We start from the raw sequence: 576716 nt of genomic DNA on the forward strand, positions 1-576716 counted from the left end.
GAGAATGGAAATGGAAATGAGTAAGTGGTATGGATTTCTTTTTGCGTATACTGCTTGGAATTTATTGGGTAACCTGAACCTCAAGGTTGTTGTCTTTCTTCAGTTCTTGAAAATTTTAGTTATTATCTCTTCCAATAGTGCCACTACTTTTCTCTCTCTCCTCTCCTTCTGAAACTCCAATTAGATATATAACAGTGATAGTAACCCTTCGAGGATACTTTTAGCTAACAGTTTCATGGCACTTACTATGTGCCAAGTAATACTCTAAATCTTTTTCTAAAGATTTTCTTATTTATTCCAGAAAAAGGGAGGGGGAGGGGTAGCAGGAAAGGGAGAGAGAATCTCAAGCAGACTCTACACTGAGCATGGAGCTCAACACAGGGCTCACTCTTACAACCCCAAAACCATGACCTGGGCCAAACCTAAGAGTCAGATACCTAACCAACTGTGCCTCCCCCACCCCAACTACTGTCAATGTTTTACATTAAATCATTTAATCCTCATTACGAACTCATGAAGTAGGTATTCTTTCCCCATCTTACAAACAAGGAATATGAGGCATATAAAAATTAATCACTTGCCAAAGATCACGGAAATACTAATTGGCAAAATCAGGATGTGGATTTTGGTAATCTGACTCCAGGGCTCCAACCTCAATGCTCTGAAACTGCATTGTGTTTTGCTACTCCTGAGAGTTCAGTATTCCCCCTTTGATGTTTAAGTTTTGTGGTGGTGGTGGTGTTTTGTTTTGTTTTGTTTGGGTTTTGGCTCTATTCAAGTTAGTGGGTCACTTCACACAGCTCTGGTTGTTTACTGAATGTGACACCTTGCATTCAACTTGCAGTGGCCACAACAGAACTTAAAAGAGTAGTTTTGATGTTGCTGTGCAAGGGCTGCTGTATTCTCAGTCACTGGGTTGTCATATAATCTTAGTAAATTGTAGACATCCATTCCTCCAATCCAGACTTTGGGCAGTTGAGGTCAGGAGATTTTCAGACTGTGATTCTTGTCTCTGGAATCTTGTTTCAGGAATTTATGTCCTCTTTTGGTTCTTTAAATAATGGTTTTGTTGACCTTCAAATGCTATGTTTCATTTGCTAATTTGACTTGCATGTTTTAACTATTGTTTAAGAGGGCTAGTTTACTCAGATTAAGAAACTTTAACTGTGATAGTCACTGGGATTACCTCAAACTCCAGTAGGAAACCCATGGCTTGTTTTTTGGTTATCTTTATAACTTTTTTCATCTTAAAATTAATGCATACTTATTAGAGAAAATAAAAAGGAAAAATTGCCCTATTATATTACCTATAGAGGTAAATACCATTAACATCTTCATGTAAATTTTTACAATCCTTTTGAAAGGATTTTGTATATAAAATTATATTATCTCATACACACTGTTTTATAACATTAATATTTTCAATGTCACCATATATTTTTCTATGTTTATAATGCTGCCTTTTATTTCATTTAGTGAAGATGTTATAGTTATTAAAGAAAATTCCCTATCTTTGGACATTGGATTTCCTTCCAAATGTTCATAATTATAAACAGTACCATGATAAACAAACTTTCAGCTTTGTACATATTCATGAATGTTTCTCTAGGATAAGATTTTCAAAGAGAAATAACTGAGGTCAAAGAGGGTACAAATCTCTATAGTGTTTATTTATTTTTTTTAAAGATTTTATTTATTTATTTGACAGAGATCAGAAGTAGGCAGAGAGAGAGGAAGCAGGCTCCCCGCTGAGCAGAGAGCCTGATGCGGGGCTCAATCCCAGGACCCTGGGACCATGACCCGAGCCAAAGGCAGAGGCTTTAACCCACGGAGCCACCCAGGCGCCCCTCCATAGTGTTTAAATACATATTGCTAACTTGTCCTGTTATAGAGGTAACAAGAAGTTGTACCTCTATTGGCTGAGTGTAAGAGTACTTCTTTCCCTACTCCATTTCCATTATTAACGCTAGCTATAGTAATTTTTTCAAACATGCTAATGTGATGAGTGATACATATTTTGTTGTTTCAATTTTCATTTCATTGATTCCAATTACCTTATGATACTTTAAAGTACTTGAAAAGTGGACAGAATCTAAATAGTGGGTAGGAGAGACATCTGAATGGGAATGAAAGGAAGTGTTTTCAATTTTTAGTTAATGCTAGTGAGAGAAGAATTTAATACAAAAAACTGTAATGTAAAGGTAAATAAATCCCTGACCGCAGGCAACTGTCATTAAATTTATAGCCAAGGAAGCAGATGTTGTGTACACTTAAAGGACTGGATGGTAAATCTGGAAAAACGGAATTGAAAGCTCTCAGAATGTATTTAAGTACATTGTAGGGTCATTACATAAGGACCAGTATGCCATACCATTGCTAATTCATTTTTCACTTGTTGGTTTTCTGTTTTGGTAGATGGCATCCTCATTCACTTCATCATCAAAGCCAGAAACTTCAGTGCCATTACTGACTCTTGTCTGTCACTTACTGGAGTCCCATCCAGTCTTGCTTGTTCTTCCTCTCACACAGAGGGGAAAGTACTTCTCTCCATCTTTGATACCACCACTCGTATTCAAGTGACTATTATTTCTCACGTGAACAACTGCAATCACTTTTTAACTGGTTTTGCATTGGAGCGGCTAAAGCAACCTTTAAAAACACAAACACCATGTCACCATGTTTAATGTAGAATCATTCCATGGCTTCCCACTGTATTTCGAGTAAAATCCAAATTCCTTACTAACTCTTGCTTACCTCCCCAGACTCCTTCCATGTCACTCTCCTGCTTGCAATCTGTTATTCTGGCTTTTTTTATTTTTTTCATTTTTTAGAATTAGCCAAGATCTTTCTTATCTCTAAGGCTCTGTCCTTGCTTCCTTCTGCTTGGAAGGTTCTTTCCTGGCACTTTTAGGGCTGGTTAAATTCACCCTTAAGACCCCAGCTTGGGGCGCCTGTGTGGCTCAGTGGGTTGACGCCTCTGCCTTCCGCTCGGGTCGTGATTCCAGGGTCCTGGATCCAGAGAGCCCACATTGGGCTCTCTGCTCAGCGGGGATCCTGCTTCCCCCTTCTCTCTGTCTGCCTCTCTGCCTACTTGTGATCTCTGTCTGTCAAATAAGTAAATAAAATCTTTAAAAAAAAAAAAAAGACCACAGCTTAAATGTAAACTTTCTAGATTCCTTGGCTACCACATCAATCTCTATTATAGTATCCTGATTATTTCTTTCCCAGTACTTATCACAAATATGTCATTGTTCTATTTATCTACTAACTTATTTATTTTTTCAACATGTTCCATTAGCCAGCATATAGTACATCATTAGTTTTTGATGTACTTTCCAACGACTCATCAGTTGTGTATAACACCCAGTACTCATCACCACATGTGCCCTCCTTAATAACCATCACCTGGTTACCCCACTCTCCAACCCCCTTCCCCTCTATAACCCTATTTGTTTCCTGGAGTCCAGAGTCTCTCATGATTTATCTCCCTCTGATTTCTTCCCATTCAGTTTTCCCATTCCATTCCCATTCCCATTCCTTTCCTCTGTGGTCCTCTGCGCCATTCCTTATGTTCCACATGAGTGAAACCATATGATAATTATCTTTCTCTGCTTGACTTATTTCACTCAGCATAATTCCCTCCAGTTCCATCCATATCAAGGCAAATGGTGGGTATTCATCCTTTCTGATGGCTGAGTAATATTACATTGTATATATGCACCACATCTTTAGCCATTCATCTGTTGAAGGGCATCTCTGCTCTTTCCACAGTTTGGCTATTGTAGACATTGCTGCTATGAACATTGGAGTGAATATGGTCCTTCTTTTCACTACATCTGTATCTCTGGGGTGAACACCTAATAGTGCAATTGTTGGTTTGTAGGGTAGCACTTATTTATTTTTTACATAAAAAATAAATGAGTAAGTGAAAGAACAAATGAATGCAAACAAAATGAGATACCACTTTACACACAATAAAGATGGCTGTAGTAGGAAAGACAGATAATAACAAGTGTTGATAAGGATGTGGCGATGGGATGCCTGGATGGTTCAGTCAGTTAACTGTCTGCCTTCAGCTGAGGTCGTGATCCCAGGGTCCTGGGATGGAGCCCTGCATCAGGGGTCCCTACTCAGTGGGGAGCCTGCTTCTCCTTCTGGCTTTCCCCTGCACCAGCTTCTGCACTCTCTGTCTCTCTCAAATAAATTTTAAAAATCCCTTTTTTAAATGATGTGGAGAAGTTGGGACCATCACACACTATCCTCATTAATGTAAAGTAGTGCCACTGCTTAGGAAAACAGTATGTCATTTACTCAAATGATCTATATGATCTATCAATTTTACTCCTATGTGCATGCCAAGGGGAAATGAAGTATATGTCCACACAAAAGCTTGTACTAATGGTTGTGGTAGCATCATTCATAATAGCCAAAAATGAAGAAGTTCTAATCCACAAGAACAAGTAAAATTTGGTATATCCATATACTGAAATATTATTTGGCAATAAAAAGTAATGAAGGGCAGATACATGCTACAGCAGGGATAAATCTTGAAAATCTTATGCTAAGTAAAGAAGCCATTTATAGACAACCATGTATTATAATTCCATTTATATGAAATATTCAGAATAGGCAAGTCTGTAGAGACAGTAGATTAGTGGTTGCGTAGGGGTGGGGAGCATTGGGGTTAGGGGTAATAGTTAAGAAGTACAGATTCTCTTTTGGGGATAATGAAAATGTTCTAAAATTGTAATGTTGGATATAAAATTCTGAGAATATACTAAAAGTTATTGAATTATACACCTTAAATTAGTGAATTGTAAGGTATGTGAATTATGTCTCAATAAAGTTGTTTAAAAAGATAAGTGGATGGGGATCCTGGGTGGCTCAGTCAGTGAAGCATATGCTTTCTGCTCAGGTCATGATCCCAGAGTCCCGGGTTGGAGTCTCGCATTAGGCGCTCAGCTCAGCAGGAAGGCTGCTTCTCCCTCTCCCATTCCCCTTGCTTGTGCTCTTGCTCTCTTTCTGTGTCAAATAAATAAAATTTAAAAATAAGAATAAAGAGATAAGTGGATGACCTTGTGCAGAAAATGAAGAACACTTAAATTTATTTCGGTAGTTACTAAAACATTGGCTTTTAGTTTTAATGTATTTCTGTTCAAATTTTACTTCTGCTGTACCATATGGCCCATCAATTCTAATCCTAAATATTAGTTATATTACTCTGTGGAGGTTATTTCATTTTTCTAAGCCTCAGTTCCTCCTCTGTAAATTGAGGATGATAATCCTGTCATAGGTAAGAGTTAAATGACATAGTAAGTGTAAAACACTTCACAGTGTGGGAAGCAAACAATAAATAGTATGTGTCTTGATAAAATACACTCAGAAAATGGGTGAAGGGCTGAGGAAGATACAGTCTTCCAGTTATGGAATAAAGAAATCACTGGAATGAAAGGCACAGCATAGAGAATATAGTCAATGTATTGTAATAGAGTTATAGTGCAATAGATGGTAGCTACACTGGTGAGCATGGCATGACATAGAGATCTTGAATCACTATGTTGTACGTCTGAAAATAATGTAACATTGTGTGTCAACTGTAGTCAAATAAGAAAATTTGTCATAAAATAAATAAAAATTAAAATAAAATAAAAAACAAATTAAAAAAAAACAAGATAAAAACACTCAACAAAGTAGGAGCAGAAGAGCAGTTCTTCATTCTGATAATGGACATATATGGTAGGCAGAATGATGACTCCCCAAAGATATCCGCTCCTAATACCCAGAACCTCTGACTATATTATATTACAGGGCAAAGGAGGGTTAAAATTGCAGATGGAATCTTTGATATCTTGGATTAACAAAGGTCTTAACATGATACAAAAAGCATAACTCATAAAAGAAATAAATGCTGAATTGTGCTTCACAACATTTTGAAACTTGAAGAAATTAAGTCAATGAAAAGATAAACTACAGACTGAAAGAAAATCTTCACAATCCATATATCTGACAAATGATGTGTCCCTAGAGTACTTAGAAAATTTTTATAACTCATTGTCATTAAAACATGGACAAAGAATTCAAAGATATATTTCCTGAAAGAAGATATTCATTTAGCCAATAAGCACATTAAGGTGCCCAACATCATTAGTCAGAATGGAAATATAAATTTATAACCACACTGCAAAATCATTAGAATAACTACATTTAAGAGGACTGATAATACTAAATATTGGAGAGGACGTAGACCAACTGGAATTCTAACACATAAAGACAGCTATTTGGCAGTTTTTTTGGAAAGTTAAATATATATTTACCATGTGACCTATCAATCCAATCCTAAATATTTATCTAATGAAAACCTATGTCTACACAAAGACTTGTACAGAAATATGCATAGTAGTTTCATTAATAATAACCATTAAAAATAAAATCTTAAGAGGCACCTATATGGCTCAGTTGGTTAAGGGTCAGACTCTTGATTTTGGCTCAGGTCATGATACTAGGGTCCTGCGGTCAAGCCCCATGTGGAGCTCTGTGCTCATTGGGGAGTCTGCTTCTCCCTTTTCCTCTTCTTCTGTCTCACCCCTGCACCTGTGCTCTCTCTCTCAAATAAAATCTTAAAATATAAATAAAATAAAATCTTCAAAAAAATTTAAAAATGGGCACTTGTTTGGCTCTCTGACAAAATCTTTAAAAAAAATTTTTAAATGTATTTTTAAAAAAGATTTTATTTATTTATTTGACAGACAGAGTTCACAAGTAGGCAGGGAGGCAGGCAGAGAGAGAGGAAGAAGTAGGCTCCCCGCTGAGCAGAGAGCCTGATGCGGGGCTCGATCCCAGGACCCTGGGATCATGACCTGAGCTGAAGGCAGAGGATTAACCCACTGAGCCACCCAGGTGCCCCTAAATTTTTTTTTTATTAAATAGTTCATTCATTTATCTTTTAAGTAGTTTCCACCCTAGCATGGAGCCCAGTGCAGGGCTTGAACTCATGACCCCAAAATCAAGACCTGAGATCAAGAGTTGGCGGCTTACCAACTGAACCACTGAGGTGCCCCTTAACATTTTTATTTTTAAGTAACCTCTGCACCCAACACGGGGCCACAAACTCACAACTCTGACATCAAGAGTTGCACGCTCTACCAGCTGAGCTGGCCAGGCACTCCTTTCCTTTAAGCTTGGCTTGTAAATCACGTATGGTGGAAAATTAATTGCATGTTGTTTGTAGGACACCAGTCAAATTTACTCACCCAGCTTCCCATATTCCAACCCTTTCCCACTCTTATTCATAGAATCATAAATCCGAGAGAGACATCAGAGTGAATTTAACTTTCCACATAAAGCAAACATTAACTTCCTAGAGAACCCATGCCAATTAGGGGCTAAGGTACAAGAGAACATATTCCAGAGCATTTATGCAGAAAAGAAATTTATCCAGGATATCAGACATCTCAGAATCTTCAGGAAGCTCCAGTGAGTCACAAAAGGAGGCCATGCAGGCAAGCACAGTAATGTTAGTGCTGAATTGCTCACTTGGAAACTCTACTATTGCTACCATTGGGCACAGGCTCCCCAGAACACTGAAACAGGAGCAAATGTGCTGCTGCTGCCCAAAGCTGACTGCCTCTTTGGAGTTTCTCCAGGAAGGCTTTCTCCTTGGCACTGTCTTGGCTCCAAACTGCAGTCTCGTGTTAGCCTTCAATCTACAGGATCCAAGGGAAACATAACACGCCGACTTCAAGGGAAGCTGTGAGAAAGGGTTTCCGGCTTCTATTCTAGGGATGTGGGTTTCACAATTTAGGAGTCCCCCTCACTGCCCCCACCGCCCCATGTTGGAAGGTGTTCAAGAATTCAAGGAGAGCCAAAAGCATGACTAATTACTTTAGGAAGTGCATTTTATCATTTGTCTTCTTTAGCATTTGAATGAACTGCTGGCTCCTTGTAAATAACATTTTTCATAAACATCTCAGACATGCTCCTTCTTCCCTATGCCATGTCTCTGCACTACCTGAACACAGCTATCAAATATTCTTGAAGTTTTTTCTTCTTGCCAAATATCTCCAGTTCTTCCAAATGTTAATTTTAGGATAGGATTTCAGCTCCCTTGAAAATCAAAAAGCTGTCCCCCAGCATTTACTTTCTTCTACTGAAGCCTCTATAGTGTATCTGAATTGACAGTCCAATTATAAGGGCTGAGGATGGGGAATTTTATGTGTGTGTGTGTGTGTGTGTGTGTATACATGTATATGTATTATGTACAATGTAACACAAATTCCCAAGTCAAGAAGGTTTGAACTTCCTTTAGAGAGGCATATTAGGAAGTTGCCAAACATGACTTGGCCCAGTATCTTCCCATCTCTGACCAAACTGACAGAAGATTAGCACAATTCTAGACCGATTATTAGAGTTATAAATTACAGGCCACCAAGGAGAAAAGTACTGTGACTTTTTCCCTCTTCCCCATTAAACTGGGAGTGAAAAGCATGAGTATCTATAAATGCTTAAAGTCACAGAATAGTTGCCCTGGTGTGGTGCTTTCTGACACAGTAGCTCAGCCGATGTTTATGAACAATCCCAGAGCAAACTGGGTCACTACCATTTTATTGCTAAGAGGCTTGTGACTTGTTTTAGTCACACGTTGGAACCCACACTTGAACTCACATCTTTTGTCTTCAGAGTCCTGGGCATTTCCACCATTTTACACTCCCAGGACAGTAAGGGGTGGGAGAGAACTGAGAGAAAGAGCAAAAGGGCAAGGGACATAGTTGTTGGAACTTAGTGTGCTGACATGTCTAGTGAATTACCTATTTTAAAAGCACTGAAAACACTTGACTGTAAATCCATTTGCAAAGGGAACTTGTGAGGGCCACTTGGAGGATTTGCTTGAACCAAAGTGGATAGAATTATGTTTATTTTACCATGTATAGTAGGGCATGTGTTTCTTATGCTGTAACAAAATGCCACAAACTGGATAGCTTAAAACGAGAGAAATTTATTTTCTCACATTCTAGAGACCAGAAACCCAAAGTGAGTATCACTGGGCTGAAATCGTGTTGGCAGGACTACACTCCCTCTTGAGGCTCTAGGGGAGAATCTATTTTTTGCCTCTCTTAGCTTCAGGTGGCTGCTGGACTTGCCTGACTCGTGGTCACGTGACCCCAGTCTCTGCCTCCAAGGTCACATTGTCTCCTCCTCTTTGATCTCCTGCCTCCCTTTCATTAGGACACTTGTCATCCCATTTAAAGCTCACCCAGCTAATTCAGGATTATCTCCCCAACTCAAGATCCTTAATTTAACCACATCTACAAAACTAAAACATTTATAAGCTCCATGGGTGAAGAACTGATATATTTGTGTGGCCACAAATACACCACATTACCACATCTCCCCTTTTTATCCTGCATTATAGAATTTGTTCTTATAAAATCGATGGGTGGGGGCACATGGGTGGCTCAGTCAGTTCAAAGGAATGTGTATTTGATACAGAAAATTAGACCATACAGATAAAGAAGAAAAATTAAAATTACCATAATCCAGCACCTGGTTGCCTCAATGAGTTAAAGCCTCTGCCATCAGCTCAGGTCATGATCTCAGGGTCCTGGGATCGAGTTCCAAATAGGACTTTCTAAGCAGGGCGGGGCCTGCTTCCCCCTCTCTCTCTGCCTGCCTCTTTGCCTGCTTGTGATCTCTCTCTCTGTGTCAAATAAATAAAATCTTTTTTTTTTAAAGATTTTATTTATTTATTTGTCAGAGAGAGAGAGAGAGCGAGAGCAAGCACAGGCAGACAGAGTGGAAGGCAGAGGCAGAGGGAGAAGCAGGCTCCCCGCGGAGCAAGGAGCCCGATGTGGGACTCGATCCCAGGACGCTGGGATCATGACCTGAGCCGAAGGCAGCTGCTTAACCAACTGAGCCACCCAGGCGTCCCTCAAATAAATAAAATCTTTAAAAAATAAAATAAAATAATCATAGTTCTATCCCCACCTTGGACTTAAGCACTGCTAATATTTTGGTATCTATCTTTACAGTTCTTTCTCTGTGAACATATATTTACATGTAGGTTTCATTACAAGTTTAAAAACCCAGCTGATAGCGCAGCCCTGATTTCACTTCAGAGGAGCCCACCTCACAAGTTAGAAAAGACTACTGGGGGACGCCTGGGTGGCTCAGTTGGTTAAGCAGCTGCCTTCGGCTCAGGTCATGATCCCAGCGTCCTGGGATCGAGTCCCGCATCGGGCTCCTTGCTCCACAGGGAGCCTGCTTCTCCCTCTGACTCTGCCTTCCACTCTGTCTGCCTGTGCTTGCCCTTCCACTCTGTCTGCCTGTGCTTGCTCTCGCTCGCTCTCTCTCTGACAAATAAATAAATAAAATCTTTAAAAAAAAAAGAAAAAGAAAAAGAAAAGACTACTGGTACTTTCCTAGAAAACCTGGAATGCAGAAATTTATTTCGGGGACAACTTAGATATCCCCCTATGTCAGACAGGTTAGTGTCAGGGCAATGTTTTTAAAATAGGTAGTTAAATAACATAAAAAGTTCAAGGCAGCTTGTGCAATGTCAGAAGAAAGAATAGGTAAGAATGTCCTTCTCAAGAGAACAGCTAGGAGATGATCCGTTTCCAGAACTGAATGTCAACTGGCTTCTTGGAGTCTGGGACCACAAGCTTCGAATGTGGGGTGTCTGTGGAGCCTGACACCAAAATTAGCCCTTGTTCACACGCACATGCTCCCCATTCTTGTTCCCAGGCTGTTTCTCCATGGCTCCTTGCTATGCTGTTCCTCTGCCTAGAAACAGCCTTTTTCCTTTATTGCCTCGTGAACTTCAGTTTCCTTCAAGAACAACTCAAAAGTCACCTCTTCCAGGCAGATTTAAATATCCCTCTGCAGGGGTTGTCCAAGAACACAGACCTTCAAGACCTCAACTCACATTAAGAAATACATCTTTATCACTACCCAGGATCAGGATACATAAACTATTGAAATAAAACTTTCATGAAAAAAGACAGTGCATTTTGGGGTGCCTGAGTGGCTCAGTCAGTTAAGCAGCTGCCTTTGGCTCAGGTCATGATCCCAGGGTTCTGGGATCAAGTCCCGCATCAGGCTCCTTGCTCATCAGGAAGACTGCTTCTCTCTCTGCCTCTGCCTGCCTCTCTGCCTGCTTGTGTTCTCTCTCCCTGACAAATGAGTAAATAAAATCTAAAAAAAAAAGTACATTTTGAAAGTTTTAATTCTATTTCATTAAAAATATATATACTGGGGCACGTGGCTGGCTCTGCCGGAGAAACATGCAACTCTTAATCTCTGTGTCATGAGTTTGAGCCCCAAGTTGAATGTAGAGATTACTTCAAATAAATAAATAAACTTCAAATATACATATTTATATGTAAATATATATTTATTTTATATATTCATATACATATAAATATATTTATATTTATATATTTATACATTTAATATATATTTTTATAAACTATATATTTATATAAAAATTTATGTGTTTATAATTTATATATGAATTTATTTTTATATATAAATAAATATATTAACTTCAAACATATATATTTGAAGTTTATTTTATTTTATTAAATAAATACATATATAAATTTATATATATTAATAACTCACTTAAGTTGCTATCATGACCTGCTAATGAGTTGGCCCATTTGAAAAATTGCCCTAGAAGATACTCTTTCTAGCTTTGACAGCTTTTCTTGCTTCTCTCATCTCTGAAAGCCTCAGATCCTTTGGCCCCTCATACAAATGTGCTGGGGCCCAGTTCTTTTCTGATACTGGTTTCTGCTTGTGTTGCTGCAACTTGTAGGTTTCTGCTCCAGTAAGTGTGATTCTAGCAGCCTGACTGTCTCCAGTTTGGGGCACCTGTTTGCTCCAATTCTCTGACAGATCTAAAAAGAGCTGTTGATATTCAGTTTACTTTTTACTTGATGTTAGGATGGAGTAACAATTTCTTTACATGACAGACCAGAAACTAGAAGTCAAAAAGTCTTCTTTTAAAAATATAAATCAATCAACTGATTTTAAAATTTATATGGAAATACAAATAATTCATTTTTTTTTAAAAGAATTTATTTATTTGAGAAGGAGACAGTGCACGAGAGCATGAGAGGAGAGAAGGTCAGAGGGAGAAGCAGACTCCCTATGGAGCTGGGAACCCGATGAGGGATCCTGGGACTCCAGGATCATGACCTGAACTGAAGGCAGTTGTTTAACCAACTGAGCCACCCAGGTGGTGCCCCAATGCAAATAATTCTTTAAAAACAAACAAAATGGAAGGAGTTATACTCCCTGATTTCAAGACTTATTATAAGGATACAATAATCAAGACAGTGTGATACTGGCATAAGAACAGACATATAAATCAATGGAATGGAAGAGAATCTAGATCAATCCCAAATTCAATGGGTAACATATACTTTTCAATCAATCATGCTGGCAAAATTAGATATCTATATAGGGAAAAAAAATGAACTTCAACTCCTCATCTTACTTCATGAACAAAAACCTTCTCCAAAAGGATCAATGACCTAAATGTAAAAGCTAAAATGATACAACCTCTAGAAGCAAACTTAGGTGAAAATTGTTGTGGCTTGGGATAACAAGGACTTTGTAGACAGGACACAAATAGCACGAATCGAAGAAGAAAGATTAACAAGGTGGAATTCATAAAAAGGAAAATGTTTTGTTTTTCAAAAGATGTTAAGAGAATAAAAGGCAACTGTTGTATTAATCATGTTTTCAATTTTTTATATTTTATGGTGCTTTGCTGTCTTGGGAGTTTTGTTAGCTGGAAGAGGCTACCCTTACCAGGGCTAGCTAATTTCTAGGAATAGCAAAAAACTTGTCTGTGAGCCTGCCTTTCTTATGCAAACCAACCAATGCAAAGACAATATCCCCAACCACTGGTTTTATGAACTCATACACCAAGCCAGTATTTCCCTTGCCTTAAATCACTCCAGAGTCACCATTATGGCCCAGTGTCTGCCAAAATTATTCAAACTATCCAATCCTAAACTTGCTCAAACTTGCCTACCCTGCCTCACTCATTTCCTCTTGTGGAAAGAAAACTACAGTCCAGGCTCTGGATTAAGGTTTCTCCTTTTCTCTTCTGCCTCCTGATCAAGCCCTGTATGATGTGGCATACACTCCTTCTACTGCGGATTTTAAGTAATAAAATTTAATTTATTGGCATTGACCTCTCCATGTTGTCACTCAGTTATCTTTATACATTAACTTCTGGATACAATCAAAACAACCACAGGTTAGGAGAATATACTCATAGTACATATTTCTGGCAAACGACTTAGATCCTGAATCTATGAAGAACTTTTTTTTTTTTTTAAAGATTTTATTTATTCACTTGACAGAGAGAGAGAGAGAGAACTCTAGCAAAGAGAGTGGCAGGCAGTGGAAAATGGGCAAAAATCTATACAGCTAGTTCACAAAAGATTTATGAATGAACAATACAGTACATGAAAAGATGCTCAACATCATTAAATGAAAATTAAAACTACATAACGAGAGGGATGCCTGGGTGACTCAGTTGGCTAAGTGTCTGTCTCTTGGTTTTGGCTCAGGTCATGATCTTGAGGTCATGGGATGGAGCCCAGCATTGGGCTCTTCACTGAACACAGAGTCTGCTTCAGATTCTCTCTCCCTCTGCCCCTCCCCTGCATGCTCTCTCTAATAAATAAATAAAATCCTTTAAAAAACAAGACAAAACAAAAACCCTACATAATGAGATACCACTACCCATTCATTGGAACCCTTGGGACTGTTGGTTTTACATGTTAGTAGGCATGTAAAGTGGTACAACCACTTTGAAAAATGGTTTGGCACCTTCTATAAAATTAACATACACTTACCATGTATATGACCCAGAAATACCACTTCTAGGTATTAATCCAAGAGAAATGAAAACATGTCCACAAAGATACATGTACATGAATGTTCATAGCAGCTTCCTTCATTATAGCCAGAAACTGGAAACAAACCAAATGTCAGTCAGTAGAATTGATAAGTCAACTGATTTGCTCATACAATGGAATACTGCTCAGTCAAAAAAGGACTTAACTTCCAATACATGCAAACAATAAGGCAAATCTCAAGTCAAAGGAGCCAGAATCAAGAGTACTTACTACAGGAATGCCTGGGTGGTTCAGTCAGTTGGGTGTCTGCCTTCGGCCAGGTCATGATCCCAGAGTCCTGGGATCAAGTCCCACAACAGGCTCCTTGCTCAGCAGGGAGACTGCTTCTCCCTCTGCCTGCTTCTCCATCTTCTCCCTCTGCTCCCTCTGCCTGCTTGGTGCACTCACTTGTTCTCTCTCTGTCTCTGACAAATAAGTAAAAAAAAAAAAAAAGAGTACATACTATGTTTTTCAATCATATGACTCTCTAAAATAGGCAAAACTAATTCTACTTAAAGAAATATGATCAGTTGTTGTTTTGGTGGGCAGTAGGAGAGATGGATTATATAAGGAAACTCTGCAATGATGGAAATATTCTAAATTTTGACTGGGGTGTTAGTGACTTGGGTGCATATATTGGTCAAAGCTCCTTGCATTTTATTGTATGCAGTTTATGTATTGTATGCAATTATACCTTAATATAATATAATATTATATTATATAACAATGTAATAATATAATGTAATAATACATATAAAATGTATCATATATAACAATATAATAACAAATATCTAACACATATACAAATTCATAATATAATAATATATAAATACAAATATACCATATATATGTATGTATTATGTAGTTATACCATAATGAGATTGGTTTTTAAAAAGATTTTACTTATTTATTTGACAGAGAGGCACAGCGAGAGAGGGAACAGAAGCAAGGGAAGTGAGAGAAGGAGAAACAGGCTTTCCGCAGAGCAGGGAGCCCAATGTGGGGCTCAATCCCAGGACCCCGCAACCATGACCTGAGACAAAGGCAGACTGAGCCACCCAGGCGCCCTGAGGTTGATTTTTAAAAAATGAAACAGTTTAAGGGGTGTCTGTCTGGCTCCATTAGAAGGGAATATAAGCCTTGAGCTCAGGGTTGTGAGTTAGAGCCTCACATTGGGTGTAGAGATTACTAAAGTAAATCAGTAAACAAAAATAAATTTTTTAAAAAGATTTTATTTATTTATTTGCCAGAGAGAGAGAGAGAGAGAGAGAGCACAGGCAGGCAGAGTGGCAGCAGAGGCAGAGGGAGAAGCAGGCTCCCCGCCAAGCAAGGAGTCCGATGTGGGACTTGATCCCAGGACGATGGGATCATGACCTGAGCCGAAGGCAGCCATTTAACCAACTGAGCCACCCAGGCGTCCCAACAAAAATAAATTTAAAAAAATAAAACAGTTGAGTTTAGATTGTGCCTTTTTTTTTCTTTTTTAGTATTTTATTTATTTATTTGACCAACAGAGATGACAAGTAGGCAGAGAGGCAGGCAGGGAGAGGAGGAAGCAGGTTCCCTGCAGAGCAGGGAGCCCAATTCGGGGCTCGATCCCAGGACCCTGGGATCATGACCTGAGCCGGAGGCAGAGGCTTTAACCCACTGAGCCACCCAGGTGCCCCCAGATGGTGCCTTTCAAACCAGAGAAATCTTGGGGCCTTCAGGAGGAGCACATCCATTTGCATTAGTCAAGCTTAAGATTTGAAAACCAAGAGCAGCCTAGTCCAGGAAGAAAACTAGTATAGATGAGTGTCTACGAGTGAAAAATAGAGGAGACATTTCTCCAAGCTATGAAGGGCTGCTGGGGTGCAGTGTGGTCTGCATTTGAGAGTTAGATCGTGGGGAGCCAGAAACAGAAGTGACTCTGCTTCTCCAGGGACTTGGAGTGGTGCCAGAGCTTACCCCTGGTACAGACTACAGTTTTGCTGTGATACTCTAGAGAAGACCAAATTCTATGGGAGGTGAAATGTGCTACTCCTTTGGGTGGTGACAGAAGAATAATGGCTAAAAATAGTAGCTAACATGTATTGAACTGTTCCTTTTATGAGACATGATATAGGAATTCTCCTAAATTCTTAAGTTAAATACAGTTCTTAACCCCATGGTACAGATGAGCAACAAGTGGGGTACTGGCACTGGTTCTTACTGTTTAGTCAGAACTGACTGTCGAATTATCATGATTTTTGTTAGCCAGTTGACATATGTTGCTAGCTTAAGATCAGCCCTTGTGAAAATATTTCTAATGTGGAGATTGGTAAATGCTACCAACCAGAGCCTTTTCCCCAGAGAACAAGTGTGTTCAATACTTAGCAGCAGAAAAAAAAAAAAAATACTTAGCAGCAGAGCACTGAAACAGGCGTGGAGAGGTTTAGTAGCTTGCCAAGGATACACAGCTTATAGCAACTGGCAGATCCCAAGCCAGTTTCATTACTCTAAAGACCACACTCTTACCACTAGATACCCTTTTATATTGAGGCATAAGACTGCTTCCCTGACTTCATTTCCAAAGAGAAACCATATTGCTCAGGAAAGACTCTCAGATTAAGGATGTGGACTTTGCAGAACTTTTCTTGAGGGCCTAGAATTCAAGCATTTGGCATTTCCATAACTCAACATGGGTTGGAGGTGGGTGTGGGGAGGGCATGACCCTACTGCTCTGGCAACAGGCTGCTGAGATGCACATTTTATTTATTTCTTCATTTATTTAAAGATTTTATTTATTTATTTGACAGAGAGAGAGAGACAGTGAGACAGGGGAACACAAGCAGGGGGAGGGGGAGAGGGAGAATCAGGCTCTCCGCTGATGATGCGATGTGGGACTCAATCCCAGGACTCTGGGACCATGACCTGAATCAAAAACAGACACTTAATGACTGAGCCACCCAGGGGCCTGAGCACATTTTATATAAATAAATAAATGTGTATATTTCCCCCCATTTCCTCAATGAATTTCATAAAGGAGAATAGTCGAGTCCTCATTCAAAGGATGGGAATGACTCTTATAAAGCAAATTGTGTATGAGCTATTTGTGTGGAATGTTCTGAATCATGAAGAAATAAAAATCATTTGCTGCGAGAAGGTCAAGCAGAAGGCTGTGAGAGGGATCATTCCCCTGATTTTGAAGAAGGGCTCCGAATCCTATAACCTCTTTCTCAGATCCCTTGAAAAGTAGAACTATCCTCTGTTTCAGGATTTGATTGGACAAAGCAAGTATCAACTTTCTTTTCTTTAAATTTTATTTTGTTTTATCTCTTTTCCGTGTTCCAGAATTCATTGTTTATGCACCACACCCAGTACTTCATGCTATATGTGCCCTCCATAATACCTACCACAAGGCTCACCCAACTCTCCACTCCCCTCCCCTCCAAAACCCTGTTTTTTCAAGAATCCACAATCTCTCATTGTTTGTCTCCCCCTTCAATTCCCCCCAACTCACTTCTCCTCTCCATCTCCCAATGTCCTCCGTGTTATTCCTTATGCTCCACAAGTATATGAAACCATATGATAATTGACTCTCTCTGCTTGACTTATTCCACTCAGCATAATGTCTTCCAGTCCCATCCATGTTGATACAAGAGTTGGGTATTCATCCTTTCTGATGGAGGCATAATACTCCATTGTATATATGGGCCATATCTACTTTATCCATTCATCCATTGAAGGGCATCTTGGTTCTTTCCACAGTTTGGCGACCATGGCCATTGCTGCTATAAACATTGGGGTACAGATGGCCCTTCTTTTCAGCAAGTATCAGCTTTCTTATATCTGTTCTACAAATAGAATAAACTATGAAGAAAGCCCATACTCCCAATGAGAGAATGTTTGCTCCCCTCTCTCTTTATGTCATTAGGTAGTTTTTGGTTCTGCAGAGGAAAAACTCAGATACTCTCAACAAAAACTACTAGATTACTTATCATTGAAGTCAAATAAGTCACTCCATGGTCAGGGATTAAGATTTAGTACAGTCTCATTTCAAAATCAAACTGGATAATGAAGGCATTCAAGAAGTTAACATGGTCATGGTTCTTGACATTCCTTAGTCCAGTGAGGAATTACTATTTTTAGTAATATTATCAATAAGTAATAGCTTTTATTTTGTTTCATGATAGATTTTAATCAAGGTTAAGGGTTGATCTGGGGAAAGTTACCCTTAACCATCCCTCTCAGCCAAATCCCTACTATTCTCACACACTTTCCTTAGCCCTAACACAGGCTCCTCCCATTCCTGTTTGCCTGAGACAAAGATCCTGTGGTGGGAAGGAGGAAACAGAAGGCAAAAAGGGAAGAGTAAATATTTGGAATCCATTGTGCTGGCTCATACTGGGGAAGGAAAGTCAGGTCACCAATGGAAGATCCTCCGCATAACTCCCTCTTCATCCTCGTGAACTCTAAGTTCTGGGGAGACACAGAATTGGGTCCTCTAACCTCACCTCTTCTCTTACTGGGCTTTTTCAGCAGATATCAGAAGAAGACTTAGATGATTTGACTTACAACCTAAAGGATTTATACCATATCCCATCTTTTTTGAACTTCTGTCCCCTGAGTAAAGATATTGACATTATTTTTAATTCGAAAAGCACCTTTACAGAAGGTGTTCTATGGAAGAAGGACCATCACCATTACCGAGTGGAGCAGCAGACCCCAAATGATCTGCTAGACACTCTTCAGAGCCCCTGCATCATCAAAGGGGAGTCGGGCAAATGGAAGTCCACTCTGCTACAGCAAATTGACACACTCTGGGCCTCTGGAAAGTGTGGGGCTCTGACCAAGTTCAAATTAATCTTCTTCTTCCAGCTGAGCAGGGCACAAGGTGGGCTCTTTGCAACTATGTGGGATCAACTCGTGCATATACCTGACGTAATCAGGAAGCCAACTTTCCTGGCCATGCTGCTGAAACTACAGCAGAGTTCTTTTTCTCCTTGGCGGCTACAATGAATTCAGGGCCCAGAACTGCCCAGAGACTGAAATCCTCATAAAGGAAAACCACAGCCTCCAGAATATGGGTGTTGTCGCCCCCCCACCACTGAGTGCCTGAGGCACATCAGGCAGTTTGGTGCCCTGACTGCTAAGAGGGTTATGACGGAGGACAGTGCCCAGACTCTCATCTGGAAAGTGCTGACAAAGGAGCATGCTGAAGGTTTGTTGTTCCAAATTCAGAAATCCAGGTGCTTGAGGAGTCTGATGAAGACCCCTCACTTTGTGGTCATCACTTGTGTCATCCAGATGGGGGAAAATAAGTTCCACTCTAACAACACTGATCCTTACCTTCTATGATCTGCTGATATAAAAAAACCAGCACAAACTTAGAGAGGGGGCTGCAGGTGACTTCACTCAGAGTCTGGAGTACTATGGAGACCTCACTTTGGGGGGGGCCATGTTTTCCCACCGATTTGATTTCCAACCGGAAGACATGTCCAGTGTGAATGAGGACACCCTACCAACAACTGGACTCCTCTGTAAATACACAGCTCAATGGTTCAAGCCCAAGTATAAATTCTTTCACGACTCATCCCAGGAGACCTAGCAGGATGCAGGGTCGGCAATTCACTGAAGTCTCAAGAACCAGAGGAGGTGACCAAGGGAAATGTCACTTGCAGAAAATGGTTTTCGTTTCAGACTTTACATCCAAGTATAGCAACCTGCTCCCGTACACCTGGATCAGCTACCGAAGCCACGGGGACTGTTTTGAAAGACTGCAGGAGTGTATCAAGATGGCAACCTCCTTGGGCCTCAGGCTCTCTAACACTAAGAAGCCTCTCTGGAGGCAAGAATCTATGCAAATGTGAAAAACACCACCATGCAAGAAACTCTAAAAGCCATAAACATCAATTCCTTTACAGAGTGTGGCATTAATTGATTCTATGAGCATATATACGAATCAGACCTGACTAAAGAATTTGAAGCTTCCTTTTGTGGTAAAAGCTTATATATCAACTCAGAGAACATCCCTGATTATTTATTTGACTTCTTTGAACACTTACTTAATTGGGTCAGTCCTCTGGACTTCATTAAACTTAACTTCTATGGAGAAGCTCTGGTCTCATGGGACAAGATCACAGGAGACACAAGCAGGCGTGGAGAAGAGTCCTCAGAAACCTACATTCCCAGCATGGCCATGTCTTTGTTCTGCAACTGGAAGCAGGAATTTAAGACTCTGGAGGTCACACTCCGGGATTTCAGCAAGTTGAATAAGCAAAAAATCAGATACCTGGGAAAGATATTCAGCTCTGCTACAAGCCTCAGATTGTGCATGAAGAGGTATGCTGGTGTGGCTCGAAGCTTTAGTTCTCTCCTCGGCACCCGTGAGAATAATTTTTGTCACTGGGGAAGCCAGTGCCCTCATCATAGAAGAGGAGCAGCACATCACACCCGTGACAAACCTGAAAACCTGGAGTATTCAGGACCTCCAGACTGTATGGCTGCCAGGTATTGTAAACATCAGCAGTTTAAGCTATAATCAAGCCCATTGGGGTGCCATGGAAATATTAGGTATCATATAGTTTTGCTTTAAATGTCCTAAAATGTCTATACTGCCTAGAGCAATCTATACTTTTAATGCCATTCCGATCAAAATTCCACCGGAATTTTTCAAAGAGCTGGAGCAAATAATCCTAAAATTTGTATGGAATCAGAAAAGACCCCGAATCACTAAGGAAATGTTGAAAAACAAAAATAAAATGGTGGGCATCACAGTTTTACCTGATTTCAAGTTACCTGATTTCAAGCTTTACTACAAAGCTGTGATCACCAAGACAGCATGGTACTGGCATAAAAACAGACACTTAGACCAGTGGAACAGAGTAGAGAGCCCAGATATGGGCCCTCAACTCTATGGGCAAATAATCTTCAACAAAACAGGAAAAAATATACAGTGGAAAAAAGACAGTCTCTTCAATAAATGGTGCTGGGAAAACTGGACAGCTATATGTAGAAGAATGAAACTTGACCATTCTCTTACACCATACACAAAGATAAACTCAAAATGGATAAGACCTCAATATGAGATAGGAATCCATCATAATCCTAGAAGAGAACATAGGCAGTAACCTCTTTGATATCAGCCACAGCAACTTCTTTCAAGATATGTCTCCAAAGGCAAAGGAAACAAAAGCGAAGATGAACTTTTGGGACTTTATCAAGATCAAAAGCTTCTGCACAGCAAAGGAAACAGTCAACAAAATGAAGAGGCAACCCACGGAATGGGAGAGGATATTTGCAAATGACAGTACAGACAAAAGGTTGATATCCAGGATCTATAAAGAACCCCTCAAACTCAACACACACAAAACAGACAATCATATCAAAAAATGGGCAGAAGATATGAACAGACACTTCTCCAATGAAGACATACAAATGGCTATCAGACATATGAAAAATGTTCATCATCACTAGTCATCAGGGAGATTCAAATTAAAACTACATTGAGATACCACCTTATAACAGTTAGAATGGCCAAAATTAGCAAGACAGGAAACAACATGTGCTGGAGAGGATGTGGAGAAAGGGAAACTCTCTCACACTGTTGGTGGGAATGCAAGTTGGTGCAGCCACTTTGGAAAACAGTGTGGAGATTCCTTAAGAAATTAAAAATAGAGCTTCCCTATGACCCTGCAATTGCACTACTGGGTATTTACCCCAAAGATACAGATGTAGTGAAAAGAAGGGCCATCTGTACCCCAGTGTTTATAGCAGCAACGGCCACGGTTGCCAAACTGTGGAAAGAGCCAAAATGCCCTTCAACAGATGAATGTATAAGGAAGATGTGGTCCATATACACTATGGAATATTATGCCTCTATCAGAAAGGACGAATACCCAACTTTTGTAGCAACATGGACAGGACTGGAAGAGATTATGCTGAGTGAAATAAGTCAAGCAGAAAGAGTCAATTATCATATGGTTTCATTCATTTGTGGAGCATAACAAATAACATGGAGGACAAGGGGAGATGGAAAGGAGAAGGGAGTTGAGGGAAATTGGAAGAGGAGGTGAACCATGAGAGACTATGGACTCCGAAAAACAATCTGAGGGTTTTGAAGGAGTTGAAGGAGCGGGGGTGTGGGAGGTCGGGGTACCAGATGGTGGGTATTAGAGAGGGCACGGATTGCATGGAGCACTGGGTGTGGTGCAAAAACAATGAATACTGTTACGCTGAAAAGAAATAAAAAATTAAAAAAAAACAAAAAACAAAAAACATGTCCTAATAGTTTCAACCACATGTCAGGACTTGGAAGGGAGGTGGGAGGACTGAGAGAGCCGTCCATAAGGGGGGTAAGGCTGTCATACTGGGAAGCACCAGGGACGATTCCAAGAGCTGAAGTTATAGTTTGACAGAATGGCAATATAATTTGTATGGTTGTGTGTGTGTGTGTGTGTGCGCTGTGGTAGGTTCAGCTTGTCTTCACTGACCTCTCCCCTGTTCTCAGCATCTCCATTTCTACCCAGCACCCACTGCCTCCTTGCCAAATGATACCCTTGCCTGCTTCAAGACTGGGAGGAAATCCAGCCTGTAAACTAATCACCTGTGGAAGCTGGTAGCTAATTGTGTTACTGGCTTCTTGTCCAGGAAACTGCATAACATACCCAGCCCCACCCAACCCCACGTATTATTCATTTTGAATTAAGATTTTGGAGGGGTGCCTGGGCGGCTCAATGGGTTAAGCCTCTGCCTTTGGCTCAGGTCATGATTTCAGGGTCCTGGGATGGAGTCCCACGTCGGGCTCTCTGCTCAGCGGGGAGCCTGCTTCCCCCTCTCTCTCTGCCTGCCTCTCTGCCTACTTGTGATCTTTCTTTCTCTCTCTGTATCAAATAAATAAATGAAATCTTTAAAAAAAAAAAAAGAAAGAAGATTTTGAGAACAGATTTTGTCTAACATGAAGAACTTTTGGGCATCAGACACATACATGTGGGGCCAGTCTTCCTGGGTAAAGGGAAGTTTTCCCAAAATTCAAAATAGTATTACAGGTGAATGTCTATCTGCCTTACCTGGGTAGATCAGCTTGACCTAGGTAGATCAGCCCTGCTGCCTAGAGCAGGGGATACTGGTGGTGTGAAACTCTTGGCTGGATGGAGCCTTGCTCTTCTTGACTGTAATCCAAGATAACTTTTCATTCACTAGATTTCCCATCAGGCTCTGCCTCACTTGTCACCCTGTAGAGAAAATTTCATATCATTTAAAAAAAATCTAGACTCTGTTGTACAGATAATTTTTGCAACCTTCTCAATGCAGGAATCCCTTCCATAAGATTCTGCATGGTCACCGGGACTTCATTAGACTAACTTCTGTGTCAGGAAGTTCGCCTCCTCCTCTTGATGGCTATTCCTTTGTGCTGATCCTGCACACTGGTTGTCTACGTGCTGCATTTGGCCTACACGTTGTACAGAATTGTCTTTTGAATGTTTGCCAATATTTTGTTCTTAATTTTTACAATTTATTTTTTGTGTAATATGTTCACGTGACCCAAATTATAAAACTGTCTACAACGAAGTCGCCTTCCCTTTCCCATCCCCTGGTCACGATTCTTCTCCCTGGAGTTGGCAGCATTTTGCAACTTAGAGATTACAGTGTGAAACTACAGGTTACTCATTTCTCTTGATAATTATAGGTCTGGCAACTGCATGCCCACATTTTCACTTGGTAACAATCAGCTAGAGCTTCCTGAGATGTTCCTATGCTCTGCGGACAAGATACATCATCTCTGTGTGGGCATGGCACCCACCTGTTCTACTTCTTGGAATGACACTATCTCCCTGGCCCTCGTTGACATTTGGGTTTGTAACCAGTGCTCATTCCTTCTTATAGCTAAAATCCAGTGCCCTGCCTTCGGCTTGGGTCACAATCCCAGTGTCCTGGGCTCAAGCCCCACGTCTGGCTCCCTGCTCATTGAGGAGCCTGCTTCTCCCACTCCCTCTCCCTTTCTCTGCTATTCTGCCTGCTTGTGCTCTCTCTCTCTCTCACTGTGTCAAATAAATCTAAAAAGTTTTAAAATCCAGTGCCCTGTCACTTCTACCCAAGGCTGGTTTCTATTTTTGCCCTCCGCATTTCTTCAGAATATTCCTCATTCATCCATTTCTTTGCTGAATAGTGTTGCACTGCATGGAGGTGCCGCAGTTTATCTCATCATTGCTGAAAGACATGTAGGTTATTTCCAGATTGGATAATTATAAATCAAGCTCCTATAAATGTTTGTATGCAGGTTTGGGTGTGAAAATAAGTTTTCCCTATTTTAGAGAGAGAGAGTGTGCATGCCCCAGGTGGTGGCGGGGGCGGGGAGGGGATGGAGAGGCAAAGAGCAAGGGAGAGGGAGACAGAGGATCTTAGGCAGGCCTCACACCCAGCACGGAGCCTCACCCTGAGATCATGACCTAAGATCATAACCTGAGCCAAAATCAGGAGTCAAACGCTTAACCCACGGAGCCATCGAGGCACCCCTGAAAATAAGCTTCCAGTTCACTTAGGTAAATACCTAGGGGTAGGATTGCTAAGCTATGGGACAAGCGCTTATTTAACTTTTTAAGAAACTTCCAAGCTATTTTCCAGTTTGTACCCCTTTACGTTTCCAATAGCAATATACGAGAGGTTTTGCTGCTCTGAATTCTCACGAGCACTTAATAATGTTTGTGTTTTTATTTTTGTCATTTTACAATTGCCCTGCTAGAAGAAAAAAAAAAAAAGCAGAAAACACCAAGTGCTGATGAGGGTATGGAGCAATTGGAATTCTGGTGTTCTGTTATCTCATCATACTTAGCTCATAAAAGTTGAAAACTTATCACGGGCTTGTTTGCCAATTATATACCTCTCTGACAAAGTGTCTGTTTAAGTTTTTACCTGCCTTTTTTTTTTTTTTAAAGATTTATTTATTTATTTATTTGACACAGAGAGAGAGAGGGAGAGATCACAAGTAGGCAGAGAAGCAGGCAGAGAGAGAGAGGAAGGGAAGCAGGCTCCCCGCTGAGCAGAGAGCCCGATGCGGGACTCGATCCCAGGACCCTGAGATCATGACCTGAGCCGAAGGCAGCGGCTTAACCCACTGAGCCACCCAGGCGCCCCTCATCTGCTTTTTTTTTTTTTTAAGAGTTTTTTTTTTAATTTATTCATTTGACAGAGATCACAAGTAGGCAGAGAGGCAGGCAGAGAGAGAGGAGGAAGCAGGCTCCCCGCTGAGCAGAGAGCCCGATGCGGGGCTCGATCCCAGGACCCTGAGATCATGACCTGAGCCGAAGGCAGAGGCTTTAAGCCACTGAGCCACCCAGGTGCCCCCCTCATCTGCTTTTTAATTGGGTAATTTATCTTCTTAGTGTTGAGTTTTGAGTGTTCTTTATATATTTTGGATACAGGCCCTCTGTCAGACAAGTGATTTGAAAATATTTCCTCCTAATCTGTAGCTAGTCTTTTCATTCTCTTAATGGTATCTTTCATAGAACAAACATTCTAGATTTAGCTGCAGTCCGTTGTTGCTTGTATGAATCACGCTTTTGGTGTGATTTCTCAGAACTTTTTGCCTAATCCCAGGTCATGAAGATTTTCTCCTATCTTTTCTTCTTAAATTTTTATGTTTTATAATTATATTTATGATCCATTAGAGTTAACATTTATGGAAAATATGATGTTTAGATCAAGGTTCATTTTTCTTGCATATGAATACCTAGTTTATTGAAATGACTATTCTTTCATGTTTGAATTGCCTTTGTACTTTCATCCAAAATCATATGGCTGTAATTATGTGGGTGTATTTCTGGACTCTATACTCTTATTGATTGATCATTTGCCAATACCCTTCTCTCCTTTGCTAATAACACATAGTGTTAGTAACTGGTAGTTTTAGAGTAAGTCGTAAAACTGAGTAGTGTTGTTTCTCCAACTTTGTTTTTTTCCAAATTTGTTCTGTGCATTTTAGTTCCTCTGCCTTTCACATTATTTATAGTATCAAACTCTTTGGGATCTTAGCTGGAATTACACTAAATCTATGGACCAATTTAGGGAGAACTAACATCTTTATTTTGTTGAATCTTTCAATCTATGAGTATGATTTGTCTTTCATCTAGATTTTCGTTCATTTATCATCATTTTGTAGTTTTCTTTTTTTTTTAAGATTTTATTTATTTATTTGACAGACAGACATCACAAGTGGGCATAGAGGCAGGCAGAGAGAGAGGAAGGGAAGCAGGCTCCCCGCTGAGCAGAGAGACCGATGCGGGGCTTAATCCCAGGACCCTGGGATCATGACCTGAGCTGAAGGCAGAGGCTTTAACTCACCGAGCCACCCAGGTGCCCCATTTTGTAGTTTTCATCATGTTGATCCTGTATATATTTTATCAGTTTTATATCTAACTTTTTCATTCTTTTGGAGCTATTGTAAATAGAATTTTATAAAATTGGTTGCCAATCATTTATTGCTACTACATAGAAATGCAATTGATTTTTGTCTGTTGATCTTATACTCTACACATTTGCTATACTCACTTCATGTCACCCCCCAAAATAGCAGGTTTATTCCTTCCTTTCCGATTTGTATTTATTTTATCTTCTTGCCTTATTGCACTGATTATGACTTGCAAGACAGTGTTGAATAGGAGGGTTGAGAGTGAATATCCTCCTTTGTTCCTGATATTAAGAACAAAGCATTCAGGGGCGCCTGGGTGGCTCAGTGGGTTAAAGCCTCTGCCTTCAGCTCAGGTCATGATCCCAGGGTCTTGGGCTAGAGCCCTGCATCAGGCTCTCTGCTCCGCGGAGGGCCTGCTTCCCCCTCTCTCTCTGCCTGCCTCCCTGCCTACTTGTGATCTCTCTCTCTCTGTCAACTGAATAAATAAAATCTTAAAAAAAAAAAAAAAGAACAAAGCATTCAGACTTTCACCTTTAAGTATAATGTCAACTGCATTATTTTTTTTAAAGATTATTTATTTATTTATTCATTAGACACAGAGAGATCACAAGTAGGCAGAGAGGCAAGCAGAGAGAGAGAGGAGGAAGCAGGCTCCTCGCCGAGCAGAGAGCCCGATGTGGGACTCGATCCCAGGACCCTGAGATCATGACCCGAGCCGAAGGCAGCGGCTTTAACCCACTGAGCCACCCAGGCGCCCCATCAACTTTAGTATTTTTGTAGATGACTTTTATCAGGTTGAGGAAGTTCCCTTCTCTTCCTAGGTTGCTGAGAATTCTTATTATGGATGGATGTCAGATGATGTAAAATGTTTTTTCTTCCTCAATATATCCGATCATGCAATTTTTCTTCTTTAGACTGTTAATACAGTGAATTATATGGATTGATCAGCAGATACTGAAATAGCTCTGCATTCCCTGTAAGAAGCCCACTTGGTGGTAGTATAACATTCTTTTTATATATGGCTGGAAACCTTAGTAATATCTTGTTGAGGATTTTTGCTTCTATGTTCATGAGTGATATATTGTTCTGAAGTTTTCTTTTTTATTTGTTATTATTTTTGAACTATTCTTTTAATTTATCCTCTGGGCCTGGGTTTTGTGTCATTTAATGACATCATAAAAGGGAAACTTTCCTTCCACTTGTATTTTCTGGAAGTGATTTTGTAGAATTGGTGTTTTTTCTCCTTTGAATGTTTGATAGGATTTGCAAGTTAAATTATCTGTTTCAACAGATTTCTTTTTTGGAAAATTTTAAGCCATAAATTCAGTTTCCTTTAAGCATTGTGTTAACTACAGATTTTGATATATTTTATTTTTATTTCTATAATTTTCAAAATATTGTCTAGTTTTCCTTAATCCATGCTTATTTAGAAGTCTACTGTTAAATTTATCAGTGTTTGGAGATTGTTATTTTTCTGTTATTATTTTCTAGTCCAATTCCACTGTATTTGGAGAACATGCTTTTAGATAAAGAAGACACCCATCTCTGACCTTACTATGGTTTTTCTCATGCTGCTGAGAGAATGACCTTCACATAGGTGACCTTTGTATGATCCAGGAGATGGGAGAGTGAGTTGAAAGAAGAACAACTCTCTTGCTTTTTATAACTCAAGGTCTCTACAGAAAGAACATGCAAGATCTCTGTGCAATGGTTCTTTGCTTTCTTTTCAGTCCATTAATCAATGCGTAAATCAAATTAACCTGATGCCCTAATGTATTTCCTTTCCAACTTTTTGCTGACAAACCTGAAGAAGATGAGTTTACTTCATCCAATGCATTTGTCTGACATTGGGAAAGGAATGGATTACATAGTAAAGTTTCTGTCAACTGAATCCTGTGACCTTGAAGAAATCCAATTAGTTTCCTGCTGCCTGTCACCAAATGCTGTGAAAACCCTAGGTACCGTTGCCTGCATTAACTGAATGAGAACAGTGTTGTGAGGACACAACAGATGTTGGTGAGGATGCAGAGAAAAGGAAACCCTCCTACACTGTCGGTGGGAATGAAAGCTGGTGCAGCCACTCTGGAAGAGTATAGAAGTTCCTCAAAAGTTGAAAATAGGAGCTATCCTATGACTCAGCAATTGCACTACTGGGTATTTACCCCAAAGATATAAATGTAGTGATCCAAAGGGGCACCTGCTATCCCAATGTTTATAGCAGTAATGTTCACAATGTCCACTGACATATGAATGGACAAAGAAGATATGGTATGTGTGTATATGTGTGTGTGTGTGTGTGTGTGTGTATAATGGAGCCACCAAAAAAAAAAGAAATCATCATATGTGTGTGTGTATATATATATATATATATATATATATATATATATATATATATATATGGAGCCACCAAAAAAAATGAAATCTTCCCATTTGCAATGACATGGATGGAACTAGAGGTAGCTCAGTCTTTAAGCATCTGCTTTCAGCTTGGGTCATGATCTGAGGGTCCTGGAATCGAGCTCCACATTGGGTTCCCTGCAGGGAGCCTTCTTCTCCCTCTCCCTCTGCCTACCTGCCTGCTGCTCCCCGTCTTGTGCTGTCAATAAATAAACAAAATCTTTTTTAAAAAATGATCTCATCAATACGTAGAATTTCAGAAACAAGGCAGAGAATCATAGGGGAAGAGAGGAAAAAATGAAACAAGATTAAGCTAGAGAGACAAAGAGTAAGATCGTAGGAAACAAACTGAGGGGGGGTGGAAGGGGGTGGTGGAGGGATAACTGGGTGATGGACATTGGGGAGGGTATGTGTTGTACTGAGCACTGGGTATTGTATAAGACTGATGAATCACAGACCCATACACCTGAAACCAATAATATATTATATGTTAATTAATTAAATTTAAATAAATAAATGAAAGAAAAGAAAATACTGTCCTGCCTTCAGGTTTTTAAGCATTGCATCTATCATATTAAAGGAAAAACATTCCCATTACCTGACAAGGTATATTATGTTAGGAATTGCTCTTGCTAGCCTTAACTATCTGAAATTCAACAATGCCTTTCCAATTTTGGGAAATATTTTTAAGGAATGCCTGTTGGGTATTCAAAACATGTAAAGATAAGTGCAACTGTATCTAAATGGGATCACGAATATCTTTTTTTTTAAAGATTTTATTTATTTATTTGACAGATAGAGATCACAATAGGCAGAGAGGCAGGCAGAGAGAGAGAGAGGAAGGGAAGCAGGCTCCCCGCTGAACAGAGAGCCTGATGCGGGGCTCGATCCCAGGACCCTGAGATCATGACCTGAGCTGAAGGCAGAGGCTTAATCCACTGAGCCACCCAGGCACCCCATGGGATCACGAATATCTTTAAGCAACTGTGAAATTATCCTGGAACAAACAGATCTGTAAATGACAGAAGATTCTACCCGACTCAGGCAGCTGATGGGGGGGGGGTGTCTTCATGCTATCTGTATTAGTCATCGATTTCTATAGGACAGATTAATCACCCCCCAAATAGTGGCTTACAACAAATATCAATATTATCTCACAATTTCTGTGGGTGAGGAATGTGGGAGCTAAGGGGTTCTGGCTTAGGCTCTGTCATGAGTTTGCAGTCCAGATGGTAAATGGGACTGCTGGAGGATCTGCTTTCAAGGCAGCTCCTCAATGGGTTGATGGTTTAATGCTGGCTGTCGGTTGAAGGCCTCAGGTTCTCATCCCTGGACCTCCCCGTAGGCTGTTTGAGTGTCCTCACAATATGGCAGCTTGCTTCCCTCAGAGCAAGAGATCTAAGAGAGAACCAGTTGGAGGCTACAATGTCTTTTAGAACCTTGGAGGTTTTAGACAGCCTTGGAGGGTCATTTCTGCTTCATCTATTGGTTACCCAAGTCAGCTCTATCCACTGTGGGGAGTGGTACAATACAGGGAAGTATATAGTAGAAGGCAAGCATCATTGGCGCCATCTTGAAGGGTGACAAACATACTCTCTAACAGCCTTGACTTCATTTCCCTCACAGATTGTCTAGAATATATTTGTAGTATACATACCATGAAACTTAAAATTTTAGCTGATTTTAAGAGCACAGTTCTGTGGTATTAAGTACATTCACCTTCTTGAGCAACCACCATCACCATCCATCTCCAGAACGTTTTCATCTTCCTTGACTGAAACTCTGTACCTGTTAAAAACTAACTCCCCACCAACTTCTCTTTTTAAAACCTTTTCTCTTAGGGATGCACATGTCTCTAAGTGCTTACGCTGCTGAGCCTAATAGTGCTTCTCTAACAGTGCTTTCAGTTCTGGATCTTTTCTTCCTTTATTTCCTAATTCTACCTCCATCTCCTTTACCTACTCCCTTAACCCATCAAATCATATAATCCTAGGTGTCATTCTTACAGGTCCCTTCTCTGTTCTTGGTGATATTGGAAGCAAGTGGCTTCTGTGACAGACTAATTAGTTAGCTAATAAATAATCCCTGTCAGGTAACTTCATACCTTAAGCGAATTGAAAAGGGTGTGTCTTTTCAAGAGGGCCACTGGAGAGTGCGTAGAATTAGAATCAGGGGCACCTGGGTGGCTCAGTCTTTAAGCGGCTGCCTTCCGCTCAGGTCATGATCCCAGGGTCCTGAGTTCGAGCTCCGTGTCAGTCTCCCAGCTCCGTGTCAGTCTCCCAGCTCAGTGGGGAGCCTCTTCTCCCTCTCCTTCTGCCTGCTGTTTTCCCTATTTGTGCTCTCTCTCTGTCAGATAAATAAAATCTTAAAAACAAAAAGAATTAGAACAGATGTTGGGGAGATATTTTTTAGGCAGAAGCCTTTTAGCATCTTTCAAATCTTTAAGTAGGTATCAGCCTGATTTGCCCACTTCTCAGGCTGGCCAGTGAGAGCAGAGAGGAGATGGGATATCTAAGGAAGTAAGAACTGAGCTAGCCAGTAAGTTGCCCTTTGACTTGAGTTGCCTAGTGCCTGATAGCCTGTACATGGAAATGAGAAGAATAAGTGTAACAGAAGGCAGCTGACTCTTGGAAATTTAGCTGCAACAATGTACCTTCAAATGCAAGTAAAAGCGATATCACAAAATGAACAATCCAATAGGAGTAACTACTTTATTCTCAAAGTGTTTTTATTTTTTAAATTTTTATTTATTTTAAAAGATTTTATTTATTTATTTGATAGACGGAGATCACAAGTAGGCAGAGAGGCAGGCAGAGGGAGAGAGAGAGAGGAGGAAGCAGGCTCCCCACTGAGCAGAGAGCCCCGTGGGGCTCCATCCCAGGATCAAGACCTGAGCCAAAGGCAGAGGCTTAACCCACTGAGCCACCCAGGCGCCCCCTCAAAGTGTTTTTAAGAAGAGTTTATGGAATAATCATGACATCCTTAATAAAAGATAACATTATTCCTCTTTTATAAAGCAGCAGGCCCAGAAAGTTGTTGTACTAAAGCAGGGAAAGTGTTGGAGATAGAAGAGGAGGAGTTGTTGAAGTGGGGAGAGGGAGTAGATGCTGGCACTGCTCCCCTCCAGCTGTTTCCTCCACTTCGCACAGGTATAAAAAGCAGTCTGCTTGTGCTTGAGGCATAAGCTGAAGAGGGAAAGCCAAACATTCTCCGTCTTTGGTCTCTATCAGCTGATGAGACGGCTGTTTAGAGGCTCCATCTTTATAAAGTGGTCCAGTGCACTGGTTTTGGGGTCAGACCTGCCCACCCTTTCCACTTGATAGGTGGACGACCTGAGCAACTTAAAAGGTCTCTAAGCCTCAGTCTGCCCGTCTGTCAAAGGAGAGTCACTATAATATGAACCATATAAGTAGTTACTGTGCTAATCGGTAATTAAACTAATGCATAGAAAGAAGTTCAACATTGACCTACTGTAAATGCTCAATGAATAGTACTGTTATTTTCTTCTGTGGGTTTCAAAGGGAACCAAATACTAGGTTTATCTTCCTTTTGAAGAGAACCTTTCTCATCTTGCAAAATAAGTAAAATTTATAAAAGTAAAACCTCTCACTTTGTGTTTAAGACTCTTCACAACAAAACCTCAGCTTACCTTCCTCTCCACCTTTATCTTTTTTTAAAAAAGATTTTATTTATTTATTTGACAGACAGAGATCACAAGTAGGCAGAGAGGCAGGCAGAGAGAGGAGGAAGCGGGCTCTCCGCTGAGCAGAGAGCCCGATGCAGGGCTCGATCCCAGGACCCTGAGATCATGACCTGAGCCGAAGGCAGAGGTTTTAACCCACTGAGCCACCCAGGTGCCCCTCCACCTTCATCTCTGCCATGCCTCGCTCCCTAAATGAGGTTCCACCATCATGAACTTCTTGCTGTTCCCTTTGTACGTGCACTTCCTCTAGAATGTTCTTTAACTTCTCTTACGATCCCTTTGAGACCTAACTTAAATATCTCCTCCTATGCCCTCTCCTCCATATGCCCTCTCCTCCATACCCCCATATGTAACTTAGCCTCTTTTCTAGAGCGTTTTAAGCTTTTTTCTTACTATGACCTTCCATTAAAAATACATTTTATCTCATGATCTAATATTAGCACATACATCCACATTAAAAAATTTCACAGAAAGTAATTATCTTATGCTCTGTAGGACACAATCTGTTATTTTCTATTCGTTCTGTCCTATTTCACTTAAAACAGATGCTGATTGCAACCCAATAAATTTATTTCATGTTCCTCTAAAGGAGGGTACACCCTGCAGCTTAGAAAAAACAGTACTCTAATCCACCTGCCACCAGGATGTCAGCCTAGATCCAAGACTTGTTTCCATGGTCACTTCTGGCTCTGACTCTCTGCTCCCGGGTGTCTCTGGATTTGGGTCTCCTTGCCTTCTGCAGCGGTTCCTTTCCCCTTCTCCAAGTGATTTGGATGGGGAGAAGAGTCACTTGTCACTATACAAGAAGGCTCCCGTATAATTGTGGATATAGCAAGTCTACTGAGTACTTATGGGTAATTGTGAAGGATAATTGTGATAGTTCTGAGCAGCAGATAACAGGTAACATCAGGTAACATTGGCACTTCCAAGCTCTCAAAGAGAGCTGAAATGTTTCTGCCTGTTTAGGCTGCAGCAGCTGGTCAGTCGCCATCCATCTCCATCTCTTATAGCCCCCTGTGACACTCTCACAGCCCCCAGTACCACAAGCCAATTTAGGCATTAACATTTTTGGGGGGGGAGTGGTTTGTGATTTTATTTTTATATTTTTAATTTTTTTATTAACATATAATGTATTATTAGCCCCAGGGATACAGGTCTGTGAATCACCAGGTTTACACACTGCACATAGGCATTAACATTTAATGATGGACATATGTGATAGACACCACACGGGAATGAAGAAAGTGTAATGAGAGACAGATTCTCTAATTGAAGAAAGACGACCTGATGAGATGCAGGGAGAAAATGAGATGTGGCTGCAAGGTGTGAAATTAGATACAATGGTTGGGATGTACTTTCCCGGCAAAATTCTAAGCCTAGGTTGTCCTTAAACTTCCACTTTTTCTGTGCCTATACTCAGGATACCGGGGAACATCACCTAATTTGGCAGATAGGTATGCTACAAATTCACAGTGACAAATTTCAACAAAAATATTTAGAACTGGATGGTAATGCTATGTACCAAAACTTGTGGCATGTAGCAAAAGTAGGGCTTGAATAAAATTCTCATAACCTTCAGAAGACTGAAGATTAATGTTTCTAATTTAGGAAGCCAGAAGAACATCAGAGTAAACCCCAGGGTAGTAAACATAAGAAAATAAGTCAATGACACAGAAAATAAAAATACACTAAAAAAGAGTAATAAAGCTTGAAGTTGATTTTTTAGAAAGAGTAACAGAATAAATAAGAGGCAAGCAAGACTGAAACACTTGGTTGGCTCAGTCTGTAGAACATGTGACTCTCGACCCTGGTGTAGTGAGTTGAAGTCCCATGCAGAGTTTCCTTTAAAAAAAAAAAAAAGTCAAGCAAGATTGCTCAAGAAAAGATAGAGTGACATAAATAATTTCATTAGTCAAAATGGAGACAGGCACATGAATGTTTGTAATAGCTTTATTCATTATCACTAAAACCTGGAAGCATTGGAGATGTCCTTCAATAGGTGAATGGATAAACAAACTGTGGTATAGCCATAAATTGTATATTATTCAGTGGTAAGAAGATACAAGCTATGAAGCCACGAAAAGCCATAGAAGAAACTAAAATACATATTGCTAAGTGAAAGAAGCAAGTCTGAAAAGGCCACAAAAGGTATGAATCCAATTACATGACATTTCCGAAAAGGCAAAACTGTTGAGACAGTAAAAAGTTCAGTGACTGTGGGCATTTACCCAAAGAAAAGAAAAACACTAATTTGGACAGATATATGCACCTCTAGGTCTATTGAAGGATTTTTTTTTTTTTTTTTTTTTTACAATAGCCAAGATATGGAAGCAACCCAAGTGTCTACTGCTGGATGAATGAATAAAGATGGTATATATACACGGTGGACTATTACTCAGCTATAAAAAAGCAAAATATTGCCATTTGCAATATGGACAGACCTAGAAGGTATTATGCTGACTGAAATAAGTCTGAGAAACAAAAATACTGTGTGATCTAAAATCTGAAAAATAAAACAAACGAACAAACAAACAACAAAATTAGAAACACAGTCATAAATACAGAGAACTAGTGGTTATTATGAGAGGGGAGTAAGGTGGAAAGATAGGTGAAATAGGTGAAGGGGATTTAGGGAATTAGAGGAACAAACTTCCAGTTATAAAATAAATAAGTCACGGGGGTGAAAAGTACAGCGCGGGGAATACAGTCAGTTATAGGTGACAAAGAATAACTACTCTCGTCATGAGGAACATTGTGCAATGTATATAGTTGTCAAATCATTATGTTGTACACCTGAAACTAATATAATATAATATAATATAATATAATATAATATAATATGTCAGTTATACATCAATTTAAAAAAAGTTCCATGGTTTTCTGGAGCTCAGGAGGAGGGGAGAAAGGGTTGAACAGGTACAGCACTGAGCATTCTCTTAGGACAGTTCAAATATCCTGCATGATACTGTAAATGTGCATACATGACACTATTCATTTGTTGAACCCCACAGAACTCTGTAGTGCAAAGAGTGAGTCTTAATGTATGCAAAGTAAGCGATCATTTAGCGGGTGCCTGGGTGGTTCAGTCAGAAGAGCATGCGACTCTTGATCCCAGGGTCATGAGTTTGTGGCCCACATTGGGTGTAGAGATTACTAAAACAAAACAAAACAAAAAAGCAACTTAAAAAATCATTAGGGGTATCTGGGTGGCTCAGCTGGTTAAGCATCTGCCTTTGGTTCACATCATGATCCTACAGTCCCGGGACCAGGAGCTCTGGGGGAGCCTTCTTCTCCCTCTCCCTCTGCCTGCAGCTCCCCCTGATTGTGCTCTCTCTGTCAAATAAATAAATAAAATCTTAAAAAAAAAATCATTCAGGAGGTCTGGGAAACCCGAAGATGGAATGAAGAATGCAGAACACTCTAACTATACTAAAAATTATGAAACTAGCTCACTAGGGGATAAGGGGGGAAAATGCTGCCCTAAATAACTTTGGCAATGAATGATCTGTCAAACTAAAGGCAAAATAAACTTTACATAAGTGCTCTACTCTAACTGATAAAGTTATATTCAGTTGGGGTACAAGTTAACAATTTTGATACTGCTATATACATTTACACTGGAATAATTAAGTAAAAGGATGGCAGATGGTGGAAGCTGGGTTTTTCATTGCTGGAGTAGCAATTTATAGCAAGAGGAGGAGGTTGGAAAATCCATGTGGTATAAATTAGATTTGGAGACATCAGTATGGACTCATTTCATGTTTACTTGATATCTATGGTCACATATACATATACACCGTGAGATAATAGAAAAAAAATATTGGTTTCTTACCCCAGTTCCTGACACAATGCCTGAAACCTCTGTAAGTTCCTAGGTGATAAGAGCACTAGGAGCATCTTTTGTTCCAATGTGGTGACTCTGGGTGGGCTCCTCATGGCTCCTGGATGGAGGCTGGTCACAGAGAGACCAAGCCATAATTAGAAGCTGGGAATTTTCATTCTCACCCCTCATCCTCCAAAGAACAGAGAGGGGCTAGAAACTGAGTTAACAGTTGATCATGCCTACATGAGGAAACCTTCGAAAACCCCAACAGCACAGGGTTAAGGGAACTTCCAGGTTGGCAGACAAATCCATGCCGGGAGGGTGGCGCACCCCACACTCCATGGGGACAGAAGCTCCTATGCGTGGGATCCTCCCAGACCTTGCCTTAGGTTAGCTCTGCATCTTGTTGTTCATCTGTATTCTTCAATAAACTGGCAAATGTGATTTCTGGAGTTCTGTAGCCGCTCTAGCAAATTAGTCAAACCTGAGGAGGGAACATGGGAACCTCCAATTTGTAGCTTAATTAGACAGAAGTTGTGGATAACCCGGGGACTACCACTTGTGATGGACATCTGAAGTGAGGTGGGGGGGGAATCAGTCTAATGGGACTGAGCCCTTGGCCTGTGAAACTGGACATGATTTCCAGGCTGATAGTGCAAGAACTGAGTTAACTTGTAGGACATACACCTAGTGTCACGGAATTGCATGATGTGGGGAAAAGCTTTCACATGCTTGATGACCAGAAGTGTCTGAGTGTTCTGTATGCATAGTTAAAGGAGACACAGGGGAGGAATGGGAGCTAGCATGAATGGAGTTTTTCTTACATGTGTACATACACATATTCTTTGCTCTGTCAGCTGAGAGGACTTAGAAGCAATGGCACCTCAGAAGCAAGAAGCACTCACTGTACCCAGATTTTGGATTCTAATACCATTCTCTAATAAAGGGAACCAGGGGGGACAGCTGGGTGGCTCAGTCAGTTAAACATCTGGCTTCGGCTCAGGTCATGATCCCCAGGTCCTGGGATCGAGTCCCACATTGGGCTCCTTGCTCAGTGGGGAGCCTGCTTCTCCCTCTGCCCCTCCCCCTGCTTGTACTCTCTCTCTGACAAATAAATAAAATCTTAAAAATAAAAGGGAACCAGGGCCCTTGACAAAATGGCTAATTCTAGGACTAGGGCAGGAAATGTATAAGCTTAGAGCATCATACAATGCCACAAAAGTAACGAAGGGCTCAAAACAAAGAATCAAACAAAAGACACCCACAGTAATAGGAGAAAGTCAAAGTGATACAGAAACCAACTGAAAGAGCTCACAGTAAAGCTGCGCAACTGGAACAATAAAATAAAGTAGCATTGGATTATATCCCAAAGCATAAAATAAATATCCATGAATTCATACTGATATAAATTATTGAATAAATGAACAAATAGTGGGGGAGATAAATCTCCTATACAAAACTGCAAATAATTATGTATATAACTTTGCCCACAAGAAAGTGGAGCCTAACTCCAACTACCTAAGTGGAGACTGCCCATAGTGACTTCCTCAGTACTGGTATAGACATTTCACAGAGGATAAATGGAACACCACCTTAGCCAGGTGATCAAGGTCAACATTAGCATTGACAGACTGTGTTAATAGTTTGTATCCTGGACATATAAGGAAAATGATCCTTTACACTTCCGTGATCTTCCTCTCCCAATTCCAAAACCCCAATCTAATCAGAAAAACATCAGACAAGTCCTACAAAATACCTGACCAATACTCCTCAAAACTGTCCAGGTAATCGAAAACAAGAAGAATCTGAGAAATTGTCACAAGACAAGAGGTTCTATGAGGAATGTAAGGATACATGATGATTAAATGTAATGTGGTATCTTGGATGGAATCCTGGAACAGAAAAAGGACAGTGGTAAAAAGAAATCTCAATACACTACAGACTTAATCAGGTACTGATACCTGTAAGTATCAGTACTGGTTTATTAATTGCAGTGAATATGCCATGCAAATATAAGATGTTAATAATAGCAGAAGCTAGGGGTGGAGTGTACGGCAACTCTGTGTACTATGTTTGCAATTTCCCCATAAATCTAAAACTGTTCTAAAAAAAAGAGAGTTTGTTTAAAACATCAAAGGCAAGGGTGCCTGAGTCGTGCAACTGGGTTAAGCATGTGACTCCTGGTTTTGGTTCAGATAACAATCTTAAAGTCCTTAGAGATCTTAGGGATGGAACCTTGCATCAGGCTCTAAGCTCAGCATGGAGTCTGAGACTCTCTCTTCCCTGCCCCCTCCCACCCACTCTCTCCCTAAAGTTACCAAATACATCTTTTTACAAAGGTCAAAGGCAAAAAAGGAGTCATATTCTAGATTAATCAGAAGTTTAAAAGATATGAAAATCCATCAACTGTGATACCAAAAAAATTGAAACAAAGAAAACATGTTTTCAGAAAAATATAATTTCCCAAACTGATTTAAGAATTAGGAGAAAATCGGGATGCCTGGGTGGCTCGGTTGGTTAAGCAGCTGCCTTTGGCTCAGGTCATGTACGAGCGTCCTGGGATCGAGTCCCACATTGGGCTCCTTGCTTGGCAGGGAGCCTGCTTCTCCCTCTGCCTCTGCCTGCCATTCTGACTGCCCGTGCTCTCTCTCTCTCTCTCTCTCTCTGATAAATAAATAAAATCTTAAAAAAAAAAAAAAAGAATTAGGAGAAAATCGGGGAACCCAAGTGGCTCAGTCAGTCATGTGTCTGGCTTTGGCTCAGGTCATGATCTCAGGGTCCTGGGATTGCTCCCTACTCAGTGGGGAGTCTGCTTCTTTCCCCCTCTCTCTGTCTCCCCTTCTTTGTGCTATCTCTCTCTAAAAAAAAAAAATTCAAATAAATGTATCAAAGATATAAATGTAGGAGCTGAAACGAAAAATTCTGAAGAAAATCTAGGAGTAAATCTTCATGACTTCAGGTTAGGCAAAATCTTAGATATGACAAGCAAACACAAATAAGAAATAAGTTGGACTTTATCAAGATTATAAACTGTTGTGCTTTAAAGGGCATCGTCAAGAAAGTGAAAAAAGAGCCCAGAGAATGGCAGAAGAGTTTTACATGATGGCAAGTTATGTATCTGACAAAAGACTACTGTCTAGATAAAGAAGTCTTACAATTCACTGATATAAAGATAAATAATTCAATTTTTTAAGTAGGCAAAGGTTCTGAACAGACATTTCTCCAAAGAATATATATAAACCATAAAAGATTCTTTTTTTTTTTTTTTAAAGATTTTATTTATTTATTTGACAGAGAGAGATCACAAATAGGCAAAGAGGCAGGCAGAGAGAGAGAGGAGGAAGCAGGCTCCCTGCTGAGCAGAGAGCCCGATGTGGGACTCGATCCCAGGACCCTGAGATCATGACCTGAGCCGAAGGCAGCGGCTTAACCCACTGAGCCACCCAGGCGCCCCTATAAACCATAAAAGATTCTTAATCATAGGAAACAAAGTGAGGGTTGCTGGCAGGGGAAATGTGGTAACTGGGGGATGGACATTAAGGGAGGGCATGCAGTATAATGAGCACTGGGTGTTATATAAGACTGATGAATCACTGAACTCTACCTCTGAAATGAATAATATATGTTAATTGAATTTAAATTCAAAAAAAATCCCCTGCAAGTGTGTGTGTGTGTGTGTGTGTGTGTGTGTATACCGTCAATAAGCCAGAAAGGATGCTCAAAATCATCAGGCATCAGGAAAATGCAAATCAAAGTCATGATGAAACCCCTCTTCCAAACCACTAGGAATGTTTATAATAAAAAGGACAGATAATAACAATTGTTAACAAGGGCTTGGACAAAATAGAACCCTTATATCCTGGTGGTTGGAGTGTAAAATAATACAGCACTTAAAAAAACATTCCAGCTTTAAGTTCTTTGTTAAATTCCTTTGAGGTGGCAAAACCTGCTGCTAACAGAGGAGAAAAGCTGCCCTTTAGGGAAGGAGCCTTACATAGAGACAAGAGATGTGGCTGAGTGCATTCCATGCTAGGAAGCACATGGAAAAGAGGCAGAGGCTGAAAGGCTATAAAGGTGAGTCCAAGAGAGCAGGGCGAAAAATGCTTCCAACCAATAAAGATGGGCTTCTTATGGGAAGGAGGAAGAGAGGAAAGAAGCCTCAGGTATGATTAGGTTAGGCACAAGCTCAAGCTGGTATAACAGTAGACCCTCCCACACCATGACTTACAGAAGACAGGACTTTATTTCCCTCTTCAGTCCAGTTATTTCTCTCTAACAGTCCAGAAGTGAGCCGTCCAAGCAGGTGGGTGATGTTCTGTGCAAGCTTTCACACCGAGAAACCTACTTTTTGGACCTCTCCATTCCTTAGGCTATTGTCTTGGACTTCATGCCTAGGATATCCATCTTCCCTTTGCAGGAGTGCCCTATTCTGAAATGAATGGAGGAGGTTCCATTAGGGAGCATTAAAAAAAGACAACCCCAAAAACCCAGGTCTGAAAGAGGCTCACTTACTCAAGTTTACAGTTAGGAATATGCCATACCCAAGAAACAATAGTTAGTATTTGGTTCTCAAGAAGAAGAAATGATCTAAGGTTGATGAAGTCTCAGTCCAGTTTTGAAAAACTGTGACAAATATTTAACAGCATCTCTTACACCTCAATTTTAAAGTCATCTTCCATTTCCTGGAAAAATCAGGAAAAGTGAAAAAATATGTAATTGGTTTATATTGGTCTGCTATACTGGTACCAATTACTATCAGGTTTTCTTACACTTTAGGAAAAATATAACTTGTAAATATAATGGAGCAGACTCACAATCATTGCCCTACCTAGAGAGCATTCTAGGATTTCTTTAAGCAAAACACAGTCCAAACATAGCCATTTCTCTTAAAAAAAAATTTGTTTCACTTCCAACTAACATACTTACTTCTACTTTTTCATCCAGGTGCATTTTTGAAAAGAAACATTAGAAAAACTTTCAGCAGTTGAATTTGGCAAGAAATTATATGAGCAGTGATAGATCGCTTGCCTTCAAGAATGTATTTCAGAATCTTAAGCAATTAGTTTAGGTTTTTTTTTTAAACCTCAGTACTACAGGATTTTTGCATTAATCAGGAAACTTAGCCATGTGTTATCAAAGTTAACTTTTGTGCAAAAAGCTAAGCATGTTGTGTGGCAGTTTGATGGTGACGATATTAGTGTTACTAAAGGTGTTTTTAAACTAGTAACTTAGGGGAACCTGGGTGGCCCATTCGTTAAGCATCGGCTTTTGGCTCAGGTCATGATCCCAGGGTCCTGAGATCAAGCCCCACATCACTCTTCCTGCTCAGCGGGAAGCCTGCTCCTCCCTCTCCCACTTCCCTTGCTTGTATTCCCTCTCTCTCGCTGTGTCTCTGTCTGCCAAATAAGTAAATAAAGGCCGTCATGAGCCCATGAATGCTCTGGGTAACCCATTACTTTTAGCCTGGTGACTTAATAATCTTTGCTCATCCAGTGCAAAAGTCTGAAAGTCTGGTGCAATCCATTATATAACCTAAAAATGATCCTTTCTCAACAGTGTCTGCCTAACTTGCCCTTTCCAAACTTTTTCTTCCTTTCCTGATAACAGGATGATGTGTGACATCATGACCTCTAGCTGGCCTTTTCCATGGAAATTTACTTCCTTAGTTTCATCATTCAGTTGGCTCAGTGGGTTAAGCCGCTGCCTTCGGCTCGGGTCATGATCTCAGGGTCCTGGGATCGAGCCCCGCATCGGGCTCTCTGCTCAGCAGGGAGCCTGCTTCCTCCTCTCTCTCTCTGCCTGCCTCTCTGCCTACTTGTGATCTCTCTCTCTGTCCAGTAAATAAATAAAATATTTAAAAAAAAAAAAAAAAAAAAAAAAAAGGAGGAGGATGGAGGATGCCAGGAAAACAAGACCTAAGAAGAGGAGGAAGTGGGAGGGAGTTCCATCTGACAAGATGTGTAATAGCTCTGTGTCTTATCACAAGTATGATTACTAGGTACTTGAAAGGATCATTTGTTTATCCTTATGTTCCCTTTGGTCTCAAGACTAGGTCACAAAAATGGATATACTGTGTGAACATTTACTTAGCACAGTGCCTGGCATGTACTGGATGCTCATGAAGTATTTGCTGAATAAAACGAAATGACCAATAAATAGTTACTGAATAAAGAAACAAGGCAAAATTATTTAACATCAGGGAGAAAACCCCTGTATGTCTTTATTCAAACAGTGTGGTTCAAACAATTTGGAATGTAAAAAGAATTTCCTTTCCACTAAGAAGTGGATTAGGCTCCCAAAAAGATCAGCGTACCTTAGTCAAGCAAAAAATTGGCAGTTTACGAGCACCTAAATCAGAGGCTTGAAACTCAGGACCTCTCCATTTGCTGATACATGTATGTAATTCCAACTGTATCTTCGGAGACTTAAGGAAGAAAGAAAAATGTAGCCCATTCTTTTGTGCCCATCCTAAACTTTTCTCCAACACCCTCCAAAATAATCCTTCCCCACAAAGAAAGATGTCTAAGAAAAACCTGTTTGATCTTAACAGATTTAACTCAAGGCAAGTCTGAAATAAACAAAAACCTAACTGGTATTAGCCTGCGGTTCCCCTTCTCGATTCTCATGGCACCTCAAATTAATGGCTTGGGTGTTGGTGTAGGTAATACTTGGCCTGTATGCTGAGGTAGTCACTAGAAGGGTGTTCTGGGGACAGTACTGTTTAGCAAAAATGGGCATAGTTTGTAGATTTAGTCATAAAATTGTAGGGCTGATTGTTTACAGATCAACTAATTCACTCCCCACCCTAACTTTATAGATGATAAAGCTTAGAGAAGTTAAATGACTTGCCCATGGTAACCAAACTACTTACATAGCGGCAGCATTGGGCTCAGAATCCAAATCTCCTGACTTCCAACCCAGTGTTTTTTTCTGTTACAGTGTATTACACTACGGTATTTTCTCAGACAGGGTTAATTACACTCCATGGAACTTGCTCTTAATCACAAGCCATGAGCCAAGTAGTCAATTTAAACGTCTTTGTTTAGTTTCACGTGACTCTGGTAAGATTTACCAGTAAGACCTGTGTTGGCCAAGTTTCTTGTTTTCAGATCCAGATGCTAGGCAGAGCTTGGCAAGTAAGACTTTGTTATATAATAACACATGGACCAATGTCACCTGCAGCAGTTGGCATTGGTGAATTTCAGAAAGTAGAGCCAATTCCTTTAGAATCCACAGGGAATTTCTTAGTGTAGGTGGGTATCTAAGCACCTTTGGTGGGACAACTACACAGGTGTTGCCTCTGAATAGGTGTTGAGGAAAACAGGCATTTAACATCATGCAAAATTGTGTTCAGTACCTGCACACTTTAAAAATCCCATGAGAACGGAAAAAACATGCAAAGGGTGGCAGCGCAGACCTCTTAATCTCCACTCAGTACATGACAGTTCCTCAGATTTCATGTGTGACCCACTTGGATGAGGTCAATGGAGGAAAAATCACCCTGTAATAGTAGACCAATAATAGGTATACTAATAGCTGGAGGACGTAAGACAAAGGAGAAGGAACTGGTTGCCATAGTACATTTTACGACATTTCATTTTCCCCAGCAGTCAAAGTCATGTGTGCTCTAGTTCTTCAGCAGGTCAAATGCCTGAACAGGATTGCAGATATTAAAGTCAATGACCAAGTCTTCACCATGCAAAAGCTGGGACACGGTCACTTATTATAGGATGACAGTAATTCTGCTTGACAGAGGTGGCTTCTTGAATGTTTGTGAATCCACCATGAAATCCGATTTGGAAATGTTGTTCATTTTTAAAAAGGATGAGTTGACTGAAGAAACTGGCAAATTCTTCAAAAAACAAAAATCTCCACATAGCTGGCTGATGGCTGGAAAAGCCATAAGTCTCCAGGACTACTAGATTCCAGAGAAGTTGAATCCACTCTCAAAATACCTTTTTAAAACTCTAGTTATAAAATTTGTGATAAAAACAAAATACAAAAAACACCTCAGGTAATTTTTGTCATTTGCTGCTTGTGATATTTTTTATAAGTAATACTTGCTATGTTGGCAAGTCCTTAACATTTGCATTTGGAAAATAATCAAAAAATAAAATAATCCATATGATTCTTACACTTCAGCACAGTTAACAATTTATGATTTTGACAAAGCAAATCAAAATAAGTTAGAAATTGCCTGTTACACATCTATCAATACTGTATTCTATAACCTATCTAGGGTCTATTATGTTTTGGTAAAATTATATAATATAAACTCATATTGTTTATGCAACTGTGAAAAGATATCAAATCCCGTATTATGCATGGAATTCCACAAATTTTATAATATATTTGATGTATCTTGTTAATGAGAGATTAAAAAGTCAACCAATGAAAGGGTGACAAGATAAATTGCATCATTATGTCAGTATTTGGGTGTTTGGTGTTTTCTGTTTGTTTGTTTTATTATGTCAGTATTTGATTAAATGTAAGTCAGAAAACTGCGATTCCTTCATTTCACATTACTAAAGGATCTGGTATTCATTTAAGCAAAATAAAACACTTTGAGAACCACGGACTATTTATAAATGTACTGAAATATTTTAATGAGAAAAACTATAAAAAACATAAATTTCAAATTATGCTAGATAGTAGAATATGGTCTAAAATTTCTGATAAAAAATTCTGTTTTTCTTTTGCAAGACATAAATCAAGAGGACCTCAAAGAAAAATGTAGCAATTAAGTTTGGAAAAGCTATAAAAGAGACTTTTACTTTTGGAATGGACATTTTTTCCCTTTCCTAAAATGTATATCATTATTCAAGCATGTTTATAAATTTCACTGAGGAAAACATTATACTGTGACAGATCTGATCCATTACGTGGTCCTCTTATTGTAAAGATGATGTCTATCACACTGCAGTCAACTATAAAACCAAAAATAGCAAAATTCAAATTTAAGAGAAACAAACTTTCTATAGGAAGCCTATTTAAACCCTATGACATTTAGAAGATTCTCACAGTCCCAAATACATTTTAAAAAAATAAAGTTTCATCAGTTTCATGTAATGGGAACAAACCCACTATTCTCTAGCATTTAGAGTAAATGATTGAACAGTCAATGCACAGTTGGATTAGTAAATAAATTGGAAGTCAAGGAGTCAATATTCCTCATAAAAATAAATTAAATTACAGTACATCATGGTCTTGGTTGTCCAATTCTATTGTTAGTTCCATATCTACTTGGCACATTTGTAAAACCAGTCCTGAATCCTTGGGTTGCTCCAATTCCTGGAACTCCAAGTCCTTGATTAAGCATGCTACTGTAAGGTGTGTGTCCATGATTAAGACCCAAACCATAAGGTCTTGTTTGGGTATTTAGGAGAATAACTGGGTTTATGTTTTTTCCAGGGGTGTTAAATGAAAATTCTGGAGGTGGACTACTAGGTTTAGCTGGAGTCGATGTGACAGGGTTTGAATCATCAGCACCCTTTGAAGGAGGCATTGGAATTATATGATGATCTGAAAAGTTTAGGACGTTGGCAGCAACAGGCCCAGAGAGTAAGGCAGGTCTAATCCAATCATCCTTGAAAATCTGAACAGTCAAGGTAGACACTAGAGTGTATAGCCTGTTGGTCACATGAGCAAGAACCATTTGTTCATTGGCATCTCGTCGAATTCTTACATGAACTGATCCAGCCTAAAAGGGGCAAAATCATAGAAAAGAGATCCTTAAAACTATATCACTGAAAATTCCATTAGAAATAAACATTTATGATTTAGTTGTAACTGTACTTGGTCTTTTCTTTATTTAAAAAAGCCTTTTTAAAGATTTTACTTATTTACTTGAGAGTGAGGGGGAGAGAGCAAGCACAAGCAGGGTGAGGGGCAGAGGGAGAAGCAGACTCCCTCTGAGCAGGGAGCCTGAAGAGAGGCTTGATCCAGGGACCCTGGGAACATGACTTCAGGTAAAGGTAGCTGCCTAACTGACTGAGCAACCCAGGCACCCCTCGATATTTTCTTAAAAACAAGAGAAAATATAGTATCTCAGTATTTCTTAAGGACTACTCAGTAATGATTATCAATGTGAAGAGTAAATGAAGTTCTTTATGTCTCTTTAAATAAAATGTGACTTTTAAAAATACATTAAAAAGAGAAATACATATAGGAGGAGGGCAGGCATACTATAACTTAAGGCAGAATATAAAGTATATAGAAAATGCAGTGGAAGGATAGAAAAGGTAGCTACTAATTCAAATTGAGGAAGACTTCAAAAAAAGATGGCATTTGATCTACGGTTGATGGTTAAATGTAATTTCAAAAGGTGGAGACAGGCATTTTAAGCTGAGAGAATAGCAGTTAAAATGCATGGCATATTTGGACAAGAATAAGCAGTATTACTACTAATAAAAATTACAAATATTTTAGGGGGCAGAAAAAGAATGAAAGAGAAAAACAAGAAAGAAGGAAAGAAGAAATAAAGAAGAAAGAATATAGAAGGAAAGAAAGATAAGCAGGTAGTAAGGTTAAAAGAAATGCTAGCAGAGGACTCTAAAAATCAGAAATTTGAACAGTAGCAATCAATCAGAAGTAAAATAATCAAAGTTCAGAAAAGCTATAGGTATGAATGATTGGAAATCAGGTAGGAACTGAGTGCAAGTCTAGGTTAGAAATGAAGAGGGCTGAGACAGGACAAATACAGTGGGATCAGAGAGGGACAGATGGATTGATGATATCCCATGGGTTAGATGTGTGGGAACCTGATACCCAAATGGATGTAATGGTGAGGGATATGGACCAACTAATCAAAGACGATCTCAAGGTTTCTAGCCTGGGTTACTATGACGACAGAGTACCCCAGGCATTATAATAATGGCTAGAAGTCTATTTACTAAAAAGACATTTATCATACATTATGTTTTTCTTAATTTTTACATACATATTTAAGAGTTTATTATTTATTTGAGGGAGAGAGAAAGCATGAACAGGAGGGAAGGGTAGAGGGAGAAGCAGACTTCCTGCCAAGCATGGAGCCCGAGGCAGGACTTATCCAGGACCCCTGGATCATGATCTGAGCTAAAGGCAGACGCTTAACCAACTAAGCCACCCAGGCGCCCCATACATTACATTTTTAAAGTAGGTAATAAAACAGTAGGTACAACAATGATCCTATTTTGTTTAAAACACACAGAGACAGAAAAATAGCCAAGAGTAACAGAACTTATCTCTAGAGGGTGGAATTATTAAAGGTTTTTATACTCTTCTCTTTGACTTAGTTGTACGTTTTAATTTTTCTAAGAATCAGGTACTCTTTGCATAATAAAACTTAAGTGAAAAATATACAGTAACTAAAATTAAATAAAATGTCCACCAGAAAGGCACCTGGATGTTTCAGTCAGTTAAGTGTCCAACTCTTGGTTTTGGCTAAGTTCATGATCTCAGGGCCATTAGATCAAGCCCCAGATCAGGCTCCATAATGAGTGTGGAACCTCATTATGGAGGATTAGGATTCTCTCCTTCTCCCTCTGCGCCTCCCCTCCCCGTTTTCTCTCTTGCTCTAAAAAAAAAAGAAGTCCAGCAGACATTCAATGTTGATTTTTAGATAAACTCAGATCTCAGATTTTCAAAAAGGAAAAATATATATAACCAAGAATAAAGTACATATAAATTAGCCAAGTAGTTGATTTCGTTAAAATGTGTCTGAATCTGTGACTTTAGCAGTAGTGAGAGAGTTACTGTCAATCATAAGGTGAAGAAAATATAATCCTCAATTTGACTTCTAGTTTATTATTTTTCTGTAAGACAAACCATGTCTGGGGCACCTGGGTGGCTCAGTGGGTTAAGCCTCTGCCTTCGACTTGGGTCATGATCTCAGGGTCCTGGGATCGAGCCCCGCATCGGGCTCTCTGCTCAGCAGGGAGCCTACTTCCCCCTCTCTCTCTGCCTGCCTCTCTGCCTACTTGTGATCTCTCTGTCAAATAAATAAATAAAACCTTTGGGGAAAAAAAAAAAAAAAGACAAACCATGTCTAAAAATTAAGTCATCTTTGATTTCTCCCTTTTCTTGGCCCCTACCATCACTAGACAAAACTATAAAAGACACTGTAATCTCTTTCAGTCGGCTATGGAAATTAAAGTAATTAAAATAAGTGAAAACCATTTCCGTGCAGGAGCTTGAACAAAGTCTGCTATGATGGTTGTGTTTGCATTAATTTATGGCTTTTGTGACAACTACTCTTGGCAGCTTACAAGCTTGTTTTATTTTGTCCTCGGTCTTAATTAGGCACTACATGGGTGCAGGGTTAGGCAGACATGTTCTGAACAGCTGGGTGACTATATTCTTTGTGTTTATAAGCCACCTAGCTAAATAAAGACTTATCTACTATTTTATTAAGATTGGTAAAATTAAAAGAATGATCGAAAATGAACTACATTTGGGGGTGCCTAGGTGGTGCAATCAATTGAGCATCTGACTCTAGGTTGTGATCAGGTTGTGATCTCAGTAACACTGAGCCCCTTGTTGGGCTCTGTGCTCAGCGCAGACTCTGCTGGGGACTCTCCCTCCCTCTACCCACCCTCCCACTATCTCTCTCTCTCTCAAATAAATAAATTAATTTAAAAAAAAAAGAACTACATTTCTGAAGGAATGTAAACTGGTATAGCCATTTTTGGAAAGTGATTTTGGCTATATCAAAAGTATAAAAATGTGAATATCCCTTTTTTAAAAAAAGATTTTATTTTTAAGTAATCTCTGCACCCAACCTGGGGCTCAAACCCACAACCCCAAGATCAAGAGTCGCATGCTCTACATGCCAGCCAGGTGCCCCAATATGAATATCATTTGACTCAAAAAAACAACTTCTAAAAAGTTAATCTTAAGGAATAATCACAAGTTTGTGCAAAGACTATTCCACAAAAATGTTCATCCCAGCTCTTTCTATATGGGAAAAATGGAATAATACTTTGTCCATTGGGGACCGATTAAATAAATGATGGCATATTCATATACTGTAAAAACTGAAGCCATTAGGGGCGCCTGGGTGGCTCAGCGGGTAAAGCCTCTGCCTTTGGCTCGGGTCATGATCTCAGGGTGCTGGGATTGAGCCCCACTTCGGGCTCTCTGCTCAGCAGGGAGCCTGCTTCCCTTCCTTTCTCTCTGCCTGCCTCTCTGCCTACTTGTGATCTCTGTCTGTCAAATAAATAAATAAAATCTTAAAAACAAAACAAAACTGAAGCCATTAAAAATTATGTTGGGATTCCTTAAAAACAGCAGTAGTAGTGGCATTTTTTTGAAATCCCCCAAATATCCCCCAAAAAACAGAGAAACTAAGATATTAAATCCAAAATCCTATGGATGATATCTATTAAAAAAAACCAACATAACATGGTTCCCCTAAGGAACCCAAATCACAAGGCTTAAGACCTGCAAGGTATCAGTGTCTGCGGAGGAGGAAGTGACAGGAAATCTGACTGACCTAAAAACCTCAAAGCAGCTAACCTGTACTTAATGGAAATCTAGGACAGCAAATTTGAAAAAGGCAGCTGGGAAACTGGGCAGGGTTCTACACATTTCAATAGTAGGTGAGTACACAGAGTCTGTGGTAAGAAGAGCTGGAGCAGCCTAAGCCCTGCGAGCTCTCCAAAGTAGCCAAAGCAAAACTCCCATTATAAAGCCCCAGGTTAAGAACAAACAAATTGTTTCTGAACCTACAAATCCAAATTGAGCAACACAGCAGAAACAAAAGATAAAGACTCCAAATTGGGCAACACAGTAGAAACAAATTCAGATACAAATAGGGTGAAAAGAACCAGGGTAAAATAAATTTTCACTTCACAGACTCATCAGAAGAGGGAGCTTTAGAACCATAAATTCAAACACACTACTCTAAACCACTCTTCGTTTTAAAGTTCGGCATCAGAAAGGAAGAATCCCCACCATTTACATTGATGAGGATGGGACTGGAGGGTACTATGCTAAGTGAAATAAGTCAATCGGAGGAAGACAATTATCATATGGCTTCACTCATAGGTGGAACATAAGAAATAGCACAGAGGATCATAGGGGAAGGGAGGGAAAATTGGGAAGAGAGAAAACCCATGAGAGACTCTTGACTCTGGGAAACAAAATGAGGGTTGTGGAAAGGGGAAGTGGATGGGGGGATGGGGTAACTGGATGATGGATTAAGGAGGACACATGTGGCGATGAGCACTGGGGGTGATATGTAACTGATGAATCACTGAACACTACATCTGAAACTAATGATGTACTCTATGTTGGCTAATTGAATTTAGATTTAAAAAAAGTTCAGAAATACAATTTTTTATAAAAAGGAGCAAGAGAAAAGGACTGAACCAAATCATGCACAAAGTTATTATAAGAAAAAAGAGAACGAGTAAGAACTACAGCAATTTTTTCAAAACAAGCTGAAAGACATAAAACAAGAACATAAATCAGCATTAGAAAACCTCAGAAATGAGTGGTGCCTGGGTGGTTCGGTGGGTTAAGCAAATGACTCTTGATTTCAGCTCAGGTCTTGATCTCAGGGTTATGAGTTCAAGCCCTGCATTGGGCTCCACTTTGACCGTGGAGCCTACTTAAAAAAAAGAAAAGAGGGACGCCTGGGTGGCTCAGTTGGTTAAGCAGCTGCCTTCGGCTCAGGTCATGATCCCAGCGTCCTGGGATCGAGTCCCACATCGGGCTCCTTGCTCAACAGGGAGCCTGCTTCTCTCTCTGCCTCTGCCTGCCATTTTGTCTGCCTGTGCTCACTCTCTCCCCCTCTCTCTCTCTGATAAATAAATAAAATCTTTAAAAAAAAAAAAAAGAAAAGAAAACCTCAGAAATGAAACAGTAAGAAATACAAGAAAAAAACCACCACTTCAGAAATGGGAGTTCCCAAAGAAGACAAAAACCAAACCAAACCAAAACAAAACAAAAACACCAACAACCAAGAGAACAAATATTATAAAAGAAAACTTCCCTGAAAGTTAAAAAAATTTTTTTGAAATAAAATTATTGAAAGGATATATTGCATACTTAGAGTAACTAACCCAGAAAGACCAACACCAAAACATAGTCTAGTGAAATTACGGGATTCAAAAAAAAAAAAACACCCAAAAACCTTTGGGCATTTAGGCAAAGATCAAGTCACATTTAAGAGAAAAAAAAAATCTGACCACAACAGTAATATTTAGTGACACAGAAAAACTGTTCATGATATATTATGTGAAAAGAACAAATTATAAACAGCATAGTCTCATTTTTTTTTCTTTCCTTTTTTTTTTAAAGATTTTATTTATTTATTTGACAGAGAGAGATTAAGTAGGCAGAGAGAGAGGGAGAAGCAGGCTCCCTGCTGAGCAGAGAGCCCAGATGTGGGGCTCAATCCCAGGACCCTGGGATCATGACCTGAGCTGAAGGCAGAGGCTTTAACCCACTGAGCCACCCAGGCGCCCCATGGTCTCATTTTCTAAGGAGTACATATATGGGTATAAATAAGTGTTGGGCCCCAAGAGGCTAAGATGGCGCCGGGTGGCCTTCTCTTCCAGATCGGGAACCCACATGGCCGACCACAAAGGCGCCAAAGTGGCGGTTTCGGTTTCCCATCAGTTTTGTTTCCCGCGAGTCTCCACCCCCTGCAGGGCGTGTCTCTCCCAACTCCCGCCGACACGGCACATCCCCATTGGCCCCCACTTTGCTGACCTCACTTCCCTTCCCTCACCCCATATAAGCCGCTGCCCTGCTCAATAAAGCGAGATCCTGCTTCGACAGACCTCCCGAGCCCGGTGTCTTCTGTGGGTGCGTTCCGGGTTCGCGACACTCGCCATCCCGCTCAGACCCAAGGAGAGGCCTCCGGCTGGCCCGGGCGCCTCCTCCCCTCGGCGGGGAGCCCAACAAATAAGAAAATGTCATAGCAGGTTTCTCTACATGAAAGTATTACAGTGATTAAAAGAAGTCTTTTTCTGAGTACTTTTCAGTATTTTCCTCATTATTTCTGACAGGAATGAAACCATGCCATAATAGTCTCTCTGGTAATGGGTCCAAAGTGGATTTGTGAAAATTAATTAAAAGAAACCTTACTAAAATGGGAGTTGGGAAGCCAGAAGGGAGGGGCTTCGAGGCACTACCGGCCCTAGTCAACTGCAGACTCAACAGGAAGAGAGGTCAAGTCCATACTATTGTAGCTACGACTTTATTGTATCAGCAGGAGAAAGGAGGCTTTCCCTCGTCCCCCACAACATCCCAGCCAATGAGAGACTGTCGCAACTCAGCAATGAAAGCCACAACACTTGAACTCCCAGTTTCCTCCACTGGATTTTTCAGTTATAACTCCCCTCTTCCCTCTATAAAAGAGCATTCTTTCTTTTGTTCTTCAGACTTGCCTATGGTTTTGCTCTAGCTTGCTTGTGCCAAACTGCAATTCTCTATTCCCAAATAAATCCACTTTTTGCTAGTAAAATAACTGATTTTCTTTTTAAAGTTAATATAAAAAATATGGAATTTTATGCTGAAGCAAGTTGTGTTATTGTAACTCTTTAACATATTCGCAAAATCTCCAAAAGCAGAACCATAATTTTAAAAAATTGTACCTTTTACTTTTCAGATATTTTCATATCCAGAAATGTGTGACTAGAGAGTTGTCTTATCTGGACAACCCAGTATGAAGATCATTAACAGTAGTGTGAAAGGAAAAAAAAAAGAAAAATATCCTTCAATTAATGTCAATTAGGTTACTAAATCCATCTACATTTCAGACTCTATTGAACAGAAATGGTAATCAAAGACTAAAAAAATTTAAAGAAATGCTTTTTTAGTTTTAAAAATTATAAACTACACTGTAAATTATCTAAATTAATATGGAAAACATACCAATGAGCCAAAACCTAGGGTCCAAAAATGCTCATTTCGAACTTCTAAAACTCCATCCAGGGTAGATACCTAATCAAAAACAAAGAAATAAGGTTTGTATTTGACATATCCAACACAGTTAGTCACATTATGGACTTGATCAAAGCCTAGAAATCACATGGTCAAACTCTGCATGAGAACACTCATTAGCCAAGAGAAGTCTCAGACCACTCACGATCATTTCTACTTGTTTGGTAGTGAGCCAAAACCTTGGATTCTGTTTCTTGTCTGGCCCAATTCCTTCAGAATCAGGTGTTCACCACCTACCCCCAGCACCACCTTGTTCAGCAATGTATGGTTCATTTTGCCAATATGTCATATACTTATATCCAGCACTTGCAGTATTAGATTTTTCCTCCCTTTGGGAGGGGGGTTTCTCTATCATTTCTTTCTCTGTATTCCCTTTTAACAAGTTTCTGCACAACAGCGGCTGTTATTTGAACGTGGGCCAAAAAGAAATTCTAAGACCAGACATCTAGTGTATGGCTCACTGGTATAAAGACACAGGCTTCACTAGCTAAGACAAGTAGCCAGCTATCTTGGTAAAAGTGGCCTTTGTGATACCAACAACCAATAGTTTGAAATATTTCAAATATTTCAAAATCCAAATAATTTAATTATCTATTCCTTCATTAGTAAAGAGGTAGATATTTATAAAATAAAAAAAATTTAAACTCACAGATCAATGTGTTACATGGTGAAATAATCAATCAATATATAATAGTGGCCTTTGACTTAATCAAAGTCCTGGATTTGAACACAGACTCATAAAAACTATAGCATTTAGAAAGCTAGTAGTATGGTCTCTAGACCAGTACCTCCAGGCTGAGCAATCCCTTAAATTTTTTACTTTTGTCACTGTATTATATCTCCTACTATGTTATTATAAATAATACAAACTCCCCTAAAATAAAATGTAGGTAGGACTGAATAAAATATTATTTGTATCCACTCTTTCCATCCTCTAATTATAAATTAAAATGATTTTATTTACTATTTCATCTTACCTCTCTGATAAGTTTGTCCAGCTGGCCAATAACATGGGGTGGTGTTGTCTAGAGAGAAAATAAAATAAAACACATAAAAAAAAGTTTTGCAGGTGCCCAGGTGGCTCAGTCGTTAAGTGTCTGCCTTTGGCTTGGCCCCGCATCGGGCTCCCTGCTCAGTGGAAAGACTGCTTCTCCCTCTCCCACTCCCCCTGCTTGTGTTCCCTCTCTTGCTGTCTCTCTGTCAAATAAATGAATAAAATCTTAAAAAAAAATTTCTCTTGAATTGTGGTCCTAAAACTAACAGATTGGCTTATACCAGACTTTACATTGTATGACAAGAGCCCTATCATGATTTAGTGAAGAGAGGTTTCAGTAGGCTCCACTAGTAGGGCAATATCAAGAATCAGCCCATACTTACTTTTCATCTCACAGAGAAGCATTATCTCTAGACCCAAACAACCCTTTTGAAGAATCAAGCAACCAACTAAAAATCTTTTGTATATGGCAAAGTACCATACAACCATTATCTTATTGTTATTACTACTTCAGGAGCTGGAGCTAGTACCCCTAAGTTTTAGAGAAGGCATGAGGTAAGACAGAAGGAAAAGCAGTGCTTACAAATATGTCACCCCTGGGAAACTTGTGTTCAGGTGCCTGTCTATAGGTGTTTCTATTGTTTAAATATATAGTAATCTGTCATCTTGAATTTTAAGTTTGAAATCAAAAAGTCTCATTAATTCAAAAACAGGAAATAAGAAAACAATTGCAACCAGATTACAAAATAGATAAAGCACATTTACTGGGGGAAAATCAATATGTAAAAACAATTTCTTTTTTTTTTTTTTTTTTAAAGATTTTATTTGTTTATTTGACAGACAGAGATTACAAGTAGACAGAGAGGCAGGCAGAGAGAGAGAGAGGGAAGCAGGCTCCCTGCTGAGCAGAGAGCCCGATGCGGGCGGGACTCGATCCCAGGACCCTGGGATCATGACCTGAGCCAAAGGCAGCGGCTTAACCCACTGAGCCACCCAGGCGCCCTGTAAAAACAATTTCTAATTAACACTGTTTTCACTTGAAACATTAGAGGCAAAATATTTTTAGCTTGTGATTTTGTATTATAAATATGGAAAGAGTTGTGTCTATTTTATGGGCCAACAGAATTATCTGGTTCTTACTATACAGACTTCAGAGATTATTGTTTGACTTTATTTCTGATGGGGACTTCCAGTAGCTAAAAATTTCACAGTGTGATAGAAGAGCACATATAATTTTGTAATCTGGTAGAAAACTGTGACTAATATTAAGCGTGTAATTGAAAGAAGACCCTTACCTGCAGTAACACTTTGCCACTGTACACGCTCATGGGATACATAGTGCCAAACGTCATCAGAGCAATGGCTATGGCAGAAGCAGTGTCTACAGCAAAATAATTGCTAAAAGGAAAAAACAATTCTGAATTTTAAATGTATGCTTCAGTGGGCTATTTACAATTCAATCTTCCAAAACATCAATTATCTAAAGCAACAGGACTGTTCTAGCAATACTGGCCACTACTGGCAATGGGAGCGTCTCCAAAAAAAAAACCAACCAAACAAAAAACAACAACAAAATGTTTTCAGAATCCTTCCTGCCAAAGTTTAATGGAAAATAATAATTACGTTAAGCAGTGTGAAGAGACGGTGAAAGAAAAAAATGTAAATATTTCCCAACTACATATTCTCAATCTACTTGCTAGGTAGAAAGATTTTACATATATTCCCTTGTTTCCACAAATAAAAACCTTCACCTAGTAATTTCTTATACAGAGAAGACTAATGTATTTAATCAGTGATTCTGGCAATTTCCTGTAAGCACCATCTTTCCAATTATTAGTACTAAGAATTTTTTTGAAAATCCCCAGGAATTACACAAAGTGGGATTCCACAGGAGTCTGTCAGAGGAACACTGGCCACTAGAGTACAACACTCATCAGCAGTTCAGGCTGTTCTATTAAGAAGACAGACCAAGGGCACCTGGGTGGCTCAGTTGGTCGAGTGGCTGCCTTCGGCTCGGGTCGTGATCCCAGACTTTCAGGATCGAGTCCTGCATCAGGCTCCCGGCTCCTTGGGGAGTCTGCTTCTCTCTCTGACCTTCTCCTCTCTCATGCTCTCTCTCACTCATTCTCTCTCAAATAAATAAATAAAATCTTAAAAAAAAAAAAAAAAGGCAGACCAAAATGTTTACAGACTGATCATGCACTCTGAACTCTTTTTTTACTTTTCCCCCACATGCTGGGAACAGAAACAGGCGGTAAGACAAAGTCCCTACCTCTGAAACAGCAGGAGATACCCATGTAAAGAAAATAAAGCAATTTGGGAACAAAGTAGTCCTACTGGGTATCATGGATGCACAGAGTGAGTGACAAGACTCCTGAGAAAGGGATAATCCAGAAGGGCTCAATATAAAAAGAGGGGACATCTGAGCTGACTCCTCCAAGATGAGCGAGCAGATGGGAGAAAGATGCCGCAGACAGGGAAAGCAGCATGCGCAGAGGCACAAAGTCCTGATACAACACTGAAACAAGAGCAGGTAAGTACACGCGGCTGGATGGCCAGTAAGGGTGGCAAGGACTTTATCATTCTAACAACTTTTATATTCTTAAGTATGTAAAGAAGAGGATTTTGAAACAGGAAAATGTTAAGGTCAAATTGCAATTTTGAATGATGACATTAGCAGCAAAATGGGAGGTAACTAGAGAGGTGTGAGAATGATAGAAGACCAGAAGACTATTCTAATGAGATCAAGGAAATGGTAAGGCCTCAATATGGGCAGCAGCAAGGAGAATGGGAAGGAGCCGACAAATTAAAAAGAAAGATCTAATCACACTAGCTGACAAGACTGTTATTTACAACAGCCAAGACATGGAAACAACCTAAGTATCCACTGACAGATGAAGGGATAAAAAATGTGAGTTATACACACCCAAAGACATAACACACAAAACTGGAAGGAAACCATGCCATTTACAATAACACCACAGAGAAAGATAAATACTATTACGATCTCCCTTATATGTGCAATCTAAAAATCGTAAGAAACAGAAGAGTTTGGTGGCTGTCAGATGCAGGGGGGAAAGAGGGGGAAGAAATGGGTGAAGGTGGTCAGAAGATACAAACTTGCAGTTATGAGACATGTAAGTTCTGAGGATGTAATATACAGCATAGTGACTATAAAAACTTAAAAAAATACAAACACAAGGGGTCCCTGGGTGGCTCAGTGGGTTAAACCCTCTGCCTTCTTCTCGGGTCATGATCTCAGGGTCCTGGGATCGGGCCCCACATCAGGCTCTCTGCTTGGCAGGGAGCCTGCTTCCTCCTCTCTCTCTGCCTGCTTCTCTGTCTACTTGTGATCTCCATCTGTCAAATAAATAAATAAAATATTAAAAAAAAAAAAAAAAACCAAACACAAGACTGGGTGGCCAATTAGAACTGGCTTTGGGAAGGGTGAGGGGGAGGAGGGAGAAGTAGGTTATTTAAGAATGCATTGGAGTTCCTAAAAAAATTGAAGACTGAATTATGATATAATCCAGCAATTCTACTTTTGGGTAATTGCCCACAAGAATTGAAAGCAGGGACTCAAACAGATATTGTAGATCCACATTCACAGCAGTACTAGTCACAATAGCGAAAATGTGGCAACAACCCAAATCTCTAGCAATGGATATGTCCGCAAAATGTGTTTTTATGTACAATGGAATATTATTCAACCTTAAGAAGGAAGAAAATTCTGACATGTATTAAACATGCATGAATCTTGAAAACATTATGCTTAGTGAAATAAGCCAAACAGAAAAGATCAAATATTGCCTGATTTCACTTATAGGAAGTACTTCATCAAATTCATAGAGACAGAAAGTAGAAGAGTGGTTCTTCTCTTCTACAGGGGTTGGGGCAAGGAAGAGGGGGAGTTACTGTTTAATGGTACTTAGTTTCAGGTAGGGAAGATTAAAAAAAAGTTCTGGGGGCGCCTGGGTGGCTCAGTGGGTTAAAGCCTCTGCCTTCAGCTCGGGTCATGATCTCAGGGTCCTGGGATTGAGCCCTGCTTCGGGCTCTCTGCTCAGCAGGGGAGCCTGCTTCCTCCTCTCTCTCTCTGCCTGCCTCTCTGCCCACTTGTGATCTCTGTCTGTCAAATAAGTAAATAAAATTTAAAAAAAAAGTTCTGGAGACAGATGGTGGTGATACTTATACAATGATGTGAAGGTACTTAATGTCACTGAACTGTGTGCTTAAAATTGGTTAAAATTTTAGTTTTATGTTATATATGTTTTAACACAATTAAAAAAAAAAAACCAATGCAATGGAATAGATGGCAGTAGGATTCCCTGAGATGGGAAATACAAGAACAAATAGCTTTGGGGATGGGGAAAATAGGTTCAACTGCTGTAGACAAGAATAGAAGTCAGTAGGATACGCCTTTTGGAATTCAATAGACATCCAGACTAGAAATAAAGGTTTGGGAAACTCAGAGGTTATAAATAAAAACAAGTAAGAGAATGTAATCTCCCAGGAGAGTATGTAGAAGAAGAAAAAGAATAATTAAGGAAAGATCCTAGTAAACGCTAATATTTAAAGGGTAGGTAGTGATAAAATCATATGTCATAAAACACTAAGCTTAAAGGAGCTATAAAGTATATTTCCACCAAAAGGCTTACCATTTAAAAATGGTTTCACACCTACTTCCTCTTCCTTCTCTAAGCAACAATAGCCATGGCTTATTCCTCTCTTACTGACATCTCTGTTTCACTCACTAGGTCAGCAGTAGGGAATTTAAACAGTTTTCTAGTGTGAATTATAGACTACGGTGAAAAATAAGTATTGAATCCAACCCTTTTAATTTTTCAGATGAAGACACTTAAGGATAAGACTTAACCAAAATTACACAGGCCATAAGCAAACATGTTCTAAGCTCAATTCTTATCCATCCCACAGATGCCTTTAAAAGTCAGGCCCCCAAAATGGAAACCACTTGACAGTGGTAAAAAATACTTACTTAATTTCAATTAGCATATATGTAATACAAAGAGCAAATGCTCCAGCGAGATCAATCAAAACAAACGGATTCATCCGGGGAAGGAAGATACTGCTAAGTCCTGGAATAATTCCACACAAGCTATGAAGAAATAAAGAATATTCATTAGCAGAATTCAATGTAACGATTGATGAAGATCTTGTATTTTAGTAACATATGTCTTTTACAGAAAGCAAAGAAGATTTGTGAACAAAGCTCTCTCACTCATAAAGGTCTCCTACATCACGAGTTGAAAAGTAATTGGAATGTCTAAGTGGCTCACTCGGTGGGGCGTCTGCCTTCAGCTCAGGTCATGATCCCAGGGTCCTGGGACCCAGCCCCACACTGAACCCATGTTGAGCTCCCTGCTAGGCAGGGAGCCTGCTTCTCCCTCTCTTTTTACCCCTCACCCACCCCGTGCACTCTCTCTTGCTCTAAAATAAATAAAAATCTTAAAAAAAAAAGTCAGAACAAGTAGGAGAGTAAGAGTCTGATCTGTAAGATTCATGTAGTAACTTCAGCAACAAACAATATAAGTTCCCATGACAGATGAATTTTTTGTGCATCCCTCTGAAATTACGTGTATCATGAAACCCCATACATAACATCTTACCTTCGACTAAGATCTGCAACATGCTCTTGAAGCCAACTCGTACTAGCAGCTTTAAGAAGAAAACATTTAAATTACCTCTATTGAAAAATAAAGCACTATCAGAAATATTTTATTTCCTTAATTAAAAAATAAGTTTGGCAATGACTGTATCACACTTTACGAAAGGACATGCTATTCAAATCTAGACCTTTTTCCTCTTTTAAGCCTTCAAGATAATAAAATAAAAGCAGTTTCAACTATTTGTACTGACCTGAAGGAATTAGTAAGCTTACATATGCCACTGTTACTATTAATTTTAAGTTTTAAAGGCTCCTTAAATGTAAAGCAGAACCTCCTAACCAGTGTGCTGAGAATGGCTTATAGGTAAACCAATTAATTCTCTCAGCTCTCAGAAAGGGCATGTAGGGATCCAGCTACATGCAGATATCAGCCAGATACTGTCCCTGAATAAGTATCCTCCAGGTTCAAGCACCCTCTTACACTGATCTCAGGGTTATAGAAACATTCACTTTAAAAAATAAAATATTTTATTTATTTATTTGACAGACAGAGATCACAAGTAGGCAGAGAGGCAGGCAGAGAAAGAGGAGGAAGCAGGCTCCCTGCTGAGCAGAGAGCCCAATGCAGGGCTTGATCCCAGGACCCTGGGATCATGACCTGAGCCGAAAGCAGAGGCTTTAACCCACTGAGCCACCCAGGCGCCCCAGAAATATTCACTTTTTAATGTGTAACATGATGTAAAAAAGATCGGCAAACTTTATACAAAAGCCATATAGTGGAGCTGTTAAGAAAAGACTCTGACGCTAGACTACCTGGCTTAAAAACCAGCTCTGCGGGCGCCTGGGTGGCTCAGTGGGTTAAGCTGCTGCCTTCAGCTCAGGTCATGATCTCAGGGTCCTGGGATCAAGTTAAGCATCGAGCCCTCTGCTCAGCAGGGAGACTGCTTCTCTCTCTCTCTCTCTCTCTCTCTGCCTGCCTCTCATCTACTTGTGATCTCTGTCAAATAAATAAATAAAATCTTAAAAAAAAAAAAAAAAAAACCCAGCTCTGCCTTAGCTAAATGTGTCACCTGGGGCAAGTGATTTAATCTCTCAGTGTCTCTGTATAAAATAGGAATAATAAAATTGTTTACTTCATATGGTTTAGGGAGAATTAAATGGGTTAATCTACATAAAGAATTTAGCACAGTGCCTGGTAGATAGAAAGTGTTCAGTATTATTTTCCACTCAAATTTCAACTAACGTCACAAATAATGCTTCTGGGAACTTGAATATCCAGCTAATGAAAATAGAAATTAGATAACCCTTCTGAAATAAGTCTGGCACAATATATATCAATGACTTAAAATATATTATATTTCCAACCCACTTACAATTTCTTCTGTGGGAATTTATCCTACAGAAGACTCAGAGATGCGTAAAAGATACTTGGTATAAAAAGCAGATTATAGAATTATTTATAAAAGGAAAACCTCTTTCTGATCTTTAGGGAGAGGTATCATTTCTAAAACACTGTACCTTCTTAACATTTCTAGAATGAATGTTATACTATTTTCATAATTTGTAGTTTTTTTCAAAATAATTCTGGACATTACAAATATCGCTATTTAAATTTTTAGTTCATGCAGTAATTCTTAAACTCTATTTCATATAAATACAATTCATGCTTCATAATATTCATAAAGTTGTTTAAATTTGAATGGGCAACTCAGAGAGCTTTCTTCTCTTGGCTGTCCTAGTGTTCAAGTCAGTGAGACCTAAAAAGACCCTCTTCTATCTTTGCTTCAAAGTGTGGGTCTGTGCACACAGTCCACTTCTGTTTTTACCTCACTTCTCCAACAATTAGTGATTAACACTTTGTGGTTAATGGAATTCCAGAACATGGAAATGACTGAAAAATGATAATAATTTTGACCACTGAAGTGAAGTATCAGTCTGAATTTTCAAAGACTTGAAATAAATGAGTATTTCAAAACATATATGCTACTTTACAATATATGCCCATCCACCACTGACAAAAAAAGTTCCTGGGAATTTAACAGAATACAATTATTCGCAAAGAGTACATCAACTATTTCAAGTATACTGATGCTTCCAAAATGCTTGCAACAGGCTTTTTGTAGGTAGGTTATACATCTAAAATCCCATTCGTGTTTTTTGGCAAATGTAATTTTTCATCATATAAATTTAATACATAAGTCAGTTCTGCCTGTTTTTAAGTAATACATTATTTTAAAGTTTGAAATAATTAGATTTTGTTTTATAATTCTCTACTTAGAGAAGACCTGAGAACCTCTAGGGTAGTTCTCTCTTCTCTTCATGATAAACTTTCTCGTTGATTTATGAGTTAATAAAATAAGCACAGACTTGCTTTTGTAAGAGGTTAATTGGATTTTTAAATTAATGGTAAATAAAAATCATACCTTCAGAGACATAAGCAAAAGGTTTATTCCGAATAGAAAGCATTGTGAACAAGTTGAAGGAAAGAGCCACAAAAGTACCAACTAATAATCTTCCCCTAGAAAGAATAATAACATTCACCATTATTTTTACCTTGTTAATACCAATATGCAACTTCAGCATGCAGAAAAGAGATGGGAAGGCAGAGTGGTCTGCTTCAGTGGTTTGGGATTTGCAGAGCCACATTCTGAACTTGCTTTCGAGCTCCATAATCCACGTCCTATTGCTCCATCTTACATAGAAGCAAAACTGACTCACTGACTCTTAGCATTAACAGTATCTTTTCACAGGTATCTGCTGTTATAAATCCATATAAATGCAATGTCAGGTCAGGATATCCGGAATTAAACTGATCAAATAGGTAAGTCCATATATTTGGCAATTATGTGTAGTAGATAATAACAATTCTATCTTTTCTAAAGATGCTACTAAAAGATTTTTGGCATCAAATTTTAAATTATAGGAGCTCAATGGGGCTAGTTTAGTGTGTTGACCTAGGCCTGTAAATAATGAGGGACCTAAAGCCAGAGTACAAAGCTTTTCTTGTGTAATATAAAATGAAAGCGCTTGGGAATAGTTAAGAGTGAGAAGTTGTCTTGGGATTTGGGAATTTTGTTTGTGAAGTATCCGTGAAATGTATATTGCCACACTCTGAACTCTGACATTGGCCAAAGTAACCATTATTCCTAATATGCCACTTAATAACTGGGAATCAAACATAACAGTTATATATTATGTCAAAAGCAAAATCTCACGTGTGTATCTCAGGCTGCTCCAAAAAGCGCTCTGCACTAAAAGAAAGAAATAATGTATTAGGTTAATTCTACAAATTATGAAATTAAAAAGCCTTATTAAATAAAAAATTAATCCAATAAGTGAACAAAATCTTTTTCAAATTAATTAATTAATTTCTACATCCAACATAGGGCTCAAACTCAAGACCCTAAGATCAAGAGTTGCACGCTCTTACAACAGAGTAAGCCAGGTGTCCTGGACAAAATCTTTTAATGATATCCAACTGTTGATTATTAGCAGAGATCAGGCAAAGAAACTTACAAATTATTCTTAATATGTAATATCAATTTTCTCTAAAAAACTTTTTTTTTCTTGGGCGCCTGGGTGGCTCAGTGGGTTAAAGCCTCTGCCTTCGGCTCAGGTCGTGATCCCAGGGTCCTGAGATCGAGCCCCACATCGGGCTCTCTGCTCAGCAGGGAGCCTGCTTCCTCCTCTCTCTCTGCCTGCTTCTCTGCCTGCTTGTGATCTCCGTCTGTCAAATAAATAAATAAAATCTTTAAAAAAAAAAAAACTTTTTTTTTCTTAAGATTTTATTTATTTATTTGACAGAGAGAGAGAGATAGCGAGAGAGGGAACACAAGCAGGGGGAGTGGGAGAGGGAGAAGCAGGCTTCCTGCTGACCAGGGAGCCCAATATGGGGCTTGATCCCAGGACCCTGGGATCGTGACCTGAGCCAAAGGCAGATGCTTAACGACTGAGCTGCCCAGACACCCCACAAAACCTGTTTCAGTGGGTTTGTAACTCAGCATTAAAACATGTCTGACTGAAGCCCTTTCTTTCACACCTTTCACACCAAAATTAAGTAATAAAAGAAGAATGAAAAGAAGGGATAAAAGTCTGAAACACTAGCAAGCCATACTGTCAAAACTCCAGTACTGTTTATCTTAATTTCATCTTCAAATCAATCCAATGTCTCATGAATTCATGTTCTCAAAGGTGGCATAGGTAGAATTTACAATGACAGTAACATTGTATACAAATGTACCTTTCTTTTAATATAAAGAGAGCTCCCAACTGTGCCAAGACTGTGGAGGCAAATACAGCTAAGACTTCTAATCTTTCAAATCTGAAATCAGAAAATTAATTAGATCAGCACAATTCATAAACCAGTATCTTCAGAACACATTTTCATTCACTTATTCCCTACTCAATTTTCCAATGTGCCTACTATAAGCCAAACACTGTTCGGACAGACTACAGATTTTCTAGAATGAAGATAAAAAGAAGATCACAGATTAAGAAATAAGAACATCACAGGTTAAGATGTACAACATCTATTCCAGGACCCAATTATGGCTCTTATTTTCCTAGAAATATTTATTATCATAATTAACAGCTAATACTGGATTGGCCCATCTTGTGTTAAACATAAATGCTTAACACTATCTCTCTCTCTTTTTTATTTATTTGAGAGAGAGAGAGAGAGCACATGATCAGAGGGAGGGGGAGAGGGAGAAGGTGTCAAGCCTGAGGCAGGGCTCAATCCCAGGACCCTGAGATCGTGACCTGAGCCTAAGTCAAATACTTAACTGACTTAGCCACCCAGGCACCCCATATTATCTCTTCTAAACTTTCCAACACCTTAGGAAGGTTACTTTATCCACTTTTTTAAAAAAGAAGAGATAAGGAACTTGACACACAAAAAAGAAAAGTAACTGTTTAGAGTCATATAGCTAGCAAGTGGAGGAGTCAGGTTTCCAAACTTAGGCACTCTAGCTCCAGAGTTCATGATTTTAACCACTTATTATACTGTCTATCACTGCTACACATAATTGCAGTTAATTACATATATGTCTTATAATCCCTAAACTGTCAGCTGCAGGCCAGGGGCTGTAGTTCTTCTCATCTTAGCTTTTTCCACAACACATAATTTAATGGCATTCAATATTTGTAGTATGTATAAATGTTTGAACTTTCTTGAGGAATTACATATCTTCAGAAAAGATAATAAAATGATTAAGGATGTGCATCATACTGATATTTGTAAAGGAAAAAATGTTGAAATCAACAAAAGAACATATATATTATTAAAAATACAACAGAAATTGGGGTGCCTGAGTGGCACAGTCAGTTAAGCCCCCAACTTTTGGTTTGGGCTGAGGTCATGATCTCCTGGGTTGTGAGACTGAGCTCCGCATTGGGCTCTGTGCTCAGTGCAGAGTCAGCTTGGAGATTCTCTCCCTCTGCCCCTTCCTCTACTTGAGTATATGTTTTTTCTCTTTCTCTTTCAAATGAGTAAATAAATCTTTAAAAAATATATAACAGAAATGTACTTATTGACATGGAAAGATGTAAGTGAAAAGAATGAGTTATAAAAGTATAAAAACAGTATGTACATGAAACAAACTTATTTGTGGAAATTGATAAACTGGTAGTAAAGTGCATATGGAAATGCAAAAAGTGAAGGAAAGCAAAGATAATCTGAAGAAGAACAAAGGTGGAAGCTTTACACTGCCAAATGTCAAGATTTATTTCAAAACTATCATAGATAACACAGCATAGTACTGATGCAATAGACAAATGTACAAGGTTAAACAGAGCAGAAAATCCAGACATAGAATTACACATTCATAATCACCTAATTTATGAAAAGGGTAGAGACAGAAAAAGCAGTAGAAAAAGGATTAAGTTTTTTCCAATATATGTTTTATCAGTTGAAAAACTAGATAGAAACAATTGTGCCTTGAACCTCTACCTCAACTCATATACAAAAATGAATTCCAGTTTGACTACAGGTCTTAAATGTAAAAAGCCAAACAACAAGACCTCTGGCTAATACCAGAGTATCTTTATGACCTACGAGTGGCCAAGATTTCTTGACAAGTACACAAAAAGGACTAACCATAAAAGACTGATAAATTGAATTTATCATTGAAATTAAAAACTTTTCATTTACGGGAAAGATAATTATATATAAAGAACTCTTACAGATCAATAACAAAAGAAAAAAGGTAATCCAATTTAAAAATGGGTAAAACACTTTAATGAGCATTTCATAAAGTAGGTAATCTGAATGATTTAAGAAGCATATGAAAAAAATCAATAAAAAATATGAAAAAGTATTCAACTAGTCATCAGGAAAATAATTTAAAACCACAAGACACATCTACACACCCCAGAATGGCTTTAAAAAAAAAAAAAAAGGCAATTATCAACTATAAGTACAAGCAGGAAACAACCAGAACTTGCACACATTGATAGTAGGAGAGTAAACTGGTAAAACTCAAGAGAACTGGTATTTTCTTATCTTTTAACAATGAACATCTGCAAATCCTATGACTGAGTAACTTCACTCAAAGATATGTACCCAACATAAAGGGATAAACATGTACACCAAAAGACATGTACGAGAATATTCGTAAGTAGTTTTATTTATAACAACTAAAAGCTGAAGATCATCTAAATGCCCTTCAACAGCTGAACATAAAAAGAAATTATGGTATATTCATAAAATGGAATATGAGAGCAACGAACCAGAGTGAACTACTGCTATGGAGAGTATACACTGTAATCCCATTTATGTGCCTTCAAAAACAGACAACAATAATCTGCAAGGAATAGTGGTCAGAACACTGATTACTTTTATTGGGTTTGGACTAAGACTCAAAACAAAGGGAGACTTTTTGGGGGGACTTGTAGTGTTTTATAACATGATCTAGACAGTAGTTAAACAGGTATATTCATTTATTAAAATTCACCAAACACTGGGGCACCTGTGTGGCTCAGTGGGTTAAGCCTCTGCCTTCATCCCAGGATCCTGGGATCGAGCCCCATGGCAGGCTCTCCGCTCAGCAGGGAACCTGTTTCCCCCTCCCCCTCTGCCTGCATCTCTGCCTACTTGTGATCTCTCTCTCTCCGTCAAATAAATAAATAAAACTTTTAAAAAATAAAATAAAATAAAATTCACCAAACTGTAGAAGGATGTAAGACAGAACGAGATATAGCCCTGCTACTATGAAATTTGTATTTTAAAAGGGGAGAAAGAATAACAGTTTATAAGTTCTAGTAAATTGTATATAGAGAATTATAGTAGTCTGACGTAAAAAGAGGCTAACTAGGATTCATTTTAGAATCTCTTTTAGATTGGGCCCAGTCACTTAATGACACCAGCATTTAGTGATATTACGATTGGAAAAACAAGATGGAGCTCATCTTGTAAAGATGATGTGAAGAGCATTTTAAAGAAAGACAACAGCTTGTACAAAGAACCTAATGCAGGAATAAATTAGTTGTATACAAACTACAGGAAAAAAGTGTGGTATGGAGGGCATGAAAATGGTAACTTGAAGAGAAGTCGGCACAGAACAGTTTATGTAAGAATTCTGTAAATTAGAGAAAGGACTCAGGATTTTATTCTAAGTATGACAGCAAACAACTGGGTGGTTTGAAGGAGGAGACTTAAAGTATGACTCAGATTTAAAAAGAGCATTCTGACTGCCAAGGGGATAAGAGCAGAGGCAGTTAGAAGGATGGAATAAGGCAAGAGATGAAGGTAGCCTGATTAGGAAGTTAGCAGTTTAGATAGCTAGGGACAGATTCTGGATGTGTTTGTAGGTTAGTAGTTTAGTAGTTAGGGACAGATTCTGGATGTATTTGTAGGTTACCCTGATGTAACCTGCTGATGGATAGATGTGGGGAATGAGAAAATAACAAAAGATTTTGCTTGAACAACTGAGTGGTGGTGTATTTACTGAGATGGGAAAAACTGAAGAGGAATAGGTTTCAGGGGGAAGAAAACAAGAATTCCAGACAATATTTAAGATACCAATTAGATATATCCATGTGACGCTATAAAGGCGGCAGTCTGAAACAAGACAAATCTCAGGGCTAAAGAACTAGAGTTTGCAATTACTAAATACAAATGATATTTCAAGCTATGTGACTGACTGAAATTATAGCCAGAAGTTAATTTTATTGTTTAATTGCTCCCTCCTTTCTTGTTCACTCTAAGTAGGCCAAAATGGGAGCATCATGTCCTTGCTTAATCTTGTCTCCTGGCCATAATATCTAATCTAAAGACTAATACCTGTTCAAGCTGGACCAATCAATGGTTCTTTCTCATGACTTTTTCTTTATTTAATTAATTTAATTTATTTATATGGGAGAGAGAGCAAGGACACAAGCAGGGGAAGTGGCAGAGGGAGAAGCAGACTCCGTGCTCAATGTGGGGCTCGATCCCAGAACCATGGGATCACGACCTAAGCTGAAGGCAGATGTTAAACTCACTGAGCCACCCAGGCGCCCAACTTTCTCAAGATTTTCCTAACTAGAGTTGAGGAAAATGCTTTCCTTCTCTAAGATGAAGGCAATGAGGTTCCAGCTAAGGTCTTGCTAGGAGTTATTCCAGGATGGTAGGGAAAAGTGATCTGAGAAACTAAACCTGACATGCAGAGAAAAGCAGCCTGAGAGGGAAGAGAAAGACAATGTCCTGAGTATACTAGTCCCTAGTCACTTCAGGGACTAGGGACTAGTCACTTCAGTCTTCCCACATTTTGATTACATAAATTATAAGAGTTCCCATTTTCCCCCCATACTAGCTTGAATTGGATTTTTGTCACTTAAAAGCAAAAGCTTTAACTCAGATTCAAAAGACTTCTATATACAGGTATCTATATGTACCTTGTAACCAATTATCATAGTAACAGTCCAAGTCTACCAAATCTCAGTGACACTTTTGAGTATCTTCTCTTTGCATTAAAATTTCCTGTTTTCTTTGCCCCCTTTTTTAAGTAAATAAAACCTGATTTTGTTCAAAAGACTAATTTTGGTTCAAAAGTTTATTTGCCAAAGTTAAATTCTTCTTCCAATGGGAGAAGATATTTGCAAATGATATATCTGATAAGGGGTTAGTATCCAAAATATATAAAGAACTTATACAACTCAATACCAAAAAAAAAAAAAAAAAAAAAAACGAATTAAAAATGAACAGAAGACACGAACACACATTTCTCCAAAGAAGACATACAGATGGCAATAGACACATGAAAAGATGCTCCACACCATTTATCATCAAGGCAATGCAAATCAAAACCACAATAAGATATTACCTAACACCTGTCAGAATGGGTAACATAAAAAATATAAGAAACAACCGGTATTGGTGAGGTTGTAGAGAAAAAGGAACCCTTGTACACTGTTGATGGGAATGCAAAGTGGTGCAGCCACTATGGAAAACAATATGAAGATTCCCTAAAAAATTAAAAATAGTATGACCGTATGATCTGGTAATCCCACTACTGGGTATTTACTCAAAGAACACAGAAATACTAATTTGAAAAGGTATGTGCACCCCTATGATTAATGCAGCGTTGTTTACAATAGTCAAAATATGGAAGTAGTCCAAATGCCCATCAACAGACAAATGGATAAAAACTATATATATATGGAATATTAATCAACCATAGAAAGAATGAAATCTTGCCATCTGCAACAACATAGATGGATCTAGAGGGTATGATGCTAAATGAAGTAAGTCAGAGAAAGACAAGTACCACGTAATTTCACTCATATGTGGAATTTAAGAAAAAAAATAAAATAAAAAAAGAGAGACAAACCAAAAACCAGACTCTTAACTAGAGAGAACAGGTAGTTATCAAAGGGGAGGGTGGGTGGGGGGATGGCTGAAATGGGTGAAGGGGATTAAGAGGAGTACACTTACTGTGATGAGCACTTAGTATTGTATAGAATTATGAATCACTACATTGCACACCTGAAACTAATATAACACTGTATGTTAACTCTATGGGGATTTTTAAAAATTAAAAAAAAAAAAAAAAGAAAAAGAAAAATGACAAGTGTTGGTAAGCATGCTGGCAGGAATGGAAAATGGTGCTGCCGCTGGGTATAGCAGTTCCTCAAAACGTTAAAGATGGAATCACAGGGGCGCCTGGGTGGCTCAGTGGGTTAAGCCGCTGCCTTCGGCTCAGGTCATGATCTCGGGGTCCTGGGATCGAGTCCCGCATCGGGCTCTCTGCTCGGCAGGGAGCCTGCTTCCCTCTCTCTCTCTCTCTCTGCCTGCCTCTCCATCTACTTGTGATTTCTCTGTCAAATAAATAAATAAAATCTTTAAAAAAAAAAAAAAAAAGATGGAATCACAGAGTATGATCCTGGAATCAGTATACACCCAAAAGAGCTGAAAGCAGGGATTCAAAGAGATCCGTGTACACCAATGTTTATAAAAGCATTACTCACAATAGCCCAAAGGTGAAAACAAACCAAATGCCCATCAAAAAAAGAATAAACAAAACATCATATATACATACAATGGAAAATAATTCCGCTTTAGAAAGTAATGAAATTCTGACATATGCTATAAACACAGATGAAATTTGTAAACATTAAGTAAAATAGGCCATATTCAAAAGACAAATATTGTGTGATTCCATTTATATGAATAACCAGAACAGGCAAATTCATAAACACAGAAAGCAGAATGGCACTTGCCAAGGTCTGAGAGATAGGGGAATAGGGAGTTATTGTTTAATGGGTACAAAGTTTCTGTTTCGGAAGGGGAAATATTTCTGGAATTAGTGGCAGTGCTCACAGACCAATGTGAAGGTACTTAATGCCACTGAATTGTACACTTGGAAATGGTTAAAATGTTAACTTTTATGTTACATATATTTTATCACAGTAAAACCCTCCACAAATTTAAAAAGAAATTCTTCTGTCAAGTTTTTTCCTGGAATCCAAAAGGAGCTCACTTTTTCTAATACAGCAATAAAAACCTCTAACACAAACGATTATCTTCCAACTTCCAACTTCTAGTAATTCCTAAAACTACAGAAACAGAACCTCAAATTGTTAGTCTATTGCTATCACAAATCCAGTCTTAAGATAAAAATACATCTCTACCACTACATTAATGTTAAAATATATCACATTTACTCTAACATTTACAGGACACACCTAGAGGAAAATCCTTTGTACCTTCTCTAAAACTTAAGAGATTACCAAAATATTAAAGAACTTAATGCGAACATTTTATGTTAATATTTGTTTTATAAAACAGAAAAAAACTTAATGTGATCATTTTATTTTAATATGATTTAAATTTACATGTTCATGTTCCTTATCGAGAATCCTGTGGAAGATATCTTTTTAAATCTACTTTCACTATTTGACCCCCATCCCACTATGCAGACAGCATTTCTTCTCTACAAACACTCTAGCTAGCTCTTTACTGCCCGATAATAACTACCACTTTAATAGCAGTAAGTTAGCAAAAAATAAAACGACTTGAACTTACCCAAATGAATAGACAGGGCTAGGTTTCCTCATCATTACCCAGTAACTTATCAAACACGTCATTAAACTAAGTAAAAAGGAAAATAAATTTAGCTTTAGAACTACAACAAGAGAACACACACAAAAAAATTGAGATTTTGGAATTCCTAAGTTCGCTGAAATTTATCAGTGTCTGCACACTAAATTAATAAATTATTCTAATAAACTGTAATCTAATCACCACAAGCATCCTATTATATGAGTTTTACATACAGAGAAACTGAAAAAAGTCATGATCCATCAAGTCAGTAAACAGAACCTAAACCCATACTTTCTCTACTCAGTAAGTTATCCACCCTAAATGGTTTCTGTAACTGAGAAAGCAAAAGTGACACAGTAATAATAAAGGTAATATATTTTATTTAAGCCACAGACAATAAACTTTAACTCTGATAATCTCTAATCTTTGTTAAAAGTTAAACTAAATATTAATAGCAACAATATTCTGGATAGGATAAAATTATGTTCATATTCCAAGTACAGTGAAGATTCACTCTAAAACAACTTACTACAGTGTGAAATACAGGTGGTAACTGTATGCTTTAGATGAGTCAAGTAGATTTAGTTACAGAAGTGATGAAAAGACATACTTATACTCCTATGGCATGGACCCTGAAGACATCAAGTATCTTGTAACCTAACATAGTGATATGAAAAGTCCCACAAAGCAGGGAGCCAAAAGGGTGTCTCCCAATTCATAATTGTTCACTTCTTAGTTATTAATGCCCACCTACATGGTATGTTCTTACTTGACCCTGCTCCTGGCTACAGGTGACTCACCTACAGGTAGGCATCCAAGGCATATGATCTAATGCCTAGGTATTACTTTCTCTGTTCCTCTATAAATGGGGTATTTTCTTCCAGTATATCTCCTAATAGTATTGTTTGTATATATGTTCTATGTTGATAATCTTACTCATTTCACAGATTACTTTTCTTTAGGCACAGAGAACAAAATTCAGTGCAACAAATTCCTTAGTTTCAAGATAGTAAAGAGACTTTTAAAAACTTACCTAAAAAGATCAAAAATGGTCAAGTACGTATAGGCAGTTAAAGCTGCAAAACAACAGAACAACTGATTAAAATGTTGCTGAATCCACAATGGTTCATACCCGGAGTATCCTTTATCAAGAAAACCTGAGTCACTAATTAACCTTATATGTTGGCAATTACCTAGATTAATATTCGTAGCCAAACGTAGTAAATACAGAGACTTCTGACTAGCATGGTTGATAGAGTAGGGGACTCTTGATCTCAAGGTTGTGAGTTCAAGCCCAGCATTAGAGCCTAGTAATTAAAAAAAAAAAAAAAAAGTTTGGCAAGTATGAAAGCTTGCTCTAGAACCTGATTTTGCCATCAGGACAAAGGAAGCAGCACATACCCAAAAGTGCTATGATTGATTGGGGTTTTTTTTTTCCTTCTTGTCATCTAAGTACTATTTTAAATATATTCTTGGGGCACCTGGGTGGCTCAGTGGGTTAAGCGTCTGCCTTCGGCTCAGGTCATGATCTCAGAGTCCTAGGATCGAGTCCCATATTGAGCTCTCTGCTCAGCAGGGAGCCTGCTTCCCCCCTTCTCTCTCTCTGCCTGCCTCTCTGCCTACTTGTGATCTCTGTCAAATAAATAAATAAAATCTTAAAAAAATATATTCTTTAAATAGCAGGATGAAAATATCAGTACATAAAACGTAAGCGGTCAAGAAATGAGGCACCTCAGTGGCTCAGTTGGTTAGGCGTCTGGCTCTTGATTTCCACTCAGGTCATGATGTCAGGGTCGTGGGATGGAACCCCACATCAGGGTCCGCACTGAGTGTGGAGCCTGCTTGGAATTTTCTCTCTCCCTCTTTTTCTGCCCCTCCCCTCACTCACACCCTCTCTCTTCAAAAATAAAAATAAATAAATAACATAAAAAATATAAAAAGCATAGGTCAAGAAACAAGAAAAATATTATAGATTTCCCTTTTCAAGGAAAATCCAAGAAATATAAACCCCAAAATCTTATTTAGACACGGCATAAACTGAAGGGCTAATCTATCACATTATAAAGGAATCACGGTCTTTCAAGTAAATTTAAAGCTATTTTAAAAAAATGATTAGCTCATTTAAAATGATAATGCTTAACAACTGAACCAAACTTTACAAGGCATTTTTATATAGAGTATCTCATTTAAATCTTGCGTTATATTTCAGAATAAGATATTCCACAGAAAGAAAGATATATCTTTTTTTTTTTTTTTAAAGATTTTATTTATTTATTTGACAGAGAGAAATTACAAGTACACTGAGAGGCAGGCAGAGAGAGAGAGAGAGAAGGAAGCAGGCTCCCTGCTGAGCAGAGAGCCCGATGCGGGACTCGATCCCAGGACCCTGAGATCATGACCCGAGCCGAAGGCAGCGGCTTAACCCACTGAGCCACCCAGGCGCCCAAGAAAGATATATCTTTATTTAAAATCAGAACAATAGGAGTGCCTGGGTAGCTCAGTGGGTTAAAGCTCTGCCTTCGGCTCAGGTCATGATCCCAGGGTCGTGGGACCGAGCCCTGCATCAGGCTCTCTGGTCAGCGGGGAGCCTGCTTCCCCCTCTCTCTCTGCCTGCCTCTCTGCTTACTTGTGATCTCTGTCAAGTAAATAAATAAATAAATAATCTTTTAAAAAAAATCAGGACAATAAATATGAAACTAATGATTAACTCCAACAAAGTAAGAAAGGTGACATACCTATACTGTTAGTGGAACTGCACCACATAAGCAGGAAGCCAGTACATGTTAAGTTTATTGCACCAAAGAGCAGTATCTTCCAGGACTGTGAAAAACAAAATCATTCTTATTTGCATAGTGCTGATAAACTTCACTGGGTCTGTTCAAGTTGCTGCAATTCCCACTCAACAAAGGAAATTTGTTTTGTCTCAAAGAAAGGTGAGAAGGGTAAGCACAAATTCCTTCAAAAGGTCATAGTTCTTATATCTACAAAAATTGCCATCAACCATTTTATTAATTTAAAAAAAGGTAGTTCTAGAGGACAATCTCAAGAGAAGAAAATTCTGCCATATAAACTCTCAAACAGTTGAGAAAAATAGGCATATAGTTTAATATCATTTTCTCTCTATATGTAGAGACAACAATAGCAGATGGGGCAAAATATAAAGCAACTGGTGAATCTGAGTAAAGGGCTTAAAGGAGTTCCTTACACTAATCTTGTGACTTTTCCATAAGCTTGAAATTATATCAAAATAAGTTATTCTTCCTCTCTCAACAAAAAGGGCTACACTTATTTACCAAATAAGTCATATGAAATAAGACTGCAAAAGAGGGAAAGACTACCATGGGTTAGAAGTTGGTAGACCTGAGATACAACATGCTAGCGAGGATTCTGTCAGAGGAAGCAGAAAGGGCATTCTAAGAATAAAGATCAAGTGAAGTGTTTTAAAATATTTATTCCACTGTACTTCCTACAAAGGGAGACCTATAACTATGTGAAAGTAGAAGTGAAAGAAATTAGTGAAAAGGAGTTTTCACTGAAGGTTTTAAAATTAAACGGATATAATTCCAAAGGTCAAGTGTGGAATAGGATGGCTTTAGAACGCAGATGCAGAGTATAGGTTTAGGATGAAGAACACCTTCTCTGAGAAAGGTGAGAAGGGTAAAAAGGTTGACTGAAGGGACAGAGAAACTGTGACTAGAAAGAAATGACAGCAAAGTAGCACAGAGCTACTAGCCTCTACATCTCTAGAAAAGAAGAAACAAGGCCACTTTCTAAAATTAAGGGATGTGGTAGAATAAATAGGACTGGAAACTTAAATCCAGAGGAGAATGTGCAGAAGAGCAGTTCTAGTGAGCATCTTCTGAATCACCAGAGGAGAAGAAGAATGGCCACCATGAATTTAGGGTAGACAGCATTCTGCACCTTCCTCTACCCCCAGGAGCAAAACCAGAGGACCAGGTGAGATAGCGATGTCAGAGACAGAGTTGATATGATAGGTTAATGGGACAAGGGACTCTAATAGTGAGGACATTAATGAAGTGACTGGACAGGGGCTCTAGTCAGGACAGGGATTCAAGAACAGTCAGAAAAGGAGGATAAGGCATATGATTTGAAAATGACATTCTCTGCAGCTCTACTGAGGAATCACATTATTTATCAACAAATACTTGAGTACCTATTTCGCAAAAGATGCTTTTCCAAGCACAGGAGATACAAGGGTGACAGACAATTAGCAAATATGCAAGGTCAGGTGGTGTAAGTGCTACAAAGGAAAAATAATGTATGGTAAGAACACCATAATGGGAGACATGGAAAGGGTGCTCTGCCACAAGGTGGTCAAAAAGACCCCCTTGGTAAGGTAACATGTAACCAGAAATTTTACAGAGGCAAAGGTGCTAAGGATGCAGATATTGGGGAAAGAAAATGGGAGCTACAGTGTGAATGCCCTGAGATAGAAGAGAACCTGGCTGAGGACGGACAGACGAGAGGCGAGAGGAAGTCCAGGACTCCATCAGGGACTTCTTGCGTTTCAGATAAAAGAAATGGGATTTATTCCAAATGAGATGGAAAGCAGCTTAGCTTTCATTTCTAAAAGATCATTTTGGCTTCTCTTTGTAGAATAAACTGAATAGGGGCAATGAGAGAAGTAGGAAAACCATTTAGAATGTGACTGCAGAAATCCATGTGAGAAATGGTGATTTTGAAGTTGGTAAGAAAGTGTTAAAGAAGTCATATTCTGTGTGTTACATTGATGACAGACCAGCAAGATTTACTTACAGAATGGATGAAGAATGAGAGAAAAAGAGGGAGAATGACTCCCAGGTTTCTGGCCTGTGCACTGAAAGAACAGAGTGGCCATTTAGTGAGGAAGGAACAGAAAAATCAAAGTTCAAGTTTGACCATATTAAATTTGAGATGCCTATTAGATATTCAAGTGGAAATGTTGAGACAGCCATGATATGTACAGGGATCTAGAAGGAGGGGGAAAGTTATGGACTGAGATGTAAATAGGACGTCATGAGCATGTGGCAGACAAAGCATCACTTAGGTGTAATGAACAGAAACAACAGAAGCTGGAGCTCTAAGTGCTGGAGCTTAGCAGTTAGCTCTAAGTAATGAAGAGTATCTGCACAATGCAGGTGTTCTCTAAAACTCAGAGATCAGGAAGATGAGAGGGAAGTGATGAACAACGGCCATCTAAGTAGGAGGAAAACCAAAAGTGATATTTCAGAGTCGAAATGAAAAAGTGCTTTAAGGAAGAAGTAACAAATTTTTGTTAAATGCTATTGAAGGTTAAGTAAAATGGGAAATGAGGATGACCATTGATTTTGGCAACACAGTGTTTACCAGTTACTTTGTTAAAGCTGTTCCAGTGGATTGGTGGGGGGCTACAACCAGACTGGTATATGTTTAGTGGAGACAAGGAGAAGAGAAAGTGAACAGGTAGGAAAGACAATTAGTTTAAGTAGTTTTGCTATAAAAGGAAGCAGAGAAATGAGGCAGTAGTTGAAAGTGGAAGATGTGGCATGTGCTCACGATGCAGGAAGGAACAACTGTGGGAAACTTGTCTTTGAGTAGGCAACAAGTGGAAGCGCAGAGAGCCCATTTGTAGAAACAGGAGCAAAGGCAGAATGCTGGGAGAGGACAGGATGTGGAGGTGTTTCTGATTACTTTTCCTTTAGTGAAACAGGAAGAAAGATCAACAGGTCAGAGTGAGCATGAATAAGATTTTGGAAGTTTGAGGGCAGAAGTGAAAGACTATGGCCATCTACAAAATGGAAAACTGAATGAACTGAATGATATACTATGGGCAGCCTAATGGTGCACTTAGGCATGGATTTAAAGTGAGACCAGTAACCATGGTTTTGTATTTCTCTCAGGCTACATTCAGTTGCTTGGGTGCAGGTACAGAACAGCAGGAATGTTGACTTAATGATGTTAAGGATTTGCCATGGAAGTATGAGAGGAAGAGTTACAGATGGATGGGAGGGCACAAAGGAGTTGAAGACATATGCAAGAAATCAGTAATAATGGACCAAAGACTCTAAATTGGATAATTAAGCAAATGAGGATAAAAGAGGTGAAAAACAGGGAAAATACGGCATAGTCAGTGGATTGGAGATCCTAGTAAGATTGAAGAATTACTGGAATTGGGATAATACCAGGAGTGAACTGGAATAACAAGAAACGGTGACTACGAGTGAAATAATTGAAACTGAGACATTGGGAAGACATAATTATGAATGATAATGGCAGTGGTATGGTCATAGGAGTGGACAGTTGGAAGGGATGCAGGACAATTATTTGTGGTAAGGAAGTAAAGAACTGAGAAGTAGGGATTTTCCTCATGGTGTAAGGAATTACCATGAACCAAAACAGGAGTCGTAGTAAAGAGAGGTGAGCTAGGCACATCTTATAAGATTTAAATTATGATGGACAGTATCTGCACAATGCAGGTGTTCTTATACCAGTTTTGCTCCTACTATCTATTCTGTGGTATATTGTGCTTCAATAAAGCTTATAGTTCAAGAATTTCCTGTTTACTTCTGTAATGTAGTTGCTTTCGACCAAGATTATAAAGTTCTATCTATCTGTTCTCAAGAGATCATCCTAAGTGGACTAGACACACAAGCAGCAGATGAATTTCCTACTCTTGGCTCTTTAACATATAGGACATGATACTATTTTCAAATACTAGAATTACTGAGTTCTGACTATATTCCAAGGTTTTAGCAACAGGAAATACAGTGATAAGAAACAAAGAATAAAAGCCTCTAATCTAGTATTATACATAATACATGACCAATATCATAGGTACACTTACGTTCCACTAAAGCTAGGTTTATTTAAAATTCATCACGTATTTATTGGGTACTTATTTTGTACTTTTATTAAAAAGTGAACAAAACAGACACAGTCACTGTCTTCAGGGAGCTTATAGTATAATTTAGACAATAATGAAAACAATGAATATAGAACAGTAACTAGAAGGTCCATACTGGTGACCAAAAAGGATACCACTTATCTTTTTTTTTTTTTTAAATGTGAGCTCTTTGCCCAACATGGGTGGGGCATGAACTCATCACTTCAAAGCATAAGCTGTTTTTCCTTCCTTACACCAAAAATGAGAAAACGTGGCTTTAAACTATATCCATTACCTCTGTAAAAAAAAGTAACAAAAGGCAATCATAAAATAATTTTTCTTTATAACTCATTAGAATTAGAATAAAAATCTTAACCAAAGCCTAGCTTCCTCCCAAGCAAAATAACTAGGTATCAAAGTAACTGATTTTTACATTACAATTTAAATTAAATTTACAATGTAATTTAATTTCCCATTAAAATTTTGCTTAGCCAGCGGCGCCTGGCTCACTGTCAGTAGAGCATGCGACTTGATGTTGGTGTAGTGAGTTCAAGCCCCATGCTGGGCACAGAGATTACTTAAAAAAAAAAAAACTGCTTACCCAACAACAACAACAAATGAAAACAGTGTGGCATGGAGCACCTGGCTGGCTCAGCTGGTGGAGTATGCAACTCTTAACCTTGGGGTTGTGAGTTCAAGCCCCATGTTGGGCGAGCGTTTACTTAAAAACAAAAGGTGTATGGTGGGATCACAAGTAATTTCTATAATGCCTTAAAAATTATCTTTTTCAATGTCATAATGTTTTTGGTATAGTGATTAGGGTTAATAAAGATAACTTACCCTTCGGTCTGCTGCTACAAGTCTAAATTCCTGTAATAACTTGCCAAAAAAAGATCTTTGTGGTTTTCTAAAGAGATGAATTGTCCCCTTTAAAAATAAACAAAAAATAAACAAATCAACATTGAAGCATCTAGTCTTTTTCATATCCTGTGATGTGATACAATAGTAATAACTAACATTTATTGAATGCTCAATATGTGGCAAGCAATTATTTCTAGATATTTATGCATATTTATCTGTTCTTCACAATTATCTGAGATGGAAACAATCTTTTTTTTTTTTTTAAGATTTTTATTTATTTGACAGAGAGAGAGAGAGAGACCACAAGAAGGCAGAGGGCCAGGCAGAGAGAGAGGGGGAAGCAGGCTCCTCGCCGAGCAGAGAGTCCGATGGAGGGCCCGATCCCAGGACCCTGAGATCATGACCTGAGCTGAAGGCAAAGGCTTAACCCACTAAGCCACCCAGGAGCCCCTGGAAACAATCTTTAATTGTCCAAGGGCACAATGCTAACAAATGGCTGAGCAGAAATTCAAACCCAGCCATTTTATTTTTTTAAGGATTTCATTTATTTATTTGAAAGAGAGTGAGAGAGGACAAGCAGGGGTAACAGCAGAGGAAGAGGGAGAAGCAGACTCTCAGCTGAGCAGGGAGCCTGATGCAGGGCTTGATCCGAGAACCCTAGGATCATGACCCCAGCTGAAGGCAGACACTTAACCGACTAAGCCACCCAGGTGCCCCAAACCCAGGCATTTTAGCTCCTGGCTACACAATTCTATTTTTAAATGGATTTTAGGTTATTTTGAACCATAAAATCAAACCATTTGCCAGATAGCCCTACTAGAAATCAAATACTACAATTAACTTAAAAGAAGTTTTATATGTGAAAAGTTTGGAAACTATTATTACAGTAAAATCTCTGAGGTTCTCTCTTAAGCATTCAAAGTCAAGAGACATCCTCACTAGTCTCTGCAGTCCTTGCTAGAACACTGTATGGGACCATCAGAGAAAGGGCATGATAGCGGGGTTACTGACAAGAGAAGAAATATAAGTGGCGACTAAACAGGAATCTGCCACTCAAGCTTATGAAATCTCAGAATAAAAGATAATTTAAGTATATATGGGAAATTAGCTTATGAGTAAGTCAGTATCCAACACCAGCAGGAGAAAATTTGAGTTACCCAATAAATGGTTTTTGGAAAAGGTAACGTTGGATCTTTACTATATTTCTTACTCTAATTTTTTATTATGTTAAAACTAAAATACAAAACTACAGAATACTTGAAGAAATTTATGGATGTACAATTTTATAATCTTGGAATTGGAAAAGACTTTTCATAATAGGATATAAAACCAAGAAGCTGTAAAGGGAAAAACTGATCAATTTTACTATTTTGGGATATAATAACAACAGACAAAAATAAAGAAAATCCTAGAGAGAGAAAATAAACTGGGAAAAAAAGAATTTTAATTGTTATTTCAAAAGCTAAGCATTGTTTCTAGGGAAAAAAAAATCTTTCACAATTATCAGTGGGTCATATATAATAACTTGATTGCTAAGTGCCATGCACTTAAATATTTATTTGATTTTAATTTTAGCAAAATGCTTTCCTAGATAGTAAGGCCACAATCACCATAACAACTGCTTCTACTTCACTATTGTTAGCCAATTTGAGTTAAACACTTAAATTCCACAGAAAGCAGTGGAACTGGGTGTCAACAGATAAAAAATGAGGAAAACTTTCAGATCCAACTCCAGCACAGGTCTGATTTTCCTAAGTAATAGTAGGAACATCTCAGTAGCTATAAAAAAGGTATATCCCATTTCTTCAAAGCTCAGACATGTCATCAGTTTCATTAGATGAAACTCAGAAAAGGCAGAAGATAAAGTTGAACACTAGAAATCTGGCATTTAAAACCAGAATGTTCATCATTGTTGAGGTCAAGTGATGGCTACATGGGCGCTTATTATATTATATTCTACTTTCCTGTTTTTGCAAATTTCCATAATAAAAAAAATTTTAAGTAAAACATAATTTAAAATATAAAAATAGGGGCACCTGGGTGGCTCAGTCATTAAGCATCTGCCTTGTGCTCAGGTCATAATCCCATGGTCCTGGGATTTGTGAGTCAGGTTCCCTGCTTAGCAAGAAGCCTGCTTCTCCCTCTCCCACTCCCCCTGCTTGTGCTCCCTCTCTTGCTGTCTCTATCAAATAAATAAATAAAATCTTTAAAAGTAAGTAAATATAAAAATAAAGCATTAGAAAAAAGTGTTACTAATTTTTGCTATTCAAACAAAGACCAGTGTGTGCGTGTGTGTGTGTGTGTGTGTGTGTGTGTGTGTGTAACTCTAAGGCTTTGCTAAGCTAATTCAGTTGAGAAGGAACAATATGCTATTTTCATCTGAGATGCTAATGAATGGTCAATTAATAAATATACTCCATTCTTAATGAATTATGTGTGGGATATTTGGTCCCAAAGATAAATTCTGCTTAATACTGTTATCCCTGTATATCTTCTAACTTCATCCTACTTTAAATGATTTAAGTTACTTTAAGTTTCAGGTTGAGAAAATAAGGTTTCTAAAAGGTAGAATGCCGTTTCTGATGCCATTCTGATATTGGTTAAAAGAAGTAAAAACCCACAAAAATCCTAATGTTCATGTCACTTTTCAAAATTATATTGGCCCTCCATTGCTATCATGATAAACTCCTAATTTTACAACCTGAAATTCAATGCTTTCAATCACGTAGCCTGTTTCTTTCCAGTTTAATCTCTTACTCCAGACAGGGAATCAACTCCAACTAAACTAGTGTACCCCTGGTCTAATGATCATATCACTCTAGAGTGAAAAGGCCAGACTTGTCTAACCAAGCTCTAACAGCCCTGTAATACTTAACAAATTACTTGACCTCTGTTTTCTCAACCGAATGAGAGTAAAGAATAGTAAGATTAAGAGTAATAGAGTAGGGAGAAAATACTGTTTCATGGCTGACCTTCTATGTGAAGCCTTCCTAGATTACTCCAAACTATACTGTTCTTTATGCCACTTGCTTTATAATTAACTAGAGGCCAGCCTTCCTCACCCTATCATCATGCATTTTAAGTCAATTTTTTTAGTAACTTCACTAACGACAAGGGCTGTATTTCCTTTACATTTTCTAAGATAGCATTGTGCATTGCATATAACACCTTAATAAACAAGAGGGACTCGTAAACCCTTTCTTCTCCTCCAAAACTTTTACAATCAACTTTAAATGTTACTATTTTTCCGTATAATTAACGTTTCAAGCACAAAAATTTAGTGCCATAACTATGTATTTGGTGTTTTATAAAACAGGTATTTATTGAAAACCTCCTCTCTGAGCCAGGGACAAGGCTCTGGGAATACCAGAGTGAATACAGAGGTCTTGCTCTCAAAGAGCTTACAGTCTAGGAAGTGAGAAGGACAAGTAAATACACAATTGTAACACAGTCTAACATATGTTAAACTACATAGTTTAACATATGTAGTAAGGGCTAACATATATAGTAAGGGCTACATATGTTATTGATAAATAACACCAAGATATCACAAGCACAGAGGAGGCACCTAACAGGATCTTGAGACATGGGCGGGCAGGAAGGCTCATGAGAGACTAAAGGGCGCTTAAGGGTTATACTGATAAGAATGAGGGGCAGGAGATGATTGGTTTTTGGCAGACAGAACAGCATATACAAATTAGGTGCAAAGGCCTAATCCCGAGAGCATCATGTGCAAGGTGTTCACTCTGACTGAATATGAATGTAGGTATGTGAAAAAAGAGGCTACAAAGAAGCTTGGCCCTCTCTCCCCCAAAAAGCAGCAGCAGCAAGCAGCTTGACAACAGCTTTGTAAGCCACGCCAAATAAAACTTTATCTTGAGGACTGTGTGTGTGTGTGGTTGGGGGGACGGGGGGAGGTTATGCAAGGGAGCAAGAGAGTGCCATGGTCCCCAATTTTAGAAATTTAATTCTGGCTACACAGTGATGAATATTTTGAAGAAAGTAGCTGGAAGGCTATTTGGTCAGCCGCCCCCGTCCCCCAAATAAGCTTTTACCCACTTTCTGTGTGAAAAAAAACGGATTAAAGAAAATTTACAGAAGAAAAAGAAAGCATAAATAGGACATTTTTCTTGACTATATCCACTCAAGGAAAAAACTTAACTAGAGTGACAATGGCTTCGGAACTGAAACGTGATCCTGTTCTCACAGGTAGGCCGTCAATAAGAGATCCATTAACTTCTGTGATAAAATGGTACCTCTTTTGAGGCTAAAATTGCCATCAACTTATCTTTTGATAGGATTCGGAGAGCTATACATTTGATCTGTAAAAGCATAAAAAGAATAATTTCTCTAAAAAATTTTAGGCTCAACATATCCCCGAAACCGTCAGGTATACTGGGCTCTACAAAAGTAGGAAGAAACAGGCAACGAAGATGCTCTACCAACACCTGGACTTTCTCCAGTCACTGGCCTTCTGAACGTCGCTGCCGTGTCAGGCTCTCTGGCACTCCACAAAGCCAAGTCGCAGTGGGGGCGTTCACCTCAACATCCCGCTCATAACCCTCTTTATTAACGCCAACGGTACCGTCCCCGGTGTAAGCATCACTAATTACGGTCGTGTAGCTGTGGACTTGTTTTCAGAGCCTTCGTGGGTGTAGACACTGACGCCGGCCAAGACTTTTAGCTCCGTATGAAGTAAATCTCCGCAAGGGAGAAGTCATAAGCTCGCTAAAAACTGAAAGCTCGGCTCGAAGCAGGGCCGGGATCCCCAGCGTCTAACCAACCGGGTGAAGGGGCTGAGGGAATCAGCTCTGGGGAAGAATGCTTCCGCCGTCACCGCTTCTCCTGTGGGGTGTGGGGAGCCAAGCACGACTCCCAGGTCCCCACCTCTGGGCAGCTGAGGCCTATCAAGGCCGCACGGGGATGAAAGAAGATAAGAGGAATCACCTAGGACAGAACCCCTCACACCCGCAGCCAACTCACCATGATAAGGAGAGGCACAGCTCCCGCCGGAAGACGCTCTGGGAGCAGGTTTTCCCTAGAGCGGAAGGGGTGGGGCATCAGACGCCGATTGGCGGAGAGAGACGCGGGGGCGGAAATGCGTGCACTGTCTCTTGTTCCCGCCCTCTCTCCGGCTGTCCCGGCGTTCTACGGAGGTGAAGACGGAGGCTAGGGTGGCCCCACCTAGGCATTTGGGGGGTAGGTGGAGAGCTGGAGACCTTGTTAAGGAGCCCTTAGGTTTGTTTTTTTTTAATTGTATGATGTCTTTTTATTTAAATGCAACTAATTCACATATAATGTATTACTAGTTTCAGAGGTAGAGGTCATTCATTAGTTGTATATAACACCTAGTGCTCATTACATCACCTGCCCTCTATAATGTCCATCACCCAGTTATCCCTTCACCTGCCCTGCTCCCCCGTCCCAACAACCCTTAGTTTGTTTCCTATGATTAAAAGTCTCTTGTGTTTTGTCTCCCTCTCTGATGTCATCTTGGTTTTCCCCTCTTCCCTTCCCCTAGGATCCCATTTTATTTCTTAAAATACAGATATGAGATCATGATAATTATCTTTCTGTTTTTTCGCTTCACATAATACCCTCTAGTTCCATCCACCTCTTTGCAAATGGCAAGATTTCTTTTTTTCTTTTTTCTTTTTTTTTTTTTACCTTGGGTGGCTGAGTAGTATTCCATTGTATATATACATACCACATCCCCTTTATCCATTCTTCTGTTGATGGACGTCTAGGTTCTTGCCATAGTTTGGCCATTGTGGACATTGCTGCTATAAACATTGGGGTGCAGGTGCCTCTTCAGATCACTACATTTGTAGCTTGGGGTAAATACCCAGTAGTGCAATTACTGGTTAGTAGGGTAGCTGTATTTTCAACTTTTCGAGGACCCTCCATACTGTTTTCCAGAGCGGCTACACCAGCTTGCATTCCCACAAGTAGTGTAGGAGGGTCTCCCTTTCTCCACATCCTCAGCAACATCTGTGTATTCTGAATTGTTCATTTTAGCCATTCGGTTTGTGAGGTGGTATCGTACTGTGGTTTTGATTTGTATTTGCTTAGGGTTTATTTGTAATGTTAGGAAAATTTCATTTAGTGCTTAAACGCTTTTACCTATGTTGTGTGATTTAATTTTTTGCCATACTTTGTGAAATAAATAGTATTCCCTTTTGAGGAAGCAGGAAGAATAAGAAATTTGCCCAGAGGCATACAGCTGGTTCTCCACAGTAGCTGAATTTGAACTGAGACCAAATATAGAATACCATGTACTATCCTAAAACACTACCTAAAAACCCATGAAATTAATTTTATAATGGAAGTAATATTAATTACTTAGAGACAGAAAGCTTTAATTACTTAAAAGAGACAGAAAACAAGTAGGGAGGAAAAAATGTCTAATATATTGATAGTGTCATGTAGAAAATGTTATGCTACAGAGAGTGACGGTTGCTAATTCATAGTAGTCCAAGAAGCTTCTCTAAGGAAAGTAGTCCAAGAACTTTCTCTAAGGAAAGTAAATTTAACTTCTGAATGACAAAGTCTTTCTGTGAAAATTATTCCAGGCAGGATAAACAATCTAAATACGTAAGTCAAAAACAAGCAGAAGTGTTTCAAGGTCTCAAAGAAGGCAGTGTGTTTGGAGATCTAATGAAGAGATCTAAATGGCAAATGGATCAGATCAAACAGGAATTTCTAATGTAGGGGTAAGGAGACCGATTCTGTTTTTTGTTTTGTTTTGTTTTCTAAGAGAAAGGAAGCCTGTGGAGGGTTTTAACAAAGGAGTGACCTTTACATGGTGGTATGGAGAATGGATTGTAGGTGGATAGTAATAATGAACATTTACTAAGCACTTACATGGTAGATACTGTTTTATGAGTTTAACATGGACTAGCTTATTTAATCCTCCTAACCGGCATTTGGTATAGGTACTATTATTAGCCCCTGCTTGGAAAATTGTATGCCAACAGCACATAATTACTTAATGGCAGAACTGGAATTCTGTGTTACAGAACCTAATTCTAAAACCTTACCTGCTACTCTGTGCTTACTACTCCTGGACAAGATTGGAAGGAATAGGTTAGGACATTATTGCCTTATTTACCCGGAGGAAATCATTCCTGATTTTTGAAGTTTCTTTACAGTCTTTTTAAAATTGGAATCAAATAGTATATACTGTAGTCTGCCTACTTCATGTAAGGGTGTATTCTAACTTTTCCCTATATCTTAATTTTCCCAGAATGTTGTTTTAATGACCTTAAAGAATTCAATCGTAGGCATGTGCCTTTACATAATTCCTTACTGATGAGTTTAACAGGGTGTAGACATATCAAAAAGAAATCTCTCAAGCTACTTTAAGAAAAAAAATATACTACAGGCAATTGGGTATAAAATGATAGGAAACCATTGCAGAGGAGATCAACAAAAGGAAGACTTGAACAATACTATATACCTATTACACCTAACATATCTAGAATATACCACCCAACAACAGAATATACATTCTTCTCAGGTGCAAATGAAGCATTTTCCAGGAGAGTACATGTTAGGCCATAAAAAAATCATCAATAAATTTGAAGGGATTAAAATAATAGATAGTATGTTCTTCAAATATACTGGAATAAAATTAGAAATCCATAATTAAAGGAAATTTGGGATTTTCAAATTTTATGGAAATTAAAAAACATAGTCTTAAAAAAAAACATAGTCTTTAGTAGTCAGTGGGTCAAAGAAGAAATTCCAACAGAACTTTGAAAATACATTAAGATGAATGAAAATGAAAACTCAATATACTAGGGACGCCTGGGTGGCTCAGTTGGTTAAGCAGCTGCCTTCGGCTCAGGTCATGATCCCAGGGTCCTGGGATCGAGTCCCACATCGGGCTCCTTGCTCGGCAGGGAGCCTGCTTCTCCCTCTGCCTCTGCCTGCCTCTCTGTCTGCCTGTGCTCGCTCGCGCTCTCTCCCTCTGTCTCTGAAAAATAAATAAAATCTTTAAAAAAAAAAAAAAGAAAGAAAACTCAATATACTAAAACTTATTGGATACAGCAAAAGCTGCAGGCAGAAATTTAAGCTATAAATGCCTACATTTTAAAAGGAAGAAAGATCTCAAGTCAATAATCTATTTTTTTAAAAAGACTTTATTTATTTATATGACAGACAGAGATCACAAGTAGGCAGAGAGGCAGGCAGAGAAAGAGTGGGAAGCACGCTTCCCACTGAGCAGAGAGCCCGATGCAGGGCTTGATCCCAGGACCCTGGGATCATGGCCTGAGCCGAAGGTAGAGGCTTTAACCCATATGAGCCACCCAGGCACCCCTAACCTTTCATCATAATAGAAAAAGAGCAAACTAGAGCAAGCAAAGGAAGTAATAAATCTTGGAGAGGAAATAAATGAAGTGGGGAATAGGAAAACAATAGAGAAAAATTCACAAAACCAAATATTGGCTCTTTGAAAAGCTCAACAAAATTGACAAAGCTTTACTGATGACATAAGAAAGAATACTGAAATTACTAAAATCAGGAAAGAAAGAAGAGGACAAGTTACTGCTGGTTTTACAGATATAAGGGGGATAGGGAATATTATAAACAATTGCATACCAACAAATTAAATAACAGATGAAACAGACTAATTTCTATAAAGACACAAACTACTGAAACTGACTCAAGTATAAATAGAATATCTGACTAAATGTTTAACAAAAGATTGAATTTATAATTTAAAAACTTGGGCGCCTAGGTGGCTCAGTGGGTTAAAGCCCCTGCCTTCGGCTTAGGTCATGATTCCAGGTTCCTGGGATCAAGTCCCGCATTGGGCTCTCTGCTTAGCGGGGAGCCTGCTTCCCTTCCTCTCTCTGCCTGCCTCTCTGCCTACTTGTGATTGCTCTCTCTGTCAAATAAATAAATAAAATCTTTTAAAAAATTTAAAAACTTTCCACAGGAACGCCAGGGTGGCTCAGTCACTTCAGTTCAGGTCATGATCCCAGCATCCTGGGATCAAGTCCCATGTTGGGCTCCTTGCTCAGCAGGGAGCTTGCTTTTCTCCCTCTGCCTCTGCCTGCCACTCTGCCTGCCTGTGCTCTCTTTGACAAATAAATAAATAAAATCTTAAAAAAAAAAACAAAAAACTTTCCACAAAGCAAAACTCAAAGATGGCTTCTTTACTTGTGAATTCTGCTAAACATTTAAAGAATTAGCACCAACTGTTCACAAACTCTTCCCCAAAATAGGAGGGAACACTTTCCAATTCAGTCTACAAAGAATTACCCTGATACCAAAACTAGAAAAAGACAAGAAAACTACAGACCAACATCCCATATGAATATGGATGCAAAAAAACAAAACAAAACAAAACGAAAAAACCTCAACAAAATAGCAAAATGAATCCACCAATATATAAAAGGAATCATACACCATGAATGAGTGCAAATTATCACAGGAATGCAAAGTTGGGTTAACAAATGAAAATCAAACAATGCAATACAGCCTATTGATAAGGGGGGAAAAATCACATGATCATCTCAATAGATGCAGAAAAAGCATTTGACAACTCCAACACCCCTATTTGGAAACAACAACAACAACAAACAACCCACACTCAACAAAGTAGAAATAAAATCACAGAAATGGTTTATGTTGAATAATTAGCCCTTTTAGTTTGGAAGTATACTGTTTTGCAATTAGATCTAGATCTTTGTGTAAAATCATTAGACTTTTATTTTGGAAAGTATTTTTGCCATTATTCTCCTTCCAGCTGCTTTTGCTATTCTTTATAAAAGTCTTGTTCTGTTTTGTTTCTATTGTATTATTTCTATTTATTGTATAAGGGAACATTCCAAAGGAAACATGTTAAGTATAAACGTGATAAACCTTCAATTCAGACCAGCTCTAAGGCCTAACAGTTGGAAGTTCCATTAGACTGGCAATCAATGGTTTAAAAAGTGACTGGTCAAACTTTGCTTTAGTTATCCTGGGCCTCCGTGAGGACAGTCCCTGTCTTGTCCATTTACCATTTTGATTAGTCCATATTCTGAGGTCAATGATTGTTTGAATATAATGTCATTTCCCCTTTCTGACTGCTTATAGATTTTTTTCACTTTTCTATTTTTTGGCAATCTGATGTATCCAGACGTGGTCTTTGCTGTATTTATTATGCCTGGGGTTCACAGAACTTTTTGGATCTGTAAGTTGATGTCTTTCAACAGTTTAAGGAAAACATTAGGCATTACTGCTTCAAGTGTTTATTTTCCACTATTCTCTTCCTCTCCTCTCCTTTTAGGCCTCAAACCAGAGGTGAATTAGATTGGTATTTTCCCACAGGTATCAAACCTTTGCTATTTTTTCTTTCTCTCTGTGCTTGAGTTTGATAATTGTTATCAGCTTGTCTCCCAGCTGTCTTTCCTCTGCTGTGTCCAGTTCACTCTGAAGCCCATCCAATGAAATTTATTCCAGATACTATGTTTCATTTCAGTTTTTTTCATTACCAGACTTTCCCTTTGGTTTTCAGTATCTATTTCTCCACCAAAAATCCTAATCTGTTCATTCATCTTTTTTTCCTATTGTCTTACAAGTTTTTAAAATAATTTTGAAAAAAAATAATTTTGTTAATTCCAACTTGTGAATCATCTCTGCATTTGCTTTTACATGTTTTCTATTGATTATGGGTATACTTTTTCATGGTATGATTAGTAATTTTTTTTATTGTGTACTGGACTTTGTGGATGTGTTGTGAAAACTCTGGATTCTATTTTCTTCTAAAAAAATGTGTTTTTGGGGTGCCTGGGTGGCTTAGTCATTAAGCGTCTGCCTTTGGCTCAGGTCATGATCCAGGGTCCCGGGATCAAGCCCAACATCGGGCTCCCTGCTCTGCGGGAACCCTGCTTCTCCTTATTCCATTCCCCTGCGTGTGTTCCCTCTCTCGCTGTGTCTCTGTCAAATAAAATAAAATCTTTAAAAAAAAAAATGTGTTCTCTTCTGGCTAGCTGTTAAATTACAATGGATAATCTTGATGCTGTGAAAACTTGATTTTAAGCTTTGTTACAGTGAGTTTATCCTTTTGCCCACAGTCCTAACAAAGATGGCCCTTACATCTAGGATGTTGTCCTTCTTCCTTATTATGGTCCTTTTTGGGTTTCAGTGGAAAACCCATTGTATTTACTAAACCCCTTTTAGTGGAATTTGAATTTCAAATTCTGTATTCCCCCAGAATAGTTTCTCTACAGTTCGTTAGATTTCAACTACTGCTTTCTGGTAGGTTCCTTTGAATATTACACTACACAGGTACAATTTTGGAGTCCACTAAGGATTTGAAAGAAATTTGTAAGCATATCCAGGGGCTTATATCTAAAACTCTTAAGATTTCCCTCCTAATTTGTAGCTGTTTTACAAGTCCCAAATGAGTCCCCAGCCCAGAAAGACTGTTCATTCTGCTTAAAGTCTGTTTCTAAGCACATTGCACAAACTGGAAATTGCCCTTGGGGTAAAAGCTAGTTAATGTGGATCTCTTCTAGTACATGATTTTGTGCAGTTTCTGCCCGTTTTTGCTTGCTCTCTAGAGTTTTCTAATCTTTGCTTTTATAATTTGTTCAGATTATAATTATTGGCAAGAGTTAGTACAATACAAACTACAACTTCACTGCTAGACTGCAACCACTGAAACTTCAAAAAGTTTCAAATAAAAAAATTAAAGGCAAAATAAAATTTATAATTTATTTCCAAGCCATTAGGATAAAACCTACTTTATGCAGCTAAACTTTTTAGTTCATTTTTTTTTCTGAAATAAGATACAAAAGACCAGATTAAAAGATGAGATAAGCATTTCAAGGAAAATACTTTGACTTGAGTCCAAAGCCAAACTGTAGATGGTTCATTCTACCAAAAGAATTAATTTTTGTACAAAATATAAAGAATTTTACTCTATACATAAAGACTGCTGTTTATTTACTTAAATTGTAATTCTAGTATCTGTTTTTCCTCCACTTCTTCCTAAGCACAAAGCATAGTGAGAAATCTTATAACCTCAATGGCAGACTTAGAATAAACTCCTACTGTTAAGATAACCGGGAAAGATAGTATTGACTTCCCTTGTCTCAAAGTCCAGTATAACAAGTTTTAATATAGTTTACAAAACACTGCCATATTAACATGAGCACACTAATCTTTCATGTTTAGGCATTATCTTCTAAGAAATTAATGACAGGAAGCTCAATGTAGAATCTAAAAGGTCACAACCTAAGTCTAACAATTCAGAAACCCTCGGCAACTTCTACCTTTATTGAAAAATACCAGACCAATCCCTTTCACCTCCTACTGTATCATCATCTTATTTTCATAGTCATTTTATGAGGAGGAAAAAAAGCCCAGCTTAAACTAAAAATAAAATAAAGTAAAAAGTCAGTCATAGAAAATAGTTCACTAGCACTAAGTTCAACTTCAGACTTTGGTCAGGGAAGTGAAATAACTTCTATACTGTATGAATTGTTATTCATACAGTAATATAATTCTGACTCAGTGTTTATGACAATATTAGCTTGACTTTTAATATTTGATATCTTTGTGATCTAAAAACTATTCCAATAAAAATAGTGAGCTACATTAGTGCAGACAGAATCATGATAAATTTAAAGATTACATTTTAAAAGTTGAACATGAAGCACAGACATTTAGTATAACCGACTGTTATTCAAGTATCAACAATGTTAATCCTTTTCTAAATGAAAATACAAAGTGAAATTTTATGAACTTTATTGAGAATGTTTTAACTTTGGATATTCCTAATTCTTGTCATCATGAATACTGCATCATCTTTCATTATCAGTATTTTATAATTGATGCTTTAATATTTGAGATCTTAAAAAGATATAACATATGACTGAAAATGGGCATGGTTCTGCTTAGTTTTTTTTTGTTTGTTTTGTTTTTCCCTATTTATTTCAGCCCTCACTTCTGTTATCCAGGGAGTTCTAAGGTCATGATTAGAGGAGACATTTAAATTATAGCTACAAATAGCACATTACCTTAAACCATACATCTTCTATATGTAGGTAAATCTTTAACAGGAACAAAATTAAATTAAGAAGAATGTATGTCTTCATTATAAAATTCTTATCTAGATGGGGCAAGTTTTTAATTTTAATGTATTCTCTCAAAACCAAAGATATTTTTCCTAAATGAAAAAATCTTTGTTACTACTATGAAATTATTCTTTCCGTCCATGACATTTTACATAAAAGCACCAAAGAAAATTTCTGTAAACAAACTTTTAAACAGTAAACTAAGGGCAAATATCCATTTGCCTTTATTACAATATTTAAAAAGCCATGATATGAGTCTCTACCTCCTACAATGACAGTTTAATAATAAAACTCAGGCATACTTATACAAACGAGAAACAGCATTACTGTACATTCTTGGGGAACAAGAGACAGATTAACAGACTAACTTTTTCGTTAACAAAGTGAGCACAAGAAACCTATAAAATGTATGCAATGTATAAAAATTCATTAATTTTTTTTAAAGGTTCATTGAGGGGATTAATAATTATTAAGAATAAAAGATGGTAGATCCATTGGCTTATAATTATCCTGTAAACAGTAAGAAAGCAATAAGCAATAAATTAGAAATGTCTTAGCTCTCAGTTCTTCCCTTCTTTCACACAGGAACCACTTTTACAGCAGTTAAACTTGGCCTTCTTAAATATTAGAATAATTCTAGCAGAAAATAAACTCCATTAGGAACAAATTAACAGTCTACAATAGATTTCTGACAGATATATTAGAAAAAGATACCTTCAGGTCACACGAGGACTGATCTACATGTTGTAATGACAGAATGACTCAAACCTTCTAACCATCTCTTTTTCTATTTTACTAGATTTGCTTTGATGCTATCAACAAATTCTTTTCTAAATTGGTAACAAGGTAATAGAAAAATGAAAAGTGAAACACAATGTTTAATGTGTAGATTTATGAAAAAGAAAAACCTTCAAAATACTTTTTCCTATTACTGTTACATAGGAAGAAGTTTCATTTGGCACAATGGACTTATAAAAGAAAAGAACAAAAAGGAACTTATAGTGTTTGGCATTCTAATCAGCTGTAGTAAAGACAACAGTAGGAAAGGAAAATAGAAAAAATTACTATTTTAAGAAAAGACATCAGAAGACAAACAACCAAAGGCGCTTGTGTCTTCTACCATTCACTGTCTCTGGAATACTTTCATCTGCAACACAATATACAAATTATTATTTACATCATGATTATATTGGTAAAGAAGACCAGAATCAGTTTTTGTTGTGCTCTAACTTACAGCGCCCATTGGGATAACGATGAACAGGCCTTCGACAAAACACTCCATTTGCACTGTATATTTTATTTAAATTTTGTTTTATGGTGCATCTGTTGGAGTGCACAAGTAATTATAAGACTCTGAAAAGTCCTGTAAACTTAGGCTCAATTTCTGTAGCTGATAACTATTCAATTAACATGGCATGTTTCTTTCTTCAAAAGCAAAGTGTTCTGCAGGCTTACAAAGGTCTTTCCTTAAACAGTGGTATCGCCAAAGTCCTTGTTCCAACGTATGTATGCTTCTAAGGTTTGAGGGCTCACGCTGCGTTTTATCTTTTTCAAGGATTCAGTGAAGTCAGATAATCGAATATTTCTCATCTAGATTTAAAAAAAACACATGACAGTACAAATGAAAATATATTCAGTAGTTAACCCAAAGATGGATTAAAGTAATGATGCTGCTTATTATTGTTATAAATATATATAAATGTATTCTTAGAAAATCATGCCAATCATCATATTTTACTTATTATTATATGTCAGGCAAGTTTGCTATATAAGAAATCCTATATGCTATATTAATATACTTTTATTATATGTGTTTAATTTCTTAGGTATTAAAAATTTAAGTCCCAATATTTTCCCATTATAAAAACAAAAAACACTCATTATAGAAAATTTGACAAATACAGACAAGCAGAAAAAAGAATCGCAATTACATCATTCAGAATTCTCAAGTTTCACCAAGCATACTCTAGCTAAATTCATGCTGGGTTTATTAGAAAGGAAGATGGTTTACAAGAAGCACATGAGACTTTTAAGGAAATAATGCTTTTCACAACATACAGGATGCTTGTATCTGAAATTTTCTAATACTAATATTACTTATAATACATTTTGTATTAATTTGGCCTCATTTTCTGACCTTTTAAAAAGATTTTGTATGAGAGACAGAGAGAGAGAGAGAGCACACACAAACCAGGAGAAAGGCAGAGGGAAAGGGAGAAGCAGACTCCCCGCTGAGCAGGGAGCTCCACGTGGGGCTCAATCCCAGAACAGTGAGACCATGATCTGAGCCAAAGGCAGACACTTAACCGACTGAGCCACCCAGGTGCTCCTCATTTTCTGACCTTATTAATTGGCTATGAGAATGTAGAATAAAAAAATGCTGAGTCAACATCTATCTATAATTACCTGAATACCTTGAAAACTCAAAAGGAGCTTGGCACAAAATTAAACAGTTTTAAAACTGTCACCGATATATACATGTGCATTTTGCCCAAAAATAAGTTAAAGGATAATTTGAGATAAAACATCAACTGATATTCATATATATTCTTCTTTTTATTACTCTTATAAAACCGAATCTAATTATTTCACACCCTCTGATATCTAGATGAGCACAGATTGAGAAAATCACCCATACTTGTAAACTGTAGATTAATCTAAGTCAAAAAGGAAAAGGTCCCCTCCTGGGGGGCGCGGGCTGTCTCCAAAAAGGAAAAGGACATATTGTTACCACATAATCATATGAGCCCTACTCGTTTTTTTAACTAAAACACACACTGGCTCTTCCTAAAGCCCAAAGAGTAGAAGGATGATGAATGTAATCTACTACCTATGATATTCTTGAATAAAATGTATTTGTTGCAGAAATTAGTCTTAAGAGCTTTTGATGAAATTTCAATTGAACTGCATAGAACGGTGCACATAAATATATATGAAATTTATATATGATATTTTGAAGTTAGTAACAGATGAATATATACAACAGGAAAAGCAACTAGTAGCTAATTTGAGAAAGAGAAAAATAAATGGCAAAGATATCTTACCGAAACAAACTAATGAAATAATAAAGTCAAAGTTAAGGTGGATTCAAACTATGCTTTATTTTTTATTTTATTTATTTTTAAGTAGGCTCTGTGACCAACATGGGGTTTGAACTCATGACCCTGAGATTAAGAGTCACATGCTCTACTCATTGAGTCAGTCAGGCACCCCAAACTGTGCTTTAAAAACAGAGTACATCGTACCCTGAATTTATAGCCAACAATTTTTAGCACTACCTTTTAAAAACACAGAATTCCAATATAATTATTTGTTTCTATTCTCATAAAATATTCTTTATATTCTATAAAAGTCAAATGTGTGTATATATACCAGTGCCTGATAATACCCTTAATCATTACAGTTGTACTGAATAATGACTAAAAAAAATTCTAATATAAGATTTTAGAAACCAAACTACTTGTATTTTCCTCTCCTCTCATAAATGTGACTGATAAAATAATTTACTTAATCTCCATAATAAAATGTCATTATTATTATTTATGTATTTTAAAGTTATTCTATGGATACTTACATAGTATCCACTATTTGCCAGACTGGTTTAAGCATTTTATAAATATTAACTTGTAAGTCCAAGACTAACAGCTAAAAGTACTACCAAATTATTAATACTTAAACTATTAGATTAGAGCACCTGGGTGGCTCAGATGGTTAAGCGTCTGCCTTCGTCTCAGGTCATGATCCCGGCATCCTGGGATTGAGCCCCACATTGAGCTCCCTGCTCCATGGGGAGCCTGCCTCTCCTGCCTCTGCCTCTCTGTCTCTCATGAATAAATAAAATCTTTAGAAAAACCCATCAGGGGACGCCTGGGTGGCTCAGTTGGTTAAGCAGCTGCCTTCGGCTTAGGTCATGATCCCAGCGTCCTGGGATCGAGTCCCACATCGGGCTCCTTGCTCGGCAGGGAGCCTGCTTCTCCCTCTGCCTCTGCCTGCCATTCTGTCTGCCTGTGCTCGCTCTCTCCCTCTCTCTCTCTGATAAATAAATCTTTAATAAAAAAAAAGAAAAACCCATCAGATTAAAAAAACTGGATAAAAGTATACAGTAGAACCAAAACTTGTAACAATGTAACCTAATACATAATTAGTACAATGGTCACAAACGATACCAGTAATGTCATTTCTTGTAATTCATTCAACAGTTTTACTAAGTTTTTAGTGTTCCTCTCTAAAGTTTAGTCTAAAATAAGGTTCTTCCTGGGCGCCTGGGTGGCTCAGTGGGTTAAGCTGCTGCCTTCGGCTCAGGTCATGATCTCAGGGTCCTGGGATCGAGTCCCGCATCGGGCTCTCTGCTCAGCAGGGAGCCTGCTTCCTCCTCTCTCTCTCTGCCTACTTGTAATCTCTCTCTGTCAAATGGATAAATAAAATCTTAAAAAAAAAAATAAAATAAAATAAAATAAGGTTCTTCCTTATATATTTTTTAAAAAGGTGGATAAAATTATATTTTAGGTGTGGGATGAAAATTCAGGTAGATGTTATGCTGAAATATTGAAATAAATGTACTCTATCCGAGTGAATTAATAATTTTTTAAAGATTTATTTATATATATACTTTTTTTTTTAAAGATTTTATTTATTTGACAGAGATCACAAGTAGGCAGAGAGGCAGGCAGAGAGAGGTGAGGGGAAGCAGGCTCCCCGCTGAGTAGAGAGCCCAATATGGGCTTGATCCCAGGACCCTGAGATCATGACCTGAGCCAAAGGTAGAGGTTTAACCTACTGAGCCACCCAGGCACCCCGAATTAATAATATTTTAAAAATATGTGTATTTTTCAGGCTCTTGTCATTGGAGTAGGCTAATTTAACACCAGTACTAATAAAAAATAATGCAGTATAAATTTCTAATCCCAGAGTCTTAACATTATTCTCCATTAAATGAATGAGCGTTCTTGGGGTGCCCTGCTGGCTCAGTTGGTAGAGCATGCAACTCTTAAACTGAGGGTTATGAGTTCAAGCCCCATGTTAGGTATAGAGAATTTAAAATCTTAAAAATAAAATCTTAAAAAAAAAAAAAATGAAGCAGGGTTCCTGTAGAGTTCCTGATTCCAGGTGTTGAGATTACCAGAATGCAACAATGCGTCTCAAAGTTTGAAAGTAATGTTAAAAGGGCACACCTTAATGTGAAAAGCAGATTTCACTGGCCAAATGTAACCCTTTAAACATTAAAAAAAAATTATAATTGATTTACAGATATGTTGGGCATCTTCTGACATGTAATGATTCCCATCTCTTGTTATATATGCCCTTCTGTAATTCCTTCCCCTTGAATGTAGACTGGACATTAAGAACAGACTACTGAAAAAGTGATGGGAGTTCACCTTCAGGATTATAAAGACTCTGACTTCCATCCTGCTGATGCTTTCTCTTCTTCCTGGCTTGCTTGCTTTGATGAAGAAAGTACTAGTTGGAGAGGCCTATGTGGAAAAAGAACTGAAGGAGGCCTTCAGCCAATGACTAAGAAAACAGGCTCTCACCTCAACAACCCACAAAGAAGTGAACCTGGCAAAGAACTATGTAAGTGAGTGTGGAAGCAGATCTGCTGCAGTTGAGTCTTGCAATGACTACAGGCCCAACCAACGTCTTGATTACAGCTCTGTAAGAGACCTTGGGCCAACACCTTGATTGCAGCCCTCTGACAGAGCTCAAAGCAGAGGACTCAGCTAAGCTCTGCCCATATTCCCAACCCCATGAAAATGTGAGATAATAAATGTGGTCATTTTAAGCTAAGTTTTTGGGCAACTTGTTATATGGCTATTCATACCTATAGCAACGGAACTATCTTGTTTTAAAGTCATGAGTTACTAAAAAAAGAAAACAAACTCAAAGTTTCTTTCATCTTCAAATAAAACAGGAACTATATATAGGCTGATATTGTCCAGTGAAGAAAAATGTTGCTGGGGCACCTGGGTTGGCTCATTAGGTTAAGCATCCACCTTGGTTTCAGCTCAGGTCATGATCTCATGGGTCATGAGATTAAGTCCCACGTGAGGCTCCGTGCTCAGCAGGGAGTCTGCTTGAAGATCCTCTCCCTCCACTCCTCCCCCAACTTGCTTGCTCTCCTTCTTTATAATAAATAAATGTCTTTCAAAAATAAAAGAAAAATGTTGCTCAAATTTGATTGTGTATGTATTCTCAGGATGGGCAAAATATACACAAAGGTTAACAGTCACTATCAGTAGAAAACTGGTCTCTTATCTCATGCAATAATGGATAGCCTTGTAAGAGTTCCCATTCCCTAAGCAGCCACCTACTTATTTTAAGTAATAAGGCTGCCAGTTATTATAAGATAGTAATCAAAGTGTATCAAAGCATTCCATTTATAGATACAAGTGGACTTCCCAATGGACTTCCACAAGAAATGCAATGGCCTTAGAGCTTGAGACAGATAGAATACTTGCAGATGAAGAGATGAGTGGATTTTGGCTGTTAAGACATTTGAGAATTTATAGATTGGTTCTTACTCAAACTTATTTGCCAGTTGGTGGTTTTAGCTCATTACTGCCTTAATTAGTCCCTTTATTCCACATGGTCTTTCCAAGGGACAAATACAGAGCCCTAAATTGTCACATAATTGGCTGAATTAATAACAGACTGAATCTAGGGGGCCAGAGTATACAAGGGATCAAGATTATCTATCCTGGATCCAAGTCAGGGGATCAGTGTGTGGAGAAGAAATAATTCATGCATGATGCTTACTTTTTGGGTAGAAAGATACTATCAGGTTTATGCTTTAAGAACATTAAAAAATGTATTTATGGGATATTATTAATAAATTATACTTAAACTATTTTTAAAAACCCACAAGACACAAACTGGGAACACAAACTGTACTGTACTTACATGTAAAGAAAGAATTTTAAAAATGTGGAATTAAAATTACAAGTCAGATAAAAGGGACTTGAAACTTATATTTTAAATGTGCATTTTTTTTAAATTTTTTTTTTTTTTTTTTAGATTTTATTTATTTATCAGAGAGAGAGGGCCAGAGAGCAAGCACAGGCAGACAGAATGGCAGGCAGAGGCAGAGGGAGAAGCAGGCTCCCTGCCGAGCAAGGAGCCCGATGCGGGACTCGATCCCAGTACGCTGGGATCATGACCTGAGCCGAAGGCAGCCGCCTAACCAACTGAGCCACCCAGGTGTCCCTTAAATGTGCATTTTTAAGGAAATAGCAGCAAAATGCCAGAGAGAAAGCGTGTAGCATTCTCCATTCCTAGTCTTCATTCATATCAAACACACTCTAGGTAAACTAGACTTTCTAAAATGGAATGGTAGGGGCGCCTGGGTGGCTCAGTCATTAAGCAATGGCCTTCAGCTCAAGTCATGATCTCAGGGTCCTGAGATTGAGCCCCACATTGGGTTCCCTGCTCAGCAGGAACCTTGCTTCTCCCTCTCCTACTCCCCCTGCTTGTGTTCCCTCTCTCAGTGTCTCTGACAAGTAAATAAAATCTTAAAAGTAAAAAAAAAAGAAAATTAAAAAAAAAAAATGGAATGATGGATGATGGTTGCAGTAAGTGTGAGGGTATTCTTAGTAATGCAGCTGATTAACTACCACACGTAAAATACTGCAAAACAACTAAGTTTACATAGAAGCTTAAAGAAAAAAGACTGTCAAAAAAATGTACTCAAATACATTTATTCTCTAAAGAGTTCACGATCTCCTCAATAGCTGTACAAATTTGGGCAGTAAAAATATCTGACTTATAAATTATAATATTGATTTTAAATATTTGCTTACATAGTTATTACAATAATTCTGCATGTCCAACTTTATATTTTGGAGGCAATCTTTTTCAAAAGAAATGCGCTAGCATTTTCCTAAGAGGGCCTACCATATTAAAATGTAATGAATTACATTACAATGGTATTGCTTTTATAAGGACAAAAACAAATGCTGAAAATCTTACAAAATAGAATATTAAGGGATTAACTTGTTACAAAGAACAAATTCTTAAGTTTTCTATAATTTTTTTCTGTTTAATATTACCAAAAAACACCATTAAGAGATTGTAATTTGAGGGCGCCTGGGTGGCTCAGTGGGTTAAGCTGCTGCCTTCGGCTCAGGTCATGATCTCAGGGTCCTGGGATCGAGTTCCGCATCGGGCTCTCTGCTCAGCAGGGAGCCTGCTTCCTCCTCTCTCTCTCTCTGCCTGCCTCTATGCCTACTTGTGATCTCTGTCAAATAAATAAATAAAATCTTTAAAAAAAAACAAAGAGATTGTAATTTGATACACCCTTATATTTTGAAATAAAGCAAAGTTAACTTTTTCTAGCTTCTAATTAACTATGAAAATCCAGACAAAAGATAGGTCTTACAATATAGAGAACCAGAGCAAAGAAAAGATAACTAGAAAGTAATATACCTCACTGGCAGACATATTCTTCACTTGTTCGGGTTTCAGTTCTGTAAAATACAAGACAACCATTTAAAAAAAAAAGATTTCTAAGTTTAAATTGCTGAAGAGCAAAAACGAGTACAATGATCTAATAGTACATGTTCAATATAAGTTATTTCTATTAAAAGGAAAATACACATTAATATTAAGAACACAATTTATAAATGCTTAGGATAAGTCTTTAGGAGTAAGTGGGAGGCATTCACTTTCTCTGCATATTGCCTAAGAACAATAAATTTCACAACTTTGAAGTTAAAAGAATGTAGTTTTTTTCTTCACAAAGGCTTTATTTTTTTTAAACCCAATAACTTTTATCTGCTTCAGAATAGCTAAAATTTTCTGAAAAAATACAAATGGTTTATGTATTATGTATTGGTTGAGTCCACTCGTGACATGTACCAGGCAGCAGGAGTTTGACTAGAATGCTTTTTGCCCAGAACTTCAAAATATATTGTCAAGGTTACACTTATTATTCTGCAAAGCAGCAATTCTGAGTCAATATACTGTTTCACTGCAGATGTGTTCCAGAAGTTGTCCATTCCATGTTCTATTTTATCGTCATAGCCAACAATCTGAGTGCATACCTGAGAGCATCACCCACCCACTGCCCATGCTGGCTGTGGAAAAGCAGTCGAGAATACCTAGTCTAAAGTGGTATCATAGTGGTATTTCAGAAACAGCAAATAACCCTGCATCAAAACAAAGCAATTTCGCAAAAGATAACATATAACAATACAAATAAAAGCTTCTCTTAGATACTTTAATTTCAAGTGATATCTGAATATTGACGTGAAAAGTGCCAAAAACAGATAAGAACATTTCCCCTTTATTTTTCTTTTTTGCTTGCATAAAAATGTTTTCTTTTCCTTTGTGTTTTCTGCTGGTTTCCTACCACCAAGAAGTGAAACATAGGGTAGATGGTGATTTATTGTGAACATCATTTAATGTACAGAATTGTCTACTCATTATGTTGAACATCTGAAATGAATATAACTTTGTATGTTAACTGTACTTTAGTAATAATTTTTTTTAATTAAAAAAAAAACAAACCCTGAAATCTGTTGTTTGAAACAGAGGTCATGGTCTACATACCCACTGACTCTCTTTATATGGTCTGTGAGCTAAGAATGGTTTCACATTTTTGTTTTTGTGAGAACAAACAGAAATCAAAAGAACATGCAATGGAGAACATATGTGGCCCCATGAGAAGTCTAGAAACCACTTTGTATCAAGTTTTCTAGCAGCTTAAATGATTTCTTACTAAAACTAAAACAGAAACAAAACCTCTCAATAAGGACTTCTTAACCTTCTAAAGTAGTCTAACAAATAGGTCTAAATGTTTCAAAGTCTACACACATACCTCGGATAGGACCCAGCGCTGCATCTTTTGCCAAAGCTGTTAGATCACTTCCCGAATATCCATCAGTCATTCTAAGAATGGGAAGGAAGAAAGAGCAAATTATTTTTATCTTTGCAGATTTAAAATTTCCATGTAAAAAGAAGGTAACATCTAGTTTGCCTCTGTTATTAAGCAGAAAGCTATGCAATTTGAAATGTAGGACAAACAGGGTGAAGGAAGGAACTGGGGTAGAAGACATTGGCAAAAAGAGGCATATCTGAATGGGACGCCCACAGCAGAGTCCTGGGCAGCCAGATTATCAAAAGGAACTATAAACTAGAGGCAAAGGGGAGAAAAATAAGACAGGAAAAGAAAGCATTTACTTAATCATGTACTATGTTATATAACTACAGAGATCAAGTATTAGCTGAATTCTTCATTGGAAAGTCAAAGAAGAACCTCAATGTTTCTAAGTATTGAATTCATTCTTTTTTCATAGGTATCTTGGAATTCAAAATAGTTTTTACTAAAATTACTAGTTATTCACATACTTTTTGAGTATTTAAATTACCTTATAAGATTTCTAATGACTAGGGGTGCCTGGGTGGCTTGGTGGGTTAAAGCCTCTGCCTTCGGCTCAGATCATGATCCCAGGGTCTTGGGATCGAGCCCCGCATTGGGCTCTCTGCTCAGCAGGGAGCCTACTTCCCCCTCTCTCTCTGCCTATCTTCCTACTTGTGATTTCTCTCTCTCTGTGTCAAATAAATAAATTAATTAAATTAAATCTTAAAAAAAAAATTCTCATGACTAAAATTCAACAAAAACCACCTTCTATATTTAGTTTCTACTTAAGTATACCAGTCATAAAAAAGGCTGAAGATGCAAAAGTTAAAAAAAATTATGTGTAACATGAGGAGAAGTTTATATGAAAATACTTGTGTTGGTGTGGGCAGAGATTTTTAAATTTTTACAAAATTATTATTATTTTTTAAAGATTTTATTTATTTATTTGACAGAGAGAGATGACAAGTAGGCAGAAAGGTGGGGGGGGGGGGAAGCAGCCCCCCTCCTGAGCAGAGAGCCAGATGTGGGGCTTGATCCCAAGACCCTGAGATCATGACCTGAGCCCAAGGCAGAGACTCAACCCACTGAGCCACCCAGCCGCCCCAAATTTTTATAAAATTTTTTTAAAAAAATATTTCATTTACTTATTTGACAGAGAGAGAGAGATCACAAGCAGGCAGAGAGGCAGTCAGAGAGAGAGGGGGAAGCAGGCTCCCCACTGAGCAGAGAGCCCGATGCGGGGCTCAATCCCAGGACCCTGAGATCATGACCTGAGCCGAAGGCAGAGGCCAAACCCACTGAGCCACCCAGGTGCCCCTATAAAATTATTTTAATACCACTTATAATAAGTGGTTTTTAAAAAAGATTTATTTATTTATTTGTCAGAGAGAGAGAGTGTGTGCACAAGCAGGGAGAGTGGAAGGCATAGGAAGAAGCAGGCTTCATGCTGAGCAAGGTGCCCAATGCAGGACTGGATCCCAGTCCTAGCATCCCCCTGGCATCATGACCTGTACCAAAGGCAGACCGAAGGCTTAACTGACTGAGCCACCCAGGTGTCCCTTTAAGTTTTAATAAATTTATATAAAGAATATAGTATCATCATCAGATATGTAGGTCAGGTCTTGTAGAGTTACCTAGAAATTTAAATTTAATATATATGTAAGAATAAGAGATAAGAAAAAAGGTGAAATAAAGGATGAGATGAAGTTCTCTGAAGGACAAAATACTCATTTCATACCTGAGCTTTCCTTAAACAAAAAAGAATTCCTAAAAAAAAAAAAAAAGAGAAGAGAAAAAAGCTTTAAGAATAGACCAAATCAAATTACTCACCTAGCAAGTTGTGCTAGTTCTTTTTGGGTCAATGGGCTTCCTTGTTTACATAATAGATTTTTAAGTAAAAGTAGTCGTGTCTGAAAAAAAATGTTAAAGAATTATCAGTCCCAAGAACTGGCTTCATGAAATACCCAAAAATTAGGTTCAAATCCTGACCCTCACTTATGAACTGAATGATCAAAAACAAATCACTCTTAGAGCCTCACTCATGTCTATTCAGTGGAGTTAAAACAACCATTTTTGGGGGTGCCTCAGTGGCTCAGTCAGTTAAGGATCTGACTTTGGCTCAGGTCATGATCTTAGGGGCCTGGGATTCTGCCCTGTATCAGGCTCTCTGCTTAGTGGGGAGTCTGCTTCTATCTCTCCCTGTGCACCCCCCACTCCTGCTTTCTCTATCTCTCAAATAAATAAAATCTTTAAAGAAAAATAAACTACCATTTTTTGAGAGTTCTTGAGAGACTTAAAGATAATCCAAATAAAACACTAAAGAAGTAGCTGCTACTATTATCAAGGATGTTAAGGGTCTGAGCTAGAGAACCACAATTTTTAATTTAATACTGTTATTGTTTCTAAAGAGTCATTTATTTTAAAGAGAGAGAGCGTGCAGGAATGCAGTGGGGAGGGGCTGAGGGAGAAGGAGAGACAGAGGGAATCTTAAGCAGACTGTGGCTGAGTGGGGTTTGATCTCATAATTGAAGTGGAAACCAAGAGTTGGATCCCTAACTCAATGAGCCACACAGGTGCCTCAACAATCACAATTTTTTAAAAACACTTTTATAGAGGTATGAATTCATAGGACATTAATCTTCCCATTTTAAATATATAATTCAATTCAATCAATTTAATAAATAAACAGTTGTGTAACCACCACCGTAATCTACTTTTAGAACATTGCTATCACCGCAAATCAGTTCACTTATGCCTGTTTGTAGTTAATCCCCACTTCCACCCCTAGCCTTTGCAAACCATTATTTCCTTTGGTTTCTAGAAATATTCCTTTTCTGGACATTTCATACAAATGGAATTATATGATAGGTTATCTTTTACACATGGTATCTTTCACTTAGTATCTTTTGGGGGTTTTTCTGTATTATAGCATGTATAAATATCTTAATCCTTTTATTGCTAAACACTATTCCATCTTAGATTCCTTACAGTTCTTGGCTATTATTTATAAATATAATACTTCTTATACACATCTTTGTGCAGACATATGTTTTCATCTATTGTGAGCAGATTCTTAGAAAAGGAATTATTGGGTCTTAAGTTTACATTTGTCTTTTTAAGAAATTGCCAAACTGGTTTTCAATGTGTCTATATTAATGATTGGAAGATCAATATTGTCAAGGTGGTAGGTCTTGTTTCTGTTTAAAAAAAAAAAAAAATGCAGATACATACCTCCTCATTTGGCAAAGACACATATACCCGTTTGATGAAACGCCTAAAAAAAGGATTCATTCAATTTCAGAAATATGGTTTTGAAAGTAAAAGTAACTCAGTTCAAGTAGCAGATGACAAGAAAAAAGCTTCAAGTATATTTGAATGCATTTTAGTAGTCATCAGTACGAAGTTATTTTTAGTTAGTTATTTTTTTAAAGATTTTAATTTCTACACCCAACATGGGGCTTGAACCTACAACCCCCAAGATGAGGAATCTTATGTTCTACTGACTAAGCCAGCCAGATAATGTTTTAAAAAATCTTAATTCAGTATTGTCAGAATTAAAGTAACCATTTATGTATGTGTATCTTCTTGTTCGTTTGTTTTTTTAAAGAAAGAGAGAGAGAGTGTGAGTGAGAACAAGCAGGGGACAGGCAGAGGGAGAGAGGGAGAAAGAGAGAATCCCTAGCAGGCTCCACACTGAGCCTGATATGGGGCTTAATCTCATGACCCTGAGACCATGACCTGAGCTGAAATCAAGAGATTGTCTCTCAAATGACTGAGCCACCCAGGCATCCCTGTATGTGTATGCTTTCAATAGCAATAATGTTTCAAAACAAATAAAATATCTGTTATAAGCAGAATAAAGAAATCTCTGCTACCTTCTTGAAACTGAAAACAACTAAAACCAAGGACCACAGGAGCAGAGATGTAAATTTTACCATCAACAAACTTAGGTAACATAAACACAACTAAAGTGTATGAAGAAGGGGTTTCCTAGGGCAATGAAAATCATACTGAGGAAGGAGGATACACACAGGATCTGTTGCTGCAGATTCCAGATATGGCTATCAGAGCACAGAGTATTCCAAAGGAAATAGAATATACTCTTGAAGAGTAATAAAGCCAACCTCCCATATTTAAACAAGCATGTGAAGAATGGCTCTGCAAATCATGTGATACCTAGTGAGGAGCAGGGGAATGGCAATGAAGGTGATGCCAAAAAAGAAATTCAAAGGCACATCATCTTTGTAAGAAGACATCAGTCAGTCTGGGAAGATCATAAGTTGTCTTGTGCTGACTAATCTTTATCAGGTAGGGTTTGACTGTGACTTAGGAAGACTACCTGTTAGTCCAGACTATTCATACGACAACTCAAGATACTTGCTCAGTATCTTATTTTTCTAGCTCTTTTCCTTACAGTATTACTCCAAAACTAGGCTTTCCAAGAAAATTCCCCTTTATTCAAATAAAAATAGTAAGCAAAATAGGCAAAAGCACACAGCTAATCTCTTTAAAGTGCCAAAGAAGAGGGGGGGAAATGACACATAGAGAAATACACAAGAACAAATTAAATTTGTGATCAAATATCTTTTCATGAAATAAAATAATTCAATGAAAAAAATATAATAAAATAAGAATTCAGTGAGATATAAGGGCTCAAGGCAATGACTTACAAAAGCTCAAGGAAATAAGACAAAAGAAGATGAAAAAAATGGGATTGCAGAGATCAGGAAAGCAATAAAAATGAAGAAGACAACCACTACAGACACAGAGGTTACAAAAGTAGTAGCACAAACAAGATTAGACACAAACCCAGTGAGCAATAAGGACAACAAACAAAACAAAACAAAAAAAGAACTAAGAGTTAAAAAGGATTAAAAAAAAAAATTAAAGATATGGAAGACAAAAAGATGCAGCATAATACAAAAACTGTGTGTGAAAGAAAAAAACCAGAAGAATGAATTAGGAAAAAATAATTAAAGACAGTATTCAAAATAACTTTCCCAAAGCAACAGCAATTTAAGCAAACACCAAATCCCAGAAAAAATAAAGACAGATCAACATATGTTTCACTTAACTAGATGTCAATGGTTAGAAACTATATCCAGTAAAAAGAAAGAAATCAAGTCAATCCATAAATGTGAATAAAAGCAGGCTGGCTTTGGGCGCCTGGGTGGTGTCTGCCTTCGGCTCAGGTCAAATCCCAGGGTCCCGGGGGCTCCCTGCTTGGCAGGAAGCCTGTTTCTCCCTCTTACACTCCCCCTGCTTGTGTTCCCTTTCTCGCTGTGTCTCCCTGTCAAATAAATAAAATCTTAAAAAAAAAAAAAAGGCAGGCTGACTTCAGACTTTTACTCTGCAACATTAAATCCTAGAAACAATGGGGCAATGTAATCAATTCCTCAGGAACAGAAAGGGAGGCCCAAGAATTTTATACTGACTCAAACTGTCCTCCCAGTAGGAAGGGAATAAATTTGTTCAATCACACAAGAACACAGAACAGTTCCCAAGAATCCTGCTTTTATCATCTTCTCATGAAGCCCAGTAAAAGGGAATAAGAATCAATTCTAGAGTTTTAAGATAATTTAATCCTAATCAGAAGAATTAAGAATGGCTGCCTGAAACCAGAGTGTGAACTAGTTTTCGTGGGATCATGGTAGTTCTGTCTTCAAAACCTTTAGTAGTCAGTAAAAGCCAAAGGATGGATACTAGAAGGAAAATAATGAATTTTGTCTTCAAATTAGAAGTGAAGGAAATAAGAGATATGTGAGAGGAACACAGAAATAAATACACCTATAACTGATGTGTGCTTCTACATCATCTCCCTACCTGAGAACAGCCTCATCCAGCTCTTGTGGCCTGTTAGTTGCACCCATTACAAGCACTCTGTCATCTCCAGCAGATTGTACCTATAAGCCAAAAAAATTTTTCAGTACTTTTAGATAGAGTAATAACAAAAACATGATAAAGGTATCTGTATTTCTAATTTGGGTCATTTAACTGTACAATAAAATACTACCACCTTAAAAATACCATAATCAGTACTTACACCATCAAATTCTATTAGAAATTCAGTTTTTAGACGTCTACTAGCATCATGTTCTCCTTCTCTTCTTTCACACAGAAGGCTATCAACTTCATCTAATGGAAATACAAGGATAAGATTTTAATTAAAAGCCAAGCTATATGAGTCATATGAGATTAATCTTGTTTACTACTTAAGTTATTAATATCCTGGGTCCTACTCAATTCATTAGTGTTTAACTTTGCACTTCTTTAAAACTTTTTCCTTCTGAATAATCTTTCCTATCATCTCTTTCAAATCTGGAAAAGGGAATTTCATAAATATTCAACTTAGATATAAAACATGTTCTTACCTATAAAAATTATGGAAGGCTGAAGTTCTCGAGCCACAGCAAAAAGAGCTCTCACCAATTTCTCTCCTTCTCCCACCTGAAACAAGGCATTATACACTGTAATACATATAAAATGCAACATTATTCCAGCTGCTTAAATTTCATGATTGAAAATCTAGAATGTAGGAATTTAATTTCCTTTCTTTGCAATTATCAAAGATTTGGTTTAAGGAATTCATGGGGAGCGGGGATACTGAATTGCCTTTTATAATAAAAAACAGACTATTATTTAATACAATCTGATAAGTACTTCACTATTATTATTATTATTATTATTACTATTTTTGGTGCTGAAACCTGGATCTGGCCTAGTAAGTACTTTAAAAAATGAAATACATTTCTGTTCTGCTTGACCCTGCATTCCTAAGACTTGAGAATGAAATAGCTATTACGAGTATAACTAGTGAGAAGACAGACTATTAAGGTAGAGAAAGAGATACTGTAGAGATTTCTTAAGCCCTCAGTTGTAGGGTATATTTATAGAACCAGATAAGCTGGAAAGTGCTCTCCTAAACTAAACTTACTTAAATTCATTCTCACCATATCATTGTTGATAAGCATATAAATATTTCTAGGTAGCCCAAGAGGTCTAAGAACACCCCTTGAAATATCTAGGGGCTGAGACATTACTAAAACCATTCTATATACTAAAAGCATCTAATGAAAGCGTCATGAGGTTTGGAGTCATCTACTGTAAAAACTCCTCTACCCTATAGATGGCACCTATTTTTTTATATTGAAAATTTCTTTAAAGAGAAAAAAATGAATGGCCTCAGATTTAGAATCATCAAAACAAATATTCACAGAGCTAGAAGGAACTGCAGGAGATTGCCTTGTGCAACATCAACACTTCACAAATGAAGTGAGACCGAAAAGTTGTATCTTCATAAGGCCAGCTCAGTACCTAAAAGTTAGGCTGGAATTCCTCTCTCCTAACTTCCAAGACAGTGTTTTCCAGTGTATAATGTTGGGTGTACCTATTTTAATAACAATTTTACTTATAAAATCTCAAATAGAAAGTAAAATTTAACTAAGAAAAGAGGTATCATTTTATAGTTACTTTTAATTACTTTGCAAAAATGAGAACCCTACCAATACCTGATCTTGGACTTCTAGTCTACAAAACCGTAAGACAATAAATTTCTGTTGTTTAAGCCAGCCAGTTTATGGTACTCTGTTACACAGCCCCAGCAAACTAAAACAGCATTTGACAGCACACTTCTATCTTTAAAACAGCCTAAGTTTCTAGTTGGAAGAGTGACTGATTTTCATCATCTCTAAATATAGATATAAAACCCAAAAATATCATTGTGTAATGTTATTAGCATTTATACTTAGTAACATTTAGACAGTAGCATAAAACATGACAGTATTAGAAAAAACACTCACATATTTTGAAGTTAAACTTGCAGCACTTATATTAAAGAAGGTTGCATTGGATTCTGCAGCTACTGCTTTAGCCTTAAAAATGACAAGGACAAATATTTACATTAGTTTCAATGTCTTCCTTTAAAAAGATAACCACATTTGATCAATTTAAACACTAGCAAAGATTTTCCAAAAATATAAACTATAACACAATTCCTGACATGTGGCAATCAATGTTTCCTTCTCAGCAAAGAGGAAAAGGTCTAGGAAGAGCTTTGCTTCTTTCCATTTTCTTTATTTTTTCTAAGGAGGAATAGATAAGGAGAGCTTTAAAAAAGGGTATTATGCTTTTCTTAATTATAGAAAGACAACTGTTGGAAGAAAAACAGCTAAACTCTTTTCTTCTTTACTTTTCCCCTCTAGAAGAGCTGTGTAGGAGAAAGAGGTATCCAGATCCCAGTAAAAACTTGGGCAAAAGGATACTGGAAAAAAATCTGTTATATGTCAATTATATTTTTAAAAAAAAGAAAGAAGGAAAGAAAGAAGTATATTATGTGATTATTTAAATAACGCTGTTAAGATAGTGAAAAAAACGAGAAACAAACAAAAAAACAAACAAAAAAATGGGTTAGAATGATACCCATTCTACAATATAGTAAGGTAAGCTCTTCTGAAGTAAAAATATTATTTAACTTGGGTAAATAATGAAAAATATACTGTTAAATTTAACCAGCCTAAAACATACTACTGAAGATAACATTTGGTTTTTCATATATTTCTTCATTAAAAACATGTTTAAAAACTTAAGAGAACTGTATTATAGCAAAAAGCAAATCATAAAAATAATCAACTCAGGGACAAAGTTTCTTTTTTCATATTACTATTTCTGATTATCTAAATAGAACATTCAAGGGGCTCCTGGGTGGCTCAATTGGTTAAGCATCTGCTCGTAGCTTGCGTCATGATCCTGGGGTCCTGGGACTGAGCCCCGCATTGGGTTCCTTGCTCAGCAGGGAGTCTACTTGTCCCTCTTCTGCCCACCCCCCACCCCGCTGCAACTTGTGCTTGTGTTCTCTCTCTCTCAAATAAATAAATCTTGAGAAAAAAAAAAGAAAAGAAAAAAGAACACTCAAATTTTAAAAGAATTCTTACCAGCATTGTCTTCCCATTTCCAGGTGGACCAAACAGTAACAATCCTCTGGCAGGAGCCCTAAGCCCTGTGAACAACTAAAAACATACAGTTTAGTTTATAACTATGATTCTGGAGACATTTCTTTCCAGATATTTTAAGTAGTGTCATCTAAAAAGCACCAATTTTCTGTAGCATCCTCCCAAACAGAACTCGTCAGAGCGCTAAAGAGAACACATAATCAATAAATTGGTGTAATTATTAAAAACAGAAGAAAAAATTTTTAAAAATCTCACTGAAAATGAAAGCAAACTGGTTAAACATGACATTCTGATCATAGGTATGCTTCTCTACTTCCTTTGGAAATCTCACCAAAATAACAGTAAATGAATATAGAAAATATAAGTCTTCAAAATCAAAAGAGGGAGAAAGGAGACAACAGAAGACACAATACATTTTTGTGTGGTGAATTATTTAGCAGATCTGAGGGAGCTAAAACCCAAGCTCTGCTTGTGAAGGGATATGAAGGATACAAACAGCAAGCAGATGTGAACAAAAATCCTGCAAAAGCTCAGGAGGTGGAGGCATTACGTATCAGAGAAAGCAGCAGGAAGGCAGGCAACCAAAAACAGAGGAACTGGTTGAAAGTTTCTATGAAGAATAACTCAAATCACGTGCCTGTCCCCTATACCAAGATCACTCAGGAAAGTACTCCTCTTCCACAAAGGAAACAGAAGTTTTGCGCTTTAGAGAAATTAAACCAGGGTCTATAGACTCAGAGACACCAGGGGTGGCAGGGAATTAAGAGTGAAGCACAAGATCGATAACACTTTGCTTAATAGTGAAGGTATACATATTTTTAAGTTGAACCAGATGAAATGGCTCATATTCAAGTTTTTAAAAATATATTTTTGAGTGGTATCAGATTTACAGATAATTGAATGGAAAGTACAGTGTTCCCACATAACTCCTTACATCCTCAATTTCCTCTAATACTAACATCTTACCTTAGTGTGGTACATTTATTACAACTGATAAACTAACATTGATATTATTAACTGAAGTCCATAGTTTTCATTAGGGTTTACAATTCGTATCATGTCTCCATCATTCCGGAACCATACAGAATAGTTTCACTGCCCTAAAGAATCCCCTGTGCTCCATCTGTTCATCCTTCCGTCTTCCCCATGGGGGAACCACTGATCTTTTTACTTTCTCCAGAGTTTTGCCATTCCAGAATGACATATAGTTGGGATCATAGAGTTATTAGCTGTTGCTGATTGGTTTCTTTAACAACATGCATTTAAGGTTCCTCTGTACATCTCTAAAGCTTGATAGTTCATTTCTTTCTTTTTTTTTTTTTAAAGATTTTATTTATTTATTTGACAGACAGGGATCACAAGTAGACAGAGAGGCAGGTAGAGAGAGAGAGGGAGAAGCAGGCTCCCTGCCGAGCAGAGAGCCCGATGCGGGGCTCGATCCCAGGACCCTGAGATCATGACCTGAGCTGAAGGCAGAGGCTTAACCCACTGAACCACCCAGGTGCCCCGATAGTTCATTTCTTTTTGGTGCTGAATAGTATTTCATCATATAGATATACCAAGTTTACCCATTTATCTACTGAAGAGTAACTCAGTGGTTTCTGAGTTTGGGAAATTACAAATAAAGTTGCTATAAACATCTGTGTGTAGGTTTTTTTATATGGGGATACATTTTTTACTCATTTTGGTAAATATTAAAGAACATAATTGCTGTGTAGCATGGTAACAGTATGTTCAGTTTTTTAAGAAAGTGTCAAACTGTCTTCTAAAGCAGCTGTAGCATTTTGCTTTTCCCTCAGCAATGAGTCAGAGTCCCACGGCTCCACATCCTCACCCTTACTTGGTGCTGAGAGTGTTTTGGATTTTAGCCATTTTGGTAAGTTTGCGGTAAAATCTTACTGTTGTTTAACTTGCAGTTCCCTAATGATGAATGATGTTGAACATCATTTTTTTTTCAAATGCTTGTCATCTGTGTATCTTCTTTAGTAAGGTATCTATTCAGATATTTGCCCACATTTTAATTGGGTCATTTTTTCCTTATTCAATTTTTTGAAAGTTCTTTGTATATTTTTGGATACCAGTCTTTACCAAATGCTAATGTTTTGCAAAGATTTCCCCCTTTTCTGTGGCTTGTCTTTTCATTCTCTTACTGTCTTTCAAAGAAAAGTTTCATGAACTTTAACTTAACAATTTTTCATGAACTTTAACAATTTTTTCTTTCAAGGATTATGTTTTTGGTGTGATATCTAATAAGCCATCCTCACACCAAAGATCACCTAGATTTTCTCCTATTTTATATTGCAGGAGTTTTATAGTTAGCCCTTTTACATTTAGGTCTGTGACCAATTTTGAATTAACTTTTGTGAAAGGTGTAAAGTACATGTCTAGAATTTTTTTGCACACAGATGTCTAGTTGTTTCAGCACCATTTGTGGAAAACACTATCCTTTCTCCATCAAATTGCTTTTGTGCCTTTGTCAAATGATAGCATTTGTATCTCTGTACTTCTGGGCTCTCTATTCTGTTCTATTGATCTATTTGTCTATTCTTTCCACAAAGACACATTTTCTTGATTACTGTACCAGTTTTTGGTTTTAAAAATTTTCCAGTTTTGAAATATAACTGACATAAGATTGTGTCATTTTAATGTGTACAGTAAGATTTGATACATAAACTGCAAAATATTCACCACAATAGGCTTAACACATCCTTCACCTCACATTAATTTTGTTGTTCTTGTTATGATGCAAACAAACAAACAAACAAACAGAAACATAATCATAAAAACAGAGCAAACTGGTGGTTCCAGAGATGAAGGGGTTGGGGATGAGCAAAATAGGTGAAGGGAATTAAGAGATACAAGCTTCCAGTTACAAATAAGTCATAGGGATGAAAAGTACAGCATGGGAACTACAGATAATAATACTGCAATAACACAGTGTGGTGACAGATGGCAATTATACTTATCATAGTGAGCATAGCTCACTGTACAGAACTGTCAAATCACTATGTTGTACATCTGAAATTCATGTAACACTGTATTTCAACTATGATAAGAAAAAAATGGTCCTTAAACGTAATAATTTTATCTTAACTTCCCTTTTCTCCAGTATGATTTCTGTCTCTTAATTTTAAATCCCTCTTACCTTGATGTAAAATTATTTTATGTCACCTATTTCTCCCTCCAAATGTTAAAAATGGATTGGTTACTAGGAATCTTTATAAATATTCTTCTCTCCTACAATAACCATTCTTGGTTTTATATATACATATTTATTTATTTACATTATTATATTATATATTATATTGTACGTATTATATATAACACATTTAATATATGTTATAACATATATATAATAATCATTCAATGACTACAGTATAGTCAGTCTTCTCTCCTACAATAACATCAACTGCTAATTTTTTTCTTTTAAAAGCATCAAATCTGTTTCATGAATTAATCATTCTAGCACAGCTCACACATTTCTTTACTGCTAATATGGATTCAGTAGTGAATGATGTTATAGGAAAATGGTACTATGAGAACCTACCTCAGGCCTCAGAGAAGGAAGAATAACAATTTCTTGCAAGGCTTGTTTAGCCAACTCTTGCCCAGCTATATCATCAAATTTAACAGCTGTTCCACTAAGAAACAGAATTTCAGTTAGCTTCACAGCAAAATATGCTTCAGCTATTATAATATGAAGTCTAAACTCTATGAAATAAAATTATTTTTATATTAACTGTGAAATTACAATTAAATCAATAAAATAATGGCTTTCTACATTTATAATAACTGAAAACCATCATAAAATTAAACATGTACATTAAATAAAGTATTATGTATTTTATCCATGATATATTATATAAATAAATTCAAAACTAAAAACTATTAAATAAAACACTTTAGATGGCAAAACTTACTTGTCTACAATTTCGTTCATTATAAGATTAGCAAGGTTGCTGTCCACATTCCTAAAGTTCTTCAAGTCTTTCTTTTTACGAGCAGCAGTTGTAGGGGTAGAAGGTTTATTTGTTCTATTTGTTTTTGGTGTACTCTTAAAGGACACAAAATTGTAATGTAAAAATATGACCTAATATTAGCACTTTTCATAAGTGAATTACTCTTCAAGTTCACAGAATTAGAAGTTTAAAAATAGGAAAAAGGATAAAAAAACTCAAAACTGTATATTCCCTCCAGGGTAAAATGGTATTCACTACAAAACTACATTTGGCATGAAGTGTGTTTACGAGTGTGTTTACATCCATAGAGATTTAGGTACCATAAAACAAAAAGGCCCTATGACAATTCAGTCATATAATTTTGATTGCTAGAATTGTAACAAAACTATGTTTAATATTATAAAACATTTACACAAATTTAAATAATTAAGAGGATAACAAATTTTAAATTATACATATTATATAAAATAGATGAGATGAACAACTTACTACAAAATACCTAATTAGGTCCAAAGGAAATTAAAATAAGATTTGCTTTTTAATATCAAGTTGTCCTTGTAGATTTAAAAAAAAAAAAAACTACAATCAATTTTGTAGAAACTTATCAGCTCTCCAAGATATTATAAAGTACTTGCAATAGTCTTCAGCAAGCATAGCATGTTCAAAATCTTCTATTTGTAGAAGCACAGCAATTAACATTACGGTCTTCAAATACCTTATGAGTTCCAGCTGTAGGACCAGGTCCCTGTCTCACTCCAGAAACCATGGATAAGCCACTACAACTAGGTGCTCTGTGGTGGCCTGACAGACCTGTGGATCCAGTCTTCATAACAGTTTTCGAACGAGGAAGTGAATTACTAGTGTGTGTTAAGGGATCTTTTCTTTTTGGAACAGCTCCACTTTCTATCAAGGAAAAAGTAAAATCATGACAGTTAGAAAACTGTGGTTAAACATTATAAAATAAAGATGGATACAAATTTGTAAAACTAAGCTAATACTATTTTTTTTACATTAGCAATATTTCAAAATAAGATTTCAATTATGATGTTCATTGGGATTATCACCTGGTGGACAAGATTATGGTTATTTAATTTTTATTTCACTTTTCCTTTCCTGATGTATATTCTAATTTTCTTATAAGGAATATGTATTTGTAATAAGATGAAACACTTTTATTTGTGGGGACAGGAGGAGGATATAAAAAGATTCCCAAATGAAGTCACCAAATATTCAAGAAACAAAATGCAGTGAAGGCATTAGAGTTATATTGTTACAGAGCTGGGGGGAAAGCACTGCATTACCGTGGTTCCAAACTTTTAAAACTTTAAAATAGTATGAAATTCCACAGTCTATGTCCATCAAAAGAGTTTCTAGAAACAATCCATTTTTAATTTAAATGGTATAAAGATGTGGGCTGTAATATGCCAAGTATTCTATGTGCTATATATATATAAACACAAATGAAACATCATCAATTAATCCTAAAAGTTGACCTACATATACTGTACTTCTACATAAATTATAGGCTTTCAAATGTTCAAAAATACCACTGTTTCGAATATTTGTATAATATTCCATAACAAACATAAGTCTACTAATAAGTGTTTACAGTAAAAACAAATGTTAAATCAATAAGCAAATTAGAATAGCCTAGAGAAAAGACAAAAACTTTATTTTTGTGTTCATCATCAAATCCCTTAAGGTGTTTTAAGGAAACTCAAAGGAAGAGAACTTCAGAGCAGAGCAAGATGATCAAGACTTTTCCCCCATAAATAAACGTAAAGTTCTGAACCGTATGTTCAAGGAACTAGTGGATGGCAACCCTAGAGGACAAAGCAAGAAAGCAGTCCAGAAAAGGGACTAACAATAAGCAGAGGCAAAGACATGAAAAAGCAAAAATCTATCTAGGCTGAAGATAAAGATCATTCATTTCAGAAGAAAAAAAGGAAAGTAGAAAAGAATTTCTTCAGATAGTAAACATATAGTCCTGAGACTATAAGTGAACAGGAATTTCCATGTGAACTGAGCATGATAGGAGACTTTTCATTAAAAATAACAAAAGTCAGTAGGCAATGGAGTATGTTCAAAATGCTGTAGGAAGAAAAAGTGTTAACCTTTATTAATTTTATATCCTGGTAACCTGTCACATAAGAATGAAGGTATTTCAGACATTAGAAAGACTAAGAAAGTTTGCCATCTACAAACTTTCATTGAAAGAACTACTAAAGAAGGTCTTTTGGTTAAAAAGCAAACAGAAAGAAGGAATCTGTGGGAAGGAAAAACTAAAAAAAAAAAAAAAGCGTAATTAGAATATACTATTTGGCTCTGGGTAAATAATGCTAAGTCATTATAATGTTAAATTTGATTTTTCAGCATAACTAAAAATAGTGATATTTACATATCAGGAGATGAAGGGTAATGTTGGCATAAGAATTAAACCTCTTTTTAGTTGAATAAGAAGTCAATACATATCAAAAACTATTCAATCAGTAATAGCAATATAAGCATAATATCTGGAAACACAGTAGGAAACAAAAGAAAAAATAGCAAGAAGAGTTAGACACTGCATGAGGAGCCAGACTAGGGATGAAGGCAGGAAGAGAAGGAAGAGATGGGAAGAGGAATACTATTTTCCTTTAAAAGCCTCTCAGTACTTATTTTTTTCATCAACTCTTTAAGGTATAATCCACGAATAATAAAATGTATCCATTTAAACAGGTCAATTTGATGAGTTTATAAAGATGAATTTAAAGATGAAATAGCCACTAACATCCAGATATGAAATGATTCCATCATAGCCAAAAGTTTTCTTGTACTCATTTGCACTCCATCCCTTACTGCAATTTCTATTAATCCAGCTCAAGGTCACTGAAGCTTCCATTTGACATCTCCAATCTGCTGTTGAGGTTACCTAGTAAGTGTTTTTATTTCAACAATTGTACTTTTCAACTTTGGAATTTCCATTCTTTTTATTGTGTAGTTTACGTTATGTGCTAAGATTGCAGGTTTGTTAACTGATGCCCTATTTTCTTTTAATTCTTTGAACTTATTTATAATAGTTGTTTTGAAGTCTTTGCTACATCAACATCTGGGCCCAGTCAAGGGTGAGCTTCTAGTGACTAATTCTTTTCTTGAATAATGGCCACACTTTCTTAATTCTTTACATGTCTAGTAATTTTGAGTTGAAAACTGGACACTGTAGATACCACTAAAGTAGTAAGTGGACATCGGTGTAACTATTTCCTAGGAGAGATGAAGTAACTCATCTAGTGAAATATCACAGAATATTCCAGAAGTGGGTGGGTGACATTTGTGAAAACAGGCCCAGGTAAGCCAGCTCACTGACTAGGGCTCAATGGGTATCAATAACCAGTACTGCAAAAATTAGCTGTGCCGTTCAGTATGCTGTCCCCCAACAAGAAAACAGAATAGAACAGATGGTTACTAGAGATTTAAAATAAGATACGTTAACATAATAGGAGGGAAAAAAAAAAAAAGAAATATCCAGGAATAGAGAGGAGGTTATACCAAAAAATAAAATAAAATAGGTTGATTTTTTTTAACATAGGTCCCAGGAAGAGAAAGTTTTGAAGGGCAAAACAAAACCATGAGATCTCATTATGTGGAATGAAGTGGAAGATAAGCAAGATAACAAAGCAAAGGCATACCAGCTCCTCAGGGCTAAGAAATTTTTGTTATTCACCTTGGCAGGATTATTAGGATCTCAAATTTATATGTTGGAAAGTTAATTATTTACATGTGGTGCATTACTATATTTTTAAAAAGTTCCTTATGCAAATATCAGCTCTTCATATCTATGCTAAGAGATACAGGCAAAAATATTTATTTCTATAATAGAAATGGTGTTTTTAAATTTTTTATAAACATATAATGTATTATTAGCCCCAGGGGTACAGGTCTGAGAATCGCCAGGTTTACACACTTCACAGCACTCACCATAGCACATACCTTCCCCAATGTCCATAACCCCACCACCCTCTCCCTCCCCCCCTCCCCCCAGCAACCCTCAGTTTGTTTTGTGAGATTAAGAGTCTCTTATGGTTTGTCTCCCTCCCGATCCCATCTTGTTTCATTTATAGAAATGGTGTTTTAAATCATGTACAGGAAGGATTAAGAAAAGAAATATAGTCAATGACATGGGGCTCCATACTTGAACAACAAATCCAAGAACTTCCTAAGAGGTAAAACCAGAAGGGAAAGATTTGATGACCTATTGTCTCCAGTCCATAGAAATCCACTTACCATAATTCTTCTCTATTAAAGTCTTGAAAGTTTTGTATTACACATGAATAAAGAAGGCAGGTGTCTTATAGTCTAAACTAAGGTTTTTATGTTACAAATTGAACAAAGCAATATTTACTTTAATAAAATTTAAGCCCTGAATGTGAAACGAAGGCTGAAAAAATCATCAACAAAACTAGCCAAAATGTCAGAGAACTTAGGAAATGAAGATATCCCCTGCACCTAAGCAAAACCAAAAAAGCATGTGATCTTCTCTGTAAGAGTTGATACCCAAAAGTTCATGGAAAACAAATTTAACCCACAGTAAATTAAAAGCATTCTAATGTGTGCCCCCTTCAAGCAGCACATATACTAAAGTAGTATTCTAATGCTTCTCCTCAATATGTGAACTCAGCTTCAAATTTTCCCTAACAGGGGGAGCCTGGGTGGCTCAGTTGGTTGGGTGTCTGCCTTTGGCTCAGGGCATGATCCCAGAATCCCAGGATCAAGCTCCCTGCTCAACAGGGAGTCTGCTTCTCCCTCTCCCATTCCCCCTGCTCATCCTCTCTCTCTTTCAAATAAATAAAAATCTAAAAAAAATTTTTTTTTCCTAACAGGTGCTATGGTAAAGCAATCATGCGTGGTATACATGAAAATTGCTGTGTAATTAAAATTGATATATAACAAAGAGGAATTAAAATTTCTGCATTGGGGCACCTGGGTGGCTCAGTTGGTTAAGTGAGTGCCTTCGGTTCAGCTCATGATCCCAGGGTCCTCGGATGAAGCCCCACATTGGGCTCCCTCCCGAGCAGGGAGCCTGCTTCTCCCTCTCTATCTGCCGGCTGCTCTCCCTCCCCATTTTATTCTTCTCTCTCCATCAAAGAAATAAAATCTTTAAAAAAAGAAAGAAATTTCTGCCTTAAAAAACATCACTTCATAAAAACTTGGTATAGGTATGCATGAAAAAAGTAACAAATGGTGAAAATACAACAGAAACCAAAGAAGATGTTAATAATTTAGAAAAATGAACCCTTATATTTTATAATCCCAAAAATGGGAGGTTGCAAAATAAGCAAATAAAGCATTCTGAGAATGGTTATATCTATTATATATTTATACACCATGAATCACAGGGACATTGTATTTTCCACCTAGCCTTGTGAAAACAAAAACCAACCAAATCTACCATTAAAAAGTCAAATCAACATTATCAGGTTATGCAGGGCTCTACTCCGCATGCAACTTTATTATTTTACATGTTAGTTAACCTAAACCCACCTGACTGGAGATGTCCGTTGCGGCATGTCAAGTTAGTACTGTCATTATAGACATCCGTTTGTGACTTGGAAAATTGCAAAACTGGTTGCAGCTTCTCTATGCAACAGAGGGGGGTAGAAAGAACAAAATAAACAAAAAGAAAAAATACATAATGAAAAAATAAGATGTCTATGTGAAAACAAAAAATAATTCAAGGTGTTAGAAGATGAAGGGTTTTGGTATTTACATAAAATTTTCTTAAAAATACAGTTAGTAAAACTCAAACATTAAAACAGCAACAGAAATTCACTGATTGACTATGTTCAAAATATGCTTTATTCAGGTTTGGTAACCTGAGGCAACTTCATATCACTACTATCACCAGCAAATATTTTCTGAATGTCTAACATATCCACATCATTATATAGGGAGAACAGCATGGAGACAAAAAAATAAATATGGCTTTTATCATCCAGATGCTTATTAAATATGGTTGGCCACTTACAATACAAATATATTTTTAAAAAAAGATTGTATAGCACAAAAGAAAGTTAAAAAGGCTTTATAGAAAAAGTGGGCTGTGAATTGGCTAGGATTTGAAAAGATAAAAAGAAAGGACACTTGAGGAAAGGAAAACAACACTTAAAAAATGACACAGTTAAGGGGCACCTGGGTGGCTCAGTGGGTTAAAGCCTCTGCCTTCGGCTCAGGTCATGATCCCAGAGTCATGGGATCGAGCCCCGCATCGGGCTCTCTGCTCCTCAGGGGATCTGCTTCCTCCTCTCTCTCTCTCTCTCTCTGCCTGCCTCTCTGCCTACTTGTGATCTCTGTCTGTCAAATAAATAAATAAAATCATTAAAAAAAAAATGACACAGTTAAAAAAAAACTTTAAGGAATGTCTAAGAAATACTAAGAAATATTCAGCTACATGTTAATGATGTGAGGCAAAAAATAAGGGCTACAGAGCAAAGGGGAATTAGCATGCTTCAGAACAGTAGCATTTACTTAAATACACACATGTGCACACTTGTATACATAAAGGTTATCCCTAAAAAGGATCCAGAGAAACAGAATAGCAGCTGCCTCTGGGGAGGGGAAATGGGTGGCTAGGACACAGTATGAGATGGATACTTTTCATATTTAAACTCTAATAATATTGTAGCATGTCCTTTTATTACCTGTTTCTAAGATTAATCAAAGATTTAAGAGGATTATTTCAACTCTACCTTCACTTTAAATAACAAATCCTCTCAAGATCCAGGTCTCTATGTCTAGCGCCTGAAGTCCAAGAGGGCAGCAGTTTGAACTGTCTTGCCCCTGTACATTACTGCTACACTCTCTTTCCTCATTCAAGTCATCCCTACTGCGACTTGACAAACACCCTGCTCTACCACTTACTAGTATGAACTTAACTTGAACCTCAGTTTTCTGAGAATCTCAAAGATTAAATAAAATAATATACAAAAAGTACCTGTTCTGTGCCCCTATTCATAACAGGGGCCCAATGTTTACCATATTTATTTTGTTACAGTACTCCAAATTTTCATACTGATTCTTTTCTTTGGTACTGGGAAGTCAAGGAATACATGCAAATATGTAGCACATATATACTAACTCTCCTAAACTTTCATTTCTAAGGTCAGACAAGCAGGCGCCATGCTTGGTTTATGGTACAACCACATATGCCTTTGGGACAGGTTAAATAGCAGCTAACCTTTCTGCACAAAGCACAAAGTACTGAACAGCTTTTGTAGCCTAGAACTGGCTGATACAATATACCTTGGAGCTTTTTGTTGTTGTTGCTAGTTAACAGATAGGTCATCTGATTTTTCTCAATGATAATACTCTTCACCATACTGAGAAAGAAACCATTTGTATTGGTAATAGACATAAATTAGAAAAAAAAAAAAAAACCCCGATTTATAAATGTCTTCTTTATTAATTAATGCTCTCTTCAATGAAATGTGAGAAAAAGATCATGTGAATATTCATTACATAATGAAAATAAACAAACTGAATCCTTGTTTTTGATAACTAATAACTGAGAATAAAAAGCCACATAAGTTGTTCTAGTGTATAGGATTTAGATTTGTATGTGTGGAAACACATATATAACATATTAGTAGTTATACTGCTAATATGAACCTGCTCCAACTCATTTTTGTTAAAGAAAATAAAGTTAGTTTAATGCTTCCTTTTGCAATCACTAAAGGTTTGTAGATTAATTAATGATTTAAAATAAAACCACCACCTTGCTTCACATGTAATCCCATACAACCATCTGAGTCATCTACTTAAAAGCAAAATCTTACCATATAACTCTTCCATTTAAAACCCTTTAGTAGGGGAGCCTGGGTGGCTCAGTGGGTTAAAGCCTCTGCCTTTGGCTCAGGTCATGATCCCAGGGTTCTGGGATCGAGCCCCGCATCGGGCTCTCTGCTAGGCAGGGGGCCTGCTACCCACCCCCCCTCTCTGTCTGCCTCTCTGCCTACTTGTGATCTCTATCTGTCAAATACATAAATAAAATCTTAAAAAAAAAAAAGTAAAACCTTTTAGTAGCTTCCCATTGGCCACAGATGAATGTTTAAACCTTTTTATATAACATTAAGGCCCTCCATGATCTGCCTACATCTCTTATACATACTAAGCATTCTCAAATTCACTTCTGCACTAGCACCTTTCCCTACCTGCCTTGCCATTTCTTACCCTGAGTTTTGTTCATGCTATAGCTTCTTGAAATGTCTTTTCTCCCAAACATTCTTTAAAGTTTCACCTTTTTAAATCTCCCATTCAGGGTTCACTTCTTTCAGGTATACTTTCCAGACACCTATTTTATCATCCTACAAAATATTTGTATATCTCCCTAAAAATATTCTATCTCCTCTTCAGTGAAGAAGATTTATCTATTCATGTGTCTACCTCCCACAATATATCACGAGCCCCTTAAGAGAGCAACATTATATCCAGTCTATCCATAAATCTGTTTGGTCAACCTTCAAATATAACCATAATCCAACCACTTGTTACAAGTTCTCTTCCTATCACCCTGGTCCAAGCCTCCCACCATTTTTCTCCTAGCTTATTGTAATTCAATAGTGGTCCTATTTACTCTTCTGGCTCTACTCTTGGGAGTCTATTGGCAACGTAATCTTTTTAAAATTTAAGTCAGGGAGTGCCTGGGTGCCTCAGTCAGTTGGGTGGCCAACTCTTGATTTTGGCTCAGGTTATGATTTTGAGGGTCATGGGACTGAGGCTCATAGGGGGCTCGATGATCAGTCAGGAGTCTGCTTCTCTCTTTCCCTTTGCCCCTCCCCTTGCTCGTGCTCTCTCTTTCTCTAAAACAAATAAATCTGTTTAAAAAAACAAACAACATAAGTCAGATTACATCATTCCTTTCCTAAAAATCCTTATAAATGCTCCCCATTTCACAGATGGTAAAAGCTGAAATCTTTATGGAGGCCGGTAAGGCCCTGTGCTTTGTATTGAACCCTCCCTGTCCCATTAGTTCTCTGATCTTATCTCTCCCACACCCTCCTTGCTGGGGCACACTGGCCTCTTTCCTTTTTCTCAAACACACCAGTTATGTTTCCTTAAGGGTTTACATCAGGTCTTCTATCTGGACCAATCTCCTCCCAGATACCTGCCTGGTTAACTCACGTCATCTTTTCAAAGAGGCATATCTGACAATGCTATTTAAAACTACAAGCCCCGGGCGCCTGGGTGGCTCAGTGGGTTAAGCTGCTGCCTTCGGCTCAGGTCATGATCTCAGAGTCCTGGGATCGAGTCCCGCATCGGGCTCACTGCTCAGCAGAGAGCCTGCTTCCCTCTCTCTCTCTCTCTCTCTCTGCCTGCCTCTCCATCTACTTGTGATTTCTCTCTGTCAAATAAATAAATAAAATCTTAAAAAAAAAAAAAAAAATAAAACTACAAGCCCAAACCACCTGCCATCCACTCCTAATCTCCATTATTACGTTTTACTTTTTCTTTTCTTCATGTATTTATCACCTTCCAACATTCTGTATAACTTATTTTTTATGTTTATTCCCTCCTGCCAGTCTTCCCCCTGTTGGAGTAAAAATTCTATGAAGGAGGAATCCTTTTCTATATCCTAAGTCCCTAGAACACGGTAATCGCCAAATAATTTACTGAATTACTAAATAAATTTAATTAATATCCTTGGCACTGTACCTGGTCTAGAGTAAGGACTTAATAAATGAATGTTATATGAAGCTATTTATTTTTTAACAAAAGGGTAACTCCCAGGTATGCCAAAATTATCTTCTTATCTATAACAGGTTTTACAGTTAAGCTTTGTTTGAAGGTTTACGATTGCTAACTTGAAGATATATAACATACAGGAACCTTTTCCATTTTATCAGTCTGTAACCTCTCAAACCAGTCTGTATGGGGAACTCCCAAAATGATTCTCCAAACTAATTAGACAACTGTTGGGTGTGCCATCTCTGAAAAACTCCATTTCTTAACCAACATACAGTACCCATGTACTGGTACTATGCACCTGTACACAGTTCTTTTTTTTACTATCTTTACTATCTTTGGTATATATACTTCTAGACTCTGAGTTCTCAGAAGACAGGAATATGTTGATGCCTTCTATTCCACTTCTTTTTTAAAGTAAGATCCTTCAATAGGTATACAGAGTTTTTGAGGATGACAACAGATGACATCCGAAAGATTATTCTTTTAATGCGTAGCTTCACATCATAAATCCTCTTTTTGTCCTCTCCTTTAATAACACAGATTAAAAAATGACAAAGTTGCATTTAAACACAAGTCCATAATTAATGAGATGCTTCCAACAATTTATTGTATCACATCTTCAAAAGATAACAACTAGCTACTAATATTCAATTTGAAACATGCTACAAAATGTTCCATAACCAGTCTTAACCCACATCATATATATGTACATATAGTGAAAGACATTATAGCTAAAACACACAGAAAGTATGAAGTAGAACAATTATTTTACTATAATAACCTCTGATATAATATTTAATTTTATGTGATATGATAATAATCTTCATGTGTGAGTAAGAAGGGAAACACTGTCAGCCACAGAAGCCAGGGGAACACTGCCTTGTCAGCCACCTAAAAACATTAAGGGATTTCTTTTCACCAGTGTGGGGCAAAAAACTTATAAAACACAATGGATCATATAAAAATGAATGAATGAATATGTAAATACACGATATTTATGTATGAGTGTATAAGTACATTTTTCCGCAAAAGCAAGATAAGGAGGAGAATAAAACCCAGCATTTTTGAGTAGTTACGATGATTAGGTTCCTTTAATAATTTAATGGTCACATATGATAAAATAAATATTATCTATTAGCATATCATAAATGACAAGAAAAAGGTTCAAACATGCTAAATAACTTACCACAAATCACAGAGCAATAAATATATAAGGTCTGCCTATTTACCAATATCTATTTCTATCACATCAAGTTACAGTAGAGAACCATCCAAGAGGGGTGGGTTTTAATTCCACTTTATCTTAGAAGTAGATTGATCTTAGAAAAAATTTTTAAAACTTAAGCATTCAAATAAAAGATGAAAAGCTTCTCTTTATAGACCTATTTCAGCTGATAAATACAGAAAGAATGACAGCATTATGTATGTCACTAGGCATCAATCATCAACTGCTACTAACATCACAGGATGTCAGAACTACTGACAAATAAACAAAACCACCTATGAAGTAGTCTTATTATTAAAAAATAAAAATCAACTTTCAATCCAATCAAGGGTCTATATTCAACTATAAATTTATAGGGAGGACAGAAGAACATATTAAGATATCATGGAGGGGTGCCTGGGTGGCTCAGATGGCTGAATGTCTGCCTTCAGCTCGGGTCATAATCTCCAGGTCTTAGGATCGAGCCCCACATCAGGCTCCCAGCTCAGGGGGGAGTCTGCTTCTCCCCCTCCCTCTGCCTCGCTTCCTGCTCATGTTTTCTCTCTTTCTGTTATTCTCTGTCTCAAATAAATAAAATCTTTAAAAAAAATATCACGGAGAGGCATAGAGCAAAAAACAGACTGCAGGAAACCACGATGTGTCAAAGATCTGGTTGATCAACAAATAAATTACAAGAAAAAAACAGATGAACTTGTATATTAAAAGAAACATATCATATGAATCTTCTTGAGATTCTGGTGCAAAAAATTATTAGAAAAATAGTAAGAATTATTAAATTTTGAGATATTAACTATACATCATAATACATATCATATACTACATATTATATGTAAACTATATTTGGACACTGATCGTTTCTTTGGCCATAATTTTTTATTACTATTAAAAGAAATTATTGGTTATACTTTAAATGTGATAATGGCATTTTGGTAAATTTACTTTTTATTTTTATTTTTAAGATTTTATTTGTTTGTCAAAAAAAGAGAGAGAGAGTACACAGGCACTCCCTCAGGCAGAGGGAGAAGCAGGCTCTGCACTGAGCAAGAAGCATGATGTGGGACTTGATCCCAGGACCCTGAGATCATGACCTAAGCTGAAGGCAGGTGCTTAATTGACTGAGTCACCTAGGTGTCCTGGTAATTTTATTTTTTAAGCATCTTTAGCTTTGAGAGATACAATATGAAATGCTTGTAAATGAAATAAAAAGATGTCAAGAATTTGTTTCAATATAATATGGAGTGGGGGTGAGTGGGTAGGGATTTATTGGGGCTGGCAAACTCTTTCTGTAAAAAGCCAGATAGTAAATATTATAATATTTTTTAAAGTTATATATTAAAAGGCTCTGAAGGCTGTATGATCTCTGTATCAACTGCTCAACTCTGTAGGCACTGTAGCATGAAAGCATCCAAACAATAATAGAGGAATGAGTAGCTAGCTGTGTGCCATCTTATAAAAATAGGCAGTGAACTGGGTTTAGTCCATGGGCTGTAATTTGCCAGCCCTTGAGTACAGATAAATCAAGACTGACTATGAGTTGATAATTGTTAGAGCTGAGTGATGGATAATTAATCCATTATACTCTCTCTTGTAGATGTTAGAATTTTCTGTAAGCTAGGAAAAAAACATAGAACACATTTTCAAGATTACTGATCTATTTCCAACTACATGTAAAGTTTCACTGAACAAACATTTCAAAAACATCTTATTCCAGTTATACAATTCATTAATTGATACCTAGAAGTTGTAAACGGTCCTTGGCCATAACCAAATTAGTCATCATTTTAGCTTGAAGGCGTCTAGCTCTTTCACACTGTTCACCTGAAAGAACAAAGAGGAAAAAAATCAACACCTCTGTTTCCCTACTAATATTACTTCAAGATAAAATATTACCCCAACTAATCTCACAGGGAGTCAGTTTTTTTTTTCTTTTAATTCATTTATTTATTTGAGAGAGACAGAGGAGGGGCAGAGGGAGGGAGAAAAGCAGACTCCCGCTGAGTACAAAGCCAACGTGGGGTTTGATTTCACAACCCTGAGATCATGATCTGAGCTGAAATCAAGAATTGGAAGCTTAAGCAACTGAGCCATCCAGGTGCTCTGGGAGTCACAGTCTTTATAAAGTTTAAAAAATTAGTTATAGTTCCTTATGATGGTTTCAGATCTACTGTGGTATTTCATGGGCTTCACATATGATTTCATGGATTTTGAGGTGTATTTTTCCTCCCTACATTAAAAATACATCTCTGGGGGCGCCTGGGTGGCTCAGTGGGTTAAAGCCTCTGCCTTTGGCTCAGGTCATGATCCCAGGGTCCTGGGATTGAGCCCCACATCGGGCTCTCTGCTCAGCAGATAGCCTGCTTCCCTCTCTCTCTCTGCCTGCTTCTCTGCCTACTTGTGATCTCTGTCTGTCAAATGAATAAATAAAATCTTAAAAATAAAATAAAATAAAAAATAAATAAATTTCTGAAGTTGAGGGGTGTGTGTGTGTTTCAGAGAGTGAGAGGTGTGGGGGTAGAGGGAGAGAGAGAATCTTAAGCAGATCCACTCCCAGAGCAGAGGCTGAGGCAGGGCTTGACCGCATAGCCCCAAGATCATGACCTGAGCTGAAATCAAGAGTCTGACACTTAACCAACTGAGACACTCAGATGCCCCATGAGATGTGTTTTATAACCAGTACAACTTACTAAAGCTATCAGCCAGGGTGCATTCATACCACAGTATGTCACAGCCTGTGCAAAAACAAATTTGGTCCTTGATGTTAATATTGTGATTACAGCTATGTCTAAATAGGATGAAGACATTACATACAATAAAGTAAAAGTCAAATTCCAAGTGGTAAGAAGAGAACACTGTCATAGTTCAACTGATACTGTTTTTTCTCCTAGGGGTACAATTAGAGGCATACTTTATTCAATGAGATACTATCTTTCTTATTAACTCATTTTTTTCTAGCTCTGCCTCCATGCAATTGACAAAGAGCAACAAATACATTGTATACATAATACCTAAAAAAAGTCATACTGAAAAAATAATGAAAAGTCCCAAAGGTCTAACCTCCCACGTTGTTCTATTTTGCTCTCTTTTGTGCAGGACATCAGTATAGAGAAGTACTCAAAATAAAAAGGGGAGAGAAAAAAAACCTGGCCAATATTAGATACATAGTAAATACTAGAGATTAGCAGATACAAGTAGTAGAGTCAGCCAACCAGACAACAAACATCCACTGAGTGGACGGATCCATAGTGGTAAGATTCTCAGTCTATACAACTTTTTCTTTTGAATCTATTTTAGTTTTAAGTGAAATACTTTAATAGTGGTACACACATACTACATAATAGTCACAGCATCATATTTAAAAATTCAGGCTCTGAAATCAGATTGCTTGGGCTCGAATCCTGACTTGACCTACCACTTACTAGCTATGAGACTGTAGGCAAGTTACCGCATTTCTTTGTACTTAAGGTTATTTATGTGAAAAGTAAGGATAACAGCAGCAGTCTCAGAGTGTGGGGTTGTGGTGAAGATTAAAAAAGATAAAAGACATGAAACCCAGACAATGATGCTTGGGCACATAGCATGGTGTGCAATAAATGTTACCTATATATTTAAAAATATTATTAGACTCTAATTTTTAATTTTAGGTGATAAGAAAGCAAAGATGACAAATAACCTCTTTGATTTTAAAAAGCCAAGGTGAATCAAAGCAAGACATTTATAGCTCATATTCTAACTTGCTGTCAAGCATTACCCACAAACACAAAAGGGAGTATGATTAAACACTCCTTCCCTTCCTCAACAATGAGGGAAGGACCAGGTTTCAAAAGAGAGCTAAAAATGAGGCTAAAACATCACCAACAGTGGGTTCAAGGAAATAATATATTGGTTTTTATCTGACTGCTACCTGGTAATCAAGTTTAAGCATAGCTGGTTATAATTTCAAATTTAGCACAGGTAATAAAGCATTAACTGTAAATCTATAAATGTCAATAATAACATTTCAAAATCTGTCAAATACTTTTATTAAGATAGGTGTATCTGAAATTAGGGCAAACATGTGAATATAATTCGGGATGGCTACGAAACAAATGTAAATACAATCTTACCTTGTCCTGTAACTATGACAGCTATTCCTTTCTCTAGTTCTTCAATACCTTTCTTATACCATTCCACAGCTTGCTCCTTTTGTCCTGCTTTAAAATAGAAATAATTATTTGTATATATACTAGACATTATATATTAGAATATACTAAACATTTCCCAGATCTTACTGTTATTGATACATGAAAAAGTGGGTTGTGATCAAATAAATCTGAGAAATACCACTATACAACTTCTTAGTACCTCTAGCATCCTAATGTACATGTGAATTTCGGAGAGAGAGGTATAGACTTCAGTGTTTCTCAGAATTTTAGGGCTGTGAATCCTTTATTTTGCCATCTCATGGCACTGATGCTTATAACCAGTAAAATACTGTACTATGGAAAGAAATTTTAATTAGGGAGAATTTATTTTAAATAAATGGTCTTTAAAATACATACTATTAGAATATACAAACATGATTTCAATAATGAGAAAAAAACACTGTTTAACCCGATTGTACTGAAATCTGATGTAATTTGTTCATTGTTGGGTGCCTCCTTTCTGGAGTGAGTTTTTATTTAACAAATGATTGCATCTTAAGAACCGATACATGAGATTACGAATGTGGCATTTAGAGTCACATTTAGTAACACATCCATTTTCTTTCAAACAAATGACTGGTTTACAACTTTAAAAGGATCTAAAAATATAGCAAATCAAAATGTGTGTAAGAGGGCGCCTGGGTGGCTCAGTGGGTTAAAGCCTCTGCCTTCGGCTCAGGTCATGATCTCAGGGTCCTGGGACTGAGGCCCGCATAGGGCTCTCTGCTCAGCAGGGAGCCTGCTTCCTCCTCTCTCTCTCTCTCTCTCTGCCTACCTCTCTGCCTACTTGTGATCTCTGTCTGTCAAATAAATAAATAAAAATCTTTAAAAAAAATGTGTGTAAGATAGCGCTCTCCTTTTTTTTTTTTTTTTTTTTAGACACCTGGGTCGTTCAGTTCGTTAAGCATTGCCTTCATCCATATATACAATGGAATATTACACAGCCATCAGAAAGGATGAATAGCCAAATTTTGTATCAGCATGGATAGGATTGGAGGAGATAATGCTCAGTGAAATAAGTAGAGAAAGTCAATTAACATATGGTTTCACTTACTTGTGGAGCATGAGAAGTACCACAGAGGACATTAGGGGATGGAAAGGAAAAGTGAATTGGGGTAAATTGGAGGGGAAGATGAACCATGAGAAACTGTGGACTCTGAGAAACAAATTGAAGGTTTTGGAGGGGAAGGAGGTGGGGAGATGGGTGAGCCTGGTGGTGGGTATTAAGGAGGGCACATATTGCATGGAGCCCTGGGTGTGGTGCATAAACAATGAATCTTGGAACACTGAAAAAATAAAATTAAATTTAAAATAAATAAATAAGTAAAGAAAGAAAGCAAACAAGCATCTGCCTTCAGCTCAGGTCATGATCCTGGGTCCTGGGATCGAGCCCTGCATTGGGCTCCTTGCTCGGGGCGGGGGGGGGGGGGGGTTTACTTCTCCTCCCTCTCCAGCTCCCCCTGCTTGTGCATGCCCTCTCTCAAATAAACTCTTCAAAATTTTTTTCTTTTAAATAAATTACAATCTAACAGATACAAAAGTTCCTTTTTTGTGCTTCTTCCCATTCCAATGCTCCTCTCCTTTCTAGAAGCCACTAAAATACATTCAGTGAATATCTTTCTAGTACCTGTTTTTCTATCGTTCCTATTATATTTGCATAGTTTCATTTTAAAATTTTATATTGCTTTTGAGATCTATGTTGGTATATAGAGATCTAGTTCATTCACTTTTACTTTCATGTCGTATCCTTTACCATCCTACAATTTATTCAACTATTTTTCTATTAAAATATATTTAGGTTGTTTCCAGTTTCTCAGTATTTCAAATAATGCTGCAATGAACATGCTTATACCTGTCCTCTTATGTACATGTGCCAAATTTTCTAGGGTATATGTTTAAGAGGTAGAGTTAATAAGCCATAGTTCATTTCCATTCACTAGAAATGAACAAATTACTTTTTGAGGGTGCTTGTACCAACTTCCACTCCTAATAGCAGAGTATGACAGTTCTTACTGGCAACATCCAAACCAATGTTTTAAGGAGTTTTAGTACATTACTGTAGGCAAATTAAATGACTGATTACATGGGGCACCTGGGTGGCTCTGTGGGTTAAGCATCTGACTCTTATTAATTTCAGCTCAAGTCATGATCTTGGGGTAATAAGATTGAGCCCCATACTGGGTTCTGGGCTGAGAATGGAGCCTACTTAAGATTCTCTCTTACCCTCTCCCTCTGATTCTCCCCATTCTGCTCGTGTGTGAGCATGTGCATGCACAGATGCACACACACTACTCATTCTATAAATAAATAAATAAATAAATAAAGTCACATGCTTAATAATGACTCAATTACCTAACATTCTTTGACAGGAGGTCGTTGACTTGCTACATCAGTTGAATCTCACAAATCAGTATGATGGTAGAAAATGCCTAAGTAATTCTCACAAGACTTGTAAGTACAAAACTGCTGGCGAAAGGACAGACATATAGGTCAGTAGAACAGAAGAGAAAATCCAGAAATAGACCCACACATGTAACACTGATTGACTTTGACAAAAATGACAAGGTATTTCCTTGAAGAAAGAATAGCCTTTTAAAAAAAACAATGCTAGGGCGCCTGGGTGGCTCAGTGGGTTGAGCCGCTGCCTTCGGCTCAGGTCATGATCTCAGGGTCCTGGGATCGAGTCCCGCATCGGGCTCTCTGCTCAGCGGGGAGCCTGCTTCCTCCTCTCTCTCTGCCTGCCTCTCTGCCTACTTGTGATCGCTCTCTGTCAAATAAATAAATAAAATCTTAAAAAAAAAAAAAAAACAATGCTAAAATCATTGCCAAGGCATGCCTTGGTGGCTTTGTCATTAAGCACCTGCCTTCAGCTCAGGTCATGATCCCAGTGTTCTGGGATTGGGCCCCAAGTTGGGCACCATGCAAATGATGCTAGAATGATGACCATCCATATCCAAAACAAAAACAAAAACTTCAACACAGACAAAATTTGAAGTGGATCACACACCTAAATATAAAACCTAAAACTATATAACTTATAGAAGAAAATAAGACAAAATTCTTCACGATCTTGGCTTAGGCAGAGATTCACAACATAAAAATCACAAACCTTAAAAGGATATAACTGATAAACTAGACTTCATTAAAATTAAAAGCTCCTGCTCTTCAAAAGACAGAGTTAGATAATAAAAACACAAGCCACAGATTGACTGGAAGGAAATATCTCAAAAACAATATGTCTAATAAAGGACATGTAACCAGAATATATAAAGAACTCTTACAATACAATGATTTTAAAAAAGCAAATAATTCATTAAAAAACAGTGGGCAAAAGACTGGATAATGTATACTTTATCAAAGAGAGACAAATGGCAAATAAGTATAAGAAAAGATGTTCAACATCATTTGTTAGGGAACTACAAATTAAAATCACAAGATATCACTAAGTACTTAATTTAAAATTGAAAAACAAGATATCAACTATACTAAAAAAATTGTTTTTAAAGATTTTATTTATTTTTTTGACAGACAGAGATCACAGGCAGAGAGACAGGAAGGGAAGCAGGATCCCTGCCAAGCAGAGAGCCCGGATGCGGGGCTCAATCCCAGGACCCTGAGATCATGACCTGAGCCGAAGGCAGAGGCTTTAAGCCACTGAGTCACCGAGGCACCCCTACACTAATAATTTTTTAAAGCACCTAAAATTATAAGACAAAATATAAATACACCTCACATATGTTTCCAAGTGTAAATACAAAACTGTATAGCCACACTGGGAAAGAGTTTGGTAGCTGCTTATGAAATTAACATATATTTCCCATATGACAAAGCAATCCCTTCTTCTATGTATTTACCCAAAGAAATGAAAACATAAAAGACCAGTATATGAATGTTTACGGTGCTTTATTCCTAACAGCTAAAAATGGAAACAACCCAGATATCCATCATTTAGTGAAGGGATTAACAAACTGTGGTACATCCATACACAGAATATTACACACGATAAAAAGGAACAAACTACTGGTAAATGCAGGAACATGGGTAATCTCAAAAACATTATAAATGAAAGAAGCAAGACACAAAAGGCTACACATACTGTATGATTCTATTTACACAAAACTCAGTGAAGACAACACTATAGGGACAGATCAGATCAGTGACTGCCAGGAGCTAATGGGAAGGGGACTGATTACAAGGGAGCACAAAGGAGCTTTTGGGGTGATAAAACATTCAGTGTATCAGTTGTTGTCATAGTTACCCAACTGTTTGCCAAACTCACTGAACTACAAACTCCTAAAAAGGTTAAATTTCACTGTATGTAAAATATACCTCAATAAATCTGACTCTTCAAAAGTGCAATACTCCCAACATTTATGTATAAGGATTTTCACTATGGCTTGGAATATAACACCAGAACTACAATTTTCATTATAAGAGTAAAATTAGACTACGAGACAAAAGGCAGAAAATTCTTTTTAAAACATCTGTTTGAGAGGCGCCTGGGTGGCTCAGTGGGTTAAGCCTCTGCCTTGGGCTCAGGTCATGATCCCAGCGTCCTGGGATCGAGCCCCATGTTGGGCTCTCTGCTCAGAGTGGAGCCTGCTTGTGATCTGTCAAATAAATAAATAAAATCTTAAAAAAACAACAACAACATCTGTTTGAAAGGATCAAAGAATTTTTGAAATATTCAAAATTACCCAAATTTGGAAAGGAACTATGTCACATTCATTAGGATGCTATTTTCAAAAATTACCAAAATATGGAAAGGAAAAAAAGCCAACAGAGGTGGGCTGGCAATTGGGGCACTTTTCTATTTAAAGCAAATTGTCGATTCTGAAGGCAAAAGTAGCCAAGAAACTAAGCAGAGCTTTCAGCAGACTCACAGAACTCAGCTGACCAAATGTGAATTCCAGGGCATGCCCAAGAGAAGTAGTGGCAAAGATTTCAGGATTTGGATTGGGAATCTTAATTAACTAAAGAATTAAGAACTAGGCCAGCTTGCACAGGGCTGGAAATCATATTCAAATCACTTAACCTTAAGGTAAGGGAAACTATAGCCCCTACTGTCCACTGATCACCCTTTTGACTAAACTATGGCAGAAAAATCAAATCTTCCAATGGTCTCCAAGACATAAAAGGCCCTCAAGATACTTTACAGTTCTTAGTTTCCCATACACATTTCTCTTCCCTCTATAGCCCCAACTAACACTCAAACTCAACCAACCAGACTATATAAAATAAAAAGAAGATTGGGGTGGCAGAAATTTACAGTCACTGTTACACTTGAAATTATTAGCTAATAATTTAGTGGACTACATAATCTAAGGCAAACAATGGCCCAAAGGTCAAATATTGTCAGCCATCTGTTTTTGTACATAAAACTTAACTTGGCGGGGGGCGCACCTTGACAGGGGGTGCACCTCAGTCAGTTAAGCATCCAACTCCTGATTTTAGCTCAGGTCATGATCTCAGGGTCCTGAGACTGAACCCTGTGTTGGGCTCTGCGCTCAGCACTGAGTCTGCCTGGCATTCTTTCCAACTTCCTCTTCTTCCCCCTCTGATCCCCCCCTCCCGGCTCATGCATCTGCTCTAAAATAAAAAAAAAAACTCTTAAAAAAAAAATTGGAGAAAGGAGAACCCTCCTACCCTGTTACTGGGAATGCAAGCTGGTGCAGCCACTCTGGATAACAGCATGGAGGTTCCTTAAAAAGGTGAAAATAGAGCTGCTCTACAACCCAGCAATCTCACTACTGGGTATTTACCCTAAAGATGTAAATGTAGTGATCTGAAGGGGCACGTGCACCTGAATGTTTATAGCAGCAACGTCCACAATAGCCAAACTATGAAAAGAACTTAGATGTCCCTCAACAGATGAATAAAGATGTGGTATATATACACAATGGAATAGTATGCAGCCATCAAGGAACCCCCAAATCTTGCCATTTGCCATGACGTGGATGGAACTAGAGGGTATTATGCTGAGCAAAATAAGTCAATCAGAGAAAAGACAGTTATCATATGATTATTGATATGAAGAATTTGAGAGGCAGGGTGGGGTGTCGTGGTGGGCAGGGAGGGGAAAAAATGAAACTAGATGGGATCGGGAGGGAGACAAACCATAAGAGACTCTTAATCTCAAGCAACAAACCGAGGGTTGCTGGGGGTGATGGGGAAGGGAAAGGGTGGCTGCGTGATGGACATTGGGGAGGGTATGTGCTATGGTGGCTGTGAATTGTTTAAGACTGATTCACGGACCTGTGACCCCTAAAGCAAATAATACATTATATGTTAATAAAAAACTTACTAGATCACGCCTACTATATGAGAGTTTTGAATGTTCAGAGATCTTAAAATATTGTGACAGAGAGCTTAAAATATTTGCTAAATGGCTCTAAAGCAAATAATACATTATATGTTAATAAAAAACTTACTAGATCACGCCTACTATATGAAAGTTTTGAATGTTCAGAGATCTTAAAATATTGTGACAGAGAGCTTAAAATATTTGCTAAATGGCTCAATAAAAAAACCAAACCCGGGCGCCTGGGTGGCTCAGTGGGTTAAGCCGCTGCCTTCGGCTCGGGTCATGATCTCAGAGTCCTGGGATCGAGTCCCGCATCGGGCTCTCTGCTCAGCGGAGAGCCTGCTTCCCTCTCTCTCTCTCTGCCTGCCTCTCCATCTACTTGTGATTTCTCTCTGTCAAATAAATAAAGAAAATCTTTAAAAAAAAAAAAAAAAAACCAAACCCAACACAAAAAGTGACAAAGGACTTAGGCATTTTTCAAAGAAGACACAGAAATGACCAATAAGTAAGTGAAAAAACATTCACCACCGCAAATCATTACAGAAATGCAAATCAAAACCATGATAAGGCAGTGCTTCACATCCACTAGGAAGACTATTATTTAAAAAACCCTGAAACTAACAAATGTAGAAAAATTGGAAACCCTTGTGCACTGGCAGCAGGAATGTACAAATGGTACAAGTGATGTGGAAATACTTCTCAGTCCCTCAAAAAATTAAACAGGGAGTTACCATATGATCCAGCAATTCTATTCCTAGGTAGATACTCAAAAGTACTGAGAGCAGGGGAGCAAACAGATAGCCATATATTACTGTTAACAGCAGCACAGTTCACAATAGATGGCAAAACCCAAAGTCCATCAACAGACAAATGATTAAACAAAATGTAGTAAATACATATAATGGAGTATTATTCAGCCTTAACAACAAATGAAATCTGATACACGACGAAAGGGTGACGAACCTTGAAAACACTATGCTAAGTGAGACAAGTTAGATACAAAAGAATACTGAATGATTCCATTTAGATAAGGTACCTGAAATAGGAAAATTCATTGGTACAGAAAGCAGAACAGAAATTACCAAGGAAAGAGAGAAGGAGAAAGGGAGATGAGTGGGGAGTTATTGTTTAATGGGTACAGAGTTTCTGTTTGGAATGATAAAAGGTTCTAGAAATGTACAGTATTGATGGTTGCACAACACTGGGAATGGACTTAATGCCACTGAATTGTACACTTAAAATGACTAAAACAGCAAAGTTTAGATTATCTATGCCTTAAAAAATGAAAAAAAATTTTCTAACTGGCCCATTCTAAGGACTGTGGTGGCCCTTGGTATACAGCAATGAAAATGAACAAACTAATGCCACGTGCAACAACAGCAAAGAATAAACCTGACCAGCATATATATTTTTTCCATTTTATTTCTTTTCAGTGTTCCAGCATTCATTGTTTATGCACTACTCCCAGTGCTCCATGCAATACATGCCCTCCACAATACCCACCACCAGGCTCACCCAACTCCCTACCCCTATCCTCTTCAAAACCTTCAGTTTGTTTCTGAGAGTCCACAGTCTCTCATGGTTCATCTTCCCATCTGACTTCCCCCAACTTCCTTCTCCTCTCCATTTCCCTATGTCCTCCATGTTATTCCTTATGCTCCACAAGTAAGCGACACCATATGATAATTGACTCTCTCTGCTTGATTTATTTCACTCAGCATAATCTCTTCCAGTCCCATGTTGATACAAAAGTTGGGTATTCATCCTTTCTGATGGAGGCATAATACTCCATTGTATATACGGACCATATCTTCTTTATCCATTTGTCCATTGAAGGGCATCTTGGCCCTTTCCACAGTTTGGCGACTGTGGCCATTGCTGCTATGAACATTGGGGTACAGATGGCCCTTCTTTTCACTACATCAGTATCTTTGGGGTAAATACCTAGTAGTGCAATTGCAGGGTCATAGGGAAGCTCTATTTTTAATTTCTTAAGGAATCTCCACACTGTTTTCCAAAGTGGTTGCACCAACTTGTATTCCTACCAACAGTGTAAAAGGGTTCCCCTTTCTCCACATCCTCTTCAACACATGTTGTTTAGTCTTGTTAATTTTTTTGACCAGCATATATTAAGCAAAAGAAACCACACACAAAAGAACACTTACCATGTGATTTCATTCATAAAGCTCAAGATCAGGTAAAATTAATCTATATTGTTAGAATTCGAATTGTAGGTATCTTTGCAAAGAATGGGGAAAGGTAGTAAATGGAAGAGAACATCACAAAGGCAGGCTTCTGGAGGAATACTCTTATTTCTTGACCTGGTAGGGTTTCAAACTGCTATGTTTACTTTGAAAATTCACTAAGCACTACAGTAATTATGCACTTTATGTATAATTTAATCAAAGTTTACTTAAAAGCTAAAGAAATAGAAGGGGAAGGTAAAGTATATATTTTTCTCAGAAGATTTTATTTGACAGAGAGACAGCGAGAGACGGAACACAAGTAGGGAAAGCCAGAGAGGGAGAAGCAGGCTTCCAGCTGGGCAGGGAGCCCGATCTGAGACCCTGGGATCATGACCTGAGCCAAAGGAAGATGCTTAGTGACTGAGCCACCCAGGCACCCTGATAAAGTATATTAAAATGGAAAGAGTCCCAATACATCAAGGAAAAGGTTACGGATCAGTCTGTATATAACATTTTTTCCCACAAATGAATAAATATTTATGTTTATATAAATACACGAGGTCAGGTAACTTACTAGGTAATCACCTCCCTAAGGATAAGATTACAAAGGATTTTCACTTTCTATATGTGTATTTGTTCATTATGTTAATTTTTTTAGAAGATTTAATCATTGGGGGAAAGGGGAGCACACCCATGCACAAAGTGGGGAGAATCTCAAGCAGACTGCACAGCAAGCACAGAGCTACAGAGCTGGACACATGGATCAATCCTACCATGCCAAGATCATGACCTGAGCCAAAACCAAGAGTTAGATGGTTAACCAACTGAGTCAACAGGGGCCCCCATTATTTTAATTTTTGAGTATATGCTAGCATACAGAAATAGTAATGATACCCATCTTTAGATAGAGGTAAGCACAGTAGATTAAGTTATGAATTATATACTGCATCTTTTCATTCAGATAGTAGTAGTAGTACCCACACTGCCACAAGAAGGGACAAAATAAGAGTAGTTTGGGATGGAGAGAGAGAGGATGTATGTTCATGATATTACAGTATGGGGACTTAAGCCCTTGAATATCCTCTAATAGCTATATGACTTTGGGAAAGTCAGTTAATCTCACTGGGTTTTACTCTGCTGACTTAAAAACAAGATGACATTTCTTTCACCTAACCCTGAGTTGTGGCAAAAATCAAGTGAAACAGGATATGTGACAATACTTTAAAAAATAAAGCAGCACATCGGGGCGCCTGGGTGGCTCAGTGTGTTAAGCCTCTGCCTTCGGCTCAGGTCATGGTCTCAGAGTCCTGGAATAGAGCCCCGCATCGGGCTCTCTGCTCAGCAGGGAGCCTGCTTCCCTTCCTCTCTCTGTCAAATAAATAAATAAAATCTTTAAAAAAAAAAAAAGCAGCACATCAATATTACTTTTACAATATTTATTATAATTGGTACATCTGTTGGCTAACTTAAATCCTTCTACTTCGGAACTGCATGCACAGTGTATGTGTGTATGTTTGTGATTGTTGCTCATTTAAGTTATGTAAAGCCACTGCTTTTAATTATTTACTCCTCTAGTATCTGCCTACAAAAAACACGCAACAAATATACCAATTTTCCTATACAATTTTCTTTTAGGAACTTACAAGGGTCACAATTAGCAGAATAAGAGGTATCTTTAAAAAATCCTACAGTAGGGGAGTCCGGGTGGCTAAGTCTGTTAAGTGTCTGCCTTTGGCTAAGGTCACGATCCAGAGGTCCTGGGACTGGGCTCCCTGCTCAGGGAGAATCTGCTTCTTCCTCTCCCTCTGCCGGACTCCCTACTCACGTTGGTTCTCTCTCTCTCAAATAAATAAAATCTTAAAAAAAAAAAAAAAATCCTACAACAGATTTCATTGTGTGCTAAACTGTAATAAACCACAGGATCATGAAGCATCAGTGAAGAGCCCCCAGATTACTCTTCTCATAGTTCACTACTACAGAAAGGATACTTTCTACTGTGTTTTAATTCAGCAAAAAGGTCATACTTGCATTCACTTTCCAACTTCAAGGTTTATCTCTGAAGTAAAGACGTTCCCATTTAATTGGCAAGGTTCTGAATCCCATGGAAAGAAATCATCTCAGCTTTGGACATTTTCTTTAAACCTTAAGAATGTCAATTAATTTATCTTCTTTGAAGTCTTTTGTATTTACTATGGGTAGTAGGTAACTTTAATTTTTTTCTACGCATTTTCTTTATTTTCCAAATTCTCTACTGAGACGCTTACATTATATTCACATATGAGTACAAAATGATTAGTTTTATCTCTTTTAAAATAAAAGGTTAGGGCGCCCGGGTGGCTCAGTCAATTAAGCAATTGCCTTCAGCTCAGGTCATGATCTCAGGGTCCTGGGATCGAGCCCACATCGGGCTCCATGCTCAGCAGGAAGCCTGCTTCTCCCTCTCTCACTCCCCCTGCTTGTGTTCCCTCTCTCGCTGTCTCTCTCTCTGTCAAATGAACAAAAATCTTTATTTATAAATAAATAAAATATTTTAAAATAAATAAAATAAAATAAAATAAAAGGTTAGGATACTAAGTGAGCTGGGGGGGGACTTCCATCTGTTTTTTTCTGAACTGAGGGTCACAATTAGCAAACATATTTTTATATCACTCTTTAGGTAATTCCCCTTCTTCCTCAAATGTCATTTATGTGGCTGCTATATCCTAAAAAGCGTAACAGAAACCAGGTATCAAGGTTTAACAATAACTCACAGGGGCTATAATCTTAAAAGGATTGTTGAATAACAGCAGTCCTGTTTTCTGAGGACCTACTCTATGCAGGCACTAAGTATTTACAAACACTGACTCAGTGCAGTAACTTCGCCAAGATCTTGAATAGTCAGAACTCAAATGTCATTTTGAATACTAGGCACTACAATTTTAAAAGGATAAAATTAGGTCCTCGAAGCTGAGAAAGAAAAAAGCAGGCCCTGACATCCAAGAGCTGGCCTGGTACTATCAGGCAGGCCTTGGTGTAACTAGGAGCTGAACTGGCATTTATGCCAGACCTGGTGCTCTGTTGATCATAAACAATTTCATAGAACATCAACATCAGATAAGGTCACTTTGTGATTGTAATAGATGAAGACAAAACATGACCACTCCGTAATCATGTCTAAATACAGAAAAACATGAATATTGTCCAAGCCATGAAATACCAAGCATCTTCCTCTTCAGGCTAATGAGTGCTTTTCAACCAGCTACAGCTTTAGCCTCCTTTCTGGCTTTCCCGCTTTCTAGATCATATTCAAGATACTTAATCATAGAATACCCCTCTTCCTGACAGCACCCAATGCAGAAGAACAAAATCCTGCTTCCTTAAATCCTCCTCAAAATCACCTGATATAAGCCCAAATCCCGTAAGTTATTTCTAGCACCCTTTCCTGAGATGCCATGGTTCCCACCATGTGTGTTCTCCCCGCTTCTATAATAAATCCCACTTGTTCAGCCACAGGGGTTCTACTGATGGTTGACTGAAAGACACTGACAAAGCCCACTTAAGAACAACAGTTAAGGGGCGCTTGGGTGGCTCAGTGGGTTAAAGTCTCTGCCTTCAGCTCAGGTCCTGGTCCCAGGGTCCCGGGATTGAGCCCCGAATTCCCCTGCACTGGGCTCTCTGCTCAGCAAAGAGCCTGCTTCCTCCTCTCTCTGCCTGCCTCACTGCCTACTTGTGATCTCTGTCTGTCAAATAAATAAATAAAATCTTAAAAAGTAAAAAAGAACAGTTAATTCTCTCCTTTTCTATTATAGCATAAATAATTGCAAAGAGGAACAAAGACACGTGAATAAGTTTAACATTTCTATGCTACACCTTCATAGCTGTAAAACATAGTCTCTAGGATGATCACAGATTTTATTATTTTTCTTTCCTCATTTACCAAATGAACAACTGCTGAGAGTTGAGTGTGCTCAAAGTTTCATTCTATAGGATGTCTAGTGTGGGTAGTTAATTCACAAGGAGGAAAAAAAAGGCTACCTTAGCTCATTAATACCTCCACTGGTATTATATAGGTCAAGGAGTATTAGAGGTCAAAAAAGACAAAAAGTAGTAGAGAAACAGAAAATCTATACTTTGCCAGATGTCAAAAAGCCAACTACCATTGGGTGGAACATGGGGAATACGATAGTGAAAAAGAAGCAGGAAGGGTTAGGGAAGATCCTTTTTTCAATAATTTAATATCCATTTACTGCCTGTCTACTCCTTAACTGTTCTTAGGATGACTAACAATACTCTTAGGAATCTAGTTACCAGGTGAGCTTTATAGGGTTTAACTGTATTCTACATTAGGAAAAATATAAATTGCAATTTTAAAAAACCAGAGAAAGGGACCAAGTTCCTAACAGTGGCTGCCTTTTTGTCTCTTTAGTGCAAATGCCATTAAATATTCTTGAATAGAAATGGGAAATGTATATCGTGTATTTAATAAAAGGTAATGCTATTCTTTTGGAAAAGAGTAATATTATGTAAATATCCATCCACCCGAATAATTCTTTCTTTGTTGTAATCATGGAAACTTTAAAGAAGAATCATTAGGCCCAAGAAAATTGTTTGAAATCAATCCTTTCAAAATAGTGACTAGCAGTTTTTAGGGGTAAAAGAAAGTACACCAAATCTGACATTTCTGATCCCTATTCTCTATCAACACTCTGAAAATATAGTTAGGAAAGGTATTTTGTGTGTGCAAGGTTAAATAGTGCAAGGTTGTTACATAGGAATACAAATTTGTATGACAACATTTTAAAAGCCTAATGTTTTAAATATGAGCTGACTAGGAATAAATATAAAAGATTCTATTTAGACCATTTCTGTCCTTGATCCCAGGTTCTTCATTCCTACAATATCCTGAGAAACCGACTCTCTTTCATACAACACACTGGGCCCTTACTGTCAAGTTCTACATACTCCAGGTAATCAAACCACACCCAGAAAACCTGCACCACTCTATTACCCAGGAGATCTTAGGCTTGTCTACTTACATGTTAGATCATGTTCTGGTTAATCCAAAGACCCACTATGACAACCTCCTCTTTTCCCCCAAGTATTCCAAGGGGCCCAGTACTAGGATTACAAAACAGAAAACCTGCTTAAAGCAGAAAGTATAATGAGGGGCATAATTTTCTGTTCACCTAAACTCTGTTCCTGGTTCTGCTAATGTGAGTTCACTCTTTAAATTTCAGTTTCTCCATATACATAATGGATATAAAAGGTTGTCAGTTTTCCAAGGATGTTCAACAATTATATATCCAAAAAAATATTTAACTCCCTAAAAAAAAATGAGACATATAATATGCATGAAAACACACACACATTTTTTTTTTTTTTTAAACACACACACACATTTTAATGATCATAGAGCAAATGCTATCTTACATCTTACTGGAGAGGAAGTGAGTTTTCTTAAGTAGCATCTAGAATGCAGAGAACTGTGCAAATTAACTGGTATCCAATAAATGCTTTTTTTAATGAACAGAACTCAAATATCCTTACATTAGGTAATTAAATTTACTGTGTTATTCTTCTCTATTTTAAATAGTTTGGTTTCGGACAAATTTAGGCCTTTTCGAAAATTCAGTGTCAAAGCTGACTATGCCATAAGAATAAAATACAAAATAAACAGTCACCTTATAAACCATATTTATACACTACTTTATTGAAATGAGATTTAATTTGGCCTTTATTATTTCAAGGCATCAAATGTTTCAATTAATTAACACCACAACAGTCTGAAATAGCCCATGTTACCTGATGAAATAAAGTGGCTTTCAACATAGTTAGAAGCTAAGTCAGGTTACTAAGGGAATGGCAGTGCATGACATTACTAGTCCCTTGATGGTTTACCACAAAGTTAAGAAACGTTTGAAGACTGCTTTAAAGACAATTCATTTCTATCCGTTCATATCTATTTTGACACAGTGAGAATAAAATTCTCTTATTTTACACTGTCAAGGGTGGTTGAGAGATAAGGAGACTGTAAACGTAAATTCTTGCAACTACTGGATTAAGGCTAAAGTATAAAAAGTTTGAATATTCTAAGGGAAAATTATGAGAAAAGAACTATGACAATAAAAACTTAGCTTTAATTCATTTTTTAAGGAAAAATGAATATTTAACTAATTTGTTTCAGTTTGAACTAATTAGTTTCAGCACATAATACATCAGCTGTATAACACAAACTAAAAAGTTATCATAGTTTATTCTAAAGTCTACTTCAGAAACTAAAGTATTGGGGCACCTGGGTGGTTCAGTCGTTAAGCGTCTGCCTTTGGCTCAGGTCATGGTCCCAGGGTCCTGGGATGGAACCCTGCATCACTCAGCAGGAGGCCTGCTTCCCCCTCTCCCCCTGCTGTATTCCCTCTCTCGCTCTCTATGTCAAATAAATAAAAATCTTTTTAAAAAACCAAAAAACTAGGGGCACCTGGGTGGCTCAGTGGGTTAAAGCCTCTGCCTTCGGCTCAGGTCATGATCCCAGGGTCCTGGGATCGAGCCCCGCATCGGGCTGTCTGCTCCGCGGAGAGCCTGCTTCCTCCTCTCTCTCTCTGCCTGCCTCTCTGCCTACTTGTGATCTCTGTCTGTCAAATAAATAAATAAATAAAATCTTTAAAAAAAAAAAAAACCAAAAAACTAAAGTACAAATAAAGCAAAAAACTTTGAACAGAAACATTAACAGTGGAGAGTCGAGTATGCAACCTATGGATTGCTGAAAATATACTTTTAAAATATTTTAGAAGATTTAAATATAATAGGTGTAGTCATATATGCAATACTCTATAAGACAAGTCATAAGTTTGAAACCAAAGGTCTGATTTCTACTTGTCACTTATCCCTCCTTAAGGAACTGATTTCTCTTTAAATCTAAGAGCCTCGGGTCTTTTTTTTTTTTTTTTTAATACCTAGGTTATTCTTGTCCTCTCCTCTTATCTTACCTCCCAGCTGTCATCACCCAGTGTTAAAAAAAAAATTTCCTTGTGTTTTCTGGTATTCTCTTCCTAAATACTACAATGAATCTACCCTTAAACGTATTCCCCCTATTCTAAAACATCTTTTGACCTAGATTAGTAAACTTCTGGGGACCCTACTGTAATTGGATCGTGCAATCAAACAGTGCTTCTCTAGGAAGGGATGATGGTACCCTTATTCATCCTCACCAAGGATCCTTCAATGTTCCAAGAGATGGTACAGAATGAAACATTTAACAAAAACTTCCTTCCACAAACACATGGTATTCTTTTTTCTTTAACAGAACTCTTTCCTAGAGCTCTCTTCTTCTATAGATTTTTTTAAAGTAATCTCCACAGCCAACGTGAGGCTTGAACTCACAACCCCAAGATCAAGAGCTGCATGTTCCACCGACTGAGAGAGCCGGATGACCCCTTCCTAGAACTCTCTTAAACTCCACTGTCCTTACTATCAAAACCATGAACACCTGCTTCTTCTTTAATACTTCTCACTCCTGGGTTCCACAAAGGAAACAGGTTTCAACAAACTAAATTCTAGAACAGTTTCTGTAGTTGACAGTAGTGAGAGTCTACAAATGACCCGCAGAATGTTGTTGTTTTTTGGATAAATGACAGTGCAAGTGAGTACCTAAGTGAAGTGATACAAAAATGTTCTTTGGTAGTTACAGGAAAAAGATCTTTGCATATTGGAGGCAGGGATGAAAGGAGGGATTTTCAAAATGTTGCAAAACTCCTAACTTCAGTTCTCATCTTCCATAAAAAAGTGTTCATTAGGAATTAGCATAGGTTTGGAATGACCTGCTTTAATCTTTTGAGCCTCCGTTCCTTCATCTGCAACACGCTGATACTAACAGTATTTTCACCTCACAAGGTAACTGTGAGGATTAAGTAAAGAACACATACAAAGCTAACAGTACAGCGGTTGGTGCACTGCACGACTTAAACACGTTAGTTTCAGAAATCTGAAGGATACAGTATTCTTGCCTTCATTCAGAAATAAATAATCTTAAAAAATAAAAGAAATACAAATCTGTTTCAAGTTATATTGAGAAACTTAGAGGCTGCCTTGGAATACTGATTTAGATGAAATAAAATCTAACAGGAACAAAAGTTTCATGTTAAAATAGAACTTTATAAAAAAATACTTAGAAGTCGTTATATGGATAAAATGTCATGAAACTTTAAAAAAATGCCAATTCAGCTATAATCATATGCAGCTGTTCCTTTCAAAATTAAGTCACCATTTTTTTTTGACACTACAGTACTCTGCTTTCATTAAAAGCCTATAACAAGACACAGCTTCTCCGATACCGAAACCTTTTGGAAACCTGGCTCAGAGGAAGGCACACATTGTTTACAGTGCAAGAAAGAATCCGTGTGGTCATTCTAGAACAACTGTCACTGTCAATAGCACGACTGGCTGTCTCATAGGACTTGGTTCATGCAGAAGTGTAGGGGAAGGCTGGTGTCTGAAACAAAGTCGACAGCCAGGGTGCCTGAAAGGGGAGAGGTTTCACTGAGAATCGGAGAGGATGAGTCTGACTGCGGTGAAGCCGCCCGGGGTGGGCGGGGGGGAGAGGATCAATTCCGGGGTTGCACCGCCCGCTCCCGAAGGAAAGGGACCGCAGGTGTTGCCCTCCCTGGGCGACCCGTCCGCTTTCTTCCCGGCGCCGCCGCCCCCTCCCTCCAGCCCCGCACTTACCTTTCTCGTCCTCATCGATGCGCAGGGCAATGGAGATGTACTCGAAGGCCTGTTTGTGGAAGGCTCGGACGCTCTCGGCCTCCCCGCCCGGCACTGGCGCCGGGGGCGAGGCCGAGGCCGGCGCCGGCGCGGCCCGGGAGCTCCTCTTGGCAGCCATGAGGGCGCGGGAGAAGCGCTGGCAGAGCCACACGAAGAGGAGCCCCAGGTGGAAGGCGACCAAACGCAGCAGCGCGAAGCCTACGAACAGCGGGTAGGAGAAGTAGTACAGGTTTCGCTTATGCAGCGACTCCGGAGGGGGGGCCGGTCTGGGGGCGGGACGGGCGGGGGCCAGGCAGGGGGGCGGAGGCCTGGGAGGCACCGGGCTGCTGCAGCCGCCGGAGCCTTTCTTCTTCCCTCGTCCACCCGGAGAATTCATTCACAGCTCCCACTGCCGCCGCCGCCATAACCCGCCTCCCGCAGACCGACGGCGACCAAGCCACGGCGGCGGCCACTGGGACGGCGAGGGCCACAGACGCCCGCGCGTCCGCCCTTCCGAGAGCTCGGCACCTCCACGCGCTGCTCGCCGGCCCCGCCCCTTTCTCTTCGCTCGGCCAGGAGCACAACCCCTTTCCTCCTCCAGCGGTCGGTGGTTCCTGCCCCTCCCGCTCTGTGTCCTCTCAGCCTCCTGGTAGCTCCGAGCTGTGGCCGCGCACGCGCACGCCTGCCCATGTCTTTCTCCAGCGCGCGCGCGCACGCCGCCGTCTTTGTTGCCCTGAGCTCCTAGTGCGCGTGTGCAGCTCCCGCCCCTCGGGCTCTTCCGTGTGGAACTACAGTTCCCAAGGTGCAATTCAGCTACGTCATCCTCGGGGATCCGTCGCTCTACAGACTACGCGATCCCGGGAGAGTTGCTTAAGCTGAAAACCTCGGTCATCAATTTACCGTGGGGACAGCTGCGGTTTGGGCTCGCTCGACTGGTTCGCAGGGCTACTATCTCGCAGTGCTATCGCCCTTATATTTCTTTCAGCATTTTCTGCCAGTCTCCGGCAAGGGATGATTGATCTGACTTCCATCTCAAAAGTAATGGGTACCATGAAAACAATCTCAATGTCCATCAACAGGAAAAGAATTAAATGAATTATGGAATACCCATATGTAATTCTGTGGAACATTTAAAAAGAATGAGGTGGATTTTTATGTACTGATAAAGAAGGGTGTCCATGATTATTTGTTAGGTGAAAATAGGATATTACAGACCAGTGTGATGTGATCGTATTTTGTATTAAAAAGAATAAATGGAAAGAAAAAATTAATGGAGACCAATCTGGGAATTATTCTCTGTGAGGGAAGCAACTGTAGAGACATATAAACTTAAAGTCGCCGAAACCAAAAATGTTAGTCCAGTGAAACGAAGTGAACAATTCTAGAGATTGAGTTAGTATGTGTTCAGATGTCTATTTTGAAGAATTAGTTTGAATAGGGGCATTCCTAGGTTTCACACTGATCATCCCACAGTTTACTGAAAATCCAAACTGGGCTTTGTTTGTTTGGTTAGTTTTTGTTTTTGTTTGTTTTGTTTTGTGTTTTGTTTTTTTTTGTTTTGTTTTGTTTTTTTAACCTACTGGATGCCCCTTCCTTTGGGAACTACCCACTCACCTCTGCTGCCTGTATATCAATGACCAGCAAGCAGTGAACCCGGCCTCCCAGATCAGAGATGGAAACACGAGGTTACTCTACTCTCCTAGAAACTGGAGTTTGGGATGGACACACTGGAATAGAAGGTACTAGGAACTGAGTGCTCTAAAAAGCTGGTCTGTCAGTTTGTCTCATTGAGATGCCCAGAGCTGCCAGTTTCCTGGACTGGTCACTTGATAGTGTAACCTATCCAATGAACTATTCAGTCTGTTTCTCTGTTTCTCTGATTTTCTCTCCCTTTGCCCATCTATCTCCCTTTTCTCCTCTCTTTTTCTTTTTACTTGGGTTAACCATAGTTGTTTCTTATTGCCTAAAAATAAAGAGTCCTAACTGATACAAAGTTCCTATTGTTTATAGAGTGAGATTTGCAAAAGCTTCATGCCAGCTTCCAAAAATCTCCATATTCTGGCCACAACTTTATTTAAATTTCCCTAGGACTACTCCCGTACAAACATAAATAACTGCAAAAACGACCTGTCCTCTGTTCCCCTCCAACTGCTCCCTACCCCTTTTCCTGCCTCTGTGTTTCTACCAATTTCTCATTCTCAAATATCCTCTCTTACATCTGATTTTTTTTTTAAAGATTTCACTTACTTATTTGACAGAGATCACAAGTAGGCAGAGAGTCAGGCAGAGAGAGAGGAAGAAGCAGGCTCTCCAATGAGCAGAGAGCCCGATGTAGGGCTCTATCCCAGGACCTGGGGATCATGACCTGAGCCGAAGACAGAGGCCTTAATCCCCTGAGCCACCCAGGCGCCTCTACATCTGTTTTTTTTTTTTTTTTTTAAAGATTTTATTTATTTATTTGACAGACAGGGATCACAAGCAGGCAGAGAGGCAGGCAGAGAGAGAGGAAGAAGCAGGCTCTCCAATGAGCAGAGAGCCCAATGCAGGGCTCGATCCCTGGGATCGACTCTGGGATCATGACCTGAGCTGAAGGCAGAGGCTTTAACCCACTGAGCCACCCAGGAGCCCCTACATCTGGTTTTTTAAATAGATTTTTTATTTATTCATTTGAGAGAGAGAGAGCACGCACAAGCGGGGGGGGGGGGAGGTGCAGAGCAGAGGGAAAAGCGGACTCCCTGCCGAGCAGAGAGCCCGATATGGGACTTGATTCCAGTACCCTGGAATCATGACCCAAGCCTAAAGCAGACAACCGACTGAGACACCTAGGCACCATCTTTCACTTCTAATTAATTTCAATTCCTGACTTCTCTCTTTGGAAACCCATAGTACTTTTTGTTGTTATGTGAAATCTATAAGTATATCATGTAAACAAGATGTATATAACTTTCTTTTTTTAAGATTTTACTTATTTATTTGACAGAGAGAGAGCACAAACAGAGGAAATGGCAGGCAGAGGGAGAGGAAGAAGCAGGCTCCCACTGAGCACAAAGCCCTATGCGGGACTCCATCCCAGGACCCTGGGACCATGACCTGAGCCCAGGCGTCCAAGATGTGTATAATTTCTATGTGTCAAGAAAAACTAATGTAACCAGTTCCTTGCACTTTTTGAGCCCCTCCCTAATCTCAATTTCATTTCTCCCTTTTCAGAGAAAGCCACTGTCCTGAATTTTGTATTTGTTTTTCCTTTGCCTTTCATTTTAGCTTTGCAATGTACATATGTATTTCTAAACCATATATTGTGTAGTTTTGCCTGGTTTTACCTTATACAAATGCAGCCATACCACCTGTATTCTTAATTAGCTTTCTTCTGCTCAATAGTTAAGTATTTGCAGTAACTCTTTGTTAATTTGTATAGCTATAATACATTTATTTTCACTGCTATGTAGTATTCTACTATATAAATTTACAATTTATTTTACCATTCAACTGTTGATGGATATTTAGTTTGGTGCTACTTTTGTTTTTGTTTTTCCTTAAATAACTTTTTAACTTTAACACAGCTCAAAGTAGAGTAGCTCTGGAGTCAGACTGGTTGCATTTAAATCCCTGCTCTACCACTTTCTGTGATCTTGGACTACTGAGTGACTCAGCTTTCACATGTATTACGTTATAACAGAGTAGTAGGCAGTGCCTGGAATGAAGTTGCTGCTTGACATTTGTTGATTGAAGAATGGTTCTCTCTCACATTTACACAGATACTATAATCCACTAAAATGAATTACTGTCAAGTTTCCAAACATTCTTTGCTCTTCCTTGGACCACAGTCCTCAGGTCATTTGTCTTTCTCTTAGAATAGCTTCTCCTCCTACTTCCACTGTCAAAATCCTTCATGGCTTAACTGTAATGTTAACTTCTTGATAAATCCTTCCCTCATCACCTCTTGCAGAAACAATCCTATCTTTTAACTCTTTTTTTAAAGATTTTATTTATTTATGTGACAGACAGAGATTACAAGTAGGCAGAGAAGCAGGCAGAGAGAAGGAGAGGCAGGCTCTCTGCTGAGCAGAGAGCCCGATGCGGGGCTCGATCCTAGGACCCTGAGATCATGACCTGAGCCGAAGGCAGAGGCTTTAACCCACTGAGCCACCCAGGTGCCCCCTATCTTTTAATTCTTATGACAATTTGGTTGTGTTACTCTATGACTCTTTTAATATATTGTCTGTGATAGTTATTTAAATACTTTATTTCTTCCTGATATAAATTATGAACTTATTTCAATACAACTTATTTGAAGCCAAACTTTACACATTTTGGCTTACTTTCTGCACCTAGCTTGATGCCTTTCTTATGGTACTCAATATTAATAATTTGAAAAACAATTTAAACAGGTGATTGTTATAGATATCCGTTGCCATGTAATAAAACATTCCAAAAATGTACTGGCCTAAGATTATAGCCATTATTTACTCATGATTCTGTGGGTGAGCAATGTGGGCTGGGTTTACCAGGCAGTTCTTCTATTGGCCTTGCCTGTGGTCATTCACATAGATGTTAGTCATCTGATGGGATCTGATTGGACCTGGGTGCCCTAGCTATCCTCCCTCCCATGTCCAGATGGTGGTGGTGGCTGTTGGTTGGGGCACGTGTCTCCAGTAGGGTATTCCAGACTTCTTTACGTAGCATCTGCCTTCCAAGAGAGCAGAAGTGGGAGCTTCAGGGTCTCTTGAAGCCTAAACTCCACATTTGCACATTATCATTTCTGTGGCATTCTGTCATCAAAGCAAATCCCAAGGCCAGCTCCAAAGTAAGAAATGGAAAAATAAATTCTATACTTGATGTAGGAGTGGCAAAGTTACATTACAAAGGGGCATATACACATATATATTTAGGGATGGAAGGAATTATTGTACCATCTCTGCAAGTAATCTCTCATAGTGATTATTTGTAGAATTTCCTTTTACCTTAAATTCAGATTTCAACTTAAATCTTAGATGGATTGCTCATCTAAGAAAGCATTTCCCAATGATCTTGCTGAATCATAAAAACCTACTTAGTTTTAATCATGAGGTAAATTAACACACTTAATTTTTTTAAAAGATGTTATTTATTTATTTGACAGAGAGATAGAGAGCACAAGTAAGCAGAGCGGCAGGCTCTCTGCTGAGCAGGGAGCCCATGCAGGCTCGATCCCAGGACCTGGCTGGGATCATGACCTGAGCCGAAGGCAGCTGCTTAACCAACAGAGCCACCTAGTTGCCCCAAAACAATTAATTTTTTAAATATTTTTATTTATTTCTTCGTGAGGGGGGAGAGAGAGAGAGAGAAAGCACAAGCAGGGGGAGGGGCAGAGGGAGAAGGAGGCTCCTCACTGTCGGGGCTGGATCCCAGGACCGTAGGTTCATGACCTCAGCCAAAAGCAGACCCTTAACCAACTGAGCCATCCAGGCGCCCCAACACACTTAATTTTAAGATTATTTACTACCAGCTAATATTTATTGAATCCATATTCTGGGCTAAGCAGGTTAACTTATACTGTCTTATTCAACCACCACTATTTGAGTTAAGCATTATCGTCTCATTTTAATTTATTTATTTTTCTTTAAAAATAAGGAACTTGAAGATCTAACAGTTTGTTAAGTAGCATCACATATTAGTTAATGACACATACTACTCCAGAGAATTAAGGCAATAATGTAGGCTTCCAAAGAAAAACATTTTTACATAGTCTGTTTATATATTATTAATGATGAAATAAATGTATCTTCGGTCCCTAGAGCAGGAGTGATCTTTCATTCCTTGGCATCCTAGTGTTGAGTCTCTGACCTCTGGATTCCCACTTGCTAAGTCTCTGCTATTCCCTTGTGCTTAATATTGACTGTGCCAATATACCTCTGCCAATTTTTTTGTATAGTAAGAATATGGGAAAGAGAGTCAGAAAGACGGGTTTGGTATTCTGGTTCTGCTAGTTCTTAGCTGTGCAATATGCAACAAGTTTTTTTTTTTTTAAAGATTTTATTTATTTATTTGACAGACAGAGATCACAAGCCAGCAGAGAGGCAGGCGGGGGGGGGGAGGGTCGGGGAGCAGGCTCCCCGCCGAGTAGAGAGCCCTTTGTGGGGCTTGATCCCAGGACCCGGAGACCATGACCTGAGCTGAAGGCAGAGGCTTTAACCCACTGAGCCACCCAGGCGCCCCTGCAACAAGTTTTTTAATCAGTTAATTCCTCTGTAAAATGAGTAGACTAAGAATTAAATTTCCAAAATGAAAGAATTCACTTAGAACCTCCAGCATAATACCTGAGATAGAAAAGTCCTCGATAAATTTTGTTTCTGTCCAGAAATCAGACTTTCCGGGGATTTCAGTTTTGAGTCATCTCAATCCACATTTCCTGCCTCTTGGAATTACATCCCAGGCAAACCCATTTTCTGAAGTGACCACTTCCTAAATCTGCCTCAAGAGAAATAGTGCCTGGCTGTGATCCTGGCCTTATAGTCCCGCTGGACTGACAATCCTAACCTGTCATTTAACCCACAGTGTGATGGCCTCCCAATTTTCAGATGGTAAGAACTTGCAGGACACTTAATCTCAAAGGGAATCTGGTCCAGTTTCACCAGGACAAAAAGGAGGAGGTGAGTACTGTGCTAACTAATCCAGGACATTTGGTCACCTTATCACTTTAACCCATTAATTTATTTACCAAGTGACTATCACCAGACAGTTTTTTTGGCTATTTTAGCCCGACTTCTCTTCTGAGGAATTCCTCAGACCTTCAGCTTGAGAGACGCTGGATTATTTGAAGTAGAGACCAACGATAGATATTAAGGACCTCTTTTCAATTAAAAGTAAAATAAAATGGCACACTTAGAGTCAAGAGATTATGGATTTTGAAAAAGGCAGAAAACAAGAGAGAAACAAAAGACAGGGCTGGAGGTAAAGGAGAAGTAGAGTAACAACTGGGGGTATTATTATCCTATAGTTGTGTTACTAAGAGAAAACATATTTGTGGGCAATTAATCACTTCTCATTATTCAATCCACATTGTCATGCACATTATTCACTTATTTGTTCAACAAATAGATATAAACCACAGTCGGGATGCCGGGCAATGAGTAAAATGACAAGATTATAGTAAGGAATAAAATCAGATTTATGGTCTGGTATAGGAGCTTAAAAACTCAAGCAGCAACCAGCAACGGTGGTGAGACGCAGAACGTATAGAAGTTTCAGGTGTGGCTGTGCAATTTAGAAGTATATGTATGATATGAATGATGAAGATTATGAAAAATGGGAGGGTAGCACCCCCTTAATAAATGGGACATCCTGTTACTTAGCTCTAGCTGATTGTTGCCTTTCAAGAATGTGTGGCATACTGGTTTCAAGAGAAACCAGAATTCTGAATTTTTGTGTGGAATCTATGGGTGAGGAGATATTGGCTTAAAATTTAAAAACAAACAATCCAAAACTGAGACACCAGTTTGAGATTCTCTCGTTTCCAGAGGATTTATTCCTAGTGAAAGTGTGAGTGAGCTCATGGTTTTGAAACAGTAGTAGATGTAAGAGTATAAATTGTCACCTAACCTGCTCAACTTGATTTTTAAAGCTTTGATGCTGTGGAGGCATAAGAAGAGGCAGTTAATACAGAATATGAAATGAATGCTCTAGAATAGCAGTCCAAATTCTCAGAGGCTGTATTCAGTCATCACTGTAAGTACTTCATTATAGAAGCAGAGTGTTACATTTCTATGTTTATGGTGGCCAGGGCATGTTTACTCTAGCATACATCAAAAGCAGGGTAATGGAAACTGGTAGCACCGGGTGAATGTTGGGCACGTAACTGGAGTTGTCTATTTTCAAGAGTGGTTTCTACCAACTGCAGTGATTTCAGAAAGCCTTCTTTATCCTGAGATCCTCCTCTCTACCTGGTCAGGTAAGCTCAAATCCTATATTCTGGTAAGGGTATCAAAGTTTCTCCATTTAGGGGCGCCTGGGTGGCTCAGTGGGTTAAGCCTTTGCCTTCGGCTCAGGTCATGATCTCAGGGTCCTGGGATCGAGCCCTGCATCGGGCTCTCTGCTCGGTGGGGAGCCTACTTCCCCCCTCTCTCTCTCTGCCTGCTTCTCTACCTCCTTGTGATCTCTGTCTGTCAAATAATTATATAATCTTAAAAAAAAAAGTTTCTCCATTTACTCTCCTCTTTAGTGTTTCAGTCTGTATTATGGCCTCCTACTCCTCCCAGCTTTACTTAAATACTTTGTCTTTGTTAATACTGCTCCAAAGACCCCTACTTACATATATCTCAGCCTCATCTGAACTTCTTCAGAATTTATGCTCTGTGTCAGTCAACTTAACCGTTATTCAGTTACTATACTGTCATTTAAATATATCACATATATATGTATATATATCTAATGTAAATGAACTAGAATACAAATATATGAGGGCAGGAATTGTAATTTATATTTACCCTAAATTCCCCAACGTTTAAGATCCCCAAGATCACGTTCTTGGTGATTTGCTAGAAGGACTCATTGGACTCAGAATATAGTCAAACTTACAGCTATGATTTATTACAGCAAAAGGATACAAAGCAAAAGCAAAATTAACAAAGGGAAAAGGCACATGGGGCAAAGTCTGGAGAAAACTAAGCTCCAGCTTCTCAGAATCTTCACTCAGTAGCACACAGGACACACTAAATTCCTCCAGCAATGAGTTCTGACAACATGTGTATAATACTGTCTACCACAACTCTCATCACAAACTCAGTGCTTGGGTTTTTATTGGGGCTGATCTTGTAGGCACCCTCTTACTAAGGTGTTCATATAGAGCACCTTAAATTCCAGACTCATAGAAGGAAAGCAGATGTTTAGAAGAAAATATTGGGTTCGCACAAACAGTTTAAGCTACCGTCGTCATTTAGGGAAACTTTTGTATTTGTGTAGGGAGCTGGTTATCATTCAAATTCCCAGATACCAACCAACCTTGCAAGCAGGCCTTTCTAAGCACAGCAGTCTCAGCCTGCTCTGTCAACTCTTTTCTGCACACCACCCACATAAATACTTGGGTGAAAGGAAGGATGAACTGGAAGATTTTTCTTTTAATACTATCATGCAACTGATTAGACTCATTATTCACATAAATATTCTTCCCCAATACTGTATATGTTATGTATAACTACATATTTTCCAATTACAGAAAACAGAATATTTTTATCCTTTTTATTTTAATTAATTTTTTAGAGGGATTGAGAGCATGTAAACGGGATGGGGGGAGGGTAGAGGGAAAGGGAGAGAGAGACTCTTAAGCAGGCTACAGACCCAGCACGAGCCCAGCAAGGAAATCCACCCCTCTACCCTGAGATTATGACTTGAGTTGAAATCAAGAGCTGGATGCTTAACTGAGTCACCCGCGTGCCCCTACCCTTTTTATTTTAAAGCAAATTTATGCTTTTGGGGGAAAAAAGTTCAAGAAATATACAAGTTTGGAAAAAGCAAAGACTTTTCCTCAACATTATCCCTCTCAATATTTTGTTTTATATCTCACCAGACCCTTTGTTATGCACATACAAATATATACATGCAAAACCAGATTATACTATAGAGATTTTCCTGCAATACGCATTTTTTTCCACATAAAATTAGGTAGCAAGTACTTTCCATACCAGTATCTATAGATCTTTTCCATTTTTTCCAGGGGTTTCACAGTAGCCCATTGTATTGAGATATAATTTAACTTATTCCCAATATTTTCCTGCTAAAAACTATGGTATGATAAGTATCCTTCTATTCACACATTTTTGTATTTCTATGGGATAAAGTCCTATAAGTAGAAATGCTTTGTCAAAGTGAATATTCTGTTTTAGTCTATCCCTTTTATGGTAAGCTGTACATACCCTGTAGCAGATTTTGTTTTTGTTTTTTTTTGAGAGAGAGAGAGAGAGAGAGAGAGGGAGGAGGGGCAGAGGAGAGGGAGAGAGAATCCTAAGCCCCTTGAGTCATGGGGCTCAGTCTCACAACCATGAGATAATGACCTTAGCTGAAATCAATGGTTGGGCACTTAACCGACTGAATCACCCAGGCACCCCAACAGCAAATATTTTTTGACTGAGTATTCAGCATCCATTCCCTTTCTGACCCATTCTAAGGTTTTCTCTTGTAGAACCGATCCTCTCCCATTTATCTAATGTTCATACAATTCAGGTGGGATCAACTACTACCAGGTCACATCCTTGTCATTGTTCAGGAATGGGCAGTAATTCAAGACTGTGCTAGTCAGCACATGACATCCACCTTATCAAAAGAACTGATTCAAGATGGATATTTCAAAGCAAAGGTCAGACTTTTGGTACATGGGTAGACCTAAGGGAAGTGATGTGAAAAAGAAAGCATGTTTTCCTGAGTAATTCTAGCAATGATCTCTTCACCATGAGAAAGCAGCCTGAGAATGAATAATACAGCCTGATAATACAGAAGAGATGAAGGCAAGAAAATTGTAGAGAGACAGTATAACAGCCACAACTAAACCTTCTTAGATACCCAGTTTACTACTGGGATTTTCAGTTGTTACTCAGAAAGTCTTACTTGTTTAACAAACTGGAGTTGGGATTTGTTGCTGGAATCCCAAAGCATACTAACCGATACACTTTTTCTCTAGGCATATTCCAGGAGCACAGTCTTTGGAATTAGGTGGAGCTGGGTTGAAATTTCAACTAGCCATGGAGTGCTTGGGAGGCTCAGTTGGTTAAGCACCTGCCTTCGGCTCAGGTCATGATCCCAGGGTCCAGCGATTGAGTCCCATGTCAGGCTCCCTGCTCAGCGGGGAGCCTGCTTCTCCCTCTGCCTCTCCCCCTGCTTGTATCCTCTCTCTTGATGTCTCTCTTTGTCAAATAAATAAATAAAATCTTAAAAAAAATTTAAAAAGCCCATTTGGCATGTTCTTTGTTATACCAACATTTCTGAGATGATGAAGTGGTAAGAGTGCTTGGGCATGGGGTTTGGTAGTGGACACAGGGAACTATGGGTAAAACAGTTGTTTTCTTGTATCAGCCCCCAAAAGATACTTCCTTCGAAAATGATTAGCCAAACCTGGAATATGTATTTGCAGGTCTTCCTCAGAGGCGGTTGGTGTCCCTCCCCACAGACCATTCTCAGAGGGCCTATTTACACTCAATAAATTCTATATCTTCCTTTGCAAAGACAGTTGTGTTTGTGTGTATTAATGTGTGCTGAATCATGTTCTTATTTGAGCACGTTCTCACAAATTAATTAAAAGAAAAAAGAATAGGAACAAAAAAGGTAGGATATTATGATAATGAAGCAGTAGTTAGGTACAGATAAAGCAGAATGTCTCACATACTCATATAGTTTCGCACAAAGCAGTTTCATCTATTTTATCTAATTTGATCCTCTTCATGAAGAATTGTTATCCTCATCCACATGTGGATTCTTCTTCTTCCCCCATTCTTCTTTTTCTGAAGCCCAGAAGAGTTGAATTATTTGCTTACTTCCACATGGTAAAGAGTGAAGGAACTAGGTTCTTATACTCATCTAATCCCAAATCAAGTGCTTGTGTTTTTTTTTTTTTTTTACTATACATACTGTATTATTCCTAAATAAGTATTATCTAATAGATTAATGGTTTTTTTTAAAAAAAGATTTTATTTATTTATTTGACAGACAGAGATTACAAGTAGAGAGGCAGGCAGAGAGAGGAAGGGAAGCAGGCTCCCCGCTGAGCAGAGAGCCCGATGCAGGGCTCAATCCCAGGACCCTGGAATCATGACCTGAGCTGAAAGCAGAGGCTTTAACCCACTGAGCCACCCGGGCGCCCCTAGGTTAATGTTTTATAAATGGAATTTGCATCAAGTCTATAAAAAGGGGGTCAAGCACAGTAATTTTTCTTTATTATTCTAGATTCTAGAATTCTAGTTCTAGAATCTCCAAATTACCATCTCCCTAAAACCCCAAGAAAGACAGAAGTCGGAGTTGTGCTTTGGTGCGAGTCCTTGCCTTCCCTAAGAATTCACTTCTTTTGAAAAAATATTTATTGAATACAAGAAACAAATATGAAGATGAATATAATAAGATTTTTGCCTTGCAGAACTAAAAAATCTAACTTTAACTGCAAACAATATATAAGGCAGAATGAGATAAGTGCTGTAATAAAAAGACATAATAGAAACAGATGAGGGGAGTCATAAACCAGGTTTAGTATGACAAGTCCATACAAGAGTTCTTCTCATTCTTTTAATTTATCCCTCTCTAGAGAATGCACGTTATTGCAAATTTCTGTCATAATCATTGTTCCCAGGGCCCATTCTCTTTAGAATCTTTAACTTCATATAAGAACTCAGCATTCTGCAGTATCTTCAATTAACTTTATACTTCCTATGATTTTCTTGCTAATCCATTTACATCATTTCTAGCTGTCATTTTCCCCCCTCCCATCTCTCCTCTGTGATGGTTTGTTCTCTGAATTTTACAATAAGTTGTAAATGTAAAACATTTGGTGAAAAATTTTTGTAAACCACACTTATAAGTCTTTTTTTAGATTGAGAGAAACCTGGTTGGTAGTTCATTATTCTGTGCTGCTCCCTTTAGTAATCATATATGCATGTATCTTATACACACACATACATACATAAACATATGTAGTCTTTAGTAGTGTCATCTGTATTTGGTTTTGACTGTGAATCAAATACATATATGTTGTAAACCTTCTGATGTAATAGGCACTGTGTGAAGTACTAAGTTATATAAAATAAGGTCCCTATCTGGAAGAAGCTCCGTCTAGCTTCCCATTTTACTAAAACTGTAAGCACTTAGAAAATATATATAAGCAGCTCTCAATTACTTTCTGGAATTTGGAAATATTTGAGTGTCTACCATGTATTGGGAAACGTACACATAACTATTAACTTTCCCCAACTATTCTCTAAACGTCTTTGCTGTTATTTCCCACTCCTGAAAAGCATTTAATCTTACTTTGAGATAATATATGCACTAGTCAATTTCTATAGCTTGTAAATATGCATCTACATCTTTGCATAAATAAGTTCTACATGAAAAATCCTCAAGCATCATATGGTAACTGTCACCAATTACAATACTAATCAAGTATCCATTATAAAATTAAACTTTAAAAACATACCCAAAAGTCTAGTTCCTAAACAAATTTATTTTAGATCTTTATCTACTCAGTTTTTGCAGAGTAACAAAATGTATTCTACCGTTTTCAAAACTTAACATTATAATCACCAATGTTTCTGTATTTCTAGAGTCATGACTTTTAATAGCTTACATTCCCTTATACTGATAAGACATATGTAGTCTCCAAACATTTAATATTAGGTTTTCAAATTTTCGTATTACCAAGTGCTACTACAAATGGGATTAAAGGTAGGAACGTTCATGAGTGTATCGCTTGTATTTACATAAAAATAAATGGAATTTATTGTAATTAAAACAACCGTCTTTGCTATTTAGGAATGTAGGAGGCAAGTTATCCTTTGTGTGTGTGTGTTTTTTTTTTTTTTTTTTTTTTTTTTTTACAAATACATTAGTATCAACAGTATCACACTTTGGAAAGCCAGTTGCTTTTTGCTAACTTTGATACAAATGGAAGGTAGCATTAACATCGCATATTTACAGATTTAAGTATTCGATCAAAGCTTACCATGAAATCCCCAAATGCTGCTCCCCCCCCACCTTTTTAGAATAAAAGACTGACATTCTTTCGTAGACTGTTTAGCTTAGGTCTGATTTTTTTGTAAGAATCACCCAGTGGATGGATGATTTCGCTTCCACGCTGAAGAGCTTCCGCGGAAGACTTCAGGCAGCACTAAGAGATGCGCGGGCCGAACCCCTGAGAGCTGCGGTGGTCACTGCGTCTGCAGCTGGGGTATTGCTCGCCTGGGGTAGGCAGGTTGAAAAACTAGCCTCCCGCAACCGCCGGGGTCAGATTTTTGCCACTCTGTCGACCACACCGGGAAAAGTAGACTCAGCACAGTACCCAGTCCTTCCCCACCCAGGCCCGCCGGGGAGTTCTGCGCAGGCGCGGCGGTTGTGCGACATCCGTCACTTACGGCTGAAGCGGTTTGTGCTGGGAGTTGGTGGAGCGGTGCAGCGCTCTTAAGAACCAGCGGCTTGGGCGCGGGTAATCAGCTCCCTTCCCCCCACCTTTTCCACCTCTTCTAGGTTCTTGGGACAGCTGCGGAGCTTCCGGACCTGATGCGGGCGCCCTGTGTTGGACTGTCCCACCTTGCTCCTCTGCTGCTCCGGGTGCTCCCGCGCCCAGGTGGGGGTGAGGGGCGGGGTCGGGAGCTGGGCTGGACTCCATCCTGGCATCTTCGTGTTGAAATCTCCCGGGTAACTCACGGTTCTTCTTGTTTTCCAAGACTGGTTTCCGGGGATTGTGACTTGCAGGGTCAGCCATGGAGCCAGAGCAGATGCTGGAAGGACAGACGCAGGTACCGGGAGGCCCTGGCTTCAGGGTGGCTGTGTGTAGCGTGAAGGGGTGGCTCACGTCTCAGTGACCTGTGTTTTGTTTTCTAGGTTGCAGAAAACCCTCACTCTGAGTACGGTCTCACAGACAATGTCGAGGTAATTCGCCCGGGTCTTATGCCGTATCTGAACGTCTCTTATGAGCTGGAGAAAACTTGGGATCCATTTTTACTAGGTTGCTTTGCACAAGGGAAAACTTTATCAGCATGAACTAAATCGTATCAGATTATGGGTAGCCTGTTTTGTTAGCGGTGCTAATACTTCGTGGTAAACGGACGTTCAAATTAGTTTTGAGTCAAGAGGTGAACTTCTGAAAATGATGTAAAGAAATGAAAATGCATTACTAATGGCACAATCGTTTTGCATGGTGGGTATTAATGAATCTGTTGGAACATGCTTTCGAAAAACGGCACATTAAAATTGCACCCATTGTCTTTGTAAGTAGAATAGTGTGCTGGTGGAGTCAACATTTAATAAATGTTGATTTCTTTGCGTTCAGTAGTAGATGCCATTGGAAGGTGTAACACACGTAATAGACATTGTTTTTGCCTTACGTAGTTAAGTCTGAACTCAAAGAATTCATGTGAAAAACATAAAAAGGAGGTATATTTTCTTAGAGCTTTTTCATATAAGTGCCAGGAGGTTGTTGTTTAAAAGTAGAAGTTGTTTGTAAATGAATGAATAAATGCTAGGACAAATGAATTAGCCAAAGCTGGGTGGAATTGGTTCGGAAAATAGGTTTCTGGGGGATATGTGTGTTTTACTGGGGGGCCAGGGGAGAAGACATTGCCAGTGATTAAGTTTGGATAAATGTGAGCATGAGTATTAGCAAGCAGAGTAATGATAGTAACAGCTGCTAACATTTCTTTACTTTTACTGTGTGCCAGGCACACTGCTAAGTAATTTTTATATATTTTCAGTCCTGTAAAGCTCAGAGAAGTTGAGTAACTTGTGTAAGGACACCACAAAGTAAGTGGAGGGCTGTGTGTTAAACACAGGGAGGTTGACATTTTTGAGGTACAGTTAAATTGTGTTGATGATATTGAGTCCCCTGGCATGTGGAATGACCACTCTGTGCCTTATGAAATTGCTAGGAATGTTTCTGCATTTGATATCAGTATTAAGAAGAGAACTTCTTTTCATAATGTAATCTTTAATTGAACCTGGTGAAGATCCTCTACACCACTTTGTGTTCTGTTCATTTAAGAAACTTCTTTATAGACAACAGTCTTTTTTTTTTTTAACTTTTTATTATTTTTTATTTTTTAAAGATTTTATCTATTTGGCAGAGAGACAGTGATAGGGGGAACACAAGGAGGGGGGGAGTGGGAGAGGGAGAAACAGGCTTCCCACCCAGTGGGGACCCTGACTTGGGGCTCCATCCCAGGACTCTGGGATCGTGACCTGAGCTGAAGGCAGATGCTTAACAACTGAGCCATCCAGGCGCCCCGTCAGCAGTCTTTTCTTGATGGTGCTTGTATATGAAGGCAGAGTCATGATACATTAGAGCAGTGATTCTGAGAGTCTTTCTCTCAGGTCCTCAGACCAATTTCCGTGGTAAAGTGAGAAAAAAGGTGAGAGCAAGGGAGTGTTTGATAATGATACATTGTTTGGTGATCAGTCTTCTGCTTCTGTAATTTTAAAATGCCCATTCTTTATGAATTAATGGTATAAAATAAGAGTTTATTTATTGGTAAGTTTTTACTTGGCAAAATAGTGTAAACATTCTTATGTTAGCCCCTTTGTTCATTGTGTAATCTTTAATTTGTTGTAGTATTTGAAAGTCTGGAAACCGCTAGTCTTTAGCTGCTGCTACTTTTTCTCTTAGTCTGTTTTATTTTCTTTATTGGCTTATATGTTATAATTTCTTTTTAGGAGCTTGCTTTACAGTTTATAGCATGCAAGTCTAACTTCACAATTTACCTTCAAGTGGTATTATTTCATTTTGTGTATAGTACAAAAACCTTACAAAAAGGGTGCCTGGGTGGCCCAGTCGGTTGAGCGTTGGACTCTTGGTTTCAGCTTAGGTCATGATTTCTTGAGTTGGGGGATCCAGACCCCAGTCAGGCTCCTAGCTCAGCAGGAGCTTGAAAGATTCTCTTTCTCTGTCCTTCCTTCTGCTTGTTCTCTCTCTCTCTCTCTTAAATAAATAAATCTTAAAAAAAAAAAAAAGAAAAAAAAAAAGATCAGACCAAAACCATACAACAGTATTCTCCCATTTTTCTCACAACTGGCCTTTGTACTGCTGTTACATATTTTACTTCCATTTATGTTATAAATCCTGTAATTAACCTTTTAAAGAAAAATAAAAAGTTAATTATCTTAGAAGAGATTTAAACAGTAAGAGAAAGGAATATTTTACAGTTACCCATGTATGTACCTTTTACCATATTTGCCATCTTGACTCTTCGAGATCACAAGTAGGCAGAGAGGCAGGCAGAGAGAGAGGAGGAAGCAGGCTCCCAGCTGAGGGAGCTGAGGGGAGCCCGATGCGGGGCTTGAGTCTAGGACCCTGATACATGACCGGAGCTGAAGGCAGAGGGTTAACCTACTGAGCCACCCAGGCGCCCCTCTTCCTTTTTTTTTTAAATTAAGATTTTATTTATTTGAGACAATGGAAGAGCATGCTCAAGCAGGTGGGGGGAGAGGGAGAAGGAGGCTCTCTTCTGAGAGGGAGCTGAATGTGGGGCTCAGTCCTGGGAACCCAGGATTATGACCTCAGCCAAAGGCAGACGCTTAACTGACTGAGCTACCCAAGTGCCCCTTGACTCTTCATTCTTTAGTGTAGATCCAGATTTCCTTCTGCCTTAAGGGCTGCTTTTAACATTTCTTGTAGTGTAGGTCTGCTGGTCTGCTGGTAAGGAATTCTTCAAACTTCTGAATGTCTGAAAAATCATTATTTTGTCCTTTTTTTATGGTCTTTATTGCTGAGATATTTTTGCTAGGTATAGATTTGCTCCACTGTCTTTTCGGCTGACATTGTTTCTGACAGGATATCTGCAATCACTCCTTTCTTTGCTTCTGCATACTTAAAGTATATTCTTTTGGTGCTTTTATGATTTTATTATGAGTTTTAAATGATTCAATATGATATGTCTCTGTGTAATTTTTATTTTCAATTAATTAATTAATTAATTTGTGTAGTTTTTAAATAAAAATATGCGTGTTGTGCTTAGGATTCGGCGAGTTTCTTGGATCTGTGGCTTTAGAATTTTCATGAAATTTGGAAAAATTTCAGCCATTATTTCTTCAAAAGTACTCTCTAAGCTTGATTTAGTTATTTTTCCTCTCCCTTCTTGAAGGTGTGGAAGATGTTATAATAACTGGTTAATAGCGCTGCCTGTTCTATCATCTGTATCATTTCTGGGTCTATTTTTGTAGGTTGAATTTTTCCCTCATTATGGGTAATATATCCTGCTGCTTTGCCTGCATGGTGATTTCTTATTGGAGGCTGGACATTGTGCATTTTACCTTGTTGTGTACTGGTTATTTTTATTTTTGTAATCCTTCAAACTTATTTTTTTCCAGGTTTTTTTTTTTTTTTTTTTTTTTTTTTTTTTTTTTTTAAAGATTTTATTTATTTTATTTGACAGACAGAGATTACAAGTAGGCAGAGAGGCAGGCAGAGAGAGAGAGAGAGGAGGAAGCAGGCTCCCTGCTGAGCAGAGAGCCCGATGCGGGACTCGATCCCAGGACCCTGAGATCATGACCTGAGCCGAAGGCAGCGGCTTAACCCACTGAGCCACCCAGGCGCCCTGTTTTTGTTTTTTAATTTGAGAGAGAAAGTGAGAGCAGGAGAACTGGGAGGGTCAGAGGGAGAAGCAGACTTTCCACCCAACAGGGAGCCTGACTTGGGACAGGATCCTGGGACTCCAGGATCATGACCTGAGCTGTAAGGCAAGTCGCTCACCTGGCTGAGCCACCCAGCCCCTCTCCTTCAGACATTCTTGAGCTTTGTCCTAGGATACACTTAAGTTACTGAGGAACAGTTTGATTCTTTTGAGGTTTGCTTTAAGCTTTGTTAGGTAGAACAAGACCAACCTTTAATTTAGGCCTAATATCTTCCTCTTTCATTTCCCCCAGTGTTTCATGTATTACAGTTTTCCAATTTTGGGTCACAGGAACATGAACTATTCCTGGCCTTGGATGAGATGTAGGGATTATGTCTCCTGCTCATTCTAGGTGTTTTTTTCCTTGGCCTTGCGTAGTTTACTGTTATGCATACCCTGATAAGTATTCACTTGAAGACTGCTACGCAGTCTCTTTAGTCTCTTTCTGCACATCTCTCTCCTCTCCATGCACTTTGCAATACTTTGTCCTAAAAATTCTAGTTGTTTTGATCTCCCTGAAGTTTCAAGTCTGGCTTCTCAGCTCAGGGAGACTTCTGGGCTCTGCTTTGGTTCTATAAGTTTTCTTTGCATCCTATCAGTTTTCTTGGCAGGAAGCATCTTATAAGTTTTCAAGGCAGGAAGTAGTAAGCTGGGACAATCCTAAGGCTCCCCTTATTTTTTTTCCCATTTTTGTGATTATTGTTGTATACCGTTAACACCTTTCACCTTTTGGGGGGTGGTAATTTGGATATGTATATTTTTAGATTAATTCAGGATTTGGGCTCAACTAAAATTAATCATGGCAGTAGGCACATAGTAGATATTAAATATTTGAAAAATTGAGAGGATTTGGTCAGGAGGTTTATTATAAAATCTATAGGAATTGTTCAGGTGTTGCTGTTTCTTATTGAAGGCATTGGAATATCATGTAAATGGTTAGTTTTTTTGTTGTATATGAGTATTATCTGTTAAGATTTACCAAGGAACAATAAATTTCTTAATCCATGAGCAAATAAATAACTTTTACCATTAGTTAGGTATAGAACATTATTGTCTTAAATATAAATCTCAAAAAAGATGGAAAATGAGCAAAATTAGAATAGTTGGTAGACATAGTTTTGGGAACTATCTTTGGAAACCATGGTCTATACATATATTTTGGGTATATGATTAAAGTTTTTTTTTGTTTTCTACCACTTTTTACAAAATAAAATTGTCTAAAAAACTAAGTCTAGAAAATGTTTTCTTTTTTGTTGTTGTTGACTCATTTATATCCAGTTTGAGTATGATTGAAGTTAAAGTTCAGTTTTTTTTAAATGATTTTATTGTTAAGTAATCTCTATACCTAATATGGAGCTCAAGCCTACACCCTGAGATCAAGACTGCACGCTCTACCAACTGAGCCAGGTGCCCCAAAAGTTCATTTGTTTTATTTTATTTTTAAAAATTTATTAATTTGAGAGAGAGAGTGAGCACAAGCTAGGGGAGGGTCAGAGAGAGAGGGAGAAGTAGGCTTCCTGCTGAGGCGGGGAGTCTGATGTGAGGCTCTATCCCAGAACCCTAGGACCATGCATGACCTGAGTCGAAGGCAGACGCTTAGCTGACCGAGCCACTCAGGTTCCCCCAGAAGTTCATTTAAATGAAAATGCTCTTAATAATGCTTTGCCTTTTATTTATTATTTTAAGATTTTATTTATTTATTTGACAGAGATCACAAGTAGGCAGGGAGGCAGGCAGAGAGGAGGAAGCAGGCTCCCTGCGGAGCAGAGAGCCCGATGTGGTGCTCCATCCCAGGACCCTGGGATCATGACCTGAGCCGAAGGCAGAGGCTTTAACTCACTGAGCCACCCAGGTGCCCCAGTGTTTTGCCTTTTAGATAGGCTCTTATTTCTAAGTTTCTAAAATGGTCAATTTGTAAAAGAATGCGAAGTTTTTCAATAAAGCAGTTTTTGATGTTCTTGGTGTCAGATGAATCTATGTCAAAGACCTAAAATTTGGGGATTCTTTAGGAGTAGAAATTATAAGTTGTTTCTTAAACATCATTTAAGTATCACATTAGTGATCTTTTCCAGATTAGTAATTTCCCCTATTTTTTAGCTATCGTTTTCTTAATATTTTTCTTGATTCTGTTCACTTTTATTTATTGTTTATTTTTTAAAAAGATTTTATTTATTTGACAGACAGTTCACAAGTAGGCAGAAAGGGGGATCTAGGCTCTCCACTGAGCAGAGATTTTATTTATTTATTTGACAGACAGAGACCACCAGTAGGCAGAGAGGCAGGCAGAGAGAGAGGGGGAAGCAGGCTCCCTGCTCAGCAATGCTGGGCTGATCCCAGGACCCTGAGATCATGACCTGAGCTGAAGGCAGAAACTTAACCCACTGAGCCACCCAAGTGCCCCAATTCTCTTCACTTTTCAAAATCACGAAGGTTGGGTCTCTGTTGTGGTCTCTGTCTGTCAAATAAATAAATAAAATCTTTAAAAAAAATCATAAAGGCATTTCTTTAAAGAAACAAATGGAAAAACATTTTCATTTTGATAGAGGATAACCATAAAAATGAAAACTGAATACAAAATGGTGGTAATAAATTTTACGTATATTCTATTGCCATTGGAAAGCTCTGCCTGTTCTCTGGGTAAAGAGAGTTTAGCAAATGTTACAGAAGTGTTACAGACCTATCAATGCCAAAGCGAGTCTTGTCCTTGATACTGTCTGTAATGAAAGAATTGAAACAGGTCTAGCTTTCTCAGTGATTCAGTGCTACTTAGTGTCCTATCTCGATTTTTTGAAGCATAGTGTAAGAAGGTATTCTTATAAAAAAAAAGAAAGCACTTGTATTTACTCCTAAACAGGCAGAAGGAAAGGGAGAAGGAGTAGGATCTGGAGATACAGGAATGTGTGGCTTACTCAGTCCATAGCATGTGCAGTGCTTGATCTCAGGCTCCTGAATTCAAGCCCCACACTGAAAAGAATGAGATACTGTATTGCCTTCAGAGAGGAAAAGTTTAAATGGAATTTAGAAACGGGTCTGATTTTATTTGAGATTTGCTGTTCAATATCAGCTTTCTAGTCATTGATTTGCCTTTTTTATTAGTTTCATATGTCCATTAATTTTTGTTTAGCACTCAGAATAATCTAGTTATTTGTAATATATATGCATGTTTTTTGAATCCACTAGAGGATAGTAGACAATGAGAAGATTAATGCAGAAAAGTCATCAAAACAGAAAGTGGATCTCCAGTCTTTGCCAACTCGTGCCTACCTGGATCAGACAGTTGTGCCTATTTTATTACAGGGACTTGCTGTGCTTGCGAAAGAAAGGTAAGATGATACTGTCTGCAAATGGAGTTACCAGAGAAAGCTAAATAAAGACTTCCCCAATTGAAATATCATTAGTTTAAAAAAAAAGAAAAAAAGGAATATCATTAGTAGTGTTATTTTTAAAATAGAAGAAATTTATGGATGTTAGAATTAAAAATAAGTCAGCCATAATCTCATCAGTTCAGACACTTTGATTTATCTCTACTAGTGTTGGATCATATGTCTGTTTGTAAAGCTTTGGAATCATGGTATACATGTAATTATATGTGTTCTTTTTACTTAATATTATAACTTAAAACTTTTTCCTTATCTCTGCATAGCCTTTGTGGTGTTATTGTAACAACACTGCAATTAACTTAGTCATTTTCTCATTGTAGAACACGTAGGTCCAATTTTCTTTGTTAATGTAAATTAGCAAGCACTTTATATGTTTTAATGCTTCTTTTGCCTTTATTTAATTTTTCTTTTAAGATTTTATTTCTTTGAGAGCATGCTCAAGAGAGCAAGAGGTGGGGGGAGGGACAGAAGTAGAGGGAGAAACAGGCTCCCTACTGAGTAGGACCCTGGGATTATGACCTGAACTTTGAAGGCAGACACATAACTGAGCCACCCAGGCATCCCTGTTTAATTACTTCTTTCTTTCTTTCTTTTTTTTTTTTTTAATTTAAGATTTTATTTATTTGACAGAGACACAGTGAGAGAGGGAATACAAGCAGGGGGAGTAGGAGAGGAAGAGCAGGCTTCCTGTCCCGCCCCCCTCCCCTACCAGTAGGGAGCCTGATGTGGGGCTCTGACCCAAGTGGGAGGGGAAGTTAGATGCTTAATGACTGAGCCGCCCAGGCGCTCCTAATTACTTTCTTATGATAAATTTACAAGAGTTGATTTGCTAGTTTGAGGAACATGATTATTAAGTGTTTGACACATAAAATCACTTTTCTCTCCAAAAGTTTGTCCTCAGATTTCTTCCACTATCATAACCTCAGCAGCATGAGTGTTATTATAAACTTGTCTTGCCAAGCTATTTTGATTTATATTTCTTTGTTAGCAGCATCACAAGTTTTTTTCTGTACATGTTTTTTCCTTGTAATCCTACCTTAGTTCTTTTTGTATAAGCAAATCCAGTAAGAAAAATGTTTTCGTAAGTTGGTTATGTGTATAAAATAGGATTTGTTTATGACTGCAGGTTATGTCTTGGCTCTAATACTATTAATTAAAATAGGATATCTTTTTGGGACGCCTGGGTGGCTCAGTTGGTTAAGCAGCTGCCTTCGGCTCAGGTCATGATCCCAGCGTCCTGGGATCGAGTCCCGCATCGGGCTCCTTGCTCCGCGGGGAGCCTGCTTCTCCCTCTGACTCTGCCTTCCACTCTGTCTGCCTGTGCTCGCTCTCGCTCGCTCTCTGTCTGACAAATAAAAAAAAAAAAAAAAAAAAATCTTAAAATAGGATATCTTTTATATATATTTTTATTCTTAATCTACAGAAGGTTGATATAGGGGGATTATAAATACTGCTTTAAATGCTAGAAGGAAAAATTTGAAGTTTTTAAGTAACATGCTATTGGTAAATATACTTTTTAAGTTAGGAATTCTGGCAAAATTATTCATGAAATTAATTATAAATGTGTGAAAAATTGTTAAGTCTAGGTGGTTCAAAAGACTGTTTAAAATCCAAAGGAATATTTTGAGATCATTGTAAATTAATCCTAAATACGCCTTTTCATAGTAGGATTTTAAATAGCTGATTTCCCCAACTTTTTGTCTTTTGACTTGTTTTCTTAGCAAGAATACTTTAAGGAAAAGTAATAATATGAAATATATTTTTTGTTAACATTTTTTCCTAGTTTTATTGGGAAATAATTAATATATATCACTGTATAAGCCTAAGGCATATAGAATAGTGGTTTGATTTACATATATTATGAAATGATTCCACAGTGGGTTTAGTTAACATCCACCATCTCAGATAGATGCAATAAAAAGAAAAAAAAAAAAGAAATTCTTGTGATGAGAACTGTTAGGTACTACCCTTAACAACTTTGCTCTCTATCCCACAGCAGTGTTAGCTGTGCTCATTGTGTCGTACATCATAGCCCTGATGTTTATTCATCTTGTAACTGGAAGTGTGTACCTTTGAGCACCTTCCTCCAATTCCCCATTCTCCCACCACTTAATTTCTTTTAAAGATTTTATTTATTTATTTGACAGAGCACAAGTAAGCAGAGCAGTAGGCAGAGGGTGAGAGAGAAGCAGACGTCTGTGGACCAGAGACCAGGACCCTGGAATCATGACTTGAGCCAAAGGCAGATGCTTAACTGCTTAACTGAGTCACCCAGATACCCTTACCACTTCTTAATTTTAAAATAGGTTTAACTTCTCAGTTGCACTGTGTGGTAGCAGTATTAGAACTATTATTGATTTAAGTATTTGAAGTAAAATAGAGGTGACTTTGTTTTTTTTTTAAAAAGATTTTATTGGGGGGGCGCCTGGGTGGCTCAGTGGGTTAAGCCGCTGCCTTCGGCTCAGGTCATGATCCCAGGGTCCTGGGATCGAGCCCCGCATCGGGCTCTCTGCTCAGCCGCGAGCCTGCTTCCTCCTCTCTCTCTGCCTGCTTGTGATCTCTCTCTGTCGAATAAATAAATAAAATCTTAAAAAAAAAAAAAAGATTTTATTGGGGTCCCTGGGTGGCTCAGTGGGTTAAGCCTCTGCCTTCACTCAGGTCATGATCTCAGGGTCCTGGGATCAAGCCCCACGTCAGGCTCTCTGCTCAGCAGGGAGCTTGCTTCCCCCTCTCTCTCTATGCCTGTCTCTCTGCCTATCTATGATCTCTCTCTGTCAAATAAATAAAATATTTAAAAAAAAAAAGATTTTATTTACTTGTCAGAGAGAGAGGGCACAAGGAGGGGGAGTGGCAGACAGAGGGAGAAGCAGGCTCCCTGCTGAGCAAGGAGCCCGATATGGGGCTTGATCCCAGGATCCCAGGATCATGACCTGGACTGAAACCAACCGAGCCACCCAGGCATCCTGAGAGGTGCCTTTTTAAAAAGAAACACACCAGTACTTTTTTGTCCAAATGAAGATTGAATCCTTTGATTAGTTCTTGGGGGTTCATCCACTTGTCTCAGTGATGCTATAGCCATTTTCCTATATTGTTTTTGTACTCTTATTGAAAGGTAATACCTGCAGGAAAAATTGTGTGTATCATAGGTGTACGGTTTGATGAGTTTTCAGAATCCAAATGTAGCCACATAACTTGGACTTAGATCAAGAAACTGTATACTGTCAGGATCCCAGAATTCTCCCTCGTGACCCCTTTAAGTCATTATCCCCCCTGCATAATTGTCATCCCATGGCCAAAAATTACATTTTTGAAACTCGTGTTTTAGAATTGTGTTAAAACCAGATTTAAACCATAACAAAACTTTCAGTTTCTTTTCACTATGTTGTTGACTGATTTACTTGCATATTTCATTCACCATATTTACCACAAATGGCCTTTGAAAGTAAAATGAAAATTAAGCTGAGAAAGATGTGTTTTTGTTATGGAACAGTACATTTAAATTAATATGCTTAGAATATAAATTTCTAAACTTTGGATTTCTTTTCCCTTACAGACCACCAAATCCCATTGAATTTCTAGCATCCTATCTTTTAAAAAACAAGGCACAGTTTGAAGATCGAAACTGACTTACTGGGAAGAACAGAAAATTTTGATTTCTACTGTAGATTTACATGATTAAGAGGCAGCTTTAATTGCCATGATTTTTCCCCCTTTTTGGAAGTATAAGAACCGTCAGGACAACAGAACTTATTTCCGGAATTGCAGAAGAAAACATATATTCCTTATTTTGATTTAATCACCATACTTATTTAATGAGTATATTCTGTGCAATTTTTTCTCAGATTGTCTTTAACTTTGTTTTTAAATGACCTTCAAAATAAACTGTTAAAACGTCACTATTTGAAAGTAGTTTTTGTTTTATATGATAAATATTTTATATGGTTCAGTTATTTTCATGAATTGCTTCTTTCTTGGGTCTTAGAATGCTGCAGAGTTTTACAGCATGAATGTACACCAGAGTCAAGTTCAACCTAAAGAAAAGCTCAGCCAGTTTTTCTCAACGTTATCCTTGGACCTCTTGGAGGGTGGGATCTAGGCATCTTCAGTTTTTAACATCACAGGTGACCCTGATGCACAGTGAAGTTGGGGTATTGCGGAGGTTGTGGAGGTTGTGCAATATCCTTCATTGCTATAAACCTTTGTGGTAGTAATATAGTAATAGCTGTTTTTTATTACAATTCTGCGTATCAGGCATAAGTACTATTTTACTTAAATTATCTTTAATATAGCAACTCTACAAAGCAGATATTGTTATTCCCATTTTGCAGATGAGGAAACATTTGGAGAGATTAAGTGACTTGCTCAAGACCACACTGCTGGTAAGTGCTTGAATGGCATTCAAACCCAGTTCTGCCAGTGTGTTGCTGCTAGAGAGCCACGTGAGGAGTACTTGTGTGAGTTCACATCATTGCTGCTTTTGGCAATAAAAAACACCAGCCAGTCCTCTTTTGGGGGTCTGCTTACTTTGTCCTGTATGAAAAAACTAAGATAATTCATTAGTTCTGGAAAAAGAAAACTGAAGAAAGCCAGGCAGGAAGAATATTAAGGGAAGTAGTTCTCAGCGGGGAATGACTTTGCCTTTTCACTCCAGAGCACATTTGGCTGTGTCTAGAAACATTTTGGTTGTCACTGCTCAAGTAAGGTGGAGTTCTACTGGCATCTAGTGGGTAATGGCCAGGAATGCTGCTAAATATTTCATAACACACAGGCCAGCCTGCACGCCCCTCCATCCACAAGAATTTTCCAGTTCAAAATATCAATTCATGCAAAGGTTGAGATAGCCTGCCTTGGGAGCACCTGGCTGGCTCAGTTGGTAGCAGGCAACTCTTGATCTCAGGATCATGAGTTCAAGGCCCACACTGGGCATAGAGTTTTCTTAAAGAAAAGAAAAAACCCTTCTTTGGAAGCACATTAAAGATGTGTGTCCAAGCTAAACATGTGAAAACAAAGTTGAGGTACGAGCTATGCTAATGAGGTATGTCTTAAGTTTAATACCGGAAAAGCTTATTTCAGTAGGAGTGACACTTGGGGCAAGGTGACATGGTTTTGATTTAAACTTGCAGATGTGTATAATTTGCATAGGAAAAATGTGCGAAGATTGGGATCTCTTGCTTATGTAGTAGTTTCTGCAAATACTAATTCTATCTGATACATTTTGGTTATTTGGCTAACTTCCTACATTAATCTGCCCAAGTCTTTTTTGTGGTATTTTAACATTTGATTAAGTACTAATTGGGTAATTTTTTATTAAAGCATCAATAATTTTACCATCTTACAGCAGTTCTTCATCTATGATTTACATCAGAGCCACTTGGGATCTTCTCAAATATATTTCATATATATATAGCCCTGGAGAACCTGATTAAATTGTGATAGAGCCTGGCTTCTGAATTTGACAAAAACTCTTCAAGGCACTCTGATAGAACCTCTGGTGAAGACCATTTAGAAGTAATGCAGTACCCTGCCTAGTGCTACATTACTTCTAGTGTTATATTATCTTTGAGTTGGGGCTTAAATTACTCAATCTTGAAATTGATACTTTTTAAAGTAACAGCTGAGAATAGACATATCTTTTGCTGGCAGTGCACATGCTACTTAACCAAGCCCTTATCATGTGCCAGGCACCATGCTAAATACATGAATTGTAAATCTGCCAAACCCTGTGAGGTAGGTTTAATTTTAATACCTCATTTTTAGTTGAGAAAAATGAGGTTTAGTTAACTTGCTCAAGGTTATAGGGGAAGTAAGTTTGGGGCAGGGATTCAAACCCAGTTTAATGCTACTTTCCCTTAATCCTATATTACCCTCTGCTCTAATGCTCTCAGGTGTGCTTAGAATTTTTCTTTTGGGGGAAAATCCATATCCTCTTGCGTGTGTATAGTAGAAACCCTTATATCTAGTTGGTAAATGAAAAAGTGAGTCATGGTAGGAAATCATAAATGACATTGAACAGTTTCTTTTTTAAACTTAAACATAATAATCTATATTAACTTGTTAATATTTCTTTTCCAATCTTTTCTCTGTGATTGGGTTCTCTGATGGGAATTCTGTATCATTTTTCTTCCTCAAACCACTCCTGTAGTGTATGGTCTGCACATTTAGTATCAGGGTTTTTGAGAGTAGAGTATGCTGTTAGACATTTGAGCAGTAATTTATAGAATCTTAAGCTTTTTTTCTTGATTTTTTTCTCCAGCCTTCAGTCTTCTTACCTGCTTCTGATTTGACAGTTTTTAACTTAATCTTTCCAAAGCATTCCACCTAATTTTTTTTTTTAAAGATTATATTTATTCATTTGACAGACAGAGATCACAAGTGGGCAGAGGGGCAGGCAGAGAGAGCGAGAGGAGGAAGCAGGATCCCTGCTGAGCAGAGAGCCCGATGCGGGGCTCAATCCCAGGACTCTGGGATCATGACCTGAGTCGAAGGCAGAGGCTTAACCCACTGAGCCACTCAGGTGCCCCTCCACCTAATTTTTGTACACCTTTTGCATTGTGTGTTTTTGTTTCATTGGTTTATGTAATATTTAATTAAATTATGTAATGGTAGTACCTAGTGCAACTGGCATAAATTAGCTGGAGAACACTATTGACCTGTGTTAGTTATGTACACAAACCTGGGGAGGAGCCTGCAATCATGTGAGAATTTCCTAAAAAGTGTAGTCTATAAGCTTTAAGAGTTCAACCTTATTTTACCATGGGAATGGAGAACATCACTTACTCCTGTAAGCTGATGAAATAGGAACGAGTCAAGCAAGTTTCTCTATACTTTGATGATGTATTTTACATGTAGCTGGCAATTGTATTATAGAAACCATTCCTACCCTTCGAACGCTTAATGGATAAGTTATTGTTTAGTAAACAAATACAGAAATAGAGTAGAAAAACCTGTATGTTATGAGTGAATTTTTTTTTGACAGAGATGACAAGTAGGCAGAGAGGCAGGCAGAGAGAGAGGGAAACAGGCTCCCTGCTGAGTAGAGAGCCTGATGGGATGCAGGGCTCCATGCGGGGCTCAATCCCAGGACCCTGAGATGAGGACCTGAGCGGAAGGCAGAGGCTTAACCCACTGAACACCCAGGTGCCCCTATAGAGTGAATTCTTGAATTACATTGGTAGGTAGGTTAGTGGGAGGACCAGTAGAGCAAGTCAGGCATAGATTCATAGGGGAAATGGAGACCTTGAACTGAAAAAAAGAAAAATGGTTTGGATAGAATGACAGCATTGTTTACTTAATTCTGATGATCCTATGGGAAGAATATTGAACCTTTGCTTAAATTTCATTTAGGAGAAGGTATAGTGGGATTTTGAGATTGATAACTTCCTGTTAGAAACATGATAGAATGGCTGTAGGGGTAGTATAAAATATTATAGCCAGGTATTTTTCTGGACTGGATTCCAAAAAGGCATTAACAAATTGGGAGGCCTGATACATATATCACACTGTAGAAATAAGGGACCAAGTCGAAAGCTGCAAATGGCTATCACTGAGAATCTATTTATTTAAAAATCTCTACATTTAAATTGGACTTCTGGGATATGAAATGAGTGTTTTCCATTATGTGGATCTCCATTAATTTAGGGGAGCTAAGTGAATAGTTTCAACATATTTCTTTCAAGAGTCTATCCTTGAATAAGGTAGCTAAAAAAGATGGACAGAAGTAATAATGATGGGATATATTGAGAGCATTCTAGGTCTTTTAACCTTTCACTTTTCTTGGTATTTTGGTCTTTGCTGAGTTTGACCAGTAAAAAAAAAAGTAGGAAAGTAATATAATAGTGGAAAATGGGTCACCAGATATAAAGGGGCCAGGCAGTAATGAATATGTATTTTCTTTAAAAAAAAAAAAATTCTTATCAGCTTTAAAAATAAAACCCTTAAAACCTTTTAACTATTATTTCATTTCTGGAAATTTGAAATAATATTAACAATAAATATGAAAAAAGTTTTACAAAATTTATTAAAAAATTGGGAGTGAACAGACTTTTAATAAGAATCACTAAATATGTACTTTGTAAAGTACATAATACAAAAAATATGTATTTTGTAAATATGTACAATATATACATTGTCAGGTACATAGTTAAATATTTGATGAATATTAATAAGCTTAGCTTCTGATGGAAGGGCAAACAATGTTAGATTGGAGTACTATTTTTTTTTTTTTTTAAGATTTTATTTATTTGAGAGAGAGCGAGAAAGAGAGCACAAGCAGGAGAGGCAGGGGCGGGGGCAGAGGGAGAGGGAAAAGCAGACTCCCCACTGAGCGGGGAGCTTGACATGGCTCTATCCCAGGACTCTGAGATTTTGACCTGAGCCGAAGGCAGACGCTTAACCATCTAAGCCACCCAGGCACTCCTAGGGTTTTTTTTTTTAATTGAAGTGTAGTTGACACACAATGTTACATTAGTTTTAGGTTTATAACATAGTGATTCAATAGCTCTGTAAGTTATGCTGTGCTCACAAGTGTAGCTACCATCTGTTACCATACAATGCTATTACAATACCATCGACTGTATTCCCTATACTGTGCCTCTCATCCTTGTGCCTTACTCATTCCATAACTGGAAGATGCACCTCCCACCCCTTCCCTACTCCCCTCGGGCAACATCCAGTTTGTTCTGTGTCTGTGTTTATGGGTCTGTTTCTGCTTTTTTGTTTATTCATTCATTTTGTTTTTTTAAGTTCTACATGTAAGAGAAATCATAATAGTGTTTGTCTTTCTTAGAGTACCAGTTTTAATTGAAATCAAAATAGCATCTTTATGCTAAACTTGTCTCTCAGCCTTGATTTTTTTCAAAACTCTGTGGTTTTATTCTAGAATATCTTTTGGGTATGGGCTTTTAGTATTTAGTGGACTCCTCAAGCTGTCTGCCATGGATAAGTAAATTATAAAAATGTTCAATTTACTATTGCCATTTAGATTCCAGAAATCAAGCCTAAAGATGTTTTTTTTGTGTGTGTCTGTGTGTTTAGGTACTATATGTGGCACGAAATTCCAGAGATACACAAAATTTTAAATCTTTTATCCATCCTTGCACCTAAGCCACCTAAACAAGTACTGTTACCAATTTATTGTGTTTCCTCCTGGAAGTATTCTGTGTATATGCAAGTGTATGGGAATATATTTTTAAAGTATTTATTTTTACACAAATGGTAGCATATTTTATACATTGCTCTGCAATTTGCCTTTTCCTTTTTTTTTTTTTTAGCTCTCTATACCAGTATACAGCACCACCTTATTCCTTCTAATGGGTGGATATGTAACTAAGTCTCATATTGATGGATATTGTGGTTGTGCTAGTTGTTTGCTAATACAGACTGATGCAGTGAATATAGGACATGCTTTTTTAGAACATATGTTGGGTTCTAGGACTAGTGGCGCCTTATGAAAGTCTGCTTTATAAGGACTCTCTTATTGAGGAATTCCATCTTAACTTTTGCTATGACTGTTTATGGAGTGTCCAACCCGAATCCCTGGTGGATATAATGGAAATTGTTAATAATATGGGAATTGTACATATTGCCAAACAGGTTGACTAGTAAGAATAATCCTTTGGGGAAAGAAGCCTCTAACAGTACATTTTCATAGGGAGGAAGCTTAAATTTAAATTAGGTTACTAGTTTGGAATGAGTCCTAGGATTGTTGCTAGGAGCAGAGGATAATGATAAGAAACAAAGATTAGCTTATAAATTGTTTTCAGAATATTTTCACTTTAAGTAAAGTGAATTAAAATGATTTAAGTAAAATGATTCTCACAGGAAGCCTGTGAGTCAGATATTGCTGTTTGCATTTGACAGATGAGAAGACTGAGGCTTGAAAAGGTTATATTACTAGATGCCCATGATCACAGCTGGTGAGGAACAGAGTCATGACTCAAATCTGATTTTCTAGTTTGACCAGCCTGAAATATAAAGCTGAAATATGAAATATGAAGTTCATTGTATCCAGTGTCCCTTCCACTCCTTGTTTTGGGTCATAGAAACAGAATCAGGAATCATTAACTTCAAGAGCTATCACTGCTTATTAATGCCATGTCAACCATATCGACCATTTTCCTTTTCTTGAAATTTATGATGAAAGTTTACTAGTTTACCACGCCATCATTTACCACTGATTTTTGGTGCTCCGGGAAAAGTATGGTGGAATTAGAGTTGCAACCCGCCTTTTTGTTATCTTTAAATCGGCTATTTGGCACATTCTTTTTGTCTTTTTCTGCATTACATGTTGCTATTTTGGCAGGTTAGTGGCAAAGTGAGGGGGTTAAAAAATCAGTAAAGAAATACATAACGGTGGATATTTAATCTAATAACTGTAGAAAAGGTGCGAAAGTCAGAAATGTTCCAGTAATTGATGAAGCTTTTATGCCTGGGACCTCACACAAGATCCTTGGGGCTTAAAGTTGAAAAAGTGGGAGGAGGGGTGGGAACAGGACAGTAAATTAAAAATAAATATATTATGGCGCTAGGGAAACTTGAATATTAGGCAGCCCGTTATTTGCTTTGAACTCTACCAATGAACTGTTTAGTATGAAATTCAGATATAACAATTTTATGGTTTTAACCCAAATCTTTCATTAAAGACATGCAAATTTCGTTTATTTTCTTCCCAATTTTGGAATGATCTACTTCGTAACACTTCCTCCGAGGTCCAAGATACCCCACTTTCCTGTGATTCTTCTGTAATTTTAAAGTAATTCTTTATTCCTAACACTTATGTGAAATAGTGGGATTTATAAGAGAAGGAAGGACTGGAAATAATGTTTGTTGTATGCATACTGTGTCAAGCTCTACATTTATTAACTCTTGTAATCCTAGGGACAGCTCTCGAATATATTATCCCCTCTTCATAGATGAGAATAACAGGGTAGCTATATCACGCTTCAATCTAATTAGGGAGTTAAGGCATGCACCTACATCCGTATAAAATGAAACAAGATAAATGTTTACAGTGTCAAAGCCAAGATTAGGTGGTAAGGGTGGCCCCGTGAAGCAAAAACTAGCATTTGCAGAGACCACAGGCACACTACCATGTGCCTGCTTCTACAAATGAACTTCCCAGCGTGGCCACAGGCTTGCATCCCTAGGATTGAGACCTTGGGGGTGTGAATCCACTGAAGATTCGTGTATGAGGAGGTGGGGGGAGGAAGAGACGGACTGTCCTCTTGGAAAGCCGCAACGGCGAGCCCTCGGTGCTCTTCATTTAAGGAAGTTGGCTGGGGGAGGGGGCTTGCCCTGCGGCTGCGTCCTGCCTCCCGCCCCCCCCCCGCCCCGCCCGCAGCTCCCCCCCCCGCCCCCAGCCGCTGCTGCCGCTAAACCCCGGAGAGCGGAGCGCGCACGTTGAGATTCCTCGGCGGGCCTGGCCGCGGCTGCTGGGCATGCTCAGTGGGCAGGACCCGTTAGAGTGGCGAGTAAGGAAGCGTTGGCTCTTCTCTGGGTCTGCCTTCCCCGGTTCAGGCCCCGGCCCTGGGCTTTTGTGTGCGCGGAGCTGCAGCCGCCGCTGCCTCCTCGCGGGGCCGCCCGACCCCAGATGCCGTCTGGCCTGTCCGGTTTCCGCCGTTAACCTCGCCGCGCGGCTGGAGGAGGAGCGGGGCGGGGCGGGGCCCGCGGGCCGGCGGCCGGGCGGGCAGGAGGGCCCTGCCGGGGGTGGGGGTGGGTGCGGGGAGTCCCGCGGGGGGTGGGGGGAGGGGGCGGGCGCGGAGTCACGGGGGTGGGGTCACCGGCGGTGGCTCGGGGAGGCCAGCTGGGAGGGGAGGGGGCCGTGGGGGCGGCTCGGCGGAACCAGCCGCGGCTGGGGAGCAGCGGCGAGTCTGGGGGCCGGGGCCGGGGCTTTCCGGGCTTCGGTGAAGCCGCCGCGGGCCCCATCTTCCGGCGGTCGCCGGAGTTTGTGGTGATTGTTGCTGCCGCCGCCACCGCCCCGGCTGCCATCTCCTCCTCCTGGGCCGCCGCCTCCTCCTCCTCTTCCTCCTCCTCCTGGGCCGGGCTGATCCCCTCCCCGCTGCCGCCTCCTCCTGGGCTGGGCCCGTGGTGTCTCGTCCCCTCGCGGAGCCGCTCCTGCCGCCGCCGCCGCCGCCTCCTCATTCATCCTCGTGCACCATAGGCGGCACAGGCACCAAGATGTCCAACCGAGTGGTCTGCCGGGAAGCCAGTCACGCCGGGAGCTGGTACACAGCCTCAGGTAGGGCCCCAGGCCGGCCGGCCCGTCAGCCCGCCGCCGCCGCCTGGCCCGGCGCCCGGCCGCCCGAGGTCGGCGGCCCGGCCCCGCGCGGCGGCGGGAGGACCGCGTGGGGAGGGAGCGGCCCGGAGGCCGGCCTGGCCGCCTCCCCCACCCGGGTGGCATCCCGCCGGGCAGCCCGGGGCCGGGCGCCCTCTCGCTCACCCCGGAGTTGGGCGAGAGGGAGAGTCGCCGCCTTGGCAGCCCGCGCCCTCCCTCGGGACCGGGCTCGAGGCAAGAAGGTGCTCCCGGAGCTCCCGGACCCGAGCCTACTTGTCGCCTCCTGGGGCTCCGGGGAAGCGGGCGGCCGAGCGCTGCCACCCCCGGGAGGACGGTTCGCCCGGGCGCCCGAGCCCGGCTTCCCCCACCCGGAGCCGAGGGAGGGACGCGCGTTCCTGAGCTCGCGGTTGCTCCCCGCCGGCGGTGCGAGAGGCGCCCGCGACCCGGGCGGTTCTCTGGGTCTGGCCGTGGGCGCCGCGGGCTCCGCTCACCCGTCTCCTGCGAGAAGTCTTGTCCCTCTTCCGCCGGCGGCTCGGAGACGGGCAGCGTGCCCCTCACCTTTCAGGTGCTCGGCTGTCTGGGAAGGAGTGCCGGGTAGTACTTTTTCACGCTGCCAGACGAGAGACGAGGTCTCCGCCTGCGAGGTCTGGCAGAGGAGGCCCTTTTCTGGGCTGTGCCGCTCCTGTGTGTTGGGGGTAGGGTGGAAGTATTGCCAAGCAGTGGCTTGGGGTGGCCTCCCAGCTCTTTTGTCAGTGTTTTCATTGTTACTGTCATTCGCGGAAAGGGGCAGCTGGAGATGGCATCAGCACTTTGCTCAGCAGCCTCGCCAGTCTCCAGTCGCTCACCACCGAGCAGGTGCTGGAACTACCTAGCGAATTAGATTAGGGTCTGCGCGAATTCAGCCTTCTGTCGACACTGTCTGCAAACATTTTAGACGTCTTTATGTAAGAAAGCCTAGGGACTTTCCCTTTAACGAACGTCTTGTTAGGACGACTGTTTCCTGGGATTACTTTCAGGAGTCACATTTCTGGTAAGTTAACAAAGAAAGTTCCACTGTGATTCCTAATAGTGTTCAGTCATTTGCTGTTGGCTTGTCAGTAACTAGAGCTAACTTTACTGTGGATCGCATCATGTTTCCTTTTGCACATAGTTGGGTTGGGTAGTGACAGGGCTTGTGAGACAACAAAGATTTGGAAGAAAATTCATTTCTCTGAAATTGCTAAACGGACTCCCATATACATGCACTTTACTGACTCACTGAAGATTTGCTGTGTTAAGTAGACACAAAAGAATCCTAATGATCGGATTTGCAAGCCTAACAGGTAGCTGTATTTTCGTACTAAGCAAGTGACATTTGGCTTCCCTTCATGATCCTAAAGTACTTCATAAACGTTTAATCAATTCCCACAGTCTGAGAATGTCAGTTAAGCTTTTCTTGTTCTGCATATGGGGATGTGCCCAAGACTCGGTACTAGCCAGTGGCAGAACAGAAATTGAGAAATAGAAGAGTCCCTGGCTCCTGGGCTTGTCCTCCATTAAGTGCATTATTAATATTCAATTTATCAATGCATAATTGTATTTTCTGGGTTACAAGTCAGTAAGCTGCTTTCTTCAATGTGTTTTCAAGTCTCAGTTTTCACTTTCATGGCCATCTTTTGATTTATTTCTTTTGGTTTTCTTTTCTATATTTTTCTATAAGTGTTTTATACTTTTTAATGTAGTTTGCCTTGAAATTTGGGCAAATGATTCTTGAGGAATTTTTATACATTCTTGAATATTTTTTGGGTAGTAAAATAAAGTATGGCTCACACTTTGGGCTTGAAAAGACTTCTTCAGTAATCTCAGTTATAAGAAGAATCCTTTAATCCAGCTCAGAACATTCTCTGATCATAGCTATTTATCAGTAGTGAATGAAAATGAACTATTTTCTTACTTTTTTTTTTTTTACGGTGTTATATTAGTTTTAGCTATAAAATATAGTGATTCAACAATTCCTAAAATGGACTATTTTCTTAAAAATTTGAAATGTAATCTTCTTTCCCTAAATACTCAGTGAAATCAATAATGCCATTTTGATAATTTGAATTGTCCTAGAGAAACTTATTGTTAAAAAATTCAAAGCATGTGTGGCGTGTGTGTGTGTGTGTGTGTCTATGTGTGATTTTAAACTTAAGTAGTAATAAAGGGTGAATTTAAAGCAATGTAGTTGTTAAAGCGTATTTTATATTTAAAAAAATATATAACTTATTTTATATTTTAAAAATAATAATAAATAATAAAAAATAAATGAAGTAAAAATAGTTAAGTAAACTTTGACTTCGTCTAGTAACTTAATAGTATCGCAGTGTGCCTATGTTGGTAACATTGACCAATGGAAAACTTTTACTTCTGTTATTATTGTTTCCCTAGTGAACTTGCTCTGAAAACTTGAGTTAAAGGAGAGACAGATGTGATTGTGGATTGTCATTCTATCCTTCCTACAGCATTCAGATAATGTCCATAGAATTAAAGTATTCACTTACTGTTATAAGTAAGGGTGAAATCACATTTGCTTCAGTTACATAGCTAGCTCAGAGGAAAAAAAAAAAAGAGTGTGTGTGTGTGTTTAAGTATATGTTATGTATATATACACATATATGCTTTCATTTTTATTTATCTCTTGTTATATGCTAGCCCTTTGATAAAAGTATAAATTGTTCTTTGTTCTCAAAGAATTTACAGTTTATTTGAAGTAAGTCATAAGATAGCAAATAAACTTTGGATCCATTGAAGTAGTGCTTTTAGGAGTTGTGAGGATTATGGAATCACTTCAAAGTAGGATTTGAATTGTGGTTTGAAGGAATGGTGTTTAGTTCGGTTAGAGAGGAGAAAAGAACATTGGGGAAAACCACAAAATACAGAGGCAAATAATGTAAGGAGGTCAATTTAATAAGAATGTAAGATTCGTACTGGAGTATATAGTTCTTGAGCCCGGAGGAGTAGGTTGGTGCTAGAGTATGGATGCCTGTGAGTGCTGTGTAGCATAGTGGTTTGACTTGCTCAGCAGGCAGTCAGGACCAAGGGAGAAGTTTCTGAGTAGGGAACTAATATGGAAGTAGCATTTTAGGAAAATTAATCTCCTGGGAAGGTTAATCCTCACTTCTTTACCCGTGTATAGCAGGGATCAGCAAATTATGCCCGCAGCCCAGATCCAACCTACAGCCTTTATCTTGGTCAAGTCTACTAGCTAAGAACAGTTTGTAATTTTCAAAGGGTTTAAAAACAAACATAAACCAAGAAGTGTAGTAGAAACTGCCTGTGGCCCATAAAGCCTAAAATATTTATTATTTGGCCCTTTAGAGAAAAATATGCCAACCTGTAGTGTAGATTAGTGGTTTTCAAAGTGCCATCTCTAGACCAGCAGCATAATGTGTCTAAACTCTGTATTTTCTCTATATTTTGTATAGCTTTTATTTTATTTTAGGCTCTTACTATCTTCTGTCAAGACAGTTATAACTGCCTCTTAACCAGCCTTCTTTCTACCAGCCTTACCCTCCTTCAGTTCATCCTCTACATCACTCCCTGAATAATCTGTCTGACCACATAATTCCTTTGCATAAATCTTATTGACCCATCTTGCCTGTTGGAAAGGTCTAAATTTCTTCATGACTTGGCATCCTCCTATCTCTTGGGCCACTCCTTCTCACCCCATCCCAGTCCTTGTTTTTAACACCCTTAAGCAACATGTAGCAGCTGCAGTTGTTTCTTTAAATACGCTGTGCTTTTACACAAGCTCTTTGCTCTGTTGGAATGCACTATGCCTGGATAATTCCCACTCCTTTAAAAAGACTCAGGTGTTCATACCCACACGAAGGCTGTCCTAATGCCTGACCTCTCCCAGGATGTTTTTGTTGTTCCTTTGTACTTCCATAATGTCCTGTGTGTATCTCTGTACATTTATTTGGTTTTCTGTATGTGTGGTTGTCGTCTTCTTTTTCTTTCTTTCTTTTTTTAAAGATTTATTTATTTTAGAGAAAGAGGGAGAGAGTGTGCATATGAGTGAGGGGAAGGACAGAGAGACAGAATCTCAAGCAGACTTCCTGCTCATGACCCATGAGATCGTGACCTGAAGCAAAACCAAGAGTTGGATGCTTGACTGACTGAGCCACGCAGGTGCCTCCGTGTGTGTGTGGTCTTCAATAAGGGTAGGAACTCCTCGAAGCTAGGAACATTGTCTTGCTCGTTTTTTGTATCTTAAGTACTCAGCACAGTAGGTGCATAGTAGGTATTCAGTAAGTATTTGAATGAATGAATGAATGTTAAAGTGCTTGGCATAAAGGAACTATGGACAAAGATACTGATTATTTCAATCCTGAAGAGCAGTGGGGGTGATAAAGGACTACTGCTAGTTAAGTCTCTGAGTATGGTATCGGTGAAGAGTGTTGCTTGTGGGAAAGGATTAGAAATCCTGATTCAGGGCGCCTGGGTGGCTCAGTGGGTTAAGCCGCTGCCTTCGGCTCAGGTCATGATCTCGGGGTCCTGGGATCGAGTCCCGCATCGGGCTCTCTGCTCAGCAGGGAGCCTGCTTCCCTCTCTCTCTCTCTCTGCCTGCCTCTCCATCTAGTTGTGATTTCTCTCTGTCAATAAAATAAATAAAATCTTTAAAAAAAAAAAAAAAAAAAAAAAAAAAAAAAAAAAAGAAATCCTGATTCACCAGCTGGGTCCCCATTTTATCTAAGATTTTCATAGAATTGTGACATCCCATGTAGAAAAATGTACAACTAGATGAATTTCCACAAAATAAGCACATTTATTTAATTAGTACCCAGCTCAAGAAACATATCAGTACTGGAATCCCCAACCCTTACTGTGTTCCTGCTAACAGTAGAAAAGTTTTGTTTGGTTTTGAAATCTATATAAAATAGAATCATAAAGTATATCTTATTTGAGCTTCTTCTGTACAATATTAAATTTAGGAGATTAACACTTGTTGTGGTTTGTTTCTTCTCATTGCTGTATTCTGTTATGTGAATATACCATAGCTTATCCATTCTACTGTTGGTGGATGTTTGGTTGTTTTGCTGCAATGAATTTATTTATGTATGTATGCAGGCTCCATACCTAATGCGGGCATGGAGCCCAGTGCAGGGCTTGAACTCACGACCCTGAGATCCAGACTTGAGCTGAGATCAAGAGTTGGATGCTTAACTGGCTGAGCCACCCAGATGCCCCTGCAATGAACATTTTTGTACTTTTTTCCCCCTGATGAACATGTATATGCATTTTTATTGGTTATGTACCTTAGAGTAGAATTATTAAGTCATGGTTATGGTGTGGTCATTTTTAGTAGATTCTGCTGAAGTTCTGGAAAGTGTTTTTACAAATTTACACTCCCACTACCAATGTTTGAGGGTTCTAGTTGTTCTTTCTCTTTGTCAGCACTTATTATTGTCAGACTTTTTATTTTTAGTTATTCTGGACTGGTGCATAATGGTATTGCATATAGTTTTAATTTTATTTTCCTGATGACTAATGAGGTTGAGTCCCTTTTCATATTTGGGACCCCATGTTACTGGCCATTTGGGTTTCTGCTTTTGTGAAGTATCTGTTAAGCCTTTTGTCCTTTTTCTGTTAGGCGGTTTATTTTTCGTATTGATTTGTAGTTCTTAACATATTCTGGTTACAGTCTTGTTGGTTATGTGCATTGCAGGTATATTCAATTCTAACTTAGCTCTTCCAGGATCTTGGTGTTTTGGTGAATCAAAGTGCTTGATTTTATAGTCTTGTTTATCAATTGGTTAGTGCTTTTCTGTTTCCATTTATGAAATCTCTGCTTGTGTCAATGTCATGAAGTTACTTTTCTATGTTTTCTTTTAAAGGCTTTATCCTTTGACCTTTCGTATTTAGATCAAGAATTCATTCAGTTGATAGCTGTATGTGTATGGAGTAGGTACATTACATAAATTTTTTTGTTGAACTAAATGTAGATACAAATCAAGTAAAAAAAGTATACAAATCAAGTGTACAGTGTGATAAATGTACACAAGTTCAACATACTCTAACCTGCCCTTTAGATCCAGAAATAGAACATTTTCAGCATCCCAAAAGGATACATTACATTTTAATGTTCTTGAAATTGGTATAACTACGTTAGCTATTTGTATCCAAGTATGTGTTTAATGTGGGGGTTCTCCCCTGCCCCCGCACCTCCCCGTGAAACTGGTTGTTATATTGGTGGTACCTCTTATAATTACTGGTGTCCTAGAGAGTGAAATGCTTTCAAAGGACATTATTGAAACGTTTGTATAATCTATATCTTAATTGCAGTTTTACTTTTTGAGTTGTTTTTATTCATTTTGCCGTATTTCTGAACATTTAATAAAATATATCTTGGTTCTGTAGTTGGAAAACCACAATTGTTTTATGTTTTTGATATGTGCCTTGAGTTTCGAGTGTCAAAATACATATTGGTGTGTAAAAGCTTAAAGAACTAATAAAAATGTTCTTCTTTCCCCTGGGGATAAAAATATATGTTTATAAAAAATTAAAAAAAAAAGAAAAAAAATGTTCTACTTTGAAGAAAAGAGATTATATATTTAGATTAAAAATTAACTTTTTTGGATTACTAAATGTGGTGTTTTGTATGCTGATTTTTCTTTGCATTTCATCCTGCTGATTTACTTGGAGAAGGGCAAGACAAAGAAAGAACAAACTTAATAGGCAAACTGTTGAGATTATTGCTTGATTACCTCTGGCTCTTTTTCACTTTCCTTCTTTTTTCTCATATGATTTCCAAATAAAACATCTTTTTTCCTAACTCCATGGTGTAGTTTGTATTTATCTGTTTTAGGGGTTTTGTCCTTTTGAAAGACAAAAATGAATAACAAAAGTATCTTTCATTAAGCTTATTCCATAGGTGCATTACATATATTTGTATATAAGCTGTAATCCTCAAAAGGATTTTACAAGGTTATTATCTCCATTTATGGATGTGGAAACAATGACTCAGAGAGGTTGACTAACTTGTTTAAGGTGTAGAAAGTGGAAGAGGGACTCCAGGGAGCAGTCTGACTCCAGGAGGTATGGTGAGATATGCTCTCCCAAACATTGACTTTTTCTGTTCCATTTCAGAGTTTTCTCAAACTTTTGACGTTTACCTATACTTGTATATGATTTATGGTTTATAAAGCATTTTCTTATATATTTTGGATTTTCACAATAATCCTGTGATTAGGTATAGGATAGGTAAGGCAGGTAGGGCTTTAATCTACCCGCTCCTTGCTATCTTTGATGAGGAACTAAGATTTGGAGGAGGCTAAAACTGCCTGAGTCATACTACTGATAAATGTTGAGCTAGGATTTGAACAAAGGACTTCTGGCTGAAGTCTGCCGTTTTTTCTATTTGTAGTGATGCTGGAGTAAGAGAGAAGTCAAATTGTTTGGAATCAGTAAGCATCTCTGTAATTGTTAAGTAAATATCTTAGTTTATAGAATAATAAAAGTGTGACTAGAAACACTTGGGAATATTGAATATTATTCATGGAATATAAATACTGACACAGGAGTTTTTTTTTTTTTTTAATTAGGCTAGTCCCAGAATTTGATTCGGGCCTAGCAAAACTTTTTTTTTTTTTCCTTAAGATTTTATTTATTTATTAGAGAGAGAGAGGGCGCAGAGCATGAGTGGGGGGGGGAGTGGGGCAGGGGGAGAAGCAGACCTTGAGTGGGGAGCCTGATGTGGGGCTTAATCATGAGATCATGACCTGAGCTGAAAGGCAGATGCTTAACCGACTGAGCTTCCCAGGTGCCCTGGGCCTAGCAAAACTTGACATTTCTGGAGAGGCTTTACTTAACATTCAGTGATTCAATATTGAATAAACCGAGTTCTTTGTGAAAGGTACTGCTCTAGGGACTAGTTTTGTAACAGGAGATGAAACATAAAAATCCCTAGAGTGTGTGTTCTATTTGGAGGAGACAGACAATAAATAAGGTAAATAAGTAAAATATATAGTATATTAGATACAGGAAAGTATATAATATTTGCTTTATAATAAAATAAAATAAAATAAAATAAAGCAAATAAAGCAGAGCTTGCTGGTATATAAAGAGTTTTAAGGATGGCAGAGAAGTTTGCAGTTTTTTAAATAACATTGAAAGGGAAGACTTTACTTGAGTGACATTTGAGTGGAGACTTGAAGTAGGTGAGAGAGTGAGCCTTGCATTCTAGACGATTTTAGGGGCTGGAATAATTTTAGGCTGAGGGTCCTGCAAGTTTAAAGGTCGTGAGGCTAAAGCAGGCTTGGAGTGTTTGAGGAACAGTGAGGAGTCCTTGGCAACTGGCACGAAGTGACCTGGGACAGAGCAGTGTGATAAGAGGTTCAAAGTAAGGGGCTGGAGCAGAGGCACAGAAGTGATGTGGTCGGGTGAGTCTTGAAGACCACTGTACGGGCTTTCGTTGAGCAGCTTTTGGAAGGTTTTGAGCAGGTGATGACATGATCTAATTCAGATTTACTAGAACCACTTGACTGCTGTTTTGGTCCTTGGGGAGTGGTGAAGGCTGTGGCAAGGGCAGAACTGGAGAGACCAGTTGAGGGGAAAGCTCTAGTCCAACTGGACTGAGTAATAGCAGGGGAGGTGGGTAAGAAGTGGTTGGTTACTGGATAGATTTTGAAGGTAGAGCTGAAAGGATTTGCTGCCATACTTGAAAGTGGGCTGTGAGAGGAAGATAAGAGTCATGGGTATTTCTTAAGGTTTATCCCTTAGCAATTGCAGGAGTGGAGTAGCTACCATCTGAGGTAGGGAGGACTTAGAAAAAAAATGGGGCAAGGCAGGTTAGGATGTCAATTTTGGTTTGTTAAATTTTAAGATGTTTACAATCACCTGGCTACATGAGCCTGGAGTTTAGGGGAGAGGCCTAGATTGGAGATGTAAAATTGGGAATTATCATTATACAGATGGGTGGTTTTATTTTATTTATTTATTTTTTAAAAGATTTTATTTATTTATTTGACAGGCAGAGATCACAAGTAGGCAGAGAGGCAGGCAGAGAGAGAGAGAGAGGAGGAAGCAGGCCCCCTGCTGAGCAGAGAGCCCAATGTGGGGCTCCATCCCAGGACCCTGAGATCATGACCTGAGCCAAAGGCAGAGGCTTTATTTAACCTACTGAGCCACCCAGGCGCCCCATGGGTGCTTTCAAAGCCAAGTGTCTGGGTGAAATCATCACAAGAATGAGAATAGCTAGAAAAAAGGTTCATGACCTAAGCCTTAAAACATTTCCAGCCTGAACAGGTTGGGGAGATGAGGGAGATCACTTAAGGAAGGCAGATTAAGCATCTCAGTAGGTGGAGAATGAGATATCCTGGGGAGCCAGGTAAAGAAAATGCTTAAAGACATCTCAGCACAGTTTTCTTTGCAGAAAAAACTGGGCATTTTTTCTTTGACATACACATTTAAGTCTGGTGTACGCTGCTGTAGTTTTTGACATTGTTTATGGTTTCCAGAGCTTCCTTACTGGTTGCCTAGTTTCCATTCTGTTCTTTACACAGCAGAGAGAGGGAGATCTTTTATTTTTTTTTTTCATTTTTAATTAATTAATTTTTAAAATTAATGTATAATGTATTATTTATTTCAGGGTGCAGGTCGGTGATTCATCAGTCTTAAACAACACCCAGGGCTCACTACAACATGTACAACATCAGTCAGTCACTCCATCCTCCCTCATCCCCACTCACCAACAACCACCAGTTTGTTTCCTAAGAGTCTCTTATGGTTTGTCTCCCTCTCTGGTTTCATCTTGTTTCACTTTTTGAGAGGGGTATCTTTTAAATATATGAATGAGATAATATTCTTTTCTCAAAGCCCTCCCCTCATACTTAAAATCACATTCACAATTTTTACTGATGTTTAGAAGGTCTTACATGCTCTGACCTCTGCTGCATAACTTTCTGATTTCATCTCCTAGCACTTAATCCTTTATGCTGTTCTGGCTGTTCTGGCCCCTTAACTGTTTCCCAAATATGTCAGGCTTATTCCTGCTTTAGGACTTTTGCAGGTACTTCATAAGATTGGCTAGTTCTAGCTGAGTAGCCAAGGAAAGGATCTTTTTATGGATTCCCTTATTTTGCTAGTTACAACTAGGAGGAGAAATAGGAAGAGGTGAAAATGGGTGGGATAGCTTTTCCCAAAGTGTTCTGAGAAACAGTAGTCCCTGGAGATGCCTTTGCAGAAAGGCTTTATGGTCAAATAAGTTTAGGAAATGTTGCATCTGTTTTTCTCCCTTGGGCCCAGACAACTAACAATAGACTTGTTTTATGGCTCATTACATGGTCTATCTTGGTGAATGTTCTGTGTTCATTTGAAAATAATGTATGTTTTCTGTAGTTGTGGGGTGGAATGCTTCCTAAATGTTAATTAGGTTAAGTTGGGTTATTGTATTTAAATCTTTTATGATCCTGTTGATTTTCCTTATTTTATTATTTATGTTAATTCCTGAGAGCAGTGATGAAATTTCCAACTATAATTCTGGATTTGTGTATTGTTGCTTTTAGTTTTGTTGATTTGTTGTTTCCTATAGTTTGAATCTCTGCTATTTGATTTACATGTTTGGGATTGTTTCTGGAATTGACTGTTATTATGTATGTTCCTGTTTGTATCTGGTAGTAATTCTTGTTCTGAAGTATTCCTTGTTTTATAATATAAAGCCAGGCCAGCTTTCTTATGCTTAATGTTTGCATGGTACTTGCTTTTCTCTCTGGGTCAGGGGTCACCGAGACTACCTTGAGGTTTGATGATTCCTTAGAAGGACTCAGAGAACTCAGAAAAGCTGTTATATTTACAAGTATGGTTTATTACAGACAGAGAAAGGGTGCAGAGTAAAATCGAGGAAAGGAAAAAGTACATACAGTGGAATAGAGGAGAAAACAAGTGTAAGGGTCTAGTTGTCCTCTCAGTGGAGTTGCTCTGACAGTGTTTAATTCTTTCATCAGTGATGCATGACAACAAAATGAAGTCCTGCCAACTGGGGAAGCTCATCTGGGCTTTGGTATCCAGGGTTTTTATGTGGCGGCGGTGGTGGGGGCATTGGGGGGGGTACTATTGGGGAACAGTTGGCGGGGCAGTCTTGTAGGCTTGAAGCACGGTTGTGACTTACCTCAGCTAATCAGTCTTCAGCCCTCCTGTCTTTTGGAGATCTCATAGTGATACAGTGTGGCCCAGGGTACCAGGAAAACAAAAACAGGCATTTACCATAAATCACATTCTTAGTGTGAACTATCTAGCAAGGCCTTAGTTATACAGAGACAATTTTTTTTTATTGGGGTAAAATAAACATAGCACAAAATTGTCTATCTTACTAATTTTTAAGTGTACACTTCTGTGGCATTAGGTGCATTCATAAAATTTGCAACTATCACCAACATCCATCTCTAGCATGTTTTCCCCAAATGAAAGTCTGTACCCATTAAAAACCCTAACTTCCCGTTGACTCCTCTCATTTCCTGGCAACCACCATTCTACCTTATCTATGAATTGCCTATCCTAGGTGCCTCATTTAAGTGGACTTATATAGTATTTGTCCTTTTTTTTTTTTTTAAAGATTTTATTTATTTATTTGACAGAGAGAGATCACAAGTAGGCAGAGAGGCAGGCAGAGAGAGAGAGAGAGAGAGGAGGAAGCAGGCTCCCTGCTGAGCAGAGAGCCCGATGCGGGACTCAAAATCCCAGGACCCTGAGATCATGACCTGAGCCGAAGGCAGCGGCTTAACCCACTGAGCCGCCCAGGCACCCAGTATTTGTCCTTTTGTCCGTCTTACTTCACTTAGCATATTTTCAAGGTTAATTCATAGCATACATGAATCAGAATGTTATTTCTTATTTTTCTTTTTTAAAGATTTTATTTGTTTATTTGACAGAGAGAGATCAGAAGTAGGCAGAGAGGAAGGCAGAGAGAGAGAGAGAGAGGGAAGCAAGCTCCCCACTGAGCAGAGAGCCCGATCCCAGGATCCTGGGATCATGACCCAAACTGAAGGCAGAGGCTTAATCCACTGAACCACACAGGCACCCCTCATTCACTTATTGATAGATGATTGGGTTGTTTGTACCTTTTGGCTTTGGGAATAGTATTGCTATAAATGTTGGTGTACAAGTATCTGCTTGAGTCCCTGCTTTCAGTTGTTTTGGGTATCTATCTAGGAGTGGAATTGCTGGGTCATATTGTAATTCCATGTTTAACTCTTTGGGGAATTAGCAAACTGATATATATATATATTTTAAAGATTTTATTTATTTATTTGACAGAGAGAGATCACAGTAGGAAAGAGGAAGGGAAGAGATCACAGAGAGAGAGGAAGGGAAGCAGGCCCCCCGCTGAGCAGAGAGCCCGATGTGGGACTCCATCCCAGGACCCTGAGATCATGACCTGAGCCGAAGGCAGCGGCTTAACCCACTGAGCCACCCAGACGCCCCTAGCAAACTGATATTAACAGCAGTTGCACTATTCTACATTCTTACCAACAATGCTCACGGATTCTACTTCCTTCACATTCTTGTGGACACTTGTTTTTTCCTTTTAATAATAGCCATCCTAATGAGTGTGAAGTTCTATCATTATGGTTTTCATTTGCATTTCTCTAATGACTAATTTTTTTTTTTTGAAGATTTTGTTATTTATTTGAGAGAAGAGAGAGTGCACATGTGCAGGAGGTGAGAAGGGGAGAGAGAGAGAGAGAATCTCAAGCAGATCCTTCTGAGGGGGAGCCCATTGAGGGGCTGAGATCATGACCTGAATAAAAAAAAAAAAAAAAAATCAAGACTTGGATGCTCTACTGACTGAGCCATCCAGGTGCCTGACAGTATTTCTTTTAGCACTTTATAAATATTATATTGAATTTTGGCTTGCACAGCTTCTGAGAATTCTGTGAGATTTTAAAAAAATATTTGTTTCTTTTAACAGAGTAGATTTTTTCTTTTCTTGTGGTTGTGTTAAGCTTTTTTTTTTTTTTTAACTTATTACCATTTTCTTGCCATTTTATCGTCGTGTATGTGCCTTTGAGTAATCTCTGAGTTTATCCTTTTTGGAATTTGCGAAGTTCCTTGGATCCTTGGGTTATAGTTTGCAGCAAATTTAGAAAAATTGTCATTTTAGTCATTATTACCTCAAATATTTTTTCTTTTTACCCCCTTTGTTTTCTAGACTCCAGTTAAAAGTATGTTAAATAGCTTGATATTGTCCTCTAGTTAATTGGGAATTATTTTTTTTTCCTTTCTTTCTCTCTGTGCTTCCTTTTAGATAATTTTTTAAAAAGATTTTGTTTATTTAGGGCACCTGGGTGGCTCAGTTGGTTGGGTGGCTGCCTTCCCCTCAGGTCATGATCCCAGGGTCCTAGGATCGAACCCCACATGGGGCTCCCAGCTCCATGGGGAGTCTGCTTCTCCCTCTGACCTTCTCCCCTCATGCTTTTTCTCACTCTCTCTCTCACATGGATAAATAAAATCTTAAAAAAAAAAAAAGATTTTATTTATTTATTTGACAGAGAGCAAGGGAGGGAACACACTCAGGGGAAGTGGGAGAGGGAGAAGCAGGCTTCCCTGCTGAGCAGGGAGCCCAATGTGGAGGGGGGCTCGATCCCAGGACCCTGGGGTCATGACCTGAGCCTAAGGCAGATGCTTAACGACCGAGCCACCTAGGTGCCTCAGATAATTTTTATTTTACTTTGTTTTCATGTTCACTGATTTTTTTGTCATGTGCAATATCTGAATTTGCATTTAATTCCATCAGTGACATCTTTTAAATATAGAAAAGTTAATAAAATAACTGCTAGTTTCACCTGAATATTTTCTTATTACTTATTGCTGTTTTGGCTTTTTCAGTTGGTAAATTTATTTATAGGTTTAAAAAACATTTCTGTATTGTGTCCTAGAAATCAGATTGACCAGTGCTTATTCTTCTGGGATAAGTTTTTAGTGGCGAGCAATACCGTTTTTCTTCAGAGCTAATAAAAAGAGTCAGCTTCCCCCCTCTCCCTCCCTGAGATTAGGGCAACCTAGAAATTGAAAATACATGTGAATTGTAGCTTAATATTGGTTTAGGATTATTTTCTTTTAAATGGGATTATAAATTTAAAAATATTGTGACTACATTCAGACATTTTAAAAATTAAGGGATTAATTAAGAGGCTCATTGCTTTGCCACCCCTGTATGTTTCATATTCCCCATCTCTTAAATAGGTATGTGTTTTTAATCAATTTCTTGAGCATCCATTGATTTGTTAAGCATATACAAGCACATATGAATATATCGTCATTTCCTATACCTTTTCAGCAAATAGTAGTATATAGCATATTGTATAATTTTTCTGTACTTTTTGTACTTAACAAATTTAATAATTGAAGATATTTTTGTGTTGTAACATGGAGAGTCATTCTACCTATCACACCCTCCTTTTTGGTTATTGCTTATTCTCATTCTTCAAAAGAAGATTGTTATGGTGTATTCAGTAAGATGACCCAGAGCTGAATATCTAAATAGCTAAATAATGTATTATTAGATCTCCAACAGTTATTTTCAGACTTTTCAGGCTGAGAGTCCCTTTACACTCCTCAAAATGACTGATTACCGCAAACAGCTTTAAAAAAAATCACAAATTATATCTATCAATATTTGCCAAATTAGAAACTAAAACTGAGCTTTTAAAATATTTACTTAAAATATTTTAAAAATAAAAACCCATTACATGTTAATATTAATAGCATTTTTAATGAAAGTAAATTTATTTTCCAAAACAAGGAAGATATGAAAGATTGGCATTTGTTACATTTTTGCAAATATCTTTAATGTCTAGCTTAATAGAAAACAGCTGGAGTCTCATATCTGTTACTGCATTCATTTTGTTGAGATTTTTTTTTTTTTTTTAAAGATTTTATTTATTTATTTGACAGAGAGAAATTACAAGTACACTGAGAGGCAGGCAGAGAGAGAGAGAGAGAGAAGGAAGCAGGCTCCCTGCTGAGCAGAGAGCCCGATGCGGGACTCGATCCCAGGACCCTGAGATCATGACCTGAGCCGAAGGCAGCGGCTTAACCCACTGAGCCACCCAGGCGCCCCTGTTGAGATGTATTTTTAACCTGAACCATATCAAGAAAATCTGGCCTCATACAGATATGAATTGGAGAAAGGCAGAGTATTTTAGTGGACTTTTCAGATAATTGTGGATATCCTTTTATGATGTTACACTAAAACTAAACTTGTGGTTTCTAAAAATTGTTTTATTGAAATACAGTTAACATGGGATGAATTATACATATTTAATATACCTGTGAGATTGTCAGTATCAGAGTGGTGTGCTTCTAAAGGCAATTTTAGAAAGATTAATTCCAATCTGGAATTTGAAATCCTAGCAATGAAGGTTTTTTTTTTTTTTTTTTAAGATTTTGTTTATTTGAGAGAGAGAGAGTAGAGACCGAACAAGTGGAAGGGGCAGAGGGAGAAGGAGAGAGAATCTCAAGCAGAGTCTGCACTGAGTGTGGAGCCCACAACCCGGAGACCACAACCTGAGCCAAAATGAGGAGTCAGACACTTAATTGACTGTGCCATCCAGGTGCCCCAGTAATGAAGTTTTTCTACTGTTTTCATTAAGATCTGTCTATCTTCCACTTAAAGTGGATCTATATCTGTGCAGAATTTTTATAACACATGCATTAGTCATTTGGAAAATACTTGTTCCTTGGTTTATGCCGATCTTGCAAATGTTATCATTCATCGTTAAAGAATCACATTTGTTAGTATCACCATTCTTATCAGAAAAGTCTAGTTGACTTGGGAAGCTTTTGCCCATAATGGTAGAAACAAATTTTGCAGAATTTCAGTTTTCTCAAAGCTTGAATTCATAGTCAGCAATATATACTGACAGTTGTTTTCCTTGATATGATAGGCTCACTGTTGATTTTCAAGGAAATTCTGCTAAATGCCCAAGATTAAGTAACCATTATTTGTCAGTCATTCCTTCAAGAAAAATGTTGTTCCATAAAAAAGTGGCTAGGTCAGCTTACAACTCAGTCATGTAAGTGCTTTCCTTTGAGACAGCCATCGTGCTTTCCATTTCAGCACACAGCATATTGAAAAGTGTGTACTCAAGGGTTGAGATATAATATGTCATATTTATAGCTATAGTTCATCAAAGACATTCCTAAATGAAACTGGCTTTTTTTTTTTTTTTTTTTTTTAAAGTTATGTGTGTGGTGGCGAAGAATGTAATGGCTGCTAATATTGTCTAGTACCCTTGCTAATAAGATGCTTAGCAGTTGGGGCACCTGGGTGGTGCAGTCATTTAAGTCTGCCTTTAGATCAGGTCATGATCCTTGTGTCTTGGAATTGAACCCCATATGGGGCTCCCTGCTTGGCTGGGAGCCTGCTTCTCCCTCTTCCTCTGCCTCTACCCACCTGCTCATGCTTCTCTCTCTCAAATAAATAAAATTAAAAAAAAGATGCTTAGCAGTTTTACCTACATTTGAACCATCAGAGCAAATGTTAATACAGTGAAGGAAGCAAATAATATTTTTAGTATTATTATGAAAATGATTTTAACTTGATAGACCTTCTGAAAGGGTCTCAGAGAGCCCCAGGAATCTGCAGATGTTACTTTGAGAACTGCTGGATTATAGAAATCCTTGCTTTTCCTTGGCAATTATATTAACCCTCCTACCCCCCCCCCCCCAGTTCTCTATTCTAGTGACTGTCAATCTGACTGTTTATTTTCATATACACTCCCCACCCCTCCACAGTATATCCTGTACTATATTATATACTGCTTTTGTCACTCATTTTGACCTGATTTTCTAGAGGACAGTGATATAAGTGATTCTGATATACTTCTTTCACCTCTGTGGAGAGGGATTATTGGAAATCTGCTGAATTAGAATTGCTTAAGGGGGACCCAGATATCTGCATTTTTACCATACACCAAAGATGGTTCTAATACACTACATAAAGAACTACTACTTTGAGCCTTTAGGAAGAAAACTGGGTTGCTTAGTGTAGAAGAAGGTATCACCATCATCAGTTTTGTATTTACTGTTCAGAGTAGATGACATCACCATTACCAGTTTTGTATTTATTGCTCAGAGTGAAAGGCGACATCACTGCTGTCATCTTTGTATCTCTAGCACCCAAAGCAGCATCTGGCACACAGCAGGAGCTCACTAAATGCTCATGACTCTTAGTTATTTGTCTAACACTAACTTGCCAAATATATGATGATAAAGTTAGCTCTAAATTATGTATTTAATTATATTTCTTAGTATGCTGTAAGAGTATGTTTTAGAACTTACAAACCAAGGAAATCATATGTAACTGTACTGCTTTAATGATTCCTGCTTCAATGATTTTTTTTTTTTTTTTTGTATTTAAGCTTCTGATTATAGGTAGCCTACATGATTTGGCTTATTCCTGCCTATTGTACTTTATCTTTTGTCATCTCCCCCTTATTTACTAGGATTTGTGGAACTGGTTATTTTTTCTTTCTGATTCATTTAACATGGTGAGCTCTCTACTCAGGGCTATTTTACTTGCTATTCTCTCTTTCTAGAAATTTCTACCCCCAAGTCTTTTTTTTTTTTTTTTTTTCTTTTTTTAAGTTTTTATTTACTTCAGAGAGAGAATGAGAGAGAGCATGAGAGGCGGGAGGGTCAGGGAGAAGCAGACTCCCTGCTAAGCAGTGAGCCCGATTGAGACTTGATCCTGGGACTCCAGGAGCATGGAGTATGACCTGAGCTGAATGTAGTTGCTCAACAACTGAGCCACCCAGGCGCCCTCCACCCCCAGTTGCCTCTTCTTACTCCTCAGGTCTCAGTTCAGTTGTTAGATACTTGAGGTGCCTTCCCTGCCCTTTTTTTTTTTTTTTTAACTTTTGTCTTCTCAGGGTACCTGGGTGGTTCAGTCAGTTAGGTGTCTGCCTTTGGCTCAGATGATAATCCCAGAGTCCTGGGTTTGAGCCCCATGTCAGACTCCTTGCTCAGTGGGGAGTCAGCTTCTCCCTCTCCCTCTGCATCCCCCACTAGTACTCTCTCTCTCTCAAATAAATAAACAAAATCTTTAAACTCTGTCTTCTCTACTAGACAGAGTGGCTACAAAGTAATAGTTCTGTTTGATAGCATTGATCGAAATTTGAAGTTACTTTGTTTACCTATTTACTGTCTGCCTCCCTTCTCTATAATACACGCTCCTTGAGAACACAGACCTGCTTTTCCTATTGTTGTCACCCCAGTGTCAGAAATAGTCTCGGTGTGAAATAGGACTATTTTGTAAACTTCATTAAATAAATATATGAATGAATAAGTGAAGAGATTATATGGAAGAAAATTATTTTGGTTATTCAGTATATATCTTAAACTGAATAGAAAAGGTAATGACCTATTTATTTATTTGTTTATTTATTTATGAGAGAGAAAGAATCTTAAGCAAGCTTCATGCTCAGTGTGTCCTGACATAGGGCTAGATCACATGACCCTGAGAGCATGCCTTGAGGTGAAATCAGGAGTTGCTTGCTTAACCAACTGAGCCACCCAGGCACCCTATGAATTTGTTAATAATTAAGGACTTTATATGAATAACTTTGTTCAGCTAGATTAAGTGAAATATCATATACATATTTGGGTTTTCTGGTTTATAAAATTGCCTGTGGAGTAGATGGTGTAGAATTTTTTTTTTCTTTTAAGATTTTATTTATTTATTTGACAGAGAGAGATCACAAGTAGGCAGAGAGGCAGGCAGAGAGAGAGGAAGGGAAGCAGGCTCCCTGCTGAGCAGAGTGCCTGATGTGGGACTCGATCCCAGGACCCGGAGATCATGACCTGAGCCGAAGGCAGCGGCCCAACCTACTGAGCCACACAGGCGCCCCTGTAGAATTTTTTAACTGAGTTAAGACAGTTTGTGTTTTAGATTTCTGTATAGTCTATTTACCAGTTTGTCCATCCAGCAGTAATGAATGGTTGCTTTGTACATATTAGTTAATCAGGAAGTATTCACTAAATACATGGTAGTGTCTTACTAAAAATTTGGGAAGTAGTAGGTAAGTACAAATGAACCCTCAGATGCTCCATATGCTGGGGCTTCTGGATTCTCTTGAATGATTATAGCCAGCATATATTGAGTCTTTGCTGTATGTCAGGCATTTGCACTTGCATTTCTCTTTTAGTACAACAGCCCATGAAAATGATTAGATTATTCAGCGTCACATTGTTGGTGCTAGTGTTCCAACCAGCTCGATCCACAGTTGGAGCTCTTAAGTACCATTCCATATTGCATCCCATACAAGGCTTTTAGTAAATTAACATCTTAGACAATTAAACGTATATATTTCTTTGACAGTAAAATGTTAGGGAATCATTTAACTTGTAAAACATTCTGTTTTGTGGAGTTTCATGGCATAAGATCGATAAAAGCAAGATAATCATGAAAAACTCCCAAATATGTAAAGTTCTTAACCCTGTATGTTGTATAAATTATATAGTGCACAATGTTTTAATATGCTGTCTTGTAATTAAAACACATTTTCAAGTGTATGAGTTTTCAGTGGTTATCCATTGTCTATATGGGAAATAAGCAAACTTAAAAAATTTTTTTTTAGGATAATAATACTTACTATCTCAGTTTCTGTGGGTCAAGAATCAATGTGTGGCTTAGCTGGCTCCTTTCGCTAAGGGTCTTCAAGCAAACTCCTTAATGTCAGCTTAAGGGGTTCTTCTAGCTCCCCTTTCTCAACTATGCGGGCTTTTGTTTCATGCAACTGAGATGGTCATTTCCACATTTGTGCTTTTGTTTATTGCTTCCTTTTGTTTGGAAATACCCTGCCATCTTCTGCTTTTCTGGTTCTACCTTAAGACCTAATTTATTTTTCTTCCTGACACTTTTCTTTCATCTGAACTCTTAAATCCCTCATTAGGCACTGTATTTTTAGCCTATCTTGTTTTATATAGCTATTTCCCCAACTGGATAAACCTCTTGATGGAAATGGCTGTCACTGGTTCTTTTTGTAGTTTGTGTCTTACACACAAGGAGTTCAGTAATTGCTTGCTAGTGGAAAAGATAATAAAAGCCATGTATGTAATGTCAGGAATGTTTTTAAATAAACATTTCATTTTGTTCATCTTGTCTCATTATAAATCTTAAGTATAAAATCTGAAAATTTATATTCTTTTTTTTTTAAGATTTTATTTATTTATTTGACAGACAGAGATCACAAGTAGGCAGAGAGTCAGGCAGGCAGAGAGAGAGGAAGGGAAGCAGGCTCCCTGCTGAGCAGAGAGCCCGATGTGGGGCTTGATCCCAGGACCCCAGGATCATGATCCGAGCCAAAAGCAGAGACTTTAATCCACTGAGCCACCCAGGTGCCCCGAAAATTTATATTCTTGTAGAAGATTTTAGTGTTTAGTTTTGTGAAGAAATGAAAAGTTGGTACTCTAAATGGGGAAAAAAGTATGTTATATTTCAGTCTGTATAAATAACAGGAATATGATCATAGTAATTAATATTTTGAGCATTTTTTTCTTTTCTTTTCTCTTTTTTAAAAGCAGGCTCAACTCCCAGTGTGGGGCTCAAACTCATGACCCTGAGGTTAAGAGTTGCGTGGTCCATTGAGCCAGCCAGGCACCCCAATATTTTGAGTTTGTAGAAATGGGTATTTGACACTTTATATATATATATATATATATATAATTTATTTATTTATTTATTTGACAGAGAGAGAGAGAGAGATAGACAGACAGACAGACAGTGAGAGAGGGAGCACAGGCAGGGAGCCTGCTGTGGGGCTCAATCCCAGGATCTTGGGATCATGACCGGAGCCGAAGGCAGATTGATGCCTAAGGACTGAGCCACCCAGGCGGCCCGACATATTATATATTTAATTAATAATCAAAACAGTTTTCTTGTATAGTCTAAATTGGCTTGAAAACATTCTTTAAAATGTGACTTATATTTCTTTTTTTAAAATATATTTTATTTATTTGACAGAGAGAGAGAGAGCGCAGCTCGCCTGGTGAATTCAGTCTGTGAAAATAATGTGAAATATACATTATAAGGACATAGCATGAGGGGTCACTAACAAGCCAAATATCTAAAATGCACTAAAAAATATGTGCCCTTTGATTAAAAATATATGAAGGTAATTTAAAAAGAGCCCACCATGTCCAAAACATTGGATTGTACCTTCTAACCACTTTGGCCACGTGATTTAGACTCACTTTAAAACCACGTAGTTTTGGAGTGCCTAGGTGGCTCATTGGGTTAAAGACTCTGCCTTTAGCTCAGGTCATGATCCTCAAGTCCTGGGATAGAGGGCCGCATCAGGTTCTCTGCTTGGCAGGGAGCCTGCTTCCCCCCTCTCTCTGCCTGCTTCTCTGCCTACTTGTGATCTCTGACTAATAAATAAAAAAATCTTAAAAATAAAAACCAACCAAAACAAAACACGTGGTTTTAACCCTGTTGGTTAAGGGTCTGCATTCAGTTGGAGTCATGATTCCAGTGGCACAGGGCATCAGACTTCCTGTTGGGTGGGAAGCCTGCTTCTCCCTCTCCTTTTCTGGGGAGCCAGGAGCCCCTGACTTAAATTTCTAAATCTGGAGCATACATGGAGAAAGCCTTTAAATTCAACTTGTTTATATTCTTCATTAGTGTTTTTCTACTTTGAACTCTATTTAAACATTTTAAATTTCCTGTGAGAATTTGCTTCCTTATTTGCCACTTTATCTTTACCCTACTCAGTGTTTTCTTGAGGAACACTAATTTCAGGAGCCACATTTATTGAAAGTAATTAAAATTAACTATAGTAAGAGTCTAGAATGAACTTAAACTTATCTTGTTCACATTTTATGGGCCACTTGAAGAGAAAGTGTTTTGAAAGTACAATCCAATGTTTTGGACATGGTGGGTTTTTAAAAAATTACCTTCATATATTTTTAATCTAGGGGCACATATTTTTTAGTGCATTTTAGAAATTTGGCTTGTTAGTGACTCCTCATGCTATGTCCTTATAATGTATATATTTCACATTATTTTCAGCATTAAACATTGTTTTATTATTATTTTTTTAGGATTACTTGGCCATGCAACTAGTTACTAACATAGTCCTGACCAATGTTTTCATTCTAGGGCTCTATTCACAAGATTTTTTTTCCCTGAGACAGGTTAGCTTTTTATACTATTGGATTGACATTCTTCATAACCTTTGGAAATTCACATGGATAAAATGATATTGATTGTGGACCCTGAATGAATATTTGTTATGGCAAAAAACATTAAGCATTAGATACTACACACATTTTTTTATATATTAAACCAAGGTTTGATGCATTAATTTTTTTCCTCTCCTGTATTTGTTTTAAAGATTTTATTTATTTATTTATTTGAGGTTGGGAGAGAGTGAGCGCACAAGCACAAGTGGGGTGTGGGGTAGGAAGAAGCAGGCTCCCTGCTCACCTGATGCGGGGCTCAATCCCAGGACCCTGAGATCATGACCTGAGCTGAAGGCAAATGCTTAACCTACTGAGCTACCCAGATGCCCCTCTCCTATTGTATTTTTTGAGAAATGTTTGAGGAGGATTTACGTAATTTTGGCTGTCTTAATTTTGCCATATTTAAATGTGTTTAGAGTCTAGAGTCATTTCTCAGCTCACCATTGCTGTGTACTTCTTCCTTTCTTTTCCTTTCAGTCTGTCTAGAGACTGTTTCTAGGCAAAGATACTTTGTTTTTTAGTACTCCCCCCACATATGGGGGTAGGGGGAAGAAATAAAACTAGGACATTACGGCCATTTTCTAGATACCCACTAGGATGTGTAAACTAAGTACTGGTGAGATCTGGGTGGCATCTTCTCTGTCTATGCGGCAGGGCATGGATTTAGGAGTGTAGGCATTCACTTAATTGGGGGAGCGGCAGGCAAGGGAGAAGCAGGCTCCCCAGTGAGCTCGATGTGGGACTCTGTTCCAGGATCCTAGGATCATAATCTGAGACAAAGTCAGAAGCTGATGGAGCCACCCAGGCATCCCTAAATTGTCTTTTTTGGTTTGTTTTATTGAGGTGAAATTCAGATAATACAAAATTAGCCATTTTAAAATGTGTGTTTCATGGGCATTTAGCATATTCACAATGTTGTACAACTACCACCTGTATTAAATTTCAAAACATTCTTATTACCCCGAAAGAAATTTATTAAGCAGTTAACCTCTTAAGCCTATTAAGTTGCTCCCCATTCCCATGTATCTATAGTTGCTGTCAACCATCAAATCTGTCTTTATGGATTTACCTATTTGGGATATTTCATATAAATGGGACCATACAATATGTGACTTTTTTTTTTTTAAGATTTTTTTTATTTGAGAGAGAAAGAGTGATTGAATGAGTACACAAGCAAGGACAAGGGCACAGGGAGAGGGAGAAACAGACTTCTTCTCTTTCCTTCTCTTCTCTTTTTTCCTTTTCTCTTCTTCCATTCTTCCTTCCTCCTTCCCTCCTTCCTCTTCTTTTCTCTTCCCTCCCCTCCCCTTCTTTTCCCCTCTTCTCCCCTCCCCTCCCCTCCCTTCCCCATCCCCTCTACTCTCCTTTGGCTTTTCTCTTTTCTCTATGTCCAATGTGGGGCTTGAACTTACGACCCTTTATGGCCAGCCAGGTGCCCCTCCTTCTATTTCTTCTTTTTTATTTTAAACTATTTTTTTTAAAAATTTTTTAAGATTATTTATTTATTTATTTATTTGACAGAGAGAGAGAGATCACAAGTAGGCAGAGAGGCAGGCAGAGAGAGAGAGGAGGAAGCAGGCTCCCTGCTGAGCAGAGAGTCCGATGTGGGACTCGATCCCAGGACCCTGAGATTATGACCTGAGCCGAAGGCAGCGGCTTAACCCACTGAGCCACCCAGGCGCCCTCTATTTCTTCTTTTTTAAATAGCCATCCTAATGAGTGTGAAATGGTATCTCAATGTAGATTGATTAGCATTTTCTAATTACTAATGATTTCGAACATCTTTTCAGGTGTTTATTGGCCATTTGTATATTTTATTTGGAAAAATGTTTATTCAGATCTTTTGCATATTTTGAAATTGGGTTGTTTGTCCTTTTGTTGTTGGGTTATAAGAGGCATATATTCTAGGTATTAATTCTTTATCAGATATATGATTTGCAAGTATTTTCTCCTTTAAGGTTGTTCTTTTCATTTTCCTGACAATATCTTTTCATGTGCAGAAGTTTTTCATTTTGATGAAGTCCAGTTTTATCTGTTTCTTTTGTTTGCTCATACTTTTGGTGTTCTATCTAATAATAAACTGTTAGCAAATCCAAGATCATGATGATTTGCCCCTGCGTTTTCTTCTGAGAGATTTATAGTTCTGTTCTATTTAGGTTATTGGCCCATTTTGAGTTAAATTTTGTGTATGGAGTGAGGTAGGGGTCCAGCTTTATTCTTTTGTGAATGTGAATGTCCAGTTGTCTCACTGTTTTAAGAGGTTCATCTTTCCTCATTGAATTTTCCATAGGTGTTTGGGTTTATTGCTGGACTTACAGTTCTATCCCATAGATATTTAGGTTTATTTCTGGATTTTCAGTTCTGTCCCATTGGTCTGTCCTTGTGCCGGTACCACACTATTTGGTCACCGTAGTTTTGTAGTATAAGTTTTGAAATTGGGAATGTGTGTCTTCTACCTTTGTTCTTTTTCAAGATTATTTTGGCTATTTAGGGCCCTTTGAAGTTCAAAATGAATTTGAGGATCAGCTTTTCCATTTCTGTGAAAAAGGCAGTTGAGATTTTGATAGAGATTGCATTGGATCTGTAGATCTCTTTGGGGAGTATTGCCATTTTAACAGCATTAAGTCTATACATATACAGGATGTCTTTATTTAGGTCTTTATTTTAGTATTATTTATAGTTTTAGTATATATGTCTTTTATACCCTTGGTTAAATTTATTGCTAAGTATTCCTTTTGAGTCTATCATATATGGACTTGTTTTCTTAATTTTCTTTTTGGATTCATCATCACTAATGAATAGAAATACAATTGATTTTTTTTTTTTGGTTGATCTTGTATCCTACAATACTCCTGAATTCCTTTATTAGCTTTAATAGTTTTGATGTGGATTGTTTAGAATTTTTTTGATTCTTTAGAATTTTTTAATATAAAATATCATGTCATCTGTGAATAGGAATAATTTTAGATTTTCCTTTCCAATTTGGATGCCTTTTATTTCTTTTTCTTGCCCAATTACTTTAGCTGGGAATTTCTAGTACAAAATTGAAAAGAAGTGGCAAAAGTGGGCATTCTTGTCTTATTCCTTGTTTTCAGGGGAATGCTTTTATTTTTTTGCTGTTGAGTATATTAGCTGTGGGTTTTCTCATAAATGTCCCTTTCTTAGGTCAAGAAAGTTTCCTTCTATTCCAAGTCTTTTTTGTTTTTTTGTTTAATTTTATTTATTTATTTGAGAGAGAGAGCGCACAAGCAAGGTGAGGGGCAGAGGGAGAAGCAGACTCTCCGCTGAGCAGGGATCCTGATACAAGGCTGGATCCTGGGACTCCAGGATCATGACCTAAGCAGAAGGCAGATGCTTAACTCACTGAGCCACCCAGGTTGACCCTCCAAGTCTGTTTTTATCATGAAAGAGTGTTGGGTTTTGTGAAATGCTTTTTCTGTACCAACTGAGATGATCATGTGTGTTTTGTTTTCCTTTAATTTTATTCATGCGGTGTATTGCATTGCTTGGTTTCAATATATTGAACTGCCCTTGTATTCTTGGGATAAATTCCACTTAATTGAGGTATATAGTTCTTTTACTGTGTTGCTGGATTTCATTTGCTAGTATGTCATTGAGGACTTCTTTATATTCACAAAGGATATTGGTTTGTAGTTTTCTTGTGATGTCTTTGTCTAGCTATATAACCAGGGTAGCCTCATAAAGTGAGGTAAGAAGTATTCTGTACTCTTCTGTTTTGGGGGGAAAGTTTGGGAATAATTGGCGTTAATTCTACTTTGTGTATTTGGTAGGATTCACTAGTAAAACCATCTGGTCCTGGACTTTTCATTGTTGGGACATTTTTAATTACCAACTCAGTCTTTGCTTGTTATACATATGTTCCAATTTTTCTATTCTTGAGTCAGTTTGGATAGTTTGTGTGTTTCTGGGAATTTATCCATTTCATTTAGGTTATCTAATTTGTTGGTGTGCAGTTGTTTATAGTGTTCTCTTACAATTTTCATTTCTGTAAGGTTGTTAGTATTGTCTCCTTTATATTGGTTTTTATTTTTTATTCTTTTTTTTAAAGAATTTATTTGTTTATTTGACAGACAGAGATCACAAGTAGGCAGGGAGGCAGGCAGAGAGAGAGAGGAGGAAGCAGGCTCCCCGCTGAGCAGAGAGCCCGATGCGGGGCTCAATCCCAGGACCCTGGGATCATGACCTGAGCCGAAGGCAGAGGCTTTAACCCACTGAGCCACCCAGGCGCCCCGTCTCCTTTATATTGGTTTTTAAATAAAGCTTTTACTTTTTGTTTTGTTAGTTTTTTTTTCTTGATTTGGTATGTTTCTAACTCAGCCCAGTTTGTTTCCCACACTTTAAAGGTGGAGGAGTGGGAAACAAGACAAGTACAGCATCCAGAAGTGGCTGTATACTGGTGTTACTGTGCATCATTACAAGTAGAGTTAAGTTCATTAGACTCCCAGACCACATCCCAGCATTTGCATGAAAGATCATTAACAAAAAAGTATATCGCACATGTAATTGTGTGCTATTACTAGTTTGTTTTTTTCTGAATCTGATAATAAGACTTTGTATTATTGACTCTTCTTCATGCTTGGTTTTAGTTGTGTTTCAAAATAGAAGGTTTATTCTTCCAAACATTTTTCTGCATAAATGTGTCTGTCTTATGTTTATATCCAAGAAAGAAGGGTCTAGAATCTTTATAGTTTAACAGAATACTCTCATCTTTTGTAGGATATTATTAGCACCCATATGAACATATCAGTGTTAAGAATCTGAACACTGGTAAGAATTAACAGTGTTAAGAGTCTGAAAATATAAAAAAAGCAAGCAAAATCTTTAGATGGGGTGTGGAGAGAGTAAAATCTGGTCTAGTTGATATATTACTATATGAAGGAACTTTTCAACCTGAGATGTTGCTTCAGTTTGGTTAGGGTGTTAGTGGTGGCAGTAAAAGGTATTTTGCTCGTGTATCTACGGTGTTTTTTGTTGTTACTGTTGTTTTAATCTTTAAAATTTTTTTTAAAGATTTTATTTATTTATTTGACACAGAGAGAGAGAGATCACCAGTAGGCAGAGAGGCAGACAGAGAGAGGGGGAAGCAGGCTCCCCATTGAGCAGAGAGCCCAATGTGAGGCTCCATCCCAGGACTCTGAGATCATGACCTGAGCTGAAGGCAGAGGCTTAACCCACTGAACCACCCAGGCACCCCTCTACAGTATTTTTTTAATTGATCCCCACAGGGATGATAGTGCTTTCTGAGCATAAATGAGAACTATGTATGCTCTTTGGTCAAGAAACACGTTAATAGTTACCTCAAGACCCTCAAGCCGGGCTGTGACAGTGCCCAGCAGTGAATGGGTATTTAATAAAATGTTTGATTATGTGGAGGAATCAACAAAACAAACGTAGCAATAAAACTGCCGAGTAGTTGTCTGAAATATGACAGAGGGTGAGATCAATTAAACTAACATTAACTGGAAGTTCAACATACGCAACTTTCTGTTAAAATATTAGAGATTAGGAATCCTCCCAGAAAGTTTCCTGTGGAATTAATATAGTCTTAAATGGGTAAGTGGATGTAGTAACTAGCCTTTTCTATGTAAGAACCAGTATTGAATTATTTATGACACTTACCTAAAATAAACATTACTAGTAAATACTAATAAAAATATATTACCTATATAAGATCAAATCAAAATGTCTGGTATTTTAAACATTTTAGTAGTTCATCAGCCAACATTTCTCTACCATTTTTAGTTAACATTTTAAAGTTTTGTTTTTATAAGTATGCTGTAACCTGAAATGGGACTCTCATATTTTCTAGATTCTGAGGAAAGGTTAAAAACTTCTAATGGTATTCTTACTAAAGAATGTATTTACTATCTCAAATTCTATCTGTAGTGGATAACATTGACTATAAAATTAAGATTTAAAAAATCCCCATAAATGTTGAATTGTGAAACAGAATGTTCTTAGTTTATTGTTAAGAATTTGGGGGAAGTTGGGGCACCTGGGTGGCTCAGTGGGTTAAAGCCTCTGCCTTCGGCTCAGGTCATGATCCCAGAGTCCTGGGATGGAGCCCCACATTGGGCTCTCTGCTTAACGGAGTGTCTGCTTCCTTTCCTCTCTCTCTCTGCCTGCCTCTTTGCCTACTTGTGATCTCTGTCTGTCAAATACATAAATAAAATCTTAAAAAAAAAAAAGAATTTGGGGGAAGTTATGGAGTTGAAGTAGAGGGATATGAAATGTGGAGTGTAGTTTTGTTATCAAGGGGATAAAAAGTAAGAGAGTAGGAAGCCTCTTTGGTAAATTAATCTGAAGCACTTCTTGGAAGATTTATCACTCTACAATTTGGTCACTAACATGACACTCTCCAATTTAGTTATTAATAGAAGAAATAAACTAGGTTTACTGCAAGGAGAGGGAAACTTGCTAACACTCTTAGGAGTTGCAGGTAGTGCAAGATTCAGAGACTTCTAGGTTGGAAGATTAGCGTGAGGGGGTTCTTTTGGTATGTGTCTGACTCTTGGTTTTGGCCCAGGTCAAGATCTCCAGGTTGTGAGACAGATTCCTGTGTCTGCCTGGTACTTAACACAGAGCCCCTTCAGATTCTTTTCCCCTCCCCCTCAGCTTCTCATCCTCCTCCTGTGGATGCCCTCTCTCTCAAATAAATATATAAAATTAAAAACAAAAACAAAAGAAGATCAGCATGAAAGCTCCTGAGCAAAGTTGTTACTGCCAGGATGGAAGCTGTTAGCAGTCAGTCCTGCCTAGGCACAGGCAGCTCTGGGTCTCTTGGTGTTCACTGCAGCCGAAAGGCTTTCAGGTCTGTGGATGTGTCTTGTTGCCAAGAGAGACATTTTCAGATACCAGGATCATTTCACAAGATGAGATACTTGGAATTATTTAATTAATGTGAGATGGTTTCATGGGTTGGAGGAAGCTATTTAAGGTTTTAGGAAGCAAATAAAAGATTATTTGGTGAAGTGCTGTTATGTGACGTGATAATTTCATTTATACTCTGATTCAGTCTTTTTGGGTTAGGCTTTGGGGAGCAGGGGCTGGTTTTTTTATTAAGCACACCAACTGATTTTCTTGAATGTGGTTCTTGAACCACAGACTGAGACACACAGGCAGGACTCCTTACTCTTGGTTAGGACTTGTAAGTTCTAATTTCTGGTGTCTACGCATCCTGGTCAATCCCCCATTCCTCTGAGGCCTCAGATAGCTCTCCAGGATAATATATGAGAATAGAGTTCAGAACAGTAATTTTATAGTAACTATTTTTGGAACTGTGTTTAACTACATAAATGTGAACTCAAAATTGTAAAAGTTTCCATTAAATACAAACATGAAAAATCTATCAAGTTCTGTTACAAGATTATACTTCTATTAAAAACATTTAGACTTAATCGACTGCGCAATGATTGGGACCTATTAACATCTTTTACATAGCACTTCTCATTTAATGAAGTTATGTCAATAACTACAAAACAATTCAGTGTTCATTATTGTTTCCATGTTCTGTTATAGAATTAAGTCCTATATTATCCTATATTTATATAAAGTTTTTTTTTCCATCATAAAAATACTTGGTTACTATAGAAAAATTCAGAATGTATAGAGTTGACCAAATAAGTATCCAGAATTTGACACCTCAAAATAACCATTAAAACCATTTTCAGGGCTCCCTGCTCATCAGGGAGTCTGCTTCTCCCTCTCTCTCCCCATTGTCTGCCCTGCTTGTGCTCTCTCATTCTCTCCAAAAAAAAAAAAAAAAAGTTTACAAATCAAATGTTGCAACATCTACTAAGTTAGGTTGTTTTTGCCTAAATACATTATTATTTTCAAAGATATTTAACTTAAAAAGAGTTGAGAAAAGAAATTTTTCGTAAATTTTAACTAAAATGTACATGAGATTCTTGAAATCCATATAGAACTGGCATCTAGTGATTTAGCTTCTCTGGGACATGAATATCAGGCCTAGTTTTAATGGCAAACACCATTAAGCTATTATTTAATCGCAAAAGTAGTAAGTATCACCTGTTATTCACAAGAAGGGTGTCTGCTTGGAATTCTAATTATAAATCACTAAGTAATGGGTAGAAGTAGCTAACACTAGCTGATGAATGGTAAGTTTGTAAAATTCTTTTTATCTTAAAGTAAGTCACCATTTAAGCATGGTGAATATGTAAAGTATTTTCTGAATAAAACTGGGAATATAGGGGTGGCTCAGTGGGTTGAAGCCTCTGCCTTCAGCTCAGGTCATGATCCTAGGGTCCTGGGATCGAGCCCCCGCATTGGGCTCTCTGCTCAGCGGGGAGCCTGCTTCCCTTCCTCTCTCTGCCTGCCCCTCTGCCTACTTGTGATCTATGTCTGTCAAATAAATAATGAAAAAATCTTAAAAAAAAAAACAACTGGGAATATAGTGTATAAACTGGGAATAAAAGGATGGTGTTAGGAAATAGGAGCTAACTGCATGTAGACTTTTGAGGATTTACTTTATTTTTCTCACTTTTCAAATGAGGTTAGGCCAGTTGAGTTAGTGTTTGTTTAGAACTTTAGGAAAGGGTGAAAGAGTTGAGTTTTAGAAAATACGTGGTTTTTTCTCTCCTTCACATTTTTATTTAAATTCTAGATAGTTGACATACAGTACAATAATGGTTTCAGGAGTAGGATTTAGCGATCCATCACTTAACATACAACACCCAGTGCTCATTATGACAAGTGCCCTCCTGTCATCTCCCATCCTGCCCATTCCCTACCCACCTCTTTTCATCAATCCTGTTTATTCTCTCTCTCTCTCTCTCTCTCTTTTTTTAAAGATTTTATTTATTTATTTGATAGAGAAAGACTCAGTAAGAGAGGGAACACAAGCAGGGGGAGGGCAGGGAGCCCGATGCGAGGCTAGATCCCAGGACGCTGGGGTCATGACCTGAGCCGAAGGCAGAGGCTTTAACCCCCTGAGCCACCCAGGCGCCCCAGCATAATATACTTAAGTTCTATCCACGTTGTTGCAAATGGCAAGATTTCATTTTTAAAGATTTTATTTATTTATTTGACAGAGATCACAAGTAGGCAGAAAAGCAGGCAGAGAGAGAGAGAGGAGGAAGCAGGCTCCCTGCCCAGCAGAGAGCCTGATGTAGGCCTCCATCCCAGGTCCCTGGGAACATGACCTGAGCTGAAGGCAGAGGCTTTAACCCACTGAGCCACCCAGGCACCCCAAGATTTCATTCTTTTTGATGACTGAGTAATATTCTGGTATGTAAATATACCACATCTTTATCCACTCATCAGTTGATGGACATCTGGGCTCTTTTCATAGATGGGCTGTTATTGATCATGCTACTCTAAATATCAGAGTCCACATACCTCTTCAAATCAATATTTTCGTACCTTTGGGTGAATACCTAATAGTGCACTTGCTGGATTGTAGGGTAGTTGTATTTTTAACTTTTTGAGGAATCTCCATACTGTTTTCCAGAGTGGCTGCACTAGTTCGCATTCCTACCAGCAGTGCAGGAGGTTCCCCTTTCTCCACATCCTTGCCAATATCTCGTTTCCTGAGTTGTTAATTTTAGTCCTTCTGGCAGGCACGAGGTGATATCTCATTGTGGTTTTGACTTGGGAAATACATGTGTTTGTATGTCTTATTCCATTTAATGCTAAGCCACCCCGTATAGGTACTTAGTGTTTTATACTCACTTTTATAAATGAGAAAACTGAAACTCAAAGTTTTTTTTTTTTTTTTAAAGATTTTATTTATTTATTTGACAGACAGAGATCACAAGTAGGCAGAGAGGCAGGCAGAGAGAGAGAGAGAGAGAGAGAGAGGGAAGCAGGCTTCCTGCGGAGCAGGGAGCCCGATGCGGGGCTCGATCCCAGGACCCTGAGATCATGACCTGAGCCGAAGGCAGCAGCCCAAACCACTGAGCCACCCAGGCGCCCCTGAAACTCAAAGTTTTTATTCAGGTGACAAATTCAGGTATTTTTGGCTTTGTTTCCATTTCTCTTACTCCTGTTCACCATTGTCTGATTTCTAAAGTTCGTTCCACCTGCTAAAATTCTGTGATTTTTTTTTTAAAGATTTTATTTATTTATTTATTTGACAGAGAGAAATCACAAGTAGGTGGAGAGGCAGACAGAGAGAGACAGAGGGAAGCAGGCTCCCCGCTGAGCAGAGAGCCCGATGCGGGACTCGATCCCAGCACCCTGAGATCATGACCCGAGCCGAAGGCAGCGGCTTAAACCACTGAGCCACCCAGGTGCCCCTAAAATTCTGTGATTTTGCAGAAGTGGAGAGAATTTACCTATTATAGAACTACAAAATGATTAGCCTACTGCCAATTTATTTTACCTGTATCCCCTTGCATTTGACCTCCTACATTATTTTTACCCCCATATTATTTTGACACAGAATATCATTTCATCTATAAACATTTCACTATATAGCTCTAAAAGAAACTAAGTTTAAAAATTTTAAAACACAAATTACTAATATTATCAGTGTAAAAAGTTACTAATTACTTCATATTCAGTTAATGCTCACATTTTCCTGATCATCATAATTTCTTTTTAAACTCTTTTTAAGTTGGGATTCAGATGAGGCTCATATGTTGCAGTTAGTTAGTGTGCCTCATAAGTATTTAAAAAATGTTATTATTTAAAAATTAAAAAAAAATTTCTTTAGAGCAGTTTTAAGATCACAGCAAAATTGAGTAGAAGATACAGAGATTTACCATATAACCCCTTGCTGTCTTCTTGTTCAGCCTCCATTTGTTGAAAAGAGTCTTCTCCATTTTATTACCTTAATTCTTTTGTCAAAGATCAGGTGAGTGAATTTCTGTGGGTCTGTTTTTGGCTCTCTGTTCTGTTCTGTTGCTCTATTTATTTGTTCTTTTGCCAGTAGCTTTATAGTAAGTCTTAATGTTGGTAGTATCAGTTGCCCGCCAACTTTGTTCTCCTTCAGTATTATGTTGGCTTTTCTGGACCTTCTTCCTCTTCATATAATATTCAGAATCAGTTTGTTGGTTCCGTAAGGTAACTTCCTGGGCTTTTGACTGGGATGTACTGAATCTTTACCTGAAATTGGCAAGAACTGATTATCTTGATAATGTTGAGTCTTCCCATCCAGGAACACGGAGTATCTCTCCATTTATTTATTTAGTTCTTTGGTTTTCAGCTTTGTAGTTTTCTTCATATAGGTTTCATATAATTTTGTTAGCTTTATGTCCAAGTATTTCATCTTTTTTTTTTCTAATATAAATGTGCACTGTGTTTTCATTTCACATTCTACTTGTTCATTGCTGGTGTATAGAAAAGCTTTTGTACATTAACCTGTATCCCACATCTTTGCCATACTTGCTTATTTATTCCAGGAACTGTTGTTGTTGATTCTTGTGGATTTTTTTTTTTACATAGATTATCGTGTCATTTGCTTAGATGGACAGTTTTTATTCTTCTTTCCCATCTATATACTTTTTATTTCCTTTTCTTGTCTTAATGTATTAGCTGGGATTTCCAGTATGATGTAAGAAAGCTGTGATAAGGAGAACTTTTTGCCTTGTTCCTGATGTTATATCTTTTGTTCAAATCTACACATTCCCTTTCTATCTCACTTTTTTCTTAAAATTTTTTTAAAGATTTTATTTATTTATTTGACAGAGATCACAAGTAGGCAGAGAGGCAGGCAGAGAGAGAGGAGGAAGTAGGCTCCCTGCTGAGCAGAGAACCCAATTCGGGGCTCTATCCCAGGACCCTGGGATCATGACCGGGGCCGAAGGCAGAGGCTCAACCCACTGAGCCACCCAGGTGCCCCTTTCTTCTTTTTCTTTCTTTCTTTCTTTTTTTTTTTCTTGCAGTTTTGTTTTTGTTGTTGAAGAAACTAGGTCTTTTGATTTTGAGAGATTCCAGCAGCCTGGATCTTTGTGATTGGATCTCTGTCATGGTGTTCAACATATTTTTGTCACATTTACTATGTAAATATAGTTAATTAGATCTAGAGCAGCATTGTCCAGTATAAGTATAATGAAACCTATAAATTTGAGCCACATATTGATATTACTCATGTATACACTTAAAAAAAAAAATAAAACCAAACAGGTGTGGGATAACCAGCAAAAATTTTTTTCAAGTGTCACTGTGAACTCGTAGACTTAAAAGATAGATACTCAAATTGTCCCATCTTTAGCCAGTGGGAACCTCTTTTTTTTTTAAGATTTTATTTATTTATTTGACAGACAGAGATCACAAGTAGACAGAGAGGCAGGTAGAGAGAGAAGGAAGCAGACTCCTTGCTGAGCAGAGAGCCCAAAGCAGGCCTCCATCCCAGGACCCTGATACCATGACCTGAGCCGAAGGCAGAGGCTTAACCCACTGAGCCACTCAGGTGCCCCAGTGGGAGCCTCTTTAAGCTGGTTTATGAGTCTAGACATGACCCTAATTGTCTTTGATAGCTTTCTTGCATTCTTGTGTATTAGTCTGTATTATCTAGAAAATCACTACCAATGGGATATATACATATATATAAAGAGATTTATTATAATGAATTTGCTTATGAATTTTAGAGGCTCACAAGTTATCTGTGGTGGGCAAGTTGGAGGCCTAGGAGCTAATGTAGTTCCAGTCCTTAAGACTCAGGAAGAGCCAGTGTTTAGGTTTGAATCTGAGGGAAGGAAGAAAAACAATGTACCAGTACCAATGAAGTCTATCAGGAGGTGGACTTCCTTTTTACTTGTGAGAGGGTCCAGCTTTTTTGTTCAATTCTGGCCTTCAGTTGATCGGGTGGGGCTTATACAGACATCAGGGAGGGCTGGGAGGTATTTGTTTTACTCAGCCTACAAATTCAGATGTTAATATCATCCAGAAACACCCCGACGGACACACCCAGAATAGTTTTTGAACAACTGTCTGGGCTCCCTGTGACTCAGTCAAGATGACATATAAAATTAACCATCAGATCTGGTATAAGATGTTCCATACTCCTTTTGCATGTTCTCCCCCAGATGTAGAATCAGCCATTTTTCCAAGGAGGCCTGGTCTTTACTGTCTTAAACAAAATCAAAGCTTCAAAGTCTTATAAATAGTGTTGGCAGTTAATAAATGACCTCTGATGATTCTTTTGATGATGAATATACATTGGGATTCATAATTTTCAAAGCTTTACTTTAAAATGCTTTGTTTTGGGATTTTTTTTTTAATCAAGAAAGATGTGGTTTCTTAAAAGTCATTAAATTGTCTTATATAATACCCAATTTTCTTATTTTTTTACTTTTGGGAAGGAGGTTCTTGGTGTTTGCTGTGTTACTCCTATGTTGATCTTCCCTCCATTCATCCCCCTCTCCTTCCTTCCTTCTTTCCTTCCTCTGTGTTCAATATGGGCCTTGAACTCACAATCTGAGATTAGGAGTTGCCTGCTGTGCTGACTGGGCCAGCCAGGTGCCCTCTATGTTGATCTTTCTTTCTTTCTTTTTTTAAAGATATTATTTATTTATTTGACAGACAGAGATCACAAGTAGGCTGAGAGGCAGGCAGAGAGAGAGAGAGAGAGAGAGAGGAGGAAGCAGGCTCCCTGCTGAGCAGAGAGCCCAGTGTGGGGCTTGATCCCAGGAACCTGGGATCATGACCTGAGCCTAAGGCAGAGGCTTTAACCCACTGAGCCACCCAGATACCTTATATGTTGATCTTTCTTAAATTTCTGATACAACACTCAAGGAAGGCAAGAATGAAAGGTGATATACCCCAGAGCTATACCTAGTAAAGTGAATACAAGTGATTGATAAGTATCTTTAAGCATCAATCTACATAATTCTAGGGTGGTAGGACATGTGACTCTTGATCTCAGGATTATGAGTTTGAGTCCCATATGGGGTGTGGAGATTACTTAAAAATAAAATCTTGGGGCGCCTGAGTGACTCAGTGGGTTAGGCCTCTGCCTTCCGCTCAGGTCATGGTCTCGGGGTCGGGCGATCGGGCCCCGCATCGGTCTCTTTGCTTGGCGGGGAGCCTGCTTCCCCTCTCTCTCTGCTTGCCTCTCTGCCTGCTTGTGAGCTCTCTCTCTGTCGGATGGATGAATGGAATCTTAAAAAAAAAGGCAAGTATTCTTAAAAAAAAATCTTAAAAAATATAATTCTACCTGTTGTTATATTACAGTAACCTAGAATTACAGACACAATTGAGTTTACCCTCTTCATTTTATAGAAGGGGAAATTGAAGCCTAGATCTGTGGGAATGTTTGTACTGTAACCTGGATCACTTGCTTTTTAGAGTAGGCAGTGTACTGAATAGGACAACTTCACAGCTCAGAGACAGACTGGTATGGCTCAAAATCTTGGCATTGCCATTTACTGGCTATATGAACTTGAGGAAACTGATTTTCTTATTTATTTGTAAGCTAGAAATAATAATAGCTATATCATGGGATTGCTATGACAGTTAACCAAGAATAACATTTTAAGGAACCCAGTACTGTTCCTGTCATATTGTAGATACACTGTAAATTCTGGCTGTTCCTAGAGCACCTGGGTATCTCAGTTGGTTAAGTGGCTGCCTGTGGCTCAGATCATGATCTCAGAGTTTTGGAACTGAGTCCCACATGGGGCTCGTGGCTCAGCAGGGAGCCTGCTTCTCTCTCTTCCTTTGCCTGCCACTCCCCTTGCTTGTGCTGTCAAAAAAAAAAAAAAAAAAAAAAAAAGAAAGAAAGGAAGAAAAAGAAAAATCTTTTAAATTCTGGCTTCCTGTCCTCCAGTTTGAAGTTCTTTTTGCCATATCATTACCTATTTTTAAAATTGAAGATCAAATATATCTAAAATAGCTGAAAACAGTACTTTTGTTGTATTTTTTACCATGTTCATGTTATTTATTTAGCAGATTTTTAAAAATAGAATTTAAAAAGTCTGGTCCCTCTCTGAATTTTTCTGGATGACAGTTAATGAAGTTCAAATTGAGATTTTACTTTTCATTCGAAGTACTTATCCAGAATAACTTTTGTTGTTATATCCCTACTTATCATAAGTGTTGAATATTAAACACAAATGTTTTAAATAATATTTTGTGTCATCGAGGTAAAATGTAATCATGTTCGTGCTTGTATTCTGCTGCAGCAAACAGGATAGTTTAGAAAGGCTATAATTAATAGATGTTTAAAAGTTGCTTTGATGTTCTTAGATGAAAGCTTGGCTACTAATACCCAATGCTAGTATTTTAAATTATCACTGCCCTCTTTAACATGAACTATTGGCTTGAGTTCTATAGAACTAGCTACAGGATTGTTAATGTGTTGAGCTTGTTTAATGTAAATGTGTAGAGAAAATCTTAGAGACTATTTCCAAAAAACACACTCTCACATATATGTTGGTTTTTATCTATTTGGATACAATTCCAAAGGCGTACTTGAATGTTGACTTTCTCATGATACTAGTAGTTGACTTTCTTCATTGGGAGGTATAAAAATATGATTGGTGATTCCTAAGGTTTTATTTCATAAAGTGAGTGAATAGATGTATTTGAAGTGTTGGGGACTTCAGATTGGGAGACCTAGAGACCTTTTTTTTTTTTTTTAATTTTTTTTAAATAAAAAAGGAGACAATGATAGTGCTGCTTTCAGCTCTTCTTGGAGTGTTTTCATTTTCTTGTAATTTCTCTGGTCTCTCAGTACTTGTAAATTTATTTTCTACTCCTGGTACTGAAACTAATTGCTCTCAGGTTTCTGATTTCTCATAATCACCAAATACATTGATTAGCATTTTCTCTTTTCTCATTGTGTTCATTCATTGCAGCACATGAAAGTCTGTTAATTTTGAAGATTTTATCTCTTTGCTTTCCTTCTACTGTATTTGAGCTTTACCTCCCTTCTTGAGCTTTACCTCCTTTCCCTCCCTCACTGACTCAACTTCTTACTTGTGTGCTAAAGTGTCTGCATCTGAAGATACACTTTGAACAGTCGTGCTGTCATCATCTGAAGATACACTTTGAACAGTCGTGCTGTCATCATCATTCTGTGTGCGCTCAGATGGCTCAGCCATTCTCATCTCTCACCACTAATTAAATGACTCTGAATTCTGTGTTTCTGTTATTCACCCCTTTTCTGCACTTAAGGCTCTTACTCTTTAACAGCTCGACATCTTACATAGCTGCCTTACTGTCTCCTAAAACTTGCAGTGTGTCCAAGTCAAAGTCTTCATCTTAGAACAGATTTCATGGTCTTCCTTAATTGTCATTGGTCTTGCCCTCAAGTTTAGTTATCACGGACTTTCACTCACTCCCTCCAGTTTATTTTGGTACAAAGTTCTACAAATCTGAATTTTGCTTAAAATACTTGGGGAAATGCTGGCTTGTAGCAAGTTAAGTTTGAGTGGTTATCTATCTACGTGTCTGTCAAATTGGCCTAAGTGTAGACGGGTTTGGGAAGGAGTTTTTATTTCTTTAGTAGGATTTTTCTGGTGGCTGTGGCTTAAAAGAATGTGCCAATGACATTGTTTAAGACCTCTTAAAGATACTAGTTCTTGAGCGTGGCTTTGAAAAATTTTCTGGTATGATCTTCTGGGAATGGGAGAGGTCCCACCTGGGTTTAAACCCAAGTATTTATTCTTCCATCTGGGAAGCTTTTACATTAAAACCTTTGCTTTTGTGATAGTTACTGAAGACAGTCCAGAGGGTTTGGCAGAGTAGTAGATGCACACATATAACTCAACTTCCATGTTTAACCACGTTCTTTAGTCTTCAAATTTGGTTTTTCTCCTAAGTTATCCATCTGTGAACTGCTTGGAAATCGTTTTATCTTAGTAGCTGTTAAGCCTGACTACCTTTTTCTTTTCTGTATATCTGATACCTGGCATGCCCATCTCAGTCCACATTAGGCATGTTTTCTTGGCTAGTTATCAAAGAAGAACTTGCTGAGATTCTTTTTGTTTCATCTTATGATTGCAAAATCAGAAACATAATTCTTAGATGGATGAGCTGGCACATGCATTACCAATACTTAGTGAAAAGAAAACAGGCCTGAAACATGCCACAACAAAAGCATAAAAACAAAAATTGCATTCGATTATAGTTAATTACTTCAAAAAGCAAATTGGCTTCTCTCTATTATTTGGTAAATGATTGCTGAAAAAGTCAAGAGTGGAGAATTACTTGTCCCTGGGTGGGCAAGTGAAACAAAACAAAACTGTTGAAACATTTTACATATTACATAAAGAAAGATACTTTCTTTAAAAGTATCTTTAAAAGTGTTTAATGTCCTCTTTTCCAGGTCATTCTTGTCTAGAATGTTTTCTTGTCCTCTGATTATATCTACCAGAAATTTGGTGATGGACATCATACTTAGGGAGCTGATGTACGAAAGGGGAACCCCGTTTTGCTAGTAGGGAAATCTTGTCAGATTGGTCTGTATCTTAATACTTGAATGTATATTCTATTGGTCAAATAGCAATTTTCAACAGTTGGGTTTTGGTTAACTTAGATTATTAATATAGGTATTGTCTTAGGTCTAACCATTATTTGTTAGCTGGGTTTAGCATTTGGAGGCTCTTTTTCCCTTGTCAGTTAAAGGGATATCTGCAGCATCCCCCCGCCCCCTGCCCTTTTTTTAAAGCAGTCTCCATGCCCAACCTGCGGCTCAGACCTACAATCCCAAGACCAAGAGTTACATGCTCCACTGAGTGAACCAGCCAGGTGCCACATGCAGCATCATTAAAAAAAAAAAAAAATTCTAATTGAAGTGTAGTTGACACATAATACTAGCTCTAGGTGTACAACATAGTGGTTCAACAGTTATATACATTACAAAATGCTTTCTACAAAAAGTGTATGACAGTAATATTGACTATATTCCCTATGCTGTATGTTTCATCCTTGTCACTTCTTTATTTGTAATTGGAAGTTTGTATTGTTGGGTCCATGGTCAAAGGAGCGAGACTGATACAAAGCGAAGGTCAAGCAAAGCTTTATTTCGCGCCAAGCATCGAGAATCAAACTGACTGGCCAGGGCCGTCTCTTGGCAAAGAGGCGACCTCTCTCTGCCTTACAGACTAGCTTTTAAGGGCAAAGGCCATGTGGTTGGGCCTGGCCACGCACAGGTGGCCAATGAGATTGTAACACACAGAGAAAGCTGCAGAGTCCTGCTAGGTCACACATAAGTGACCAATTGAATTACAATTTACCCTATAGTAGACATTTGAACTAGCGTATCACCTTGGTCAGAATTGGCACCTAAAGGGCACCCAAAGGGCAGGGCCCATACTCCTTGGTAGCTAGGGAGACCGTATGCGCCCCCATTGATTGGATACCTCCACCTGGCCTGACCCACCCAGTTACCTGGGACTGGTTTCCAGGGGGGCGTGGGGGAGGGTCAGGATAGAGCTGCTCTGGCTAAATAGGCCCTTACAGTACCTCTGTAAATCATTTTTTAAAAGATTTTATTTATTTGAGAGAGAAAGTGAGAGAGAGAGAGAGAGAGAGAGAGCAAGAGCAGGGGGAGGGGCAGAGGGAGAAGCAGGCTTCCTGCTAAGCAAAGAGTCCGATAGGGCACTGGATGACCTGAGCCAAAGGCAGATGACCAACGACTGAGCTCCTCAGGTGCGAGGGAAGTTTGTACCTCTAATCCCCTCCACCCATTTTGCGCATCCCCCACCTCTTACCCCTACAGCAACACCAGTTTGTTCTCTCTATTTATGAGTGTTTCTCTGTTGTTGTTGCTGTCTGTTCATTTGTTTTTGCTTTTTAGATTCTAAATATAAGGGAAATGATAAGGTCTGGAGTATTTCATATAGTTTAATACCATCTAGATATATCATGTTGGCCGTGAATATCAAGATTTCATTGTTTTTTTTTTTTTAAAAGATGCATTTTTAAATTTTTGATTGAGACAGAGAGAGAGGGAGAGAGAGGATGAGTGAGCAGAGATGTTTTATGCCAACTCCACTCTAAGTGGGGACACCAACTTGGGGCTTGATCTCATGACCCTGAAATCACAACCTGAGCTGAAACCAAAAGTCATATGCTTAACCGATTGTGCCACTCAGGTATCCCATTTCATTTTTTAAAATGGCTGAGTATTAGTCCACTGTGTATACATACCACATTTTGTCTCTTTTCTATTTTTTTTTTAAATGTCCTCTCTGTGAGCGCATTTAATTAATTAATTAATTAATTTTCTAAAGGTTATTTATTTAGGGGCACCTGGGTGGATCAGTGGGTTAAGCCTCTGCCTTCGGCTCAGGTCATGATCTCAGGGTCTTGGGATCGAGCCCTATATCGGGTTCTCTGCTTAGCAGGGAGCCTGCTTCCCCCTCTCTGTCTGCTGCTTTGCCTACTTGTGATCTCTCTTGTCAAATGAATAAAAATCTTTAAAAGAAGATTATTTATTTACTTATTTGACAGAAACACAGAGAGAGGGGGAGCACAAACAGGGGCAGAGGGAGAGGGAGAAGCAGGCTTCCCGCCGAGCAGGGAGCCCAATGTGGGGCTTGATCCCAGGACCCTGGGATCATGACTTGAGTTGAAGGCAGATGCTTAATGGACTGAACCATCTAGGCACCCCCACATTTTCTTTATCTGTTCAGTGGTTAATGACCTTTGTGGCTTCTGTATCTTAGTGCAGCATCATTGTTTATGACTTCATGGTATTCTATGACTGCACCATGTTCTTAATATTTGGGTAGATAGTATATATACATAGTACAAAGTATGAAAGATACAAAAAAGTACAGTGAAAAGTAAAGTTTCCCTCTACTCTTAGTTTCTGTCAGGATACAGTCACTGTTATCCATTTCTTTTATGTTGGTCCAGAAATATTTTACATAAATATAAACCAGTACATAATCTGTATATGCACATACAAGATGACAGCATATTGTACCTTCTATTCTATACAGTGCTTTCTTTTTCTTCCTTATTAGGAGATCTCCCTTACAGTTTCATAAAAATTTCCATCAGTGTTTAACATTGTTTAATCTTCTACTCTATGGATCTACTATAATTTATTTAACCAGGCTTTTTTTGGGGAATTGACACTTAGATTGTTTCACATCTGTTGTTCTATCAGTTCATAGATCTGCAGTCACACTACACATTTCATTTTGTGTAGACCACTGGGCCCAATCACTTTCTGGTTAAATTCTGTAAATGAAAGCCTTTATAGAAGACCTGTATTACACAGAATAAGGTGAGAATGTGGTAATGTCTGTAAATCTGTTTTGTGGTGGAAATATATGGAAAGTGAAAATTCTAATTTTTATCTTAAGAAACTTCTATTTTTTTTAGTGAAAGAAATATTGCCTTGTGTGGGAAGTGTAATTTATCTTAGTCCTGATTTTGTCCAATAAGGCAGACTTGTTTTATTTTTCCACAGATTGTTTTTAGATTTGGTATCAAAATACCCAGATTTACTAGTATCAACTAACTTTGTAACCCAAAGAAACATTTAAAAAAGGGAAAAGAAACACACTAGCTGCAATTGGAAGAAAATGATTCTTGGTTACATATGCATGGAGGAAGTATTGTGGACCCAACATTAAGCATTTATATCATTTAGGTGGTTGCCTTTTTATGATTCAGGTTCGTATTTCCTCACTAGAGTACTTGACTCTGTGTTAGAGGATAAACATGGTGTATTTTTCCCCAAAGCCTCCTTTTAAGTTGCAAACAAGAACATGGGAATTTTGAGATTATAGTCGTATTGTATTGTCCGTCTGTTACATCCTCATGAATTTTTAGATTAAAACAGAAGATTTAAAAGAGAATTTGAATTTGTGTATCAACCTATTTTCTAAGAATCTGAGTTTACGTTGTCATCATGGTTGTCTGAGGGGAAAAGCTGGAGAGGCATTGATCCTAATGGGAGGCTACAGATACCATTAAAAATAAACTTATGGAATCTTTAAGCAACGAAAGCCACTTAAGGCTTCAGAGTAGTTTGGAGATAAAAGTTTATGCATTTACGTATTGCTCATTTGTAGATTATGTGATTTCTTTTTTTTTTTTTTTTTTTGGTGGCATTGAAAAATCTCAGTTATAAACCTTCCAAGAGCCTGTTAGCTACATTCATTCATATAGCATGGGCAAATAAACTCCTTTATGGCAGTGGACCTCATTTTTTTTCCCTTATTTTTTTAAGTTAACATATAATGTATTTTTTGTTTCAGGAGTACAGGTCTGTGATTCATCAGTCTTATATAACACCCAGTGCTCATTGTAACACATACCCTCCCCAGTGTCCACTGCCCAATTACCCCATTTGCCTTCCTCCCTCCCCTCCAGCTACCCTCAGTTTGTTTCCTAAGATTAAGAATCTCTTAAGGTTTGTCTCCTCCTCTGGCTTAATCTTGTTTCATTTTTTCCTTCTCTTCCGCTATGATTCTCTGCCTTGTTTCTTAAATTCCAGGTATCAGTGAGATCATATGATAATTGTTTTTCTCTGATTGACTTACTTCGTTTAGCATAATACCCTCTAGTTCCATCCACGTCCACATTTTAATATTAATATCAGAGTCACCTGGAGAGCTTGATAAACGCTTGTTTTTGAAAAATGGTTGCCATCTCCAGAGATTGTTGTGACAGTAGCTCTGTGGTAAGACCTAGAGATCTCTTCCTTAAATAAATACATCAGATGATTCTGGTCTGCAGACCTCTTTTTGACTATTGTTGGAGGACCCCCATTAGTTAAAAATCTAATTAAAGGAGCATATCAAAATCTCTAAGATTATAATTTAAAATAGCAGCATGATGCAGCAGAATAGGCTTGATTTTGAATTTGACTTGTCTTCTATAAAGACCTGTGGTTAGTAGTTGTTTGCTAAACACTGGTAATGGGAAATTTGTGGCTGGTAAGAATCATATTGCTATTCCATGGTCCAAGTAAAAAATAAATATCTCAGAAGCCAAAAATATATTTTTCTTAGAAGTTAAATTGCTCTGGTTCAAGAAATAAAATATTTGGTTTTCAAATGCTAGATGTAAGGACATTAGATTTTAATTTTTATCAAGTAGGGTAGTGGGTTAAATTACTTTATCTTTCAGAACATTTTTTTGATGAGAATGTTGAGGTTATGGTGCAACAGTCATTGTCATACATGGTGAATAATTATGAATGGATGCAATTTTGGATAGCATTTTGAATATATATATGGAAATCTTAAAACAGCTCATACTGATTTACATAGTAATTCCATTTTCCGAGAAATTCAAAAATAAAAAAATTTAAATATGAAACAGAGACACATACTACAGAATTTTTTATAATAGTACAGAAAAATTGCAAACAACCTAAACATCTTATATTGGAAAAATATTTAAGGACGAAGTGATCCATTCATGCAGTGAAATGCTATTTAGCCATAAACTATCTTTAAGGAGTTCATCATATAGGGAAATGCTTATGCTATAATGTTATTATGTAAATAAAAGCAGGGTACAGAATTGTAGATCATTTTAAAGATTTATAAGGAAATTTGGAAAATACTAATTTTCAGATTTTTATTATTGTGGGATTGTTGGTTTTTACCCCATAATACGTATTCCCCCAATTTTCTATACCAAACATATTTTTTACAATAAAAAATAGCAAACAGAATCAATATTTTGATTCTAAAAAAAGAGTTTACATAAGATACTACAGCCAGGCACTATCAAGGGATTTAGTCACATCATTTTATAGGGATAAGGAATTTGTTTATCAATAGAAAATAGGAGTAGGAATAGATAATTCAAATTAATGGACTATTAATGGGATCACTGTTAAACCTATTTTCAGACTACAGTTTTATAAGTGACTTGAAGGGCGAAATACACTGTGATCCATCAAATTTGAACCCTTTTAGGTAGGAAATGCCAGTGAAGTTACTATTAACTTTGTCAAAATTTTGAGAAACTATATGAGCGGGCTGAAGAGTGATCAGTGATTTCCAGTTGGACAAATATAAGAGTTGGTTCATTTACGTTAAAGGTTATTCATTGGAGGAGTAATTGCCCTTATGCAACTGTATTCTGAACTACAGAATTTAACTAAAAAATATAAAAAAATTCTTAAAATGTTTAAATAAATTGGTCAGTAAAAAGGAATCCAAGATATTTGGATTTGGCCTAACCTTTGAGATTTTTGTCAAGGAGAACCATCAGTGTTCTTCACAGCAAAGTGTTTTTGGGAGGGTTGATACAGTAATGCTCTAGATAGTTTTGGGTTAGATTCAGTGTGACAATTCTTGTGGTTTCAAGAGCATGTTGTATTCTGTGTGAGGAGTCCTATCACAGATACATAAAAACAAATAGTATCCCTTGAGATGTATCTAAAAATAAAATACTAGGTTTTGTTAATAGCATAGCAATAAATTTTAGGTATGTGATCATAGTACAGCATCAATAATGAGAGAAAGAATTTGGGGAGAACTGCAGAAATGTTACTTTTAAAATTAAATGAGATTATTGTACTTGGTAAGGCTTCTCAGAAATACTTTTCATTGTAGTTAGAAGCAGTGGTCTCAAGTGCTGGTTTTTGATGATTTTTTTGCTATTCTGCATTGAAATAAATATCAGACTATTATAGTGAGTATAGTTTATATTGCACCTAAACATCATTGTTGGTTGTGAAATAGTTGCCACTGTGTACATATATGTGAATTCAAGGATCAATCCTGCTTGTATGACTGGACAACTGCAGTCCATTGATGTTTGAGTTAACGTGCCATTTAAGGACCATTTACGGAAGAGATTACCGTTGCCGTTCCTAGCTGTCTTCTGAAACCTGTGGTTAGTTGCATCTTGTGACTTTTCTGTAAGATCAAGAAATGTATGGCATGGGAACTTGTATAGTTAGTTGCTTAGACTAGAGTCCCAGAGGCAATGGAAGAACTCCTTCTTTTCTGCCTCCCTTCCCTCCCTCCCTCTGTTCTTCATTTCCCCCTTCCTTCCCTCCCTCCTTTCCTTCCATTCCTTATTTACTTATTTTTTTTTAAGATTTTATTTATTTATTTGAGAGAGAGACAGTGAGAGAGAGCATGAGAGGCGAGAAGGTCAGAGGGAGAAGCAGACTCCCCATGGAGCTGGGAGCCTGATACGGGACTCGATCCCGGGACTCCGGGACCGTGACCTGAGCCCAAGGCAGTTGCTTAACCAACTGAGCCACCCAGGCGCCCCTACTTACTTATTTATAAAAGATTTTATTTGAGAGAGAGAGCGAGAAGGCGCACAAGCAGAGGAAGGGTCAGAGGGAGAGGGGCAAACAGACTCCCCAGTGAGCAGGGAGCCTGATATGGGTTTTGATCCCAGGACCTTGAGATCATGAACTGAACTGAAGGCAGATGCTTAACCGACCACAGCACCCAGGTGCCCCTAGAGGAACACTTTTAAAAGAAATATTGCATCACTAATTATCCACATGGTACAGAGAATGATTTTATGGAAGAACAAAGGGCACCAATGACTGTGAGTTAAAAAACAATTTAGACATCAGATTGTGAATTTGAAGACATTTTTCAGAATCTTTTTTATTATTATGTTCAGTTATCCAGCATATAGTATATCATTAGTTTTTTTAATTTAAATATCTCATTTATTTTTTAATTGAATTATTAACATACAATATTAACATCAGATGTACAACATAGATTCAACAGTTGTGTACATTACTGGATCATCCCCACAGTAAATGTGGTCACCATACAGTGTTATTACAGTATTGTTGACTATATTCCTTATGCTGCACTGTTCATTTCCATGACTTACTCATTCTATAACTGGAAGTTTGTATCTCTCAATCCCCTTTATCATTAGTTCTTGATGTAGTGTTACAGATTCATTAGTTGCATATAACATCCATTGCTTATCACCACACGAGCCCTCTTTAATACCAAGAATACTTTGAATTTATTTTGCTTTTTAAAATATAAACATGAGTATCAAAATTCATGTTTAAATAAGTTGAAAATAGCTTTTCCAATAAAAAATTCTAAGTGATAAGCAGCCATATGTCCTTGTTTAATTGGGAGCTTTTTTGTCTTAGTGATACATAAAATAATGGTGCATGTTGGTACTGCTGGTATCTTGGAGTCAATGAAATGTGGTTAATTTATTCAGTTTAAAGGACTAAGATTATCTTAAATTGTACTCCTCTTACTTTTTGGTTTTATTTATTTTATGAAGTCATTGTGATCATAGATAAATGGTTGTTATATTTTAAATATCCATTCTTAGTAAACTAAAAAAAACTGACACCCCTGTTTGGTTCCCCCATTTATTTGGGAAATTTTTACTGGCCTGTGAAATTCAGAGATCCAGCAGCCACAAGTCTAGCATAGGGGTGCCTGGGTGGCTCAGTGGGTTAAGCCTCTGCCTTTGGCTCAGGTTATGATCTCAGGGTCCTGGGATAGAGCCCGCCTCAGGCTCTCTGCTCAGCAGGGAGCCTGCTTTCCCCACTCTCTCTGCCTGCCTCTCTGTCTACTTGTGCGTACTCTTTCTCTCTCTGTCAAATAAATAAATCTTAAAAAAAAAGTCTAACAAATTTTTAAATTTTCAATTTTTTTAAATTTTATTTTTAGATTATTTATTTATTTATTTGACAGACAGAGAGAGAGAGAGAGAGAGAGAGAGACAGACACACACACACAGTGAGAGAGGGAGCACAAGCAGGGGGAGTGGGAGAGGGAGAAGCAGGTTTCCCATGGAGAATGAAGTCCGATGTGGGGCTTGATCCCAGGAGTCTGGGATCATGACCTGAGCTTCAGGCATACACTTAATGACTGAGCTTCCCAGGTGCCCCTTATTTTTTATTGTTAAAGAAAGATTTTATTTATTTATTTATTTTACAGAGAAAGAGTGCTAGCAGGGGGAGCGGCAGGCAGAGGGAGAGGGCAAAGCAGACTTCCCACTGAGCGGAGAGCCTCACAGGGGGCTTGATCCCAGGACCCTGGGATCGTGAACTGAGCCAAAGGCAGATACCTAACCGACTGAGCCACCCAGGTGCCTCTATCCTCCTCCTCCTCCTCCTCCTCCTCCTTCTTGTTGTTGTTGTTATTATAATTATTATTTTAAAAGATTATTTATTTATTTATTTGACAGAGAGAGAGAGAGAGAGAGATATCACAAGTAGACAGACAGGTAGGTAGAGAGAGGGGGGGAACAGGCTCCCCGCTGAGCCGAGAGACCAGTGTGGGGCTTGATCCTGGGACCTTGAAATCATGACCTGAGCCTGCCTAACCCACTGAGCCACCCACGTGTCCCCCCATCTCTTGTCCCCCCATATTTTGACTACAGGTTAATTTTTCTAGTTTGAATAGGTTTCACAGAAATGAATGCCAGTAAAATACTAGGTGCTGACAGTGTGCTTTCATTTGGTTTTATATTTTTTGCTTCTGTTTTGTCCCTTGTTACTTTGCCTTAACAAATCCCATGGAATTAAGTTTACTGTGTCAATAGTCAGGTACCACCTAAGGAAGAATGGTATAAAAAATTTTATGACTGTTGGTCATTCTTTATGTGGGATACTTTGAGCCACACTAGAAGGCTCTTCTAACCAAAAATGTCTTTTTTTTTTAGCTTGCCTTGGTGTCTGAAGTTTTTTAACTATTAGCCATTCTTTGTGTTTGAGACACTGACAGAAGCTCCATGAAGGCAGACATTGCATTTGTCTTTTTTTTATTGCTATAACTATAGCATCCATTCCACTTCTTGGCACATAAATAGGTGTCCCATAAACATTTATTCAATTAAAAAATGAAGGCAAATCTTATTTATGACATTAAAACATTGTTAGTCATAGTTAAGACCATGATGTGCTAATTTATTTAATAGAAGAGACGAGCTTATAGAACACATGATTTCTGTTCAGAGTGAGCAGACCACTAAAATTTTTTGTTTGCAAATAAGAATAGGAAGAGCAAACCAATGAGAAAAGTGTAGAAAACCATTTTGGCTTACTTCATTACATGTCTTAGAATGGTTCTGTTAACAAGTTGCATAGGAAAAACAGTGCTGAGGAGGGGTGTGTTTATGTGTGTATGTGTATGTATGTTTAATACCTCTGTAGTTTTGTCACCATGAGAATAAATTTCCTTGTGAAATTGTCCAACTCAAGTAGGATAGAAGCAGAAATGTTGTTAATTTGCATCACAGTAAATACAGCCCATTATTTATTGTCTGTTTCCTAAGGAAGTACCTGAAGCATTGATCCTCTGGGAACCTACTTTTAATATCTTGTCCAAAGAAGTAAATACCCATTTATCCTAGGGCAAAGTGACATAGCCATTAGATTCGCTAGGATTTAACAATATTTCTGATTTTTCTACTCAATCAGTGTGCCTTCAAATCCAGTGATATTTGAAATACAAATCATATTTTGTTCATCATCTTCATGTGTTAAGGATACCATATTGCCAAGTATCAGTCTCTCTGGAAGAACTCAAATTCATTTTTTAACTTGATATTTTATAGATCAGCAGTTAAGCAGCCATAATAAATAGATATGCTCAGTTGTCTTATTCAAAGACAATTAAGAAACTTGGAGTTTAGCTTTTACCTTAGGAACCTTTTAAGGAAATTGGTCCTAGCAATAGAGTGGCTAAATTGGGAGATAATATGTTCTTTGCTTTTATCCATTATTCATTTATGTTTTGTAAACTTCCTGTATGTAGAAATATTTAACTTTTAAGTTAATACAGAGTTTATTTGGCAGTTAAAAATTTACATTGAAAATCTGAACTTTTTTCCATGAGTTACTAATGAGTTTATGTAATATAATGGTTTTTGGAATTGTTCTTAATTTTAAGTTATTAAAATAAACTACATTGTTTGCTGAAATCGGAAGTTTTTTGTACTTTGGCATTTTATAGATGGGCTGTTCATTATAAACTTGACTTGTTTCTGTATTTAGTCCTAAATATATACAGAGGGATAACCAAGTCAGTAGATGTTTAATGTCAGTGGATATCAGGGAAAAACAAATTAGAAGAAATAAAGGGATATTATTTCATACCTATCATTTTGCCAAAAAAATTAAAAGTTCTGTCAGTATCAAATATTGATAAGGATGAGGGGAAATGGGAATTTTTAACCATTGCTGATGTTGGAGAAATATAATTTAAACCAAAACCTCCATTTCAGAAAAACCTCTCTTCAGAGGCAGAAGAGAAAGAAAATAAGCATTGAGCCAGAATGTGAAGCACATCACAGTCAATCTGCTAAGAGATTTCAGAGATCTAAAGAGAGCTCACCCTTTTATATGGCCAGATACAACCTATTACATACATGTTCTCAAGATAAATTGTAAGTAGTGCTCAAGTCAGAGGACTTGATAGCAACATTTCTCACACATAGTTCATTCTAAATCAGTTGGTAATTGCGGTGACCATATGTATTTGTAACTGGCTAAAAATAAACTTGTGTTCTTATGATAGGAGGTAGTTTTGCAACTTGGAAGTAGATGATCAGCTAGTTAGGTTCCTGTCTTCCCACAAAAACTGGCAGAAAGGGGCACCTGGGTGGCTCAGTCATTAAGCATCTGCCTTAGGCTCAGGTCAGGATCCTGGGGTCCTGGGATTGAGCGCTTCCCTGCTCAGTGGGAAGCCTGCTTCTTCCTCTCCCCCTGCCCCTGCTTGTGTTCTCTCTCTTGCTGTGTGTGTCTTTCTCTATCAAATAAATAAATAAATAAAAATCTTAAAAAAGAAAAAAAAACTGGCGGAAAGAGGGTGCTATCTCCTTTGGTGCGAATCACATTTCAGAGAGTCCTGGGTTGCTGCTTAGAAGCTTGCTTGCTTGCTTATTTATTTATTATTTAAAGTAAGCTGTTTACCCAACAGGGAGCTTGAACTCAGGATCCCCAGATCAAGAGTCACATGATCTACTGAATGAGCCAGCTTGGGTCCCTAGAAGCTTATGTAGCTTTTAAAAACATTTACATATATTTCAAGAGATAGAGAAAGAATTTACGATTCCAAGTTTTCTAGAGAAAGTGCTCTAAGACGATTGTGTTCTAAGACAAATCTCTTCCCTTAACTTTTATTTTAAGTAGGCATCATGCCCAACGTGGAACTCGAACTTACAGCCCTGGGATCCAGAGTCTCAAGTTCCACTGACTGAGCCAGCCAGGGCCCCCATTTTTCCCTAATTTTTAACAGGAAAACTTCTCATTTTTTGCCCTTACACTGATGGGTAAATTGATCTGCCACTTCAGTGGGTAGTTTGCAGTGTTCTGGCGATCCAGTACTTTTATTCGTGGTTAAACCCCAGAAGAACTCTTAAAACATTTTTTCTTTATTCATTTGAGAGGAAGAGAGAGGGAAAGCAAGTGAGTGTGGTTGGGAGGAGCAGAAGGAGAGGGAGAGAGAGAGAATCCTTAGCAGACTCCCCACTGAGCATGGAGCCTGACACAGGCTCTATCCCATGATCCTGAGATCCTGACCTGAGTGGAAATCTGGAGTTAGTTGCTGAACCGACTGAACCAAGCAGGCTGCCCCCAGAAAAGCTCTTAATACATGTTTATAAGACACTTGTAACATTGCATATTAGCAGTGAAACAGTGGAAACAACCAAGTGTCTGTGAAGAGAATGAATAGATAAATTTTGGTGTATTTACACAGTATAATACCGCATTAAAGTGAGTGAACTAAAATTATACAATCAGCACGAGTACCTGTTATCAGTAATGTTGTGTACTAAATCAAATTATGGAGGAACATGCACAGTATATTTATGTAGTATTTAAAAACATTCAGAACAATACGTATGCAGAACAATGCATATTTTTATGGGTATATACATTAGTAAAAATATAATGCAATGATAATCACCAAAATCAGAAAGTGATTTTGATTTCCCTCTGAGGAGGAAAATGTATAATGGGATCAGCAAGGTTTTCAAGTGTGTCTGTAATATTTTATTTCTCAATAAAGGAAGATCTTAAGTAAAGAATACTAAAATTTAGGTTTTTGGGGTACTGGGTACATGGATGTTTGTTTTATTATTATCTAGATTCTTCTGTAACGTTTAAATATTTTACAATTAAATGCATAAAAAAAGAGAGCCAGAGGAAAAAAGCTAATGGTAAGGATCTAGTAAAAAGGGACAAGTTTGTGCAGGAGAGTAGGACAATTAGAGGAGCAGAGTCCTTGAGAAGACAAACAATGGGACCCAGTGGAGAAAGAATTTGTTTGACTTTTGATAGGAGTAAGGTCAATGTGTTGACACAGGAGAGAAGGCAAAATAAATGGTAAGAAGAGGAAGTACTTCTCTTTTGAATTTAGGGTGACTAATGTCCAGGTTTGCCTGTGACTAAGAGGTTTCCCTAGATGCAGGACTTTCAGTGCTAACACTGGGAAGGTCCTTGGCAAATTAGGGTGGTTGGCTATCTTCTGATTTTCCTTGACAAAATGAAAAACCGTGATCATATGCTGGGAGTGAGAGGGGAATGAGGCTTTAAGGTAAAATGAGAAGCTATATGAAGTAATTACCTTAAGGCTGGGAGAGCAAGTTCATGAGGTTAATGTGGTATGATTTCTGAGCTTTGCTAAGGGTCTGCAATTTATGGGTATAATTTTAAAGTTCATATGGTTGTGTTTGTCATCTCATTCAGTTGAACAAGTGAAGATACTGTGTGTGACTGTGGGGGAGAAAGAGGAGCAAGAGTGAGGGCACAGGTAAAGAAATGATTCAGAGTGATGGAACAAGTCTCAGGCTGGGTAAGAGGGGAAGAAGAAAGGAGAGGAAAGATAGTGGGGAAAGTAACTCAGAATCTGTTGGCAATCAGCAGACTTCTAGAAGTGAACTGGGAAGATAGGCAGTGAGGAGAGTGGGATGCTTGAATTGAGATTTTTGACATGGCATAGTCACTGGTTATCAATGTGATCATCAGAGTAGGGGCTGGACTGGATAGAAGGAAAGGTTTTGGGTATGGGAGTGATCACTCTGTGGATGTGATTTTAGTGATTAAGGCAAGTTTTGGTGCTCTGTAAACAGTCACTCAGGTGTTCTCTTTTCATATGCCTAGAGTCTTTTGTTTCTTGTTTTATTTTGTTTAAACAGTGCCTCAAATTATAGATCGTATTGTTCTGGAATGAAGATGGTTGTCAGTAAGTAAACGGATAAAAGCAAATTTTGTTTAATCAGTACATGGCCTTCTCTATGGCTTGCTTAATAGTTGGTTAAGTATCAAACATTAACGTACAAACTAATGATCCCAGTGCCCATTAAGCTATTTTAGTCCCAAATAAGTTCGATAAGGATTTTGTGTCATGTATGGTTGTATATAGTACATTTCTCTGCTAACTCCCATTTCTTTCTTTCTCTTTTTATAGGACCGCAGCTGAATGCACAGCTAGAAGGTTGGCTCTCACAAGTACAGTCTACAAAAAGACCTGCTAGAGCCATTATTGCACCGTAAGTTTTAAGGGTCTTTACCAGAATATTTCATATATTAATTATTAATATAGAATAGTATCTACTGATGGCTCTAAAAATTTAATAAATGCTGTATTTTGAGCTGAAGAAATTATATTTAGTCATTTTCATGATTTCTTTGGCTTTCACTTTAACTCAAGGATAAAGGAATTGGCTATTTTCTCAGGTGCAGTAATTTTAAAATTTATTTTTTGATAACAAAACTGACTTTCAAAACAGAAGGTAATTTGCAGTGTATAAACTTGGTGATTTCAGATTGATATAAATGACTAAGTTCTGTTTTAAATAGTAAAAAGATCTACTTTAATTCAGCTAACTTTTTCCTTATAATGAAAATTATAAATTATAAATTATAGCCTGGGTGGCTCAGTTGGTTGAGTGACTGCCTTCGGCTTAGGTCATGATCCTGGAGTCCTGGGATCAAGTCCCACATCGGGCTCCCATCTCCATGGGGAACCTGCTTCTCCCTCTGACCTTCTCCCCTCCCATGCTCTCTCCTACTCTCAGATAAATAAAAAATACCTTAAAAAATATAACGAAAAAGATATGTTAAACAATACCATGCAATATGGAATAGCGATCAGATATTTGGAGAAGGGGTAGCTTTTTTTTTGTTTTTAATGAAGAAAATCTGTGATTGTTTTGTCTTTGAATCTTAGAAGGCATTCTAGAACTACAGGCTAACAAATACAATTAACAGTGTGTCTGTAAGTGATAGGAATTCAGTTCATTTTGATTTGGTTTCCAGTGCTAACTTTCAAAACACATGTTAACTGTCTTCTGAGAAGAGTAAAGGTTGGAGTTTGTCCCATTTCTTTCACAGCAGTGTCTTTTATGTAACTTCTGTTGAATTAGGTTTGGTGCCCTGATAAATAAAAAATAGTGAAAATAAAAGCATCTACTTATTGAAGAATATGAGAATTAAATAAGTAAATACAAACAAAGAGCCTACATTAATGTCTGTCACAGAACAAGTATTCCATAAGTGTTAGGTAATTTAATGTGCCAAATGTTTTGTTAAGTGGTCCATTTGTGTGATCTGACTTGATCTCATTTAATAGATACAGGAGGCTGACTGTACCACTTACATGATATGTGACATACAAGTAACTTAATCTCTTATGCCTTTGTCTCATTGTAAAATTGGAATATTAATAATACCTCCATGTAGTTTTTTGATGATTAAATGAGTTAATCTTTATTAACTTATAGCATAGTAACTTAAGCTATTATTTATTTAGTCATTCAGCAAATATGTACCCAACTAAATGCCAGGTGTTCTTAATGCTACTTTTTATTTTATTGAGGTTTTTGGGGGAGGTTTTATCTTGTTCTTTTTTGGGGGGACATTTTCCTGTTTTCTCAGTTTGCTTGACTCTTTGTTTGTTTCTATGCATGAGTATTCAAAGAGTGGCCTCCTGTAGCAGATGAACCTTATCTTTCAACCTTGCCCTAGCTCTTGGTTTTCTCTGAAACCTTTGTGATGTTCTAAGCAGCCTGATTTATTCCTGATAAGTCCCAGTTGTTGAGAGTGTGCCAAGACTTGTCAGTGTTCTGGGGGGTGGATCTCAAGCAACCCCCAGTTATATAGGCTGATTGGAAGCCAGACCCTCAGGCAGCAGGTTTTAAAATATGTAGGCATATATAGTCCTGTAGGGCTGTAATTGTACACCCTGTTGGCCTCCAGACCAGGTGATCTAAAGGTGTCCTCTGGGTGACAGTGACAAAAACCAGGGCTTTAGATGAGTATATAAGCTCCTTTTTGGAGGTCCTGGCGAAATGTAGTGAGGCTTAGGGAGAGTGTAAAGATGGTGTCCCCTGGCTCCCTTTTCCTGAAAGCACCTCCACAGCCTCCAGATATGTAGCTGATGTGAAGTGTGGTGCTCAGGCTGAAGCTCTGGGCAAGTAAATAGGCCTGTTTCACAGAAAGACTAGGGATGTTTTTCAAAATACTGTCTCTGTAGTGAATTGTCTCTCTGATTGTTACAGTCCTTTTGGACCCAGGAACGCAGGCCCCCCGGCCACCAGAGCAAGTGATCAGAGTGTCCCCTGTGTAGACAGCATATGCCTGCCAGCTTTAGCAGGCCCATAGGGGAGCACATGGCTCGTGCAGACACAGCTTTCACATGGGCATGGGGGAGCACGGGGTGGGTTACCCTGTTGGTGCTCTCAAGGCAGAGGGAGAGAACCATAAAGTCCCTGCCAGTGCCTCTGTCCCTGGAGAGAGGTCCAACAGGCCCCTGCCCCTCTGACAGATGCTGTAGGATTAGCCAGTGAAACTCCTTCATGTAGTCTGGGCGCTTTTCAAATTACTGCTTTTGTGCTGGTTTCCAGGGTGACTAAGTGCATGTGAGCCGTTTAAGAGAAGTATCTCAGTTTCCTACAGCCCTTTGGGTCTGTATGTGAGCCGTTTGGGTCCTGGATGTGAGCCCTGTTGGTGTTCAAAGCCAGATGTTTTGGGGGTTCATCTCTCTGTAACAATTCCCAAGGATTGGGGTACTTGATGTGAGATATGAACCCTTACTTCCTCAGGAAAAAAACTGCATTTGTGAGATTCCTCCTGATTGTGGGTCCCCATGCCAGGGGTGGGATTTTGAGGAGACTGCATCTTGCTTCTCCTTCCCAGCTTGGCCCTTTTACCATTTGCTGCAAAATGTTCAGCCAGTTTTCGGGTCTTTTCCAGAGGGGATTGTTCGATTTGTGGCAGTAGATTTGGTGTGTCCATTGGGTGTGAGTTTAGTGTATTCCTCTGCTGCCATCTTGGACTACCTCCCAGTGCTGCATTTTGCATAAACTAAAATTGCTACTTTCATGGTGCTTACATTTTAGTACTTGGGAAACCAGAGAGTAAACAAATAATTACAGGCATATATCAAAGATAGTGTGTGTTTGGTTCCAGACCACTGCAATTAAATGAATATTGCAATAAAATGAGTCAAATGAATTTGTTTCCCAGTATGTAAAAGTTATGTGTATACTGTAATGTATTCTATTAAGTGTACAACAATAGCATTATGTCTAAGAAAACAGTGTATATACCTTAATTAGAAAATATTTATTGCTAAAAAACATTATCAGTGAGTTAAAACATTATCAGTTAATCACTGACAATGGATAGCAATAACAAATAATAGTAATAATAATAATTATTATGATAAAGTTTAGACTTTTGCAGGAATTACCAAAATGTGATAGAGACAAGAAGTGAGCAAATATTGGAAAAATGGTGCCGATGAACTTGCTGTTTCAAGGTTGCCACAAACCTTCACAGCTTGTAAAAAACAACAACAATGCAGAATCTGTGTAGCCCAGTACAGCAAAGCACAATAAAACGAGGCATGCCTGTATGTTCTGTATCAGGAGCTAATGGATGCTAAGAATAATAAAGCTGATAAGAGGATAGAGAGTGACAGTATGGGTAGAGAGGTGCTCGTTTATATAGGATAGTAAAAAAATGTGGTGATAAGGTAACATTTGGGCCTAAATAATAAAACAGAGAGGTTCTGCCAATATCCAGGGAAAGTGTTTTCAGGTTGAGGAATAGCAAGTACAAAGGCTCTGCAGCAGGATATGCTTAGTGTAGAGGAAAAGCAAGGAGGACAGTGTAGCTGCAGTGACGTGTACAAAAGGAAGAGGAGTGGATGAGATTGGCTAGATCATGAGGAGGCTTTGTAGGCTATTAAAAAAACCTTGGTTTTTATTCCAAGTGAGATGGCAACTCATGAGAAATTTTGAGCAGAAAAGTGACATGACTTGACTTAGGTTTGAGAAAGATTGTTCTTGCTATTGTATGGATGGTCTGTTTTGTGGAAACAGAGTCTAGGAGACTTATTATAATAGTACAAGAGAGAGATGACAGTGGCTTTGGTTGGGGGCTAGTGGTGGAGGTGATGAGAAGCAGTGTACTCTGGATATTTTACAAAGTAGGATCAGTAAAGTAAAATAAGAGTCGGAAATGGCTCTTGAAACTGGAAATACGGAATTGGTTTTATACTGATAAGGGACAGATGGGGTAGAGGTGGGAAGTAGACTTTAAGGTGTTTATGTAGAATTTAGGATTGTATTTTGACCTTTGTAAATGTTGAGATGCATATTTATATATCTGTAAGTGGAGATTTCAAATGGGTAGCTAGGTGTATGAATCTGGAGTACAGAGAAGAAGGGCCAGACTGTGTTGATAAATATATATAGTATATATGGGGTATATATATAGGTATATACATATAGATATATATAGGTATATATGGGGGTGTATGTGTGTGTGTGTGTGTGTTTGTGTGTGTATGTGTATGTGTGTGTTTGTGTGTATATATATGTGATACTTAAAGTCTAAACAGGCTGTGGTTGCCTAGTGAAGAAAATTTGGACAAGAGAAGAGGTTCAAAGACTTAAGCCCTTAGACAAACTAATTTTATTTAGAGATCAGGGTGAAGATGAGCATTTGCAAAGGAGATGCTAAAGGAGGAACAGTGGGACAGGAGGAAAGCTAAGAGTGAGTGGTGTCTGTAGGAGGCAAAAGGATGGAAATTTTTTCCTCAGTGAGGAGAAAATTAATTAGCTGTGTCAAGTTCTGCCAATAGGTCAAATAAGATGAGGATTGAGAATTGAAGATTGGATTTGGCAGTATGGAGATCACTGGTGGCCTTGATACAAACGATTTCTGTGGAGATGAAAGCGCAATTGCAGTGGGTTCGAGAATCAGAAAGGGAAATAAAGTGAGGATAGTTTATTTTGTTGTTTTGTTTTAAGATTTTATTTATTTGAGAGAAAGAGAGCATGAGCGGGATGAGGGAAGGAGAGAAAGGGAGAGAGAATCTCAAGCCGTCTCTGTGCTGAGCGTGGAGCTCAACACAGGACTCGATCTCATATGACCCTGAGATCGTGACCTGAGCCAAAATCAAGAATCCAACACTTAACTGAGTCACCCAGGTGTCCTGAGGGTAATTTTTTTTTTTAAAGATTTTATTTATTTATTTGAGAGAGAGAAAGGGGAGGGGCATGAGCATAAGCGGCGGGGAGGCAGAGGGGGAAGCAGACTCCCCTCTGAGCAAGGAGCCTGATGTGGGACTTGATCCCAGGACCCTGCGATCATGACCTGAGCTGAAGGCAGACATTAACTGACTGAGCCACCCAGGTGCCCCAGGGTAATTTTTTTTTTTTAATGAACTTTTCTGTAAATCAAGGGAATGGGGCACATGGAATATGTTGTCAGGTGAGAAATTTTACTTAAGGTGAGAGATATTAAAGTGTTTATAATATAGATGAAATGATCCAGTAGAGAAAGAAAAATTGATGCAGGAATAAAGGGGGAAGTTTGTTTAATCCTTGGTTGGGTGAGAAACAATGGGTTAATAATCATCTCTTTATAGTAACTCATGACATAGGGTCTATGTCATTCTCATCACTTTGCTGGTATTTGACTATTGTAGGTGACCTTCCTAGTTAGAACTTGTTTCAAATGTAGGAGGTGTGCTAAATCAACATATAATTAAGTCAAGGTTAGTTATTCATGAAAATGTAGCTAGACTTGTTTCCTTTTTATAGTTAGCTCTAAGTTGAAATTGGCAGTGGCCTGGGAAATGAAATGTTTGAGTCTAAGTTACAAATATATTGATTTGTAAAGGATTTCCAAGTTACCTTAAGTTTTAAAATGAGTATTTGAAAATAGTTTTGGGTTTGGTGTGCATGTTTCTGTTATATAGCGACTTTGTAGTTATGTTTATGCATATATAATGCAGTTTCCATTTTGTTAATGTATGAAAACTTTAAATATAGTCAAGTTTATCTTATTATGTGGTTTCCAGAAGTAATTATTTTCCTTTCCAGAGGAGGTTTTTTTTGTTTTTTGCTTTTTTTCGGTTTGGTAGAAAAGCAACAACAAATACTTTATTGTTCTTTAGGCACAAAAGGGTCTTTGTTAAGAACATGCTTATTTAGTAATTAGAAAACTTAAAATTTTAAGATTCTACTTTTATTTCAAATAAACATTTTTTTTTGAAAGATTGTATTGTTGAGTAATCTCTACACCCAACATGGGACTCAAACATACAACCCTGACATCAAGAGTTGCATGCTCTAGTGTCTGAGCCAGCCAGGCACGCCTGAAAAACATTCTTTAACTTTTATAAAATTTAGCTTTCTTGGACCAGCTCTTCTTAGATTTTTGCCTTCATGGGCATAGATCATGTAAAGAGAGCCTTAAATAACAAACAACTCAGAACCTAGACAGCATACTTTTAAAAGTGTTTAAACAGATTGCTTATTTGTATATTGTATATAGATGTAGATTAAATAATGTCATTAAAGAATAAATATTGACCCATAAACCACCTATTGATCAATCTTAATGATTCTCATCTATATGGCATTTAGGCAGGTGTAGTTGGGGGATTAAAAAGAATTTAATTTGATTTAAAAATGTCCTTTGGTTGAATTTAGGACTTTACTTGTCTTGAGGTATAGGAAACAGTATGTTGCCCAGGGATATATATTGAAATAATCTCATGAACTGGAAGTTCCAGAAGCCTTCCTACCATGACTGTCAGACACCTTCATGCCACAATTGTTGTTTATCTTGCAGTATGCAGGAATAACTCAGCAGCCCTTAGAATGGAGCTGGACATTAAGTATGTATCATTTAAGAGACCTCTTATTGAATATAAAAATGTAATCAGATAATTAGGAGCGGGCTTACATATACTATAAAGCATCTACTATGGATATTGTAGCTGTCCTCATACATTTAAACTAGAGTTTTATTTTTTTTTTTAGTAGTGAACTTAGTTGAAGTAGTATAAAGGATACTTTCACTTTTCATTGTGTACCTTTCTCTATTATTTGACTTTTTTATACTGTGTGCAGTTATTACTTTGAACATAAAAATTATTAAAAAAAAATTAAAAGCTAGGAAACATTTATATGGAAGACTATTTTACGTAGAGTGAAGTACACCAGTTCAGCTCTATTGGTGTATATGGTGAAACAATGAATCTTTATAAATCATGTAGTTAATTTAAGTTACTGGAGATGTGTAACTTGTTTATTTCTAGTCCTTCTTTATTTTAAGCAGTAGATTATTCATGGCAGTATCTCAGGTCCTGCCTATTCTAGCAGTAAAACAATCTAGATGTGCAACATTGTGGTTAGTTTATTCTTACTTGACTTGAATAACTTTAATAACTTTCCTTAGTTCATAGTATTGTTCACTTAATATTTGTGAGATTCATTTTGTAAAAATAAAATATTCTGCACAATGACTTTCTAACCTGAACATTTCAGGGGAATATAATCATCTAATATTTTTTTATGAAGCAGAAATCTTGAGGGCCCCCAAGGAGTGCCTATGAAAATAAAAGAAAAAAGACGAGGTGCAGTGAAACAGAATGGGGAGTGTCAGTGTGAGGCTCCTGCTTCTGGAAACTGCTTAGAGCCATTGTTGTTCAGGTGGTTCCCATAGGCTCACAAGTGTTTTTAAATTTAGTTTCTAGCTTTCTAGATTATAGCTTACCTTAGGTAGATCTTGTAGACTTATTGCTGCAGGAGAGAATTTCATCTGGTCCAGTCTTCTCATTTCATCTACTTCAATCTTTTTATTTTGCATTTTTGCTGCTATTAAGAACTAGGACTATGAGAACCTGATTTTGTTGAATCCAGGTTTTTTTTTTTTTTTTTTTTAAATTGTTCTCCGTATCCTCTTTGATGAAAAGTCTCTCATAGAACGAGTGGTAGACTTTTGGCACTCACACTTTATGCTATTCACCTGTAATCTTGAAGGTTTCGGGATGAACAAGTGAAAGTCCATGTCATGTAGTAATTGGGAATTTTCCTGACATAGGAGTTTAAATTATACCCACACTGCAAGGTTGCTGTGTGGGAAACTGTCCTTTAACCAGCAAATGACCATGGATGATGCCTTGCTTCCTCATTTGATTGCATTTCTGTGTGGGGCACAGAAGGTTTGGAAAATTAGGAGCTGGACTTCGAGATATAAAGTCTGCTGTGAAGGAGTAAAGGGAGAAGCAGAATTACCCTGTGTTACAAGAAGGATCAGTTTTTAGAGGCATGGTTTTGGTCTAATGAGAAAGTGATAGATATTAAAGTATAATTTTGAGATTGCCTTCATTGAGGTTACACTGGGAACCAGAGTGACCTGGAAAAGCTAGCAGGAATGACTTTGCATTAAGGTTTTAAGAGCCTGTGAAATACTGATTGGGATACACTTTTACAGTGTATATTCAATTATCTGTAGAGCTCACATTTTCATTGCTCTTCTGACAGTAATGCATAAAACAAAGAAACCTTAGATGTTCTCTTAGTGAAGCCTCTTTTATTATGTGTGATCCCTTAATGAAACCTTGTTTCCACATGTATTTAGAGTCATAGATTCTGTTAGCAAGAGAGAAGGGTTTAGGAGCAGAGGATCAGTGGAGAGATTTGATGATTATTACAATGGCTCTGTTCATTACCATGTATCTGGGCCAGGATAAAGTAAAGTAGTAGAAATTCTTTCCTTTGGCTATGATCTTGGTCCTTTCATGAAGAAGAGCTTCTCAGGATGTGGGTAAAGAAGGATGGTACACTTAATGATTTTTAAAAAAATACTCTGCACTATATTCTTTTTTTGTGTGTGTGCTACCTAAATAGATGTTTTATTCTGTATTTTTTTAAATTAAATTTTTTTTCAGTGTTCCAAATTTCATCGTTTATGCACCACACCCAGTGCTCCATGCAATACGTGCCCTCCTTAATACCCACTACCAGGCTCACCCAACCACCCCACTCCTCCCCTCCAAAACCCTCAGTTAACCCTCAAGTTAAGACTCTCCCTCTCTTTTTGAAACTATTTTGTCTTTACTTCAAGCAGACTTTTAAGCCCTCAAATTCAGAAAGGACTGAAATATTGAAATCTGAGTTCTATTATAAAACATACTTACATCAGTTAATCATGGTTTCAAAACCACCCATCTTCCTACAATCTTAGAGGATATAAGGTATTCTTCCAGTTTTTAGGGTTGTTGATTTTCCTACTGCATGGAGACCTTCCCTTCTTCCTTAAAATGTATAGAGGTCTCTTATGGTGGTTAAGAATGGGTTCTGGAGCTGTACTACCTACCTTTAAGTCCTGCTGTGACCACTTACTATTTGTGTGACCTTGAGCAAATGTCTTAACCTTTCTGCTTTAGTTTCTTCATCTATAAAGAAAAATAATAATTCCTATCTCAAAGAGTTGGTGTGAGGATTAAATGAGTTACTGCTTTGAATTACGTGGATGAGTGACACAGAGTAAGCTATCAGTAAATGTTAGTTATTACCATTATCGTAATTATCCTCTTTCTTCTCTTCTTCATTCACTCTGTACCTACTTGGACACTAAAATATGTCAGTTTTTCTTTTTAGGTTGTAGAACATTCATGTCTCATTTCCCACTGGCAGTGAGACCTTTCTAGAACATGACATTTTGCTACCTCAGGCCACGGTTCCCAAGAGAGACATTTGCTACCTCAGGCCAAGGTTTCCAAGAGAGCATCATTTAACACCTCCTGCTTCTGATCTCATGTTTTTCAGTACTAGACCTGTAACAGTTTGGTGCTGTCACTACCCTGCTCTGGAGTGTATAGCAGTTTTTCAGTAACTTGTTTTATCAAGCCCAGACTTCTCTGTCTGACGGTGGTTTAACCCTACTTCTTGTTCCACTCAGGCCAGTCTCCTGTTTTCTCAATTACATCAGTCACTTGAATGTTTGCTCCTGTTCTTCCTTCAACTTTTATGCCCTTCCTTTGTGCCTTTACCTTTCTACTCTTAGTATTTCTATTCTATCTATGCTTTAAGAATGCAGTGTTTCATTTTTCTATTTTTTTGGTATGATTTTATTTATTTATTTGAGAGAGAAGGAGTGAGCAAGAGAGGGAGAGAGGGAGCAGGAGGAGGGGAGAGAGAGAGGGACGAGCAGACTTCCCACTGAGAAGGGAGCCCGACTTGGGGCTCAATCCCATGACTTGAGCCAAAGGCAGATGCCTACTGACTGAGCCACCCAGGCATCCCAAGAACCCATTGTTTCTAACATGACTTTCTGGCTTTTAAGAACTACACGTGGGTAGGAACAGGATTGGTAAAACTGGGAGATAGTCATGCTGCAAGATTGATTGAGAGATCAGAGTATGGACTGAGGCTCAGGGTCTTTAAATTCAAGAACAGCAAACGAGTTAAAGTCTGAGAAGCAGATCTAAGATGGGAAGACCAGCTTAAAGTGTAAGGTTGGGACTTGGAGGGATGGGATATGAGAGACAACTGAGAACGAAGCAGTATTGAAAACACGAGATGTTATTCAGGTTTTAGACAGACCAGGACAGGTCCTGATGGATCAAAGAATTTCTAAGGTCCACATGACTGGGCAAGGTAGCATATTTCTGAATTGAGAAGGGGAGCCAGTTATGTTAAGATTAGGAACAGCTGTTAGGAATCTGAAGTAGTCAGTTTTGGTGTGTTGGGCACTGGAAGACTTGGGACATAATTGGAAAAAATTGAGCCCCCTGGTTAGGCTAGAATATCAAGATGAGGAAAACTAAATGTGCTGAGCCATACAACAACTTACATTTCTTCTGGCTAAGATTAGAACTGGGTTGTGAGAATATTGCTATACTGAAGCAACTTGATAGGCTCTCTTACCGGAGGGATATGGATAGGGTGATTACCATTAATCCAACCAATAAGGCCTTCGGTGACTTCAGGTACTTCGTATAGGTCCCACATTACTTAACTTGATTAAGCATCCTGCTATCCTGTATTGCTGTGACTGACTTATGTGAATCTCTTTTTCTCCATTCATAGTTTAAGCTAGATCAAATGATGACCCTTTTAGAAACAGAGGTCTATTTTGCTAGGATTACCATACAGCTGCCTATATTTAAAGTGTACAGAGGGATACATTTGAAATATGTATACACCTGTGAAACTATCACAACTAAGGTAATAAACATTCATCATCCTCAAGTTTCCTTGTGCCCTTTTGTAACTCTTCCCTTCTGTACCTCTCTGTCTCTTCTTTCTACCCACATGCATTGGCTTACTCTGTGTTGCTACATGCTACTTTTTATTTGAATTAGTAGGATTATACAGTATGAACTCTTTTTGTCTGGCTTTTCTCAGCATATGTCTTTCTTTCTTATCATCTTTTTTTGCATAATTATTTTTGAGTTTATCAGTAGTTCATTCCTGTCTCTTGCTGAAGAGTATTCCACTGTAGAACTAACTCCTCAATTTGTTTATCCATTCATTTTTGGAGGAATATTGGGTTGTTTCTGGTTTTTGACTGTTGCAAATGAAGTTGGGGTGAACATTTGTGTACAAATCTTTGTGGTTATAATGCTTCCAGTTTTCTTAGGAGTGGAAAGCTGGGTCATATGGTAGGAGTATATTTAACTTCTTAAGAAATTGCCAAACTGTTTTCAAAAGTGGTTGTAACATTTTATATTTCCACAAGTGTAGCCTGGGTTTCAATTCTACATCCTGAGCATACTTGATATGGTTATGCTTTTCAATTTTAGCTATTCTGCTGGGAGTTTAGTGGTAGCTTTTTGTAGTTTTAATTTGCCTTTCCCTAAATGATATTGAGCCTTCTTTTTGTGTGCTTATTTGCCATCCCAGTATATTCTATGTTGAAGTATTTGTTCAAAGCTTTTCCTATTTAAAAAAATTGTAGTAAAATATACATAATGTAAAACATACCATCTTAGTCATCTTTATTTTTTATTTTTTTCAGAAAGATTTTATGTACTTATTTGAGAGGGACAGTGAGAGAGAGAGAGATTGAGAGAGCAGGAGAGGAGGGAGGGTCAGAGGGAGAAGCAGACTCCCCATTGAGCAGAGAGCCTGATACAGGGCTTGATCCCAGGACTCTAGGATCATGAGTTGAGCTGAAGGGAGATGTTTAACTGACTGAGCCACCCAGGTACCCCAACATTTTAATTTTTATTTTATTTTTTTAAGATTTATTTAGGGGCATGTGGGTGGTTCAGTGGGTTGAAGCCTCTGCCTTCAGCTCGGGTCATGGTCCTGGGGTCCTGGGATCGAGCCCCGCATTGGGCTCTCTGCTTCGCAGGGAGCCTGCTTCCCCCCACCCTCTGCCTGTTTCTCTGCCTACTTGTGATCTCTGTCTGTCAAATAAATAAATGAAATCTTAAAAAAAAAAAAGATTTATTTATTTATTAGAGAGGGAGAGAAAGAGCACATGCGTATATATGTGGGGTGGGGCAGGGGAGATAAGAGAATCCTCAAGCAGACTCCACACTGAGCGCAGAGCCTGACTTGGTGCTTGGCCCCAGGACCCTGAAATCATTACCTGAGCTGAAGTCAAGAGTCAGACGCTCAACTGACTGAGCCACCCAGGCACCCCCCATCTTACAGTTTCGTAGCATTAAATATATTTTTATTATTTTGCAACCAATTTTCAGAACTATCTGTCTTACAAAATGGTTACCTGTTTTAAGTATTGGGTTTCTTTTAAAATTTCTTTACATATTCAGATATAAATCCTATGTCAGATACATGTTTTACAGTTATTTTCTACCAGCCTGTATTTTGTCTTTTCAGTTTATTGTACATTTTGTAATCAGTTACGGCAGGAATTAATTACTCCACATTAATTGGCAAGTTGCTATAAATCAGGGCTTGATTTACCTTTTGTTGATTGTTTGTACTTAAGAAATGGGGAAAGTGTTAATAGTGCAGATTAAACTGAAAAGTTTGTTGTGTCTGAAGCTCTTACATTATAAAAAGTGTAAGAAAGTATGGAAGGAGGGGCACCTAGGTGGCTCAGTGGGTTAAAGCCTCTGCCTTCTGCTCAGGTCATGATCCCAGGGTCCTGGGATCGAGCCCCACATCGGGCTCTCTGCTCTGCGGGGAGCCTGCTTCCTCCTCTCTCTCTGCCTGCCTCTCTGCCTACTTGTGATTTTTCTCTCTCTCTCAAATAAATAAAATCTTAAAAAAAAAAATTAAAAAAAAAAAAAAAGTATGGAAGGAAATAATTCCTTCTAATATTTGAAAACTGTTACCTAATCAGCAGAGATTCATTCAGGTCAGACGTATGTCTTTGTTGTTCCATCGCTTGGGTATGGATATGAGAATTCAGCAAAAATCATGGAAGTCTTCTGTGACAATCAATTGACTGTGGAATTGGCCATAAAGAGATTTATACTTTTTTCATTATTTGTAAATTGTGTGGTACATATCTTTTTTAACTCAGTAGAATTTATAGTAAGCTTATGTACACATATGTACATTTTTTTTCCCTGTAGAGACAGTTGTTAAATATTTCCCAGCATACCACTGGCCACACAATAATAAATAAGCACCAGGAAAATGTGTTAACTCATTCATGTAACTTGAATGAGTCAAGAAAAAAAAAAATGAGGTCAGGAAACAAAGTCATTCCATAGGTGATTCTATTCTAATTCTGAAACCAAAAAAAAAAAAAGATGAAAGGGATGAATAATAAGGGGAGAAAATGAAAGGCGTAATACACAGAAAATCAAGTCAGTTCTCTTATTACTAAAGACATAGAAGTGAGTTATTTTCTTCTAGGAGTTTTAGGATTTCAGGTCTCACAGTTCTTCAGTCCATTTGGAGTTTTTGTATATGGGTATATGAACATGGTCCATTTACATTCTTCTGCCTGTAGCTGTGCAGTTTTCCCAATACCATTTGCTGAAGAGACTGTTCTTCCCTATTGTAAATCCTTGCCTCCTTTGTCATAGATTAATTGACCATATGAGCATGGACTTATTTCTAGGCCCCTATTCTGTTCCATTGATCTGTCTGGTTTTTTTTCCCCTATACCATACTCTTTTAATTACTATAGCTTTGTGATATATCTTGAAATCTGGGATTGTGATACCTTCAGCTTTGCTCCTCTTTCTCAAGATTGCTTGGCTGTTTGGGGTCTTTCGTGGTTCCATACAAAGTTTAGTACTATTTGTCCCAGTTCTTTGAAAAAGATTGTTTGTATTTTAATAGAGATTGCTTGGGCTATAGAAATATTTTTCTAGATATCTCTTCAGGCAAGGGAACAGAAGCAAAGATTAAGCCAAAATAAAAAGCTTTTGTACAGTCAAAGAAACCATCAACAAAACAAAAAGTCAGCTTATTGAATGAGAGAAGATATTTGCAAATGATGTATCTGATAAGGAGTTAATATCTAAAATATATGAAGAATGTCTATAAGTAACAACAACAACAAAAACAAGTAATCTGATAAAAATGGGCAGAGGACTTGAGTAGACATTTTTCCAAAGAAGACATACAGATGGGCAGTAGACACATTGGGAAGATGCTTAATCACTAATCACCAGGGAAATACAAATCAAAACCACACTGAGAAATCACCTTTTATCTGTTAGAGTAGGTGGAATCAAAAAGCCAAGAAATAAGTGTTGGTGAGGATGTGGGGAAAGAGGAACCCTCCTGCACAGTTGGTGCAAATTGTTGCAGCCACTGTGGAAAACAGGTTGGAGGTTCCTCAAAAAATTAAAAGTAGAGGAGCACCTTGATGGCTCAGTTGGTTAAGTGTTCCTTTGGCTGACGTCATATTTCAGGGTTCTGGGATTGAGCTCCTCTTTTGGGCTCCCTCCCTGCCCTGTGGGGAATCCTCTTCTCCCTATGCCCCTCTCTCTGTTTGTGTACACTTTCTCTTTTGAATAAAAAAAATAAATAAAATCTTTAAAAAATATTAAAAGTAGAATTGCCACATGATCCAGTAATTCCACTACTTGGTATATTTACCCAATGAAAGCGAAAACACGGACTTGAAAAGATACATGCATCCCTGTTTATTGTAGCATTATTCACGATAGCCAAGATACGGAAGCTACTCAAGTGTCCATTGGTATAGATGAATGGATAAAGAAGATGTGATATACACACACCCACACATGCATGCACGCATGTGCACACATATGCAATGAAATATTAGCCATAAAAAGAATGAGATCTTGCCATTTGTGACAACATGGTTGGACTTAGAGGTTATAAATGCCAAGTGAAATAGGTCAGAGAACGACAGATACAATATGATTTCACTCATATGTAAGATGTAAAAAAAAAAATGAACAAGGAAGAAAAATAGATAGAAAACCAGACTATTAAATACTGAGAATAAATTCGTGGTTGCCAGAGAGGGGGAGTTTAGGGGGATGATGGGTGAAATAGATAAAAGATTAGGAGTGTACTTGATGAACACAGAAATGTATAGAATTCTTGAATCACATATTGTATACATGAAACTAACATAACACTGTATGTTCATTATACTTCAATTTTTAAAAAGTATAAATAAAAAGAAAATAGAAAAAGAAAGTGAGTTGCTATTGTAGGATATTTGTTTTGGTCTGATTTGATTTGCTCTGGGTCTCATTGCTATGTAATAGTCTGCTAATAATATTGAAGAGGAATGTTAAAAACTCACGTATTATTAGTATTACATAGCAACTTCCAATAAGCCTGGAGTATCTAAATTTAATTGTTTTTAAGACCAAAAAAATTACAAAATACTTTTTAAAATTTAAAATTAGAACATAGAACTATTACATGTTCTCTGTTGTGTGCTAGAGTTTGCATCATTAGCTACATTGCTTTTTTATCTATACACTTAATTCTGTGATGTTTACCATAGTTATTATATTTCTTTCAAGAGGTTTTTTTCTTTTGAGAATATCTTATTTCGAATCTGATGATTAAGTTTAAAAAATATTTTGTTTTGTAGCCACGCAGGATATACATACTGTGGGTCTTGTGCTGCTCATGCTTACAAACAAGTGGACCCATCTATTACGTAAGTAATACACAGTTTTGTTTAAGTGAGAGGGAATTACAACCACTTTGTCACAGAAGTAATTTGTTTTGGCGTGCTTATTGTTATATACTCGATTTCATTAAGAATTTAACTTTTTATATATTTATTATACCTTATATAGGTTATGAAAAGCTTTTATACTGTTTTTCATTGTCTGAACACTTAGTTTTTACTTTTCCTTTTGTTGGTAATAAGTTTAGTTCTGGAAATTTTAGAAGGTTAAATGTTTTGGTTTAAAAAAATTTTTTTTTTGAAATCAAGAGATGAACATCTTTAAGAATGCACAGCACTTTGTTCTGTTAATCATTTTGTAATTTAAAATTGTTTATTCTGCTTGTTAAATTGTGGTTAATGAAAGAAAATAATTTCTTACTGACCCAATGAGGTAGCTGAATTATTTTAGAATCTGACAGTGAATGTAATATGGTGTTTGAAGCATGTTAGCTCTTTATTCAATAAAAGCTCTGAAATTAGCTTTAAAATTTTTTTCTGGCAGATTGAGACTTATTAAGTAATATACGACTCTCTAAGAAATTTGTGAACTTTCAAAAACTTCTGCTAGAAATAGCCACCTAAATTACTTAATTTGCTGACCAGCATTTATTTATTTATTTATTTATTTATTTATTATTTTAAAAAAGATTTTATTTATTTATTTGTCAGAGAGAGGGAGAGAGAGCAAGCACAGGCGGACAGAATGGCAGGCAGAGGCAGAGGGAGAAGCAGGCTCCCTGCCGAGCAAGGAGCCCGATGTGGGACTCGATCCCAGGATGCTGGGATCATGACCTGAACTGAAGGCAGCTGCTTAACCAACTGAGCCACCCAGGCGTCCCGCTGACCAGCATCTTATTTAAATATTTAATTCACAAATGTGAACTAGTATCAGGCTCCAGTCTGTACGCCAGTTATTACACACTGTACGAATAGGTAAAATCAGCCATCTTAATTCTGTCAAATGTTGATTGTTAGGTTAGACTTGTGTTAGTAGAGGTGGAGCATAATCCTTCAAAAGAAGTTTTTTTTGTAGTGTGCTCTGCATATTGTATCATACCTTTGTTGGAAATTTTTTTAGTAAGTTTTTAATAATAAATGATAATGTTGCCAAATTGATGAGGTTTTGGTTAGCCCGGCCTCATTTATGATGTCTTGAGGAGTGTCTTTAACAAGTACTTCTTAATACATATTTATTATACTATTTCAGCTAATTTATTTCATGAGTAAGAACAAAAATAAATTAGATTGGAAAGATTTCCAAAAGTTTCCTTCATTTCAGCCTATAAATAGCTATAATCAAAGTTAGTGAATATGATAGCCTTTTCAAAACCTATTTGATGATGTTATTTTCTAGAAGGGTAGTCCTGAATTAAATTTGGCTTAGTAATATGTAGAGAGATATAGAAACTATATTGGTAGATGCAGAAAGCATGTATTAAATAAGTTGATAGTGTGAATGGAATGAAGAAGAGTAAATGGGAGCGAGCCAAGGACTAAGATGATGATAGAGGAGGTGAGGAGTAAGAGAGGCAAATGATGCATGAAGATGTGATCAGCTTAATTCTATAATTAGTATGTAATAGTTGAATTTTGAATAAATAAATCTGAAGGTCCAAGGGTTAAAAATGATTGGCAGTCATTGACAATATTCTCTTAAACGTGGCCCTCCTTAAGATTGGCAATGTTTCAGAGTCCTTTGAGAAAAATAGAAGAACGTCTTTCTGGGAACTATGAGAAGTTTAGAGAAAAAATACCAGTCCAACACGGAAGACTAAATTCGCTAGCTTCCATTCTTACTTTCCACACTAATCCATTCCCTACATGTCAACTAAGATCATCTTTTGTACTCTCTTGTACTTTGAATGGATTTTTTAAAAGATTTTATTTATTTATTTGATAGACAGAGATCACAAGTAGGCAGAGAGGCAGACAGAGAGAGAGGAAGGGAAGTAGGTCCCCACTGAGCAGAGAGCCCTATGTGGGGCTCGATCCCAGGACACTGGGATCATGACCTGAGCCAAAGGCAGAGGCTTTAACCCACTGAGCCACCCAGGTGCTCCTGGATCTTTTTTTTTTTAAAGATTTTATTTATTTATTTGACAGAGAGATAAAGAGAGCCTCAGCAGGGGGAGGGGCAGGCAGAGGGAGAGGGAGAAGCAGGCTCCCCGTTGACCAGGGAGCCTGATGCGGGGCTCTATCCCAGGGCTCCAGGACCATGACCTGAGCTGAAGGCAGCCGCTTAACTGACTGAGCCACCCAGGCGCCCCTTGAGTGGATCTTTTACCTTTGCTTGATTTTGTCATACCATGCATAGAACATTTAGAAGATATTTCTTAATTGAATTGTGCAGATCTTTTGAATGTTGACATTTCATCATACAGTGCCAAAAAAATCACATTTGTTAATATCACCGCAAATATCATCAGAAAATTTTTTTTATTTTTTAAAGATTTTATTTATTTATTTGACAGAGATCACAAGTAGGCAGAAAGACAGGCAGAGAGAAGGAAGCCAGCCCCCCGCCGAGCAGAGAGACTGATGCGGGGCTTGATTCCAGGACCCTGGGATCATGACCTGAGCCGAAGGCAGAGGCTTTAACCCACTGAGCCACCCAGGCACCCCTGGAAATATCTTTAATTATTGGGGAGCTGTCCATCTCACAGTGATAGAAGTTTTGCAAGAGTCTGATTATCACATAAAAGCTTCAGTTATGTCTTGGGCAATGTTTTCTTTGAAGTGGCAGGCCTATTTTGTTCATTTTCTAGGAAGTTTCTGCCAAATACCTAAATTGGAATAACCATAATTTGTCTACAGTCACTTTTTGAAGTAAAAATTGTGTTCCATGAAAAAAAAGTTTGGTTTAGATCACACTCATAATCACACAAGTGTTTTCCCCATGACATAATTCAGTATATTGCAAAAGTGCTTTATGCATTTATCACCACCAATTTAATACATTTTGTTGTATAGATTATTTTTATAAAACTGTACTCAGAGTTCAAGATTTAATGAAAGTGAGTGAAACTGGCCTAAAAAATCAAACAAAAACCCAACAAACCTTGGTGTGGGTGAAGGTAAAGAGCACATGACTAGCCATACATTTTGATTCCATTACCATGATCATAGTTCTGATGTGTCAGTGGTTTACCCAGACTCATTTTTGTACCGTTTTAAGTACAAATACCAACACAGTGGAAACGGCAAATAAATTCCTGATTATTATGAAAATAGTTTTGATTTTGTGGACTCCTTTAAAGGGTCTTACGCAGTCTGCAGTTCACAATTTGAGAAGTGCTGTGATACAGGGTGATTGGATTTAGTTTATGTGCTGCGGAAGGAGCACAGGGTGATTGGATTTAGATCATGGGCGTTGAGGAGGGCATTTCTGAGGAAATGATTTTTAAGCCGATCCAAAGGAACAGTAGCACTTGTGAAGGCTTTAAAGTAGGCTGAGTTGTGTTCCAGTCATCAAGGAACTGCAAGATCAGTATTTGCAAACTACTGTGTTCAGGGGTGGGGAGTGGGGAAGTCGTGCAAGATGGGGCCAGTGCATTTGAGACTTCAGAACCCATTGTAAGGAGTTTACATTTTATCCTCTGATTAGGAGAAGTCATTGCAAGACCTTACGTTTAAAGGAGTACCTTGGTTGTTTAAGGAATTTAAAAAATGGTATATTTAAGTAAGTTCTTTCTCATATTTACTGTTGCAATGTCTTTTCCTGTTACTAAAACTTTAATTGAAAACCTGGAACTTAGGGGGCGCCTGGGTGGCTCAGTGGGTTAAAGCCTCTGCCTTCGGCTCAGGTCATGGTCCCAGGGTCCTGGGATCGAGCCCCGCATCGGGCTCTCTGCTCAGCAGGGAGCCTGCTTTCCCCGTCTCTCTGCCTGCCTCTCTGCCTACTTGTGATCTCTGTCTGTCAAATAAATAAATAAAATCTTTAAAAAAAAAAAAAAAAAGAAAACCTGGAACTTAGGATGTACTTAGATAGTAACTTGATTTTGATTCATATCTTTCAGAAAGCCTTTCAGGGTAGAAAAAAGAGCAAAAGGGATCTTCTTTGGGGCCAGCTGACATTTAATTTAGTTAAAATAGCTTTACTTGCCAGGAAACATCTTTAAAAAATTACTTGTTTTCCATTATTTAGAACAAATAGTTGATATTTATGAAGGTAGATACTTAGGTAGCTTGTTAATGGGTTGCACAGGCTATACTTCTCATAGTAACTCTACAAATGTGAATTCTCTGGAGGTATTCTTGCACAGGCTATACTTCTCATAGTAACTCTACAAATGTGAATTCTCTGGAGGTATTATACATAAACTACATTTATTTCTAAGAGAATACTTCGTGACTTTTATTTTTTTTCATATTAAGGGTTTTTTTTATTACATGTGTGACAACATGACAACAGTGATGATATGCTAAATTTATCAGTTACCCATTTAAAGACTGAGTACTTTGCAGTTAATTTGAGGGAGAGAAAGTGGCATTGCTTTCAATGCCTATATTACTCATTTTTCTCCAAAATATTCCTGAGGCCTTGATGTTAATGGATCTAGCAATCTAGCTTGCCCCAAAAGAAAAATACATTTTTTTAAAAGATTTTATTTATTTGAGGGAGAGAGAGTGAGAGAGAACATGAGAGAGGAGAAGGTCAGAGGGAGAAGCAGACTCCCTGTGGAGCTAGGAGCCAATGTGGGACTTGATCCCCGGACTCCAGGATCATGACCTGAGTTGAAAGCAGTCACTTACCCAACTGAGCCACCCAGGTGCCCGAAAATGGATTATTTTTTATTTACATTATTAATTTTCTTTTCTAACAAAGAGACCCATTTTGAAAATACTACTAATAGGTCCTCACCCCACCCTTCTTTTCAATGATGTTTAGCCTATTTTTGGTTTATTTTGGGGTTTATTACTTAATGAAGATTTCATATTGTTATGACCTAAACCTCTTTTTCCTTGTGTTGCATATGAGTGAGTTTCTGTTAGGATGGAAAGAATTGAGTGTACAATTGGCTAATTCCAGTTGGTGGGAGCTCTTTTCTCCACCAGTCTTATCTTTTCATGTGGGTTGGGTCTGGCAATAAAGGCCAACAAAGTAAATTGTCTGGTATTGCTGGGGACAGTTAGGCTTTCCAAGCTGACCTTTGGTGTTTATTTGTGGAGTAGTGCTCATATTTTGGTCACTATTAGAACCTTGTTACACTTACCTAGAAATGTATCTGTGTCTTGAGTTTAAATTGATATTTTAAAAGTCATTTCATATTTTAATTATATATGCTGGATTTCCTAGGAGTGTTTTGATTTTAAATATTCTTTTCCTCTGTCTTGTCATAGAAATGCATTCCTCAATCATAAAAATGCCTTCTTTTCATAGGTTCTTGGTTCATGTAATACTTTTAATTAGACAAATCACCTAAACATAACCATTATCTGTGTCCCTCATTAGACTTTAATTTAAAAAATTGTGATGAGGGCGCCTGGGTGGCTCAGTGGGTTGAGCCGCTGCCTTCGGCTCAGGTCATGATCTCAGGGTCCTGGGATCGAGTCCCGCATCGGACCCTCTGCTCAGCGGGGAGCCTGTTTCCTCCTCTCTCTCTCTGCCTGCCTCTCTGCCTACTTGTGATCTCTCTCTGTCAAATAAATAAATAAAATCTTTTAAAAAAAATTGTGATGATGTTTATATACTCTTAAGATAGGAAAGCATAATGGTATCTCTTTTGTTCATTTAGGGATCTAAATCTGATTTATTTATTTATTTATTTATTGGAAATGGCTGTTGACTTTGCTCATAGTGGTGATGATGAGAAGTGAGTATTAGCAGTGGAGGAGGAAGGGGATGAAGAGATTATGGTTTTGAGTAGGAATGGCCTGTGGATGAAGTCTTATGTTTGCGATCTGTGACATCTTGAGGAAGTTTTGGGACTCTAAACTGAGAATCTCTGTTTTCCTCATTCACATCTTCCTTACTGTCTCTTCCCCCACCACAGCAAGTAACATGTAGCAGACAGTGAGTTAATTTTCTTAGGTGTAATTGAATTTTATGAAAATAAATATATCGCCTAAGCACATTCCTTATCTTGTAAGTTTTTGGTATGAAAGAACTAGCTCATGTCTCAGTCTTTGTCCATTAATTGGAAAAATGAGTATAATTAATTTTTTCTAGGTACATTTTTCTAGCTTATCATTTATTCTTTCTCATAGTTTTGGTTTTCCAATCTGTAAGTTTGTATGTGTGTGTTGAAGAAAGATTTTGTTCATTTGAATCTGGGAGAACAGAAAATGGGTAGTTTTGGAATTTAGATTGTAGTGATGTTTGAGATAAAATGAGGGGAAGTTAATTTTACCCTTGATGTCAAGATAAAGGGATTGTAAAGATTTAAGCTATAGTTTCGCCCAGTTCTTTTCTTTAGCTGCAGTGCAAATAACACATAATCAAGTTTCTTTGTTTTTGAGAATGACTTCTATCTACTTGAATGGGAACAGAGAAAGCTTATTATACGGAATTTTTTCTCAACAAGATTCCTTTTTTCTCTGCTATGGTAGAAATGTGAAAATAGCTTTATCAGAATGGTTCTTTGTAATGATATTTTATAGGGAGTTTTAGAAATTATACTATCATGTGGTTTTACTAAAGTTGTGGTGAATCTTATGAGGCAAGTTTAGAACGTGTTAGAATTTGGGGCTTTTATTTATAGCTGAAATTTTTAAATTCAATGAATATAGCTATTGAAAACCTTCTGTATCCTCGACACTATGAATGCAGAGTTGATTTTAAGCGTAGCAGATGATTTACTGTAGTTCAGTAAATCAGTAACTAGTATGTCCAGGTGTTGAAAATGGTTCTTTTCTTTTCTTCTTTTTTAAAATGTTCTTTTAAAGGCCTTTCAACAAAAAGACAAAGATAAGGAATTGAACTTAATTAACTGAGGAGCAAATCAGTTGCGTGTATAGTAGTTTTCTGGCCCTCCTGTAATAAACTGCCACTAACCCTAACTGAAAACAGAAATTTATTTTGTCTCAGTCTAGAGGCTGGCAGACCCAGAGGAGGGTGCTCTTAGGATTGGTTTCTCCTGAAGCCTTTCTTCTTGGCTTGCAGACGACTATCTTCTTGATGCTTCTTCCCATGGTTGACTCTCTGTGCATGTATGCCCCTGATATTTCTTTCTCTTCTTATAAGAACACCAGTCATTGGATTCAGGCCTTACCTGAATAGCCTCAGTTTTGCTTAATGATCTGTTTTAATACTTAAAATGGTTATATTTCTCCTAAAATGGTTGTATTCTGAGGTACTGGCATGGAACTTCAACATAAATTTTAGGAGTACATAATTTAGCTCATAATAGTAAGTAATGAAATCAGTCAAGAAAGAAAATGGTGCCACATGTGATTTTTAAAAATTACTTATTTTTTCCCCTTTTATTTAATAAGGTTTGTGTAGAAGTACAATTGTTCTGTGCTTTTTGTTGTGTATCTCCTAGCCGGAGAATTTTCATCCTTGGGCCTTCTCATCATGTGCCCCTCTCTCGATGTGCACTTTCCAGTGTGGATATATATAGGACACCTCTGTATGACCTTCGTATTGACCAAAAGAGTAAGTATATAGACATCTTAGAGCTTTTAAAGGGCGAAAGACTTTTTAAAAATAAGTTAGTTTAAAAAATTAAAAATATGAATAGTATAAGTAAAATCTCAGTTTTAAAGACAAAATTGATTTTAACTTATCTGCATAAAGCAAAAACAAAGTTAGAAGATCTTCTGTGTGCCTTAAAGACAACCAGAGTTTATTTTGCCAGCTGCAAAAATCTGTCAGGTCCACTAGTCTCCAGACTGTTCATATTACATGTGTATTCAGGGAAGTGTCTTGTACTCACTATACCATGAAGACAAGCAATTAGTACCCACTACAACTTGAAGAAAGATTCTGGGCATGTTAGTCTGACTCTGTGTATATCACTTTCCTCATTGTAAATAGGTCATAGTGATAATGCCTTAATTTCTTCTCAGATGATTTTTATGGGGGTGGGGAGTGAAACACTGTAACAATAACAAAGGTGCTTCATAAATCTTAAGTGTATTTTATTTTTAAAACGTATCTCTTATTTTGTTATGTATCTTTTATTTAGTTCATCTCATTTTATATATTGAATGTGAAAATTGAAATCTTTTTACTTTATAACAGTATTTTTGGAAGAGTGGGGAGCATCATTTTAAAAATGTAGAACAGTACAGAGAATAGCAAAACAAATATTCTTGTACTTATCCACAATTGACTCAGAGTTTCCCCTTAACTGAATTCAATTTGCTTTCTCAAAAGCCATCTTCATGAGCTTGCTTTGTATTCCTCCAGTTCATCACATCAGATTTCAAGTATGTTGGGTGCTTACTGTTTCACGAAATCTTGGAACAAATTCTTCTCTAGGATGAAAGAAGCCATTTGCAAAATTGACAATCACCTCTTTTTCTTTATTTTTTGGGCCCAATTTTTCATAATTTGGGGTTTTAATTGTTACTGAGTATTAGTAATTTGTTGGTAGAATAATTTTTACTAATGAAGCTGGAGTATAACAGCCTTATTACTCCTTGTGATGCTTTTAGGGAACATACTTTATTTTTAAAACCTTGTTGGAGCATTCAGAAAATTCTGGTTTTAGATAGCTTCCTAGTAAAGGAATGGGTGATTTTTAATCAGGCAAAACTGAGCAGAAAAAAAGTCATGCCATCATTTGTTTCTTGAATATTGGTAAACCCATTTAAGGATGTATTATAAAAATGGTTCTGTTCTATGACAAAACAAAAATATTCTTATATCACTTTTTTACATATTAAATTTCATGTTATTATTATATCATATCTGTTTTTAAGTATAATTCATCAGAAGGGTCTGAATTACTAGATCATTTTAGAATTATTTATGGCATGGTGTTATGGTGAATTTATGTTCTGGTCTGTCCCAGAAGCTTAATTTTTAATTTTGAAGGAAAAAACCTGCTTAATAGGAGTTTTCTGTTCTTTGTGCGGCAGGCATCTGAGATGGGAAATAATATTCCCACAGATTTTATAATAAAGTGAAACAAAACTTGAAAACTGTATTATGAGCCTCACGAGTGGGTGGAACAGGGGCTTTGCCATGTTTTACTAGGAGTTCTAACCAACTGTGTTCTTGTTGGCATGTGCTGATTGAAATCAAGGGAAAGCTTAGACCCAGAGGTGATTTTAGATGTAATAAAAGAACTGATGAACATTTTAAATGATTATTTTTATATAGCTGTGCAACATATGAAAATGCTGAGTAGCCATCACATGTATTACTGCTTTGTTGAGTTTGTAAAAAGCTAGTTTTTTTCTTTTTTAACGATAAAAATGAAGGAAAATATTATGTGATTCTTCTGTCTCTTGCCAAAGCATGTAGTTTTTTGTTACTGAGTGGAGTCTCACAGAATAAGGATATACATTAATATATTTGTTTTACTATATTTTGAAATCTCTTTAGTTTACGGAGAACTATGGAAGACAGGAATGTTTGAACGCATGTCTCTGCAGACAGATGAAGATGAACACAGTATTGAAATGCATTTGCCTTATACAGCTAAAGCCATGGAAAGGTATATTGATTAATATAAGAAATCCCAGAGAAATCACAAGTATTAAGTTCTTTGGAATTATTTTCACTGGGTAAAATAATTATTAGGATAAAGGGATTTAAAAAATTTTTTGTTATTTGAGGGGTGGCTGGCTCAGTTGGTAGAGCCTACAGCTCTTCAATCTCAGAGTTGGAAGTTTGAGCCCTACATTGGTTCTGGAGATTACTAAAAAACAAAGAAATCTTAAAAAAAATTTTACTATTTGAAATGATAAAATTTTGAGATTGGGTATTTCTAATGTTGATTGAAGTTGGTTTTGAGTAGTTTGCCTATAAAGGCTGAACATGTGAATTGACATGGTTTTTTTTATTAGGTGATAATGTCTTAAAAACCTCTGTGTGTGTTTATATGTGAGTGCGGGTGTGTGTGTGTGTCTGCCTTTTATTTTATTCATTAGACATTTATCTCAGAATAACAAATTCTTTTATGCTATAAGTAAGTAATCAAAAATTTTAGATTTGGAAGTAACATTGGAGCTCATTTATTTCAGCTTTATGCAAAGTATGTGAATATTTTTTTATGATATACTTGACAAATTATTATTTGGTACTTACTAAAGGTCTTCCAGTGATAGGATGCCCATAAGACTATTAAGTAGGATGAGGACAGGGACAAAACCTATTTTATTCTCTACTTGTATCCCACTGCCTAGTACAATGCCCATTAGGTAGTAGTCAGTAATTTATTTTGTAAAATGAAAAATGTTTATTTGTTTAATTTATTTAATATTTTAAAGCTTTTATTTATTTGTCAGAGAGAGAAAAAGAGCAAGAGAGAGCACAAGCAGGGGTAGTGGCAGGCAGAGGGATAAGCAGGCTCTCTGCTGAGCAAGAAGCCCCATGTGGGACTCGATCCTAGGACCCTGGGATCATGACCTGAGCCACCCAGGCATCCCTGAAAGAATTTTTTAAAGAGCTTTTTTCTTTTAGAGTAATATTCAAATTAGAAAGTCTTCCTTTTGTAAGTCACATTTGTTTAATTTTTTCAACCATTTCCTTTACATGGACTTAATATTCCATATACAGTTTGACTAGTTCTTAATGTGGTGAGATTATTCCTTCTCTGGATCTTGTCATTTTATTCTCTTAGTTAAATACATGGTGTACTGTATAGGTTTACAGTAAATATTTGTTAATTAAATGTATTAATGAAGTCCAAGATCACATTAATATTTTTCATGTTGATATGGCTTACTTGTTATTGAGTAATATACCCTTGTGGCCAGCTAAAGCCCAAGTCTTTTTCCTACAGTTAAGTTGGATTATTTTCTGTCTTGTACTTTTGTGGTTTCTTTTTAACTCTCAGTTACTACGGTTTAACTTTTTCTTGTTGGTTTTAGTCTATTGTGGCAATCTTTTTGGATCATTTCCACTCCAAATTCTGTTAGGAAAAGGTTATTTAATTTCCATCTATTCACAATGATAACTATGATGCATTGTGTAAACCTGAAGAAGTTTCCAGAAAATCAATGTGATATTAAATTATAAGCAATAGAATTTTAGGTTAATTGTGTTTTACCACATTCTAATCCTTTAGAAATTGTTAAACTAATATATGCTGTTTATTTCCTGGAATGCTAGTATAATCAGAACATTCCATTCTTCAATTACATAGAATAATACAAAACTTTTGTTATTTCTTGGAATGTTTGCTTATTTTATCATGAGAAAATATATCTTAGACTTAATAAGGCCAACAATATCCTTAAGGAACTTTTTTTTTTTTAAAAGATTTTTATTTATTTATTTGACAGAGAGAGATCATAAGTAGACAGAGAGGCAGGCAGAGAGAGAGAGGAAGGGAAGCAGGCTCCCCGCCAAGCAGAGAGCCCGATGCGGGACTCGATCCCAGGACCCTGAGATCATGACCTGAGCCGAAGACAGGGGCTTAATCCACTGAGCCACCCAGGTGCCCCTATCCTTAAGGAACTTTTAACAAAATAATTATTTTTGTTGTTACTTCAAAAGTAAAACATGTAATGTTGAAAATTAGGAAAACAGAAACTTAAAATCAACCAAAATTCTTGTTCATAATTCCCCCTCTATTAAATATTATTAAATAACTACTGTTAAGTATATCACTTCTCAAAAGATCTTCCCGCTCTCCCAGATTACATTTGCATCTCTAATACTGACTCTTAGAAAATACCTAGTACTTTTCCTTTGTAGCCTTTGCTGTACTTGCTACCTGTATTAGTTGTCCATTACTGTGTGAAAGATTGCTTCAAAACTTAGTGGTTTAAAATCACAGCTATCATTCTATAGATTATTGCTCACAAATTTGGGGTCCGGAGTTTGGGCAGGGGATACCTTGCTTTGGTCCATGAGATGTTGACTTAGGTAACTTGAATGGGGCTAGTTGATCCAAAATCGTCTTGGTGCTAGCTTTTAGCTGAGGCACTTCATTTCTTCTCTAGGTGGTCTATTTGCTCATCAGCCAGGGCTTTTCTCTCTTCTTGGCTTCTCTCTAGAAGGATAACGTGGATTTCTTTCCATGGTGATTTAAGGTAACCAGAGAACAAAAACAAAAGTTCTCAGCCTCTTAATGCCTCAGCCTGAAACTAGACAGCATTATTTTTATCACATTCTCTTTTTCAAAGCAGAACACAACATTAGCCAAGATTTAAGGGATGTAGAAATAGATTCCACTTCTTGATGGGAGGAGTAGCATGTGTAAAGTCAGGAATAGGAGGAATAGGAGGAATTGTTGGTAGTCGTCTTTGCAGATGGACTGTATCACACTTGTTCTAATGGACAGTATGGTGTCTCTCCAACGTGCAGTACTCAGTCCTCCTAAGATGCCCAGAAGTCTTGTTCAGTTAGGACCTCAGTTTCAAAGTCTTTTACCTTACGATCTACATTAGGTCAGCATGTGGGTGAGGATTTCTGGGTACAGCTCCTCTTGATTTTGGATACCTGTGAACTAAGAAGACAAGTTTTACCCCACCCGCACCCTCCATTCACTCCATATACAATTTTGAGACAGGAATTAAAAAAAATTTTTTTTTGAAGATTTTATTTATTTGACAGAGGCCGAGAGAGCATAGACGGGTGGAATGGCAGAGAGAGGGAGGGAGGGAGAGAGAGAGAGAGAGAGAGAGAGAGAAGCAAGTTCCCCACACAGCAGGGAGCCCCAACGAGGAGCTCAGCCCACACCCTGGAATTATGACCTGAGCCAAAGGCAGACACTTAACCAACTGAGCCACCTAGGCACCCCAAGACAGAAATTCTTAACCACACAATAGATACTCCCAGTGGAGAGTGAAAGAATGGGAAGCATTTAGCAGCCTCTGGTCCAAAGCAATTCTGAAATCTAATCAGGGAACAGGGAATGTTCTTTGATTAGGTCTTGGCTCTGACTTCTGGTAGTGCTTACATAATTCTTTACTTTTCTCGGCTCTTGGCTTGGTCTTTTGGGCTTTTGCCTCTACTTGCTGACTCATTTGTACTTCTCCATATGAAATGGGCCTTGTTTACACCTGAGTAGTCAATTCTGTCTGATTCATGTGTGTGACAGTTTGAAGACTTAAAGGCCTCTTTTCATTTGGGATAATGTTTGTTTTAGTCTAAACATTGTGGGTTTTCTGTGGGTCAATTATAAGTGCATTCCATTAGGCAATAGTCACATCCACAGTTCGTGAGTGACAGGACTCTCTCTACTTTGGATCCCAATTTAGGGTCCTATAAGGTTCTTAGAAGCCCTTTTGCCTACCTGAGAGAGAATGTAAGCCCTATCTTATTAAGTCTTTCAGTAGTCTTAATAAAGGATTTTATAGATGAGTTTTTGATTTGATGATTGTGAGCCCATGACTTCTTGGCAGTGCTCTGGATTTGATCTTTGTCTTCATGTCATTTCTTTGATAGTCTTTTGCTATCTGTAGTAGTAATAAGAAGCAGTTATTTTCCAACCAAGCAATTCCTGGTTAGAAATATTTCCTTTAAATTCTGCTTGTAATTCTTTAGCTCATGTTTTTCTTCTTTTACCTTTACATACTTGGCTATAAAGAAGCCAGTGACACTTTGAATATTTTGCCTAGAGATCTTAGCTAGATCTATAAGTTCGCTAGGTATATTTTTAATGTTTTAAGTTAATTTTACTTGTGATCATAATGCTAATTGTTCTGCCAGTTTATAATATGGGCACCTCTTCTTCTTGCTTTGTATAGCAGTTTCCTTACCACTCTAACAGGAAGCCTGTCTCTTTCTTGCCCTTCCAGCTTCTGCCTGTCTCAGTGTCCTCAAAGCCAGTGTTTCAGGTTTCTGTTCCAGTAGCACCCTTTTCAAGCACCACTTTTTAATCTCACGTACCCATTGTAGTAAAACAAATCACTTCAAAGTGCCTATGTTTTTTGCTTATGACTCTGTGAACTAGAAATTTGGTCGGGGTGAGTGGTGCCAACTTGTCTCTGTTTCATCTGCTGCCTGGTGAAGCAGGCTGACTAGGCTGAAGGCTCATCACTTCTTCACCTCACTTCTTGTCTGGGGCTGCGATGTTGGTTGTCTGCTGAACTACTTTCAGTGTTCTTGTCTCGGTGCTCTCCATTTCGCCTGTTGTCATTGTCCTGCAGGGCCTCTCTCTTCACATGGTGTCCCTCTCCTCAGGTAGTCGTGGACTATCATGAAGTACATGGCAGTTCAGGGCAGCAAGAAAACAAAACTAGAAACTTTCAGACATCTTACTATGTGGGATTGGAATTGGCACAGTGTTACTTGGGTCACATTTTCTTCATCCAAGCAAATTGCAAGGCCACGTTCAAGGGGAGGGAAAAAGAGATTCTACTTTTTTTTTCTTTTAAAGATTTTATTTATTTATCAGAGAGAGAGAGGGAGAGAGAGCGAGCACAGGCAGGCAGAATGGCAGGCAGAGGCAGAGGGAGAAGCAGGCTCCCTGCCGAGCAAGGAGCCCGATGTAGGACTCGATCCCAGGATGCTGGGATCATGACCTGAGCCGAAGGCAGCTGCTTAACCAACTGAGCCACCCAGGCGTCCCAAAGAGATTCTACTTTTGATGGGAGGGGTGACCTGGGCATTCAGAAGTGGGACGGATTTTCGGGGATTATACTTAAAGACAGCTTGCTACAGTACCACTGTAGTTAAATAACTCTTTTGGTGATTGCCTGCATATGTCCCCCTTCCTTGATTGTTCCCTAATCTGTTCCCTGCCTGAGGACAGCTAGTCTTCACTGTACTTTCAGTGCCTAACACAGGACCTGGTACACAAAAGGATTCTCATAATTAATTGTTAAATGGAGTAATAATGATCTTCCCATTATTAAATATTAAATATTTTTCCTAAAATGAGTTCAAATGTTCTTATTAACTCTGTTTCATATTATGAAGCTATTTCCATGTCATTTTTACTCCTATTTATTGAGTACGCATAGAACTTTCTAGAATATGTCTGTATAATACTTTCATCAGTTGACTATTTAATTTTCTAACTTTTCTTTCATTTTTTTCACTATAGTCATTACAGATTTTTAAGTTAAATACCTAAGGTAGTCTTTATAATTCTCTGTGTTATCTTAAATAGATTTAAGAAATAATATTCATTAGCACTTTTAAAGGAAATAATGAGTAGTATAAAGGTGAAAACATGAAATGATCCATAATCTCCTTGCTTAGTTAACCCTATTGTCATTAAAAAAATACTTGTACAGTGCTGTACATGGCTTGAAAATGTAAACAGCATCAAGAAGTATAAAATGGAGACTTAAAGCCTCTCTGCCACTGTTCATTTGATAGTAAACCAGTGTTCACTTATCAGTGTTCATTTGATAGTAAAAATTATTATGTGTATACTAACATATATATGTACGCATTTGTATTATCTGTGTGAGATTTATATATACACATACTTATTTGTGTAGATTAAAATATGTAAATAAGAGATCATATCTTGCATACTTATTCTGATCCTGTTTTCCATATATTATCTTTAACTATTGAAATGCATAATTTTGCATTGCTTGTAATTGTATTGAGAGAATTAAGTTAGGATATGTAGAAACCGTCTATCTTGAAAAAAAAACTGGTTAACTCTGAATATTAATAGCACTGGATTAATAGCATTTTATACTTCTTTTTTCTTGTTTAGTTACCTTTAACATCCCCCCACGTGTTCTCTCTCTGTATCATTCCCATTCCTGTTTACTGTTTGTTTACAGTTTAAAATTTTAATGAATTGTTTTGGGTAATTTATATGCAGTAAAATATACTCTCTTTTTTTAAGACTTTTTTTTTTTTTTAAAGATTTTATTTATTTATTTGACAGGTAGAGATCACAAGTAGGCAGAGAGAGAGGGAGGGAAGCAGGCTCCCTGCTGAGCAGAGAGCCCTATGAGGGGCTTGCTCCCAGGACCCTGGGATCATGACCTGAGCCGAAGGCAGAGGCTTTAACCCACTGAGCCACCCAGGTGCTCCAAAATGGACTCTTTAAGGCATAGGAATTCTATGAGTATTGACAAATTTAGAGTTGTATATATTCATCAAGTCTAGATATAAAACAATTCTTTTCCCTCAGCTTCACTACTTTTTCTTCAGAAAAATGTGCAGAGTAAATAAGATGCTTTAGCATCTTTGAAAGTGTTTCATTGAGAAATACGGCACTACAAAACTGTTCCTGTTCACTATGAAAGTATCATCATTATCTTCTTGGCCATTTAATACTTTTTGTTACTGCTAATAATTTGGAACTTAGACAACTTCAAAGTACTGTACAGTGTATTTAGATATGTTCCATCTTCTGCTTTAGGTTCTAGCCAATCTTACAAATTCAGTGTGGTTAGGATTTGATCAGTCTTGGAGTACTTAGACTATTATTAAAAAAGAGCAACTTGGTTTTATGCAGTTTACCCAGATTGATAAGCTGCAGTCTTGTAATTCTTATGTTTACCCATATTGATGGTATGTTTGACTTCCCTGAGTGAGAACACCACTATAAGATGGCTTCGTATGGTATTAATTATTATTAACCGAACAGTTTTTCTCTGTTCTTAACATCTTGTGTTAGTATGGTACATTTGTTATAGTTGATGAAGAAGTGTTGTTACGTTATTAATAACTAGGTCCATAGTTTAATTAGGGTTCCCTTTTGGTGTTACATAGTTTATGGGTTTTATCAAATGTCTGAAGTATTTGTTATCTACCATTATAGTACCATACAGAATCATTTCACTGTCCTAAAAAATCCCCTGTACTTTTCCTGTTCATCCTCTCCCTCTTCATTCCCCCCAACCATTCCCTGGTACTCACTTCCCTTTTCTACTCGCTCCATAGTATACAATAATATAGTTTCTGGAAAGTCATTTAATTGGAATCATACAGTATGCAGCGTTTTCAGGTTGGCTTCTTTAACTTAATAATATACTTTCAAGGTTTTTCCATGCCTTTTTTTGGCTTGATAGCTTATTTCTCTTTATTGCTGAGGAATATTCTGTTTTATAGATGTATCACAGTTTATCCATTCACCTATTAAAGGATTATTGATATAGTTGGATTAATATCTCTCATATTTGTTACTGCTTTCTACTTATTACCCTTGTTCTTTATTTCTATTTTGTTTTCTGTTATTCTGCCTTTGTGGTTTTAATTGAGCATTTTATATGATCCCATTTTTTCCTCTCAACATATCAATTATATTATTTTTAAAAAATATTTATTTATTTATTTGACAGATAGAGATCACAAGTAGGCAGAGAGCCAGGCAGCGAGAGAAAGAGGAGCAAACAGGCTCCCTGCTGAGCAGAGAGCCAGATGTGGGTCTTGATCCCAGGACCCCAGGACCATGACCCAAGCTGAAGGCAGAGGCTTTAACCCACTGAGCCACCCAGGCGCCCCTATTCTACTACTTTTTAAAAAACCTTTTATAGTGGTTAAATGGGTAGCAATCTGAGCAGATGGTGGGAGACTTTGGAAGGTTAGAGTCTGTAGAACTTGGTAAATGTTTCTGTGTGGGAGATTATCATGATTTTAAGGGCATGCAGAAGTGAAAGGCCTAATATGCCATTATCAGAGATGGTAAGGCCAGAAATAGGGCATGGAAATGTTGACTTATTCCTAATAAAATATCAGAGTTTATTATTTTGACAGCAAGCTTAACCAGTTTATAAGGTTATTTTGCTTCAGATGGTTGAGTGGTACCTGAAATATGCCCACCCTGTATAAACCTTTTTTCTCAGTATTCTTACTCAAATGAAAATTAAGAAAGCTATCTAACCTTTAAAATTCATTTTGATAATCTGATTAGATTCACTTAACAGATGAAGCAGTGGAGACTTATAATGACTTAAATCTTAACCTTAGTTGTCACTGACAGCTACCTTGCCTCCTCCTTTCCCTTCTCTCTTCCTCCTTCCCCAGTTCTTTGGTTCTGCCTGATATTTTCTGGATCTTTTTAGTTTGTTCTTTCTTATAGTGAATCAGAGTATTCTATACAAAGTCTTTATGCTTGTCTCTGTGGTCTGAAAGTGAGTTTGATCAGGAAGAAAAGATGAGAAATTATTTTATATAAGGCTCCCCTAAAACTCTGCTGTTACGATTCCTTTATGCCACTTGGCCTTTACCACATGTTTCAGGGGTTCTACCACCCGCCTTACACTTGAAGACTTGTTAGAAGGACTCACAGTTTATTCATGGTTATGGCTTACTGGAAGAGATAGGATACACAAGAAGACGCACAGGCAGAGTCTGGAGGAATCCAGGTGCAGACCTCCAGCATTCCCCCTCTCATAGGATGGGTCAGATAGAAGGTCACACAGGTGCAGTTTTTCTGGCCAGGAAAGCCTGCTTTAAGATTCAAAATCCAGGATTTTGATTCGGGGCTGATCATGTAGGGACTCTGCCTGCCTAAATAGCCTCAGCTACTGAAATTCTAGACTCTCAGAAGGAAAGTGGGTGTTTTCCATTATCATTTTGTTTACAATCCAGGCAAGCTGGTACCAGTGTCCCAAGTGGGTAAAACAGCCTTAATCAGCATAAGGAGGGAACATTATAAAAGCCAAGGGCTAGTCTTTACAAGCAGCTCCTTCTAAAAATTGCTGCAACAGACCTGTTAGGTTAACTTCTCTGCAAGATTCCCTATCTTCTTTTCCTAATAGGAAAGCCTGCCATAAGTTTCTGACTCAATTAAATGGCATTCTAACATTTCTTAAATCTTGGGTTTGTATTAGATCTTAAAATTTTCCTTTTCTTTCTAATTGTGGCCTCAGTCAATGTCCTTGGATATTAGAATGTAGATTTTCAGTGCTCTGTACCTTCAAGACTATTGGTGATATAGTGATATTATTTGTTTTTAGAGCAAGTGCTCCTCTCAGGGTTCTGGGATTTCAGTTCTTTTTAGTCTGTTACACATCTTGGATATATTAATTTTCTGCAGTACGGTTTAAGGTATAGGATAGAAAAAGAGCTAAAACTTAACTCTACATTACTAAAGTACTCATAAGAGCCTTGTAAGTAAGGTAAGTATTATTAACTCTGTTTTTACTGATGACCAGATTGAGGCTTAGGGTAGTTTTAGGTAACCTGCTGCAGGTAGCACAGCTTGCAAGGAGCAAGGATGGATTTTTTTTTTTCTTTTAACAGCTCTATTGTATGATTTATGTCCTATAAAATTCACTCACATAAGAGTACAACTCAGCGATTCTTAGTAAATTTGTAGAGTTGTGCAATCATTCTCATCATCTAGTTTGAGAATAGTTTCATTACACAAAAAAGAAGCCCTGTGTGTATTTGAGGGCAGTTGTGGCTCTGACTCTCAATCTTTTTTTTTTTTTTTTTTTTTTTTTTAAGATTTTATTTTTTTGAGAAAGGGAGGGAGAGAGAGAGCGAGCATGAGCTGGGGGAGGGGCAGATGGAGAGGGAGATGCTGGCTCCCTGTTGAGCAGGGAGCCTGATGTGGGGCTCCATTCCAGGACCCTGGATCATGACCTGAGCCAAAAGCAGAAGCTTAATGGACTGAGCCACTCAGGTGCCCTTCCGACTCTGAATCTTAAGCAACCATTTATCTGCTTTCTGTCTCTGTAGATTGTATTTTCTGGAAATTTCACATAAATGAAATCCTATGAAATGTTTTTTATATCTGTCCTTTTTTACTTAGCATACTGTTTTTAGCTTCATCCGTGTTATGGTATATGTCAATAGTTCATTCCTTTTTATTGCCAAATAGTTATTACATTATGTGAATATACTGTATTTTGTTTATCCATTCACCCGTTGATGGACATTTAGATCACTTCCATTTTTGGCTATTAGGAATAATGTTACAAAGATTCTTGTACAAGTCTTTATGTGTACAAATGTTTTCATTTCTCTTGAATTGATACTAGGAATGATGTGTCTGGTCACATGAATCTATGTTTTAACTTTCAGAAACTGCCAGACTGTTTTCTAAAGTGATGGCCCCATTTTATATTCCAGAAGCAATGTGTGAGGGTTCTAGTGTCTCCCATTCTGGCCAATACCTGTTACAGTCAGCCCTTCTGATAGATGTATATAGTGTAACCTCATTTGGTGTTAATTCTCATCTTCCCAGTGACTCATGATGTTGAACAACTTTTCAGTGTGGTTTTTAGTCATTTGTATGTCTTGTCTTGTGAAATACCTGTTCATATATTTTGCCCCAGTTTAAATTAGATAATTTGTCTTCTTACTGAGTTGTAAGAGACTTTACATATTCTAGATACAGGTCATTTTGCTTTGTTGAAGAGCAAAAGTTTTTGATGAATTCATTTTACCTTTTTTTTTTTTTTTTCTTTCTTGTGTAAATCTTTGTCTAATTCAGGGTCACAGATGTTTTCTCTTTTTGAACAGGAATCAGCAAACTATAGTCTGCAGACCACATCAGGCCCACCACTTGTTATTGTAAATGTTTCATTAGGTTATAGCCATCCATACCCACTCATTTACATATCATCTGTGGCTGCTTTCTCTTTATAGTGACAGTTAAGTAGTTAGGGAGATTGTATGTCCCCCCAAACCTAAAATATTTACTTTATTATTTACTTTATGGACCCTTTAAAAAGATTTTTGCTAACCTCTGTTCCAGAAGAGTTATTATTTTAGCTCTTATAGTTATATCTGTTACTGAATTTGAGTTAATTCTTGTGTGTGGTATGAGGTAAAGGTCTAAGTTCACTTTTTTTAATATGGATATTCAGTTATTCCAGTACCATTTGTTGAAAACACTATCCTGTAAGTGATGGGTCATTTTCCTTTTGCTGCTTTTAAGATTTTCTCCTTGTCTTTGGTTTTCATTTCATCAGTTTCATTATAGTGTATCTAGATGGGGATCTCTTTGTGCTTATCCTCCTGTGGATTGTTGAGTCTCTTAGAATTGGAGATTAATGTTTTTCATGAAATTTGGAATGTTTTCAACCATTATTTCTTTTTTTAGTTATCATATATTTTTGTTTCAGGGGTGCAGGTCTGTGATTCATCAGTCTTATACAATTCACAGCACTTACCATAGCATGTACCCGCCCCAGTGTCCATCCCCCAGTGACCCCATCCCTCCTCCCTCCTCCCCTCCAGCAACCCTCAGTTTGTTTCCTGAGATTGAGAGTGTCTTATGGTTTATCTCCCTCTGGTTTCATCTTGTTTCATTTTTCCCTCCCTTCCCCTATGATCCTTTGTCTAGTTTCTCACATTCCTTATATCACCAAAATCATATGATACTTGTCTTTCTCTGATTAACTTATTTCGCTTAGCAAATTACCCTCTAGTTCCATCCATGTTGTTGCAAATGGCAAAATTTCATTTTTTTTTTGATCAGCCATTATTTCTTCTTATAGTATTTCTGTACCTTTTTTTGGAACTCCCATTGTACGCATCCTAGTATGTTTGATGTTGTCTTCCAAGTGTCCAGTGCTCTGTTCATTTTTCTTCAGTCCCTTTTTTTTCTCTCTACAAGTTGGATGATTTATCTTATCTTTAATTGCACAGATTCTTTTTGTAATATTTTTGGACCATTAGCTAATTTCATTTGCTGTACTTTTTAATTCTAAAATTTCCATTTAGTTCTTTTTAATAGCTTGCATATCTTTGTTGATATTTACTATTATTTAGTCATTGCCATATTTTAACTTTTTAAAGCATAGTTTTCCTTAATTTTTTTTTAACATACAATTATTTTGAAGTTTTTGCTAAATCTGGTCCCACATGGATACAGCTTCTATTGGCTACTTTTTTTTCTTTTTCCCCTGAGAATGTTTTACACTTTCCTGTTTTTATAGCTCATAATTTTTTCTTAAAACTGACTTCTAAAAATTTGTAATATAGCAACTTGATTCTGGTTTTATTAAAATTTTCTGCAGGTGGTAGTGGTGGTGGTAGTTGTTCCATTTGTTCATTCATTCATTCATTTACTTTTTTTTTTTTTAAGTAACTTTGTTGCCATAATCTGCAGAATTGCTCTCTCCCAAAATTGTGGCTACTGATGTATCTTCTCAGCTTTTAAAAATTTCTTTAATTTGGCTTTCTAGAGTTTACCTCTTTGTCTGCATTACTTAGTGCTTCAGTAATGATTGGTTGGAGGTTGTGACGAACACTGTGAGCCAGTAAGGCTTTCATCCTCTGCTGGTGGATTGGGTATAGTTTGGGGAGCATATTCAAAATTTGGGCCATTGTCTAGCTTGCCTCCTTTCATTTCTGTTGGGTCTTCTCCGGTCGCCCTGAGTGTGTGTAGATTTCCAGTCAGCCTGGGATGTGTGATGTTGCTCTCAGGTTTCCACTTTCCCTTGGGCGTGCTCTCACCCTTCTGATTAGCTGGCATTTTGGGGGAGCTTGGAACCTTATGGGTTTCCCCAGCACATATGTGCTTGCTGCCTTCTAGTCAGAAAGAGTTATGTGGAGGACATCAATCATCTCCTCAGAATATGTGAATTTATTGGGTCCTTCTGTGGCTGTCTCCTTTGCAGAATTTCCATGTTAAATTTCTAGGTAGTCCTCAGGTTTGTGGCTTGCCTCCACTGGTTTTGTAATCTCAGGCTATGAGAGCTATAGGCTTTTCTGTTTTTTGCTGGATGTGTTTTCTGCTCCCTGCTCCAAATCAAAGTCAGCTTCCTTCAGCAAGTAAAGCTGCTGGCTTTCACAGCCAACCCCACTATGCTGGTGGAGTGGGGCAGGGGGATAGAGAATGCTCCTGGTAAGATGCCAGACTCCCACTGTTCTTCCTAAGAAGGTCACTTATTAAAATAATGAATAAACTATTCTTGTGTTTTTTGTCTTTGGTTAATTTCTAGAGCACAAAATGTTTTGTTTTGTTTTGTTTTTTTGACAATTTTATAATTATTTTTTGAGGGTGAGATTTTGTACACCTTCACTGGGGAAGTCCAGCCTGACAACTTGAATTCTAAAATCTAGGAATATTACATTTCAAAGCCAGATGCTCTTTTTTCTAATTCATACTTTGTGGAAATACAGAACCAGAAGTGGGTTTTTTTTTTTTTAAAGAAATGACAAGGAGGTTGATGGATAGATCTTGATTCAAAGCTTAGATTTCTAAGTAGTATGAGCTTTTTACCTCGGTATAGATAGATGTGCAGGCTGAGGCTGAGGGTAAGGGAATGCTTGTGGCTCTGTAGAATAGTAGACATGTATTATTTCTTTAGGGTGAGCCACCAATTGTTGACAAAGTATTTTCCAGTAGTGTTTCTCACTTTGTAGCAACTTTAGAAAATAGATATTGTAATTATGATCATTTTACAGATAAGAAAATACATTTTTAAGTATTTAGTAATTTACCCACCCTCTCAACTTTTATTATGTGATAGAGATGGTACGTGAACCGATTCCCTCTGACTTCTTTTTTATATTCTTATGTAACTGCATCCCTACCATGTCATAATTACTTACATATTCCTTGATGATCGTAGTTTATTTATTTATATAGATAGTACTTGAAGTTAGAACAAGTCATAGCAGTCTTCTTGAATTTTTACTAGAGCCCATATTCTTGCCTTTTGATTGATAATCACTCTTAACTTATTGAAGAGCCCCTGTTCATTCATGCAGTTGTTCAGCAAACTGGTAAAAGAGTCAGAGAAGGAGATATTCCATGGCAGCTTCCTCTGCCAGCTTCCTCTTTTTTTCTTACTCCATAGATGCAGATTCTGCCCAAGAAGCCCCTGCATTGCAGAGGGACTGGAGATCTGTATGATCTGTTTATTTCGCAATTGACAAGGGTAAGGGGGTCTTTCTGGGGGAGGTGCTTGGGTGCCCTGGCTGTAGCTTTATGAAGCTAGGCTAACACTTATTTGGGAATAAACTTAAATTTAGTATTTTTAAAAACCTTTTTATGAATTCTGTTTGTCCTACATCAGTTAAGTGTCAGATTAACATATTAAAAAGCATTTATTATAATGGTGATTTTTTTTTTTTTTTAAGTCCTGTTCAGCACAAGTCAGACAAAAATGACTCACGCTTCTAAAATTCCAATCTGGGATCATTTAGAATATAAATAGTATTGAATATATGTAAGTAAAATTTCACTGCAATGAAAATTTTAAAAGGTTTTGGATGAACGTCTATTTCTATAGCCCATGATAGTTATTCTTTATTAATCTGCTCTGTTCCTTTTCCATAAATCTGTCAATCTGTAGAGTGAAAAAGGGACTTGTGGAAATGTCATAAACATTGTGGGTGGGTTTGGTGTCTTTTTCTTGCTGCTAGAAATTAATACCTACTTCCTTGAATTCTATGTCCACCCAAGATGCCAGTGAAATTTGAGTGGTATCGTCAGGCTGTCCTGTATCTGTGTATTAGTGTAGGTTTAAGGTGCAGTTGGTGTATCTTATGGGAGCCAAGATTAAGTTTGTAGGTCTCACTTGGCAGGTTTATAAAGTACCAGCAGTGGTGGTATTTGTAACAGGATAAGATTAAAATATTGAGGAAGAGTTTAATGCTCTTTTAAAATTGTGGAAGGATTAGGCAGATGATTGTAGCTTTGAAGGGTAGTAGAGAAGACTTGTCTTGGTGATGGTCTGATGGGGTTATTTTTATATTGGAGGACATTATTATACCTGCTAGTAAAATAGCTTTGTTTACCTAAAGAAGTATTGTACATTTCTGTAATTTAAATAGATATTTTTAGTATTCTGTATCTCTCTTATTTTTAAGTGGTCTTCTTTAAACATTTCAATTATAGATTAAAAAAATTCAACAGTATGTATCTTATCCTTACCCTTTTTAATCAATGTTCCACTTTTTAGTGCCAGCACATTGGAAAACTACTTATATTCTTATACTTCTTAAATGACTTTTTTTTTTTTCTTCTGTTTTCTTTAAGCCATAAGGATGAGTTTACCATTATTCCTGTACTGGTTGGAGCTCTGAGTGAGTCAAAAGAACAGGAATTCGGAAAACTCTTCAGTAAATATCTAGCGGATCCTAGTAATCTCTTTGTGGTTTCTTCTGATTTCTGCCATTGGGGTAAGTTCTAGATTTTAACATATCATGGTAGATAATATATACTTGTGGTTAATGGTATCTTTTCACTCTAAGCTTGGATTTTCAGTTCCTTATCACTTCCCTTGGAAAGTTTTACTTTTAGCTGCAACGGTTTAAAAGTGAATAAAAAAGTCTTTTAAAAAGGATCAGATTATGATAGATTATGGATACATTTCCAAAGGCGACTGGTATAATTGGATTCACACTGTGAGGGCATCCTTGCTTAGCCACTTATATTAGTGGGAGTTAAGTAAGATCTTTTAACCCTATTTCCAAGTTGAGTTGTGTGGTAGATTCTTTGAAGTTAGTTTTTTCGTAGATAAAACACATTTCTTCTTTAGAAGGTAAAAGAGCACTGTGTGCTATGCCAGTCCTTTTCCACATTTCCTTTTCTGTAATTAGTGTTTTTTTTCTTTCTACTTTTCCTTTGGTGCTTAATTTTTGCCATCAGTTTAGAGCTACCCTCCAAGATTGTAACATGTGGGCTATTAGCATTGTGGTCTTCATTGGTAATGGTTTATAAGGTTGAGGACTCTTAGGTGATTTTTGTTATTTTGTGAATAAAAAGAGAAAGGAAACTTCACAGTGAACTGATGATAAAGAAAGACATTTGTGAATGCTGCTTTGAGTAAATTTTATATTTTGATTCTTTGAATACAGTTTACTCTCCCTTATCCATGACTGTTCTAGAATATTTTTGAATCCTGTTCCTTTTAGGACATTTCTCATTGGCTGGAGGATGCCAATACCTGTTCATCCTTCAGTTATTTCTTTGATTATAGAGAAAATGTAAGGCACAAGATTATAAATTTTAAGATAGAGTACTACAATGGTCAGAAAAACATCCTCAATGAGATATAGGGACCCCTGGCTTTATGTGTCTTAAGCATGGATTACCAGAGTTGACTCAGTATTTATCTATTGTGCTTAGGCTGGTATTTTCTCTTCCATTGCTCTGTGAATGGTGTTGAGACCATCTTAAGAGAGCCATCCTCCTTTATAGATAAGTATTTTGGTTTAAGGCACTAATTTCTCATCTGAGGCTGATTATCTTATGAAGGGACATTTGGAAATGCCTGGAGACATTTTTGGTCATTACAGTGGGGTGGGGGTTGGAAGTGGGAATGCTTTAGGCTTCTACTTAGTGGAGTCCAGAAAAGCTGCTAAATAAACATCCTCTAGTACACAGAACAGCCCTCTTCATCAAAGAATTATCCTGCCCAAAATATCTAGTGCTGAGGTTGGGAAGTCCTGGTTTAGGATATACAGGTAGCTATGTGACCTTGCCAAACTCCCTGAGGGTTCTCAGGGTTCTTTAAGAATCAATTCTATTGGCTAGTTGGTTTATTACCTTTGACAGAAGTTATTTTTTATGGATTATAAGTATATTACTTAGATGTGAGGACTAGGTAGATTCTTGGAAATTCTGATATTTAGTCATAGTTGATCTTAAAAACTAAGAAGTATCATTGTTGAAAAAAGGATATTTTTCTTAGTATTGTGAACTTATGTTGGTAATAAAGCATATATCCATATGTTTTAGAATTAAAAATTCTTGAAGCATGTGTCTCCTCCCTCTTCACTTTTAAGGCTCTTATGAATCACTTTAAATTACTTTTATATTTAAATAATTAGTTCCTCTGATATTGTTCTTTAGAATCTGGGTTCTCCCTCAAGATGGGGTATCATGTGCAATCACAGCATAAATCACACAAAAATCTGTAGATGCTTTAAAATCGCTCTTGTCTGTTGAGTCATTTTTTTTTGCTTCATGAATGAAATCTAAAGCAAATAAGCCCTAATCCAAGTACTGTATTTAAGTACAATATTGAGAGAGAAAGATGAATTTTGTTTTGTATTCTACCTAGGTTCTTGGAAAGTTATTTAGGCCTTTCGATCTCCTGTGCTGTAGAAAAATTTGGCATTTAAATTATAAGCTAGGATTTCCTGGTGACAATTACAAATAAGAACTCAAAATTTCCAGAGGCTGGTAGGTGTTAGTTAAGAGAATTGTCCAGAGCCTAAAACATTTTTTATTTACATTTGGTGGTTAAGTAATAGAACTTTTCCAGGTGTTTATTTTTTTTAGTATCACTCTCACTAACAATACTCATTAGGTGCTTGCTTTGCACTTATGAAAAGCACTGTACTAATTCTTGTTAGGAAATTCGATGAAGATCTGGGGATAAGTGGAAGGTGTTGCATGGATACTATTCCAAGACTGGTAGTTTCCCTTTACAATAGCAATAATAACCATCATTCTTGTAAAGTAAGATTCATTTCCTATTTTATATGCCTAACTGAAGTAATATGAATTTTTGACTAGTTACAGGTTAAAATAAAATGTCTTAGAAATTTTTGTATTTTTCAAGTTTAATGCTCTGGTGGCATTGGTCATCTTTTCTAAATTTTAATGAATGTTATACTCCCATTTCAAAAGTCAAGCTTTTTCTTGGGAGGGTATTTCTTAATAGTCCTTCTTCTTCTTCTTCTATTACTTCTTCTTCTGCTGCTGCTTCTTCTTCTTCTTCATCTGCTTCTGCTGCTTCTGCTGTTTCTTCTTTTTTGGTAAAGATACTGTATAGATTGATTTTACCATATCAAAGTAGTGATAACACTGCATTCTAAATCATTTCACAGGAAGAATTCAGTTACTCAGATACTCAGAGATCTTAAAAATTTCATTGAGTTGAGCTGTCAACACCCTTTACATTTCTAAATAGCTGATTTTTGGAGAAAAATCATCTTACTTGATTATGGTACCGTTGACAGATTACTCAGATGCCTACAGTGGAATTTGTTTTGTTGAATAACAGAGTACTAGCAGTGACAACATTTTCATTTCTAGTCCATTATTCTATTATGTCCGGGTTCTGTTAAAAATAAGGCAGGAGATTGGTGATGGAGGACAGTGATTGGAAGGGTTTTGCCTGGTTACTTATAACCAGTGTCCATTACACGAATGACTTTTTTTTTAAGTGTACTTTGCTTTAAAGATTTTCATCTTTCAGATCCCATTTAAATTTTATGTGGACTTGAAAAAGACATTAGAGAGAGAAAAGTAGAAAGATTAAAATACTCCCAAATTTTCTTTTTGGGTTGGGAAAGCTGAGGGAGAATGGGTACCTAGATTCTATTCTGCCCCCTTCTTTCTGTCCCTTCATTTGAATACCCCACGCTAACAGAAAAAAAAAACCTTCACACTTCAATTCCTGTCTTTTATTTTATCACTAGTCTAATTCCACATGAAAATTCATTAGTCAGCCCAGTAGGGTGATGTTTCCTAGTAACACTTCATGAACTACCTCATTTTGCCCTTCCTGCTACTACCAGGGCTTGTGGTGTAAGTGAAGGACATTTGCTGCTAGTATTTGATTTTTACTGTGCTTAGGTAATGTTGTGTCCATACTTTTTCTGACCAAGTTTCTTATCCTATAAGATGGCATCTTATATGGAGCCATCCATATAAGATGCCATCTTATAGGATGGACCTATTTTAGTTTTTCTAATTTTCATTCTGTTTGCCTTTCATTTTTGCTCTTCTCCATATATATAATATAAAATATTAATGTTTGTACTTTCCTGATTTTGAAATTTTTTATTTTCACATTTAGATCATTGACAGCTTTCATTAACATAATTTCTGATTAACTTCTAAGAGGTTTCTAGATGAAACTGCATCTAACAGAAATTGATTTTTTTAAAGTCGATTCATTCTACTTACTTTTCTTTTTTATGGTGATTTTAACTGCAAATTGACTTCAGTAAATTTACTTGGTAAATGTTAGTGATAAATTATTTTATTAAATATGAATAAATTTTACTGCACTCAATTCAGCAGTTTTTGGATTTTTACATAGGAACTTATATTTGTATAGGTTTATATAATTTCTTTTTTAATTTGTGTCACCTATCAAAAGTAGCATTCCCCAGAATATTTATGGATTTATCTTTATTCAGATTTCTAGTTTAATTTTCCATAACAAGTGATTATGCATGCCTGCCTCTTTTTCCTTCTCTGTTGCTAGTCTCTTAGGTACTAGGGTGTTACTATTTTTCTAAATAATTTCAATTGGTTTGAGTATAAGTTAGCTAATTCCTGAAATACATCTCATCCAAGCCTTTCATATTTGTCTTCTCAAATTTTTATACATACTAGTTACACATATTTAGGTTTTTGATCTTTTGAGGGAAGGCTAATACTTTTTTTTTTCTTTTTACATTATAACTAAGATTTTAGAATGAAAGGACTATAGTTTTTCACGATTATGAATGTCCTTAGTATGGAATGACCTAATAAACTATCTCATAGGTTGTTGTGAGGATTAACTAAAATAATTGAAAGTGCTTTAACATATAAACATAAAGTGATAAAGTGAATGTGTAACAGTACAATTTTTACTAGACATATGTCTGAAAGTCTGTTTTGTTCTAATCCTTTTTGGGGGCTTTAAAATAAACTTTCCAAGCTCGTTGTTTATTTCTGCAAACCAGTGTATAGCTTAATGTTGAGGTATTTGCTATATTTTGTTTTGTTTTTGTTTTGTTGTTTTGTTTTGATGCACTTAAAAAGCAGTGTTGGTTCTTGTACCATTCATTGTATGTTTGTCCTCATTAGTTGATTGTTGTGTGTTGAACAGACATCCCTGGAGCTTACTCTCCACACTCTGTGAATCACTCATTAATCACCAGTCACCTTTGGAGATAGGAAAATTACTTACCTGTATTTCTTTTTCTCAGAAAGCGTGCTCTGGAATGGATTCACAAATGAGCTACCCTCCTTCCCTCAAAGAGTAAGGTTTCTGCTTTACAGGATTTTTTTTCTTGGGTTATTTTTCCTCTCATCTTTTGAATTTGAAAAGAACTGAGGGAAGGCACCTGAAGAAACTACTGACATACTCACTAGGGGAGTTCCAAAGCTTGTACTGCCCCTAGGGGCAGTGTCAATGGCTCTTAAAGCTAGAAAGCTCATACTTGGAGTTGAAACAGGGGCTCAAAGAATCCATTTTCCCAGTGTACCTTCTGAAAGGATAAGTTTCAGGTAAGTAATTTTCTCTTTCTATGTGATATGCTTTATTCATACTTAAAAAAGTATACAAGTCCAGTTCTCCAGGTACAGAGGCACCTGTGTTTGCTCAGTTTAGATGCATAAGCTTTACTGAATGTTAGAAGTGTTATAAAACAAAATGTCTGCTTGTGAGTTAAACATGAAGTCATAATACATCAACAGTGAATATTTGATTAAAGGTGCATTTATGAACAGTGTATTGTGCTAGTGTTGTCATTTCTTTCATTTTTCATTAAATAAAATCTTGATAAACTTCTTTTTGATAATTAGATACAAACGATTTTTTGCATTCAAATTACAAGAGGTGTGTAACTAAAGTGGTGTGTGTGTGTGTGCATGCGTGTGTGTGCACACACCTCCTACTTCCACCCCTACGGATAGGCTAGGATGATAGAAACTATTTACTTTGAAGTAGATGCTTTCTGTATGTATATTGACCAGAATGAATTACTCAGGTAATTTTTAAATGCTTGTATAATTTTAAAAAATTATTCTAAGTTGAGCTGTTTAAGTAAAATACTTTTTCAGTATAGTAGCTCTATGTAGTGTGTATTTAGCTACTTAATTGATACATTATTTAGAGCTCATAAAATATTTCTACTTGATTCTTCAGCTACAAAATGCAAACACCTAAAGAGCAGCAAGAGGTAGATAGTAAAATGTTAAACATTTCCTCATCAATTTCCTGTGCATTTTGTCATCCTTTTTAAATCATATGTTGATTTGGTATTTTGAAGTATTCAAACATTTTATGTATTTTTTCTTACTTCAGAAGTAGTTTTTAAGTCAGGGTTACAGTGAAAATGGTCCATATGAACATGGAGCATTTCTAAGTATAGTTGTACTTTCCACTTGTGATTAAGGCAGCTTTGACCAACTTCAGTCATTTGAAACAGCAGCTCTGAACTTGGAAATAAGCAGAAAAGACTTGAGTAGAAATGGTTATCAGAAAGTACATGCATTTTTCTGTAGACCTGAAGAGTAGCAGTTTTCAGATTAGACAATTACATCCCAGTCACAGGGATTATTGACAGCTAAAACGAACAGCTATCTCCTGAAGCAAGAAAAAGAGAATGTATTAGTATAAACCTGAAGTAGTTCAGGTTCAAAAATATTCATCTTGATTGCTTCCAAGGATATTACTCTTACTACAGTTGACAGTTGAGTCAGAAGTTTCTTGTCTAAGATTAATAATTTGTTTGTTTATTTCACAAAAGATTTCGGGCAACTCTGTCAAAAGACCTTTGAAATCCAAGTAGAAATTTAGTACCGGTGAATTGAATCAAGAAGTTATTGCAGCAGACTTTAGATTTGACTTTGAGCCTTCCAATAGCCATCTGGCAAGTAGGAAAAAATAGGGTCCAATATATAGTTCTCGCTATTAGGTAGGAGTAAGTGTGTATATTCTGTAAAGAAAAACAAAACTATACCTAACTCTAAATTTTGAAAGAAATGTCTGATGAGTTAATTAATATAAGGGCATTGAGTGATGAATTGTCACTGTTTAAGAATTTTTTTAGTGCAAGAATTGTAATTGATCTCATAGTTATGGTGACATGTAGTAATCCTCAATGTTGATAGAAATGGTTTTTATATTCAGAAAGCAGATAATTGTCTCAGAACCTTATTTCTTGATTCTAGGATATCATGAATTATAAGATGCAATACTGATTTAATAGCAACTCTTGAGGGAAAATAAGAACTGTTACATGAGTAATCATACGTATTAATGTGTGTGCAAAGTTAAAATGTGAAAGTTAAGAAAATACAGTATAGTCTAGAAAGATGACCATCAAAGTTGATCAAAATCAACAAGTCAAGGAAGTGTGGATAACTGTGGTGTGTGGTTTTTTCCAAAAGAGAACACCAAAAGAGTTTTGTTATTTTGCATCACTCGTCATCTATAAGATGATCATTTTTTTTTAGTAAGATAAACAGAGAACTTAAAAATCATAAGTATCCAGCCAAAGAAACCCATCTTCTCAGGTGTGAGGATAATAATTTTATATGTGAACTTTGCTCTAAAAATGAAGCACAAGACACAGAATGTGTGCATACATGACTGGTGTACTCACATACCTTTCAAATGTATTTTGGTGAATCTTTAAAAATAGCTAAATATAAAGTAATGAGTTCTAAGAAATATAGGCTATCACAGATATACAAATGTAGATGTGTCTGAAATACAACATAGTCTGTGGAATAGCATACCACAATTATTTATGAATATGTTTAACTTCTAGTTTTTATACGATTATAATAGGGAGCCAGATTTATTACCTGAGCCTTTTGTTTTCTGTCTTCTTTTCAAGCTTCTTCCAGCTTACCCTCTGTTTCTTGGAGAAGAGCTAAACGTGAATGTTCTGTGCTTGTACTCTTACTGAGATTTTATTGTCAGAGCAGGACAATTGTATTTATCCTTTTGTGCCATCCTATTTTTAGGCACTTGAATCGATCTTTTTCAAGTAGAGAGTTTTAAAAAAATGAGATAAATTTTTTTATTGAGGTCATAAAAATCACATAAGCCACAATATATCTCCGGCTTGCACATTTTTGTTTCTGTAATAGAGATCAAATCTTTGCATTTATACAGCAAAAGCTAAGCTTTCATTGATTTCATTGATCTGTTACACTGAGATAGTTTCCTTAAACCAGATTTCCTTGAATCATATTCTTTGGGTTTACCTTCCATTACAGAGTGATATAATATGTTTAACAATGCTTCTAACTTTTAAGCTGTTTTGTTTCCTTAGTCTTTTGTATTGCTTGTGACTTTAAGGTTCTACAGTTTGAAGTAGTTTTTAACATCATAAAACACTGGTGATATATCATTTCTTTATTACTTCCCAAATATGCCTTTTATTTTTATGTACAAGGGCTCTTGGGAATGATTCTCTCAGAGGCTTAAGCTGTGCTTTGCCTTCCATGAGAACTGAAATTATTTGGTAAGCGCTTGCTTTCTTTTTAGCTTCTAATTTTTCCCTATTTTATTTTGTACATGATATTTGTTTCAAGGTCAAAGGTTCCGTTACAGTTACTATGATGAATCCCAGGGGGAGATTTATAGATCCATTGAACATCTAGATAAAATGGTAAGTCTTTCAGGTGTGGGGTTTTAATGCTCTAAGGTATTTTCTTTGATTTCAGATTAGTGATTCAAGACTTAATATGTTGAAATATACAGTGGACTAATAATTCTTTCCCTATCTTTTTTTAACTAAATGTGCAAAATATAATTTATAATCATATGAATATTGATTATAAAAATAATCCCTTTTCTATTAGTTGAAATTTCCTTTATCTTAATTTTATTTAATTAGTAAGGACAAAGAATAATGTATAGATTTTTAGATGCTATTTGGGGGAGTGTCTCAGGTTTAGGGATGACAGGATACTAATGCCATTACTTATTTTTAAGCAGAAACAACCGTAGCAAATTCTAAGTTTATTTATTATTATTTTTTTTGCCATTTGGACTTTCTTAAATGGTGTTTCATTTTGTTGTTTAAATAGAGAATTTAAAAATATGATTGTATTCTTACCTGGCCCAGTAGTACAACAGACACTGAATCCTGCTGTCATTTTCCTTAAAATAGTATGGTAGTTGGAGTAATTGTTTTCCTATTTGAAAAGTCATGCAGATCATTTTGTGTTTTTAAACTTATAAACAGAATATTAAATATAGGAGGTTTATCACTTACTGGCTTTGACTTTTGACAGATCATTTCAGTTCTCTAGTCCTCAATTTGTCATCTTAAAGATGAGTCTTGAAATAGGTGGTCTCTAAATTGTCTTTAAATCTGTCAGACTTTAAGTCTGTGTTATGTTGAAATCAACTTTACCACTGTTTCAAAAGCTTTATGCATATGTTTTAGTACAAGAATATTTAGTCTAAAGTAGATAAAACATTTTAGTGAGGAATCTGGATCTAAAACCATAGGTAGGTTATACCTTGTATATTTTATTAAAAGCCAAATGGATATGAATGCAAATTTAGTTACTCAGGAGATTTTCTTATATGTAGATTTATCATATTTAAATTTATCTGTTACTTAGATCTAATTATAGCCTAATACTTTTACCTTTGGAATTTTGTTTGGACTTAATCTACTGACTTTTCTTTTGGATTTATTGATGTCACGTCAGTCATTTAATCCTTTTCCTGGCTTCTAGTTCTCATCTTACTTTTTCTGAGGCATAATTCTCAGTTGCATCAGAAAACTTTTCTGATTATGTCATCATTATTTCTTCATGTAGCAAGTGGTTAATGGGTGTCTCCTAGTGGTCTGGTACTGTGTGAAGTACTGAAGACATTAAGAAGATAAAACATTGTCTTTCACTTAATGGAACTTTCAATGCAGTCGTTGAGCAGACTTAGAAGCTATTCTGATATGGAGCTGTAAGAGTTACTTAGGGCACATACTCTCCTTATTGTTCTGTGATGATGATATAGATGTGCCTACTTTAGGGCTTTGGCCCTTTTTGTTATTTGACTGTCTGACTTGTGGCTTTGCCTCAGCTTTACCTTCCCAGCAAGATGCATTGACTACCCAGTTTAATTTTGCATCATACACTCCACCTTCTTAGCATTCCAACGTACCTTACTTTGCTGCAGTTTTTCTTTCAACAAACTAAATATTCTACTTATTTATTATAGTTTTGTTAGTCAGGATATGTTATTTGTTCTCCAGTGTATCCAGAGTGCTTAGAATAGTGATTAGAACATTAGTAGGTGCTCAGTAAATACTTTTCAAGTGAATGAAATAATGAATATAATCTTACTATATACATAATAAATTAAGTGAATACCCTAACTGTGATATGAGAAGAAATAAGGGGAAAGTAATTTATGATAAACTAATAAATTTTTAATACTGTAAGGGCCCGAATTCTAACTATATTAGAAGACACTATGAAGTAGATGCTTACACATTGTATCATTACTATAACAGCCATCAATCCAAACCTAAACAGTTATGTTTGGACTCATATCACTAGGGTGCATTGCTGGGTGACTTGATTTTCCAAAATGGTGAGCAATTCCTAGTAAAGTTGTAAACTAAACAAAGTTCAGCCTTCCCTTACTTTAAATGAATATGGCCATTCCTTGGAAATCTGTATATTAAAACCATGTAAAACTTATTAGTATTTATATATAAAATAGAGTTAAGGGTCTAGATAATTATTAGCAGGTTTTTTTTTTTAAGATTTTATTTATTTATTGACAGAGAGAGAGAGATCACAAGTAGGCGAGAGGCAGGCAGAGAGAGAGGGAGAAGCAGGCCTCCCACTGAGCAGAGAGCCCAATATCGTGACCTGAGCCAAAGGCAGAGGCTTAACCCACTGAGCCACCCATGCGCCCAGGTTTTTCACCTATGTAGACATGTCAAGAGTATTATGGGATGAGAACAATTATTTGTTGTGTGCGACTATCTTGTATTATAGGACAATCAGCATGCCTGGATACCACCCACTAGTATCTTTTAATATTGGGACACCCAAAAATGTACCCATAGTTTTCCATTATACCCCTATAGTAAACAGTTGATCCATGACCTTACCCTATTTAAGTTTTCTTCTCAGTATTAATTACTGTGTGACTTACTTACTGTTGATTTGTTTGGTGATAACCTCTCCTATTAGACTGTAAGCTTCATGAGATCAGGATCTTTGTCCATTTTGTATCAGCCTTTCACTGGGTACTCAATATATGCAATTGTTGAGTGGATCAGTGGATGTATGGGCTGGGGGTAGGGGTGAGAAATGAAGCTAGAGGATCTAGAACAGGCTGTTTATTCATTTTAAGGGTTCTATTTTATTTTTTTGTCAGAGAGAGAAAGAGAGCGTATGCATGTACAAGCAGTGGGAGGGAGTGGCAGGCAGAGGGGAGAAGCAGGATCTTCGCTGAGTAAGGGGCTTGATGTGGTAATCCCAGGACCCTGGGATCACGACCTGAGCTAAAGGCAAATGCTTAACTGATTGAGCCACCCAGGCGTCCCTGGTTTTTTTGGAAGATTTTATTTTTATTTATTAGAGAGAGTGTGAGCACAAGCAGGACAGAGGGAGGGGGAGACACAGGGACCAGGGAGCCCTACACGGGGCTTAATTCCAGGACCCTGAGATTGTGACTGGAGCCTAAGACAGACGCTTAACTGACTGAACCACCCAGGCATTCCTAGAACAGGCTGTTTAAAGGATATTAAATAGGAAAATGGTAAGATCAGATTGTATTTGAATAGCTCATATAGCTGCAATGTCACAGGTGGGTTGGAGGGAGGTCAAAGGAAAAATGAGTAGACCATTTTGGTAATCCAGGTGACAAATGGTAATTCAGACAGTGGATGGGATGGTGATGGTGGAAGAGAGGGACAGAGTGGATATAATCAGTACATATAAGAGACAAAGTGATGATGGGACTTGGAGATTGATTGAACTTGCTGGGAAAGAAAGAATAACTCCTAAATGTCTGGCCTATGCTGCTGGTTGGGTATTGGTACTGTTCACTTAGATTTAAAGCCCAAGAAGATAGGACTGATATTTTAGGAGGTAGGGAAATCATAAATCACATTAAGGATATGTTATATTTGCTGTTGCCTTTAAGATATCCAAGTGGAGATGTCAAGTTGGCATTTGGATTTTCATTTTGCCAATTATTTTTTAGTGCATTTATAGTCCTAGGCATCATTGGAGTTAGGACAGTAAACACACACACTTACTCTTACTTACACTTACTTACAGAACTTTTATTCTAACAGGAGGAGATACATTAAAAAAAAAAAAAGTAAGGATACATATACATATATATCCTTACTCGTTAAAAACGAATCACACACACACACACACACACACACACACACACACACACGTATATATGTTAGTTTCCAAAAGTGATGTGTGCTGTACAGAAAACATTGAAAGGATTTTGAAATAGTAAATGATTCAAGTGATTGGTGGTTAAGTGGTTGGAGAAAGACTGCCCTGAGGAGAAACATTAAACTGAGATAGAGATAAGAAGGACCAAACCAAGTAAAGATCAGAGGAAAGAGCATTCTGGACAAAAGGACCTGCCTGTGCGAAGTTCTTAAGATAGGCAAGAGGCTGGGTGTGAAGAAAAAAAAAAAGGCCAGTGTTGCAGGAGTATGGTAGATAGGGATAAGAGTGGTACAAGCTGTGGCAAGAGGGATAGGCAGAGGCCGGATAATGTAGGGCGTTATATTCCAGGATAAGAAATGCATGTAAGCACAAAGAAATGATGTAGTTACATTATTTTATTTTATTTTTTAAAATATTTTATTTATTTTTGAGAGAGAGAGAGCACAAGGTTGGGGGGGGGACAGAGGAAGAGGGAGAAGCAGACTGAGCCACCCGGGCACCCCTAGTTACATTACTTTAGAGGTCATTCAGAAGGGCTTTGCTACAGAATTGACTGTATTGGTTGTAAGTCTGGGGAAGAGGTCTGGAATAAGTTCAAGAGGTCTGGAGTTAAGTAAGTAAGGTGTAGATGGTCAGAGAGATTGTCTACTATAGTAATCCTTAACTTTGTCTTTACAATTTCAGTCACCCATGGGACTTTTTCAAAGTAGACTTGTTCATAGTGCCCCTGGAGATGTGCCTTCTGGTAGTGTGGAAAGAGTCCCAACATCTTTTTATTCCTAAATTTGCTTTGTAGGTGAATTTGTACTGTCCTGCTATGGCCCCTAATCTGTTGAGTAGAACAAATTTCCTATTTATCTCCTCTTGCTTTCTGTTCATCTCTTTAAATCATTTGCCAACTTTAATTAGGCAGCATTTAATTTTGCACACGTAAAAATTTGTAAATCCGTGAATTAATGCTTTTAGCACAGAGAGGTGTTTTGACTAAAATATTAGCTTACCTGGTATTCTCAAGTCACTGAACATAATAGCATCCTTTGGAACTCTTTAGAACTGTGGTCACATTTAAACACTTTAGTATTATTTTACTAATTATTCTATGCGTTATATATAAACATCCATACTTAACTATTCTTTTAGCCTTTCTTCTAATGCTATATTGATAGCTTATATTAAGAGGACTAGCTTTACTTACCTTTCTTGAGGTATATTTTTATTAGACAGATACACCTTGGTTTCTTACTTTGGGGCAGAGCAAAAAGGGTAACAATTACCCATTGGCATGATTCTCATAATTCTATAGTTATTGCTTTTTTTTGGTAGCTTCTAAGTCTTTGAAATCAGAAATTTTTGCTCACAAAGGGTACACAGAACCAGTAAGTTTAATATTGGCTTCTAAATCTGCATCTGATTTACCTTACTTTAGATGTCCAAAATTGGGGCATAATTTTAAAATTTTTATTTAGTCTGGAATATAATTTCTGAATATTAAGTATTTGTTTCTTGTTAACACATTTGAATTTAATATTTGATATAATATTTGACTTGGAGTCAGATTTTTGTGGTCCCTTTCTGTTTTTAAATGGTTCATAAGTGTTCTGTTCTTTTATTAGCATGTTCTTAATTCAAGTTGTAAGTCACTTCTGGGGGTTAAAGTGGATTAAAATAATAAGATTGGATAGGTCTATACATATAGTCATGTATGTATGTTTATATATATGTGTGTGTTTTTATATACATATGTACACTCACTATTAAACTCTTACATACTGGGTTTTCTTAATTGATTTATATAACCAAATGGTGACTGTCCCTCTGTATATTCCTTTTCTAAAGTGCCATTTTATGTTATAAATAATTTCATTCATTTGAGAACCAGTATCTTAGTTTCTATATGCAATCTTTTCAGAGCAAATATAATTGGAAGTGTTCTCTGTATAAAGTATTAAAACATGTTATCAGTTCTGAATTGTAATTATTACACATTTTGAAAGTTTTATAGGATGAAAAATTATTTAGGTATAAAATCTTAGGTATAGTCTTTTCAAAATTAGTATGTTAATTAGTTTTAGCTCTTTTTTTTTTTGTTATCAGGAAAGTCTTATTAAATAGAGTTACTAAAATAAGTAAAAGTGTTTCTAGTTTCCAAAGCAAAATAAAAATAGCTGTTCCTCTTATTATAAAATAATTACGTCTCTAGCATTTGACTATCTTGGAATCAAGTTATGTGAAAAAAAATATGTAAAGAAATATATAGGAAAATAAACTGGATCTTCCAAATGTTGTAAGTGGGGAAAAAAGTGACTAGTTACAGGAGATTCTAAAAGTGTTATATTAGTATTGGCTGCTGATCATGTTTTTGGTAATTAGAACTTTGTAATTTCAGTAATTACAAAGCAGAACTTATTTTAAGACATTCATTTTTGTGAACTTTTGATATTACATACTGGAAACATTAACTGTACTTAAGTACATACATATATGTTTTATATATATATCATATAATCATTTTTTTTTTCCGGGCCACTTTTGATATAGACCAATGTTTCATTATGGACATTGCCAAATTACTTATGATTTGGCAAAGAGAGTCTGAAAATGTCATTGTAGTCATCCTTACGATATGTTTTCCTTCCAAATTTATTAGTAGTCACTTCATTTAATTTGAACTTCAGCTACCATTCTTTCTTTCAACTCTTTTGAAAGTGAAATTGTTCAGATTTGTGTACTTGTACTTCTTTCTCAAACTCAAGGCAATAGTTTCTTTAGTAGTCTTTGATATAAGGTTTTATAATATCATCTTTTAAGATAGCTACGAGATAGTATATTGCTTTTTAGCACTGCTATCTTTAGGGTGATTTTTTTTTCCCATAAAATTTCTTTGACTGTAAGATTTCTCTTGATGCCTCTTACCGAAAGCAGAATATTTCCTTTTCCCACCTTGTCCACCTAAATGTACATCCATCTCTCCAACATAAATATATATCCTTACTTTAAAAAATGAGGCCTACTCACAACATAATATGGTGATTAATTAAGTGTTCATAATAAAAAGACCTATGGTTCTAGTTCTAATTTCTTAAAGTCCTCTAAAATAGTTTTGTTTCTTTTTTGTGTTTGTTACTATAGATGGAGATTACTTCTGGTGATAGTATTTAAAGTTAAATTTAAATTAAATATTTTATAATGTATAAACTTTTAAAAAAAATTTTAAAAGATTTTATTTATTTATTTGAGAGAAAGAGAGAGCATAGAGGCGAAGTGAGAGGGAGAAACAGACTCCCTGCTGAACAGGAAGCCCCATTTCAGGCTTGATCCCAGGATCCTAAGATCATAACCTGAGCTGAAGGCAGACGCTTCACCAACTGAGCCGCCCAGGTGTCCCTATATATAAACTTTTTTAAAAGGGAGGATCTTTGTTGTCTTATCAGAGTCCTGAATTTGCAGCTCTATCAGTTAAAATTGCTCAGTTTAGGATTGTCACTTGGGATTTAACATTACAAGCTTTCACTTATTGCTTAAAGAGTCAGCATAATGATGGATTCCCTCTGCTCTTGTTCCCCCTCACAGTACAAAGTTAGCTTTCAATCTGAGGATTTCTTGCTGAAGCCCCTAAATTTCTCAGAAACCCAAATCATGATGGATATTGGCTTTTGGTGTTTATGATATCTGCTTTTTATCTTAGATCTTCACTGCTTCATATTGGATTTAAGTTCGTGTGAACAGATTCTCAGTATGCTAGGCCATAAGTAAGATTTTCATCACCTGGACTTCAGGTTCACTGATCAAGTATTTTAAGTAATAGAAGAGTTAACTAAGCTTAGTGGGGAAGTACTTTGTTTCTTCATCTTGAAATTTTGGCTGTTGGCAGTAGTATCAAACTAACATTTTCATCTTCTTGAAATTTTGGTAACTATGATTTAAAAGTTGTTAACATCAAGATATAAATATATACAAAAGTATATTTGCCAGTGTTCTGTATTACTTAATAGATGCCCTGTCTCTCATTATGATTATTGCTATTGTTTGCGTACTTCGTGAATTTTCCAATTGGAGAATTTCACTCTTGAGAAAAGCCTTATTTTTTCTCTGTATCCCTTCTTTATAAAACTGCATACATGTTCACTATCTTTATTTGTCAGAGAATGATGGTAGTGGAATAGATTCTTGCCCTAGTAGGTACATAATACACTTTAGGGGTTAAATATTTAAACTTTATCCCTTAATTTCCATCATCTCAATTTTTTCTTTACCTCATTGTCATTTAACCATTATATCTTAATTCCAAACACTTTATTTGGTAGTGTCTTCTCTACATTCATAACTTTATTTTATATCTTTCTATATGAAATTTCTTGAATTCTTTGTTTTTAACAAATTTGATCATTAGTTTTCCTGTCTTTGAATTCTTCATGTCAGCATATGAATGTGGTAAGTTTGTTCAAAATGTACTTTAAGATTTTAACATTAACATGTACCTCAGAACCTCAGTGTCACATAATGTATTAATGAGTAGAGTTCTATTTAAGGTAAGCTGTCCTAGACTTCATCCAAGAACGTTAAAAGTTCTCTTAAAATGTGTGTACCAATTATAGCTGTGAGAGTATTTAAATGATTGTTAGTATGTCTCTTATGCTGCATGAAGCAGACTAGTGAGTGAGAAAGAGCCTCAGATTAGAAATTCAGAGGCAAGCTTTTAACCTTATTTATGCCTCAGTTCCTTCATTTTTAGGGAGTTATATCTTGATTGTCCATATGTGTGGAAGAGATTTGTGTAACTCCATCGCTGCATTACTGCTAGGTTTAGAAATACACTGTGTGATATTCTTTGAACCAGAATTATGGTACTAATTATTTATCTTAGGTTTAATTTTTAAGTTTGTTCATATTTCTCTGAATTTGCACCAAATGTCACTGGAGACTATTGACTTGGAAGCCTCCTAGTTTGCAGGGGAAAACAGCTTAGCATTAAACACTGATTGTGGACAAGTCTAGAGTGACTAATTGATGTGCAGTCAATTGAAAGTTGATTACATGCACATACCTGTCTTTTCCTGTTTGCAGGAAAGTATGATGATGTTTATGAATGACTTGAATGCTCTGAAAACAGGTTCTTTATAAAATTAAATTTTGATGCCACCACTGCAGTATTTTTATATCACCTACTGATTACTATCATTTTTCAGATGAGTGTTCATCTGATTACTCTAGGTGCTTTTCCACTGCGGTTGTTTTAAAACATGTTGAAATATAATTTAAAAACCACACAAAATTTATCAGTTGATTCCCTAGTTAAACCACCATTTACATTTCTCTCAGAATATGTTAATCTGGTTTATAGAACACTAATGTAAAACATTTTACCTGAATAAGAAACAAGGTAAGATAATTGGTGAATGAATGCGTGAGAATCATTGATTTATTTGCTTGATTAAAATTGCTTTGTATTACTGTATTATGAACACATTATTTGAATGCATTTACAGGGTATGGAATTTAGTGTGAATAAATGTCCAAGTCATAGTGGTTGTTTTAATAGTAGTCCTAAAATTTTTTGATCCTGAATTAAAATCTTAAAAATAAAGCATTCCAGTTGAAAGTATAAAGATATAAAAAGGTTTCTTTCTTTCTTCTTTTTTTTAAAGATTTATTTACTTATTTGAGAGAGAGTATAAGCGAGAAGGGAGGGCGGGAAAGGACAGAGGAAGAGGATTTCAAGCAGACTTCCTGCTGAGTGCAGAGCCCATGGCCAGGCCCATTTCCGGGACTCTGAGATCATGACCTGAGCCAAAACTAAGAGACGCTCAGCTGACTGAGCCACCCAGGCACCCCAAGAGATAAAAAGCTTTTAAGATAATTTGGCTTTCCATTATTTTGCTTACATGAATAAAGTTATTTGTTACTGGACAGGCCAATACTTTATTTTAAAAAGTTCATAAAAGGCCTATTTTGCTTAAGCATTTATCTTTTATGAGCTTTAAGTTAATTAAAACTATGTTAACATTTTTCTTTGTGGTATCTTCTTTTTATCATGTGCTGATAATTCAGAATGCCTTACACACTGTTATTTAAGTGTATGTTGTGGAATTAGCTAAGTTATAGTAAACTCTTAACTATTTATGCCAGTGGTAGGAGGAATATGATGGTTATGAAAAAAACCCCTGCCATATAGCAAAGTTAATTTTTGCAATAGATTTACTTTTGTAAATCCATTTATAGGAGAAAAATGTAAAATTGTGACATGTTAAGGGTTGTGAGCTAATTGGTAATTGGTGATGGTGGTGTGGAAACATAGTCAGAAAAAACTAAACTGAGGACTGAAAGTTTTCTGTTAATCAAGTGTACATATTGGTTAGAGCTAACCATAATGAGATTACTTTTGATGAATGAGTTTGATATTTCACAAGGATTATTTAATATATTTTCTTTACTTCTCCTTAATTGAAAAATTATGTTTAGCTCTAAGTAACAGTTTTAAAATGTAATTAGGAAATAATAAATTGTGTACTTTTACTTTTTCTTTCATTTTCTTTTTCTCTTCTTTTTTTAGGGTATGAGTATTATAGAACAACTAGACCCTGTATCTTTTAGCAATTACTTGAAGAAATACCATAATACTATATGTGGAAGACATCCCATTGGGGTGTTATTAAATGTGAGTATCCTTAGGAAGTCTTGATTTCTAGCATTTGATTCTATGATGTTTCAAAATGTCTTAATTGTTATCATCTGTGATACCTTATTGATGAATATTTCTTTTAGGTAACTTTTTTTTTTCCCTAGTCTTTAAGATAATTTAGCTTTCTGTTATTTGCTTACATGAATAAAGTTATTTGTTACTGGGAGATAGGCCAGTACTTTCTTTTAAATACAGAAAAATTATTTAGAATAGAAACCTACTTTTTCTCTTGACTCACAGCCAGTTCCAGTATGTTCTTTACAAATATAAATCAAAGTAACCTCTGGTAATAAGTAACCTTATTAATTTTTTTGTTTTATTTAATGTTCTAGACTTTATTAAAAATAAATGGAAAGTTCTGTTCTTGAACTTCAGATATTCATAATTTAGTAACATGAGACAGATTGTGTGTGATGTTTTTCTCTTTACAACAAAAACAGTATTTCATGTAAATAATAGTAAGAGGCAGAAGTTTTGGGCAGCTGGATTTTTGAAAGAGATAATAATATTCATTTTTCCTGTAATAAATAAAACAGTATGGCTTTCCTAAAAGAAAATGTGAGACTTTTTCATAGAGAAGAAAGTGTGTGTATATTCAGGAATGGGAGGAGGAAGCAATAATGCCTTCATTGTTTGGGGAGGCAGAGAAATAATGGAGAAGGTAATGTTAGTCTAGAATAGAACCTACCCTACAGTGTTAGTTCACTAACACTAATTTGAAAGATAGTACATTGTGGATTTTTAGGAATGATTTCTTTTAAGCAGTATTGACTGGAAGTAAAGTCTGTTCAGGGCTTAATCTAATTCTTGAAATTTAAACTAGGTAAGCTACACTAATTTCCTAAATTGGAAATTTAGATTGGATCAAATAAAATTTTAATAAGATAAATGATGAACCAGTCTACAATTAAAGTAAAAATTGTGGTTTACCCCTTAGATCTGGAAATTAATTTATATATATTTCACATTTAGTCAAAGTTAGACAAAGAAGAGACCAGGATTTCATGACAGAAGTGGCTATGATTTGGTTTAGAGAAAAGAGAGAGAGGTCCATGTTTCTTGAAGTGGCTTTGTTAAACATAACAAGGGTAGGGTGGGAGATGACTGATATTTATCAAGAAGTCAGATTAGGGGAAATTCTTTGAGAGAATGAAGTAAGGAATTCCTTTTTCCTGTTTAATAATGTGTGAAAAGAAGCTCAAGAAACAAATCAAGAGCAGAGTAAAAAATCTAGGCTTCAGCTGTGAAGTGGGCAGAGTTAAGACACCAACACAGAGGTATTTACTTTTTATATGAGGACTGTCGTAACCAGTTTTTTTTCCCCCCCTAGGCTATCACAGAGCTCCAGAAGAATGGAATGAATATGAGCTTTTCCTTTTTGAATTATGCCCAGTCAAGCCAGTGTAGAAACTGGCAAGACAGCTCAGTGAGTTATGCAGCGGGAGCACTCACGGTCCACTGAAGCTCTGAATCCTCAGGGATGCCACCTGCACATACTCATTCTCTGTCCGGGGTCCCCGCCTAGCCCTTACCAAGATACTGGTCCTGGTTTGGGGGGATTCTGAAACCTCAAACTAATAGAACTTTCTTCTCTTCTTTTCTAGTAGGTGTAGTCCTTCCTTAATTTCAACTCATTAAAAAATGCTTTATAGTTTAGGGCAGTGGAAGGAAGGCTGGCATCAAAATATTTTGATCAAAAAAGATGGCAATGTAAAGGCCCAGTTGTGGCAGACAGTTTGTTGAAAGTAACTTGTAAAGCATTTACCATATCCTAAATTTGCACTCTTTGCAGACTTGTGCACATATATTCCGCTTTCAGAATAGTTTTGCAAATTGTACACAAACAAACAAAAAAAGGGTGGAAGCTTTTTAATAAAGAAATTGCATTTATAAATGATCTGTATTAGAATATAATAAATCTCCAGTTATAGTCAATTACTACCCGTGTTGTACAACAGATACCTTCTATTTTAGTTGCTAATAAAGGGCTACACAACTCAAAATAGTCTGATTTAAACTTATTGCTCTGTGGTACCTACGAAAATTGTTTTTTTTATTAATTCCATCTCAGAATTTTTATGTTAAAAGTGGTAAACTTCAGCTCATGTAAAAACTATGTTAGGATGTATTTTATATTTTACATATTTATGTGATTTTTTTATCACAGACATTAGAATCGTATTTTGAAGTTAGCTTTTAAAATTACATACAGTTTGGCTTTTTGTGTGTGACATCACTTTGTGTCATTACTATATTATATATAGAATATAAATTCAAGATTGGTTAAAGAACAGATATAGTCCTTTCCTTCAAAGATCGTGTTTGATAGGCAGTAGTCTGCAAATGAGGAAATATTGAAGAGTGTTCTTAGTGATTTTCAAATCATTGCAGACTGTATACTACTGCTGTGCTTTTTTAATGCTTTCAACAATTTGACTCTCTTACTTAAATTTTTAGCAAGAAATCATTAACAGTAACAAAAACAAAACAAAACAAAAAACCACTGGATTTTCTTATAGTTCTACAAATTTTTTGTCATGATTTTTGGTGCGGCTCTTCCAACTAAAATAATGGTATGGTGTTGTATTTCTTATTTTAGCATAGACCATTTCTAGTCACTTTGGGGGGAAAATATATATATAATCTGATTAGGTAATTATTGGCCACCATGCATGTAGTAGATTATATCTATTTCAACCTAACATTGGGTATCTACATTACATTGGAGAGCATTTGTGTCTTCAGTGTGATGCCGGAATAGCACAATTTTTAGACGCCTTGCACCAATTTTATTTAAAGATTTGCATTTCTTGTTTACTAAATATCAACTTTCTATACTCAAGAATTGAGAAAAAATAAAAAATAATGTTATCTTTTGGATTCAAAATTATCCACCTATACATGTGTGGAAATTATACTCTTACATATTAATGATTTATTTCCCATCACTTAGGTATACTTTTGAGTACTATAAATATTTATTCCTTATTTATTATATAGACTATAAAAATTTCAAAATTGACTAGAGTGAATTTTTATTATTTTCTGAGTATAAAACTGATACATGATTATTATAGAAAATTTAGAAAGTACTGAAAAGGATAAAGAAGAGAAAAAAATCTGCAATTTCACTATCCAGAGATAACACTGTTAATATTTTTTGTATTTCCTCTCAGTCTTTGTCTATGCTATTTATATGTATGAGTGTGTATATGTGTTTGTGTGTGTGCATAATAACAAATTGAGATTATACTGACCATATAGTTGTATACCCTACTTTTTATAACTTCCTAAGTACTTCCCCATGTCTTTGAAAATGTGATTTTAAAAAAAATGGCTGCCTAATATTTTATTGTATGAATACATACACCATGACTGAACCAGTTCTTTCTTTGGATATTAGATTGTTTCTAATATTTCACAATTATAAATAATAGTGGGATGGACATCTTCATAAAACTGTAAAATTTGAAATCTATAATAGATTAGTTCTTTAGGTTATATTCCTGGGAATGGGATAATTGGTTTCGATGGTGAGAACTTTTTAGGCACTTTAAAATATGGCCAAATTACCCTTCAGAAAATTTGTACCCAATTGGCAATACGTGAGTATCCATCATACTGCCCCTTCTCCACTATTGATTATTATTTTTTTTAATTTTGAGCATTTGTTAAGGATATAATTGGTTGTTCTTTTTCATCATTCTGATAATTGGCTTTATCATCAATCAGTTTTTTTCCTTCTGTGATTTTGTAGTTGGTTGATTAGTAAAAAACACAAGAGGTCTGCTTAGGCTGAGTGGGCTCTATGCCCCTGTGAATAGGTTTACTGTACATTTAAAACTCTAGACTATTTCAACATCAGTCCACCCTTTTCTAGAATATGAGCATGTCTTTCATACTCAATCTTGAAGTAGAAAGAGTTCCAAAGTGAGAGTTGAGTACTGAGTTCTAGTTCTATCTGTGCCAATAATTAGTTCTCTTACATAAATACTTCATGTTTTATTGAGACATTGTCATCTATAAAATGTGGGGTGATTTTTTAAGCACATTCTGTAATGTTAAAAAGCTACATGATGAAATTAGATTAGATGTTTTATCTTGATTTCAACTCTACAAACATAAAAATGAAAGTCTTTTTTTAACACAAAAGGGAAATTAATTTGCATTATTTAATGCAGTTAATATTACCTAAATTGTTAAACTTAAGCTTTTCTACTTTCAGTGCCTTATAAGTGTTTTGTATTTTAAATCTAAAATGTAAAGGAGATTATTCTGTGGTTCTGTACAGTTTCTTCTTTATTACATGCATTCGAGTTACTTGCAGCAACTTTTTTTTTAACCGTAGATTGCACAGAGCAGTATGTTCATGGATTCTTCACTATTCTACTAGTGAGTCCTTGACACATGTATGTTAAAGATTAGCTCAGTGAGCAGGTAAGTGAATGCTTTGTCTTGGGTGGGCAACAAATCCTTCATACAGAGTAGGATAAAGGACTATTCACATATTCCAATATTTATATTTAGATATTCCAGTATGGGTGGTCGGTCCTGAGTTAGTCCCTGATTATTGTTGCAGGTCACAAAGTTTTCTTTAGTAGTCAGTAGTTCATTGCCCTAGATAAGAGGTTGGCCAGTGTTTTGTGTGAAAGACCAGATACTAAGTATTTTGGGTTTTCTAGGCCGTATGGTCTCTGTTTCAACTATTCACCTTTGCCGTTGTAACACAGAAGCAGCCACAGGCAATGGGTACACAAGTGGGTGTGGCTGTTGTTTGACTGAAACGTCAAACTCTGTTTACACAAAAAGATAGCCCGATATGGTCCATGGACCATGGACCCTGTCCTAGATGGTATAGTTTACTTATAGTTCAAATTATTGTCTAGCAATTTAAACTGCAACAAATGATTGTAAGTGTCTACTTTTTTAACCCCTCTTAATTTGATGTAGTCTACTTGACTGGGTTTGAATGTTTTTTGAAATTATAAAGGGAAATGGGAAGTGTGTAAAGAAAAAGGAAGTCTTAGGAACTAGTGTTTAAAGCACTTTGAAGCCCTTTTATTTGCTGAATCCCACTGGGAGGTTTGCTTTGCTGCTATAAATTAATTAAAGGAATGATGAGATTGTGATTAGTTGTTGCAAATTATAGAAATTATTCTAAGCACTTGGCTGCCTACACAGTACTAGAGGATGGATGCGATTAACCTTTGTCCTTGAGTATTCTAGGACATAAACCAGTGATTTAAGAGAATCTGTGAAATGAGAGACTCTCTTTTGCCATGTGAAGACTTTGGAAAAATAACTACCATCTTCCATCACTGTCCCTTAATATTTAGCCCTGTAGCCCCAAACCCCAATATTTAGGAAGGACATAAACTGAGAATAAAAGAGTTATTTAGCTTAAACAACTTTAAGTTGATGGAAAAGTTACTACACTCTTCTGTTCTCATTTACTCTGGATCAGTTGGGAAGTACTATGGTATGGTTGCTGAAAGATATAATGTGGTTAGGGAATTAGTACTGATTGGCAGGCGTGCACTCTGACATTCAGGCTAAAGCTTTAATGTTATTGTGTTAAATTCTAAGGGCCACCTATTAAGAGGGATGATGAACTATAGTGTTCATAGGGAGGCATCTGGAATGATGAAAGGCCTGAATGCTAGGAGAGTGGGATGCAATCAAAGAAATTGGCAATATTCATTTTGGAGAAGATACATCTAAAGAGAGGGAGTGTTTTGTTTTGTTTTCAAATATTTGGGTGACTACCATGTGTAGGAGGAATAGAATTGTTCTGTGTTGTTCTAGATGGAAAAATTAAGAAATGGAAGTTCCGGTTCTACATTTGATGTTCTATATGAGAATTTCCAAATGCAGATAAGCTGTGTCCTCAAAAAACATTGGAAGTCCTCAAAAGCTAGATCAGTGGTTTTCAGAGTAGTATCCTGTGCTGTCAGCATCAGCATCACCTGGGTATATTATTGGTGTTATCTAAAATTATGGAACACCAAGCTGGAAAAAAGCTAATGGAATTAGTACAAATAAAATGGAATTTATTTCATGTGTATAAAACTATTAAGGCCAATAATTTTTAAATAAAAATAAATTTGATCATTTAACTCTAACTTTCAACATAGATGATAAATTGATGATTGTTACCTGTTAGTGGTGGAACAGTGGACCTTTAGAATAAAAATATACTTTTGTTTTAGTTAAAACATTTAAATACAAGGTAGAAGTTTCTATTTACTAAAATGAATTTAAGTTGGTCTTCAAATCAGTGACTTTACTTTTTTAAACAGGTGCTTCTTGAACATTCAAACAGAGCCATATCTGTAGCAGAAAAGTATATTAAAGGAGCTTGCTATTTTTTACCTGTTAATGTCAGAATATTAGGAAGGCAACCAAGAGGAGCTGGCAGATACATTCTGCCTTTTATCTCTTACCCTGTAAATACAACTGAGTGGAGTGTCACACTGTGATCACTGACTGTGCTCTACATTTGGTAATACTGGTAACTGAGACTTCTGCCTTTTCAAAGTCACTGTTGTGGTTGGAATTTGTTTGCCTGTCTGAGTTTATTGATACATGCTGCTCCTTGGGGTACTATGTGAATAATTTTAGAGTTTTAGATTTGTCATTTATTTAAAGGTTCTCTGGGAATTTCAGAGTGGCTTGTGCCCAAGATGTATTACATTAATTATATATGTGTGTGTATTTAATTCTAATATAAGGTTTTGGCCTTCATACTATAAAATAATAGAAAAAAAACCTTAAAAGCCAGTTCTTCTGATTTTGAAAGCCATAATATAATACAATTGGCTTTTCATTATAAATTGTATGTTATGTTCAAATGTATATTTCATGCTGTATAGTGAGGTTGTAACTTTACTACTTGTAGTCCTGTTTCTTTCCTGTCATCCTAATAATGAAACCAAAGAGCATATAAATACCATTATTAAGCTATTGAAGGCCAAGTGTACTTGGCTATGAGCAAGACCTGAGTTCTGGTCTTTACATCTGCCAGTGCAGCTTTTGGAAAATATTTTAATTTTTCTGATCATAATATTCTCTGAATGTGATGTTATCTACATTTAAGTAAAATGTACTAAAACATGATGAAAACTAAAAAACCTAGAATAATATACGAATGACATGAATGACAGAGTTTGGTGAGTTTTTAAATTAAATGCTTAGACTATTGAACTAGACCTTAATAAAAGCATTTTTAGCTTAACAATTTTATAAGTGGAAATTTTTTTCTAAGAAGTTTTCTTTCCATTTAAAGTTTATCCATTCATATCTAACATAGTAGACGTTTAGCTGTATTTGTTCAATTTTGATGAATTTTAAAGCAAGGAGAACAAAAGGCAATCTTCATATGGAGTGTTTTCTTAAAGACAGGAAAGCATAAACCTTTTAATTGGGAACACTTTTAATTGGCTTTTTCCATTTTCAGTTTTCAATTGTGGAAACCAGCTTCCTTACTAATTTTAAAAGTTGGTAGAATTTAATATTCCTAGGCTCTTTGTAGGGCCAAATGAAATGAATGGTAGTGTAAGTGATCCATCCCATGGTTCTCAGCCATATTTTGCAGGATCTTTTGATGTTTACTGGCATTTAAAAATGGTATAAAGTTTTAAAAACAATTAAAATCAGTTTTAGCTGATTCTTGCCCTAGTGACATGTTCAGCTAACTCTCAAGTAGAAAGATACTGTGAACTCTTTTTCATTGGAATTCATTTTCAGATTTGCTGATAAGTTGCCATTGATTTCCTGGAACAAGTCACTCTTCTTTCCTAGAGCAGAGTTTATTCCCTTATTAACATGAGTTAGAATTGAATATTAGAACTCCTTTCCACCTTTGACTTTTTTTGTGAAAACAATAAGATACCTTATTTAATGTATGGTACTTTTAATTTTTAAAAAGTTTCAAAACTTTTTTCTTTCCTCTTAATCTCAACAATAAGTAGGCCAGACATTATTGCCTTATTTTTACTGGTAGAGAACCTGAGGCAGGCCCATACAAATAATATGACTTAACCTAAGTTGGTATGGCTAGTTAGTATCAAAGTGAAGGACAAAAATTCAGGTTCTTTAATTTTCAGTCTATTACAGATGCTATACCATATTACTACTCCTGTGTTTTGTTTTTGGTGCTGACAAAGGTATGTTGAATTCAAATAGTGTTGGGATTTTGCAACTTCAGTAAAAATGGGAATCATTCATGTACATGTCTACTTTGATTAATTTAGGTAAAAACAGACCTCTTTTGGTGGATTAAAGTACTCCATACTTTTATTACTTCTGAAGATGTCTATTTTCTTTTCTTGGAAGGGCTAAACATTCTTTTTTGTTGCTTATATAAAATGCACTGCTGCTTTGTAATGGGACATTGACAAAATGAAATTTAAGATACTGTTTGGTATGTGAGTTACTGATAGTGAGTCTTTTCAGCAGACACTTGGCTCTCACCCTTTCAGTCCATGCATTAAGTGTCCTGCAAGCACCTGCGACTCTGCCGAGGATTTTCTTACCTACACACAGAGCAGATTGGAAGTGCTAGGAAGATAATGCCTGGGGAGCAGCCCTCAGCCAGTGATGGATGGGAGTTGGAGGATAATTACTCTAGCTTCCTTGCCCTTTTGGTGATACTCTGAGGCATGTTTCACATTGTCTCCTAGAGTTTCCAGTGGGAAAGGACTTCATTGCCCATAGCAGAAAACTGTTAAAATATGTATTATTTTCTTCTCCCTCCTCACTGTCTCACTAACATTCCTTTATCAGTGCTCCCTGGGATTACCTCCCAAATGAGCTTCTTGTCTTAGAATCCTGTCTCAGACTCTGTTACAGAGACTACCTGAAATACTTTTGACTTTGGAAATAAGTCATTACTAACATTTCTAGATATGAAAGATTACATTTAAAAAGACAATTATTTTGAACAAGATGTAAAACAGGTATTTTAGTATACTGTTTTAGCTTGTCTTGTAATTACATCCATGTTCAATTTAATTTCCTTCGCCTCATTTCATAGCAAAGGAAAGATTCAAAGTAAAAAATCTTAGGTAGAAATGCATGCTAAGTATCTTTGGTGAAACTTCTTCTACTGGATCTGTTTGTTCTTTCCTTCTAAAAAAATATAGACTGATGATCCAGATGACTTAAGAAGTTACAGTGGGTTATCTGTTTTGGTAGAAATTAAACAGAATTTGGTTCAGCCAAAATTATGGGTTATTTTCTACTTGGATTCTACTTTTTCATTTCTTACCAGAACCTACTTATTTATAATCAGGGACCAGGATTAGCCTTGACTAACACTGATTGTACAGATAATTTCCCCAAAGATTTTTCTGTGATTATTGTTAAAACTTGAGGGGCATTTGACTGGCTCAGCCGGTAGAGCATCTGACTCTTCTTGATCTCGGGGTTGTGAGTTCAAGCCCGATGTTGGGTGTTGAGCTTACTTAATTTAAAAAAAGAAATAACTTTTTTGGTGATCTTATTAAGGATTAAGGACTATGGAGTTTATAATTTGAATAAACTCTACATTAAATTTAGTACACAAGTTTATCTTTTATAATTCTTTGATATCTTTTTTTAAAATTAGGAACACTGGGTTTTATATGTTTTTAATAAAACAGTGTGGGAGACATTCATTTTAGGCACATGTTAATTATCAGTCTTCTTTCTTTTCTCTTGTACAAATTGTGATTATGTGTCTGATATATACACTCTATTCATGTGGTTTGTGAAATGGAGCAGAGGTGAATTTAACCAGGTTTGTAGTTCTGTTTATAGGGCTCTTCTAAGATTAGCATGCACAAATATTTTCCTATAGGAAAAACAAAACACTTGAGGAATATATTTTAATTAATTATTCTGATTATAAAATAACATCTTAAAACACCTCTGTATTTTTTTAAGCAGAAATAGCAGAGAGTGTATACATAGTGTTTTCCCTCAATGTGATTGCCTTGTGGTGCCTTCAGATTCTGCTATGTTTTTGAGTACATGACGGGACATTTCTTGACCTTGGAGGTTGTATTTTTCTTTTAGACATTGTCAAAATTCAGCTGGGTGATTAGACTGGGTGTTATGGTTTAGAGGGAAGAATGTTAGTTATGAAAGAATAAGTCTACCTTTCTCCTGGGATACATTAAACTGCTCTAAAGTGGAAACTCTCTTTCCAAAATCTCCACAGTGGCATATTGGAATAAACTTAGAGTCTGGTAAAGTGCATTTGTTTGTAAATATAAGTTTTATTACTTCAAAAAATTAATCTTAATACTTTTTAGGTGTGCTACATCCATATAACTATCTAATTTCTTACTAAATCCAGACAAGGCTTTTGGGATTTCAAATATCTCAACATGATAGGTTGAAATCTGGTGTAAGAAAGAAGCAGAAATGATTTTTAAAATGTGTAAGAAAGCTGGCGCCATTCCTGAACACTAAATGTTGAAGTGATTAAAAATGGGGAAAATCTTTTTATAAAGTCCTTACTGGAAGCTGACTTCTTGTGTTAAATGTGAACAATCTGATGATAACTTGATGTAAATAAAACAAGCTTCAAAAATTGTCTCTTTTCAAAAGTTTACGTATTTTCTGTCACCAGTAGGCCAATTAGACAATACTTCTGATATCAAGTATTTAAATAGAACCTGGCCTTTTTAAGGTTTATAAAGTGCTCCCCGCCTTCCATTAATGTGAAGTACTTGTATTTGAGAATGTTGTATTTCTGGATGCTTGTTAATTTGATGAATCTTGGAGGGTAAGTCTTTTCCTGAAAGTTCTGGTTGGTACAGTTGTCAGAGAAAATTAACTTGGATAAAACAATGATGCAGTTTTAACAGTTAAAAATTTTTAAAAATTTTTATTTAAAATCAGATTTCTATAATTGCCACAGCTGATTTTGTAATTTTTGTTCTCAGAATTGTTTGTATGTTGGGAAAATATTGTACCTTATCGTACCTGGTTTACCTTTTTTTTTTTTTTTCCTGTTTAAAAAATCCTCACTTTTATTATCTCTTAAAAATAATTTTTAAATAAAAGCTTACATTTTGAATGCGAAAAGTTAAACCAATTGTTAGTACTAAAACAAGCTGAAATTTAGGTTTGGCATTTTGGATAGAGTTCAGATTGAATATCTAAAGGCTATCAGTTTCTACTCAAGTATTTATAATAGATATAACGTTGGACTCAAAATTGCTTGATTGTAATTTATATTTTAAGCATAATGTAGAGACTTTTCATTAACAAATGTTTTTTTTTAATTTCCACATTCATATATGATTATTTTTTAAATGGAGGTTTAAATTCTTTTTTTGTAATAGAAATATAGGTAAATAAGTATTGTATTTAAATCATTGCTAGTTTATTACTTGAAAGGAACTTTGGTTCTGTGCATGAAATTTGACCTCTAAAGAGCTAAATTTAGCTAGGAAGATGTCTGTCCATAATAGCTTCAGGTTTCTGTGCCCAGTTCATAGGACCGAAGTTCCTGTTACTGTAAAATGGCTTAGAGTGATATTTTTTAGCAGAAATTTTAATTTCAATACTGCATGATAATGAAAAGCTTTCTGCTTAGAATCCTTAGCTTTTCTTGCCAAGTTCTAATCTATCATTCCCCCTACCCCACCTTTTTAATGTCTACATTGTTGGCCTCTTCTCTACAATTTTAGGAAGACTAGGTATTTGAAAAGGGAGTTATTTTCCCTGAGATTTAGTTTTTCTGCCAAGATAACAGTACTGTGACTAAGGGGATATACTTTACTTCCCTCTTTTATAACAGAGCTTATATCACTTAATATTCTTAAAAAAATAAGAATTTTTTTGACTTTCCAAGTTTTGGACTCATTTGCAGATCAGCCTAGGAACATCCTCAAGAAAGTAACAGATGGATTGTGTAGTAAAATAGAGATACTGAGGTTTTTGAGCGTGTGGATTTTGTCATGTTCAGTGAAGAAAATGTTCTTTAGAATGAAGATAATGAGGCTTATAATGCAAAATATGGGACAAAAACCATGAATAGTCAAGACTGGTTTTAAAAATTTAAGCTCTGTTGAAACAAATAGGTTATTCCCAAGAAAAAGATACTGTATGTTTTAATTATCTTCTATCTGTGTAGGCACTAAAGCGGTAAAAGCCAAGACTGATCTGTTTCTCTTCCCGTTTTTAGTTAATTGGCACAGGTAATTCACTTGTGTCACTGGCTTAATTCTGTAATGCTTGTTATTTCTTAACATTTAAGAAGACATTTCCTCTAAGATAAAAGAGAGAAAAGATATTGATCTGTGTCCTTTCCTCTTTGTTGTATTTTTTCTTTGTATATTAGAAACAACAACAAAAATAACAAAAGCCTGCTTTTAAAGTTCTGAAAAGACTGCCCTTACCTGAGAGAAACGTCCTCCTTCAAGGTAGCTCTAAACCCGTAGCTTCTTGGAGAGGTAATCTGCTCATACTCTGGTATCCTTAGCCGGTAACTGTATTTAACGGAGACTGGGGCTGCGGAGAGAGATCACCCTCGCAGCAGAGCCGTGCTTGTTTGGACACACGACGTTGGGCTCATTCTCCCTCTGTCATGGTGTTCTCCGATGCTCCGGCTCTCCTTCCCTGCAATAACAGCTCTCCCTTCCCCCCAACCAACCTCCTTCTTGCTCTTTCTCCCTCTCACTCTTTGCTATTCCTTTTCCTCTTCCTCCTGGAGAATAAGACCCTCTAAGTGTGGGATTACTGTATTTCATATTCTTAATTACCACTCATAACTTTCATGCCATCTCCTAACAGGGCAGTCCTACCATCAACCACACTGCTTTAGTTCATCGTTCTAAGCATCCGTGTCAGTTTACGTAGCCTCTAAGTGTATAGAAGATATGACCGTTTCTAAAGGTGCTGGCTTTCATTGCTTATGGTAAATAATGTTCTAATCTTTTGCCAAATGAAAAATATATCTTTTCAAAGGAAAGGAAAATCATTTTATGCAAATGTTTGTAAACATGTATGTAATATGTTGTTTCTCTTTCCCTCAAAAAACTATTAATAAAAATGGATTTTTAGTTTCTTCTTGAATGGGGTTCCTTTGTGTATAGTAGAGCAAATTGTGCAAGCCTAAAGCAACACAGCAGTCTAAATTTTTTAAAATCACATCACATCAGAAGGGGTACAGCTTTTTTTTCCCTATTTGTCATTTTTTAAAACAATATTATCCTCTTTATTTAAGAAAATAATGTCACTGATTTTTTCTTTTTTTAAAAAAATGAGGTGTAATTGACATATAACATTAATTTTAGGTATGATTGAATATTTGTACATACTATGAAATGATCACCACAGTAAATCTAGTTAACATCTGTTACCATACATAGTTACAAATTTTTGTGTGTGATGAGAAATTTAAGACAACTGTTTTAGCGACTTTCAAATATGCAATACAGTATTATTAACTATAGCCACATCCTGTACATTACATCACCATGACTTACCTATTTCATACCTGAAAGTTTGTACCTTTTCACCGCCATCACCCATTTTGCCTGTCCACTGCCACCACCTCTGGCAACCACCAGTCTGTTCTCTGTATCTATGAACTTAGTATTATTTTTAGATTCTATAAGTATATAAGATCATATGGTATTTGTCTTTCTCTGACTTATTTCACTTAACATACTGTCCTCAATTTCCATTCATAGTATCACAAATGCAAGATTTCATTTTATTTTTTATAGCTGAGTAATATTCTAGTGTGTTGTTTGTGTGTGTGTGTACACATGCACAGACACCAGATTTTCTTTATTCATTCATCTATTGATGAACATGTATTGACAATTGTAAATAATGGTGCAGTGAACATGAGAGTGCATATATCTTTTTGAGCCAGTGTTTTCATTTTCTTCAGGTAAATACCCAAAAGTGGAATTGCTGGATCATATGGTAGCTCTGGTTTTGATTTCTTGAGGAATGTCTGTACTGTTTTCATAGTGGCAATACCAACTTAACATTCCGGGGGCCTGGGTGCTCAGTGGGTTAAAGCCTCTGCCTTCGGCTCAGGTCATGGTCTCAGGGTCCTGGGATCGAGCCCCACATCGGGCTCTCTGCTCAGTGGGGAGCCTGCTTCCTCCTCTCTCTCTGTCTGCCTCTCTGCCTACTTGTGATCTCTGTCTGTCAAATAAATAAATAAAATCTTAAAAAAACAAAAAAAAGAGCCAACTTAACATTCCTACCAGTAGTGCGTGAGGGTTCCCTTTTCTCCACATCCCCACCAACACTTGTTACAACTTGTCTTTTTGTTAATAGCCGTTCTAACAGGTGGGAGTTAATACCTCATTGTGGATTTGATTTGCACATATCCCTGATGATTAAGTGATGTTGCAATCCATATGTTTTTGGAAAAAAGTCTATATAGATCTTCTGCCCATTTAAAAAATTAGATGGTTGGTTCTTTTACTATTGAGTTGTGTGAGTTCTTTATATATTTTGGATATCAATCCCCTATCAGATAGATGATTCACAATATTTTCATCCATTCAGTAGGTTTTCATTTCATCTTGTTGGTGATTTCCATTGCTCTGCATAAGCTTTTTAGTTTGATAGAGTCCTGCTTGTTTATTTTTGCTTTTGTTGCCTTTTCTTTTGAAGTTTTATCTAAAAGTTGCTGCATCAAAATGCTTACTCACCTATTTTCTTTTAGAAGTTTTATGGTTTCAGGTCGTGCATTCAAGTTTTTAATCCACTTGGAGTTAGTTTTGTGTATGTAAGATAGTGATCCAGTTTTATTTCTGTGGTGGTTTTTGTACATTAGGTGAAATAGCCACCTCTCCTAGTCTTGAGAAAATGGACTTGTTTAGGGAGATGAGCTTTGCTATTCAGCCCTGCTCTAGCTCTTGGTTGCTTCTGTAACTTTTGTGGTTGTCCAAGCAGCCTATTTTATTTTTAAGAGCTCCCAGTAGTTGAGAGTGTGCAGGGAACTGTGTTCTAAGAGGAGTCTTTTGGTCGGCACATAGATTCAGGCTGATTGGTAGCCAGAATCTCATCTCATTCAGCAGCTTTTAAATTATGCAAACATATACAGTTCTGTTAGACCACAAGCATAAGACCTGCTGGCCACCAGAGCCAGCTGATCTGTGGTTTACAGTCCACAAAAATTGGGACTCCGGCTCAGTGTATAAGCTCCTTTCTGGAAGATACTGGTGAGCTGTAGCAAGGCAGAAGGAGAGCGTAAAGATGGCATCTCCTGGCTTCTATTCCCCAAGAGCAGTTCTGTGGGCCTCTAGATGTGTGCCAAACCTGAAGCCTGCCCCTTGGGCTAAAGCTCCAGCACAAGCAAATAGGCTTTTCCTCAGAAAGACTGGGTGTGTCTCCTGCCTTTGCAGTGCTCTAAGACTGGAAGTCTGCCAGGAACTATCTTTACAACTGTGACGATCCTGTGGGACGCAGGAGTGCAAGTCACCCTCTCCGCCAGAGCCAGATGATCAAGAGGCATTCCCTGATTGGCACCCACAAAACTGGGGCACTGGATGCATGTAAAAGCTTCCCTCTGGGTTTTTCTGGTGCTGGAGCTCAGCAGAGGGAGAGTGTAAAGATGGTGCCCATTGAGAAAGAAAAAAAAAAAAAGATGGTGCCTCTAGTGTTTGCCAGACAGAGGGAGAACGCAATGATGGTACCCACCAGCCTCTGTCCTAGAGAGTATCCTAACAGGCCCTACATTCTGGCTGATACTTTAAGATTAGTGAGTGGAGGGGCGCCTGGGTGGCTCAGTAGGCTAAAGCCTCTGCCTTCAGCTCAGGTGGTGGTTTCAGGGTCCTTGGGATTGGGCCCCGCATTGGGCTCTCTGCTCAGCGGGGAGTCTGCTTCCTCCTCTCTCTCTGCCTGCTTCTCTGCCTGCTTGTGATCTCCGTCTGTCAAATAAATAAATAAAATCTTAAAAAAAAAAAAAAACAGATTAGTGAGTGGATCTCTTACATGTAAATTCTGAGCACTTTTCAGATGGCTCTTTTTGCCCTGAGTGCTGGGGTAAGTGATCCCTGTGTGAGCCCTTTAAGAGCTGCTTCTCAGTTCACTATGGCTCTGTGGGTCTCATGGATATGAGCCCCATTGGTTTTCAAAGTCACATGTTTTTGAGGCTCATCTCCCAGGTGCAAGTCTTAACAGTTGGGGTGCCCATTGTAGGTTATGAGTCCTTCACTCCTCAGGGAGAAGCTCTGGGTTTGTGAGTTCCCTCCTAATTAGGAGTCACTGAACTGACAGTGAGCTTTATAGTGAGGTATTGTGTGTTAACCTCTCCTACCTTTCTTCAGTGTAGCCTTGTTTGTTTGCCTGATATGAAGGATTTGCTCAGCTAGTTTTCAGTGGAAATTTTTCCACAGGTAGCCGTGGATTTAGTGTGTATCTGGAAGAAGTTGAGTTCAGGATCTTTTTGTGTCACCATCTGGAAGTGCTTCTCATAGCTTTCTAGGTGTCTGAATTATTTCTGAATGAATTAGGTCTCTAGATTGGTTGATCAATAGCATTTATTAAACTATGTAAAAAGTAATGTTGGGTTAGACATCTCTTCTGTGATGTGCTTCATTTATGAAAATCAAGGACTTTCAAAAAGAAAACTCTTTTTGGAAATAGTAATTTTGCTTATTGTACTCTACTCAATATATGACATCATATGCACACGAGAAGAAAAATGGCCGTCTAAACACGGTGATTTGCAGAGAGTCCTCACAAATTACATAAACATTTGTAAGAGTTTTGTGCTTAATTTTGGACTCCACACATGGAAAGAGGAGAAAAAAACTCAGAGGTAAGTAGCACACATGATGATTTGAGGAAACAAGATTTGGATGACGAATGAAAAATGTTTGAATAGTAAAATGGAGAGATCAAGATTGACTTAATTTGAGATATGAGAAGGAACATAGGTGATGGTGAGGATCTCCTTTTTATTTTAGTCAATAATTAGTTTTAAACCGTCATAAATGATACTGTACTCTGGAAAAACTTGATTCCCAAAGCCTGAGGAGCATAATGGCACACAGTCATGGGAAAGTTTGGCAAAGAAAAGGGGAAATAACTTCTGTCAGTAATAGTTTAGGTGAGGTTCTGCCTCGGAAGAGTTTCAAAGATGAGTGACCTTTAAATATTTTTTCACTTCATGGTGAATCTATAGAATTCATTTCTAAGGGTGGTGCCATGAGCCCTTTTGGGTGGTGTGTGTGTGCATGTGTAATAGGGAGGGGGGAGCAAGAAAGAATACACCTCGAAAGTTTTAGAATTGTTGCTTCATCTTAAATTTAAATCTATAAACAGGATGGTCAAGGTTTTAACTTGTTGGATGGCCATTAGGCCATGTTACAATACAAATTATTTGAATACTTAGAGATTATGTATATGAAACTTCCAGACATTTCAGTGAAAATTGTTAAGTGATGTAAAAGTACAGCTGTTGAAAATGCAGACGTTTAAATCCCTTAGAGCCACTCTGAAATTTGGTGAGATCTGAGTTAGTGATTTTTGACATACAAAAGTCTTACTCTGGGGTGCCTGGGTGGTTCAGCTGGTTAAGCATCGCTTTGGCTCAGTTCATGATCCCAGGGTCCTGGGATCTAGCCCCTTGTCAGTAGAGCAGGGGCTCAGTAGAGCAGGGAGCCTGCTTCTCCCTCTCCCTCTACTGCTCCCCTTGCTTGTGCTCTCTCTCAGTCTCTCTGTCAAATAAATAAATAAAGTTTTTAAAAAAAGAAAAGGAAAAATCTTACTTCTATAAAATTTAAGAGATGTTTGAATTGAAATAGTTCAGTTTTACTGTTTTGGTAATGAATTGATGTTTGTTTGTTTGTTTAAGTAGGCTCCACACCCAGTGTGGAGCCCAGTGCAGGGCTGGAACTTACCATGGGGAGACCGAGACCTGTTCCGAGATCAGGAGTCAACAATTTGAGCCATCCAGGCACCCCATGAACTGGTGTTTTTTGTTTGGTTTGTTTTGTTTTGTTTTGTTTTGTTTTAATCTGGTGTAGAAATCAAGGCATCTGCAGCTCTGATGTCTTAGGGAAATATGTCACTTTAAAACTGTTAGTTGTGCTTTTTGAAAATAGCAGTATATTTGAAAAGTTTTTCTTTATTTTGACATACCCCTTAACAATTGTCTTTAAAAGGTACATAACATTAAAAAAAAAAAAGTTACAGGGAGGAGTCAAGATGGCAGAGAAGTAGCAGGCTGAGACTGCTTCAGCTAGCCGGAGATCAGCTAGATAGCTTATCTAAAAGATTGCAAACACCTGACAATCCATCGCAGATCGAGAGAAGAAGAACAGCAATTCTGGAAACAGAAAAACAACCACTTTCTGAAAGGTAGGACCGGCGGAGAAGTGAATCCAAAGCGACGGAAGATAGACCCCGGGGGGAGGGGCCGGCTCCCGGCAAGCGCGGAGCAACGGTGCACAAATTCGGACTTTTAAAAGTCTGTTCCGCTGAGGGACATCGCTCCAGAGGCTAAACCGGGGCGAAGCCCACGCGGGTTCAGCGTGGCCTCAGGTCCCGCAGGGTCACAGAAGGAGCAGGGGTGTCTGAGTGTCGCAGACCTTGCGGGTATTGGAACGGGAAAGCCGGCTACAGAGACAGAGCCGACAGTAAGCTCACAGCTCGGTGTTACCTTGAACTGGTCGCAAGCTCGGAGAGCTCGGAGCGCGGCTGGAGGTCAGGCGGACGGGAGTAACTGGGCGCTGTTCTCTGAGGGCGCACTGAGGAGTGCGGCCCTGGGCTTTCGGCTCCTCCGGGCCGGAGACCAGGAGGCCGCCATTTGTATTCCCGAAGCAAACCCAAGCGGATTACTCACCCGGGCCCCGGGTAAGGGCGGTGTAATTCTGCCTGGGGCAAAGACACTTGAGAATCACTACAACAGGCCCCTCCCCCAGAAGATCAACAAGAAATCCAGCCGAGACCAGGTTCACCTACCAAGGAGTGCGGTTTCAATACCAAGGAGAGCAGCAGAATTCCAGAGGAGGAGAAAGCCAAGCACGGAACTCATGGCTTTTTCCCTGTGATTTTTTTTTTAGTCTTGCAGTTAATTTAATTTTTTTCTTTTTCATTTTTTTGTTTTTTTTTTTTCCTCGCCTTTCGGGTAAAATTTTTTTTTTTTAACTGTTACCTTTTTCTTTTTAACGATTTTTTACTAGTTTATCTAATATATATATTTTTTCTTTTTACATTTTTCTTAGGTTGTTTTTCCCTTTTTTGTTAATTCTTTTCTTTTTCTTTTTCTTTTTTTCTTTTTCTTTTTTTTCTTTCTTCCTTTTTGAACCTCTTTTTATCCCCTTTCTCCCCCCTCACGATTTTGGGATCTCTTCTAATTTGGTTAAAGCATTTTTTCCTGGGGTTGTTGCCACCCTTTAGTATTTTACTTGCCCCATTCATATACTCTTATCTGGACAAAATGACAAGAACGGAAAAATTCAACACAAAAAAAAAGAACAAGAGGCAGTACTGAAGGCTAGGGACCTAATCAATACAGACATTGGTAATATGTCAGATCTAGAGTTCAGAATGACAATTCCTCAAGGTTCTAGCGGGCTCGAAAAAGGCATGGAAGATATTAGAGAAACCCTCTCGAGAGATATAAAAGCCCTTTCTGGAGAATAAAAGAACTAAAATCTAACCAAGTTGAAATCAAAAAAGCTATTAATGAAGTGCAATCAAAAATGGAGGCTCTCACTGCTAGGATAAATGAGGCAGAAGAAAGAATTAGTGATATAGAAGACCAAATGACAGAGAATAAAGAAGCTGAGCAAAAGAGGGACAAACAGCTACTGAGACACGAGGGGAGAATTCGAGAGATAAGTAACACCATAAGATGAAACAACATTAGAATAATTGGGATTCCAGAAGAAGAAAGAGAGAGGGGAGCAGAAGGTATACTGGAGAGAATTATTGGGGAGAATTTCCCCAATATGGCAAAGGGAACGAGCATCAAAATTCAGGAGGTTCAGAGAACGCCCCTCAAATCAATAGGAATAGGCCCACACCCCGTCACCTAATAGTAAAATTTACAAGTCTCAGTGACAAAGAGAAAATCCTGAAAGCAGCCCGGGAAAAGAAGTCTGTAACATACAATGGTAAAAATATTAGATTGGCAGCTGAACTTATCACAGAGACCTGGCAGGCCAGAAAGAGCTGGCATGATATTTTCAGAGCACTAAACGAGAAAAACATGCAGCCAAGAATACTATATCCAGCTAGGCTATCATTGAAAATAGAAGGAGAGATTAAAAGCTTCAGGACAAACAAAAACTGAAAGAATTTGCAAATACCAAACCAGCTCTACAGGAAATATTGAAAGGGGTCCTCTAAGCAAAGAGAGAGCCTACAAGTGGTAGATCAGAAAGGAACAGAGACCATATACAGTAACAGTCAACTTACAGGCAATACAATGGCACTAAATTCATATCTCTCAATAGTTACCCTGAATGTTAATGGGGCTAAATGCCCCTGTCAAAAGACACAGGGTATCAGAATGGATAAAAAAACAAAACCCATCTATATGTTGCCTCCAAGAAACTCATTTTAAGCCCGAAGACACCTCCAGATTTAAAGTGAGGGGGTGGAAAAGAATTTACCATGCTAATGGACATCAGAAGAAAGCAGGAGTAGCAATCCTTATATCAGATCAATTAGATTTTAAGCCAAAGACTATAATAAGAGATGAGGAAGGACACTATATCATACTCAAAGGGTCTGTCCAACAAGAAGATTTAACAATTTTAAATATCTATGCCCCCAATGTGGGAGCAGCCAACTATATAAACCAATTAATAACAAAATCAAAGAAACACATCAACAATAATACAATAATAGTAGGGGACTTTAACACTCCCCTCACTGAAATGGACAGATCATCCAAGCAAAAGATCAGCAAGGACATAAGGCCTTAAACGACACACTGGACCAGATGGACATCACAGATATATTCAGAATATTTCATCCCAAAGCAACAGAATACACATTCTTCTCTAGTGCACATGGAACATTCTCCAGAATAGATCACATCCTCGGTCCCTAAATCAAGACTCAAACCGGTATCAAAAGATTAGGATCATTCCCTGCATATTTTCAGACCACAATGCTCTAAAGCTAGAACTCAACCACAAAAGGAAGTTTGGAAAGAACCCAAATACATGGAGACTAAACAGCATCCTTCTAAAGAATGAATGGGTCAACCGGGAAATTAAAGAAGAATTGAAAAAATTCATGGAAACAAATGATAATGAAAATACAACGGTTCAAAATCTGTGGGACACAACAAAGGCAGTCCTGAGAGGAAAATATATAGCGGTACAAGCCTTTCTCAAGAAACAAGAAGGTCTCAGGTACACAACCTAACCCTACACCTAAAGGAGCTGGAGAAAGAACAAGAAAGAAACCCTAAGCCCAGCAGGAGAAGAGAAATCATAAAGATCAGAGCAGAAATCAATGAAATAGAAACCAAAAAAATAATAGAACAAATCAACGAAACTAGAAGCTGGTTCTTTGAAAGAATTAATAAAATTGATAAACCCCTGGCCCGACTTATCAAAAAGAAAAGAGAAAGGACCCAAATAAATAAAATCATGAATGAAAGAGGAGAGATCACAACTAACACCAAAGAAATACAAACTATTATAAGAACATACTATGAGCAACTCTACGCCAATAAATTTGACAATCTGGAAGAAATGGATGCATTCCTAGAAACATATAAACTACCACAACTGAACCAGGAAGAAATAGAAAGCCTGAACAGACCCATAACCAGTAAGGAGATTGAAACAGTCATTAAAAATCTCCAAACAAACAAAAGCCCAGGGCCAGACGGCTTCCCGGGGGAATTCTACCAAACATTTTAAGAAGAACTAATTCCTATTCTCCTGAAACTGTTCCAAAAAATAGAAATGGAAGGAAAACTTCCAAACTCATTTTATGAGGCCAGCATCACCTTGATCCTAAAATCAGACAAGGATCCCACCAAAAAAGAGAGATATAGACCGATATCCTTGATGAACACAGATGCGAAAATACTCAACAAAATACTAGCCAATAGGATTCAACAGTACATTAAAAAGATTATTCACCACGACCAAGTGGGATTTATTCCAGGGCTGCAAGGTTGGTTCAACATCCGCAAATCAGTCAATGTGATACAACACATCAATAAAAGAAAGAACAAGAACCATATGATACTCTCAATAGATGCTGAAAAAGCATTTGACAAAGTACAGCATCCCTTCCTGATCAAAACTCTTCAAAGTGTAGGGATAGAGGGCACATACCTCAATATCATCAAAGCCATCTATGAAAAGCCCACCGCAAATATCATTCTCAATGGAGAAAAACTGAAAGCTTTTCCGCTAAGGTCAGGAACACGGCAGGGATGTCCATTATCACCAATGCTATTCAACATAGTACTAGAGCTCCTAGCCTCAGCAATCAGACAACAAAAGGAAATTAAAGGCATCCAAATCGGCAAAGAAGAAGTCAAATTATCACTCTTCACAGATGATATGATACTATATGTGGAAAACCCAAAAGACTCCACTCCAAAACTGCTAGAACTTATACAGGAATTCAGTAAAGTGTCAGGATATAAAATCAATGCACAGAAATCAGTTGCATTTCTCTACACCAACAGCAAGACAGAAGAAAGAGAAATTAAGGAGTCAATCCCATTTACAATTGCACCCAAAACCATAAGATACCTAGGAATAAACCTAACCAAAGAGACACAGAATCTATACTCAGAAAACTATAAAGTACTCATGAAAGAAATTGAGGAAGACACAAAGAAATGGAAAAATGTTCCATGCTCCTGGATTGGAAGAATAAATATTGTGAAAATGTCTATGCTACCTAAAGCAATCTACACATTTAATGCAATTCCTATCAAAGTACCATCCATCTTTTTCAAAGAAATGGAACAAATAATGCTAAAATTTATATGGAACCAGAAAAGACCTCGAATAGCCAAAGGGATATTGAAAAAGAAAGCCAACGTTGGTGGCATCACAATTCCGGACTTCAAGCTCTATTACAAAGCTGTCGTCATCAAGACAGCATGGTACTGGCACAAAAACAGACACCTAGATCAATGGAACAGAATAGAGAGCCCAGAAATAGACCCTCAACTCTATGGTCAACTAATCTTCGACAAAGCAGGAAAGAATGTCCAATGGCAAAAAGACAGCCTCTTCAATAAATGGTGCTGGGAAAATTGGACAGCCACATGCAGAAAAATGAAATTGGATCATTTCCTTACACCACACACAAAATAGACTCAAAATGGATGAAGGACCTCAATGTGCGAAAGGAATCCATCAAAATCCTTGAGGAGAACACAGGCAGCAACCTCTTTGACCTCTGCCGCAGCAACATCTTCCTAGGAACAACGCAAAAGGCAAGGGAAGCAAGGGCAAAAATGAACTATTGGGATTTCATCAAGATCAAAAGCTTTTGCACAGCAAAGGAAACATTTAATAAAATCAAAAGACAACTGACAGAATGGGAGAAGATATTTGCAAACGACATATCAGATAAAGGGCTAATATCCAAAATCTATGAAGAACTTATCAAACTCAACACCCAAAGAACAAATAATCCAATCAAGAAATGGGCAGAGGACATGAACAGACATTTCTGCAAAGAAGACATCCAGATGGCCAACAAACACATGAAAAAGTGCTCCATATCACTCGGCATCAGGGAAATACAAATCAAAACCACAATGAGATATCACCTCACACCAGTCAGAATGGCTAAAATCAACAAGTCAGGAAATGACAGATGCTGGCGAGGATGCGGAGAAAGGGGAACCCTCCTGCACTGTTGGTGGGAATGCAAGCTGGTGCAGCCACTCTGGAAAACAGCATGGAGGTTCCTCAAAATGTTGAAAATAGAACTGCCCTATGACCCAGCAATTGCACTATTGGGTATTTACCCTAAGGATACAAACGTAGTGATCCAAAGGGGCACATGCACCCGAATGTTTATAGCAGCAATGTCCACAATAGCCAAACTATGGAAAGAACCTAGATGTCCATCAACAGATGAATGGATCAAGAAGATGTGGTATATATACACAATGGAATACTATGCAGCCATCAAAAGAAATGAAATCTTGCCATTTGCGACAACATGGATGGAACTAGAGCGTATCATGCTTAGCGAAATAAGTCAAGCAGAGAAAGACAACTATCATATGATCTCCCTGATATGAGGAAGTGGTGATGCAACATGGGGGCTTAAGTGGGTAGGAGAAGAATAAATGAAACAAGATGGGATTGGGAGGGAGACAAACCATAAGTGACTTTTAATCTCAGAAAAAAAAACTGAGGGTTGCTGGGGGGAGGGGTTTTGGGAGAAGGGGGTGGGATTATGGACATTGGGGAGGGTATGTGCTTTGGTGAGTGCTGTGAAGTGTGTAAACCTGGTGATTCACAGACCTGTACCCCTGGGGATAGAGTATTATGCCTCCATCAGAAAGGATGAATACCCAACTTTTGTAGCAACATGGATGGGACTGGAAGAGATTATGCTGAGTGAAATAAGTCAAGCAGAGAGAGTCAATTATCATATGGTTTCACTTATTTGTGGAGCATAACAAATAGCATGGAGGACATGGGGACTTAGAGTGGAGAAGGGAGTTGGGGGAAATTGGAAGGGGAGGTGAACCATGAGAGACTATGGACTCTGAAAAACAATCTGAGGGTTTTGAAGGGACGGGGGGTGGGAGGTTGGGGTACCAGGTGGTGGGTATTATAGAGGGCACGGATTGCATGGAGCACGGGGTGTGGTGCAAAAATAATGAATACTGTTATGCTGGAAATAAAAATTAAAAAAAAGTTACATAACATTTATTGTAAAAGCATATAATGAGCACTGTGAGCATATTATATAGCTGGTAATTGAAAATGATACTTAGTATTGTTGGGATGCCTGGGTGGCTTAGTCCGTTAAGCATTTGACTCTTGATTTCAGCTCAGGTCATGATCTCAGTGTGGTGAGACTGAGCCCTGTGTCAGGCTCTGTGTTGGGCATGGAACCTGCTTGAGATTCTCTCTCTCTAAAAGAAAAAAAAAAAAAAAAAGTAAAGGTTTGAATCTTAAAAAAAAAAAGGAAATGATACCTAACATTATAATATTCAGGCAATTTGTAGGCTATAATACAGGTCAAATCTTATTGAAAGCACTGTTTAAAATCTGTGTAGCAACACAATTCAAGCAATATACAAACAGTAGACTTGCAGTAAAAGAGAGTTGGGATACTCTTTGATGAGTAAGATACGTCTACCAATAAAGAGACTTTTGTCTTCTACCACCTTACCAGAATCGTGTGTACAGATAGCTGCTGTCCTTGTGGCAATACCTTTTCTGGCTGACCGCCTATTTAGCACTTGGGCACTTTCTATGACTGTTTAACAGGTTGTGGGATATTCTTTTGATTATTCTCAGTGATTACAGGTCAAGGACAGGAAACATGTTGGAATATTTAAGAAATTACTGTAGGCTCTTGGGGTGCCTGGGTGGCTTAGCCAGTTAAACTTTCAACTCTTGATTTCAGCTCAGGTCATGATCTCAGGGTTGTGAGATTGAGCCCCTTGCTGGGCTTTATGCTGGGTGTGGACCCCACCTTAAATTCTCTCCTCTGGCCACCCCCCTGTTAAGAAAAAAAATTAGTGTAGATTTCTGTCAGATCGCCTATACCTATGAAATCTGATTTTTGTTTAATTTTTAAAAAATAAGCTTTTTTAAAGAGCAGTTTTAGGTTCATAGAAAAATTGAGCAGAAAATAGATTTCCCATATATCCTCTTCTCCCACATATGAACAGGCTTTTTCACTATCAATAGCCTGAACCAGAGTGATGAATTTGTTCAAATCCATTAACCTATATTGACATATCATTATAACTCGAAGTCCATAGTTTACATTAGGGCTCACTCGTGACTTTAACATCCTGTGGGTTTTGGCAAATGTGTAATGATATGTATCCACCATTATAGTATCAATATAGAATAGTTCCACTGCTCTCAAAATCTTCTGTGGTCTGCCGTTTCCTCCTTCCTCGGTTCTCTGGCAACCACTGGTCTTTTTACTGTCCCCATAGTTCTGCGTTTTCCAGAATGTTGTATACTTGGAATCCTATAGTATGCAGCCTTTTCAGGTTGGCTTATTTCACTTACTGATACGCATTTAAAGTTCCCTCATGTCATTTTCTGGCTTGATAGGTCATAATTATTCAGCACTGATATTCCATTCTCGGGGTATACACAGTTCATTTATCCATTCACCTGTTGAAGGGGATCTTGGTTCTTTCTAAGATTTGGCAGTTGTGAATAAAGCTGTCATAAGCATTTTGTGCAGGGTGTGTGTGTGTGTGTGTGTGTGTACATAAGTTTTCAGCTCATTTGCATAAACACCAAATAGTGCTATTGCTGGGTCATAAAGTAAGAGTACATTTAGTTTTATAAGAAATTGCCAAATTGTCTACCAAGTGTCTATACTGTTTTGCATTTTTAGCAATGAAATGAGAGTTCCTGTAACTCCATATCCTCCTCATTAACTTTTAGTGTTGTCATTTTTTTGGATTTTAGCCTCTTAATTAGTTTCTGTTTTTCACAAATGAAATTTATCCATGAATTTTTGAATTGGTATGTTCTTTTGGGGAAGGAAGGTCCAGGGTTTCCTCTTCTTTTTAAATATTTTATTTATTTATTTGAGAGAGAGAGTATGAGCTGGGGAGAGGCAGAGAGAGAAGCAGACTCCCCACTGGGAAGACCCCTGACGCGGGGCTCTATTCCAGGACCCCGAGATCATGATCTGGTCTAAAGGCAGATGTCTAACCAACCCAGGCACTCCCAGGGATTCCTGTTCTGTCATCTTAGTGACATTACTCTCCTTTTATGTCATGACCCCAATCAAAGGAATAACTGGCCAGGGGGAGAAAAAGATTTTAAAAACACTGAAAAGTTAATTTCTTCATTTATTTATAAACTCAATTCTGAAGAATTCAAGTCCTTTGTGTGAGATGTATCTAGAATACAACTCTTAACCTGGAATCAAACTCTGTAAAAAAACCGAAAGAACCCAACCTCACCATAGTATTTGTTTCCATATCCCCTTTCTCTATTCTCAAGGCCTCTCTCAACTCCTCAAAAAAGTGAAACAAGTTCTGGTTCTGCAAACTCTGGCTGCGATGGTTTGATTTGAGAAAGGTTCAGTCTTTTAAAGCTACCTGAGATGATTTAGTACAGTTATGAGGTAATGCCTCTGTTGGCACCCTGGCACGTGATATTTCATGACATTTTGAATCGATAAAAGGTTGAATGGTGACCATTTACTCACAAGTTTTCCTGAGTACGTTTCTGGCAGAGATTTAACTTGAGAATGAAAATAAAGAAATTTTGAAATTTAAGTTCATATTATATCTATATATAGTATTTCTAGGGTTTCCTAAGATATTTGTAGCTCTGTATAACCAAAATTACAGCAGCAGTAATAAAAGTGGTAGTTAACTACTCCTGTGGATAGACATGACTATATCTGCTAACCCATAATTTCAGTCTACATTAGCAACAGGATCTGTGGCTATACTTCTGTGCTGCTTCCCATATTTTTGCCAAGTCAGAGGATTCAGACCTGTGACATCACTGTTTTGTGGGGTTTTGGAATGATGTGTAGATTCTGGAAGCATAGAACTAACCTGGGGTATGGAGAATATGATTCAGAAGTACTCCAGCCATGACCTAATATGTGAAGGAAAACAGTAAGGTGTGAAAACAGTTGCCCTGGTCTGATCATTTTCTTGATATTTTGACGGTAGTATCTCTAAAGGTGCATTGTTACCTCAATTCCAAATTTTAGGAAATCTATGGAATTTGAATATTCTTTATTATTCCCACTTTCTTCAGGATGTCTTTTGATCCCATAACATCACTTGCTATTGGAAGAGTATTGGGGAATAAATATTAAATGTGTCTCAAAGATTTCCTCACTACAGGAGTGAATATAATAGTCAATACTTTTCGAGTGCTGATGTATAAATTGTTCTATAAACATAGGCTGACTGCTGAGGTCTGCTCAATTGTGTATTGTCTTCAGAATGGTAGGGGATTCTCTCTTTAATGACCATCACAACATTTGTAAGTATAGAACCTAGACTTTGAGAGGTCAGCTTGCTGATTGCCTTGGCTTTAAAAGCAGGAATGATCTCAAGCCTGCTGTCTTTCTTGAACATCTCCAGGGGAAACCTCATAACTTAACCTAAGTAATCCTCATGTGTTTTATTTTTCCCTTATGTATTTGAAAACCTTTTTGACTTCATTACCTCACCACCCCAGACTACCTTTTCCTGGTCCAATTCATTCTTGTCCTTGAATCTTTCTTTAGTGCCTCTTTTCATTTAGTCATTTTCAGTGCTCTTTTCTGTGCTATTTCTTTACCACCTTTTGATAATAGGACATGGAGTTATCGTGAAGCCTTGGGCCAGGTCCCTTTTTCATCTTCTGCCTTCTACTTCCGAAAGTAAGATAAGATCACTAATATCAGGTTGTCATCACAGTAGAGTAACAGTTTCTTCTCATGAGAATGCTTGACTGTCCTGGTTTATAGTCAGTTGCTGTTTATTAGGAAATTGAATGTTCTATGCCATTGTGTTTATGCAAGGTAATCCTGCTAGGACGTACTACTTACCTATTGCTGCATAACAAACCATAACAAAAGTAGTGGTTTAAACCCACACATTTATTACCTAACAGTTTCTGTGGGTTAGGAATCCAGATGCAGCTTCGCTGGCTGTCTGCCTCATGGATGTCTCCTCTGGTTTCAAAGGGTCAGCCAGGGGTGAAGTCTCATCTAAAGGCTTGACTGGAGAAGGTTCTGCTTCTGTGATTTGCTTACATGATTGTTAGCTTGACTGAGTTCTTTTTGGGTTGTTGGGCTAAGGTCTCATGTCTTTGGCTGGCTCCTAGCTGGAGGTTGCTCTCAATTCCTTGCCATTTGGGCTTCCCAACATGGCAGTTTGATCAAGCCAGCAAGGGAGAGAGCCTGCTAGCAACACAGAAGTCAGAATCTTTTATAATCTAATCATGGAAGTGATGCCCTCTCAGTGTTGGTTAGAAGCGAGTTACTCAAGGGGAAGGACTATATAACACCATAAATAACAAGAAGCAGAGATCATTGGAGGTCATTTTAGAGGATGTCTATCACATATTATTTAATGTACATCTTTTTATAACCCCTAAATAGACTGATTATTCGTGGTGGGCTGAGGGTACCTAGACCATTCCATGTGTTGGCCCTGCAAAAATATAGGGATGAGGAGCCCCTGGGTGGCTCAGTCGGTTGAGAGAGCCCGATGCAGAACTCGATCCCAGGACCCTGAGATCATGACCTGAGCCGAAGGCAGCGGCTTAACCCACTGAGCCACCCAGGCGCCCCTCCATTCTCTTTTCTAATCACCCAGAGTTATACTACAGCACTTCCATGACGTTACTTTTGCTGTTCATGAGGCCTTCAACACCCTCTCGACTCCTGGCAGCATGTTCCTTATCTTGTTAATCTTGACTCAAAAGCATGCCAGGGGATGAATGGCATAGAAGGGCCAGGATTCCTCGCACGTCATTTTTCTTTCATCACTCACTGCTAGGCACACTAAAGCAACAAGATGTTTTCTTGTAATGGCCTCAAATCTTTTTCAGTGCTTTTTCTATAATTCAGTGCTCCCTTTAGTTTGAACAGCATTATTTTGAGAAAAAGTTTCTGGTACTCTTGGACAGATAGATATGGATGTGTGTGTGTGTGTTGTATTACATGTGGTCTCTAATGTACCCATAACAATATATCTAAATATACGTTATTGTAACTATATGACATTATGTATACAAAGTATAAACCAATTCTTTCAAACTTAAGGTCTGTGCCTTTTGTTTTTCTGCTTCCTGTGATCATAGTTATGAGAACCTATTTTGTTGAACTCTGAATTTTCTCAGATTTTATTTATTCACCTTTATGTGTTTTTTTTACTTTTTTTTTAATTTTTAAAATTTATTTTCAGTGTAACAGTATTCATTGTTTTTGCATCACACCCAGTGCACCATGCAATCTGTGCCCTCTCCAATAACTACCACCTGGTTCCTCCAACCTCCCACCCCCCGCCCCTTCAAAACCCTCAGATTGTTTTTCAGAATCCGTAGTCTCTCATGGTTCACCTCCCCTTCAAATTTCCCTCAACTCCCTTCTCCTCTCTAACTTCCCTTGTCCTCCATGCTATTTGTTATGCTCCACAAATAAGTGAAACCATATGATAATTGACTCTCTCTGCTTATTTCACTCAGCATCATCTCTTCCAGTCCCATCCATGTTGGTACAAAAGTTGGGTATTCATCCTTTCTGATGGAGGCATAATACTCCATAGTGTATATATGGACCACATCTTCCTTATCCATTCGTCCATTGAAGGGCATCTTGGTTCTTTCCACAGTTTGGCGACCGTGGCCATTGCTGCTATAAACATTGGGGTACAGATGGCCCTTCTTTTCACTCCATCTGTATCTTTGGGGTAAATACCCAGGAGTGCAATTGCAGGGTCATAGGGAAGTTCTATTTTTAATTTCTTGAGGAATCTCTACACTGTTCTCCGAAGAGGCTGCACCAACTTGCATTCCCACCAACAGTGTAAAGAGGGTTCCCCTTTCTCCACATCCCCTCCAACACATGTTGTTTCCTGTCTTGCTAATTTTGGCCATTCTAAGTGGTGTAAGGTGGTATCTCAATGTGGTTTTAATTTGAATCTCCCTGATGGTTAGTGATGATGAACATTTTTTCATGTGTCTGATAGCCATTTGTATGTCTTCATTGGAGAAGTGTCTGTTCATATCTTCTGCCCATTTTTTGATATGATTGTTTTGTGTTGAATTTGAGGAGTTCTTTATAGATCCTGGATATCAACCTTTTATCTGTACTGTCATTTGCAAATATCTTCTCCCATTCCGTGGGTTGCCTCTTTGTTTTGTTGCCTGTTTCTTTTGCTGTGCAGAAGCTTTTGATTTTGATGAAGTCCCAAAAGTTCATCTTCGTTTTTGTTTCCTTTGCCTCTAGAGAAGTATCTTGAAAGAAGTTGCTGTGGCTAATATAGAAGAGGTTACTGCCTATATTCTCCTCTAGGATTCTGATGGATTCCTGTCTCACATTGAGATCTTTTATCCATTTTGAGTTTATTTTTGTGTACGGTGTAAGAGAATGGTTGAGTTTCATTCTTCTACATATAGCTGTCCAGTTTTCCCAGCACCATTTATTGAAGAGACTGTCTTTTTTCCACTGTATTTTTTTTCCTGTTTTGTTAAAGATTATTTTCCCATAGAGTTGAGGGTCCATATCTGGGCTCTCTACTCTGTTCCACTGATTTATGTGTCTGTTTTTATGCCAGTATGCTGTCTTGGTGATCACAGCTTTGTAGTAAAGCTTGAAATCAGGTAACATGATGCCCCCAGTTTTATTTTTGTTTTTTAACATTTCCTTAGCGATTCGGGGTCTCTTCTGATTCCATACAAATTTTTGGATTATTTGCTTCAGCTCTTTGAAAAATACTGGTGGAATTTTGATCAGAATGACATTGAAAGTATAGATTTCTCTAGGCAGTATAGACATTTTAACAATGTTTATTCTTCCGATCCAAGAGCATGGAATGGTCTTCCATATTTTTGTGTCTTCTTCAGTTTCTTTCATGAGTGTTCTGTAGTTCCTCAATTACAGATTCTTTACCTCTTTGGTTAGGTTTATTCCCAGGTATCTTATGTTTCTTGGTGCTATAGTAAATGGAATCGATTCTCTAATTTCCCTTTCTGTATTTTCATTGTTAGTGTATAAGAAAGCCACTGATTTCTGTACATTGACTTTGTATCCTGCCACGTTGCTGAATTGCTGTATGAGTTCTAGTACTTTGGGGGTGGAGTCTTTTGGGTTTTCCATATAAAGAATCATGTCATCTGCGAAGAGAGAGAGTTTGACTTCTTCATTGCCAATTTGGATACCTTTTATTTCTCTTTGTTGTCTGATTGCTGTTGCTAGAACTTCTAATACTATGTTGAACAAGAGTGGTGAGAGTGGGCATCCTTGTCTTGTTCCTGATCTCAATGGGAAGGCTGCAAGCTTTTCCCCATTGAGGATGATATTTGCTGTGGGTCTTTTATAGATAGATTTGATGAGGTTCAGGAATGTTCCCTCTATCCCTATACTTTGAAGCGTTTTAATCAGGAATGGATGCTGGATTTTGTCAAATGCTTTTTCTGCATCAATAGAGAGGACCATGTGGTTATTCTCTCTTCTCTTATTAATTTGTTCTATCACATTGATTGATTTGCGAATGTTGAACCGTCCTTGTAGCCCAGGAATGAATCACACCTGGTCATGGTGGATAATCTTTTTAATGTGCTGTTGGATCCTGCTTGCTAGGATCTTGTTGAGAATCTTAGCATCCATATTCATCAGTGATATTGGTCTGAAATTCTCCATTTTGGTAGGGTCTTTGCCTGGTTTGGGGATCAGGGTAATGCTGGAAATTTTCCTTCTGCTTCAATTTCTTGAAACCACTTCAGGAGAATAGGTGTTATTTCTTTGAAAGTTTGGTAGAATTCCCCAGGGAATCCGTCAGGTCCTGGGCTCTTGTTTTTTGGGAGGTTTTTGATCACTGCTTCAATCTTGTTACTAGATATTGGTCTATTCAGGTTGTCAATTTCTTTCTGGTTCAATTTTGGGAGTTTATAATTTTCCAGGAATGCATCCATTTCATCTATCCTGCTTAGCTTATTGGCATATAGCCGTTTCTATTATATGATTGTTTCTATTTCCTTGGTGTTAGTTGTGATCTCTCCCTTTTCATTCATAATTTTATTAATTTGGGCTTTCTCTCTTTTCTTTTGGATTAGTGTGGCCAGTGGTTTATTGAGCTTACTGATTCTTTCAAAAAACCAGCTTCAGGTTTCATTGATATGTTCTACTGTATCTCTGGTTTCTACCTCATTGATCTCAGCTCTAATCTTGATTATTTCTCTTCCTGTGTGTGGAGTTGGTTTGATTTGTTGTTGATTCTCCATTTCTTTAAGGTGTAGAGACAGCTGGTGTGTGCTGGATTTTTCAATTTTTTTGAGGGAGGCTTGGATGGCTATGTATTTCCCCCTTAGGACCGCCTTTGCTGTATCCCATAGGTTTTGGACTGAAGTGTCTTCATTCTCATTGGTTTCCATGAATTATTTCAGTTCTTCTTTGATCTCTTGGTTGATCCAAGCATTCTTAAGCAAGGTGGTCTTTAGCTTCCAGGTGCTTAGTTTCTTCTGAACTTTTCCTTGTGATTGAGCTCCAGTTTCAAAGCATTGTGATCTGAGAATGTGCAGGGAATAATCTCAGTCTTTTGGTATCAGTTGAGTCCTGATTTGTGACCCAGTATGTGGTCTATTCTTGAGAAGGTTCCATGTGCACTTGAGAAGAATGAGTATTCTGTTGTTTTAGGGTGGAATGTTCTGTATATATCTATGAGGTCCATCTGGTCCAATGTGTCATTCAATGTTCTTGTTTCTTTATTGATTTTCTGCTTTGATGATCTAGTTCTTGGGTGGTTTTTTTTTTTTTTTTTTTACTTTTATCAACTGTGTTTATTTAACTGATCTATCCAGGAATGTCTTCTTCAGTTGGCCATCTGATTTTAGTAAATATAAGTACAGAGCAACTGCAGGCAGGTTGTCTGAGCTTCAGGAGGGTAAAAACATGACTAGTCTTTTGTCTCAGGTTTTAGTTTTAATGGGTTTCACCTTCATGATTCCTTTGTCATTGCTTTGTGTCATGTATTTATTTTTTTTTTAGATTTTTTATTTATTTTTATTTATTTGACAGAGATCACAAGTAGGCAGAGAGGCAGGCAGAGAGAGAGGAGGAAGCAGCCTCCCTGCTGAGCAGAGAGCCCGATGCGGGACTCGATCCCAGGATCCTGAGATCATGACCTGAGCCGAAGGCAGTGGCCTAACCCACTGAGCCACCCAGGTGCCCCTGTGTCATATATTTCTTACAAATCTTAATACTAGCTGCAATCTACTGATAACCTGCTTTGTACCAGAGTGTTTTAATCCTTATAATAATTATAAAAAGTAGATAGGTATCCTCATTTTATACTTTAGCTTGGTAACTAATTTGAGGCCATCCAGCTAGTAAGTAGGTGAACTGGGACATGAATTCAGACCTGTAAATACTGTGCAGAAAATACATTTTCCTCTGGTCAGATTCTTCTACTTAAGTTTATTTTGTTCAGAAATAAGGCAATGTCATTCAACACATTTATTGCATATCTACTGCGTGACAGATTCTATAGTTTCTTTTTTGATGATATGAAGTTCTGATAATCAGCCATATTTTATGATACTAAAATTGCAGTTTTGTGTTATTCAATGTTGTACTTTGTATTATTTTTCATAATCATCCCTGTTTATGAAACAGGGTGTTTCCCCAGGTTAGAAAACAGTTTCATGGGGAGTAAGCTTATTCAAGGCCACTCATGTATAGGGAGCAGAGTTGGATTTGATCTCAAGCCTGTCTTGCCACAAAGCCAGTGCTGTTTCAGATGATACCTGTCTTCCTCTGAACGTATTGGAATTTGTTCTTTTTTTTTTTATTAATTACTTTTATTGATGTATACTGTATTATTTGCCCTAGGGATACAGGTCTGTGAATCGTCAGGCTTACACACTTCACAGCACTCACCATATCACATACCCTTCCCCAGTGTCTATAACCCAGCCACCATCTCCATCCCCCCAGCAACTCTCAGTTTGTTTTGTGAGATTAAGAGTCTCTTATGGTTTGTCTCCCTCCCGATCCCATCTTGTTTCATTTTTTCCTTCCTTACACCCAACCCCCCCACTCTGCCTCTCAGATTCCTCATATCAGGGAGATCATGTGATAATTGTCTTTCTCTGATTGACTTATTTTGTTCAGCATAATACCCTCTAGTTCCAACCACATTGCCAAAAATGGCAAGATTTCATTTCTTTTGATGGGTGCATAATATTGCATTGTGTATATATTCCACATCTTCTTTATCCATTCATCTGTTGATAGACATCTAGATTCTTTCCATAGTTTGGCTATTGTGGACATTGCTGTTAGAAATATTTGGGTGCACCTGCCCCTCTGGATCACTACATTTGTATCTTTAGTGTAGATTGCATTAAATGTGTAGATTGTTTTAGGTAGCATAGGCATTTTCACCATATTTGTTTTTCCAATCCATGAGCATGGAACATTTTTCCATTTCTTTGTGTCTTCCTCAATTTCTTTCATAAGTACTTTATAGTTTTCTCAGTAGATTCTTTTCCTCTTTGTTTAAGTTTATTCCTATTGTTTTGGGTGCAATTGTAAATGGGAATTTCTGCATCTGTTTTCATCAAGGATATTGGTCTGTAATTCTCTTTTTTTGATGGGGTGTTTGTCTGGTTTTGGGATCAAGGTAATGCTAACCTCAGAAAATGAGTTTGGAAGTTTTCCTTCATTTCTATTTTTTGGAACAGTTTCAGGAAAATAAGTATTAATTCTTCTGTAAATGTTCGGTAGAATTCCCCTGGGAAGCCATCTGGCCCTGGGCTCTTGTTTGTTGGGAGATTTTTGATGACTGCTTCAATCTCCTTACTGGTTATGGGTGTGTTAAGGTTTTCTATTTCTTCCTGGTTCAGTTGTGGTAGTTTATATGTCTCTAGAAATGCATCCATTTCTTCCATATTGTCAAATTTGCTGGCGTAGAGTTGCTCATAATATGTTCTTATAATTGTATTTCTTTGGTGTTGGTTGTGATCTCTCCTCTTTCAATCATGATTTTATTTATTTGGGTCCTTTCTCTTTTCTTTTTGATAAGTCTGGCCAGGGATTTATCAAGCTTATTAATTCTTTCAAAGAACCAGCTCCTAGTTTCGTTGATTTGTTTTTGTTTTTTTGGTTTCTATTTCATTGATTTCTGCTCTGATCTTTATTATTTCTCTTCTGCTGGGTTTAGGCTTTCTTTGCTGTTCTTTCTCCAGCTCCTGTAGGTGTAGAGTTAGGTTGTGTACTTGAGACCTTTCTTATTTCTTGAGAAATGCTTGTATCGCTGTATACTTTCCTCTCGGGACTGCCTTTGCTGTTTCCCCAGATTTTTTTTTTTTTTTTAAAGATTTTATTTATTTATTTGACAGTAGATGGAGAGGCAGGCAGAGAGAGAGAGAGAGAGAGAGAGAGAGAGAAGCAGGCTCCCTGCTGAGCAGAGAGCCCGATGCGGGACTCGATCCCAGGACCCTGAGATCATGACCTGAGCTGAAGGCAGCAGCTTAACCCACTGAGCCACCCAGGCACCCCAACTGTTTCCCCAGATTTTGAACAGTTGTGTTTTCATTATTTGTTTCCATGAATTTTCTCAATATTTCTTTAATTTCCTGGCTGACCCATTCATTCTTTAGAAGGATGCTCTTTAGTTTCCATGTATTTGGGTTCTTTCCAAATTTCCTCTTGTAACTGAGTTCTAGGTTCAGAGCATTGTGGTCTGAAAATATGCACAGAATGATCCCAATCTTTTGTTACTGGTTGAGATCTGATTTGTGACCCAGGATGTGATTTATTCTGGAGAATGTTCCATGTGTACTAGAGAAGAGTGTGTATTCTGTTGCTTTGGGATGGAATGTTCTGAATAGATCTGTGGTGTCCATCTGGTCCACTGTGTCATTTAAGGCCTTGATTTCTTTGTTGATCTTTTGCTTGGATGTTCTGTCCATTTCAGTGAGGGGAAGTGTTAAAGTCCCCTCTTATTATTGTATTAATGTCGATATGTTTCTTTGATTTTGTTACTAATTGGTTTTTGTATTTGGCTGCTCCCATGTTAGGGGCATAGATAGTTAAAATTGTTAGATCTTTTTGTTGGACAGACCCTTTAAGTATGATATAGTGTCCTTCCCCATCTCTTATTATAGTCTTTGGCTTAAAATCTAATTTATTTGATTTAAGGATTGCCACCCCAGCTTTCTTTTGATGTCCATTAGCATGGTAAATTGTTTTCCACCACCTCACTTTAAATATGGAGGTGCCTTTCGGTCTAAAATGAGTTTCTTGCAGACAGCATATTGATGTTGTTGTTGTTGTTGTTTTTTTAAATCCATTCTGATACCCTGTGTCTTTTGATTGGGCCATTTAGCCTATTACATTCAGGGTAACTATTGATAGATATGAATTTAGTGCTAGTGTATTGCCTGTAAGGTGATTGTTACTGTATATTATCTCTGTTCCAAACTATTACTTTTAGGTTTTCTCTCTGCTTAGAGGACCCCTTTCAATATTTTCTGTAGGGCTGGTTTGGTGTTTGCAAATTCTTTTAAATTTTTTTTTTTTTTGTCCTCAAAGTTTTTTTTTATGTCTCCTCCTATTTTCAGTGATAGCCTAGCTGGATATAGTATTTTCAGCGCAAATTTTTCTCATTTAGTGCTCTGAATATATCATGCTAGTTCTTTCTGGCCTTCCAGGTCTCTGTGGATAAGTCTGTTGGCAATCCAATATTTCTACCATTGTATGTTACAGACTTCTTGTCCCGAGCTGCTTTCAGGATTTTCTCTTTGTCGCTTGGACAAGTAAGTTTTACTATTAGAGGACAAGTTTTGGACCTATTTTTATTGATTTTGAGTGGGGTTCTCTATGCCTGCTGGATTTTGGTGCTTGTTCCCTTTGCCATAATTAGGGAAATCCTCTATTATAATTTGCTCCAATATACCTTCTGCCCCTCTCTCTCTTCTTCTTTTGGAATCCCAGTTATTCTGATATTGTTTCATCTTATGGTATCACTTATCTCTCAAGTTTCCCCTTGTAATCCAATAGTTGTCTCTCTTTTGATTAGCTTCTTTATTCCCCATCATTTGGTCTTCTATATTACTAATTCTCTCTTCTGCCTCATTTATCCTAGCAGTAGGAGCCTCCATTCTTGATTGCACCCTATTAATTCCTTTTTTAATTTCAGCTTGGTTAGATTTTAGTTCTTTTATTTCTCCAGAAAGGGATTTTATTTCTCCAGACAGGGTTTCTCTAATATCTTCCATGCCTCTTCAAGCCCAGCTAGCACCTTGAGAATCGTCATTCTGAACTCTAGATCTGAGGTATTATCAATGTCTGTATTGATCAGGTCCCTAGCCATTGGTACTGCCTCTTGTTCTTTTTTTTGTGGTGAGTTTTTCTGCCTTATCATTTTATCCAGATAAGAGTATATGAATGAGAGAATAAAAAAGGGTGGCAAAGACCCCAGAAACATGTACACTAACTAAATCAGAAGAGACTCCTAACTGGGGGGAGAAAAAGGGGGTAAAAAGAAATTAAAAAAAATAAATATGTATATATTAGACTGGTGAATAGAACGAATCACCGACTTAATTTTGGGTGTATTTTGTTTTTTTTTAGAAGAAACTTCCTCCCCAAATTTTAAGGAATGAAAAATTTATATATATACAAAAATAAGGGTAAACATGATGATAGGATGGAATATGACTGTAAAGATGAAAAATTTTTAAAAATTCTAAGAAAGGAATTGATGAGATAAGTTGGAAAAATGAGGGAGAGAATTTGCTCAGGCTGGATGCTAAAACAAAGTCCTGTGGTAGATTTAGGGTATATTTTGATCTATTAGATGAAGTTGTATCCCATAATTTTTTAGAAAAAAAAAAACCTATATGTATACAAAAAATAAGGTTAAATACAATGAAGGATAAAATATGAGTATAACTTGTGATCTCTCTGTGTCAAATGAATAAATAAAAAATCTTTTAAAAATATGAGTATAATATTGAAGGTTTAAAAAGAGTTTTTTTAAAGAAAGGTATTGTTAAGATAAATCAGTTTAAAAAGGTTAAAAGTGGAAAGAGGAAAAGTTAAAAAAATTAGAATAAGAAAAAAATGAAAAAAAAAACCTTAATTTAACTTTGCAAGACTAAAGGATGATGGGGAGAAAAGCCTAAATTCCATGCATTGCTTTCCCCTGTCTCTGGAATTCCGTTCTCCTTGATGGGTGAGCTTGATCTTGGCTAGATGTTCTTGCTGTTCTTCTGGGGAAGAGGCCTGTTGCTGTGATTCTCAAATGTGTTTGTCCGAGGCGGAATTCCAGTGCCCTTGCCAGGGGCCAGGCTAAGTAATCTAATCAGGTTTGCTCTCAGGAGCTTTTGTTCCCTGACCACTTTCCTTAGAGCACTGGAGGATGGGAATGAAAATGGCAGCTTCCCAATTTCCAGCTCAGAGGAGCCCAGAGCTTGGGGCCCCGCCCCTCGGTGCATACTCAGAAAAAAGCGCTCAATTACTCCTGTCTCCCTGGTGTCTGGCTGCACTCCAAGCTCACCTGGCTTGTGACTGAGTGTTTCTGTCTCTGGCACACAGCCTGTTTGGAGTTTCCATACCCAGCAGATTCCTGCCTCCACAGGACAAAGGTGCGTATCCCTGGATCTGCCATTTGTGGGGTCACTGCTTGAAGAGTCATGGTCTGACTCTGCCACGGATCATGGTTTAAGGTAACCCCAAGCTGAGATCTCACCCCTCGGCTCTGTGTCTAGTCAGCTTCCCCACTCTGATACCTGTGAGCTCTGCCACACTCAGACACCCATGATCTTTCAGTGACCCTGTGGGTCCTGAGACCCCACTGTCCCCATGCAGGCTCCACCCCCACTTAGCCTCTGGAGCAATGTCCCTCAGTGGAGCAGACCTCTAAAAGTTTGGATATTGTGCTCTGTTGCCCGGTCGCTTGCTGGGTGCTGGCATCTCCCACTGTGGTCTCTCTTCCCGTGGCCTCGGATTTATTTCTCCACATGTCCTACCTTTCAGAAAGTGGTCGATTTTCTGTTCTTAGAATTGCTGTTCCTCTCTCTTCAATCTCCTGTGGGTTGTAGGTGTTTGAAATGGTTTGATAACTATCTAGCTGAACTCCTGCAACCTGATGTCATTTCAGTCCTTTACTCCTCCACCATCTTGCCTCTCTCGAATTTGTTCTTTTTGAATCTGGTATAAATTTCCTCCTCAGTATTTTCTCACATTGCTATCCAGGAGGACAGGACATCAATTTTTTGTCCCTATTTTCCATCTGTACTGTTTTACATTTCCTGGAATGTGCAGTTTATTTGCCAACTGGTTGTCCTGTTCTTCTTTATGAACTCCCGTAGCGCATTTCCCATGCAGTTTTTTACTTGCACTTGATTACTGTCTTTTTGTGTCTTTTTTAGCTACATTACAGAATTCCTGAGCACAGGGAGTTTAATGCTTCTGTAATTTCTCACAGTTCCTTGCCTTGAATGCAGTGTGGTAGAATCAGTGATTTTATGCTTTTTCCCAGGACATGGACTGAGCACAAAAATTATCCAAGAGGACTTACTCTGGAAGATTTTGGCTAAGTTTAATGTCATCTGATACTGGGTACTTTGAAATGGTGACCCATGCAAGTCCCCCCAGTACTTCTTTCCTTTTTGAGAGTATAAACATCTGGCTATTCAATTCTGTATATCAATTTCAGCAAGATTTCTAAGACAGTAAGAAACTGCTTCCTTCCCTACCAGCCCAGCAAATGTTAGTTGGTGCTGCAAGCTAAAGTTCCCTTTATCTACACCCTGGATATACCTGATCCATTAATTGAAAAACAAACAAACAAAGACAACAACAAACTTCTGCAGGGAGAAACCAAATCATACATACTTATTTTTAAAAGTATGCATGTAAATTAAAAGATAGAATAAAGAAGTTACTTATTGTATCATACTCCAAAGATTGTCACTGTTAACATTTTTTCCACATACATGTTTGTGCATTTCTGTCTTCTACATATTTTTAAAAAGTGGAATCCTGCTATATATACAGTCTGTCTGCTTTTTTCCATTTAATATTTTGGGAAAATGTCCAGTTTATTAAAATTGTTCCAAAGTGTGTTCATGGCTGCATAATATTCCATTGAGTACATACAAGTCATACAGAAATATAATCATTTCTGTAACTCAGTTTTTATCTAGGGTTTCTGATGTTAGCTTATGACAGAAAAATAATATAGTCAATTCCAAGCTTTCTCAATCAGCTTGAGAAAAATTTTCTTTCTTGATTCAGAGAATCAAGATTTTTATTCTTTCTTCCTATGTGTTATCTGAGTACAAAAGTGACTTGAATGACAGTGTTATAATTATGTTTTATGTAAGTCTCTGACCACATCTGGAAAACTGGATAAAATATAACAGTTTTAGAGGTTGGACAACAATGAAATACTGGGATTCATGAGTGAAGGGAAACAAACAAGTTCAACCATATGATTGTACCAGATTACTTCCTGGAGGCAGTTTCCACATCTCCTTGTAGTTCAAGGAACCCATACAGCACATAGATGATCAGAATTCAAAGAAGCCAGATCAAGGTTTGGGAGAGCGAAGATGACTTGAATTCGTTGAACCAAGTGCCAGAGAGAAGGTTTGCTTTACAGAGGAAGGGCTCCATGGACCTGCAGAGGTCAGGCTTGCGAGGAAATGATCTGAGGCCAGGAAAAGAAGGACTGCAAAGTAGCAGGCATAAAGGTTTCCAGAGCCGAAATGACTAGGAGTAGTGTGCTTCCATCAGCAAGAGTGCAAAGGCATTATTATAATCTATGGGAGGAATCCTCAAAAAGATTAAGTTGGTCCTAGACTAGGGTTCTGCTCTGTACCCATCTTTAATAAAAATCTTAAGAGCAAAATTCAAAGAATATAGTTGATCCCAAATAACCATCACGAGAATAAAATCTGACCACCCTTAAGGGAATTTAACAAAAATCCAGTATTCATCATTGCAAGATTCAGAATGTCCAGCATCTAGTTAAAAAAAAAATCAGGTACACAGAAAGGCAGAAAAATATGACTCACAACTTAAGGCTGTGTGGTGGAGAAAAGAAGAGACCCAGAAATGCCAGAAGTGATGGAAGTAGCAGACAAGGACATTAAAACTCACTGTCCCGTGTGGTCAAGAAGGCATAAGAAAACAGTTCTATGAGTGAAGTGGGAGATATGAAAAAGACCAAACTAAAACTTTTAGAAATGAAAAATAAAGTACTTGAAATGAAAAATATACTAACTGGAATTAACACAAGATTAGGTACTAAATTAAAGACAGGACTATCCAGAATGAAACAAAAATAGAAGAGTCAGGGGAAAGCGAATAAATAGCATCAGAGATCTGTGGGGTAATAATAAGCAGTTTAACATAGGCATCATTGGAGTCCCAGAAAAAAGTGGGAGGGAAAGGGACAGAAAAAGTATTTGAAGAAATAATATTTGAAAAATTTCCAAATTTCATAAAAACTTAAAAAAGCACAGATTTGGGGCACCTGGGTGGGTCAGTGGCTTGAGGCTCTGCCTTCGGCTCAGGTCATGATCTCAGGGTCCTGGGATCAAGCCCTGCTTTGGGCTCTCTGCTCAGCAGGGAGCCTGCTCCCCCCACCCTGCCTGCTGCTCTACCTACTTGTGATCTCTCTCTATGTAAAATAAATAAATAAAGTCTAAAAAATAAAAAGCACAAATTCAAGAAGTGAACAAAATGTAAATCTGGGAAGATTGCAATAATGCATATTGTAATTGCTGAAAATCACTTATTAGGGTGAAATATTTTTCAAATATTCACTTGGATTTTTTAATTTTGAATTGGAATTTTTAAAATGGGGTTCAAGGACCACTTGCATCTGAATTTCCTTGGGCGTTTATTAAAATTCTTTGTTCTGGGGCGCCTGGGTAGCTCAGTAATTTCATTAAGCGTCTGCCTTCAGCTCAGGTCATGATCTCAGAGTCCTGGGATGGGGCCCTGTCGTGGCGTTGGTGGGGGCGGTTCTTGCTCAGTGAGAAACCTGCTTTTCCTTCTCCCACTTCCCCTGCTTGTGTTCCCTCTCTTGCTGTGTCTCTCTGTCAAGTAAACAAAATCTTTAAAACAACAATAACAACAAAAACTATGTTCCTAGACTCCATACCAGAGCCCTCAAATTACAGTTCTCATGAGGATGGCCCGGGTATCCAAACTCTTAGGAATCTTTCCATGTGGATTTATACATTGAAGTGATAACAAATTGTATACAGTTGGGGAAATATGATGAAATTAAGGCTACTCTATCAGACATTAGATACATCAATTTTCAGACAAAAGAATTTACTTGGAACAGAGTGTATGTCAGTGATACAATTGAATCTGATTGTCAAAGGGTGTAGAAAACAACAATGATTAGTCACATAAATTTTAATTTTGATCAATTTATTACATAGTTTCCCAGAGAAGGGGTTGCAGGACGCTGCATCCAGGATATTTTTGAGTAAGTCTAGAAGGGTAACACTACCAGTTTCATGCAGATATTTAGAGAAAAGTTTCAAACTAAAGTGTAGGTCTGACACTTAGGAAATATACTTGCTTCTCTCCTTCAGATGGTGTGGAAGAAAACTCAGTTTTGGACTTGGGATTCATATTGTAATAAGTGTTAAGTTTTAGAGTCAAATATTAATCTGGAGCCTGACCTTGGGTGAATTACTTAATTTCTGAGTCTGTTTCATAATTTGTAAAGTGGAAACAAATTTCCTTTCAGTATTGTGAAATGAGATAATGTGCTGTGTTAAGCCACCAACTTGCAGATGCTGAGTAAGTATTTATTTCATTGATGTTAGTTATCATTTCCTCTAATATCGAGCTCTTACTGAACATTTGTCATATGCCAGACATTGGATATGGGGAGTAGAAACTGGTCCAGCCGACTAGTTTAGAAGAATTTGGGCAGGTCCTAGACAGGTTTAATCAGAGAGTTTTCATTGGTTAGGCAGATTACAGGCTGATCCAAGAAAGTTCAAAGGGAAATCCTGGAAGCAACCCAGTTATGCTTGATCAAATTAATTGAAAAGCCTAACCCTGAGCTTGTTACTTTCCTCTCTAACAGTTTTATTCCCACTGGATTAAAACAGTTGATGCATCTTCGGATCAGATTTTGGACAATGGAACTGTGAAGAAAGGAGGGGAGAAAGGGAAAGAAAATTTCCTCTGCTTGGACAGAGACAGTGGAGTAGCTGCGGTGAGACCCTCTCAAGGCCTGGGAACCATGTTTCCTCACAGAGACTGAGCAGCTCACTTGGGGGCCATACTCAACAACCATAGTCTTAGCATGGTGCGCTACGTAGTTGAGCTCAAATACCTGCATATTCTAAGTAAAATGTTTAAAGAATATAACTTTAGAAACAAGAAGGAACAGATTCCTAGCCTTATGTGAATGGATTTAGCATATTATCATGTAGTCCCTATGTGCCAAGTGTTTTGCCTTCAAAAAATGAGAAAGACACATACCCTCTCTCTGGCTTCTTGGAGCACTCAGCCTAGAAGAACAATCAAGATAGTTTGAGGAAAGGTAGGCTCACCCAATCAAAAAACCGCAGGAGAAGAGCTGTCCTTGAAACACTCAGAGGTACCTGTCCAGAAGGCTGTGGGAGGGTCTTCTCTGACCTCAGAGGGAGAATGAGAGGGCTGACATCCTGCCATGCAAAGAGTCGTTAAATCAATAGGAGGGCTGGCTCAAAGCCGCACACCTCAGGTTTGTCATATTTTCTACCGTTAACTTATAAATAGTATTGAGTAAAATCTGTGTCAACATGTACTCCAAGTGAATACACAGAAACTAACTTAGCCATCCAATAAAACAATCCTCCTTGATTCCTTTAAGAATTGTGATTGAGTGCTCCAGTCCCAGAGTCCCACAGATCTGCATTTGAATCCTAACTTACACAACAATAAAATCTGATTTAACTCTTTCAGTCTCTTTCCCTTTTTGGGGTGAAATAGGAATGATGATAAAGAATTGTTCATAGTTGATGGAGAGAAATATCTTTATTTTTTATTTTTTTTTAAATAAAGTTTGTGTTTTTTTAAATTTTATTTATTTGACAGAGAGAGATCACAAGTAGGCAGAGCGGCAGGCAGAGAGAGAGGAGGAAGCAGGCTCCCTGCCCAGCAGAGAGCCTGATGTGGGGCTTGATCCCAGGACCCTGAGATCATGACCTGAGCCTAAGGCAGAGGCTTAACCCACTGAGCCACCCAGGTGTCCCAAGAACCTGAGATCATGACCTGAAACAAAGGCAGAGGCTTAAGCCACTGAGCCATCCAGGCGCCCCGAGCAATACCTTTAAAGTGCTTAGCACAATGCCTAATGTGTAGTAAGTTCTCAGTAAATGTTTGCTATTATTAAACTATACCCTAACAACTATACCCATGAAAGGATGGAAGGAGAGACAGAAGTAAGGAAAAAAGAATGAAAGAAAATCAGTCAATACGCTAGGTGTCAGCATTGTGCCGCAAATAGTCGTGTACACAAAATGCCTGTTCTGATTTTATATATAGAGGGTGTTCAGGTTGAACTGGCTTGGAATAGAGAGCGACTCAGGCAGATCTAGGAAATTCAGAATCCTAAAACTGCAGAAGAAGGATATGACAATGTTCTGGCCAAGGTCACTATGCATCAATTATTTTTCATACTGGCAAGCTGATGAAAATGAAAGCTGCCTGTCTCATTAGATCCCTACTATCACTGTAACCTCAGCATATCAGGAATTAAGAACAATCTCTTCTTTATGATGCTAGCATTTTTCTCATCTCTAGGCTCTAAGTCTTGGAGTCATTATCAAGGAAGAACTGTGATTGAATCGTACCCTTACTACTTCTTAGCCATGTGGGTAATGATAATATTTGTTTTACCTACTACACAGGGTCATCAGAATGACCTCTGAAAAATAAATATTTAAAAGAGCCTTACTGAAATGTAAGACATTCTTATTTATTCTCTAAATTTAGCAAACAGAAACAAAAGCTGGGGTGGGGAAAGACTTGACCTAGAATTCTTTTTTTTTAAATTGAGGTATAATTGATGTACAACGTTGTGTAAGTTCAAAGTATACAATGTGATGATTTGACATTTATATATTGCAATATGATTACTACCGTAGTGTTAGATAACACTTCCAGCATGTCACATAATTTTAATGTTTTGAGGGGAAGAACATTTAAGATCTGTCTTTTAACAAATTTGAAGTAGATAATACATATTGTTGACCATAATCACAGTGCTGTGCGTTAGCTCTTCAGAACTTATTCACCTTTGAAGCGCAAATTTGTATCCTTTGACCAATATATCCCCAGTTCCCCTACCTTACAGCCACTTTCAACCACCAATCTACTTTCTATAAGTTCAGTTTCTTTACATTTAACATGTAAGTGACACCATATAGTGTTTGCCTCTCTCTGACTTTTTTAGCTTCAGGCACTCAAGGTCCATCCGTGTTGCAAATGGCGGATTTCCTTTTTTAGGCTGAATAATACTCACGTGTGTGTGTGTGTGTGTGTGTGTATCACATTTTAAAAAATCCATTCATCCATGGATAGACACTTAATTTGTTTCTATATCGTGGCTGTTTTGAATAATGTGGCAGTGAACATGGGAGTGCAGGTGTCTTCTCAATATCCTGTTTTTATTTGCTTTTGATATAGACCCAGAAGTGAGATTGCTAGGTCATATGGCAGTTCTGTTTTTTTAATTTCTTGAGAAACCTTCATACTATTTGTATAGTAATTGCACCAGTTAACATTCTCACCAACAACGAATGAAGGTTCTTTTTTCTCCGCATTCTCACTTGTTATTTCTTGTCTTTTCGATGCTATCCATTCTAATAGTTATGAGGCTATAGCTCAGTGTGGTTTTGATGTGCATTTCCCTGATGATTAGTGATGTGGAGGACATTTTCATGTATGTGTTGACAGCTTGTATGTTTCTTTGGAGAATGTCTTTTCATTTCTTCTGCCCATTTTTCAATTGGATTGTTTTTTGTTACTGAGTTGTATCAATTCTGGATACTAAACCCTTATCTGATACATGGTTTGGAGATCTTTTCTCTCATTCGTTGGGGGTGCTTTTTCATTTTATTGTTGCTTTTGCAATACAAAAGCTTGATTATAGTGTATGATCCTTTTAAAGTGCAGTGGAATTTAGTTTCCTTGTATTTTTTTTTAAAATATTTTATTTATTTATTTGAGAGAGAGACAGTGAGAGAGAACCTGAGCGAGGAGAAGGTCAGAGGGAGAAGCAGACTCCCCATGGAGCTGGGAGCCCGATGTGGGACTCGATCCCTGGACTCCAGGATCATGACCTGAGCCGAAAGCAGTCGTCCCACCAATTGAGCCACCCAGGCACCCCTAGTTTTCTTGTATTTTGTTGAGGATTTTTGCATCTGTGTTTGTTAGGCTTATTGACCTGTAGTTTTCTGTTCTTACAGGGTCCTTTTTTGGTCTTAATGTAAGAGTAATACTGGTCTTATAAAATGAATTTTGGAGTGCTCCCTCTGCTTTAGTTTTTTCAGAGTTTTGGGGGAGAGTTGGCATTAATTCTTCTTTAAGTGTTTGGTTGAATTTACCAGTGAAATCATCTGGTCTTGGGATTTTCTCTTGTGGGAGGTTTTTGGTTACTGATTCATCTTCCTTACTTATCTTGATCTGTTTGGATTTTCTGTTTCTTCATGATTCAGTCTTGGTAGATTGAATGTTTCTAGGAATGTATCAGTTTCTTCTAGGTTAACCCATTTGTGGGCATTTAATTGTTCATAGTAGTCCTCCATGATCCTGTGTATTTCTGTGGTATCAGTTGTCAATTTTGGTTTTTTATTTTCAAAAAATAATACTTAGTTGATCTTTTCTAGTGTTTTCCCCATCTTTATTTCATGTATTTCTGCTTTGATCTTTGTTATTTACTTCCTTCTAACTTTGGGCTTATTTTTTATTTCTACTTTTTTGAAGTATAAGGTTTGGTTGTTTATTTGGGATCTTTATTTTTCTTAATATAGGCATTTATCACTATAAACTTCCCTCTAAGAACTGCTTTTTTTGCAGCTTTCCACAGTTTTTTGTTTGTTGTATTTCCATTTTCATTTGTTTCAAGACATTTTGATTTACTTTCTGATTTCTTCTTTGACCTTTTGGCTGTTTAGGAGTGTGTTGTTTAGTTTCTGTATGTTTCTAAATTTTCTAGCTTTGCTCTTGTTGATTTCTAGTTTCATTCCACTGTAGTTGGAAATGATGCTTGATGTTATTTAGATCTTAAATTTGCTAAGATTTGTTTTGTAGCCTATCGTATAATTTATTCTGGAGAGTAGTCCATGTTCATTAAAGAAAAATATGTATTCTGTTGCTGTTGGATGGAATGATATTTATGTATGTCTGTTAGGTTCATTTGGTCTAACATGTGGTTCATGTCCATTTTTGTCTGGATGATCTATACATTGCTAAGAGTATTGAAATATCTTATAATTATTGTATTGTTTTCTTTTTTTCCTTTCACATCTGTTAGTATTTGCTTAATATATTTAAGTGTTCCGACATTGGGTGCATATATTTACAATTATGATCTCTTCTTGATGAGTTGGCCCTTTATCATTACAAAATGACCTTATTTGTCTCTTGGTACCATTTTTGGCTTAAAGTCTAGTTTGTCTGACATAAATACAGCTATTTCTGCTTTCTTTTGGTTTCCACTGCCTTGTAGTATCTTTTAACATCCCTTGACTTTGAAGCTGATGTGAGTCTCTTATAGGCAGTATATAAGATACTGTTGTTTTTTTAAAAATCCAGCCAGCCTTTGCCTTTTGATTGGTGAATTCAATGTACATTTATGGTGATAATTGTTATGTAAATACTTACTAATTCCTTCTTATTAATTGCTTTCTAGATGTTTTATAGTTCCATTGTCCCCCCGTTTTTTCTCTTTTGGTGCCTATCTTTGTGAATTGCTGATTTTCCATGGTGGTGGTGGTATGCTTTAATTCCTTTGTCTTTATCTTTTGTGAATGTACTGTAGATTTTTACTTTTTGGTTACTATGAGATTTACATAAAACATAGATATAACAGTTCATTTTATCAACTTAACCTCAATTTCATACTAAAACTTTACCTTTCTACTACCCTACTTTTATGTTTTTGAAGTTACAATATACTTCTTATACTGTGAATTTATTAACAAGCATAGTAGCTGTAGTTATTTTTAATACTGTTTTCCTTTAATATTTATACTATAGTTAAGTGGTGTCTGGGAGTCTTTATTTCTCCTTCATTTCTTTTTCTTTCTTTTTTTTTTTTTTAAAGATTTATTTATTTATTTTAGTGGGAGAGAGAGGGAGAGAGATCGAGAGCGCGTGCACATAAGTGGTTGGGGGGGAAGGGACTCAGAGGAAAAAGAGAGAGAATCTTAAGCAGACTCCCCACAGAGTGGGAGGCCCGGTGCAATGTGTGGCTCGATCTCAGAACCCAGAGATCATGATGTGAGCCAAAATCAAGAGCTGGACACTTAACTAACTGAGCCACCCAGCTGCCCTCTCCTTCATTTCCGGGAAAAGTAATTTTAGGGGATAGGATATTCTTGGTTCACTGCTTTCTTCATTTAGTATTTTGAGTATCATTCCACTGTCTCCTAGACTGTACAGTTTCTGCTGTGAAATTTGATGATAGCCTAATGGGGGTTCCTATAGCTTAATATCTGTTTTCCTCTTGCTGCTTTTAGAATTCTCTCTCTGACTTTCTTTTTTGACAGTTTCATTGTAATGTATTTGGAGAAGACTGTTGAATTGAAATTGGATTGTCTGTTAGGAAGGAAGGATGGAAACACTTCATTCAGCCATCTGTAGCCTTCAGTAATGAGGTAACAAGTTTCTGGCAGCAGAGGAGGGGGAAGGATTTCTGTCTTATCATTAATTCTCTTCCTTTCCTATCCAGTTACCTCAAAGCTCCAGAGGAAATGAAAAACAGTTCTTAGTCTTGAAAAGGCAAGGTATCCTTAGATCATTCAATTACTTGGCACAAGATTGGAATCAAGAAGTAGCTGAAATAAATCAAGATATAACATTTAAAGTTGTTAACCCCCCTAATGGAAAATTATGTTGTTCAGAACTTTCACTGCTTCTGTAAATCTTTTAAAGTAAGAGTAGAAGTGGTGGAGATTACACCGTAATATAAGAAATTAGATTGGCATGAGTTCTGGTTCTTCAGATCTAGTGATGAAACCATTTTATCCTCAGTATTTTGATTTCTAACTGACTTAAGGTGTTATTTTGATTTGTAGTTGCTCTGGAAATAGGAAACATAATTTTGAAACATTAAACCTTCCAAGGACCTAGAAATAAACTAGTTAACTAACTAGTTTTGATATGGGAAATAAAAAAGTTCTCAGAATATTCAGATGTGAGTGACTTTTATATTTCCTAATCATTGCTTTTGTATTAGGGTTTAAATATGAACACTATGGCCAATTTCTTCTTCATCTTTTTTTAAAAATATTTTATTTATTTATTTGATAGACAGAGATCACAAGTAGGCAGAGAGGCAGGCAGAGAGAGAGGAGGAAGCAGACTCCGCCCAATGTGGAGCTCGATCCCAGGACCTGGGATCATGACCTGAGCTGAAAGCAGAGGCTTTAACCCACTGAGCCACCCATCTGCCTCTCTTCTTCTCAAATAGCCTTTTGATTTAGGATTCTTTAGCTTTTTGAGAATAATCTACAGTCATGTAAATGTCATTTAATAATCTCTTCACTGTAGGATAAGTGTATCATATATATAGCATTCAACAAAGTACTTCACATAATCATTTGACTTTTTACATCTTTATGAACTAGGTAGGAGATGTATTGTCATTCACCAAATCAGTATGATAATTCTATTTAAATTCTATTTAAATTCTAGTTAGTTAACATACAATGCAATATTAGTTGCAGGTGTACTATGTAGTATTCAACACTTCCATATAATTCCCAGGGCTCATCACAAGTGTCTCCTTAATCCCCAGCACCTATTTAACTTGTATCCCCACCCATTTTGCCTCTGGTAACCATCAGTTTGTTGTCTATAGTTAAGGCCTAACTGTGAGACCTGAAACCATAAAAATATTAGTGGGGAGTTCAGGCAGTAACTGCTTTGATAGCAACCATAGCAACTTCTTTCTAGGTATGTCTCCTGAGGCAAGGGAAACAACAGTAAAAGTAAACTAATGGGATTTCATAAAAATAAAAAGCATCTGCACAGTGAAGGGAATAATCAACAAAACTAAAAGGCAGCCTATGCAATGGGAGAAGGTATTTGCAAATGACCTATCTGATAAGGTGTTAATACCCCAAATCTATAAAGAATTTATCAAACTCAACACCCAAAAAGCAGATAACCCAGTTAAAAAATGAGCAGAAGACATGAATAGACATTTTTCCAAAGAAGACATACAGGTAGCCAACAGACATGTGAAAAGGTGCTCAACATCACTGATCATCAGGGAAATGTAAATCAAAACTACAATGAGATATCACTTCACACCTGTCAGAATGGCTAAAATCAACAACAAAAATAAAAAGTGTTGGTGAGACTGTGGACAAAGGGGAACCATCTTGATCTGTTGGTGGGAAAGCAAACTGGTACAGGTACTGGAAAACAGTATGGAGGTTCCTCAGAAAGTTAAAAATAGAACCACACTATAATCCAGCAATCTCACTACTGGGTATTTACTCAAAGAATAAAAAATAGTAATTCAGGGGGATGCATGCACCCCTATGTTTATAGCAGCATTATCTACAATAGTCAAATTATGGAAATAGCCCAAGTATCCATTGAACTAATGAATGGATAAAGAAGATGTGATGTTTGTGTAATAGACATACACAGACACAAACACACACTGGAATATTACTCAGCGATAAAAAGAATGGATCTTGCCATTTGCAACGACATGGATGGTTAGCTAGAGAGTATTATGCTAAGCAAAACAAGTCAGTCAGAGAAAGACAAATACCATATGATCTCACTCATATGTGGAATTTAAGAAACAAAACAAATAAGCAAAGGGGAAAAGAGGAAAAACAAGAAACAACAAGTAAAGACTCTGTGACAGGCATTGAGGATACATAGCGAACAAAAAGATCCTCTTGCTCTGGAGCTTCTGTACTATTGATGAGAGACAGACAACAAACAAATATAAGCTTACATAATTTCCTTGCAGAAAAATTGAGCAGGGTAAAAGAGAGGGAGTATGGGAGATGTCCGTGGATGCTACTTTATACAGAGTGATCAGGAAAAACCTCTCTGATGAGATTACATTTGGGCAAAGGATTCCAGAGGAAGAATATTCCAGGCTGAGGAAACAGGAAATATGGAGAAGGGAATGCTTCTCTCTGTGTTCAAGAACTATAAGAAAAAGAATGATAGGAGAGATGTGACTGGAGGGAAGTGAGCTACAGAGGAATGGCGAAAGACAAAGACAGAGGAAATAAGTAAAATAGCCGTAAGACTAACTGAGTTGATCTTGATTATTCAGTAAGTGACTAAATGGAATTCACATCCAGGAACCCTGACTCCAGCTCCTATGCTCATAAACTGTGTTACTTCAGTGACATAACTAATAGTTGTACCTGCTCTGTTAATGCTTATTGGGTGGATTCAGTGCACGTAGTGAACTGAAGAACAGTATAAGAAACGTAATACTAATCTACATGATCTCTTTCTAGGCTGTTATAATTTGGTTGCATTTATGAAAATCTTCTTGGCCAAGAACAAGATTAGACCTCTATTGCTCAACTAAACAGGAAACTAGACCACCTCCCACTATTTCTCTTGTAGTTCAAAATTTCCCCCTTGAAAGGTTTCATTCAACTGCCCTTCACCTTTAATACTGAGACAAGTTCTGACAGCAGAGGAAATGGGAAATCGAGTAAATATTAAGAACTTGAAAGAAATTGCATGAGGTTATTGAACTATATGTGTGTTAAGTGCATGTATATATAAAAATAGAAATATAAATGTACATATTCTTACATACACATAAAAACACACCCTGTGGGAAACTTTTTAAAATTTTATTTTTTTATTAAAAAGTTTTAAGTTCCAATATAATTAATGTACAGTATTATATTAGTTTCAGATTTATAATTCTATGCATTACATCCAACAATTCTATATATTACTTAGTGCTCATCATGGTAAGTGAATTCTTAATTCCGTTTACCTATCTCATTACCCCCAACCTCCTTCCGGTAACCACCATTTCTCTGTATTTAAGAGTCTGTTTCTTGTTTGTTTCTTTTTCAATTTGTTCATTTGTTTTATTTCTTAAATTCTATATATCAATGAAATCATATGGTATTTGTCTCTTCCTGACTGACTGATTTCACTTAGCATTATACTCTCTACATCTATCCATGTTGTTGCATATGGAAAGATTTCATTCTTTTTTATGGCTGTGTAATATTTCTGTGTGTGTGTGTGTGTGTGTGTGTGTGTGTGTTCGTTCCACGTCTTCTCTATTCATTCATCTCTCAATGGACACTTGGGCTGCTTCTGTACTTTGGCTATTGTAAATAATGCTGCAATAAACATAGCTGGTGTGTATATTTTTCTCTCCATGGGAAACTTTATTGCTAATGTTAATGGTGGCAGTAGATATAAATTATGATAGATGATAGCTCAAAAGATGTCAATTCCAATAGGAGCTACTCAATGAGTTCGTACTATAATCATGGATTATAGACCAGTATGAATTTTCAATGTGAATTTTTAATGATAATACAATGCTATCATAATATGTAAGCCATTGTATTATGCAAATATTACCTATTAAATGATGAATTAATACTTGATTTATATTGAGAATGAGCTAGTTTTTTTTTTTTTAAGGATGAGCTAGTTCTGTCTTAGCATACTTCTAGAAGACCTTGCATTACTTAATCAATTTTAATAGGAAATCAGGGGTGCCTTGGTGGGCTCATTTGGTGGAGTGCACGACTCTTGATCTCAGGGTTGTGAATTCGAGCCCCACATTGGGTGTAGAGATCACTTAAATTAATTTTTTTAATTTTAAGTAATGCATTTAAATCTTAAAAAAATTAAAAAAAAGATTTTATTTACTTATTTGACAGACAGAGATCACAAGTAGGCAGAGAGAGAGAGAGAGAGAGAGAGAGAGGAGGAAGCAGGTTTGCCACTGAGCAGAGAGCCTGATGTGGGGCTCGATCCCAGGACCCTGAGATCATGACCTGAGCTAAAGGCAGAGGCCTTAACCCACTGAGTGACCCAGGAGCCCCTAAATCTTTAAAATTTTTTAGTAGGAAATCAAATTATTTTGCTTTGGAGATTGCCATGTAGTACCCAGCACAACAGCTTAAACACTGAGTGGAAGATGGCATAAAGTAGTGGTTGAGAGAACAAAGCTTCTAGATTTAGGCTAAAGTGAAACCCAGTTTCACACTTACTAGCTGTGTGATCTTAGGCAAGTCTTAAGTGTTCTTGTCTGTAAACTGGCTTAAGAATAGCATCCACCTTATTGAATAGTGAGACAATAAGTTAGTGAATACATGTGTAAAGTGCTTAGAATGATCCAGACATATTAGTAAGAACTAAAATAGTGTTAAACTATTTTTATTAACATGAAAAATGTTTGTTGAATTTAATTAATGTTTTGCAGATAAGATTGCTTGATTTTAAAATAGCTCAGATGTGTACTAATAAATGTGATAACTGTACTGTTTTGGTGAGCTCGAGGTTTAGGGAATTGTTTCTCCATGTCTGAGCTGCAGACATATTTACTCACTAATACCATGCAAGAATACTCTCCCCATCTCTTCTTTTCTCTCGTAAGTGACAGATACTAGAACTGTTTTCCCAGGAAGCAGAAACTTGGGTCTTTCTCCCTTTTACTTAGTGATCAATTTATATTTGTCTTTGAAGTTTCCTTCTTTTCTTTCTTTTTTTTTTTTTAATTTTTTATTTCCAGCATAACAGTATTCATTATTTTTGCACCACACCCCGTGCTCCATGCAATCCGTGCCCTCTATAATACCCACCACCTGGTACCCCAACCACCCACCCCCCGTCCCTTCAAAACCCTCAGATTGTTTTTCAGAGTCCATAGTCTCTCATGGTTCACCTCCGCTTCCAATTTCCCCCAACTCCCTTCTCCACTCTAAGTCCCCATGTCCTCCATGCTATTTGTTATGCTCCACAAATAAGTGAAACCATATGATAATTGACTCTCTCTGCTTGACTTATTTCACTCAGCATAATCTCTTCCAGTCCCGTCCATGTTGCTACAAAAGTTGGGTATTCATCCTTTCTGATGGAGGCATAATACTCTATCCCCAGGGGTACAGGTCTGTGAATCACCAGGTTTACACACTTCACAGCACTCACCAAAGCACATACCCTCCCCAATGTCCATAATCCCACCCCCTTCTCCCAAAACCCCTCCCCCCAGCAACCCTCAGTTTGTTTTGTGAGATTAAAAGTCACTTATGGTTTGTCTCCCTCCCAATCCCATCTTGTTTCATTTATTCTTCTCCTACCCACTTAAGCCCCCATGTTGCATCACCACTTCCTCATATCAGGGAGATCATATGATAGTTGTCTTTCTCTGCTTGACTTATTTCGCTAAGCATGATACGCTCTAGTTCCATCCATGTTGTCGCAAATGGCAAGATTTCATTTCTTTTGATGGCTGCATAGTATTCCATTGTGTATATATACCACATCTTCTTGATCCATTCATCTGTTGATGGACATCTAGGTTCTTTCCATAGTTTGGCTATTGTGGACATTGCTGCTTTTAAAAAGGAAATCTAGCCTAGTTAATTTAACAGTGTCTTTCAAATGTTTTAAAAATGTGGGTTGTAAATCAATTAGTAGTTTTCAGGCAATTAAGAAAAATTTTTTAAAAAAGAGTACATCATAGGAATTAAGGTTAAGTATTATCTCATGAAGGATTACACATACATATGTGTATACATAAATATATTACTACATGTGTAACACATATATGAAAGATAGTAGGTTTAATGATTAAGGGCATGGACTCTGGAGCCATGCTGCCTATTCAAATTCTGGCTTGACTATTTGTCTTTGGACAATTGTCTATGTGTCTCAGTTTACTTGTCTGTAAAGTTAAGGTAATAAAAGTAACTATCTCCTAGAATTGTTGTGAGAATTAAGTAAATTAATGTATGTAGAGAGCTTAGGATTTATAAATCCCCTTCTCACTGTTTATCCATCCATCTATTCACATACATATACAGATACACACACAGATATCTATATATCTGTATCTATACACCTTTGCACATACATAGTAAGAGCTATGTAAAAGCTATCAATAATGTGTGTGTGTGTGTGTGTGTGTGTGTGCATGTGTGTGTGTGTTTACTTGCTGTGTCCTAATTTAAAATAAGTTTCTTACTGTGAGTTGTGGCCAAAAAAGTTTTAAAGTTACTGGTTTATCAGGTGGAAGCTGGTATTGTGAGTGGATTTGGAATGAGGAGACTCGGGTCCAAGTCAATTCTTTGTCAATCCCCAGGTTACCTGGAATATGTCACTTGACCTCTCTTTCGTTGTCTTTCTCTTAAAGGTGGCTGGGCACCAAATTATCTTAAATGTGCCAAGAAGCAGTATGATTCTACACTTTTATTATTCTTTCTGCCTCTTCCCTCTCTTCCCTCTTACTTCTGAGCAAAATGGGAAGTTCTGTATGGATTGTAATGCTATGAGTTTTGACCTTGACTAGCATGATTAGAATGAGAATTAGGTGCCTTAGGACAAAGACATGCATGTAGGGACTCTCCATACAGGATAGTGACCAACTGTCCTCTTCAGATCTCTCCTCTGAGGGCAAGTTGAGTGTGGGAAGATAGGCAACATTAGGGATGCCTAGAGAGAGACATCAGAATGGAAGAGGATCAGAGCAGTGTTGCTGTAGTGTCTTTCTGATTGTGACAGGAGGAACAATGGCCTATAGAAGCAGTACTGGCAGTGAATTTCTGGTGAGGGGAAAAAACCATTCAAACTTCCTTTGACTAACTTATATGGTTGTGGAAGGACTGACCCTCGGTATGTGCCCTGGGTGGGTTGGAAGTGAATAGAGAGTTAGTCACTGAGCCGGAGAGGAGATGAGACAAAGGGGGCCCAGGAACATGAGAAGGTAGAGCTTGAATACAAGAGACAACCAGTGAAACTTTCCTGGATGCAGGTATAGTTAAGAACTTTTTAAATAACAAGAATCTCTAATTCCAAATTTTTTGTTGGCTGTGTCACACTTGTGTGCAGCTCCTCTCTATTGTACCATACCCTCAGCCTTGAGTCAGTAGTGTTCCAGAAAAAAGGGAGATTGAGAAGGGTCCATCAGCTTGATAGAAGGAAATTCAAAAGAAATATCAAGAATTTAGTGGAAGCAGAAACTCAGTTGAAATGTTGCCCTCACCAGGCACCCAGACATACTAGAAAGGATACCAGGTTTCCCAGTATATGTGGAATGAAGGTTGAGCCAATTTTCTTATTGGCTCAAAACTTACCGGATCAAGATGAGTTGATCAAATGCAAGACCTGAAGGCTTTCAAGCAGCTGATACATAATATGATACCATATAGAGTGTTGTTTTCCAAAGAGTATCTCTGCTTTGTAAGTTTAGAATATTTCTATTTTGTAAGTCTCTCCTCACCAATAACGGTTTCACGATGAAATAAATTTGGAAAGTGATGGGCACCATGCCAGTCAACTCTCCTTGAAGACCTATGATTTACATTAGCATGTTATAACTCTGGGAAGTTGGGCAGTGAAGGTTAAGATTACACAGGAAACTTCGTTGAAGCCCAAAAAATCCAAAGGAACACAGTCTAGTTTCCAGTTACTTGCTGCTAAATTTTTCTATTTTCATTTCAAAAGAGGCATTGCCAAACCAACATGTCCAGAAACTTCCCAATGAAGTGCATTCATCCTCTTGTTTTCTCCATCTAGGATAATAAGATCACTGCTGCCTGTCATCTCAGTTAGAAATCTCAATTATCTTTTATTTTTGACCCGTAGTACTCCTTCACATCTGACATACACATATAATAGAATTAGAATTAGTTCATTATCAGATCTTGTTGATGCTTTTAAAACACTTATATATCCCTTGCTACATGCCAGACTTTTTATAATTTTAATATACATTGGATATTTACGATACACTGAATCTTTGTTACAGGAAATTGTATTTCCATGTACCAAGCAACAAACAATTGGAGATTGAAATTGAAACAAATAGCATAAAAAATGAACACTTAGGGATAGATTTGACCAAAGATGTGAAAGGTATGTACACTCGAAACTACTAAATATTGCTGATAGAAGTAAAGAAAATATCAGTAAATGGAGAGATATACCTTGTATGTGGCCTGGAAGACTCAATATTGTTAAAATGTCAGTTCTCGGGACACCTGGGTGGCTCAGTTGGTTAAGCAGCTGCCTTCGGCTCAGGTCATGATCCCAGCGTCCTGGGATCGAGTCCCACATCGGGCTCCTTGCTCCGCAGGGAGCCTGCTTCTCCCTCTGATTCTGCCTTCCACTCTGTCTGCCTGTGCTCGCTCTCGCTCTCTCTCTCTCTCTCTCTGACAAATAAATAAAATCTTAAAAAAAAAAAAAGTCAGTTCTCCCCAAACTGATCTACAGGCCAATGTAATACCAATCAAAATTTCAGCCGAATGTTTTGGATAGAAATTGGTGATCTGATTCTAACATTCATATGGGAATGCCAAGGACTAAAAATAACTAAAACAACTTTAATAAGAAGAAAATTGGAGGAATGCACTACCTGATTTTAAACATTGTTGTTAAACTATAGTAACCAAAACAATATGGTATTGGCATGGAAGTGGTCACATCAAAGGAATAGAATAGAGAGTTCTGAAATATACCCACATATTATGGACAATGAATTTTTTTTTTTTTTACAACACAGCAAAGGCAATACAATGGAAAAGGTATAGCTTTTTCAACAAATGGTGTGGGAATAATTGCATTGCTGTATTTTGTTTTTTTAAGATTATATTTTTAAGTAATCTTTACACACAACATGGGGTTTGAACCCCCTGAGATCAAGGGTCACATGCCCCATCGCCTGAGCCAACCAGGCACCCCTGCATATGTATAATGAAAAACAAAAACAAAAACAAGAAACTTAGGTCTATACTATGCACCATTTACAAAAACTAACTCAAAATGGATCATATACCTAAATGTGAGACCTAAAATTATAAAAAGTCTAGAAAAAAACAGGTAGAAAATCTTTGTGACCTTGAAATAGGCAATATTTCTTGGAAATGACATCAAAATAACAATCTATAAAAGGTCAAATTGATGAAATAGACTTCTTCAAAATTTGAAGTCATTCTCCATTTCCTAACATTGTTAGGAAAGAATGAAAAGACAATAGACTGGTAGAAAATCTTTGGGAAGCATATGTTTTATAAAGGATTTGATTCCAGAATATATAAAGAACACTCAAAACTCAATAATAAGAACAAGAACCCCCCCCCCCCCCAATGAACAAAAGATTTGAAGATATTTCAGCACGGAAGATATATAAATGGCAAATAATTACATAAAAAGATGGTTAATATTATTACTTATTGGAGAAATGCAAATTAAAACTACAATGAGATACCACTAAATACCTATCAGAATGACTAAATTGAAAAAGATTGACCACCCCAAGTGTTGAAGAGGATGTGAAGGAGCTAGAACTCTCTAATACTATTGGTGGGAATGTAAAATGGTACCATCACTTTGGAAAACAGTTTGGCAGTTACTTAAAAATGTTAAATATACATCTGTTACATGACCTACCCATTCTACTTCAAGATATTTATTTACCCAAGAGAAAAGAAAATATAGGTCCATATAAAGATTTGTACAGAAATGTTTATAATAGCTTTATTTATAGCCCCCAAATAATAAGCAACCCAAATGTCCATCAACAGGTAGATGAATAAACAAATGATAGCATATTTATACAATGCCATTGTACTCAGCAATAAAAAGGAATTAACTGTGGATATAGTCAACAAGGATACTCCTTAATTAAGCTAAGTGAAAAAAAGCCCTTCTAAAAAGATAATTTACTATATTGTCCTATTTCTTTAAAACTTTAGAAAATGCAGGCAAGCCTAATAGTGACAGAAAGCAAATCCATTTGTTTTGGGAGGTAAGGGGAGTGCAGGATGGAGGAGCACAAAGTGGAAAAGGAAGGGATTGCAAAGGGACTAGAGGAAACTTTGGGCTGTAAACCAAATGTTTACTATTATGATCACAGTGAAGGTTTCACGGGTATATGCATACATCAAACTTTGTATAGTTAAAGTATATATACATTATTTTATCTCAATTATATCTCAATAAAATTTTGTTTTAAAAGGTGATTCCAACATGCATTTGTTTGAGTGAGGTATGGGTGGGTCATTCAAGTAGGCATGTCCATCTTAGGGTTGGAAAAGGATCTGGAGCTATGGGGAGAAGCTGGGGGGAAAGATCGTAGGAATAAATTGTCCCGCCCTCCCTCTCCCTCCTTCCCTCTTCTCTCCTTCCCCCTCTGTCTGTCTTTCGTAATGATCTGAGATTGTTGAATACTGCATTTATATGGAGTTGATAGCTGAAAAGATATGGGAAAGGCTGGTTTCATGAAGGAATGGATTATTGAGAAAAGGTTATTGAGGAAAGAAACTTGAGAAACACTGGAGGCATGTTTGAAGGGGATATTGAAGAATAAGAGAAACCAATATGATCAGAAGAATGGTTGGCACGCAGGAAAATAATTAAGAAAGGGATGGATCGGCTACCTCCTCTTTGCTTAGCACGATTTCTGTAAGTGTTGGTCTGTATTTCTAGGGCTTTCTAGGGCTCAAGAACATCTCCAATCAACCACAGGAACTATGCTGGTTAATTTCCTATTGTTTCTGGCAGAGTAGTATTTTTTTTTTTTAAAGCACAAAACTAAATCTCGAGGAAACCAATATTCTTAGCAGATGGGAATCATTTTACATGTAATCCTTTCGCTAGCTCAACAAAGCAAACAATATTTACTTGGCACCAGAATCTTCTGTTTTCATAAGTCAGGCCACATGAAATGCTAAGTGCCTTTAGAGAGGCATAGTAATTTATCCCCTGCTGCCTGGCATAAAGTGGGTAAACCATTTTTAATGTCATAGAACAAGGATAGGAAAAAATCCCATAAATTATATAAAAATGTATATGAGGTCTTTAAATGGGTGTCCTGGCTGCACACCTCTTGAGATGCCTTTCAGCCTTTTATGCTGCTCCTGCCTGAGAAGGTCTCCTAATAACTTCCAAAAACACTGTGTTCTAGAAGAAATTAGTCAATCATTTTAGAGAAACAACGGGCATTGTGGAAAAGAACCTTACAGGGTTAGAATTTCTGCTTTCTACAATAATAAGTGATTTCCTACAATAATAAGTGATTATGAAATCTCCAGATTTTCCAGGGAAGATTTAATATTAAGTTCCAATTGAAATTTGTCACTCAAAGTCTTTAGAAAGAAGTGGGTTGAATTTCATACCTGTGACTAAACAGTGTTCAGGGGGAAACAAGAACCAGAGAAAAATTAATCAACTGACCAAACAAACAGAAACCCAGATTCACAAAAATAAAAACACCCTATATGCCAAATAACAGCATTCAATTTTGACTGGTTTGTTAGATGACAGAGAGACCTGTGTTCTGTTTGATGAGCTGTGTGACTTTGGACAGATTGACCATCTCTCTGAGCCTCTGCTGCTCCTTCAGAGGGACCATCACACCTACAGAGATGTGGTGAGGAAAGAAGGGGTCAAAAACAGAGTGCCTGGCCTGATTATCCCAAAATGATCATTTAGTTCCTTCCTCTTTTTCTCAGGGACTAACTGTGGCTGATAGCTCAGGGCAGAAGGTTGGCTGCGGTGTGTAAACCAATTCAATCTTCACCTTCTTTGCTGTTTCTGCTTCTGTACCCTCTTGGGGTATGACTGAGGAAGGTTCTCTCCTGTTGAGGTATGGGTTTGGGTTGGGTTAGCTCGGAAAGTGACATATGGCTTTTTCCCCTGCTGTCATATGTCTTTGGCCATGTTTCCACCAGGCTGTGGCCTCAGTGCTCTGGTCAAACCAGAGTCATTGAAGCTGAGAAAGTAGGAGGTGAGGTGGCACACTGCATGGGAGTGTGGAGCTGGTATTCCCAAATTCTTCTGAACTGCCCCAGAGACAACACAGCCTTGGTTCAGGCAGGCTTCCTCTCTGCAGTGGTCAGTCTTCTCCTCTACTCTTCCAGATGTCCTACACTCTCTCAGGGCATGGGGTGGTCCATGGCTTCAGCACTGATGGAAAGAAATCTTATTCCAAAGAGGAGGTACTCTGTTCTGGCTCTCAGTTTTTATTTTGTCCTTAAACCTCAGGCTTTCTCTCCCAGGAGGGATTTAAATGGGCTTACAGTAATAATTCCCATTTGTTACATGCGCCATGCTTTAAAATCATTAACTCACTTACTTCTCACAGATATCCTACAAAATACATGGGATTGGTCCCATTTTATAGGTGAGAGATTTGAGGCTATTAGGACTTGTGTGAAGCAGCTTAGTTGGTGACAATAATATTGGAACCCAGATACGTCATATTTTGGAGCTGCGAAGTAGTTTATCTCTCTATTATTTACCTGCTTTTCCACCCTGCTCACCATACTGTCACCCTGGAAAAGGCATCCTGGCCTGGGGCAAATACTAGTTTAAAGGATTTATTTGCCTTTTTGATCCCAAGATGCGATCTCTTGCTCTATCTCAACCCTGGGATGTCATTAAAGAGAGTTTGCCAGCTGGGAAAAGATGAAAAGGACCATAGCATCGATGATTACAGTGTGTCCTCATAAAAGTGCTTCTCCAAAAACAATTACATTTTACTGAGAGAATTAACCAAAAATTGAGATGAGTTTTTACAACTAAATGAGTGGAGTTGCATTAATTATCTATAAACCTTATTCTGCAGTGGTTCTCAGCTCTAAAATTCCAAAGGAAGCAAGTAGAGTACAGTATGCAATGTTCTCTGAGGTGGCTGGTCCAGTCTTCTCAAGTTTTAGAAGGTCTCATTGGGAACAGTTATGATCCTGAACTATATTATGCTTTTATTCTTTAAAAGGCTCTTTTAAGCTCTCAGAGCAGAACAAGCTGGCCTATCTCAGAGCACCAGAGCTAGATCAAAAAGCACATCAACATTTTTTTCCTAGCAAAACTAAAACAAATATGAACAACATTTCCTCCAAAATTGAAAAATAAAATCAACAAGGAGAAGCAGGGTAAAAAGAAGGACAGTTTTGAGTTTTGTAAGAATTGAACTTTGATTCAGAATTTGAACTTGGTGTGAACTGAATTTAACTTTTGTTCACATTCAAAGGGCTAGGCCCAAGTCTAGAAGAGTTCCTGCAGCATTCCACAAAAGACTTTCCTTTGTTATCCACATTTACGTCCCATGATTCATACACTAGGGTTATTTTTCCCATCTGAATGGGTGTAGAAGCACGCATGGACATGCAGTGGGTACAAAGCTGTTAGCATCACTCAGAAATAAGCTTAGATCTCATAGCAACCAATATAAATCTTGCATAACAAAGTATTTAAGGCTTAAGGTGGTTTTTAAACTTCAAACGGTGTTCAATATGACTTATTTTTATTACCTTAGAATGTATTTGTTGTTCTAGGTGTTCACAGCGCCTTACTTATTCTGAGATACAGTGTCAGTTCTTGTGTTGGTAATGAACTCTTGAATAGATGACGGAATTGATGTCTGATACTACGACATGAACTCCTCCACGCAGCTGTAGCTAAGCTTAATCTGTGACTGGCAAGTGACTTGATTCTCTTGCAGCTGCCAAGCAAGGAGCACAGGCATTGGAGTCAGTTTCTCTTACTTATGTATTTTGGACTTGGGAAAATCACTAGTGAATCTTAAAATTTAATACGCCTAACAAATCACCTGAGGTTTTTGTGAAAATGCAGATTCTATTCAGTAGGTCTAGGGTGAAGCCTGACGTTCTGCATTTCTAACAAGCTCCCAGATGATGCTGATGTTGACAATCACACTTTGAATGTCAGAAAACGATTCCAACGTTAGTTTTTTCATTTGGGAAAAAAAGGGATGAAAATAACTACTTGGGAAAATTGTTTGGAACAATTTTCAGGGAGGTGAAGTTTTCAGTCAGGGAGGTGAAGTATCTGAGACACAGGAAGATTGCCCCAAATATAAATGTCCCACTCCTCCTTTTTCCCTATTTTGTTCCTACTTAGCTCAACAGCTTGTTCAACTCCAAGTTTCTTCAGCCTCAGTCTTTACTGGATTTACCTTCATATTTATGATATAATAAGTTTCATGGAAGAAATGCACATATGAATAATGAAGAGCTTACCCCTGTCCTCATTCCCCAAATTATGTGACATTCAACATTATATTGAAAATCTTATGCCCAAGAGAATGCTCAAATGGACTTGAGAAGCAACTTGTTCAAAATGGTTCTAAACATTTGCTTAACCATTAGCAAAAAAATTGTTTTTTTGGGGGGATTACAAAACCAAACCCAATTATATTCTTTGAAGATACACTTCTAAGATAACATGTTTCAAAATGGTTAGAAATAAAAGAATGGGCAAAAGTATATCAGTCAACTCAAATATAAGCAAAATGGGGGTTCTCATCTTAATATCAGACAAGCTAGAATTTCAATTTATAAGCTATTCCTTAAAGTAGAAGGAGAGGGAATACTTCAACCATCATCTGAAGTCAGTTTTACCCTAACACCAAAAACAAAGATATCAAAAGAATAGAAAACTATAGGGCAATCTCTTATGAGCTCTTATGTAGCTACAAAAGTGATTCTCAACAAAATACTAGTAAATCCTATCAACATATCAGAGTTATACATGAGTAGTTTAACATTTAAAAATCAATTAATGTAATATACCATATTTTAAGATAACACAATTATTTCAATAGACACAGAAAATCATCTGACAAGGTCAAGTCCCTCTCAGAATAGGAAACTAGAAGGGAATAAGATAAATAGAAGGGAACTTCCTCAACCTGATAAAAAGTATCTATAGGAACTTACAGCTAACATACTTAATGGTGAAGGTGTGAGTGTTTTTCCTCATAAGATCAGAGATAAGACAAAGATGTCATTCTCACCACCTCTATTCAATAGTCTACATACATTTGCAAGGGACAATGTCGTAGTCCATTCAGGCTATAATTACAGACTATCATAAACTAGGTGGCTTATAAACAACAAATTTATTTCTTATTGTTAAGGAGGCTAAGGCCAAGATCAAGGTGCCAGCAGTCTGATGTCTGTTAACATGTCACTCCCTAGTGGACAGGTTTTTTTTTTTTTCCCCTGTGTTCTCACATGGCAGAAGGGGCAAGGGACCCCTCTCAGGCTTCTTTTACAAAGGCACTAATCTAAATAATGAGGGCTCCATCCTCATGACCTAATCACCTCTCAAAGATTTCACCCCAAAGATTCCACCATTTTGAACAAGTTGCTTTTCAATTCAATTTGAACATTCACATTGAGCACAAGATTTTCCATGTAATGTTGAATGTCACATAATTTGGGGAAAGGGAACAGGGGTGAGCTCTTCATTATTCATATGTGTATTTCTGGATGTTAGGATTTCAACATATGAAATTTTGAGTGATTTGAATATTCAATCTATAGTAGGCAATTAGGCAAGAAAAAGAAATAAAAGACATCCAGACTAGAAAGGAAGAAGTAAAACTATATAAACAAATGTCATGATCTTGTGTATAGAAAATCTCAAGAACCCACTAAAGATCAGTTACAAATAATAAATAACTTCTGCAAGGTTGTAGGATATAAAAGCAACATAAAAAAATCAATTGCATTTCCATACATTATTAAAAACCAATATAAAAATGAAGTTCAAAAACTATTTCTTTACAATAACATGAAAAAGAATAAAATAGGAATAATTTAAACTGAAGATGGGTAAGACTTGTATACTGAAAACCACAAAGCATGGTTGAAAGAAATGAAGGAATATCTAAATAAATAGATATCCTATGCTCATAGATTGGAACACTTAATATAACACGTTATAATGGCAGTACTCCCTAACTTTGATCTACCAATTCAATGCAATCTATAGCAGAATCCCAGAAAATGGCAACCTGATCCTAAAATTCATGTGGAAATGCAAGGAATCTAGAATAGCCAAAACTGTTTTGAGAAGAGCACCTCAATTGTAAGACTGACTTGCAGTTTCAAAACTATAACAAAACAGTATGGCGTGAAGATCAATGGAATAGAATTTAGAGTCCAGAAGTAAACCCTAAACTTATGGTCAGTTGACTTTTGAGAAAAGGGCCAAGACAATTTGATGAGGGGAAATAAGTCTTTCAACAAATGGTATTAGGGAAATTAGATATCCATATGCAAAAGTATCAATTTGGAATATTATGGGAGTAGTGGAAATTTTATTGATCTAATAAACTAATCTCAGCATTGTGCATTTTAGCATTTCTGCTAAAATCAGGAATAGTGTCTATTACTACCACTGTATTACATAATATGCTGAAAGTATTAACCAATATAATTGGGAAAGCAAAGAAATTAGACCTACAAATTATAAAGGAAGAGATAAAACTATCATTTGTAGGTATGATGGTATGCTTTGAAATGGTAAAATCAGTTGAAAAGCTTTGTCAAGCAATAAGAGAATTGAAAGATAGTTACATACAAAATCAATAAACGGAAATCAGTAGCAATCTATCTATATCAATATCAAAATATATCAACAGTTAGAAGATAAGACCTCACTTGGAATAGCAATCAAAACTATAACAAAACAGTATGGCATACAACAAAACATACAAATTTGGCAAGACACACATGAAGAAAACTTTAAAGCTCTTCTGAAAAATATAGAAGATTTGAACAAGTGCAAACATTTTACGTGGTCTTAGAAAATACCTTCATAGGGGCGCCTCGGTGGCTCAGTGGGTTAAAGCCTCTGCCTTCAGCTTGGGTCATGATCCTGGGGTCCTGGGATCGAGCCCCACATCGGGCTCTCTGCTCAGCAGGGGGCCTGCTTCCTCCTCTCTCTCTGCCTTCCTCTCTGCCTACTTGTGATCTCTGTCTGTCAAATAAATAAATAAAATCTTTAAAAAAGAAAAAGAGAAAATACCTTCATAAACTTGACAGTTTACTCCAGGATAAATTATACATTTTACATGATCCCAATAAAAATGCCAGTACTTCCTCCCTCTTCCCCACAAACCTGAAGTGATGATGTCTATTCTAAAGTTCATATGACAAATAAAACAAAAGAGACCAGTCAGGAAATTATTCTGATAAGGAAGCATGCTGGGGAAGTACTATCCTGATAAGATATTAAAGCATAAAGTAACAACAATTTTAAAAGTATGATAATGGTGTTTGAAAGAAGCAAATTAACCAGTAGAACAGAATAGCATTCCCAGAAATTAACTCATATACATATAGGAATTTAGTAGGTGATACGGTGATCATCTCAAATCATTGGGGGTGGGGTGGGGATCTCAACTATACAAATAGTATTGGGAAAACTTGAACCATCTAGAAAAATACAAAATCTGGATTACAGGAGGGTGAATGCCAAAGATTTAGCTGTTCAAATTGAAGCCAAATAAATGCAAATAAAATGAAGAAATTATGAATTTGGTGGAGAATGCCTTTCTAATTATGACTAGCAATCTAGTGTGTGGCTCCCTCTGGGTCCTTGGGAGGGCTCCTGACATGTCTCTGGGTATGTCCTGGTGTAGGGGGACAGGACTGGCCTGGACTGCAGCTGAGAGGGCTGGGACGGAGTCACAGGGGGGCCACAGCTGTGACTGAGGTTTGTGGGTATGTCTCTGTAGGGACAGGTGGGAACACCTCTTGCTGGGTGCCTAGTCTGGCGGGACTGCCCCTGGATTGTAGGTGAGTAGGACTAGAGTTGGGTCATAAGACTGCTTCAAGGTCTGCAGGCAGACCCAAGGTTGATAGGCCTACTCCCCAGGGCAAAATCCTTACATGTTAATATTTCTCAGAGTTTCCCTATGGCACAGTAGCTCTTTTCATTCTAAATGGTTGGAGTGGGTAAAGCCAGTATGGCTGGAGATTTAGTGAGGGGGTGGAAGTAGAGACTAAGGAAGTGAGAGAGGACAGATTACAAAAATAGTATGTTAGCAGGTTCTGTAGAATTGGCCAAGATGGCAACACAGGGGGGTTCTGAGCTCCCTTCTTCCACAAACACACACCAAAGGTACAGATAGACATGGAGCAATTTCCTGTGAAAGAAATCCGAACACTAGATGGCCAGCTCCTACACATTCAACAAATGAGAAAATACCACAACTAAATAAGTAGGAAAGACAGAGACATACTCTTGCTATAAACCTCACCTCAAACTGTGCCATACAGTTGGTCTGGAACTCCAACTCCTATCTTCACCCTGTGCAGCAAGAGGTCTGAACCCCACATCTATTTCCCCAACTAGAGATTCCTTCTGCCAGAGGAACAGACTCCTAAAACACCTATATTTACAAGCCAACAAGGCTTGTGTCCATGCGGATCCAAGACTATAGCAAATAAAGAAGCATTCTTTTTCTTTTTTTTAAAGATTATTTATTTATTTGAGAGAGAGAGAGAGTGCACAGTGGGGAGGGGCAGTGGGAGGGAGAGAGAAACCCAAGGAAACTCTGTGCTGAGCACAGATCTGACACAGGCTCAATCTCACGACCCTGAGATCGTGACCCTGAGATCATGACCTAAACTGCAACGGAGTCAGATTTCCAAGACTGCTTCACCCAGGCACCCCAAGAAGCAATTACTCATCAGCACACAAGCACTTGCTGTGACTATCCCCTTGGGGCTCACAGTAGAGAGAGCCAGCACAATTGCCCATCTCCTACTCTTCCTGTGAAAGAGGTTTATCTGCATAATTTAAAATCTGACTCTGGAGGACCAGGTTTCTAATTTAGTAGGTGTTAGGGAGTGGCTATAATCCTCCCTAGAGACTGGGGAAGCTAGAGCTCATCTATCTTACCTTCTCCCTCTAGAAGTTTATCTGCATACTTTGAAAGATGCTGCCCGAGGTTTAGGTTTCTAATTTAGCTGGCATCAGGGGATGTTTGTAATCTTCCTAAGACCTGGGAAGCTGGTAGACACCTCTCATGCCTTCTCCCTTAATTTCACTCCAATAATAAAACCCAGTTGCCAGTATCTTCTTGGAAGGAGTTTATAAACACATCTGGTTCTTCGGCTTTTGTGGCAGTCATCCAAGGGTCAGGTCCCCAGATTGCTTGACTCTAATAGTCAATGAGGCTTGCATTCAGGAGTCTTACAGGATTGTAGCAAACAAAAAGTTTTTAACAGGTACAAGAGCACCCTCTATGCAGCTATATACCAAGTTATAGCACAGAGGGAGCCGGCAAAAATGCACATTTTCCAGTTTCTTTCTGGAGGGTCCTAACTACATACTTTCACAGCTGCTGCCTGAGGGTCCAGTTTCTAATCAGGCTGCATCCAGGCACTGACTGTGATCTTACCTTTTGGAACACAGACAGGTTTTGGCACACGCTCAACTACTAGATGCCACTAAAAATAAGAATGCTGCTTGGACAATCACTAAGACTGATGAGACAATGAAGAACTGGAGCAAGGTTCAAGGATAAGGTTCATCTCCTGCATGAGACCATGCCATCAGGACTGGAAGAGATGACTGTTTTATATAATATGCACAAAGCAGGACAGAAAGTCAAGGAAAATGAAGAAACAGATGAATGTGTTTCAAACAAAAGAACAAGATAAATGTCCAGAAATATGCCTTAATGGGATGGAGATAAGTGGTTCTCCTGATAGAGAGTTCAAAACAGTAGTCTTTTTATTTTTTTTTAAGATTTTATTTATTTATCTGACAGACAGATCACAAGTAGGCAGAGGGGCAGGCAGAGAGAGAAAAGGAAGCAGGCTCCCTGCTGAGCAGAGAGCCCAATGTGGGGCTCGATCCCAGGACCTTGGGGCCATGACCTGAGCCAAGGGCAGAGGCTTTAACCCACTGAGCCACCCAGGCACCCTGAAATAAGTATTCTTGTTTAGATTGGAAAACAAGCTCAGAAATCATACATGTCTGATTGAAGAGCTTCTTTACCAGGAATTTTAACTATGAGTAAATCTATGTATTTATCAGGTTTACCACGCTTTCTCTGTCTCTCTGTCTTTCTCTGTCTTCTGTCTCTCTCTTACACACACACAGACACACAGGCACACACACAGAAAGAGCAAGACACACAGTCCGTTAAAATGAGGACTACAATAAAACACTGCATGCTCAGAGCAACACAAAATGTTCTCTGGAATACAGAAATAAGTATAAGCCATGGAAACACTGCATCATCTCATGAAAATCCATGTCAGGAACTGTCAAATGAAAACTCTTGAAGGTTATCTTTAGATGGAACGATGAGAATGGAGCTCTCATAAGTGCTGGGAGAGATGGGGCCCTACAAGTAGGTTTCTTTCTGATTGCTTAATGCACCAATTCATTTCAAGCAGTTACCAAACCTTCCCTTTGTGCTACCTCAGAACTTAAAAAAAAGTCTACCATAGGTTTTGCCATGTTTAATTATGAAACAGCCTCTCCTAGAAGTTTCAAACATATAGTCCACAGCCAACTGTCCCTGCAAAACACTTGCAAATTGATTCAAAATTGTGCATTTGTGTATTTTTGGGAGAAGATATTTTATAACTTTCTTTAGACTTCCAAAAGGATATTTCACTGTTTTTGAGTATCTTTAAGGCATTTGTTTTTAAGTCTTTGTCTAGTATATCTGCCATCAGGCCTTCATCAGGGATGGTTTCTACTGATTGACTGATTGATTTTCTTTGAATGGGCCACACTTATCTGTTTCTTTGCATTATATTTCTTATGATTTTGTTGTCATTGTTGAAAGCTAGACATTTGACTCTAATAATGTGGTAACTCTAGAAATAAAATTCTTCACCTTACCCAGAGTTTGCTATTTTTAATGTGTTGGGGTGCTTTTTTGTTTATGTTTTTTAATTGTTGTAGGTTGTCCCTGTGTGAGAGATCAGCCTGAGGTGTAAACTTAAAGTCTTTTCACTTATTTAATGAGTTTGTGCCCTTCCTTGGGCATACATAGTCACTATCTAATTTTCCCTGTTTATGCAATTGTTTATGAATGTCCTAGCCTTTAATGTCTTGCTCTGAAAAGGGGAAAGAGAGACAAATGAAAGGGTGGGGGAGGAGCACAGGCCTTTTATATCCTCTGGAAATCACTTTAACCCGAAGACAAAAGCCTTGCAACAATGGAGGGAGGTATCAAAAATGGCTACCTATCTCTTTGTCTGTACCTCTGTGATCACTAGTGTCAGTAGCATCAGAGCATAGATCTGATATTTGGAGGACAAGGTTGTTGTTGTTGTTGTGTGTGTGTGTGTGTGTGTGTGTGTGTGTGTGTGTGTGTGTGTTTAAAGATTCTATTTATTCATTTGAAAGAGAGAGAGTGAGAGAGAGAAAGAGCACAAGCTGGGGGATGAGGAGCAGAGGGAGAGAGAGAAGCAGACTTCTTGCTGAGCAGGGAGCCTGATATGAGCCAAAGGCAGACACTTAACCAACTGAGCCACCTGGGCGCCCTGGAGGACAGGGTTCTTTTTGTCCACACTGGCTTTCCATAGGCTTTCCAGAGGCTGTGTGGACTATTCCAGAAACATGCATAGTTGTCTGCCATGTGGCTGGGGGTGAATGATAGGTAGCTAATACTGTATAAAAGGCTGAAACTGAACAAAATGAACTACAGTTCACCATCCAAACCTTCCTTTTGAAGTTGCAAGCGTTCAATAGACTCCTGAATTCCAAATAATTCCACCAGGTAGATTGGTGCCCCTCTTGTGTAGTGGAAGAGAGAGATACCTGGTTCTTTCTACTCCAACATTTCCCTGAGTCTCACATCATACTTTGCTTCCAGTACCACACTTTCTTAATTATTGTAGTTTTTTAAAATTAACATATAATGTATTATCTGCTAAAGGGGCACAGGTCTGTGAATCATCAGTCTTACACAATTCACAGCACTCACTATAGCACATATCCTACCCAATGTCCATAAGCCAGCCCCCCTATCCCCCCACCCCACAGCCAGAAACCCTCCATTTGTTTCCTAAGATTAAGAGTCTCTTATGGTTTGTCTCCCTTCCTGGTCTTATCCTGTTTGATTTTTTCCCTCCCTTCCCTGCCTCTCAGATTCCCAGTATCAGAGAGATCATATGATAATTATTTTTCTCTGATGGACTTATTTCACTCAGCATCATACCCTCTAGTACCATCCACATCTTTGCAAATGGCATGATTTCAGGTTTTTTGATGGCTGCATCATATTCCGTTGTATATATACCACATCTTCTTTATTCTTTCATCTGTTAATGGACATCTAGGTTCTTTCCACTGTTTGGCTATTGTGGACATCGCTGCTATAAACATTCGGGTGCACATGTCCCTTCGGATCACTTTGTATCTTTAGGGTAAATACCCAGTAGTGCATTTGGTGGGTCGTAGGGTAGCTCTATTTTCAACTTTTTGAGGAACCTCCATGCTGTTTTCCAGAGTGGTTGCACCAGCTCGCATTCCCACCAACAGTGTAGGAAGGTTCTCCTTTCTCCGTATCCCCGCCAACATCTGTTATTTCCTGACTTGTTAATTTTAGCCATTCTGACTGGTGTGAGGTGGTATCTCACTGTGGTCTTGATTTGTATTTCCCTGATACTGAGTGATGTGGAGCAATTTTTCATGTGTCTGTTGGCCATCTGGATGTCTTCTTTGCAGAAATGTCTGTTCATGTCTTCTGCCCATTTCTTTTCTTTTTTTTTAAATTAATTTATTTATTTTCAGAAAAACAGTATTCATTATTTTTTCACCACACCCAGTACTCCATGCAATCCATGCCCTCTATAATACCCACCACCTGGTACCCCAACCTCCCACCTCCCCACCACTTCAAACCCCTCAGATTGTTTTTCAGAGTCCATAGTCTCTCATGATTCAATTCCCCTTCCAATTTACCCCAACTCCCTTCTCCTCTCTAACACCCCTTGTCCTCCATGATATTTGTTATACTCCACAAATAAGTGAAACCATATGATAATTGACTCTCTCTGTTTGACTTATTTCACTCAGCATAATCTCTTCCAGTCCCGTCCATGTTGCTACAAAAGTTGGGTATTCGTCCTTTCTGATGGAGGCATAATATTCCATAGTGTATATGGACCACATCTTCCTTATCCATTCGTCCGTTGAAGGGCATCTTGGTTCTTTCCATAGTATGGTGACCGTGGCCATTGCTGCTATAAACATTGGGGTACAGATAGCCCTTCTTTTCACTACATCTGTATCTTTGGGGTAAATACCCAGGAGTGCAATTGCAGGGTCATAGGGAAGTTCTATTTTTTAATTTCTTGAGGAACTCCACACTGTTCTCCAAAGAGGCTGTACCAACTTGCATTCCCACCATCAGTGTAAGAGGGTTCCCTTTTCTCCACATCCTCTCCAACACATGTTGTTTCCTGTTTTGTTAATTTTGGCCATTCTAACTGGTGTAAGGTGATATCTCAATGTGGTTTTAATTTGAATCTCCCTGATGGCTAGTGATGATGAACATTTTATCATGTGTCTGATAGCAGACACATGAAAAATGTTCTGCCCATTTCTTGATTGGATTATTTGTTCTTTGGGTGTTGAGTTTGCTAAGCTCTTTATAGATTTTGGATACTAGCCCTTTATCTGACATGTCTTTTGCAATTATCTTCTCCCATTCTATCAGTTGTCTTTTGGTTTTGTTAACTGTTTCCTTTGCTGTGCAAAAGCTTTGGATCTTGATGAAATCCCAATAGTTCATTTTTGCCCTTGCTTCCCTTGCCTTTGATGATGTTCCTAAAAAGAAGTTGCTGTGGCTGAGGTCAAAGAGTTGCTGCCTGTGTTCTCCTCAAGAGTTTTGATGGATTCCTGTCTCACATTGAGGTCTTTCATCCATTTTGAGTCTATCTTTGTGTGTGGTGTAAGGAAATGGTCATTTTTCTGCATGTGGCTGTCCAATTTTCCCAACACCATTTGTTGAAGTTACTGTCTTTTTCCATTTTACATTCTTTCCTGCTTTGTCAAAGATTAGTTGACCATAGAGTTGAGGGGCCATTTCTGGGCTCTCTATTCTGTTCTGTTGATCTGTGTGTCTGTTTTTGTGCCAGTATCATACTGTCTTGATGATTACAGCTTTGTAATAAAGCTTGAAGTCTGGAATTGTGTTGCCACCAACTTTGGCTTTCTTTTTCAACATTCCTCTGGCTATTCAGGGTCTTTTCTGTTTCCATATAAATTTTAAGATAATTTCTTCCATTTCTTTGAAAAAAATGGTTGGGATTTTGTTAGGGGTTGCATTAAATGTGTGGGTTGCTTTAGATAGCGTAGACATTTTCACAATATTTGTTCTTCCAATACATGAGCATGGAATATTTTTCCATTTCTTTGTGTCTTCCTTTCTTTCATGAGTACTTTATAGTTTTCTGAGTACAGATTCTTTTCCTCTTTGATTAGGTTTATTCCTAGGTATCTTATGCTTTTGAGTGCAATTATAAATGGGATTGACTCCTTAATTTCTCTTCTGTCTTGCTGTTGGTATAGAAATGCAATTGATTTCTGTGCATTGATTTTATATCCTGACACTTTACTGAATTCCCATATGAGTTCTAGTAGATTTGGAGTGGAGTCTTTTGGGTTTTCCACATAAAGTATCATATCATCTGCAAAGAGTGAGAGTTTGACTTCTTCTTTGCCAATTTGGATGCCTTTAATTTCTTTTTGTTGTCTGATTGCTGAAGCTAGGACTTCTAGTACTATGTTAAATAGCAGTGGTGATAATGGACATCCCTGCCGTATTCCTGACCTTAACGGAAAAGCTCTCAGTTTTCCCCATTGAGGATGATATTCGCTGTGGGTTTTTCATAGATGACTTTGATGATATTGAGGTATGTACCCTTTATCCCTACACTTTGAAGAGTTTTTATCAAGAAAATTTGCTTTACTTTGTCAAAATGCTTTTTTTCAGCCTCCATTGAGAGAATCCTATGGTTCTTGTTCCTTCTTTTATTAATGTATTGTGTCACATTGATTGATTTATGGATGTTGAGCCAGCCTTGCAGCCCAGGAATAAATCCCACTTGGTTGTGGTGAGTGATCCTTTTAATGTACTGTTGGATCCTATTGGCTAGTATTTTGGTTAGAATTTTCACATCTGTGCTCATCAAGGATATTGGTCTATAATTCTTTTTGATGGAGTCTTTGGTTTTGGAATCAATGTAATGCTGGCCTCATAAAATGAGTTTGGAAGTTTTCCTTCCGTTTCTATTTTTTGGAATAGTTTCTTCTTTCTTCTTTTTTAAACGTTTCAGCATAAGTATTAATTCTTTAAATGTTTGGTAGAATTCCACTTGTAACTCTTGGCCCTGAGCTCCTGTTTGTTGGGAGATTTTTGACGAATGCTTCAATCTCCTTACTGGTTATGGATTTGTTCAGGTTTTCTATTTCTTCCTGGTGCAGTTTTGGTAGTTTACATGTCTCTAGGAATGCATCCATTTCTTCCAGATTATCAAATTTGCTGGTGTATATAGTTGCTCATAATATGTTCTTATAATTGTTTGTATTTATTTGAGGTTGGTTGTGATCTCTCCTCTTGTGGTTGAGTTCTAGTTTCTAAGCATTGTGATCTGAAAATATGCAGGGAATGATCCTGATCTTTTGTTACTTGTTGAGTTCTGATTTGTGACCCAGGATGTGATCTATTCTGAAGACTATTTCTTGTGCACTAGAGAAGAATGTGTATTCTGTTGCTTTGGGATGGAATGTTCTGAATAGATCTGTGAGGTCCATCTGGTCCACTGTGTCATTTAAGGTCTTGATTTCTTTGTTGATCTTTTGCTTGGGTGATCTGTCCATTTCAGCGAGGGGGAGTGTTAAAGTCCCCTATTATTATTGTATTATTGTGGATGTGTTTCTTTGATTTTGTTATTAATTGGTGTATATAATTGGCTGATCCCATGTTAGGGGTATAGATATTTAAAATTGTTAGATCTTCCCATTGAACAGACCCTTTAAGTATGATATAGTGTTCTCCTCATCTCTTATTATAGTCTTTGGCTTAAAATCTAATTTATCTGATATAAGGATTGCCACCCCAGGTTTCTTTTGATGTCCATTAGGATGGTAAATTGTTTTTCACCCCCTCACTTTAAATCTGGAGGTGTCTTTGGCTCTAAAATGAGTTTCTTGCTGAAAGCATATCAACTTTTTTTAATCCATTCTGATATCCTTCGTCTTTTGATTGGGGTATTTAGTCCATTTTCATTCAGTGTAATTACTGAAAGATATGAAGTTAATGCCATTGTATTTACTGTAAGGTGACTGTCACTGTTCCTTTCTGGTCTTTTAGTCTCTTTCTTCGCTTAGAGGACCCCTTTCAATATTTCCTGTAGGGCTGGTTTGGTGTTTACAAATTCTTTCAGTTCTTGTTTGTCCTGGAAGCTTTTTTATCTCTCCTTCTATTTTCAATGACAGCCTAGCTGGGTATAGTATTCTTGGCTTCATATTTTTCTTGTTTAGTATTCTGAATGTATTATGCCAGTTCTTTCTGGCCTGCCAGTTCTCTGTGGGTAAGTCTGCTGCCAATTGAATATCTATCATTTTATGTTACAGATCTCTTGTCCTGAGCTTCTTTCATGATTTTCTCTTTGTCACTGATACGTGTAAGTTTTACTATTAAATGGTGGGATGTTGACATATTTTTATTGATTTTTGAAGTTGTTCTCTGTGCCTCCTGGATTTTGATGCTTGTTCCCTTTGCCAAATTAGGGAAGTTCTCTGCTATAATTTGTCCAATAGACCTTCTGCCCCCCTCTCTCTTTCTTCTTCTGGAATCCCAATTATTCTAATATTGTTTCATCTGATGGTATTACTTATCTCTCAGATTCTATCCTAGTTCTCCAGTAGTTGTTTGTCTCTCTTTTTCTCAGCTTCTTTATTCTCCATCATTTGGTCTTCTATATCACTAATTCTCTCTTCTACCTCTTTTATCCTAACAGTAAGAGCCTCCATTTTTTATTGTACCTCATTAGTAGCTTTTTTGAGTCCACCTTGGTTGGATTTTAGTTCTTTTAATTTCTTCAGAAAGGGATTCACTAATATATTCCATACTTTTTTTGAGCCCAGCTACCACCTTGATAATCATCCTTCTGAAGTCTAGCTCTGACATCTTACTAAAGTCTGTATTAGGTCCCTAGCCATTGGTACCGCCTCTTGTTCTTGTTTTTGGGGGTGAGTTTTTCTGCCTTGTCATTTTATTCAGCTAAGAATAGATGAATGAGGGAACAAAATGCTAATGGCCCCAGCAATGGCCCCAGAAAAATATACACTAAGCAAATCAGAAGAGACCTGAAACAGTGAAATGGGGGAGAGAAGAAAGGAGGGAATATATATATATTCCCTCCCTTCTGGGATGATGAATAGAACAGAGCCACACACTTGATCTTGGGTGTATTTTGGTCTGTTAGAAGAAACTGCCTCCCAAAATTTTAAAGAAAGAAAGAAAGAATATATATATACATACACACACACACACACACACACACACACACACACAAATAAGGGTAAACACAATGAAGGGATGGACTATGACTGTAAGGATAAAAATTTAAAAAGTTTTTAAGAAAGGAATTGATAGAATAGGAAATTGGTTGAATAAAGAAAAAAAAGGGGGGGAAGAATGTGATCAGCCTGCAGACTAGAACAAAGCCATGTGCTAGATTTAGGGCACATTTCGATCTGTTAGAAGAAACTGTATCCCAAAATTTTAAAGAAAGAGAAACCTATATGTATACAAAAAATAGTTTAAATAAAATGAAGGGATAGAATATGACTATAATAATGAAAGTTAAAAAAATTTTTTTAAAAGGTATTGATAAGATAAAATAGTTTAAAAAAGGTTAAAATAAGAAAGAGGAAAAATTAAAAGAAATATAATAAGAAGAAATAAAATTTTAAAAATTTAATTAGTTTTGCAAGACTAAAGAATCATGGGGAAAAAGCCATGAATTCCACGCTTTGCTTTCCCCTCCTCTGAAATTTCGCTCTTCTCCTTGATCAGTGAACTAGGTCTTGGCTGGATGTTCTTGCTAATCTTCTGGGGGAGGGCCTTTTGTCATGATGCTCAAATGTCTTTGCTTGAGGCAGAATCACACTGCCCTTGCCCGGGGCCAGCCTAAGCAATCTGTTGGGTTCACTCTCAGGAACTTTTGTTCCCTGAACACTTTCCTTACAGCTTTGGAGAATGGGAATGAAGATGGTGGCCTCCCAATCTCTGGCCCAGAGGAGACAAGTGCTCAGGGCCCCACTCCTCGGTCCACCCTGAGAGAAAAGCAGTCAATCTCTCCCATCTCCCTGGTCTCTGGCTGCATTCCAAGCTCACCAGCCTGGGACAGAGCATTTCTATCTCTGGTGCTCAGTCCCATCTCGAGTCTCCAAACCTAGCAGATTCCTGCCACATGCTCCTGGAAGAAAAGGGGTCTCTCTGGATCTGCCACTTGTGGGGTCCCTGCTCTAAAAGCAGTGGCCCGACTGTGCTGTAGATAATGATTTAAGGTAACCCTAAGCTGAGAGCACACTCCTCAGCTCTGTCTCTGTAGCTGGCTTCCCTGCTCCAATACCTTGAAGCTCTGATATACTCATACACCCCCGAGCTTTCTGTGACCCCGAGGTCCTGAGACCACACTGTCCCCATGAGGCCTCTACCCCCCCTCCCACCCCGTGCTTGTTCTCTGGAGTGACGTCACTCTGTGGAGCAGACTTCTAAAGGTTCTGGTTTTGTGCTCTGCTGCTCCACCTCTTGCAGGGAGCTGGCCCCTCCCCCCATGGTCTATCTTCCTGTCACTTTGGATTCACTTCTCTGCACGTCTTACCTTCTAAAAATGGTCACTTTTCTGTTCCTAGAATTGCTGCTCTTCTCTTCGGTCTCCTATTGAGTTTGTAGGTGTTCAGAATGGTTTGATAACTATCTAGCTGAACTCCTGGGACCCAATGATATTTAGTTCTACTCCTCTGCCATCTTGCTCCTCCCCCATTTTTGTAGTTTTTTTTTTTTTTTTTACTAAACCTTGAAGTCAGGCCATGCTAGCTTCCCAACTTTGTTCTTTTTTTCCCCTCAAAGTTTCTTTGGCTATCCTATGTCATTTGTAATTTGATATGAATTTTGGTGTCAGCTTGTCAATTTCTACAAAAATTCCTACTGGGAATTTGGGAATATTTGACATCTTAACAATATTTTGTTGTCTAACTCAGAAACAGAATATATCTCCATTTATTTGGATCTTTAGTTTCTCTCAGCTATGTTCTTTATTTTTTAGTATACACTTCACATTTTTGGTCGGATTTATCCCTAAGTACTTCATAGTTTTTGATGGTATTATTTTTAAGTTTTTGCATAAAAATAGTTTTTGTGTGTATTGCTCCTGTGTCTGCAACCTTACCAAATTTATTTATTAGTTCTAGTAGTCTTGTTGTAGATTCTATTAGATTTTCTACATAAATGATTATACTGTCCCAAATAAAGTTTTACTTATTTCTTTCAAATCTGTATGACTTTCTTTTTGTTGCCTGGTTCCACTGGTTTGAAACTCCAGTTCCAGGTTGCATAAAAGTTGTGAGAGCAAATGTCCTTGTCTTGTTCCTGACCTAGGGGAATGCATTCAGGTTTTCACCATTAACTATGTTGTTAGCTGTAGGTTTTTCAGTATATGCTCTTTATGAGTTGAGGAAGTTTGCACCTTCCTCCTAGTTTGCTAATTTTTTTTTTTTTTAAACAGGACTGGATATTGCATTTTGTCAAAAGCTTTTTCTGAGTCTGTTAAGGTGATCATACTATTTGTCTTTTTTAGATTTGTTAGTATGGTGAATTGTTTCAGTTGATTTTTTGAATCAATTTCTTTCTGGAGGAAGACCCACTTGGTTATGGTACATTATTATTTTTTTTAATTGTTGCAGTGTAATTGCTAAATTTTGTTTAGAATTTTTGCATGTATATTTATGAGGGATATTGATATGTGGTTTTCTTTTACTGTAATGTTTTCTTTTGGTACTAGGGTAATGCAGGCTGCATAGAGTGAGTTTTGGAAAGTATACTCTCATCTTCAATTTTCTGGAAGTTTGTGTAGAATTGTTATTGAGGCATCCAAAATTTTACCATGAGGCATCTATGTCTAGAGATTTTTAGTTGGTAGGTTTTTAAATATAAATTATATTTCCTTAATAGATATAAGGCTATCAGAATTTTACCATGAGGCATCTATGTCTAGAGATTTTTAGTTGGTAGGTTTTTAAATATAAATTATATTTCCTTAATAGATATAAGGCTATCAGTTTATATATTTCTTCTTAAGTGAACTTTCATAAATTAACAAGTAAAGAATTTTTCCACTTCACCTAAGCTGTAAATTTTTTTGACATAAAGTTGTTCATAGTAGTTATTTTTTAATCCTTTTAATTTATGGACTCTGTGGTGTTGTTACATCTTTCTTTTTGGTAATTAGCAATTGGTATGCTCTTTCTTTTTTTCCTTATTAGTGTAACTAAGGCTTATCAATTTTATTGAACTTCTCAAAAAACCAGGTTTTAGTTTGGTTGATTTTATCTATTGTTCTGTTTTCTATTTGTTTGATTTCTGCTTTGATCTTAATTACTTCATTACTTCTGACTGTTTACTTTGCTCTTATTTTCTGTTTTCTTTTCATGGAAGCTGAGGTCATTGATTTATGAAACTTGTGTGGTTTTTTTTTTTTTCCTACATAGACATTTAATGCTATGAATTCCCCCTAAGTACTGTGTTAGCAGTATCTCACAAATTCTTTTATGTTCAGCTTTAACTTTCCTTTAGTTCAAAATACTTTCTGTTCACTTATTTGATTTTTTGCTTTGACTCTCAGGTTATTTATAAGTGGCTCTTAGTTTTCAAATATTTGAGAATTTTCCACATAACTTTCTGTTAATTATTTATGTTTTAATTCCTATGGTCACAAAACATAACTTCATATGACTTGAGTTATTTTAAATATATTGAGACTAGTTTCATGATCTTAAACATGGTCTTTCTTGGTAAACGTGTGTATAATTTAATATAGTATGTATTTTGCTGTTTTGGGTGGGTGCTCTATAAATCTCAATCAGTTCAATTTGGTTGATAGTGTTGTTCAAATCTTCTGTATCTTTACTGATTTTCTTTCAGCCTATTTTTTTCAATTATCAAGAGTTGGGCATTGAAATATTTGGCTATAATTGTATTTCTCTTTTCAATTTGTCTCTTTCTCTTTGCAGTTCTTTCAGTTCTTACTGAACACATTTTAAAGTTCTCTTCTTAGGTATGCTTAGATTGCTTTGCCCTCTTGAAAAACTGACATCTCTATCATTAGGAAATGTCCTTCTTTATCTATGACAATATTCTTTACTTTGAAATCTTCTTTTTGTAGTATTAACATAGCCATTCCAACTTTCTTTTAACTTCTGTTAGTGTGGTTAGTCTGTTTCCATCTGTGACAGTTAATTTTTTGTGTCAACTTAGCTAGGTGATAGTGCCCAGTTGTTTGGTAAAACACTAGCCTAGATGTTGCTGTAAAGGTATTTTGTAGATGTGATTAACACTTACAGCCAGTTGACTTTAAAATATTTTTGGATATTTTTAAATTGTTTACTTTTAAGTAATCTGTATGCCCAACATGGGGCCTCAACTCAGGACCCCAAGATCAAGAGTCTCATGCTCTTCCAACCAAGTCATCCAGGCACCCCTCCAATCAGCTGACCGTAAGTAAAGATTACTCTCATAATATGGATAGGGCCTCATCTAATCAACTGAAGACTTAAGGAGCAAAACTGTGGTTTTCTGTAGAAGATGGAATTCTGCCACAAAACTGTAACAGAAATTCTGTCTGGGTTTCTAGCCTGCTGGCTGTTCTATGAATTTCCAACTCAAGACTGTAACATCAACTCTTACTTGAATTTCCAGCCTGCTGGTCTGCCCTATTGTTTCTAGATTTGCCTCCTCCATATACGGGTGAGCCTCTTCCCCAAAATAAATATCTCTGTCTCTGTTTCTTTCTCTCTCTTTGTGTGATCTTTCACTATCTAAATAGGAAAAGAGGGAAAATAGAGTAAAGAACAACTGAGACAAATAGAAAATAAATAGCAAAATGATAGATATAAGCCCAACCCTACCAATATTAACATTAAATGTAAACATTCTAAAAAATAATTAAAATATAGAGATTGCCAAATTGCATTAAATATTTAGACTCTTTAAAAAATTATGTTCATTCAGCCACCATATAGTACATAACTAATCTTTGATGCAGTGTTCAATGATTCATTAGTTGATTATTATATCTTTCTATCTTTCTTTTAAACTTCTTTATTGAGATATAATTCAGATACCATAACATTCACCCACTTGAAGAATATAATATAATGGTTTTAGTATTTTCAGAGTTGTACAATATAGTGGGTTAAAAGGTATCTCCCAAAAGATAGATCCACCCAGAACCTCAGAATATGATCTTATTTGGAGTAAGTGCCTTGGAAATGAACTAAGGTGGGGATCTCCAGATGAGATCACCGTGGATTAGGGTGGGCCCTAAATCTGGTGATGAGTGTCCTCATGAGAACAGAAAAGAAAAGACACAGGGAAGCATGGTGCCAGCCAAGTGATGATAAGGGTAGGGATTGGAGTGATGCATCTGCAAGCCAAGGAATGTTAAGGAAGGAGAGAGCCACCAGAAAGTTGGAGAGAAGCATGGAACAGTCTTCTTCAGACTCCAGAAGGAAACGGTTTTGCTGAGACCTTGATCTCAGACTTTGGACCCAGAGCCATGAGAGAACTGACTTCTATTTTTTTTTTTAAGATTTTATTTACTTATTTGTCAGATGGAGAGAGCACAAGCAGGGGGAGCAGCAGGCAGAGGGAGAAGCAGGCACTCTGTTAGGCAAGGAACCTGGTGCAGGACGCAATCCCAGGATGTAGGGATCATGATCTGAGATGAGGCAGATGCTTAACAGACTGAGCCACCCAGGTATCCCTCAATATTGTTTTAAGCCACCACATTTGTGGTAATTTGTTTTGGGAGCCCCAGGAAACTAATACAAATTTTGGCACTGGGAAGCAGCAAATAATACCTAAACAAATACCTCACAAATACCTAAAACTGTGGGGTTGTCTTTTGAATAGAGTAATTAGTAGAAGGTAGAAGAGTTTTGAGGTGTATGATAGAAAAAGCCTAGATTACCAAGATGTGAACGTTAAAGGTGATTCTTTTAAGAGTTCAGGAGAAAGAGAAAAGCATGGTAGAGAAAGTTTCTTTCATCTTAGGAGTTCATACATCATCACGAAGAGAATGTTAGTAGAAATATGAATGTTAAGTTGCTTCTGGTGACATCTCAGAAGAATATGAGGAGCATGTTACTGGAGCTGGAGGAAAAGCAATCTTTATTATAAAGCGGCTGAAGACTTGGCTGAATTGTGTTCTACTCTTGGGTTGAAATCAGGACTTATAAACAATGAATGTAGATATTTAACTAAGATTTTTAGTGAAGGAAGGTGCAGCCTTATTTTTCCTTGCTGCTTATAGTCAAATGTGAGGGGAATGAAATAAACTGAAGAGAGATTTGTTAAACAAAACGGAACCGGCACTTGATGATTCCAAATGTTCTTGGCCTATCTAGATTGCAAAGGATGCTAAAATTAGGAAGCTTATTTTTGGAAAAGCATGCTCTGAAGAGAAGTCCAATGGTATGACTAGTCAACATTTTGTCAAAGGGAGTAAGTGTGGGATTCATGCAGATGATCAGCTATCCCAGCAGAAATTAGGGGTAGAGATGGTTATCCAGGAAGCATCTGTAGAGACCCACTTATCTAATGATGTGGAACCCTACAACATACACAGGAGGCCTACAAGGCTTTTGAGAATACTGTTCTAGCAAAGCTGCTACTATGAGTTCACAAGCTTAAAAGACTAAACTGTGGGTCTAGACACTTAGACACTGACTTGAAGTCTTCTTTTTCAATATAGGTATTTGTAGTTATACATTTCCCTCTGAGCACTGCCTTAGCTGTATCTCATAACTGTTGGTATGTTGCCTTTTAAAATTTTTTATTCATCTTCAGGTATTTTCTAATTTCCCTTGTGATGTCTTCTTTGACTTTTTGGTTATTTTGAAGTTTGTTACTTAATCTACACAGTATTTATCAGTGTCCCAAATGTTGGCTTGTGTTGATTTCTAATTTAATGCCATTGTGTCAGAGAACATACTTTTTTGGGGGGGGGATTTTTAAAAAAAATTTCTTTTCAGCGTAACAGTATTCATTTTTTTTTGCACCACACCCAGTGCTCCATGCAATACGTGCCCTCACTAATACCCACCACCTTGTTCCCCCAACCTCCCACCCCCCACCCCTTCAAGACCCTCAGATTGTTTTTCAGAGTCCATAGTCTCTCATGGTTCACCTCCCCTTCCAATTTCCCTCAACTTCCTTCTCCTCTCCATCTCCCCATGTCCTCCATGTTATTTGTTATGCTCCACAAATAAGTGAAACCATGTGATAATTGACTCTCTCTGCCTGCCTTATTTCACTTAGCATAATCTCTTCCAGTCCCATCCATGTTGCTACAAAAGTTGGGTATTCATCCTTTCTGATAGAGGCATAATACTCCATAGTGTATATGGACCACATCTTCCTTATCCATTGGTCCGTTGAAGGGCATTTTGGTTCTTTCCACAGTGTGGTGACCATGGCCATTGCTGCTATAAACATTGGGGTACAGACAGCCCTTCTTTTCACTACATCTGTATCTTTGGGACAAATACCCAGTAGTGCAATTACAGAGTCATAGGGAAGTTCTATTTTTAATTTCTTGAGGAATCTCCACACTGTTTTCCAAAGTGGCTGCACTAACTTGCATTCCCACCAACGGTGTAAGAGGGTTCCCCTTTCTTCACTTTTCCTCTCCAACACATGTTGTTTCATGCCTTGCTAATTTTGGCCAGAGAACATACTTTGGATAGTTTAAAAATTTGAGGCTTGTCTTGTGACATACATGTTTTACTCTAGAAGATATTTTATGTACACAGGGGAAAATGCATATTCTGATATTGTTGAGAGGAATGTTCTATAGATATTATTACATGTAGTTGTCTTATAGTGTTGTTTGAGTCTTCTATTTTCTTGTTGATCTTCTGACTGGTTGGACATATCCTGCCTGTCTTTGTTTACCTGTGGCCTTGGGCTGCACTAGATAGCTTATACTGAAAATGTGATTTATGATGGGTGCCTCGGGCCAAGTACTATCAGTTGACATCTGAAGGGAATGAAGACTGAGTAAATAAGGTTAGCCACATTACCTTTGCTGATTTCAATCTCTATCCTTTAGCTTTAACAAAATGTAATCATGAGTATAATAGCCTACAGTTAAGTTTCAATGAACCTGAACAAAATACTAAACAGATAAGAAAACCAGTCATTGTAAATGAGGGTCAGAAAACAGCAAAATGTGAAGCCAGACCAACATATATAGAAATCATTAGATGTAGACCATAAAAAAAGAGGAACTTTTAACACCTTTAAAAAAGTTAAAGAGGATTTAAAAATATTAATAAGGAAAGAGACTATCAAGAATGACCAGACAGATTTGAAGAGGAATCAAAGTATATTTTTTCATTAAATAAGAAGATGCAATTTAAATAGAACATAAAATATAATGTGAAAAAGATTAGATAAAAATACAAAGAATTATTATGGATTCAATCAATCTTACAGCATAAAAGCAAATTCTAACAGAAAAAAGCAAATAATAAAATCATTAAAATTTGATGGAAGAAAAAGGGAAAAGAATATATAGGAAGTGAAAGGAAGTAGAAGTTGGGGTGATATTAAAAATGTTATTTAGGTGATATCTCATTGTGGTTTTGATTTGTATTTCCCTCATGCCAAGAGATATGGAGCACTTTTTCATGTGTCTGTTGGCCATCTGGATGTCTTCTTTGCAGAAATGTCTGTTCATGTCCTCTGCCCATTTCTTGATTGGATTATTTGTTCTTTGGTTGTTGAGTTTGCTAAGTTCTTTATAGATTTTGGACACTAGCCCTTTATCTGATATGTCGTTTGCAAATATCTTCTCCCATTCTGTCAGTTGTCTTTTGGTTTTGTTAACTGTTTCCTTTGCTGTGCAAAAGCTTTTGATCTTGATAAAATCCCAATAGTTCATTTTTGCCCTTGCTTCCCTTGCCTTTGGCAATGTTCCTAGGAAGATGTTGCTGTGGCTGAGGTCGAAGAGGTTGCTGCCTGTGTTCTCCTCAAGGATTTTCATGGATTCCTTTCTCACATTGATGTCCTTCATCCATTTGGAGTCTATTTTCGTGTGTGGTGAAAGGAAATAGTCCAATTTCATTTTTATGCATGTGGCTGTCCAATTCTCCTAACACCATTTATTGAAGAGGCTGCCTTTTTTCCATTGGACATTCTTTCCTGCTTTGTCAAAGATTAGTTGACCATAGAGTAGAGGGTCTATTTATGGGCTCTCTGTTCTGTTCCATTGATCTATGTGTCTATTTTTGTGCCAGTACCATGCTGTATTGATGATGACAGCTTTGTAATAGAGCTTGAAGTCCGGAATTGTGATGCCACCAACTTTGGCTTTCTTTTTCAATATTCATTTAACAAGTCAGGAAATAACAGATGCTGGCGAGGATGTGGAGAAAGGGGAACCCTCCTACACTGTTGGTGGGAATGCAAGCTGGTGCAACCACTGTGGAAAAAAGCACAAAGCTTCCTCAAAATGTTGAAAATAGAACTACCCTATGACCCAGCAATTGCACTATGGGGTAGTGATCCAAAGGGGCACGTGCACCCGAATGTTTATAGCAGCAATGTCCACAATAGCCAAACTATGGAAAGAACCTAGATGTCCATCAGCAGATGAATGGATCAAGAAGATGTGGTATATATACACAATGGAATACTATGCAGCCATCAAAAGAAATGAAATCTTGCCATTTGCGACGACGTGGATGCAACTAGAGGGTATCATGCTTAGCAAAATAAGTCAAGTGGAGAAAGACAACTATCATATGATCTCCCTGATATGAGGAAGTGGTGATGCAACATGGGGGCTTAAGTGGGTAGAAGAAGAATAAATGAAACAAGATGGGATTGGGAGGGAGACAAACCATAAGTGACTCTTAATCTCACAAAACAAACTGAGGGTTGTTGGGGGAGGGGGATTGGGAGAAGGGGGTTGGGGTTATGGACATTGGGCAGGGTATGTGCTATGGTGAGTGCTGTGAAGTGTGTAAACCTGGCGATTCACAGACCTGTACCCCTGGGGATAAAAATATATTATATGTTTATAATAAATAAAAAAATAATAAAAATAAAAATGTTATTTAGGAACCAGTAAGGCATGGACCTACCATTCACAATGTACATTGGCCATTATAGAAGTAGGGTCCTAAGGGTCATCTGCTGCGCCAGAGATTGGTCTTTTGCTTCATGAGGAGGTTTGGGAGTTCCAGAAGAGTGGTAGGGAAGACATTTTTATTTTTTTCTTTTTTATTTAAATTATTTTATTTACTTAAGTTTCAAGTTTGAAAACTTCCTTTAACTTTTTAAAAAAGATTTTATCTATTTATTTATTTATTTGAGAGAGAGAGAGAGAGAGAGAGAGAGAATGTGTGTGCATGAGCTGGGGAGGGGTAGAGGCAGAGAGAATTCCAAGCAGACTCTTGCTGAGTGCAGAACCCAACATGAGGCTTGATCCCACAACCCTTAGATCATGACCTAAGCCAAAACCAAGATCAGACTGAGCCACCTGGGAACCCCTAAATATCTCCTTCAACTGTTAAACTCACTTCACATAGCTTATTCTTCTTTTATCATTCTTTTTAAATCCTTTATAAAATTTTTATTTCATTATTTTTTTCATCATTGTAAGTGTATTCATTAATCTGCAACACCTATTTCACCCATTCCCCCCCTACCCACCCCCTCTGGTAATCATCAGTTTGCTCTGTATAGTTTAGAGTCTATTTCTTGGTTTGTCTCTCTCTTTGTCTTTCTTCTTTTCCATTATACCTTCTATCCATGTGGTTGCAAATGGCAAGATTTCACTCTTTTTTTAAATCACTGGAATGAATATATATATATATATATAACAGAAAAACACTAATTTGAAGGGATACATGCACCCCTGTGTTTATAGTAGCATTATTTACAATACCCAAATTATGGAAACATCCCAAGTGTCCATCAATGGATGAATGAAAAAGATAATGTGGTGCTTTTATATATATATAAAATATTAAAAACATATATTATATTTATTTATTATATATTATAATACATAGAATAATAAATATTATATAAATATACAAAATATATAAATATAATATAAAAAATAATATATATTTTATGTATTATATATTTATAATATAATGTATTATATATTTATAATATAATATATTATATATATTTTCATAAAAATAAATAAATAAATAAATAAATGTATATAGATATATGCACCACATTTTCTTTGCCAAGAGAATCTGTGCCTAAACTGAAGCCACTTACTGGGTGCACTTCCCAGTGTGATAGTTTGACTTCTTTGCTGATTTGGATACCTTTAATTTCCTTTTTTTGTCTGATTGCTGAGGCTAGGACTTCTAGTACTATGTTGAATAGCAGTGGTGATAATGGACATCCCTGCCGTGTTCCTGACCTTAGCGGAAAAGCTTTCAGTTTTTCTCCATTGAGAATGATATTTGCGGTGGGTTTTTCATAGATGGCTTTGATGATATTGAAATATGTGCCCTCTATCCCTACACTTTGAAGAGTTTTGATCAGGATGGGATGCTGTACTCTGTCAAATGCTTTTTTAGCATCTATTGAGAGTATCATATGGTTCTTGTTCTTTCTTTTATTGATGTGTTGTATCACATTGACTGATTTGCGGATGTTGAACCAACGTTGCAGCCCTGGAATAAATCCCACTTGGTTGTGGTGAATAATCCTTTTAATGTACTGTTGAACCCTGTTGGCTAGTATGTTGGTGAGAATTTTTGAGTCTGTGTTCATCAAGGATATTGGTCTATAGCTCTCTTTTTTGATGGGATCCTTGTCTGGTTTTGGGATCAAGGTGATGCTGGCCTCATAACATGAGTTTGGAAGTTTTCCTTCCATTTCTATTTTTTGGAACAGTTTCAGGAGAATAGGAATTAGTTCTTCTTTAAATGTTTGGTAGAATTCCCCCAGGAAGCCGTCTGGTCCTTGGCTTTTGTTTGTTCGGAGAATTTTTTTTTTAATTTTTTTTTAATTTTTTAAAAATATTTTATTTATTTATTTGATAGAGAGAGATCACAAGTAGGCAAAGAGGCCGGCAGAGAGAGAGGAGGAAGCAGGCTCCCTGCTGAGCAGAGAGCCCGATGCGGGGCTCGATCCCAGGACTCCGAGATCATGACCTGAGCCGAAGGCAGTGGCTTACCCCACTGAGCCACCCAGGCGCCCCTGTTTGGAGATTTTTGATGACTGTTTCAATCTCCTTACTGGTTATGGGTCTGTTCAGGCTTTCTATTTCTTCCTGGTTCAGTTGTGGTAGTTTATATGTTTCTAGGAATGCATCCATTTTTTCCAGATTGTCAAATTTGCTGGCGTAGAGTTGCTCATAGTATGTTCTTATAATAGTTTGTATTTCTTTGGTGTTAGTTGTGATCTCTCCTCTTTCATTCATGATTTTATTTATTTGGGTCCTTTCTCTTTTCTTTTTGATAAGTCTGGCCAGGGGTTTATCAATTTTATTAATTCTTTCAAAGAACCAGCTCCTAGTTTTGTTGATTTGTTCTATTATTTTTTTGGTTTCTATTTCATTGATTTCTGCTCTGATCTTTATGATTTCTCTTCTCCTGTGGGGCTTAGGGTTTCTTTCTTGTTCTTTCTCCAGCTCCTTTAGGTGTAGGGTTAGGTTGTGTACCTGAGACCTTTCTTGTCTCTTGAGAAAGGCTTGTACCGCTATATATTTTCCTCTCAGGACTGCCTTTGCTGTGTCCCACAGATTTTGAACCATTGTGTTTTAATTATCATTTGTTTCCATGAATTTTTTCAATTCTTCTTTAATTTCCCGGTTGACCCATTCATTCTTTAGAAGGATGCTGTTTAGTCTCCATGTATTTGGGTTCTTTCCAAACTTCCTCTTGTGGTTGAGTTCTAGCTTCAGAGCATTGTAGTCTGAAAATATGCAGGGAATGATCCCAATCTTTTGATACCAGTTGAGTCCTGATTTAGGACCGAGGATGTGATCTATTCTGGAGAATGTTCTATGTGCACTAGAGAAGAATGTGTATTCTGTTGCTTTGGGATGAAATGTTCTGAATATATCTGTGATGACCATCTGGTTCAGTGTGTCATTTAAGGTCTTTATTTCCTTGCTGATCTTTTGCTTGGATGGTCTGTCCATTTCAGTGAGGGGAGTGTTAAAGTCCCCTACTATTATTGTATTATTGTTGATGTGTTTCTTTGATTTTGTTATTATTTGGTTTATATAGTTGGCTGCTCCCATGTTGGGGGCATAGATATTTAAAATTGTTAGATCTTCTTGTTGGACAGACCCTTTGAGTATGATATAGTGTCCTTCCTCATCTCTTAGTATAGTCTTTGGCTTAAAATCTAATTGATCTGATATAAGGATTGCTACTCCTGCTTTCTTCTGATGTCCATTAGCATGGTAAATTCTTTTCCACCCCCTCACTTTAAATCTGGAGGTGTGTTTGGGCTTAAAATGAGTTTCTTGTAGGCAACATAGAGATGGGTTTTGTTTTTTTATCCATTCTGATACCCTGAGTCTTTGGTTGGGGCATTTAGCCCATTAACATTCAGGGTAATGTTATGAATTTAGTGCCATTGTATTGCCTGTAAGATGACTATTACTGTATATTGTCTCTGTTACTTTCTGATCTACCACTTGTAGGCTCTCTCTTTGCTTAGAGGACGCCTTTCAATATTTCCTGTAGAGCTGGTTTGGTGTTTGCAAATTCTTTCAGTTTTTGTTTGTCCTGGAAGCTTTTAATCTCTCCTTCTATTTTCAATGATAGCCTAGCTGGATATAGTATTCTTGGCTGCATGTTTTTCTCATTTAGTGCTCTGAAAATATCATGCCAGCTCTTTCTGGCCTGCCAGGTCTCTGTGGATAAGTCAGCTGCCAATCTAATATTTTTACCATTGTATGTTACAGACTTCTTTTCCTGGGCTGCTTTCAGGATTTTTCTCTTTGTCACTAAGACTTGTAAATTTTACTATGGGTGACGGGGTGTGGGCCTATTCTTATTGATTTTGAGGGGTGTTCTCTGAACCTCCTGAATTTTGATGCTCGTTCCCTTTGCCATATTGGGGAAATTCTCCCCAATAATTCTCTCCAGTATACCTTCTGCTCCCCTGTCTCTTTCTTCTTCTTCTGGAATCCCAATTATTCTAATGTTGTTTCGTCTTATGGTGTCACTTATCTCTCGAATTCTCCCCTTGTGGTCCAGTAGCTGTTTGTCCCTCTCTTGCTCAGCTTTTTTATTCTCTGTCATTTGGTCTTCTATATCACTAATTCTTTCTTCTGCCTCATTTATCCTAGCAGTGAGAGCCTCCATTTTTGATTGCACCTCATTAATAACTTTTTTGATTTCAACTTGGTTAGATTTTAGTTCTTTTATTTCTCCAGAAAGGGCTCCTTATATTAGAGAGGGTTTCTCTAATATCTTCCATGCCTTTTTTGAGCCCGGCTAGAACCTTGAGAATTGTCATTCTGAACTCTAGATATGACATATTACCAATGTCTGTATTGATTAGGTCCCTAGCCTTCGGTACTGCCTCTTGTTCTTTTTTTTGTGGTGAATTTTTCCACCTTGTCATTTTGTCCAGATAAGAGTATATGAAGGAGCAAAGGAAGAAAAAAAGAAAAGGAAAAAAAACCCCAAAAAGAATTAAAAAAAGAAAACAAATAAGGAAGAGTATAAAAAAGAAAAAAAATATATATTAAACTAGTTAAAAAACGTTAAAAAAGAAAAGGGTAAAAGTTAAAAAAAATTTTAGCAGAAGAAGAGAAAAAAATTAAAAAGAAAAAAATTATATTAACTGCAAGACTAAAAAATCACAGGGAGAAAGCCATGAGTTCCGTGCTTTGCTTTCTCCTCCTCTGGAATTCTGCTGCTCTCCTTGGTATTGAAACTGCACTCCTTAATAGGTGAACTTGGTCTCGACTGGATTTCCTGTTGATCTTCTGGGGGAGGGGCCTGGTGTAGTGATTCTCAAGTGTCTTTGCCCCAGGCGGAATTGCACCGCCCTTACCAGGGCCGGGCTGAGTAATCCGCTCGGGTTTGCTTTCAGGAGCTTTTGTTCCCTGAGTGCTTTCCGTAGAGTTCCAGAAGACGGGAATAGAAATGGCAGCCTCCTGGTCTCTGGCCTGGAGGAGCCAAGAGCCCGGGGCCCCACTCCTCAGTGCGCCCTCAGAGAACAGCGCCCAGTTACTCCCGTCTGCCCGACCTCTGGCCACGCTCTGAGCTCACCGAGCCTGTGACCGGTTCAAGGTAACCCCGAGCTGTGAGCTTACTGTCAGCTCTGTCTCTGCAGCCGGCTTACCCGTTCAATACACACAAGCTCTGTGACACTCAGACACCCCCGATCCTTCTGTGACCCTGCGGGACCTGAGGGCACGCTGCCCCCGCATGGGCTTCGCCCCAGTTTGGCCTCTGGAGCGATGTCCCTCAGCAGAATAGACTTTTAAAAGTCCTGATTTTGTGCTCTGTTGCTCTGCCTCTTGCCGGGAGCCGGCCCCTCCCCCCAGGGTCTATCTTCCCATCGCTTTGGATTCACTTCTCCGCCGGTCCTACCTTTCAGAAAGTGGTTGTTTTTCTGTTTCTAGAATTGCTGTTCTTCTCTTCGATCTGCCGATGGATTTTCAGGTGTTTGCAATCTTTATATAAGCTATCTAGCTGATCTCCTGCTAGCTGAAGTAGTCTCAGCCTGCTACTTCTCTGCCATCTTGACTCCTCCCCTCATTTATGTCCATATTTGAACTGATCACTATGTCTAGGAAAATGGAATGCTTTGATTGTTCATGAGTTGGGTCTATGCCCCCACATGGACAGAGAAAGAGGGAGGGGTGGGTTCTCAACCAAAAAGTGGGACATTTTTATTGACAATAAGGAAGGAAGATAAATTATGGGCACACAAAAACAGCAATTGTGCACTCTTTCAGTATTTGGCTGGGTTAGAGAGTAGAAAGCCTAGAGACTGGGAATGTAATTTGTTTACTATCATATCATAGGCCATCTAAAAATGGAGAGTCTGATAAGAGATATATTATAGATGCAGACTGGACCACACTTGGAAAAAGGACTAATATGGAAGGAAAAAAATATCAACGTCTTCTAGCCTGTGGGTCTGGGATGATTATGGATGTCCCAATAAAAAAGTAGAACACAAAGGAAGAGCAGATGTGGGGAATAAGATGATGAATGCAGTCTAAACACTTTAAAGTGTTTTGGGATATTGGTGTATTTCCAGGCTTAGTCAAAGACGCTAACAGAGTGGAAAAAAGTGAGATAAAAAAAATTGTTGGAGGGGCTTCTGGGTGGCTCAGCTGGTTAAGTGTCCAAATCTTGATTTTGACTTATGTCATGAGATGGAGCCCTGCATCAGCCTTGTGCACATGTGGAGTCTCTTTGGGATTCTCTATCTCCCTCTTTCTCTGCTCCTTTCCCAGCCAGTACTCTCTCTCTCTCTCTCTCTCTCAAATAAGAAAAAAAAAGTAAATAAATAAAGAAAAAGAACACTTAAAATAAAAAAAGAAATTGTTGGAATAAAAGGTCAACAGAGATGGAATTAAATGGAAGAGCTGGTGTTGCAAATGGGTTGATATATTCCTTTAGAAGAGAAGGGAAAGGCCAGAAGATAGCTAAGGATCTGGCAATACTTTGAAATAGGAGGCAGAGAAATTGAAGAAGTGTATGTAGGATGAATCCAAATCCCTTAGAGGAGGAGGAAGAGACAGGTAGATTTACCACCAATCTAATGATGCCTGAAGCACTGGGACCCTTATTTTCATGGGCCTCTCCCATTTCTAGCAATGTGTTAGTATGTTTTTATAAGATTTGCAAAACTAAGATATTTAAACTACAGTTGGTTTAGATTACTCTTTCCGCTTTAGCTTCTTTTTTGTTACACTTTGCCCTCATCTGGATGGACAGTGGAATGGCGAAGGCATTTTTGGGATCTGGTTAATGGAAGTTGAGTTGGGAATATGTTTAATTTGGTTTTAGTGGGATATATTTGTTTTGTTCTCAGTTACTTCTGTGTATGATTAAGCAGTTTCCAGCAATCTTGGTATAGGAATGGCTTCCAGAATACTCTATCAACCATTCAACTGACTTAATCTGGTATCATAACATGTAGGTACAGGACCAAAGGTCATAGGCCAGCATGAATATTTTCTATAGTGCTTGCCATCAGAAATATGTGGATGGGGGAAGAGAAATAAACTTTGAAAAATATGGAGTCAGAAGCTAATCTGTAGGAATTTCTTCCATATCTTATAAGTTATATATGGATGAAAATTAAGAGAAGTTTTTCCTAAATTTGGCAATAATCCTAAATTTTTAAAAAAGATTTTATTTATTTATTTTACAGACAGAGATCACAAGTAGGCAGAGAGGCAGGCAGAGAGAGCGAGGGGGAAGCAGGCTCCCTGCTGAGCAGAGAGCCCGATGCGGGGCTCGATCCCAGGACTCTGGGATCATGACCTGAGCCGAAGGCTGAGGCTTTAACTCACTGAACCACCCAGGCACCCCAATAGTCCTAAAAATTTATCTGACATAACCAATAATATAACTAGGAAATTGATAGAAACTTTAAAAATATCAGTTAACCCCCTTCCAGAAATTTTGATCAACCATGCTAAGGGAAAGGTTGAATTATCTTTCTGTTCTCTCTGTAGAAAATTACCATATGAAGAGATGATCAAAGAGTATGCAGGCAAATAATTCTAAGAAAAGTTATTGTAGAGGTATGTCAGGTGATTAATTATTTAAACATTATATAATGTTTCTGTATATTATGACATTGTGGTACTTTTCACTTTTAAAACATTTATGCTCTGTGTTATTTCTTATGAACACAAAATATTATATACGCAGTTTAATGTTGTTTTTCTTAAAGAATTCCTCTCCTTAGGTTGTGTAGGCTTTAGGTCATGTGTGCATTTGGAGATGGCGATGTGGGAGAATGCCATGTGAGTTTCTATTTGAGGGCTTAAAGAGAGTGGAAAACGTCTGGAGTGAAGACTGTTGATGAGTAAAGAGTTGATGAGAAAATGGATTAGATAGATATGGGATGAAGTAATAAAAATATAGTTAAGATCCTAGCTAGGCTGGAGAATTGACTGAGGAAGAGAGTGAAGGGGCAGGAGAGCTGCCCTAGAAGTCACAACTAGAGGTCTAGTTGTGGAGGGATAAAGTATCTTTTTGATATGAAGAACACCAGATGGGAATCCCCTGTAAAATGGCATGGTGCCATTATAGATTTCGAGTGGGTAGATCAATGTCAGATTAAGATTTTAAAAAATGGATCTGACAGCTGACAGGACTATTGCTAGCTCCTCTGGCAGAATTTCATGCATTCTTTGATGACTCACTAACATATCATCCTGAGATGATCTCACTTTTCACTGGGCTTTTGCCTTGTCCATTAGTGCTTTATCTCTTATTGACACACCTGCACTTGCAATGTTGGGATTCACAGTTTATGAGTCATTTACTGTTGTTCCACTGATGCACATCTGTGCATAGCCTCCTCCATGGAGAGATGTCTCTGTTCTCTCTTGGAATGTTCTGGAGGCAGACACATTATCTGATCTTAATTACTGTTCTTGAAGCATTCTTGATAGCTAGAGCAGCTTCTTTCTACTGGGGCAGTATCTCAGCAAAGGTTTGGGACCAGCCCTGAAGTGCTGATGCTGGTTGTAGAGAGGAAACACAATTTTGCCTATATTCAGTCCTTCCCAAAGTCTATCTAGGAAACCAACCCAGTGAGTGGCTCAGTGGTAAGTCTTTGAAATTCAGAGGAGGGCTATTGCTTCAACAAGGCATCAGATGGAGACTGATGACTGAACTCCTAGTCCATCTGGAATACTAATATAGCTCTTGATAACATTGCAGGAGAGATTCTACAAATGTTGTTTCATTTGATTTGGCTCCCTTTCTGTTTCTGTTTATAATATCTTGTTTTCCTTACCAGAGAGTTCAGAATGTAAGCTTCCCGTCATAGTAAACACAGGACCATGAAATATTGACAGAAAAGCAGAGTGGAGAAAATGGATTAGATAGATATGGGATGAAATAATAAAAATATAGTTGAGATTTGTTCAGTGGTTAATGTGTGCCAGACATTGTGATAACTTGCACACACAATACCTATCTATCTATGCTTGTCTATCCATCTATATCTATCTATATTTATCTCTCTGTCTTCATCTCCACTTAGTTTTCACAGTAGCATATGAGAGAGACACTTTAACCACCTCCTTTTTACCTACAAAATAACTGTGTCTTAGAGAAACTTAGTAGATGCCAGGATGCAGACCCAAGTATGTCTGACTCCAGATCCCATGCTCTTTATCCTCATGAGATGCTGAGAGCTTGGTAGATGAAGATGAGCTTGGGTGGGTGTAGATAGGACACAGTAGTAGGTATGAAAGAGAATATGATGGGGGCAACAAACCTGGTATCAACTTCTGGTGACAGTTTGAAAGTGTATCACCAGTAATTTCTGCTACTAATAATTTCTTATTAGTAATAATGCAATGTTTGTGAATGACTTGTATGAAGCTAAATTAGAGCAGATTTTGCCATAACTCTTAATGTTACTCTTACTTGGATTCTGCTATATTCCCTTTAAGTTAGAAAGAAAGGACTGGGGTTACAGATGGGTGTTCCTTTGAAGGACTGGAGTTCCAGATGAAGTGATCCCAGCGGTACATTGACTATCATGGAATTGAACTGGAAACCCACTAAGAGCCACCAGAGTGAAGATACTGTGTGCAGAAGGATGTTGAAACTCTTGTGCATATGCTCTTAAATATCCTTTCCAATGGGTTCCAGACTCTTTAATAGAGGTGGGAGTTTTATATATCTTGGGGCAAAACTATGCAGAAGGTAGTTTTGGTCCATGCACAAGGCAGGAACCAAAGTAGACACAGAGGTCAGAAGCAACTAGATTGAAGCTGCTGCCCATTACACTGTATGGCTCTGAACAAGTCACTTAGATTTCCCCAGCTTTAGTTCCCTTATCTTGGTGGGAGTAATGGGTGGTATACTTGCTTCATAGGCTTTTGTAAGAACCAAGGGAGATTGTGGCTCTAGCTGTGATTGTTCTTTGAAAATATGGTAGCAAGCAAGACCTTTAGTTTCAGTGGGCTAATGTTCCTTGGAATGCCCCTAACTCACAAGTGTTTTCCTCCATCCCTTCCACACATTGCCACCCACACTCTCAGGGACCCCTCTGCCCAAGCCTCTGCTTCACAAATGCTTGAACACGCCACTTGCCGAACAAAAACTATTAGGAAAATTTTAGAGGACTTGAAGCCCCTGACAGGGCTGGGCCCTAATTTTGGTAACACGCTGAAAGGATGTTTGAGCATTAGTTCTGAAAGTCATTACTTTCCTCCTAAGTGGAATTTTTCCTGGGAGGCCATAAAAATGGAAGGAATTAAAATTTTTTACTAGGTTGATCAGGTTACACACATCCTCTGGCCTGATAGATCACAAACAAGAAAATAATAAAAGACATTTAAACAGAGGCTTTTTGCCAGGGGTCTTCTCAACACATTGTAAAACATTAGGACATGACAAGTAAGAGATTGGACTCAGCCGTGCCTGTAAACTAGCACTCATTCACAGCCTGTGCATTCAGCATGGGAGAAAACTTGAAGAGCATGAGGGGTTGCATAATCAGGTCTTCTGAGCCAGCAAGAGTGTTTTCTGGGATGGGCTTCTTCCCTGAGCCTAGTTGGCTGTTCTAGTGCCCTCGACCAAGGAAAATTTGAGTCTAGCTTGCTCATGGCTGTTCTGACCAGCAGCTTCAGGCTTCATCTGTTCCTGATACTGAGGACATCCAAAATACTAGGCATGACATCTTACCCAGTGCCTAGAGCCCTTTAAATTCAGTCTGTGAGAAGACAAAGCTAAAAGAATGAAGTTATTAATAAAAATGGAGATTTTCTTTGGAGGAAGTTGGAAAGTCCAGAGTGTGATCATATATCGTACACCATTCAGTTTTCATTTGTTGGCTTGTATTCATGGTCCATCCCATGTGACTGGATGGGAGCTAGGATAAAAAGGGATGTTGTCTCTCACCCCCACTCAATACTGCTTTGCCCATATTTTATCACAGCATTTACCATGGATTTGTCTTTCCATCTTGACTATAAATCTATTGAGTGCTTGATATGTTAGGCTTCAATAAATGTTTGCCTTTATACTCTCCACCTGACCAGGTTGATTAATTCATCTAGATTTAAGAACTATCTTCTCATTGATAACATTTCATCCCAAATCTCTCCTTGGCAATTAGCTACTTGATACATTCATGAATTTCTCATAGAAATTTTGAGGTCAAAATGTAAAAAATTCCAACAGAAGTTTATTCCCCACCAACCTGACCTTTGTGACACCCACCCTCAAGTTTTCTCTTGTCTCAGCAAGCAACACCACATCTACTCACTTATTCAAACTGTAAATGGAGAAATCACCCATGGTTCTTTCCTTTTCCTGACTCAGACATTCAATTTGCTATCAAGGCTATGTCCCAGATGTGTCTCAAATTCTTTTACTTTACTTCATTATTTTAGTCTGACTCACCATCACCTCTCCTCTGGATACAAGAAGCTCCTGAATGGTCTTCTCTGTATTCTTATTCCCACCAACCCATCCTCCCATTCTCTACATAGTATTCTTTTTTTCCTATTTTGTCTTCACAACCCTATCTACATCTCATCTTCCTTTGTTAGTTTTAAGCAAATCTCAGACACCTTAACTTTCATCCATTACCATTACAGATCTATGTACATATGTGTGCATAGTATAATATATACATGCACATGTATTCCTTTTGAGTAAACTTAGCCACAATAGTATTATTTACCTAAAAAGGTAAAATTAGTTAAAAATACCATCAATTACTTTTGAGCCACTATTCAAATTTTCAATTACATTATAAATTTCATAGTTTTAACAGCTTTTAAAATATCAGAATCCCAATAAGATCTATGCATTGTGATTCTTTGATATATCTCATAAATTTATTTTAATCTTTAGGTCCACCAATCCTCTTTTTTCCCCCTGTAATTAATTTGGTAAAGAAATCAGGTTGTTTCTCATGACTGTCTCACAATCTGGATTTTTCTTATTGCATATTTATGATATATTTAAACCTGTCCCTTTGTCTTTAGTATTTCTTACAGTCTGGTAGATAGATCTAGAGGCTTGACTAGATTGAGGTTTGAGTTTTTAGAGATGACAAATTCATAGTGGCATTGCGTGTTTCCACTAGGGGACTTGTGATGTTTAGTTGTCCCTCTTTTTGTCATATTAGCAGATATTAATTCAATACTCAGATTTCTTACTTCATTAGGAGTTATAAGACAATGATATTTAAATTTGTTTTTTATTTTTCATTAATTAGATGGGTTACATTTATAAAGAGAAATATTCTCTAATATTTGGAGAGCACTGTTACCAGAATGAAAAGAATCTTCTGGCTTTGGTAATAACTCTCCCTCTGAAGACAACTAAGAGATCTGGATAGAAAAAAAAATAGTCTTAAAAGTAACAATGAGGAAAAACAATAATGATAATTATGAGGTTGTGATTAATTTGAGAAAGTTCAGAGAGATGAACCTCAGCTTCTTCTGCCCTAAAGGTGTTTAATGCTTGGGACAGAGCCACATTTTTGGCAGTTTATTGTGGGAAGGAAACAAGAGTTAGAATCAGGAGATTGAGACCCTTAAGAGTTGCATTGTTCAAAAATGTTTTTGCCCTGGTGGTATTTGACCATTCCAGGGAAAAAGATGAAAGATGCTGAAAAGGACTGGAGTTCAGCACATTCCAAGGAGGAAAACACTTGAAATATTCCCTGATCAGGCCTGAGAGCTCAACAGGATGTGCATCGGGAATGGGGATATGACTTTACTTTGGGAGGACATCTTGATGACTCAGAAAACCTTGGTTCCCAATAGCTAAGGTCCTCAGGTAATTGGTAGAAGGAGAAAAGACAAAAATACCTCTCTGAAGGAGATAAGACCATCCAAGGTCATCTAAGGTCTCAATTTATTTCTGTAGGTAATTGGGAAAAAAAAAAAGGTTTGAAAACTATCAGAAACAATGTGTCACACCAATGAAAAAAACAATGTAAGCCAGAACCACCAAAAAGCACAGACCACAGAGACATCAGTTTCATAATTATGGGATATGGACTACAGAGTTACTATGTTTACTAAATTCATGGAGATAAATTTGAAGTGTAAACATTACAGCAAGGAGCTAGATACTATAAAGTGGGAAACGCAATGTTTCCCTCCCAACATCAGGAACAAGAAAAGGATACTTGCTCTTGTCACTTCTATTTATTGTTGTAGTGGAGGTTCTAGCAAGGTCAATTAGTATAAATGACTAAGTAAGTAAGTAAATAGCATTTGGATTGGAAATGAAGAAGTGAAACTATTTGTATTCAGAGATGAAGTGATCTTGTGTATAGAAAATCCTAAGGAACCCACTAAAAAACTATTAGGACTAAACAAATTAAGCAAGTTTGAAAGATATAAGATCAATACATAAAAATCAACCGCATTTCATACACTAACAATGAGCATTCTGAAAATAAAATTGAGAAGACAGCTTCATTTACAATGGCAACAAAAAATGTGAGATAGACTCAAATTTAACAAAAGAGATGCAGAATTCATAAACTATGAAAGATTGGATAAAGAAATGAAAGTAAATTTAAATGAATGGAAAAATATTTCATGTTCATGGGTTGGAATACTTAATGTTAAGATATCAGTCTTCCTTAAATTTATCTACAAATTCAACACAATCCCTGTCCAAATCCTAGCTGACTTTTATCCAGAAATGGAAATTCATATGGGAATGATTAAGAGTACATGTATCTTGATGAGCACTGAATAATATATGGACTTGTTGAGCTACTATATTGTACACTTGAAATAAATATAACACTATATGTTAACTACACTGGAATTTTAAAAAACATGAAAAAATAACCCATATGACAATGCAAGGGACTCAAAATAGCCAAAACAATCTTGAAAAAGAACAAATTTATAGGACTCCTACTTTGATTGAACACATTACTACAAAGCTGAGTAATGAGGATGGACATAGATCAATGGAATAGAATTGCAAATATAGAAATAATACCCTACATTATGGTAAATTGATTTTTGACAAAAGTGTCAAAATAATTCAATGGTAAGAAGATAATCTTTTCAAAACCTGTTATTGGGACAATTGGAAATCCATATGCAAAGGAATGAATTTATACTCTCACCTCACACCATACATAAAAGTTAACTTGAAATGGATCATAAAAATTGTTAGATCTAAAACTACAAAACTCTTAGAAATAATACGAGTAAATCTTCATGGTCTTTGATTAGATAATAATTAAATATGACACACAATGCACAAGTAACAAAAAATCCCAGATAAATTGGAACTCACCAAAAATTTTCAAAAGATTTTATTTTATTTATTTGACAGAGAGGGAGGGAGGGAGAGAAAGAGAGAGAGAGAGAGAGAGAGAGAGAAAGAGAGCACAGGCAGGGGGGCAAGAGAGGGAGAATCAGACTCCTGGCTGAGCAGGGAGACCAATGCAGGACTCAATCCCAGGACCCTGGGATCATGACCTGAGCCAAAGGCAGATGCTTAACTGGCTGAGTCACCCAGGAGCCCCTGGACCTCACCAAAATTTAAAACTCTTGTGCTAAAAACAATCCCATCACAAAAATAAAAAGACAAGCCACAGCATGGGAGTACATATTTGTTTTTTATATATTCTGCATTCCAATCCTTTATCAGATAGGCACTTTATATATTCTGGATAGCAATCTGAGAAGGGATTGCTATCCAGAATATATAAAGAGCTCTTACAACTCAATAATAAAAAGATATATAATCCAATTTAAGAGTAGGCATTTCTCTAAAGAAAACATACAAATTACCAGTAAACACATGAAAACATGCTCATCATTAGTCATTAAAATAAGCAAATCAAAAACACAGTGAGATTCCATTTTACACCCACTAGGATGGTATAATAAAAAAAGATGGATATTAAGAGTTTGCAAGGATGCAGAGAAATTGGAACCCTCATAAATTGCAGATGGAAATGTATAAGTATTTCCAACAGACCCATAGGTGAAGAAAAATTTAAATAACACTGTTAAGTAAAAAGGAAAATGATGCCATATGGAAGCTCTGTGATGTACCAGGAAAGGAAAGCAAAGAAGAAGGTAAATATGTAGATGAATCACACAAAACAGACAATCATATCAAGAAATGGGCAGAAGATATGAACAGACACTTCTCCAATGAAGACATACAAATGGCTATCAGACACATGAAAAAATGTTCATCATCACTAGCCATCAGGGAGATTCAAATTAAAACCACATTGAGATATCACCTTACACCAGTTAGAATGACCAAAATTAGCAAGACAGGAAACAACATGTGTTGGAGAGGATGTGGAGAAAGGGGAACCCTCTTCCACTGTTGGTGGGAATGCAAGTTGGTGCAGCCACTTTGGAGAACAGTGTGGAGATTCCTCAAGAAATTAAAAATAGAACTTCCCTATGACCCTGAAATTGCACTCCTGGGTATTTACCCCAAAGATATAGATGTAGTGAAAAGAAGGGCCATCTGTACCCCAACGTTTATAGCAGCAATGGCCACGGTCGCCAAACTGTGGAAGGAACCAAGATGCCCTTCAACGGATGAATGGATAAGGAAGATGTGGTCCATATACACTATGGAGTATTATGCCCCATCAGAAAGGATGAATACCCAACTTTTGTAGCAACATGGACGGGACTGGAAGAGATTATGCTGAGTGAAATAAGTCAAGCAGAGAGAGTCAATTATCATATGATTTCACTTATTTGTGGAGCATAACAAATAGCATGGAGGACATGGGGAGTTAGAGAGGAGAAGGGAGTTGGGGGAAATTGGAAGAGGAGGTGAACCATGAGAGACTATGGACTCTGAAAAATAATCTGAGGGGTTTGAAGTGGTGGGGGGGGGGTGGGAGGTTGGGGTACCAGGTGGTGGGTATTATAGATGACACGGATTGCATGGAGCACTGGGTGTGGTGAAAAAATAATGAATACTGTTATGCTGAAAATAAATAAAAAATAAATAAAAAAAATATGTAGGTGAATCTAAATGACCATTAACTATATAATGCAATAATAATAGTATCTTGTGGGGTTTTGAGACTATATGCAATCAAAATACATGACTATGTGACTTATAACTCAGGGAAGAGGAGGTAGGTAAAGGTCTAAGATCCAAGGTGCTTCAGGGCCCTTGCATTTTTCAAGGGGAAGTTAAAGGAAAGGTTAGCATCAGACTTTGATATGTCAAGAATGCAGTAGGATAAACATAAGAGAGTGGAAAAAGTGTGGTAACTTGCACAGATAGATGGAAAACAGAATGACAAAAAAATAATCAATTCAAAGGCAGGCATGAAAGGAGAGCATAAGGAATGAAGAACAGGTAGCTTAAGTAGAAGGGTGTAAGAAGAGGACAGGTTTGAATCCAACCAAGCTAGGGCTAGGACTTAAAGGGACCAAGTGTTCTGGTTAAAAGATGAAGGTTTTTAAAGACAGAATTTCAGAAATATCCACTATAGGCTCTTTATAAGAGAAAGATTAAACACAAAGTTTTTGGGGCACCTGGGTGGCTCAGTGGGTTAAAGCCTCTGCCTTTGGCTCAGGTCGTGATCCCAGGGTTCTGGGATTGAGCCCTGCATCCCCTGCTTCCCCCCCATCTCTCTGCCTGCTTCTCTGCCTACTTGTGATCTCTGTCTAATAAATAAAAAAATTAAAAAATGGTTTAAAAAATATAAAGTTTTTAAAAAATGTTGAAAATAAATGAAAGAACAAAGATACCAGGGGAAAAATCTACAAGAACACAAGTGAAGCTATTATTATGCAAATAGGCTTTAAGATAGGAATGCATTAGGGGCACATGGGTGGTTCAGTCGGTTAAGCTTGTCCTTCTGCTTGAGTCATGATCCCAGGGTCCTGGGATGGAGCCCTGCATCAGGCTCCTTGCTTAGTGGGGAGTCTACTTCTCCCTCTCCCTCTGCATCTCCCCTTGCCTGTGCTTGTGCTCTCTCTCTGTCAAATGAATAAAAATAAATCCTTTTTAAAAAAGAGCATTATTAGAGTGGGTCACTTCATCATGATAATATATTCAAATCATTAGAAAGATTTAATATTAAGCTTTTAGTTCTTATAAATGTTTACAATTTATAATTGTGAGATTTATTTTCTCATTCTAAACAAACTTATTTTTGTACCTAATTCTATATTTAAAATGTATTTCTTTTCTTAAAGAGTTCTCCTTATCACCTGGTTTCCTGCTTGTATCAGTCTCTCCCTTACTCACCGTGCTCAGTCTCTCTGGGCTCCTTTCAACTGCTTGAGTGCATCAAGTCTTGGGGGCCTTTGCTTATGGCTGGGCTATGGACTCCTCATCCTGCAGGTCTCAGCTCAGGTGACACCTACTGAGAGCACCTTCTCTGGCTACTCTGATTCTCCACGTATATTATAAGACCCCTTTATTTTTGATCTCAGCCCTTTTTTGAAGGGATAACCTGCCTTCAGTTATAGAATGTAAGCCCTATGAGGTCAGTAACCATGTCTTGCTTTCCATTGTATTTCCAGGATTTATAAAAATGTTGAAAGAATGAATGGGAGGGAGTGGATGAAGGAGAAAGGAGAAAGGGGGTCTTGGAGCTAGCATGTATCCACTCAGGGTGGTCCACGCAGGTGTGATGAAATCTGGCACCAGATTAAAAGGCTTATACTTAGGTAAGAGGTGACTCCAAGCAGGGAATGCAGGAGGCCATGGAGATCCAGGGGAAGAAGATGGTCCCATGTTCAGGGCAGAACAGTGGGAGAAGGAGAAGCAGGGTGAGCCCCACCCAGCGGCCAGATGTGATTCTGCTTAGAGTTAGTGCTGTTCTCCATCCCCGGTGTTACCATTCCTGGCCTTTAATGTGATGAGGGAGCTATGTTCTAAGAACTCAGACTGAAAGCAAAGTCCTCCTGGTCTCTCCAGCACCACTGTTTGCCTGGAGTCATCATCTGTGAAACTCATTACTTGGACAAGATAATCTGTAAGGAACTCCCAGATCTAATAGTTTATTTTTCTCTGCTTTTCGCCCCCAACCCCGCCCTTTTTTCCTCCCCTTAGATCTTTACCCTTCCAGTTATGTAAGCTGGAAACCTTTAAAGCATTTTTGATGTTTCCCTTTTCACCTCATCCTTCCCGAGTTTTAATGATGATTCAGTCTCTTTCCTCTTTTTGGTTTCCTTTGTAGCCTCTCTGGTCTAGACTTCATTATTTCTCACTTCCTAACTAGTCAGTCTGATTCCAGCGCAGTTCACTCACCTTCCTGGTCCATCTTTCAAAATCACCATCTCGTTCAAATCAACTCAATATTAAAACACTTTAAAGGGGCGCCTGGGTGGCTCAGTGGGTTAAGTCTCTGCCTTTGGTTCAGGTCATGATCTCAGGGTCCTGGGATCGAGTCCCGCATTGGGCTCTCTGCTTGGCATGGAGCCTGCTCTCTCCTCTCTCTCTCTGCCTGCCTCTCTAACTCCTTGTGATCTCTCTCTGTCAAGTAAATAAATAAAATCTTTAAAAAAAAACACTTTAAAAATATTTTATTTATTTGGCAGAGAGAGAAAGACAGAGACAATGAGAGTAGGAACATGAACAGGGGGAGTGGGAGAGGGAAAGCAGGCTTCCTGCTGAGCAGGGAGCCCGATGTGGGGCTCAATTCCAGGACCCTGGGCTCATGACTCGAGCCAAAGGCAGATGCTCAATGACTGAGCACCCAGGTGCTCCAGTATTAAAGCACTTTTAAGAGAATCTCAGTGTCTCAGGATAAAGTCTGAAATCTGATTCTTAAGGGGCTCTAGATTTTGACCCCACCCTACCCTTCTAGACATATCTCCCACTATTTCCCTTAAAGGAACTTCTGGCCCCTCCATACTGACTTATTGTTTTCTTCAACATACCATCTTTTTTCCTGATTGCCACACTTCTGCTGATTCCCCCCTTCCTTTGTGGAATGTCCTATTCATGTTCTTCCACCAAAATCTGGTTCTACCTTCTCAGATAATGCCTGGCCTCCTCCATGCTGACATGACACTAGTTATTCACATGCCCCCCCCCCCACAGTTTACCCTCTTGCATTTCCACCTATCTAAACTCAAGGCCCTTTTCTATGAAAGAAGGTGAAGACTTATTTCTATGAAATAAGGGGAGATGACTTTTAAGTTTCCTCTCCAAAGCAATAGTCTATAGATTGCTGATTTCTTTGTGTCTTTATCTTTTCCTTTATCTAGATCATGATGCCTTTCAGTTTACCAGATATTCTTGAGACTCTGCCATGTGGCCAGATTTGTGTTAGGCCCTATGAGGAGTGCATGGGTGAATAACAGAGAGTCCTGGATTCTTGTGTATGTGGGAATGATGGAGGATGATCAGAGGGGAACAGAGAGAGATCTACTCATGAGAAAATATGATATAAGGCCAAGTAAGAAAGGTGTTACTGAAGAATTATAAAGTGGGATTGGAGAGGGGAGGAGGGAATAATTTTGACTGGATCATCTGGAGAGGCCCCAGAGCAAAGAGGCCATGCTTCTAGACTTTGGCTGATGAATGACTGTAAGAGCAGACATGGAGTTTTGAGGATGGAGGATGAAGAAACCATAATAATAAGGGCATGAGCACTAGGGTGGGATACACAGGGAAAATCCCAGAAATTGTATGAACTTAAGTATGGCCAGCACATGGGGGACCTGGAGTATTCTTCCCTGAGTTAAGGTTAGAGAGACCCTGCATCAGTGAGAGAACTGATTCCTCTCCTTTCACAGCCTTTTCTCTTTTCTGGGTTCACATTGCTTGCAACTTTTCACACTCACTGACCAAGTTCCTGCTTTGTTTCTTTTGACAGTTTTGTCCCAGTGCCCTCACAGGCCCCTTGCTGGCTCTTTCTTCCACCCTGGCTGACTCATCCAATCATTCCCAATTGCACTCAGACTTCAAATCCTCCAAGAGTCCAGTCTGGGTTTGGCAGCTGATGTCTGGTGTCCCTTAGCACCCCTCTTGTAGCACTCACCACTTTAATGTGATCTCCTCATGTCCATTTTCTCCAGTAGTCTATAAGTACTTCTTATTTAAAAAAAAAATGTCCACATTGCCAATATGTCTTGAAGGCACAGTGTGTTGTGGCAAAGAAAGCACTGATCTAGAATTCAGAAACCTTGAGTCCTAATTTCAAGTACCACTTGGGCAGTATTTTCTCTGGGCAGCATTCTGGATGACTTCTGGGGTTGCTGTGGTAACTATGAGAGATAATACATGGAAAATCCTTGAAGGGCAAGGTCTTAAACAGATAGACAACCACTGGTTACTTCCTAAGTCTCACATAGCTTTATCTTATTTCTCATCATATAGGACCTTTCTGCATTTGACATGCTTATAATCATTATTGCCTCTGCCTTTCATATGTTCCAGCTCTTGAGTGATTATTCGTAGTACTCTGGTTCTTGTCTTTCCACCCACATCCCAAGTGTTCTTTCATTAGCATTATTTCTTCCTGTTTCCAAGTCTTACTGGTGGCTTCCAGTTATAGGCTGATGAATCCTTGATCTTTATCATCCAGGCTGATCTTTCTCCTAAGCATCACATACTTCTTTCCAACTGTATGCTCACTATCTCCACCTGTGACTTATCCCTTAGGCACCTTGAAATTTCTGATGCCTCAGAAATAACTAATTATTTTAAATCTGGACTTTCTGGGGGAGGAGTCAAGATGGCGGAGAAGTAGCAGGCTGAGGCGACATCAGGTAGCAGGAGATCAGCGTGATAGCTTATGAAACCATTCTGAACACCTACAAATCCAACAGGAGAGCAAAGAGAAGAAGAACAGCAATTCTAGAAACAGAGAGTTGACCACTTTCTAAAAAGGTAGGACTGGCGGAGAAGTGAATCCAAAGCGATGGGAAGATAGACCATGGGGGGAGGGCCCAGCTCGCAGCAAGTGGCGGAGCAACGGAGCACAAAAGCAGGACTTTTAAAAGTCTGCTCCACTGAGGGACATCACTCCAGAGGCTAAACAGGGGTGAAGCCCACGTGAGGAGAGTGTGGTCTCAGGTCCTGCAGGGTCACAGAAGGATCGGGGGTGTCTGAGTGTTGCAGAGCTCACAGATATTAGAGTAGGAAAGCCGGCTACAGAGGCAGAGCCAAGGAGTGAACCCTCAACTTGGGGTGAACTTACTGTGATCTGTGGCACAGACCACTGCTCTGTGAGCGGGCACCCCACAAGAACTGGGGAGACTCCTCTGGAAGAGCTCAGGGATCTGCTGGGTTCGGAGACTCCAGGTAGAATTGTGTGCCAGAGACAGAGTTGCTTGGTCACAGTCTGGGTGAGCTCAGAGCGCGGCCAGAGGTGAGGGAGATGGGAGTGATTGAGCACTTTTCTCCGACAGTGCACTGAGCCCCGAGCTCTTAGCTCCTCTGGGCTGGGGAATGGGAGGCTGACATTTTCATTCCTGCCCTCTGGAACTCTACAAAAAGCCTTCAGGGAACAAAAGCTTCTGAAAGCAAACCCAAGCGGATTACATAGCCTGGCCCCTGGTGAAGGCAGTGCAATTCCACCTCGGGCAAAGACACTTGAGAATCACTACAACAGGCCCCTCTCCCAGAAGATCAACAAGAAATCCAGCCAAGACCAAATTCACTTACCACGGAGAACAGTGGAATTCCAGAGGAGGAGACAGCAAAAGCATGGAATTCATGGATTTCTCCCCATGATTCTTTAGTCTTGCAAAGTTAATTATTTCTTTTTAATTTTATTTTTTCTTCTGCTAATTTTTTTAACTTTTATCCTTTTCTCTTTTAACGTTTTAAAACTAGTTTATCTTAACAATAGCTTTCAAAAATATCCTTTTGAACCTTCATTATTATAGTAACATTTTATCCTTCATTGTATCTAACTTTATTTTTTGTATACACATAGGGTTTTTTTCTTCTAAAAATATTTGGGGTACATCTTCTTCCAATAGATCAAAATATACCCTAAATCTAGCACAGGGCTTTGCTCTAGTCTCCAGCCTGAGCAAATTCTCTCCACTTTCTCTTTATTCTCCCAACCAACTTATCAACTCCTTTTTTAGAAATTAAAAAAATTTTTTTTTCATCTTTATAGTCATATTCCATCCCTTCATCGTGTTTATCCTTATACATATTTTTCATTCTTTAAAATTTTGGGAGGTGGGCATCTGGGTGGCTCAGTTGGCTAAGCAACCGCCTTTGACTCAGGTCACGGTCCCGGAGTCCCGGGATCGAGTCCCACAATGGGCTCCCAGCTCCATGGGGAGTCTGCTTCTCCTTCTGACCTTCTTGCCTCTCATGCTCTCTCTCACTGTCTCTCAAATAAATAAATAAAAATATTAAAAAAAAATAAAATTTTGGGAGGTAGTTTCTTCTGAGAGACCAAAATACTCCCTAAAGTAAGTGGGTGACCCTGGTCTATTTACCAGTCTACTATATATATTTTTTCTTTATTTGTTTTTATTTTTTAATTTATTCTTTCTGAACTTCTTTTTACCCCCTTTCTTTCCCCCACAATTTTGGGTCTCTTCTGATTTGGTTAAAGCACATTTTCCTGGGGACTTTGCCCCCTTTTTAGTATTTTATTTGCTCCTTCATATATTCTTATCTGGATAAAATGACAAGGCAGAAAATCTCACCACAGAAAAAAAGAACAAGAGGCAGTATCAAAGGCCAGGGACCTAATCAATACAGACATTCATAATATGTCAGATCTAGAGTTCAGAATGACAATTCTCAAGGTTCTAGACAGGCTTGAAAAAGGCATGGAAGATATTAGAGAAACCCTGTCTGGAGAAATAAAAGCCCTTTCTGGAGAAATAAAAGAACTAAAATGTAACCGAGTTGAAATAAAAAAAGCTATTAATGAGGTGCAATAAAAAATGGAGGCGCTTAAGGCTAGGATAAATGAAACAGAAGAGAGAATAAGTGATATAGAAGACCAAAAGACAGAAAATAAAGAAGCTGAGCAAAAGAGAGACAAACAACTACTGGACCATGAGGGGAAAATTCAAGAGATAAGTGATACTGTAAGACAAAACAACATTAGAATAATTGGGATTCCAGAAGAAGAAGAAAGAGAGAGGGGAGCAGAAGGTATATTGGAGGAAATTATTGGAGAGAATTTCCCTCCTATGACAAAGGGAACAAGCATCAAAATCCAGGAGGCACAGAGAACCCCCCTCAAAATCAATAAGAACAGGTTCACACCCTGTCATCTAATAGTAAAATTTACAAGTCTTAATGACAAAGAGAAAATCCTGAAAGCAGCTCAGGAAAAGAAGTCTGTAACATACAATGGTAAAAATATTAGATAGGTAGCAGACTTATCCACAGAGACCTGGCAGACCAGAAAGAACTGGCATGATATTTTCAGAGCACTAAATGAGAAAAACATGCAGCCAAGAATACTATATCCAACTAGGCTATCTTTGAAAATAGAAGGAGAGGTAAAAAGCTTCCAGGACAAACAAAAACTAGAAGAATTTATAAACACCAAACCAGCCCTATAGGAAATATTGAAAGGGGTCCTCCAAGAAAAGAGAGAGCCTAAAAGTAGTAGATAAGAAAGGAACAGAGACAATATACAGTAATAGTCACCTTACAGGCAATAAAATGGCACTAAATTCATATATCTCAATAGTTACCCTGAATATAAATGGGTTCATTTCCCAATCAAAAGACACAGGGTGTCGGAATGGATAAAAAAACAAAACCCATCAATATACTGTCTATAAGAAACTCATTTTAGAGCCAAAAACACCTCTAGATTTAAAGTTAGGGGGTGGAAAACAATTTACTGTCCTAATGGACATCAAAAGAAACCTGGGGTGGCAATCCTTATATCAGATAAATTAGATTTTAAGCTAAAGACTATAAAGAGATGAGGAAGGACACTATATCATACTCAAAGGGTCTGTCCAACAAGAAGATCTAACAATTTAAAATATCTATGCCCCTAACATGGGAGCAGCCAACTATATACACCAATTAAAAACAAAATCAAAGAAACACATCAACAATAAAACAATAATAGTAGGGGACTTTAACACTCCCCTCACTGAAATGGACAGACCATCCAAGCAAAAGATCAACAAGGAAATCAAGGCCTTAAATGACACAGTGGACCAGATGGACATCACAGATATATTCAGAACATTCCATCCCAAAGCAACAGAATACACACTCTTCTCTAGTGCACATGGAACATCCTCCAGAATAGATCACATTGTGGACCATAAATCAGGTCTTGACCAGTATCAAAAGATTGGGATCACCCAGCATATTTTCAGACCACAATGCTCTGAAGCTGGAACTCAGTCACAAGAGGAAATTTGGAAAGAACCCAAATACATGGAAACTAAAGAGCATCCTTTTAAAGAATGAATGGGTCAACCAGGAAATTAAAGAAGAAGTAAAAAAAATTCATGGAAACAAATGATAATGAAAACACACAACTGTTCCAAATTTGTGGAACACAGAAAAGGCAGTCCTGGCAGGAAAATATATAGCAATACAAGCCTTTCTCAAGAAACAAGAAAGGTCTCAAATACAAAACCTAACCTTACACTTACAGGAGATGGAGAAAGAACAACAATGAAAGCCTAAACCTAGCAGGAGAAGAGAAATAATAAAGATCAGAGGAGAAATCAATGGAATAGAAACCAAAACCAAACCAAACCAAACCAAAACAGTACAACAAATCAACGAAACTAGGAGCTGATTCTTTGAAAGAATTAATAAGATTGATAAACCCCTGGCCAGGCTTATCAAAAAGAAAAGAGAAAGGACCCAAATAAATAAAATCATGAATGAAAGAGGAGAGATCACAACTAACACCAAAGAAATACAAACTATTATAAGAACATACTATGAGCAACTCTACGCCAGCAAATTTGACAATCTGGAAAAAATGGATGCATTCCTAGAAACATATAAACTACCACAACTGAACAAGGAAGAAATAGAAAGCCTGAACAGACCCATAACCAGTAAGGAGATTGAAACAGTCATTAAAAGTCTCCAAACAAACAAAAGCCCTGGGCCAGATGGCTTCCCAGGGGAATTCTACCAAACATTTAAAGAAGAACTAATTCCTATTCTCCTGAAACTGTTCCAAAAAATAGAGATGGAAGGAAAACTTCCAAACTCATTTTATGAGGCCAGCATCACCTTGATCCCCAAACCAGACAAGGATCCCATCAAAAAAGAGAGCTATAGACCAATATCCTTGATGAACACAGATGCGAAAATTCTCACCAAAATACTAGCCAATAGGATTCAACAGTACATTAAAAGGATTATTCACCACGACCAAGTGGGATTTATTCCAGGGCTGCAAGGTTGGTTCAACATCCGCAAATCAGTCAATGTGATACAACACATCAATAAAAGAAAGAACAAGAACCATATGATACTCTCAATAGATGCTGAAAAAGCATTTGACAAAGTACAGCATCCCTTCCTGATCAAAACTCTTCAAAGTGTAGGGATAGAGGGCACATACCTCAATATCATCAAAGCCATCTATGAAAAGCCCACCGCAAATATCATTCTCAATGGAGAAAAACTGAAAGCTTTTCCGCTAAGGTCAGGAACACGGCAGGGATGTCCATTATCACCACTGCTATTCAACATAGTACTAGAAGTCCTAGCCTCAGCAATCAGACAAAAAAAGGAAATTAAAGGCATCCAAATCGGCAAAGAAGAAGTCAAATTATCACCCTTCGCAGATGATATGATACTATATGTGGAAAACCCAAAAGACTCCACTCCAAAACTGCTAGAACTTGTACAGGAATTCAGTAAAGTGTCAGGATATAAAATCAATGCACAGAAATCAGTTGCATTTCTCTACACCAACAAAAAGACAGAAGAAAGAGAAATTAAGGAGTCAATCCCATTTACAATTGCACCCCAAACCATAAGATACCTAGGAATAAACCTAACCAAAGAGGCAAAGAATCTATACTCAGAAAACTATAAAGTACTCATGAAAGAAATTGAGGAAGACACAAAGAAATGGAAAAATGTTCCATGCTCCTGGATTGGAAGAATAAATATTGTGTAAATGTCTATGCTACCTAAAGCAATCTACACATTTAATGCAATTCCTATCAAAGTACCATCCATCTTTTTCAAAGAAATGGAACAAATAATTCTAAAATTTATATGGAACCAGAAAAGACCTCGAATAGCCAAAGGGATATTGAAAAAGAAAGTCAACGTTGGTGGCATCACAATTCCGGACTTCAAGCTCTATTACAAAGCTGTCGTCATCAAGACAGCATGGTACTGGCACAAAAACAGACACATAGATCAATGGAACAGAATAGAGAGCCCAGAAATAGACCCTCAACTCTATGGTCAACTCATCTTCGACAAAGCAGGAAAGAATGTCCAATGGAAAAAAAGACAGCCTCTTCAATAAATGGTGCTGGGAAAATTGGACAGCCACATGCAGAAAAATGAAATTGGACCATTTCCTTACACCACACACGAAAATAGACTCAAAATGGATGAAGGACCTCAATGTGCGAAAGGAATCCATCAAAATCCTTGAGGAGAACACAGGCAGCAACCTCTCTTACCTCATCCGCAGCAACATCTTCCTAGGAACATCGCCAAAGGCAAGGGAAGCAAGGGCAAAAATGAACTATTGGGATTTCATCAAGATCAAAAGCTTTTGCACAGCAAAGGAAACATTTAATAAAATCAAAAGACAACTGACAGAATGGGAGAAGATATTTGCAAACGACATATCAGATAAAGGACTAGTGTCCAAAATCTATAAAGAACTTAGCAAACTCAACACCCAAAGAACAAATAATCCAATCAAGAAATGGACAGAGGACATAAACAGACATTTCTGCAAAGAAGACATCCAGATGGCCAACAGACACATGAAAAAGTGCTCCATATCACTCGGCATCAGGGAAATACAAATCAAAACCACAATGAGGTATCACTTCACACCAGTCAGAATGGCTAAAATCAACAATTCAGGAAATGACAGATGCTGGCGAGGATGCGGAGAAAGGGGAACCCTCCTGCACTGTTGGTGGGAATGCAAGCTGGTGCAGCCACTCTGGAAAACAGCATGGAGGTTCCTCAAAATGTTGAAAATAGAACTGCCCTATGACCCAGCAATTGCACTACTGGGCATTTACCCTAAAGATACAAACATAGTGATCCAAAGGGGCACGTGCACCCGAATGTTTATAGCAGCAATCTCCACAATAGCCAAACTATGGAAAGAACCTAGATGTCCATCAACAGATGAATGGATCAAGAAGATGTGGTATATATACACAATGGAATACTATGCAGCCATCAAAAGAAATGAAATCTTGCCATTTGCGACAACATGGATGGAACTAGAGCGTATCATGCTTAGCGAAATAAGTCAAGTGGAGAAAGACAACTATCATATGATCTCCCTGATATGAGGAAGTGGTGATGCAACATGGGGGCTTAAGTGGGTAGAAGAAGAATCAATGAAACAAGATGGAATTGGGAGGGAGACAAACCATAAGTGACTTTGCTGAGGGAGGTTAGGAGAAGGGGGTGGGATTATGGACATTGGGGAGGGTATGTGCTTTGGTGAGTGAAGTGTGTAAACCTGGTGATTCACAGACCTGTACCCCTGGGGATAAAAATATATGTTTATAAAAAATTAAAAATTAAAAAAAAGCCTGTTCTTCAAATTAAAAACAAAAAAAAAAGATAAAGTTTTGAGATATTTGTGTAAATATACTAGAATCATGAAGCATGTGGGTCATATTTTAGAATTCCTTCATACTAAAAATCATCCAGGTAAGTTAAATAATGTTACTAATAATCTAACTGAATCCCTAGCCATAAAGACATTTTAAAGAAAGGATTATGTAACTCCCAAGTACTTTTTCACTTTGAAAAGGTTTCTAGGATTTTTTTTTCTTTTAGCATTTCTAATTCTCCACCTATTTGTGAAAGAGGTTAGTTAGTCTTAGAACCCAGACTTGCTATCAAATCCTTCTTTTCTACAACATTCTCAGGTTATTGAATACTTAGTACCTTATGGTACAACCAAACCTAAGAGACTCCCCCTCTTAAGAACATTAACAACCTTTTTAAAAAAAATATATATAATATATGTGTGTGTATATATACATACATGTGTGTATATATATACATTATATGTGAATTGCCAGGTTTACACTTCACAGCACTCACCATAGCACATATCCTCCCCAATGTCCATAATCCCACCACCCGCTCCTTAGTCATCCCCCCGCCCGGCAACCCTCAGTCTGTTTTGTGAGATTAAGAGTCTCTTATGGTTTGTCTCCCTCCTGATCCCATCTTGTTTCATCTATTCTTTTCCTGCCCCCAAGCCCCCCATGTTGCTTCTCGACTTCCTCATATCAGAGAGATAATATGATAGTTGTCTTCCTCTGATTGACTTATTTCGCTAAGCATAGTACCCTCTAGTTCCATCCACATCATCACAAATGACAAGATTTCATTTCTTTTGATGGCTGCATAGTATTCCTATATATATATATATATATATATATATATGTATATATAATCTTCTTTATCCATTCATCTGTTAATGGACGTCTAGGATCTTTCCATAGTTTGACTATTGTGGACATCGCTCCTATAAACATTCAGGTGCACGTGCCCCTTCAGATCACTACATTTGTATCTTTAGGGTAAATACCCAGTAGTGCAATTGCTGGGTCATAGGGTGTCTCTGTTTTCAACTTTTTGAGGAATCTCCATGCTGTTTTCCAGAGTGGTTGCACCAGCTTGCATTCCCACCAACAGTGTAGGAGGGTTCCCCTTTCTCCACATCCTCACCAGCATCTGTCATTTCCTGACTTATTAATTTTAGTTATTCTGACTGGTGTGAGGTGATACTTCATTGTGGTTTTCATTGGTATTTCCCTGATGCCGAGTGATGTGGAGCACTTTTTCATGTGTCTGTTAGCCATCTGGATGTCTTCTTTGCAGAATGTCTGTTCATCTCCTCTGCCTATTTTTTTTTTTTTTTTACTTTTTTATAAACATGTATTATTAGCCCCAATGGCACAGGTCTGTGAATCTCCAGGTTTACACACTTCACAGCACTCACCATAGCACATATCCTCCCCAATGTCCATAACCCCACACCCTCTCCCTACCCTCCTCCTGCCAGCAACCCTCAGTTTCTTTTGTGAAATTAAGAGTCTCTTATGGTTTGTCTCCCTCCATTCCTACTCCCAAAACCACCCACGTTGATTCTCCACTTCCTCATATCAGGGAAATCATATGATAGTTGTCTTTCTCCACTTAACTTATTTCGCTAAGCATAATACCCTCTAGTTCCATCCATGTTGTTGCAAATTCCTCTGCCCATTTCTTGATTGGATTATTTGTTCTTTGGGTGTTGAGTTTCATAAGCTCTTTATAGATTTTGGATACTAGCCTTTTATCTGATATGTCATCTGCAAATATCCTCCCATTCTGTCAGTAGTCTTTTGGTTTTGTTAACTGTTTCCTTTGCTGTGCAAAAGCTTTTGATCTTGATGAAGTTCCAATAGTTCATTTTGCCCTTGCTTCCCTTGCCTTTGGTGATGTTCCTAGGAACAAATGTTGTGGCTGAGGTAAAAGAGGTTGCTGCCTGTGTTCTCCTCAAGGATTTGGATGGATTCCTTTCTCACATTGATATCCTTCATCTGTTTGGAGTCTGTTTTCATGTGTGGTGTAAGGAAATGATCCAGTTTTATTTTTCTGCATGTGGCTGTCCAATTTTCCAAACACCATTTGTTGAAGAGACTGTCTTTATCCCACTGGACATTCTTTCCTGCTTTGTCAAAGATTAGTTGACCATAGAGTTGAGGGTCTATTTCTGGGCTCTCTATTTCTGCTCCATTGATCTATGCGTCTGTTTTTGTGCCAGTACCATACTGTCTTGATGATGACAGCTTTGTAATAAAGCTTGAAGTCTGAAATTGTGATGCCACCAACTTTGGCTTGCTTTTTCAATATTCGTCTGGCTATTTGAGGTCTTTTCTGGTTCCATACAAATTGTAAGATTATTTTTTCCATTTCTTTGAAAACAATGGATGGGATTTTGATAGGGATTCATTAAATGTGTATATTGCTTTAGGTAGCATAGACATTTTCACAATATTTATTTTTCCAACCCATGAGCATGGAACATTTTTCCATTTCTTTGTGTCTTCCTCAATTTCCTTCATGAGTACTTTATGGTTTTCTGAGTACAGATTTTTTGCCTCTTTGGTTAGGTTTATTCCTAGGTATCTTATGGTTTGGGGTGCAATTATAAATGGGATTGACTCCTTAATTTCTCTTTCCTCTGTCTTGTTGTTGGTGTAAAGAAATGCAACTGATTTCTGTGCATTGATTTTATATCCTGACACTTTACTGAATTCCTGTACAAGTTCTAGCAGATTTGGAGTGGAGTCTTTTGGGTTTTGCACATAAGGTATCATATCATCTGCAAAGAGTGAGAGTTTGACTTCTGCAGCCGGGTTTCCCGTTCCAATACCCGCAAGCTCTGCGACACTCAGACACCCCCGATTCTTCTGTGACCCTGCGGGACCTGAGGTCACGCTGCCCCCGCGTGGGCTTCGCCCCAGTTTAGCCTCTGGAGCGATGTCCCTCAGCAGAATAGACTTTTAAAAGTCCTGATTTTGTGCTCTGTTGCTCTGCCTCTTGCCGGGAGTCGGCCCCTCCCCCCGTCACTTTGGATTCACTTCTCCGCCAGTCCTACCTTTCAGAAAGTGGTTGTTTTTCTGTTTCCAGAATTGCTGTTCTTCTTCTCTTCGATCTGCCGATGGATTTGTAGGTGTTTGCAATCTTTAGATAAGCTATCTAGCTGATCTCCAGCTAGCTGATGTAGTCTCAGCCTGCTACTTCTCCACCATCTTGACTCCTCCTCCTTTCAAAACTTTATTTAATAAAAGTGAAATAGGTAGAGAAAGAGATTTAAGAAGTTTGAACTCTGAAAAACATCAAAAGTGCTTGATTTGATTCTTCACATAGTAGAGTCTCTCTAAAAATCTATGATTTTTAGATTTTTCTAATTTACTGAAATTTTATCACTATGAAATACACCTTTTACTTTCTGGTTATACTCTGTGTCTTTTTTGTTTTTTAAAGTTGGGTTTTTTTTTTTTAAAGATTTTATTTATTTATTTGACAGAGATCACAAGTAGGCAGAGAGGCAGGTGGCGGGGGGAGTAGGCTCCCCACTGAGCAGAGAGCCCAATGTGGGGCTCAATCCCAGGACCCTGAGATCATGACCTGAACAGAAGGCAGAGGCTTTAACCCACTGAGCCACCCAGGCGCCCCTACTCTGTTTCTTTCTTTCTTTTTTTTTTTTTTTTAAAGATTTTATTTATTTTATTTGACAGACAGAGATTACAAGTAGGCAGAGAGGCAGGCAGAGAGAGAGAGAGGAGGAAGCAGGCTCCCTGCTGAGCAGAGAGCCCGATGCGGGACTCGATCCCAGGACCCTGAGATCATGACCTGAGCCGAAGGCAGCGGCTTAACCCACTGAGCCACCCAGGCGCCCCCCTACTCTGTTTCTTGAAGTTAATATATTAATATAGCTACTATGAAAATCAGTCTGGACTTTCTCTTCCACTTTTCCATTATTGGCACTGTCCATTCTATGAGTCAAGCTAGAAACTTCAGACACATCTTTAACTCTTTGTCTTCGTCAACACTGGCAATGCGATGGAAAAGAAGGGGGGAGTCGAGGTGGGAATTTGGAAGGAAGGTAAATCCTTCAAATCCTTCAGTGGGACAAAGAATGCAAAGGGAAACAAGGAGGGGCTGAAGGAAGATAGGGGCTGGATCTCCAAGGATCACACAAGTCATGATAAGGAATTTGGATTTGATTCTGGAGGCAGCAGGGATCCATCCACTGGACAGCTTTGAGGAGGGGGCACATGCTGTTTGTGGCTGTAGAAGGCTTAAACTGATTGTAGTGTGAAGACTGGATTATAGGGCTCCAATATGAGAAAGGAAGAATGTTAGGACCTGGATGCAGAAGGGGAGATGATGAAGTGATGAGAAGACAAGGTCCTGAGCAAAGTCAAGGTGTGGTGCATCAAGATAAATTTGAATTTTTAAGTGAATCCTTAGAGAATGACCACTTGGAGAGCTACTTCTCCCTCATCTAAGGAGACAGTGAAGGGAAAGGAAAGGAGAAGGTTGTGTGGGGAGGCCAACACCTGGCAGCAAATAAACTAGCCCATGAGAGTGAGGGGAGGTCTGGGTTCTGACCACCTTTCTCCTCCTCATAGTTGGAACTTATCTTGCTTGTGGAACATATAAGAGAAATTACCAGGACATGATGAATAAAAATAATTTTGGAATAAATCACAATGAACAGAACTTATTATTAAAAATCGGTGCACAATGATTAAAATAGGAAGTGAAGGAAAGCGATGCTTCTTTTCTTACAAACTGTGGTTGTCGATTATTCACAAGTCCTTAGTGTCTTTTTTGAGAAAACGGTTTTGTTTTCCAGCTGTTTTCAGGGCTCCAGTTACACTGGTGAGTGGTTACAAGGGAAAGTAAAGAAAACAGCAGGTTGTTTGATGTTGTTCAAAGCCTTTCTATGAACCATTCACTGAAGATAACAGATTCTTCCAAAGGATGATGTTTATAAATTCACAGTGCTTCTCTGCTTGTAAAAAAAATTAGAGGAGAAAATGAAAAGTCAGGAAAGATGAATTACTCGTATATAGTGCCTCTGCTAATAGAGATTTGGAATGTAACAGCCAGGCCACATTTGTGGTTTTTGTTGGGAATAATAATTGTTAATAAGGGAAGAGAGGAAAGTCAGTTTCTTTTTCATTGTAACCTTGGGACTGATAAAGGGAGATGTGATGTGGCCGAGGGTGCTAAGGATCAGGTTGGTTTCCATTAGGCTCTTTTATGTTCTGGAAGAAGTTACTATGGGTAAAACTTAGCTACTGGTGAAATGATTGGAGAATCTACCCATACCCATGAGTAAAGTAGAGGCTTTCCCATTAGCTTGGTTAAGTGACTGAATAAGCCCTTCCTTAAAAATAGTGATTCAGGGCACCTGGGTGGCTCAGTGGGTTAAGCCACTGCCTTCGGCTCAGGTCATGATCTCAGGGTCCTGGGATCGAGTCCTGCATTGGGCTCTCTGCTCAGCAGGGAGCCTGCCCCCCCCCCCCCCCCCCCGCCTACTTGTGATCTCTGTCTGTCAAATAAATAAATAAAATCTTAAAAAAAATAGTGATTCAACAAGATGGGATTGGGAGGGAGACAAACCATAAGTGACTCTTAATCTCACAAAACAAACTGAGGGTTGCTGGGGGGGAGGGGGTTGGGGAGAGGGGGGTTGGGAGAAGGTTATGGACATTGGGGAGGGTATGTGCTATGGTGAGTGCCGTGAAGTGTGTAAACCTGGTGATTTACAGACCTGTACCCCTGGGGATAAAAATATATTATATGTTTATTAAAAAAATAGTGATTCAAAGGGACACATGCACCCCAATGTTTATAGCAGCCATGTCCACAATAGCCAAACTGCGGAAAGAGCCCAGATGTCCATTGAGAGATGAATGGATAAAGAAGATGTGGTATGTATATGTAATTGATGAATTGTGAATGAATGAATTAATGAATATTACTCAGCCATCAGAAGGAATGGAATCTTGCTTTTTGCAACAACATGGCTGGAACTAGAGAGTATTATGCTAAGTGAAATGAGTTAGTCAGAGAAATACAAATACCATATGAACTCACTCATGTGTAATTTAAGAAACAAAACAGATGAACATAGGAGAAGGGAAGGAAAAATAAAATGAGATGTAAATTAGGAGGCAGGCAAACCATCAGAGTCGCTGAACAAACTGAAAGTACTGGAGGGGAGATGGGTGGGGGGAAAGGATGACTGGGTGATGGGCATTAAGGAGGGCACTTGATATAGTGGGCCCTGGGTGTTACATGCAACTGATCACTAAATTCTACCCCTGAAACTAGTAATGTTATCTACATTGAATTTAAATTAAAAAATTAAAAAGGAAGTCAATATAAAACTTAGAAAAGTTTTTCCTTATAAAAAGAATTAAATGGAGATTGAACACCATTTACAAACTCTTCAAATTGACATATGATCTTTGTTAGTGTGTGTCCAGTCATGTTTGTCTTGTTGCATGGTTTTGTGCACTGGGGTTTAGAGTCCTTCAGACCTCACCTCGTTATTGCCTCCTGTGCTTTGCAGGGGCACTGCAGGAAATGGGTCCTGTGTCTTACTTAGGTGATCTAGTCCTTTCAACAGCTGCGAGTTTGTTGCATTTAAAGGCTGCACTTTCATCTTCATATACTCAATGCCATTGTTCAGAACTATCTTCTCATTAAGGAACCCAACTTTCTGTTTATTGACATACTTTCCATAAATGCATCTAAAGAGACAGGGAGAAATAAGACTCAGAATCAGTAAGTGAGAAGCCCTAGAGTAAGAAAAGAACACAAAGGTTTCCTAAAAGGCAGAGGACCTAGGTCACAGCTAAGTTTTAAAAGAGGATGGAATATCATTAAAAATGAGATCTTGCTGGCCTCACTGAAGTACACAATTATCATTTTAAGAGGTTTATTTTATGGTCTTAATATTACAGATGTGTACAAAGTGTTCTGAAGAACTAGTCATCAAAAATGCCAAAGATCTAAGTCCTAATGACTTTATCTCTGAAATTCAGTTAAAAAAAAATCAATGATTGTCATTAACTTTGGGAGAGTAACTCCTCAAATATGACTTCCTTGTAGCTTCCACAGTTTATTGCTCAGGACTCTAGATTTTATTGATGCCTCATCCTGACATTAGAACTGTCCCTCATACATTTTTGTTCCTTCCCTGCCTAGTACACTAAAATTAATGAAAAAGGGAAAACAAAAGAAATGACATGGAGATAACAGGCCTGCTGGATCTTGCTACTTTGTTAAGGGAGAAATCAGCAGCTGGTGCTGTTGCCTTTCATGGGAAGATGAAGGGGCTCAGGTAAAAATTTCCATGTCAATACCTTTCTGAAATAAGAGTGTGATAATTTTTTTGTCTTCTATTTTAAAAAGTTGTCAAAAAGATGAACAAGTGCATAACCACGGATGGTGTGTAGATTAGCCAGGGAGCTTGTTTGTTTTCTATAAGTTTCTTTCATGCAACACAATACAGGCCTATACTCCAGCGCCCCTCTTTGGACAGAACTTGATAATGTCTTCAAATGCACTGAAGGCTTGTGCTCATTTCAGAATACAGAACAACTCCCATGGTCCAATTTTGCATCGTCACCTGAAGGCAGAGTCAGGTTGAGTGCTATGTTTTACTCCTCCAAAGCCTGATCCTTACCAGGGATCAGAGGTTTTCAAGTCTCAGGGGGATTCTGGGTCCTATAGTCACTGTTGTTGGAATAAGTAACACTGCAGAGTGTGTCAGAGAGCCACTGTTCTCTCATCTCAAAATAAGCACATGGACTCACATAATTGTGAATTTAACCCAAGTATATTTCCAAATGAGGGACTTAGAGGTCCTATTGGTGGGTAGAGATTGTGTTTACCACTCAGGATGGTCCATAGTGTCAAGAACTGGTTTTGGTCTAGCGATTTTAGCCTGGCACTGGAGTGGCAATGCATACCCCAACCTGGGAAAACAAAGCAAAACAAAATAAAACAAATCACAGCCCATACCATTTCAAAAACAAGCTGTTTCTGTCCTAAGTCCCAGTTTCCTCATTTAATAATATTTTTATGCATTTAGCCAATAAATTAAAATGGTATGCATTTAGCCAATAAAGTAAAATGTGCTAAGTGTGTAGACAGCATAAATATGTCAAATGTGTTCTCTACATTTTGGGAAGTTCTCAATCAAAAGGGGAGGATGAATCATGTATTCAAATATTCACACCCACAAAGTTGTTGAGGGAGTGACAGGAAAGAGACTAGTGCTCTGTGCCAGATGGTTCTAAAGGGTCTAAGGGAGCCGCTAAATGGGAGGCAGGAGCAAGTCAGCATTGGGACAACTGTGATACAGGTAGCAGATACCAAAGACACCCAGGGACATAGAAGATATATTCCCTTTATCTTATATATCTTTCCAGGCTCTATTTATCAGATGCCTCACTGGGTGCCATCCATTGAGCTAAACAAGATGTGTCTACCTAAACCTCCCAGTTGACCTGAAAGGTAAGTGCTACTTTCTTTATCTACTCAAAGATCTTAAATAATGTGCCCCAAATTGTATAGCTAATAAATATCAGTACTGGAATATGACCAAGTTTGAGGACCTTTCTAAAAAAGAATGACTTCAGCTGTGTCCACATTCCAGGAAAAGATACTGATGCCAAGGCATGCTCAGAGGAGTGAGTCAGGAGTAGGGTAGTAGCAAAGTGCCTCTTTCTTTTTGGCTGATTACATTTCATAGCAGCACACAGCAAGGGACCAGAAGTGGGTGACATAATGGTGATGCCATCTTTTAAGGATCTCGTTTAGTGATAATACATTCTAAGGAAAGTTTTTTTCATTTTTCCCATTAAATATCCATTAAGGACAGTATACCTTTTCTTTTTTAAAATAGAAAAAAATTTTAATTTATTATTATTTTTTAAAATTTAAATTTATTTTTACAGTGTTCCAAGATTCATTGTTTATGCACCACACCCAATGCTCCATGCAATATGTGCCCTCCTTAATACCCACCACCAGGCTCACCCAACCCCCTCATCCCCTCCCCTCCAAAACCCTCAGTTTGTTTCTCAGAGTCCACGGTCTCTTATGGTTCATCTCCCCCTCCAATTTCCCCCAACTAACTTCTCCTCTCCCTCTCCCAATGTCCTCCATGTTATTCCTTATGCTCCACAAGTAAGTGAAACCATATGATAATTGACTCTCTCTGCTTGACTCATTTCACTCAGTGTAATCTCTTCCAGTCCCATCCATGTTGATACAAAAGTTGGGTATTCATCCTTTCTGATGGGGGTGTAATATTCCATTGCATATATGGACCATATCTTCTTTATCCATTCGCCTATTGAAAGGCATCTTGGTTCTTTCCACAGTTTGGTGACTGTGGCCATTGCTGCTATGAATATTGGGATAGAGATGGATCTTCTTTTCACTACATCTGTATCTTTGGGGTAAATACCCAGTAGTGCAATTGCAGGGTCATAGGGAAGCTCTATTTTTAATTTCTTAAGGAATCTCCACACTGTTTTCCAAAGTGGCTGCACCAACTTGCATTCCCACCAACAGTGTAAGAGCTTCCCCTTTCTCCACATTCTCTCCAACACTTGTTTACTGTCTTGTTAATTTTGACCATTCTAACTGGTGTAAGCTGATATCTCAATGTGGTTTTGATTTGACTCTCCCTGATGGCTAAAGATGATGAACATTTTTTCATGTGTCTGCTAGCCATTTGTATGTCTTCTTTGGGTAAGTGTCTATTCATGTCTTCTGCCCATTTTTTGACGTGATTATCTGTTTTTTGAGTGTTGAGTTTGAGGAGTTCTTTATAGACCTTGGGTATCACCCCTTTGTCTATAGTGTCATTTGTGAATATCTTTTCCCATTTCATGGGTTGCCTCTTTGTTTTGTTGGCAGATTCCTTTGCTGCATAGAAGGTTTTGATATTGATAGTATACTTTTCTAATACAGTGTCCATTCTCCAGAATGCTGGAGCTCCTTTGAGTTCATAAAACTATATCCTGACAATGATATTAAAAGTGTGAAAAATTTTGAATTAATAAATTGCATAGTTTGAATAAAATGAATGTTGATTTCAATACTTGAAATCATTCCCATAGTATGAAAAAGCTAGAGACATGATGTAAATTTTAATTTATGACTTATTCCTGTAAGAATGGAAATTACTGCTTGTGTGTCTGAAATAAAGGGAAAAAAATGCCATTCCTGCCCTTGGAAGACATGATGGCTCACACCAGTAGTGTAGTAGGTAGTGTAGACTGTCTGTTGGGTGTCAAGTGTGGCACTGGTTTGTTCCAGATGCTTGAAGTGTTGTTCAGACTGTGTCAGCAGGTCAGACACAAGGAATCCTTTGATATTTGTACAATTTTAGTATTGTCACTTAATAAATTTCCACACACTTGGTGGCTTAAAACAACACACATTTATTGTCTTACATTTCTGGCTTCCAGAACTCTGAAACCAGTTTCACTGGGCCAAATCAAGGTGTTGGCAGGACTACACCCTCTGCAGAGGGTCATGGAATCCGTTTCCTCAGGCTTTCCAGCTTTTACAGTGGCATTGCTTGTATCCCTTGGCTTATGGGCCTTTCCTCTATCTTCAAAGCCCACAGTGTAGCATCCTCAAATCTCTCAGTCTGTCTTTCTGTCTCTCTCTGTCTCCTTTCTACTGTGCTGAGTGGAAACACATTCCCTTCTTTCTTCCATAGGATACCTGTGATAACATGTAGGGTTTACCTGGGTAATCCAGGATAATCTCATTTCAAGATTTTTTTTTTAAAGATTTGTTTAAGAGAAAGAGAGAGAGCCAGCTTGTGAGATATCCAGGTCCTAATCCAGGGTGGTGGGGGGGAGCAGAGGAAGAAGGAGAGAGAAACTTTAGCAGACTCTGCACTGAGCATGGAGCCTGTTGCAGGGCCTGATTGCAGGACCCTGAGATCATGACCTGAGCCAAAACAAAGAGTCAGCTCCTTAGTCAACTGAGCCACTCAGGTGCCTCTCATCTCAATATTCTTACTCACATTTGTAAAGTGTCTCTTACCACTTTTATTCAACATACTACTAGAGTCCTAGCCAGAGCAATTAGGCAAGGAAAAGAAATAAAGTCATCTAAATTGGAAAGGATGAAGTAAAACTGTCAAATGTCTATAATACCCAAAGCAATCTACACATTTAATGCAATTCTTATCAAAATACCACAAACATTTTTCACAGAACTAGAACAAACAATCTTAAAATTTGTATGGGACCACAAAAGACCCTGAATAGCCAAAGCAATCTTGAAAACAAAGAATAAAACTGGAGATATCACAATTCTAGACTTCAAGTTTATTATAAAGCTATAGCAACTGAAACAGTATGATACTGGCAGAAAAATAGATACATAGATCAATAGTACAGAATAGAAAGCCCAGAAATAAACCCACAATTGTGTGATCAATTTATATTCTACAAAACAGGAAAGAATATGCAATGGGAAAAAAAGTCTCTTCAACAAAGGGTACTGGGAAAACTGGACAACTGCAAAAGAATGAAACTGAGCCACTTTCTTACACCTTACACAAAAATAAACTCCAAATGGATCAAGAACCTAAATGTGTGGGGCACCTGTGTGGCTCATCGGGTTAAAGCCTCTGCTTTCAGCTCTGGTCATGATCTCAGGGTCCTGGGATCGAGCCCCGCATCGGGCTCTCTGCTCAGCAGGGAGCCTGCTTCTTCCTCTCTCTCTGCCTGCCTCTCTGCCTACTTGTGATCTCTGTCAAATAAATAAATAAAATCTTAAAAAAAAAAAGAACCTAAATGTGAAAGCTGAAATGATAAGAATTCCAGAAAGGAACACAGGCAGTAATTTATTTGACATTGGCCATAGCTAATAACATCTTTGTGGATATGTCTCCTGAGGCAAGGGAAACAAAAGCAAAAATAAACTATTGAGACTACATCAAAATAAGCTTCTGCATAGCTAGGAATTAACCAAAAAAACTAAAAGACAACCTACTAAATGGGAGTAGATATTTGCAAATGACACATCTGAGATACAGTTAGTATCAAATTTTTTAAAGAACTTATACAACTCAACTCTACAAAAAAACCCAAACAAAACAAACAAACCAAATAATCCTATTAAAAATGGGCAGAAGACTTAACGGACATTTCCTCAAAGAGGATATAGAGATGGCCAACAGACACATGAAAAGATGCTCTATATCACTCATCATCAGGGAAAGGCAAATCAAAACTACAATGAGGTATCACCTCACATCTGTCAGAATGGCTAAAACAAAACAAAACAAAACAAAAACTGAAGAAGCAAGTGTTGGCAAGGAAGTGGAGAAAAAGGAACCCCTATATATTATTGGTGGGAATGCAAACTGATAAAGCCTTTGGGGAAAACAGTATGGAAGTTCCTACAAAAAAAAAATTAAATAGAACTACCATATGAACCAGTAATTAGACTACTGGGTATTTACCCAAAGATTATGAAAACACTTAATTTAAAAAGATATATGCCCCCCTATTTTTTTTTTTTTTTGCAGGATTGCTTATAAGAACAAAATTATAGAAGCAACCCAAGTGTCTGTTGGTAGGTGACTGGAAAAAATATTACAAAGCCATAAAAAAGAATAAAACCTTGCCACTTACAATTAAATGGATTGAGCTAGAAATTATAATGCTAGTAAGCAAATAAGTCAGTCAGAGAAGGACAAATACCCTATGATTTCTCTCATATGTGGTATTTAAGAAAGAAAACAAATAAACAGGAAAAAAAAAAAAAAGAAAAGACAAACCAAAAAACAGACTCTTAACCATGGAGAACAAACTGATGGTTACCAGAGGAGAGGTGGGTGGGGGATGGGTGAAATAGGTAAAGGGGATTAAGAACACACTAATAGTGATGAGTACTGAGTAACATATAGAGTTGTTGAATCACTATGTTGTATTCTGAAAGTAACATTGTGTGTTAACTACACTGGAATTGAAGTTCTTTAAAAAGAGTAAGGGGTAGAAATAATAGGGAAGCAGACTGACTGGCTGCACATTAGAAAACACTTCACAATATTCCCTCTCAAGATAGTGCATGCCCATCACTGGGGTGGATAGGCAGGACAGGTTGTCAGCTGGAATTGGGGCACAGAGCAGTTCTATTTCTTTTAATGGGAGATTGGGGGGGGTGGACATCCCTCAAGGAAGATTTCTGAATTATGCAAACTGAGATTTCAAAATAACTTGGAGAACTCAAGTAAGAACACTAAATCAGTCATGATATGCTATGTAAGGTGATGATAACAAAAACACCACAAAATGGGTTTATTTTTTTGCTCCTGCTACATACCCATTTCAGCTTGACAAGGGGCTCTGTCCTCTGTCTTGTATTTCCCCCAGTCATGAACCCAGGCTACAGGAGCTCTATCATTTGGAATGTTGCCAGTTGCTGAACGGGGAAAGCGGTTCTCTACTGTCTCTCACTGGCAAGCAGTTAAATATTCCAGCTCCCAAATCAATGCTGTATATTATATGCGCTCCCAAATTATTGCCCGGAATCAGTCATATGGTCAATATGGTCAATCCTGTCATGTTGAGGGAGAAGAGCTAGAAGTATAGGTGAATAAACTAATATCCGCTACAGCTCACTTTCTGGATGCTAAATACTTGGTTCACATACCCAGAATGCCTCCATCCCCTCCACAAAGGGGATGACCCCAAAACCAAGGATCCCTGTGTAAAGACTAGAGTCTCTACATGTAGTGGCTTTTGATTGTGAGTTTTAAGAGCTAAAAAGACAAGTTATCTTCCCCCTGTCCCTTGCAACTTAGCCAGTGGTGGAAGAGTGTCCAGTGTTGGAACAGTGATAGGATCATCAGAATAAATATTTCCATTTGGAAAGTGAAAAATAGAAACACTTGGTATTGATCTGTAGCAATTCTGAAATCCACCTAAGAGGATTTTAAAAAAAATTAAATTCTTTTAATTATATACATATAATGTATTATTTGCTTCAGGGGCACAGGTCAGTGAATCATCAGTCTTACACACTTCACAGCACTCACCATACCACGTACCCTCCCCAATGTCCATAACCCAGCCACCCCCTCCATGTCCCCCTCCCCCTGGCAACCCTAAGTTTGTTTTGTGAGATCGAGAGTCTCTTATGATTTGTCTCCCTTCTGATTACATCTTGTTTCATTTTTTCCTTCCTACCCCCCAAATCTCCCATGTTGCCTCTCAAATTCCTCTTATCAGGGAGATCATATGATAATTGTCTTTCTCTGATTGACTTATTTCACTCAGCACAATACTTTCTAGTTCAATCCATATCGTTGCAAATGGCAAGATTGCATTTCTTTTGATGGCTGCATAGTATTCCATTATCTATCTATCTATCTATCTATCATCTATCTATCTATATCATATCTTCTTTATCCATTCATCTGTTGGTGGACATCTAGGTTCTTTCCATAGTTTGGTTATTGTGGACATTGATGCTATAAACATTCAGGTGCATGTGCCCCTTCAAATCATTACATTTGTATCTTTAGGGTAAATACCCAGAAGTGTGATTGCTGGGTCATAGGGTACCTCTATTTTCAACTTTTTGAGGAACCTCCATGCTGTTTTCCAAAGTGGCTGCAACAGCTCGCATTCCCACCAACAGTGCAGGAGGGTTCCCCTTTCTCTGCATCCTTGCCAGCATCTGTTGTTTCCTGACTTGTTAATTTTAGCCATTCTGACTGGTGTGAGGTGGTATCTCTTTGTGGTCTTGATGTGTATTTCCCTGATGCTGAATTATGTGGAGCACTTTTTTATGTGTTTGTTGGTTATCTGGATATCTTCTTTGCAGAAATGTCTGTTCATGTCCTCTGCCCATTTCTTTTTTTTTACATTTTTATTTATTTTTTAACATTTCTTGTCAATGTTCCAGAATTCATTGTTTATGCACCACGCTCAGTGCTCCATGCAATACGTGCCCTCCATAATACCCAACTCTGCTCTTTTCTTGATTGGCTTATTTGTTCTTTGGGTGTTGAGTTTGATAAGTTCTTTATAGATTTTGGATACTAGCCCTTTATCTGATATGTCATTTGCAAATATCTTCTCCCATTCCTGTCAGTTGTCTTTTGGTTTTGTTAACTGTTTCCTTTGCTGTGCAAAAGCTTTTGATCATGAAGTCCCAGTAGTTCATTTTTGCCCTTGTTTCCCTTGCCTTTGGCGATGTTTCTAGGAAGAAGTTCCTGTAGCTGAGGTCGAAGAGGTTGCTGCCTGTGTTCTTCTCAAGGATTTTGATGGATTCCTGTCTCACATTGAGGTCCTTCATCCATTTGGAGTCTACTTTTGTGTGTGGTGTAAGGAAATGGCCCAGTTTCATTCTTCTGCATGTGGTTGTCCAATTCTTCCAACACTAGGTAGATATTTTTGAGCGCCCTTTATCTAAAGACACATAGATAAATGAGAGTTTGAACATACCCTCAAGGAACTAAGTTCTGACAGAGGACATAAGGAACTAAGTTTAGATGGAGGATATACATGATTGTAATACAGGAGAGGTATAAAAGTAGTGTTTTTATTACATTAAGGAGGATGGTTAATTCTCAGGGAGAAACTTGGAAAGGTCTTAAAGATTTGTCGTGTGGATTATTTTAAGTGTATCATTTCCAGATTAGGCCCCAGGTGGGCCCTCTGAGAAGACTGTAGAGTCTGATGCCTGTAACCTTTGCCTCTCCCTCAGAAAAAGCACTTCCTTTGACATTAGTCCCATTGGCCACACTTAAAATGAGCACCGGAACAGGGTGTGAACAGCCTTCTTGGACCACTTGCTGTCTGTAGATATTTGGACTCCAAGGGTTGTTTTCAACAAAATTTTGAACAAAAACTATTTTAGTCCTAGCCCATGCTATCTTGGGTCATTCAATTATCTCAAAATCTTAGGAGTCTCTTTATCAGCATGATTAAAATCAGTTCCATGTGTCAAATAATCACATCCAAAATTTTTTTTTTTAAGACACAGTTTTCAGGGGCGCCTGGGTAGCTCAGTAGGTTAAGCTTCAGCCTTTGGCTTAAGTCGTGATCTCCGGGTCCTGGGATCGAGCCCCATGTCAGGCTCTCTGCTAAGCAGGGAGCCTGCTTCCTCCTCTCTCTCTGCCTGCCTCTCTGCCTACTTGTGATTTCTCTCTCTGTCAAATAAATAAATAAAATCTTAAAAAAAATACACAGTTTTCAGATTTTCTGTATTTACTTTCTTATCCTGATCTTTCTCTCCAATTACAGATGCCTTGAGTTTATTGGGCTGCAGTGGGACAGCCACATTTTTAACACCTTTTCCCACCTGAGTTGTTTTGTCTAGCTGAAAGAATTTCATTGGTGGGACACTTTAATGGTTTTTTTTTTTTAAATGACTGAATTCACTCACAGGTGCTAACTCTAGGTATAATTGGCTCTTGATTTGAATCTTTCTTTAAGCCTGATTTTAATTAACTTTTGTTTCTCAAATATATCTTTCCTGTTGGTGTTGGGTAGCAGTTGCCTCTTCCAATCCTTCTAGACACCATATTCTTTTTGTTATGGTTTGCAAACAAACAAAAGACAGATGCTTTATGAGCTCATTTTCTTTTTGTAATTCTTTGCCAAATGCAGCAATAAACACATAACCCTTGTTCTGTTTTTAAATTCTGTATACAAGTTCACTGAGTACATAATTGCCTCCTCCCAGCTTACTGTTAGCTACAGTCTTACCAAACGATTTGCCACTGGATAACTTGAATTGCCATCTTTCCAGCCTCCAGTATCCATTTCCTCTGTTCCCATGGCATGATTTTTTAGCCAAGACCATAGATTTTAGATTATTGCTTGGCAATATCTCTTACCCCTTCTGTTATCAATATATGTATCAGTCATAATATATTAGATTATGTTAGTGCAATAAACAATCCCCAATCTCTCTGACTTAAATAAATAAAGATTGATTTCTTGCTATAACAAAGTCCACTGTGGGTTGGGAAGCCCTCCAAAATATCCGTCTTCCATGTGATGGCTCAGAATGTCACCTTCAGGAGCACCTGGGTGGCTTAGTGGGTTAAAGCCTCTGCCTTTGGTCCCTGCTTCCTCCTCTCTCTCTGCCTGTCTCTCTGCCTACTTGTAATCTCTGCTTGTCAAATAAAAAAATAAAGTCTTAAAAAAAAAAAGAATGTCACCTTCATGTCAACATTTGCTTCCTCTTCTCCTTTACTTCCTTCCTTTCAATCTTTTTAAAAAAAATCTAGTTAGTTGACATACAATTCAATATGGGTTTTAGGAGTAGAGTTCAGTGGTTCATTATTTACCTATAACACCTAGTGCTCATGATAACACATGCCCTCCTTAATATTAATCACCCACCTATCCCATCCCCCACCTACCTTTCTCCATCATCCCAGTTTGTTCTCTATAGTTAAGAGTTTCCCATGATTTGTTCCCCCACTTCTCTATTTTTCCTCCCTCCCAAGGGCTCATCCATTTTGTTTCTTAAAAAATGGTGTTGAATTTTCAACAGGTGATTTTGTACGTAATGGTAAGGGATGATTTCTTTAAGAAAATGGTGGTGGAAGTCAGAATGGCTAAAATCAACAAGTCACGAAATGACAGATGCTGGCGAGGATGCGGAGAAAGGGGAACCCTCCTACACTGTTGGTGGGAATGCAAGCTGGTGCAGCCACTCTGGAAAACAGAATGGAGGTTCCTCAAAATGTTGAAAATAGAACTGCCCTATGACCCAGCAATTGCACTATTGGGTATTTACCCTAAAGACACAAACGTAGTGATCCAAAGGGGCACGTGCACCCGAATGTTTATAGCAGCAATATCCACAATAGCCAAACTATGGAAAGAACCTAGATGTCCATCAACAGATGAATGGATCAAGAAGATGTGGTATATATACACAATGGAATACTATGCAGCCATCAAAAGAAATGAAATCTTGCCATTTGCGACGATGTGGATGGAACTAGAGGGTATCATGCTTAGCGAAATAAGTCAAGCAGAGAAAGACAACTATCATATGATCTCCCTGATATGAGGAAGTGGTGATGCAACATGGGGGCTTAAGTGGGTAGGAGAAGAATCAATGAAACAAGATGGGATTGGGAGGGTGACAAACCATAAGTGACTCTTAATCTCACAAAACAAACTGAAGGTTGCTGGGGGGAGGGGGTTTGGGAGAAAGGGGTGGGATTATGGACATTGGGGAGGGTATGTGCTTTGGTGAGTGCTGTGAAGTGTGTAAACCTGGTGATTCACAGACCTGTACCCCTGGGGATAAAAATATATGTTTATAAAAAATAAAAAATTAAAAAAAAATGGTGGTGGATTTTTAGAGGACAGGATGGTGTGTGTGTGTGTGTGTGTGTGTGTGTGTGTGTGCACGCACGCACTAAGAAACAGTTTTAAATATGGAGATAAGATCTGGTTAGGGTTGAAGCAGTAATGGCTGCATCCATTGAAGAAACACAGATACTAGCATATAGTGGCAAAACAGCTACTTAAATTATTAACTGTAGTTGTCTATAATAAAGTACCTGTTGAAGACAAGGCTTTGGGGGACCAAGTGGTGCTTCAATAGAGTATTATCATGGATATGAGGAGCACAAGGTCTATGGAGTGGGTTAACAGCTTCTGACTGCACTGGAGAACATTTAAAAAAAATTTAGTACTGTCACAAAAACAGACACATAGATCAATGGAACAGAATAGAAAGCCCAGAAATAGACCCTCAACTCTATGGTCAACTAATCTTTGACAAATCAGGAAAGAATGTCCAATGGAAAAAAGACAGCCTCTTCGATAAATGGTGTTGGGAAAATTGGACAGCCACATGCAGAAAAATGAGACAGCCACATGCAGAAAAATGAAATTGGAGCATTTCCTTACACCACACATGAAAATAGACTCAAAATAGATGAAGGACCTCAATGTGAAAAAGGAATCCATCAAATACTTGAGGAGAACACAGGCAGCAACCTCTTCAACCTCAGCCACAGCAACATCTTCCTAGGAACATCGCCAAAGGCAAGGGAAGCAAGGGCAAAAATGAACTATTGGGATTTCATCAAGATCAAAAGCTTTTGCACAGCAAAGGAAACAGTTAACAAAACCAAAAGACAACTGACAGAATGGAAGATATTTGCAAATGACATATCAGATAAAGGACTAGTGTCCAAAATCTATAAAGAACTTAGCAAACTCAACACCCAAAGAACAAATAATCCAATCAAAAAATGGGCAGAGGACATGAACAGATATTTCTACAAAGAAGACATCCAGATGGCCAACAGACACATGAAAAAGTGCTCCATATCTCTTGGCATGAGGGAAATACAAATCAAAACCACAATGAGATATCACCTCACACCAGTCAGAATGGCTAAAATTAACAAGTCAGGAAATGACAGATGCTGGTGAGGATGCGGAGAAAGGGGAACCCTCCTACACTATTGGTGGGAATGCAAGCTGGTGCAACCACTCTGGAAAACAGAATGGAGGTTCCTCAAAATGTTGAAAATAGAACTGCCCTATGACCCAGCAATTGCACTACTGGGTATTTACCCTAAAGATACAAACGTAGTGATCCAAAGGGGCACGTGCACCCGAATGTTTATAGCAGCAATGTCCACAATAGCCAAACTATGGAAAGAACCTAGATGTCCATCAACAGATGAATGGATCAAGAAGATGTGGTATATATACACAATGGAATACTATGCAGCCATCAAAAGAAATGAAATCTTGCCATTTGCGACGACGTGGATGGAACTAGAGGGTATCATGCTTAGCGAAATAAGTCAAGCAGAGAAAGACAACTATCATATGATCTCCCTGATATGAGGAAGTGGTGATGCAACATGGGGGCTTAAGTGGGTAGGAGAAGAATCAATGAAACAAGATGGGATTGGGAGGGTGACAAACCATAAGTGACTCTTAATCTCACAAAACAAACTGAAGGTTGCTGGGGGGAGGGGGTTTGGGAGAAGGAGGTTGGGGTTATGGACATTGGGGAGGGTATGTGCTTTGGTGAGTGCTATGAAGTGTGTAAACATGGCGATTCACAGACCTGTACCCTGGGGATAAAAATATATTATATGTTTATAAAAAATAAAAAATTAATTAAAAAAAAGAAAAATTTAAAACTGAGGAGTTAAATTTCTTGACTGAAAACATAGTCAGAAGAACAGAGAGCTTTTATGACTGCCTTAAAAGAATCTTTTATTTCTTGTATTCATAGCCATCATTAATGTATCAAAAAAATCAGACTCAGAATTTGATGATGTGGATTGCAGAATTAAAGGAAATTTAGCTTCAGGGCTCACGAGAATTTTTTTTTTTTAAATTTGGGGCATTGATTATAAAGAATGGGATTCTAATAAATGAAATTGAGAAATCTAGGTGGATTTTAGTAATCTGAGTTCTGGTAATAACCTCCATTGTTTGAAGTCTCTGTCACGACCTCATTTCTAGTTGTTTCACAGGGATTCAGCCTATTCATCAAGACTCATCCTAACACCTTTTATTACTCCAGACCCATAACCAGAGTTACATCATCAAGGATTTCAAGGGACAGGTAAGATGTTTGACATTGGGAGAGAATTATAAGATTTTACCAATTTGTATTAGCCTGCAGAAAGAATGCAGCTTTACTTACACTTGATTATAGCTTTACAAAACACATTTTCAGATTTTTGACCTCCAGAAGTATAATATAACAAATTTGTGTTAAGCCACTAAGTATGCAGTTATTTCTTACAGCAGCAATATAAAACAAATACAATGACCTACTGAAGTTTTATTTACTATGTATAATCAAAACAATTCCAGTTCTGGTGAACAAAGAAATAATTTAAATAGTCACAATCTATTACTTAATTCTAATATCTAAGCCAGCTGTCAGAGAGGAGCCCATTGAATGAAGTGAAGAACGTCTTTTCAAGAAAGGATCCTGCAACAGACGCACAAGTATGTGCTCTAAACCTTTCTCCTAGCTTTTCCCTAAAGGGTTTGTGAACCAGAAAATGGGAAATACTGAAACTTTTCAGGGGTTATTGTATGGTGACTCTGAAGTAACACTAATCACTGATGACCAAAAATGCTATTGTGGTCTGTCAGAGTAGGGTTGATAGGTGTCAGATGATAGAGTTTTCACCTGAGTCCTTCTCACAGTTTGTATTAGTTTTCTATGCTGTGTATCAAATTACCACAAACTGAGCGGCTTAAAATGACACTCATTTATTAGCTCACAGTTCTGTAGATCAGCTTTCTGGGGAGGCTTGGTTGGAATCTCTCTCTTTCGGGTTTCCAAAGTCAAAGGTATCCTGTGGGCTAGACTCTTTTTGAAGGCTCTGTGGAGAAACCTGCTGCAGCGCTCATAAGGATGTTGGCAGAATTCAGCTCCTTGTTCTTGCGGGACTGGAATCTCAGTTTCCTTACTGGCTATTGGCCAGGGAGGTTCTCTTCTGTTCCCAGAGATTGCCTGCACTTCTTGGCATGTGACCACCCCTTTCCATATTCAAAACCGGGAATGACTCAACAAGTTCTTCTCACATATTGGATCTCTCTGACTTTTCCTTATGCTACCAGCTGGAGAAAGTGCTCTGCATTTAAAGGCTTATATGATCAGATTAGGTTCAGTCAGATAATATTTTTGTCTTAAAGCCAGCTCTGCCATATAACTATTGTAATCATGAAGATGATAGCTTGTCATATCCACGGGTTCCTGGGATTAGAGTAGATCATCTTTGGGGGATGATTTTAGAAATTCTGCTTACAATACCGGGCCAAGTGGATATATGAACTCACTCAGCAATTATTTTCTGTTTCATAGATGGAATGGAAAGTCTTGGCTCCTGGGAGAATCCCAACAATGGGTATCTGGTTTGTGCAATGGTTCTATTATCATTGGTAAGGCCAGTTAGAAGTCTTTGGAGACACAGTAGAGAATAGTCTCTGGTACCTGATATATAGCTTCAGTTCTGGGATATGCTTAATTCTCTAAATCAACAGAAAAGAACACAAGAAGTAAGCAGTTATTTTGTCTTTTTTATGTTGTTGGGACAGCAGTATAGCTTTACTGTTTTATGCAAGTGCCATACCAACTGTCAAAATCAAATCTGCAGAGGCCTCGAACATGTCAGTTTTCTATAGAGTATCATGCTCTCCACTACACCAATAATATGGTGTTGATGGACCTAGTAAACAGAAACTAGCAAATATCCTAGCTGCCTTTGCTAGACACATCCATGCCAGAGGATGGGAGATAAATTGACTGCACTAGTGAAATTTCTAGGAATTCTATGGTCTGGGGTTTATGGAGATCATTTCATTCAAAGTGAAAGACACATTGCTGCATCTCAAGTCCTACTACTAAGAAAGAGGCACAGCACTCAGTGGGTTATTTGTTTTTGTTTTTTTTAAATAAATTAATTAATTTATTTTCAGAAAAACAGTATTCATTATTTTTTCACCACACCCAGTGCTCCATGCAATCCGTGCCCTCCATAATACCCACCACCCAGTACCCCAACCTCCCACCCCCCCACCACTTCAAACCCCTCAGATTGTTTTTCGGAGTCCATAGCCTCTCATGGTTCACCTCCCCTTCCAATTTCTCCCAACTCCATTCTCCTCTCTAACACCCCTTGTCCTCCATGCTATTTGTTATGCTCCACAAATAAGTGAGACCATATGGTAATTGACTCTCTCTGCTTGACTTATTTCACTCAGCATAATCTCTTCCAGTCCCGTCCATGTTGCTACAGAAGTTGGGTATTTGTCCTTTCTGATGGAGGCATAATACTCCATAGTGTATATTTGAATTCATATCTCTTATTTGTGTTTGCTGTTCTAACTTATTTTTTAAGTAATCCGTAAGCATAAGCTGCTTTGCTACTTGGATCTTATGATCCAGATTGTCCAGTAATGCCCAAAGTATCTGGTAGGGACCTTAGCATGCACACACATGTGTTGCACACACACATATACATACTATGTTATATGATGTTAAATATTATATTGTATTATAATATATAATGTTATATGTTATACTACATTATAATATATACATTATATATACACATTATAACATGCATTATGATATGTAATATAAGTGTATAATATAAATTATCTATATCTCTATCAAATCAGGCTTGAACAAGTAGTAAAGGTACAAATAAATTGTGTAAACAAGTAGTTCAGACTCCTGGGAGTTCCTTTTGACCAATTAATGAAGGAGAAGAAACTGGCCTAAAGAATATTTCACATGATTTGCTGGTACCAGCTATATCATTATAGTCCCACTCCTGAGAATACTGGGAAGACTGGAAGGAAAGAATAATCTATTGTTTACTCATTTATGTGTCCACCAGAAGACAACACCCGATGGGTTAAGGTGCTGTCCTGTAAGATAAAGTATATGCTCTGAACCAGTAAGTTATCTAAGGTTTCTTCCATTTTCTACCAGTATCCCATAAGCCCATCAAAGGGAGGAAGTGGCCTGACTCCTTTCACTACTGTACCTAGTAATATACATTTTTCTTCCCATTTCTGCAACCTTAGACTCTGTTGATTTAGAAGTCTTAAGTTTAGTTTCCAGCAGAGGCTTATTTCCACTTCTGGACACAAAATGGTTCAATTAAGTTAGAAGTTGAAAATCCCACTTGATCTCTTTGGATTCATTGTGTCACTGAAACAACAGGCAAAGAAGAGCATTACTGTACTGTATGGAGTTGTTGATCCTAATTTTTAAGGGGGAATAATGTTGTTGCTATACAGTGTGAATGAGAAGGAGTATTCCACGAATCTTAGAGGTTCTTAGGCCATCTCAATGCCCAGTAGTAAAAATTAATGTTAGACTGTAGCAACCTAGTACAGACTAGTGACTAGGACTCTCTGGGAATGAAACTTTGAATTGTCATATTAGATCAAGAAACATTTCTAGCTTAGGGGCTGTGTGAGGACAATAGGAGCAATGGAATGGGTAATGGAAGAAGTTATAGAAACCTATGATAGACCAGTTGTAGAAACAAGGAGTGTAATAGTTGTACATACTTTCTACTGAAAAACCAGTTTAATTTTACAGATAAAGAAATTTAGATAAACAGAAGTTAATAACTTGCCTATATTCACACAAAGGTCAAGTGGCAGGGCCAAACTCAAACTATATCTGTCAGACTTCAAAGCCCATGTTTCTTTAATCATACTCCAAAGAAGACGAGATGGGAACGGGACTTATTTTTTTTATTTCATTTTAAAAGATTTATTTATTTATTTGAGAGAGAGAGAGAATGCAAGCAGAGGGAGAGAAACTCAAGCAGACTCCCTGCTGGGTGGGGAGCCTGACACAGGGCTCAATCCCACAACCCTGGGCTCGTGACCTGAACTGTAATCATGAGTCAGATGCTTAACTAACTGAACCACCCAGGTGCCCCAGGAATGCAATTTAAAAGAAAGCAGCTAAATGGTTGGCATAATGATGGTATAAGGAAATTGATCCATGTAGCATTTAAGTTACCTGGAAAAATTAAAATAAAAGTCAGTAGGATAATTTTGCCCTAATTTCAAATCCTGTGGCAAGCAGTACATAAGGAACACATGGAAAGAGACTCTAGCTGAGGAGCCGTCTTGCATGAAAGGCAAGTCCACTCCCTCTACCTTCCCTCCCCAGCAAATCATCTTTGTGTATGTGGTTCTTAGGGAGGTAATTCCGGCATGGAGCCCACAAAGCAACAAAACCATGTGTCCTTCATGCACTTTGTAATTCTCAAGTACTCTGTCATTGCTAAGTGAGTGGGAGGCTAAGTGCTTCCTTAGAACATTATGGTAAGAGACTTCAAGGGAATCTGTTAGGCACAATTCTGAATTTTCTTCATTCTAGGATGAGGCTTGGAAGGATCCAAGACCACAAAGAGCATTTTTGGGTCTCAGCCTACTCTTGTTTGGAATCCAGGGCTACTCCTGGTGTTCTGGAGGAGCTAGAGGGTACATCTGGAGGGTTGCCTTGCTGCTCAAAGTGCTCAAGAAAGCTCTGCCATTTCTTCTTCTCAGTGTGCTGCAGAAGAATTTCCCAAGCCCATGAATGGAGTGTCAGTTCAAACTAGGACAGCATAAATCTTTGAGCCCTCTTTAAAAACAGAACATTCAGAGTAGAGGAACAGAAAAACTGTAAAATCAGGGGAAGTCCTCACAAAAAGCCTCTTTGAGAATGAAAGATGCTGTGTATGAACAGTACTGAGGTACCCTTGTCAAATCCTGTTGCTCTGTGCAAGGCCATGATCTGGTAGGTGCTTGAAGAGTAGGATTAGAACTAGTGTGGAAGGAATTCTGTGGTCCAGAAGAGCAGCACCACCACTGTCTCCACCTCTCCTCCTTTGGGCTTTGTCCTTAGAAATTGCCTGTGAGTTTTTGATTGGGATGGAGAGTTACCACCATTACAGGTAGCCCTGAGGGGAGGGTTCATAACAAGGTACTCTGAGACCACCTGCAACTGTGTTATCCAGAGGGGCACTAAAAATGTAGGTTTCCTCATATCAAACCTGGATTCCCTTGACATCTGTATTTAGAGAAGGTTCTTACACATTAAAGTTGAGACCCACTTCTTTCTTTCTTTTTTTTAAAAAATATTTATTTATTTATTTAATAGAGATCACAAGTTGGCAGAGAGGCAGGCAGAGAGAGAGGAGGAAGCAGGCTCCCCACTAAGCAGAGAGCCCGATGAGGGGCTCGATCCCAGGACTCTGGGATCATGACCTGAGCCGAAGGCAGAGGCTTTAACCCACTGAGCCACCCAGGTGCCCCTTCTTTCTTTATTTTTTTTTAAAAAAGATTTTATTGGGGCACCTGGATGGCTCAGTGGGTTAAGCCTCTGCCTTTGGCTCAGGTCATAATCTCAGGATCCTGGGATCAAGCCCCGAATTGGGCTCTCTGTTCAGAGGGGAGCCTGCTTCCTCCCTCTCTCTGCCTGCCTCTCTGCCTACTTGTGATATCTGTCTGTCAAATAAATAAATGAAATCTTGGGGAAAAAAAGAACTTTATTTATTTATTTATTTTTTGCCAGAGAGAGATTGAGAGAGAGAGAGATGGAGAGCACAGCAAGAGGAGTGGTAGACAGAGGAAGAAGCAGGCTCCCCACTGAGCATGGAGCTGGATGTGGGACTTGATCCCAGGACTCTGGGATCATGAACTGAGCCCAAGGCAGACACTTAATTAACTGAGCTACCCAGGTGTCCCATTGAGGCCCATTTCTTCAAGGGCTTCTTCTTTTTACCCAATAGTAAAAGTTAACATCTAATGAATGCTTATTATATACTCAGCATCATTCTAAGAGCTTTATCTGTCTTATTTTATTTAACAATCACACTATTTCTCAAGGTAAGAACTATTATCATCCCCCAATTCTTATAGAAGCCAAATGTGAGGCACAGGATAAATAAATAACTTGTTCCAGGTCACCCAGTCTTTGATGGATTCAGGATTTGAACCCAGGTAGTCTAATACAGAAAGTATGTTTTTAGTCACTATGCTATACCCTATGAACTTGTTCTTCTCTTGCTTACTTTGACCAAGGCAAATTGGATTTTTTACAGATGAACATTCTTAAGAAATGAAGGGAAATCAGTCGTTTTCAGGGAAGAATTTCTGTATCCCTACATCACAAGATAATCTTGACATCATTGGTTTGCTTGGCACAGCTTCCCAGGCACAGAGTCCCCACCTCCCTCTGGTACTTCACTCATGAGGAGACATGTTGCTCCCACTCTGTTCCAGTCTGGCTTCCAGCTTTACTTCTGCTTCCTGCAGGAAACCTGGCTCTAGGTAGGCAGGTCTCTGTACTTCCTTATGCCTACATCTTGGCCCTGGGGTCGTTGCTGTGGTCTTCCCACCTAGCGAAGGACAAATGTGTCTTCATATGACCTCTGAAGACTGGCCAACTTACAACCTCCTTTCTCAAAGAATCTACCAGGAAACCCACAAAAGTCCTTCTTCCTACAAGCTTTTATTTCAGCCCTCTTTCTGGGTTCTTTTTTTCTCTCCTGTCACAGGCAGCAAAAATTCAGCTACTTTTCCTAGAGCCTTTCTAACCGGGAGGATTCTGTTCTCTTCATGACAAGCTGAGCATGTAATGCAGTTTCCTCATTATCCTAAAGGCAGACTACACCATCCTGTGAATGGTTCCAGTGTCATTCATAACACAAGCATGGCAAATTGTTCAGTTTAAGGAACTTTACTCTATTTGTGTGGTTGTGCCTGTTGGCACAGCTCTTAGATGGGCTTTCAGCTCCCTGTATTTCCTCTGAGGGGGAAGTTGCACCAACTTCTCTCATCAACAAGAGGTTGCATAAGCTTCTCTCCTCCTCTTGTCAACACCTAGACTACTAGCCAGTGCAGTGCTCTGTGTCTCGACTAGGGCATTTACATTCCAAGTGCTTTAGCCCATGTCACCAAGCCTTGTCTTGCTCAGGAAGGGCTGCTTTGGGTCATTTCCTCTCAGAAGCCCCCACCTCCCCACTTGCCTATTTCTTCCTCAGGTGAACTCAATTCTTAGGTCATGTATGGGAGAACAGCTATACTCGTACTTTCCAATCACTGTTACTGGGTGAATGCTTTACTTTCATATTCTGATACATAAACATGAAAATTCTTTAAAATTAAATAGAACTAAAATCAATTAGTTAAATTAATTAAAATGGAATAAAATTAAATAAATTAAATTTTGTAAAGTTTAAATTCTGACTATTCCCTTGAAAGGCAGCTAAGGACAGTAGAGAAAAGAGAGGGCTGACAAGGCCACATCAAGGTTCATGTTCTAGCCATCATCTCCTTCAACCACAAAAGAGGAACTTAATACTATTTGTTGAAGAGACTGTCTTTTTTCCTGTTGGATATTCTTTGCTGCTTTGCTGAAGATTAATTGACCATATAGTTGTGGGTTCATTTTGTTATGTTTGTTATTAAACAAAATAAGACTGAAACAAAGTGAAAGTTATTTAAAGCTTTATTTTATGATAAGTATTAGAAGTTAGACTGATTGGCCAGGGAAACGAGACTGAGACAAGGTGAAAGTTATGCAAAGTTCTATTTTATGCTAAGTATTAGAAATTAGACTGACCGCCAGGGTCGCCTCGAAGAGAGTGACCACCCTCAGTTTACATGCCCAAGAAGTGATTGACTGACCAGTCAGGACCACCTCCGAAGAGAGCAATCCCTCCCAGTCTCACAGACTAACTTTTATAGAGCAAAAGCTTGGCCACATATAGGTGGCCAATGAGATTGTAACATTGTATAGTTATGTTAGGTAACACGCAGGTGGCCAATTGAATTATAATTTACCTTTTAGTAGCTGTTTGAACTAACCTATTACTCTGGTCAGAATTGTCGCTCAAGTTTGGCGCCCAAAAGGCGGGGTTTATATTCTTCGGTGGTTAGGGAGACAATATGTGTACTTTTACTGATTGAATGTCTCCATCTGGCCTGACTTGTCCTTGTATTCTGGGCTCCGTTATCAGGAACTGGCTGACCTGGCCTTGTATTCTGGCGGGGAGTGAGGGCAGGGTCAGTTTAAGTTTTAATGTACAAACAACAAAATGGCTTTTAACCAAGATGGAGTCACTCTGGCTAAATAGGCCCTTACATTCCCCCCTTTTCTTTGGAGATTAGTCAAATCTTTGACTTTTCAGTTAGTTTTATGTCCCCCTGTTGTAAGGGGTTATATTGAGCATGTAGTAAAATCAGAGGCCTGCAATTGCTGATATTAGGGAAGTTATATACAGAGACCAGTTGAACAAATTTTATATTATCCCTGGGAGTTTTGTTGTTGTTGTGTTCATCTAGTCTCTTTCTAATGTGTCAGACTGTTTTTAATGACTCCAGTGTGATTTATCCAGAAGCAGAATTTTTTCCTAGGGTTATGTAGAACTCCCCCCCCCCCACTTTCTAGGAGTAGTATGTCAAGTCCTCAGTCAGTCTTTTGTTTTCTTATTATTTTCCCCTGAACAATTTTGATCCTTAAATCTTTAAGGTAGTTGTAGGTGGAAGGTCTCATCTTCTGTAACTTCTTCCTGCTGAATAGGGGTGTGGAGTTGTCCCTACTATTTGGGTCAACATTGATCAGTTGAGGAATGTGTAGGGGAGCTATGAAAGACAGAGGCAGCTGAATCCAGTGTTGACAGTGAAGAAATGTCTCTCTGTGTGGTAAGGATCATCTGTAATAATATTTTGATTACAGAGGATTACTGGCAAGTGGGAGAAAACTTGTCAAGAGATTTCATATGCATCATTTAATTTAATATTGCACCCTAAGGAGGGCGAAGAGAAGGAGATTTATCCATTTACCGCCAGTCTTTAGAATTAACTTTGTCAAGGTTTCTTTAAGAGTCTGGTTTATTATTTTTTACTTATCTGGAGTTTTGGGGCCAGTAGGCATAGTGTAGTTTTTAATTAGTGCTCGTGGCCTTGGCTAATGTTTGTGAGACTGAACTCACAAATGCAGGTCCGTTGTCTGACCCGATCATGAGAGGCAACCCAAACTTGGGAATTATTTTTTTTTCTAGTTTTTGGCTACCATTCCTGTTGCTTCATGTTTGGCAGAAAAAGTCTCTACCCAACCTGAAAAGGTATCCATTAAAAACTAACATATACTTGTGTCTGTATTTTCCCTGTTGTTAAACATCTTTTCTGCTATTTTCAGTAACACAGTCAGATTTTTCCCTTTAAATCCTTTAATTTTCTGAAGTTTTTTTTTCTTATATCTGGGGCTGACTGGCAAAGGCTAGATCATTTAAACGAGTTATTGTACAACTTTTTTGAAGTTTACCTTAAGTTGTCTAGTTTAGGTAAACAAACAATTAAAGATAATCAAATTTAGAATATAATATCCATAAAGGTGTGTTATTAAAACATACTTTTTTTTTCTAAAATAATTAACATTTTCAGAGATAGTCAAATCAGGATTAATTTATTTGAAAAATAAGTTTAGTTTTAACAAACTTGGTCTAATTATTTACATAAGTTCAGCAAGAACAATGAGTGATAATATAGATCTTTTAGAATTTGCTTTGCTGGAACTTTTTATAAGGAATCTCTAGGTTGAACTTTTAGTAGCCTCTCCAGGTCAGAAGTCAAGCCATGTACTTGCCATCAGACATGCCTGCAATACCTGTTGATTTGGGCAAGTTTCTCTTCTTGAGGTCCCCAAAGTATCCTGAGGTTCCTGCACCTGCCAGGAAGTGACATTCTTTACTTACCTGGTGAGGCTGCTGGGAACTCTATAAGCAAGGGATCAGGCCAACAGTTTCAAGGGGCTTTATGGCTTCAGGTTTTATAAAGTCAACCTTAGTTCCTTTAAGCTGTCTGGTCATATCTGAGTCTTTTTTCAAATATGATATTCCAGTCAAAGCCTTGGTAAAATAACCAGTATTTCCAATAGTGTCCTGTTACAAGGAGAACAGATTCTTATTGAACTTATGCAAATGACTGATTGCCATGGAGGAAAGATACTTACTGAGATCTTTTGAGTTTTAGAGGGTTCAGATAGAGAGAAAAGTTGAATGTTTTGATTTGTTTACAAATGAATATTTTTCCATTTCTCTAAGTTACAGATCCTTAGTCTGGAAGAATAAACATTAGAGAACCAGCAATGTTTAAAATGAGACAAAACATTAAGAGACACAACATTATAATTTTTTAGTTCATTTAGTTCCATGTTACTAATTCTGGTTTAGTTTGAACGCAGCTTTTACTCCTGGAAATTTTTATCCATTTCAGTCCCAGAATTTTTAACTTATTAAATACCTGTATTTTTCCTGAAAGTTCTTTATATGAATCTCTTTTAAAACAAAACTCATTTTATAAGAGAATCAAGATTTTGTTCAAGATTTAAATCTTGAAGAAGTTTGTTGAAATCTTTTAAAGCACATGCCTAAATAGGATTATGGATGTTAAACACCTGATAAAACAAAACATAGAAATTGGTTTTTCTGGGCAGGCAAACAGAAAACCATTTATATTTTCCTCTTAACAGTAGGTCAATTAATTTAGGAAAACTTTGTACTTGAGTGGATCATCAATATAGATTTTCCATGATATAGGGCTTTAGTCTTCCTTTCTTAAATACTATACTTCATTTGAACAGAAACATTTTGTAGGAAAAGATTCATTAGTCTTTTTCCCTCCTCTTGTGAATAAATCCACCAAAACTGATCTAACATGGTCAAATTTTCAATGTATTTTATTGTTTCCTTTTAAACCTATAAACCAAGGCAAATAAAAGTCATTTTCCCCAAGCCTTCTACGACTTACTTCATACCCTCAAGTTTATCTCCTTTTATGTACTGTTGCAACCAGATATTTTTACTTTAAGACAAAACTATTCAATCTCTTAGGCCCTCTTTTTTGTGTGTACAGTTAATCTTAGTCTAGCCTGACCATACCTAAAATTCTTTTTCTGATTGGATGTCTTCATCTGGCCTGACTTGTCCTTGTATTCTGGGCTCTGTTATCAGGAACTGGCTGACCTGGCCTTGTGTTCAGGTCTCTGTTATTAGGGACTAGCTGACCATATTTCACTGGTTTCCCAGACTTGCTTCTAAGTAAGTTTCTCTGGGGGTGGGGGGCATGGTCAGTTTAAGTTTTACTGTACAAACAACAAAATGACTTTTAACCAAGATGAAGTCGTTCTGGCTAAATAGGCCCTTACAATTTCTGGGTTTTCTATTCTGTTCCATTGATTTGTGTGTTTATTTTGAAACATTACTATACCATTTTGATTACTACAGCTTTGTAATATAACTTGGAATCTGTAATTGTGATGCCTCTAACTTTGCTTTCTCTTTTTCAAGGTTTCTTTGGCTATTTGGGGCCTTTTGTGGTTTCATACAAATTTTAGGATTGTTTGTTTTAGCTCTGTGAAAGATGTTGGCAGCATTAAAAATGTAGATTGTTTGGGGTGGTATAGACATTTTCATAATATTTGTTCTTCCAGCCCATGAGCATAGAATATCTTTCCATTTGTTGATGTCACCTTCAATTTCTTTCATCAGTGTTTTATTGTTTTCAGAGTACAGATCTTTTACCTCTTTGGTTAGGTTTGTTTCTAGATATTGTTTTTGGTGTGGTTGTAAATGGATTTGAGTCCTTAATTTCCCTTTGTGCTGCTTCATTATTGGTTTATAGAAATGCAACAGATTTCCGTACATTGATTTTCTGTCTTGTGATTACTGAATTCACAAATCAGTCCATCAACCAATGAATGGAAAACAATGTCACACACACACACACACACACACACACACACACACACACACAGGAATATTACTCAGCTGCAAAAAAAGACTGCAATCATCCTGTTTGCAATGATGTGGATGGAACTAGAGAGCATTATGCTAAGTGAAATAAATTAGAGAAAGACAAATACATGATTTCACTCATATTTAGAATGTAAGAAACAAAACAAATGAGCAAAGTGGGGAAAAAGAGAGAGAAAGAGGCAAGCCAAGAAACAGACTCTTAGCTACAGAGAACAAACTGGTGGTTACCAGTAGAGAGATGGGTAGGAGGATGGGTAAAACAGGTGATGGGGATTAAGGAGGGCATTTGTTGTGATGGACACTGGGTGTTGTACGGCAGTGTTGAATCACTATATTGTATACCTAAAACTAGTATTACATTGTATGTTAACTAACTGGAATTTAAATGAAAACTTAAGAAAAAAGAAGAGAGGAACTTAGTAGGTATTTCTTAAGTCAGGAAAAGGGGTAAGTGTGTTGATGTTCCAGTTTTGGAGGTCAATCAGTGATGTGAGGCACAAACCTCAGGGAAGATGGTGTGGGCTTTGGGGACATTAGAGTGTATGGGCTGAAGAGTGGACTCTGGAGTCAGATGAGCTAATTTTGAATCTGACTGTCTGACTTACCAGCTCTGGAAACTTAATATGGGCAAGTTAATAAATTGCCATGTCTCAGTGTACTTATCTTTCGAAGGATAATAATCATACCTACTTTGTACGGTTGTTGTTAAGACTATGAGTTAATATAAATGAATGGCAAAGGGCAGTGTTTGGCATGTAGAAAGTGCTGTATGGATGTTAGCTACTTTAAATCCATATAATGAGAGAGAGAGAGGGAGCCAAGGAGAGAGTATAGATATGTCTGGGGAAGAAGACAGGACTGTAAATGGGGAGGCGCTTTCAGGAAGATCAGAGGAAAATTTTGCTCAGCTTCTAGTGCAGAAAGCTAGGAAAGAGCACATGGAACAGGGAGGAAAGGTCTACCTGGAGGGAGCAGGGACTGGGGACTCTCGTGAAAAGAACAAAGGGACAGAGAAGCCAAGTGGTACACCTGCCTGACCTGGATGTGTATGGGGAGACCCAATGAAGAGAAAAAGGAGGTGCTGAGGATCTCACTGGACTTCACAGTGGAGCCTGGCCAGAAGCCCTTCAGCTTGGGCATCAAGACACTTGGCCTAGGGCACAACCAGGATATGGGTGATTGAGCCCTTGGTGCCTGGGAGGTTTTTCCAGCCTCGCCAAGTTTCAACCAGGTTTCTGTTACTTTAAGATGAAGCTGTGTTTGATAACTTTTTTAGTGTTTAGGAAGATATCTAAAATTTCCCCTTTTCCTTGAAAAATAATAAAAAAAATTACAGTCTGGTCTCAGCCAAAGTTAGAATTGTGAGCAGAAGTGATTTGGGCAGTGTTTCTTTCTTTCTTTTTTTAAAATGAATTTTAAAGAAAGTTTTAATTTAAATTCCAGTTAGTTAACATACAGTGTAATATTAATTTCAGATGTAGTTCTTCTTAAATTTTAATATGCATCAGAATCACCCCCTTGTCTGGGGTGGAACCTAGCTGCTGCATGTTTAGGAAGGCCCCATATGATTTTGGTGTTCACCAAAATGTTTGGGAAACACTTCTCTTTCAGTGCTTTTTACTCTTCCATGGAGATTATCTCTATCTCTATCTCTATCATCTCTATCTCTATCTCTATCTCTATCTCTATCATCATCTATCTCTATCTATCTCTATCTCTATACCTATCTCTATCTATCTCTATATCTGTATCTATCTCACCTGGGGATCTTGTTCAAGTGCAGATTCTGAAGCTCTGTGGTGGAGCCTGAGATTCTGTATTTCTCTCAAGCTCTCAGGTGAAGCTGCTGTTGGCTCTGGTCTGAGGAGCACAGTTTGAATAGCAAAGAGAAGGTACCAAAGTCCAAGGGAGAATCCAGGGAGAGCCTGGAATGGTTGCAAGATGCAATGAGGTGTGGGAAGTTGGGAAGAGCTGTATCTGTTATCTTCCTCTATCGTATCCGTAGGTAACTTAGCTTCATGCAGAATCACCTGAGACAAACAGGCAGGTAGTTACGGCATCTTGGATCTCACCTTGGACTTTCTGAATCAGAATCTCCAGAGGAGGGTTTTGGGATTTGGCATTTTTTTAATAAGCACCCCCAAATGATCTGTATCATTAGACACATTTAGGAAACACGGACAAGAGTGTCAAGAAGGACAAATAAGAACTATGAAGCTACATGAAAATTTGGTTATAACAGAGCACTGAAAGTTATGTGTGATATCAGAGAGGTTTTCCCAGTCATCTGTAATTGTTTCCCTTGTTGCTTGAAGAAATTTTCCGTTTTACTGAATGTTAGTTTAATGATTTACAAGCAAAATTCACAATATTTTATTTTATGGCTTCAAGTTCAGAGGACAACAGGAAAACTCTGGAGATGAGAGAAAGTGGCAACAAAAAATTGGAACAAGATACCTGAAAAAAATGTGAGTTCCCAGAACAGTGCCATTAGCAAATGAAACATTAAATGCCTACCACATGTTGTATTATGAAATTATTGAAACCTCGGGTAAACTTTGATTTTAGTCATAGACTTTAAAAATCAGCATTAAACTTTAAACACCAGTATTAAACCCCAGAAATATGTCTCCAGGCATCTTTTGCAAAGTTGAAAATCTTGTTTAATGGGGTGGTCAATTTCATCATGTTAGGAGCCACAGAGAGGTTTTTATTTACTTATTTTCCTTTCTTTTTTGGAAGATGTTATTTATTTATTTGACGGTAGACAGAGACATAGTGAAAGAGGAAACACAAGCAGGGGGAGTGGCAGAGGGAGAAGCAGACTCCCCACTGAGCAGGGAGCCTGATGTGGGGGCTCCATCCCAGGACCCTGAGATCATGACCTGAGCTGAAGGGAGACGCTTAATGACTGAACCACCCAGGCACCCAGGCCTTTTTAAAGTTTTAAAGATCATGACCTGAGCTGAAGGGAGACACTTAACGACTGAACCACCCAACCACCCAGGCCTTTTTAAAGTTTTAAGTTTTTATTTAAATTCCAGTTAGTTAACATACAGTATAATATTAGTTTCAGGTGCAGAATTGAGTGATTCATCACTTGCATGCAACACCTGGTGCTCATCACAACCAGTGCCCTCTTTAATCCCCATCACCCATTTAGCCCCATTCCCCTTCCAGTTCCCCTCCAGCAACCCTCAGTTTGGTTTTCTATAGTTAAGAGAATTATATGGTTTGCCTCCCCCTCTCCATGTTCCTTTGTTTTGTTTGTTAAATTCCACATATGAGTGAAATCATATGTATTTGTCTTTTTCTGACTTATTTTGATTAGCTTAAATCTCTAGCTCCATCCATGTCATTGCAAATGGCAATTCATTCTTTCTTATGGCTGAGTGATACTCCATTGTATATGCATGTACCACATCTTCTTTATATATTCATTAGTTGGACATTTGGGCTCTTTCCATAATTTGGCTATTGTTGATAATGCCGCTATAAACCATCAAGGTGCATATAACCCTTCAAATCAGTATTTTTATATCCTTTGAGTAAATAGTTAGAAGTGCAATTACTGGATTGTAAGATTGTTCTATTTTTAACTTTTTGAGCAACCTCCATTTTTTTTTCCAGAGTGGCTGCACCAGTTTGTATTCCCACCAACAGTGAAAGAGGTTTCCTCTCTCTGCATATCCTTGACAACACCTGTTGTTTCCTGTGTTGTTGAGTTTAGACATTCTGACAGGTATGAGATGATATCTCATTATAGTTTTGATTTGTATTTCCCTGACAATGAGTGCTGTTTATTTAGTATCTCTTCATGTGTCTGTTGGCCATCTGGATGTCTTCTTTGGAAAAGTGTCTATTCATATCTTCTCATTTTTAAACTGGTTTATTTGGTTTTTGGGTGTTGAGTTTGATAAGTTCCTTATAGATTTTGGGTGTTGGGTTTTTGGGTGTTGAGTTTGATAAGTTCCTTACAGATTTTGGATGCTAGGCCTTTATCAGATATGTGATTTGCATATATCTTACCCCATTCTGAAGGTTGTCTTTTAGGTTTGGTGACTGCTTCCTTCATTGTGCAGAAGGTGTTTATTTTGATGAAGTCCCAGTAGCTTATTTTTGCTTCTGTTTCCCTTGCCCCAGGAGACATGTCTAGTAAGAAGTTGCTATGGCCAATGTCAAAGAGGTTACTGCCTGTGTTCTCCTGTACGATTTTGATGTAGGTATTTTATCCATTTTGAGTTTATTTTTGTGTACCATGTAAGAGAACAGAAGAATTTCATGCTTTTACATGGTGTGAAACTGTTCAGTTTCCCCAAAACCATTTGTTAAAGAGACTGTCTTTTTTCCATTGGATATTCTTTCTTATGTTTTTGAAGATGAGTTGACTATATAGTTGTGAGTCCATTTCTGAGTTTTGTATTCTGTTCCATTGAGCTATGTCTGTTTTTTGTGTCAGCACCATACTGTCTTGATCACTACAGCCTTGTAATATAACTTGAGGTCTGGAATTTTGATGCCTCCAGCTTTGTTTTTTTTTTTTCAAGATTGCTTTGGCTATTTGGGGTCTCTCATGGTTCATACAAATTTTAGGTTTGTTCTAGTTCTGTGAAAAATGCTGGTGATATTTCGATAGGGATTGCATAAATGTGTAGATTGCTTTGGGTAATATAGACATTTTACAATATTTTTCTTCTAGCCCATGAGCATGAAATGTGTCCCCATTTCTTTGTGTCATCTTCAATTTCTTTCATAAGTTCTATAGTTTTCAGAGTACATATTTGTTACCTTTTTGGTTAGGTTTATTCCCAGGTGTCTTATGGTTTTTGGAGCAATTGTAAATGGGATTGATTCCTTGATTTCTCTTTCAGCTGCTTATTATTCCTGTTATTCAGCTGCTTATTATACACATTATTGGTGTATAAAAATGCCACAGGTTTCTGTATTTTGATTTTCTATCCTGCCACTTTACTGATTTTGTGTATCGGTTCTAACACCTTTTTGGTGGAGTCTTTTGTGTTTTCTACATAGAGTATCATGTTGCCTGCAAATAGTGAAAGTTTGACTTCTTCCTTTTGGATTTTGATGCCTTTTATTTCTTTTTTGTTGTCTGATTGCTGAGGCTTAGGCTTCTAGCATTATGTTAAATAATAGTGGTGAAAGTAGACATCCCTGTCTTGTTCTTGACTGTAGAGGAAAAACTCTGTTTTTCTCCATTGAGGATGAAATTTGCTCTGGGTGTTTAATATATGGCCTTTACAATACTGAAGTATGTTCCCTCTATTCCTTTTTATTGTGGGTTTTTATCAAGAATGGATGCTGTACTTTGTCAAATCTTTTTCTGCATCCATTGAGAAGATCACATGATTCTTATCCTTTCTTTTATTAATGTGGTGTATTACACTGATTGATTTGCAAATATTGAACCACCCTTGCAGCCCACGAATAAACCATACTTGATCATGGTGAATGAATCTTTTTATGTACTCTTGGATTTAATTTGCTAGTATTTTGTTGAAAATTTTTGTATCCATGTTCTTCAGGGATATTGGCTTATAGTTCTCTCTTTTAGTGGATCTTTGTCTGGTTTTGGAATTAATGTAATGATGGCCTTGTAGAATGAGTTTGGAAGTTTTCATTCCATTTCTACTTTTTGGAATAGTTTGAGAAGAATAGGTACTAACTTTTCTTTAAATGTTTGGTAGAATTCCCCTGTGAAGCCATCTGGCCCTGGACTTTTGTTTGTTGGGAGATTTTTGACTACGGATTTATTTTCTTTGCTGGTTTTCAGTCTGTTCAAGTTTTCTCTTCTTCCTGTTTCAGTTTTGGTAGTTTATATGTTTTTTAAAATTTATACATTTCTTCTGGATTGCCCAATTTTTTGGCATCTAATTTGCCATAGTATTCTCTTTTTTTTTCTTTCAATTTAAGCTTTATTTTATTTTTTCAGTGTTCCAAGATTCATTGTTTATGCCTCACACCCAGTTCTCCAAGCAATACGTGTTCTCCTTAATACTCCCAACCATGATCACCTAGTCCCCCACCCCCCTTAGTCCACAGTCTCTCATGGTTCATCCCCCCCCCAAGCCCCTGCCATAATGTTCTCTTACAATTATTTTTATTTCTGTATTGTCGGTTGTGATCTCTTTTTTCTTATTCATTATTTTGTTTATTTGGGTCCATTTCCTTTCTTTTTCATAACTCTGCCTAGGGGTTTACCAATTTTATTAATTCTTTCAAAGAACCAGCTCCTGGTTTCATTGATATGTTCTACCAGGGTTTTTGTTTTTGTTCTATATCGTTTGTCTCTGCTCTAATCTTGATTATTTCCCTTCTTCTACTTGCTTTGAGCTCCATTGGCTGTTCTTTTTCTAGCTTCTTCAAGTGTAAAGTTATGTACTTGAATTTTTTTTTAAAGCATTATGGGGAGAGAAAGAGAAGAGGAGAGGCAGAGGGAGAGAGAGAATCTCAAGAAGTGTCTATCCCAATGTGGAGCCTGACATGGGGGTCAGTCTCACAATCCTGAGATCATGACCTGAGCTGAAATCAAGAGTTGGACACTTAACCAACTGAGCCACCCAGGGGCCCCTATTTGATTTTTCTTGCTTTTTGGGGTAGGTTTGCATTGGTATATTCTTCCCTCTTAGGACCATTTTTGCTGCATCCTGAAGGTTTTGGACCATTGTATTTTCATTTTCATTTGTTTCCATGTATTTTTTTAATTGCTTCTTTAGTTTCCTGGTTGATCCATTCATTCCATAGTAAGATGTTCTTTAACCTCCATGTATTTATGGTCTTTCTGAAAATTGTCCTGTGGTTGGAAAATATGCATGGTATGATCTTAATCTTTTTGAACTTTTGAGGCCTGATTTTCTACCTAGTATGTAATCTGTTCTGGAGAATGTTTCATGTGCATTTGAAAAAAATATGTACTCTGCTGCTTTGGGATGAAATGTTCTGAATATATCTGTTAAGTCCATCTGGTCAAAGCCATTGTTTTCTTGTTGATATTCTGCTGAGATAATTTGTTTGTTGCTGTAAGTCAGGTGTTAAAAGTCTCCTATTCTTATTATTATCAATGAGGTCCTTTAAGTTTATTATTGTTTTATATATTTGAGTGCTCTCAAATTGGGGGCATGAATATTTACAATAATAGATCTTGTTGGATAGACCCCTTTATTATGATGTGGTACCCTTCTTTATCTCTTGTTACAGTCTTTGGTTTAAAATTTAGTTTATATGATATAAATATTGTTACTCTGGCTTTCTTTTGACATCCATTTGCATGATAAATATTCCTTCATCCCCTCAATTTCAATATACAGGTGTCTTTATTTCAATCTAAATGTGTCTCTTGTAGGCAGCATATAGATGGGTCTTTTTTTAAAATCCATTCTGACACCCTATATCTTTTGATTGGTGCATTTAATCAATTTACATTTAGAGTAATTACTGTTAGATACAAATTACTGTTAGATACAAATTACTGTTAGATACTGTTAGATACAAATACAGATAGATAGTGCCATTTTATTACTTGTTCTGTTATTGTTTCTGGAGTTTGTTTCTGTTCCTTTCTAGTCTTTGTCAGTTTTGGTCTTTCTTCCCCATTCAAACAGTCCCCTTTAATATTTCTTACAGGACTGGTTTAGTCATGAACTCCTTTAGTTTTTGTTTGTCTGGGAAACATGTTATCTCTCTCTGTATTCTGAATGATAGCTTTGCTGGATAGAATATTCTTGGCTGCATATTTTTCCTATTTAGCACATTGAATATATCAGGCCATCTCTTCTGGCCTGTGAAGTTTTTGTGGAGACATCTGCTGCTGACCTCATTTGTCTTCCCTTGTGAGTTAGGGACTTCTTTTGTCTTGTTGCTTTTAGGAATTTTTCTTTTTCTTTCTTTCTTTTTTTTTTTAAATTTCTTTTCAGCATAACAGTATTCACTGTTTTTGCACCACACCCAGTGCTCCATGCAATCCATGCCCTCTCTAATACCCACCACCTGGTTCCCCCAACCTCACACCCCCACCCCTTCAAAACCCTCAGATTGTTTTTCAGAGTCCATAGTCTCTCATGGTTTACCTCCCCTTCCAATTTCCCTCAACTCCCAAATTTAACTACATATGATATGTCTTGGTGTTGACCTCCTTTTGTTGATTTTGATGGGAGTTCTCTTTGCCTCTTAGATGTGGATGTCTGTTTCCTTCCCCAGATTAAGGAAGTTTTAAGCTATACTTTCCTCAAATAAACCTTCTGCCCCCTTTTCCCTTTCTTCTTCTTTGGGACTCCTATGATACAAATGTTACTATGTTTTATGGAGCTACTGAGTTCCCTAAGTCTACATTTGTAATCTAATATTTTTCTTTCCCTCTCTTTTCAGCTTCATTATATTCCATAACTTTATCTTCTATATTACTTGTTCATTCCTCTGCTTCTTCCATCCTTGTTGTCATTATATCCATTGGTTTCAAATCTCACTTGTTACATTTTTCATTTCACAATGTGACTGGATTTTAGGAATTTATCACTATAGGAAGGGACTCGCTGGTGTCTCTACACTTTTCCCAATGCCAGCTAATAATCTTATGATTTTTCCTTTAAATTCTGAATCATACATTTTACTTCTATGAGATCCCTGGCCATGACTTTTCCTTGTTCTTTCTTTTGGAATGCATTCCTCCATCTTGGCATTTTGTCTGGGTCTGTCTTCTTTGTGTTAGGAAAGCCTGTTATAGTTTCTGCTCCTGAGAGTAATGGCTTTATGAAACAGAGGTCATATACTGTCCAGAGACTGGAACTTCAGGAAGGGTCTCTGCTGTATGCTGGCTACAATTTGCTGCTGTGTTTTGGCTTCTTTTTCCCTCAGATCAGTTCTCTGCAGAGTTTATCCTTGCCTGCAGTGGCAAGGGCCAGAGTGTGGTGAGTTTTAACTAGGTGTGCTCTGGTCTGCTTTTTAAAAGAGACCTGAAGCTAGAGCTGATGCTTTGCAGAACTTTATAGTCAGGGGCTGAGGTGCCTGCTGGGATTTGTCTTGGTCTTCTGAGAGAGGGTACCGCTGCTCTGGTTCTCAGGCATACTTGTCCAAGAGGAGCAGCACCTGCAGAGTACAGGGGTGTGGGGCTTGGTGTAAGTGGTTTAGGCTGCCACTATTTGTGCTGTGCTGCTTACGGAAGTTAGTTTATGCTAAGGAGTGGGGGAAGGAAATGGTGCCAGCCAACTCTTTATTTCCATAGAGAGGTAATGCCACATCTCCCAGATGTGCTCCAAGAAGTGGGAACCATCTCTCTCAGTGCATCCCAGGGGATTCTCAGATTGTGCTGTCTGCTCTCAGACTCGGCTTTACTTCTTCATTGGAGGACACTACACCCTCAGGGCTCTACACTGGCCATGCCACAGACCTCTAAAATTCCAGTCTTTGAGCCCCGCTGGCTGTAGAAAAAACAAAACAAAACACAAAAATCAACCATTCTCATTTCCCTAATCAATGGCTTTGGGGAAGTGTTTTCCTTAAGCAATCCCCTGTGTGCTCCTCCCTCTCTCTTTCTCTCTTTCTCCTTCTCCTCTTTCCATGACCAGGGCTCCCTTCCCTCTGTAGCACCTGCAATCCATTTCTCCCCCAAAGTAAATCTGTGTACCTCCTACCTTCACAAAGTTTACCATCTGAATCATTTTTAAGTGTGTAGTTCAGTGTTATTGAATACATTTGCATTGTTGTACAAACATTACCAACTCCAGAACTCTTCACATCTTGCAACACTGAAACGCTGGGCCCATTAAGCAATAATAACTCCTCATTTCCCCTCCTCCCAGTCCTTGGCAGTCACCATACTACTTTCTGTCACTATGATTTTGACTGCTTTAGATACTTCATATAAATGGAATTATATAGTATTTGTCATTGTATGTCATCTTCTACTTTTAAAGCAGGGAAATTTTTTTTATACCCTAGTTTTTCTCTTATGCTCCCCCACCTCTCTCTCTCTCTCCATATATATATATTCCTCTAAATTCATATATATATATATTCTCTAATATATTTCTCTCTATACATGTGAATATAGGGGAATATATATGTGTATATGTAATATATATATTAGCTTATATGCTATGTATGGTAGCTTCTATGATATGATATCTATATATGATCTATAATATAAACTATCAAATGTATATGCTTAGATGGCTTAGAAATAGCTATTTCTTTGGTGGTTATATCTGTAGTATATAGATATCTTTATCTTTCCCCATATACAAAATTTTTCAGAATGTTCATGCAAAAGACAGATGAAAAATATTTTTGTTCTCACTAAACTGTCCAAGAGGGATGCCTGGGGAGCTCAGTCAGTTAAGTGCCTACTTTCTGCTCAGGTCATGATCCCAGCGTCCCTGGGTCCTGCATGAGGCTCCTTGCTCAGTGGAGAGCCTGCTTCTCCCTGTGCCTGTGGCTCCCCCTGCTTGTGCTCTCTCTCTCTGACAAAGGAATAAATAAAATATTAAAAAACCCCACAAGTATCTAAGAATTACAAGTCTTAGTGCCTTTTTTTTGAATTTTATTTATTATATTATAGAGAGAATGTGAGTGGGGGGAGGGAGGGAAGAAAAGGGAGGGGTGATAGAGAATCCCAATCAGACTCTACACTGAGCATGAAGCCAGATGTGGGGCTTGATCTCATGATTCTGAGATTACGACCTGAGCTGAAACCAAGAGTTGGAGGCTCAACCCACTAAGTCATCTAGATGCCACTTAATGCATATTTTCTTAATGAGGTGTTATTATTTACCAGAAGCAAATTTTTAACAAAGTAAATATCAGACATTGGTGAGTAGATACATGATATTTATATTGGTTGGGGAAGTGTGGGGGGAGAGAAAAATTCCAAAGCCCAGGCCACAGCACAGACCAATTAAATGAGAATCTTGGTGGAGTGGACTCCAGACATCAGTGTTTTTTACATCTCTTTTAGTGACTCAAATGTGTAGCCAAAGTTGAGAGTTGCTGTCCAAAGTAGGGACTAAGGCAGTGACTCACAGTCATGCCTACACATTGGGGCACATATTGCATGGAGCACTGGGTGTGGTGTATGGACAATGAATCTTGGAACACTGAAAAAAAAAGTGTCTAGTGCTTGAGTTCTGTCTCAGACCAATTAAATCAGAACCTTTGAGTCTGGGCAATAGCGTCTTTTAAAAAAACTTGGAGGAGATTCTAATACAAAGCAATTGAACTCCTCTCCAAGTGAGAAGCAGCACTGACTAAAAGATGGACATTCTGAGAATTTAGCCATAAATTGTCATTGTGTTCTAAAGCAAGACCCATAATTCAGTTTATGGGTGAATCTTTTCAAACATAAAACAAAAAATAATTGTGATGCTTCATATATAGTTTCTCTTTATTGAAAAAAGTAGAATGCTACTGTAAAGCAAAATGGTGAACATGGTGTGATACTACAATATGGTAGAAATATAGAGAAATAGCAGAGACTAGAGAATTCAGAAATAGGCTGTGGTTTTTATTAGAATTTTGGAAGTTCTTAGTATAAAAGTAATTTGCATTTAGTGCAGATCATTTAAAAAACAGAAGCAAGTAAATGATTATAAAAGTGGTCAGATATATAACCATTCTTTTTAATGTGTATCATTTTTTTTGTTTAATTTCCATATTTAAATGCACTGCATATAGTTTAAAAAGAACTTTATTGTGGAGAATTTTCAACATATGCAAAAACAGTCTGAATAGTATAATGATCTCCATTTCCCAGTTACTTCACTTCTGTAATTATCAACCCATGGTCCATCTTATTTTATCTAAACCCTCCTCCAAGTCTCCCTCTCCTAAATCATTGTTAAAGCGAACCCAAGATATTATATCATTTTTCCATAGTTATTGTTTTCAGTTAATAGGTTGTGAATATTTTTCCATGTCACTAAATATTTTCCTATTACCTAATTTTTAATGTCTATATAGTATTTCATCATATAAATGCATCATTATTTACTTGGACAAGCCTCTATTGTTGAACACTAAAGTTGTGTTTGGTTGGTATTTTATTATTAAATACAGACTGTCAGTGTCTATCTTTGTAAAAAAATACATTCTTGATTGTGTAGCAAAATCAATTATTAGAAGGGGAACTGGTGCTCAAAATTTTGCATATTTTAGACTCTTTTTGACACATTTTATCAAATTGCCTCCTTGTAAGCTGGTATTCTATCAGCCCTCTATGAAAATGTTCTCTCTGGCACATCTTTGCCAATATTAAGTATTATTTCAAGAAAGCTTTGCCAATTTGATAAGTAAAAATAGTATTTTATTATTGCTTTTACTTATATTCTTATTTCTAGTGAGAATAGACTTTTTACAGAAAAAATACTTAAATGTTATTAGATTTTACATGCTGATGGTCATGATAGTCCCCATGCTAAACCCTTTCCCATCCACAGGACCCCAGAGGCAACCAATTATTTTGGCTATTTCTTCTGCTGGTTACTTCTGTATCTCTAAATGATTCAACCTCTACTTATTATCTGTAAATGATAAGACATTTTCCACTAGTTTTCTGTTATGATCATTGAGAATTTATATTTCACTTCCCATCTTAAGTATTTATATCACTCTTTTTTTTAAAGTTTCTCTACCAATTACATATTAACCTTTTTGTTTCTGGCTCCACCAACTAGAGATTGTTCACTTTGTATTTGCTTGGTTATAGAATTCAACATTAGAAGTCTTTTTCCCTCAGAACTTTATGTGCATTGCTTTGTTGTCTGTTAACACTTAATGTTGCTGATATGATAACCTATTATCATTTAAATTTCTTTTCCCTCTTGATGACCTATTTATTTTCTTTTTCCTCTCACTCTGGAAACGTCTAGGATATTTTCTTTACCATTAATATTATTATTATTTTTGATACCTTGACGCTGGTTTTTTTTCTTTCCCATTGCCATGTACTTAGCAGCACCCCAAATTTGGTGAATTTCCATTCCCTCTATAACTTTACCTGAGTTTTCTCAGATTTTCCTGTCTTGGACATCTTTCTCTAATACTTTCTTTACTTTTTACCTTTAGCCTCTCTGAGAAAGGCATGAAATCAAGCAATCAATCACTGTTTATAAATTGCTACCATGGGGGCAATTTATAAAAACAGGAAAGCTACATAATCTCTCTAAGAAACTTACACATTGTAGCTGTGTTATTTGGAGACATGCTCTAATATCAATAAGTGGGCATGATAAAGTAGAAAATGTATTTTCCTCAATATCAGGGGCTATACGTCAAGCGAAGGTGGCATCTGAGTGGGAGCAGTAGTATTAGGATACACTACTACTAGTTATACAAGAAGTAGTATTTGGAACATGCATTTTGGTTGCTCCAGTGGGCCACAGGTTAACACAGCTAAGTGAGATGAATTCTCAGAGAAACTGAGCAAATGTGATTTTCGTATATTTTCCTTGTTGGTCTGATATAGTCTGGGACAGAACTAAATGAGAGAGTTGTCCATAGTGACAAGAAACTTTCCCACATGTTTGATGTCTTAAATCAGCTTTGGAAGTGGCTGCTTCTTACTCTATTTGAAATTAGCTAAATCTTCTGGCTGTGCACATTAAGCTCTGCTTTATTAAAAATAATGGACATAACCAGCAGTCCCATGGGCATCATAAAATATAACTTGCCAAGCTTCTACAAAGAAAGAAGAGATAAGATCTGAATGCAAATGAGACAAGATAAGCTTAATCTTTATCAATTTCCTTTTAAACATTTAAAATAATCTGTAGTGATGTTTACTTTTTATAAAATGTTTGATACATGGAAAAATATGTGTAACATGTTTGTAAGTTATAAAGCATATTAATAAACTCAACAGCCACGAACTCATAACTCAGTTTGAGACCTAGAGCATTACCAATACACTGGAGTTTCCCATGTCCTTTTTCCTTTTGTCCGTGTCCCTGCCTCTCCCCTCAAAAGTGAATGTGATTCTAGATTTTAACTTATCTCTTAACTTATCATGTTAATTTTTAAAGACTGTTTTGGGGTCAAGAAATAGAAAATTGGAAGAACCTCAGAAGGTTTCCTGGGCCCTTTCTTGATTATAAACTCCTCTCTTTCCCCTAAAGATAATTATTAACTTTAATAGTCATCACTCCCTTCGTTTTCCTGTTGGTTTTACTACTAAGGTATGCGTACTTAAATACCATACTGTAATTTTGTCTGGTTATGAACTTTATGAAAAGAAATCTACAAGTATGCACTTTTTGGTCTGGCCTCTTTTGCCAGAGAGTGTTTATTTTCATTGTTATACAGTATAATATTGTATATACAATTGTTGGTGGACATTTGGTTTGTGTCTCTTTTTTGTAAAGCACATGGCTCACATGTACCAGCACTTCTAGTACTCCTGTAGGGCATATCATCAAGAGTAAAACTGCTCAGTCATAGGTTGGGCATATCTTCAATTTGAATAAAAAATGATGAATATTTTCCAAGATAGTAGAACAAATTTAATCTCTCACCAGGAGTCTATGAAATCCCATTTGCCCACACATTACCAACATTTGATATTGTTATACTTTCAAATTTTAGCCTTTGTGAAATAACAGAAAATATGTATGGTGGTTGGTCTTTGTCTCCTCCCCCACATGCCAGAGTTTAGGCACAGAGCTCCTAAGACCTTGTACATAATTTCTTAAGTGATAGCAACACTAGTTCCATTTTTTGTTTTAATATTTGATCATTAGGTTATTTTCAAGTTCTGCTATTATGGACGATACCACAGTTATTTTTTAGGACATTTAATGAAAGTATTTTTAAAACAATCTAAGTACATGGTGACATATACCATATTCCTGCACAAGGAGAGTCCACGTTGTAAAGATGTCAGTTTTCCTTGAGTTGATTTATGGATTCACTTCTCAAACAAAGCAAAAAACTCAACAAGCTTGTTTATCATGTTGCATTTGAGTGAAATAATTTTTGCATTCCAGTGAGATAATTGATTCACTCAAATATCCTCAGTGGATATAACAGGTGAAAGTTGTTTGGGAAAGGATATTTACACAATCCCACGGTATCATGCTAGAGCTTATTTGCTAATTACAAAGGGAAACACACTTTTTACGATGGAGAGGTCTGGCAGTCACTCTGGGAACAAACTCAGCATCAGTCATGGTGGGACAGTGAATCATGACGTGACTCATGATGCAGTATAAAGTACCCAACAATTACTATGACGTATTTGTGCCAAAAGTATTGAATCTGAACTAAACCATACTCTTAAGACTAATTTCCCATTTCTAGAAAACATAGGATATACAGGAAAAAATTAAAAAACACTGTCCAGAAATTACCAGGCAAATCCAGAACGTAGGACAGTCTATGGGACAACTAACCTGATAGTTAAAACAGGTGAATGTTTTGGAAAAAAAAAATAGCAAGGGAGACTATTCTAGAATAGAAGAGACTTAAGAGACGTAATAATCAAATATGATGTATGTGCCTTCATTGGATCCTGATACCAAAAACACTAGTTTTTAAAGACATTGTTGGACAATTGTGGAAATTTAAATATGGACGGAATATGAGATGGTTATGGGGAATTGCTAATTTTCTCAGGTGTGATACTGACATTCTAGTTATGGAGGAAGGGACTCATATTTTTAGTAAATTAACACCTAAACCTTTAAGAGTGAAATGTCATAATGCTTATTATTTTCAAATATATAGATATCAAAATAATCTCTATAAATACATTCATATATAAGTAAAGCAAATTTGGCATGTCTTAAGAATTATTGAATCTAGGTGGTGATTATACAGGTGGTCATTGCACTATTCTTTCTGTATGTTTGAAATTTTCACAAAAATCACAAAAAAACACATCAAATGAGATTATGGAAATATTAGTGGGACTTTTCATACAACTTAGCAAGATGATTCTAAAATTTGTATGGAAGAAAGGGCCAGAAAGAGCCCTTTTTCTTGGAAAAGGGTAATAAATAGCCAAGACTTCATTGAAGTAGAACTAGATAGGGACATTTATTGTAAGATACGGTAATTAAGATAGTTTGGTATTGGCAAGTGATAGATGAACAAGCTAAGAAGTAGTTTAGGGATCCCAGGAAGAGATCCTTACATTTATGGAAACTTCATATATGATAGAAATGGTGTTGCAGATCAACAGGCAAAGGATAAAGCATTCAGTAAATGGCTGGGACAATTAGCTATCCATATGGAAGAAAATGAAGTTGGATCTCCATATCACATTATACATAAATATCAATTCTAGATAGACTGTTGTTTAAATGTGAAGGGCAAATTTAGAGAAGAGGAGTATGTTAGAGAGTAACTTAGTATCTATATGACTTTGGGGTAGGAAAGACCTTTTTAAAAAGACATACAAAATCCTTAACAACAGTAAAGGACTGAAATATAATGATATTAATTTTAGGAATCTCTGTACATAAAAAAATCATAAAACAAAGAGACAAAACATAAACTGGAAGAACTTATTTCCATATATATAACACAATTAAAGGATAACATTTGAAATGCAACAAAACACCAATAACCTTTTTTTTTTTTGAGAATAAAAACAAAACAAAACAAAAAAACAATAGCCTTCTTAAAACCAGTAAGAAAAAGTTAACCCAACAGGAAAACAGGCAAAAGATGTATTTGATAGAGGTTGGAAAAAAAGTTGAATGTTCAATTTTGATGTCTCTGTTCTGAGCCCAGCATAGGGCGATCATGGTAAACAAAAGAGATTAACAGCCTTGCCCTTGAGTGACTAATATTTTAGTGGGTATCATTGGTAGAGAGAAATAAGAACTCAAGCCTAAAAAAGAAACTGAGTCAGTAGTGTGGTGGAAAGAGTGTAGGCTTTGTGGTCAAACTCCTGGATACAGTCCCAGCTCCTCCTCTGACTAACTCTGGCATCTTGTGAGGAATACTCCAATTCTTCAAGCTTCCTTTCCCTCTTATGGGAATAACAGCATCCACCCCATATGGTTGTTGAGAGTTAAATGAGATGATGATACATGCAAAGCATGATGTCTGTTATATAATAATCACCCAATAAATATTAGATCTCTTGCTTAATCTTCTATTATTAATAATAATTCCCCTGAATGGTTTTAACTCAGTTAAATCCTGAGACCACCACTTCACAACACTTCTCAACACATTGGCACCACCAATGGTGGCAAGTGGATTCTGGATCCTGTGGCTGCCCTGGCTGTTCCTGGAAACTCAAGTGGTGTGAAGTCAATTTCAGTTACTTGGGGAATAAACCAAGCATCCACTGATAGAGAAGGACCTGGATGAACTCACTGGTGAGAATATAAAGAATGAGAAGAAATTCCAGAGAAAAGAGTGTCTCCAGGAACATTAACCATTGGGGTCAAACAGAGGCAGTGAGTCCCATAGAAAACACTGAAAAGCAGCAACAAAGGGTCAGACAGACAACTGACAGTGCAGTGATTTGGAACTAAGGGAAGAGAGAGCTTCCAGGAGTGGGTAGTTGACAGTGTCTAATGCTGCTGAGAGGTGCAGTAAAAACTCACAGCTGTCTTCTGAGTTCAGCAAGACGGAGGTCGTTTGTGAACAGTTTTGTAGGGTCAGGATGAGGGGAGGAAGAGGAACAGAAGCCTGGTTACCTTGGGCTGTGGAACTGGTGGGAGGTAAGTGTAGAGGCAATGAGTGTCTCTCAAGATCATGGATCAGGACGGGATGGAGAGAACCAGAGGGATGTGGACTTAAAATACCCGGGAGGTTTGTTTTGTTTTGTTTAAAGGTGGGAGAGATTCAAGAATATCTAAATGCAGATGTGAAAGAACCCAAAGAAATGAAAAGGTTGAGAAGTGGGAGTGAGAGAAGATTCTGATGTAACAATAAGCTCCTGAGGAAGAGGAGCAAATATGTATGGACAGTCTACTGCCCTAGAGACACACTGAAAAATACAAGATGGCCCCTGACTTCCACAAAATATGGATCCAAGGCAAATTGTTTTACCTCTTTCTCTACCACTCTCTTGATCCAAAGTGGTAACGTCTTTTAATTGGAGAAAAGAAGCCTGAATTTAATAAATATTTTCAACTTTAAGTAGATTTTATCCTACAAAATATAAAGTTTTTTTAAAAAATATTTTTATTTATTTGACAGACAGGGATCACAAGTAGGCAGAGAGGCAGGCAGAGGGAGAGAGAAACAGGTTCCCTGCCAAGCAGAGAGCCCTGAGCCAAAGGCAGAGGCTTTAACCCACTGAGCCACCCAGGCGCCCCTGAAATATAAAGTATTGAGAACATTCTAAATACTCTAAATCCTGAACACTTTCACCTGGGACAAGTTTTGAGAATTACATCTCCAAATGGTAGCAAATCATCATGAACAGAGTTAGGGGGAGGCACCCAAGGGACCCCAGAGGTCTTTTTCTAACAGCAGTGTTGGGCCCAGAGATGTTAGTTATATAATTTTTTCTTTATAGTCACTCTTTACAGTTTTCTTTCTATATGTGCTTGATATTTAATAAGAGCAGTTATAAAATTGCTTTATGATAGAGCAAAAGATATGTCCTGCTTTTAATGTTGCAGGTCTTAGGCTGGATAGTGGGCTCATGAGTATGTGTTTTATAGGCATACACATATATCCAACACTTTTGTATGTATCAAATCTTAACAAAAGTCAATCAATTTTTAAGTTAAAAACAGAGAAAGGCAGGTCCTCCGTGAACTTGGTGAAGATTATCAGTCTGGAAATCTTAATTAGGAAATTCCTTTTTCTGCGTGGGGATAGATTTGGGGAGGAACGAGTGGGAGAAGGAATTTGCTTCTGAGTCAGAGGTATGCAGTCTTTGTGTTGGTCTTTGTGCTCTGCGGTTGGTTGGTTGCTGTAGGTGAGGCTCTGTAAGCCTTGGGTCAAGTGCCTGGGGCCACTGGGTCTAGTTGACAGACTGAGTAAAGGCTTATGTAATGTATGAGCTCTTACCTGGTCTCGATTTCCCTGCTGTGCCCACTGCCTCCCAAGAAACGTCACTGCCCTTTTAGGCCCCAGGGCTGCTTTTTGGATTCTAGCTGCCTGCTCAGAGGTCCCTGGTCTTCCTTCCTGTGGACCTTAGAGTCCAGCCTGCTTTCTTCTCTTAAACAGCATCACTTCTTCTAGTCCTCGATGGTCCCTGCACTGAAGGCTGACTACGAAGTGGGATGGGTTTCTTCAGCTTCTTCCAAGGTAACTGCCAAGTTCCCTTTTCTTCTCAGCTCTTTCTTTTCTAATCACCATAGGCAAATAGGCAGGAGAGAAACCAAATTCCAAAAGTGGGGAAACAGCGGATCTTGCAATCCTTCAGCCTTCTTCTGGAGCTGGCTCCAGGTCTGCAGCCCCTGACTTCCTTCTGAAATGCTCTGCTTTTTTAAGTTGGGATGTGGATAGTAGGCTGTTACTAGTGAAGTGTTTGATCTCCCAGTTCTGGGAGATCAGAACTGGGAATCTCCCAGTTCTCGATGCTTCATGGAGGCCCAGGTTGATCGCTGCCATGCAAATGTCATGCTCACATCTCCTGCCTGGAACATAATCCACTGAAGGCCACAGCCACTTCCCTGTAGGCCCCCTACCACTGCAGCTCACGTTTCCTGCAGGCCCCTCCTTGTCAGTGACCAGCTCCTGGTGGGTTTCCTAATGCTGGCCCAATCAGGTGAGCTGTAGCTCTCTGCTGCCAGTGAAACTGGGACAAGGACTCCCCACTGACATCTCTGCAGTCTGAATCTCTTTTGAGCTAGCCCTCCTCTCTTGCCTTTCTCCTTCCCTAACTGCCAGTCCTGCATTCTTACCTTCTCATGCTCCCTCCCTGCATGCTGCTCTTCCACTTCTAATCCCATCTTGCTGTTTGCTTCTTGATGAACCTTAAGGAATTAATTAACGCAACCCCCTTTGGTAGTGCAGAGCCCATGGGAACAACACAAATAGGATCAAGACGTCCCCACTGAAATTTAGGTTTCTGAGATGCTTCAGTGTGGGGCACACACATCCCCATGTCTTAGGTGGAGGTGTGCTATCCTGAGGCTTTATTACCCCTCCCTGTGTATCTGGGACTCAGTGCCATCCCTTAGCCCTTTGTCAGAGACCTGGAGGCTAGAGGTTGGTGCTGGAGGAGGAGCCAGCAGCAAAAGGGGGAAGAGGCCCAGACAGGTCTAGCTCCATCTCTGGAAGCCAGAGCAAGGAGATTTGCCCAGAGTGAAGTTGGGCATCCGTGTGGACAGGCAGAGGACTGTGGCCACCAGGCAGTATGCAGGTGTCCAGGCAGGTGGAATGGCTGAGGTGAAGGGCGTGGCAAAGCAGCACCCTCACTCTCGGGTGAGCCCAAGATTTGAATCCCCAAAGACAGAAACAGAGCTGAGCTCTGGTCCTAGGAGAACTGGACTCTATCTGGGAGAAAAAGGACACATGTGAGAGCAGGTATTGGCCACGTCAGCTCCAGGTGCCTCATTGGCTTTGCGGCACTGATGGGGCGCCTTGGTGGTTCTCCTGACTGGGAGAAGAGCCGGAATCAGAGGCTAGGGTAGGATGAGAATGGGGTTAGGTGGATGGAAAGAAAGAGAGCGGCTGCTGGTGGGGGGCAGGCCGGCCTGTGAGCCATGTGAAAGGCTGTAGCCTGCTGTATTCACGGGGGGGCACATGGGGTCACTGGGCAGGCATCCCTGGAGCATGTGCTACTCTGTGATAGTCCTGAGCTTGAGGTCTGGGCTTTGATGGGCACAACAGGCATGCGCACATTTTTCAAAGCACAATGACTAGTTCGGTCCAACCCTGAGCAGTACTGGGAGGTAGAGAAGCTTGAAGGGCCCCTGACAGATGTGGAAAGTCCACGGTACTCATGGAAAATGAGGTCATTTGATAACAGATTGCTCTCTTAAGCTGTTAATTCCAGTCTCCTTTTCAAATCCAATTCAACCCAAACTGCTGTAAATGGGAAAACCCATGTGCTAAGCCTCCTCCTGGACTCAGACTGCACAAAGCCACACACAGCCAAAAATCTCCAGGTGGGGAGGAAAGAGCAGCCACATCCTTTGTAATGTAGATGCTGCAATGGCAGTCTCCAGATATACAGAGCTGGCTGAGAAGCAGCAGAGCTGAGGTGGGAAGTGGACACCTTCCAGACAGCACATGGATGCTAGCAAGGGTGGTGGGGTGGGGCTTATCCCGAGGAGGCAAATTTGAGAAACTGTGCTCCCTGTGGTCCCTCCTGGAATCACAACCTCCTATTTCTGCCTTCTCTGGACCAGCCTCAGCTTCTGGCTTCAGGGCACATCCGGAGGGGGACCATGGAGGGTGTTTAAGAATTTGGAAAAACAATCTGAGGGTTTAGAAGGGGCGGGGGTGGGAGGTTGGGGGAACCAGGTGGTGGGTATTGGAGAGGGCATGGATTGCATGGAGCACTGGGTGTGGTGCAAAAAACAATGAATACTGTTACGCTGAAAAAAAAAAAAGTTCTTTAGATTTTCCTAAGGCTGAAAAAAAAAAAAAAGAAGACTTTGGATTCCCAGGTCTCTCTCCAGACATGCTGCTTTCCAATCTCTAGATGATGACTCTAGAATATTTTTAACAGTCCTCTTTAGGAAACAGGCACAGAGGAAAGTGGATCCTAAATCTGGGGATTTGGCCTGTTAACCTGCTCTTGTGTTGGCCCTCTGCTGCTGATGTGTGCTTTGATTTCTGCCTGGTCATGTTCACCCCCAGCATGATTACAGACACTGTAGTAACGCGTGGGCTCCTTACTGTGATAGAAACATAGGATGTTTTAACTCGAAGGACCCTTTCAAAAGTCAAGGGGACAAGCACCAACTATTTTCTAGAGAGCATGCCAGACATTTCTACATGCATCACTTCATTTATTTCTGATAGCTACCTCAAGTAGGTAACATTATTTCCTTTTACACAGGAGGAAAACACGGCTCACACAGGTCAAGTAACTCAACCCAAATCTTAGTTTTGTTAAGATTTATTTGAACACTCTTTGGTTGACATTAAAGCTCTCAACCTTTCTTTGAGAAAAGAAAGATTACATCACTTTTGAGATCAGCAAGACACTTCATCTTGGGGAGAAGGAAACAAAAGCACAGAGATGTAAAGTGACTTCCTGGAAGTCACACGGGGAATTAGAGTAGATCCAGGGTGGGTCCCAGGACCCCAGGTTCTGTTCTGGGCCTCTTCCCATGAAGCTGTGCAGGTGCCTGATTGTGGGAGGGAATCAGGATCCTTTGAGTCCCATTGAGGTCTCCTGCACTGAATTCTTCCTGGGGTGGGGGGGAGAATGCTTTCCATGGAGGTTTGCACTCTGGACTATGTTCTGCCCTTCTCGGCTAGCTTCACTGACCAAACTCAAGCACATGTCTCTCTGCTGACATCCCAGACCTTTATATTTTCTGTCTTTTGTTTGCTGTTTCCTGAACATGGGAATAAGAATAAGAAAAGTATAGTTGACTCTTGAACAACACAGGTTGAGCTACAAGGGTCCAGTTCTATGTGGATTTTTTTTGATATATACTGTACTATAAATGTATTTTCCTTATGATTTTCTTCATAATATTTTCTGTAGCTTACTTTATTATAAGAATATAGTATATAATACATATAACATACAAAATAGGTCTTAATTGACTTTATGTTCTTGGCAAGGCTTTGGGTCAGCAGTAGGCTATTAGTAGTGAAGTTTTTGAGGAGTCCAAAACCATATGCAACTTTTTGACTGTGTGTGGGTCAGTGCGTTTAACCCTTGAGTTGTTTGAGGATCAGCCATACTCCAAAGCAAATATTCATAAGAGTCAGCTCTTCTAGATGCAGTTTTTCCAAAAAGTTTCTCTTTAAATAGAAGTTAGGCTTTTTGTTTTAATGGTTGCCTATGAAAACTTGCCTTGTTCTCATTAATAAAGTGCAAGAGGACGGTTGCCAGGTGGGGGCAAAGAATGTGAAGAGGTGAACGACTCAGTGGGCAGCAGGCTGTGTTCTTTGACCCGGTGAACTTCCTTGAGGTCACGGTTTGTGCCCAGGGGCCTCAGGACACCGTGGGGAGCATGGGCGGGCACTTTCTTCCTCCTCACCCCCATTTCAGAACCTCACAGTGTTCTGAGAACATGCTCTGAACATGCTTCTTTCCACACTTTCTCTCATGAAGTCCCCTCTGCTAGGAACACCCTTCCTGATTTTCTCTTGATGCCCATTCCTACTCTAAAACCAAGTTCGGATTCTGCCTCCTTCATGAACATGTTTTTATCCCTCCCGTGGAGATAACTGCACTCTCGTGTCAGACTTCCCAGTGTCTGGTGTCTCTTGTCCTTTTCCACTAAATGTTACACTGTTTTGTGCTACCCTGTTTTGTCTTAGCTGCAGGATCAGGCGTTCCTGGAGGGCAGGGAATCCTGTGTTTCTCATCTTGTCTCCCTGGACTGCCCAGCATGGTACCTTCCAGGGTTACATCAGTGACTCAGGGACACTGTACTGACCCTCACAACGGGATCTATGACATGAGGCAGTATTAGAAACACTGCGATGGCTTTCCACCCCCCAATTTCTGAGTGCTTTCTATCAAAAGAATCTTACACCTACTCTCTCATGGTCCTCAACTTAGTCCCGTCCTTCTGCGGCTCTCCTTGGGGTGAGAGGACTTTCATTCAGGAGTCATTTTAGAGTGTAGGGTGGAGTACAGGGTCATTCTTTCCTGACCAAGATCCATTTGGAATCCTGGGAGAGTAACTCCTGTCCTCTGTTCAGTGGAGGGCAAATGAAGTTACTTACATTAAGGGACTCGGTTTTCACTGGGGTCGAAGGCTATGTGCCTGAAGCTGTGGAACTGGCCAACCTGAAAAGGAAGTAAAGACAATAGGAAGAATAGGAAGGGAGGGTCTCTGGGAGGAAGGCTGAGGCTCCCTCAGCACTCCTCCCCTGAGGAACGGAAGCCTAATGGAGTCCTTACAGAGATGGTTGCAATGGTTGGTGAAGAAATGGAAAGAACTTGAAGAGAAATCGAAGGGCAGACAAGGATGAAGAAGCTGACAGCAGATGGGGTTTTCAGAGAAGGGGCAGTTGGGACCAACTGAAGCCTCCTGCCATATGGTCAGAGATTTGCTAGTTCTTAGAGTGGAAAGTGGTGCCACTCCGGAGCTTCATTCTAGTGGCTTCAGAAAGTCATGGCAACCCAGGCAGAAAAAGCTCGACTTTCTCAGAGGCTGAGAGGACTAAGAGAACATTCACAATTTTGTCCTGGAGGGGGAACTGGAAAAGGAAAATACCATAAAAGGTTTTAGCCCTTATTAAAAATCCCCTAAATGGAGTCACTAATGTTCCATCAGGAAACAAAGACTTAATACCTAACCTAAATGTGGTTTCAATCCCCCCACCTCACCCCTCCTGGGAGTGTAAACTTTAACCAGAGAAACTGGAGTTTCCTTGTCAATACTGGAAGCTAACCAGCTGAGGGGCCCATTCCCTTCCCCCTGAAAGGGTGACCTGGCCCCAAATAATGCATTCTTGCTAACAGTCTCCCCCCACGAGTTTAGAAACCTTTCTTTTATTCTGCAGCTTGCTATTCGCTAGATAGGATCCTTTCTATTTGCTAGATAGGATCTTGCTGGATTCATGAATCCTTAACGAAAGCCAATTAATCTTCAAACTTACGGAGTCCATAGCCTCTCGTGGTTCACCTCCCCTTCCAATTTCTCCCAATCTGAGGGGTTTGAAGTGGCGGTGGGGTGGGAGGTTGGGGTACCGGGTGGTGGGTATTATGGAGGACACGGATTGCATGGAGCACTGGGTGTGGTGAAAAAAATAATGAATACTGTTTTTCTGAAAATAAGTAAATTAATTTATTTAAAAAAATAAATTTTTAAAAAATGAAAAAGAAAAAAAATCTTCAAATTTACTTGGTTAAATTTTGTTTTTTTAACACCCTGAACTCTGAATTTCCTAATTTCAAAGTAGCGTCGACACCCAGTAATGTCCTAACTAAACTGTGGGGTAACCTGTGGACTGAACAGTTCGTTGCTAGAAAGGGCACTATGAAGGGAGAACCAAGGGAGAGATGAGCCTGCCCTTCTGACTGATGCAAGACAGACCCAAACAGTAGACCAAGGGACTGTAGGGCTTCCTGCATCTGTCCCTGGGTAGTCAGTGTCAGGGCCGGATCCAGCGTATGTCCAAATGACATGGGCCCCCCTTATGTCAGCCTCATGCTCAATCTTTCTTGAGGATGCCCAGATTTGGAAGAGTTGATCTGGAACCATCTAGTGGTACTGTAGCCCACTCTTGTCTTATATCCCACCTGTGTCCCTTAGGATCACCTGAAATTGTCAACCTAGTTTTGAAGATCAGGATTAAGGTCTCTATTAGAGATTTCTCCAGGGCCAGGTAGAAAAAATGCTTTTTAAGTAATTGGACTCCGCTTATGCCTCTTTCCCTAGCAGTGTCTGATGGAATCCAGTACTTGTATCAGACCTCAGCCTGCTGTGAGGGCCCCCTCAGCTTAGGTTACAGTCTAGAGTCCCATGTCCTTCCACAGGCTTCTGGGAAAAGGGAAGAGGGACATCATTATGTATAGGATTGGTATTCTTTCTTTTTTTTTTTTCCTCCCATAAAACCATTGATTATATTCCCTTTGCTGCACCTTTCCTCCTATGACTTATTCATTCCATAGCTGGAAGCCTGAACCTCCCACTCCTCTTTACCCAATTTGCTCATCCTCCAATCCCCTCCCCTCTGGCAGCCACCAGCTTATTCTCTGTATTTATTGGTCTGTTTCTGTTTGTTTGTTTGCTTTAGAATCTATATGTAAGTAAAACCATATGGTATTTGTCTTTCTTTCTCTGACTTATTTCACTTAGCAGAATGTCATCTAGGTCCATCCATGTTTTCACAAGTGGCAAGGTCTCATTCTTTTTTATGGCTGAGTAATATTTTCTATGTATACTTATATCTCCCACATCATCTTTATCTATTCATCTACTGATGGACTCTTAGGTTGCTTCCATATCTTGGCTATTGTAAATAATGTTGCAATAAACATAAGGGTACATATGTCTTTTCAAATTAGGATTTTCTTTTTTTGTGTGTGTGGGGTAAATACTCAGGAGTGGAATTAGTAGATTGTATGGTATTTCCATGTTTAATTTTTTGAGGACACTCCATACTGTTCTTCACATTGGCTGCACCAATTTACATTCCCACTAACAATGTAAGAGGGTTCTTTATTCTCCACAACCCCACTAACACTTATTATTTCTTGTGGTTTTGATTTTAGCCATTATCACAGGTGTAATGTGATATCTTGTTTGGTTTTGATTTGCATTTCATTGATGATGAGTGATGTTGAGCACCTTTTCATGTGTCTGTTGGCTCTCTGTTTGTCTTTTTTGGAAAAATGTCTTTTCAGGTCCTCTACCCATTTTTTATGAATTATTTGTTTTTGGTGTTGAGTTGTATAGGTTCATTATATATTTTGCATATTAACTGCTTATCAGATATATCATTTGTGAATACATTTTCCCACTTACTAGGCTGACTTTTTGATTTGTTGATGGTTTCCTTCACTGTACAAAAGCTTTTTATTTTGATGTAGTACCAGTAGTTTGTTTTTGCTTTTATTTCCCTTGCTTGAGGAGATGTATGTTGAAAAATGTTGCTAAGGCAGATGTCCAAGAGATTACTGTCTATATTTTCCTTAAGGAATTTTATAGTTTCAGATCTTACATTTAGGACTTTCTTCCATTTTGAATTTATTTTTGTGTATGGTGTAAGAAAGTGGTCCAGTTTCATTCTTTTGCATATGGCTGTCCAGTTTTCCCATGACCATTTATTGAAGAGGTCATCCTTTCCCCATTATGTGTCCTTGCCTCCTTTGTCATAGATAACTCACCATAAAATTGAGGGTTTACTTCTGGGCTCTCTATCTTGTTCCATTGATCTATGTGTCTGTTGTTAGAATTTCTAAATATTTGGAAGAATTTACCAATGAAGCTTTCTTATCCCAGAGATTTCTTTATGGGCAACTTAGAATTAATAGTTCAATTTCTTTAGTAGATACCAGATTTTGTTTTTCTTCTTTTTTTTATTATTTTTATTTTTTATTTTTTATTTTTTATTTTTTTATTTTTTTATTTTTTTAATTTCCAGCATAACAGTATTCATTATTTTTGCACCACACCCCGTGCTCCATGCAATCCGTGCCCTCTATAATACCCACCACCTGGTACAGCCACATGCAGAAAAATGAAATTGGACCATTTCCTTACACCACACACAAAAATAGACTCAAAATGGATGAAGGACCTCAATGTGCGAAAGGAATCCATCAAAATCCTTGAGGAGAACACAGGCAGCAACCTCTTTGACCTCAACCGCAGCAACATCTTCCTAGGAACATCGTCAAAGGCAAGGGAAGCAAGGGCAAAAATGAACTATTGGGATTTCATCAAGATCAAAAGCTTTTGCACAGCAAAGGAAACAGTTGTTTTTCTTCTTATTTCAATTTGGTAAGATTTGCTTTTCTGGGAATTTTTCATGTCATCTAGAAATTTAAGTTTATTGGTATAAGCTCATCTGTAATATCCTCTTATAATTATTTTGTTATTTGTAGCAACTCCAGAGATATCTCTTTTTCTATTCATGAATTTGGTAATATGTGCCTTCTATTTTTTTTCCTTCTATTTTTTTTTAATTTTTAATTTTTTATAAACATGTATTTTTATCCCCAGGGGTACAGGTCTGTGAATCGCCAAACACTTCACAGCACTCTCCAAAGCACATACCCTCCCCAATGTCCATAATCCCACCTCCCTTCTCCCTACCCCCCTCCCCTGATCAACCCTCAGTTTGTTTTGTGAGATTAAGAGTCACTTATGGTTTGTCTCCCTCCAAATTCCATCTTGTTTCATTGATTCTTCTCCTACCCCCTTAAGCCCCCATGTTGCATCACCACTTCCTCATGTCAGGGAGATCATAGGATAGCTGTCTTTCTCCGCTTGACTTATTTCACTAAGCATGATACGCTCTAGTTCCATCCATGTTGTCGCAAATGGCAAGATTTCATTTCTTTTGATGGCTGCATAGTATTCCATTGTGTATATATACCACATCTTCTTGATCCATTCATCTGTTGATGGACATCTAGGTTCTTTCCATAGTTTGGCTATTGTGGACATTGCTGCTATAAACATTCGGGTGCATGTGCCCCTTTGGATCACTATGTTTGTATCTTTAGGGTAAATACCCAGTAGTGCAATTGCTGGGTCATAGGGCAGTTCTATTTTCAACATTTTGAGGAACCTCCACGCCGTTTTCCAGAGTGGTTGCACCAGCTTGCATTCCCACCAACAGTGTAGGTTGCATCCTTGCCAGCATCTGTCATTTCCTGACTTGTTAATTTTAGCCATTCTGACTGGTGTGAGGTGATATCTCATTGTGGTTTTGATTTGTATTTCCCTGATGCCGAGTGATATGGAGCACTTTTTCATGTGTCTATTGGCCGTCTGGATGTCTTCTTTGCAGAAATGTCTGTTCATGTCCTCTGCCCATTTCTTGATTGGATTATTTGTTCTTTGGGTGTTGAGTTTGCTAAGTTCTTTCTAGATTTTGGACGCTAGTCCTTTATCTGATATGTCATTTACAAATATCTTCTCCCATTCTGTCAGTTGTCTTTTGATTTTGTTAACTGTTTCCTTTGCTGTGCAAAAGCTTTTGATCTTGATGAAATCCCAATAGTTCATTTTTGCCTTTGCTTCCCTTGCCTTTGGCGATGTTCCTAGGAAGATGTTGCTGCAGCTGAGGTCGAAGAGGTTGCTGCCTGTGTTCTCCTCAAGGATTTTGATGGATTCCTTTCTCACATTGAGGTCCTTCATCCAGTTTGAGTCTATTTTTGTGTGTGGTTAAGGAAATGGTGCAGTTTCATTTTTCTGCAAGTGGCTGTCCAATTTTCCCAACACCATTTATTGAAGAGGCTGTCTTTTTTCCATTGGACATCCTTCCCTGCTTTGTCGAAGATTAGTTGACCATAGAGTTGAGGGTCTATTTCTAGGCTCTCTATTCTGTTCCATTGATCTATGTGTCTGTTTTTGTGCCAGTACCATGCTGTCTTGATGATGACAGCTTTGTAATAGAGCTTGAAGTCCGGAATTGTGATGCCACCAACTTTGGCTTTCTTTTTCAATATCCCTTTGGCTATTCGAGGTCTTTTCTGGTTCCATATAAATTTTAGAATTATTTGTTCCATTTCTTTGAAAAAGATGGATGGTACTTTGATAGGAATTGCATTAAATGTGTAGATTGCTTTAGGTAGCATAGACATTTTCACAATATTTGTTCTTCCAATCCAGGAGCATGGAACATTTTTCCATTTCTTTGTGTCTTCCTCAATTTCTTTCATGAGTTCTTTATAGTTTTCTGAGTATAGATTCTTTGCCTCTTTGGTTAGGTTTATTCCTAGGTATCTTATGGTTTGGTGTGCAATTATAAATGGGATTGACTCCTTAATTTCTCTTTCTTCTGTCTTGTTGGTGTAGAGAAATGCAACTGATTTCTGTGCATTGATTTTATATCCTGACACTTTACTGAATTCCTGTACAAGTTCTAGCAGTTTTGGAGTGGAGTCTTTTGGGTTTTCCACATATAGTATCATATCATCTGCGAAGAGTGATAGTTTGACTTCTTCTTTGCCAATTTGGATGCCTTTAATTTCCTTTATTGTCTGATTGCTGAAGCTAGGACTTCTAGTACTATGTTGAATAGCAGTGGTGATAATGGACATTCCTGCCCTGTTCCTTACCTTAGCGGAAGAGCTCTCAGTTTTTCTCCATTGAGAATGATATTTGCGGTGGGTTTTTCATAGATGGCTTTGATGATATTGAGGTATGTACCCTCTGTCCCTATACTTTGAAGAGTTTTGATCAGGAAGGGATGCTGTACTTTGTCAAATGCTTTTTAAGCATCTACTGAGAGTATCCTATGGTTCTTGTTCTTTCTTTTATTAATGTCTTGTATCACATTGACTGATTTGCAGATGTTGAACCAACCTTGCAGCCCTGGAATAAATCCCACTTGGTCATGGTGAATAATCCTTTTAATGTACTGTTGATCCTATTGGCTAGTATTTTGGTGAGAATTTTCACATCTGTGTTCATCAAGGATATTGGTCTGTAATTCTCTTTTTTGATGGGATACTTGTCTGGTTTGGGGATCAAGATGATGCTGGCCTCATAAAATGAGTTTGGAAGTTTTCCTTCCATTTCTATTTTTTGGAACAGTTTCAGGAGAATAGGAATTAGTTCTTCTTTAAATGTTTGGTAGAATTCCCCCGGGAAGCTCTCTGGCCCTGGGCTTTTGTTTGTTTGGAGATTTTTGATGACTGTTTCAATCTCCTTACTGGTTATGGGTCTGTTCAGGTTTTCTATTTCGTCCTGGTTCAGTTGTGGTAGTTTGTATGTTTCTAGGAATGTATCCATTTCTTCCTGATTGTCAAATTTGTTGGCGTAGAGTTGCTCATAGTATGTTCTTATAATTGTTTGTATTTCTTTGGTGTTGGTTGTGATCTCTCCTTTTTCATTCATGATTTTATTTATTTGGGTCCTTTCTCTTTTCTTTTTGATAAATCTGGCCAGGGGTTTATCAATCTTATTAATTCTTTCAAGGAACCACCTCCTAGTTTCGTTGATTTTTTTCTATTGTTTTTTTGGTTTCTATTTCATTGATTTCTGCTCTGATCTTTATGATTTCTCTTCTCCTGCTGGGTTTAAGGTTTCTTTCTTGTTCTTTCTCCAGCTTCATTAGGTGTAGGGTTAGGTTGTGTACCTGGGACATTTCTTGTTTCTTGAAAGGCTTGTACCACTATATATTTTCCTCTCAGGACTGCCTTTGCTGTGTCCCACAGATTTTGAACCATTGTGTTTTAATTATCATTTGTTTCCATGAGTTTTTTCAATTCTTCTTTAATTTCCTAGTTGACCCATTAATTCTTCAGAAGGATGCTGTTTAGTCTCCATGTTTTTGGGCTCTTTCCAAATTTCCTCTTGTGATTGAGTTCTAGCTTCAGAGCATTGTGGTCTGAAAATATTCAGGGAATGATCCCAATCTTTTGATACTGATTGAGACCTGATTTAGGACCCAGGATGTGATCTATTCTGGAGAATGTTCCATGTGCACTAGAGAAGAATGTGTATTCTGTTGCTTTGGGATGGAATGTTCTGAATAGAGCTGTGGTGTCCATCTGGTCTAGTGTATCATTTAAGGCCTTTATTTCCTTGTTGATCTTTTGCTTGGATGATCTGTCCATTTCAGTGAGGGGAGTGTTAAAGTCCCCTCTTATTATTATATTATTGTCGATATATTTCTTTGATTTTGTTATTAATTGGCTTATATAGTTGGCTGCTCCCATGTTAGGGGCATAGATATTTAAAATTGTTAGATATTCTTGTTGGACAGATCCTTTGAGTATGATATAGTGTCCTTCCTCATCTCTTATTATAGTCTTTGGCTTAAAATCTAATTGATCTGATATAAGGATAGCCACTCCTGCTTTCTTCTGATGTCCATTAGCATGGTAAATTGTTTTCCACCCCCTCACTTTAAATCTGGAGGTGTCTTCGGGTTTAAAATGAGTTTCTTGTAGCCAACACATAGATGGGTTTTGTTTTTTTATCCATTCTGATACCCTGTGTCTTTTGATTGGGGGCATTTAGCCCATTTACATTCAGGGTAACTATTGAGAGATATGAATTTAGTGCCATTGTATTGCCTGTAAGGTGACTGTTACTGTATATTGTCTCTGTTCCTTTCTGATCTACTACTTTTAGGCTCTCTCTTTTCTTGGAGGACCCCTTTCAATATTTCCTGTAGAGCTGGTTTGGTGTTTACAAATTCTTTCAGTTTTTGTTTGTCCTGGAAGCTTTTAATCTCTTGTTCTATTTTCAATGATAGCCTAGCTGGATATAGTATTCTTGGCTGCATGTTTTTCTCATTTAGTACTCTGAGTATATCATGCCAGTTCTTTCTGGTCTGCCAGGTCTCTGTGGATAAGTCTGCTGCCAATCTAATATTTTTACCATTGTATGTTACAGACTTCTTTTCCCAGGCTGCTTTCCAGATTTTCTCTTTGTTGTTAAGACTTGTAAATTTTACTATTAGGTGACGGGGTGTAAACCTATTCTTATTGATTTTGAGGGGGGATTCTCTGCACCTCCTTGATTTTGATACTTGTTCCCTTTGCCATATTGCAGAAATTATCTCCAATAATTCTCTCCAATATACCTTCTGCTCCCCTCTCTCTTTCTTCTTCTTCTGGAATCCCAATTATTCTAATGTTGTTTTGTCTCATGGTGTCACTTATTTTGAATTCTGCCCTCGTGATCCAGTAGTTGTTTGTCCCTGTTTTGCTCAGCTTCTTTATTCTCTGTCATTTGGTCTTCTATATCACTAATTCTCTCTTCTGCCTCATTTATCCTAGAGTCAGAGCCTCCATTTTTGATTGCACCTCATTAATAGCTTTTTTGATTTCAACTTGGTTAGATTTTAGTTCTTTTATTTCTCCAGAAAGGGGTTTTACATCTCCTGAGAGGGTTTCTCTAATATCTTCCATGCCTTTTTCAAGCTGGCTAGAACCTTGAGAATCACCATTCTGAACTCTAGATCTGACATATTACCAATGTCTGTATTGATTAGGTCCTTAGCCTTCGGTACTGCCTCTTGTTCTTTTTTTTTTGTGGTGAATTTTTCCATCTTGTCATTTTGTCCAAATAAGCGTATATGAAAGAGCAAGTAAAATACTAAAAGGGTGGCAAAGACCCCAGGAAATATGCTTTAACCAAATCAGAAGAGATCCCAAATCGTGAGGGGAGAGAAAGGGGATAAAAAGAGGTTCAGAAAGAAAAAAAAAAAAAGAAACAATTAAAAAAAGAAAGCGAATATAGAGAAAATATAAAAAAGAAAAAATATATATATTAGATAAACTAGTTAAAAAATGTTAAAAAAAGAAAAGGGTAAAAGTTAAAAAAAATTTAGCAGAAGAAGAGAGAGAAGAAAAAAAATTGAAAAAGAAAAAAAATTAAATTAACAGGAAGATCAAAGAGTCATGGGGAGAAAGCCATGAGTTCTGTGCTTTGCTTTCTCCTCCTCTGGAATTCTGCTGCTCTCCTTGGTATTGAAACTGCACTCCTTGGTAGGTGAAGTTGATTTTGGCTGGATTTCTTGTTGATCTTCTGGGGAGGGGCTGTTGTAGTGCTTCTCAAGTGTCTTTGCCCCAGGCGGAATTGCACCACCCTTACCAGGGGCTGGACTGAGTAATCCGCTCGGTTTCGCTTTCAGGAGCTTTTGTTCCCTGAACGCTTTCTGTAGAGTTCTGGAGGATGGGAATGGAAATAGTGGCCTCCCGGTTTCCAGCTCGGAGGAGCCAAGAGCTCGGGGCCCCACTCCTCAGTGCGCCCTCAGAGAATAGCGCCCATTTACTCCCGTCTCCCTGGCCTTTGCCCACGCTCCGAGCTCACCGAGCCTGTGACCCATTCAAGGTAACTCCGAGCTGGGAGCTCACTCCTCGGCTCTGTCTCTGTAGCTGGCTTCTCCTTTCTAATACCTGTGAGCTCGCGATACTCAGACACCCCTGATCTTTCTGTGACCCTGCAGGACCTGAGGCCACGCTGACCCCGCGTGGCCTTCACCCCGGTTTAGCCTCTGGAGCGATGTCCCTCAGTGGAACAGACTTATAAAAGTCCTGATTTTGTGTTCTGTTGCTCTGCCACTTGCTAGGAGCCAGCCCCTCCCCCTGCAGTCTATCTTCCTGTCGCTTTGGATTCACTTCTCCTCCAGTCCTACCTTTCAGATAGTGGTTGATTTTCTGTTTCTAGAATTGCTGTTCTTCTTCTCTTCGATCTCCCATTGGATTTGTAGGTGTTTGCAATCTTTAGATAAGCTATCTAGCTGATCTCCTGCCACCTGAAGTAGTCTCAGCCTGCTACTTCTCCGCCATCTTGACTCCTCCCCCCATTTTTTTGATACTGGTTGAGACCTGACTAATGGCCCAGGATGTGATCTATTCTGGAGAATGTTCCATGTGCACTAGAGAAGAATGTGTATTCTGTTGCTTTGGGATGGAATGTTCTGAATAGATCTGTGATGTCCATCTGGTCCAGCGTATCATTTAAGGCCTTTATTTCCTTGTTGATCTTTTGCTTGGATGATCTGTCCATTGCAGGGAGGGGAGTGTTAAAGTCCCCTACTATTATGGTATTATTGTCAATATGTTTCTTTGATTTTGTTATTTTTTTTTAAGATTTTATTTATCTATTTGACAGACAGAGATCACAAGCAGGCAGAGAGGCAGGCAGAGAGAGAGGAGGAAGCAGGCTCCCTGCTGAGCAGAGAGCCCGATGTGGGGCCTGATCCCAGGACACTGGGATCATGACCTGAGCCCCAAGGCAGAGGCTTTAACCTACTGAGCCACCCAGGCACCCCATCTTTGATTTTGTTATTAATTGGTTTATAGAGTTGGCTGCTCCCATGTTAGGGGCATAGATGTTTAAAATTGTTAGATCTTCTTGTTGGACAGACACTTTGAGTATGATGTAGTGTCCTTCCTCATCTCTTATTATAGTCTTTAGCTTACAATCTAACTGATCTGATCTAAGGATTGCCACCCCAGCTTTCTTTTGATGTCCATTATCATGGTAAATTGTTTTCCACCTCCTCATTTTATTTATTTATTCATTTATTTATTTATCTATTTATTTATTTATTTTAAAGATTTTATTTATTTATTTGACAGAGAGAGATCACAAGTAGACTGAGAGGCAGGCAGAGAGAGAGAGGGAAGCAGGCTCCCTGATGAGCAGAGAGCCCAATGCAGGACTCGGTCCCAGGACCCTGAGATCATGACCTGAGCCGAAGGCAGCGGCTTAACCCACTGAGCCACTCAGGCGCCCCCCACCTCCTCATTTTATATCTGGAGGTGTCTTTGGGTCTAAACTGAGTTTCTTGTAGACAGTATATTGAAGGTTTTTGTCTTTTTAATCCATTCTGATACCCTGTGTCTTTTGATTGGGAAATTAACCCATTTACATTCAGGGTAACTATTGAGAGATATGAATTTAGTGCCAGTGTATTGCCTGTAAGGTGACTTACTGTATATTGTCTCTGTTCCTTTCTGGTCTACTATTTTAAGGCTCTCTCTTTTCTTAGGGGACCCCTTTCAATATTTCTTGTAGGGCTGGTTTGGTATTTATAAATTCTTTTAGTTTTTGTTTGTCCTGGAAGCTTTTTACCTCTCCTTCTATTTTCAATGATAGCCTAGTTGGATATAGTATTCTTGGCTGCATGTTTTTCTCATTTAGTGCTCTGAATATATCATGCCAGTTCTTTCTGGTCTGCCAGGTCTCTGTGGATAAGTCTGCTGCCAATCTAATATTTTTACCATTGTATGTTACAGACTTCTTTTTCTGGCTTCTTTCAGGATTTTCTCTTTATCGTTAAGACTTGTAAGTTTTCCTATTAGATGATGGGGTGTGGACCTGTTCTTATTGATTTTGAGGGGGAGTTCTCTGTGCCTCCTGGATTTTAATGCTTGTCCCCTTTGCCATAGGAGGGAAATTCTCTCCAATAATTTTCTCCAATATACCTTCTGCTCCCCTCTCTCTTTCTTCTTCTTTGGAATCCCAATTATTCTAATGTTGTTTTGTCTTATGGTATCACTTATATTTCGAATTCTCCCCTCATGGTCTAGTAGTTGTTTGTCTCTCTTTTGCTCAGTCCTTTATTCTCTGTCCTTTCTTCTAATTTTCTCTTCTGCCTCATTTATCCTAGCAGTCAGAGCCTCCATTTTTTACTGTACCTCATTAATAGCTTTTTAAAAATTTCAACTTGGTTAGATTTTAGTTCTTTTATTTCTCCAGAAAGGGCTTTTATTTATCCATACAGGGTTTCTCTAATATCTCCCATGCCTTTTTCAAGCCTGTCTAGAACCTTGAGAATTGTCATTCTGAACTCTAGATCTGACATATTACGAATGTCCGAATTGATTAATTCCCTGGCCTTCGGTACTGCCTCTTGTTTTTTTTTTTTTTGTGGTGAGTTTTTCTGCCTTGTTATTTTATCCAGATAAGACTATATGAAGTAGTTCATAAAATACTAAAAGGGTAGCAAAGTCCACAGGATATTGTGCTTTAACCAAATCAGAAGAGACCCCAAATTGTGGGGGGGAAGAAAGGGGTAAAAAGTTCAGGAAAAAAAATTTAAAAATTAAAACAAATAAAGAAAAAATATAAAAAAGAAAATATATATATTTATATATATTAGACTGGTGAATAGAACAAGGTCACCAACTTAATTTAGGGAGTATTTTGGTCTCTTAGAAGAAACCGCCTCCCCAAATTTTAAAGAATGAAAAACATATATAAGGGTTAAACACAATGAAGGGATGGAGTATGAGTATAAGGATGAACTTTTTAAAAAAAATTTCTAAAAAAGGAGTTGATAAAATAAGTTGGTTGGGAGATTAAAGAAAAAGAAAGTGGGGAGAATTTGCTCAGGCTGTAGACTAGAACAAAACCCTGTGCTAGATTTAGGATATGTTTTGATCTATTAGAAGAAGTTTTACCCCAAATTTTTTTAGAAGAAAAAATCCCATGTGTATACAAAAAATAAAGTTAGATACAATGAAAGATAAAATAGGAGTATAATAATGATGGTTCAAAAAAGACTTTTTTAAAATGAAAGGTATTGTTAAGATAAACTAGTTAAAAAACATTAAAAGAGGTAAGGGTAAATGTTAAGAAAAAAAATTTAGCAGAGAAAAAATAAAATAAAATAAAATTAATTAACTTTCTAAGACTAAAGAATCATGGGGAGAAATCCATGAATTCCATGCTTTGTTGTCTCCTCCTCTGGAATTCTGCTGTTCTCCTTGGTAAGTGAACTTGGTCTTGGCTGGATTTCTTGTTGATCTTCTGGGGGAGGGGCTGTTGTAGTAATTCTGAAGTGTCTTTGCAGTGGAATTGCACCGCCCTTACCAGGGGCCAGACTAAGTAATCTCCTTGGGTTGGCTTTTGGGAGCTTTGGTTCCCTGAAGGCTTTCCGTAGAGTTCTGGAGGATGGGAATGAAAATGGCAGCCTCCCAATCTCAGGCCCAGAGAGGCCGAGAGCTCAGAGCCCCACTCCTCAGTGCGCCCTCGGAGAAAAGTGCTCAATCACTCCCATCTCCCCGGCCTCCGGCTGCACTCTGAGCTCACCCAGCCTGTGACCAAGAGTCTCTATCTCTGACACATGGCCCCACCTGGAGTCTCTAGACCCTGCAGATCCCTGAGCTCTTCCAGAGGAGTCTCCCCAGGTCTTGTGGGGTCCCTGCTCACAGAGCAGTGGCCTGTGCCATGGATCACAATAAGGTAAGCCCGAGTTGAGAGCTCACTCCTCGGCTCTGTCTTTGTAGCTGGCTTCCCTGCTGTAATACCTGTGAGGTCTGTGACACTCAGAAAGCCCCAACCCTTCTGTGACACTATGGGACCTGAGGCCACGCTGTCCCCACGTGGGCTTGACCCTGGCTTAGCCTCTGGAGCGATGTCCCTCAGTGGAGCAGACTTTTAAAAGTTCTGATTTTGTGCTCTGTTGTTTTGCCACTTGCCGGGAACCAGCTCCTCCACCCATGGTCTGTATTCCCATTGCTTTGGATTCACTTCTCTGCCAGTCCTTCCCTCAGAAAGTGGTTGATTTTCTGTTTCTAGAATTACTGATATTCTTCTCTTTGATCTCCTGTTGGAGATGTAGGTGTTCAGAATGGTCTGATAAGCTATCTAGCTGATCTCCTGCTACCTGATGTTATCTCAGCCTGCTACTTCTCCACCATCTTGACTCCTCCTCACTACATCTTCTTTATCTATTCATCTGTTGATGGACAGCTAGGTTCTTTCCATAGTTTGACTATTGTGGACATTGCTGCTATAAACATTCGGGTGCACATGCCCCTTCAGATCACTATATTTGTATCTTTAGGATAAATACCCAGTAGTGCAATTGCTGGGTCATAGGGTAGCTCTATTTTCAACCTCTTGAGGAACCTCCATACTGGTTTCCAGAGTGGCCACACCAAGTTGCATTCCCACCAACAATGTAGGAGGGTTCCCCTTTCCCCACATCCTTGCCAGCATCTGTCATTTCCTGACTTGTTAATTTTAGCCATTCTGACTGGTGTGAGGTGGTATCTTATCCCAAGGTAATTTTTTATTAGCTTACAAAAGTAACATTTAGACCACTAGTTCCCTGACCTTTTCTTTGACTATCAGAAGCTAATCTCCCACTCCACAAGAGGCAAGATGTATAATCTCTGGGAGAATAGAATCAGAGAGTCTCTGGACATGAGGCAAAGTGGGGATTCTGAACTGAAAGGATAAGAAGTATTTTTAAGCAGGGAAAACATCATTCCCTTTTCTTCAACTGGCTCTGAGAAAGCATCCTTAGGCAAGAGTTTTGAAGATACTTCTCTGGAAATAGTAATATCTTCAGAGGAAATATATATAATACAAACATATATGAGAGAGTCTCCAGGGAAAAGTGGACTAATTACATGATCACTTTATGAAGAAGACTTCCAGGAGGCATAACCTGCTCACACACATAGAACTCTTACATTTTTTAGTGTGCCCCTCTTAAATAAAAATGGAAACCCAAGGATCACCAGACATTTTAAAAGAGATTTTTAAAAAAGATTTCATTTATTTATTTGAGAGAGTGAGAGAGAGCAAGAGTGCAGGAGCTGTGGTAGGGGGAGAGACAGAGAGAAAAGGAGAAGCAGACTCTGCTGAGTCAAAGACAGCCTGACATGGGGTTCAGTCCCACAAGCCTGGAGTTATAACCTGAGCCAAAGACAGACGCTTAACTGACTGAGCCACCCAGATGCCCCTTTAGAGAATATTAAGAATTTTTTTTGATATCTCAGAAAATTTACTTGCCACAGACATCTTATCAGGAATTTACCAGAGAATGTGCTCCACGAAAATAAGTGAATTGACCAAGAAAGAGAATATACAGGATCCAAGAGTCAGAGGATCCAATTTAGAATAGCACTAATGGGCAATCCTCAAATGATGCAGCTGTGTAGCTTTCTGGAGAAACAACCTATGCAGAGAGAAGCCAGAGAAGCCGGGCCTCTAGGAGGGTAGAGTGCACTTGACAGAGAGGGAGTGATATATTTACAAGACAGCCAAAGGAGAGTCTCCCTTATAAAATTGAAGACCATGACAAAACAAAAACAAGTAAAACTAATATGTAAACATTATATTTCAAGAAAAAAATCTGCTGAAATAAAACCTGCATTTTCATGTTGAAAAGTACACAGCATGACTTTGGTGGGGGGAGTCTCCTGTGACAGTTAATTCTAGACATAGCTTAATAAATTGAGTAGGTCTTGAAGATAAAGGAAAAAATCTTCTGGGTCTCCAGGTGAAAAACCAAAATCACTTACAGAAGGAAGAATATTAGGGATTCATCAAACTTTTCAATAACCACGTGCAATGCAGAAAGTTGCTGAGGAACTTCTATAGGATACCTAAGGAAATAAGTATGAGCCAATGATGTCATAGCCAATCAATCTATTCTTCAAGTATCAAGGATACACAAAAGCTGTTTTGAACATTCAAGTACTTGTTGGCTTATTCTGTGTAATCTGCTGGAAGGTAGGCTTCAGCCAACCAAGTGATGATTGGAGAAATGTAGGCCAAATAATTGATGGTGAGCACTGGATACATTCAACTGTATACCTAACATTAAATCAAAGGAGGAAGAAAGAGTGGAAGAATATTATCTAAATGCTACATGTATGGGAAAGGATAAAACATCAAAACCATAAAAATATGAGAGAAGGAAGAAAGGAGAAGGAAAATAAAACAAGCTAAGTAGTTGCCACAATGGCTGAAATAAAAGAATATAATTTAAACTTGTGAAATCTAATAGTATAAGCCAATATAAGATTAAACATGCTAAGGTGTGTACTAAAGATGTTATTCCATGACACCCCAGTAGCAGAGTACTTCCAGTGGCCTGACTTTGGTTTATCAATACCATTTTCTACAAAAAGAAGCAGGACTCCTCGGGGGAGGTGGCTGTTTCAGGTCTGGGACAGAGAATGTATGAGATGAGCCAGGAATCACTTGTATTGCAGAAAGCAAGTAAGCATTCAAGTATAATAGAATCATGTCAAAAGGACACAGGAGCCAGCCTGGAGGCTTCCCACTGGCTGAAGTTGGGACAATTTGAAGATCCAAAAAAAGAACCAAAACAAAACCCCCACAAAAACCCCAATGACTGTAGAAGATTAAAACATATTGAATGTATGAAAAAAAATCAGTAAATCTCTAATCATACTGAGAAAAATCCCAAAGCAAAACCTCGCTTACTAATCATTGCGGAGTGATTACTACAGCAAGTCAGCAAGTTCTTATTTTGGATATAGTAACTAAAGGGAAAGAATGAAGCACAGAGTAGGGATTTATATCAGGACAACTGCATTATTTCAGTTTTTAAGGGAAAGTTCTTACTGAGAAATGTCTACTAAAAACTAAAAATAGTTGAGGAGCTAAATGGTTACAAAGTGTCACTGTCCAGATCAGAGTCAGGCCCAAGGGCCCAAACAGGAATTTACGGTGGAGGGATCTGGTAATTCCCACCTCACCCCAGTGATCAAATCAGTACCTGACAGTGGGATAACCAGATGCCACATGCTGTTTTCAGCTATGATGTACAGTGACATTCATAGTATCACTTGTGATCATCTATTTCAAAAATGTTTATTATTTTTTAAAAATTTATTTTATTTTTTTCAGTGTTCCAAGATTCATTGTTTATGCACCATACGCAGTGCTCCATGCAATACATGTCCTCCTAAACAAAATCCCATTAAGCCTTTAGATCTAACTTCAGTTTGAAGATTGGAATTATGATACAGAAGATACAAGAAAAAAATTAAAACCACAAGGAAACAAATAGAAAATCCAGGATGTGTCTGTTCTACAAGACTCTTTGGTCTATTCAGTAACAGAAGAAGAAAGGAAAAGGTGGTTGTTCTCACATAAAAGAGAACTCAGGGAAGCACCAAATGTAGTGTGTGGTAGTTGACTGGACATAGGTTAAAATAAACCAGTTAGAAAAGATTTATTTTTTTTTTTTTGAGGGATGTGGAAGTAACTGGGAGGTTTGAATATAGATTAGGTATTAATTGATATTAGGAGAGGATTGTGAATTTAGTTATGTGTGAAAAATGCTATTGTGATTATGTAAACAGGTTCTTTCTGAGATGCGTACTTAGATATAGAGGGGTGAGAGATTGTGATATCTGTTACTTGGAAAATACTTTAGCAGAAGAAAACAAGAAGAAGCAATTGTCGTAAAATATTTACAATTTTAAAATCTAGGTGATGGGTATATGAGTGTTTGTTAGATCATATACTCTGCTCTTCTATATGTTTGAAAGTCAAAATAATAAAAGTTTAAAAAGCACTTTGCAGTTCAACATGTCTGACAACTGAAATGTCTGGCTGCCTGAATATTCCTGGTTTGTCTTTGAGATTAGTGGAGAGGGAACTGGAAGTTATTGGCTATGGTGATAGCATTGTTCCTTCACTAGCTGTGAGCTTTGAGGCTCTTAATCACAAGGTTGGATAGTAACCAGCCAGACAACTGGCCAGGACATAGATCATAGGGTGTGACTGTCTGTCTGAGGACTTCTTTCTCAGTTCCTGCCCTGAGGCTTTGAGTACTGTCTTACTGGGGTCAAACTGTTCTGGATGAAGTTCCTTCAGCAGTGGAGCCATCATTCAGATGGACTTTCAACAGTTTGTAGCCTTCCCTGTATCCCTTTAGGGAGGCTCAATTGGGGTCAATTATTTGTTACCTTTAACCCCGAGAGTCATTTATCCTCACATCCTTGTATCTCTGGCTCAGAGCATGAAGCTCATTTCTAAAATGAAATAACTGTATCTTTCCCTGAAAGCAACAGATTTGGGGGAAATAGAGACTTTGGTAATTAAATAGTTAATGTTCTAGTTTTTAACCTCATCAGATTATGTACAAATCCACAGTATAGATACCTGAGGATCCTAGGTGATCCTTCTTCCCTTTACTGATGAAGATACTGAGATGCAGAGAAAGTAAGGAATTCATTAGTGGTACTCTGGGGCTAGAACCCAGCTTTCGTCATTTCCAGTTCAAACTCTTTTCAACCTCCTGTATTTCCCACTGAGTTGCTCCAAATTCTTTGCCTCTATTCGGACCTTCTCTGGTGATACAAGAAGTTTTTTTTAAATGTTTCTGCTCTCATGCACCTTGCAACATACTTGAATAAACATTTTCAGGATGAGATTGTGCTTTACTTGGAAAATTGGGGTGTAATGGCACCTGCAACATGGGGCAGCCTATGGAGGGGGCAAATGAGTAATATGTGCTGATGTCAGAGGTTGGTGCTGGGAAAAAGGCACAGAGGGAGGTTGGTTGAACCCTCAGGTGATAGCTCAGTGAGATCCTTAAATCATAGTCAGTCTTATAGGGCAAGAAAATTGGTTTTGTTTGTGTTCACAGAGAGCACAAGACTGTCCAGGCCCAATCCACCCAAGTGAAATTTGCAAGAAATTTCTGTTAAGCCAGAATGCCAATTTTTTGGTTTTTGGGAGAGGACATCCCTCTCCAAGGCCCCAAATATTTGTGTCTGTATTCAGAGCATTCTGTCTTCAAGAGACAATCAAAACCATTACCAGCATTTTGCCTGGTGAATTTTGTATCAGTGCAAAGGATGTTGGGTAGGCTAGGAGGATAGAGTAACTTAATGTGATCAGACCATCAGCTCACCCAGTTCAGTGTCTTTTCTGTACCTCCTTTGGACCCGTGGGATTAACATTTGCTAAAACTTGCTCTTCGGCTTTATTTGTTCACGTACGTTAATATGATCAATGAGATTTTTTTCCCCCTCATGTTTATTTATACCTTGATTTGCTTCCTAGGTCATTCTTCCTGCTTTGACCAAGCAATCATCATGTCCCTTTATGTAAAGATGTCATGAGACTTTTGCTAGCTCAACTGCTGGATGTTAAGTTAGTTTAAAGTCCCAGGAGCATTGCTCTGTAGCTACCAGCCAGACACTGAGCATATGAGGAGTGCTCTTGGCCAGTGGTTCCCAGACAGGAAACCCCACTGGGGCTATAACAGAGAAAGTTTTCTCTGGTCAGAAGTTATTTAAGAAGCTTTTCTTAAGGCTGTGGTGTCTCTGTCAGTCATTCCTCCATGGCTGTTGCCATGCCTCCCTCTCTGAAGGACTATTTTGAATAAGGCTCATGTCATCCATCACCTTAACAGAGTTGTCTTCTCTCTAGGTGCTCATGTGTAACAAAATTATCCATTAAAAGCACATAGAATGGCATGCAATTTTGGAGCAATGGCTATATCACAAGTGGGCTTCTAGGATTATTACCCTAACCTCACAGACAGCAAGCTTGAGGCACATGGATATGAGGTGAAGTGAAATAGTGGAAGGTGATAATACCCAAATATAATACCACAGATCAATGGAGGAGTTGACAGTAGAACTTAGAAATATATGTCCACATATTTTCAGCTACAAATGTATTTCTAGAAGGTAGAAAGAGGTCAAGGTTTCTCATGGTTAGTTTATGGTCAGGAAAACAAAAATGAAGGCCAAAGAAGACTTATGTGATCTTGACTAAATAACACCTGGGAAAGAGAGGAAACTCCTTGACCGTGGTTTAACAGTGGCCTTTCCACATTTCCCATCCTGATGCCCAGAATCTGAGCCCACCCAGCCTCTCAGGGGCTGTGCCAAAACCCCTGCTGGCCTAAGTGCCTATCATGTTGGTCCAATGAGATGCCAAAGGGTGTTTGAAACAGACCTTCAGTGGGACACCTGCCCACATGCTCTATCTAACTTGTGCCTCCCACTAGTTTATCGTCTATGGTTAGAAGCCTTTCTTCCTGAAAGAATGAGTCACACTGGGAAATAATAGCCACCTTTGTGCTTTGAACATCCATTTCTCCCTGGGTTCAAGCCAGGCTCTCTCTTTCAGGATAAGAGTTACTCTCCAGGTAAGAACCATCTGATATCAGTCCCTTTCTGGGCCAAGTTCTGCTCGAGGTCTGAACTCACCACAAATTCTGATTAACATCAAAAGTAGAAGTTTAAGGGAAGTCTTATTAGAGAAAGCACAATGAGGCCCATTGTGGAGGTCCAAAATGACCACAGCCCTCTGTTCTAAGAAGCCATAGGGACTCCTCCTAACCATAAAGCTAGTCCAGATTTCTGATGTCAAACATGGCCCTGGGACAGTGAGCCCAGAGTTTGAACTTTGTTCTTAAACAGAGTTTCTAGCAGCTCACTTCCAGTACCATGCCAGTCCACAGTGACGTTTCCATTGGGGTGCCACTAAATGTCAGTGTCAGCTGTTACTTATCGAATGAGAAGGCTCCCCTTTATTCTGTAATTGTATTTCTCTACTTTTTCTGATGTAAAAATAGTACTCTGTTATGTGAAATTATTATAATGATAAATATTAGATTTTTAAAAAATATGTTCAACTGGCAAAGTAAAAAGTTGGCAATTCATGTATCCTGATTTAAAAAATTAATTGTAGTCTGTGAAATTTCCAAGTGTAGGAACCACTGTTTTTTGATATTCCAAGGAAAAGCTGGTTTTTCTGAAGCTTGGGATTTGAAGTGAGTGTTTTTTAGAAGAGGTGGATTTAAAGCTCCTTGCTTCTAGATTCACTCAGTTCCTACTCCCCATATGTACAATTCCTTTACTAACCTCATCTGCCCTTACTCTTGACCCAGTTTCCTCCTTATGTGGACCTGCTTCTCCAAGAACACAGTGAACTTGGCCTAGCAGAGCTGTGGTGTGTGTCCACTCCCATAGCTTATATCCTTTGATGTTTGTACTTCTGCCTGACTAATGGCCTGTCCATTCCCCTTCAGGACACAGAAGGGGATATCTCCTGTTCTTTTTAATGATATTTTTGGCTGACTACTGGGGAATGGATCACATTAATTCATAAAGTGTCCCATGGAACAGATTCTAACTTGGTGATATGATTTGAAAGCCCTGTGTAACCCTTAAATATCTTTCAGAAAGATCTGCTGCCATGTCTAAAAATCCTCACAGAGTCATTCTTCAGAGGTTTTGCAGAAAAAAAAAAACCCCACTAAAACTCCTTGAAGCTTGATATCACCTGGGAGTGGTAGCATATTAGCATATTTTAATAGAGCTGAGTAGTTGACTATCATAAAATAATTTATTTACTCATCATTTCTTTATTATGTTGTATTAGTTACCATACAGTACATCATTAGTTTTTGAGTAGTGTTCCATGATTCATTGTCTGCGTATAACACCCAGTGCTCCATGCAGTATATGCTCTCTGAATACCTATCACCAAGTTAATCCGTCCCCCCTCTGAAATCCTTAGTTTGTTTCTCAGAATCCACAGTCTCTCTTGGTTCTTCTCCCCCTCTGATTCCCTCCCCCCTTCATTTTCCCCTTCCTTCTCCTAACATCCTCCATGCTACTCCTTATGTTCCACAAATAAGTGAAACTGTGTGGTAATTGATTTTCTCTGCTTGACTTATTTCACTCAGCATAATCTCTTCCAGTCCCATCCATGTTGATGCAGAAGTTGGATATTCATCCTTTCTGATGGCTGAGTAATATTCCATTGTATATATGGACCACATCTTCTATATGTACTCATCTGTTGAAGAGTATCTTGGCTCCTTCCACAATTTGTCTATTGTGGACATTGCTGCTATGAACATTGGGGTGCATGTGGCCCTTCTTTTCACTACATCTATATCTTTGGGGTTAATACTCAGTAGTGCAATTACTGGGTCATAGGGTATCTCTATTTTTAATTTTTTGAGGAAAGGCAATACTGTTTTCCAAAGTGGCTGAACCAACTTGCAGTCCCACCAACAGGGTATAAGAGTTCCTGTTTCTCCACAGCCTCTCCAACACTTCTTGTTTCTTGCCATGTGGTTTTGATATGAATTTCCCTGATGGCCAATGATGATGAACACTTTTTCATGTGTCTGTTAGCCATATGTATGTCTTCTTCTGAGAAGTGTATGTTCATGTTTCTGCCCACTTTTTGACTTGATTATTTGTTTTTTGGGTGTTGAGTTTGAGAAGTTCTTTATAGCTCTTGGGTATCAGCCCTTTGTCTGTAGTGTCATTTGCAAATATCCTCTGGGTTGCCTCTGTGTTTTGTTGACTGTTTCCTTTGCTGTGCAGAAGCTTATCTTGATGAAGTCCCAAAAGCTCATTTTCATTTTTGTTTCCCTTGCCTTTGGAGACATGTCTTGAAAGAAGTTGCTGTGACCGATGTTGAAGAGGTTACTGCCTATGTTCTCCTCTAATATTTTGATGAATTCCTGTCTCATATTGAGGTCTTTCATCCATTTTGAGTTTATCTTTGTGTATGGTGTAAGAGAATGGTCAAGTTTCATTCTTCTGTTTATAGCTGTCCAATTTTTCCAACACCATTTATTGAAGAGACTTTTTTCCATTGCATATTTTTTTCCTGCTTTGTCAAAGATTATTTGACTGTAGAGTTGAGGGCCCACATCAGGGCTCTCTATTCTGTTCCATTGGTCTACGTGTCTCTTTTTGTGCCAGTACCATTCTGTCTTGGTGATCACAGCTTTGTAACATAGCTTGAACTCAGGCAATGTGATGCCCCCAGCTTTGTTTTTCTTTTCAACATTTCCTTGGCGATTCAGGGTCATTTCTGGTTCCATACAAATTTTAGGATTGTTTGTTTCAGCACTTTGAAGAATGCTGGTGGTATTTTGATCAGTATGGCATTTAAAGTATAGATTGTTCTGGGCAGCATAGATATTTTAACAATGATTATTCTTCTGACCCATGAGCATGGAATGTTTTTCCATTTTTTGGTATCTTCTTCAATTTCTTTCATGAGTGTTTTGTAGTTCCTAGAGTATAGATCCTTTACCTCTTTGGTTAGGTTTATTCCAAGGTATCTTATGGTTTTTGAGATTATTGTAAATAGAATTGATTCTGTAATTTCTCTTTCTACAGTTTCGTTGTTAGTGTATAAGAAAGCAACTGATTTCTGTGCATTGATTTTATATCCTGCACATTACTGAATTGTTGTATGAGAGCTAGTGATTTGGGGGTAGAGTCTTTTGGGTCTCCCACATAAAGAATTATGTCATCTGTGAAGAAAGAGAGTTTGACTTCTTCTTTGCCAATTTGAATACCTTTTATTTATTTTTGTTGTCTGATTGCTATTGCTAGAACTTCTAGCACACTGTTGAACAATAGATGTGAGAGTGGGCATCCTTGATGTGTTCCTGATCTCAAGGGAAATGCTCTCAGCTTTTCCCCATTGAGAATGATAGTTTCTGTGGGTTTTTCATAGATGGGTTTTATGAAATTGAGGAATGTTCCCTCTATCTCTATAATCTGAAGAGTTTTAATCAGGAAAGGATGCTGTATTTTGTCAAATGTTTTCTTCTGCATCAATTAAGAAGACCATGTGGTTCTCGTCTCGTCTCTTATTTATGTGTTCTATCATATTATCATATTGATTGATTTGCAAATGTTGAACCACCCTTGCATCCCAGGAATAAATCCCACCTGGTCGTGGTGGATAGTACTTTAATGTACTGTTAGATCCTATTAGCTAGGATCTTCTTGAGAATTTGGCATCCATAATCATTATGGATATTGGTCTGAAATTCTCCTTTTTAATGGGAGCTTTGGCTGGTTTTGGGATTGAGGTAAGGCTGGCCTCATAGAATGAGTCTGGAAGGTTTCAGTAGAATAAGTATTATTTCTTTTTTAAATGTTTGGTAGAATTCCCCAGGGAATCCATCAGGTTCTGGACTCTTGTTTTTTGGGAGGTTTTTGATCACTTCTTCGATATCATTACTGGTTATTGGTTTACTCAGGTTATCAATTTCTTCCTGTTTCACTCTTGGTAGTTTATAGGTTTCTATGAATGCATCCATTTCTTCTCGGTTGCTTAATTTATTGTCATATAGCTATTAATAATAATTCTGGTAATTTTTTTTATTTCCTTGGTGTTAGTCATGAGCTCTATCCTTTCATTCACAATTTTATTAATTTGGACCCTTTCTCTCACTCTGTTTTTTTTTTTTTTTTGATAAGCCTGGTCTGTGGTTTATCAATCTTATTAATTCTTTCAAAGAATCAGATTCTAGTTTCATTGATGTGCTCTACTGTAATTTTGGTTTCTAAATCATTGATCTCTCTCATTGATCTTATCTTAATTATTTCCCTTCTTGTGTGTGGGTTAGGCTTAATTTGTTGTTGATTATCCAGATCTTTAAGGTATAAAGACAGTTAGTGTATTTGGGATTTTTCTACTTTTTTAGTGATGCTTGGGTGGCTATGTATTTCCCTATTAGGATTGCCTTTGCTGTATCCCATAGGTTTCAGACCAATGTGTTTTCATTTTTATTGGTTTCCATGAATTGTTTAAGTTCTTTGACTTCCTGGTTGACCCAAACATTCTTGAACAGGATGGTTTCTAGCTTCCAAGTGTTTGCATTTCTTCTAAACTTTTTCTTTTGATTGAGTTTCAGTTTCAAAGCATTGTGGTCTTATAATATGTAGGGAATGATCTCAGTCTTTTGGTATCAGTTGAGACCTGATATGTGATGCAGGATATGTTCTATTCTGGAAAAAGTTCCATGTGTGTTCAAGAAGAATGAGTGTTATGTTGTTTTAGGTAAAATGTTTTGTGTATATATCTATGAGGTCCATCAGGTCCAATGTGTCATTCAAAGCTCTTGTTTTTTTGTTGGGTTTCTGCTTAGATGATCTGTCTATTGTTGAGAGTGGAGTCTTGAGGTGTCCTACTATTAATGTGTTATTATCAATATGTCTTTTTATTTTGGTTAACAGTTGGCTTATGTAGTTGGCTGCTCCCATGTCAGGGACATAGATATTTACAATTGTTAGCTCTTCTTGTTGAGTAGACCCTTTAAGAATGATATGGTATTCTTCTGTATCTCTAATTACAGGATTTAGCCTAAAATCTTACTTATCTGATATGAGAATCGCTATCCCATCTTTCCTTTGAGTCCATTGGCGTGGTTCTCCATCCCTTCACTTTCAGTCTGGAGGTATCTTTAGGTTCAAAATGAGTTTCTTGACAACAACATATGGATGGGTCCTGTACTTTTATCCAGTCTGCAGCCCTATGGCATTTTATGGGTGCATTCAGGCTCTTCACATGGACAATGATTATTGAAAGATATGATTTTATTGTCATCATGTTGCCTGTGAAGTGTTTGTTTCTATAGTTTGTCTCTCTATATTTCTGTTCTTTTAAAAAAATTTTTAGTTAACATATAATGTATTATTAGCCCCAGGGGTATAGGTCTGTAAATCACCAGGTTTACACACTTCACAGCACTCACCATAGCACATACCTTCTCCAATGTCCATAACCCCACCACCCTCTCCCTTCTCCCCTCCCCCCGGCAACCCTCAGTCTGTTTTCTGAGATTAAGAGTCTCTTATGGAATGTCTCCCTCCCAATCCCATCTTGTTTCATTTATTCTTTTCCTACCCCCGAAACGACCCATGTTGCATCTCCACTTCCTCATATCAGGGAGATCATATGATAGTTCTCTTTCTCCAACTGACTTATTTTGCTAAGCATAATACCCTCTAGTTCCATCCACATTATTGCAAATAGCAAGATTTCATTTCTTTTGATGGCTGCATAGTATTACATATATATATATATACCACCTCTTCTATATCCATTCATCTGTTGTTGGAAATCTAGGTTTTTTCCATAGTTTGGCTATTGTAGACATTGCTGCTATGAACATTCGGGTGCATGTGCCCCTTCAGATAACTACATTTGTGTCTTTAGGGTAAATACCCAGTAGTGCGATTGCCAGGTTGTAGGGTAGCTCTATTTTCAACTTTTTGAGGAAACTCCATGCTGTTTTCCAGAGTGGTTGCACCAGCTTGCATTCCCACCAGCAGTGTAGGAGGGTTCCCTTTTCTCCTCATCCTCGCCAGCATCTGTCATTTCCTGACTTGTTAATTTTAACCATTCTAACTGGTGTGAGGTGGTATTTCATTGTGGTGTTGATTTGTATTTCCCTGATGCCGAGTGATGTGGAGCACTTTTTCACGTGTCTGTTGGCCATCTGGATGTCTTCTTTGCAGAAATGTCTGCTCATGCCCTCTGCCCATTTCTTTCTTTTTTTTTTTTTTAAAGATTTTATTTATTTATTTGACAGACAGAGATCACAAGTAGGCAGAGAGGCAGGTAGAAAGAGAGAGGGGAGGAAGCAGGCTCTCCGCGGAGCGGACAGCCCGATGCGGGGCTCGATCCCAGTACCCTGGGATCATGACCTGAGCCGAAGGCAGAGGCTTTAACCCACTGAGCCACCCAGGCGCCCCTCTGCCCATTTCTTGATTGGATTATTTGTTCTTTGGGTGTTGAGTTTGATCTGTTCTTTATAGATTTTGGATACTAGCCCTTTATCTGATATGTCGTCTGCAAATATCTTTTTCCATTCTGTCTCTTGACTTTTGGTTTTGTTGATTGTTTCCTTTGCTGTGCAAAAGCTTTTGATTTTGATGAAGTCCCAATAGCACATTTTTGCCCTTGCTTTCCTTGCCTTTGGTGATGTTCCTAGGAAGAAGTTGCTGCGGTTGAGGTCGAAGAAGTTGCTGCCTGTGTTCTCCTCAAGGATTTTGATGGATTCCTGTCTCACACTGAGGTCCTTCATCCATTTGGAGTCTATTTTCATGTGTGGTATAAGGAAATGGTCCAGTTTCATTTTTCTGCATGTGGCTGTCCAATTTTCCCAACATCATTTGTTGAAGAGGCTGTCTTTTTTCCATTGGGCATTCTTCCTGCTTTGTCAACGATTAATTGACCATAGAGTTGAGGGTCTATTTCTGGGCTCTCTATTCTCTTCCATTGATCTATATGTCTGTTTTTGTGCCAGTACCATGCTGTCTTGATGATGACAGCTTTGTAATAGAGCTTGAAGCCCGGAATTGTGATGCCACCAACTTTGGCTTTCTTCTTCAATATTCCTCTGGCTATTTGAGATCTTTCCTGGTTCCATACAAATTTTAGGATTATTTGTTCCATTTCTTTGAAAGAAATGGATGGTATTTTGATAGGGATTGCATTAAATGTGTAGATTTCTTTAGGTAGCATAGACATTTTCACAATATTTGTTCTTCCAATCCAGGAGCATGGAATATTTTTCCATTTCTTTGTGTCTTCCTCAATTTCTTTCATGAGTTCTTTATAGTTTTCTGAGTATAGATTCTTTGCCTCTTTGGTTAGGTTTATTCCTAGGTATCTTATGGTATTGGGTACAATTGTAAATGGGATAGACTCCTTAATTTCTCTTTCTTCTGTCTTGTTGTTGGTGTAAAGAAATGAAACTGATTTCTGTGCATTGATTTTATATCTTGACAGTTACTGAATTCCTGTACAAGTTCTAGCAGATTTGGGGTGGAGTCTTTTGGGTTTTGCACATATAGTATCATACCATCTGCAAAGAGTGATAGTTTGACTTCTTCTTTGCCAGTTTGGATGACTTTAATTTCTTTTTGTTGTCTGATTGCTGAGGCTAGGACTTTTAATATGTTGAATAGCAGTGGTGATAATGGACATCCCTGCCATATTCCTGACCTTAGCGGAAAAGCTCTCAGTTTTTCTCCATTGAGAATGATATTTGCAGTGAGTTTTATGTACCCTCTGTCCCTAAACTTTGCTGAGTTTTGATCAGGAAAGGATGGTATACTTTGTTGAACCAACCTTGCACCCTTGGAATAAATCCCACTTGGTCGTGGTGAATAATCCTTTTAATGTACTGTTGGCTCCTATTGGCTAGTATTTTGGTGAGAATTTTCACATCTGTGTTCATCAAGGATATTGGTCTGTAATTCTCTTTTTTGATGGGATCCTAGTCTGGTTAGGGGATTAAGGTGATGCTGGTCTCATAAAATGAGTTTGGAAGTTTTCCGTCCATTTCTATTTTTTGGAACAGTTTCAGGAGAATAGGAATTAATGCTTTAAATGTTTAGTAGAATTCCCCTGGGAAGCCGTCTGGCCCTGAGCTCTTGTTTGTTGGGAGATTTTTGATGACTGCCTCAATCTTCTTACTGGTTATGTGTCTGTTCAGGTTTTCTGTTTCTTCCTGGTTCAGTTGTGGTAGTTTACACATCTCTAGGAATGCATCCATTTCTTCCAGATTGTCAAATTTGCTGGCATATAGTTGCTCATAATATGTTCTTATAATTGTTTGTATTTCTTTGGTGTTGGTTGTGATCTCTCCTCTTTCATTCATGATTTTATTTAGGTCCTTTCTCTTTTCATTTTGATAAGTCTTGCCAGGGGTTTATCAATCTTATGAATTCTTTCAAAGAACCATTGATTTCTGCTCTGATCTTTATTATTTCTCTTCTCCTGCTGGATTTAGGCTTTCTTTGCTGTTCTTTCTCCAGCTCCTTTTGCTGTAGAGTTAGGTTGTATACTTGAGAACTTTCTTATTTCTTGAGAAATGCTTGTATCGCTATATACTTTCTTCTCAGGACTGCCTTTGCCATGTCCTAAAGATTTTGAACAGTTGTTTCATTAACATTTGTTTCCATGAATTTAATTCTAAAATGAGTTTCTTGTAGACAGCATATTGATGGGTTTTGTTTTTTTTATCCATTCTGATACCCTGTGTCTTTTGATTGAGGCATTTAGCCCATTTACATTCAGGGTAACTATTGAGAGATATGAATTTAGTGCCATTGTATTGCCTGTAAGGTGACCATTACTGTATATTGTCTCTGTTCCTTTCTGGTCTACTACTTTTAGGCTCTCTCTTTTCTTGGAGGACCCCTTTCAATATTTCCTGTAGGGCTGGTTTGGTGTTTATAAATTCTTTTAGTTTTTGTTGGTCCTGGAAGCTTTTTACCTCTCCTATTTTCAATGATAGCCTAGCTGGATATAATATTCTTGGCTGCATGTTTTTCTCATTTAGTGCTCTAATATACCATGCCAGTTCTTTCTGGTCTGCCAGGTCTCTGTGGATAAGTCTGCTGCCTATTTAATATTTTTACCATTGTATGTTACACACTTCTTGTCCTTGGCTGCTTTCAGGATTTTCTCTTTGTCTCTAAGACTTGTAAGTTTTCCTATTAGATGATGGGGTGTGGACCTATTTCCATAGGAGGGAAATTCTCTCCAATATTTTCCTCCAATATACCTTCTGCTTCCCTCTCTCTTTCTTCTTTTTCTGGAATACCAATTATTCTAATGTTTCATCTTATGGTATCACTTATCTTTCTAATTCTCCCCTCGTGGTCCAGTAGTTGTTTGTCTCTCTTTTGCTCAGCTTCTTTATTCTCCGTCCTTTCATCTTCTATATCACTAATTCTCTCTTCTGCCTCATTTATCCTAACAGTAAGAGCCTCCATTTTTTATTGCACCTCATTAATAGCTTTTTTAATTTCCACTTGATTAGATTTTAGTTTTTTCATTTCACCAGAAAAGGTTTTTATTTATCCAGACAGGGTTTCTCTAATATCTTCCATGACTTTTTTGAGCTCAGCTTGCACCTTGAGAATCATCGTTCTGAACTCTAGTTCTGACATATTACCAATGTCTGTATTAATTAGGTCTCTAGCCTTTGGGACTGCCTTTTTTTTGTGCTGAGTTTTTCTGTCTTGTCATTTTATCCAGATAAGAATATATGAAGGAGTGAATAAAATACTAAAAGAGTTGCAAAGACCCCAGGAAATGTGCTTTAACCAAATCAGAAGAGACTCCAAATCATGGGGTGGGAGGAAAAGGGGCAAAAAGAAGTTCAGAAAAAAATAAATATAAATAAAGAAAAAATATAAAAAATAAAAAAATATATATTAGACTGGTGAATAGAACAGGGTCACCAACTTGATTTTGGGAGTATTTTGGTCTCTTAGAAGAAACTACCTCCCAAAATTTTGTAGAATGAAAAACATATATAAGGGTAAACACAATGAAGGGATGGGATATGACTATAAAGATGAAAAATATTTTAAAAAATTTTTAAAAAGGAGTTGATAAGATAACTTGGTTGGGAGAATAAAGAAAAAGAAAGTGGAAAGGATTTACTCAGGCTGGAGACTAGAACAAAGCCTTGTGCTAGATTTATGGTGTATTTTGATCTATTAAAAGAAGTTGTATCCCAAAAATTTTTAGAAGAAAAAATTCAATGTATTTACAAAAGATAAAGTTAGATACAATGAAGGATAAAATTTGACTATAATAATGAAGGTTCAAAAAATATTTTTTTAATGAAAGGTATTGTTAAGATAAACTAGTTAAAAAATGTTAAAAGCGGAAAGAGGAAAAGTTAAAAAGTTTTAGTATAAGAAAAAATTTAAAAACTTTAATTAACTTTGCAAGACTAAAGAATCATGGGGAGAAAGCCATGAATTCCATGTTTTGTTGTCTCCTCCTCTGGAATTCCACTGTTCTCCTTGGTACGTGAACTTGGTTTGGCTGGGTTTCTTGCTGGTCTTTTGGGGGAGGGGCCTGTTGTAATGATTCTCAAATGTCTTTGCCCGAGCTGGAATTGCACCGCCCTTACCAGGGGCCAGGCTAAGTAATTCGCTTGGGTTCACTTTTGGGAACTTTTGTTCCCTGAACGTTCTCTGCAGAGTTCTGGAGGATGGGAATGAGAATGGCGGCCTCCCAATCTCTGGCCCGGAGGGCCAAGAGCTCAGGGCCCCATTCCTCAGTGCACCCTCGGAGAAAAGCGCTCAATCACTCCCATCTCCCTGGCCTCCGGCTGCACTCTGAGCTCACCCAGCCTGTGACCAAGAGTCTCTGTCTCTGGCACACAGACCCACCTGGAGTCTCCAATCCCTGTAGATCCCTGTGCTCTTCAAGGGCGGTCTCCCCGGATCTCATGGGGGTCTCTGCTGACAGAGCAGTGGCCTATGCCACAGATCACAAATAAGGTAACTCCAAGTTGAGAGCTCACTCCTCAGCTCCATCTCTGTAGCTGGCTTCCCTGCTCTAATAACTGCAAACTCTGTGACACTCAGGAATCCCTGATCCTTTTGTGACCCCCAGAGGACCTGAGACCATGCTGTCCCCGCATGGACTTCCCCCCAGCTTAGCCTCTGGCATAATGTCCCTAAATGGAGCTGACTTTTAAAAGTTCTGATTTTGTGCTCCATTGCTCCACCACTTGCTGGCCCCTCCCCCCGTGGTCTATTTTCCCATCACTTGAGATTCACTTCTCTGCCAGTCCTACCTTTCAGAAAGTGGTTGATTTTCTGTTTCTAGAATTGTTGCTCTTCTTTTCTTCGATCTGCTGTTGGATTTGCAGGTGTTCGGAATTTTTTTTTAAAAGATTTTATTTATTTATTTGACAGACAGAGATCACAAGTAGGCAGAGAGGCAGACAGAGAGAAAGGAAGGGAAGCAGGCTCCCGGCTGAGCAGAGAGCCCAATGTGGGGCTCCATCCCAGGATGCTGGGATCATGACCCGAGCTGAAGGCAGAGGCCTTTACCCACTGAGCCACCCAGGTTTCCCCAGAATGGTTTGATAAGCTATCTAGCTGTTCTCCTCCTACCTGATGTCATCTCAGGCTGCTACTTCTCCACCATTTTGAGTCCTCCCCCTCTGTATATTTCTGTTCTATATCACTCTTGGTGTCTTTCTCTTTTTATAGAGCTGTCCCCTAATATTTCTTGGAAGGTCAGCTTAGTGGTCACATATTCTTTCAGTTTCTGCCAGTTCTAGAAGCTCTTTATCACTCCATCCATTCTGAATGTTAGCCTTGCCAGATAAAGAATTCTTGGCTGCATGTTCTTCTCATTTTAGTACCCTGACTCTGTCTTGCCAGCCCTTTTCTGACTTGCCAGGTCTGTGTAGACAGGACTGACGTTATTCTGGTGTTCCACCCTCTGTATGTAAGGAATCTCTTCCCCTTCACTGCCCTTAAGATGATTTCCTTGGTTCTAAGATTTGCAAGTTTTGCTATTACATGCCAGGGTGTTGGTTTGTTCTCTCTGATCTTGAAAGGGGTCCTCTCTGCCTCTAGGACACAATGCTTGTTTCATTCCCCAGCTAAGGGAAGTTCTTGGCTACAATTTGTTCAAGTAAATCTTATAGTCCCTTCTCTCTCTCCACCCTCTCATGGATCCCCATAATTCTGACATTGGAATGTTTCATGGCATCATTTATTTCTCTAATTCTGTTTTCACAGGTTTTAAGCTGTTATTCCAGACATCCTTCTGTTCCTTCTTTTTTAATCAGTATGTCTTCTAGATCACTAATTCGTTCTTCTGCCTCACTTACCATAGCTGTTAGAGTGTCTAGATTAGATTGGATCTAAATAATAGCATTTTTATGTTCTTCCAGACAAGTTCTCATTTCTGTCCTTAGAAAATCTATGTTGTCATTAATGGTATTCTCCAGCCCAGGTATTGTTTTTGTAACTGTTATCCTGAAGTCTTTTTCTTACGTCTTGCTTATATCCATATCCATTAGGTCTGTGGGAGAGACCATTGTCTCTGCATCTTTTCTTTGTTGGGAGTTACTCCTCCTAGTCATTATGTCGATTTGTGGTTGAGGGGCTGTAAATGGAAAATATCAACCACAATCCAGACAAGGAAAATATCAACCACAATCCAGACCCTGGGAAAGGTCTGTTTGGAGCAATTGGAAGACACCACCAAAAAAAACCCAGCCAAGTTGAAACCCAAGAATAAGATTTATAAAGTATAAAAACAAAAACAAACATACAAAAAGATGACCCCCACACAAGAAAAACAAAATAAAGAGGGGGAAGGTGAAGGGAGGGTGGGTATAATCCCTTGATATAGGGGAGGTAGGGTATTTCAGTTCTTCCTGGGTTTATTTTGTTCTCTTTGTTAGAGAACACTACTTCCCAGAGATACAAGGAAATTAAAACTGGTATGTACATACCAGTTTTACCATACCAGATGTACATACCAGTTTTAATTTCCTTGTATCTCTGGGAAGTAGTGTTCTCCATACAAATGGCTATCAGACACATGAAAAAATGTTCATCATCACTAGCCATCAGCGAGATTCAAATTAAAACCACATTGAGATACCATCTTACACCACTTAGAATGGCCAAAATTAGCAAGACAGGAAACAACAAGTGTTGGAGAGGAAGTGGAGAAAGGGGAACCCTCTTCCACTGTTGGTGGGAATGCAAGTTGGTGCAGCCACTTTGGAGAACAGTGTGGAGATTCCTCAAGAAATTAAAAATAGAACTTTCCTATGACCCTGCAATTGCACTACTGGGTATTTACCCCAAAGACACAGATGTAGTGAAAAGAAGGGCCATCTGTACCCCAATGTTTATAGCAGCAATGGCCATGGTCGCCAAACTGTGGAAAGAACCAAGATGCCCTTCAACGGACGAATGGATAAGGAAGATGTGGTCCATATACACTATGGAGTATTATGCCTCCATCAGAAAGGACGAATATCCAACTTTTGTAGCAACATGGATGGGACTGGAAGAGATTATGTTGAGTGAAATAAGTGAAACAGAGAAAGTCAATTATCATATGGTTTCACTTATTTGTGGAGCATAACAAATAGCATGGAGGACAAGGGGAATTAGAGAGGAGAAGGGAGTTGAGGGAAATTGGAAGGGGAGGTGAATCATGAGAGACTGTGGACTCTGAAAAACAATCTGAGTGTTTTGAAGGGGCGGGTGGTGGGAGGTTGGGGAATCCAGGTGGTGGGTATTGGAGAGGGCACGGATTGTGTGGAGCACTGGGTGTGGTGCAAAAATAATGAATACTGTTACGCTGAAAAAATTAAAAATTAAAAACCTGGTATATACATAAAGTTAGTATTGAATAGGGAAAAAAGGACTATACTGAAGCTTATATCTATATATATGAAAAGGAAAATTTAAAAAAGTATATGTGTGAAAAAGTTCAAGTTAAAAAGTTACTGTGGAATATGTTGAATTAAACATCTAGTTGAAATGGTAAGTAAGTAAAAAAAACAAAAAACAAAACAAAACAAAACAAAAACAGAAGAGACATGAGAAACAATTAAAAAAAGAGAGTGAGAAAAGATGTATCTAAGACACAGGCTATGAGACAACACCAAAAACTTAATATACTTTTTTTCCCTGGTGTTGGGGTTTTAAAGTTTTACAGTTTTATAGGGACCCTGTGGTGGTTGTCCTCTTGTTCTTCCAGCTTGTCTTCTGGGGGAGGGGCCTGCTGCATTGTTTTTCATCAATCCTGCTTGGGCAGAGTTGCCCTGCCCCCTATCAAGGGGCTGGGCTCTATAGAAACTGTTTTTTGGGGCTTTTGTTCTCTGGTGGGATTTCATGCCTTTTCCAAGGGTCAGAGCAAAGGAAAATGTGAACACCCAGACTTCCACCCCAGAGAAGAGAAGCCACGGTCTGCTCCTCTCTGAATCGTCCAGAACAGTCTCCCCCTCTGTAAGCACTGCTGAAAACCACAGCCTCCCACAGACACTGCATGCCCCCAGGAATCCTCTCAGTGGTGGGCCCTGGCCTCTGCTTGACTCTGCCTCCCCACATCCCATGTCACAAAATCCATGAATGATGCTGGTCTGTGTGGGCCTGGGACCTTGTGGTGGTTGTCCTGGGTCTGGGCACAGGTCCAAGCTGGGTCCTCTTCGTTGGGGGTAGCAGTGGTGGTGGCATCCACCAGCCCTGGGTCTGTGGGCTCAGGTCTGTGCCTGCAGCTGCTGGGTCCCACCATTTGCCCCTTAAGCTCCTGTGTTCTGTTTGAGCGCTCTTATCAGTCCCTTCCTGCCCCACCATCACTGATCTCCAAGCTATTGCTGATCCCCAGGCATAGGACCCTTTTGCAGTGAGGTATTTCTTTCCATTGGCTAGCTTCTGATGGTGCTCTCTCCCTTCTGTTTATCCTGTGACATTTGTCCATGCAATCACAGCTCCATCCTTCATAACTTCTCGACTGATGATCCTCTGTCTCCATAAAGATCCAGATGTATAATCTTATATCTGAGGCTGATGTTGTGGGTTTTCAGGGTGGCTTGGTAGATATCTAGCTAAATTCAGAGGACGAGTTGAAATGGAGGCCTCCAGTCCTCCACCATCTTGCCTCCGCTACTCATCCTTTTCTTATCGAGCATCTCATAGGGTCCTGAGGGAATGACAATGGCAGGTAGGTTTTGATGTAGGGATAATATGGAATGTCAGTTTTCTTTTCTAACTAGCTTAGGCTTGTTTCCATTCCAGGTAGAGTAAGTGTCTGAAGAAAGTCATAATGCATAAGTGAGTGTGTAGTGGTGTGTGTGTGTGTGTGTGTCCTCAAGCATAGAGAGTTGATGATGGTTATGAATAAGGAGACAGGAGTTAAAAGAAGGTATTACATCCCCCAAAATGTACAGATGAAAGGCATTAGCCACAAATTCTGTCTGCTTCACAGTTCTAACTAGGGCTGGCCCTTAGGTGAAGAGCAGGCCCTCCCCCTAACATCTGGGCAAGAGTCAAGTTGAAGTCCCAATTCCATATGTCTAAATATTTAAAAGTAATAAATCAAGCCAATGAAGTATCAAAAAAATATGTTCTGCCTTATAACTTGGTAAATATATAGTTGATTCTCATTATTGTGGAGTCTGTATTTTCAAATTTGCCTCCTTCTAAAATTTATTTATAACCCCCAAATCAATACTTGTAGCACTTTTGTGGTCACTCACAAGCTTGTACAGAGAGTGGTGAAAAATTTGAGTTGCCTGATATGCATGTTCCCAACTGAGGTCAAACAAGGTCTTCTTCTTTTTAAAAATAAAGACATAATTGACCTGTAACTTTATGTTAGTTATGTTATATTATGGATAACATAATTATTTGAAAGTTGTATATATTGTGGAATAGTCACCACAATATATTTAGTTAATTTCCATCACCACACATAGTAACAAAAAGTTTTTCTTGTGATAAGAACTTTTAAGATATATTTCTTAATAACTTTCAAATATACAATATTGTAGTATTAACCATAGTCACTATAGTCTAGTTTACATCCTTGGGAATTATAAATTCACAACTGGAAGTTAGTTATCTTTTACCCACCCCTAGCTCCTGCCCAAACTGTTCTCTGTATCCATGAGTTTTTTTTTTTTTTAAAGAAGATTCCACATATAAGTGAGATCATACAGTTTTGTCTCTCTCTGTCTGGCTTATTTCACTTAACATAATGCCCTCAGGGTCCATCCATCCACCCATGTTGTCACAAATGGCAAGTTTTCTATCTTTTTATGGCTGAACAATATTCCTAAATATATAGAGATAAAATTCATTTTCTTATTTTTCTTTTGTATTTTGGCCCTTGTAGATAATATTGCAATGAACATGGGGGTACACATGTCTTTTCAGGTGGGTGTTTTTTTTTCCCTTCAGATAAATACTCAGAAGTGGGATTGCTAGATTGTACAGTAGTTCTATTTTTAATTTTTTGAGGAATCTCTACATGGTTTTCCACAGTGGCTGTACCAATTTACATTCTCAACAGCAAAGTACAAGGGTTGCCTTTTGTCCACATCCTTATCAAGATTTGTTATTCCTTTATAACAGCCCTTCTAACACAGGTGAGGTGATATCTCATTGTGGTTTTGATTTCCCTGATAATTAGTGATGTTGAGCCTCTTTTTGTGTACCTGTTGGCCAGCTATATCTCTTCTATGAAAAGAGGTCTATTCAGGTTCTCTGCCCATTTTTTAATTGTATGATGATGATGATGATGATGATGATGATGATGATTTTGTTATTGAGTTACATGATTTTTTTTCTGTATTTTGGATATTAGTTCCTTATCAGTAATACGATTTACAAATATTTTCTCCCACTGAGTAGGTTATCTTTTCATTGTGTTGATGAATTCTTTTGCTGTACAGAAGCTTTTCAGTTTGATGTAGTCCTACTTGTATATTTTTGCTATTGTTGCCTTCACTTTTTGTTTCGAATCTTTTTTTAAAAATTTATTCAACAGACAGAGATTACAAGTAGGCAGAAAGGCAGGCAGAGAGAGGAGGAAGCAGGCTCCCTGCTGAGCAGAGAGCCCGATGCGGGGCTCGATCCCAGGACCCTGAGATCATGACTGGAGCTGAAGGCAGAGGCTTTAACACACTGAGCCACCCAGGCACCCCTGTTTCAAATCTTTTTGTTTCAAATCTTTTTGTTTCAGATCATAAGCATGGCTGATGTTAAGGAGCTTGCTACCATTGTTTTCTTCTAGGGGTTTTATTGTTTCAGGTCTTATGTTCAAGTCTTTAACCCATTTTGAGTTAATTTTTGTGTAAGAGATCTAAGAAAATGTTTCAGTCTCATTCTTTTGCATGTGGCTGTCCAGTTTTTCCAACACTATTTATTAAAGAGACTGTCCTTTTCTCATAGTATATGTTTGGCTCCTTTGTCATAAATTAATTGATTGCACATGTGTGGGTTTATTTTTGGAGTCTCTATTCTGTTTCACTGATCTATATTGTGTTTTTATGCCAGTACTATACTGTTTGATTACCATAACTTCATAATATAGTTCGAAATTAGGAAGTATGATGTCTCTAGCTTTTTTCTTCTTTCTCAAAATTTCTTTGACTATTAGGGATCTTTTGTGATTCCATATAAATTTTAGGACTGTTTGTTCTAGTTCTGTGAAAAATGCTGTCGGAATTTTTCTTTCTTTTTTTTTTAAGGTTTTAATTTAAATTTAAGTTACAGTCAGGTTATCAGCATAGTAATATTAGTTTCAGGTGTAGAGTTTAGTGATTCAACACTTACACACAACACCCAGTGTCCATTACAGGTGCCTTCCGTAATCCCCAACATCTATGTATCCCATCCCCCCACCCCCTACCCCTGTGGTAACCATCAGTTTGCACTGCTGCACCAAGAGTGGGGTTTAAGATGAGATTATGATTCAGCCTCTCTTACCCATTTTAATATGGGACTTTTTAAAATTGGTAGCCTGATGCATAGGATTCACTTAGCTAGTTTTGGGGTTTGTTTCAGAGGAAATTATTCTATATGTAGCTATAGATTTGATGTGTCCATGAGAGAAGGCAGGTTCAGGATCTTCTATGTCACCATCTTCAACCCTTGCTCTGATCTTTATTGTTCTTTCATCACTTTAGTGACCCAACCCATTATCCTCTTAAGTTTTCCCTACCCTTTCCTAGTTTTGCCCTTCTCACTACTCCTTTTTTGTTTATTTGTTTGAGCAGCCATATATGCCCTACTAAAAAGAAAGGTTTTTCTCCCTATAATTTTACCTCAGAAAAGAGTTTACCATACTTAAGACATCCTCTTAATGGCATCATTTTGAATAACAGACTACTGTTCAGGGCCCACAATGAGCTGAAATAACCTTAATCTAGCACTAGTTTTGAATGCTGATAGAGTGTGTTTGTTTAGATATGATTTAAAAAAGAGAAATTTAATACAGTTTTAGTCATTATAACAATACAGTAAAATGTTACTTTGGGGCTTAGAAATATATACTTCTAGGATGAATGCAGGAAAAACTCTCCTGTTCTACATTATGTGATAATTCTTGCAGATTGGGATAAAACTTTCAGAGATAGTATCATATACTGATACAAAAGAATTCTAAATCTGAAAAACCTAGAAATAATGATATACTCTGGGAAAATGGTGTTGAGTGACTTAGTGATAATAATAAGAAGCATCAGAGGAATTTAAACAAAGTGGCTTAAAGAAATACATAGAATGAAAATGAACAAACAAAAAGAAATACATACAATGTCTTTAAAAATATTTAACATAGTAATTTCTATTATAAATTTAAATAAAAATATAATAAAAATAAGTCAAGTATTATACATAGATACTTGACTATTTTAATTTCTAAAAACAAATATATTCATGTGGGCTAAAATTTATTTTTTTTAATATTTAAATGCTCTCATTGGAAAAATAGGAGCCTACAGTTGATTATACAAGGTAGTGGGAATTGGGTATCAATTGCGTCCAACAAGAATCATCCTAATATATCAGGAGTCAGTGGTGATGTATCTCTACAATGTAGGTAAGCAATAAGGTACTGAGTCAAGTGATTATCATTCTTTCTCTTCCATGAAATATGGCTGAGTAAAAAAGTCATCCTTATTTTAAAGTCTTAAGATCAAGATCAAGGGAAATGGAATAGCCAAGAGCTGCTTAGACTGTGGGAGAGATAGAAACACTGATCAGCAATCCACTCCAAATTAGAAATGTTGGGTACTAGAAAATATGTTGGAGATATGGTTGGGTTCTAGAAATAAGTTAACAGTCAATCTGTGGAATTGAGACACGTGTTTGTTTAGAAGACTGTGAATTCTAGTCGCTGACCAAAGTGGGAAACCCAAGAAAGAAAAGCATATCTAAGAGGGCCTCCAACAGTATTTTGTTTTCTGCTAGTCTTTCCTAAGAATGTAGGTGCCATGGCAACTGACACATGTAACACTGTATAGAAAATATTACATATAAGTATTCAGTAATGCTACCTAGAGTGTGAAGGGTATTTTCATGTTGTGAATTAGAAGTTTCAAATAGAATTAAAGCTCAGAAAAGTTTATATGTCTGAAGGAAAGGAGTACAGTATTCCTAATGATATTTAGGTCCAAATTCGTAGATGTTCAAACCAGAAATGGTCATAAAGCATTCATTAGTTAGCTGCTCTCTTTTGAGGAAAGTGAACTGGAGTAGTATTTTTCTTTTTAAGAAGATTGGTTCTGGCCTAACTTGTGGTCCAATGACTGTGGTATGTGTCAAAGAGAACTCACATATGGGCTGAAAGTAACAGAGTCTGTCTGCCTTTGATGTGGCCTGGCATGAAATTGGGTCCATAACAAGCAACAGAAACCAACTGTGACTAGTTCAAGGTTCAAACTATGGGTATTATTCCTATGGTGAAATGTGGTTTCTGGGTGACTTTACTAGAGTCACTTGTTTACTCAGGGAATCACCCACACGCACATGGTTAGACTACACCTTTATTGGGTTAACTGTTGAAATATATTATGTCTCCTCATACCTGTAATTCAAATAGAAAGCAGTATTGTCACAAAATCTGTAAAGTTTTTTATTTTTTTCATGATGATTATTTAAATGTATTTTTTTGAAAATTCAAATAACAGATTTCTAAAACTTTTTTTCCTCATTTTTAAATGCCTTTACTATGCTGGTGCATTTGGCACGTGCTGAATTTACATATTGGGCAATTTAAACCTCCTCACATAGTAGTTTCATAGTGAATAATCCCCATATGTTGCTGAGGATGGGATGTAAATTGTTAAAAACCTGTAAGGAGGGCAATTTTGTACTGTCAGCAAAAACAAAGCAAAACAAAACAAGAATACACAAACATACAACAAACAACAACAAAAAACAAAACAGGCATGCCACTTTGGTCCAATTCTACTTCTAGGAATTCATCCTACAAACACACTCATACTTGTGCAAGGTAATATGTACACATGGATACACAAGGTTATTTGTAATAGAAAAATTGCAGAAATGGTCTTCATGTACATAAAAAAAAAATTAGGCACATCCATAGAATAAACCCTGATGCATTTATTAGAAAGAATGAAATAATTCTGGAGTGACATTAGCAGGATGGTCAAGTAAGACATCTCTTACTCATATTCTCCCTCAACAATAATAATTGAACATCCATCTATGGACAAGAGTGCTTTTGTGGGAGTTTTTGGTTCCAGGTAGGAGATTGCAAAACACTGGGGCAGTTTAAGCTAAGGAGAGCCATTTTTGAGAAGCCACGCCCACACCCATATGGCTGACTTGGCAACCATGGTTCTGGCTACAGATTCAGAACAGCTCCATACCTCCTGAAAACTCAACTACAGTCATATTTGGCTTTTGTTCTGTCACCAGCACCATGTACCTAGGGAACTGGGTGGAGTCATGCCCATCTGTGCATCAGGAAATACACATACAAGCCTTGGTCTTAGCTGTGAACCCTGAAATGGCCTATGAACCAGCTTTGGTCCCACATAGCCATAGTCTGGGAAACCTTGGAGGTATGCCCACTAAACTTGGTCAGATTTTTTTTTTCTTTAGTTTCAGAGAGAGAATGAGAGAGAGAAACTCAGTGAAATGCAAGAGAACAGATAGACAACTAAGTGAAATCAGGAAATCAATGCATGAACAAAATTAGAGATTTAATGAAGTACAAACCATAAAACAACCAAATGGAAATTCTGGAGCTGAAGAATACAGTGATAGAACTGAAGAATTTAGTAGATTGCTTTAGTGACAGACTTGATCATAGAAGACTTGATCATGAGAAGAAAGGCTCAGCAAGCTCAAAGGCAGATCATTTGAAAGTAGCCACTTAGTGGAGCAAAAAGAAAAAGGAATGAAAAGAGTAAAGAAGGCCTATGTTATTTATGGGACATTAAGGAAATGAATATTTGCATCATGAGAATCCCAGTAGGAGAAGAGAAATCATAAATCTTAGAAGAGCTACCCAGGCACAAGAAGCTGAAAGGACCCTGAGCAAGATCAACCCAAAGATGATTACTTTGAGGCACATTATATTAAAAAACATTAGAAATCAAGGACAGAGGGGTGTCTGTCCAACCAACTCAGTCGGTTGAATGCCTGACTTTTGATTTTGGCTGAGGTCCTGATCTCATGGTTGTAGGATTGAGTCCTACATTGGGCTCTGAGCTTAGTGTGGAGTCTGCTTGAGATTCTCTCTTCTTCTGCCCTCCCCCCAACTCTACACATTCTCTTTCTCTCTCTCTCTAAAATAAAATCTTTTTTTTTAAAGTCAAAGACAGAGAATTCTGAAAAAAGTGGAAGAAAAATGACTCATCACATACAAAGTAACCCCTATAAGGCTATTTGTGGATTTCTCTGCAGAAACCTTGTAGTCCATGAGGTTAGTCCATGAGGAGTCCATATATCCAAAGTGCTGAAAGGGAAAAGCCTGCCAGCCAAAAATACTGTACCTGGTAAACCATCTTTCACAAATAATGGAGAAATAAAGACATTCCCAAACAAACAAAAGCCAAGGAAGTCCACTGCCACTAGACCTGCCTCACAAGGAATGCTAAAAAGAGTTCTTCAAGTTGGAGCAAAAGGACACTAAATGACAACATGAAAACATATAAAAGTGTAAAACTCACTGGTAAATGTAAATATATAGTCAAATTCAGAATGTCTTAATACTGTAATGGTGGTTTTTAAATCAATTTTATCTCTACATACTTATTTTTCTGATATTATATATCTCTGGCATATATATTTTATATTATAAAAAGTAACTATAACTACAATAACTTGTGAATGGGGGCACAATATAAAAAGACATAAAGTGTGACATGAGTAGCATAAAGTATGGAAGGAGGAGAAGTAATAGTTTAGAGTTTTTGTATGTAATGGAAGAAAAAAATATCAGCTTCAAATAGATTGTTAAAACTATGTTTATGTAACCCTATCTCCAAGCTCAGTAATTTTTTTCTGGGAATCCAGTCTACTAATAAGCCTATCAAAACAATTCTTCCAGTCCCTTTCTGATGGAGGCATAATACTCTATCCCCAGGGGTACAGGTCTGTGAATCACCAGGTTTACACACTTCACAGCACTCACCAAAGCACAAGAGATTATGCTGAGTGAAATAAGTCAAGCAGAGAGAGTCAACTATCATATGGTTTCACTTATTTGTGGAGCATAACAAATAGCATGGAGGACATGGGGACTTAGAGTGGAGAAGGGAGTTGGGGGAAATTGGAAGGGGAGGTGAACCATGAGAGACTATGGACTCTGAAAAACAATCTGAGGGTTTTGAAGGGACAGGGGGTGGGAGGTTGGGGTACCAGGTGGTGGGTATTATAGAGGGCACGGATTGCATGGAGCACGGGGTGTGGTGCAAAAATAATGAATACTGTTATGCTGGAAATAAAAATAAAAAAAAATTAAAAAAAAAAACAATTCTTCATTTCTATTTTCATATGTTTTATTGGTAGCATTCCATTTAACTTCTTGTAGTTTCTATCACTCTTCTGAAAATTTCCTTCCCATTCATACTTTTCATCTTTTCCATGATAGACTAGTACATTAATTGTAGTTAGGTTAACTTTACTGCCTGATACATTCAACACCTGAGTTATCTCTCTGTCTGTTTCTGTTGGTTGCACTCTCTCTTCTTGTGTGTTGTTTATTTCTTGCATATTTTTTTTGTGTCTCAAATTTCTTTTTTTAAATTTTTTATTTATTTTCAGCATAACAGTATTGAGTATTTTTGCACCACACCCAGTGCTCCATGCAATCCGTGCCCTCTCTAATACCCACCACCTTGTTCCCCCAACCTCCCACCCCCCCTGCCACTTCATGTTTGACATGTATGTAGAACACTAGAATCTAAGGTAAATAATATTTATGCCTGGAAATGAGAACGTATCTTATTCTGCTTGGCTGTTCATGTTTGTGAGTTGAGTCAGTCTGTTCAGAAAATGAGGTTTGGCTATCGTTGCTGTTGTGGCTTCCTTTAGTGCTGCTTTAGTGATATCTTTTCAAATCCCTCAGTGTTATTCTGTGTGTTGGGTGAAGGCTAGGATGTGAGTAAGTTTATGCTGATGTTTCTGGTCCAGTCTCAGGTTCTAGCTTTTCTATATGTCTATACCACAGAGCATATCTCTTTATACACTGTTACCCTTTTCCCATTGGTGGACTGCTATTGCTTATAATTCAGTGCTTGCTAGAGTGGTGTTGGGGCAGTCTAGTATAAATAAGTTTTCCCAGCAAGGCTTTTTATTTTTTTTATAAAAATTTTGTTTGTGGGGCGCCTGGGTGGCTCAGTGGGTTAAAGCCTCTGCCTTCAGCTCAGGTCATGATCCCAGGGTCCTGGGATCGAGCCCCGCATTGGGCTCTCTGCTCAGCGGGGAGCCTACTTCCCCCTCTCTCTTTGCTTGCCTCTCTGCCTATTGGTGATTTCTGTCTGTCAAAGAAATAAATAAAATCTTTAAAAAAATTTTTTTTGTTTGTTTATTTGAGAGAGAAAGAACATGAATAAGAAAGAGAGAGAGCGCACAAGTGGGGAGAGGGGCAGAGAGAGAGAGGGAGGAGCAGACTCCCCACTAATCAGGGAGCCAACACAGGCCTTGATCTCAGGACCCTGGGATCATGACTTGAGCTGAAGGCAAATGTCTAACTGACTGGGTCATGCAGGCACCCTTACCAGTAAGGCTTTTAATTTTATTTGAAATTGGGCAAGGAACATCACACAATTAAGAACTGTATGAGTTTAAAATATATATAAAGTATAATTTGAGACTAATATTATCTAATACTAAAAAATCCCTTGCAATGTGTCAAACCCAGTTCCAAGTACATTAGTTTATTTAATTCTTAAAGTAATTCTATAAGGCAAAGGTAATTTTCTAACTGCAAGTGAATTTACTGAAATTGTGTGCTTTGGGCTTTTTAATAATAGACTTAGCTTATACAACTGTTCAATTAAGGACATTGGGACATAATGTTGAAAACATAGACTGCTCTTTGGATAATTTTTTGTATATGTTTTCACCATGAAGCACAGTAAGTAAATGCTAAGAGGTAATATTTCAACATTATGATCTTAGGCAAAGATTCATCAATGTACTTGACAACTATTTCTAATCAGGAAATAGCATTTGGAACAGATTTGAGGGGCGCCTGGGCGGCTCAGTGGGTTGGGCCTCTGCCTTCGGCTCGGGTCATGATCTCAGGGTTCTGGGATCGAGTCCCGCCTCGGGCTCTCTGCTCAGCGGGGAGACTTCTTCCCCCCCGACTCTCTCTGCCTGCCTCTCTGCCTACTTGTGAGTTCTCTCTCTGTCAAATAAATAAATAAATAAATAAAAAAGAACAGATTTGAATTGTAGAACAATGTTTGGATGAGCCGCTGACATTTTGCTATTTGTGTACATGCCAAGCAAAATGGGTGAAGAAGTAGCATGATTTTTCGTCTCATGTACATGTACAAGTCTCATGACTCCATGCATTGCAAAATGTTCTTATGTTTATTTAATTCTATTTGTTTTTATTTATATTAGGTTTATTTTGAACATAAGATAGTCACAAGCCACCCAAAGGTTGAAATATTTATGAACAAAATGGTGCAGAGAAAAAAAATTGTGCCCTCCAAAGAATCACTCTATTTTAGCCCCCTTTCTACATCAATTACCACCTTTTACCAGGTTTTCTTTACTTTCTTTAGTGAGTACAATAAATCTTCTTTAAATTTCATTTTATGTCCAAAATTCATTTATTCATTTAAAAATTGCTATGTGTTATGTATACAAAGTTACTTCAGTGTTCAGTTGACTTTTTTGGTCAACTTTTTTCCAATCTTCATTTGGAACTCACCTTGATTTTTCTTGTTAAAATTAACAGAATTTTTACCCATTAAGAACTCTTTACTTAGCACATTTTTCAGGAATGAATTAAAATTGTTTTTTGATATTCTGATATTTTGATTTATAATGATTGTTAGCTATTATGTAATAATAATCATGGGAACAAAAATGTGAACTCTTCCCCCAAACTGAAAATACAGTAAGAATTTAGAATTATACATGGAAAAAAATAGCAATTATAGTTCATATGTTTCAGCTGCTCAAGTATTAAACTGTGAAGTGTGCATTAAAATAGATACTGAAAACCTGGTATCACTTTTGGTTGCCAGTGTTAAGTGTCCCTCCTGTGATCTCCTTGTATTACAAGGAGTAGTCTAACACTTCCTTGCAATTAGGGTTCTAGATGTGATTTAGTTCCTGCTAGTGAGATGTACTCCCACAAGGCTTAGCATGTGAAAGGGAGGTGAAGGTCAGCCTGTTTGTCCTGGTGGTGGCTTTTGGAGTGCTCTGCAGAAGTGAATCTCTTTAGCTGCCAGAATCCACTTTTCTTGGGCCACCTAGGTGGCTCAGTTGGTTAAGCATCTGCCTTCAGCTCAGGTCATGATCTTATAACCCTGGAATACAGCCCTGCATTGGAATCTCTGTTCAGGGGGAGTCTGCTTCTCCTTCTCCATATGCCTTTTGCTCTGCCTACTTGCGCTCTCTAACTCTCTGTCAAATAAATAAATAAAATCTTAAAAAGAGAGAGAGAGAGAGAGAGAGAGAGAGAGAGAACCCACTTCCCAGTGTATGTTCACCGACTTTGTGGGCCACACTAAGATGCTGACCTCTGCATGTCAGCAGTGACTTTGAAGTCAATGGTGAGGTGAAGCCCAGCAACAGTATCTTGACTTTAGCTATTGCAGGCCTTCCAACAACTTTGTAATTCCCTGCAAGACAGGCCTTTCTACTTGAACTAGTTTGAATACTATTAATTTTTGTGCTAAATTGTGACTAACTCCCACCCCTCTATATGTGCACGTGACACACACACACGCACACACACACGCACGCACACACAACCATGTAAATTCTAAGTTTCATGGGATTATCAATAGAGGCCTCCAGGCCATAGGATGAGCATAAAAATGTACCCCATTAGGAGTAGCCTATACCCAGGGGAATTCTAACAAGCATTTAAAGAAGAATCAATACCTATTCTTCTGAGGCTGGTTCAAAAAATATAAATGGAAGGAAAACTTTCAAACTCCTTCTATGAGACCAGCATTACCTTGATCCTGAAACCAGACAAAGATCCCACAAAGAGGAAAATGATAGAACAGTGTCTTTGAACATGGATGCAAAAGTTCTCATCAAAAATTAGCCAATAAGATCCAGCAGTACATTAAAAGGATTATACACCATGACCAAGTGGGATTTATTCCTGGGTTGCAAGGCTAGTTGAATATCTGCAAATCAATGTGATACACTAAATAAATAAAAGAAAGGACAAGAACCATACAATCCTCTCAAAAGATACAGAAAAAGCATTTGACAAAGTACAGCATCCTTTCTGATTAAAACTCTTCAAAGTGTGGGGATAGAGGGAACATACCTCAATATCATAAGAGCCATGTATAATAAGCCCATGGCAAATATCATTCTTGATGGGGAAAAACTGAGAGCTTTTCCCCTAAGGTCAGGAACATGACAGGGATGCCCATTCTCACCACTGTTGTTCAACATAGTACTACAAGTCCTAGCCTCAGCAATAGAGAACAAAAAGAAAAAAAAAAAACATTCAGATTAGTAAAGAAGAAGTTAAACTCTCACTCTTCACAGATGACATGATACTTTATGTGGAAACCCCAAAAGATTCCATCCCCAAATTGCAATAACTCATACAGTGATTCAGCAACATGGCAGGATGCAAAATCAATGCACAGAAATCAGTTGCATGTCTATACACTAACAATGAGAAACAGAGAGAAATTAAGGAGTTGATTCCATTTACAATTGAACCCCAAAGGATAAGATACCTAGGAATAAACCTAACCAAAGAGCCAAAGGATCTGTAAGCAGAAGACTATAGAACTCTCATAAAAGAAATTGAGGAAGACACAAAGAAATGGAAAAACATTCCATGCTCATGGATTGGAAGAAAAAGTATTGTGAAAATGTCTATGCTACCCAGAGCAATCTGCACATTCAATGCAATCCCTATCAAAATACCATCCACTTTTTTCATAGAGCTGGAACAAATAATCCTAAAATTTGTGTGGAACCAGAAAAGATCCCAAATTGTCAAGGAAATGTTGAAAAGAAAAACAAAGCTAGTGGCATCACAATTCTGGACTTCAAGCTCTAAGACAAAGCTGTAATCCTCAAGACAGTATGATACTGGCACAAAAAAAAAGACATAGGTCAGTGGAACAGAATAGAGAACTCAGAAATGGACCCTCAACTCTATGGTCAACTAATTGTCAACAAAGCATGAAAGAATATCTAAGGGGAAAAAGACCATCTTTTCAATAAATGGTGTTGGGAAAATTGGACAGTCACATGCAGAAGAATGAAACTGGACCATTACCTTACACCATACCAAAAATAGACTCAAAATGGTTGAAAGACCTAAGTGTGAGACAAGGCTCCATCAAAATCATAGAGGAGAGCACAGTCAGCAAACTATTTGACCTTGGCCACAGCAACTTCTTGCTAGACATGTCTCCAAAGGCAAGGGAAACAAAGACAAAATTGAACTATTGGGACTTCATCAAGATCAAAAGCTTGGAGAGCCTGGGTGGCTCAGTGGGTTAAAGCCTCTGCCTTCAGCTCAGGTCATGATCCCACAGTCCTGGAATCGAGCCCCACATCGGGCTCTCTGCTTGGTGGGGAGCCTGCTTCCTCCTCTCTCTCTGCCTGCCTCTCTGCCTACTTGTCATCTGTCAAATAAATAAATAAAATCTTTAAAAAAAAAAAAGATCAAAAGCTTTTGCACAACAAAGGAAACAGGTGAGAAAACCAAAAGACATCTGACAGAATGGGAGAAGATATTTGCAAATGACATATCAAATAAAGGGCTAGTACCCAAAATCTGTAAAAAAACTGATAATCCAATCAAGAACCAAAGAACAAATAATCCATTCAAGAAATGGGCAGAAGACATGAACAGACATTTCTCCAAAGAAGACATCCAAATGGCCAACAGACATATGAAAAAATGCTCAACATTACTTGGCATCAGGGAAATACAAATCAAAACCACAAAACTACCTCACACCAGTCAGAATGGCTAAAATTAACAAGTCAGGAAACAACAGATGTTGGAAAGAATGGAAGAAAGGGGAACCCTCCTACACTGTTGGTGGGAATGCAAACTGTTTCAGCCATTCTGGGAAACATCATGGAGGCTCCTCAAAAAGTAAAAATAGAGCTATCATATGACCCAGCAATTGCAGTACTAGGTATTTACCCCAAGGATACAAATGTAGTGATCTGAAGGGGCACATGCACCCGAATGTTTCTAGCAGCAATGTCCACAATAGCAAAACTGTGGAAAAAGCCCAGATATCCATTGACAGATGAATGGATAAAGATGTGATTTTATATATATAAAATCACATCATATATATATATATAAATATAAAATCACATCTTTTATATATATAAACTATATATATAATCACTATATATTTATATATATACTTATATATATACCATATATATATTTAAAATCACTATATTATATATATAGTATATATATAATGGACTATTACTCAAGCACAAAAAAAAATCAAAATCTTGCCATTTACAATGACATGGATGGAACTAGAGGGCATTATGCTAAGTGTATAAGTCAGTTGGAGAAATACAATTATCATATGATCTCACTGATATGTGGAATTTAAGAAACAAAACAGGATCATAGGGGAAGTATGGAAAAATAAAACAAGAAAAAAACCAGAAAGGAAGACAATTTTCTAAGAGACTCTTTTTAAAAAAACATTTACTTTATTTATTTGAGAGTGAGAGAGAAAGAGAGCTTGCGGCGGGGGGGTGGGTAGAGGGAAGGGGCAGAGGAAGAAGCAGACTCTCCCCACTGAGTAGGGAACCTGATATGGGGCTCAATCCCAGGACCCTGGGATTGTGACCGGAGCCAAAGGCAGATGCTTAACCGCTTAACCGACAGAGCCACCTGGCACCCCATGAGGATCTTAATCATAGTAAACAAACTTAGAGTTGCTGAAGGGCAGGAGGGTAGAGGGATGGGCTAACTGGGTGATAGACATTAAGGAAGATGTGATATATTGAGCACTGGGTATTATATAAGTCTGATGAATCACTGACCTATACTTCTGAAACCAATAATACATTGTATGTTAATTAAAAAAATGAAGTTGGTTAAAGTAAAAAATAAAATAAAATAATATAAAAAGAGTAGCTTTTATCTCTTCCAGGAATATGATCTAAGCAGGGGTAGAATTCTCTTAGTGAAATTCTCTTAGTGAAATAACTTCTTCATAGAGGAATTTACTTAGATTGCAAGAAGTAAGGCCTGGCTGAATCTGAAGCTGCTAGAAACCCTTCCTTAAAGTGAAGAAGAAATTAGAGTTAGTAAATGACAGATAGGAAAGTCTAGTGACAATGTTTGAACCCCAGATCCAGTCTTGCCTTTTAGCCACTTCTTGAATGTCCTACTTATAAACACACACACACATGCACATGCACACACACGCTCACACACAGTATTATTTTGTTTTTTTGGTTAAGATATTTTGAGTTAGATTTCTGTCACTTTTTATCTTAAAAACTACTGTTCATTGTAGTATTATTATACCCATTCTACTGATGTAGAAAACCATCAGAGAGTTTAAGTCTGATGCTCAGGGTTATATGGCTCTTTATAGTAGAAAAAAGAATCAACATTCGACTCCAAGCCAATTTTCTTAAGTTATGCACACTGCCCAGAAGGGGCTCACATTCTTCAGGGGAAACAGCAATATAAACAGAAACTAATGAAGACTCTTTCACATGTGGCTGTACATTTTTCCCAACACAATTTGTTGAAGAGAATTTTTTTTAAAAGATATTATTTATTTGAGAGAGAATGAGTGAGAGAGAACATGAGAGAGGAGAAGGTCAGAGGGAGAAGCAGACTCCCCAAGGAGCTGGGAGCCCGATGTGGGACTCGATCCTGGAAGTCCAGGATCATGACCCAAGCCGAAGGCAGTCACTCAACCAACTGAGCCACCCATGCGCCCTTGAAGAGACTTTCTATAAAAGATTTATTTATTTATTTATTTGAGAGAGTGTGAGAGAAATCAGGGGGAAGGCAGAGGGAGAGATAATCTCAAGCAGACTCTCCTCTCCCCATCAGTCCAGAGCCTGATGGGGAGCTCCATCCCACGACCAGGAGCTCATGACCTGAGCCCAAACCAAGGGTTGGACTTTCAACTGACTGAACCACCCAGGCACCCTGAGACTGTCTTTGTCCCACTCAATATTCTTTCCTGCTTTGTCAAAGATTAGCTGACCATATGGTTGTGGGTTCATTTCTGGGTTTTCTATTCTCTTCAATTGATCTTTGTGTCTGTTTTTGTGCCAGCATCATACTGTCTTGATTACTACAGCTTTGTAATATAACTTAAGGTCCAGAATTGTGATGCCTCCAGCTTTTCTTTTCTTTCTTTCTTTCTTTTTTTAATTTCTTTTCAGTGTAACAGTATTCATTGTTTTTGCACAACACCCAGTGCTCCGTACAATACGTGCCCTCCCTAATACCCACCACCCTGTTCCCCCAACTTCCCACCCCCCACCCCTTCAAGATCCTCAGGTTGTTTTTCAGAGTCCATAGTCTCTCATGGTTCACCTCCCCTTCCAATTTCCCTCAACTCCCTTCTCCTCTCCATCTCCCCATGTCCTGCATGTTATTTGTTATGCTCGACAAATAAGTGAAACCATATGATAATTGACTCTCTCTGCTTGACTTTTCACTCAGCATAATCTCTTCCAGTCCCGTCCATGTTGCTACAAAAGTTGGGTATTCATTCTTTCTGATAGAGGCATAATACTCCATACTGTATATGAACCACATCTTCCTTATCCATTCGTCCATTGAAGAGCATCTTGGTTCTTTCCACAGTTTGGCGACCGTGGCCATTGCTGCTATAATCATTGGGGTATAGATGGCCCTTCTTTTCACTACATCTGTATCTTTGGGGCAAATACCCAGTAGTGCAATTGCAGGGTTATAGGGAAGCTCTATTTTTAATTTCTTGAGGAATCTCCACACTGTTCTCCAAAGTGGCTGCACCAACTTGCATTCCCACCAACAGTGGAAGAGGGTTCCCCTTTCTCCACATCCTCTCCAACACACGTTGTATCCTGTCTTGCTAATTTTGGCCATTCTAACTGGTATAAGGTAATATCTCAATGTGGTTTTAATTTGAATCTCCCTGATGGTTAGTGATGATGAACATTTTTTCATGTGTCTGATAGCCATTTGTATGTCTTTATTGGAGAAGTGTCTGTTCATATCTTCTGCCCATTTTTTGATATGATTGTATGTTTTGTGTGTGTTGAGTTTGAGGAGTTCTTTATAGATCCTGGATATCAACCTTTTGTCTGTACTGTCATTTGCAAATATCTTCTCCCATTCTGTGGGTTGCCTCTTTGTTTTGTTGACTGTTTCCTTTGCTGTGCAGAAGCTTTTGACCTTGATGAAGTCCCAAAAGTTCATCTTTGCTTTTGTTTCCTTTGCCTTTGGAGACATATTTTGAAAGAAGTTGCTGCAGCTGATATTGAAGAGGTTACTGCCTATGCTCTCCTCTAGGATTCTGATGGATTCCTGTCTCACGTTGAGGTCTTTTATTCATTTCGAGTTTATCTTTGTGTATGGTATAAGAGAATGGTCGAGTTTCATTCTTCTACATATCAGCTTTGCTTTTCTTTTTCAAAATCACTTTGGCTATTCAGGGTCTTTTGTGGTTCCATACAAGTTTTAGGATTGTTTATTCTAGTTCTGTGAAAAATGCTGATGGTATTTTCTCAGGGATTGCATTAAATGTGTAGATTCCTTTGCAAAAGAATGAGACTGGACCACTTTCTTACACCATAAATAAAAATACACTCAAAATGGTTGAACGTATAGATTGCTCTAGGCAGCATAGACATTTTAACAATGTTTTTTCTCTCAATCCATGAGCATGGAATGTTTTTCCATCTTTTTGTGTCTTCAGTTTCTTTCATGAGTGTTTTGTAGTTCCTTGAGTATAGATCCTCTTTTGTTAAGTTTATTCCAAGGTATCTTGTGTTTTTTGGTGCTATTGTAAATGGAATCAATTCTCTAATTTCTCTTTCTACAGTTACATTGCCAGGGTATAAGAAAGCAACTGATTTCTGTACATCATTGTATCCTGCCACATTACTGAATTGTTACATGGGTTCTGGTAATTTGAGGGTGGAGTCTTTTGCATTTTCCACATAAAATATAATGTCATCTGCGAAGAGAGAGAGAGAGTTTGACTTCTTCTTTGACAATATAAATACCTTTTATTTATTTTTGTTGTCTGATAGCTGTTGCTAGGACTTCTAGTGCTATGTTGAACAGTACTGGTGAGACTGGGCATCATTGTTGTGTTCCTGATCTTCAGAGTGCTGGAACAAAGACACCTAAAGTTTGTATGGAGCCAGAAATGACCCTGAATCACCAAGGAAATGTTGAAAAAGAAAAACTATACTGGTGGCATCACGTTGTCTGATTTCAAGCTATGTTACAAAGCTGTGATCACTAAGAGAGCATGGTACTGGCACAAAAGGAGACACATAGACCAATGGAACAAAATAGAAATCCCAGATATGGACCCTTAACTCTATGGTCAAATAATCTTTGACAAAGCAGGAAAAGTATGCAATGGAAAAAAGACACTCTCTTCAGTAAATGATGCTGGGAAAATTGGACAGCTATATACAGAAGAATGAAATTCAACTGTTTTTTTACACCATACACAAAGATAAACTCAAAATGGATGAAAAACCTCAATGTGAGAGGAATTCATCAAAATCCAAAAGGAGAGCATAGCAGGTAACCTCTTTGACATCAGCCACAGCAACTTCTTACTAGACATGTTTCCTGAGGCAAAGGAAACAAAAGCAAAAATAAACTATGGGGACTTCATCAAAATAAAAGCTTCTGCACAGTGAAGGAAACAATCACCAAATCTAAAGGGCAGCCTTTGAAATGATAGAAGATATATGCAAATCACATATCTGACAAAAGGTTAGTATCCAAAATCTATAAAGAACTTACCAAACTCATTACCCAAAAAACCCAAACAGTTAAAAGATGGGCAGAAGACATGAATAGACATTTTTCCAAAGAAGACATCCAGATTGCTAACAGACACAAGAAATGATTTTCTTGATTGGATTATTTGTTCTTTGGGTGTTGAGTTTGCTAAGTTCTTTATAGATTCTGGACACTAGTCCTTTATCTGATATGTCGTTTGCGTATCATGCTTAGTGAAATAAGTCAAGCAGAGAAAGACAACTATCATATGATCTCCCTGATATGAGGAAGTGGTGATGCAACATGGGGGCTTAAGTGGGTAGGAGAAGAATCAAAGAAACAAGATGGGATTGGGAGGGAGACAAACCATAAGTGACTCTTAATCTCACAAAACAAACTGAGGGTTGCTGGGGGGAGGGGGTTTGGGAGAAGGGGGTGGGATTATGGACATTGGGGAGGGTATGTGCTTTGGTGAGTGCTGTGAAGTGTGTAAACCTGGTGATTCACAGACCTGTACCCCTGGGGATAAAAATATATGTTTATAAAAAATAAAAAATTAAAAAAAAAAAGAAATGATTTTCAATATCACTCATCATCAGGGAAATACAAATCAAAACTATAATGAGAGATCACCCTACACTTGTCAGAATGGCTAAACTTAACAATACAGCAAACAACAGGTGTTGGTGAGAATGCAGAGAAAGGGGAACTCTCCTGCTATTGGTGGGAATGCAAACTGGTGCAGCCACTCTGGAGAACATTATGGAAGTTCTTCAAAAAGTTAAAAATAGAACTACCATATGATCCAGCAATCCTGCTTCCGGGTATATAGTCAAAGGAAATGTAAACAAGATATCAAGAAGATTATCTGCACTCCCATGTTTATTGCAGCATTGTTTACAATAGCCAAGATATGGAAACAATGTAAGTGTTCATCAATGGATGAATGGGTAGCAAAGATGTGATAATGGAATGTTATTCTGCTATGAGAAAGAAGGAAATTCTGACATTTGTGACAACGTGGTTGGACCTTAAAGATAGTCTGTTAAGTGAGATAAGCCAGACAGAGAAAGACAAATATCATATGACATTATTTATATGTAGAATGTGAAAAGACTAGACTGAGGAACAAAGAGTAGAATTGTGGTTATCAGGGACTGGAAGGTGGTAGAATTGGGGAGATAGTGTTAAAAGGTACAAAGTTGCAGCTAGTAAATAAGTAAGTTCTGGAGATCTAATGTACAGCATAGTGACTTACCTTTTCACTTTCTTGGTGGTGTTACTGGCAGAAACATTTTTAGTCTTAATGAAACCAAATTGATCTTTTTTTCCCTTTTGTTACTTGTGCTTTGTGTTATATCTAAGAAACATTGCCTAATTTCAGGTCACGTTAATACCTAATAATTTAAGGTCATGTTTTCTTTTAAGAGTTTTATAGTTTTAACCCACATTTATGTGTTTGACCTATTTTAGGTTAGTTTTTGTATATGGTGTGAATTAGGAGTCCAATTTCATTCTTTTACATGAAGCTGTTTATTTATACCAACATCAGTTTTTGAAAAGGTTATTCTTTCCCCATTGAATGATCTCATCACTCTTATTGAAAATCAGTTTGCCATAAATGTATGCATTTATATCTGGACTCTAAGTTCTATTCCATATATATATATATATATCCATATATATATATGGATCTATATCTATATCTATATCTATCTATCTATCTATATCTCCATATGCTAGTACCACACTGTCTGGATTACTGTTTCTTTGTGGTAAGTTCAGAAATCAGTATGTAGAAGTCCTTCAATTTTTTCTTCTTTTAAAAGATTGTTTTGTCTATTCTTGGCTCCTTGCATTTGCATATGAATTTTAGGATCAGCTTTTCCATTTCTGAAAAGTCAGTTAGGATTTTTGATAGGAATTGAATCAGACTGCTATAACAAAATACCATAGACTGGGTGCCAATAAACTTAAATTTGTGATAGTTCTGGAGACTAGAAATCCAACATCAGAATAATAACAAGTTAATAACAATGTCTGGTGAGAGTTCTCTCCTTGGGCCATAGATGTCTGCCTTCTCACTGTTTCTTCACATGGGAGAGAGAAAGACAGAGAGAGTGAGAAAGAAAGAGAGAGATCTTTTCCTTATAAGGCCATAGTCTTTCATCTGATTACAGCCTGATCCTTCTGACCTCATTTGACCTTAACTCCCTCCTAAAGACCCTACTTTCAGGTACAGATACAGTCACATTAGGGGTTAGGGCTTCACTATACAAATTTTAGGGGAACACAATTCAGTCCATAGCAGGGAGTATGACATCTTAACAATATTAAGGCTTCCAATCCATGAACATAGGATATCTTTCCATTTATTTAAGTTTTTAAATTTCTTTCAACAATGTTTTATAGTTTTCAATGTTTAAGTCTCATTCCTTTTTTTGTTTCATTCCTTTATTTTCTCTAAGTATTTTAGGGGTTTTGGTGCTATTGTGAATGGATTGCTTTTGTAATTTCATTTCGGATTCTTATCATTAGTTTTGATTGATATTTGCATATTGATCCTGTATCTTGTAACATTGGTACACTCTCTTATTTGTGCTAAAAGCTTTTTAGTATTTGACATATAAGATCATGTCCTTTGTGAATATATAGTTTCAGTTCTTCCTTTCCGAGCTGTTACAACCATTTCACATTTCTGTGTTTTGTTCTTGTTAATCTCTTCCTGTCCTCTCCTTCTTATTATTTTATTATCTTTTTGGATTTTTATTTTAATTTTACTGTTGAATTTGTAGTTATTCTTTTTTTAAAGTGAGGTTTAATTTACATACGACATTATGTTAGTTTTGGGTGTACAACATAATGATTCAATGTTTGTATGTATTGTGAAATATCGCCACAATAAATCTAGTTAACATTCAACCTTGTATGTAGTAGTTATTCTTTATTAAATTTTTTATAGGGTTGCCCTATGGATTTCAACATTCATTCATAACTGCCACAGTATAGTTATAATTGCAAAGTACTACTTCACTTAAAAAAATAGAAATCTTGCAACCTTATAAACTTATATCTCACCAACATTTCTTTTTATCAGTTATATTTTCCCTTCAGCCACAAGAGCTTAACCATTTATTATACTGAAGATATGAATGCTCATAGTTTTTGTTTATTTGCAAATATCCATATTTCACCTTCATTATTGAAAATACTTTTTCTGGATATAAGTAGAATTTTGGGCAGAGATTTTTTTCTTTCAGCATTTTAAAGATGTCCTACTCTCTTCTGATTTACATGTTTCTGATAAGAAGTTAGCTGTTAATCAGATTTTTGTCCTCCTCTAAATAATATGTTGGTTTTTTTAAGATTCATTCTTTATCTTTCACTTTTAATAAATTAAATATTGTTTGCTTTGCCTCAACTTGGGCCTTTTTGGTTTTCTGCTTATTTCTCATTGAATAATTTGAATTTGTAAATTTCTGCCTTTTATCAAATAATCTATCTTCAAGTTCACTTATTCCTCCTTCCATCTTCTCTGTTCAATTTATGTCTATCCCATAATTTTTTTATTTCATAAATTGCATTTTTGGTTCTAGAATTTCCATCTTTATTTTAAATCAATTAATTAACATGTAGTATACTATTAGTTAGAATTTCCATCTTTTTTTTAAAATTTTATTTTATTTTTTCAGTGCTCCAAGATACATTGCTTATGCACCACACCCATCCTTTAAAAAATCATTGCAGTATCTCATCATTTCCCATTTCTGTACTGTAATTTCATGCATTGAAAGCATGTTTTGTTTTATACTTTATTGAAGTTAATTGTTGCTGTTGGTTAAATTGTATCTTCCTCAAAATTTCTTCTCTCTCTCTCCTTATTTTTTTTTTTTCTTTTGAGAGAGAGAGAAAGAGCATGGATGGGGGGAGGTGTGCAGAGAAAGAGGGGGAGAGAGAATCCTAAACAGGCTTCACACTCAGCACAGAGCCTGATGTGGGGCTTAATCCCACAACCCAGAGATTATGACCTGAGTTGAAACCAAGAGTACAATGCTTAACTGACTGAGCCATGCAGGTGACAGGTGACCCTCTCCCTCAAAACCTCTATAGTGAAGTTCTAACTCCAAGCACTTAAGAATGTGATCCTATTTGGAAATAGGATCATGGAAGATATAATTAGTTTAAATGAAACTGCTGGAGTAGGGTGGGCCCTTAATTCAATATGACTGGTGTCCTTACAAAAAGGAGAATTTGGACACAGATAAACACACAAAGGGTGAAGGCTATGTTGAAGATAGCAGGCAGAAATTAGAATGAAGCTTCTACATGCCAAGGAATGGCAAAGATTTCCAGCAAATTACCAGAAGCTAGAGGAGAGGCATGGAAAGATTCCCCACTGCCCTCCGAAGAACTAGCCTTCCTGACACCTTGATCTTGGACTTCTAGCCTCCAGAACTGTGTGGCAATAAACTTCTGTTGTTTAAGCCATCAAGTTTGTGATACCTTTTAGAGCAGCCCTAGCCAACTATTGCAATTATAATAATTAATTTAAAAGCCTTGTTCGTTAATTCTGAGGTGTGGTTCATCTTAGTATTGGACTCAATTGATTTTTGTTTCTCTTGAGAATGTGTTTTATTGAACTGATTTTTCCTGTATCAGGTAACTTGCACATTATGCATGCTAAGTAGTAGAGATTATGGGCTATATTCTTTTTCTCTTACGAATATTATTTGGTTGATTTTAGCTGGTAATTTCCTTGGCTGGGATTGAACTTCAGACTTTGTTTCTTGTGTCTGTTCAGAACTTTTGTCTGAGCTGAGTTGCTTTGAGTCTCCTTTGAGTCATCCAGAGATATGGGTAGATAGAGTTTGGGATTCCCTCTCTGGCTCTTTCCTTTTCAAGACTATAGTAAGAACTTATGCCTACAGTTTTCCATGTTCTCCTGCCATGTGAAGGTGAGTTCCCCATCAGTATCTGTTTGCTGCTGTTCATTCCCTAGTAACTTCAGGTAGACTTTTTTCCTCCCCGGTTTTGTCATCGCCTTCTGCGTGTGTGTGTGTGTGTGTGTGTGTGTGTGTGTGTGTGTGTGAAAATCTTAGTCCATCATGTCTGGAAGCCAGTCTCCTCACCGTCATTGTTGAGGGATATTTTCATTAGATGTGAAATTCATTCATTCATTTATTCTTTCTTTCTTTCAAGATTTTATTTATTTGAGAGAGAGACGAGAGGGAGAGAGAGAGAGAGAGAGAGGAGCCCTAGAGAGGGGCAGAGAGTGACTCCCCAGTGAGCAGGGAGCCTGAGGTAGGACTCCATCCTAGGACTCTGGGATCATGACCTGAACCAAAGGCAACTGCTTAACAGACTGAGACCTTTCCCCACTCCAGCCCCCAGGCACTCTAGATGTGAAATTCTTGGTTGAAAAAATTTTCTTCCTTTAGCACTTCAAATGTAGCATCCCATTTTCTTCCGGTTTGCATAGTGCCTGAGAAATCTGTTGTACTTACTATCTTTGTCCCTCTAGGTCTTTTTTTTTTTTCTTTTTACTGGCTGCTTTAAAGAGTTTATTCCTTATCACCGGTTCTCAGCAAGTTGATTGGTGAGTGTTAGGGGTGTGTGTTCATTTTGCTTAGGGTTTACCAAGGTTCTTAGACCTATAAGATGGGGTTCTCATCAAGTTTGGAAAGCATCCCAGATATAAGGGGACGACTTCAAGTTGGGCAGATGGGACAGTGTGCCTTTCATTGGAACAGCCAGTAGGACAGGTAGGAGTGGACGGGGGTTAGGAGTGGGGCTCCTGAGGCAGTGACTTGGGGCTAAGAGAGAGGATAAAGAGCGAGCCAAGGAACGGTGTGGTGTGGAAGGCTGGGGTGGAGCCTGAAGTAGGGACCGGAGGAGAAAATTAATAGGGATAAAGTAATCCCTACTAGAGGTGGGACAGGAAGATGCAATAATGATGCAGAAAGAGAAGGTCGACCTGCAGGAGAGAGCCAGGTCAAAGAAAGACCGAAGAGATTAAAAGGGCACACATCTTCGGAGGAAGGCAGCTAAGAAGGTCTGGATACTGATTCAGAGAAGGGAAGAAGAAATAGATAATGTACGAGTGGGTGAAGGATGAGAGGAGGGTGGAAAAATGGAAGAAAGAACCACGTCTGGATGTTCAGGGCACAGTAGTATCCCCAGTGGCACCACCACGTGTAACCTGACTCGTCTGATCCAGGAATGGGGAGAGGGGGCAGAAACCGTGGACTTCAGCCCGAGTCTGGGGCGGCTGCCTGGGTCCCGTGTTGGAGGACAGGCAAGGGCAGACTGACAGGATCACTAGTCCTAGCCGCAGTACTTGCTCGTGCGCCCGCGTTTAGGGGATGAACCTCTTTGACTCAGGCGGGTGGCCCAGGGGCGCACCCAGCAAGGCAGAGAGAAACGGCGGAGGAATGAGGGCCCTGGGGGCGTGGTGGGGTAGTGGGGGCGCTGGTTGAGATGGGGAAGGTGCAGGAAGCCCCCAAGCAGAAGGGCTGGCGGGCGCGGGAAGTGCCTGGATGCCTGGCCCAGGGTCGTAAGAAGGATCGGACGGGGAGTGAAGGAGCGTAGGGAAGCGGAGGGATTGGGGAGATCCAGGCTTGGGGTGGTCTGAGGGTGGAGGCTGCGCGGCGGCCGCGCAGGAGTGTTTTGGGGGCGAGAGGTCGACCCCGACTAAATCGTCCCTGTGGCTTTTCTCTTCTGATTTCCTGGTCCTAGAAGCTGCGGCATCAGAGGGCGATGGGTGAGAACAGGTCTTCGAGGAGCAAAGGGGAGACCAGCGGCAGGCGTGGAAAGGGCGGGCGCCGGCAGAGGGGCGGAGGTGGTCTAGTCCCAGGCGGGGGAGGGAGGACCCCAGGACACATGTTTTGGCCCTTGGATCCTTCCCCACGCCTCGGCTGCCTCCCCAAGCGCCAGTCGAGCGAAACGGGCACTGATGCAGCGCCAAGCCAGGGCTGGCCTCGGCGAGCGAAAGCGGGATGGAAGGGCGGGAGCCAAGGCCGAAGGGGCGGACGCAGGGTGGCGTCTCGCGCCCCATAAAGGGGCCGCGGAGACGGCGCTCTCCTTTGCGCGAGCGGCAGCCACCAGCGGGGAACACGGCGCGATGCCCCTTCCCTGCCAGCAGAGCCCGGTGCTGGCAGGCAGCGCCACTCTGGCCGCCCTGGGGGCACTGGTCCTGTACCTGGCGAAGCCCTCCGGCTACGGGAAGTACTCGGAGAGCCTACTGCCCACCGCTACCCGCCTGCCCGCCCGCGCCGCCTGGTTCCTGCAGGAGCTGCCCTCCTTCGCGGTGCCCGCGGGGTTCCTCGCCCGGCAGCCGCGCTCACTCTTCGGCCAGCCTGCGACGGTGCTCCTGGGCCTCTTCTGCGCACATTACTTCCACAGGTAGCGTTTGTCCCCCGCGGGCGCGGCGCCCGGCCAGGTTCCCAGGGTCCAGGAGCGCGGCGCACCCGGGATCGCAGACCGGAGCGCGGAGCCCCGTTCCAGGGGGGCCAGCGGCGCGGCAGGGCTGCTGGCTGGACGCCGGTCAGGCGGGAAGCCGTCGCGGGGCAGACGCCTCCCGCACTTTCCCGGCCCCGCGCGCCTCTCCTGCCGGCTCCAAACGCTCTGGCTGCTGCGGGGAAGGAGATGGAGCGGGAGGGAGGCGAGCCGGCCGGCTCAGGCTGGGCAGACTGTTCCCCTCCCCAATTCCGCCCGCGCCGAGACACCTGCGGCTTCCATCTCCCTTCCATCTCCCTTCCCCTTTCCTTTGTAGGGCTGGGGCAGGCTAGTTCTGGGAGCCCGAGAGAGTCCACGTCTGGGCATCTCTCGGAGAACACCCGGCTCAGACGGTCGAGAACTTAATCTTTGCGGTTCGGAGGGAGGTGGGCCGAGTCTGACACGGACTGCCACCGTGGGAGAGAGAAGGGGATGGGAACCCACCGGCTTGAGCGAGAACCCTACTTCTCAGCACCCCTCCCCGCAAAGGCGCGGCGCTCGCCACCAACTCCTCTACCTGGCCGGTTCCCTGGGACGTAAGCGGGAAGGAGTCGAAGTTAATGTAGAATTCAAATGCTCCTAATTTAAGAATCCCAATCAAGAATCCAGGACAGCTTTGCCTTCTGGTCTAAGGAAAGACTGGAAAGAACCCAAAGCCTCTCGAAGAATGACTGTAGACCCTCGAAAAAGACTCTCAGGGGAAGGGAAGAACACCTGAGTATAAGTCGCCTGTAGTGTCCAGGCAGTTGTTGTAGCCCCAGTGTAACCGTGTGAGATCTGTGTTGATGATGCCTGCTTTGTAGACTAAGAAACCGAGGCTGAGTGAGGGTCAGTGACTGAAGGTGATGCAGCTAGTGCCCAGCCACGTTCCAATCTAAGACCGTGAAACTTCACCGTTCAAGACGTTTTCATTGCCTTAAGCAGGCAGAGAAACTCCATGCAAGAAGAGTCTATGACAGAGAAAAGTTGCCAAACCAAGTCAAGAAGAACCAGAAGCACAACCTTATTTTGAGTAGAGAATTTCCAAGATCTTTTTATTAGAATCTAATCTAGATTAGAAATTAAGGTAAAGAATTCTAGCAGCTGCAAGGCACCGTTCTTTTTCATCAGGATGCCTCATTTCAGGAGAAGTAGAGAAACAAATTTTAACCTGTCTTACTTTCTAGATCTTCTTTATTGGTCAAGATTTCGTATTTATGCAATGTGAACCAAATGTTCATTCTTTTAAAAAGATGAGTATTGGCAAGCAATAAGAACAAAAATTTCCAAAATGGGTGTCCTTTCTGCAAATATCTATCAAAAGTCTGTTGTGGACAAGGTGCAGTCTTAATGAACAACCCAGATTTATCTTACCCAGATTAAGTGGCTTAATTTGTACAGAAAAAAAAAATGTTGGGTGCAGGAATTAAGAGACTAACTTTTCATTTCATAGTTTTTGGAACCAACTTTTGGCAAAAAACATGATTCTATCAGACTATTAGTTTTATCTTCAAATAACACCTGTCAGTACCATAAACAGTATTTTTATGAGGTCATTTCATCTTAAAGTAATGATTAGTGTTTTCTGATGGTCCTATTAACATAATTTTCAGACTTGTTTTTAAAATTAAAAGTCACTGTGTACAACAAATGATGACCAATCAGTACATTAAAAAAAAAAAAAAGAAAGAAAACACCCAAGGAAGTAATTACCCATAAAATGAGTATCAACATACTGTCCATCTTCTTCAGAGGAAAATTTACAATGTAAGTTAAGGATTTTGGGATTGATTCTGACTGAGGGAAAATTGCCCACTGAATTTAACTGTTTCCGAGACATGAAGATGTGATGTTTGCCCACCTTTCCCCCTTGTGTGAACTCTTTCTTTGAGACCACTGGAATACTGGATCTGTTATTTTGAGCGCTTATGGGTTATTATGCTCTGCTGAACAACTTTTTGTGAATTGTCTACTAATTCTCATACCAACCTATGTAGATAGGTACTATTTTCATCCCCACTTTGCAGGCGACAAACTACAGGGAAGAAAGGTTAAATAATCTGCCCAAGGTCACACAGTAACTTGGGGAACCGTAGTTCAGACCCAGGGGGTTTGAATTCAGATCTCAGGCTCTTAGCTACCAAGATAAACTGTTCTATACTTTTTCTTGCCTCCTTGTCTTTGCCTTTTAAAAAAAAAAACTATACTTAGGCTTAAAATTATTATTTTTTAAATTCTGAAAATAATAAATGTTGACTTAAGAAAAAGAAGAAAATAGAAAAAGTAGGAAAACACCCATAATTTCAACACCTAAGTATATCAGTGGTTAATGTTTTGGACATTTCCCTCAAGGCTTTTATTTTTCTTAGTAGATTTTTATACAGGCTTGTTATATGGAATATATTTAGTTTTGTTCTGTTTGGTTACCTAATATTTTATAATAAGTGTTTTCTTTCATTCATTAGAATCTTTGTAAGTACAATCTTAATGGCTGCATATGATTTCATCTCATGTAAAAACAATAATTTACCTATCCATTAATTTATAGTTGGGCATTTAATTTGCCCCCTTATTTTATAGGGGGAAGCTAGGTTAAAGTGCATTTTTGCAACCTAAATTCTATTCAGAAGTTAGGTGTGTTTTTCAGTTGAGATTCCCAGAAGTAGTTCAAAGCCTATGAACATTTTTGTTTTGAGGCTTGAGGAGTCGTGTGGCTTGATAAATGAGGGTACATTAAGAAAAAAGCATCAGGCCCTCTTCTGTAAATTGCTGTGACACAGAGACCAAGATGAAGAGACAAGGGATCAGGAGGAAGGCTGGCTCAGGTGTGGCTTAGACTCTTGCAAAATGTTCTTTCAGGACTGTTCAGAACAGCAGTATGTTCTATTGGATAGTAGTTAAAACTCTGCACTTTTCTGGGTACAAAGGTGCCTCCCCAGAATTTAAGTTCCACAAGGCCAAGGATTTTTGTGTCCTCTCTTCATGATTGTGTTCCTAGTGTATAGAAAAGCGCCGGTGCCTAATTAATACTCACTAAGTTTGTTGAATGCATGAATGAATTCTACCTCTGACATTGGTACAGGCGGTTGGATTATGGGAGAGCCAGTGATTACTTAGAAATCACTGAGATTGCATGGCTAGCTCAATTGACATAATTCTCCTCCCTTCAGAATCTATTGTGAATGTTCGGATGGTCTAGCCATATGAAAATGATTGCTATGTAAGCATATTGTCTAATCCCACTGCCAAAGTTGTTCCAAGTCAGTTATCTCTTGTTAGCATTGCCTGCAGCCCTGAAATGATCCTTTGCTAACACTCTCTGCTTGATTCTCATTTTCCCAAGAAGTCTTTGTGTCCTGTGCAATGACCATCACACCACCTATGCCTGTGGTGGTTGATGTCTCTTTCAAGACTTGGATGTGACCTTGGTATTTAGCTGAAGAAGGAAAAGAAACATGTTTTCACACAAAAAAGGAGATTTTATTGTGAAAAGTTTCTTGCGGAGTGACTTTTCATGATGTGTATCCCGAAGCACAGTGTAACACACATATTAGAGTTGGTCTGAATTCAGATCTTTCCTGGGGTTTAGATGTTGAAACAGATGACATTTCCTAATTAGCCAGGTAAAATGATGGCTTCCATAAGATGCATTTTTGCTTTATTGGGTAGTTCATTCTCCAGCAGCATGAATTCTTCCTTATTCTTCAAAACTCAGATCAGGATCACTTCCTCCAAGGAGCCTTCTCTGAATCCCTTCTCTGCTGTAAATCCAAGTTTGATACCATTCCTTGGGCTTTCATAGCAGCCAGTGTGGCCTTCTAGGATACACTTCACACTTGGGACCGTAATTATCTGCTCTATGGAAACTCCATCTTCATCTGTTCAGCCTCCTCATTTTACGAAGTAAAGCACCAAGAGGTTTAGTCAATTAGGAGCAAAGAAGAGGTTGGAATTTGAGTCCCCTGATGGGCCTCGTCAGTGCTTCTCCAATCTTGGAAGAGATGCTGATGTCTGAACTATTCAGAAGTAATCAAACCTCATGAAGGAAACAAACGGATGGTTGCCCAAGGAGGAGGTGGGTAGTCGATGGGCAAAATGAGTGAGGAGTGAAAGGGAATGGGAAATATAGGCTTTCCCTAACGGATGACTAAGTCATGGGGTGGAAAAGTACAGCACAGGGAACACAGTCGATGGTGTTATGATAGCATCATATGGTTACAGTCACTAACACTGTGGTGAGCGTAGCCTAATATATAAATTTGTCAAAGCTCTATGTTGTACACCTGAAACTAATGTAACATTGTGTGTCAATGATACTTAAATTAAAACAAGAGAGAGAAATGTATCTTTAAATATAAAACAAACTCATAGAAACTAAAAAACAAACAAACAAACAAACAAAAAAAACCCTCCAAAAACCTCATGGAGAAAATTACTCATTGGCTAAGAATCAGAATATTGACTGATGCTTATAACAGAAACCACCTAGACAAATTTCTTTTCTTACAGATTGAGAAGAAAGACCATGCAGGATGAGCCACATTCTTGTGGTCGCTTAATTATGTGTTAAAGACATTATGAGGCTTAATTTGATCAAGTAGCATTAACTGAAAGATTCTTTAGCATGAGGTTTAGCAAACTTCTTCTGTAGAAAAGCCATACAGAGGCATACAGAGGACTACTGTTCTCTGATACTGTAGCATGAAAGCAGCCACAGATAATATATGCACAGATGAATGTGGTTGTGTTCCAATAAAACTTTATTTACACAAACAGGGAGTGGGCACTATTTGGACTATGGCCCACAGTTCCTGCCAGCCCTTCCTTAAGAAAACCGTGAATGGCATAGCTTTCTAATTAGTAAATTGATGCATTCCTGGCAGTACTATAATAAAATTTTGTTAAATCCTATAACAAAGCAGTGGGCCAATTCTAGAATATTTCTGGTCCATTTAAACAGGAAATTGGTAGTAACATCATTTTCTGAGAATTCTCAGGTTCCAAGTCCTTTCTCTGAACACTTGTGGGAAATAGAAGGAGTCTTGGAGTTTACATTCTAAATGGGACAACATCATGAGCACATCTTAAAAAAGTAGAGCTCTGTTTGCCAAAAATATAGACAAGCATTAGAGATCTTGGCCATTTCATTTATGCCACATTGAAGAAAAACTGAAGTTCTTGCTCATAACGTTAAAGTTCTTGCTCATAAACTTTTACCATAACGTTGCTTAAAAAGAACAAATAAGATGAGGAAACAATGATCCAAATTGCTGAAGTGATGTGTATGAAGTCACATGGCTAGGAAGGGACAGAGTGGGGCTTGAACCCAGTGTCCTGATTCTTTCTCATAGTTCCACATGCTCAGAACTATGCTAGGTCCTGCGCAAGACACCAAAGTACAACACCTTGACCTCCAGGATGAAGGCAAGAAAGAATCATTATGAATCATTATGTGTCTATCATTCCTTCTGGTGTGAAAGTGGGATTTGGCAATGTCAGTCTGAGAGGCATAGAGCAGATGGGAGGATGCACATTGAGGGGGACCTAAAGGGAGCCATAGTCATGCCACTGAACATGCTGTCTGTGGTGCTTATCTGTGCTTGAGTGTGTACATGGACCAGAGGGCACTCCTCTCTCCCACCCAAGTTCAGAACCAATGGAGAGATAAACCTAGGAATGCAACAAATGATCACCCTTATTAGAGTTCTTTAAAGCTGATTTGGGGCAATGTGGCTTACATATGGGCCTCCTAAGACTGTACCTCAGAAATACTCAGCAACACTCACAGCTGAACAACCTCAGGCCTTTCCCCAGGGGAGCCTGTTCTGAAAAAGACAGCTGAGTGAGAGATGGGCTGAGATGCACACACCTCTTGAGAGGGGCTGCTTTTAAGTTTACCAGTCAGGCAATTCACTTCTTCCCTGAGGAGGAATGAGTGGGGGGCAGTGGAAAGGCCAGGAGAGAGATACTCTAATGATGGGCCCTTAGCCAGCAGGAGGGCGGGCATAAATGCTTTCTGTTTCTAGATGGAACAGAAAAGTTGTCTCCTTATGGATTCTTGCCAGAGCCTGGCAACTTGGTTCTGGAGCCTGGGGCCCCTTCCATTCCATTTTTGACTCTCTCCCACATATGGCAATGGGGTCATCAAAATCTGGAATCAAGTTGTTTAAAAGTCGCCGTGCTCAACCCAAGATCCTTTAATAAGAGCTCAGCATAGGAGCTCTAAATTTAAAAACCCTCTGAACTAGGGCCAACAGTGCAATTTGCCTTCCATTTGGTTAGAGAAGGGAAAAAAGAAAGGGAAACCAATATTTATTGGGCTCTGGGTGTTCCAGGAATTATGTTACATGATTTACATTGGTTATCTTATTTTGTCTTTGGAGACAACCACTATCATTAATGCTATTTCACAAAAAACTGCACTCCATCTGACCACAGTGATTGGTTGGGGTGAGTGGGAGTGATGGGCTGGCACTTGAGCTGTCCTCAAAGCATGTTCTATCCCACACCTGGGGGTGGGAATGTGATGGTCAGTCAGGAAAAGGGGCCTGATGACCTATGACCTAAAATTGCCCAGTGCTTCAGATACTCTGACTTGGAATGCTCCTCTTCCTTTTAATACCAAATATCTTTTGAATATATGCCATAATAGCTAATCCTACTATCCAAACCTTAATCAGGTTCCATGACCTTTTCAAAATTCTTCTATTATACTTGGGTTATGTGTTCAAGGCTGATCCTAGAAGTTAGCATGAAGAAAATAGGTAATATGCTTTTGACATTTTTCTATCTGATGTGAAACACCCTGTGTTCCTTTTCTGAGTGTGGTGTCTATTTCTCTCTCATGTCCCTATCTGCTCTCTTTAACAACAGTACAATGCCTCACTTCAGTCTCTCAGTGAATGTTCTTTACTTGCCCAAAGTTACATATCTGATAAACAATTCTAAGTATTAGAGTATTGGATCCTTTGTTTTTATATTTTATATTTATGTTTCAAAAGTTCTTTGTATATTCTGGATACAAATCCTTTACAAGGTATATGCTTTGCAAGTATTTTCTCCCAGTCTGTGTGCCTTTTATTTTTCATTCTCCTGATCATGTCTTTTGAAAAGCAGAAGTTTACAATTTTGATGCTATCCAAGTTTTCTATTTGTTTTTGTGCTTTTGGTGTCATATCAAAGAAATCTTCACCTAATCTTAGGTCATGAGGGTTTTCTCTTAGTTTCCTTATAAAAGATTTATAGTTTTGGGTTTTACATTTATGTATATGATTCACCTTGAATTAATCTTTTTTATATGGGGGAAGGGCAGAAGGAGATGGAGAGAAAGAATCTTCAGCAGGCTTTACGCCTCACATGGAGCCCAACATGGGGCCCAGTCTCACAATCCTGAGATCATAACCTCAGCTGAATTCACGTCAGACCCCTAACTGACTGAGACACCCAGACATCTTGAGTTAATTTTTATGTAGTGGTAGAAGTATGAATCAAAGTTCTTCTTTTGTGTATGGATATCCATTTGTTTCAGTATCATTCATTGAAAAGACTGTTCTTTCTTTAATGAATTGCTTTTGCATCTCATGGTATGAACAGATACTTCAATAAAGAAAACATAAAGGCAAATAAAAGCATGAAAAGATGCTCAACATCATTAGGCATTAGGGAAATGTAAATGAAAGCAAAATGGGATACCAGTATGCAACCACTGGAATGGCTGAAATTAAAATGTCTTACCATACTAATTCACCTACATCATTGACGGGAATGTACAATGGCAATCACTTCGAGAACACTTTGACAGTCTCTTAAAAAATTTAAACATAAATACACCATATGACCTAGCCATTCCATTGTTAGCTACTATCCCAATAAGAATAAAAGCATATATTTATACAGAGATTTGTATGCAAATGTTTATAGTAGCTTTAGTTGTAGCCAAAACCTGGAAACAACCCAAATGTCTGCCAACAGGTGAATTAGCAAAGAAATTGTGTTGTATCTATTTAATAAAATATTACTCATCAATAAAAATGAATTAACTATTGATGTGTGCTACAACATGGGATGAAATTCAAAATACTCTGGGTAAAAGAAACCAAGCCAAAAAGAGCGCATCTTTATGATTCCATTTTTTTTTAATTCTATGAGCTTGAAATTAACCTAGAGTACCTAAAGTATCAGTGGTTTCCTAGGGAAAAAGAAGGATAGAAATGGGATTATGAAGGGTATTAGCAAACTTTTGGTGGTGATGGATATATTCATGGTTTGAAACCATGATAGTTTCAAAATTTATCAGAGTTCATATTTTAAATACATGCAGTTAATTAATTGTGCCTCAGTAAAGATTAAAAAATACTGTAGGTGGACTAGTGAGAAAATTATATGAGTATGTGGCCCTGTGTCACTGAGAATTGCTCTTAAGTTTTTGTGAGGTTAACCTGGCAAGTTTTAATAATAGCTGAAAAACTGTACACTTTTTTGTTTGTTTGTTTTTTGGCTCAGGAATTTCATTTAGGGGAAATTCTCAAGGGACATAATCTAAAAGAAAGAAATCAGTTTATATAAAGTTACAGTGTTACTATTCAGAACTGTGAAACAGTGGAAGTTATTTAAATGCTCTATAAATAGGTGATAATAATCAATATGATTGAATATCATGTATAGTTAAAAATATTAGTTTTTTGGACATATGATAAAAATAAGTATATAAAATCCTTTAGTGAAAAAAAGAGCATGTAGGTGTGCCTGGGTGGCTCAGCCATTAGATGTCTGCCTTCAGCCCAGGTCATGATCCCAGGTCCTGAGATTGAGCCCCACATTGGGCCCTCTGCTCAGTGGGCAGCCTGCTCCTCCTCTTCCTTCTCCCCCTGCTTTGTTTCCTCTCTTGCTGTCTACCATATGACCTAGCCATTCCATTGTTAGCTACTATCCCAATAAGAATAAAATAAATAAATAAATAAATAAATAAATAAATAATAAATAAATAAAAACTTCTAAAAAAACCCAAACTGTACATGTTAGAATATTTGTTAAAAAAATAGCACATAAAGAGTACACTCTGAAAAATCCACATTAACATGTATGAGTTAGTATTGGTAATGATTGGAATACAAAATGATGGAAATAGCTGAAACTTCAGGTTTGTGTTTTTCTTTTTTTTTTTTAAGAGTCTGATGTGGCGTTTGATCCCAGGACCCTGGGATCATGAGCTGAGCTGAAAGCAGATGCTTAATGGTTGTGCCACCCAGGCACCCCTTTTTAAACAAAATTAAAAAAAAAAGATTTTATTTATTTATTTAAGAGAGAGACAGAATGAGAAAGAGAGAGAGGGCATGAGTAGGGGGGAGAAGCAGAGGGAGAAGCTGACTCCCTGCTGGGGGGAACCCAACATGGGGTTCTGTCCCAGGACCCTGAGATCATGACCTGAGCTGAAGGCAGACACTCAACTGACTGAGCCACCCAGGTGCCGCAGTCAGTGATCTTTTAAAGAGGTTTCAATAATAAAAAAAACTTATGTATTTACCCATGTAGTTGCCCCTTCTGATGCTCTTCACTTTTGGGGACTGATCCATATTTACATCTGGTGTTATTTTTTATTTTGCCTGAAGAACTTTATTTCTTTCAGAACAGTTCTTTTAGATTTTGTATATCTGAAAATGTCTTTATGTCCCTTTGTTTTTGAAGATATATATTTCTAGGATATAGAACTCTAGAATGACAGTGGTCCTCTTTCAGTGCTTTAAAGATGTAACTCCATTGTCACCTTGCTTGCATTGTCTATAAAAAGAAATCTGCTGTCCTTCATATCTTTGTTCCTCTGTACAGGTGCCTTTTTATCTCTGTCTACTTTTAGTATTTCTTTTTCATCATTTATTTTGAGCAATTTATTATATACTTTGGTATAGTTCTCTTCACGACTTTAGTGCTGGGATTCTTTAAACTCCTTAGATCCATGGATTTAAGGTTTTCATTAAAATTGGACTATTTTTATACATTATTCTTCATTTCCCTGCTTCTCCCTCCTTTTGTTCAGAAACTGTGATTACATATCTATTGGGCCAACACATGTATAAAACCATCCCAGAGCACACTGATGCTCCTGTCATTTTTTAAATTCTTTTTTTCAGTGTATTTCATTTTGAGTAGTTTCTATTGCTATGTCTTCAATTCATAGTCTTTTCTTCTGCATTATATTATCTTGTTGATTCCATCTGGGATATTTTCAATTCAGATGTAGTTTTAATCAGTAGAAGTGTGATTTTGGTCTTTCTACTGTCTTCCATGTCTCTACTTAATTTTGTAAACATGTGGAATGTAGTTATAATAGCTGTTTCTTAAAAATTGAAGTCCTTTCAGGTGCACAACATAGTAATTCAACCAGTTCACACATTATGCTGTGCTCACCACAGTGTAGCTACCATCTGTCACCATATAATGTTTTTATAATACCATTGACTATACTTCCTATGCCATACCTTTTATCTCCATGACTTATTCATTCCAAAACTGGAATAGTCATAATTGCTATTTTTAAAAAGATTTTTATTTATTTATTTGACACAGAGAGATCACAAGTAGGCAGAGAGAGAGAGGAGGAAGCAGGCTCCTTGCCAAGCAGAGGGCCTGATGCGGGACTTGATCCCAGGACCCTGAGATCATGACCTGAGCTGAAGGCAGAAACTTAACCCACTGAGCCACCCAGGTGCCCCATATTGCTATTTTAATGTCATTATCTGCTGATGCTAGCATTTGTATCATTTCTGTGTCAGTTTTTTTTTTTATAAAGATTTTTATTTATTCATTTGAGAGAGAGACAGTGAGAGAGAGAGAGAGAGCATGAGCGAGGAGAAGGTCAGAGGGAGAAGCAGACTCCCCATGGAGCTGGGAGCCCGATGCGGGACTCGATCCCGGGACTCCGGGATCATGCCCTGAGCCGAAGGCAGTTGTCCAACCAACTGAGCCACCCAGGCGTCCCTTCTGTGTCAGTTTTGATTGATTATTCTTCCAGTTATGGAAGTGTTTGCATGCCTGATAATCTTTGATTGGGTGGTCAGGTGTACCTTCTTGTGTGTTAAATATTTTTGTATTCCTATACATATTCTTGAGCTTTACTCTGGGATGCAGTTAAATAACTTGGAAATAATTTGATCCTTTCAGGTCTTGATCTGATTTTTCTAAGTGGTTTTAGAAGAGTGCTAGTAACAGGGCTAATTAATTCTCTCCTATGAGATAAGGCCTTTATGAATATTCTAACAAATGTCCCATGTATTATGACTTTCTACTTCTGGCTCTTAGGAAAGGGCTCTATTCCTGACCATATGTGAGCACTGGGCACTGTTCCCTTTAATCCTTTTCCATCACCCTGTCCTTACATAAGTGCATTAATTAAGGCTCTGCTGAATACTTGAGAAGGATCCTTTGCAGGTCTCTCTGTATTGCTCTCATCTTAAGTACTCTGTCCTGAGACTTCTAGATGTCTTGATCTAGAATCTCAGTTGTGTTTCCTCAGTGCAGCAAGTCTTCAAACTTCTGAGATACCCTTCCCTGAAAAAAAAAATTCTCTCAAAGAAGTAACCTGGATCAGTTGTTATAAAGCTTACATTATTTTTGTGTGTCTCTCAGGGAATCTTGTCTTTCATTGCCTGATATTCAATGTTGTGTAAATCATATTTCATATAATTTGTCTTCTTGTTTTATATTTTTGTTTTTCAGCCTGAAGGGTAACTTGTTACCCCATCCTTGGTGGAAACAAAAGTTCCTCTGATGGGTTTTGGCATTTATCTTTGCTAATTTGATAATTTGTAGTGCTTGTTGACATGTTGGTTTTAGTAACCTCTGCTTGTACTCAGTGTTATTTTAAAACTCATTGGTTTGTGTTTCTAAACTTCCTACCACTTTGTTCAGAGTGTTTCTGTCTTAGCTAAGGTTGTTATAACAAAACACCATAGTTGAGACACCTGGGTGGCTCATTTGGTTAAATGTCTGCCTTCAGCTCAGGTCATGATCCCAGGGTCCTGGGATTGAGCTCCATATCAGGCTCCTTGCTCATCACGGAGTCTGCTTCTCTCTCTGTTTGCTGCTTGCCCTGCTTATGCTCTCTTTCTCTCTGACAAATAAATAAATAATTAAAAAAAATCCCACACCATACTCTGGATGCTTATCAACAATAGAAAGTTATTTCTCACAGTTCTGGAGGCTGAAAGTCTAAGATCATGGTGCTAGCAAGACCAGTTTGGGTGATGGCCCTTTTCTGGGTTTCAGATGACTGACATCTTATTGTATCCTCATGTGGTGAAAACAGGATGAGTTAGCTCTCTGGCCTCATTTTGTAAAGGGACTAACCTGTTCATGAAGGTTTAATCTTCAAGACCTCATTACCTTTAAAGGCCCCATCTTCAAATACCATCACATTGTGGAATAGATTTCAACATACGAATTTTGGGGGAACACAAACATTTAGTTCCTAACAGTTTCTTTCTTTTTTTTTTTTCTCCATTATAACCCTATTGCTTTTTCCGTTCTCCGGCTTAATGTACAGTGACCTTTAGGTCCCATGTTACAAGTTTCTAAACTTGTGGTGAGCTAAGCATGATAGGAGAATGGTGGCTTCCTTTACAGGAGTTACATGGCTCCATGTCTCTGTTGCTGGCAAGGTGGCCCTAAGACTTTAAGGTGGGGGATAGCGTGGGAGATATCAACAGGAGCATATGAATGACAGGTCTGAAACTTTCACATGGAAAATTCTGCCACAGAGACCTCAGAAACAAATTTTTCTTTTTTCATTAGTGTGAATAATGGAATGGAGATGTAGGAGGAAGATGTACTGAGGCAGATCCGGCAGATCCAGGGCTACTTAGTCCCAGGACAATATTTGTAGAATATATATATGAAAGTAGAAACTTCTCAGAGGTTCTCAGAATGATGTCATATATAGGCCTCATTGTCACATGGCTATATAGAATAGTTTTCAAACAACAAGAGAAGCCCTATAAAGCTAGTCTGCAGTATGAATCCAAAGAGCTGGAATTAGAAAACCAGAAATTTCTTCTTGCAAACAAAGAGAAATAGAGACAAATTGCAGCTTAGGGAAATGATGTGTTTGTGTCCAACAGTGAACGTGCCTTGCCCTGAGCCTACAATAATAGGCGTATTGAACTTTGTGCTTCAAGCTGAAAACCACCCCATGCACCATTTACAATTTGTTTATTTGGTCATGAGCAGTTAGGATGAGTGGTTGAGCTGGTGTGCCTATACAATGCCAAAATCCACCTCAAACTGATCAACTTAAAGAAAAAGAAAAGTTAAACCAGTTATTCAAATTAACCTATCAGTTACTCAGGCCAACAGGTTGATCTGATTCTCTTTGTGTTTTTTACCTTTGAGGGTATAAATAGTGGTCAGTGGTAGTATGTCTTTTGTAAGATGTAGTAACTCAATGATGATTATCTTTCTATCACTCAGAGGAACACACAGAATATCTTAAAACTTTGGTAATTCATCATATATTCAGATTTAACTTCTGTGTAGGGGCAGGAAGAAAGAGAAGGGAGTTCCAGGGTCTCCCAGTACAATCAGGACATAAATATAAAGATATAAAAACACATGAATAGAATAGTTTAAAAAGAATTTGCTATATTTTAGGTCTTCATGAGCTAATCATCTCAATGTTTTTCATAATTTAAATAGATCTGCTAGATCATGACCAGTAGATAATTCAAACCAGATGACATTCTGCTGGACATTGACAATGGAACCTGAATATCCTCACTTACAGGGTGTCAGAGCAAGGTGAGAAGAAGTCACAGTATCCTTGGGGAAATGTCACATTGAATTTTTCCCATGCTATGGCCCTTGATATGAAATGGTCAGCTACTCCCCTGCAGGAGAAAACAATGTAGTATTATTGAATTGGGCCTTTCACTAGGTTTGGCAATCTAATTTCTCTCTGTAGACATAGCTTTTGAAGAAATCAAACATCTGGTCAATGCTAACTTGAAATAAAATTAGTTAAATCTACAATTGGAGGTTATTATGTCAGTGTTCTTTAGTCTTGGCTGCCCATTAGAATCATCTGGGAGAACTCTTAAGAACTGCTGATGTTCAAGATTCTATGCTGAAGATTATGAACAACTTGTCTTCAGTGTGCGTCTTCCTCTTTAGTGCTCCTAAAGCCCTTTGAGTGATTTGAAAGTGCGACCAGAAATGAGAACCTCTGATGTAGACAAATGCCTATACAACTGTTTTTTTGTTTTGTTTTGTTTTTGTTTTTGTTTTTGTTTCTACATAACCACTGCAGTAGGGCAAAGTACTCAAGAGCATAAACTCTGGAACTAGTTCCACCTGGACTTAAATCCCAGCTCTGATATTTCATAGCTGTGTGACCCTGAGCTGCTTAATCTCACTGTGCCTCAGTTTCCTGATCTGCAAAATGGGGTAATAATAATATCTATCTCCTGGGGTATCTATAAAGATTAAATGAGTTAATGTGTACAAAGAACTTAGTAAGCACTATATAAATATTAGCTCTGTTGTCCTTTATTGGTATTTCCCTATCAAATGTCTGAACTGAAATTAATTTCAGTGGCCTAATATTATTCTAACAAGATGTATTATTTCCCTGTAGCTGCTATAACAAATTACCACAAAGTGAGTGGCTTAAAATAACATAATTTTTTTCTCTCACCATTCTAGAGTCCAGAAGTCTGAAATCATGGTGTCAGCAGTGCTTTGCTCCCTCAGGAAGCTCTAAAGGAAAATCCATTCCTTGTCTCTTCTGTCTTCTGCTGACTGTCAGCATTCCTTGGATTGAGGTCACATCTCTGCTCTCTGGCTTCATATTGTCTTCTTTCTATGTGTCTTCCTTCTCTTTTTCTGTCCCTTTCTTATATAAGGATACATGTGATAGCATTTAAGGTACACCAAGACTGTCCAGGATAATCACCTCAAGATCCTTAATTTAATCACATATTTTGCCATATAGCACAATCTTCACTCTTTTGTTATAAAGTAATATTCACAAGTTCTGGGGATTAAGGCATGGACACATCTTTTCTAGGGGCCACCATTCAACCCATGACACAAGGTCCATAAAAAATGTAAGTTTGAATGGGATGCATCACTAACTCATTCTGTGTTTAGTCATCTTTGCTTTTGGCCTGCACATCCCACTTCTAATATATCCCAAACCATTATTTACAATAATAGGTATCATCTTTGTATATACAGACAAGTAACTGTTCATTGACAGTGTTTGTTATTTTTTGGGAAGGGCTCTGAGAAGTGAGCCAAGGATTCAGAGGACTAGTTGGCCCAATGCCTTTGACATGCAGAGAGGCTCCAACAAGGAAAGAACCTCTTGGTGGGTTTTACTCCGAAGGGAATAACTGGGGGGAAATTTGTTTTATGATTAAATGCAACCCAAAACCCGCACCAACTCTGGCTTTATATTTGGAAAAGTCTGATGCTTATTTCAAAAGAGAAGAGTGTGATTGTGCTTTCATCAGGTCTCTTTCAGTTCCAAGTGACAGAGAAGTCAATTCAAATAGGCTGAAGTAAAACGAATTTATTAATGCTCATGACTGAAAAATTCCAGCTTTAGGTCCAGATTGATAGAGTGGTTCCAAAGATACCTTCAGGACTCGGTTTCTCTCTCTAGCTCTTGGCTCTGCCTTTACTGGTTCTGTTTTCAAAAAGGCTGTCCTTCAGTGGTAGCAAGACTGTAGCATCTAAGAGCTTGTATACTCTCTGATCTAGGACACGTGGAGAAGGACACTTCTCAAAAAAATGTATTCAAAACTTTATTGGGTTTTTTTGGGTCATGTGCCCATCTCTGAAACAACAAGGTTTTGATTGGCTGAGGGACCTGGAGATTGGTCTGAAATTCTTACCATTCAAGTGCTTTGCTTGATTTAAATCAGTAAAGTTCCAGAGAGCCAGGTAAAAAATCAAAATAGATCCAAAGGAGAGACAACACAAAATCCTGCATTCTTGATTGCTCCTTGTCTGCCATCATGGAAGGGATGAGCCAAGTCACCTTGGGAGGTGTTTCTCATTGCCACATGCAAGGCAACAAAGCAAGGCTGAGAAAAATGTCCTTTCACATTCATTTGAGCATTTTTTCTCACTGCTCCTCCTGTCCTTCATGTTCCCTGGAGGTATCCAATGATAGGGAATCTCCACATTAAAAAACTCTTTCCCAAGTAAGTCCAGTTTCAAAATGGTATCTCTCCTTCATAATCACAATTCTCATTTTCACAATGAAGTTGATGTTAGGTAGGGCAAGTGCCACCTGATTTGATTAAAGCATTCCTGTGAAGTGTGAATGAGTGACAGCCTCAACTTTCTTTCAGGGGGGTAAGGTTTAATCTTCAATCTTCTATTTTGTTTTAAGAAAAAAAAATTGGGGGGGAGGATAACTTGTGTCACATTTCTACTCCTCTAAAACCAATTGCAAATGTAGTCTCAACAGGTTCTAACTCTGCTTCTGAAAGATTGTTGGCCATAGGTATTAGCCATCACTTAGATGGTAACAGGGAGTAGAGCATCCTGAGGGACTGGGACAAAAGAATAGTGGGTTTCATTAAAAGAGTTGAAAAACTGTCAAGATGGGGAAGTTTCCAGGAAAAAGAAATCTTTTGGGGTATAACCAAGCATGTCTATGATAAGCATGTTATGGATCTTCAGATCCTGAGAGAAAGAGTGAATCAGGAGGAGAGGCCCGCATAGGGGAGATATTATGTGAACAGACACAAAGACTAAGACCAATGACCGTTTCATTGTTTTTCTTATGCTGGCCCCAGCTTTATAGAGAGAAACTGATATATTCCCTTGGCTGGGGGAAAGAAAGAGTCATTAAGTTCTAATATGTATCAGTTCTATTCAGTTATACCATTTAATTCTTCCAGCTACCTTCTGAGGTTGGCATCATTATTATCCTCCATTTATGAATGAAAAAACTGAGGTGTGGAGGAATTAAGTTGCCAAGGTCATTGTGGTAGTTTTTTAAACATATTTTTAATATGTCCACACATAATTTTGACGCAATTTCCTTGAAAATATGGTACTGAATCACCCTCTCTTTGAATGGGGGCCAGAATTTGTGACTTGCTTCTGATGAATACAATGTGGTGGTATGTGACTTTTGAGACTAGGTCACAAAAAAGGGAGTTTCTCTTGGCACACTATCTTGGATTGCTTGTTCTGGGGGATGCCTACCACAATGTCATGAGAATACCCAAGCTACACTTTGTTGAAGTGAATGTGGAGAAGACCCATGTGTGGAGAAGATGAGGCCACCTGTCCACACCTAGCCCCCACAATCCAGCTATTTGAATGAGTCATCTTGGAAGCAGATCCTCCAGCCTCAGTCAGACCTTTTATGATTGCAGCCCTGGTCAATACCTTAACTGTAATCTCATGAGGGACCTTGAGTCAGGACTGCCCAGACAAGCCACTCTTAAGTTCCGGAAACATAGAAACTGTAAGTGAAAGCCCATGTTTATTGATTTTTTAAAAAGATTTTATTTATTTATTTATTTGACAGAGATCATAAGTAGGCAGAGAGTCAGGCAGAGAGAGATGGGGGAAGCAGGCTTCCTACTGAGCAGAGAGCCCAATGTGGGGCTCGATACCAGGACCATAGATCATGACCTGAGCCGAAGGCAGAGGATTAACCCACTGAGCCACCCAGGTGCCCCTTTATTGATTTTTTTAACCATTAAGTTTGAAGGTGATTTATTATGCAACAGTAACAAATAACTAGTGTATTTTGGAAGTAGTACATCCACCATCCATTTTCACCTTGCCACAGTTATCCCTATAGAAGCAATCAAACAGATGGTTCTATATACTTACAAGTATATAAAGATAGGAGATATGTGCTTGAAAAGATGTTCACATCTTTGGGAAATGTAAGGTAAAACCACAAGGAGATATTATTGCAAACCTATCAGAGTGGCTAAAATAAAAACTTACTTACCTTTAAATAAAATGTCTCTTCATGTTTTTCGTCCACTTTATAATTGAATTTGTTTTGTTTTTAATATTGAGTTTTTAGAGTTCTTTATATGTTCTAAGTTCTAGTCTTCTGTAAGATATGGGGCTCCCCCAAACATGTAGCTTTACTTTTCATCCTTTTAACAGGGTCTTATAAAGAGCGAAAGTTTTAAAAGTTTTGATAAAGTCCAGTTTATGATTTTTCTTCTTTTATGGACGATACTTTGGTGTCAAGCCTAAGACCTCTTTGCTTAGCCCTAGATTATGATAATTTTCCAGTTGAAAGGCTATCTTTTGTCCATTTAATTGCTTTTGCACCTTTATAAAAATTAGCTGGGCCTATTTGTGTAGGTGTATTTCTGTGTTCTCTGTTCCATTGATTTATGTGTGTATCTCTCTTCCAATACCACACAGGTTTGATCACTGCTGTTGTGCAATAGATCTTAAAATATAGTAGGCAAATTTCTCCCACTTTATTCTTTTTCAGAATAGCTTTAGTTATTGAAACTCCTTTTCTTTTCAATATAAATTTTAGAAGGATGTTTTCTATATTTATAAAAAAAATCTTGTTAGAATTTATAGGAATTTCACTACCAGTTTGGGGAGAATTGACAACTATGTTGAGTCTTTCAATCCGTGAACATAGTATGTCTCCATTTATTTAGCTCTTTGATTTCTATCATTAATGCTTTGCAGTTTTCACCATACAAGTCCTGTTCATATTTGTTCAGATTTGCACCTAAGTATTTTTTTTTGAACTATTGTAAATATTACTTTGTATTTTTAATTTCAGTTTCCTATGTCCATTAATAACATATAGAAATATAACTGAATATAGTGTATCCCATAAACTTGCTGAATTCACTTATTTGGAGGTTGGGTTGTTTTTTTTTTTGTATATTATTTAGGATTTTCTATAGAGACAATCATGTCATTTGCAAACAGGGACAGTTTTGTTTCTTCCCTTCTGATGTGTTTGCTTTTTTTTTTTTTTTGCCTTATCTTATTGACTGACTAGAATTTTCAGCATTTTGTTAAATAAGAGTGGTGAGAATAGACATCTTTGTCTTGTTCATTATTTTAGAGGGAGAACAGTCATTGACCATTCAGTATAATGTTTCCTGTTTATGTGCTTTATTAAGTTCAGGAAGCTTTACTCTATTCCTCTTTTCTGAGTTTTTATCATTATTGGGTGTTGAATTTCATCACATATATGTATTTTTTACAATGACTGATATGACCACAATATTTCTCTTTTTGTTCTGCTAATATATTTGATTCCATTGATTGATTTTTGAATTTTGTTTATTTATTTGTCAGAGAGAGAGAGATAGAGCGCACAATAGGTAGAGTGGCAGGCAGAGGCAGAGAGAGAAGCAGGCTCCCCACTGAGCAAGGAGCTCGATGTGGGACTCAATCCCAGGACCCTAGAATCATGACCTGAGCCAAGGCAGTGGCTTAACCAACTGAGCCACCCAGACGTCCCTGATTTTTGAATTTTGAACTAGTCTTGCATCCCTGGAATAACCCCAATTACTCCTTCTGCATGATTATTTATATATATTGCTGAATTCTATTGCTGAATTCTGTTTGTTAACGATTTGTTCAATATTTTTGTGTTCATATTTGTCAGGGTTAGTGATCTATAGTTTTTTTTTTTCTTTATACTATCTTTGGCTTTTGTATCAGGGTGATACTAGCTTTATAAAATAAAGCAATTATGTAGAATTGGTGTTAATTCTTTAAATGTTTGTAGAATTCCTCAGGGAAATCATTTGGACGTGGGCTTTTTTTTTGAGAGGGAGTTTTAAAATTATGAATTAAATTACCTTAATAGTTATTGGGCTATTCAAATTATCTATTTCATTAGGGTGAGCTATGATAGCTGTGTTTTTCAAGGATTGGTTCATTTCATTTAAATTGTCAAATTTATGCATGTAGACTTGTTCCTGGTATCTCTTTATTATTCTTTTTATGTTTGCAGATTCTGTAATGGTAGCCCCATTTCATTCCTGATTGTGTCTTCCCTCTTTTTCTTTATTAGTCTATTTAGAAGTATATACATTTCATTGATCTTTCAAAAAATAGGTCTTTGTCTTATTTGTTTTAGTTGTTGTTCTAATGTTTTGAATTTCACTGATATCTGCTTTATCTCTTTTTTTTTGTAGAATTTAGATCTTTATATGTTACCTAAAATATCACATACATATTAGACAGTAGAAACATATTCGATAGTAGAAACTTACTGGATGAGAAAATACAGTCCTGAAATATTCTACCTAAACTCTAACCAAGGTTGTATGCTATGAGAAATTTGAATTACAATATTTTTTAAATGGAGTATTTTTTTCTCTCAGAAATAAGATCTTCCCTACAATGAATTTCCAAGTGACAGAGATGTCTTACAATATAAACTTCACTCTAAGGGAGCAGTGAAACATACATAATGGGGTGAAGGAAGACAACATAGGCCTGAAATAAGACATTTATGCCAAGCTACTAGAGTACCAATATCCTATACCAACGTGGAAGCTTTACAGTACACAAAAGAACTAAAATCTCTGACAAATCCACTGACTTCAGACTGGGAGCACACTTTAAAAAAAATAAGCTTAAGACTTCATAACAATGTAAATGTATCACTATGATATGATCAATACTTTGATACAAGTAGGTCACACTTAAGCACAGCATTTCCCAAAAGATTTCATGGAATTATGAACTGCTAACATGAACTAATGATATGGTCTATTAAAAGTTATTACTAAGACACATAACAAAGAATTATTTGGTCAAAAAATTTGGGAAATGGTAGAATTGAGAAGGGTTTCCTTTACAATAGAATTTCTTTCTTTTTTTTTTTTAAATTTCTTTTCAGTGTACCAGAATTCATTGTCTATATACCACACCCAGTGTTCCATGCAATACATGCCCTACATAATATCCACCACCAGGCTCACCCAACCTCCCACCCCCGACCCCTTCAAAACCCTCAGATTGTTTTTCAGAATCCATAGTCTTTCATGGTTTGTCTCCCTCTCTGGTTTCTCCCAACTCCCTTCTCCTCTCCATCTCCCCATGTCCTCTGTGTTATTTCTTATGCTCCACAAATAAGTGAAACCATATGATAATTGACTCTCTCTGCTTGACTTATTTCACTCAGCATAATCTCTTCCAGTCCCATCCATATTGCTACAAAAGTTGGGTATTCATCCTTTCTGATGGAGGCCTAATACTCCATAGTGTATATGGACCACATCTTCCTTAACATCCATCCATTGAAGGGCATCTTGGTTCTTTCCACAGTTTGGCGACCGTGGCCATTGCTGCTATAAACATTGGGGTACAGATGGCCCTTCTTTTCACTATATCTATATCTTTGGGGTAAATACCTAGGACGGTCATAGGGAAGTTCTATTTTTAATTTCTTGAGGAATCTCCACACTGTTTTCCGAAGTGGCTGTACCAACTTGCATTCCCACTAACAGTGTAAGAGGGTTCCCCTTTCTCCACATCCTCTCCAACACATGTTGTTTACTGTCTTGTTAATTTTGGCCACTCTAACTGAGGTAAAGTGGTATCTCAATGTGGTTTTGATTTGAATCTCCCTGATGGCTAGTGATGATGACCATTTTTTTATGTGTCTGTTAGCCATTTGTATGTCTTCATTGGAGAAGTGTCTGTTCATGTCTTCTGCCCATTTTTTGACTTGATTATCTGTTTTGTGTGTGTTGATTTTGAGGAGTTTTCTGTAGATCCTAGGTATCAGCCTTTTGTCTGTACTGTCATTTGCAAATATCTTCTCCCATTCCATGGGTTGCCTCTTTGTTTTGTTGACTATTTTCCTTTGCTGTGCAGAAGATTTTGATTTTGATGAAGTCCAAAAATTCATCAATACATTGATGAATTCATTTTTGCTTTTGTTCCCTTTGCCTTTGGAGACATATCTTGAAAGAAGTTGCTGTGGCCAATATCGGAGAGGTTACTGCCTATATTCTCCCCTAGGGTTCTGATGGATTCCTGCCTCACATTGAGGTCTTTTATCCATTTTGAGTTTATCTTTGTGTATAGTGTAAGAGAATGGTTGAGTTTCATTCTTCTACATATATCTGTCCAATTTTCCCAGCACCATTTATTGAAGAGACTGTCTTTTTTCCACTGTATACTTTTTCCTGCTTTTCCAAAGATTATTTGACCATAGAGTTGAGGGTCCATATCTGGGCTCTCTGTTCCACTGGTCTATGTGCCTGCTTTCATGCCAGTACCATGCTGTCTTGGTGATCACAGCTTTGTAGTAAAGCTTGAAATCAGGTAACGTGATGCCCCCAGTTTTATTTTTGTTTTTCAACATTTCCTTAGCAATTTGGGGTCTTTTCTAATTCCATACAGTTTTAGGATTGTTAGCTCCAGCTCTTTGAAAAATGCTGGTGGAATTTTGATCAGCATGGCATTGAAAGTATAGATTTCTCTAGGCAGTATAGAAATTTTAACAATGTTTATTTAATTTATTTTTTTATAAACATATAATGTATTATTAGCCCCAGGGGTACAGGTCTGTGAATCACCAGGTGTACAGCACTCATCATAGCACATACCCTCCCCAATGTCCATAACCACACCACCCTCTCCCTACACCCCTCCCCCTGGCCACCCTCAGTTTGTTTTGTGACATTAAGAATCTCTTTTGGTTTTTCTCCCTCCCAATCCCATCTTGTTTCATTTATTCTTTTCCTACCCCCACAACACCCGCCCCCTTGCATTTCCACTTAATATCAGGGAGACCATATGATAGCTGTCTTTCTTCAATTGACTTATTTTGCTAAGCGTAATACCCTGTAGTTCCATCCACGTTGTTGCAAATAGCAAGATTTCATTTCTTTTGATGGCTGCATAGTATTCTATTGTATATATATATACTACATCTTCTTTATCCATTCATCTGTTGTTGGACATCTAGGCTCTTTCCATAGTTTGGCTATTGTGGACATTGCTGCTATAAACATTCAGGTGCATGTGCTCCTTTGGATCAGTACATTTCTTCTTCTTTTTTTTAATATTTTATTTATTTATTTGACAGACAGAGATCACAAGTAGGCAGAGAGGCAGGCAGAGAGAGAGAGAGGAGGAAGCAGGCTCCCTGCTGAGCAGAGAGCCTGATGTGGGGCTCGATCCCAGGACCCTGGGATCATGACCTGAGCTGAAGGCAGAGGCTTTAACCCACTGAGCAACCCAGGTGCCCCGGATCACTACATTTCTATCTTTAGGGTAAATACCCAGTAGTGCAATTTCTCAGTCTTAAGTTAGCTCTTTTTTCAACTTTTTGAGGAACCTCCATTCTGTTTTCCAGAGTTGTTGCACCAGCTTGCATTCCCACCAGCAGTATAGGAGGTTTTCCCTTTCTCTGCATCCTTGCCAGCATCTGTCATTTCCTGACTTGTTAATTTTAGCCATTCTGACTGGTATGAGGTGGTATCTCATTGTGGTCTTGATTTGTATTTCCCTGATGCTGAGTGATGTGGAACACTTTTTCATGTGTCTGTTAGCCATCTGGATGTCTTTGCAGAAATGTCTGTTCATGTCCTCTGCCCATTTCTTTCTTTCTTTTTTTTTTTTTTTTGGTTAAGATTTTATTTATTTACTTATTTGACAGTGAGATCACAAGTAGGCAGAGAGGCAGGCAGAGAGAGAGAGAGAGAGAGGTAAACAGGCTCCCTGCTGAGCAGAGAGCCCGATGCAGGACTCAATCTCAGGACCCTGAGGTCATGACCTGAGCTGAAGGCAGCAGCTTAACCCACTGAGCCACCCAGGTGCCCCCCTATGCCTATTTCTTGATTGGATTATTTGTTCTTTGGGTGTTGAATTTCATAAGCTCTTTATAGATTTTGGATACTAGCCCTTTATCTGATATGTCATTTCCAAATATCTTCTCCCATCTGTCAGTTGTCTTTGGTTTTGTTAACTGTTTCCTTTGCTGTGCAAAAGATTTTGATCTTGATGAAGTCCCAATAGTTCAGTTTTGCCCTTGCTTCCCTTGCCTTTGGTGTTGTTCCTAGGAAGAAGTTGCTGTAGCTGAGGGTGAGGTTGCTGCCTGTGTTCTCCTCAAGGATTTTGATGGATTCCTGTCTCACATTGAGGTCCTTCATCCAATTGGAGTCTATTTTCGTGTGTAGTGTAAGGAAATGGTCCAGTTTCATTTTTCTGCATGTGGTTGTCCAGTTTTCCCAACACCATTTGTTGAAGAGGCTGTCTTTTTTACACTGGACGTTCTTCCCTGCTTTGTTGAAGATTAGTTGACCATAGAGTTGAGGGTCTATTTATGGGCTCTCTATCCTGTTCCATTGATCTACGTGTCTGTTTTTGTGCCAGTACCATACTGTCTTGATGATGACAGCTTTGTAATAGAGCTTGAAGTCCGGAATTGTGGTGCCACCAACTTTGGCTTTCTTTTTCAATATTCCTTTGGCTATTGGAAGCCTTTTCTGGTTCCATATAAATTTTAAGATTACTTGTTTCATTTCCTTGAAAGAAATGGATGGGATTTTGATAGGGATTGCATTGAATGTGTAGATTGCTCTGGGTGGCATAGACATTTTCACAATATTTGTTCTTCCAATCCAGGAGCATGGAACATTTTTTCATTTCTTTGTGTCTTCTTCAATTTCTTTCATGAGTACTTTATAGTTATCTGAGTATAGATTCTTTGCCTCTTTGGTTAGATTTATTTCTAGGTATCTTATGGTTTTGGGTACAATTGTAAATGGGATTGACTCCTTAATTTCTCTTTCTTCTGTCTTGTTGTTGGTGTAGAGAAATGCAACTGATTTCTGTGCATTGATTTTATATCCTGACACTTTACCGAATTCCTGTACAAGTTCTAGCAGATTTGGAGTGGAGTCTTTTGTGTTTTGCACATATAGTATCATATCATCTGCAAAGAGAGATAGTTTGACCTTTTCTTTGCCGGTTTGGATGCCTTTAATTTCTTTTTGTTGTTCGACTGCTGAGGCTAGGACTTCTAGTTCTATGTTGAATAGCAGTGGTGATAATGGACATCCCTGCCGTGTTCCTGACCATAGCGGAAAAGCTATCAGTTTTTTTCCATTGAGAATGATATTTGTGGTGGGTTTTTTGTAGATGGCTTTGGTAATATTGAGGTATGTGCCCTCTGTCTCTACACTTTGAAGAGTTTTTATCAGGAAGGGATGCTGTACTTTGTCAAATGCTTTTTCTGCATCTATTTAGAGTATCATATGATTCTTGTTCTTTCTTTTATTAATGTATTGTATCACATCGATTGAATTTGTTGAACCAACTTGCAGTCCTGGAATAAATCCCACTTGGTCGTGGTGAATAATCCTTTTAACGTACTGTTGGATCCTATTGGCTAGTATTTTGGTGAGAATTTTCGCATCTGTGTTCATCAAGGATCTTGGTTTGTAATTCTCTCTCTCTCTCTTTTTTTTTTTAAGAGAAGATTTTTTCTTTTTCTTTTTCTTTTTTTAAGATTCTATTTGTTTGACAGAGAGAAATCACAAGTAGGCAGAGAGGCAGGCAGAGAGAGGGGGAAGCAGGCCCCCCCGAGCAGAGAGCACAATGCGGGGCTCGATTCCAGGACCCTGAGATCATGACCTGAGCCGAAGGCAGAGGCTTAACCCGCTGAGCCATCCAGGTGCCCCTGTAATTCTCTTTTCTGATGGGATCCTTGTCTGGTTTTGGGATCAAGCTGATGCTGGCCTCATAAAATGAGTTTGCAAGTTTCCCTTCCATTTCTATTTTTTGGAACAGTTTCAGGAGAATAGGAATTAATCTTCTTTCAGTGTTTGGTAGAATTCCCCTGGGAAGCTGTCTGGTCCTGGGCTTTTGTTTATTTGGAAATTGTGATGACTGTTTCAATCTCTTTACCTGTTATGGGTCTGCTCAGGTTTTCTATTTCTTCCTGGTTCAGTTTTGGCAGTTTATATGTCTCTAGGAATGCATGCATTTCTTCCACATTGTCAAATTTGTTAGTGTAGAGTTGCTCATAATATGTTCTTATAATTGTTTGTATTTCTTTGGTGTTGGTTGTCATCTCTCCTCTTTCATTCAAGATTTTATTGATTGGGTCCCTTCTCTTTTCTTTTTGATAAGCCTGGCCAGGGGTTTATCAATCTTATTAATTCTTTCAAAGAACCAGCTCCTAGTTTCATTGATTTGTTTTATTTTTATTTTTATTTTTATTTTTGGTTTCTATTTCATTGATTTGTGCTCTGATCTTTATTATTTCTCTTCTTCTGCTGGGTTTAGCCTTTCTTTATTGTTCTTTGTCCAGCTCCTTTAGGTGTAGGGTTCAATCATGTATAACAGTGTTTATTTTTCCAATCCATGAGCATGGAATGGTCTTCCATCTTCTTGTGTCTTTATCTTCTTTCATGAGTTTTCTGTAGTTCCTTGAGTACAGATCCCTTACCTTTTTGGTTAGGTTTATTCCCAGATATCTTATGGTTCTTGGTGCTATAGTAAATGGGATCAATTCTCTAATTTCCCTTTCTGTATTTTCATTGTTAGTGTATAAGAAAGCCACTGATTTCTGTACATTGACTTTGTATCCTGCCACATTCCAGAATTGCTGTTTGAATTCTAGTAATTTTGGGGTGGAGTCTTTTGGGTGTTCCTAAAAAGTATCATGTCACCTATGAAGACAGAGAGTTTGACTTCTTCACTGCCAATTTGAATACCTTTTATTTCTCTTTGTGTCTGATTGCTCTTGCTAGGACTTCTAATACTATGTTGAACAAGAGTGGTGAGAGTGGGCATCCTTGTTGTGTTCCTGATCTCAAAGAGAAGGCTGTCACCTTTTTCCCATTGAGGATGATATTTGCTGTGGGTTTTTGATAGATTTTATGAAGTTGAGGAATGTTCCCTATATCCCTATACTTTGAAACTTTTAATCAGGAACAGATGCTGGATTTTGTTAAATGCTTTTTCTGCATCGAGAGGACCATGTGGTTCTTCTCTCTTCTCTTATTGATTTGTTCTATCACATTGGTTGATTTCCAAATGTTGAACCATCCTTGCAACCCAGGGATGAATCCCACCTGGTCATGGTGGATAATCTTTTTAATGTGCTGTTGGATCCTATTAGCGAGGATCTTGCTGAGAATCTTAGCATACATATTCATCAGGGATATTGGTCTGAAATATCAGACAAATATCTCTTTTTTGGTGGGATCTTTGCCTGGTTTGGGGACCAAACTTCAATCCAGAAGTTTTCCTCCTGCTTCAAGTTTTTGAAACAGCTTCAGGAGAATAGGTATTTTTTTCTTCTTTGAATGTTTGGTAGAATTCCCCAGGGAATCCATCAGTTCCTGGGCTCTTGTGTTTTGGGAAGTTTTTCATCACTGCTTTAATCTTGTTACTAGATATTGGTCTATTCAGGTTGTTAATTTCTTCCTGGTTCAATTTTGGGAGTTTATAGTTTTCCAGGAATGCATCCATTTCATCTAGATTGCTTAAATTATTTGCATGTAATTGTCAATAATTTCTGATAATTGTTTCTATTTCCTTGGGGTTAGTTGTGATCCCTCCCTTTTCATTCATAATTTTATTAATTTGGGGCTTTTCTCTTTTCTTTTGGATTAATTTGGCCAATGGTTTATCGATTTTATTGATTCTTTCAAAAAACCAGCTTCTAGTTTCATTGATGCATTCTACTGTATCTAGTTTCTATCTCATTGATTTCTGCCCTAATCTTGATTATTTCCCTTCTTGTGTATGGAGTTGGCTGAATTTGTTGTTGATTCTCTATATCTTTAAGGTGTAAAGACAGCTGATGTATTCTGGATTTTTCAATTTTTTTGAGGGAGGCTTGGATGGCTATGTATTTCCCCCTTAGGACCACTATATCCCATATGTTTTGGACCGAAGTGTCTTCATTCTCATTGGTTTCCATGAATTGTTTAAGTTCTTTGATTTCCTGGTTGATACAAGCATTCTTAAGCAAGGTGGTCTTTACCTTTCCAGTGTTTGAATTCCTTCCAAACTTTTCCTTGTGGTTGAGCTTCAGTTTCAAAGTGTTGTGATCTGAGAATATGCAGGAATAATCTCAATCTTTTGGTATTGGTTGAGTCCTGATTTGTGACCCAGTATGTGTTCTGTTCCAGAGAATGTTCCACGTGCACTCGAGAAGAATGAGTATTCTGTTGTTTTAGGGTGGATTGTTCTGTATATATTTATGAGGTCCATCTGGCCCAATGTGTCATTCAATGCTCTTGTTTCTTTATTGATTTTTGGCTTGGATGATTTGTCTTCTACTGAGAGTGGCATGTTAAGATCTCCTATTACCAATGTATTTATATCAATATGACTCCTTATCTTGATTAACAGTTTTCTTATGTAATTGGCTGCTCCCATATTGGGGGCATACATATTTACAATTGTTAAATCTTCTTGGTGGATAGTCCCTTTAAGAATTTTATAGTGTCCTTCTGTATCTCTGACTACAGTCTTTAGTTAAAAATCTAATTGATATGATATGACAATTGTTACCCCAGCCTTCTTTTGAGGCCCATTGGCATGAAAGATGCTTCTCCATCCTTTCACTTTTAGTCTGGATGTATTCTTAGGTTCAAAATGGGTCTCTTTTAGACAAAATATGGATGGGTCCTGTCGTTTTATCCAATCTGCAACCCTGTGCCATTTTATGGGTGCATTTAGGCCATTCACGTTGAGAGATATGTTTTTATTGACATCATGTTACCTGTGAAGTCTTTGTTTCTATAGATTGTCCCCATATATTTCTGTTCAATAATATTCTTGGATTTTTTCCTCCTTTATAGAACCTTTCTTAATATTTCTTGCAGTGCTGGCTTGGTGTTCACATACTCTTTTAAACCTTGTGGTTCTTGGAAGCTCTTTATTTCTCCATCCATTTTGAATGTCAGTCTTGCTGGATAAAGTATTCTTGTCTGCATATTCTTCTCATTTAGTGTCCTGAATACATCTTGCCAGTCCTTTCTGGCTTGCCAGATTTCTGTGGACAGGTCTGATGTTATTCTGATGGGCTTTCCTCTGTACATAAGGAATCTCTTCCCTCTAGCTGCTTTCAAGAGCTTCTGTCTAAAATTATGACTCATCATTTTCACAATCATGTGTCTCAAGGTCTTTCTAGATTCTATGATCTTAGGGGGAGACCTTTTTGCCTCTAGTACATGAACACTGGTTTCATTCGCCAGATTGGGAAAATTTTCATGGAGAATTTGTTCAGCTATATCCTCTAGTCTTCTTTCTTTCTCCTCCCCCTCAGGAATTCCAATAATTCTGACACTGGAATGTTTCATGGTGTCATTATTTCCCTGAATCTGTTTTCATGGCGTCTAGGCTGTTTGTTCTAGGCTTCTTCCGGATCCTTTTTCTCTATCATTTTGTCCTCCAGATCACTACTTCTATCTTCTGCCTCAGTTACCCTAGTTTTTAGAGGATTTAGATTAGATTAGAGGGCAGAGTGCAAAAGGCTGTGGTTCTAGAGAGCGCTGGCTCACGTCCACACCAGACTCCCTCATGGTGCTGCCACCCAGATGCTCTCACGTGCACTGGTGGCTCAGGGACCAAGACCTGGTTTCTTCATTGTGCTTTCTGATTGCTCACCTGTGGTGGCAGTCCTGGGTCCATGGACTTAAGTCCCTGTCCCTAACCGCCCAATTCCACCAATTTCCCCTTAAGATTTTTTGCTCCTTTTGAGTTCTTTCAAGCAGACTCCAAGTTAATGCTCATCCCCAATCACAGTGCACTCTCATATTGGAGTTATTACTTTCCAATGGGTCACTTCTGGTGGCTCCCTCCCCTTTTTGTTTATCTTCCGATATCATTCCTATGTTTCCATTCTGCTTTACCTGTCCACTGATGTCTTTTGCCCCTGTAGAGATCCAGAAGTGTATAATTCTAATATTAGGCTGATTTCGTGGGTGATCAGAGTTCTTTCTTAGGTAATAAGCTTACTTTAGGGGACAGGTTGAAACAGAACCTCCTACTTCTCTGCCATCCTCTCTCCTCCAATGTCTGCTTTATCTTTATCTTTATTATTGCCTTTCTTCTGCCTCCTTTGGGAGTATTTGGTGTTATGCTTTTCTTTTTTCCTAGATTCCTAAGGTGGGAGCTTTGAGATCTTTCCTATTTTCTGTTGTATGCATTTAGAGCTATAGACTTCCCTCCCAGCACTGATTTAGCTGTGTCCTACAAATTTTGATATGTTGTAATTTTCATTTTTAATGAGTTCAATATAGTTTTTGATTTCCTTTGAACTTCATCTTTGAACTATAAATTATTTGGAATTATCCAGTTAAATTCCCATGTTTTGGAGATTTTCTTATTATCTTTCTGTTTGATAGAGTTGGTTAGAAGTAGTCAGATTCCAGAAATATTTTGATTGTGGAGCTGACAGGATTTGTTAATAGATTTAATATTGGGTATGAGAGAGAGAGAGAAAGAGAGAGAGAGAGAGAGGTCAACAGTGGTTCAATCTGCACAATTGGAAGAATGAACTTGTCATTTACTGAGAAGGGGCAGACTTAATGAGGTGCAAATTTTGGGGAAAGTGGGGGATCAGGGGTTTGGGTTTGGATAATTAAGTTTGAGCTATCCTTTTTTTAAAAGATTTTATTTACTTATTTGTCAGAGAGAGAGAGAGAGCGCGCACACAAGCAGGCAGAGTGGCAGGCAGAGGAGGCAGAGAGAGAGAATCAGACTCCCCACTGAGCAAGGAACCCATTGCAGGACTCAATCCCAGGACCCTAGGATCATGACCTGAGCCAAAGGCAGCCAGTTAATGGACTGAGCCACCCAGGTGTCCCTTGAGATATCCTTTTTTATCTAGCTTTTAAAATCTAGTTTACTAGATGTCTAGTGGAACATTGGCTATATGAATCTGAGTTCAAGGAGTTGAACTCAGTTGAAATTTGGGAGTTTTCATTCCGTATATGATACTTAGAGATATGAGACTAGATGTGGTCTCATCTACAGTGGCTGGAAGTAAAGAAAAGTGTCCTGAGCCCTGGAGCACTCTAATATTTAGAGGTCAAGGAGATAAAGAGAAACCATCAAAGGAAAAAATTGATAAAGTAGAAGAAAAACCAACAGAAAATGGTGTACTGGAGGTTGAGTGAAGAAAGTGTTTCCAGAAGGATGGAATGATTAATTTGTCAAACAGAGAACAGAAAATTGACTCTTAGATATGGAAATGTGGAGATCTCTGGTGGTTTTGCCAAGATCAGTTTCTACAGCAGGGGAGGGAGGAAAGAAGAAGAGGAGAAGACAAAGAGATGGCAAGTGTAGACAGCTATTTGAAGGAGTTTTGCTGTAAAGGAAAGCAAAACAATGCAGTGGTGGGTGAAGGGGGACATGGGGTGAGGGAGTCATTACTAGACATAACAAGTAAATATTTACATGGGAAACTTATATTTAAACATAGAGTTTGAATTTACTTTGATTGACAATGAAGTCTAAAATTTCATATAGTGAAAAGTCTTCAATAGGCTTGATAATCTTAGCAAGAGGATTTATATTTGAAGAAGACTTAGTTAAATATGAGTTGGTCTATGGAAGATGTGTAATTTTAAAGGCTGTTTCTTTGGTTTAATTTGGATTTGCAATTTCCGTTAACCCTTTCCAATAAGAGTCCCCCAAATGAATATTTACTTAGCAGGGATAGAAAAGTTTATATTTACAGAGTACTTATCAGTTTCTGTATCAGAACAAACACAAAAGAATGAAAATGTCGTTAGCAGTGTAGGAGGGAATTAAACCAAAGTGGTCCCAAACCAGGGAAACTGAGTCTCAGGGCATATGTGGGATCTGAAGGCGAGACTCACCAGCAACCCTCCACTGGTACTAATCTTTCACCTCTCAGGCTGCTTGACTCTGTTTTCCTTTCTCGCCATTGTTTTTTTAATTGCTTTCTTCATTGAAACATCTATTTTGAACTGCTTCCAGCTTTTCAGCTATCAGGCAGCAGAGTCATTTCTATCAGAAGGATTTTATTTGTTCTCCAGGGTTCCTGGCTTTCTAGAACCTATCACTTGTGCTCTGTTTCACCAATTCTCTTTTCCTTTTCCCACTGAGAAATCCAGTGAGGCTACATTTCCCCGCTTTCCTTTTAAGGTTGGTGGCCAGAGGCAGTGGCCAGAGGAGTGAGGGAGGAAGTCATCTCTATCCCACTTCTAGCTTGTGGCTTGGCCATAGGGAAAACCTGTACATACTCCCCCATGCTCCCTCTCTCTGTTTGCCTGCCAGAAGAGGAAGATGCTTAGGACAAGTGTGGGTCTTGAATGATTGTGGCACAGAGCACCAGCCCTGAACAGCATTGCAACGGGGCACCAGCAAGAGATGAATTTTTATTATGTGGAAACTCTGATACTTTAGAGTTGTTTATTATAGCCATGAGCCTGTTCTGGTTATTATGTACTCCTTTGGATGAGATGCAGTGAGTTTTGGCTTTGCATTTAGACTTATAAAGTCCTGAAATTAGGGGTGCCTGGGTGGCTCGGGGTTTTGTTCTTGTCATAGTTGTTTGTTTACTTGGTGACTTTTCTGAACTCATTCACTGAAGTTTTTAAATATTTTATTTATTTATTTGTGAGACTAAGAGAGAGAATGAGTAGAGGGAGGAGGGGCAGAGGCAGAGGGAGAAGCAGGCTCCCCGCTGAGTAGGGAGGTCCATGCAGGGCTCCAACCCAGTACCCTGAGATCATGACCTGAGCTGAAGGCAGAGCCTTAACTGACTGAGCCACCCAGGCGTCCCATCTCTGAAGTCTTGATTATTGTAGTCACTGAAGTCACTGCTTGGTTAGCTCAAGGATCAGTTAGCAGTGGGACAGAGCCTTACCTAAACACCTGGATCAAATGTCTCCCGGTTTGCCAAGGGCCTCTGTACAGTATAATCACCCACGTAATTTATAGTTCTGCTTTTAGCCTCATTAGCTACTTGGGCAAACCCTGAGGTTAATCAGAGGTGAGAGTTTAAGACATTTTCAGGTGTGTTTTTGAACTTAGGCATGGTCCTATGAATGTGCATGGCGGTCTAGATTCCCAGAAATATACCCAAGATTTTCAAAACTCCTTATGGGTGTCTCATTCCTCTGTCTTTCCTTTAAAGATTTTTGGTGAGTTTATTATTTGTCCTACCTATTATCCATTGCTTCAGGCCACTGTCCTGGTAAAACATTCAAAAACATCCCCTTGGCCCAGAAACATTTAGCACTGGGTACATTTGAATGAGGTGGAGTAAGACTAGCCTTTTGAGCAGTCTTCTAGGGAACCACTAGACAGGTTGAATGATGATTTCTCTTTGGGATTGAGGCTTTGAAAGAGATCCAGCCCCATTTGCCTCCCTCCAGTCCCAGGAAGGTGGGCTGTTACCTTTCAGCTTCTGCCAAGCTGTAAAGTGGGAAGTGGGACTAGGGTAAATGAAAAGTCCACAATGTTTGTTGCCCTTCCTGACGTCCAGATATTCTCTTGCTTAAATTCTCCCCAGGTTGCTGTAAGCCTTCGGCTGATACTGAGTTTTGAAAAAGTGGATTCTGACTTTTTCTTTTTTGGCCAGTTTTTTCTTTGCTTTTATGGAGGAGTGAACTCTCAGAGGTCCTCTTGCTATTTAACCCCCTTAATTAATTTTCACACTTAAGAGTGTTTCTGAAATTTCCATAAGTTGTTTTTAAAGTTCACATGAAGAAATAAATAAGGATAAACTGAAAATCCTCAAAAACAGTAATAATGTAAGAATGTCTCACCCACCCACCCACCCCATGTCTGGCTGGTTCAGTCAGTAGAGCCTACAACTCTTGATCTTGGGGTTGGTTGTGAGTTTTAGCCCCATGTTGGCAGGCGAGAATTCTACCACTGAACCACCCATGCGCCGATTGCCCCATGTTGGGAATAGAGTTTACTTTGAAAATAGTAATCCCACCTAGCTTTTTTTTTTTTTTTTTAAGATTTTATTTATTTACTTCTCTGACAGAGAGTTAGAGAGAGAGAGAGCACAGTAGGCAGGACTACAGGGTGAGGGAGAAGCATGCTCCCCATGGACCAAGGACTCTTATGCAGGGGCTCGATCCCAGGACCCTGGGATTATGACCTGAGCAGAAGGCAGATGGTTAACTGATTGAGCCACCCAGGTGCCCCTGCCCCACCTGGTATTAAGACATATATTAAAAGTACAATTATTAAGACGGTGTAGTAGTGACAGTAATTAGATCAATGGGACAGAATCAAGAGTCCAGAGAAAGAACCAACTTTTATAATTTAGTAATAATACCCATGGAAGTGCTTGTCAGTGAAAGAAGACAGTTTAGTAAATTTACTAGCATTAGGAAAAATATTATGTTGGATTCTTTTTTTTCTTTTTTTTTTTTAAAGATCTTATTTGTTTATTTGACAGAGAGATCACAAGTAGGCAGAGAGGCAGGCAGAGAGAGGGGGGGAAGCAGGCTCCCTGCTGAGCAGAGAGCCTGATGCAGGGCTTGACCCCAGGACCCTGGGATAATGACCTGAGCTGAAGGCAGAGGCTTAAACCACTGAGCCACCCAGGCACCTCTTATGTTGGATTCTTATCGAACTTCTTACAACAAAAGAAATTCCAGATGTTTTGAAGTTTAAACATAAAATATACAATCATTAAATAATGGGAAAATAGCTCTGAGAGGTTACAAGATTTTGGAACCAACCTAAATATCCATCAAACTAAAATAGATAAACATATGTGGTATATTCATACTTGATGGTAATATAAAACAGTGAAAATATATGAACTATAACTTATATACAAAAGCATGCTTGAATCTGAGAAATATGATGAGTTAAAGAAATAAGACATTAAGGGATACTCTAAGAATCATAGAATATCACTCCATTTGTATGGAATTAAAAATGAACAAAATAAACTTTTTTTAAGGCATGCATTCAAATGTGGCAAAATTGTAAAGAAGTAAAAGAAGTGGTTTTTATAAAAAATCAGGTTGGTGCTTACCTCTGGGTGAATAGAGAGAATATATGGTGAATAAAGAAGCCTCTGATGGTGAAGGGGAATGTTCTAGTTCTTGATTTGTTAAGTGACTACATGAGTGTTTAATAGTTATGCATTAAACTATTCATGTAGGTTTATGAGCTTACCTATATGATTGTTATATTGCACCATAAAAGAAGAAAAATTATAAAGAAAATGTAGCTGATTTCTAGTATTTAACATTGTATCTTGGGCAAATCTTATTTTGAGGCTGTTTATATATTTTTAATCCCATTTTCCTAGATTCCTCTAGAATCATGCTTCCTAACAGGCAGAGGAATCTCTTTCTTTTCTCGAGAGAGTCTGCAGTCCACTTCCTAGGAAATGCCACAATATCGGTAATTAAATCATTTCAGAGCGACATATAGAAAGCTGTATGATCAGCTATCAAAATGTCATTCCACTGCTGCAAAGGCGAGCAAGGCTCTCCCTTTTTCCAGAGTCATCTGGTTTTCATTTGTAGATTGATATAAAGCTGAGCCCCAATACTGGGCTCATAGGATTGAATTTATTAACTGCCGAATGGAGATGAAATTTACCTTTCAAGGCTGGTTTGAGAATAAAATAAGGTAATACATGGTGACTACTATGGCCTTTAATGAAGCAAGACAAATGATAGCATAAATGATTGCTTTAGAATGGAATAATAATAATGTTCTTTTTTTGCATAAGTTCAAGGGAAAATGATTTTTTAAAATGGTTTTGATGTAATTGTTGTTTCATTTAATTGATTGATTTTTTTTTTTTAACACTGTATCCTATCATTTCTTTTCCATCTATCTCAGGACATTTGTTTACTCATTGCTTACTAGAGGGAGGCCTTTCCCAGTTGCGTTCCTTGTCAGAGGGTTTATCTTCTGCACGGGAAATGGACTTCTCCAAGGCTACTACCTGATTTACTGTGCTGAATACCCAGCTGAGTGGTACACAGACGGACGGTTTCGCCTGGGTAAGTAAATCTGGCCACTTCTTACCCACACCCCCCGCCTAAATCCCCACCACTTTCCCCCACCCTTCTGCAGTAATCCCCCATGGAATGCCATTCTCCTCGTCTCCCCCTGCTACCCCCCTCTATTTTCTATAAAGCAGCCAGAGAGCCCTTTGAAAAACATGTTACTCCCCACCTCGGACTCCTCCAGGGCGTTTCCACTAATCTCAGAATAAAAGACAAATTCCTAATGCTGCCTATGCCTGTGACATCCAAATGTGGTTGGTCTAGCCCCATTTTCTGACCCCATTTCGTGCCTCCAACCAATTACTATGCTGTAGCCTCTGTGGCCTTCCTCCTGGGGCCTGAAATGGTCAAACTGGTCCTGCCCCAGAGTTCTTATACAGACCATTCCCTGTATATGGAATATTCTCTCCACATACACTGGTGGAGGTTGGTCCCTGACTTTATTTAGGTGTCTAACAGTTTGTACCTCTTCAAAGGGACTTTTCCTGACCATTTTATCTAAAATAGTAGAAAACGCTGTTGAAGTTTTTTTCATTATCTGCAAGAGGAACTCAAGTCTAGAAGGTTCAATTGTTTGTGTATTGTTTTGCCTTAAACCCCAACGCAGGGATTACCCTTAATTCCTCTCTTTACATCACTGGTCAAATTCTATCAGTCCGCTTAGTAGGGCTGTGTGGAGCTCCGTAAGATGTACCCACGAGGCTCTCTTCCTCCCTCACTGCTCCGACTTCATCCTAGTCTGAGCCATGATGACCTCTTGCTGGGACCACCCTGGGGACCTTCCAACCAAGTTTCTTGCCGCCATAGGCCTGGCTTTCAGTAGTAGCCCCTTGTGCAAACAGCCGTCTGACGGAACCTTTGAAAACACAGCCGACTGGAGGGTTGACACGTGCACACAATGGAGTGTTCAGAGCCACAGAAACAAACAAACGAAACACAACAAAAACAAGGAGGACCTCGGTGTGCTCCCACCAGACATCTCCAGAATATGTGTTTTTTAAATAAAATAAAGTGTGACCATTGTATATCCAGTATGCTACTTTTCATGTAAAAATGATGGAAGGAAAATGTGTGTGTGTGAAACTGGAAAAAGGAATATTCGTTTGAAAAAATCCTAATTTTAAAAAGGTGGCATGGAGGGTCTGGGGGAAAGAGATTGGGATGGCAGGTAAAGCTTTTCTTTTAATATGGTTTTGTCCTTTGAATTATGAAACTTAATAATTTGGTTTAAAAAATCTAAATGGGGGACCCTGGCTGGCTCAGTTGGTGGAGCGAGTGACTGTTGATCTTGGGGTCATCAGTTTGAGCCCTGGGTGTGGTGTAGAGATTACTTAAATAAATAAAACTAAAAAAAAAAAAAAATCTAACTGGAAGAAAGTTTCCTAAAATGGAGAAAAAAACAATAAATGAACCTAATTATATGTTGAGCTGGTAATATAACTGTACAGGAAAATGGTTTGTCAGTTTACAAGAAATAAGGAGACTGAAGAAGTAAGTTGAATGTCACCATCAAGAAGTGAGCCAGTCTTGTCTAGAAAGGGAGGTATTCTGAGGTACAACTCTCTGGTGTCTTTTTAAGAAGCCAGTGCCCTGAAAAAAGTTTTAAAAAGATAAGGGTTAGGGCACCTGGGCAATTTAGTCGGTTGAGCATCTGACTCTTGGTTTTGGCTTAGGTCATGATCCCATGATCCATGAGATCGAGCCCAGAGTTGGGCTCTGCACTCATTGCGGAGTCTGCTTGAACATTCTTTCCCTTTGCCCTCCACCTGTGTGTGTATGAGTACCTCTCTCTCTCTTTAAAGTGAATAAAAAAAATCTTTTTTTTTTTTTTTTCTAAGAGTATGGGTCTGGGCAAGATTAAAATGACCTTAAAGGACATAATGTCTAGATAACAGGATGGTCCTATACTGGACTTTGGTTTTCACAAACTACCTATAAGGCTATCTGGGGAAACTGAAATATGACCTAGATATTATGTAAGATGAAAATCTAGAAGGATATACATTAAAGTGTTTAATGGTTATAATTTCTGGGTGGTGAGAATAAGGTGTCTGGGTTTTCTTATTTTTGCTCATTCACATTTAGTATTCACATAACATTTTTACTTCTTTTGTAGCAATAACAAATGGGAATCATTTCCTATTTTGTCCTTGCTTCAAACCTGCCAGTGGCTTTATCTCGTACGTAACAATCCAAACTCCTCACCAAAGCCTGTAATGCTTAATGTATTTTTTTTAAAGATTTTATTTATTTATTTGACAGGCAGATCACAAGTAGGTAGAGAGGCACGCAGAGAGAGAGGGGAAGCAGGCTCCCTGTTAAGCAGAGAGCCTGATGTGGGGCTCAATCCCAGGACCCTGGGACCATGACCTGAGCCGAAAGCAGAGGCTTAACCCACTGAGCCACCCAGGTGCCCCAGTGTATGTTTTTTTTTTAGTTAGCATTCTGTCCACATTTTCCCACTTTTCCCTCTATCTTAAAGTTTCAACTGCACCAGCCTTTCTTCTGTTTAGCCTCAGGGCCTTTGCACCTGCTAATTCCTATACCAGATTGCTCTCCCTCAGATCTGTGCATTCTTATTATTCCAATCACAGGAAAAATGCCAAATTTTCAGAAAAGTTTTCCCCATTCACCTCATCTAAGTTGGAGATACCTTCCCCCCACCCCAAGTTCACTTTCTATCTCATGATCCTATGATTTTCTGCTTTGCAGTGACATTATATGATTTAAAATGTTTTAATTATTTGAATTCATTTCTGTCTTCTTATGCTAAAATATAAGCTTTATGAAAACAGACACCTTGACTGTTTTCTCATGATTGTATCCTTGGTGTTTAGGACAACTCTTTGTATTGTAAGTTCTCAATTGATATTATTTGAATGAATAAATGAGTGAATGAGTGAACAAATGAGGGAGACTTGTATGGCACTTGTGAAATAGATACTATTCACGTTTACATTTTACAGATGAGAAAATGGAGGCTGAGAGAGGGTCAGTGGCTTGCCCAAGGACACATAGACACAGAGTCTAGGGTTTCTGCATTGTCTGCTACTGTGCATGCTGTCTCCCCTCCTTCTTTCAACCTCCTGCCATTGATGTCTTTCTCCAGTTTCCCTTTCTTCTAGGCCAATAATTAAATTATTATTGAAGTATAGTTGACATACAATGTTATAGTCCTTTCAGATGCATAATGTAGTAATTATGCAATTCTATGCATTCTTCAGTGCTCACCAAGATCAGTGCAGTCACCACCCGTCACCATACAATGGCCAATGAATGATCTTTTGACTAGACAAGACTGCAAATCATTGTTTCCTGTCATAGCAAAGGAGGTGAGAGTAGATCTGTTTTTAATTAAAGTGTTCTTGCTTTTCACCTCTTATATTTTGATAGCACAAATACACATTGTTGAGAGGTAAAGTTGGACATCCATGTGGAACAGTGAGTGTTTCTGGGTTGTCATGGTGCCCATTGGGGTGCAAGACCTCACATCCCTGATCCTGGCTCTCCTCACCTCAGACCAGGGCTTCTTTCTGAGCTCATGAATGGGCAACAAGACTGTGGGTGTGATGTGATAGGGGTTGAAACCAGTTTGCTAGGTGTCAAGCTCCCCAGTCTGACTTATGTTAAGTTCCATGGGAATGGGTGTATCAATCCAGAATGCTCTCAGCAGTGAGTCACAGGAAACTAGTGCATATGACTTAAATAATTAAGAATGTCTATTTTTTACATAACAAGAATGTCCAAAGGTAGGTGGCTTCTGCGTTCCTTTAGTTGTTTACAGATATCATTAAGATTCCTGGAAATTTCTATACTTTCTATTCCACTGTTCTTAACATGTTTACCTCTGGTCCCATTGTATTCACCTCATGATTGCAAGACAGTTGCTATAGCTCAAGGATCACATCTGGCAATGAAAGAGGAGGGAGGCAGTAGAGGCACTGGTCCCATCTTCCCTTTTATCAGGAAAGTAAAAATTTCCAAGGAAATTTCTCTTTGTATCCTATGGCAGAAATAGGTCACGTGACTGCTTTCAGACTTCCAGCCTCTGTAGTGGGGGAAGGCAAAGGAGGAGGGTTTGGAATTAGTGGTTGAGTTTGCCAACCACAATTTAATTATTTGGGAATGAGCCAAAAGTTTGCTATTGTTCATTCATTCATTCGTTCATTCAAGTATTGGACAATGGTGTTCTTCCCTTTCTCTCATCTCCCACATTGTTCCATCTCATGTCAGTGTATACTGTCAGTCTTTTGATCTATGAAAATATGGCCTCTCCACACAAACTTGGAACAATGGCTAATTGGCCACCCTTTGCAATATCTTTGGAGCATTCTTAGAATTTGAAATTGAATGCCCTTCTTTCTCCTTTATTAAACAAAACAAAACAAAAGAAACTTAGCTTATGAGAAAAACACCAAAACCAGGATACATTTAAAAATTTATTTTTAGGGGCGCCTGGGTGGCTCAGTGGTTTGGGCCGCTGCCTTCGGCTCAGGTCATGATCTCAGGGTGCTGGGATCGAGTGCCGCATCGGGCTCTCTGCTCAGCAGGGAGCCTGCTTCCCTCTGTCTCTCTCTGTCTGCCTCTCCATCTACTTGTGATTTCTCTCTGTCAAATAAATAAATAAAATCTTTAAAAAAAAATTATTTTTAAAATAAATTATATGTAATAAAATAAATAAGATACAAAATTTACATATAATAAATTATATATATAAATTCATACAATTTATATATAAATACAATTTATATAAAATAAAATTTAAAAATTACATTTATTTGAGAGAGAAAGTGTGTGACAGCAAGAGCACAAGGAGGGGGAGCTGCAGAGACAGAGGGAGAAGCAGGCTCCCCGCTGAGCAGGGAGCCCAGTGCAGGCTCAATCCCAGGACCCTGAGATCATGACCTGAGCCAAGGCAGACGCTTAACTTGACTGAGCCACCCAGGCATCCCGCCAGGATACATTTGTAACTTCTTCCCTCTGTCTTCTTTGCTAAGGTGTCTTCTTATTTATTTTGGGAATGGGAGTCAACATTCATAGTGACTATATATTGCGCCAGCTCAGGAAGCCCGGAGAAGTCATCTATAGGATTCCACAAGGTAACACCTCCCCTACCCTCCAGATTTCCACTCTGCCTTGAGAGCCTGTCCCAGGGATTGTGCTATGAGCAGCAACTATAGAGGGGGCAGTGAGGGCCCAAATGACACAATATCTCCCAATTTGCCTCTGCGTTCTCCTTCATATCCCTTTCTATCCCACAGCACTTTGGCGTTTATGGATCTAAACCTGGAAGTTCAGTTAGGGGCACCCTCAGGAAGGTACAATGTCATAATACCTTGAGGATGGGGGACAGCGAAGCTTAGGGTAAGGGGGGAATTGGCTGCCACCTCGTCACAGTAGGTAAGATTACCATGTACCGTATTAGGCTTCTCCAGAGAAGCAGAGCCAACAGGATATAGATAAAGATACAGTGATAGATACATAAAGAAATTTATTCTGAGGAGTTGGCTCACATGATTATGGGAGCTGGGAAATCCCATGATCTGTTACCTGCAAGTTGGAGACCCAGGAGAGTAGATGGTGTGAGTTCTAGTCCGTGCACAGGAGAAGACTGATGACAGCCTAAAGATAGTCAGGCAGAGAGAGTGAAATCTCCCTTACTTGGCCTTTTTGTTCTATTCAGGCCTTCAGTGGGTTGGATAAGGTCCATCCATATTGGGGAGGGCAATCTGCGTTAGTCAGTGTGTAGATTCAAATGTTAATCTCACCCAGGAACAACCTCACAGACATAACCCGAAATAATTTTTTTTAAATACATATGTTTTAAATATTTGTTTATTTTTAAAATTTCTTTTCCGTGTTCCAGAATTCATTGTTTATGCACTGAAATAATGTTTAATCAAATATCTAGGCATACTGTAGCCCAGTCAGGTTAGCACAGAAAATTAAGCATCATATGTACACACAGTGTTGGTTCTTCATGAGTCAGCCAATAAAGCTGAATTGTACATGACTTGTCTTCTCCAGCTGACCCAGACTTAATCTAGTCAGTAGTCAGGGGTAGCACTGTACTGTATCTACTTCCTGCCTCTTGTATTTTCTTAGTGGCACGATGAGCCAAAATTATTTAATCAAAAATTAAGATGGGAGGTCTTGCAAGTACAAATGCATTGTCAGATATGAAGTCACAGAATATTTGAAATCTCAACTGTTTCCAAGAAACCAATGTGTGACGTTGACAAACGTAAGCAGGTGAGAGTGATTAGTCCAAGTAATCTGTCGCTATTTTAGGTGCTATATGTGTGGGTTGATAGCTCCCACCCTTTTTGCTGTAAATGGGTGTAAATGGGAGTAAATAAATGGGTGTAAATAAAGTAAATCTTATTTATTTACACCCTATTTATTTATTTATTTATTTATTTTTATTTACTTTTATTTATTTATAAATTTATTTTATTTTTTATTTGTTTTATTATTTATTTATTTATTTATTATTTATTTATTTATTTTTATCCTCACCCTTATTATTTACACCCTTTTTGCTGTAAATGGGTGTAAATAAAGTAAATCTTATTTACTTAAAATTTTTCCTAAATTACAATATGGTATTGATATTCATTTATGAATCAAATAATGGCAGAGCTACCATGAATTCAGGAAAGCATTTAAATGAATTTAAGCATTGCTGACATCCTCATGATGTCTATATCCAACAAAAATGGAGCCATATATTGAGATATCCCATTTGCAATTTATAGACCCTCTGTAGGAGGTCAGTGGTTTCTCCCAGGGTCTGGGAAATCACCGGTCTGGAATTGCTCATGCAGTGTCATCTTTAAGGAAGACAACTTGAAGGAGCTTTGGGATTTTAAATATTCACTCAAAAACTAGCCAAAGAAAAGCACAGAATTCTCTTAACAGGTAGATTGTCAAAGTTCATTTCTAACTATTAAGGTATGTTACAGAATGATTTAAAAACAAAATATTCTTTATATAAATATGGAAAGAAAAAATTAGTTTTAGTTTACTGTGGGGCAGAAAGTGGATGCATTTACTGTCATTGGAAATGTATTGATTTCTATTTACAGGTCTGATGTTAGACATATATGGTTGGATAGAAAAGTAAACCTTGAACATCAGCAGAAACAGACATCACCAGGCCCCCATGGGGGGCAAAACCTCTGCAGCTCCCACTCACTTCTTTCGACTTGAACAGTGTACATACACTCCCTTGTGGGTGGGGACGTGCAAATGCCATGGGAAACTCTCATTACTTCTGGAATCAGCTCAGGTTGTCACAGAACATGTTGTTCATTTTGTCTGAAATACGTGAAATACGTGAAATATGGTGTACAGGTGTCTAGGGGAAAAGTGAGGTAGCTTGGAAACATTATTTAATGTTTCCAAACATTCCCAAACAAATGTTTTGTTTTGTTCCAAAACAAAAACCAGACCTCCTGCTCTTTATCATTGTCCAGCCCTGAGTCAGGGGTGCAGCAGTCGCTAGAGATTAGCTTGAGCCCATCAAGCAGTTGGCGACAGGATTCCAGGAAGTTCTGAGGGCAACAGGCTATTGTCACTGTGTTTACCCTTCTCTCCAAGAGGATTGCACCAGACTGCGATGACCATAAGGAAGTCTCCAGCCCCACATTTGTCATAATTGCCTTTATGTGTTTTGGAACAAAGCAGTGGGGTTTGACTGTGGCCGTGATCCAGTTCTGATGATGGACTTTTCATTCTGCGCGTGCAGGTGGCTTGTTTAAGTATGTTTCTGGAGCCAATTTCCTCGGTGAGATCACTGAATGGATCGGCTATGCCCTAGCCAGTTGGTCCCTCCCAGCACTTGGATTTGCGTTTTTCTCACTTTGTTTCCTGGGGCTTCGAGCTTTTCACCATCACAGGTAAATTTCTTGATCAGTCAAGTCCGGATTGGTAAACTCTGATTTTCTGGGCTTTCACTGAATTTGGATTTCAGCTGGGTGACAGTACCGTAAATACTTTTTTTTTGTTTTAAATGAGTAACGAATCCCATGTAGGGAGAGGCACACCCTCGGTGACTTGGGAAGCCACACCTGCTACCTTATGGAAGAAGGTTTCCTGGCAAGGAAATTATGAGTTAGTTGACCCGGGCTCTGTGCATTCCTAGTAGGGTCACTGGCAATGGGTTCTAAGTAAGGGTTGAGAGGTCCCTGAAGTATCTTCCATTTCCGTGCTTCAGTTCAAGTGACCTCTGCCACATTTCCCAAAGTGCGTCCCATGGGCAGCACAGTCCGCAGCTTCACAGATAATCCTGAGGTCCAGCCACGATATAGTACCACCAGGGGAAAGGCTAGCCCCTGGTCTAGTGTGGCTCCCATGTTTAATTCTGGCTTTGGTGCTAATAGTTCAGGTAATCACAGAGCCCTGCAAACGCCAGGATTAATCTCCCAGAATCTGTGTAACACAAGTGCTTACTCTGGCACTCCCCTTTATCCGCAACACCCACCCTCCATAAATCCAGCCAAGGTCATAGCTGCTTCCTGGGAAGTTACGATAAGTGAACGCTTATGTGGTGTGATTTCAGGACTGTCCCCTCATCTGGAGAATGCCAGGAATTGTAGGGGCTTAGAACCCTTTCTCTACAGGTCTAGGCTAAAGCCTTACTAACTTCTACCTCCCCGCCAGACCCTGTACCTGGGATGGGCTGGGGACAAAGGCATTAATTAAAAGCATCACTGCAAGGGGGAAGAGTAATGTACTAAGCTGTTATCAGGATTTGCACCTGAACTTCAGATCCTTTCTGGCACTCAGATCCCAAATGACATTTGCGGCTGGAGAGACAGAGAGGAAGGGATAGCTCAAGGGGGAACAGCTTTGGAACCAGGACCTAGGGGACCCTTTAAGCTCCTGCATGGGTGTTTTAGTTAGGCTAATTTTGTAGTTTTGAAGGTTAAACCAAGAATCTTTTCCTCAAAGTGGACTTTATGCAGATGTGTCGGAAATGAATGAAACAGTAGCTGTCCTCAGAAAGAGCGTCTCCAGCCTGTCAGACTGCCCACATTCTCCCTTGAGGCAGAGTCTGTTGCCCACCAGAAGCAGAGGGGAAGAGGGCAGAGGGCCATCAGCCAACAGTTGGAGGGGTCCTGGCAGTAGTCTCAGGTGCGGCCAGTCAGCAGAGGGACAGCAGTTCCACCAGAGGTTTCCAGCTGGTGCAACAGCAAAATCCAAACCATGGCCCTGACCTGTGAGATGAGATGGCTCCAGAAGGAAGGCCAGGTACCTTTCCTGTAGGGCTACCTGGCCTTTGTGAGAAGAAACTCCTTACCCCTTTCTGAGCATAGCACGAGAAACCAGCCACCTCTTGTCACATATTATTACTGTTTGTCCCCCGTTCACATCAAGGTACCTTAACAGAGTGCATCATCGTGATTATCACTGGAGAACTATCAGCTTCAACTAGCTAGGACAGCCTGGTCACTCAAGGAGAAAGCCATTTCACAATGAGTATTAATCTTCCAGGCCTGCCAAAGCCGATGACTGCAAACCGAGTAGCTTAAAACAGTAGAAAATTATTCTTTCAAGTTCTGGAGGCAGAAGCCTGAAATCCAAGTGTTTGCAGGGCCATATTCTCTCTGAAGGTTCTAGGCAAGGATCTTTTGTTGCCTCTTCTTGGCTTTTGGTTGCGCCCCAGTCTGAGATTCCATGGTCTACAGCTCCATCCCCATTCTCTGCCTCCATGTCCGCATGGCCTCCTCCCCTTCCTGTCTCTGTCTTGGTGTCTCTTGTTCTCTTCAGTCATTGGATTAAGGGCCTTTCCTATTCTAGTATGCCCTTGTTTTACCTACTAAATTGTATCTGTCATGACCTTATTTCCAGGTAAGTCTTCCAGGTTAAGACTTCAAGCATATATTCTGGGGGCACACAATTCAACCCAGAATACGAGGTAACATTTTCTTGGCATTTCCAAGGCTTTATGAGGGGATATTTTCCTGGGAAATTGCCAGTTCTCTAGGATTAATCTTGCCCATGATCTTTGGGGGCTCTGGTTCCTTATTTCCCAATTGAATCCACTGAGTAGTTCCTTCTGGCTTTTCCCTTTTTTTATTGTAATAAAATACACATAACATAAAATTTACCATTTTGGCTATTTTCAGTGGTCCATTTAGTGGCATCAGGTACATCCATAACGTTGCGCAATCATCACCACTGTCCTCTGGCAGTTACTTTTATTTCCCAACCCAAGAAGTTTCAACATTTATGGGAGGAGATGCAGGAGGGAGGAGGGAAATGGACAGAGGGTCATCTGCAAGAGTCAGGCCCTGAGTAACTGTAGGCTGGTTTGGAACAAGGATCCCAGACCCAGCAAACCTCAATGGTTGACCACTGCTTATTATAATTGTTCCTTTCTTATCTTTTAGGTTCTACCTCAAGATGTTTGAGGACTATCCCAAATCTCGGAAGGCCCTCATTCCATTTATCTTCTAAAGAAACCAGATAAAAAAGAAACTAAAAGCTCCCACATGACTATTGAACACCATCAAGCTGCTGAGCTTGTAACTTTGAAAGTTCCAGTGTGTATATAAACCAGGAGGCCTCTTGTGTTCTGACAGCCGGCCTGGAGATCCTGTGGGGTGGCTACTCCGTGTGTCTCTGTGTGTCTTTCCAGGGTCTCTCTCCTGATCTCCTGTTGAAGCTTTGACAAGGCTCTTCTCTGCATGGAGACATCTATCTGCTCTTTATCCAGTCCTCCTAGAAAGTGCAAAACTTCCCCATGTCTTTCCTTCTTTGGGTGATCTAAGTATGTGTGGCTCTCTGTCAATGTAAGAAATCCCTGTAGCCAGGACAGTTTTTAGTTGAGGGCAGTGCCTGTAGAATTTATTAAAGGTACATATTTTATGCCTATACAAATGAGCAATATTGAAATTCTGGAGCTGCATGGACCCCGAGCAAATCTCCCAAATGAAAACCCAGGCATGCTTTCCTCTCCCTCAGTTAATTATGAAGGGTGTGAAGTGATGACATGGGCTTTTAATAGAGGAGCCCTCTCTTCATATGGCCGAAGGTGGAGGCACTGACCCCATCTCAAATTTGTACGCGGTCTCGCACCTTTGTCCTCCTGAAGTTTCCCAGATCCCTGTCAGAGATATTTCAGAAAACTGGTGTGGGTTTGTTGAATGTCAGGTTTTCTTGACCACAGAGGGAGAGACAGGACTCTGGTTGGCTAGTGAGAGAGTGAAAAAGCCTTTTACGGTAGACACTGCCCATTCCGATATTCTCAGAAACCTGTGGAAATACCCAAATGATGAGAGAGTGTCAAAACAGGGAAATGACTGAGCAAGATCATACGTTGTTGCTTGCCTGGACAGGACATTTGCAGTGACATGGAAGCATTCCAGAAGTGCTTGGCAACTTTTCTGCAATTTCTTCACGGCAGTCTTTGGGATCTGCTGAGAAATGTATTTCCTAGCGGCAGCCTGAACATGGGTCCTCCAAGTCCCTGAGGGCACAGGCAGGGCAGAAAACATCTTTTGTTCAGCTCAGACAAGGATTCACACACAGTTTGACTTTCTCTGTTTTTCTGTTTTTTTCTTTAAACATTGGAAGTTTTCAAAATTTCAGTTAGATCTTGCATTCCAGTTTCCCTTAAAGCATTGGAGGCTATGGGCCCATGGAACCCCCTAAGAATGTGGACTGATCAGCTAGTATGTATTAGAATTTGCAGCCTTGGTGGACGGGTCACCCTAGAGTGGGTGCTCAGATGCTGGGCTCTCTAAGGGAGGGGCTAAAGACTCAGAATCAGAATGTAGGAAACTATTTGTCCTCTCGGATCTAGGTGTGTGGCAAGCATTGGAAATGTTTAACAAGCCCTTTTGGGAAAGGTACACCAATTTGGTCAGGTAAGGTACTATGTACAGAAATTCACTGTACAAGAAACAAGACGTTTGAAAGATCTGAGGATGATGTATGTTACTGAAAAATACAAATTGTAGTCATGTAAATGTGTTCTGTTTTCTTTTTATTAAATGCCTCTCAAATCATGGATGCTAAGTAATTTTGTTTGAATTGAAAAATTCCTGGGCTCATGAAGATTTTTATAAGGTGTTGGTAGAGCTGTGGGTTTTTGTTGTTGTTTTTTTTTTTTTTAAGAATTTTTTTTTTTTTAAGATTTTATTTATTTTGTCAGAGAGAGAGAGAGAGTGAGCACAAGCAGACAGAATGGCAGGCAGAATCAGAGGGAGAAGCAGGCTCCCCGCGGAGCAAGGAGCCCGATGTGGGACTCGATCCCAGGACGCCGAGATCATGACCTGAGCCGAAGGCAGCTGCTTAACCAACTGAGCCACCCAGGCGTCCCTTTTTTAAAGAGTTTTGAAAAAGATTTTATTTATTTATTTGACAGAGAGAGAGAGAGACATCTCTTAGGCAGAGAGGCAGGCAGAGAGAAGGGCGGTGGGAAGCAGGCTCCCTGCTGCGTAGAGAGCCCGACAAGGGCCTCACCTCAATCCCAGAACCCTGAGATCATGACCTGAGCCAAAGGCAGAGGCTTAGCCCACTGAGCCACCCAGGTGCCCTGTTGTCGTTGTTCGTGTTTGCCTCCCTTTCTTCCTTCCTCGCCCCTCCTCCCTCCCTCCCTTCCTCTCTTTCTTTCTTTCTTTAAAAGTATTGCTTCTTTTCTGCCCTCTGTCTTCATTTTGTCAACTTGAAATTAGGGGCTCTGAGTTGAAAACAAAAGAGAAATATAACTTATATGATTTCTCAACCATAGCTCGGACGTGGAAGCAGGTGCAGGCAAGGTGCTGGAGAATGTGCTAAGGCCAGATGCCACCCCTAATGTTTAGGAATACACAGACAGCGAGATATTCTCAGTGACATAAATCTTAAGGTATAGCTTGGGCTCAGTGAAATAAAAGTCTTCCAGTTCTCTCCATGACATTGAAAATTGGCTTTATTAAAACCTTTATCTTATTACCATATAAAATATATGGGCCAGTCCTTGAAATGTAATAAGCGCTCAATGAATGGCAGCTCCCTTTTGACCAGGAGGTGCAATCTTGGGACAACACTGCGGCCATTCAACAACTGCATTTTTTTTTTTTAATTTGCTACAAGAGGGCACTCTCTAGAATTTATAGGCCAACCCTGATTTAATACGGTTATATACATATTTGGAAATTGAAAAAACCCTATTGTCATTTCAGATTAACATGATCATAATCCTGGGTGCCTGGGTGGCTCAGTTGGCTAAGCGACTGCCTTCGGCTCAAGTCATGATCCTAGAGTCTCAGGATCGAGTCCCGCATGGGGCTCCCAGCTCCATGGGGAGTCTGCTTCTCCTCTGAACTTCTAGCCTCTCATGCTCTCTCTCACTTTCTCTTTCTCTCAAATAAATAAATAAATAAATAAAATCTTAAAAAAAAAAAGATCATAATCCTTCCTTTTTAAAAATTTATCTGGGGGCTTAAGTGGGTAGGAGAAGAATCAATGAAAGAAGATGGAATCGGGAGGGAGACAAACCATAAGTGACTCTTAATCTCACAAAACAAACCGAGGGTTGCTGGGGGGAGGGGGGTTGGGAGAAGGGGGTGGGATTATGGACATTGGGGAGGGTGTGTGCTTTGGTGAGTGCTGTGAAGTGTGTAAACCTGGTGATTCACAGACCTGTACCCCTGGGGATAAAAATATATGTTTATAAAAAATAAAAAAATAAAAATAAATAAAATAAAAATTTA

At 38.2% G+C, this 576716-nt stretch overlaps 6 protein-coding genes and 1 long non-coding RNA gene across 12 annotated transcripts; 5 read left to right on the forward strand and 2 right to left on the reverse strand.

Moving 5' to 3' along the window:
* The first annotated feature begins 16905 nt into the window (after positions 1-16905).
* Positions 16906-41438, forward strand: NLRC4 (NLR family CARD domain containing 4). Its single transcript, XM_032353710.1, is given in 14 exon segments — positions 16906-17169; positions 18408-18862; positions 18864-18975; positions 18978-19207; positions 19209-19477; positions 19480-19545; positions 19548-19739; positions 19742-20276; positions 20278-20387; positions 28074-28241; positions 37991-38050; positions 39253-39311; positions 41176-41305; positions 41308-41438. Coding segments are annotated over 14 exon segments (2781 nt in total).
* Positions 41439-42390: 952 nt separating this feature from the next.
* Positions 42391-84083, reverse strand: SLC30A6 (solute carrier family 30 member 6). 2 transcript variants are annotated; one of them, XM_032353041.1, is made up of 14 exons: positions 83986-84083; positions 78982-79068; positions 74015-74099; positions 72313-72355; positions 71262-71327; positions 63999-64079; positions 62974-63009; positions 62182-62276; positions 59760-59808; positions 59129-59248; positions 55431-55533; positions 54119-54166; positions 53073-53141; positions 42391-45906 (listed from the first exon to the last, which is right to left on the reverse strand). In XM_032353041.1, the coding sequence occupies exons 1-14, from the start codon at positions 84061-84063 to the stop codon at positions 45406-45408; spliced, it is 1461 nt and encodes a 486-aa protein (XP_032208932.1). In that variant the 5' UTR covers positions 84064-84083; the 3' UTR covers positions 42391-45405. The 2 variants fall into 2 exon arrangements, with proteins under 2 accessions (XP_032208932.1, XP_032208933.1); XM_032353042.1 differs by lacking the exon at positions 63999-64079.
* Positions 84084-90700: 6617 nt separating this feature from the next.
* SPAST (spastin) lies at positions 90701-147690 on the reverse strand. Of its 2 annotated transcripts, none has more exons than XM_032353040.1 (17): positions 147152-147690; positions 129887-129970; positions 127518-127601; positions 120359-120454; positions 115554-115741; positions 114800-114933; positions 114427-114520; positions 110862-110936; positions 109731-109802; positions 108303-108378; positions 107975-108066; positions 107755-107834; positions 105163-105205; positions 103762-103841; positions 101890-101960; positions 100497-100537; positions 90701-93668 (listed from the first exon to the last, which is right to left on the reverse strand). In XM_032353040.1, the coding sequence occupies exons 1-17, from the start codon at positions 147564-147566 to the stop codon at positions 93546-93548; spliced, it is 1848 nt and encodes a 615-aa protein (XP_032208931.1). In that variant the 5' UTR covers positions 147567-147690; the 3' UTR covers positions 90701-93545. The 2 variants fall into 2 exon arrangements, with proteins under 2 accessions (XP_032208931.1, XP_032208930.1); XM_032353039.1 differs by having other exon boundaries at positions 129887-129973.
* Positions 147691-161212: 13522 nt separating this feature from the next.
* On the forward strand, positions 161213-172771 carry DPY30 (dpy-30 histone methyltransferase complex regulatory subunit). Of its 2 annotated transcripts, none has more exons than XM_032353043.1 (5): positions 161213-161318; positions 161560-161631; positions 161717-161764; positions 168676-168818; positions 172429-172771. In XM_032353043.1, the coding sequence occupies exons 2-5, from the start codon at positions 161596-161598 to the stop codon at positions 172499-172501; spliced, it is 300 nt and encodes a 99-aa protein (XP_032208934.1). In that variant the 5' UTR covers positions 161213-161318; positions 161560-161595; the 3' UTR covers positions 172502-172771. The 2 variants fall into 2 exon arrangements, with proteins under 2 accessions (XP_032208934.1, XP_032208935.1); XM_032353044.1 differs by having other exon boundaries at positions 161257-161459.
* Positions 172772-180254: 7483 nt separating this feature from the next.
* On the forward strand, positions 180255-296283 carry MEMO1 (mediator of cell motility 1). 3 transcript variants are annotated; one of them, XM_032353046.1, is made up of 10 exons: positions 180255-180343; positions 181033-181110; positions 234630-234711; positions 250487-250555; positions 258055-258167; positions 260067-260178; positions 275500-275642; positions 283744-283820; positions 294152-294256; positions 295611-295742. In XM_032353046.1, exons 2-10 carry the CDS (start codon positions 181050-181052, stop codon positions 295740-295742), a joined length of 894 nt encoding a protein of 297 aa, XP_032208937.1. In that variant the 5' UTR covers positions 180255-180343; positions 181033-181049. The 3 variants fall into 3 exon arrangements, with proteins under 3 accessions (XP_032208937.1, XP_032208936.1, XP_032208938.1); XM_032353045.1 differs by lacking the exon at positions 180255-180343 and having other exon boundaries at positions 180931-181110; positions 295611-296283; XM_032353047.1 differs by lacking the exons at positions 180255-180343; positions 181033-181110; positions 275500-275642 and adding an exon at positions 231442-231603 and having other exon boundaries at positions 295611-296283.
* A 13878-nt stretch (positions 296284-310161) lies between these two features.
* LOC116596054 lies at positions 310162-315890 on the forward strand. Its single transcript, XR_004287986.1, has 3 exons — positions 310162-311722; positions 314841-314855; positions 315880-315890. It is a non-coding gene; the product is annotated as an uncharacterized LOC116596054 (long non-coding RNA).
* Positions 315891-526661: 210771 nt separating this feature from the next.
* On the forward strand, positions 526662-575011 carry SRD5A2 (steroid 5 alpha-reductase 2). The gene is made up of 5 exons (XM_032353795.1): positions 526662-526960; positions 562841-563004; positions 568008-568109; positions 570761-570911; positions 573408-575011. Exons 1-5 carry the CDS (start codon positions 526680-526682, stop codon positions 573472-573474), a joined length of 765 nt encoding a protein of 254 aa, XP_032209686.1. The 5' UTR covers positions 526662-526679; the 3' UTR covers positions 573475-575011.
* The last annotated feature ends 1705 nt before the right edge of the window (positions 575012-576716 follow it).

The sequence above is a fragment of the Mustela erminea genome, chromosome 7 (assembly GCF_009829155.1).
Source record: "Mustela erminea isolate mMusErm1 chromosome 7, mMusErm1.Pri, whole genome shotgun sequence".
NCBI classification, from domain to species: Eukaryota; Metazoa; Chordata; class Mammalia; order Carnivora; family Mustelidae; genus Mustela; species Mustela erminea.

Coding starts and splice junctions, on each gene's coding strand:
- SPAST (XM_032353039.1), bottom strand. CDS start 147,566: ATGAATTCTCCGGGTGGACGAGGGAAGAAGAAAGGCTCCGGCGGCTGC. Junction 109,803..110,861: donor GAAATGGGAAGACAATGCTG/GTAAGAATTCTT, acceptor GTCATTTTTAAG/GCTAAAGCAGTAGCTGCAGA. Junction 108,379..109,730: donor CAAGTTTAACTTCAAAATAT/GTGAGTGTTTTT, acceptor GCCTTGTTTCAG/GTGGGAGAAGGAGAGAAATT.
- SLC30A6 (XM_032353041.1), bottom strand. CDS start 84,063: ATGCCCCACCCCTTCCGCTCTAGGGAAAACCTGCTCCCAGAGCGTCTT. Junction 63,010..63,998: donor CTCTTTATATTAAAAGAAAG/GTACATTTGTAT, acceptor TCTTTCTTTTAG/TGCAGAGCGCTTTTTGGAGC. Junction 45,907..53,072: donor CCCTAGGTTTTGGCTCATTG/GTATGTTTTCCA, acceptor TGCCCCTTTTAG/GCTGGATCAGTTCATGTAAG.
- DPY30 (XM_032353043.1), top strand. CDS start 161,596: ATGGAGCCAGAGCAGATGCTGGAAGGACAGACGCAG. Junction 161,632..161,716: donor TGCTGGAAGGACAGACGCAG/GTACCGGGAGGC, acceptor TTTGTTTTCTAG/GTTGCAGAAAACCCTCACTC. Junction 168,819..172,428: donor GCTGTGCTTGCGAAAGAAAG/GTAAGATGATAC, acceptor TTTCCCTTACAG/ACCACCAAATCCCATTGAAT.
- MEMO1 (XM_032353046.1), top strand. CDS start 181,050: ATGTCCAACCGAGTGGTCTGCCGGGAAGCCAGTCACGCCGGGAGCTGG. Junction 234,712..250,486: donor GCTAGAGCCATTATTGCACC/GTAAGTTTTAAG, acceptor TTTGTTTTGTAG/CCACGCAGGATATACATACT. Junction 260,179..275,499: donor ACAGCTAAAGCCATGGAAAG/GTATATTGATTA, acceptor GTTTTCTTTAAG/CCATAAGGATGAGTTTACCA.
- SRD5A2 (XM_032353795.1), top strand. CDS start 526,680: ATGCCCCTTCCCTGCCAGCAGAGCCCGGTGCTGGCAGGCAGCGCCACT. Junction 568,110..570,760: donor CATCTATAGGATTCCACAAG/GTAACACCTCCC, acceptor CTGCGCGTGCAG/GTGGCTTGTTTAAGTATGTT. Junction 570,912..573,407: donor CGAGCTTTTCACCATCACAG/GTAAATTTCTTG, acceptor CTTATCTTTTAG/GTTCTACCTCAAGATGTTTG.